Below are 569,394 nucleotides of genomic sequence, written 5' to 3'. Positions count from 1 at the left end.
CTCTCTTACCTCATTACATGTGGGATTGGAGGTATGGGTCTGATTTGCATTTCATGAATGTTTGGGGTTCTTTGTGTCAGGACAATATCTCACAAGGCCTTTCATGCTGAGTGCAGAAGGGAACCTGACTCACAGGTTCCTGCCCCACGGGGCTTCATCGTCCTGCCCCTTTGTCCTTCCCCTCCTCCTTGTCCTCATCCTCGTCCTCGTCCTCGCCCTCGCCCTCGTCCTCCCCCAGGCAGGCGGCCATGAGGCCTGCGGGGGCCGGGGCCGGGCCGGGGACGGTGTCCCTGCAGGGTCAGGCAGCAGGAAGGAGCGCCCCGGGGCATGCTGGGAGCTGTAGTCCTGGGGCACGGGGCTGCCGGGGGCCCTGGTGGTTCCCGGGGCATGCTGGGAGCTGTAGTCCTGGGGCACGGGGCTGCCGGGCGGCCATGTTGGTCTCTGCAGTCTCTGCTCCAGCTGCGGCCCGGCTGAGGTGAGGGCTGGGGCTGCCCGTGAGGCGAGCGAGGCCCTTGGGCGGGCGTGGGGGTGTGGGAGCCGGGCCCGGCTGAGGGAAGGAGAGAAGGGGCAGGGTGAGGGGGGTCGCAGTCCTGGGTTTGTGGGTTTCACACAGACTCCCTCTTCAGAAAACACAGCCTCTGTGTGGGTCAGCGGTCCCTGCAGAGCTTTAGTATTTGTAGCCGTTTTTATAAATACACAGCGGGCTCACACGGTGCTGTGCTTCTTGTAAACTGCATCGCTTTTATCCCGGCTACAGCCTGGAGGGAGCAAGTGCCAGCCGGCAGATTAAGATGGAGATGAATGCAAGCGATACACTTGCGATGGTGATCCTGCCACAAGGCACGCTGCGTCTTTGTTATAAGTTACGACGAAAATTTGTATGCCAGCCCGGGGATAAACCAATCCAGGTTTATTGTAGCAAGCAACAAGCAGGCAAAACAGCGCTGGGTGGCCGGGGAGTCTCCGCTCCACCAACGGCACACACCTGATGTGGTCACGTGTTTGACAGTTAAACAGTTAAGTGTTACATATGTATGGGAGTTGCAGGTACGCCTATACATATGCATGACCTATTCCCGCTTTGCATTAAAATTAATTCCAAGAGGTATTACAATTAGTTCCGAGAGGTATTACGATTAGTTCCAAGGGGACACTCCCTCAAGTTTATCTATCCAAGCCACGGAATCGGCCTTGGCCGGTTTCTGGGACCAGTTCCTTATTTTCTCAGAAAACTGCTCTTGAGGAGCTATAGGATAAGGTAATCAAGACTGGCTCATCCTGCTTACTTAGCTCAATATCTAGTTTCTGCACTTGTTACTGTGGTTATTACAGTTAAAAGCAGCTTAGTTACTAAGTTGTAGAGATCAATATATTTTAACAATCAACAGGTTTGATGAACAAATTGGTTATGCAAAGTTTATTACAATTCCCCCTTTTTGTTTTTCTTATTTTGTTCCTCAAACTGGGCAAGAGCTTCTCGAGCTAGGGAGAGAAGGGGAGTTTCTTTAACAATTTCGTCTTCTTCTAGGTGCTTATAGTGTCTTCTTATCAACATTAGGTGTACAGCTTCTAATCGATTTTTTATCAATCCAGTAATTCTATTCAATATACAAGGTGCAAAGGTTAATATTAACATTATGAGAACTAGGACAAAACTAAAAGCCTAAGTTATGTAGACATGGGTCTCTGGGTACGAGTTGACATAACGATTGATTAAAACTTGGGGCCCCGGTAGCAATTACTTGCTGTAATATCATTTGATCCTCCCACCTATAGAGCGTCCATTTATAAGGTTGGTGGGGGTTCCCTTTACCCTGGGTTATCCCTATCAGCATTAGTAACAGTCTTATCATCCAAATGCTTAATCTTAAGTTCAAGAAAAGTGGTGTACCCTTACCCTTGCGACAGGTATTCCGAGGTTGTTGATAATCATTTTGGTTTTTGTCTTTACCCCTGGTGAGAGATGGGAGACTTCGGGGAAGCTCTGAGGACGTTTTGTTTGGGAGTAATAAGTCAAGAGGCTCCGTGAGCCTTCTCTGGAGGTGGTTCATCAACTTTAATCCGAACAGCAGTACGTCTCTGCCTTCTTCTCTGCCTACTCTGTTGCTTAGAGCAGTGAGGTGTACCATCTTCTCGGCAGCAGTCGTATTCTTCAGGGGAACCTCCTTTATATTTGATTCGCTTTGACTTATATGCGTCCCAGTTTTTATCCTTCACTTTCCAAGCTCCCCACCCCACTCTGACCACTGTTCGTCTGCAAGATATTGGCAGTATTTCAGCCTTCGTTGAACACGGCTCGTTGGCGTAAAGACAACACCTCTCAGGGTTTATGCCTTTAGCAAAAATATCCCACCACTCTTTGGAGTCCTTTGTAATTTTCCCGGTTGATACTCCCACACGTAATGCTTGCTCAGTTAATTCCCGTTTGTAATAATAACATTCGTGGCAAATACCACTAGAGGGGAATACCCATAGGAGCAATGTGGGCACCACTTTTCTCTACAGAGTTTACACCTGTAACATACAAAGGGATAACATATACAGTGAGGATCTTTACAAAAGATAGTCTCACTCATCCGCTTTTCTTCGGAACTTAATTTTCAAGCTGTCAGGGTCTCTGGTCGCCTCCCAGTGAGAATTCTGCATTGGTCTTTTGATTCTGCTTGCACGAGTCCATGCTCTTTTGGCAGTCCGGACTGCAGGATCTGTAGTAAGCAGAACAAGAAACGGTCCCTCCCAACAGGGAGTTAGAGATGATTCTTTCCAAGTTTTGATCAATACCTTATCTCCAGGCATAATTTTGTGTATTGCAATATCTAATGGTGGCCTCTGCACTATCAGTCCCTTCTTTATTAGTTCTTGCCGTCTCTTCATGAGTTTAATGATATACTCCTGTAAGAATTTTTCTTCTATCTTTGGGTGTTCAATCGGCATTTCTAGGTCATAGGGCATCCCCTATAACATTTCAAAAGGAGAGATCCCAGTGTTTGCTCTGGGTTGTGTCCTTACATTTAATAGTGCTAATGGTAAACATTTTATCCGGTTCATTTTAGTTTCAATGATTAATTTAGTCAAATGTTTCTTCTACTATAGCTTGTAGGCAAGTAGGCCATCCCCTACTAACTGGATCTAATAATTTGGAAAAATAACCTACAGGTTTCTTTCTTCCAGCCCATTCTTGGGTTAATGCCCCAAAGGCTGTTCCTCCTTCTGCATTCACAAACAAATAAAACGGTCGTTTAGTATCAGGTAAACTTAATACCGGAGCATTTACAAGGTCAGCTTTGAGGCTTTCTAGACTCTGTTCATCCTTCTGAGTCCGTTTTATTAATCTTACTCCTACTAATTTCTGATACAAAAACTTCACTTTGTTGCTGTAATTTTCAATCCCTTGTCTACAGTACCCTAAAAGTCCTAACAACTGCCTTATCTGTCTCTTGCTTGTTGGTGCCTGGAGGGATAAGATACCATTCACTCGTTCAGGATCTAATTTCTTAGTTCCCTTACTCAGCCAGTGTCCTAAGTATTTTACTTCCTCTTCAGTAAAGTGTAATTTAGACTTTGAAACCTTGAACCCCTTCAGGCTTAAAAAGTTCAATAATCTAATGCTCTCATTTCTAACAGTCTCTTGATCTTCCCCAGCTAACAACAGATCATCTACATACTGCACTAAAGTTACCTCTGAGGTTGATTCAAAAGTTTCTAGTACTTGTTCCAGAGCTTGCCCAAACAAATTTGGTGATTCTGTAAATCCTTGTGGAAGTACAGTCCACCTTAATTGTTGTTTCCGGTGGGTTTCTGGATCTTCCCATTCAAAGGCAAAATAATTTCTACATTCCTCCTTCAAGGGGCAAGCCCAGAAGGCATCTTTCAAGTCTATAACACTGTACCACTTCAATTCCGGGGAGAGTTGGCTCAACAACGTATACGGATTAGCTACGACTGGAAACCTGGTAACAGTTCTTTTGTTTACTTCCCTTAAATCTTGAACTAAGCGATAGGAGCCATCTGACTTCTCTATGGGCAGAATGGGGGTATTGTGTGGTGACATGCAAGGTTCTAATAATCCCTGCTGTAACAACCTTTCGATTACAGGCTGTAATCCATGTCTACCTTCTTGTGCCATGGGATATTGTTTGACTCTAATTGGAATTTCCGTGTTCTTAATAGTGACTTCAAATGGAGCAATGTTTAATCGTCCTACTGACTCTGGAGTGTACCACACTTCGGGGTTAATTTTAGCTTCATCCTCCGTTGTCAAGACACACAATTTTACTGCTATTTCTTTGGTTTTTATTTCCAAATTAATTTCCAATTCAATCATTAAATCTCTTCCCAGTAAATTAGATTCTGCTTCAGGTACCAACAAAAAGGATCCTATTCCAAGTCGAGATGGAGCTTCTATTTTTACTCCCTTTATTAGTGGTACCTGAAACGGTTCCCTTTTTGCTCCTATTACTTGTAATTTCTCCGAGGACAGTGTGCATCTTCGGGGCACTAACTGGACACTAGATCTCTCTGCCCCAGAGTCCACAAGGAACTCTACTTCTTGATGCTGGGGACGTAATTTTAATTTTATCAAGGGCTCTGTTTTCTTAGGGGTCCCCAGCAAATAGATCCCCTGACCCCCCTAATCTTCTTTAAGCATTTAGTGGGGGTCTCATCTTTCTTCTGGTGTTCACTAAATGCTTTATTAATATTCTGTCCTCGAGGAACAGATTCCTTAATGCCTTGAACAATTATAATGCGCAGATCTGCCATATGAGTTCTATGTTCTGCATTTTGGTTATCCCAGTTTGGCCGCTGTAGTGGCCATTTAATATCTGCGCCTGGACCGTGTTGGTGCTGCTGATCCCAAACTCTCATTCCTGCTCTTCGAATCATTTCCCTTTCCTCTGTTGTGAATAGTATACTTAAAATTGCCTGTAACTCTTCCCAGGTATATATATATTAGGACCCCAAAACTGGTCCAACCTTTCGGATACTCCCAAGGGGCCTTCTAAAAGGTTCCCCGTCTCCTTCTTGAATTCCCTTACATCTCCGGAATTCAAAGGTACTGACACAAATCCCATGCCAGGCTGTGGACCCCCTATAGCTATTTCTCTCAAGGGGTATAATCTTTCTTCTAACTGCTTTTCTTTCTGGTCTGACTCCTCGTTATTCCCCTGTTCTCCTCAGGGGAACTCGGAGGGTCTAAGTCTGGGGCTGGGGCTGTCGGGGAAGAGGAGGAAGGGGGGGGTTGGGTCAGGTGCGAGTGTAGGGGGAACATAACGGGGAGGAGGTGTGGGAAGTTCTTCGGGGTTTTTAGTTCTTTTTTTTTTTTTTTTATGGTTCTTTTCACTTAGAGCAAATACATGGATTTGGGTATCTAATTTTATCCATAAATGAGCATAATCACTCTCTTCTAAACTCAAGGGTTCCTTAGAATTTACATATATGTTTAAGGCTTGACATATCCAATCCTCAAACATCCCCAAAACAGGCCGAAATACCTGATCTCCTCTGATTTGTTTACCACCCCACCCCTGTATGCATTAATATATCATTTTCTCTCTGCTTTTGCCCTGTCTGGGCAGCCAGTCATCCCAATGGGCAATCATTACCCTAAAGGACTATCTGGCGGTATCATAGGGAGACTGACCTTAGGATTCCCTATGGAGTCATCCCTCTTCCCAGGCGAACTACACCCTGGGGAACCCACCATGGAGTCAGAAGGCTTGCTTTTCTTCTGCCCCATCTTCCGAAGTGCCTCTCTCTCACACACACACACGTGCCCCTCGTTCGTGGCTCATGCCCTCGTGGGAAATGAGAACCGCACTACAAGAGGGTCCGCACTCACTTCGCTCCTCTCGGGAGCGTCTCGTTTATGCACACTTTGGGAAACCCACCCCGACTGAACGGGAAACGCTTTCAATACTCACTTAACCTGGAGTCTTCGTCCGGATCCTCGTGCACGAAAATTATGGGGTACTGCAGTGTTCTTTTGCCTGCTTGCCAAATTTAGAGTTCGGAGGTAAGGGTCTTGGAAAGGATATCGTCCACTCCGGGGCCATCCAAGGATGGTGCGCCTCCCCAGAGTTTAGATTCCAAACCAAGTTAACCTTATCCGAGTCACGGCACCAAATTGTTATAAGTTATGATGAAAATTTGTACGCCAGCCCGGGGATAATCCAATCAAGGTTTATTGTAGCAAGTAACAAGCAGGCAAAACAGCGCTGGGTGGCCGGGGAGTCTCCGCTCCACCAACGGCACACACCTGATGTGGTAACGTGTTTCACAGTTAAACGGTTAAGTGGTTTTCAGTGCCTGCTTTGGGAAAGAATATCCTCAACTAGTCTAAGGTACAGATCTATTAGAGGAAAAGGAGTATGAGGTAAGGAGCATCATGCTGCATTTATTGCTAAACGTCTGCTTTCATTTCATTCAAACTAGAAAGTAAACAAAGATTGGACCTGCCAAAGAATTTGTTTCCCAGAGTGAGCATTCAAGCACTGGGGAGCAGTTTGCAGGATCAGAACTTCAGCCTGCTCTGGGTGATAAACCCTCAGGAGAGGAAAGAGAACCCCCACTTTTTTAAATGCATCTCTACTTATCTTAATAGTTCTTCTTGTTAGATTGTGTTGGCGGTCAGACTCTAAGCACGTGACTAAACTGTCAAAAAAATCAAGATATTTAAGGATTATTTGCTGTATTAAATGCTCTTACAAGCAGTGCACTCTATTGCCCTGTGGATAGTATAACGTCATGACTGGCAATTTTCCTTTTTTAGTACAAGGACGCATGTGTGAAGGCAAATCGAGGGTACAAGTGGTGCCCCACAGCAAACCAACCTGCCGAAACCCAGGCATCCACTGTTACAAACGGGAAGAAGCTATGGGCCTTTGCTTCAGACTCTGCAAAGGCTTTACCAAGCCCGAGGAAAGTGACAAGAAGTGACGAAATGCCACAGCGTAACTTCAGGATGGCAGGTGAGATTTCCATCCATGTTCCTCACACGTAGCTGCCTTGTTTTGTTTGCGGACGCGGTGTTGGAATCGAACTGCAAGACCAGTTTCCTTTACTGCACCTGGTACTGTAGTGCAAATACCTTTCATGTCCCAAATTGAGTTGCCAAGACTCTAGTTAAACCTCTGCATAACAGCCTCAAATTTCCTAAGTGCATGATTGCTTTCGATAGTCGAGTCCAGATGTGTGACATATCATAAGCCGTACCCTGTTTGGGGTCCAGATTTGATTGATGTTTAGTTCAGGCTTATCTGCTGTTAGAGCTTTTCATAGTCATAAAGGGAAATGCTGATTGTGTGCATTCTTTTTGTCTTTCATAGAGTGTTGTACTATGTTTAGTAATTTGCTGTTGACAGAAATAATTTATGGTTGTCTATGAAGTTGGAAGTGCTAACGTTCCTGTGGATGAATGTACCAGTGGAGCTAACTTCTTGTATTTAAATCAAGAGAAGCGTAATGATAGCTTGGAGGGCTGGATTCTCACCATTTTAAACATTAAAAGGTAAAATAAAATCATATCCATCAAGAAGTGGATTGCCTGAGCTGGTGAAAGGCAGATAATCTCACACTGATATCCACAAATGGCAGAACTGTAGCAATCATGAGCCTGAAGTAGAAACATTAATGTTAAATACTGGCAGCTTAAGAGCCTAACAGTCAAGGTAGAAACTGATTTTTACCCCACCACCCTTTTTTTCCTTTTTATTTTTCTTTTCTGCAGTTTGACATTTCTAATTTTATAAATACTGATGTATTTGAAACTTTGTCATATCCTACCTAGGTTATGACAAGTGTGTGGCAGATAGGACTTTCCTGCTTAGAGAGATCGTGAGCTGGAGAGTGGGAAATGGTTTTATGGAACAAGTATAAAAGGAGCAGAGGTATAAAAAGGCTTGTATGCCTTTTTGCCAGTTTAGTGGTTTGAAAATTCCTGTAATGAAATTTCTTCTGGCTATGGAGGAACTGTGAATTGGGATCAAAAGAAAGTGTTTCCTGCTACACCGTTCTGATATATGGGAGACCAGTTCTAAAAATCTCAAGCCCCTTCATCCCATTCTGGTTTTGCTCTCAGAGGAGTCACTTTTATGCTCCTTCAGGTTTATTGACTTAACGGAGAGAACAAGGAGTAGGTGTTGGTCTGCCTGGCTGCTGTCCCCCACTGCTCCTGCCAGGATATCCAACTGTAGAGCTTCTGAGTACAGAGAGATCTTGAATCAACACCTATCAGAGCAGAGGACAGAGAACTTAAAGAGTTCCTGAGAAACTGATCTAATCCATTGTTTTATCTATGGAGCCATTAATTTCTGAAGAAGGCCCTCTTTTGTGCTACATGTGACTTTGAAAAGATGACAGAGATCGGCAGCTTCAGCAGTTCCCTGGATAATATTCTAGCTAGGATGTTCCCTGTCAACCTCAGCTTCATCAGTTCTTGTGTCTTTACATTTATAGTTTCTTGCCAGATCTGCATAAGGCTGTATGACTTAAATCTTCATATGAAAAGTAGCACTTGTCTTGACATGTGAAAATTGGGACCCCAGCTAGTGCTTATACAAAAAGAGGTGAAATTTGTGCCAAGAAATACTTTTCTAAAGACTCCTCAGTCTGACTTCGATACTGCAACTGAGTCCTGCTGAGTCTTGTATAAGCACATGCATCATAGCAGGCATACAGAAATCATGCTGTATGTTAGAAAAGCAGTGACAGTTTTGGTACTGCTGTTTTCAGTAAGACAACTTCAGTGCATTAGTCTTGGTCACCTAGCTTGTGTATTTACAAGTGAGGGAAACAGTGAATGGCAAGGGCTCGAGCACTGCTGAGAAGTCATCCATGCGTTTTTATTGCTAGCATACTCTGGCATAGTTTTGATCTGCTCCAACCTAGTAATCTCCCAGACAGTTCTCAGGAGTGGCTTGAGTCAACAGCATATGCTAGGATCTGTTCCCAATAGGCACTTTAGATGTTACTGCACTATTTTGAGGACAAAAAAAATTCTGGCAAGTGAGTAAAAACTGCTGTGTTGCCAACCTGCGAACCAGAGATTAGTCCCTGGCCCATTTTATTTACTCTTTTCCTTCTCTAGACCAGTGTCAATCTCAAAAGCATCAGGGATTTATCTGGAAGTGATACAGTCTATCTGTGGGGCTTTTTGAGTGTGGTAGCTGTGTGATACATACAGGACATTACTCTTGTCCGTTTAGTTAGTTGAGACTATCTAGTGGCCTAGTATCTCTCACAGGTTGCTCTTTAGTCCAGATGGTGTTCTTTATCTCAACAGTACATTCACTGACTGGAGATCCTTCCCTGAGAGCATTCTCGTATTAACATTTTCATATAGTAGAAGTTGTTTTGAAATTTAGGTCCATTTAGGTCATATGGAGATCTCGAGAGTGAACATACAATGTTAGAATCCTTACTATCCTTACAGTATCCCTTTGGGTCCTACTGGAGTTCCCAAACTATTGCAGATGAACCTTCCACATCTCCTTGGAGAGTCCATCCATTCCTGCTCCCTGAGATCCGGCTCCTGTTCAAGAGCCTGAAAGATATTACAAGATCTCATGTTTTTTTAAAACTCGAGAGTCTCAAACCATGACTGCAAACAAGCTCAAGGAAATGTGAAAATACCAGGAAATTCAAACAAAAAACATAGAGATATTTAGAAGAGAGTGGGAAGATACACACAAGTATTATGATGCACTAAAAAATGTCATCATAGTAGGAAAATGTTCTCCATCTGATAAGCTGAGTATCATTAATGCTATAAAAAGAAACAATGTACATTGCATATACCAGTACGCAGATCATCAGTATATCTGCAGATACTATATGATTGTAAAGAACCTAAGGATGGACATGTGTAATTGAGGTAATGCAAGGAATAAAGTTTCTCGTCTCCTGCAATGTGTCCTCATGAAGAATGCTACTGGGACGTATAAGCGTAGTTGAACAGGGGATTTGGCAGCAAACGTAACAAATCAGGCAGCACACAAACTGTGGCAGTCAGGCAGCCTGAAATTAGTCTAAAATCTGTAAAGATGTGGAATTTTTGAGAGTTGAAAAGCAAATTTGTGTCCCTGTATGGACACAAAGCAAAAAATGTCATCCTTACTGTGAATTTTATAAGAAATGGCTTGCTGAAGAGCTCACAAAACAATATTGCTGAAGATAGGCAGTATGAGTTTTGTTTCAAAGACTTGGTTTCAGAGCAAAAGCTGGAATGGGAACTTTTTATAATTGCCATTTCTAAATCTTGCAAGGCAAGGAAGTAGTCATTTTCCCCATTAAATTGCACATTGCTAATCAACCCCTAGGGGGAATTCAAAGTTAAAGGAAGTGGTAAACAAGACAACAAAAACCAGAAACAATAATACCAAAGCAAAATGAATAGCTAACTCTGAAGTTAAACAGAAGAAAATTAAGATTAGACAAAATGCAATGGGGTAATCCCTTCCATTAGTGTTAAAGTGTCAGACTTAATTCAGCTTCTGATATCAATGGGTAATAGAAAGTGGGAATGCAAAACCATGCACGTGCTCATAATTTAGAGAGTGTTTCTGAAGTGATGACAAGGGAAATTCACAAAAATTGTGCTTCAAGAGTTAACAGGCTGCTTGAGTTGCTTCTAATCCAAATCTTGTTCTTGTAACTGTGAAGCCCTTTTCTGCTCCTGTCTTCTGCCCTCAATGTCATGCAAAAGAACTTCATCCCTAGTATTATGTTAACATACATTTATGAATTTTAAATGCACTGTGGTTGTTCAAGTGGTCAGTCATCAAGTATGGGAAAATGAAATGATAGAACAGAAACATGCAAACTGCTGTAGCTGTGATGCTTTGTTAAGGTTCCTGAAATAAAAACGTTCCTGAGAACTTGACTTTGAAGTCCTTATCCATAAAGCTATTTTTCAGAAGTACTACCAGAAGTACTACTAGGATGAGCTGATCAAGTCAGACGAGGTCTTTTAAGGCATAATGAACTATATAGTATCTTCCTTGCAGCTGCGTCAGCTTCCATAGGAGTTAACAGGGGGTTATTTAAACAGGATGTAGACACAGGCTGGCAGAAATTTGGATTCCTTATCAGCTCTGTCACGTGCACTACTACTTACAGTCATCAAAAAAAACAAACAACAGTTTAGTAGAAGAAAAACATAGAAGGACAATTGGTTTGATATCAGGATATTGGCTGCAAATCAAAGGAGATGTGCTTAAGTACACAAGACCACTGTAGCTAAGAGGCACTTTTATTGTAAGCATCTCTTTACAGACACACATGACTTTCTGAAAAACTCTTTTAGCTGAAGTCTATCATTTTTTTTTCAGCAAAGAGATGATTTTTTTTTTTTTTCAGATTTATGAAAACTGATTTGATACATGAGTTGTGAGCTTAAAATGAATACCTCATCAGATGAGATCTTTTTCAATTTTTTAAATCCAAACTGTGGGATAAATTACTATTCTGAGAATTTATAATTTTTTTAAAAATTGCTGTTGGCTTGTCAAAAATATGTTTTTCATACAGTGAAATATTTTCATTCAGATGCACCAGCAGCATATAGTAAGAGTTAGGGCGGAGCAAGTAAGGATCTTGGTTTTTTTGTTTGTGAGACTGCATATTAGGAATCTAGAAGAAGAAAACCAACCAGCTGGATAGAGAGGATAACTGGTAACATTTGTTTGCAATAAAGTTAAGTCTAAAATCCATTGGAAAAACCCCTGCAGTGGTTTGTTTTAATCCCTTAGTAGAGAGAAAAAAATGGAAATCATGTAGAAAGGTAGGAAATCCTGCTTGAAAATTTGAAATCCAGCAGATGAATTCCTCCCCAAAGTAATAAATATGTTAAAAGTAAGTTAACTGAACAAGAAATTCTTTGAAGCTTTAAACTGAGCTTCTCCTGTCTCTCTGTTCTTCTTCAAAATTGTACTTGAAATTTTTCAGTTTACAGAGAGATTGTAATCATTGTCTCTGAAGACACAGCCTGAGGCTGGAGCTTTAGGCTAAGATTTTATTTTCTATATATTAGCATTCAGAATGTTGGGGAGAAGAAAAATACCATTTTCAAAGTGTACATTCAACGCCATGTATGCAATTCCTTTACTGTCCACTGGTTTGTATAGTGTTAATTTACTGGCAAGTGATCAATCAAAATCATAGTGCACAAAGAAGGATGGAATCTTTTTTACTCTCTTCTACCGGTGCTGGAATTAAGCACTTCAAAAACTTTGAAAAGCTAGAAAAGCACTTTTACAGCTTTATTCAGTAGGGTGAACAAGTAAGTGTTACAGATATAAGCATATGTCATATCTACTGAGTAAAAACATTTTTTTTGTTTTTCCTGGTCCTGAGAGGAAAGATATTCTAAATATACTGCTCACTAGTGTTGCCTATTCCGTAAAGCTCACATACTTTGTTTTCCACTAATATTTTTAAATGACACAGAAGTTACTGCTCTTCAGTCATATCCCTGCATTCAATTACACAAGAACCTCATTCATTAGGTGGTTGAGAAAAGCTTTGTATTTTAGACTGTGAAATGATGGTAATTAAATGACAAGGATACAGGAGAAAGTTTATGTTTGTATCTCTACTCTCTACCTTCTTTGTAGAGCAAATAATTAAAATTTAGAGCCTAATTACATACAAATGAAAAAATCCGAAGCTTTCTGCACTCCAAATAGGAATGCACTGAAATATCAATAGCTCATTTTATATAGCTGAAGTATTAGCCACTACTTATAGAGCATTAAAATAAAACACTTCGAGCAGTTTGTGCTCTATTTGGCAGTCAAAAGATAGCTTTCTACATTGTTGATTAATAGGCTGGGATTCAACTATACAACTTGAAATATATTTCATTAGCAAAATATACAATGGTTTGTCTGTAACAAGAAAAGAAAATCAACAACAAATGCTGAACGGAAAAGCAAAATAAATATATTCTCTTTAATAAGATGTGGCAGGAAGAGGTAGGTCTACCACAAGTGTATAAAGCCCAAGAAGCTGGTTCTCTGCAACTTACTTGGTTCCAGACCCCTTTGCTTGTGTACTTTTCTCCTTCTCTTATCCTGTTTTATTCGCAAATAGTACTTTTTTTCTGTGAGCACTACTCCATCTGCGTAGGGCAAGTACATTCCATTACGTTGCTATCTCTGCTGAAAGGCTTTCTTCTTTTTTTTAATGTGTTTTGTAACATTCTGTTACCTAAATGGGCACTGACACGTTTTTGATAGTGAAGGGGACATTGCAGTGGAGTACATTTTTCATCAGATGAAGTGTAAACCAAGAAGAATGCCTTTCCAAATGAATTTTTTTACCTCATACAATTTGTAGGTTTTATGCAGAAATTGCTCTGTAAAGCTTTGTGGCCGGTGCTGGATCTGGAGCCAGACCTGAGAATCGTAATAGTCCCCACTGACTCTAAAAGCTGTGAACTTCATTTAATACAAGTCATGGACAGTTTAGCACCTGGTGATATCTTTATCTTTTCTGCCCCACGTTGAATTCAAACTCATAACCTGGAAGTAAAGACCCTGTTGTCAAATGCCTGTACCCTATATTCAGTGACTCAGTGTGAAATTAGATGCTTTACTTAAATTTTTGTATGATGCATGTAAAACATTTATATGGAATGCTACATCTTCCAAATATGCCCTGAGGAGTCTAAGAATAATGAAGTATAAATTGCTTTTAGCTTGAAATACCAATAAGAAGAAAAATACAGATATAATAGAGATTTTAATAGTAACTAGAAACTGTGGTGATTAAAATTGACATGACCTGAATGTCTCTATAGAAATGTATTTAAATTCACAATATTTTGCACTGCTGTGCCAAGGAATTAAAAACAATCTACTAGAGAATGATCCAACTTTTGCAGCTCTTGAATACTAAGGATTATGTTTAAGAAAACTGTGGCAAATGGGATTCTGTATCAAATCTGCACCTGCACATATGCTATGGCATGATGCTTTAAAAGCTTTGGTAAAAGTACAGAAATTTGGCTTCATTCTCAATTGACACTAAGGCATGGTCATGTCTTGGAAGTGAGAAATATTTGGATGAGGTTAATAAATTCGTCCCTACTTAGAAACAGATTAAGATAAAATGGGAACATACTATAATAAGAATGGTGTTGTCACTAGCTTCATTTGATCCGAGGCAGTTAAATTACAGTGTGCCTTTCTTTATGAGGCAATTTTGCCAAGATAAATATTCTTAGTTTAGAATGAATTGTGCAGAAATTTAAATACATTGATCTTCGTTTTGAAATGAAATTACTGCTACTTCTAACAACAGAATCAAGTATCTTGTGCTTTCTTGTTAAAAACAAAGTAGAGTGTATGAGAATAATGTTAAAGCAAATTAATCGTGTCTGGTGGAGTAATTTTCCCTTTGAAGATGCTCTTTGTACACAATAGAAATGTTTCTCAAGACTGTCAGTTCTGTCAAAATTGTCAATGGAATTCGTGCAATCAGTAGTAATAGCCAAAACCCAGAAATTCCATTTTGCAAGAAATAGGGAGGTTTGGACATCTGAGTCCACTTCAGATCTGATAACATTCAAATGTTTTCATGGAAAAACAGCACAGTGTTTGAGAGACAGATTTACATCTTTGTAACATTTGATGTGGTGCCAGAATGAATCTTCCATATTTTTAATGAGTGCCCTAGTAGCAACTGTTGGCTCAGTTGAAGAGAGTCAGGCTCAGTCTCTGTCCTCTTCTACGTCCTTCTAAGTTTTTGGAGGATTAAACTTCTTTTGTTTACCCAACTGTAAAAATATGGTGTATGGTTTTATGTCCTCTAATAGTGCATAAACTCAACCTCCATCATAAAAAAATCATGCAGGTTAATTGTCATGTTATGATGGTCACCAAAATTATTACTATTATTTCCCTGATCCATTGCCTTTTGGACAAACCATTGCCTAATCCAAGATTCAGCATTTTCTCTCTTCTCCTTTGTGGGCTGCAGGAATGCACTTAAACTTCAGGCTCCAGCTTCATATCACTATCCAGATCCTCATTTTTATAATTAAAAAAAAAAAAAAAAAGAAAAAAAGTTTTATCTCTTAGACATTTTCTAATCCAAGGCAAAAAATGACGTATTTATACCTATTTTCATAATATGATTCTGTCATAAGAAAAAATTCTTACTCAAATCTGACCCAAAGAAAAAGTTGTCATTTCCAAATAAAAGTATGCTTTTTCTTTTTTTCTCTTCCTCCTCTTTCCTGAAAATTTGGAGCCCTAAATGTGATAACCATATGAAAATTTCATAGTCCAGTGGATTATGTATTTTTAATACAATTTTCTTACCAGAAGCTTTACCATTCAGTGATTATCACTTTCCATAATGTAACTTTCAGAACTGCGGCACTCTGGCTGTGTTCCAATTTATAAAATTGAAGTGGCCACAGTTCACTAGTTTTTCTATGTAGGAAAGAAAGTTGTTAGATGTAGATGTGATAAATGTTGCTAAGTAATGGATTACACTGTATAAACCAAACAATAGTTGTTTTATGGTAGTTATTAAAACGTTCTATAAGCCTGTGCCCAGAATCAAAGTTGAAATCATGAATATTTTAAATTTTGCTGTTAATTTTAAGAAATCCCTGCTTATTGCTAGAGTACGAGAAGTTTGCTGAAAATATTCTGAAAAGAATAATAATAATATATGATAATATAAACCTACTTTAATCTTAATACCATGAAATAAATTTCTCAAATTATATCTATACTGGAAATGTGTGTTCACTGTAAATGCTACAGAAACATGTTTTTTTCTTCAGTTTTAAATTAGCATTTTCTTCTTCTAAGTAATAATTACAGGGGAGGGTTAATAGCTTTTCTTTTAAAGTATTTATATTATCCATATTTGTTGCTGTATTTCTTCCTTGCATGTTATATTAGTTTCCCAGAAGAAATGTATTTTCTCTATTGTCCCATAATATTTGGAGGGGTTTGGGTAATTGTCATCATCTCGTGCAGATTCCTTTAGCTGTAGCTTGAAATTATTTTAAAGTTGTTCATAGTATTTTTCGCATGTTTTATTGCACTGTAGCCTTAGTATGTGAATAATAACATGTGAGTTAAGGCAAAGGACTGATGCAGCGTAAATAGGAAACCATCCAGAACAGTCCATGAGGAGTTGATTTTGCCAACATGATGCTGCTTGTTGTTTTTATTTAAAACAAAACAAAACAACCGCAAACCCAAACAAACCCCAAAGTATTCATATGTGTTAAATTTTATCACAGTAGCGTGTTGGAGTACGTAGAATCTCTCCAAGTCAGACTTGCTTAAGGCCGTCCTCTGAATCGTAGTTTTAGCAGTATTCTGACGTGCAATACCGCACCTTCTGCTGTTTTGGGTGGTTTAATGCTGTGCAGTAGGAGATTAATTTCAGCTCTGAGGAGTGCTGAATCATAAAAAAATACAGGCGCATATGATCTTTGTCCTGGGTTCAGCTGGGATAGAGTTAATTTTCACAGGAACCTGGATGGGGCACAGCCAGGACAGCTAACCTGAACTAACCAAGGAGCTATTCCATACTATGTGATATCATGCCCAGTATACAAATGGGGAGTGGGCTGGGGTGGGGGCCCCCCAAAAATGGAACCTTGTGGGTTGAGATAAGGACAATTTACTGGGACAACACAAAAAGAAAAGTTACAACAACAACAACAGTAGTGATAAAAAAATATACAAAAGGAGTGACGCACAGTGCAACTGCTCACCACTCAGAACCCGACACTCTGCCACTTCCCCCCCGGAAAGCCCAGGGCACCCCCCCAGCGTATACCCCCCAGTGTATAGTGTTACGTTTTGGATTTAGTATGAGAATAATGTTGATAACACACTTATGTTGTTAGTTGTTGCTAAGTAGTGTTTAGACTGAGTCAAAGATTTTTCTCTTTCTCCTGGCCAGCCAGCAAGAAGGCTGGAGGGGGACAAGAAGTTGGGAGGGGACACAGCTGGGACTGCTGACCCCAACTGGCCGAGGGGGTATTCCCTACCACGTGACGTCATGCCCAGTATATAAACTGGGGGGAATTGGCTGGGGGTGGATCACAGCTCAGGAACTAACTGGGCATCAGTCAGCAAGTGGTGAGCGATGGCATTGTGCATCACTTGTTTTGTATATTCCAATCCTATTATTGTTATTATTATTACTATCATTATTAGTTTCTTCCTGTTATTTCTTTCCTGTTATTGCATTCTGTATTCTCTCTTTGATGTCTTTAGTGTGTAAAAATGATACCCTCTTGTAAATTAAGAATAGTCAAAATATGCCACTGTGTTCCCATTTGAGTCACAAGATAGATGTTTCAGTATCGTGTTTGGTTCAGGCTTACGTGATGCAGTCCTTTGTCTCCTGAGGGTGCTGAGATACAGTCAGCAGAAAAAAACCAACCGCTGTACCTTGACATGACAAAGTCCCCATCAGTGATTCTCCTATATAGCATACTGGTATGGAGTTATTTGGAAAGATGCAGGAATGTTAGTGGAGGTACCAGGGAGAAAATACATTGAATTTCTCTCTTTTCTTACTAATACAAATAAGCTTACATCCCTGGAAAATATGATGTCTTATATTTATTACCATCAAGTAGTGAAATAGTAGCATGATGCCTACCTTTCTAGACTTACATGTAATATCCTTGAGGAATTTGTAAATGCTTTGAGTAAAAAAAAATCTGAAACAGGAATATTGCCTCAGTCATGAGGGGTTTAAATTTGCAAGTTTGTTCTTAATGCAGTAAAAAGATAGACCAGAGAGAACATTTTGTACCCATTTGAGTCATCTGCTTGTCTAGCTTTTTGATTTGTTGTTGACACTCTCCTTTAGTTAGAGATAATTTCCAGGCGATTTAAAAGCCTCTTTTGAATATTCAAATATTTTGAGGATTTAAAGGGTGAAAGCCCTGGAGGGTAGAGGAGGCCGAGAAAGCTTCTTAGTATGAAAGGATCACCTCCTAAGGGCCACTGAGATGATGAAGAGACTGGAGCATCTCTCGTGTGAAGAAAGGCTGAGAGGGCTGGGACTGTTTAGCCCGGAGAAGAGAAGGCTCAGGGTGGAGCTTATCCATGTGTGTAAATACCTGAAAGGAGGGTGTAAAGAAGACAGAGCCAAACTCTTTCTGTTGGTGCCCAGTGATGGGGCAAGATGCACAAACTGAAACACAGGAGGTTCCCTCTGACCATTAGGAAACACTTTTTTTTACAGGGTGCCCAGAGAGGTTGTGGAGTCTCCCTCCCTGGAGATATTCAGAAAACATCTGGACATGGTCCTGGGCAAGCAGCTCTAGGTGGTCCTGCTTGAGCAGGGGGTTTGGACTAGGTGAGCTCCAGAGGTGCCTTCCAACCTCAACTATTCTCTGTGATTCAGTGCTTTAGTTTTACTCATAAAGCCTCTGAACACATCCCTGATGCCTGCCAGGAGGGATTCTGGGACGATGGATGATCCCAAACTCCTCCACTAGGATTCATCACAAAACAAAATCTACCTATTCCAGAATATCATACGGCAGACACAGTCATAAGAATAAAAAATATAATTTTGTTGTGGACATCAACTGCAGGATCCCAGGAGGCCCAGTGGCTCAGCCAGGAAATCCAATCAGTAACAGAATATCAGCACCTACAATGATAGAGTCAGAAAGCACTGACAAAACCATAAAGGCAAGAATAGGCATGATTTTGCTCCCCTTTCTTCAGGAAATACAGTTGTGAAGGAATTGTTTATAGCCCAGAGGAGAGAACTAGCACTGGCATTGACTATGAGATTGCTTTGGCGCCTTACCAACGTGGGTAATAGCCTGTTTAGAGACCTGTAAGTTTACAGAGGTTTACAGAGCCCCTTTGCTACGCAACAGGGCTCGACAGGGAGCCCCTGGATAGCTACGATATAGTTATTTCCAAACTCTGCACAGCATCATCCCTCCTTGTCCCTTCCAAGCAACCCAAGTTTGCAGGCAAAACACGCTCCCTTGGGCAGAGCAACATAGCTGCCTGGTATTGTGTTGCTTCCAGGACTTCAGTCACTCTTTCTGCAAAACACCATGCTGAGCTGTCTGGTTTTACCAGTTTGCACCTAAGACATCCCAGACGGCTTTGCTATCTAGTGGGCTGTGCATGGAAAAAAATGTGAAGGCACCAGACTAGAGCCCTTCTGTATAGTGACCAGATGTATTTGTCTTCTCTTTTTTGAATTTTTTTTCCCTTCTAACTTACCTCAGGTGAAATTTGGCCTTTTAAAAAAGTGCCAATATCTTAGAGTCTAAAGTGACTTGGAACAAATCCTTGCTGTGTATTTGGGATTCAGATAATACAAGGCAGTGTGAGGATTGCCAACTGACACAGACAAAAAAGTGAGACTTCATTTGCGTCTTTATTTAGGTAGCAGGTTAAATAGCTCAGAATTGGGACTTTCATGACCTTGCCAGGGTGTGCGCTTACCCTTGAGCAAACAGAACTTCAATAAATACAAAACAAAAACTGCAAAATTGGGAACGGCATTCTCCTCCTGACATACTTTTTTTCCAGAAGGCAGGTGCATCCTTCCTTTCTGGGGCCATCTTTGTGTATCATAGAAATAGTTCATATACTTAGACCAGTCTTCAGAGTTTTGAAAGATGGACAGAAGGGTCAAACAAACACCTAGGATTCTTGACCTTCCTGGATTTTTTCAGTTGTTGATAACCAAAAGCTCTTTTTCTCTCCTCCTCCTTTTCTCTTCTGGTATGCTTTCACTCTCCTCTCCACAGGCCTGTTTTCTCTTTCTGTTTCTTCGGTTTTCATTTTCCTTGGAAGACCCTGCAAGCCTTTATATTCCACAGTGCAATTAGATAGGTAAAGCCACGATCCACTGGAGTCAGTTCTTACTTTAACCAAAGAAAGCTCATTTTACCTTTCTTCCTCTGAAACACTTTTCAGTTCTTCTGGACATACCAGGAATTCTGCTGTGCTCTCTGGGGTTATTGGAGGCAAAGGTACAGGCACCTGAACCAGAAATGTTGAACTTAACAGGTAGCAAGACGCCTGGAGTAGTAAGGTACTTTTTTCCAAATTGCTAACTTAGCTCTTAAAATAAGATCCCTTTGGTTGGTTTGCATTATCCACATGTTGCACAGTCCCCTGTCCCAAAATAGACTTCATGAAGCTCTGATGAAGTAGGATCTTAGCCAAACTCCTCTGAAGTTGACAACTACACCCATGGCTGCTCAGCTGAGCAAATTCTAACAAACAGGATTGTCTCACAAAGTGCGATGGCAAACCTGCACGGCACTTAGCCTTAATTTTCACAGAGCTGCAGACTGACGACCTTGCTGTCCCTTTCAGAGTATTTTAGACTGTAGCAAGAATGACGTCCTTTCTTCAAAGCTTGCTTTCAAACACAGTTTTCACACGGGTGTATGACACAGTTAATTTGTGAGGGCCATTCAGCTGGGAGCCTGCAATCCCGCTCGGGGCTCACAGGGGCTGCAGCAGCCACCGCACATTCGAGCCCTGGCATCCTGATGTGCAGAAGGAGCTGACGGGCTGCTCCTTGCAGGTTGGGGCACCACAGACTGAGTGGCCTCTGAGGGTAGGATAGAGCTCAGAGAAATGCTGGGAAAGGAGAGCAAGAAAAGGCTTGCCAATTTCTTTCTGCTGGGGTTTCTTCTGCCCTCCCGAGACGTAGTTCTGCTGCTATTCATTTGGCAGCAATACCAACTTCTGAGGTGGGAGCCTTTTCTTTTGAAATCTGCCTTTTTGTATTTGTCTTCTAGTAGGTATTTAGTTTGATTAAGTACATGCCTAATGCAGATTTGAAACAACCTTTCTGGTTTTTCTTATGTATCGTTCTAGAGTGAAAAAAACGCCCACCACCACCCAAGGGATCTAATGCCTGGAAGAGGCACAGCAGCTGCTTGGACCTGTCAGAAACTACTCTCATACATGAGAAACGTCACAGCGTTTGTCGACCTGACATACCTCTCCTGTTTCCGATTCCACTGCCATATCTACACCTGCTTCTTTGGGGAGGACAAGCAGAGACGGTGGTGTGTCCAGGAAGGCTTTTGACTGGTCCTCTGCGTCTGCTTCACCTGCAGGGCCACTTTGGTCTTCCAAAGGCAGCTCTGGAAAGCAAAAGCACGTGCAGCAATGTAACTTCTTGGAAGTGGACAACAGGTAAAGCAAAACCCAGCCAAAGCCTTACACCAGCTGTCTTCTTGGCCCTCTGATGCCCTGTTTTCTGTCACATCTCCTCCATTGAATGGAAACGATTTGCAAAAGGACATCTCTGTCAGCAGGTTTCTGAACTCAGAGCTTCAGCTCATCTTGCAGAGCAAAGTGTTCCTGCCCCGATAGACAGTGTCCAAACAGAGGTGATGGGAGAAGCAGGGCTTAAAAGACAGAACTCAATGCCCAGCCCTGCTAGAAATGATGCTGAGGTAGGAGCAGCATTCGCAAAGCATCTCCCTGATGCAAGTGCACGTAGAAGGGCAGATGCTGAACGTCAGCAGTGATGTTTACTGTATGAATACCATCACTCTGGTCACGTGGGAAGCCTAACAATAGGAAAGCACTGCTGTCAAGTCTTGAGTGCTCGCAGCTCCCTCCATTTGCACAGGTGTCCACCAGGAGCACAGTATGGAACAGGAACACAAGTCCCCACCATGTGACAGCCCTCAGTTCCTCCTCATACCTGTGGCTCCGTCCGTGGGTGCTGGTGACTCCCTGGCTGACGGACAGGAGCGGCCATCCATCTCCTCCCCAAAGATGTCACTGAAGTTTTCAATCATAAACAGCAGCAGCACGTTCACCTGCACACATCAAAGCCTTGGTCTCAACCCAGGTGCCTAAAAACGTATCACACAGCCTTTCCCACTGCTGACCCTTGCCTCTGCGCAGACGGCTGTTGCTGTGGGGCTGCTCTTGCAGGCAGCCACCCCACCAGCATTTGTTGGGGAGAGGAGGAAACCAGGGACCTCTGAGCAGCCAAATTCTGATGGGCCGGCAAGGCTGCAGCCGGCTGCTCGATCCAGCGTACCTTCTCAGTCACCGCCAGCATGGCCTGGAGCGGGAGCAGGTCCTCATTAGGTGGGCTCAGGAGGTTTGGCCCAAGGCAGATGGCCAGGTTGCTGGTGGTCATTCTGCTGGTGGAGGCGTTGTGGCCGATGTGCTGGAGGAGGGCCAGCAGCTGCTTGAGGAGGAGGAGGTTGGCTCCAGGCAACTTCTCGGCCACCCTGAGGGAACAGGAACTCAACGTTAATAGAGCAGATGTTGCCCACAGCCATCCCCGAAGCTTGCCCAAGGCAGGTGGGAGCCAGTGGGTGAGTTGCACAGATTTCCAGGTGCTCTCAGCCAGCGGTCAGTGCTCCTGTGCCTCAGGAAGGAAGCACGGCGTTCCTTCCTAGATCCTGATTTCCCCCAAGCCCAGGCAAGGGAAGGCTCCCTGTCCATGCCCTTTCCCCCGAAATCTAAGCCCACCGCAGCAAAAGCAAGCTGTCAGAAGACACAGCTTTTTAAGGAGACCGTCCCTTTCCAGGCAAGTCCCAGGCCTCTACCAGTCCCTCCTCAACAGGCAGGCTGCTGCCCACACTTACGCTTTCAGCTCTTCAACCTTCTCCTCCTTGCCGCTCTTCTGCATCGCCGCCATCCAGTCCTCGTAGAGGTCTGTCACGAGGAGCTTGGCGGGGATGCTTCGGAGGAAGTCCTGCAATGCCAGGGGCTCCAGGTGAGCCTCTGAACACTCCAGGCCAGGCAGGAGCTCTTCCAGCTGCAGGTCAGAAGCGCTCACCTTCAAGATGACGGCCAGCAGCAGCGCAGGCTGGCTGCCCAGGTCGACGTCGGCGCCGTGGTCCATGGCCTCTCGCAGCTCCCGAAATTCCGTTCCGCTGGCAGCTCTTCGGAATATCCCTTCCGTCGATGGTCCTTCCCGGTGCAGGACAGCCAGCAGCTCCTGCAGGAGGGGCAGGAGGACAGTTGCTTGGCTGAGAAGCTGCCTTCCAACAGCAGTGACCAAAGCGCTGCCCCACATCCTGCTCCTTGCCCCCCAAAGCATGGTCTGGGGGTGAAGAGCCCAATCCCCCATCCCCAGAGCTCCTGGGGACAGCCACGTCCCCTCTGGAGCAGCGGGAGGGAGGGCTGGGGACCCCCTGCCCAGGCTGGCTTACCTGGATGGGCCGGGGCAGGGAGCCGTCCTCCCCGCAGAGGGCTGCCAGGGGCTGTCCAAAAAGCGCCCTGCCACAGCCGGAGCCCGCCTGCCCTGGCGCCTGGGCAGCGGCCGGGGTCCTCCGCAGAGCAAAGGGCCAGGGCAGCCCCATCCTCCTCCTGCTCCTCCTGCTGTTTCCTCCTGCTGCAAAGGAAAACAGAGCAAGATCCCGTCAATGGAGACTGCCAGGCCGCTGCTCCCGGAGCCTGCCCTGCCTGCAGCGCGGTGCTGAGCAGTGAGGACGAGCAGGGAGCCAGCAGCTGGAACCGTGGCTCCAGCTCAGCGGCTCCATCTCGCAGGCTCCTGAGAGCCGGCGTGCCACCGGGACAGCCTGTCCCAGCCCTCGCCCTGCCCTCCTCCAAGCCGTGGGCAGCAGCAGAGGCTCCGTGTCCCCGCAGAACCACGTCCAGCGGCCGCTGCCCAGCGGGTGTCTGTGCTCGTCCAGGTGATGTCCTGCCTTGGGGTGCCGCACCTGCATGGCGACACTCAAGGGACAAGTGAGCACAGCTCAACCATTTGCAGGAGGTTGCCTTCCTTTCCAAAACTCACCTGGTGAGCGGCAAAGTCCGCCTCCCTTGTTCCCAGATGGGGCTGTCGGTGGCCCTTGCTTGGGATGATCCTGCAAAAATGAGATTGCGCTTAGAGAGCATCCCCGCAGCAGAAAGGGCCGCCGGCGAGCTGCCGCCCGGCACCAGCAGCCTGAGCTCAGCAGAGCTGGGACCCTGTGCCCTGTGGGGCTCTCTGCCCTGCATGGCAGGATTCCCCCCAGTGCCACCAGTGAGGATGTGCTGGCATTCCTGGTGGCTCCCCAACCCTCTCCACTCCCCGAGTGGCACCATGAGACCCTCCCCACAACCTCTCCCCACTTGCCGCACATGCCGGCACAGCCAGAGGTGGGCGAAAGGCAGCCGTTCTCACCTCTGCCTGGCCCTCGATCAGCCTCTCCAGGCTCCCGGCGCTGAATGTCCTCCACTGGGCAAGAGAGAAGGAGGGGAGGAAGGTGAGCAGCGATGCCTCTGCCGCTTGCTCGGCTGGAGGACCAGGGCTCGGGGACAGAGCCCAGATTGGGGAGACACTCACGGCGTGGCGGCGGCTCAGCTGCTTCTCCAGGGGTTTGAGGGAGGGGAGATGGGTCACCCGGGCTTGCTTTGCTCCTTCTGGTGTCCTGTGGACCGGGAAGGAACAGGGAGAGAGCTGGCTGAGCCCCGAGCTGCCCCTTCTCTCCTGTCAGGCAGCTCTCCCCGAGAGCTCCTGGCAGCTGCGAGGGCACCTCTCCCCAGCTGGGGAGCTGTGTTCTCCCATCAGGCTGCGCCTGGAGCATCCCCCTTTGGCTTACCCCAGCAGCGTGCCCACCCACAGCTCCTTCAGCGCCTGGGAGCTGCAGAAAGAGAGGAGAACCAGCGTCAGGCCCCGCTGCTTCAAAGCCCGTGGGCAGAGGCGTGTTTCTGTGTAGCCCTGCGCCGTGGGGAAGGACAGAGGGGCAGGACGAAGAAGCCCCGTGGGGCAGGACAGGGACTCTGCCCAAGCCCTGGCTCCCTGTGTCCTGCCAGAGCAGGACTTTTGCCCTTCTCTTCTGGGCACGGTTGGGAACCTCTCCCACCCAGCCACAGGATGTGGCACCACGACTCACCCAAAGGCGACAACGCATGAGCCGGTGGGCCAGATGAGGATGAGGATGTCCTCGTCGCCGCCTTCCTCCTCCTCTTTTTCCTCCCCTGCTGCCTCCTTTCTGCTGCTCAGCACCCACAGCTGGTCCAGGGCCAGGCGGAGCTGTGGGCGCAGGCTGGTGCCGCGTCTGCAGAGAGCAGAGAGGAGAGGCAGGCGGTGAGCTGGGGGTGTCCTCCTCGGGGTCCCCCCGGGCCGAGCCCTGTCCCCCACCTGCCCTTGGGACAGACATCGATGGGCGCATCCAGCACCAAGGGGCCGGGGCCTGGGGCTGGGGCCGGGGTGTCCCGGGGCTGGGGCCAGGGCCAGGGCTGGGGGAAAGGCAGCTGGGCTCTGAGGGTCTTACTGCAACTTGGCGATCACCAGTTCCTCCTGGAGGAGGAGAAGGCGTCTCTCGCTCCTCTTGCGGCCCCGGGTCAGCCGCACGTCCGCGCTCAGCACCGCCTCGGCGTCGGCGAGAGCCTCCCTGCAGAGCAGAGAGCGGCGGGCATGAGAAAGGCCGCTGCCACCGCGGGTCCCGGCCGTGCCCCCGAGGCACAGGGAGAGCTCACCTGGAGCCGCAGCAGCAGTTGGCCTGGCCCATCCTGCCCGGGAGAGGAGGACCCTCGCCGTGGACCGAGGACGCGGGCCAGTCGGCGACAGCGGGGATGGGAGGCGAGGTGCCGGTGCCGGTTCGGTGCCGCTCGGTCAGATCCTGCCTCCTCCCAGCGCTCCTGCGTGCCAGCACAGCTCCGTGCTGCTGTCTCTGGCGGCCGTGGGCTCCAACTGACCAACATTCCGAGCCCAGCGACCAACATTCTAAGCCCAACGACCAACATTCTAAGCCCAACGACCAACATTCTAAGCCCAACGACCAACATTCTAAGCCCAACGGAAAGTGGGAGGGGCACTGGGGGGAGAGTTCTTTCCAATGTGGCCGTCTCTGCCTGGCACTGGGGAGCCCAGGGCTCGACAGAGCAGAGGGGAAGGGCTTGGGACTTCTGCAGTCTTTCTTGCTAGGACCTTCATGCCCCAGAACTGTGCATTTCCCTAAGCCACTGTGTCTTAGTCACAAGTGTGTGGCTATCCCTGGATTCCCCTTGCTTGTCTATGTAGCACCCTTCCCATTCCCGCCCTTCATGCACATCTCCCTGTGCCACTGCGATGAGGATTAGAATTGTGTGGGTTTTCTCTAGCCAAAGCAGTGGTCAAATTGGGGAGGCTCTCTCTTGGCATGGGACAGTGAGAAAGAAGATGACCATGCTGATAGGGTGCAGATACAGTTTCCAACTTGGTAACGGTAACTTGGTGTTTTGTGCTTTCTGCATTGCTCTGTGTGCCTCAACACTTCACACTGCAAGAGAAAGGGAATGTCATGGTCTGGACCCAGACACCAATATGGACCTCCCTCCCCACGAGAGGGAGAGTCTGTGCAGCATCACACTTTTGCTCTGCCCTCATTAAGACGAAAAACACTTTCACCCTAGACGATTCGTCCCTGAGAAAGACAGCTCTCAGACCATGCAACACTAGCTGGGACAAACATCCTCTCCTGGATAGTGGCATTAAGATAGGCTGTGTATTTTGAACCGTCTGAAGGTCATTGAAGAATGGCCTTGTGAGAAGGTAATCTTGGTGAAGCTGTCGACGGGGCTTCTACGGACATGGGCTCACACACTAACAGACATAGCCATGTGCCACTTATTCTCTTGATCAGCTAAAATATATGATCCATTCGTGAATTGATCTCTTCCTGAATAAACCTCAAACTTCTAAAACAATGACCTAACCAGCTTGAAAAGGCCCCAGGACAGAAACTGAAGCCATAGTCTTAATGGTCACTTTCCTGAAGAGAGATACTGACTTTACAACCTCACTCTGGTTATAATCACAGGATTTATCTTTGCTGCTGCTGCTGCTTTCTCCTCTGAGGCTGGGATTTTGTTAGAGCTATTTTAGACCAGGTCCATGTGATGCAATGCTGACTCTGGTCAGGACTATTCCATGCTCCTGTCTAGAGGCTGCTGCTCACTGTTTGGAGGGAGGAAGGGAGCCTAAAACTTCCTATTTTATCACAAAACTGTCTTTTTATTGGTAGCCCAAAATATTATTGTTTTATGATCTTCTCCAAATAGAAAAATCCCTTACATAAGTCATTTCACCTGCAGCTGGTACCACTTTCACAGCCCTCTCGATCCTCTTCTGTGAGTGCATTACAGGTACAAGCACGTGGCCATCCCGTGGGGTAGCATGTGAGCAGACAACAGAGGGCTGAAGTCTTTGAAGTGGTTTGTTGGCAGGCAAAACAAGCAGGAGAGGCTTTCCAAGCGCTCATGGTGCTGCAGTCAGAAAAGCGTGTCAAGAAAATGTGTGGAGATGAGCTGCACGGTGAGCGTGGGGCTGCCTGTTCCCGTCATACCCAGAAAAGTTACTGTAATTTGTGGTTCTCCTATTCTGGGCCAGTGGGATGAAGCTGGGGTATAACCTTGAGAACTTAACTGGTCGGGAACACAGAGGAAGCAGTCAAGCACAGAATCTGAGAGAAGTGTAGTCCTGAGCATGTCCTTTATCAAGGTGCCTTGAAGACATTCTCATAGTACAGCACACAAAAAAAGAATTGGGCAGCATGTGGAAGAAGACTCAGAAGAATGCCAATAATACTGCAATTTACCATAAGAAAAGTTGCAATTTCAGCATTTCTTTCTGTTCTCTGTTCATTCTAGCACTGTTCAAGACAATCTGGAATGTCCAAGAAGTGACTGTGTCTGGTCCCACAGTTAGATGAAATCTCCCAGCTGTAAAAACAGCTGCTGCTGCCTATTTATCACACAAAAACATGATTTCTTGATGGTAAGTCTAGTTCCATGTTGCTCTTTGCTAATGTCAGCAGATGTTGATGTTAATATATACAGCATCAGGAGCAACAGAAGGAATCACTGTGGCAGCTGTATTTTTTCCTCTGCAATGAAGGGCATTCCTGCCTTTTATTTGGACTTTGTCTTCAGAAGTAGAAGCAATGCACTACAGTGTACAGGTTAACATCACTTCAGTAGGCTTTTGTGAGTAAATAACAGTCCCATAAGCTCTAACGACATGAGAAATGTGGGATGTGAACTAAATACGATAAACTACTGAGTACAGGGTTTTTTGGTAAAGTACTTACACATCCATGAAGGAAAAAAACAAAATGAAAACACCATGTTTTGGGATACAACTGACATTTTCCAGCAGGAAAAATTCACTGTGTGCAGCAGAGTTCCTGCTAGGATAGCAACAGTGCACACTGCGGTTACTCTTTGGACAGTTCATGCTAGCTCATCCTACAGAATGGCCATCTTGCCAGGATGATTCTGAGTAAGAAGTTTTACTGCCTGCATGCTCTGTTAAGTTAGCCCATATTTGGGGTTTTCTGTTTGTTTTGGTTTTCTTTCTTGATGTTTGCTTGCTGTTGTGTTGCATTACAAGTTACAGGAGCCTTACATTGAAGGGAAAGAAAAACAATGTTAATGTATGAAGCCCTTTTTGTTACTCTAGTGAGCACTTACTTATGCCACTAATCCCATGAAGTTGCTTGCATAATTATGCAGCCAAGTTAGAAGTTACCCACATGAGTCAATTTACTCATGAAGGTACATCATTGTTAAGGATGATGTTGTTGTTCCAAACAAGGCAATACATTTTGCTTTCTCTCTCAGCACCTGCTCCTCAATAAATAGAAGAGGGCTGATCTGGAGTGAGAATTGCAATACAAACACCCAACTACCTGGAGTTTTGTTCTGCAGAACTCATGTTAAAATCGGGACTCATTCTAATTGGGGTCTGTCAAACAAATAGAAAGATAAGCCTTGCTTTTGTAAGACAAACATGAAAGAGGTTGATTATCAGGCCCGATTTCCCTTATATAGTTCACTGCATCCCAGGTTACATACATCTTTTCACTTAGAAGTCTGGAGGTGAAGTGAATGCTGCGTGTGCTTTTTTGTTTATTTATTTTTTGTTCTGTACAAAACAATCATCTCATGTGGAACCTTGCAGATGGCTTTGCAATAGATTGTAGTGGGTATATACCCCCTTACTCTAGTCTCACTTCTAGATTTCAAGTTAATTGTTCTTTTGTATTCAGAAGGAGAAAGCTTGTTCAAATACCAACTGCAATTGCCGGGAAACTGGCAGGCAGGCCTGTTGCTTTCTTTGGAGGAAAAAAAAGCAGCTAATTCTTGTATTCACAGGCAAAACATTCATAGCTTTTTAGTAGGTGATTTTTAAACTATAAAGACGTTAGAATTAGGTGAACACATCTTTGTTTTAATGTGCCTCACTCAACACTTTGTATTGTTATGTGTGAGGGATACATTTTTCATGGTCAAATTTCAGCTATGTTGCATGTAAATATAGCAGCATTTGTAAAAGCTGAGAAACACAGCATGTTCAAAGTTTCGTACAGATATGTGATGGTAACCTACCTTAATTGTCATTTTAATCAGTAAGTACATCCTCACGTATCATTCCTGAAGCAAGTGAAGTGAGGTGACAGTTAAATAACTCAGGCAATTAGACATGAAACACTGTGAAGTTTTCAGGTGGCTGCTTTTGTTTCATAAACCAAAATATCAGAAATCCATATACCCAGTCAACAAGATTTGATATAGCAGTTATTTATAGTTTATAAAGGGAAAATGGGGTTTATATGGAATATACACTTTAAGTGAATTCAAGGCAAAAAAAGTTTAAAAAAAATTAGCAGAGGAGCTATAGGTATGTTACCGATGGATAAACAGAAAGAACATACATAGGTTTTTCCCCTTCATTTCTGAAGGAAGAAAACAGCTACAGTGAAAAGAAGGATGCACCGAACTAACTTACAACCAAGGGAATGTGGAATAAAGCAGCAGGAAAAAAACGGCTTTGTGAGACAGGGGTAGCAATCATCTTAAACGCCTAAGCATTTGTATGTGTTCCCTACTTTTTGTGGGTAATCGCTCATAGTGTAATAGTGTGTGTTCAAAATTCTATTCATCTTGTACTTGCATTTCACATTTTAAAAACTCATAAGCAAGACGTTTTTTATTGTTCTCCTGCAGTAGAGATGAAATCCAGAGGCTTACAAAAGTCAGGAATCTCAGCAGGAAAGAAGAAAAAGATCATTTGGTTGTAGTCTTTAAAACTAGAGTTATTCACTAAAGCCTTTTTATAAGACAAGCATCTAGAACACTTTTGTTTCACGGGAAAATACTAAAATCGGTAGAAGAATGGAAGTCTTTCAAGAAGGAAAGAAAAAAGGTGGTGTTGATGTTACCCAGCAAAAATTGTGATTTTTATCTTGGATCTTGTGGTGTTTGGTAGGGTGTTTTAGTCCTGGTTTTTGTATTGCTCAAAGTCTGTGAAAAAGCTATCATCTTATCTTGAGATACAGGCTGAAAATATATTGGCTATTGTAAAATCTCTCTTACCTCATTACATGTGGGATTGGGGGTATGGGTCTGATTTGCATTTCATGAATGTTTGGGGTTCTTTGTGTCAGGACAATATCTCACAAGGCCTTTCATGCTGAGTGCAGAAGGGAACCTGACTCACAGGTTCCTGCCCCACGGGGCTTCATCGTCCTGCCCCTTTGTCCTTCCCCTCCTCCTTGTCCTCATCCTCGTCCTCGCCCTCGCCCTCGCCCTCGCCCTCGCCCTCGCCCTCGCCCTCGTCCTCCCCCAGGCAGGCGGCCATGAGGCCTGCGGGGGCCGGGGCCGGGCCGGGGACGGTGTCCCTGCAGGGTCAGGCAGCAGGAAGGAGCGCCCCGGGGCATGCTGGGAGCTGTAGTCCTGGGGCACGGGGCTGCCGGGGGCCCTGGTGGTTCCCGGGGCATGCTGGGAGCTGTAGTCCTGGGGCACGGGGCTGCCGGGCGGCCATGTTGGTCTCTGCAGTCTCTGCTCCAGCTGCGGCCCGGCTGAGGTGAGGGCTGGGGCTGCCCGTGAGGCGAGCGAGGCCCTTGGGCGGGCGTGGGGGTGTGGGAGCCGGGCCCGGCTGAGGGAAGGAGAGAAGGGGCAGGGTGAGGGGGGTCGCAGTCCTGGGTTTGTGGGTTTCACACAGACTCCCTCTTCAGAAAACACAGCCTCTGTGTGGGTCAGCGGTCCCTGCAGAGCTTTAGTATTTGTAGCCGTTTTTATAAATACACAGCGGGCTCACACGGTGCTGTGCTTCTTGTAAACTGCATCGCTTTTATCCCGGCTACAGCCTGGAGGGAGCAAGTGCCAGCCGGCAGATTAAGATGGAGATGAATGCAAGCGATACACTTGCGATGGTGATCCTGCCACAAGGCACGCTGCGTCTTTGTTATAAGTTACGACGAAAATTTGTATGCCAGCCCGGGGATAAACCAATCCAGGTTTATTGTAGCAAGCAACAAGCAGGCAAAACAGCGCTGGGTGGCCGGGGAGTCTCCGCTCCACCAACGGCACACACCTGATGTGGTCACGTGTTTGACAGTTAAACAGTTAAGTGTTACATATGTATGGGAGTTGCAGGTACGCCTATACATATGCATGACCTATTCCCGCTTTGCATTAAAATTAATTCCAAGAGGTATTACAATTAGTTCCGAGAGGTATTACGATTAGTTCCAAGGGGACACTCCCTCAAGTTTATCTATCCAAGCCACGGAATCGGCCTTGGCCGGTTTCTGGGACCAGTTCCTTATTTTCTCAGAAAACTGCTCTTGAGGAGCTATATGATAAGGTAATCAAGACTGGCTCATCCTGCTTACTTAGCTCAATATCTAGTTTCTGCACTTGTTACTGTGGTTATTACAGTTAAAAGCAGCTTAGTTACTAAGTTGTAGAGATCAATATATTTTAACAATCAACAGGTTTGATGAACAAATTGGTTATGCAAAGTTTATTACAATTCCCCCTTTTTGTTTTTCTTATTTTGTTCCTCAAACTGGGCAAGAGCTTCTCGAGCTAGGGAGAGAAGGGGAGTTTCTTTAACAATTTCGTCTTCTTCTAGGTGCTTATAGTGTCTTCTTATCAACATTAGGTGTACAGCTTCTAATCGATTTTTTATCAATCCAGTAATTCTATTCAATATACAAGGTGCAAAGGTTAATATTAACATTATGAGAACTAGGACAAAACTAAAAGCCTAAGTTATGTAGACATGGGTCTCTGGGTACGAGTTGACATAACGATTGATTAAAACTTGGGGCCCCGGTAGCAATTACTTGCTGTAATATCATTTGATCCTCCCACCTATAGAGCGTCCATTTATAAGGTTGGTGGGGGTTCCCTTTACCCTGGGTTATCCCTATCAGCATTAGTAACAGTCTTATCATCCAAATGCTTAATCTTAAGTTCAAGAAAAGTGGTGTACCCTTACCCTTGCGACAGGTATTCCGAGGTTGTTGATAATCATTTTGGTTTTTGTCTTTACCCCTGGTGAGAGATGGGAGACTTCGGGGAAGCTCTGAGGACGTTTTGTTTGGGAGTAATAAGTCAAGAGGCTCCGTGAGCCTTCTCTGGAGGTGGTTCATCAACTTTAATCCGAACAGCAGTACGTCTCTGCCTTCTTCTCTGCCTACTCTGTTGCTTAGAGCAGTGAGGTGTACCATCTTCTCGGCAGCAGTCGTATTCTTCAGGGGAACCTCCTTTATATTTGATTCGCTTTGACTTATATGCGTCCCAGTTTTTATCCTTCACTTTCCAAGCTCCCCACCCCACTCTGACCACTGTTCGTCTGCAAGATATTGGCAGTATTTCAGCCTTCGTTGAACACGGCTCGTTGGCGTAAAGACAACACCTCTCAGGGTTTATGCCTTTAGCAAAAATATCCCACCACTCTTTGGAGTCCTTTGTAATTTTCCCGGTTGATACTCCCACACGTAATGCTTGCTCAGTTAATTCCCGTTTGTAATAATAACATTCGTGGCAAATACCACTAGAGGGGAATACCCATAGGAGCAATGTGGGCACCACTTTTCTCTACAGAGTTTACACCTGTAACATACAAAGGGATAACATATACAGTGAGGATCTTTACAAAAGATAGTCTCACTCATCCGCTTTTCTTCGGAACTTAATTTTCAAGCTGTCAGGGTCTCTGGTCGCCTCCCAGTGAGAATTCTGCATTGGTCTTTTGATTCTGCTTGCACGAGTCCATGCTCTTTTGGCAGTCCGGACTGCAGGATCTGTAGTAAGCAGAACAAGAAACGGTCCCTCCCAACAGGGAGTTAGAGATGATTCTTTCCAAGTTTTGATCAATACCTTATCTCCAGGCATAATTTTGTGTATTGCAATATCTAATGGTGGCCTCTGCACTATCAGTCCCTTCTTTATTAGTTCTTGCCGTCTCTTCATGAGTTTAATGATATACTCCTGTAAGAATTTTTCTTCTATCTTTGGGTGTTCAATCGGCATTTCTAGGTCATAGGGCATCCCCTATAACATTTCAAAAGGAGAGATCCCAGTGTTTGCTCTGGGTTGTGTCCTTACATTTAATAGTGCTAATGGTAAACATTTTATCCGGTTCATTTTAGTTTCAATGATTAATTTAGTCAAATGTTTCTTCTACTATAGCTTGTAGGCAAGTAGGCCATCCCCTACTAACTGGATCTAATAATTTGGAAAAATAACCTACAGGTTTCTTTCTTCCAGCCCATTCTTGGGTTAATGCCCCAAAGGCTGTTCCTCCTTCTGCATTCACAAACAAATAAAACGGTCGTTTAGTATCGGGTAAACTTAATACCGGAGCATTTACAAGGTCAGCTTTGAGGCTTTCTAGACTCTGTTCATCCTTCTGAGTCCGTTTTATTAATCTTACTCCTACTAATTTCTGATACAAAAACTTCACTTTGTTGCTGTAATTTTCAATCCCTTGTCTACAGTACCCTAAAAGTCCTAACAACTGCCTTATCTGTCTCTTGCTTGTTGGTGCCTGGAGGGATAAGATACCATTCACTCGTTCAGGATCTAATTTCTTAGTTCCCTTACTCAGCCAGTGTCCTAAGTATTTTACTTCCTCTTCAGTAAAGTGTAATTTAGACTTTGAAACCTTGAACCCCTTCAGGCTTAAAAAGTTCAATAATCTAATGCTCTCATTTCTAACAGTCTCTTGATCTTCCCCAGCTAACAACAGATCATCTACATACTGCACTAAAGTTACCTCTGAGGTTGATTCAAAAGTTTCTAGTACTTGTTCCAGAGCTTGCCCAAACAAATTTGGTGATTCTGTAAATCCTTGTGGAAGTACAGTCCACCTTAATTGTTGTTTCCGGTGGGTTTCTGGATCTTCCCATTCAAAGGCAAAATAATTTCTACATTCCTCCTTCAAGGGGCAAGCCCAGAAGGCATCTTTCAAGTCTATAACACTGTACCACTTCAATTCCGGGGAGAGTTGGCTCAACAACGTATACGGATTAGCTACGACTGGAAACCTGGTAACAGTTCTTTTGTTTACTTCCCTTAAATCTTGAACTAAGCGATAGGAGCCATCTGACTTCTCTATGGGCAGAATGGGGGTATTGTGTGGTGACATGCAAGGTTCTAATAATCCCTGCTGTAACAACCTTTCGATTACAGGCTGTAATCCATGTCTACCTTCTTGTGCCATGGGATATTGTTTGACTCTAATTGGAATTTCCGTGTTCTTAATAGTGACTTCAAATGGAGCAATGTTTAATCGTCCTACTGACTCTGGAGTGTACCACACTTCGGGGTTAATTTTAGCTTCATCCTCCGTTGTCAAGACACACAATTTTACTGCTATTTCTTTGGTTTTTATTTCCAAATTAATTTCCAATTCAATCATTAAATCTCTTCCCAGTAAATTAGATTCTGCTTCAGGTACCAACAAAAAGGATCCTATTCCAAGTCGAGATGGAGCTTCTATTTTTACTCCCTTTATTAGTGGTACCTGAAACGGTTCCCTTTTTGCTCCTATTACTTGTAATTTCTCCGAGGACAGTGTGCATCTTCGGGGCACTAACTGGACACTAGATCTCTCTGCCCCAGAGTCCACAAGGAACTCTACTTCTTGATGCTGGGGACGTAATTTTAATTTTATCAAGGGCTCTGTTTTCTTAGGGGTCCCCAGCAAATAGATCCCCTGACCCCCCTAATCTTCTTTAAGCATTTAGTGGGGGTCTCATCTTTCTTCTGGTGTTCACTAAATGCTTTATTAATATTCTGTCCTCGAGGAACAGATTCCTTAATGCCTTGAACAATTATAATGCGCAGATCTGCCATATGAGTTCTATGTTCTGCATTTTGGTTATCCCAGTTTGGCCGCTGTAGTGGCCATTTAATATCTGCGCCTGGACCGTGTTGGTGCTGCTGATCCCAAACTCTCATTCCTGCTCTTCGAATCATTTCCCTTTCCTCTGTTGTGAATAGTATACTTAAAATTGCCTGTAACTCTTCCCAGGTATATATATATTAGGACCCCAAAACTGGTCCAACCTTTCGGATACTCCCAAGGGGCCTTCTAAAAGGTTCCCCATCTCCTTCTTGAATTCCCTTACATCTCCGGAATTCAAAGGTACTGACACAAATCCCATGCCAGGCTGTGGACCCCCTATAGCTATTTCTCTCAAGGGGTATAATCTTTCTTCTAACTGCTTTTCTTTCTGGTCTGACTCCTCGTTATTCCCCTGTTCTCCTCAGGGGAACTCGGAGGGTCTAAGTTTGGGGCTGGGGCTGTCGGGGAAGAGGAGGAAGGGGGGGGTTGGGTCAGGTGCGAGTGTAGGGGGAACATAACGGGGAGGAGGTGTGGGAAGTTCTTCGGGGTTTTTAGTTCTTTTTTTTTTTTTTTTTTATGGTTCTTTTCACTTAGAGCAAATACATGGATTTGGGTATCTAATTTTATCCATAAATGAGCATATTCACTCTCTTCTAAACTCAAGGGTTCCTTAGAATTTACATATATGTTTAAGGCTTGACATATCCAATCGTCAAACGTCCCCAAAACAGGCCGAAATACCTGATCTCCTCTGATTTGTTTACCACCCCACCCCTGTATGCATTAATATATCATTTTCTCTCTGCTTTTGCCCTGTCTGGGCAGCCAGTCATCCCAATGGGCAATCATTACCCTAAAGGACTATCTGGCGGTATCATAGGGAGACTGACCTTAGGATTCCCTATGGAGTCATCCCTCTTCCCAGGCGACCTACACCCCGGGGAACCCACCATGGAGTCAGAAGGCTTGCTTTTCTTCTGCCCCATCTTCCGAAGTGCCTCTCTCTCACACACACACACGTGCCCCTCGTTCGTGGCTCATGCCCTCGTGGGAAATGAGAACCGCACTACAAGAGGGTCCGCACTCACTTCGCTCCTCTCGGGAGCGTCTCGTTTATGCACACTTTGGGAAACCCACCCCGACTGAACGGGAAACGCTTTCAATACTCACTTAACCTGGAGTCTTCGTCCGGATCCTCGTGCACGAAAATTATGGGGTACTGCAGTGTTCTTTTGCCTGCTTGCCAAATTTAGAGTTCGGAGGTAAGGGTCTTGGAAAGGATATCGTCCACTCCGGGGCCATCCAAGGATGGGGCGCCTCCCCAGAGTTTAGATTCCAAACGAAGTTAACCTTATCCGAGTCACGGCACCAAATTGTTATAAGTTATGATGAAAATTTGTACGCCAGCCCGGGGATAATCCAATCAAGGTTTATTGTAGCAAGTAACAAGCAGGCAAAACAGCGCTGGGTGGCCGGGGAGTCTCCGCTCCACCAACGGCACACACCTGATGTGGTAACGTGTTTCACAGTTAAACGGTTAAGTGGTTTTCAGTGCCTGCTTTGGGAAAGAATATCCTCAACTAGTCTAAGGTACAGATCTATTAGAGGAAAAGGAGTATGAGGTAAGGAGCATCATGCTGCATTTATTGCTAAACGTCTGCTTTCATTTCATTCAAACTAGAAAGTAAACAAAGATTGGACCTGCCAAAGAATTTGTTTCCCAGAGTGAGCATTCAAGCACTGGGGAGCAGTTTGCAGGATCAGAACTTCAGCCTGCTCTGGGTGATAAACCCTCAGGAGAGGAAAGAGAACCCCCACTTTTTTAAATGCATCTCTACTTATCTTAATAGTTCTTCTTGTTAGATTGTGTTGGCGGTCAGACTCTAAGCACGTGACTAAACTGTCAAAAAAATCAAGATATTTAAGGATTATTTGCTGTATTAAATGCTCTTACAAGCAGTGCACTCTATTGCCCTGTGGATAGTATAACGTCATGACTGGCAATTCTCCTTTTTTAGTACAAGGACGCATGTGTGAAGGCAAATCGAGGGTACAAGTGGTGCCCCACAGCAAACCAACCTGCCAAAACCCAGGCATCCACTGTTACAAACGGGAAGAAGCTATGGGCCTTTGCTTCAGACTCTGCAAAGGCTTTACCAAGCCCGAGGAAAGTGACAAGAAGTGACGAAATGCCACAGCGTAACTTCAGGATGGCAGGTGAGATTTCCATCCATGTTCCTCACACGTAGCTGCCTTGTTTTGTTTGCGGACGCGGTGTTGGAATCGAACTGCAAGACCAGTTTCCTTTACTGCACCTGGTACTGTAGTGCAAATACCTTTCATGTCCCAAATTGAGTTGCCAAGACTCTAGTTAAACCTCTGCATAACAGCCTCAAATTTCCTAAGTGCATGATTGCTTTCGATAGTCGAGTCCAGATGTGTGACATATCATAAGCCGTACCCTGTTTGGGGTCCAGATTTGATTGATGTTTAGTTCAGGCTTATCTGCTGTTAGAGCTTTTCATAGTCATAAAGGGAAATGCTGATTGTGTGCATTCTTTTTGTCTTTCATAGAGTGTTGTACTATGTTTAGTAATTTGCTGTTGACAGAAATAATTTATGGTTGTCTATGAAGTTGGAAGTGCTAATGTTCCTGTGGATGAATGTACCAGTGGAGCTAACTTCTTGTATTTAAATCAAGAGAAGCGTAATGATAGCTTGGAGGGCTGGATTCTCACCATTTTAAACATTAAAAGGTAAAATAAAATCATATCCATCAAGAAGTGGATTGCCTGAGCTGGTGAAAGGCAGATAATCTCACACTGATATCCACAAATGGCAGAACTGTAGCAATCATGAGCCTGAAGTAGAAACATTAATGTTAAATACTGGCAGCTTAAGAGCCTAACAGTCAAGGTAGAAACTGATTTTTACCCCACCACCCTTTTTTTCCTTTTTATTTTTCTTTTCTGCAGTTTGACATTTCTAATTTTATAAATACTGATGTATTTGAAACTTTGTCATATCCTACCTAGGTTATGACAAGTGTGTGGCAGATAGGACTTTCCTGCTTAGAGAGATCGTGAGCTGGAGAGTGGGAAATGGTTTTATGGAACAAGTATAAAAGGAGAAGAAGGAATAAAAAGGCTTGTATGCCTTTTTGCCAGTTTAGTGGTTTGAAAATTCCTGTAATGAAATTTCTTCTGGCTATGAAGGAACTGTGAATTGGGATCAAAAGAAAGTGTTTCCTGCTACATCGTTCTGATATATGGGAGACCAGTTCTAAAAATCTCAGGCCCCTTCATCCCATTCTGGTTTTGCTCTCAGAGGAGTCACTTTTATGCTCCTTCAGGTTTATTGACTTAACGGAGAGAACAAGGAGTAGGTGTTGGTCTGCCTGGCTGCTGTCCCCCACTGCTCCTGCCAGGATATCCAACTGTAGAGCTTCTGAGTACAGAGAGATCTTGAATCAACACCTATCAGAGCAGAGGACAGAGAACTTAAAGAGTTCCTGAGAAACTGATCTAATCCATTGTTTTATCTATGGAGCCATTAATTTCTGAAGAAGGCCCTCTTTTGTGCTACATGTGACTTTGAAAAGATGACAGAGATCGGCAGCTTCAGCAGTTCCCTGGATAATATTCTAGCTAGGATGTTCCCTGTCAACCTCAGCTTCATCAGTTCTTGTGTCTTTACATTTATAGTTTCTTGCCAGATCTGCATAAGGCTGTATGACTTAAATCTTCATATGAAAAGTAGCACTTGTCTTGACATGTGAAAATTGGGACCCCAGCTAGTGCTTATACAAAAAGAGGTGAAATTTGTGCCAAGAAATACTTTTCTAAAGACTCCTCAGTCTGACTTCGATACTGCAACTGAGTCCTGCTGAGTCTTGTATAAGCACATGCATCATAGCAGGCATACAGAAATCATGCTGTATGTTAGAAAAGCAGTGACAGTTTTGGTACTGCTGTTTTCAGTAAGACAACTTCAGTGCATTAGTCTTGGTCACCTAGCTTGTGTATTTACAAGTGAGTGAAACAGTGAATGGCAAGGGCTCGAGCACTGCTGAGAAGTCATCCATGCGTTTTTATTGCTAGCATACTCTGGCATAGTTTTGATCTGCTCCAACCTAGTAATCTCCCAGACAGTTCTCAGGAGTGGCTTGAGTCAACAGCATATGCTAGGATCTGTTCCCAATAGGCACTTTAGATGTTACTGTACTATTTTGAGGACAAAAAAAATTCTGGCAAGTGAGTAGAAACTGCTGTGTTGCCAACCTGCGAACCAGAGATTAGTCCCTAGCCCATTTTATTTACTCTTTTCCTTCTCTAGACCAGTGTCAATCTCAAAAGCATCAGGGATTTATCTGGAAGTGATACAGTCTATCTGTGGGGCTTTTTGAGTGTGGTAGCTGTGTGATACATACAGGACATTACTCTTGTCCGTTTAGTTAGTTGAGACTATCTAGTGGCCTAGTATCTCTCACAGGTTGCTCTTTAGTCCAGATGGTGTTCTTTATCTCAACAGTACATTCACTGACTGGAGATCCTTCCCTGAGAGCATTCTCGTATTAACATTTTCATATAGTAGAAGTTGTTTTGAAATTTAGGTCCATTTAGGTCATATGGAGATCTCGAGAGTGAACATACAATGTTAGAATCCTTACTATCCTTACAGTATCCCTTTGGGTCCTATTGGAGTTCCCAAACTATTGCAGATGAACCTTCCACATCTCCTTGGAGAGTCCATCCATTCCTGCTCCCTGAGATCCGGCTCCTGTTCAAGAGCCTGAAAGATATTACAAGATCTCATGTTTTTTTAAAACTCGAGAGTCTCAAACCATGACTGCAAACAAGCTCAAGGAAATGTGAAAATACCAGGAAATTCAAACAAAAAACATAGAGATATTTAGAAGAGAGTGGAAAGATACACACAAGTATTATGATGCACTAAAAAATGTCATCATAGTAGGAAAATGTTCTCCATCTGATAAGCTGAGTATCATTAATGCTATAAAAAGAAACAATGTACATTGCATATACCAGTACGCAGATCATCAGTATATCTGCAGATACTATATGATTGTAAAGAACCTAAGGATGGACATGTGTAATTGAGGTAATGCAAGGAATAAAGTTTCTCGTCTCCTGCAATGTGTCCTCATGAAGAATGCTACTGGGACGTATAAGCGTAGTTGAACAGGGGATTTGGCAGCAAACGTAACAAATCAGGCAGCACACAAACTGTGGCAGTCAGGCAGCCTGAAATTAGTCTAAAATCTGTAAAGATGTGGAATTTTTGAGAGTTGAAAAGCAAATTTGTGTCCCTGTATGGACACAAAGCAAAAACTGTCGTCCTTACTGTGAATTTTATAAGAAATGGCTTGCTGAAGAGCTCACAAAACAATATTGCTGAAGATAGGCAGTATGAGTTTTGTTTCAAAGACTTGGTTTCAGAGCAAAAGCTGGAATGGGAACTTTTTATAATTGCCATTTCTAAATCTTGCAAGGCAAGGAAGTAGTCATTTTCCCCATTAAATTGCACATTGCTAATCAACCCCTAGGGGGAATTCAAAGTTAAAGGAAGTGGTAAACAAGACAACAAAAACCAGAAACAATAATACCAAAGCAAAATGAATAGCTAACTCTGAAGTTAAACAGAAGAAAATTAAGATTAGACAAAATGCAATGGGGTAATCCCTTCCATTAGTGTTAAAGTGTCAGACTTAATTCAGCTTCTGATATCAATGGGTAATAGAAAGTGGGAATGCAAAACCATGCACGTGCTCATAATTTAGAGAGTGTTTCTGAAGTGATGACAAGGGAAATTCACAAAAATTGTGCTTCAAGAGTTAACAGGCTGCTTGAGTTGCTTCTAATCCAAATCTTGTTCTTGTAACTGTGAAGCCCTTTTCTGCTCCTGTCTTCTGCCCTCAATGTCATGCAAAAGAACTTCATCCCTAGTATTATGTTAACATACATTTATGAATTTTAAATGCACTGTGGTTGTTCAAGTGGTCAGTCATCAAGTATGGGAAAATGAAATGATAGAACAGAAACATGCAAACTGCTGTAGCTGTGATGCTTTGTTAAGGTTCCTGAAATAAAAACGTTCCTGAGAACTTGACTTTGAAGTCCTTATCCATAAAGCTATTTTTCAGAAGTACTACCAGAAGTACTACTAGGATGAGCTGATCAAGTCAGACGAGGTCTTTTAAGGCATAATGAACTATATAGTATCTTCCTTGCAGCTGCGTCAGCTTCCATAGGAGTTAACAGGGGGTTATTTAAACAGGATGTAGACACAGGCTGGCAGAAATTTGGATTCCTTATCAGCTCTGTCACGTGCACTACTACTTACAGTCATCAAAAAAAACAAACAACAGTTTAGTAGAAGAAAAACATAGAAGGACAATTGGTTTGATATCAGGATATTGGCTGCAAATCAAAGGAGATGTGCTTAAGTACACAAGACCACTGTAGCTAAGAGGCACTTTTATTGTAAGCATCTCTTTACAGACACACATGACTTTCTGAAAAACTCTTTTAGCTGAAGTCTATCATTTTTTTTTCAGCAAAGAGATGATTTTTATTTTTTTTTTCAGATTTATGAAAACTGATTTGATACATGAGTTGTGAGCTTAAAATGAATACCTCATCAGATGAGATCTTTTTCAATTTTTTAAATCCAAACTGTGGGATAAATTACTATTCTGAGAATTTATAATTTTTTTAAAAATTGCTGTTGGCTTGTCAAAAATATGTTTTTCATACAGTGAAATAGTTTCATTCAGATGCACCAGCAGCATATAGTAAGAGTTAGGGCGGAGCAAGTAAGGATCTTGGGTTTTTTGTTTGTGAGACTGCATATTAGGAATCTAGAAGAAGAAAACCAACCAGCTGGATAGAGAGGATAACTGGTAACATTTGTTTGCAATAAAGTTAAGTCTAAAATCCATTGGAAAAACCCCCGCAGTGGTTTGTTTTAATCCCTTAGTAGAGAGAAAAAAATGGAAATCATGTAGAAAGGTAGGAAATCCTGCTTGAAAATTTGAAATCCAGCAGATGAATTCCTCCCCAAAGTAATAAATATGTTAAAAGTAAGTTAACTGAACAAGAAATTCTTTGAAGCTTTAAACTGAGCTTCTCCTGTCTCTCTGTTCTTCTTCAAAATTGTATTTGAAATTTTTCAGTTTACAGAGAGATTGTAATCATTGTCTCTGAAGACACAGCCTGAGGCTGGAGCTTTAGGCTAAGATTTTATTTTCTATATATTAGCATTCAGAATGTTGGGGAGAAGAAAAATACCATTTTCAAAGTGTACATTCAACGCCATGTATGCAATTCCTTTACTGTCCACTGGTTTGTATAGTGTTAATTTACTGGCAAGTGATCAATCAAAATCATAGTGCACAAAGAAGGATGGAATCTTTTTTACTCTCTTCTACCGGTGCTGGAATTAAGCACTTCAAAAACTTTGAAAAGCTAGAAAAGCACTTTTACAGCTTTATTCAGTAGGGTGAACAAGTAAGTGTTACAGATATAAGCATATGTCATATCTACTGAGTAAAAACATTTTTTTTGTTTTTCCTGGTCCTGAGAGGAAAGATATTCTAAATATACTGCTCACTAGTGTTGCCTATTCCGTAAAGCTCACATACTTTGTTTTCCACTAATATTTTTAAATGACACAGAAGTTACTGCTCTTCAGTCATATCCCTGCATTCAATTACACAAGAACCTCATTCATTAGGTGGTTGAGAAAAGCTTTGTATTTTAGACTGTGAAATGATGGTAATTAAATGACAAGGATACAGGAGAAAGTTTATGTTTGTATCTCTACTCTCTACCTTCTTTGTAGAGCAAATAATTAAAATTTAGAGCCTAATTACATACAAATGAAAAAATCCGAAGCTTTCTGCACTCCAAATAGGAATGCACTGAAATATCAATAGCTCATTTTATATAGCTGAAGTATTAGCCACTACTTATAGAGCATTAAAATAAAACACTTCAAGCAGTTTGTGCTCTATTTGGCAGTCAAAAGATAGCTTTCTACATTGTTGATTAATAGGCTGGGATTCAACTATACAACTTGAAATATATTTCATTAGCAAAATATACAATGGTTTGTCTGTAACAAGAAAAGAAAATCAACAACAAATGCTGAACGGAAAAGCAAAATAAATATATTCTCTTTAATAAGATGTGGCAGGAAGAGGTAGGTCTACCACAAGTGTATAAAGCCCAAGAAGCTGGTTCTCTGCAACTTACTTGGTTCCAGACCCCTTTGCTTGTGTACTTTTCTCCTTCTCTTATCCTGTTTTATTCGCAAATAGTACTTTTTTTCTGTGAGCACTACTCCATCTGCGTAGGGCAAGTACATTCCATTAAGTTGCTATCTCTGCTGAAAGGCTTTCTTCTTTTTTTTAATGTGTTTTGTAACATTCTGTTACCTAAATGGGCACTGACACGTTTTTGATAGTGAAGGGGACATTGCAGTGGAGTACATTTTTCATCAGATGAAGTGTAAACCAAGAAGAATGCCTTTCCAAATGAATTTTTTTACCTCATACAATTTGTAGGTTTTATGCAGAAATTACTCTGTAAAGCTTTGTGGCCGGTGCTGGATCTGGAGCCAGACCTGAGAATCGTAATAGTCCCCACTGACTCTAAAAGCTGTGAACTTCATTTAATACAAGTCATGGACAGTTTAGCACCTGGTGATATCTTTATCTTTTCTGCCCCACGTTGAATTCAAACTCATAACCTGGAAGTAAAGACCCTGTTGTCAAATGCCTGTACCCTATATTCAGTGACTCAGTGTGAAATTAGATGCTTTACTTAAATTTTTGTATGATGCATGTAAAACATTTATATGGAATGCTACATCTTCCAAATATGCCCTGAGGAGTCTAAGAATAATGAAGTATAAATTGCTTTTAGCTTGAAATACCAATAAGAAGAAAAATACAGATATAATAGAGATTTTAATAGTAACTAGAAACTGTGGTGATTAAAATTGACATGACCTGAATGTCTCTATAGAAATGTATTTAAATTCACAATATTTTGCACTGCTGTGCCAAGGAATTAAAAACAATCTACTAGAGAATGATCCAACTTTTGCAGCTCTTGAATACTAAGGATTATGTTTAAGAAAACTGTGGCAAATGGGATTCTGTATCAAATCTGCACCTGCACATATGCTATGGCATGATGCTTTAAAAGCTTTGGTAAAAGTATGGAAATTTGGCTTCATTCTCAATTGACACTAAGGCATGGTCATGTCTTGGAAGTGAGAAATATTTGGATGAGGTTAATAAATTCGTCCCTACTTAGAAACAGATTAAGATAAAATGGGAACATACTATAATAAGAATGGTGTTGTCACTAGCTTCATTTGATCCGAGGCAGTTAAATTACAGTGTGCCTTTCTTTATGAGGCAATTTTGCCAAGATAAATATTCTTAGTTTAGAATGAATTGTGCAGAAATTTAAATACATTGATCTTTGTTTTGAAATGAAATTACTGCTACTTCTAACAACAGAATCAAGTATCTTGTGCTTTCTTGTTAAAAACAAAGTAGAGTGTATGAGAATAATGTTAAAGCAAATTAATCGTGTCTGGTGGAGTAATTTTCCCTTTGAAGATGCTCTTTGTACACAATAGAAATGTTTCTCAAGACTGTCAGTTCTGTCAAAATTGTCAATGGAATTCGTGCAATCAGTAGTAATAGCCAAAACCCAGAAATTCCATTTTGCAAGAAATAGGGAGGTTTGGACATCTGAGTCCACTTCAGATCTGATAACATTCAAATGTTTTCATGGAAAAACAGCACAGTGTTTGAGAGACAGATTTACATCTTTGTAACATTTGATGTGGTGCCAGAATGAATCTTCCATATTTTTAATGAGTGCCCTAATAGCAACTGTTGGCTCAGTTGAAGAGAGTCAGGCTCAGTCTCTGTCCTCTTCTACGTCCTTCTAAGTTTTTGGAGGATTAAACTTCTTTTGTTTACCCAACTGTAAAAATATGGTGTATGGTTTTATGTCCTCTAATAGTGCATAAACTCAACCTCCATCATAAAAAAATCATGCAGGTTAATTGTCATGTTATGATGGTCACCAAAATTATTACTATTGTTTCCCTGATCCATTGCCTTTTGGACAAACCATTGCCTAATCCAAGATTCAGCATTTTCTCTCTTCTCCTTTGTGGGCTGCAGGAATGCACTTAAACTTCAGGCTCCAGCTTCATATCACTATCCAGATCCTCATTTTTATAATTAAAAAAAAAAAAAAAAGAAAAAAAGTTTTATCTCTTAGACATTTTCTAATCCAAGGCAAAAAATTACGTATTTATACCTATTTTCATAATATGATTCTGTCATAAGAAAAAATTCTTACTCAAATCTGACCCAAAGAAAAAGTTGTCATTTCCAAATAAAAGTATGCTTTTTCTTTTTTTCTCTTCCTCCTCTTTCCTGAAAATTTGGAGCCCTAAATGTGATAACCATATGAAAATTTCATAATCCAGTGGATTATGTATTTTTAATACAATTTTCTTACCAGAAGCTTTACCATTCAGTGATTATCACTTTCCATAATGTAACTTTCAGAACTGCGGCACTCTGGCTGTGTTCCAATTTATAAAATTGAAGTGGCCACAGTTCACTAGTTTTTCTATGTAGGAAAGAAAGTTGTTAGATGAAGATGTGATAAATGTTGCTAAGTAATGGATTACACTGTATAAACCAAACAATAGTTGTTTTATGGTAGTTATTAAAACGTTCTATAAGCCTGTGCCCAGAATCAAAGTTGAAATCATGAATATTTTAAATTTTGCTGTTAATTTTAAGAAATCCCTGCTTATTGCTAGAGTACGAGAAGTTTGCTGAAAATATTCTGAAAAGAATAATAATAATATATGATAATATAAACCTACTTTAATCTTAATACCATGAAATAAATTTCTCAAATTATATCTATACTGGAAATGTGTGTTCACTGTAAATGCTACAGAAACATGTTTTTTTCTTCAGTTTTAAATTAGCATTTTCTTCTTCTAAGTAATAATTACCGGGGAGGGTTAATAGCTTTTCTTTTAAAGTATTTATATTATCCATATTTGTTGCTGTATTTCTTCCTTGCATGTTATGTTAGTTTCCCAGAAGAAATGTATTTTCTCTATTGTCCCATAATATTTGGAGGGGTTTGGGTAATTGTCATCATCTCGTGCAGATTCCTTTAGCTGTAGCTTGAAATTATTTTAAAGTTGTTCATAGTATTTTTCGCATGTTTTATTGCACTGTAGCCTTAGTATGTGAATAATAACATGTGAGTTAAGGCAAAGGACTGATGCAGCGTAAATAGCAAACCATCCAGAACAGTCCATGAGGAGTTGATTTTGCCAACATGATGCTGCTTGTTGTTTTTATTTAAAACAAAACAAAACAACCGCAAACCCAAACAAACCCCAAAGTATTCATATGTGTTAAATTTTTTCACAGTAGCATGTTGGAGTACGTAGAATCTCTCCAAGTCAGACTTGCTTAAGGCCGTCCTCTGAATCGTAGTTTTAGCAGTATTCTGACGTGCAATACCGCACCTTCTGCTGTTTTGGGTGGTTTAATGCTGTGCAGTAGGAGATTAATTTCAGCTCTGAGGAGTGCTGAATCATAAAAAAATACAGGCGCATATGATCTTTGTCCTGGGTTCAGCTGGGATAGAGTTAATTTTCACAGGAACCTGGATGGGGCACAGCCAGGACAGCTAACCTGAACTAACCAAGGAGCTATTCCATACTATGTGATATCATGCCCAGTATACAAATGGGGAGTGGGCTGGGGTGGTGGCCCCCCCAAAATGGAACCTTGTGGGTTGAGATAAGGACAATTTACTGGGACAACACAAAAAGAAAAGTTACAACAACAACAACAGTACTGATAAAAAAATATACAAGAGGAGTGACGCACAGTGCAACTGCTCACCACTCAGAACCCGACACTCTGCCACTTCCCCCCCCGGAAAGCCCAGGGCACCCCCCCAGCGTATACCCCCCGGTGTATAGTGTTACGTTTTGGATTTAGTATGAGAATAATGTTGATAACACACTTATGTTGTTAGTTGTTGCTAAGTAGTGTTTAGACTGAGTCAAAGATTTTTCTCTTTCTCCTGGCCAGCCAGCAAGAAGGCTGGAGGGGGACAAGAAGTTGGGAGGGGACACAGCTGGGACTGCTGACCCCAACTGGCCGAGGGGGTATTCCCTACCACGTGACGTCATGCCCAGTATATAAACTGGGGGGAATTGGCTGGGGGTGGATCACAGCTCAGGAACTAACTGGGCATCAGTCAGCAAGTGGTGAGCGATGGCATTGTGCATCACTTGTTTTGTATATTCCAATCCTATTATTGTTATTATTATTACTATCATTATTAGTTTCTTCCTGTTATTTCTTTCCTGTTATTGCATTCTGTATTCTCTCTTTGATGTCTTTAGTGTGTAAAAATGATACCCTCTTGTAAATTAAGAATAGTCAAAATATGCCACTGTGTTCCCATTTGAGTCACAAGATAGATGTTTCAGTATCGTGTTTGGTTCAGGCTTACGTGATGCAGTCCTTTGTCTCCTGAGGGTGCTGAGATACAGTCAGCAGAAAAAAACCAACCGCTGTACCTTGACATGACAAAGTCCCCATCAGTGATTCTCCTATATAGCATACTGGTATGGAGTTATTTGGAAAGATGCAGGAATGTTAGTGGAGGTACCAGGGAGAAAATACATTGAATTTCTCTCTTTTCTTACTAATACAAATAAGCTTACATCCCTGGAAAATATGATGTCTTATATTTATTACCATCAAGTAGTGAAATAGTAGCATGATGCCTACCTTTCTAGACTTACATGTAATATCCTTGAGGAATTTGTAAATGCTTTGAGTAAAAAAAAATCTGAAACAGGAATATTGCCTCAGTCATGAGGGGTTTAAATTTGCAAGTTTGTTCTTAATGCAGTAAAAAGATAGACCAGAGAGAACATTTTGTACCCATTTGAGTCATCTGCTTGTCTAGCTTTTTGATTTGTTGTTGACACTCTCCTTTAGTTAGAGATAATTTCCAGGCGATTTAAAAGCCTCTTTTGAATATTCAAATATTTTGAGGATTTAAAGGGTGAAAGCCCTGGAGGGTAGAGGAGGCCGAGAAAGCTTCTTAGTATGAAAGGATCACCTCCTAAGGGCCACTGAGATGATGAAGAGACTGGAGCATCTCTCGTGTGAAGAAAGGCTGAGAGGGCTGGGACTGTTTAGCCCGGAGAAGAGAAGGCTCAGGGTGGAGCTTATCCATGTGTGTAAATACCTGAAAGGAGGGTGTAAAGAAGACAGAGCCAAACTCTTTCTGTTGGTGCCCAGTGATGGGGCAAGATGCACAAACTGAAACACAGGAGGTTCCCTCTGACCATTAGGAAACACTTTTTTTTACAGGGTGCCCAGAGAGGTTGTGGAGTCTCCCTCCCTGGAGTTATTCAGAAAACATCTGGACATGGTCCTGGGCAAGCAGCTCTAGGTGGTCCTGCTTGAGCAGGGGGTTTGGACTAGGTGAGCTCCAGAGGTGCCTTCCAACCTCAACTATTCTCTGTGATTCAGTGCTTTAGTTTTACTCATAAAGCCTCTGAACACATCCCTGATGCCTGCCAGGAGGGATTCTGGGACGATGGATGATCCCAAACTCCTCCACTAGGATTCATCACAAAACAAAATCTACCTATTCCAGAATATCATACGGCAGACACAGTCATAAGAATAAAAAATATAATTTTGTTGTGGACATCAACTGCAGGATCCCAGGAGGCCCAGTGGCTCAGCCAGGAAATCCAATCAGTAACAGAATATCAGCACCTACAATGATAGAGTCAGAAAGCACTGACAAAACCATAAAGGCAAGAATAGGCATGATTTTGCTCCCCTTTCTTCAGGAAATACAGTTGTGAAGGAATTGTTTATAGCCCAGAGGAGAGAACTAGCACTGGCATTGACTATGAGATTGCTTTGGCGCCTTACCAACGTGGGTAATAGCCTGTTTAGAGACCTGTAAGTTTACAGAGGTTTACAGAGCCCCTTTGCTACGCAACAGGGCTCGACAGGGAGCCCCTGGATAGCTACGATATAGTTATTTCCAAACTCTGCACAGCATCATCCCTCCTTGTCCCTTCCAAGCAACCCAAGTTTGCAGGCAAAACACGCTCCCTTGGGCAGAGCAACATAGCTGCCTGGTATTGTGTTGCTTCCAGGACTTCAGTCACTCTTTCTGCAAAACACCATGCTGAGCTGTCTGGTTTTACCAGTTTGCACCTAAGACATCCCAGACGGCTTTGCTATCTAGTGGGCTGTGCATGGAAAAAAATGTGAAGGCACCAGACTAGAGCCCTTCTGTATAGTGACCAGATGTATTTGTCTTCTCTTTTTTGAATTTTTTTTCCCTTCTAACTTACCTCAGGTGAAATTTGGCCTTTTAAAAAAGTGCCAATATCTTAGAGTCTAAAGTGACTTGGAACAAATCCTTGCTGTGTATTTGGGATTCAGATAATACAAGGCAGTGTGAGGATTGCCAACTGACACAGACAAAAAAGTGAGACTTCATTTGCGTCTTTATTTAGGTAGCAGGTTAAATAGCTCAGAATTGGGACTTTCATGACCTTGCCAGGGTGTGCGCTTACCCTTGAGCAAACAGAACTTCAATAAATACAAAACAAAAACTGCAAAATTGGGAACGGCATTCTCCTCCTGACATACTTTTTTTCCAGAAGGCAGGTGCATCCTTCCTTTCTGGGGCCATCTTTGTGTATCATAGAAATAGTTCATATACTTAGACCAGTCTTCAGAGTTTTGAAAGATGGACAGAAGGGTCAAACAAACACCTAGGATTCTTGACCTTCCTGGATTTTTTCAGTTGTTGATAACCAAAAGCTCTTTTTCTCTCCTCCTCCTTTTCTCTTCTGGTATGCTTTCACTCTCCTCTCCACAGGCCTGTTTTCTCTTTCTGTTTCTTCGGTTTTCATTTTCCTTGGAAGACCCTGCAAGCCTTTATATTCCACAGTGCAATTAGATAGGTAAAGCCACGATCCACTGGAGTCAGTTCTTACTTTAACCAAAGAAAGCTCATTTTACCTTTCTTCCTCTGAAACACTTTTCAGTTCTTCTGGACATACCAGGAATTCTGCTGTGCTCTCTGGGGTTATTGGAGGCAAAGGTACAGGCACCTGAACCAGAAATGTTGAACTTAACAGGTAGCAAGACGCCTGGAGTAGTAAGGTACTTTTTTCCAAATTGCTAACTTAGCTCTTAAAATAAGATCCCTTTGGTTGGTTTGCATTATCCACATGTTGCACAGTCCCCTGTCCCAAAATAGACTTCATGAAGCTCTGATGAAGTAGGATCTTAGCCAAACTCCTCTGAAGTTGACAACTACACCCATGGCTGCTCAGCTGAGCAAATTCTAACAAACAGGATTGTCTCACAAAGTGCGATGGCAAACCTGCACGGCACTTAGCCTTAATTTTCACAGAGCTGCAGACTGACGACCTTGCTGTCCCTTTCAGAGTATTTTAGACTGTAGCAAGAATGACGTCCTTTCTTCAAAGCTTGCTTTCAAACACAGTTTTCACACGGGTGTATGACACAGTTAATTTGTGAGGGCCATTCAGCTGGGAGCCTGCAATCCCGCTCGGGGCTCACAGGGGCTGCAGCAGCCACCGCACATTCGAGCCCTGGCATCCTGATGTGCAGAAGGAGCTGACGGGCTGCTCCTTGCAGGTTGGGGCACCACAGACTGAGGGGCCTCTGAGGGTAGGATAGAGCTCAGAGAAATGCTGGGAAAGGAGAGCAAGAAAAGGCTTGCCAATTTCTTTCTGCTGGGGTTTCTTCTGCCCTCCCGAGACGTAGTTCTGCTGCTATTCATTTGGCAGCAATACCAACTTCTGAGGTGGGAGCCTTTTCTTTTGAAATCTGCCTTTTTGTATTTGTCTTCTAGTAGGTATTTAGTTTGATTAAGTACATGCCTAATGCAGATTTGAAACAACCTTTCTGGTTTTTCTTATGTATCGTTCTAGAGTGAAAAAAACGCCCACCACCACCCAAGGGATCTAATGCCTGGAAGAGGCACAGCAGCTGCTTGGACCTGTCAGAAACTACTCTCATACATGAGAAACGTCACAGCGTTTGTCGACCTGACATACCTCTCCTGTTTCCGATTCCACTGCCATATCTACACCTGCTTCTTTGGGGAGGACAAGCAGAGACGGTGGTGTGTCCAGGAAGGCTTTTGACTGGTCCTCTGCGTCTGCTTCACCTGCAGGGCCACTTTGGTCTTCCAAAGGCAGCTCTGGAAAGCAAAAGCACGTGCAGCAATGTAACTTCTTGGAAGTGGACAACAGGTAAAGCAAAACCCAGCCAAAGCCTTACACCAGCTGTCTTCTTGGCCCTCTGATGCCCTGTTTTCTGTCACATCTCCTCCATTGAATGGAAACGATTTGCAAAAGGACATCTCTGTCAGCAGGTTTCTGAACTCAGAGCTTCAGCTCATCTTGCAGAGCAAAGTGTTCCTGCCCCGATAGACAGTGTCCAAACAGAGGTGATGGGAGAAGCAGGGCTTAAAAGACAGAACTCAATGCCCAGCCCTGCTAGAAATGATGCTGAGGTAGGAGCAGCATTCGCAAAGCATCTCCCTGATGCAAGTGCACGTAGAAGGGCAGATGCTGAACGTCAGCAGTGATGTTTACTGTATGAATACCATCACTCTGGTCACGTGGGAAGCCTAACAATAGGAAAGCACTGCTGTCAAGTCTTGAGTGCTCGCAGCTCCCTCCATTTGCACAGGTGTCCACCAGGAGCACAGTATGGAACAGGAACACAAGTCCCCACCATGTGACAGCCCTCAGTTCCTCCTCATACCTGTGGCTCCGTCCGTGGGTGCTGGTGACTCCCTGGCTGACGGACAGGAGCGGCCATCCATCTCCTCCCCAAAGATGTCACTGAAGTTTTCAATCATAAACAGCAGCAGCACGTTCACCTGCACACATCAAAGCCTTGGTCTCAACCCAGGTGCCTAAAAACGTATCACACAGCCTTTCCCACTGCTGACCCTTGCCTCTGCGCAGACGGCTGTTGCTGTGGGGCTGCTCTTGCAGGCAGCCACCCCACCAGCATTTGTTGGGGAGAGGAGAAAACCAGGGACCTCTGAGCAGCCAAATTCTGATGGGCCGGCAAGGCTGCAGCCGGCTGCTCGATCCAGCGTACCTTCTCAGTCACCGCCAGCATGGCCTGGAGCGGGAGCAGGTCCTCATTAGGTGGGCTCAGGAGGTTTGGCCCAAGGCAGATGGCCAGGTTGCTGGTGGTCATTCTGCTGGTGGAGGCGTTGTGGCCGATGTGCTGGAGGAGGGCCAGCAGCTGCTTGAGGAGGAGGAGGTTGGCTCCAGGCAACTTCTCGGCCACCCTGAGGGAACAGGAACTCAACGTTAATAGAGCAGATGTTGCCCACAGCCATCCCCGAAGCTTGCCCAAGGCAGGTGGGAGCCAGTGGGTGAGTTGCACAGATTTCCAGGTGCTCTCAGCCAGCGGTCAGTGCTCCTGTGCCTCAGGAAGGAAGCACGGCGTTCCTTCCTAGATCCTGATTTCCCCCAAGCCCAGGCAAGGGAAGGCTCCCTGTCCATGCCCTTTCCCCCGAAATCTAAGCCCACCGCAGCAAAAGCAAGCTGTCAGAAGACACAGCTTTTTAAGGAGACCGTCCCTTTCCAGGCAAGTCCCAGGCCTCTACCAGTCCCTCCTCAACAGGCAGGCTGCTGCCCACACTTACGCTTTCAGCTCTTCAACCTTCTCCTCCTTGCCGCTCTTCTGCATCGCCGCCATCCAGTCCTCGTAGAGGTCTGTCACGAGGAGCTTGGCGGGGATGCTTCGGAGGAAGTCCTGCAATGCCAGGGGCTCCAGGTGAGCCTCTGAACACTCCAGGCCAGGCAGGAGCTCTTCCAGCTGCAGGTCAGAAGCGCTCACCTTCAAGATGACGGCCAGCAGCAGCGCAGGCTGGCTGCCCAGGTCGACGTCGGCGCCGTGGTCCATGGCCTCTCGCAGCTCCCGAAATTCCGTTCCGCTGGCAGCTCTTCGGAATATCCCTTCCGTCGATGGTCCTTCCCGGTGCAGGACAGCCAGCAGCTCCTGCAGGAGGGGCAGGAGGACAGTTGCTTGGCTGAGAAGCTGCCTTCCAACAGCAGTGACCAAAGCGCTGCCCCACATCCTGCTCCTTGCCCCCCAAAGCATGGTCTGGGGGTGAAGAGCCCAATCCCCCATCCCCAGAGCTCCTGGGGACAGCCACGTCCCCTCTGGAGCAGCGGGAGGGAGGGCTGGGGACCCCCTGCCCAGGCTGGCTTACCTGGATGGGCCGGGGCAGGGAGCCGTCCTCCCCGCAGAGGGCTGCCAGGGGCTGTCCAAAAAGCGCCCTGCCACAGCCGGAGCCCGCCTGCCCTGGCGCCTGGGCAGCGGCCGGGGTCCTCCGCAGAGCAAAGGGCCAGGGCAGCCCCATCCTCCTCCTGCTCCTCCTGCTGTTTCCTCCTGCTGCAAAGGAAAACAGAGCAAGATCCCGTCAATGGAGACTGCCAGGCCGCTGCTCCCGGAGCCTGCCCTGCCTGCAGCGCGGTGCTGAGCAGTGAGGACGAGCAGGGAGCCAGCAGCTGGAACCGTGGCTCCAGCTCAGCGGCTCCATCTCGCAGGCTCCTGAGAGCCGGCGTGCCACCGGGACAGCCTGTCCCAGCCCTCGCCCTGCCCTCCTCCAAGCCGTGGGCAGCAGCAGAGGCTCCGTGTCCCCGCAGAACCACGTCCAGCGGCCGCTGCCCAGCGGGTGTCTGTGCTCGTCCAGGTGATGTCCTGCCTTGGGGTGCCGCACCTGCATGGCGACACTCAAGGGACAAGTGAGCACAGCTCAACCATTCGCAGGAGGTTGCCTTCCTTTCCAAAACTCACCTGGTGAGCGGCAAAGTCCGCCTCCCTTGTTCCCAGATGGGGCTGTCGGTGGCCCTTGCTTGGGATGATCCTGCAAAAATGAGATTGCGCTTAGAGAGCATCCCCGCAGCAGAAAGGGCCGCCGGCGAGCTGCCGCCCGGCACCAGCAGCCTGAGCTCAGCAGAGCTGGGACCCTGTGCCCTGTGGGGCTCTCTGCCCTGCATGGCAGGATTCCCCCCAGTGCCACCAGTGAGGATGTGCTGGCATTCCTGGTGGCTCCCCAACCCTCTCCACTCCCCGAGTGGCACCATGAGACCCTCCCCACAACCTCTCCCCACTTGCCGCACATGCCGGCACAGCCAGAGGTGGGCGAAAGGCAGCCGTTCTCACCTCTGCCTGGCCCTCGATCAGCCTCTCCAGGCTCCCGGCGCTGAATGTCCTCCACTGGGCAAGAGAGAAGGAGGGGAGGAAGGTGAGCAGCGATGCCTCTGCCGCTTGCTCGGCTGGAGGACCAGGGCTCGGGGACAGAGCCCAGATTGGGGAGACACTCACGGCGTGGCGGCGGCTCAGCTGCTTCTCCAGGGGTTTGAGGGAGGGGAGATGGGTCACCCGGGCTTGCTTTGCTCCTTCTGGTGTCCTGTGGACCGGGAAGGAACAGGGAGAGAGCTGGCTGAGCCCCGAGCTGCCCCTTCTCTCCTGTCAGGCAGCTCTCCCCGAGAGCTCCTGGCAGCTGCGAGGGCACCTCTCCCCAGCTGGGGAGCTGTGTTCTCCCATCAGGCTGCGCCTGGAGCATCCCCCTTTGGCTTACCCCAGCAGCGTGCCCACCCACAGCTCCTTCAGCGCCTGGGAGCTGCAGAAAGAGAGGAGAACCAGCGTCAGGCCCCGCTGCTTCAAAGCCCGTGGGCAGAGGCGTGTTTCTGTGTAGCCCTGCGCCGTGGGGAAGGACAGAGGGGCAGGACGAAGAAGCCCCGTGGGGCAGGACAGGGACTCTGCCCAAGCCCTGGCTCCCTGTGTCCTGCCAGAGCAGGACTTTTGCCCTTCTCTTCTGGGCACGGTTGGGAACCTCTCCCACCCAGCCACAGGATGTGGCACCACGACTCACCCAAAGGCGACAACGCATGAGCCGGTGGGCCAGATGAGGATGAGGATGTCCTCGTCGCCGCCTTCCTCCTCCTCTTTTTCCTCCCCTGCTGCCTCCTTTCTGCTGCTCAGCACCCACAGCTGGTCCAGGGCCAGGCGGAGCTGTGGGCGCAGGCTGGTGCCGCGTCTGCAGAGAGCAGAGAGGAGAGGCAGGCGGTGAGCTGGGGGTGTCCTCCTCGGGGTCCCCCCGGGCCGAGCCCTGTCCCCCACCTGCCCTTGGGACAGACATCGATGGGCGCATCCAGCACCAAGGGGCCGGGGCCTGGGGCTGGGGCCGGGGTGTCCCGGGGCTGGGGCCAGGGCCAGGGCTGGGGGAAAGGCAGCTGGGCTCTGAGGGTCTTACTGCAACTTGGCGATCACCAGTTCCTCCTGGAGGAGGAGAAGGCGTCTCTCGCTCCTCTTGCGGCCCCGGGTCAGCCGCACGTCCGCGCTCAGCACCGCCTCGGCGTCGGCGAGAGCCTCCCTGCAGAGCAGAGAGCGGCGGGCATGAGAAAGGCCGCTGCCACCGCGGGTCCCGGCCGTGCCCCCGAGGCACAGGGAGAGCTCACCTGGAGCCGCAGCAGCAGTTGGCCTGGCCCATCCTGGCCGGGAGAGGAGGACCCTCGCCGTGGACCGAGGACGCGGGCCAGTCGGCGACAGCGGGGATGGGAGGCGAGGTGCCGGTGCCGGTTCGGTGCCGCTCGGTCAGATCCTGCCTCCTCCCAGCGCTCCTGCGTGCCAGCACAGCTCCGTGCTGCTGTCTCTGGCGGCCGTGGGCTCCAACTGACCAACATTCCGAGCCCAGCGACCAACATTCTAAGCCCAACGACCAACATTCTAAGCCCAACGACCAACATTCTAAGCCCAACGGAAAGTGGGAGGGGCACTGGGGGGAGAGTTCTTTCCAATGTGGCCGTCTCTGCCTGGCACTGGGGAGCCCAGGGCTCGACAGAGCAGAGGGGAAGGGCTTGGGACTTCTGCAGTCTTTCTTGCTAGGACCTTCATGCCCCAGAACTGTGCATTTCCCTAAGCCACTGTGTCTTAGTCACAAGTGTGTGGCTATCCCTGGATTCCCCTTGCTTGTCTATGTAGCACCCTTCCCATTCCCGCCCTTCATGCACATCTCCCTGTGCCACTGCGATGAGGATTAGAATTGTGTGGGTTTTCTCTAGCCAAAGCAGTGGTCAAATTGGGGAGGCTCTCTCTTGGCATGGGACAGTGAGAAAGAAGATGACCATGCTGATAGGGTGCAGATACAGTTTCCAACTTGGTAACGGTAACTTGGTGTTTTGTGCTTTCTGCATTGCTCTGTGTGCCTCAACACTTCACACTGCAAGAGAAAGGGAATGTCATGGTCTGGACCCAGACACCAATATGGACCTCCTTCCCCACGAGAGGGAGAGTCTGTGCAGCATCACACTTTTGCTCTGCCCTCATTAAGACGAAAACCACTTTCACCCTAGACGATTCATCCCTGAGAAAGACAGCTCTCAGACCATGCAACACTAGCTGGGACAAACATCCTCTCCTGGATAGTGGCATTAAGATAGGCTGTGTATTTTGAACCGTCTGAAGGTCATTGAAGAATGGCCTTGTGAGAAGGTAATCTTGGTGAAGCTGTCGACGGGGCTTCTACGGACATGGGCTCACACACTAACAGACATAGCCATGTGCCACTTATTCTCTTGATCAGCTAAAATATATGATCCATTCGTGAATTGATCTCTTCCTGAATAAACCTCAAACTTCTAAAACAATGACCTAACCAGCTTGAAAAGGCCCCAGGACAGAAACTGAAGCCATAGTCTTAATGGTCACTTTCCTGAAGAGAGATACTGACTTTACAACCTCACTCTGGTTATAATCACAGGATTTATCTTTGCTGCTGCTGCTGCTTTCTCCTCTGAGGCTGGGATTTTGTTAGAGCTATTTTAGACCAGGTCCATGTGATGCAATGCTGACTCTGGTCAGGACTATTCCATGCTCCTGTCTAGAGGCTGCTGCTCACTGTTTGGAGGGAGGAAGGGAGCCTAAAACTTCCTATTTTATCACAAAACTGTCTTTTTATTGGTAGCCCAAAATATTATTGTTTTATGATCTTCTCCAAATAGAAAAATCCCTTACATAAGTCATTTCACCTGCAGCTGGTACCACTTTCACAGCCCTCTCGATCCTCTTCTGTGAGTGCATTACAGGTACAAGCACGTGGCCATCCCGTGGGGTAGCATGTGAGCAGACAACAGAGGGCTGAAGTCTTTGAAGTGGTTTGTTGGCAGGCAAAACAAGCAGGAGAGGCTTTCCAAGCGCTCATGGTGCTGCAGTCAGAAAAGCGTGTCAAGAAAATGTGTGGAGATGAGCTGCACGGTGAGCGTGGGGCTGCCTGTTCCCGTCATACCCAGAAAAGTTACTGTAATTTGTGGTTCTCCTATTCTGGGCCAGTGGGATGAAGCTGGGGTATAACCTTGAGAACTTAACTGGTCGGGAACACAGAGGAAGCAGTCAAGCACAGAATCTGAGAGAAGTGTAGTCCTGAGCATGTCCTTTATCAAGGTGCCTTGAAGACATTCTCATAGTACAGCACACAAAAAAAGAATTGGGCAGCACGTGGAAGAAGACTCAGAAGAATGCCAATAATACTGCAACTTACCATAAGAAAAGTTGCAATTTCAGCATTTCTTTCTGTTCTCTGTTCATTCTAGCACTGTTCAAGACAATCTGGAATGTCCAAGAAGTGACTGTGTCTGGTGCCACAGTTAGATGAAATCTCCCAGCTGTAAAAACAGCTGCTGCTGCCTATTTATCACACAAAAACATGATTTCTTGATGGTAAGTCTAGTTCCATGTTGCTCTTTGCCAATGTCAGCAGATGTTGATGTTAATATATACAGCATCAGGAGCAACAGAAGGAATCACTGTGGCAGCTGTATTTTTTCCTCTGCAATGAAGGGCATTCCTGCCTTTTATTTGGACTTTGTCTTCAGAAGTAGAAGCAATGCACTACAGTGTACAGGTTAACATCACTTCAGTAGGCTTTTGTGAGTAAATAACAGTCCCATAAGCTCTAACGACATGAGAAATGTGGGATGTGAACTAAATGCGATAAACTACTGAGTACAGGTTTTTTTTGGTAAAGTACTTACACATCCATGAAGGAAAAAAACAAAATGAAAACACCATGTTTTGGGATACAATTGACATTTTCCAGCAGGAAAAATTCACTGTGTGCAGCAGAGTTCCTGCTAGGATAGCAACAGTGCACACTGCGGTTACTCTTTGGACAGTTCATGCTAGCTCATCCTACAGAATGGCCGTCTTGCCAGGATGATTCTGAGTAAGAAGTTTTACTGCCTGCATGCTCTGTTAAGTTAGCCCATATTTGGGGTTTTCTGTTTGTTTTGGTTTTTTTTCTTGATGTTTGCTTGCTGTTGTGTTGCATTACAAGTTACAGGAGCCTTACATTGAAGGGAAAGAAAAACAATGTTAATGTATGAAGCCCTTTTTGTTACTCTAGTGAGCACTTACTTATGCCACTAATCCCATGAAGTTGCTTGCATAATTATGCAGCCAAGTTAGAAGTTACCCACATGAGTCAATTTACTCATGAAGGTACATCATTGCTAAGGATGATGTTGTTGTTCCAAACAAGGCAAGACAGTTTGCTTTCTCTCTCAGCACCTGCTCCTCAATAAATAGAAGAGGGCTGATCTGGAGTGAGAATTGCAATACAAACACCCAACTACCTGGAGTTTTGTTCTGCAGAACTCATGTTAAAATCGGGACTCATTCTAATTGGGGTCTGTCAAACAAATAGAAAGATAAGCCTTGCTTTTGTAAGACAAACATGAAAGAGGTTGATTATCAGGCCCGATTTCCCTTAGATAGTTCACTGCATCCCAGGTTACATACATCTTTTCACTTAGAAGTCTGGAGGTGAAGTGAATGCTGCGTGTGCTTTTTTGTTTATTTATTTTTTGTTCTGTACAAAACAATCATCTCATGTGGAACCTTGCAGATGGCTTTGCAATAGATTGTAGTGGGTATATACCCCCTTACTCTAGTCTCACTTCTAGATTTCAAGTTAATTGTTCTTTTGTATTCAGAAGGAGAAAGCTTGTTCAAATACCAACTGCAATTGCCGGGAAACTGGCAGGCAGGCCTGTTGCTTTCTTTGGAGGAAAAAAAAGCAGCTAATTCTTGTATTCACAGGCAAAACATTCATAGCTTTTTAGTAGGTGATTTTTAAACTATAAAGACGTTAGAATTAGGTGAACACATCTTTGTTTTAATGTGCCTCACTCAATACTTTGTATTGTTATGTGTGAGGGATACATTTTTCATGGTCAAATTTCAGCTATGTTGCATGTAAATATAGCAGCATTTGTAAAAGCTGAGAAACACAGCATGTTCAAAGTTTCGTACAGATATGTGATGGTAACCTACCTTAATTGTCATTTTAATCAGTAAGTACATCCTCACGTATCATTCCTGAAGCAAGTGAAGTGAGGTGACAGTTAAATAACTCAGGCAATTAGACATGAAACACTGTGAAGTTTTCAGGTGGCTGCTTTTGTTTCATAAACCAAAATATCAGAAATCCATATACCCAGTCAACAAGATTTGATATAGCAGTTATTTATAGTTTATAAAGGGAAAATGGGGTTTATATGGAATATACACTTTAAGTGAATTCAAGGCAAAAAAAGTTTAAAAAAAATTAGCAGAGGAGCTATAGGTATGTTACCGATGGATAAACAGAAAGAACATACATAGGTTTTTTCCCTTCATTTCTGAAGGAAGAAAACAGCTACAGTGAAAAGAAGGATGCACCAAACTAACTTACAACCAAGGGAATGTGGAATAAAGCAGCAGGAAAAAAACGGCTTTGTGAGACAGGGGTAGCAATCATCTTAAACGCCTAAGCATTTGTATGTGTTCCCTACTTTTTGTGGGTAATCACTCATAGTGTAATAGTGTGTGTTCAAAATTCTATTCATCTTGTACTTGCATTTCACATTTTAAAAACTCATAAGCAAGACGTTTTTTATTGTTCTCCTGCAGTAGAGGTGAAATCCAGAGGCTTACAAAAGTCAGGAATCTCAGCAGGAAAGAAGAAAAAGATCATTTGGTTGTAATCTTTAAAACTAGAGTTATTCACTAAAGCCTTTTTATAAGACAAGCATCTAGAACACTTTTGTTTCACGGGAAAATACTAAAATCGGTAGAAGAATGGAAGTCTTTCAAGAAGGAAAGAAAAAAGGTGGTGTTGATGTTACCCAGCAAAAATTGTGATTTTTATCTTGGATCTTGTGGTGTTTGGTAGGGTGTTTTAGTCCTGGTTTTTGTATTGCTCAAAGTCTGTGAAAAAGCTATCATCTTATCTTGAGATACAGGCTGAAAATATATTGGCTATTGTAAAATCTCTCTTACCTCATTACATGTGGGATTGGGGGTATGGGTCTGATTTGCATTTCATGAATGTTTGGGGTTCTTTGTGTCAGGACAATATCTCACAAGGCCTTTCATGCTGAGTGCAGAAGGGAACCTGACTCACAGGTTCCTGCCCCACGGGGCTTCATCGTCCTGCCCCTTTGTCCTTCCCCTCCTCCTGGTCCTCATCCTCGCCCTCGTCCTCGCCCTCGCCCTCGTCCTCCCCCAGGCAGGCGGCCATGAGGCCTGCGGGGGCCGGGGCCGGGCCGGGGACGGTGTCCCTGCAGGGTCAGGCAGCAGGAAGGAGCGCCCCGGGGCATGCTGGGAGCTGTAGTCCTGGGGCACGGGGCTGCCGGGGGCCCTGGTGGTTCCCGGGGCATGCTGGGAGCTGTAGTCCTGGGGCACGGGGCTGCCGGGCGGCCATGTTGGTCTCTGCAGTCTCTGCTCCAGCTGCGGCCCGGCTGAGGTGAGGGCTGGGGCTGCCCGTGAGGCGAGCGAGGCCCTTGGGCGGGCGTGGGGGTGTGGGAGCCGGGCCCGGCTGAGGGAAGGAGAGAAGGGGCAGGGTGAGGGGGGTCGCAGTCCTGGGTTTGTGGGTTTCACACAGACTCCCTCTTCAGAAAACACAGCCTCTGTGTGGGTCAGCGGTCCCTGCAGAGCTTTAGTATTTGTAGCCGTTTTTATAAATACACAGCGGGCTCACACGGTGCTGTGCTTCTTGTAAACTGCATCGCTTTTATCCCGGCTACAGCCTGGAGGGAGCAAGTGCCAGCCGGCAGATTAAGATGGAGATGAATGCAAGCGATACACTTGCGATGGTGATCCTGCCACAAGGCACGCTGCGTCTTTGTTGTAAGTTACGACTGTTATAAACGCGAATAAGGGAAATCCAAAAGCCAATCAGGATAACCAGTCCGTAATTTATTAGTAGGCTATGGCTAAGCAAACAGCGCTGGGCGAACAGGAGGAGTCTCGCTCCAAAGGCCTGTCGCACCAAACAGTTAATGCGTCCGGTATTTATTTCAGTACATCATACATATTCATTACATCTTTTTTACATAGCTATTTCGGATAGTTAGTTGGTTTTTGTTAACAATGACTTATGAGTTATAAATTCTTAACCTTTATCTATTAGGGGTTATAAATTCCAAGATTCCCCTGTCTAGGGAAGCAGGGGAGTCTGTGGTCTGTCTTATGTTATAAACTGCTGGTTTTTCTCATCCTTGAGGCTGTAATAGCCCATTTGTTTCTTCTCCGGTTATCTTATCTCTTGTGTCTGCATGTGTGCATTTCAAAGCTACAATTATCTCACAAGGCATGTTTCTAAGTTTCACACCATCAACTCTAACAAAGCAATCCCTGTTATGTTACAATGGGCCTTACACAACCAACTCTAACAGCACATTATTTAATTAGTTTAAAGAATTATTGCTTAGTCAACATATTAGTACCTTAACCATTACAATCCCCCTCCCTTTTTCTATACCACTAATTTACTTATCAATACCCTATTACCACCCTTCTGGCCGCTTCCAGGATGAAGTTTATATAATGAACAAACTCCAGGTTTTATTACAATTCCCCCCTCTTATTTATTCTATATTTTGTTCATTGAATCTCTTTAACACTTCCGATGCTTTAGCAAAAGTTGATATTTCTTCTCCTTCCTCAGGGTGTTCGCACTTGCTTTTCAGGAACAGTAGGTGGGCTGCCTCTAAGCGTCCTTTCACAATAGAAATCAGTTTGTTGAAAATACAAGGTCCAAAGGTTAGTCCCAATACTAACAATAGTAAAGGTCCTGCGATTGTAGAAATCAAAGTAGTTAGCCAGGGAGAATAATTGAACATTGCTTCATACCAGTTCTGTCGGCTCTCTCTCTCCCGTTGTCGTTTCTCCAGTCCTTCTCTCAATTTTGTCATTGTATCTCTAACCACCCCAGTATGATCCGCATAGACACAGTACTCCTCTCTCAGAGCAGCACATAATCCCCCTTCTTTGAGAAACAGCAAATCCAAACCCCTTCGATTCTGCAGGACTACTTCAGAGAGTGAACGTATTGATGTTTCCAGAGCCGTTATAGACTGCTCTATCCTCATAAGGTCCTCGTCCACAGCTACCCTTAAAGATGTGAAGTCTTGGTTTTGTTTTACTAAAGAGGCTATTCCTGTGCCTGCACCTGCACTTCCTAATACCATAAGGGTGGCTAGGGTTAAGGCCGTGATAGGTTCTCTCTTTACTAGATAATGTTCAAGAGAAACGCTGTTCATTGCCTCTTTTAACTTAGAGGAATAGCTCTCTGAGTGGTATATTATCCTTGGAACAATCATTATCCGTACACAAAATTCCTTGGTACTCTGTAAATATTCGAGGGAGATACAAGACGTAATTCCGGTTTTAGAGCATACCCATTTAGCATTATTTGTGGGTATTAGCCACTGGGCTGGCCTTTGAATTCGTATTTGGCCATTAGGGTTTAGACAGAGATGTTGTTTCTCTATGGGTATTCTCCCAACACATTTCCCTTTTCCCATAATCTGCTGCATGGATATGCCTTGTGTGCCATTCTCCCAGTTACATTGTGGTGGATTTGACCCATTCGTCAACTTAAAACTATTGCCAATCCCTATAGCTTCATAATAGGGCGGTTTTGTGTCAAAACATAACCAACAGTGGTCAGTCAAATTTGGATTTGTTTGATTTAATACTTGGTAGCTAACTTCCATTAACTTCCAAAGAGAGTTAGGCTCAATATCTCTTTGTCCATTCAGGCTGTTGGTATTATCTGCTACATCTTGTGTTTCATTTACCACTAACTCTGTTTTAATCTGTTTTGTTCCCAATTCCCCGGTAAGTATTGTGTTAGGCCCCACGGGAGATAATTCCTCACTTGGAGCCATTTCTTTCTTGATTTGTATTAATGTACCCATTACCTTTCCCGTGGTCCATGACATCATTCCCCATGTTCGCCCCAGAACCCACCCAGGATCCTCCGGGTTCAATACACTGAGGTTGAAATATTTGCAAAGTCCAGTACGTGGTGTATTAAGTCCCCATGTTGCACCTCTGCCATACATATAATAAGATGTGCATTTAGGGGGTCCCCATTCTATTTTAAGATATTTATCGGGGACAGGTGGTGTCCAAGCTGTCGCTAGTGTCTCACAACCCCAGTGTCCACAAAAATAGTATCCAGGATAGTTGCAATGAGGTCGCCCTGGATTTGAACTAGGGCACAGATATACTTGTGTTGGGTAACACGGATCCTTCTGACGTCTGAAAATTCCACAGTAGGTTATATTAAACTGTGGAGCCCCCTGAACAGTTTTAGTTTGGATTGTCTTAGATGATTCCAGCTGTATTAATGTCCATTTAAATGGTCGGTGCCCGTGGGAGTATACTGGATGGGAGTATGTCACTATTACCAATACCATTCCCAAACAGATAGTTGTCAGCAGCCTCTGGGAAGGTGCAAATCTGCAATAGGTTCCAATTCCCCTTCTCTCCTTCCTCCTTTCTTTCACGTCTCCCTTATTCCCCTTACCTTCTGTATGCATGCCTCTGCCTCCTTCGCCTACTCTTTTGCAGAGAGCAGCGAGGTAATGGATCTTCTCGGCAGCAGGCGCGTTAGGGTTCTCTGGGAATACTGGCATGGCAACCTGGGAGGGATTTTTCTTGAGGAAAATGGAGAGAGTTTGTTAACCCCGACGGTCACCTTTCTCTTTTGTTAAAGTGAGTGGATTTAGCCGTCCCTTATGCTTTGATTCTCTATTCTATTTGGGGATGGATCGGTCTTCCCACTTCCAAGTGAATCGCTTTGCACACAGCTTTACAGACCATTCCCAATCCCACTCATATATCTTTCAAATTATAGGCACCAACAATTCCCATCCACAGAGCAACTTACACATTTCTACCTCAGTTTCCCATTCTTGGTTAGTTGAGGATCCTCCCCCACAATTCATGCAATGGAAATGTCTGGCTAATGATACACAATACCACTTCTTATCACAACTTACACATTTACATACCACCCACCCCACATGTCCCGAATCAGGGTGTTTAATACATGGTATTGCTCGAGATTGCCTTCTTGAAGCACCTGGTTCCTTAGTAGTGATTTCGCAGCAATGAGGAAGACATGTATGTGTCCCTGTTATTTTATATATATTCCCGCACCCCTAGTTTGTGTAGGTAAATTACCACTATGCCACGGAGCACAGTTAGTCTTTCGTAGGATTTTTCCAGCGGGTACCTGAAACCAATTATACAAACTGGACTTTTACAGGTCCTTCGGTAGAGTTCATTGAGTCTTCCTGTTCTTTCTTTTTATTGTCATCTTTAGCGATCCAGGCTCTCTTATCAATTCCCACTGGTCCTCTGACAAAGGTCCTTTAACTCTCGAGGCATGGGTCCATCCTCTCTCGGCTGTTCGAATCGCTGTATCTGTAGTGAGTAAAACAAGAAAAGGTCCTTCCCACCGAGGGGTAAGGGACTGCTCTTTCCATGATTTTATTAATACTTTATCACCAGGTGTAATAGAATGGATAGACATATTCAGTGGAGGTCTCTGTACTACCATTCCCTTTTTCCACAGCTCTTTCCTTCTTTTCATTAATTGGGTGATATAGGGTTCAATATTCCCTTCGCTTATTATTGGATTATCTGCAGGGCATTCCATATCGTATGGCATCCCGTATAACATTTCAAAAGGAGATAACCCGATATCTGTCCTTGGCTGGGTCCGTATATTTAAAAGTGCTAAGGGTAAACACTTAAGCCAGGACATTTTAGTTTCAATCATTAATTTAGTTAGCTGCCTTTTAATTTCTCCATTCATCCTTTCTACTCTCCCTGAACTCTGTGGGTGCCAGGGGGTATGGTACTCCCACTTTGTCCCAAAAGGAGCTAGGGCATCCCTCACTATCTTAGATACAAAGTGGGGGCCCTTGTCAGAATCAATAACTTCAGTTCTCCCATATCTGGGTATAATGTGTTCTAGAAGCACTTTTACCACACTGTTAGCTGTTGCCCGTGTTGTTGGAAAAGCCTCTACATAATGGGTTAAATGGTCTACCATTACCAGTAAATGTTTATATCTTCCCACCTTTGGAAGGTCTGTAAAGTCTATTTGTATTCTAGCAAACGGTCGTTGTGCTAATTCCCGTCCGCCCATTACCCTCTTACGAGCTTGCCGCTTGTTAATTTTCTGACAGGTTATACAACCCTGAACAATTCCTTTCGCAACATCGTAGATCCCAATACTCACATATTTGACTGCAAACTGATCTATAAGAGCTTGAGTTCCCCAGTGAGTCTTTGAGTGTATGCTTTTCATAATTTCAAAAGCTAATGCTTTAGGGACTACTCGCCGACCATCGGGCAACACCCAGTCATTTTCCTTTTCCTCAGCTCCCATCTGCTGAAGCTTTTTCTTTTCTGCTTCGGTAAATGAGAGTGTTAACCTCTCACGTTCTTTCTCACCCTCTCTGTCCTTCCTGGTTTCATTCCCTGATTCCCTCAGAGTTAGCAAAGCTGCTGTTCTCGCTTCCCTGTCCGCGATGTTATTTCCCCGGATCTGCGGTGTTAAACCCTTCTGATGGCCCCTGAGATGTACTACTGCTATCTGCTCAGGACCCCGTAATGCTTCCAATGTTTGAATTATTAATTCTCTGTGAATCAAATTCTTTCCCTTTGAATTCAACAATCCTCGCTCTTCCCATATTTTCCCAAAAGTATGCACTACTCCGAAAGCATATTTAGAGTCAGTATATATAGTACCCGTTTTCCCTTTCAACAACTGCAAAGCCCTTAATACAGCATACAGTTCACACGCTTGAGCAGACCACGCAGCACTCAATGGCCCTGACTCCTTAACTGTATAATGCTCTCCTTCCACTATCGCATACCCAGATTTTCTTTTGCCTTCTACTACCCGAGAAGATCCATCTACATACAACCTTTCTCCAGTCTCCAACTCCACCTCCTCCAAATCCGGCCGAATCTTAGTCTGTTCTTCTATATTCTTTAAACAGTCATGTTCTAATCTTTCCCCCGGTACCCCATACAAAAACTGAGCCGGGTTTTGTATTGTTGTGGATTCAATTTCTAATTTAGGGGAATGAATTAATATTCCTTCGTACTTCAGGAGTCTGGCATCTGTAATCCATTTTTCTGCTTTTTGTTGTAAAACTCCCCTGATATCGTGAGGGGTGAAGACTTTAAGCTCCCCTCCAAATGTTATTTTATTAGTTTCTTCCACTAATAATGCCACCGCCACTATTGCTTGCAAACACGTTGGCCACCCCCGCGCCACCGGGTCTAACAGCTTCGATATATATATCCTACGGGCTTTCTCCTTCCTGCCCATTCCTGGGTAAGAACTCCGTACGCTGTTCCCTCATCAACAGCCACAAACAAATAAAAAGGTCTCCGTACATCTGGCAAATTCAAAACCGGAGCATTTACTAGATCAGTTTTGAGTTCTTCTAATCTTGCATCATCCTCCGGGCTCCATTTAAGAAGTCCGTCTTGTGTTAACTTATGATACAAGAATTTTACTTTTGCACTGTAATTTTCAATCCACTGCCGACAATATCCGAACAAACCGAGAAGCTGCCTCACTTGCCTCTTACTTCTAGGGGGTTTTAGCGACAGAATCCCATTAACCCTATCAGGGTCAAGTTTCTTGGTTCCGTTATTTAACCAGTGTCCGAGGTATTTAACTTCATCCTCCACAAATTGCAGCTTAGCCTTAGACACCTTAAACCCCTGAAGACCGAGGAAATTCAATAGACGAATACTTTCCCGCTGAACTGCTTCCCTATCTCTTCCAGCGAGCAAAAGATCGTCTACGTATTGTACAAGGGTCACCCCTTCCTGCAACTGATAACCTTGGAGTATTCGCTCCAAAGCCTGACCAAACAAATTAGGAGATTCAGTAAAACCTTGGGGAAGCACCGTCCACCTAAGTTGTTGTTTTCTGTGAGTATCCGGATCTTCCCATTCAAACGCAAAATAATCCCTACATTCCTCCTTTAGAGGACACGTCCAGAATGCGTCTTTAAAATCTATGACGCTGTACCACTGAGTATCGGGAGGAATTTGACTCAGCAAAGTATGTGGATTTGCTACCACCGGGAACCGACTTACAGTTCTCTTATTAATTTCCCGTAAATCGTGCACCAGCCGATAAGTTCCATCTGGCTTTTTAACTGGAAGTATCGGCGTGTTAAACGGTGACATGCAGGGCTCCAATAACCCCTGCTTCAATAATCTTCCTATTTCAGGTTTTAAACCTTCTCTCCCTTCCCGAGACACTGGGTATTGTTTGATTTTTACTGGCACCTCCGGATTTCGGATTACTACTTCAAAAGGCTCAATGTCTAACTTCCCCACTGTATCGGGGGAATACCACACCTCAGGATTTATTAACCCTTCATCTACTTCCGTAAGCGGACACAACTTCACTCTCAACTCTTTCTCCTCCACTCCCAGGGTTATCCCAAGTTCTATGATCAAATCTCTTCCCAACAAGTTATATTCTGCCTCAGGCACCAACAGCAAATTCCCTATACCGCACTTACAATCTGATTCCACCAATACGTTTTTGATCACCGGAACCTTAAACGGTTCCCCCTTTGCTCCAACCACGCTAACACTTTCTTTAGATATTTTACATCCTTCTGGTAAAGATTGGACGGTCGACCTCTCTGCTCCAGTATCCACCAGAAAAGTCACATTTTGTTGCTGGGGACCCACTTTCAGTGTTATCAAGGGCTCTGATTTACCTGGGGTCCCCAGCAAATAGAGCCCTTGACCCCTCTAATCCTCACTGAACGCCTTTTTATCCTGCTCTCGCTTTTTACAGTCCCGCTTCATATGTCTTTTCTTTCCGCAATAGAAACACTCAATTTCTCCAATATTTTTTCTTCCCTTATTCGGGTTTTTTTTTTTTTTTTTTTTTTTATCACCCTGCTCTCCACTCTGCTGTCCGGCCTTCTGCACAACTCCTCTCTGCCCTTCCCGAACAGCAGCTACCAAAATCCTTGCTTTCCTTCTTTCAACTTCCTCTTCCCTTCTTACAAACGCTTTCTGAGCTTCCCTCAAAAGTTCATCCAGACCTCTATTCTGCCAATCTTCTATTTTCTCGAGCTTTTTCCGAATATCTACCCACGACTTCGCCACAAACTGAGTTTTTAGAAGTGCCTGACCGACCGGAGTGGCAGGATCCACTCCCGAATACAACTGAAAACTTTTCCGCAACCTCTCGAGCCATTCTGTTGGTGTCTCATCCTTTTTCTGCTGCTCATTAAATGTCTTATTAATGTTCTGCCCCCGAGGTACCGACTCCCGAATCCCCTGAATTATTATCATCCTAAGATCCGACATATTGTCTCTATGAACCGGGTCCTGATTGTTCCAGTTAGGTCTAGCCAACGGCCACTTTTGATCAGCCGCGGGACCGGCTTGGTGCTGCTGATCCCAGACTCGCATTCCAGCACCCCTAATCATATTTCTCTCCTCCGCCGTAAAAAGAATACCTAAAATTGATTGCAACTCCTCCCAAGTATAGAGATTGGGTCCTAAAAATTGATCCAATCTCTCTGCAACCCCTATAGGATCGTCCAACAAATTTCCCATCTCCTTTTTAAACTCGCGCACATCTCCCGTATTTAACGGGACCGCGACATAACCAGTCCCAGGTGCTCCCTGTCCACCTGCTCCTGGGATCAACATCTCTCTCAGAGGAAACAAACCACCTCCCCTCGCAGACTTCTGCCGACTAAGTCCCCGAGAAACCACATCATTCTCAGCCTCCTGGGATCTTTCCTCCTCCGTTTCAGAGTCTGACCCGGGACCCCCCACTAACATAGGGGCCCCTTCTCCTTCTGAGGCTCTACCACATTCCCGAAATGTCCCCCCCCTTCTGATTATATGCAGACTTTAACTCCCTGCGAGATCGTGACCGAGTTTTAGGACCTTCACAGGGTTCATCCCGAAGCACAGATTGGGCTTCTAACGGGGCTTCGGGAGGCTGAGGTACATAGGGTGGGGGCCATGAGGGATCCTCCGTCCCTGACTTTTTCTTCTTTTCTTTCAAAGGATACAAATAAGCACCCTCCCCTAGTTGGGGAATCCACAACGCCGCGTATTCACTTTCCTCCGAACTCACAGGGGGTTTCTTTCCATTAACCCAAGCATTTAACTGTTGACACACCCAATCTTCGGAAGAACCGAAAATCGGCCACACTATATATGGATTAGTAAGGGGTTGACCTCCCCACACCTCCATACAATAATGTATCATTTTTGGTTTTGGACTTCTCCTGCCTCCGAGGAGAATCATCCCAAAATGTTAGCATCATCCCCAGCGGACTATCTGGGGGTATATCCGGTGACGGGTCCTTCCCGCCCATGGGTCCAGAAGGCCTACTTTTCCTTTGGCCCATCTTCCGAGGTGCCTTTATTCACAGTTACCGGGTGGGACTCGAACCCACAACCTGGTTTTTTCCTTTCGCTTCCCCTTGTTCGTGACTCGCTCCCTCGCGGGCTACGAGAACTGCACTACTTAAGGGTCCACACTCGCTTGGCCTCTACGAGACCTCTCAAGCACTCGCACCTCAGGATCACCCACCCCAACCAAGCGGCTCACCGCGTACCCGGTGGGACTCGAACCCACAACCACGCAAATACTTACCCTGTCCAGGGTCTCCGCTTGGTCTTCGTGCACGAAACTTTAAGGGGTGCTGCAGGTTTTTTGCTTAGCCACAGAAATTTAGAGTTCGTCGGTACGGGGGTTGGTACGGGTAACCAACACAGGGCTATCCGTAGATAGGGCGCGCCTCCCTTCTCGTGGGGACCTGCACCAAACTCACCCGTATCCGAGTCACGGCACCAAATTGTTATAAACGCGAATAAGGGAAATCCAAAAGCCAATCAGGATAACCAGTCCGTAATTTATTAGTAGGCTATGGCTAAGCAAACAGCGCTGGGCGAACAGGAGGAGTCTCGCTCCAAAGGCCTGTCGCACCAAACAGTTAATGCGTCCGGTATTTATTTCAGTACATCATACATATTCATTACATCTTTTTTACATAGCTATTTCGGATAGTTAGTTGGTTTTTGTTAACAATGACTTATGAGTTATAAATTCTTAACCTTTATCTATTAGGAGTTATAAATTCCAAGATTCCCCTGTCTAGGGAAGCAGGGGAGTCTGTGGTCTGTCTTATGTTATAAACTGCTGGTTTTTCTCATCCTTGAGGCTGTAATAGCCCATTTGTTTCTTCTCCGGTTATCTTATCTCTTGTGTCTGCATGTGTGCATTTCAAAGCTACAATTATCTCACAAGGCATGTTTCTAAGTTTCACACCATCAACTCTAACAAAGCAATCCCTGTTATGTTACAATGGGCCTTACACAACCAACTCTAACAGCACATTATTTAATTAGTTTAAAGAATTATTGCTTAGTCAACATATTAGTACCTTAACCATTACAATCCCCCTCCCTTTTTCTATACCACTAATTTACTTATCAATACCCTATTACCACCCTTCTGGCCGCTTCCAGGATGAAGTTTATATAATGAACAAACTCCAGGTTTTATTACAACGACGAAAATTTGTATGCCAGCCCGGGGATAAACCAATCCAGGTTTATTGTAGCAAGCAACAAGCAGGCAAAACAGCGCTGGGTGGCCGGGGAGTCTCCGCTCCACCAACGGCACACACCTGATGTGGTCACGTGTTTGACAGTTAAACAGTTAAGTGTTACATATGTATGGGAGTTGCAGGTACGCCTATACATATGCATGACCTATTCCCGCTTTGCATTAAAATTAATTCCAAGAGGTATTACAATTAGTTCCGAGAGGTATTACGATTAGTTCCAAGGGGACACTCCCTCAAGTTTATCTATCCAAGCCACGGAATCGGCCTTGGCCGGTTTCTGGGACCAGTTCCTTATTTTCTCAGAAAACTGCTCTTGAGGAGCTATAGGATAAGGTAATCAAGACTGGCTCATCCTGCTTACTTAGCTCAATATCTAGTTTCTGCACTTGTTACTGTGGTTATTACAGTTAAAAGCAGCTTAGTTACTAAGTTGTAGAGATCAATATATTTTAACAATCAACAGGTTTGATGAACAAATTGGTTATGCAAAGTTTATTACAATTCCCCCTTTTTGTTTTTCTTATTTTGTTCCTCAAACTGGGCAAGAGCTTCTCGAGCTAGGGAGAGAAGGGGAGTTTCTTTAACAATTTCGTCTTCTTCTAGGTGCTTATAGTGTCTTCTTATCAACATTAGGTGTACAGCTTCTAATCGATTTTTTATCAATCCAGTAATTCTATTCAATATACAAGGTGCAAAGGTTAATATTAACATTATGAGAACTAGGACAAAACTAAAAGCCTAAGTTATGTAGACATGGGTCTCTGGGTACGAGTTGACATAACGATTGATTAAAACTTGGGGCCCCGGTAGCAATTACTTGCTGTAATATCATTTGATCCTCCCACCTATAGAGCGTCCATTTATAAGGTTGGTGGGGGTTCCCTTTACCCTGGGTTATCCCTATCAGCATTAGTAACAGTCTTATCATCCAAATGCTTAATCTTAAGTTCAAGAAAAGTGGTGTACCCTTACCCTTGCGACAGGTATTCCGAGGTTGTTGATAATCATTTTGGTTTTTGTCTTTACCCCTGGTGAGAGATGGGAGACTTCGGGGAAGCTCTGAGGACGTTTTGTTTGGGAGTAATAAGTCAAGAGGCTCCGTGAGCCTTCTCTGGAGGTGGTTCATCAACTTTAATCCGAACAGCAGTACGTCTCTGCCTTCTTCTCTGCCTACTCTGTTGCTTAGAGCAGTGAGGTGTACCATCTTCTCGGCAGCAGTCGTATTCTTCAGGGGAACCTCCTTTATATTTGATTCGCTTTGACTTATATGCGTCCCAGTTTTTATCCTTCACTTTCCAAGCTCCCCACCCCACTCTGACCACTGTTCGTCTGCAAGATATTGGCAGTATTTCAGCCTTCGTTGAACACGGCTCGTTGGCGTAAAGACAACACCTCTCAGGGTTTATGCCTTTAGCAAAAATATCCCACCACTCTTTGGAGTCCTTTGTAATTTTCCCGGTTGATACTCCCACACGTAATGCTTGCTCAGTTAATTCCCGTTTGTAATAATAACATTCGTGGCAAATACCACTAGAGGGGAATACCCATAGGAGCAATGTGGGCACCACTTTTCTCTACAGAGTTTACACCTGTAACATACAAAGGGATAACATATACAGTGAGGATCTTTACAAAAGATAGTCTCACTCATCCGCTTTTCTTCGGAACTTAATTTTCAAGCTGTCAGGGTCTCTGGTCGCCTCCCAGTGAGAATTCTGCATTGGTCTTTTGATTCTGCTTGCACGAGTCCATGCTCTTTTGGCAGTCCGGACTGCAGGATCTGTAGTAAGCAGAACAAGAAACGGTCCCTCCCAACAGGGAGTTAGAGATGATTCTTTCCAAGTTTTGATCAATACCTTATCTCCAGGCATAATTTTGTGTATTGCAATATCTAATGGTGGCCTCTGCACTATCAGTCCCTTCTTTATTAGTTCTTGCCGTCTCTTCATGAGTTTAATGATATACTCCTGTAAGAATTTTTCTTCTATCTTTGGGTGTTCAATCGGCATTTCTAGGTCATAGGGCATCCCCTATAACATTTCAAAAGGAGAGATCCCAGTGTTTGCTCTGGGTTGTGTCCTTACATTTAATAGTGCTAATGGTAAACATTTTATCCGGTTCATTTTAGTTTCAATGATTAATTTAGTCAAATGTTTCTTCTACTATAGCTTGTAGGCAAGTAGGCCATCCCCTACTAACTGGATCTAATAATTTGGAAAAATAACCTACAGGTTTCTTTCTTCCAGCCCATTCTTGGGTTAATGCCCCAAAGGCTGTTCCTCCTTCTGCATTCACAAACAAATAAAACGGTCGTTTAGTATCAGGTAAACTTAATACCGGAGCATTTACAAGGTCAGCTTTGAGGCTTTCTAGACTCTGTTCATCCTTCTGAGTCCGTTTTATTAATCTTACTCCTACTAATTTCTGATACAAAAACTTCACTTTGTTGCTGTAATTTTCAATCCCTTGTCTACAGTACCCTAAAAGTCCTAACAACTGCCTTATCTGTCTCTTGCTTGTTGGTGCCTGGAGGGATAAGATACCATTCACTCGTTCAGGATCTAATTTCTTAGTTCCCTTACTCAGCCAGTGTCCTAAGTATTTTACTTCCTCTTCAGTAAAGTGTAATTTAGACTTTGAAACCTTGAACCCCTTCAGGCTTAAAAAGTTCAATAATCTAATGCTCTCATTTCTAACAGTCTCTTGATCTTCCCCAGCTAACAACAGATCATCTACATACTGCACTAAAGTTACCTCTGAGGTTGATTCAAAAGTTTCTAGTACTTGTTCCAGAGCTTGCCCAAACAAATTTGGTGATTCTGTAAATCCTTGTGGAAGTACAGTCCACCTTAATTGTTGTTTCCGGTGGGTTTCTGGATCTTCCCATTCAAAGGCAAAATAATTTCTACATTCCTCCTTCAAGGGGCAAGCCCAGAAGGCATCTTTCAAGTCTATAACACTGTACCACTTCAATTCCGGGGAGAGTTGGCTCAACAACGTATACGGATTAGCTACGACTGGAAACCTGGTAACAGTTCTTTTGTTTACTTCCCTTAAATCTTGAACTAAGCGATAGGAGCCATCTGACTTCTCTATGGGCAGAATGGGGGTATTGTGTGGTGACATGCAAGGTTCTAATAATCCCTGCTGTAACAACCTTTCGATTACAGGCTGTAATCCATGTCTACCTTCTTGTGCCATGGGATATTGTTTGACTCTAATTGGAATTTCCGTGTTCTTAATAGTGACTTCAAATGGAGCAATGTTTAATCGTCCTACTGACTCTGGAGTGTACCACACTTCGGGGTTAATTTTAGCTTCATCCTCCGTTGTCAAGACACACAATTTTACTGCTATTTCTTTGGTTTTTATTTCCAAATTAATTTCCAATTCAATCATTAAATCTCTTCCCAGTAAATTAGATTCTGCTTCAGGTACCAACAAAAAGGATCCTATTCCAAGTCGAGATGGAGCTTCTATTTTTACTCCCTTTATTAGTGGTACCTGAAACGGTTCCCTTTTTGCTCCTATTACTTGTAATTTCTCCGAGGACAGTGTGCATCTTCGGGGCACTAACTGGACACTAGATCTCTCTGCCCCAGAGTCCACAAGGAACTCTACTTCTTGATGCTGGGGACGTAATTTTAATTTTATCAAGGGCTCTGTTTTCTTAGGGGTCCCCAGCAAATAGATCCCCTGACCCCCCTAATCTTCTTTAAGCATTTAGTGGGGGTCTCATCTTTCTTCTGGTGTTCACTAAATGCTTTATTAATATTCTGTCCTCGAGGAACAGATTCCTTAATGCCTTGAACAATTATAATGCGCAGATCTGCCATATGAGTTCTATGTTCTGCATTTTGGTTATCCCAGTTTGGCCGCTGTAGTGGCCATTTAATATCTGTGCCTGGACCGTGTTGGTGCTGCTGATCCCAAACTCTCATTCCTGCTCTTCGAATCATTTCCCTTTCCTCTGTTGTGAATAGTATACTTAAAATTGCCTGTAACTCTTCCCAGGTATATATATATTAGGACCCAAAAACTGGTCCAACCTTTCGGATACTCCCAAGGGGCCTTCTAAAAGGTTCCCCATCTCCTTCTTGAATTCCCTTACATCTCCGGAATTCAAAGGTACTGACACAAATCCCATGCCAGGCTGTGGACCCCCTATAGCTATTTCTCTCAAGGGGTATAATCTTTCTTCTAACTGCTTTTCTTTCTGGTCTGACTCCTCGTTATTCCCCTGTTCTCCTCAGGGGAACTCGGAGGGTCTAAGTCTGGGGCTGGGGCTGTCGGGGAAGAGGAGGAAGGGGGGGGTTGGGTCAGGTGCGAGTGTAGGGGGAACATAACGGGGAGGAGGTGTGGGAAGTTCTTCGGGGTTTTTAGTTTTTTGTTTTTTTTTTTTATGGTTCTTTTCACTTAGAGCAAATACATGGATTTGGGTATCTAATTTTATCCATAAATGAGCATATTCACTCTCTTCTAAACTCAAGGGTTCCTTAGAATTTACATATATGTTTAAGGCTTGACATATCCAATCGTCAAACGTCCCCAAAACAGGCCGAAATACCTGATCTCCTCTGATTTGTTTACCACCCCACCCCTGTATGCATTAAGATATCATTTTCTCTCTGCTTTTGCCCTGTCTGGGCAGCCAGTCATCCCAATGGGCAATCATTACCCTAAAGGACTATCTGGCGGTATCATAGGGAGACTGACCTTAGGATTCCCTATGGAGTCATCCTTCTTCCCAGGCGACCTACACCCCGGGGAACCCACCATGGAGTCAGAAGGCTTGCTTTTCTTCTGCCCCATCTTCCGAAGTGCCTCTCTCTCACACACACACACGTGCCCCTCGTTCGTGGCTCATGCCCTCGTGGGAAATGAGAACCGCACTACAAGAGGGTCCGCACTCACTTCGCTCCTCTCGGGAGCGTCTCGTTTATGCACACTTCGGGAAACCCACCCCGACTGAACGGGAAACGCTTTCAATACTCACTTAACCTGGAGTCTTCGTCCGGATCCTCGTGCACGAAAATTATGGGGTACTGCAGTGTTCTTTTGCCTGCTTGCCAAATTTAGAGTTCGGAGGTAAGGGTCTTGGAAAGGATATCGTCCACTCCGGGGCCATCCAAGGATGGGGCGCCTCCCCAGAGTTTAGATTCCAAACCAAGTTAACCTTATCCGAGTCACGGCACCAAATTGTTATAAGTTATGATGAAAATTTGTACGCCAGCCCGGGGATAATCCAATCAAGGTTTATTGTAGCAAGTAACAAGCAGGCAAAACAGCGCTGGGTGGCCGGGGAGTCTCCGCTCCACCAACGGCACACACCTGATGTGGTAACGTGTTTCACAGTTAAACGGTTAAGTGGTTTTCAGTGCCTGCTTTGGGAAAGAATATCCTCAACTAGTCTAAGGTACAGATCTATTAGAGGAAAAGGAGTATGAGGTAAGGAGCATCATGCTGCATTTATTGCTAAACGTCTGCTTTCATTTCATTCAAACTAGAAAGTAAACAAAGATTGGACCTGCCAAAGAATTTGTTTCCCAGAGTGAGCATTCAAGCACTGGGGAGCAGTTTGCAGGATCAGAACTTCAGCCTGCTCTGGGTGATAAACCCTCAGGAGAGGAAAGAGAACCCCCACTTTTTTAAATGCATCTCTACTTATCTTAATAGTTCTTCTTGTTAGATTGTGTTGGCGGTCAGACTCTAAGCACGTGACTAAACTGTCAAAAAAATCAAGATATTTAAGGATTATTTGCTGTATTAAATGCTCTTACAAGCAGTGCACTCTATTGCCCTGTGGATAGTATAACGTCATGACTGGCAATTTTCCTTTTTTAGTACAAGGACGCATGTGTGAAGGCAAATCGAGGGTACAAGTGGTGCCCCACAGCAAACCAACCTGCCGAAACCCAGGCATCCACTGTTACAAACGGGAAGAAGCTATGGGCCTTTGCTTCAGACTCTGCAAAGGCTTTACCAAGCCCGAGGAAAGTGACAAGAAGTGACGAAATGCCACAGCGTAACTTCAGGATGGCAGGTGAGATTTCCATCCATGTTCCTCACACGTAGCTGCCTTGTTTTGTTTGCGGACGCGGTGTTGGAATCGAACTGCAAGACCAGTTTCCTTTACTGCACCTGGTACTGTAGTGCAAATACCTTTCATGTCCCAAATTGAGTTGCCAAGACTCTAGTTAAACCTCTGCATAACAGCCTCAAATTTCCTAAGTGCATGATTGCTTTCGATAGTCGAGTCCAGATGTGTGACATATCATAAGCCGTACCCTGTTTGGGGTCCAGATTTGATTGATGTTTAGTTCAGGCTTATCTGCTGTTAGAGCTTTTCATAGTCATAAAGGGAAATGCTGATTGTGTGCATTCTTTTTGTCTTTCATAGAGTGTTGTACTATGTTTAGTAATTTGCTGTTGACAGAAATAATTTATGGTTGTCTATGAAGTTGGAAGTGCTAACGTTCCTGTGGATGAATGTACCAGTGGAGCTAACTTCTTGTATTTAAATCAAGAGAAGCGTAATGATAGCTTGGAGGGCTGGATTCTCACCATTTTAAACATTAAAAGGTAAAATAAAATCATATCCATCAAGAAGTGGATTGCCTGAGCTGGTGAAAGGCAGATAATCTCACACTGATATCCACAAATGGCAGAACTGTAGCAATCATGAGCCTGAAGTAGAAACATTAATGTTAAATACTGGCAGCTTAAGAGCCTAACAGTCAAGGTAGAAACTGATTTTTACCCCACCACCCTTTTTTTCCTTTTTATTTTTCTTTTCTGCAGTTTGACATTTCTAATTTTATAAATACTGATGTATTTGAAACTTTGTCATATCCTACCTAGGTTATGACAAGTGTGTGGCAGATAGGACTTTCCTGCTTAGAGAGATCATGAGCTGGAGAGTGGGAAATGGTTTTATGGAACAAGTATAAAAGGAGAAGAAGGAATAAAAAGGCTTGTATGCCTTTTTGCCAGTTTAGTGGTTTGAAAATTCCTGTAATGAAATTTCTTCTGGCTATGAAGGAACTGTGAATTGGGATCAAAAGAAAGTGTTTCCTGCTACATCGTTCTGATATATGGGAGACCAGTTCTAAAAATCTCAGGCCCCTTCATCCCATTCTGGTTTTGCTCTCAGAGGAGTCACTTTTATGCTCCTTCAGGTTTATTGACTTAACGGAGAGAACAAGGAGTAGGTGTTGGTCTGCCTGGCTGCTGTCCCCCACTGCTCCTGCCAGGATATCCAACTGTAGAGCTTCTGAGTACAGAGAGATCTTGAATCAACACCTATCAGAGCAGAGGACAGAGAACTTAAAGAGTTCCTGAGAAACTGATCTAATCCATTGTTTTATCTATGGAGCCATTAATTTCTGAAGAAGGCCCTCTTTTGTGCTACATGTGACTTTGAAAAGATGACAGAGATCGGCAGCTTCAGCAGTTCCCTGGATAATATTCTAGCTAGGATGTTCCCTGTCAACCTCAGCTTCATCAGTTCTTGTGTCTTTACATTTATAGTTTCTTGCCAGATCTGCATAAGGCTGTATGACTTAAATCTTCATATGAAAAGTAGCACTTGTCTTGACATGTGAAAATTGGGACCCCAGCTAGTGCTTATACAAAAAGAGGTGAAATTTGTGCCAAGAAATACTTTTCTAAAGACTCCTCAGTCTGACTTCGATACTGCAACTGAGTCCTGCTGAGTCTTGTATAAGCACATGCATCATAGCAGGCATACAGAAATCATGCTGTATGTTAGAAAAGCGGTGACAGTTTTGGTGCTGCTGTTTTCAGTAAGACAACTTCAGTGCATTAGTCTTGGTCACCTAGCTTGTGTATTTACAAGTGAGTGAAACAGTGAATGGCAAGGGCTCGAGCACTGCTGAGAAGTCATCCATGCGTTTTTATTGCTAGCATACTCTGGCATAGTTTTGATCTGCTCCAACCTAGTAATCTCCCAGACAGTTCTCAGGAGTGGCTTGAGTCAACAGCATATGCTAGGATCTGTTCCCAATAGGCACTTTAGATGTTACTGTACTATTTTGAGGACAAAAAAAATTCTGGCAAGTGAGTAGAAACTGCTGTGTTGCCAACCTGCGAACCAGAGATTAGTCCCTAGCCCATTTTATTTACTCTTTTCCTTCTCTAGACCAGTGTCAATCTCAAAAGCATCAGGGATTTATCTGGAAGTGATACAGTCTATCTGTGGGGCTTTTTGAGTGTGGTAGCTGTGTGATACATACAGGACATTACTCTTGTCCGTTTAGTTAGTTGAGACTATCTAGTGGCCTAGTATCTCTCACAGGTTGCTCTTTAGTCCAGATGGTGTTCTTTATCTCAACAGTACATTCACTGACTGGAGATCCTTCCCTGAGAGCATTCTCGTATTAACATTTTCATATAGTAGAAGTTGTTTTGAAATTTAGGTCCATTTAGGTCATATGGAGATCTCGAGAGTGAACATACAATGTTAGAATCCTTACTATCCTTACAGTATCCCTTTGGGTCCTATTGGAGTTCCCAAACTATTGCAGATGAACCTTCCACATCTCCTTGGAGAGTCCATCCATTCCTGCTCCCTGAGATCCGGCTCCTGTTCAAGAGCCTGAAAGATATTACAAGATCTCATGTTTTTTTAAAACTCGAGAGTCTCAAACCATGACTGCAAACAAGCTCAAGGAAATGTGAAAATACCAGGAAATTCAAACAAAAAACATAGAGATATTTAGAAGAGAGTGGAAAGATACACACAAGTATTATGATGCACTAAAAAATGTCATCATAGTAGGAAAATGTTCTCCATCTGATAAGCTGAGTATCATTAATGCTATAAAAAGAAACAATGTACATTGCATATACCAGTACGCAGATCATCAGTATATCTGCAGATACTATATGATTGTAAAGAACCTAAGGATGGACATGTGTAATTGAGGTAATGCAAGGAATAAAGTTTCTCGTCTCCTGCAATGTGTCCTCATGAAGAATGCTACTGGGACGTATAAGCGTAGTTGAACAGGGGATTTGGCAGCAAACGTAACAAATCAGGCAGCACACAAACTGTGGCAGTCAGGCAGCCTGAAATTAGTCTAAAATCTGTAAAGATGTGGAATTTTTGAGAGTTGAAAAGCAAATTTGTGTCCCTGTATGGACACAAAGCAAAAAATGTCATCCTTACTGTGAATTTTATAAGAAATGGCTTGCTGAAGAGCTCACAAAACAATATTGCTGAAGATAGGCAGTATGAGTTTTGTTTCAAAGACTTGGTTTCAGAGCAAAAGCTGGAATGGGAACTTTTTATAATTGCCATTTCTAAATCTTGCAAGGCAAGGAAGTAGTCATTTTCCCCATTAAATTGCACATTGCTAATCAACCCCTAGGGGGAATTCAAAGTTAAAGGAAGTGGTAAACAAGACAACAAAAACCAGAAACAATAATACCAAAGCAAAATGAATAGCTAACTCTGAAGTTAAACAGAAGAAAATTAAGATAAGACAAAATGCAATGGGGTAATCCCTTCCATTAGTGTTAAAGTGTCAGACTTAATTCAGCTTCTGATATCAATGGGTAATAGAAAGTGGGAATGCAAAACCATGCACGTGCTCATAATTTAGAGAGTGTTTCTGAAGTGATGACAAGGGAAATTCACAAAAATTGTGCTTCAAGAGTTAACAGGCTGCTTGAGTTGCTTCTAATCCAAATCTTGTTCTTGTAACTGTGAAGCCCTTTTCTGCTCCTGTCTTCTGCCCTCAATGTCATGCAAAAGAACTTCATCCCTAGTATTATGTTAACATACATTTATGAATTTTAAATGCACTGTGGTTGTTCAAGTGGTCAGTCATCAAGTATGGGAAAATGAAATGATAGAACAGAAACATGCAACTGCTGTAGCTGTGATGCTTCATTAAGGTTCCTGAAATAAAAACGTTCCTGAGAACTTGACTTTGAAGTCCTTATCCATAAAGCTATTTTTCAGAAGTACTACCAGAAGTACTACTAGGATGAGCTGATCAAGTCAGACGAGGTCTTTTAAGGCATAATGAACTATATAGTATCTTCCTTGCAGCTGCGTCAGCTTCCATAGGAGTTAACAGGGGGTTATTTAAACAGGATGTAGACACAGGCTGGCAGAAATTTGGATTCCTTATCAGCTCTGTCACGTGCACTACTACTTACAGTCATCAAAAAAAACAAACAACAGTTTAGTAGAAGAAAAACATAGAAGGACAATTGGTTTGATATCAGGATATTGGCTGCAAATCAAAGGAGATGTGCTTAAGTACACAAGACCACTGTAGCTAAGAGGCACTTTTATTGTAAGCATCTCTTTACAGACACACATGACTTTCTGAAAAACTCTTTTAGCTGAAGTCTATCATTTTTTTTTCAGCAAAGAGATGATTTTTATTTTTTTTTTCAGATTTATGAAAACTGATTTGATACATGAGTTGTGAGCTTAAAATGAATACCTCATCAGATGAGATCTTTTTCAATTTTTTAAATCCAAACTGTGGGATAAATTACTATTCTGAGAATTTATAATTTTTTTAAAAATTGCTGTTGGCTTGTCAAAAATATGTTTTTCATACAGTGAAATAGTTTCATTCAGATGCACCAGCAGCATATAGTAAGAGTTAGGGCGGAGCAAGTAAGGATCTTGGGTTTTTTGTTTGTGAGACTGCATATTAGGAATCTAGAAGAAGAAAACCAACCAGCTGGATAGAGAGGATAACTGGTAACATTTGTTTGCAATAAAGTTAAGTCTAAAATCCATTGGAAAAACCCCCGCAGTGGTTTGTTTTAATCCCTTAGTAGAGAGAAAAAAATGGAAATCATGTAGAAAGGTAGGAAATCCTGCTTGAAAATTTGAAATCCAGCAGATGAATTCCTCCCCAAAGTAATAAATATGTTAAAAGTAAGTTAACTGAACAAGAAATTCTTTGAAGCTTTAAACTGAGCTTCTCCTGTCTCTCTGTTCTTCTTCAAAATTGTATTTGAAATTTTTCAGTTTACAGAGAGATTGTAATCATTGTCTCTGAAGACACAGCCTGAGGCTGGAGCTTTAGGCTAAGATTTTATTTTCTATATATTAGCATTCAGAATGTTGGGGAGAAGAAAAATACCATTTTCAAAGTGTACATTCAACGCCATGTATGCAATTCCTTTACTGTCCACTGGTTTGTATAGTGTTAATTTACTGGCAAGTGATCAATCAAAATCATAGTGCACAAAGAAGGATGGAATCTTTTTTACTCTCTTCTACCGGTGCTGGAATTAAGCACTTCAAAAACTTTGAAAAGCTAGAAAAGCACTTTTACAGCTTTATTCAGTAGGGTGAACAAGTAAGTGTTACAGATATAAGCATATGTCATATCTACTGAGTAAAAACATTTTTTTTGTTTTTCCTGGTCCTGAGAGGAAAGATATTCTAAATATACTGCTCACTAGTGTTGCCTATTCCGTAAAGCTCACATACTTTGTTTTCCACTAATATTTTTAAATGACACAGAAGTTACTGCTCTTCAGTCATATCCCTGCATTCAATTACACAAGAACCTCATTCATTAGGTGGTTGAGAAAAGCTTTGTATTTTAGACTGTGAAATGATGGTAATTAAATGACAAGGATACAGGAGAAAGTTTATGTTTGTATCTCTACTCTCTACCTTCTTTGTAGAGCAAATAATTAAAATTTAGAGCCTAATTACATACAAATGAAAAAAATCCGAAGCTTTCTGCACTCCAAATAGGAATGCACTGAAATATCAATAGCTCATTTTATATAGCTGAAGTATTAGCCACTACTTATAGAGCATTAAAATAAAACACTTCGAGCAGTTTGTGCTCTATTTGGCAGTCAAAAGATAGCTTTCTACATTGTTGATTAATAGGCTGGGATTCAACTATACAACTTGAAATATATTTCATTAGCAAAATATACAATGGTTTGTCTGTAACAAGAAAAGAAAATCAACAACAAATGCTGAACGGAAAAGCAAAATAAATATATTCTCTTTAATAAGATGTGGCAGGAAGAGGTAGGTCTAACACAAGTGTATAAAGCCCAAGAAGCTGGTTCTCTGCAACTTACTTGGTTCCAGACCCCTTTGCTTGTGTACTTTTCTCCTTCTCTTATCCTGTTTTATTCGCAAATAGTACTTTTTTTCTGTGAGCACTACTCCATCTGCGTGCTCTACAAACATTTCTCCTTCTTCTTGATGGTCCTAAGACTCATTTCTTTACTCTTAGTAAACTTAATTGCTTTAATGTTCTGCCTTTCACCTGACTTGATCCCCATCCACTGCTGCTTGTTCTTCTCCAGACTCCTGCCTTCAGGCACAAGGGCCTGGGACACCCCACCCGTATCAGTCCCCTGCCGAAGGAAAAGTCTTCTCTTCTGAGAGAGAAAAGAAGTCCCAGTCTTCCCAGGGACAGAGCTGGGAAGGGCTGTCTGGAGCAAGTCTTTGCTAAAACTGTTTGAGGACCATGAGCAAATTCAAGGGATGGAAAATCCTGCATTTCTGGGCCTGGGGGGTCCCCAGGGTGCTGCTGCGTCCCCAGCACATGTCCCCATGTCACCGGAGCCCTCTGTGAGGTCACAGTGGTTGGGCTCTACATCTTCCTCCTGGGGCTGGCGCTGCCCCAGTTGCTCATGGCTTTTGCCTGGAGGAGCAGCGTGTCGATCCGTGGGATCCTGCTGCCCATGCGGAGGATGAGAGCGCTCAGAGGTGAGGGGCTGGTGGGAGGCTGGGGTCTGATACGTGCTGGAGGCAGTGTCTGTCCCAGCCGGGTGCTGGGGGCTGCGTCCCATCACCTCTCATCCTGCTGCCAGGCACGTCCCAGAGGGTCCTGGATCCATCCTCTCCCTGCCCTCCGTGAGGCAGCTGGGGACCGCTCAGAGGTGACTTGGGCTGGCCGGCTCTTGTCAGGGCTGCCCAGCCCCAGCCCTGCCGGCCTCTCCTTGCGGAGCCCGTGTCCGTCCCCTGGCCAGCTCAGGGCCCCTGTGCTGGACTCACTCCAGCGCATCGCTGCCGTTCTGTCACTGAGGAGCCCAGGATGGGCCCAGTCCCCCAGGGTGGTCTTCCCACTGCCGCGGTGAGGGGAAGACTCCCTCCCCTCATCCCACTGACTTCCCTCTTGCCAGTACAGCCCAGCACAGGCTGGTAGTGCTGGGGCAGTCTGGGAAGATCCTCACCCCTCCCTGGCGCGAAGCCCTGCAGCCAGCAAAGCCATTTCTTTCTTTTCTTGCAGCTCTCTGCTCATGCGTGCGTTCCCAGTCCAGACCTGCGCGTTCTGAGGACAGAGGCGGTGTGACGGGGACTGTCCCTGCGGCCGTCACTACCTTTGTGGCCGTCGGGACTTCTCTGCTAAAGCGACTGCAAGACCATGAGGTGAGGTGGGGGTTGAGGGCTCCCCTCCATGCCCCTGGCTTCCCCGGGTGCCGTGGCAGAGGGGCGTCTCACCTGACAGCACCTCTGCCCTCCTGCAGGCGCTTTGTCCCCAGGCGCCGATCCTGCTGCTCAAGCTGGACCATTGCTCCCCACTCCTTTCCCCGGGAGCTCCCAGTGCTGGGGCTCCTGCCCGTGCGAGGAGCAACACTGGGCCCCAAGGCGCAGGGTGCTCACGGCTTCCCCTCCTCGGGGCATGGTCTCGTTCCCATGCCTTCCCCTTTGCCACGGTCCATTTGGATCTCTCAAATGTTCAGGACAACATACGCTGTGATTTCAACTTTATTTCATGAGCTCAGTAAGAAATACAATGAAAAAACATGACAGGGGCTCAATTCCCTTCTCCCAGACTCGTCTATCACCTGAATTCACTCCTTCACCAGTCAAGTCATAAGGTTTCATAACTTATAATCTGTAACTCTTAATATCGTGCACCTATGAGCAAAAAAAAGAATTTTTTTGCTATGAACCTATGAGCCAACCGAGAGAGCGCTCACCCTTCCTCCTCCATCATGGTGTGGGCGTCCCCTGTGTCGCACCGGGAAGCATGAAAGCCTCAGCAGTTCAGCTGCTGTTGGATCTGCTTCAAAAGCTTTTTGAGTAAGCTGATGTTTTATACCCTCCAGCTTGGAGGCTGGGTCTATACCATTTCCTTACGTTAGTGGATTCTGAGGAAACTGCCAGACAAAAGGTAATGGCTGCCGGAGACAGCCATCCGCAGCTGGTAATGGCTGCATCATGGCCCTTTAGCTCTCTCTGGCCACGCGTCCTGCCTACGCGGTGCTCTCGCTTTGACCTAATGGTGCTGCTCCCAGCATACACCAGGCCTTAGCAGGAGCTGGGTTAGCCAAAATCTAGGCAGGAGTTGAGTGAACAGTCACACCCTTCCTTGTCCGGCACTTTCCCCCTGACCTCCGCCATCCCCCGTTTTCAGGAGTGACCGCCCAGGCTCCCATGTGGCCTTTTGCCCCGGTGGAGTCGATCTCCCTGTCTGACTCTCTGCTCGTGTCAGAGGCACCGTGGAAGATCCTACTGTTCCCCGTGGCTGTCCTGACCGATGCCTGCAACTCGTCCCTCGTGCCCGTGTCACGCAGATGATTTGGGGGGCAGCAGGTCTCTGTCGTGGCTCCCTGGGAACAAGGGCAAAGCAAGTCCCATCACTCCCCTTTGTGGTCCGTCCCCAGGGTGACCGAGTGGAGACGTACCGGGAGCTGGAGAGCGTCTTGTGGGGAGACGACGGCTGTTTGACGAGTGGCGTTGTGAACCGCCTGATAGCAGAGGCGTTGAGTGACATGCGAGCAGCCCAGGTGAGCTTGTTCTCTTTCAAGGCCACCCAAGCAGCCTGCCTCTGCCCCTGGTTTTGGGGGAAATACAGAGTGGCGCAGAGATGTTCCTCGGTTGTTCAGACCCAGCAGAGGTCCTAAGGGAGAGGCTCTGGGGACTCGTCGTGACAGGGAATTTGGAGAGGGGAGTGTTGTGTTAAAGGGTAAAGACTTTGGGCAGAAAATAACGCCCCTTGCGTTCCAGCTTGTCTTTAGATGTCCGAGGGGCTGGGGGCGGCTAGGCTTAGATTCTGGGTGATGCCCAATTCAGCACTGTAAGTCCGGTCGCGTTCAATATGTTGAACTAACACGATTACGGACGCACAAATAGCGCACTGTACTTTCAGTTTAGTGGCGTTCAATGAACTATCACAGCCAGACTTAAGGAGCTTGGTTGCGTTCAATGAACTATCACGGCTAGATTTTAATGAATAGTACAGTTTATTAAAGCAACAGGAGTACAGGTTCTTTTGGATTGCCGATGATAAATACACTGTCTTCAAGGCACGTGCAAATAATAATACAGTCGACTACAAGCGCATTAAATTATGGAAGGAAAAGAGCTCTAAAGAATTCTAAGTTTCCCAGGAAAGCACTCGGTACAGCCGAGTGTTTGAATCTCACCCAAGAGGTGTCCCTCTGGGGGGAAGAGAGGTTCAGCCTGTCGACTGACCCCAGAAGGCAGTGATGTCCTCCCAACTTGTCCACGACGGTATCTTCCCTAATAGTCACCCTTTCTTTGGGCCTTTTTACACTATTTTCCTATTTAGGTGGAGCTCGAGTGACTCAAGTCATGCATGCCTTTACTTTGATTGGTATTAAGTTCTCTCGCTTTGCTTTTAAAAGGACATGCTAGAAAAAAATTCAGAGCGCAGGCTCAGTGAGGGGTGGTTGCACTTTGGAGGCGGGTAGCTTTTGGGATGGAGGTGTGTTTTGGTATTCTAATGAGCAAAGTTCACCCAGAGGACGTGATGTTGCGTGTCAGTACCCCAGGACAGGGCACTTAGGAGATAAATCAGAAGTAGGGCAGTAGATCGACAGAACCCCCATGATTTTACCTCCTTGCTTCCGTGGATTCAATGCAGGGACCTACCCTTCCTATCGTTCCAGTTCCCTATCCCTGCGATAACATCACAGAGACTGGCCGTGGCGTCTCCGCTCCACTCCACCCTCCGTGTTACTTCTCTTAGGGTCAGCACACCAAACTGCCTTGGTGTTGCTAACATCTAAGGTTGCAGGTTACATTGCACAGAGAATTATTAGGGAACCAATTCCTTGCGTGTCCACTGCATTCCACCCTGGAGGTTTTGCCTTCCCTCAAGGGGGTGCGGGGAACATACTGATAAGTCGCTTCTAGCAGTCACTCCACAGGGAGGCAGGGAACTGTGCAGAGAAGCGGACTCGGGGCTGTTTCTAACTGAGCGACAGCTGGGTTCAAGCTCAACACTGTTTGTCCTGCTTTGAGGAAGGGCCGTGGCAACCCACCAGCCCCACGGAGAGGTCCCAGGGGGGTCTTGAGTCTGTGGCAGTTTGATCCTGGCATCTGCATGGAGAGGGAGAGGAGGCAGCAGCACAGGGCTGTTCTGGGGCAAAGCCTCCCTCATCTCGCCAGGGAACTGCTCGCCTATCCCAGGGTACAAGAGGCAGCAGCCGCTCGGCCCCGAGCACAGCTGTCCCGAGGGGTCTTGCAGAGGAGATGGGGTCATTCAGCCTGCCCTAGTGCCTCAGCCTTTTTCTCCGGAGTGTTTAACCTGTGACGCTTTTGCAGGGTGTGACAGGTGACGTGAAGATGGCCGCTAGTGACGTCCTGGTAGCTCTGGCCCGCTCCCACTTCCACTTTGTCATGTCCGAGCTCCAGAGCCACCTGAAGGCCATGAGGAAGGTCCCTGATGAGATTGTGCTCCTCACCTTGGGCAAAATGGCCCGCAGCTATGGTATGGCACCCTGGGCCTTGGGTGGAGATCTGTGATAACAAGGAGAAGGGATCCTCCCCCTCCCTAAACGCCCTGTGTTGAACTGGGGGGCTACGGAGTTGCCGTGCCTCCTTGCTCCGCGCCAGGGCCAGTTGGCAGCTCTGCCTTATCAGCCCGATCCCAGTTCCCAAAGGGTGGGAACCTGTTGGAGACAAACCCGCGGGGTCTTGGCCCCCCACCGTCCTCCCCGTTTCCCCAAAGGGCTTCCCCCCGGGGAAGGCAGCCCGTCCCACACCCTCCGGCACGTCCTGCGTGGCCCAGCAGCCCCAGCCCTGGCAGGGATGGACCCCAGTCTCCCGTGTCTCTCACCGACCCTCTCGGTCCCTCTGTCCCTGCCTCCTCTGCAGCCCTGCGGTGCATCCCCTTTGTGGGAATGACGCTGCTCGCCCTGCGCACCGTGCTGACCCAGGTGGGGAGCGGCGAGGTCCTGCATGCCATCTGCAGTGGTGAGTGTCGGCTCCTTGGCTGGGGTCTTAGGGGCAGGGGCGGCCTTCGATGCCTCCATGTGATCTCAGAGGGAACGTGGTGGGTGTGAGCCCGGGGCAATCCCAAACTGCAGCGAGTGTGTAGGAGGAGCGGGGGAAGGCCAGGAGGTTTCTGTGGGCGGGACGCGGCAGCGCTGCACGGAGAAACTCCTGGGTCCCTTCCCACGGTTTCTGTTCCCCCGCTTCCCTCTGGGATTAAACTCCCTACTCTGAAAGGGCGAGTATGAGGGAAGGGAAGGGAAAAGGGAAGGGAAAAGGGAAGGGAAGGGAAAAGGGAAGGGAAGGGTGTGCAGTTGGAAATGCTGGAGGGGAAGGGGCCGTTGAGGAGGAGAAGGTGCGATGGGTGTGAGGAGGAGAGAAACGGTGGGGTGTTTGAACCCAGGCACCTCAAGAGCACAGATTGCCCTTGGATCCAGATCCAGATCCAGGGAAGCCCTGCTGAGCCTGGGACCGTCCTTAAAGCAGGCTTGGGCGTGAACGCAAGGTACCGTCCCTGCTGCAGACTCTCACATGCTCCCTTTTCCTTTGTCCTGGTGCAGTCCTGGAGCAATGGTCGAAAGGAGTCAGTACATACCTCTGCAGCTGGGAGCAATGCCCCTTCCCTCGCAAGGGGGTAGCACAGTTCTGTGAAGCCATTTACCCGGTCTTCCGCTATGTGGTGGCAAATTGGCTGGACTGCAAGGAGGAAGAGGTGAGAAGTGCTGCTTTCCACGCCCGGGGCTGCAGCAGGGATGTCCATGGCGCTGGGTCCGTCTGTGCCCAGTGGGGTGCGAGCAGAGGGCCGAGGGGAAGGGGGCTTCCCGACGGGAAGCAGCCGAGCCTTGGGGCCTTTCTGCAGGGAGGGCTGGGGTAGCAGGGTGGGGAAGTGCTCTCTCTCCTCTGGAGCGAGCCCTTCTTCTGCAGGGCAGAAGGGAAAGGGAAACCCCTCCCAGTGGGAAGGGCAGACCGGTGTTCAGGGGATGCTGAGCACTAGGCAGACCTTCAGCCCTCCAAGCGGAGCCTCTCCCTTCCCTCTTCAGGACAAGCAGGCTGTCCTCGGGGCAGTGGCTGCCATGCTGGGGGTCCTTCTGCATGAGGAGCAGCACCGAGAGCAGACCTGGGAGCAGCTCCTCTGGCTCCTGCAGCAATACCAGGAGGTCCGAGACAACTCCCGGCTCACCGAGGTGAGATGTTGCGCAGGGCCTGGCGTGGCTGCTGGGGTGGGTCTGCGCGAGTGCTAAGAGGCACTGGGGAGCTGTGGGGTGCCAGGAGGAGCTGGGAAGCCCTTAGAGAAGGAACAGGAAGAGCAGAGGAGGCCTGAGGTTTCCTGGGCTCTTTGGGCAGAAAAGGAGAAACCCGGGGCAGGGCGGGAGGGAGGCAAGAGTCCCTGGGGCTCATCTGCTCAGGAAGGGAGGCACTGCCAGCTCCCTGGGGCTCTGTGTGCAGGAAGAGCTTTGCCCGAATGCCCAGGGCCATGTCCAGTCCCATGCGGCGACTGGCGAGGTCTGATGAGTGGGAAACTGAGTTGTCAAGCCCGGGCTCCGTTCCGAGGAAAGAGACCCTCTTGATGCTGCTCTGCTCGTCAGGCTTTTCCCTGGGAGCTGATGTTAGGGGCTCCCCTTATCCCAGACGTGCTGGGTTTCTCCATTCCCAAGTGCCTTTAGGTGGCTTGAGCCTCCTCTTCCCCCCCGTTCTCTTGTAGAGCCTCAGCTATGTCCTGGAGATCCTGGAGGGAGTTCAGACCCCAATGCCGCAGGGCACGGCTCTTGCCATCAGCACCGCTGTGCGCCGCCAGGTAAGGGGAGCCCTGCGCCCTGCCGCAAGCCTGGGGCCTGCACCCATGATTGCCACGGAAGGGAAGGACCTGCCGGCTGGCAGGGCAGAGCAGGGCGTTCCTCCACTGGGACCTTCCTGCAGGCCTGGAGCATGCCAGGACTTCGATCCAGGTGCCATCTTAAGGCTGCAGGAGGCCTGATCCTGGCTGTTTGGAACGGGCCTGAGCGGCAGCCCGGTTCCCACAGCCATTTCCCTCTCGGCCAAGTCGCAGGAGGACTCTGGAGCGCCAGCACCCTGCGGGCAGCCTTTCAGCGCTGCTCAGCCTCAGCTCCTGGGCAGCCTGGGCTGCCGCAAACCTCTGTGTGTGCCCGGGGCCACCGTGGGGTGGGCTGGGTTTCGGCTGTGGGTCCCATGCCCAGAGTGCCCAGGGAGAGGAGAACGGAGAGCGCCATTACTTTTCGGTCCCTCTCAGCACTGATGCCGCTTTCTCTAAAATGGATCTTGCTCCCACAGCTCCCTGATGTGACCGAGGAGGCTGGCCCGGCCCAGAAGGCAGTGCTGTCCCGCTGCATCATGCTGCAGGGTAAGGAGAGGAGACTGGGCGATGGCCCGCCGTGCCGTGGCAGCTCTCTCCCTGTCCTTGGCTGTTGGGGACAGCTGCCTGCTGATGCAGAATGCGATTTCTTCCCCGCAGCACGAATGCGCCCCGAGGAGACAGGCATGTTTCTGCACTCCCAGCTGAGCGGTGGGAGTGAGGCCGGTCGCGTGGCAGCCCTGGGCCTGCTGGGAGCGCTGGCCCGCGCTGACGGTCAGTGCCACAGACCAGGGACGCAAGGCAGGGGTTGGGGCTGCTGGGCTGACAGCAGGAACGGGCCGAAAGTGGTGCACCTGCACCCAAAGGGAGCTGCGAAGAGCGGGTCCCCCAGCCGAGCTGACGCCCCGCAGCAGGGCTCTCCCCCGGCAGTTAGAAATGCCGGCACACCAGGGACGGCGCTCCACGGGCGTGTAACACAGGCAGGCTGGTGGGCAGGCAGGTGGGCTGCTTTGCACAGGAGCTGCTCGTACCCGTGCTGTTTCTCTTGTTCTCTCTGTTGCCATAGCCTTCGGTCCCTGTAAAATAGCCTCTGGAAGTGGGGTTGCTCCGACTACGCCGCTGCTTCCCGTGAAGCCAGTCAGGCCCCGCTCTTCTGTCCCATTGGAAGCTTCAGGGGATCCCTTCTGCCACTGGGGCTCTGCCTCAATGCACACCTCTCCGTATCTCTTCCAGCACCTGCGGTGAGAGAGAAGCTGCCCCAGCTGGTGGAGGCCATGCGCTCCTTGTGCAGTGACCCCAGTGCCCAGGTGAACTGGTTTGGGAAGAGAGGGTGCCACCAGGGGAGGCAGAGAAACCCTTTCCCTTGGGACAGAGCCAGAGGGCCTGGGGAAGTGCTGGCGCGTTGCCCAGGTGGTGGCTGATGGCTCCTCCCTGGGGAGAGCTGGCAGGGCAGAGCGGGGAGGTCTCTGGGCTCTGCGGGGCAAATGCCCGTCCAGCCTGGTGCTGAAGCCCAGCCCTGACGCCAGGAGCGAAAGCTTCTGCCGTGGCCTTGCCACCTCTCTGCGAGCCACAAAGGCGCAAACTCTTTGGGTTTTGAACAGGAGGGTCATAACCACACTCTCCCCTGGCAGGTGCGGAGGGCAGTTCTGGAGTTCAGCAGGGAGCTGCTCAGCTCCGGATCCCAGAGCTGCTGGCCATGGGATGTGGTGGGGCACATCTTCAGCGAGTTCAGCCGGACCTCGGGCACACTGGTAAGGGCAGAGCAGGACACCCAGGGCTGGTTGTTTTGACCAGTGCCTGGACCGTGCTGAGGGCTCCTGCCGGCGGCCTTGGCCTTGGAGAGCTCCATGCTGCAGAGCCATCGGCGCTGGCACTGCCGTCAGAGCCGCTTCCGAATGGCCGTTCCTCGTGGGTATCTGTGCCGATGTTGGTGGAGATGTCAGTGGATGATGTGGGTTTACACCTCGGCATGCCACCCAGCACTGTGGTGCCGAGCTGTGCCCACGGGCGCCTTCGGCAAAGCCGCCTTGCAAAGGGAGCGTCTTGTAGGGGCAGGACATCTTCCGTCCTTAAATGCTGATGGACGGTGAGCAAAACACAGCCAGTGCAGACAGGTGGGCCTGGCTAGAGGAGCTTTCTGTGGTGTTCTCGTGCTCTGGCCCTCCAAAGCACACCCTGCCCATCCAGTAACAGTCTGGGGGCCCACATCCCTTCTGGCAAGGGGACGGGCCGTTTGGCAGTCCCTGTGGTGAGCGTTTCCCAGCATTCAGCTGGGTGCCCAGGAGGTGAAAACTGGGGATGGCCGAGCCTCCCGCTGACTTGCCGAGGACATTCCCTCTGGCCGCACCTTCCCTCTAGCTGGGAGATCCATGTGCGTCACTCTGAGGCTCGGGGAGGCTCTGCTTTGGGAGCAGGGCAAAGGAAAGGGCTTCTGGGTGCTCCTCCACATCTGTCGGGCTGGGTGTGCTGCCTCCAGGGCTAGCACTGAGCACAGCCTTGCTGAAGGGCACGTTCCTCACCTCTGCTTTGGTGGCACGACAGCAGCATTTGGGCCCCAGGGGACCGAGTCGGCAAGCAGCGGCACTGTCTGCTCCCAGGCTTCCCAGTCCTTCCCAGGGTCTGGGACCCGGTCCTCGAGCTGGGTCCGTCTGGCCATCGGGAGGGGGGCAGGCACAGGAGCAAGAAGAGCACTGGTGAGGGGTGCCTGAGCCTCATCAGTTGGGAGCTGAAGGTAATTGGGGGTTTGCCAACTCTGTCTTACAGGTGGCAGGAGGCCTTTTTGCCTGGGAAAACCCAGAGGATGGAGCAATTCGAGCCCTGTGCCTGGACATCGTGGGCTCACTGGACGTCACTCTGAGAGGGATGACCAAAGTAAGTTGCCCTCTGTCCTGCTGCTGTGGCCGCTTCTTGCCTTCAGGACATTTTTCCGTGTGCTCCCCCATGCCCTGAACCTGTCCCCTCCTGCGCTGAAGCGCACCAGGCTCAGTGAAATGCAGACCGTCCTTTTCGTCTTCGCGCTGAGCGGAAATGCCAGTGTGGCGAATTGCCCGGTTCTTCTCTGCAGCTCCTGTGGCCGAGGCTGCTGCAGTACGTGGTGCCAGCCCAGTACAGCGGCATGCTGATCCCGCTCTCCCGCTGCCTCCGAGCCCTGGTTGAGAGACGGGAGAGAGCGGGGTGCGAGGAGGAGGAGGAGGAGCCGGATGCCATGGACTCCCAGGAGCAAGGTAGGAGCCCCAGCGAGTGCTGCTGCTGGGTTTGGCCAGGGGTCAGGCCAGCCCGCGTCTCCCTGCGCCCCACCAGCCCTGAGCAGGAGCCCAGGAAAAGCAAAGGGCAGAGACAGGCTCTGCTGCTGGGCATGAGGGGCTCTGCCCTGCGTGGCCCCTTGCCTGGCGCAGAGGCCTGGCTCTCCTGCTCGCAGCGCTCTCCTGGTGAGCCGGGGCTCGCTCCTGGCCGTGCTGGAGCTGCCTTCATCTCCTGCTGGGCAGCCCTGGGGAGCCCCCCAGCCAGCGCTATTGCAGCGCAGCTGCTCTCAGCCCTCAGCCCTGTGTGGGGCTATCGGAGGCGTGAGGCTCGTCGGCTCACCCAGCCTTTCCGCCTCCCCACAGCCCGGCTGCCGGCTCCCCAGGCCCTGCTGGCTCGACTGCTGGTGAGTAGCGGGGCCCTGGGGAAAGAGCTTTTCTGGCCAGGGGTGGTGGGAGATCCCGGGGTAGAGATGCTGTTGAGGCCAGCGCCGGGAGCCCCCAAGGAGGAGGCAGCATGCCCGAGCCCATCAGGGATCCCACTCCGTTCTCAGGGCTGGCAGCACCCTGGGTGAAGCCGTCGGCTGCCTGCTGCCAGCCAAGCGGCACCGAGCTCCCTCCCGAGCTCCCTCCTGGGAGAAGCTGTGGCTCTGGCGGCAGGAGCGACCCTTCTCTCCTGCCCTCCTCTAGGTGGTGGCGGCAGCTCCTTACCCGAGCCGCGAACGCGCAGTCGCTGCCTTGCAGCTGCTGCAGGCCCTCCACGGCAGGATCCACAGAGGCTTGGGGGCGGCGTGGGCGACCGAGATCCCCCTCCTGCTGCAGTACCTGGAAGGTAAAGTGCGGGTGGGGAGGGAGAGGCTGGAGGGGAGGGAGGGGGGCAGGAAAACGCAGCTGCCTGGCGCGACGGAGGGCAATTGTCCCCAGTTCCCCAGCACTTGCTCTGCTGCCTTTCCCCTTCCAGGGAGCCGGTGCTGAGGCTGGGGGCAGCTGTCCCCTGGCATCAGTTCGGCCCAGGGGATGGAGGGGGCCGTTGATGTCCCCTCGGAGGGCAGGTGTTGGCATCACCCAAGGATGGTGTCTGGGAGAGGGACGTGACTGGTGCTCCTGGAGGGGGTGCAGCCCTCAGCTTTGGAGGACCAAGTCCCCAGGCCAGGCGAGGTTTGCAGCAGCTGTCCTCGGCAGTAGCCTGGGAGAAGGGCTGGAAATGGGCAAAAGACAATGGGTGGTTCGGGAGAAAATGTGTGTTGGGACTGGGTGGTTGGAGTTGTTGTGGGAGCTGCAGTCGCTCAGTGGGAATCTGCTGCGGCCAGTGCGTCCTTCCCCAGATTGAGTCAATGCCTCTGACGACCGCCCCTGGGATCCCTCCTGTGTCTTTGGCCTCGCAAGGGCTTTCGCGTAGGCCCTCTCTAGCCTGATGGCCTGGGACTTTTGGGAGGTCGGACTGCAGAGGAGAGCGCCAGACTCGTCTTTGGTGTGAGCTTAAATAGCTGCGAGAGCTTTTGCTTCCTCTTGCTTCCTAGGCAGAACTGAGAGCTCCCTGGCCTCTGCAGAGTGGGAGCGCCGTGTGCTTAAGGTATAGCATCCTTGCGGGGGGTGTCACAAATCGAGGGGGGAGAAGAGGCAGCAAAGTTGTGGGAGGAAGCTCGGGGCTGCTTGTGTAGGCACCAGGAGGTGGGGGCACCTCCTGAGCACCCTGCGCCTCCCCCGGCAGTAGGTGCCTGCCCACTCAAGAGGAGCTGCTGCCTGCACACGTGCCACGGCTGATGGCTAATGCCCTCTAACGCTGTGGCACGCGCCTTAGCGCTGCCCCCTCCTCTAAGTCCGGCCTGCCGGGGGGTCTCACATGAGGCGTTAGGAGAAGAGGGAAGCTGGTGAAAAGAGGCTTGGGTGGGGTGAGGGAAGAGACTGCCGTTCCCGGCAGCTCTCCCCCGCAGCATCCCGGGACACGTGAGCGTGGAAAGGGCCCTGGCCAAGGTCTGGGGAACACTCGCTTCCTTTCCCGTTCACACCAGTTTCTGCGAGCGTCGCTGGAGCCCGTGGAGGACAAGGCCTGGACCGTAGGCCTGAGCCAGGAGCTGAGCCAGCGGCTGGGCAGCTCTGCTGCCGGCTCCTGGGAGGAGGTGTGTGTCCTGCCCGGCACTGGGGCTGGAGCTGGCGCTGGTGCTCTGCCCACGCAGGCAGATTTCACTGCTTTCCTTTCCCTCGTCCCCAAAAGGCGTTTCCCCTGGGCTGCCCCAGCGGCTGGCCACAGCCTGGCATCGTGGCCGGCTCTGCCTGCTCCCGGAGGTGGTGGGGTCCATCTGGGGCCAGCCCTCTCCTGACGGGTCGGGCCATGACTGCATCTCGGGCTCGGCTTCTTCTCTTTCAGCTTTTCCTGTACAAGGCTCTTGGGACGGTGCTGGCAGCTTGTCAGGACCTCAGACACGTCCAAGGGCAGGTGCTGAGGTTCCTCCAGGAGACAAACCCTGTGGAGCTGTCTGAGGCCAAGGTGAGGTGATGCTCCTGTCCTGAGCAGCCCCTGGATTTTCCTGGGGGAGAGGGAGGGCTGCTCCTGGCCCAGCTCCAGACCTCCTTCCTTTCCCCGTTGCTGCTGTTTCCGGCTTGCTGCAACGTCATGCCCGGCCACGGTCGCTGGCCACGGCTGAATGCCTGGACTGGAACCGACTCCCCGTTTCTCCGTGGTTGCAGGGAATGATTTCTGTTGTGTCCCACGCTGCCGAGAGCCACTTCCACCTGGTCTTGGGCACGGTGACTATGTTCTCTGCCGCTTTCACCAGAGACTGGTCCCGCCAGGCTTCCACGGGCTGGGAGGTAAAGGAACGAGGGGCTTGCTGGTTGGCTTTCCTTTTTTGGCCTTCTTTCCACTTCTACACCTGCAGCAGCCACCCTGTGGCAGCTGCCTTGAGATTAACCTTCTTGGAAGAGCTACCCGAGACCTGTGTTTCAGAGGGGACATCCTGGCCTTGGGGCCCCTGAGGTGTCTCTGGAGAGGATGGGGTTTGGCACCTGGTGGATCAGAGCCACCCAGCTGGGGCAGCTGCAGCAGTTGCTTGCTTGCTTGCTTGCTCGCAGCCACATTGCCCTGACTTAACTTCAGCAGGAGCTGGTGACAAGGGGGTGGGCACAGTGTGACACTCTGCCCCTTCCTCAAAGCTGAGGGCTGGGAGCAGGAGCCTGGTGAGGTCTCGTTGGCTCTGCTCCCCACCTGGGGGCTGTGGGGAAGCCTTTCTGGGCAGGGCAGGGCCCTGCAGAGAGAGCAGTGCAGCCTGGCCTGGGGAGGTGAGCAGACCGGGCTCATCTGCGCCACTGACCCGCACAGGCTGCACGGCTCTGAGCAGGACCGTGACAGGCTATGTCGGGTACCTGTCCGCAGAAAGGTTCCAGACAGCTCCCCGGCCTCTCGAGTCAGTGGTATAACAGCCAGCAGCGTGTGTGATGCTGGCTGCACCTCCTCCCTCTCCGAGAGAGAGAACTCAAGCTGCGGGGTGGGAACAACTCCCAGCCCCAGCACTCGCAGCTCGGGGAGCTGCTGGGAGGTGCTGGGGGAAACAAAGAGCTGGCGAGGGTGCGGGGCAGGGCCTGCCGCAGGAGCCCGCCGCAGGAGTCCCGGGGCTGATGTCTCAGGGCATCTCTGTCGACACAGGTACAGCGGCGGCAGAAGATGGAGCGAACCCGGACCATTCGTGCTGCTCTCATGCGCACCTACAGCGGCATTGCGCTGCATGCCCCCAAGGAGCAGCTGCTCACCTGTGTGGATAAAGAAATCATGGGCAACATCCTGAGGCTCTCCAGAGATAAAGAGAGGGTAGGAGCACAGGGCGCGTAGGGTGGGGATGCCCGGGTGCCCCAGCTCCGGCCCCTCGGGGCTGGGGTGTACCGAGATGGGCGGTCTCTTCCTAAAGACCTCCCAAGGAGGGGTTTGTCCTCAGTGTCCAGATGCAAGCCCTCTGTGGCTTCTCCCTGCCCGTGCTCCTCTTCCACCTCTCAGCCCTTCAAAGAGTTCAAGGGGTGCTTTGCTCTCTTTGGCCTCAGGACTTGCAGCTCAAGCTCGCCCTGGTGCAGAGCATCACCGAGGTCAGTTGTGCCATCCAGGCTGTGGGCGACTGCGGCAGCTTTGAGCTCTCCTTAAAGCAGGAGGCGATGCGGACCCTGCTGGTGAGTGTCCGTAGCTGGAGCCGTCACACGGGGGAGTTTTGGGCTGTGCTGTCAGCCTGGTTTCCCCAGAGGCATGATGGCCTCTCGGCTTCACGCGAGCTCCTGGAGCTGTGTCCGCAGCTGGTGGGGCCCTTGGGTGCTGGTACTGGGTGGCTGTGGCTGAGGAGCAGGGTCCCTCCTGCAGTGCCTTTGTGCCTTTGGGGTTCTGTGGGGGAGATGGGGCAGCATCTGCCCAAGCCTGGCAGCAGAGCCTGTCCCCGGGGCGGCGGGAGGGCTGTCCCGTGTCCCTGCCCGCTGCCAACTCTGCACTTGTCTCTGGGACTTGCAGGACTGGATAAAGAGGGAGCCCTGGGACTCCCTGGTGTATGGAGTGTTTCAGGCCCTGGAGGAGTTGAGGTGAGGTCTGTTCCCCAGGCTCTGGGCACTCCCAGTGTGCCCCAGCCCAGCTTGAGCATGGGGCCAGGAGCTGCTGGGGCTGTGGAGTGGGAGGGTGTTCCCCATTCCAGGTGTCTCCCAGAAGAAGGGAGCCCCAGGGGTTCCTTAACCTGGGGGGGTGGGGGGGTTGCCTGCTGCCTGGGAGGAGGTAGGAATTGCTGGAGCTGAAGGCAGTGCTCGCTGGCATGGGCTGGGGGGGTTGGATTTGGGGCCCTCGATTAGGAGGGACTCAGTTGTGGTTTAAACCACCCTGGAGAGGGCTAGTAAATCCCCTTTCTGTTTTGTCTCCCTTCTTCCTCTGGCCAGCAAGCTGAGGCCGCCTCTGAGCGGGAAGGAAAATGGCAACCTGCTGGCAGTGTGCTGCCAGAGTATTTTGTCCCATCCTTCCGAGGAGCAGATGAAAAAGGGAAGGAAGAGTGTGAGGGCAGCTGTGAACATGGAGGTACCCACCGGCCAGTGCCTGCCCACCTCTGGGTCAGGATCCCACCTCAGCACGCCCTGGCAGCCCCCATGATGCATAGCCTCAGCTCTCCTTTGCTGCTTTTAGCTTCTGCACAGGAGAGGCATGGAAGATCTGGGCCACCTCATAGAAACCCTTCTGGAGGCTGAGGCGACCTCTGCCTGCTTTTGCAAAGTGTTCCACGTGAGTAGCCACGGGGCAACAGGGAAAGCGTTGCCAGGGCAGAGAATCGAGACCTTAGTGGGTGATAGGAGGTGGATACCTTTCCTCCAGACAAATGGGGCTTTGGCTCCTTGCTCTGGGGCTGTGCATCTGGCCGGGGCTGGGGGTCAGGAGTGCCTGGCCACTGCAGCCTCAGGACAGGCAGCGAAGTGGGCCCTGGTGGAGGGAAAGCCAAGAGCCAGCCCTGAGCTGGGCGAGAGCAGCCCTGGGGGGAAGGCCGGAGCAGGGAGACGCCAGCAGGGAAGCAAGACCTGACACAGGGCAGAGGCGGCTGCATAGCGCGAGGCGGTGAAGGCTGCAGGGCCGGTGCTTGGTGGGGCGGGGGATGCGCCAGGAAGGGGCCAGAGAAGAAGGGAGAGGGAGAGGGATCTCGGGGAGAGAAAGATTCCTGTTGCGAGAGAGATGCCCCCTGCCCCAGGTCCTGAAGGGCTGGCTCACCTCAGCCAAAGAATGGGAGCGGGAGAGAGCCCTGCGGGTTTGCACCCACGTGCTGGGCGCTTGCAAGGAGCGATGTGAGCTCACGGTGAGTAGGGACCCTCCGCGTGCCCTGGTGCCCCATTCCCACCATTCGTGGCCCTGGAAAGGAGCCCTGCCCAGCTGGGTGCTGGCTTTTGGGGCCCCTGGGATTATGGGGCAGCCCTTCTGCCTGGTCGCTGCCCAGGGAGCAGGCTGGGCAGTAGAGGCGAGCGGGCGCTGGGACTGCCTGCAACGTTTTTCCTGCTGCTGTCCCCTGCAGAGAGGATGTCCCTACAAGCAGTTCGGCTCCCTGGTGGGACTGCTGGGGTCTCTGACCAGCGACTGCCTGGACACGTGCCACCAGAGGGCATGGGTCTGCCTTGGCTACCTTCTCCAAATGCAAGGTGAGGAGAGCAGGCGCTTCCCAGCCTTGCTAAGCCCGATCCTCCCTCCCTCCCTTCCTGGCCTGGCACCACCGGGGTCCCGTGGAGGGAAGGGGGAGGCAACGTGCTGGGCTGGTTTTGTGCCCCCACCCTGTTAGCCCTCTGCCCCCCTGCCCATCTCAGGAAGGATCCCTGAGAGAGTGTTGCCGAGTCCCACCTCCCCGGGGCGTGCGTGAGGTTGGGTGGTCAGGGCCATCCCTCACTGCTGTCTGAGAGCAGGACGTCGTCACCAATGCTGGGGACTGTCCCCCTCCACGTCTGTCCCTCTCCACGGTCCAGGCAGGAGAGACAGAGGGTGGTCAGACAACTCGCTCGGATGAGGTCCCCGACGTTTCAGAGGGTGCCTTCCCCCTCGCTCCCTGCCTTCAGCCTGGAGAGACAGGCAGCTACCCAGGCAGTCTCCAAAGTCATCCCTGGCAGGGAAGAAATCTCCTGGGGAGCACAAGAGAGGAAGCCAATTTGCTGCCCAGAGCAAACTGGGCAGGGAGGAGGGATCTGAGCTGCAGGCCCAGAGCGTGCTGCAAAGGGTTGTGTTTGCACCCTTTCCTCTTCAGGCAGCAGGGTCTGCCTGTGCTGAGGAAGTCACAGGGAGGTTTCCTGCCTCCCAGAGACGATGGCGGCCTGTGTGGGAATAGGGGACGCAGCTGCTAGGAGCAGAGGCTGCTGAAACCCTGAAGCCCCAGCAAAAGGTTTAAGGAGGAAGAGGGCTCTTTCCAGCCCGGGGTTTGTCAGCCATTTATCAGGCTCAGGAAATCCCGCTGCCCCAAGTTCAGGAGGGCCCTGGCTTTCCCTGTGGCCTTCCCTGCCACCACGGGGGTTCTCCTTTATTGGTATCTGGGGCCAGAGGTTGGCTTTCTGTAGACGTGACTCCTCTTCTCTCCTGCTGTTTGTTCCAGCCAAGAGCATGAAGGTGCCGCAGGCAGATGAGATCCGGTGCCTTTGTGAGGAGCTGAACAGCCCGGACACCGAGACTTTTGCGGAGACCTGTACCCAAATAACAAAGGTAACTGGCCCCGAAACAGTGGGGTGGGGGCCCAGCTCCTGGGCTCCTGCACGTCTCCCTGCTCCCCTCCAGAGTCTCTGTCTCCAGAGCGGGCTGTCCAGGACAGCTGTTGTTAGCAAGTAGCAGGAGGCTCTGAGGCAAGACCGTCCTTTAAGGCACGCTGGAGCAGACACCGTGATGTGTGCGTTTGCACACACGTGTGTGTGCGTGAGTGCTCTTGTCAGAATACCAATTTGGTATATAAGCAAACAACAAGGGGGTAGACACTTCCAAATCGGTTAGCTGCACCAGATGTAAACAGCACTGTAGGCACAGCAGGAGGGCCAAGAGACTGGCCCCTCCGTGACTGCTGAACTAACAGTCCCGTCAAGTTGCCTTTCCTTTCCGAATCGCTGGGGCAGAGCTGTGATGCGGGCTCTCCTGTTCCTGACTTCTCTCCAGGCTGTTTGCAGGTGCATCCCTGCAGCACAGGCTGTGGACTTTCTGACTGCCATCCTGGACAGCTTGCTGCATGTCATGCCCCCACGTGCAAGAGCAGTGAGAAAGTGGGTGTTCATCTTCCTGGTGGAATGCAGAGAGGAGATAGTCCAGGAGGTAAAGGAGAGCTTTTTTTCCATTAGACTTCGTCTTTTCTCCTGTTGGCTGTTGCACTGCACCCTGTGCAGTTGGCATGGGCTCAAGAAATGCCGCCTGTGTGCCGAGCCAAGGGGCTCCTGATGGTCCGAGTCGTGCATTAGCACCCGCTGCTGGCGCCTGCTCCGGCTGGTGACAAGGCTATGGGCACTTCTTGTCCAAAGGCTGCCATTGGTCCGGGTCCTTCCCATGAGTGAGGCACTGGGAGGCACCAGCCTTGCCATTCCTCCCCTTCCTCTGGGGTCACTGTCAGTCCTCCCTGCCCTGGGACCCACCTCACCCTTCTCTTTCTTCACTGGTCCCCAATTCCATCTACTCTGAGCTTTGCTGGGCACGCTAGGTTTTCCACAGGTTGCATAGTTGTTCATTGCTCTCATTGCTTTCCCCGACTGTGGTGTTACCCAGCCTGTGAGGTGCCCTTCCTTTAGCCACTAGTTGCTGCCCATCTGTAGCCTGGGAGCCTCTGGCCTCGTGCTGTGCCTGCCCTTTCAAGGCTCCTGTTCTCCTCCGCTCACGCTCTGCTGCGCTCCGCTTGGGCTCTAGGGCCACCAGTGGCTCAAGCAGTGCAGACTAACTCAGTCTCAGGAGGGTAGAGGCAAGGAAAAGCGTCCCTGGAGAACGGGGTTCCTCTGGAAGGAGACATGTGCGCTTGCAGAGGCCCTGCAAGGCATCTGCGGGGTCTCAAAGAGCGTGTTTGGTCGTGGTCTTGCATCGCTACGGACACATGGGGAGAGTTAGCCAAGCACTGAGCGTGAAATGGGTCCGTGTCCTCTGTGTGCACACAGGGCACGCAGCCGCTCATGGGGTTGGGCCTGGGCACATGCAGCGACTGAGGCTGTGCATGTGAGCGTGTGCATGCGTGTGCGTGTGTGCATGCAGGTGCACGATTGCCAAGAGCACACTGGGCTCCAGATGTGAGCCAGGGTCAGGCAGGGTGGAAGGCGTGAGGTTTCGAGCTGGATCTGGACTCTGTGTCGAGGCAGCAGGCATCGCTCATGTGCCGAATGACTCTGCCTGGGCCCCACAGGAGGGGGTAAAGGAGCCCTTCTTTCTCCTCTTCTTCCATTCAGGTGCCAAAAATCCTGAACACCCTTTACAGCTACATGCAGCAGAGCACCCACAGGCCCTTCCTGCTCCGTGCAGTGTTTCTCCTCACCCGCTTTCACCAGGAGCCTGTAATCAGCAGTCTCCTCCAGAAGAGTCTGCTCATGGACAGGTACGGGCACTACCCACCTCCCCACTGTAGTCAAACAGGGACCCTGCAGCTTCCTTGCCCTGGGGGGGTCCGGTTGAGAAGCAGGTCTTTTTTTTCTGCCCAAGCAGTCTGGAGTGTTGCAAGACTGCGTGCTTGTGTCTCTGCTGTGAGTGGGGCATTGTAAGCCGCACTGCAGGTGAGGAGGTTTGAGGGCACCGCAGGACCGCAAGGATAGGGGCTCAGGGGTGAACGTCTCTTCCCTTGCAGTGACACGGTGGAGCTGTGGAGGAGCCTGGGGAGAAGCATCCTTGGGATTCAGATCCTGAGGTGCTTAGTGGAGAAATTAAACAGAGCAGGAAACGACCGCCTGGGGACGGACTCCTCCCCTTGTGAGCAGCACAGCTGTCAGACTGCTCTGGAGACTCTGACGGTACGTTCAACGGCAGACACCTTTCTGCAGCTCGGCATCTGCTTGCTAACTCACGCTTGGGCGCAAGGGAGTCAGGTGCCCTTTGCGGGTGCCCGTGGAGATTCGCAGGGCGCTGTGCTGGGCCGGCCTCAAGGAGTGCGGGGAGCCAGGGCAGTTTGGTACTCCTGAGCCACAAGGCTGTCGCAGAAGTGACAAGTGCGGACAGTGACCCCCCACCCTGGGCAGGCGGGGGAACCAGGCTGGTGGGAAAAGGCCTTCCCTGAACAGGTGGTTCTTGGTCATGTTTCTCTGCAGATCACCCGTGCCATCTCCGAGGTGGTGTTTGCCCTGAGGAGCACGGAGGAGCTCAGGCGACTGCTTCCCCACCTCCTTCCCAGCCTGCTCAGGTGGGCCAGTGAAATGCTGGGTGGGGAGAGGCAGCTTTTGCTCATGACCAGCTGGAAACAACTGCATGTGGAGAAGCCGTGCAGGTAAAGAGCCGAAGGGGCAGATGGAGGGGCTGGCTTCAGTTCCCCGTGCCAAGGCATGTGCCTTTGTGGGGCTGAGGGAGGGCTTCGCCTGCCCCACTTCCTAGATGTGGAAAGCGGTCGTCGCGGTTGGTTTTACTTCTGTTCCTTCGTGGAGCAACTCCAGCTCCCAGGCAGGAAGGTCTTACGCAGCTCATACTGCGGATGGCCGTCCTCTTGCCTCCCGCATACCCTTGTGTGCACAATAGCATTGCACTCCCTCAACGGACCCCCGCTGGAGCAGTGACTCTTGCGGGCACTGGTGTCATTCTTGGCCAAAGGCTGGTGGGAAGAGGTATGAGGTGTTGGCCTTGGTTGACACCTAGCGTGGAGTCAGTCTAGAGGCGTGGGTTTTCTTCTGCTTCGGTGGGTCTGGGGCATGAAGAAAATGCCAGTGTCGTTAGCTGCAGTCTGGAAGGCTGTGAAGCATCATTCCAGGGGTATTTAGCTCTGCTGCAGATCAGTCTTCCCCGAACCTGCTGCGATTTGAGAGTTCTTGGGGTTTCTGGCGGTGGTGCTCTTTGGACTTGTTTTGTTTGATTGGGTTTGTTTATTTTGCACTTTGTTTCTTTTGCCAGGATTTTCCTTTCAGCTATAAAGTTGGTGCTGGGCAAATGCATGGCGCAGAAATGGACGCAGCTGCTCGAGATTTGGGGAGTGTGGGCTCGCCTGGAAGTCCCCGTGGCTCACCCTGAGGGGGTGCGTCTCCTGACCAGGTAAGAGCCCCAGGGATGCATCTGGCCAACTCCTGCAGGGCTGTGCCCAGGGAAATGGCCGCTGGGACCCTCCCGGCGTGCCCGGGAAGCCGTCGGGAGCTGAAGAATAGTGTCTGCATCAGCGCAAGTGAATTTTGGAGGCCCGGCCTGTGGCCTTCCTGGGTAACTGTGTCCCTCGCTTGTGACCCCTGCGCAGTGTCCTGCTCAACGCTGGAGTCGTCTCCCCCTGTCTGGTGAAGAACCTCTTGCCGTGGCTGAATTCCTGCTCAGTTCAGCTGCGGATGACAGCTACAGCTTTCTTTGCTGAGGTAAGGCAGGAGATGGGGAAGGAAGGGGTCAGAGGACTTTTACCGAGATACTGCTGCTTGGGATGTCTTTTTTTGTGGGAAGATCCCTGGCGAACGGGTCCCTGGAGCGGGGTGGCCAGGGGAGCACCTGGCCGGGACCAGGTCCCCACGGCGCTGCCTGTGGTGTTGTTCCAGATCTCTCGGGACCGCAGGACGACAGGGACCTCCGAGCGAGGCAGGCACTAGAGCAATCCCTCCGCAATACCTGGCCCCAGCCAGCACCACGGAGTTAATTAAAGCTCATCAAAAGACACCGAAAGGGGAGTGTATCTGTTCTTTCCCTAATAGCACCCTGGCAGCTGGTGAGACAACGTGTGGGTGACACCGAGGCTGGGGGCTGCCAGCTGTGGGGCCCCTCTCAGATCTTCCCGGGCTGGGGACAATGGAGTCATGCCAGGACAGAGCCCAGAGCAGGGGTCTCCCCGTGGGGTCCTGGGGCCTTGGCGTGCCCTCCCACTGCCCATGGGGATCCCCTCGCCACCCCTCCCACCGCGGCACGACCACCTCCAGCACCAGCCCGCGCTGGTGCAGGGAACAGCCCGCGAGAGCCCCGACCGTATCGCCACAGCAGGCTTCGCCCTCCCGGTGTCCCATCACGCTGGGACCCCCCACAGCACTGCCCAGTGACACACTGGGGGGAGTAGGGGGCACTGGGGGGAACCGAGGGGGTCACAGGAGGTTACAGGTGTGTGGGCAGGGGGCGGAAGGGGGGCACTGGGGGACGAGTGGGGAATGGCGGGGGGACCTTAAAGGGTCAGCAGCGGCACAGGGGCCGAGCAGAGGGACGGAGAGTAGCATCTGGCTGGCCCATCGGACCCCTGCCCGTTAACCCAGGCCCCACTGGTGCTGTTCCTCACCCCCAGCGAGCCTCCGCACATCTGCAGGGGGCAGGGGCAGCTCCACACAGGGAGGCCACCAGCAGAGACGTGGTTTTGTCCCTTGGGCTGCTGTGCACGCTGGCCCGGCTGCGAGCCCACGTGAGCCTCAGCCCCCTGTCCCGCGGGTCCCACCACATGCGCGTGACCCAAACGGAACGCTCTGCAAAGTTCGCTCAAAGGAAGCACGTGCTTCCGCCTTGCCCAGTCCTTCCTAAAGGTGTTCCTTGGTAAAGGTGAGGATGTAAGCGGGAACGGAGCCCCTTTCTGGGTTGAACAGCAGGCTGAGGGGGGCTCCTGCTGTGGCGGGGGCACCGGCAAGGGCCAAGCTGGCCAGTCTTCCTTCGTCCCGGTCTTCAGAGGTGGCAACCTCCTGCGTGCTCTGGGCTGGCACAGCCTTGCCCGTGAGCCAGAGGAAGCTTCCCTCTCCCCGAGTCCAGAGTCCTGCCCCATACACGGCACCCTGGGGCAAAGGGCAGAGGAACCAAGAGGTTCCCCTCCTTCGCAGGGTCCCCAGCGTCAGCTGTAGCATCGCGCCTATCCTTTGTAGTGCCCAGAGCCTCCTGTTTCGGGCCGAAATCCTCGGTTTTCGGGTCCAAACCCGCCTTTGATGACCCCCAGCCTTTCCTCAGGGCCCACAGCTCCATGCTGAGGCTCTCAGCCCTAAAGGTGGAGTTCGTTGCCTGGCAACCTCCACCCAGCAGTCCCTGGGGAGTCAGTGGGCCCAGGACAGCCAATCGCATTTGAGGAGGCGGGGGCAAGGCATGTGATCGATAGGTAACCCACCAGTCAAGCTTCGAGGCCTGCAGGAGAGGTGGCAAGAGGGGAAAAAGCCGGGCTCCCTGCCGGGTGTGTGTGGGGGGGGGGGTGTTGGTTGGAGGCGGGGCATGCCCGCTCCACCAATCACAGCTGGCAAGAGCAAAGCAGAGATGACTGATGAGCCGCCTGACCCATCACTGGATGGGAGGAGCGATCTCATGCAGCCAATCGGAGGAAACATCGCCTCAGGGAAGGGCGGGCCCCAAAGCAGGGCACAGTGGCAGCCGAGGGGAGCGATCCTCCGAGGCAGCACCGCCTGAAGGGAGGAGACTGGCAGCCCTCCCCAGCTGTGCTGACCCATGGGAGAAGAAGGTGGGGCCTTCTCCTGGGGCCAGGAGTTTCCTCTAGGCACCTGCAGTGCCGAGGGCTCCGGCAGTCCTGGGAGCTGAGTGTGCCAGGCGCAGGGCAAGCGGCTGAGCTGGGCGTTCTCCAGCGGCAGGCATTTGGACGAGGGGGGCTCGGCGGGAACCCGTCTTGCCCTCCCGCTTCTTCTTGTGCTTCTTGAAGTGGAAGCACTTGTGCAAGGCTCCAGGAGGAGTTCATTTGGTGCCCGCCCTTGCTAATTGCAGGTGGGTGGTCTGCAGCGGGCAGGGAATGGGACAGGACTGCTCGCAGGAATGCCGTGGGAGGGGAGGTCCGTCGCTCAGGGAGACAAGGATGAAGGGTGGGCATTGAGGGTTGTGGTGCTTCTCTTCCCAGGTCACCATTACGCGTGAGGAAGCTCTGCTTCCCTGGCAGTGGCCGAACATCTGCCTGCCCTCGGGAAGCCAAAGGCAGAAATCAAGCAAGCAGTCGGGATGGAGTTGCAGGAATAGTCGCCACCTGTCGACCCCAGCTGTCGCCCCAGTTCATTCTCTGTGTGGAGAGGCAGTTCAGGGTGCCAGGAAAAGGTAATTTAAGGGATCTCCACTGCTTATCGGTTCTGCTGACTCTCATGACTTTACTGGCATTGTGGCATTTGGTGCTAATGCCAAAGCTCTTGGGGAAATCTGTGTCAGGGTATTGGCATCTCTTAGGGTTGTGATCCTGTGGTAGGGGGGAAAGCTAAAAAAATGAGACACAACTGTAAGTAAAGAAGCAACATTGAGGGGGGGGGGGGGAAATACATTTTCCCAAAACACTTTTGAGGTTTAGGGATTTGGTTTGAGAACTCTTGTTTTGGTGACACACTTGCTAATAAGTCCAAAAAGAGATTTATCTTTGCTTTCATTGAGATTTTGACTTGAGTGCAGTTAGTGATCTGCTGAAACCTTAAATCACTCCTGTCATCTGACCAATTCTCTGTTTTGTCTCTACTACTGAGCTGATTTTCTTTTCTCAAATGTGGCATAAAATTTGCATGTACTTCCTGGAAATTGAAAGATTTAACAGTGCTTTGTGGAGTGCTATTCAGTCGATGGGCGCATGGCACACAAGAATTTAGGGGTAAAAGTTCTTTTAGAGGTTCTGAGGGTTATGGTCCTGCTGAAAGATTAGTGAGAAATTCAGCTACACAGTTGTCAGGACTCATAAAACTTGCCAAGACTGCAAATATGTGATGTCTGGGCTTTGGTGTTGACTAAGCACAGTGCAAACACAGGTGGATACAAAAGCTGGAAACAAGAGCTTAGGCATAAAAGAACCAAACCAAACCAAAACCCAAGATGATGGAAGAGAGAAAAATGTCCTGCCAAAAATACTCCTTTAATTATTCACCGACAGAAAAGACAACTTCCAGAAGAGATTGTCTTCCTGGATGCAACTGTGAGAAGAAACCTAATTACTGAACCAAAATAGTACACATATTGTAGGATGATAATAATGCATTAAGTATAAAATAAATAAAAAGGCAGAAGAAGCCATGCTGTATTTCCTTCAGATTGTGGATTGCCTCTCTTCCAAAGATACTAGATGTTTATCTGCCCAGTACTAACAGCACTTAAATATTATTTGCTGTTTGTAAATGAAGTATTTGAATTGGAAGTAAAGGCTTAAGATTATGAAGCTTTTCACTGCCAACAAAATGTCTAGGTGCTGAAGGAGCTGGCTGCTTGCTGGTCCCAGGGTGCAGGTAAAGCTACTTTCTGATTATCAGAGATGAATCAGAATCTCGGACATTGCCTGACTCTTCATCATCTCGGTATCGTGCTGAATATCAGTAGCAGGCAGGGAAGGGGGTTCTTGTGTCCCTGTCTGAGATGCCAAACTGTGATTTCTGCTCTCTGTCCCAGGTACGTGCCTGTGCAGGCAGCTAGATGGGAGCTTTCCCTCTGCAGAGCACGGCTCTCTGCGGTTTGCAGAGAATAATGTTTTCTACAGCCTTGTTTTCAGCTTTAGGCAGGTCTGGCTTCATTTTTCGGGGGAGGCAAGAAGGCTTGCCTTCTGGGAGTGTGTTTCACCACTGTCCCATTTTTGCTGAGGTCCATGAGTGTCCCTAGTTGTGAGTAAAGGAGCCCTGGTGGGACTGTGGGCTGGAGATGTGCTGCTTTTTGCCCCTTCTGCCCCTCCTCTGAAGATCTGATAGCAGAAGTGTCTTTGAGACAGGTTTTTTGATTACTGAGAAGCAGCAGTACCAGGGAGTATGAATGCAATTTTCTCTTGCATGATTTGGCTGAAGGTCAGAAATGTGCTTCACTGAATAGGAACATTGTTGATTAAAATGGCATGACTGTTGATGCCATATTACAGCGGTATCTTGCAGTGTTGGAAGCTCAAATCTATCTTTTCGTGTTAACTTAAAGCTTAAACTCTGAGAAGACTGTAGGAATTTAAAAATCACCCTCTGCAACCTATGCAGACCTTGAGGTATGAGCCAGACTGAGAGGAGTGAAGAAAATGTGTTCATGCTTTTTTATCCAGCTGAAAGAGCTCTGTATAGCTTTAAATGCTGTTGCATCTCATTTTTAGTTGAATATAAGCAGATGGTAATAGATTAGGTGTCAGATATCTTGTGAGGGCAACTACCTGGCAATGACATATTATTAACAGTAGTTTAAATGATTGCACTTGTTTCAGAACAAAAAGTGGAGTTCTGTCTATTTTTAATCTGAGTTTCTGAACTATCTGATTGGAACTTAGTACTGGGGAGGCCTTCAATACAATTTTTTTTATGACGATCACTAGAGTGTGATGGTTGTCGGTTATTTTTAGGTGGTGTGGTCAAATCAGAGGTGTTGAAAGCTTACCCCTCATCTAATTGGGGTGGGTTTTGTTTGTTTTCGGTGCTTATTTCTTTTGGAAAAGCTGAAGATTAAAATCTCTCTGTATATACCCATGCACCCCTTCTCCATGGTGTTTACATAAATGTTTAGGCTGTTTTCCAGGCTGTTTCCTTCGTGCAAGACTGGTTGGAATCACCTTAAAACACTCTTTTACCCAGCACCTGCGAGGGAGGACCACAGTGTTTGGGGACCTCGGTGGTCCCAGTGCCTGAGGATGGTGTGTGCACACACACACACATTTATCTGGGGTGTTCCTGCAGCTCCCTGGGACTGGGCTGTAGCCAGGGCCAGGGTTTGTGAAACCCCTTGTCTGAAGATTTCTTGGGACCACAGCACCCACAAGGGCAGGAGCAGAGGGACAGGGAAGAGAAGCATTTAGCAATATTTAGCAGGGGCTCTCACCAAACCAGGCTGATCCACTCTCCAGCTTCTCCCTTAACTTGGGGGGAATCTGCTACCACAGATGTTTCTGGCGTTTGCCGCATCGGGAGGATTGTCAGTGGGCTGCACTGGGAGCAGGTTATGGGAAATAAGAGCCTGTAATGGTCAGACTACAATGCTGGGAGATTTTTACAGTAATGCCCGTGCTGCAAGAATCCAAAGGTCAGAGAGGAAAATTGCAATACCAACTTCAATTAGTGACTAAGAAAGGGAATGACTTTCATGATGTGTCAGACTGTGCCTCTAAGCCCTATGAGAAGCTGCCACCCTTCTCCGATGACAGGTAGCGTCGTGGCAGTGGCTACTGCTGGGCCAGGAGCAGCAGGCAGATGCTGCGCAATAAAATGAGAGCAGAGAGCAGGCAGGCTTGGTCTGTGAAGGATCTGCTATCCCATAATTCATTCCCTGCCCTTATTCACTGGAGGCTGAATGTGAGGATCTTTGTTCACTGGGGTTTTTTTGTTTTGGTTTTGTGGTTTGTGGGGTTTTTTTTTTTCTCTTTCTTTTGGTTTGGTTTGTGGTTTTTTTTTTAGGGGAGTTTAGGAGAACTGACTATGGGCAGCAGAGAAGATCTGGTGATTCAAAGGATCTTTTTTCAGTTGTTCATGCTAGAAAGTTCTTGGGGTTTTTTGTTTTGTTTTTTTGTTTGCTTCTTCCTGCTGCCACTGAACACCTCTGGGATCCATTACATTTTACGGGGATTGTTGCTTTGGAAGATGGCAGGAGGTCCTGTGGCCCTTTCTGCCAGCCAGCCCTGCAGGAGCAGGGAAGCTCTGCTGGGAGGAGGCCAAGGAAGGGTGTCAACAGCTGCTGTAGAAATCCAGACGAGCAGTTCAGGTACATAGGAGGGATCAGGGGTACAGTCCAAAGGATCCATGCAGGGATGTGCTTGAATGATGACTGTTCCCTCCCACCCCAGTGCTATGAAGGACATTTGTGCCCAGGTCTTGTACCAAGGGACTGTCATACCCTCGTGTACGGGGACCCCTCGTACACGCACCCTGGCACGATTAACTTTGCACAATCTTGGCCCCCTTCCCTGTCTTCAGGGGAACCCGAACTAGTAAAACGTTTTTGGCTTGTTTTTCTTCCTTGCATGGTGAGGATGGACCATGGCAGCATGATGTCCTTACAGTGTCACTTGGTGAGGAGACTTGGACTTGTCCTCTACAGGCTGGACACTAACTGTCCAAATGACTTCCTAGAGCTGGCTGCAACAAAGAAATGCAGTGTCATGCTAAGGAGGAAATGACAGCTGGATAGCTCCCTCCCAGAAGCTATAGCAAAAGAAGAGAATGAGAAAAATGAGGGATAATTGTTCCTGACAATGGTGTCTTTTAAAATCAAAATAGAGATTTTTTTTTTCCTTCAAAATAGAGATTTTTTTTTTCCTTCAAAATAGAGATTTTTTTTCCCTTCAAAATAGAGATTTTTTTTTCCCTTCAAAATAGAGATTTTTTTCCCTTCAAAATAGAGATTTTTTTTTCCCTTCAAAATAGAGATTTTTTTTTCCCTTCAAAATAGAGATTTTTTTTTCCCTTCAAAATACAGATTTTTTTTTTCCTTCAAAATAGAGATTTTTTTTTCCCTTCAAAATAGAGATTTTTTTTTTTCCTTCAAAATAGAGATTTTTTTTTTTCCTTCAAAATAGAGATATTTTTTTTTTCCTTCAAAATTTCTCAGGAAGTTTTTGGTGATGTTGGACTCTCCAGTGCAGAATGATCTGAACACCGCTGCAGTGTCCTGATGACAGGACTTTTCCAAGCACTCAGCTTTAGAAATAGTCTATGGAAAGATGTCCATGTCCTGGGCATGAGATTTAAAAAAAAAACAAAACAACCAACCAAATTAAGAAAATAAAATTTGAGCGGAAAGTCCTCCTTTCTCCCCAGTGCAATAATTCTTCATGGCACTTGGAATCATGCTCAAAAATGTTGAATCTCTTCCCCTTAAGTTTGAAAGACGGAAGAAAGATTTGAAAATAAACATGGAAGAACACCTGGTCTGCAGGAAAGTTTTTGTGGGGAAAAAAGTTATCAAAAGCAGCTTGGTGATGTGATTTTTTTTTATTTTTTTTTTTCCTATTGCCATTTAGGTCAGAGGGACTAATTTGTATGATTTTCTTAAGAATGCTTTCATGTGTAAAATTTAGATCTCATAAATCAAGACTCAAACAGGACAATAGTAAGGATGGAAATGTTTTCTTTACTGGCATACTGGGGACAGACTTTATAGTAGGGAGTGTTGCAATAGGACAAGGGGTAATGGTTTTACACTAAAAAAGGGTAGATTCAGACTAGATATAAGGAAGAAATTTTTTACAGTGAGAGTAGTGAAACACTGGCACAGGTTGCCCAGAGAGGTGGTAGATGCCCCATCCCTGGAAACTTCAAGGTCAGGTTGGACAGGGCTCTGAGCAACCTGACCTAGTTGAAGATGCCTGTGCTCATTGCGGGGGGGGGGGGCGGGTTGGACTAGATGACATTTGAAGGCCCCTTCTAAGCCAAACTATTCTATGATTCTACGCTAACAAGTTTGGAACAATGTCATCCAGTTCTGGGCTCAGCAGAGAGGAGTGAAACATGACTGGAGTCAGGGTGCCACTTGTTTCTATTAAACATTTTGTTAGAATCTTTCTTTTCTTACTGTAGTTTTGTACAGGCATTCATCTGCCTTTTCCAGTGTTTAATATTCACATGCTGGAAGAGTAATTTAAATGGGTAATAGATACAGAGTGTAACCATTAAATCTAGTTCATAACAATGCAAACTATTGGATGGCAACAATTGCAAATATATGCCTGGCTTTGCAGGATGCCAACTCGTTGGCTTGGGACACAGAGCTCACCTTAAGTGACAATAAACATTTTATATTTAGATGTTCATTGCTGAGCCAGATGAACACAAAGAGCTGCAGCGTTTCATTTTTTTTTTCTTTTTGTTTTATGTAGGGGCCTTATGCGGACTGACGGCAGTCCCGGAGAGAGATCCAGCCTCGCTCGAGTGGAATACACCTGCAGCTTTTAATCAGAAACGACAGCTATAAAGCAGCACTATGTGCAATACCTCTGAGACCTGTACCCTTGCTGGTGCTCACACTTGCATGGAGGAGGAGGTGAGCAGGATGCCTAGCAATAAGAGAAGGATAGCATTTGAAATTTCTGGAAGAAAAAGAGTTATTTCTGTCTGTTTTCTTCATTCCTGTCTTTTCTGCTCCTTCTAATAAGCAGTGTGGCTATGTTGTCGGAAGGATAAGCTGAGAAGTGGGTTAAATGAGAAGGTTTTCCTCTGGGGGGAAAAATCTGGAAGTGGCTTGGACCCATATTTTGTAGCTAAATGGATTGTAGCTGTAAAAACGTGCCGTAGCTAGACGATGAGTAAGGCTGTGTCACAAACTGGAAAAGTTGTGGCTGACTGAGGAAATCTGGAGGGGTTTTTGTGCTTGTGGAGTGTCTGTTTTTTAAGAGCTTCTGGAGAGCTGGATAGCTTCAAGAGTAATGTCAAGTCGTTTTGGGGTCCAAAAAAATGCTGAATTGCTGCAGAAGGAGTGTATGGGGTTTGCTGAATCTGAAATAGCTTGTGAGCACCACTGGAGGCACAGTGTTGTGGGGACACCCCCAGAGGTGCAGTGCCCTGGGCAGTGGGGTAAGGGTGTACTTGTGTGGCTGTCACCTTAGCCTGTTTGTAATTCTGTGCTTGTGTGGGAGCTGCCTGTGTCTAGGTGAACAGTACCTCAGTCACACCTTCCTTCTCATACTGTTTTAATGCTACCGTATTTTAATTTGTCTCCCATTATTAATTAATGGATTGACTCCCCTTCAAAGCAGGTTACTGCTTTTTTCCAAGTGCTGAACTGAAAATGGTGACCAAGTCCTGCATACAATGATACTTTCTGCTAGAAAGTCATTGGAATGATTCAGGCACCCACTTTGGTGCTCATCCATTAGGGGAGGACTTCACGTGTGCTGTACTTTGGGAAATGAGTGTGCATTTATTTCTCCATTTAACTGGATTTTTGTGTGAGTGAGATTTGTTAATATTGTTGTATCACTGATTTTGCTGGCTTGCCGTGGAAATCTTCCCCAAAAGAGTTAACAGCTATTTCTAAACAAGATCCTCCAGACCAGATACATCCTGAACAGCTGAGTTGACCTGGGAAGTGGTTGTAGCCTCAGGTGGAGTTGCCATTACAATCACAATAACTGAGCTATCATATAATCAAATTCTCCAGCTCCCTGAATTGCTGATCTCACTTCTAAGCTTTCTGTAAGTGGAACTTCTGAGTCCTTGATGTAAGAAAAGCCTCGGCAGCTTTTAGTTATCTTTTTGGCATTTTCCATCAAAATTTCTGACTAAACTTCACAGCTTCCAGCTGCCTACTTGGCAGTAGGTTTAGGGAGCTGAGCCAGCACTAATGCCAACCCCATGGGGGTCTGCGCTTGCCCTCAGGCTGTGATGGCTGGTGTGATGCTGGTGGTGCATCTGGTGCAGAAAAGGAGCCTTCCCACAGACACAGAAATAAGGCACGAGTCAGCTGGCACGCTCAGCTCATGCTGCTGTAAATAAGCTGAAGTTTTTTGAAGGCTGGCCTCAAAGTGACAGCCTTTCCATTGTCACAGGAACTTGAAAGTCAATAGTAAAGATTGTAAAGTAACAAAAGTCCATGATAAAGATTTCATCTTTGAAGACCGCAAACAGCAACCCGCGTGAGGAGTACCTGCTCTAGCCTGAAGTTATTGAAGAGAAAAGAGAAAATGTGTTAGTTAGCATTCAGAGGGTAACAATTTTCTGATTTATATTGATTGCATGAGCTAAAACCAAGAAGTACTGAATGCTTATCTGGGAAGTACAGCAGAAAATTGAACTTAAAGGGGATTTGGAGAATGTCTGTTGGAAGAAAAAAATTCTCTTTTATCTATGCAATTTCCTGAAAATAAAAGCACCCACACTCCATATTCCTTAATCTTTTATTCCTCTTTTCATTTCTACTAGTTGTGAAAACTAGAAGACAAACTAATTTGTTATCCTTGTTTAGCCAAAATGATTTCCTAGAGGAAAGAAATATTAAGAAATGTCTAATGTGCAAAACCAGCAGGATTTCTTGCAAACTAGGACAGGGTTTATCAGGCATAGCATACACATGGCCATTTCACCCTCCCAGGGTTTAACAGAGGGCTGAGATTTACCTGAACTCAAAGTTGAATCAGGAGAAATGGATTTGCCCCAAACCAGGAAACAAGGTTTGTAGTTGTCTCAATAGATACAGTGTGATATAGCCCAGGGGAGGTGGAAAGCACTGCAATGGTTTCTGCTGATGTTATATGGAAGGAAAAAGAAAAGCAAGCTGAGAGAAAACCTATCAGATAAGGGAAATATCCAGTCATGATCCTACTGTTTGCAGTAGGGTAAACTGCAGCTACTCAGAACAAACATAAGTGTCAGAAACCTATGGAAGAGATGAGATCATCCAAAGGTTAGGTACAAAACCAAAGCAGCTTCAGTGTATTGACATAAGCAGTCCTCATATTGAATGTTAAAACATTTCTCTTCTATCAGCTCAGTGCTAAACAGAAGCTGTAAAATGAAATGATAAAGTGAATCAGATAGAGCAATGTATGTTTGGCTGCTTATTGCTGACAACTGGCCCTGGCAAAAGCTGAAATGGTTTTGTGGGTATCAGCAGGCTGCTGCATTCCTACAGTATTTGCAGTTAATGAGATTATTGGGTTGTTGTGTGATGTATAAAAAAAGCTAATATTCTGTCTACAATGCCAAGATGTCTGGGCAAGTCAGAGACATGGAAAGATAAGAGTGAAGTTATGGGACTCATATATTGGGATGTATATTTCAGATATTTTATCCATTTTCTCTACTGCTTGCAGAGAATAGAGATGATTTATTATGAGGTCCAAAAATGCCATTAGTATGCTACATTTGAAATGCATGCCCTAATCTTATTTACCATTGTCCTGTGTGAGGAATTTTAATTATTCTCTAAGGTTTAAAGGAAAAATACCTCCTGGAAGAAAAAAGGAATAATGCTGCAGTAAACTGGCTTTCTCCAGTGTAAGCTTTCAGCCGTAACAGAAGAGAAAATGTGGAAGTGTGTTAGCAACATTCATTTTTCACTACATTACCTTGTGGAAGCAGTATACAAGAGCTATTAATATTTTATTACAGATATCTGTAACTGTGTTTGCAGTTGACTGATCTGACTGTATGATAAGAATTAAGTTGGCAAACAGGTATTTCTCAAGTACAGTCCTGTCTTTTTGTTTGTTTGTTTTCATGGCCAATTGTTAAGCTGTATCAACCAAGCCACTATGTTGTTATGCAGGGTTTTCCATTTCACACCACGCCTTTTCATGCACACGTTGCATGTGGTGAGGTGCTCAGAACAGAGAGAAACCTGCAGCCCAACACGGATGATGATCTCCTCTGCCTGCACTCCTCTCAGAAGCGATGGCATATACATGTAGTACTCTTACTGAATACATAGTGGCTGGGTTGGTGTGGTGTTTGGGGTTTTTTTGTTGGTTTTTTTTTTTGTTGGGTTGTCATGTGTCCCCCCCCCCCGCCCCCCCCCCTCCGGTTGCTTGGCTTTTTTGCAGTACTACGTTATAGGCCTGATCCAGCTGAAAATTCCCCCCAACAAAAAGTCTGCTTTTTGTCATCATTTTATAGATGAGCTGAAACCAAAAGATACTGAATACTCAGGTCCTGTTCAATACTTGCTCAAGGCTGGCATGCTGCCACAGAGCACAGAAGGGCTGGGAAGCGGAGCTGGCTCTGGGGCAGCCAGGGGGACCATGGGGGCAGAGATGCTCTGTTGTGTGGGGCACCCTTTGGCTCTCTGATCTGACCTTGCAGATGGAGGGTGGGTTTCTGTGTGTGTGTGTGTTGGGTTCCCTTTTTTTTTTTCCAAAATTATACAAACTTAGGATAGATAACTAGATAAAATCATGTGTGTAGCTATGTTCGAGTCAGTGGGAGAAGGAAGAGCTCTTTTGTTGAGTCTAGAGCTGGTATTTGCTAAGAGTAACTATGGTGGTGCAATTATGAAATTCTATTGTTAACTGACTGTACCATATGCACGTTTTTGTTTTTATTATGCTAATAATTTTCACTGTTTTGAGCTATCTTCTACGCAATTTTCTGGTTCAAAAAATTTCCCCAAACAAGCATTTAATAATTTTTTTTCCACTACCTTCTTGAATCTCTATATAGGAAGAACCACGTAATTTTTTATTTATTTTTTTTTTTAGCGTTCAATCTCAAGCCCCTGGGATACAGTTAATTTCTCTGGCTCTGTATCACTGCTTTTCCAAGGATGTGAGTACTAGATGGCTTGTTTGAAAAACAGCAGCTGACAACTGCACTTAGTTTCAGACAGCCTTAAACTTTTGTTCCTCATTTACTTGAGTCTGTCGAAGATGCATTTGATACGGAATACCTAATTCTGGTACAATCCTGTTCTTGTAAGGTTTAGAATGTACTGACACAGAGACTTTGTCACGTACGTAATGAGTTATTCTGATAATAATAGAAGAAAATTACTTGGAAAGAAATGCCACATGTACGTGCTTAGAAATTCTTGTATTAAATTGAGTCTAATTTGTTATAAGTTTCAAATGTCAAAGAAAATAAAATCAGCAAAACCAGATATATGCGTATTTTCCACAGGGCTGAACAAAACCATCATAGAAACTTTGGAACAGAGTTTTGTGTTTGGACACCTTTCTATTGTACTGTCTCTTCTCTGTCAATGTTGGGCCATTCTTCTCTCATAGCTGAAGTTCACTGAGATGAGAAGGTTGAGAGCACTCTGCTCTTGTATAGCCACTTTTTTTCTCAGTATGTGTAATGGTCCCCAGAATGAATCCTAATAGCGTGATAATCTTGCTCTGAGCTCAGAGGTGAATTTTGGTCTTAAGTCGGATTTACCTAGCTTTCTTTGAATACTCAGGATGTGGAGAAAAATGCTGTCCTGGTGTCAGCTGGGATAGAGTTAATTGTCTTCCTAGTAGCTGGTACAGTGCTATGTTTTGAGTTCAGTATGCAAAGAATGTTGATAACACACTGATGTTTTCAGTTGTTGCCAAGGAGTGTTTAGACTAAAGTCAAGGATTTTTCAGCTTCTCATGCCCAGCCAGCAAGAAAGCTGGAGGGACACAAGAAGTTGGGAGGGGACACAGGCAGGGCAGCTGACCCAAACTGGCCAAAGGAATATTCCATAGCATGGGACGTCACATCTAGTATAGGAACTGGGGGGAGTGGGGGTGGGGGATCGCCGCTTGGGGACTAACTGGGCATCGGTCGGCGGGTGGTGAGCAATTGCACTGTGCATCATTTGTATATTCCAATCCTTTTACTACTGTTGTCATTTTATTAGTGTTATCATTATCATTATTAGTTTCTTCTTTTCTGTTCTATTAAACCGTTCTTATCTCAACCCATGAGTTTTACTTCTTTTCCCAATTTTCTCCCCCATCCCACTGGGTGGGGGGGGAGTGAGTGAGCAGCCACGTGGTGCATAGTTGCTGGCTAGGGTTAAACCATGACAAATGCCTATCACAAGGTAAGAAATAACATATTAAGGGACCTTGAACCTGCACTTAGTAGCCGGATAAATTCCTTCTAACTGGTCCAGCTGAGGGGAGAGGGGGTCCCTTGCATGAATGAGGGTGGCAGAAGGTCTCTGATTTGCCTTAAAACCTGCTTCCTTGCCTATAGGCTCACAGAGGAAAGAGGAGTTAAGTTCTGAGAAAAGACAGCAGCAACCCATCATGCCTGGTGGGACCTTGTAAAGCAATTTACAGCCTTTGGCTGTCCGCTTTTTCACCATTAGAGAAATGCTATTTTCTTTTATTTCACCTTTACGTTTTGCAATGCGTGTTCCACTGTTCACTGCAGAAAATTATCAAACGTGTGTACAAGAGAGTCTGTATTAATACCTGGGCGGGAGATGGGGTTTTGTGGGCTTTTGGACCTCTCTAGGAGTAACTTGGAGCATCCAGGGCAGGCAGGGAGATGGGTTTATATTTTCAGTGAGTGCATCTGTTTATGTAGGGAGCAAGTTCCCTGGGTGCAATTTTGGTGCTGGCTGTGGGAGCCAAGGGCCTGTCCTGGGAGCTGGACTTCTCCTAGGGCCAGCCCTGGGCCACTGCCAGCCGTGATTTGGGCATTGGAGAGATGCGGAGCAAGCACCTGAGCTAGGCTGTGGGTGTACAGAGCCTCAGCGGTGTCCCCCATGGTTTGGTGCTGGCGAGGAAGGGTGGCAACTCCCTGTGCTGCTACAATTGGGGTTGCATGTGGAGAAGCCTGGGGGTGTGCTGCCTGCCGTCCCATGGCGGGGGGGTCAGCCTGCTGCTGGCAGCAGGATGGGGCACCCCGGCTCACTTGTTGCATCTTCCATCCAGATGAACACCGTGTGGCCAAGGTGTGTGACTCGGTTTACAGGAGGTTAAAACTGTGGTGTGTGCAGCACGCTGGCATTGTTTCTTTTTTGCACATTGCAGCAGTATATTGTGCAAGTGAGTTACCAAAATATCCTGGAGCCCACCCACAACTTCAGCTGAGAATGGATTGTGTTCATCAGCTTTTCTTTTTTTTTTTTTTTTTTTCTTTCTTCATTCCACTGAGTCTACTCCCCCACAATTTAGTGAAGCAGGGATGTGCCTTCCTCCCCTGGCATAATGCAGCATGGCTCAGGAATATAGAACCAATTTGTCTGCGTGACAATATGAAAACTCAATAGAATTACAAAAATAGAGTTATTATTTTTTTAATCCCCCCACCCCCACCCCGCAACGCGAGTGTGTATTATACTTTTCTCCTCATCTGGATAAATACGCACAACTCACATAAATGACCCTCAACATGAAGTGAGAGTTGTTTCCTTTAGGCATGGAATTATTCATTTTTAACTTGATACTGGTGCATCAAATTGCATGCAATTTAAGGGTTGATAAGGTATTTATGTTTTTCCTTTAGACTGTAAATGAAACAGAGTTTTCAGACACATTAACTTCTTTAAAAAACAATTCTCTGTGAATTTTGCGTTTTTGAAGTATGCCAGAAAATTTCTTCTCAAAACAGACACTATGTAATACTTGCTTCTAGAAATCAAATTACATATTGGGAAGGTATAATAACAATTGCAACACACAAAGGCAGCACTTAATATTTTCCTAGTCTCACCTACCATTGATGATGACAACCTTTGTTTTTCCCCTTGGGAGTACAATTCATGGTGACCTTGTGACACCATTTTTTTTCTGGGCTGTCATAGAGGAAGAAATTGTGTCATCTGACGGAGGTGCTTCAGAACTTCTCCAAATCCAAATACTGTCCAGGCAAAGGTTTTGTTCTGTTATCTCCCTTTCTCCTCAGCCACCCTCAATCCATGTTGTACTTGTGCATGAATTACGTCCAGTTTGCAAAAATATTGACTGCTACAGAATAGCCCTAGTTAGTAAGCAGAACCACTAGGCCAGAGAGAACTGGGATTTTCCCCCCCCTTCTCCGTAGTGTTGATAAGTTATCGATTCCAATTCCAGCTGTATAAGGTGATTTTCTGCAGGTTTTTTTCATGCATCAGTCTGAGCTCAGGTCCCAAGGCCAATAATTTCCTGCTTTGCCATCTGTCAGTGTCAGTAGCCATAAAGATACAGTTTTTGGGGGTAGCTATTCACAGGGGCCATGGTGGCAGATGTGGAGGGCTGTGCTGCGTCCCCCAGGGTGGATCCTGCCCTCTGCTTGAACGGTTACAGCTGCAGAGGCTGTTCCTCCCTGCTGCCTTGCAAATGCCATCTGACCTTGCCTGCAGGATGTCTGCCAATAGTTTGGGTTTGAGTATTTTAAATGGTCCTCTGGTTTGCCCAGTATGTCATTTCCTTTATTGGCGGGCTGCCGCATTCCCCTGTACCGCTCCTAGTATGGTGACTTCTCAGGATTTGACCCAGAGCATGCGTATTTATTCTTCTGTCAGCACCTCCTGTTCGACTCTGTTCGAATTTGACGAAGCAGAGCTTGCTGCTCATTATCAGGACAGCAGAGGGAAAGACTTGCCACAGAAAGCCCTTGTGGTGCAAAGCTAGTGGAGTTGAGCATCCTCTCCTGCCTTCTCTCAGTTTGCCACTCCTTCTGGCATTGCAAAAGGGCAAATCCCCTTTGTGGTCCCACATGTATGTAAGACCTATGACCTGTGCCATAGAGAACCGCACAAAGAAATAACCTGGGTGCTAAGCTGCTTCCCAAGAGTCAGATCCTCTCCAGAGGGGTTTCCACAGCCTTCCACTTGCCTCACTGCTGCGAGCAGTACACTTGTTCCCAGGTAAAAACCCTTTTGCCATTTTGCATTTGTGGAGTCCACCAGATTCAGATTCAGGAGGACTCTACGCATGGCAGTATTGGCATGTGAAGGCAGGACAGACCTCCCTATGGCCTCCTGAAGATGCAACAACAAAATATCCCAAGCAGCAGAGTTGCACTTTTGCATCACCTGTTGGGAAAGCTGTTACCTGTAAAGGTTGTAACTATAATGCACATTAGGGCTGTGAGTTTTTCTATGCTGTACAGATAACATCTGGGAGCTATCACTGCAATGAATATGAAAGTGCAGCATAGTGCTTGGCCTCTCAGCTGAGCTGTTGAATTTGTAGTCCCACAGCAGGCAGCAACAGTAAAAATGGGGGGTTTGTGCCATTGACAGTGGCAGTGATTTCTCATCCCTTGGACTCAATAAAAACCTGACACTTCCTTCACTGACATAGTTAATATTTTCTCAATAGCATGTCAGCGTGCATGTGATCAGAATCTGGCTCCTCTGACTTAGAAACTGGACCGTTTCAGCAGCAAATTTTGCTAGGCAGCCATCCAGTTGACCTAAACCATTTTTAACATGGTAATTTAGAGGCAAAAGGCAGTTCTATATACTTTGCTACATCCTGAATCATCTGTGCTTGTTCTCCCTGTAGTTGCACTATGTCATTTTAGTAGACGTATTATAGCTGAAGCATTTACACTCAGCTCCAAAAGCTCTTTGAATATTCTTCTAAGAAAAGGCTGCTTTATAGGAAAATAGAGCACAAATTATTACCAGTCTGGAGCTGACATGGAGATTTGGCACTCCAGCTGGAGTGCTTTCTTTCAAGAGGTATTTCTATAAATTCTGCCCTGTTCCTGATGAACAGGCAGTCTCTGTTGTCAGTGTCAAACTGTACACTTGTCAGACGTGATAAAGACAAAGGAATATATACAGTGTGCGCTGGCTGATTGCACATTGTCTGGAGCTGTAGAATTTTCCTACACTGTTACTGCTTTCAGGTGATTTATTTGTGCAATTTCTTGGGGAAAGTCATCTGCAGGTTTCAAAATGCATAGTGTTATGATCTTAGGGATTTATTCTCACTGTGTAAATGGGGACTATCAGTGTCATCTGTGAAACTACACTAAGATAGTATGGAAAAATAATCAAGACCACTTTTAGAACAGGGACCTCAGCAGAATGACTGCAGGTTTATATTAACACGCCTGGCATATAATGATGTGACTGGAGAGCAGTTGATAGTCTATCTAAGAAGTAGTACTACTTTTGGATAAAAATTATTGAACATTAGGGGCAATGAACAGAAGGTTTTAGAGGTGTAGTGTGTAGAATTTCCCACATCTCTTGAAAATAAATGTCTTATTTTCATGCTAAGTACTGTCTTTTTCATCTTCTACAGGAAATACTTCAACTCTCATGGAAATAAGTAGGGAAGATAATTGTAGTTTCTTACTCATTTTTGCCCTCAGAGGAAGGAGACCAACTTTTCTTTTAAGACTCTTCTTACTGTAATTGAACCAGGGTAATTACTATGCAAACAATACCTACTTTTCTCATAGCTTCAGGAAATTTGTGATCTCATTATTTGTTTGCTTGTTTGTTTTCCACTGCCTGCAAATCACTACCTAGATAAAGTAAAGATTAGCCTGGTGAACCCTGCCATAGTTTGGACAATACGTTCCATCTGCAGAGTGGTGAGGTCTTGGCTGCAGGAAAGGCTGGGCAGTTTAAGATGCCAGCTTGTTGCTCTCTGATAATTTGTTAGTCCTTGGCTGTGAGGAATAAGCACCTTTCTGGCTGATGTGGTGGAACAGACCATGGCTCAAGCTCTCTTCTGTTGGCTGGAAGAAACCATAAGGTATTTGCTATATTAATGTGTTTTTTCTTTATGCTGAAATTGCGTGCACTGGTGTTGAAATTTTTCCTTAAACAAAACTGATAGTGACTTGTTGTCCAGCTTTTGTATAATGGTGAAACTCTCCAAAATCAATAGACTTTTCTCTGGGCTGTGTGATGGAAAGCATCTCTAGACATAAAACAGCAGTGCTTAGTGTGGACAAAAAAATCCTTCCATTTGCAGGGCATGCGTAGAGGTAAAGACAGTGAAATAAATCACCAGTGTAACATGGACACATTGGAATAAGTTAATTCTTTTCTCTGTCAGTCTGTAGCCTAGAAATACGATGCCGTGATATGAGGAAGCAACTTCTTGTAGTTTTCCAAAACAGTGGTTTGAGTTTTGTGTTTCTCAGAAGTCCAGCTGCAAGCTCTGCCCTTGAGCTGCCAGCAAGGCTATTGTGGGGAGCAGCTCTTGTGGCTCGCTGGACCCTGGCTGTCTTGGTACCGGCTCCTTCAGAGGAACCAACTCCACATTAAACATGCTGCAGCTGTGGCAGATGACCTTCCCTTGCTGCTACCTTTCTTTTAAGGTGGACAGCATTGCTGGAGTGCTTTTTTTCCAGCTGACACAGCATGTTTTATTTACTGTAGGAAGCAGAAATATCTATGTCACTTTTGGTCTGACTACACATTCCCCCCCTCTTTTGTTTTATTGCCTTGTTGGTCATGGAAGTGCAACCTCCTATTGTTTTGTCTTTGTTGCTCTATAAATTACTGAATATTGCCATGTTTCATCAGTTCAGAGCCAGGCAGTTGTTGCGGTTGTAGCAAGTAGATGTTCTGCACTTTTATATCCTTTACGTTCAATGTACAGATCATATTTTCTGCTGATCATAAAAAAAATGACAGGGGCACATGGGATTCTTTGGATGCTGAATATACATGACTGTTTTGATCCAGGTAGTGAATTCAAACAGAAATATTCTATTTATGAAGGAATCAACTGCTAAAGTACTAGCACTGGTGCCCAGTTTGGGGTCATGGTAAAACTGCAGAAGCAGAGCCCCCAGGAGAGCTCTGTCACTTACTGTCAAGTTCCTGAAACTAAATGAAGTCCAAATAACTAGCATTTAGTATTACTTAATATTTCTTTTCATCAGATCTGGCAGTATCTCTTCCAGTCCTACAGGTTTCTGAAATGCTGTAAAGAAATTAACTGAGCCGAAGAAATAGCTTTACTTTATAAAAACTGAAGGTGTGAATATCCTTTAGTTTTGCACTACTATACGCACAAGATCTTTCTGCTCCTTAGTGCCTCCACAGATAATTTCTCAGCTGAGGCCCTCTCATTAACCCCCTAGGAAAGGATGAGGCCTTGAACTCCTACTTGCTGACCAGAGCAACCAGAAGTCTTACAAATAATGGGCAAAATGCGTTGTGTCCTTCGTAAGTACCTGCTAGTGTTGAGCATATGCTGGTGAGTTCAGCTTGGATAGGAGATATCCTTTAGCTATATACCGCTGTGTCTTCTCTGTCACTCTATGTTTTCTGCACCTAACATCCCCCTCTGTTTCCCCAAGGTGAGAAATTATTTTTCTTTACACATTCCCAAGTGTGCTGATCCCCAGCTCAGCTTGTCTGTAGTGAATCGATATTTGTGAGAGACAAAGCAAATGCCATCTTATATTACATGTGTACTAAAGAGAGAGAGAACAAGAAAGAAGCAGTATCTCCATATCTGTATTACTCTCACTCAAACCACAGACTTCTCGACCAGTTCAAGTCCCATCTCAAATGAGGAATGGACAGCTTATAAACTGTCTGCATCAAACTTATTTGCTGTGACTTGGTCCTTCCACAGGGAGCTAGTTTGGTCCTTCCTAACAACAGACAGAGTTGCAGAGAACTCGGCGTTTCCCTTGACTGAGTTGCTAAGTTTCAGTCTACCTGTACCATCAGAAATGTCCATCCTCTTTACTTTAGCAACTCTAAGCTTACTTTTTGAGTGACTAAAAAGCCCACTTTAGCACATTTTATATGCTCTCCAGTCCCTCAGGCTTCTCAGTTAGCAATTCCTTCCATACCCTTTTTCTTAACCAGTATAATTTTGCAGACTCCTCCACAGAAAATATGATCTCACTGTAATCTCCTATATCTTAAAATAAACCATAACCCTTCAGTCCATTTCCCTCTCTCCATCCTCTCTTCTTTTGCCCTAAAGCTTAATGAACTGCTTTCTGGTGTCTTATTATAGATACTTCCCAGTTTATCCTTATTTCTGCACTGAAATGCCTTCAGTAGTGACAGACCTTTGCTGGAGGTCTAACGGCATTTTCTTTTTTTCTGGTGATGTGCTATCTCTGGAAATCTCATATATGGACTCAGATTCAGGGATCTGTGCGCACTCAGCAAATGCAAGCTAAGCTTGTAGCATTTTGGACAACTCTTTGGAAATTCAGTTAACAAAATTCAGTCTCTTGCCCTTTCCTTGCTAAAGGTCACTTTCTCTCTTTTTTTTTTTTTTTTCTTCTCCAGGCACTGAAGACAAGACCACCCAGTGTCTTTGTCACGGCTCAGCCTGCAATGTGAGTGTTGTTTCAGTGTGTCGTCCTCACACCCTACTTCCAGGGCATCTGTGTTTTGCTGTTCTGTTCTGTGCAGCAGCATCTCTGTGTCCGCACAACTAAAATTCTGACTCAGGTTTCATCACCTCATGTTTGGAGTTACTTAGAACACTCACACTACATTTATATTTGTTTAAAATGCTGCACCTGAGATTCACTTCTTGCCTTTGTTAATTTAAGTACTTCATCACTCTTCTTGCCTCTCTCCACTGGCTTGCTTTCCTCCCCGTATACACTGTAGTTCTTCACTTTTTAAGACCCTTCCAGGCCTGCCCCATGAGGCTATGAAGCTGTTAACTCTTGTTTCTGCCCGGAAGATGATGCCAGTCTTTTTCACCCTCCTGCTTCACCTTTCCTTATGTTTCTTGCCAGGAGTGGGCAAAGTTCCTTGTAACCCCAGGAGGACAACTCGGTTGGGTGCCTCCTAGGCTAGCCTTGAAATTCCCTTTAGCAGTGATGCCTGTGTGACAGCAGACGCCCCAGTGCGCTGCCTTGTTCTGGCTTGTGTTTGTGCCCCGGTGCTGCTGTCTTCTAGGAAGTGGTATTTGAGGGGACAGAGCCCGCCTTGCTTTTGTCACCCAAAAAGGAAGCCTTGGTAGCAGTGCACTGCTATAATATGAACAATGCAGCTTACTCGTTATGAAGAGTCTGGGTTATCTATATGCATAAGCTTCTCCTAAACAAATTGTTTAGACTGAAAGTATCTACATTTTAGAAATGTAATTCTATAAATCAAATTGTTTTCACCGATCACACTTCCCTTTTATTGCTGTTTGTTATTTGAGGGCATATGATAGCTTTCTGTAAAATGTCGCCTTAATTGCCTTCTGGATATACCCTATAAATCCTGACAAATACTTTTAAAAGCGAAAACAAAGGCATATTTTTCTTCTGTCAGAGCTTGCTCAACAAACCGCCTGTACCTTTTCCATGGGGCCTTGCAAAATGGTGTTATGTCAAGAAGAATAATGCTATTTAATTTATGAACCATTAATATTTATTGCACATGCAATCACTGGCATTTTGTGTGTGAGAGCTGGGCAGCAGCTAATAAAATTGGGAAGAGGCTATATATTTACCAGGACTACCCAGATAATTCATATAGGATAATTTTTGATTAATTTATTTCTTTGTGTTGACCAATTTCCTGGTAGCGGCCAACGAGTTGTTTGGGGGTTTTTTGTTGTTTTTTTAAACTTATTTGCTAGCTCATAATGAATTGCTCAATAATTACTACAAATAATTCAAGTCCTTTGTTATTAGGGATTTGTAAGTGTGTTGAGGAAACTTGCTTATACCACTATACAATTAACAATCGGATCTCAGTCTTATTTCTGAGCGGAGATCTGCTTATTTCTCACAAAGATCAGGACTGGGGACTCCTTATACTGTATTTTGTATCAGTGCATCTGGAGACCCTGCTGTGTAATGCTGCTGCCCCAAACCACACATCCGATTGCCCCGTGCGAGGAATTGGTTTTGCAAAACCTTGTACCGGTGCTTAGCTTTACAATGAGTCCCCCTGCAAACTGTGTGTGGAATACTGGCCCAAAAGAGGGCTCTGGTGCCACAGTATCATCTTTTGAAAACAGTAGCATTAGTTTGGGGGAAGAAATTAGATACATCTGCAAGTCTTTGTAGAACAGGTTGCCTGAAAATAACTGGTAACAAGGTTTTAAAATTCAGGTTGTGTTGGTTGCTGCTGATAGGTGTCTGCTCTTTTCAGTTCCTGATGGGGAATAATATTATGTTCTTGAATCACGTTCTGGTTGCAATGTAAGTTTTATTTCCCTAAGTAGTATATGTGGCTTACTTTCGAATTAGCTGCTTCTAAGACGGTTCTAGCCAATAGATTACTCTGGGAGGTGCTCACAGAAACATGTGAGTATGGGTGAGAGCCATCCACATAGAACAGGTGGGAATTCTGACCCGTTTTGATTAATGTTTGGGGTGGGGTTTTTTTTGGTGTTATTGTTTTCTAAATATTGTGATACTTGCATCTGTAACAAAGTGGAGTCTGTGACTATCACTGAAGAGATTGGTGGAGGAATATTATGCCTAATGCGCCAATACAAATACAAATTTGACTCCCATGCAGATTGGAAACCTGGAAAGCAGCAATATTGCAGCCAATTAAGAGTCACAGTTAGCAGCGTGCTAGTCAGAACTGAAGTGCTGCACCAATACAGTTCTGGCTGATACTGATGTAAGAACACAGAGATAATGGAAGCTTTTGCTACGTGCCTGTGTTATACAAAGGGATTAATTGTGATTGGATCTAGGGTGTTATTTAGATGAATTATTCCCAGTAAGATATTCACAGAACAAGAGGGACTTCAAGGTTGGTGAAGCACAACAATCCTATTAGCTGTTTTGAGAAGATCTGATTTAACTTTGTCTTCTAAATTCAGTCCTTGGAGTCTAGGAGGGGGGAAACGGCTGCTCAGGCCGTGGCCCAGATGACAAGGTAGCAAGCAGTCCTGTTAGGAAGAGGGTAGGCTGCGCAGAGGACTGCTCCCATACAGTCCTCTGGTGTCTCATTAAACTAAGTTCTTGCACATTGGCAACCAGGTGCAAATGTCTCAATATGTGTGTGGGAAACTAGTAAGTACAAGCAAGGGAGCAGATTTTAACTACTTTTTGGATTCCAAATATGTGGTCTTGCAGAAAACTCTTCTTAAATGCATTTTGAATGTTGCCTGAATAAGGGCAGCCAGAAAGAATCTCTCGAAGTCTTTGGGGGTTTTTTTTCAGCACACTGGGGCTGGAAAAGATTCAGGGAAAACCTGGCATCACTAGCAATAGTAAGCTTCCAGCACCTGTGGCAGACCAGGGTCCCTCACTTGCATTTTGAAGTTGCACTGAAATGACAGCAGTTAAAAACTCTTGCATAGTGTCCCTGTCTATGACAGAAGTCAGAGCTTTTAGATAGAAAACGAAGAGAAATTAGAAATATGTCATCTTTTAACTCCTGGAAGACACATCAGTTCTTTTGTGGAGCTGGTAGAGATTTGTTAGTTGAGTTTGAATAGGGAAAGCAATGCAGTGTAGTTACTGGCAGCTTCCACACTAACATTTTAATGAGCTGATTTTTCTGATGTGGACAAGCAGAAGCAGCAGCAGCATTTTATTTGTTTCCATAGGGTGCATCAGAAGCACAAAGCTGTGCTTTTGAGTTATGAGGAAAGATGAACATTAATAAACAGGCAGGTCAAGAAACCCCACAATACAAAGGATTTTGTTCTTCCTTCAACATTTGTCACCAGATGCTAGCCGTCCAATAAATCTTGCTTTGAGCAATAGTTTTTAAGTCTTGCTTAGATCTGACAGCAGTAAAAGTCCCTTGTGAACTTTGAAAAGGCAATCTCAATCCAGCTGCTGGTGTTTAGGGCTACACAAGATGAAAAGTGCTGTAAATGACAGAATCTATCTTCTAATAGATTTGACAAATGTGGGGGCTGAACCTGTGCACGATGGGAGCTTTTTTATTGACTTGCCAAAAGCAACAGCTCTTGTAACTTGCACGACTGAAATAAACAGTAAAAACATGCAGTGATGCAAGTTGCTGAGTAATCATGTATCCTTCCAGTGAGCAGTAAATACCTTTTTGCTAACTAAATGCTATGTTCAAGAAGAACAAAATATAAAGAAGATGCAATAAACTTCAGAGTAAATCTGCCTCTTGGGTATCCAGTACCAGGCTGCAGTTACTGTGTGACTTTGGGTAGACTGCCTAGCTCAGGCTCCTCAGTTTCTTCATCTGAACCAGGTGGTTTGTAAGATCCTTCAGATCAATGGATGAGGGATTATTACTCATGTTGGGGTATTTTTAGGGACTTGCTAATTATTGCAGTCTTGGTAGGTTGATCTCTCCACTTGCTCACTAAAAAAGTTTGTTGCTTTTTCCACAAAGCCTAAGTAGAAGACAGGTGCTCTTCATCCGGCACTAGTAGTTTTGCTCTAGTGTGTGTGTATTTTTTTACTTTCCCAAAAAGTTAAAACAGTCCTCTTAAATAGTGTTTTAAGAACAGTGCTATCCAGGTAATATAATGTACGCTATAGTCACCAGCAGGTCAGCTTCTTGGAGAAACAGTCCTCACTGGGTTTATCAGCGTGACATCTGTTGAAAACAGGGAAATTCTACCACCAGCTGAATTTTCATCAGGGACACTTGATACCGGAGAGGAATATTGCAGGGCTGTAGCACACACTGTGGCTCCCAGACAGGTTGCATTGCTCCGCAGTGGCTGGGTGAGCATGACCTCAATGGAGACTGGGATCCTGTGCAACTGCTGGGAGTGTGGGGGCACCGGCTGTACTACATGCCACGTACCGCAAGCCCTCAAGCTGACCGTGGGGAGTGAACTTCGGAAGCAGTGGTGTGACAGCAAAGCCTCCAGCTGAGGAACGTAGAAATTCCTCAGGCAAACATTAATCTTTCAAGGGCACATGCTCTACTGGTAGCCAAGCAGAGAACTCCCCCTTTCTCTAGCAAAAGAAATCCACTTCGAATAACTAAAATCTGCGCTTAAACCTTAATAACACAATCCATGATATTTTTTGAAAAAGCCAGTTGTTCCCACGCATGCCTTTCTAGCTAGGATTGGGGCACTGAAAAGATTAAATCTCATCATTCTGCAAATCTCTGTATTAACTGACTGCAAAGGCAACAAACACAAACTGCAAAAGTGTCTCTTTTCAGCAGATACCCATGGCTGCTTCTTGGACAAAATTATCTGAATCACTGATGGGCACGTTTAACTCCAGTCGAAGCCCAAGCTGCCTATCGCATTCGTCCCCAGCGAAGGTCCCAGCAATATACAATCTTAGTAATTAGTCTTTGCCCTTGTCTCAGTGCAATTTTTTTCCCCCCCCTGCTAAAAGCTTGGGTGTAAAATGCTAGCTATACAAGTTTAACTGATGTTCATTTCCCCCACACTTTTTCCTCTTAATTCTCCCTGTCTTTTTAAGAATTCCCCTTTATTCTTTCTCCCTGCTGGTTTAGGATTTTGCAGCAGCAGAGAAAATATTTTGTTGTAGTGATTGTGAAGAGTATTTTCCATACAGGTATCACTGAACTTTAATGGCACTATACAAGTGGCACTTAATTTTTTATATGACCTAGATGTTTTCTGGTCTTTCCACTCAATATTTGATTTGGGAATCTGCAGCAGTGAGCTGGAGGAAATGAACGGTATGGTAAATTCAGCAGAGGAGGAAACTTTGGAGTAAAATACTGTAGCTTGCTCTGCTCTGGGGAGATAAGTCATTGCTCAGTTGCAGTAGGGCACATAGGGATGGTGTAACGATCCCTCAGGCAGAAGCAGGAACCCTTCAGTACACAGACATCCCCACATGTTCAGCTGTGGCAGTGAATTTTGGTCCCAGGACCACTTCTGTTTGACTGGCAGGGCTGTCCCAGCTGGTTGTGAGTTCCTGGTGCCACGCTGAGCCTTGGAACTGGGGCTGAAAGTGGTACGCAAACAGCACACACTGGCTTGGGCTGCAGTCTGTCATGTATGTCTTGTATGTCATGTCTCCTACTCCCAAGAGAGAAGGAAAGAATTGCTGCTGCTGAGCATGGCAAGAGGAGGGTGGGGAGCATGTGCAGATAAGCGTCTGGATTTTGGTCCCACCCGCAGAGGCCATGCCACTCTGTAGCAGTCTTTTGCTGTCTTCTCTTTCTCTGGTTGCAACTCACGTAGCCTGGGGTGTACACATGCAAAGACAATGGTGAGAGAGAGACGGCACGGGATATGTGGTGTTCTTCCCATTGTTCTTATAAGGCACTAAGTAAAAAAGTGAAAAGCATGATTATTTATTAATTCTGCTGTGTAACAGGCATATGTGACCACAGACTTGCAAAAGACATTAAATTTGCAAAGTCAAGCCCTCAGAATACTTGTGCAACCTTGATGCAGCCCTCTGTGTGCGTACAGTTAGGAAATGGCCTTTAACTACAGAACTGCAAACTGGAGGGAAGCATCAGAGTGGGAAGGATGAATAATGGATGTGAGTTGCAAGCTGTTTCTTGGGGCAGATAATAAAAAAAAATTGAGGAATGAGGGTGCAGTCAAAAGAATGAAGCAAGGGCATGTGGAGTGGACAAGTGGTCTGGGTTGTCTATATCTGGAGACTGCAGAGCACAAGAGTTCCACATATGAATGAAATGCTCTCTGGAACTTTGGAAGAGAGTTTTCCTTCAGGAGACCCTCAGTGGGATCCAAATGACCCTGTAGACAGGAGAAGGTTAACTCGGTACCAAAGGTGGGTATTGTATGGAGTGAAACATGCAATGCCAAAAGCTCTGAATTGGTCTAAATTATATGAGATAAAACAAGATAAAAATGAATCTCCTTCTGTGTTTTTGGAAAACTTGAAGGAAACTGCTCGAAAATATACTGATTTAAAATTGGAAACAGAGGCAGAACAGCAACAGCTGGCCTCGATTTTTATGGGACAATCGGCACCTGATATAAGGTGAAAGCTCCAAAAATTGGAGGGGGAGGACTCAAGAAATCTGAATAAAATGTTAGGAACAGCATGGAAAGTTTACAATAATCGGGAAAAGGAGGAGGAACAAAGAAAAGAAAAGAAAGAGAAGATTAGAGAATGTAGGTTAATAGCTGTTTTAACAGGGGGTGCAGTAAGAGGAAGAGGACAAACCCGAGGAAGAGGAGGTTTTAAAAACTTTGGTGACCAGGACCCTAATGCACCTTTAGGAATAAATCAGTGTGCTTATTGCAGAGAGAATGGACATTGGAAAAAGGATTGTCCTCAGCTGCAAACAAATCAGCAAGAGGCTGTGAAAATGATGACTGACTGAATGAAGGGGACCGGAGGGGAGCCCAGCTGAACCTCTGGTTACAATTAAGCTGGGAAATGATAAAGTTGAATTTTTAGTAGATACAGGAGCAGTATATTCTGTTTTGAATACTCATAAAAGGAAATTAGGAGACAAAACAGCAACCATAATTGGAGCGACTGGGAAACAGGAAAATAGACCATTCTTTCAACCCCTTGATTTAAAATTTGGAAATAAGGCAATTACACATGAATTTTTGTATGTGCCAGAATGTCCGCTACCCTTGTTGGGTCGAGATCTGTTATCCAAATTAAATGCACAGATAGTTTTTGAGGGAGGAGAAATTCTTTTAAAGATACCGGAGTCAAAGACAGGAGAAATATTGATGATACAGGAGAAGGTTAAGACTCAAGAGATGCCACAAGAAGTTGATGATGCTGTGATCCCTACAGTTTGGAACACAGACATACCTGGAAAATCTAAAATGGCACAACCTGTAAAGGTGGAACTGAAGGAGAATGTGAGGCCAGTGAGATTAAAGCAATATCCAATTAAACCTGAGGCTAGATTGGGAATCAAGAAATTAATTGATAAATTTTTGAAATATGGAATTTTAGAGGAATGTGAATCTGAATATAACACTCCAATTTTACCGGTGAAAAAGCCATCAGGAGAATACAGATTAGTACAGGATCTGAGAACAATAAATCAGATAGTGAAAGATATACACCCTGTAGTGGCCAATCCATATACACTGTTAACAGCTCTAGGGGAGAATCATCAGTGGTTTACAGTGCTTGATTTGAAGGATGCTTTCTTTTGTATACCCCTGGAAGAAGGAAGTCGGAAATTATTTGCTTTCAAGTGGGAAAATCCAAACACAGGACGAAAAACGCAATTGACATGGACAAGACTGCTGCAAGGGTTCAAGAACAGCCCAACAATTTTTGGGAGCCAATTAGCAGAAGAACTTGAGATGTGGAAACAAGATGGTCCCAAACCTGGACATTTGCTCCTTCAGTACGTAGACGACATACTGATAGCTACGGAAGAGAGACCAGCGTGTATAAAGGTAACAATTGATCTTTTGAACTTTTTGGGGCTAAGTGGATACAAAGTCTCTAGAACTAAGGCCCAAATAGCAAAGCAGACTGTAATATATCTGGGTTTTGAAATCTCCCAAGGACAAAGACAGCTGGGAACAGAGCGGAAAGAAGCAATTTGCAGTATCCCGGAGCCGAGAAATACCCATGAATTGAGAACCTTTTTGGGAATGGCTGGGTGGTGTCGGCTGTGGATAATGAACTATGGTCTGTTGGCTAAGCCATTGTATGAAGCTCTTAAAGGTCCACCATTTGAATGGGGTCCAGATCAGCAAAGGGCTTTCAAGAGTTTAAAACAGGCCGTGATGACAGCACCAGCCTTGGGACTTCCGGATTTGACTAAAGACTTCCAGTTATTTGTACATGAAAAAAAACACATTGCACTGGGAGTACTGACTCAGAAGATGGGAAGTTGGAAGCGACCGGTTGGATATTTTTCCAAACAATTGGACTTTGTAAGCAAAGGCTGGCCTGCTTGTTTGAGAGTGGTAGCAGCCACTGTGATGATAATACAGGAGGCTCGAAAAATGACTTTGGGAAGAATGATGGTGGTATATGTGCCACACATGGTGATATCAGTGTTGGAGCAAAAGGGGGGCCATTGGCTATCCCTGAGCAGAATGATGAAATATCACAAGATGATGTGATTTTAAAAACTACTAATTTGACTAATCCTGCAGTCTTTCTGAGTTCTGTACAGGAAAAAGGACAACTGGAACATGATTGCTTGACTACCATTGAATATGTATATTCCAGTCAAGAGGATCTGAAGGATGTACCTATGGACAACCCAGACTGGGAATTGTACACAGATGGTAGCAGTTTCGTTGAAAGTGGAATTCGCTATGCAAGATACGCGGTAACAGCTGAAAAATCAGTTATAGAAGCCAATACCTTGCCGAGCACAACTTCAGCTCAGAAGGCGGAATTAGTGGCTTTGACAAGGGCTCTAGAATTGAGTAAAGAAAAGAAAGTAAACATCTGGACTGATTCGAAATACGCATTTGGTGTGGTCCATGTCCACGGGATCTTATGGAAAGGGAGAGGATTATTATCCTCTCAGGGGTCCAACATTAAATATAAGGAGGAGATTTTGCATTTATTACAAGCAGTACAGAAACCTACTGCAGTAGCAATCATGCACTGTAAAGCACATCAATCAGGGAACACAAAAGAGATTGTAGGGAACAGATTAGCAGATAAAACAGCTAGGGAAGCAGCCAAAAGGAATACTTTACAATTGGCATTGATTCCCACAAAAACTATTGCATTACCAAAGGAAAAACCTAAATATTCAGAAGAGGATGAGAAATTGGGGAAATTATTAAATGCAAGGAAAAATCTGGAAGGATGGTGGGTGACATCAAAATGACAAGTAGTGGTCCCACCATTTGTAATGAGGGAAATAGTGCAGACAAAACATAAAGAATGTCATTGGGGAGCAGAAGCATTAGTAACCTTTTTGAGAAGGCAAGTAGTATCAGTGAAAATGCTAGAAATAGCTAAAATGACAACTGCTACATGTGAAATATGTTTGAAAAACAACCCAGTAGTAAAGAAAAAGGTCCAAATGGGGATATTGAAATCAGGAATGGAACCAGGGGACTATTGGCAAATAGATTTTTCAGAGTTACCTCGACAAAATGGGTATCGATACGTTCTGGTGGGGGTTGATACTTTTACAGGCTGGCCAGAAGCCTTTCCCTGTCAGACCAACCAAGCCAAGGAGGTCATTAAATGGTTATTACAAGAAATCATCCCGAGATTTGGAGTACCTATTGGAATCTCTTCTGATCGAGGTTCCCATTTTGTTGCAGAAGTGGTCCAGGGTGTTAGTAGAATTTTGGGAATTACATGGGATCTACATACACCTTGGAGACCACAATCTAGTGGAAAGGTGGAAAGAATGAATCAAACATTGAAAAGACAAATTAGTAAAATATGTCAAGAAACCAATTTGAAATGGCCTCAGGCACTCCCATTAGCCCTTTTACGAGTTCGGGTCCAACCAAAGAGTGGGACACTGATTAGTCCTTATGAGTTATTGTATGGAAAACCTTATGAATCTCCTGAACCAAATTTGAGCATACATTTAAAAGGAAAACAAGATGTGTGTGACTATTTACTTTCTTTAGGAAAAACTTTAACTGCGCTGCGGAGTGCGGTTGTTTAGAGCAGACCTCTGTCTTTGGAAAATCCGGTACATGACTTCCAACCAGGTGATTATGTCTATGTGAAGACATGAGCTTCTGAACCTCTACAAGAACGCTGGAAAGGACCCTTTCAAATATTGTTGACTACTTTCACTGCTGTCAAGATTGCTGAATCAGATGCATGGATTCATTATTCAAGAATAAAGAAAGCACCAACAAGGAATTGGAGGTCTAAGGAAGTTGGTCCTTTAAAACTGAAACTTTATAGATAAGTTGCATGCTATGTACTTGGGAAAATAATTGTGTAAAGCTTATAATATTAGGGTTACTATTAGGGATACTGTCAGGGGCATTGATCCTCTTGTGTGGTATAGGCTGTGAATATTTCCTCATAAGTTGCTCTAAGCGTAAGATACAAAGCAGATGTAAGATTATAAAAGTAGAATCATGAATTGACATGGTAAAGGAATAAGTAGTGTGAGGTAAACAAAATGAGGCGATTATTGCTTAAATTATTAATCTTGATATCAGTCGCTCCTGGGATGTTGATTCAGGATAATCTAGTTTTACAATTGATTCAGGGTTTTGAAGAAGAAAATCAATCATAAAGCTATGATTATCCAAGTTATTGACATCAAAATGGACAAACAATCCCAGAGCTTCTTTTAGCTTATAGTGAATAATTGATAAATTACAGTGAAAGTACTGAAGTGATTTTCAAAACTTTCAAAGGGGGGAAATGTTACCAATACTTGATAAAAGTTGAAATTTTACTTAAGTCAGGTTTGGTTAAAAGGGTAAAAATTGTAGAAGATAGGGGTTTGAAGCTCACAATAGCTATAGAAACTAAGGAACATACAAAATGTGCAGTATGCAATCATAAAAGAATAAGTCTTGTCTAAGATCGGTTAACCATAGAAATTTTGACAGATTTGTTAGGTTGTAGTGTTTTGTTTTAAGAAACTAAGAGAGATTGTTATGGACCTTAGTTCCGTTGCTTAGAAACCCCACTTTGATCAAGATTCCAGTTAGTGGAATTAAGTAAGATTAACCAATGAATGTTTTAGTATAAGAATATTGATAAGGTGGTGTGACTGAGGGCCAATCACTAGAAACGTTAAATTCAAGAATTAACATTGAATGTACTTTCATGTAAATCTAATACATGATGGCAAAATCGTACTGCGCAGAATCACATAAGAGAGGTCAACTATCGGACAAGGTGAGGAAGACTATGAAAGACCACCAGAGGGCTTCTGAAGACCACCAGAGACTTCACCACGCCTGCATAAAAGGACATTTACATATGCTAATGATTTATCGGACAGTTGATGATTATGTATGACATTTCCCAGGCATCTAGTGAATATCTATAACAGGTGTGTATTTAACCTGCATGATCAAACCAGACAGGTGCACACACGAGGTGGAGGGATCCCCTGTGTGCCCAGCGCTGCAATAAAGGAGTGCCTGCTTCTTAACTTCTCATTGCCGTTAAGGAGTTTTATTCCGGTTTTCGGCGACGTTACCACCCGGGACCCCCCCCAGCTGTTTCCAGTGTTTTAAAACACACCGCAGAGGTGATTTTTTATGGAGTTCACTTGACTGTCCTGTTCCCATTATCAATACCTTCAGTATACAAAAATCAGAAAGTCAAATATCAGAGCCTAAGTCAAAATACCAAACAGAATCAATCAGAGATCGAATGTCATATCCAGAATCAATAGTCAAATACCAAAGCCTTAATCAAATTACCGAGACCAAACCAAATGAGTATCTTTGCCTTCAACCAGCGAGACGAATACCCTTTACCAGAGGAGTACTTCTACCAGAATACCAGATTTTTAAGGATCCTTTTATATTTCTTCCTTGCTGACTTCTCTTAGTCGGGCTTACAGGTAAGAGTACCAGACCAGAATACCAGAACCAAGTTAATCAAAAGAATGCCTTTAAATAAAATCTTACCAGTGGCCTTGGCTTGTGAGCCCAGGGAACAGGGATCAAGGGTCTCCCCAAGAAATCTCAGTGCCAGCTGGAGGTCCTGCGATCCCAAGTCCATCGAGTCTCAGAAGCCTCGTCCCATCTGGGTCACCAAAATGACACCGAAAAGCTGGTCGAAGAAACTCTCAAAGACTCGTTTTGGCGTTTTAGAAAGCAGGCATTCTTTATTGCAGTGCTGGATGCACGGGGGATAGTTCCACGTAGCGTCCACACCACAGCTTTAGCACAAACAGGTTATACAGAATAAGTAATTGCATATTAATCGAATTAGTGTACATATACTAGAAACGATCGCAACTGATTATCTTAGTACTGCCTACATCCGATCATGCGCAATGAAGGATCCCTTTGAGTCGAAGGGCTGCTTTTGCGACCACCGACCCATTGAAGTTCTTGCTGGCTGTCCTTGAAGTCTTTATTCTTGTCCTTGTTCTTTGATCTTGAAGCTTAATGCAGCTTCAATCACATGTGGTCAGTTTCAGCATTGTTCTCATCTAGTGTACAGGAACATCTCGTCATAAGAGCAAAGGACTGCAAAACTTATGAAGATTTACTAGTTAGTCCCTTGACTACACTCTTGTAATTATCTCCCCAGTTACCCTTTGTCTCTTGTTTCAGCCATAATTTTAATGCATGATCATTTATCAAATCTCACTTAGTCATCTAGCAGCAAAGCAGTTTTCATAGAAGGTACAAAATATTAAAAACATAAAAGTTTGAACGAACCACATGAAATGTATGGACATATGCTATCAAGTTCAGTTATACACATTCGATTTCCAAAGTTCTTCCCCAAAACTATTACCGGGAGTCGCTTATCTCGCACAGTTTCTATCGGGTTGAAGTTCCCCCACTTCGAATTAAAGGTCCAGTGTTCTTTTCTTCTACAGCACATGCCCAAGGGGGGTGTGTGTGTGTAAGTGTTTTGGTCGTGAATTGAGTCGGTGGTCTGATCTGCCCCTGCTGCCTTTACCTTTCCTCCGGTTATCCAAGATTTTTGCTGACTTCGTGCCTATTAGCAGCTTTTCAGCTTCTCGGCGCCTCCTGGGGTAGGATGGTCCCTTCTTCTCAGCCTTTTCGTTCTCCTTCAGGGGCCCAGTCGTTAGCAAGGCATGCCTTGTACAGACAAAGGATCTCTTATTTCACAAGACCTCTTCTTAAGTAAATCCCTCCTTCAGTCCATGGCTTCTCTCTCCAGTCCATCCTCTTTTGTTACTGTGAAATATGTTCATCTGATTCGTGTCACTATAAACAATGCTAGGGCCGCATAATAAAATGTGACCCTCACTGTCTATGTAACCTTTAACCATTTTGTGGATCCTCGTCTAACCGCAGGCCGGGAGGAGACAGATGATACGTGCATAGTTCGTTCTCTTTTTGCCAGCCCAGAGCCGGTTTTGTTGTGAACTATCCTGGAGGAGAACTGAGGCATTTGGATGTGTGTTTGGCCTCAGGGATTGCAGTGCTTGGGATCTCGATGGGCCATTTGTGGTGTGCATTTGTTGAGGGGGAGGTGTCTGTTGTGAACTTGTTTGGGTCCTGGTGACCGCAGCCGGTGCTGTGCAAGGTGAGACCAGTTTCTGGGAGAACTACTGCACCCCCACAACCAGGAGGTGGAGAAGAACACTCCTAGTATGAATATGTAACGAGCGTTGGACTACAAAAGAAGCTGTCTTGTTTTTCGCGGCGCGCGTTGTGGTAGAGCAGAAGGTCCCGGCGCGCCCAGCGCTGTTTGCTTGCCTTTATTCATTGAATAAATTGTTAACTTTGATTGGAATCCTGTTTGGGACTAAATTCATTTATAACAGTTACTCCTTTGGAATCCAGTAAGATGGAGGCCTGCTGCCCCTCTGCTGAGAGAAGCCTCTTGACTGAGGTAAGCACCGCTGCAGCCCTTGGCTGCTCTTCTCGGGATCTGCTCCCTCCCTGTTTCGGGGTTGTTTGTGTGTGTGGCGGGTTTTTTTTTTTTTCTTTTGTGTGGCGGGGGAGGGTCCGCAGGGCCGTCTCCTGGGAGAAGCTGCTCGAAGCTCCCCCGGCTCGGAGCCGGACCCGCCTCTGGCCCAGGCCGAGCCCCTCAGCGACGGCGGTAGCGCCTCGGGGAGAAGAGATTTCAGAAGGGGAAGGCCCCGTGAGGGAGTCGGGGGAGTGGGACGTGAGAGGAACCCCTCTGCGGATGCCGAGGTCAGGGAAGGAGGAGGGGATGCCCCCGCAGCCCGCGGGGAGGCGGCAGGCTGTCCCCCCCAGCCCGTGGAGGGGAGCGGGGGAGCGGATGTCCCCCAAAATGGCCGCGACTCCCGCGCTGGAGCAGTCTGTGACGGAAGGACTGCACCCTGCCTGTGGAAGGGACCCGCGCTGGAGGAGTCTGTGAGGAACTGCAGCCCGCGGGAAGGACCCACGCTGGAGAAGTTGGTGAAGGGCTGTCTCCCGCGGGAGGGACGGACCCCCCGGCGGAGCAGGGGCCGAGCGCGGAGTCCTCCTCCCCCTGAGGAGGAAGGAGCGGCAGAGACAAGGGGTGAGGAACCGACCCCAGCCCCCGTCCCCGTCCCCTGTTCCCCTGCGCCGCCGGGGGGAGGAGGTGGAGAGAGCGGGGAGTGAGTGGAGTTGAGGCGGGAAGGCGGGAGGGCTCCCCGGGGGGAAGCTGTTCTCAGGCTGGGTTTTGCTTCCTCGTAGCCTTGTTGTGATTTGATGGGTAGCAGGTTACGTTGATTTGGTTTCTTCCTCAGGTTGAGCCTGTCTTGTGACCGTGACCGCAAGCGGGGAGTGATCCCTCCCTGTCCTTGAATTTGAGGAGCTGTAAGTCAGGTCTTCTGTTCTTCAGGGGTGGGGAGGAGATCTGACTGAAGGGTGCTAATTGTACTTTGTCAGTGGAGCTAGGCTTACAGATGAGGATGGGTTCTCTGAATGACATGCAAGAGGCGCCTGGTGACTCTTGGAAATGAGTGTAAAAAGGCCATCCATAGAAATATTTTGGCATTTGAATGTCTGCTGGGAAAAGTTGCAATTTCAGCAGAAAAGAAGTATGTTTTTTTGATAGGCGCCCTTCAGTGATATCTCAAATCTGTAATTTAAGCACTAAGAAACGCAACGATTACTATTGTATTGATTTGGTACTTTGTGTTCTGGTTAGTTGTTTGGCTTCAAATACAGGTACGCCAACACATGCTAAGCTCTAAGTTGATGTGGAGAGGATGGTTTTTACTGAGATGTGAAAACTCCCTGTTCTGTAACCAAATCTTTTTATGGGAAGCATTGTGGTCTTGGACTTGGAATGAGCTGAAAGTTAGTGCTTATTTCCACTTGGAGCTTTATTTTGGGTTTTCAGGCTTAATCCCAAACTGGTGGTGATGCAAAGGTAAAAAGATGAGAGAGCATCTTTGTTTTGCAGACTGCTGAGAGGCTGGGCAGTAGGCCTATGAATGTATTTTGCTGACTGTCTGGTTTTGCAGGGTTTAAATGACAGAACTGCTTGTGGAACCCCATTATCGGTGGGCTGACCGGCAAGCTCAAGGCAAGGCCAAAGCCGACCATCATCAGTGACCCGAGACCTCCTGAAGAAAGCTTAGCAGATGAACTAGCAGCAGTGGACAGTCCTGAGGCATTGGTGAAAACATCTTTCAGGTCTGGCGGATATGGGCTTACTTTTGTTTATCCTTGAGAGGATATGTTTTTAAGATTAAGTCTGCAGTGTGGGTTTGGTGGGAGAAATCGGTCCCGAAGGATTCCGCAATGCTGCGTATCTGTACTGAACAACAGTGAAAAAAGAGGTCCATAAGTAATACTGGCTGGACTTGTCCTTTACTTCTCTGACCTCGTTAGCCTTCCTAAAAGATGAAGAACTAGACAGATATAAAGTCTGTAACTAGTCAAAATGGTCAGGAGAGACAGCTCACTCTAGGAAGATGTCTTTGAAGGTTGGCACTGTTTCTTCTGAAAGTGGTTTAGTGGTGAAGAGTTGCGCTTTAGGTCAGATGATGTGCTTTATTGATGCGAGGGAGAGCTAACCCTTTTCCTGTTGATGTGATGTCTTGAGAACTGTCTAGCATTAATTTATTTTGCCAAGGAGAAGGATTCTGGCCAGGGGCTTGCAAGCAAGCGATCGCTGCTGTTGTAAAGTGTGTGATAGATCTATTGCTGGGTTTTCCTACCTCTTATTTAATCGTGTGGACGTACCGTTGTCCGATGTTTCTTGGAGGCATGTTTTCTGAAAATGATTTTCTCAAAGTGAGGTAAACTGGAGAAGCCGAGTGATCTTTGACCAAAATGTGAAAATCGGCGTGCCCAGCAAAAGCGGAGTGAGTGGCAGAATTTATTTTTTCCAAGTGTTTTTTGAGCCTTTTTTTGGTTGTTGTTGAAAACCTATGCTCTACTTTTCTTTTCTAGTACACATACATGTGTGCAAGCATGAAATGGTTTTTGCTTTGGATAAATTTCTCTTGACTCCAGTGATTTTGATTATACCTCAGTCTGTCAAACTTATTTCAGTCTTCGTAGAATTGTGATTTTGAAGGCGCTGAAGTTCAAGTCATTGTATTAGGTGGTAATTTCAGATACCTTGTTTATGCTGCTTGACATTTAAAAACATGTTACCACAAAGTGAGTTTGTCAGTCTATATAAATGAATCCTGTAATTCCATGGAGCGTTTTCATCCTTTAATATTTCCATTGAAATGATTCAGGACAAGTGTTTCAGAACCTTCTATGGTTTTATGGTTTTATGGTGAGCCCTGGTATTGAATGGCTTTTAAACACTTTGTGTCTCTGGTATTTAAAATGTGTAATTTCAAGAGATCTAACTCTTTTTTTCAGCTTTCACTTCTGATACCAGATTCTGGGTATCTGCAGTCCTTAGGTTGCCGTCGTCACGATAATTTCAACCTTTTTATATGCCCAAATAATGTCAGAGCGTTTCAAGTGGCATGATTTGATCATGTGAGTAGGGGTGACTCTTGGAAGAAGTGAGCTTGTACATAGCATGAAGGGTTGGAAAATGTCATTAAGCAAGATAGTTTTGCTCATGCAGTTTAAGTGTCTTTATAAACATTACCGAACCTTTGTATTTCACCAGTAGAGCAATTACTGTACAGTGTGGCATTTTTGGAGGCTTTTATAGATGGGAATCCAAACAAATTGTTGTTCCAAAGTAAATTTTAATTGTCTAGTTTCATAAAGAAAGGAAGCCCCGTGTGCGCTTGAGCTGTGCAGGGGAGTGGAAGAGAAGATGGTACGTTGCAATTACTGTCTAAAGACACGAGAAAATAAAAACACTGTGGTGTTTTGACTGAGTTTGGGATCTTGTTGATATTATGGTGCAAACTGGGGCTTAGGAGGCAGTAGCATCTTTTGTATGATGGGCTGCATGTTTGATTCATCAAGGCCGTCTGTGGGTGGTGATCTTCAAGTGCTTCCGAGACAGAGTTTGCCTGGTGTGTCTGAGGGTAAGTGATTGCCTGGCAAGCGTGGGCTTTCCTTGTTTCTTGTTTACTAGAGGCTAGTGGAAGATCTTGCTACCCTGTTGCCTTTTGGGGAGTGAACTGTACTTTCCAAGTTGTCCCGTTCAGCATGTCTTAATTGGGAATCTGGTGGCTGAATCTCAGGGGGTGCGTGGGGCCACGTTGGGCTTGCATGAACTGGTTTTACAGAGAGAAAAACCAGGCCTTGCTTTCGAACGTGACTGCTACGAACTGTAAAATGCAGCGACTCCCTTGCTAGTTCTGATTCAGTGCTGTTGGAGCAGTGTATGGCGAAACTATCCCTTCCATGCGCAGCTAGAAAGAGAATGCCTCTCCAGTGTCAAAGGAGTGATGCTTGCTTGTGATTGCATATCTGTTTACGTGAATACATACAAGCAGCATGAAATCCCAGCTGCCACCTCTTGTATTAGATCTTGTTTTCTACTGTGCGGTACTTATTGTTCTGTAGCTTGGAAAATTAGGAGGAGATCTATGTTTGATTTTGTTCCGCTTCCAGATATGAGCTTGAAACGCATTTAAACCTTATGGAAGGAGGAATGTGACTATTTCAATCATTTTGGTTGTACTTTTCCTGCGGTAATAATCCATCTTTAAGATGTAAAGCAAAACCCAAATGAAACCAACCCCCTCTCTATACCCGGCATAAGTCTAGTGCACGATCCCTCCCTAATGAAAAAGTGTTCCGATGGGTCTTGATTGTCTTATACAATTATTTTACTATCTCTTTTCTGAAGATACCAAGAACCAGCCCCAGATTGGTCTATGCAAGGCTGATTACCTTTCTAAAGAGAGAATTGAAAGAGTTTGTAGTATCATCTTGTTTGGAATATTGCAGTGAGGGAGCAGTTGTAAGTAATTTTGTGTCTTAACTAGTTCTACTACTCCAGTGCTTAAAATGTAGATTTAAAATCCATTCTCACTGGCATTTAGTCTGTTTGCCTAGTAAAGGCAGGGGAGGCCCCAACTGGAATTACATTTGAAAATACAGCGGACTATGGAGAATGGTGGATTATCCCCTTTTGACAAGGGGAAAAAGTATCATGAGACACATAGAAGTGATTAGCTTCTTGGCCCACACTTTATGCAACAAACCCGATATATCCACTGTCTTTCTTTGCACCAAGATGCAAGTTCACAATTACAGGGGCTGTGATGCCTTTCTTTTTGAATAGCTGTGCGTGGATCAGCATCCATGTACGTACAATGGTTGGCAGTGGCTGTGGACTCATGCCAGTGTGGAATATTAGGTGGTGGGCGTACGGCCTTGTCCGGGCTGCGTGATCTGGTTGTTGGCTGGAGATGTCAGCGGTTGCCGACACTGAAGCCTGTAACTCAGAAACTCTCTTCCCGGATCTGCTTTTTGATCTGCTTGGTCCCTGTAAAGAGTAGTGGTGCTATTGGTCTTGGTAAGAATTAACAGTGGTAATTACTGAGCTCTTTGGGAGACTGTGTAGTAACTTTACAGCCTGCTTTAGCTTCTGTGCGCCGCTGCCTGGCAGCGCTACCCAAGCAGGCATTTTGATAATGCTGGGCTGGCACCCAGCAGAGGGAGCAGAGAAATGAGAGACAGTTTGGGTGCTGTTCTCCCAATACCACCTAGAAGTTTGTGGAAGTGCTTTATATTGGAGGGTAAGAGAGAAACTGCTGCGTTTGTCCCCAGACTGCTGCCTGGAGTGAACCAAGTCACCAGGGTGGCACTGTTCCAGCGGAAAACTTGATGTGTCCAAGATGTCATCATTTCTGCTAGACTTGATTGGTTTTGATGTACGGGAGAGACGGGCTGTTCTTTTGAGTCCGAAGACCCGGGACACTGGATTGGGGTATATGACTGCGGTGGTGCTTATGGGATGTAATGGCTGTGCTGGATCTTGTGGCAGGAGAGATCCCATGGTACAAGGTGACGGTGACATCCAGGGAGGAGTGGAGATGCTCGCCTGAGACAAAATGTTCAGTGCAACCTGCCATCCTGGTCCAGGGCCTGTGTGACAGCTGAAGTTGGTCTGGAATCATGGAGTAGTCTGGCTGGCTCCATCTAGCACATGGGGGCTTGGGGCAGCAGTGATTCCAAAGTGATCAGCCAGGGTAGCAGGCAGCTGAAGAGTCAGCAGGTGAGGCAAAGACCCTCTGTCCTGTAGCAGACAAGCCTTACGGGATACCTATGTAGCTATACTGAACTAGGAAGTGATATATATCATCTGTTACTGAGGCCATATGTCCTGGGAACCAGAAAGGCAGATTGAGTTCCTTCAAGGTCAGAGTGTTTTTAAGCTCAAGGCTTGCATGGGTTCTTAATTGCTGTCACCTTTCAAAATACTTCTAGCTTGAGACTGGTAACACCCCTGCTTACCTTAATAGCTGCTTTTCCTATGTCAGCTGCAAAGTTTCTTTATCTTTCCAAGGAGGGTTTGCTTTGCTTCCCTTATCTGCTTCTGTTCTGCTTTGGGAGTCTTAAATGGCCCTGGCAGCTAATCTTCCTGTATTTCGGGTTCGGTTGTGAGTGATGTAAACTGTTGCTCGTGCCAGCGACTGGCCATTTGATCGACAGGATGGAGAGGATGCTGCAGCGCTCCAAATGCGAAAACTTCAGTCACAGCACTGCGTGCTGGGAGTCAGCCCACGAGGCTCAATCATGTGGGTCAAGGTGGCATCAGTGGGAATAAGGGGTACGAGCCAGCCTTCCCCCTACCTTGCCTGAGTCCTAGCAAGAGCCCATCTCTAGTGAGCTGGTGGAGAGGGACCTACAGGACTCCTTTAGCACCTCTCACGTTTTGACACTCTCTGGGCAGCACCGAAGCTTGGCTGTAGCTCCCTAAGCTAGTATGTGAGGTCTGAAAATCAGAGAGGGAGGTGATGCTATGCGGGAGAGCTGTGACCATGACCGCAGAAGAACAGGAGTTGAGGGCTAGTCGTGGGGTAGAATAAAGCCCGCCTTCCCTGCCAGGTCTCAGTATTTGTTTATTGCCTTTTTCATTTGGATTTTCTTCTTCTTTTTTTAAAGAACACACAAAAATGAGAGATGACTCTCACTTGCCCTAACTTGTTAAAAAAAAAAAAAAAAGAAGACATTTTCTCATTGTTTTTTGTACCCATCTACTGCAGATTCAGGTCTCGCTAAACATTAAAATGTAAGCAGTCTCTCTGAAAACCACCCTTCTCAACATCTTTTTCAATCCAGACTTGTTATAAGGCACTTTACTTGCATTAAACTTAAATTCATCAGCGTTGTATTCAAACCTGTTGCTTCTTCCTGTTATTTATTGGTAGTCATTATGACGAATAAGAAGGGAAGAGTGTTCTGTTCATTAAGGAAATGGCTCCCATATCATTTGTCTCTCTTGTCTCTTCTTTTAATTGTGCTTCCCTTCTAGGTGCATGTCATGCTTTGTGAGAGCTGTGCACTATTTTCTTGGTGGATTGAGATTTATGAGTCAGAGGGCAAATGATCAGAGGAGAAAGATTTATCCCAGTTACTGTTCAAAGGCTGCATTCTCTCTCTCTTTGCGTATACGCACAGGGGTCCAGGAGGAAGGTGTTTTTTCAGGCAGTTGAAAGAGAAATGGACTTCTCTGTCTTTTGGGTTGGGGTTTTTTTTTGGTGTCCCAGTCTTCTTGTTCTTCATAGGATAGATGTATTATTGATGACAAGCAAAGCCAGAGATTCTGTCCCTGTAAATATCAGACACATGAAGAGACCCAAGTTGAGAAATTCAGATGGACTGTGGGTGTCCTAACAGAGCTGTGCCTCGGAAAGGCAGGGAAGAAATCCCCTTCCAAAATGGGAATGAGAGTTTGAGCTGAAGCTCCATGGCTAAACAAAGTCCTGGTAGTAAAGAAGTCCTGCTTTGAGGACTGCCCAGTGCCTGTCCTTGACCACCCTTCTCTGCCTGACGTACGTCACGTGAATCTGGTACCATAATAAACTCTGAGCATTTGTTTTGCAGCTGTGCAAGGCTTCCAGGTCTGTCTTTGTAAGCATGCAGATCACCCCCAGTCCTTGACATGGACTACGGTACCCCCACCACACACAGAGGACAAACATATTTTTAAATCCGGATGGTGGTATACCTCTCCAACCACGTGAGTCTCAAATGTCTGTGCGGCACTCCTGTGGGTATACAAGGCTGTTCCCGGGTCTGTGCTTAGTTGCTTGGCTTACCGAAGTTGCTAGCCCAGTCTTCCTTGCAGGTTTTCAGAAGAAACTGTATATGGGCAGGGAGTTGTATATAGGAAAAGACACTAACTTAAGGATAGCCTTTATTCTGATAAGGAAGTGTTTAATAATGCACTATTTAGTTGTCTCCACCATGAGCGACTAAAAGCCTCTACCTACTAATATCAAACTGGGATGCCTTGCAATTCCTGTTGACATAATTTTTAGCCTGGTTTCCTAAGGAAAACTGGCTATCCTTTTCCAAAGGAAATTGCTGTATATCTCTCAGTCAGCCTTGCCGTTAAGTTCTTAAGCATAGCTGAACTTGATCAGTAGCTTAACAGAATGGTAGACATCTCAAAGGTGTTGTTGTGGTTTAACCCCAGCCAGCAACTAAGCACCACGCAGCCGCTCACTCGCTCCCCTCCCCCGCCAGTGGGATGGGGGAGAAAATCAGGAACAAGAAGTAGAACTCATGGGTTGAGATAAGAACGGTTTAATGGAACAGAAAAGAAGAAACTAATAATGATAACACTAATAAGATGACAACAGCAATAACAAAAGGATTGGAATGTACAAATGATGCGCAGTGCAATTGGTCACCACCCGCCCAATCAACACCCAGCTAGTCCCCGAGCAGCGATTCCCCCCCACCCCACTCCCCAGTTCCTATAGTAGATGGGACGTCGCATGGTATGGAATACCCTGTTGGCCAGTTTGGGTCAGGTGCCCTGGCTGTGTCCTGTGCCAACTTCTTGTGCCCCTCCAGCTTTCTCGCTGGCTGGGCAGGAGAAGCTGAAAAATCCTTGACTATAGTCTAAACACTACTTAGCAACAACTGCAAACATCAGTGTGATCAAGGTTCTTTGCATACTGAACTCAAAACATAGCTACTAGGAAGACAGTTAACTCTATCCCAGCTGAAACCAGGACAGGTATTTAGTTCCTCTCTGCTTTGTGAAAACTGCTGGTAGGATAAGAAAGGGTCCCAGTGAAGGAATGGATAGGAGAGAGAGAAGCTGACTTCCCAGAGTTGCTGTCTGGCTGAGCAGTGCTAACATCCTCTCTATGTAATCAGCACATCTGTAGCTGTGAAGGAGGCGCCATATGTGACCACACAAGCAGGCAGGGCGCTATTTGGAGGAAAAGCCCAAGGAGAGCAGAGCAGCAGGAGACACAGCAGATCAGAGAATGTGTTGCTGTGGGGAAGGTAGGAAAGATGTAAAGCACAAGTGCCTAAGAAACCAGTCACAGCTTGTGCTGCAGCTTTGAGTACTCGAAGTGCTGCTAATGAAAGGTACTCTTGTCACTACTGTTATGCTATAAATTGTGTCTAATCACCCTGGTGGAGGGGACCACATATCTTATTCGGGTTAATTCTATGCCATGACCCCCTGGCCTCTTGGCATGTGGTGACGCCCAGCGTGGTCTTTCTGTGCACATGCAGAGGTCGAGGGTTTCCTGATGTGAACTGGCTGTCCTGGCGTGTCACCTAATGGGCAGGAGCAGCTGGGTTTTCAGGCAGAATAGCCCTGGAAAGGGGCTGGTGGCCACCTGGCCTATTCCTCCAGCCTGCAGCTTGCCCTTGAAGGGCACTTGGGAGGAGGGGAATGCGGGCTCTGGAAGAGATTTATTGTCCTGGCAGTCTGTGCATGTCCTGTGGTCCATAAGTTGCTCACGCTGTTATTGAATTAAGGCTGTCATGGTGTATAATTGATTCCCAATGAGAAAGTGGGATAGTGGCTTTCTTAGTCTTGCCAGTCAGAGAGAGTGTGATGAGCTGAGCTAAGTGTCTTTGAATTGCTGAAGCCTTGAGTTCTTTAATTTGCATAAGCAAGAAGCATTAAGGCGGCACTCCAAAGGAAATTCCTATACAGTTTCATCTGCTTTTAAATGGCTGGCTGATGGCAATGAAGTTACGTGGTACGTTGTACTGTGATGCTTTCCTAAAGGATGTGGTAAAACATTCTCCAGATCCAATCCAATCAAGGACAGATTTGGTTTGGTTTTGAGACCACAAAACCTGCAAGTAAGAGTTCAGGAATATTTTGAAGGGAATAACAACAATAGCAATCGTGCAATGACCCAAAATAATCTTAAGGCTGATGGATAAGAGCTTAATCTTTGTTAAGGTCCTGCGTTTCTTCTTAGTGTGAAGAGCTTTGAAGGAGGAGGAAAAAGGGATACTTAGCTCCAGTTAATTGAGTGTGACAATCAGATCTGGAGAGAAAACTGTGTTCCGTCTTGGGAAAACACTAGCCATTTATGCATCGAAAGATCAATTTGAGATTTGTTTTTTTGATGAAACCCAAGAGAGAATCTATGCTAAACATTCACCTGGGACACATTGGAAATCCCCATACCTGTTGCAGGTGTCATGCATCCAATGGATTGAGTTGTTGATTCCCCCAGGAATGCTCTGACTACCAGCTATGGGTTGCTTGGAGTCCCCTGTTTGCACCCCCTGCTCTGTGTATCTCTCTTTTGACCCTGTGCTTTCTGATGAAGGTTTTGTCTGGTTTGCCTCCCCATGCAGAATGATTTTTGGTAACTGCTGTATTTTGCTGGAGATTCCTTTGCCAGAAATTCTAAAGCCCAGCCTAGCAGTGCCTTTGCAGAGAGATAGCAAGGTGTAGGTAAGCTGCCGTGAACTGTCAACACTCCTTACCCCCCTAACTTGCTAATGGCTGTTCTTTTATCTGGTTTTTGCCTGTTAGGCTGCCAACTGGCAACTTCTGGAAACTCTCTTATGTAATAGAAAGGTCTCATTTGGAAATTATCACACTATCCATCTGAGTACTCAGCACATGCTGATGTCAGAGCCGCTGTGCCTGTAGTTTGCAGATTGGGACAATTATTTGTAGTTGTAATAATTTTTGGATCTGAATCTACTGAAGTGTTCTCAGCAAGACTGCTAAAGCTATCATGTGTTAGCTGGTTTCCACGTGAACTTTATAAATGGATCTAAACTTTATAAATTGACTCCGGTTGTTTTGAAACCAGGCCTGTAGTTTAACTTTGCTGTCAGTGCAGCACCAGTACTCTGGCAAAGAGCAATCTTGTATCTTCTTTTGGTGGAAAGGCCTTTATTCTGAGGTGTGGCAATTGACCCAGGAATGTGGGCTTTGGGTCCCCATTTGTGCCCAGGGCTTCCTTCTGTTATGTCTGTAGCTTTGATCTGTCTCTTCTTTCATGTGAGCTCTTGCAGTTCCTTGTCAGAGCAAATTTTCTCTCAGCTCAGCTGAGAAAGGGCTAGACCTGAAGTTGTGTTTCTTTTAAATGAGAGCTACTGACGAGCATTTCTTGTAAAAAGGAAAACTCTCAGAAGCTTCTTTTGCTTCCTCTTAAATGATGTGCGCAAGCAGCATTTAGATCAGCGTGAGCATCTGTAGTTGGAGTTTCTAAGAAGAAGGTAACATTTCTCTTTCCAGTACTTGGAACCTCAAGACTGATTTTTGTCATGTAATTGTCACCAATAGTATCTGCTCCTGAATCAAAAAGATGCTTGTTATCCTTCCGGCTGCTTGTAGCAGTTACAATTAAGCCTGCCCTAATTCCAGACAGTATTACTTATGATAAAGTAATACTCAGATTCATTCTGAAGATGTTGAGAAAGTTGGATTCCTCTTCTGGCACTGTAGCTCCTTGTGAGAGTTTCTTCGCTTCCTAAATAGTTTTAAAGTTGCTTCTAATGTGATTACCTGCAATGCCTGCAGTACTTGAGTAAAAGAATGAGAGAGTGTAGTAGTGTAAATGGGGTGGGCCAAAATTGGTGTAAATTGGCATAAAACTCAGTTGACTTCTGTGGAGTTCTACTGATTTACTGCAGGTGAATGTGTGGCTTGGTATTTCAAAGCGGTGCTCGTGCACTGAAACGTGCCTCTTTGTTGATTAATGTTAGAAATCTGCTAAACTTGGCAGAGTGTTTTTGCTGAATCATGAGCGATGCTGTTGAATGATGTGTTAGTCAAAGTGGCCTGGGCTAGATACAGCAAATTCCCGTCTGTGGAGTGCCCACTGGCTTTCACAAAAACTCTGTGAAGCTTGCAGACTTGGAATCAGTATGGCCTTTAACTGTTGACCTTTTTTCTCCACTGCTTTAATGCTGATTCTAATGTAGCCAAGGCACTTTCTGAGCACCTGAAGATGGTGTTGGCAAGCCATGAGCTGACACGTAGGTTTTCTTTGTGTTGCTTGGGCTTTGCGTGTTTGCTCATTGCATTAGTTCTCAGAAAAAAAAAATGTGCTTAGTGCTTTTCTGCTTTCTAATTCATTATGTCATATAAATAATTGTGTTATCCTGATACATCAGCTCTTCTGCTAGCAAAACTGTCTTAATTTCTTACAGAAGCTGCTGTTTGGTATCAACAGAATACAGGCTCCTTAGTTTTGTGCTGCAGCAGAATATCAGCCGTATTGCTCTCTTTTTTCCAAACTCATTTTTTTCTGAATTGAGGTTAAACTCAGATTTGTCATCTTCTATATGTCATTCTTTTTGAAGCAGCGGTACAATAATGAGTGAAAATTTTATAATAGCAGAAACTGATTCAATCTATTTTACACAGATCGGTTTCCGCCCCGGTCGCCTGTGCCCCAGCATGGCTGTGTTATGGCCTACACAACTGTGGTTTGTGCTGTTTAACATGAATGACCTGGATGATGGGGCACAGCGCACCCTCAGCAAGTTTGTAGATGAACACCCCCCCGCCCCCAAAAGAGGGGCTGTGGTTGGTAGACCTGGTGGGTGTGTTGCCATCCAGAGGGACCTCCACAGGCTGGAGAACTGGGCTGACAGGAACCTCATGCAGTTCAGCAAGGGGAGGCACAAAGTCCTGCTCCACGGCAGGGAAAAACCCCATGCCCCAGTATGTGCTGGGGGCTGACTGACTGGAAAGCAGCTTTGCTGAGGAGAAGCTTGGGGTCCTGGTGGACAACAACTTAGACCGTGAGCCGGCAATGTGACCTTGCAGCAAAGGCGGCGGCCAACAGCATCCTGGGTGGCATTAGGAAGAGCGTCACCAGCAGGTCCATCTTCCGCTCTGCTCAGCACTGGTGAGGCCACATGTGGAGCGCTGGGTCCAGTTCTGGATTCCGCAGTGCAAGAGAGACAGGGGCATACTGGAAAGAGTCCAGCAAAGGATCATGAAGAAGATGACGAGACTGGAGCATCTGACATAGAAGGGGAGGCCAGGAGAGCTGGGACTGCTCAGCCTGGAGGTGAGAAGGCTTGGGGGAAGCTTATCAATGTAAATACCTGACGGAAGGGAGCACACAAGATGGGGCCAGGCTCTTTGCCGTAGTGCCCAGTGACAGGACAAGAGGCGGAGGGCAAAAATGGAAATTCAGGAAATACCATTCAAACATAAGAAGCAGCTCTTTTTTTTTTTTTCTGAAATGGTTTTTGGGTTGGATTTTTTTTGGCTTTGGGTTTTTTTTTACTGGGAGGGGTAGCCAGACACTGGCAGAGGTTGTCCAGAGAAGTTGTGGAATCTCCATCCTTGGAGATATTCAGAACATGATGGGACAGAGTCCTGGGCAACCTGCTGTAGCTGACGCTGCTTTGAGCAAGGGGGTTGGAGTAGATGATCTCCAGAGGCCCCCTCCAGCCTCAGCATTTCTCTGTGATTCTGTAGTGGGAACAGCGAAGCTGAATTATCACCCTGTGAGTAAAATCCTAGCGTCTGATCCGCATTGCGGATCTGTTGTCTGCATTGCAGATTTTTGTTGCATTGTCTGCACACATCTGCTGGGTGGAACTCCCTCTAACATCAGTATGAAGTAGAGGTCTGCAGTGCAGATTGACAGCTGGGATTTTTCTCTGGAGCGTTTCCCCATCTGTGTTTGAGGCAAACCAGGATAACATATTTTAACTTTTTTTTCCTCTGTAAACGGAGTGTTTTGTGAGTTGAGTGTTCCATAGAGAGGTTTCTTAAAAGGCAAGCTTCGTCTCCCAGTCCTGGAAAAAAAGTGGCACTGAGTTCACAGCTCAGATGATAGCAAAGAAGAAACTCATGTGATGAGATACTAATACAGGTCCGCAAGTGTAATTTAAATTTGTCTGAAGGAGTTTCCTCTAAGGAGGGAGGAGAAGTGCAAATGACAGAGACAACTTCCATAGAGAAGCAGTGAAAACGTTTTTATCAGTTCATTGTGAGTTGGGTAATGGTCTTAGTGAGATTATCTGTAGCCTTAGAAAGCATTAGTTCATTTCCAGGGTCAGCCAAATGCTTTGATCTGTTTTGAATCGAAGCCTGGTCGCAGAGGTTGCTGCTTGTTGCTTCTGCAGAAGCATTTCTGGGGGTCCTGCTGAGCTTTCTCTAGGTCTTAAAAAATACTGCTTAAATGTTGATCTTTGCAGAGATACTGGACTAAGGTGGCATCTCTTTTTAACCAGTACTCTCTCCTAATGTTGATGTCAACAGAGAACTTGGCCTAAAATACTACCTGGGCAATCTTCTAGTGTATTTCCTCCAGCCCTGAGATAAGACAAAGTGATAGGAAAGCAAATAAGCCCGTTCTCTCATTAATCTTTCAGTTGCTGACTTTGTGTGTCTATTGATGTACAAAATGTGATTATACTTTTCCTTTGTCTTGTCAAAGGTGAAGTCATCTTAGTGACACTCCTCCTGTCCACAGACACTTTCTTGGGAACTACCTGTTCAATACTTTCAGTAGCTGGCTTCTAAACTTCTCTATTTTTGTTTGGTTTTGTTGGCCCAGGCATGGCCTCAGATGTGAGAGCAGATTCTCTGCCAGTTTTATCCCTGCAGTTTTATCAGAGTACCTGCCTTTAGCAGGGCTGTACCAGTATATGCCTAAGGCAACTAAGATGTCACAAGCTGAATGGCATTAGCTAATGGAGTGCAATTCAGATGGAGAGCAAGGTAATCAATCAACCAGTTCTCTGTTCTCTTCTGAGTGCCTGCATACTTCTGTGGGAATTTCAAGGACTCTGGTGATAGAAACAAAGCACCAAAAGCTAACTTGACTCAAAATTTCAGATGGGTAGCATGAACAGCGACCATCTGTGGTTTTGGGTTTTTTTTGAACAGGAGATATTTTCTGGAGAGGAGGTGAAAGAAACAGGTTTGCTATGTGACCACATTGAGATAAACACTGGCTTTGTTGAACTCCGAGACAAAATGCTGGCTTTTGAGGGCCAAGTATGCGCAATTTGTAGAGTAAGTCCCCATGGCTGTAGCTCTGGCTAGACAACTGCACCTGTGTTCATGCTGCTTGACATCCCCAGTACAGAAAGGCTGAGTGCTGCGAGGGATCCTTGCTATTCCACAGCACCTGACTACGGTCTGCCTAGTCTTGGAGAGCATTTGTGCCATACTTGACTTCTCTGTAACCATGCGGACCCCAGGGCCACCTCACTGTTCCCTTTGTAAGTGGCTCTGCCCCGTGTCCTCCTTGGCTGTTCTCTGGTGACCACGGAGGGATTGTTTTTCAGTGGGATGTTACTAGCAGGACAGGAAAGGCAGGAGGGGTTCAGCTGTTTTGTGAGGGACAGCCAGAGCTGCAGGTAAGAGAGCTGAGGTGACCTGCGGTGACCTCCTCGTGGCCATGGATAACCAGCTGGTTCACATGCAGGGGGGGTCTAGCTCCTGTGCCAGTTTTATGTTGTGTGTGGGATTTTGTGTGATTTTGTTTTTGTTGTTGTTTTTGGGTTTGTTTTTTTTTTTGCGATTCTTACTGAACCAAGGCCTGTCACCCCAGGCTGTTTCTGGCAGAGTGACACCAGCATCCCTTGGCAGGACTGGATTTGCAGGACTGGGCTGTGGGTAAATGAGCTGGCAGAAAGCCTGGAGTAGTGCCAGGTCTGGGATGAGCTGCCCAGTCCAGGAGGAGAGAGAGGGTGGTGGTCATCATCCTCTGCCTGCACTAAACTCGCATTACCTTGTGACCTTCCTCGCTTGGCACCAGCCTGTTCAGTGTCAGCACTGGAGCGTGCAGGTGTGTGAAACTACAGCCATCTGGCTTGTCCTCGACTTAGTGATGAAACTAACAGTTGCTTTCTGACAGAAGGCCATCCTTGGCTGGGCTGGGCATGTCCACGGGTTCCCTGTTGCGTAGCATCTACTGGAGGATAGTGTCCATTTGTGTGGCACTTAGCATTTTCCTGGGATGACTGCCATAAGCATTCCATTTATGCTAGTGTCGCTGATCAAGTCTACGATTTCTGCGTGTTTTAGGGCTTTTGTCTGTCCCGAACTTGTAAGCAGTCAAGACCCAGGTGTTAGTTTAGTCTTGTGAAGCCCAGTGGCAGTTACCTGATCAGCAACCTCCTTGCTTGGTGCCCGTGTTGAGATGACACCATGACTGGTCACGGTGAGGCATCGTTGCATCTAGTTTTCTGGGTCACACTGGCTATAGCATCGTGCTGACCTGGCCATGTAACTACAGTGGTTTGGGCTATGCCTCTTCTCCAGGTGTGCATTGACTAGTGATGCTTCAGGTGGCTTGCGTCCAGAAGATGCATCCAAACTACATATGAGTGCCGACTGGAAAGTGCGTCAAAAGCCCACTATTTTCAAAGCGTTGCTGCTTGTCGAACAAAGGCTGGTGCCTTGCTGCAGCCTAGGCAGTGTGGACATATGGCCAACTTAGCCTGCAAAGCGGCTTTGAGAAGATCGTCTCAATAGAACCAATGGAGAGTTGAGAGAGGATTGCTGAGTTCATTTTATACCCATTTCCTGAAATTTCTTCTTCTCAGCTTTATTCTTCTTGGTCATATATTCTTAAAATGAAACTCTTCTTTACGAAAAAGAAAGAAAAAAAATTCTGGCTCTATAGTTTCCAGGCAGCCTGGATTATAAAATGAAATAACCCAACTGTATATTTAGAAGCATGCAAGTAAATGTCTCGTAGCTGAAGTTAATATAAAGGTACAGCTAATTGGAAGTAGTATGTTAACACTGAGAATAACAGTGTATTTATTTCCCATTTCACAAGGTGGAAAACAGACTTCAGTTAAATGAAACTGCAATGAAAATCATAATTATTTTGTTGTATTTCTGAGGAAGAAAGTAAGCCTTGGAAATTTCTCAGGTGATTTTGGAACTTTCTTCTATTGTGGGTGTTCTTTCAACTTTAAAACATTTTCATCAGAATTTTTTGATGCCTGTAAAAATAGTAATAACATAGGAGACTAGCAATATTAGATAAACAATTGCCAATTAAATCAATCTCACTGTTAAAACACAATAGGAAAATGTACACTGCAAAGCAGCATGAAAAAAATGCATAGAAAAATGGTAATGCATGATTTTCAGAATCACGTGCTTTGTGGTTTTTACATGCCTGTTTAGTGGTTTGTCATAGTCCTTACCAAACAGTCATGTAAGGAACCAGCTTTGCCAAGGACCTTCCTTGCAACACTCTCCTTGGGATACCTAGTTTGTGACAGCAAAAATGGGAATGCCATGGAAAGGAAAATGAGGAATGAGAGTAGATGGATGGTTTTCTGTGTGTGTGCATGTGTAGGTAGGGAGAGCCCTGGCCCATTTCATGAATGTCAGGCCAGGATCCTGCTGAGAGATGCTGGTGGTCCTGCAGGATAACTCAGCCCCGGATTGTCTTCCTTCTTCAAGTGCTCTGTCTGTGAGAAGCCTGAAAAAGGTGGCCTATGTTGGAAAAGCAGGGCGTGTGGTACCAAGTACCTGCTTTTTTTTTACCCTGATAGGAGAGGAGGATTTGTGGCCTGTCACAGACTGCAAGTTTCCTCTCTAGTGTCAGCAAGTGGGAATTTTGCTCCTTCCAGGGCAATATGGTAGGTTGAGACCTATGAACACAGTGCAACAACTCGGCCAGGTGGGAAGCCTGAAACCATAGTGAGGGACAAAACTTAGCTGCTAGAAGAAGCATTAGAAACTGGCAGTGAAGTTTGTCATGAACAGGTCCAGTGAGGAACCCGCTATGTTGTGCTCATCTCTGAGGAGATGCAAAACCCACAGCTGAATACTAAGCAAAAAGGGGGAAAAAAGGAGGAGGAAGAAAAAACCAAGCAGCATCGTTTGGAGGAAAGCACGTATTTTTCACTCTCATGTAGAATCCAGGAAGTTGGTTTCAAAAGTTTTGTTGTTGTCATTACCTCTTTGATAGGAGTAGTTCATGCTGCTACAGGAGAATCACAATTAAAACTGATGACGGTGTGAGGGTAGCCTCCATGACAGGAGGCAGCGCATTCCCCTCTCTCTGTGTTGGCTTGCAGAGCCTCGCTCCTCACTGAGGGGGGTGGGCTGCCACGCTGCTCTGAACTTGGAGGCGGGTGATTTTGATGCTGAAGGTCATGCCCAGCTCCTCTTTCATGTGCCACAGGTCTGTGACTAGCTGATGAGTGTAGCTGCCCATTATGTATATGCAACGGGAGAGAAGAGGGCTGTTTTGCTGTGGCTCTACAAAAGCTGTGGACAAGAAGACCCAATGACAGAGGAGCGATAGCTCTGATAAGCCAGACCTCTACGCAGTGTCTAATGTTAGTGTTTATCTGGCCAGTGGGTAACTGGAAGTGTTGTCAAATGGCAGATAAAACCCTAAAAACATGCACTGTGACCATCCTTTTACCGTTCGTTGCAAGTAACCATGGGGCTAGGGATGCAAGAAGTCCGTTTTTGTTTCCCCGTTGTTCAGTTCAAGAGTGAAATCGGGAGTAACTTTAAGTGAGAGTCAAATGGACTCCAAGCCTGTAGATGAAACGAAATACAGGGATGGAGACTCTGACCTTGCCTATCCACAAAATAGCAGTGATTTAGAGATCAGTTTATGAACTTATGACTTGCATCTATTTAATTTCATTCAGTAACTGATGCGTGCAGCATTCCCTTTCTAGCACACCTGGGTGGAGGAAGATGTTATCATGCCAGTTCAGGCACTCATGCAGCAGCAAGTAGAATAGCTGTTGTTTTCTTCCTTCACTTCTTCTAGATGAACATCTGAAGTAAGGCAGAGGGGCATCTTTCCACACTGTCATTCTGTGAATTTCTCTTTCTTCAGCCTGTTTCCATTGTACTTTAATTTTGTGCAGAAGTGATGGCTTGCCCATGACACCTGGCTGATGGTTGTTCTCTCATTTGGCCCTTGTCATGGCAGAAGCAGGCGTACTGTGATTGCTTTACTCACCACGTTAGGCTATCAACCAGCATTTGTTGATCACTTGTGCGCTTGCAGATTTGAAGTTGTCATTCTTTCCATTTGCCACAGTTCTCTTTTCTTTTTTGTTTTTCTTTTTTTTTGTTAAAGCTTCTGGCACAGGACACAGCCCTCACTATACTTCAAGTAATCCTCTCTGCACCCTTCCCAAAATTCATGGCTATTATTCAAGAAAGCAAAGAAGGGTTCAATGAACAACACTGAGACAGAAAGAATGAAGTCCTGTCAGTTTATATTAAATGGATGGCATTTTTTAAAATTCCTAATTAAATACCGCAACCTTTTCTCATTTCAATTGTTGGCAATAGTTTTGCTGTAGCCCAGTGTCAATTTACTGTTCTCAGGCAAGAGAGGAGCCCTGTTGGTGGGAGAATTGTGCGGGTGGTGTAACACATAGAGCTTCTAGCTCACCTTCCTGTTATTCAGATGCCAGAGTCTGTGATCAGTTGTATACAGCAAGTTGCCTATATTTGCGTTTCCCATTTTGGTGGCACTTGCAAGATACCTACTGCTATGTGTTAGTCTTGTATTTTGCCACTAGTAAGAGATTGCTGCTGAGCTGATTCACCCTTGTGGAGAATGAAGTCATATATGTAAAAAGTAAATTATTTGGCATGTGCTTGACTTACTACCCTGACTTTTTATGATGTTGTGAGTCAAATTGAGAGTGTTTGTCCTCACCCAACTTTTGAGAAGCTGGCTTACAAAAGATGTCGTTAATAGGTGCGAACACAGTTTGATGCAGGCAGTACACAACTCCCAGCATCACAGGGCCTAGCTCCAATGCTGTGAAGGCCCGTTCCTCTGCAGGTTTGCACTGTGGAGGGGATTGAGAGACACGTCCTGCCGGTTCCTTCTTTTAGTCCCTTGAGCAGAATGGCATTGCGATAGGCTGGAAGAGAGAGGTGCTGGTTTGAGGGCACCTTGTCAAAAACCCCAGTCCTAAAGGTTAGTGAGGATTGACTGAAAAGATCTGATCTCTCATCCTTTGTATCCTCAGATGCACAAAATACAAATGGGCAGAAAATTGAAAAGGAACAGTCCTTGTGGAAGACTGGATGTTTTTTAAGAACAATAAACTGGGAATTCATCTGCCTGCTAAGTATTTTCTCTGTGCAATGGGAATGATGTTTTGTTGTTGTTTAAACTCTTACAAGGAACGTAGCTCTGTTGCTTTTTGGCTGGGGTGGGACTAACTCTCTGTTTGTTTCACAGCGGTCTGGATCTCGACACCGCTGAAAGTGCTGTCAAGGAGTTAGAGGTAGGAGATGAAGCAGGTCCACGGGAGCTTAGCTGAATGTTAGGCTGAGCAAATCTTTTGTTTGTTGTGGGACGGAGGACGTTTTGTCAAATGCAGCATTTCAAGTGCGAGTAATGGGGAACTTCTCTAGAGAGTACGAGGGTGAAAAAAATGACGTAAATGAAAAGTGTCATCAACAGGCAGCATGAGCGCGAGTAATGCTTTTATCAGAAATACTTCAAAGAAGCTACTGCCTGTTGAAATTGGACAAATGAAAACTCCTATTTGTGGAGCTCGTTGCACTCCGTGCCTTGCTGGTTCCTGTTCAGATTCGTTCTGCAGTAGCACTTTCCCGTGGTTTCGCTCTCAGCCCCAGACCTGACCACTGCTTTGAACTTCTCAGGCTTGACTAGCTGTCAGACCCTCCTAGTTTTTCAGGAGCTGTGGCAGTACTGGTGAGCTAGCTTGATAGCAGCTAATCTAATGCTCAATTGCATGTGCTTTCCTCATAGCTGTGGGAGCCAGGGGACGTTCTTTTAATGACGCCATTACTTTGTGGCCAAGCTTGGTGACAGCTGATGAGTTCTGTTGTTGTCATCTTCTTCCTGAGACAGAAGAAAGCCCCTGCCATTCCCGAGGAAATGAGACCAATATACTGCCTGCTTAAAAATGCTCCTGTTAGTTAAGTTTAAACAAATCTTCAGAGTACAGTAGTAGCATTGTAAATAGTATTGAAGAAAGTGTGCTGATCTTAACTGATACAGAAAATTATTGGTTCTTTTTTTTTTTTCTTTTTCACTTTTGAAAATACTGAAAGGTATTCCTGGAAAAAGTTTCCCCTTTATAAAGCAGGAGTTTGTTGGAGCTGAATTACAGTTCCTTTGTAACTGAATTGGGTCAATATTCCGAAAAAGGGGAATATGTTTATTTTTGAAACAGGTCAATAGTGCATGTGTTGTGCTGGCAAGGAGGAGGCTTCTTAAATGTAGAACTTCTTAAATTTAAAAGCACACCTCCACTCTCCATAGTAATGCTTCCATGTTAATTCAGGGTTAAGATATTCATTCACTTCAGTTTCTGTGAATCTGTTAGGGCAGCATGCTCTGAGGTGATGGGAGGGAGCAGGGGGAAGAAGGGGAAGAGGAAAAGCAAAATATCTGGAACCTGCTCTTCCATGACTCCTGCAAACTGCAATGTTATTTTTTTCCCAAGCCTGAAAACTGTACTTGACAGTGGAATTGTGGCTATCTTGTTAATATTCTTCCTTCCTTTCTTATTTTGGCCTCTCCAGGAAGCAATTCGAGTAATCCTCGGAAATCTTGATGATTTACATCCATTTTCTACAGACCACTTCACTATCTTTCTGTGTACCCTTTCTTTCCTACTTGTAAAAGAAAAGATCCAATGACTTGTATCTGTTGGGCATTGCTTAATTTGACATTCCTGCCTAGTAGTGCGCAGATCTTTAGCTGGAGTACGAGTCCTTTGAGCTTTGCAGTTTTACACTAGCTGAAGATCCTCCTCAGTTGTTGCCTTCACCAGAGAACTGATGTACGTAAAAAGAATGTTTTGCAGTGTTTTCAGATGGCCACCCCTGCGTTCCAAATCTGATTTAGCCAGAGAAAACAAACGTGTATATGTAAAGTCCCAGGAAGCCCACGTAATGCGATTGCAAGGAAAGCTAGTGCGTTGTTTCAAAAGGTTAATAAAACGTAAAGCGCTCCTTACAGGCGCAGCAGTGTTGGCCCACTAGTAGAGAAGACCGCAGTAGTTTTCTTGTAAGGTACATTAGGATTAAACATTGTAGTTGCTGTAGTGTAAAGGGTTAAGAAGAAGTTACTCTCCTGAGGCTGTTGTTGCAGAGAAAAGTAAGTTAGTTGAAGGAGAAGCCTTTTCAGTCCTAAGGTGTGTCAGTTTGTGAATCGGATCAGGCCCTTTGGCATCATCACCTCCCGTGATTCCGAGTGCCCAGGAGTAATGAACACCCACGTGTTTCCGCCTCCAAGGCATTCCCTTCCAGTCTCGGCAGACTGCGTTATTGCCACCCCTGGTCCTAGCAGGCAAGAACGAGGTCATCCTCTTTCCCTGTCAGAAGCTGGTATGTATGAGAGCAACTTATTCCTCTTACTGCCAGGAAGAGAAAGTAGCCCAGAGCATTGTCAGAGAGGAGGCACCCAAACAAACGAAGCCTCGTTGTTGGTTTGCTTCGCTAAAGCGCAGCCAGTTTTGCCTGCGTGCTTGAGGAGGGTTTGATTCCCGAGCTTGTATTTCTAGAACTGGGAAGTCCATCCACCTGCTCAGCCAGCACCGGGCCCTGCGGAGAACTGCAAGCTCAGAGGCCTGGCGTGATGAGTTGTCCTGCAATCTGTGTGTCGGGCTCCTCGCTGTAGCATACCTCTTAGTTAATCACCAGCTGTGGGAGTCCTTGAAGCCAAACTCAAACGAACAATTTCATCCCTTAAAGGAACTGATTGCGTCAGCGTTTCATCTAGGCAAATCTTGGGCTCCATCTCTGGTCCTCAGGATGTTAGTTTCTGCTAGCAAATGGAGTAAAAGTATTCATGTTACCTGTTTCTTCCTGAGATCAGAGGCACGTAAGGAGACTGCTGCCTGGCGTCACCCATTCTTGCACGCATGAGCTCCTAGGTGTGCGAACTGCACCCCCAGGAAGGAACGTCTGTAACTGTGGCGTTTGTCATGTCAATTATCTTTTGTCCTCCCATTTTGAACTGTGAAGTGAATGTAATGACGCTACTCCTGTGAATCCTAGTCCTTTTCAGTTTTTAAAAAAATTACTTTTTAGTTAGGAAAGCTGATGAGGTTTTATTCACAGGGTTGGGAGCGCCTGGCATGTTGTTTCTTGCGGGAAGATGTCAGGACTGAAGCCAGATACAGTTAAGGAAACACAATGCTATTAATGCAAGCAACTGATGGGAGAGTGTCACCTGGGTGAGTGTTTCTTGTAATGTGTTACTAGCGCTTTTTCACCAAGTTCATACGGACAGATTGTAGGTGCTCCCTTCTGCATATACGTTCAGTGTGGTATGACTTTTGAAGCTTTACAAGAGGACTCCTGCTCCTTTGAAATGTTAGTGCTATGTTCTTAAGTCTTATTGTTGTTCTCAGATGTCAGTAAATGGGAGAAAGTATCGAAGATGAGATTCAAACATGAGAATGTCCACCTCGTGCCTTATCCCTACATTTGCACGATGTATCTAGAACTCGGCTCTATTTCAGCACGGCGTATCTTGTGGTAATTCACTATGGTTATGTTTGGATAATGTCTGGAAACATCTATGATCTATGTCTTGCTTTTCCCTTTCCCTTCCTCCACTGTGTCTTTGAATGAGAGGGAGCAAAACTGCGTGCGGTATGGCTGTACCATGGATTTGAAATAGAGCATAGCAATGTGTTCTCTTTTGTCCTGTATTGCTTTTTTTGAAAATGTCTGGAATTTCTCTTTGCCTTTTCACCCACTGCTGACTCTTCAGCTAGTATTTTTATGAAGCAATGCCCAGTGGCTCCCAGCCTTCATTCTTGAATGTCGGTAACTAGGCTGGAGCCAGCACATATATATATGGAACATGTGTTTTTCTTCCTTATGCTTGACTACATTTGTTGACGTTGAATTTCACGCTCTTTGTTTCTGTTTTCCTAAAGAAAGAATGCATTTGTTTTTCTAAATAATGATAGTAATAATGGTAATAATGTCTTTTGTATAATTAGCAAATGTTGTCACCTCCCTAGTGTCTCATTTTCCAGGTTTTCTATGAATTCCCTGAAGAGCCTCAGGCCCCAGCTGAGACCTCTGTGGGACTCTGCATTGAACCTCCTCTGTTGTGAAAACTGAGGTTTTTTTCTTACTGTTTCCTGTTCTGATGATTGGTCCCTGGGAAAGGCTGCTGCTGGTCTGTCTTGTGAGCACTTAGTAGATATTCTGGTCTCCCTTATCAAATGGACAAGTAGTCCAAAGCAATTGTCCCCATCCCACTGGCTTGTGTTATTCACAGCCAGGAATTCTGAAAGAGCTGTATTTGCAGTTCTTCGGTTTCAAGATATCATATGCAAGTCCAGCATTGTTTCTAAGTCATTTATCTTGTTCTCAGGACGTGTGGTGCAATGCAAAAAAGTACTATAAAGTTGGTTAAAGAAAGTCCAGTCACCAAATATTCACCAGATTTTACAATACCTCTGTTACAGGTAAAGAAGTAAACAAGGGCAGTGATGAGCTTTTAAGTTGCGTGTGTGGTTCTCTTTTGTGTGTTGGTTTTTTTTAAAAAAAAAGTGATATTCCAAGTAGTCTGGAGAAGCAGAAGATATATCTAGGCAATGCTGTAGTTGTCCTGTTTCTGGGTGTCAGTCAGTCAGTGTAAGGTGGGAGTGAATTCTCACCTAGAACCATCCAAGTTGAGGGAAACCTTCCTGTCAATTCCAGCGGACTTTGAATGAAGTCCTGCCTGAGGACGTGAGAGCCGTGCTGGCTTCAGTTAAATGTGTTTTCGCCAAGTCTGAGCTGAGCTGTCAAATGGTTTCTTCGCTGTGAGAGTCTGTATGAGGTCAATAGTGCTGAATAATGAAGTAGTTTCCTAAGTGCTGCATGTGTCGAAAACAACCAAGTTAAGCTTCTTTGGAAAGTAGTTGTTTAGTGAGATCTCAGGGTGGGTTTGTTTTCAATACAGGTAAGTGTCTGAAGATGGAGTGAATTAGTGAAGGTGTCCTGTCCAAATTCCCCCCGAGGAAATCCCGCTCTCTCTGCTAGCATTACGTTCCTGCTAATGATGTTCCTAGGCCCTCCTCTAAAAATGGAGCCAATAGGATGTCCTGGGAAGCAGTAGTTCTTCTTTAAAACTGTTGAGCATAATTCTCTGGATGGCCTCTCAGTGCTTACCTTCTGTTTGAATAAGGCAGCTAATCTTTTATTCCTGAGTCATTTTTTGGTTTTGGTTGTATAAGCCTGGACAATGTTGCGAAACACAGATGTATATTAAGTCTGACTTTTGTTCTAAAATAGAAAAGTCAAAATCAAATTTTATCAATACCAAGTTTGCAATGTTTTGAAGGTCAAGAGAAGAAAAGAAGTGTCAGATAGTGCTGCAGTGGAAGAAATGGTGAAGAGGAGAAGAGTGGAAGTCGGAGCGGAGGCCTCATGCCCACAGTCGGGTGTGGGCAGGTCAGTTGACTACAAAATAGTCTTCTGGGGCACATATCGATGTTTTTGATGTCTCTTGCACCTTCCTCGTATTTCATTCCTGTGTAACCCTTTGGCCCATTTGTCGTCTTCCTTCTCTTCCCTAGGTGACAGAATCTAAGCAGCATTGCCCACGTTTGGGGAAAAGTTGTCCTGTGCTTTCAGGTTCCCATGCCGTTAACTAAAGCTCTTCCCCTCTCACTCCTTTGTGTTAACGTTACCTGCAGAATCACAGCGGGATGAGAACTGGGTGGCTCAACAAAGCGGTGCACTGGCTTGCACACCTGAGGCAGGGATGACAAGGGAGGAACTGGGAAGAGTTTTCTAGCTGCCTCCCAGCCTGCTCCTCTGAGTCGGCTGATGACTGCTGCCTTTCGGCTTGAGGCAGAGATCTCTGTCTGTGGCTTTCACAGAACCGTTGAGGTTTTCGGGACCTTTGATATCATCGAGTCCAAGCCCTCCTGCTCAAGCAGGGTCACCCAGAGCAGGTTGCCCAGGACGTGTCCCCTCAGGTTTTGAGTGGACTCCAAGGGTGGAGACACCACAACTTCTGTGGGCAACCGGTTGCAGTGCTCGACCACAGTTGCAGTCAGAAAGTTTTTCTTGTGTTCAGCTTTAATTTCATGTTTTGCAGTTTGTGCCCTTTGCCTCTTGTCCTGCCAGAAGGCGCTGCTGAGAAGAGCCCGGTTCCCTCTTCTTCATTCCCTCCCATCAGATGTACATGGATAAGAGCTCCCTGAGCCTTCTCCAGGCTGAAGGGTCCCAGCTCTCCCAGCCTCTCCGCATATGAAAAGTGCTCCAGTCCCTTCGTCACCTTTGTGGCCCTTTGCTGGGCTCGCCCCAGTGAGTCCCAGTCTTGTCCTGGGGAGCCCAGTCTGGACAGAGCACACAGACTGGCCCCAGCAGCCCTGAGCAGAGGGGAAATGATCCCCCCAGGCCTTGCTTTCTCATTCAGTGCTGTCTGTAGGTACATGCATAAATTTGCATGTCTGAGCAGCCTCTCAGGCTGTTGTTGCTGGAAGGGTCTTTCATTCCGTCTAGCTGGCGCTCTAGGCTTTCACCTGTCTCCTGCCTTGCTGCTCTTTCTTCTTGAGCTCTTGGGGTATTTCTCACGGAATGTTAAGTGGTTAAAACGTAACACAAGACATGGTTATTCAAATGCATTTGTCTCTTGTTTCTCTGTGCAGCCTGATGAATATCATGGCACTAAATGACTCATTGTTATTCCTTGTATTGCAGATAACTAATTCTTGTTCCTCAGATGCAGCTGTCCTAGGCGGGTAGTATGTTTCACCGGAACTGTTGACCCAGGTGGAAAAAACAGTCTTCTCGGTTCTAGCTAGCAGCCAGGATAAACTACTGTGTAGCAGGGTTTTTTTCTGAATCTACCCATTGATCCAATAAGATATTCTTTTTCCCTACCGTATTTGTGCCTCCTGTTATCCTCAGGATGCTAGAGCTTCAGCTCTACTGTTAGAAAGAAAAAGAGAGAAAACATGATGCTGCTAGTGGGCTTTGCTTCTCAGGAGGGTGAACGAGCCTGTGAAGGGTTTTCCTTCTGCACACTTTTGAGCCTGACACCTCTCATGCAGGAAGTTTCTCTGTTCTGGAGAGTTTTTGCTCCAAGCAGAGCTGGCTTCTCCCCAGGCACTAAGTTTTCCAAGCGGGAAGGCTCTAGGGGTGCATGGCTTTAAGTAGCTGCCTGGATCCGCATCATAGCTTGTGATTTCACAATGGTCCCTATTGTGTCTCTGGAGTTGGTGCACACTGGGTGCCACTTAGCTCCTCCTGTGAGGGCTACTCCATCAGTCCCTGGGGAATCGGGCCCCCTGACTGACCTGGAGGTTCAGTTGTCCCCAAAACCCAGTGACTGACGTGAGGATGAACCCAAACGGGGGTTACAAAATGACACTTCTGGAAGAGTTACAGGTAGCACGGCCGGGGCTCAAAAGTGCAGTTTTGTGGGTTGGGGTTGTTTTTTTTCCAGTTTGGAAATCACTTTTTTAGACAGGAACCTCAAGAACAAAGCAGGAGGTGGGTTTTTTTGGTCTGAAACTCTCATCCCTCTCCTGCTGTATTAAAGACGTCCAGACTCTCGTGGTATACAGTAGAGGTGATGTTATGGGCTGTTTTATTTGCGTATGGGAAGGAAAACCTCCTACAAGTCCATGGTTTTAGGGCTGTGCCTGAAGGAGGAGGAGGCGGCACGTAGAGGCGTGATGGCTCGTGGACTCGCGTGGACGCAGGGGTGGGTGATGGCTGGGAGGACGTAAGGGAGCTCTCCACCCCCAGCCCCAACTTTTCCCTTCTTGTCGTTGCTAAACAGAGACATGACGAGGAGGCAGTGATTGACCGGGGAAGAAGGAGCAACACTGTCAGTGTTCGCTATGAGGAGGAGGAGTTGGAAGGTGAGTCTCTGCTGAGATCCTGGTAGAGGAGCCACCAGCCCAGCGCGTTTTCCCATTGCACAAAGTCTCTCCTGTGTGCCTTGTCGGGTGTCACATCATGTGCAGCAAAACGTGCCGCGCTTCTCAATGAAGCAGCACAGTTATTGTCACGTTTTTTACTATTACGGCTTTTTAAACGGAGGGAAAAAGCCCCCCGGGAGGCCACGGTGTGAGTTGTAGCCACAGGGCTCGATAATTCACGGCTTTTTTTCTCGCAGAGGCTGCTCCTGGCTTGGAGAGGTCAGGAGAATCATTTCAGGGCTGCAGACGCGGGGCTGTGATTTTCTTTTTTTGTTCTGGAGTTCATTACGATGGGACTGATTTGATCGTCTCTTGTCGCCTCGTGCCATACAGAGATTTTGAAAATAATTAGCTTGTGTTGCTGCTTAATGAGCAAGTCTGAGTGTTGTCCAGCCGAAGCTGGAATTTGAGAAGAGGTCCAATACTTTGGGGGCACTTTTAGATGACCCAGAGCCAACACTTGTTGTTGCTGTGTTGTTGCAAAGCTCGAGTAAAATAGGCTTGGAAAAAAGGAGGTCCAGTGAAAATAACATTCAGGGAAGCTGGCGTTGCTCCTGGGATATATAACCGTGGCTTAGCAAGGCACCGGCCACCTCAACCATTGCCGCAATGCCGAGAGTGCTGCAAAAACCGCTGCTTTTTCGCAGGCCACCGGACCCTGTACGTGGGCGCGCGGATGCCACTGGTTAGGCAGAGCCACCGGCATCACCGACGCCACAGCCAGAAGCATCGGGAAGGGGAACGGGAGAAGGACTCTGCCCCGATGGAGCAGGGCTACCACTGTAAGTCCCACCGCGGCATTCGCTAAACTCCTGGGGGCAACGTGGGCGCTGGGGCCTTCTGCAAGCAGGTCCCCGTGGCTAGTTTGAGTGAGTTGCTGTTCTTCCGAGGGAAAGTGGCCGTATTGAGCAACACCCTCTTTTTCCCAAGTTTTCTTTTTTTTTGTTGTTTTTTTTTGTTTGTGTTTTTTTTAATGCAGTTAAATGCATAATGGGTTTAGGCTCGTCTTCCTTAGAGGGATCCTGGCTTTAAAAATGGCAATGTGGGGAAGGAAAGCAGCCCATCCTCATGCAGAGGTGGACTAGATGCTTCTCCTTCTCCACGGCTCTGTGCAAGCCCAGACAGATGCAGAGGAGAGGGGCCAGCCCAGTGTTTATGGCTGCACTGGTGCTGATGGCCACTTTGCACGTGAGCGTGACGAGCTGTGTTCAGGCGCGGTAACGGGATGGGTCTTTGCCTTCTGCCCCCAGGCTCCCCGTCCCAGCGGGTGCAGTTCATTCTCAGGAGCAAGGAGGATGAGCACCACTTGTTCTCCGAGCTGGATGAGATCTGTGTAAAAGAGGGCCGAGATGGCGAGTGGAAGGAAACGGCAAGGTAAATCCCTGCTGCTTGGCTGCGGTGGGAGAGGAGTCCCTGCACCGGCAGCGCCCGTGGGCTCTGCTTTCTCCTCTCCAGGATGCGAAGCTTTTGCAGCTGCAGGTGGCGGCACGAGGAGCCTTCTCCTCTTGCCACCCCGTGGCTCTGTCAAAGGGGTTGCAGAGCTGGGGCTGTTTTCTTGCAATGGGGCTGATCGCACCCGATGTCCGCAGGTGGCTGAAGTTTGAGGAGGACGTGGAAGATGGCGGCGAGCGCTGGAGCAAGCCCTACGTTGGCACGCTGTCCTTGCACAGCCTCTCCGAGCTGAGGAGCTGCATCAGCAACGGGTCGGTGCTGCTGGACATTTGTGCCAACAGCATCGAAGAGATTGCAGGTACCATGGGCGCTGCATCCCTCCGGGAACGGCCGAGCTCAGCTCGCCACGGTGCTCTTCACTCCCAAATCAAACCCTGCCCCAATGGCACGTCCTTTTCCAGAAGTGCCACTGTGTTTTTCTCATGAGCTGTTTTTGGATGTAGACTGGGCATGCAACAGTCGCACCGTTTTTTTATTCCAATGCGGGGTCCTTTTGAAAGCAGTTTGTGGGGTTGGAGAAGCCACTAGAGAATATTCTGCAGCCAAAAAGGAGCGTGTGTCAGGGCTTAGCAGGCTGCTCTTAGAAATACAGAGTCTGCGTAAGAGCTGAACCTCCTTAAAGGAACTATTTCTTACAAGCTGTTTCCTCGCATTCTTTTTTTTGCTTTTGCCTTAAGATCCAGCATGTAAGAGTTTTAAGGCAGAGTTTATCTGGCGATGACCAAGCAGTGTATTTCTGTGGGGAAGATACTTGAAGTTAATTGCAAAAGCCGCTTTGGAGAAGTTATCTTTGACTGGCGGCAGGTCTCCATTCAGCCCTTTCAAGGGCTGGAGAAGTCGGAGCCGTTCTTAGCACGTTTCTCCCTGGGCTCGGCAAATTGCACTCCATCAGCACGGGAAGCTCTGGGAACGTCTGTGCTATAGATCGCTTATAATTTGGGTGAACGTGTAGAGTCAGAAAGGCCAGGTCGGGCAAGAAAATTGCGTCATTTAGAATGGGAAATATTTATCTTAGCGGAATGATGAATAAGCACTTGGATGCCATGTTTCTTAGCAGAAGAAAATTCTCGTTTTGGCTGCAAAGGCTGAACATTATTAAAAGGCCTTGCTATGCAAGGCTGAGCCGGCATTAGGGTGCAGCCTGTGTGGCACAGCCTTCCCTGGGGGCTTTGGGGGTCGGGACTTGTTGGGGTTTCTGCTCTGATGGCTTTGTTTCCCTTTGCCATCCTCAGATACGATCCTGGCCCAGCAAGAACAGTCCACGGAGTTTGACGAGCACGTGCGGGCGCAAGTTCGAGAAGTCCTTTTGAGGAAGCACCACCATCAGAACGAGAAGACAACCAACCTTCTGCCCGCTGTCTGCTCGTTTGCTGATGTGAGCAAGAGGCAGTCAGACCTGCACCTCCTCTACAAGCCAGGTGAGGCTTTCTGCAGGGCTGTGGCCCCATTAGACTTGTCCGGGCAAAGGAGAAGCGTCCCAGTTGCTCCTCGTCCATCTTTCTGAGTGTCTTTCTTTTTCCTACCAGCCCAAACAATCACCTCTTGTCCTTCTCCCACCGCTGCAGAAGCTAAAGATGGGGTGAACCCTGAGAGCAGAGCAACGGATTTAAGCAAGGTGAGACACTCGTAGCTTTCTCACGCCTTTAGGGCCAGATTTGCTCTTGCAAACTTGGCTGGAGAGTGTGCTGCAGAGCGCTGTGGGCTTTGCTTTTGGGGTAATTGCCTGAAAATCGCTTGTCGTGCCCAGGCGGAGCTGCACTTCATGAAGAAAATTCCCACCGGGGCTGAAGCATCCAACGTGCTCGTAGGAGAGCTGGATTTCCTTCACCAGCCCATCATGGCATTTGTCCGCCTGAGCCCGGCTGTCCTCCTCTCGGGCATGACGGAAGTTCCCATCCCAACAAGGTGCGAATGAGAAGCGCAAATTTTTTCCGTAAAAAAGACACCCAACCAAAGATCGAGTTGCAGGCATCAGTTTGGTGTCCCAAGGGAACAAGGCGAGTGGGAGGGGGAGCAAGCACGTTTCCCCCACCCACATCTCCTCGCCTTCGTTTCTCCATTCCCTGCTGTAGCTTTTAAACCCATCGGCCAATTGTAATGAAAGTTGGCCCCCAAATGAAATTTGCCGTCGGTTTTGAAGAATTTCAAATTCATCGTGGCGTCGCTGAGCCTACGTGTCCCGTCTTGAGCCACGCTCCGGGCTGGGAGCCGCCAGGGCTTTCCTTGGGTGCTCTTGGAGCAAGGACACCTTCTTCTCTCTCTCATTTTGTTTTTCTTGCCCAGGTTCCTGTTTGTTTTGCTTGGACCAGAAGGAAAAGCCCATCAGTACCATGAGATCGGCAGGTCCATGGCCACTATCATGACAGATGAGGTGCAACAAGATGAGATAGCTCCGGGTCATTTTTGCCTTTCTTCAGCTCTCCCTGTCTCTGAAGTAGTGAGGAAGAGGATTTGCTGTCCCAGCTGCCCGCAGCTCTCCAAATAGCCCAGCCCTCTTTCTCACCCCGAAGCGAACACGCAGATTTGCATCACCCCACATCCTGGAGGCTGAAATCCCACCCGGGGTGCATCCTGCACCTCATCCTTCTTGCCGGGGTCCCCAGCACGCTGTCCCCAGTGGTGGCATTGCCAGGGCCAGTCAAACTTCTCTTGCTCTTTAAGCAGAAGGGTATGGTGTGCCATGGGGGACGGGGGCCTCGTGGGGGAGATGATTACAAATGCCCTGATGCACAGATTTTTCCTTTTGGGGGAATATTTCCTGCCCTTTCCAGCAGGAAATTTTGGGGAAAAAGCCTTGCGTTTAGCCAAGAGCTTATTGCACTGGTTAGGACCTCCGAGCTGGGTTGTCCTCTCACCAGGTTGTCTTCCATTGGCAGGTTTTCCGTGACGTTGCCTATAAAGCCAAGAACGGGTCTGACCTCGTGGCTGGCATCGACGAGTTTCTGGATCAGGTCACGGTCTTGCCGCCAGGAGAGTGGGATCCATCGATCCGAATCGAGCCCCCGAAAAACGTCCCTTCGCAGGTGGGAGGCGCGAGGGGGATGGGCGGGATGGCTGGGGATGCTGTTCAGGGGCCCAAATTCACAAGGTCCCACTCTGACACAGTCACAGAGCCAGACCAGAAGCAAAACAAGCCAGCGGTTACAAGTCCATAGCTTTATCTTACTTCCATTTTAACAGGAAAAAAGGAAGATGCCAGGAGCTCTTGACGACAGTGCTTCTGACAGCACGCTGGAGAAACACAGTGGCCCTGAACTGCAGCGGACGGGAAGGTGGGAGCTTTAATAGTTTGGGTTTTTTTTCTGTTTGCTTCTCAAATCTGAGCATGCACCCTCCCTTCTAGCAGGTCTTTGGGGTTAGCTGGTTCAACGAAGGGGCTCCGCATTGCCAGCTTGGTCCCCTGGGCTGGGCAGGGGGGAGATCTGGGCAGCTGGGCTCAGCCCCAGCCATCACCATTGCACGCAGGTTTCCTTGATTTGGGAGGAAGGAGAGTGCTTCTTTTTAGCCACGAAAGTGACTCCGTGCTTCTGATTGCCCTTCTGCAGCAAAGCAAAGTCACCGTGTTCCTCCAAGAGAACAGACTCTCTTCTTTTTCCTTCCTGCAGGCTCTTTGGAGGTTTGACCCTGGACGTGAAGCAGAAAGCCCCGTGGTTCTGGAGCGACTTCCGGGATGGTCTGAGCCTGCAGTGCCTGGCGTCCTTCCTCTTCCTCTACTGTGCCTGCATGTCCCCTGTCATCACCTTTGGGGGACTGCTGGGGGAGGCGACCAATGGCCAGATAGTGAGCACCTCTCTCTGTTGGGGGGCATGGGGGAGGATAAAAGTCAGGCCAAAGTCCTCGCTGCAGTGAATCGGCTTTGGTTTTTGTTTCTCCCTAACGATTTATTTACTCACGGCTGCCTCTCTTCCCTGGACAGAGTGCCATGGAGTCGCTGCTGGGCGCGTCCATGGCCGGCGTGGTGTATTGCCTCTTTGCCGGCCAACCTCTCACCATCCTCGGCAGCACCGGACCCGTCCTCGTGTTTGAGAAGATCCTCTACAAATTCTGCAAGTAAGGCTGGCTGCCGCAGCTGGGTGCTGCGAGAGCCTTCAGAAGGGGGCAGTGATGGAGAAAAGATGCTTTGCTTTGCTTTTCTGTTTCTTAGGGGTAGTTGCTAGATTTTAGTGACAGTCCTTTTGTTGCTATGGCTTTGATGGGAGATAAACCACCCTTATTGCCATAAGGTTTATCATTAAGCCCCAGCTTGCTGGCAGCAGGTGACTGGGTGCAAACCCAGCTGGTTTCAGTGTCAGGGCATCAGGGTGATGTGGGAGAACACCACCTGGCCCAAGAGGGACCTGACCTCAAGCAGCCTCCAAGGTGTTAACACAAGATCCTTGTTCAACAGTGGTAACTAAATAATTGGCCTCTCCTCCTGTGGGTCTACACCCTGCACCACAGCCCCGAGGCTCTCTGTAGTAGTACATGGAAACTGCATTTCCCATCCGCAGCCTTGACACGCTCCAGAATTGCTCCCTGTTTTCCCCGAAGGCAGGCATGTCTCAGGGCCTCTTGCTGGCCTTTGCAGCCTTTGTTTCATTTTGCTTTCCCAGGGAGTACACGCTCTCCTATCTGTCTCTGCGGGCGTGCATTGGGCTGTGGACCGCCTTCTTGTGCATAGTGCTGGTGGCCACCGATGCCAGCTGTTTGGTGTGCTACGTCACCCGCTTCACGGAAGAAGCCTTTGCCTCCCTCATCTGCATCATCTTCATCTACGAGGCTCTGGAGAAGCTGAGTCACCTGCGAGACACCTACCCTGTGCACATGCACAGCAAGCTGGACTTCCTCACCAGCTACTAGTGGGTTTTTTTCCCCCTGAGAAAGCTTCTGCCCCTTGGCAGGATCTGCGGGCTGCACCTCCATCGCCTTTCCCTTACCCCTGTCTTGGCTTCTCTCCTCCCAGCTGTAAGTGTGAGGCACCGACCCATCCCAGCAACGAAACGCTGCGTTTCTGGGCGAGCAACGGGATCAACGTGTCTGGCATCGCCTGGGAAAACCTCACGGTGACCGTAAGTGCCCCGAGCCACTGCTTCCTCGCGCCGCGGCCACGGGGTCCAGGGGCATTTGCATGGTGCAAAAGTCAGAGCCCTTCAGGGAATGATGGGCTTCAAACTGTGCTAGTGCTGCTCGGAAAAGTCCTTGCTTAAATCTAGCGTGTGGTTTGTTAAAACCGCTTGGTCCTCGGGAGGAGAGTCCACCTTGTCCCAGTCTACCTGGTCCCCAGCGTTGTGGGTAGGTAGCAAGTGTCCCCCTCAAGCCTGTTGCCGGACAGTATTTCTGACTGGGAGGAAGGTTAAGTAGTGGGTGGTTTGATTATTGTAGAAGTTGTAGGTAGGACTTAAGTTCATGCTTGAAAGGTAGTAATTGGCCTCCTTAATGGGTTCCTAGTAACTCTGGGCCTTGCTTTCTCGTTCAGTGCTGTCTGTAGGTACATGCATAAATTTGCATGTCTGAGCAGCCTCTCAGGCTGTTGTTGCTGGAAGCAGAGCCCGGGCCTAGGGCGGCAGGCTCTTATGGTGGCCTTCATCCCCTCTTGGCCAGGTTCTGCGAGCCCTCCCCTGGGAAGGGACGATTTGTCTCTTCTCCTCCTTTCCTACCATGGTTGTCTTTAGCCCTCCTTCCCTCTTCCCTCTCTCTCTCTCCCCAAGAGTTTCCAGTGTTTCCTTCCCCTCTGGTGTCTTCTTTAGCCACGATTGCTCGAATGGCAGGCAGAGGATGTGCCGAGGGTGCGTGGTATGGTGTCCCCTCACATCTCGTTTCTCCGCTCTATAGTTCGATGTGTCACTTGTTCAGCTGCTGCTGCTCATTACATATAAATCTCCATTGGCAGGAGCAGTTAGAGGGTCGTGGATCTTGGACCAAGATCCTCAAAACCCCCTAGCTACGCGAGGTTTCCCTGCCGCACGTGCACTGCCTTTGTGTCCTGACGCTCTGTTTCTCCAGGAATGTCGGCATTTGCGTGGGGAGTTTCAAGGACCTGCCTGTGGACGCGACGGCCCCTACACGCCTGATGTGTTCCTCTGGTGCTGCATCCTCTTCTTCGCCACCTTTGCCCTGTCAAGCTTCTTGAAGAAGTTTAAAACCAGCCGCTACTTTCCAACCAGAGTAAGTAGAAGATGGTGGCCAGCGTCCATCTCCACACTCGTTTCCCAAAATGGCTTTCCTGGAGCACTAAGCAGTATTAGCCCCGCCATGGTCAAGCTGGGAAACGTTGGCCTTGCAGGCCAAGCTCTCCAAGAGCTTGGATGTCCCGCACTCATTTCCGTGAGTGCAAAATCATCGTAGCATTTCCCACCTGCCTCGCGATCTGCCCCAGATTGAAGATTTTTGGGGTTTGATTTTTTTTAATTTTTTTTTTTTTCCCCCTCCTCAGGTAGTAGGAAGTCAGGTTTCCCAAAGTTTTGGGGGTTGGGGTTGTGGTTTTTTTTCCCTACCTTCTGCGCATTATGTGCTCGAGCGGAAAGTAGATTCGAATGAGGAGGTTCCTTTTGAGGACTAAAGGATGCCTCAGTGCCTTGTTGCCGTTGTAGCTGTGAGTGTAGCTGTAGTGGCAGACATCTCTTTTCTTATTTTTAATATTATTATTTTTAGGTTTTGACTTAAACCAACCCTTGTCCGCCTAATTAAGCTTTTTTTATTATCTGACGCCAGATCTCACGGGGACAAACACAGCAACAGTATCTAAGCAAGGGATCAGGCTGCATGTGCTCAGAGGGGTGGTGGGATTTGGTTAACCAGCCTGAATGTTGTGGATGTCCGCAACTCTTGCATCTCACGTTACGGCCCTGTTTGCCATGCCCCTTTCACCTCTGGTTTCTCGCCCCAGGTACGGTCCACGGTGAGCGACTTTGCTGTTTTCCTCACCATCGCCATCATGGTGCTCCTTGACTTTGTGGTTGGGATCCCATCGCCAAAGCTCCAGGTCCCCCACACGTTCAAGGTAATGGGGTGTTTTGGCACGTGGGGGTGCCACAAGGTGATGCCGGGGCAGGGCAGGGCTGAGTCTGGAGGAGATGCTGGTGGTGTGACCATCTCCTCTTCCACCTCCAAGTGCCTTGCTTCCTCCTGGCAACGAGAAGATGGCCCCAAAACTAGATACCTGCAGGAGAAGTACCTAGAGGTGCTTGCAAAGAGGAGACTGGCACTGCTGAAGCCCACGGGAGAGGGGGACATGAAGCCAGGGCTGGGAGGTGCTCTGACACAGGGAGGGAGGGGAAAAGGAAAGCCAGTGGAGTGCCTGGGCTGGGAGACGATGCTGATGTGTGGGCTTTGTTGCAGCCTACCAGAGACGACCGCGGGTGGTTCATCAACCCCATAGGACCCAACCCTTGGTGGACGGTGTTGGCTGCGCTCGTCCCAGCTCTGCTCTGCACCATCTTGATATTCATGGACCAGCAGATCAGTGCCGTTATTGTGAACAGGAAGGAGCACAAGCTGAAGGTAAGGGCCTGCGAGAGATGACCCCGGCCCCAGCCCCTTCTGGGCTGCAGGTCTGGGGAGAAGCTCTTATTGCCGATGCTTTCTGAAGGCATTGGTTTGGGACAAGGTCAGGCTGCGTGGCAGGATGCTCTCCTGGATTAACGATGATGCAGGGAGCAAGTGACAGGGCAGTTCAGATGAGCAACCTTTTGGAGGAGCAAATTAATCTTGGAGCAATATGGAAGCGCGTTTTTGTTTTGAAACGGCAGCGGCAGCAGGTGCGGGGAATGCATTGTTTTGATGCGCTGCCAGGGATAACTCAGAGTCACACCTTCCTCGCAAGTGGTAGAATTTTCTGTGTGAGTGAAAAAAACGGTTTGGTGGTTTTGGGTTGTGGGTGGGGTTTTTTTGGAGAAGTATGTATCGCACAAGCTCCCCATATCCCTTGTGTCTGAACTCCTGCCAGATTTTCATGCCAGGTGCTTGTGCAAAGCCTGCGTACACCCTTACTTGCTTCCATTTCTTGTTTTAAATTCTGAAGAAGTTGACCTGTGCTCGAGCAGGGTTTGAGTCTGACTTGCGACGTTATCCTTGCTCTTGTGCTATGGGATGCTCTGTTTCTTGTTTTCCTGCCTGCAGAAAGGATGCGGGTACCACCTGGACCTTTTCGTGGTGGCCGTGATGCTGGGGGTGTGCTCGGTGATGGGGCTGCCCTGGTTTGTGGCTGCGACCGTCCTGTCCATCACCCACGTGAATAGCCTCAAAGTAGAGTCTGACTGCTCAGCTCCAGGAGAACAACCCAAGTTTCTGGGGATACGAGAGCAGAGAGTCACTGGCTTGCTGATCTTTGGGCTCATGGGCTGCTCCGTCTTCTTCACTTCCGTGTTAAAGGTGAGAGGAAAATGCAAACCACCCGACAACCGCGAGCTTGTTGGAGGTTACAGAAAAACAGTCCCCTCTCTGCAGGCCTGAGTAGTTAGTTGTGGAGCGGAGGAGGAGGGGGTGATCCCAACCCTTGGGGCTTGACCCACGGTGGGAACCAGCCTCGGTTAGGCTTTGCAGCCCTTCGGGCCCCCGTTTGGTGTGCTCGAGGCAAGCGAGCAATGCAACTGCTTGAATTTTCAGGTGTCTTTCAGGCCCGCCCATGTTTATGGGTTACAGCTGAGCATATTCAGACCAGCACGTCTGCTCTCTTTCAAACAGGCAGCCCTTTACTGGCTGCAATTTGCTCCCCAAATGCCCTGGAGCAGCTGTTCCCAGGAGCTAAACACACTGAGGTCATCCCCGTGGGCTTCCTTGCACATTCCTCCCACAAAGTAATCTCGTCTCTAGGCTAAAAGGAGGCCTGTGGCCTTTGCCTGTTGCCCCAAGATTAGGCAGAAGTGTTTTTCTACCGCCACAGAATGCGGCATAGGGTAGCACGGGTGAAATCGCCTATTTTCCTCCAACCTTTCTGGAAAATAGGAGTATTCTGAGGAGAGGTAACTCCAAAGTTCAGCCTAAAGCAGAGCCTTAGCTCACTCGTGCGCACAAAATCTTTAATGGTTAAAACCTGACCCATCTGTAAGCCTGAATGGAAGCTGGAAGGCTTCAAGCAATTTTAGGCAGTGCCTGTGGAAGAGGGTGGTAATACTGAAAATGCAATATGGAAAAAGAAACGATTGCATTCTTTTTTTTTTTTCTCTTTTCCCCCCCAGTTTATACCAATGCCTGTGCTCTATGGCGTCTTTCTCTACATGGGTGTGTCGTCGCTCAGAGGAATTCAGGTACGGACTCTTTTACAGCGTGCAGCATGTCGTCTCCCTGGTATTTTGTCTCCGTAGCAGCAGGGAAAAAAGCAGTGGCATGGGAAAAACTTCTTGCAGAGCAAGCAATGAAACTCTTTTGTGTAAGAAAAAGATTGGTGGAGGCACAGGAGGTATATAGGGCTGGGAGGACCAGGCAAGTTCAGCGCTCTCTGTTTCAGGGTTTAGGGCAGGTCAGTGTTTGGTTACGTGAAAGCGGGGGAATTCAGTGCAAAGGGAAGGCAGTTTCTGCCACTGGTGGAAATCCTCGCTGGGGGATTCAGTGGGCCGAGAAATGCTAATAATGGAATGGCACGGAATAGTTGCCGTTTGGTGGGCAGCTCTCAGGGGCAAGCCGGTTGATAGATGGAGCGAAGGGAAAATGGGTGCTGCTCCCAGGAGGAACGCGGTGGGATCCAGGATTTCTGACGGCAAGCGAGATGCTGCAAACCGCCTCCACGTCTCGAGAGGGCCAGAACTTGCCGCAGTCCCAAGGCGGCAACCTTTCCCTTTTATTTTGCAGTTCTTTGATCGCTTGAAGCTGTTTTGGATGCCAGCGAAACACCAGCCGGATTTCATCTACCTGCGGCACGTGCCCTTGCAAAAGGTGCATTTGTTCACGGTGATCCAGCTGACCTGCCTCGTCCTGCTCTGGACCATCAAGGTGTCCCGTGCCGCCATCATCTTTCCCATGATGGTAAGAGCTGCCGCCGCTCAGCAGCGGGGTGTTTGCAGCGTTGGAGTGAGAGGTGGCATCGTCTCTGAGCTCACCGCATCTTCCCTCTTATTCGTGAAGGTTTTGGCTCTCGTCTTTGTCCGGAAAGCGATGGATTTCTGCTTCTCAAAGCGCGAGCTCAGCTTTCTGGATGACCTTGTGCCAGAAAGGAAGAAGAAGTTGGACGATGCCAGAAATGAAGCCAGAGAAGAAGAAGAGGTAAGGCTTGCTGGGTCCTCGGGGCTGGACATCTCCGTCGGGCTGTGAGGTTGCCTGTTTCTCTTACAGCTTGTCTGGAAACGTTGGGGGAAGATCAGCACTCAATCGAAATAGATCCCAATAGCCTGGATCCCACGTTGTAACCTTTGTTTCCTCAAGTAGCAGTGAGCTGAACGCTTGAATACAGGTGTAATTTTTAAAACGAGTCGTTTTTCACAAAGGTCATTATCATTACGATGATTATTATTAGAAGGTGCTGCTGCTGCTGCTGGCAAGATTTGCTCATAATCGTGTTTTGAACACCCAGTCCCCCTGCCCCAAAACCTTTGGAGTGAACGGTTTCTACCCTGCTGCACTAATACCTATAGCTGCCAAGGGGCAGAAGGGGAGGGCAGACTGCTAAGTTTGTGCTGGGCATTCAGCTTATCTCCACTTTGACCAAAGACAGAGAACGTGATTTGTCCCTTTTTTACCTCAGGAGTCCAGGAGGGCGATGGAAGCTGCTGCTGCTGCAAGTTCAGTTCAGCTGAACGTGGGGAAGACCAGTGACATGGATATCCCAAAGCAAGGCAGTGACAGGTAAAGCCCCACCAAGCGCCAGGACCCCCGGCAAGATTAGCTTGAAGGGGTTTGGCAGAGTTTTCTCCACTTGCCTCTTTGTGGGGCATCCCACAGAAACCAGCAGGCAGCTTGGTGGGAAAATCAAATTCGGGGGCAGGGCTGCAGGAGGTGATCGCAGGGCTCTGACCCCAAGCAGAGTGGCTGCAGCACTCGCGTTTGACCCCCAAACCTTGCATCATCAGCGCCTTTACGGTAGCTGGAGTTCCTCATACTTACACATGAGGAGTTGCAGGCGTGATCTGTACCAGCAGTGGCTTAGGAACCCGGACCAGGGCTAAACCCCAGCAAGAGCCTTTGCACAGAGCTGTTGCTCTGCAGCTCCCCAGCTTGCCTCCCAAAACTCCTCATCCAGCAAAACCTCCCATGCTTATGCGCAGCTTTGATTCTCGGGGCTCCGCTGTTCCTCTTGCTGATGCTAATGCCCTTGGTGGCATCAGTTCCCATAATCACAGATTGCTGTGTAAAATATTTATTGCAGGACTGATCCTTCTGAGATTATTATCCTGGATGAAATGTCACAAACGACCGTATGGAAGGCTCTCACTTTGAAGACAGAAACCCTTTGAATCCAGGGAGGAAAAAGGTAAAGGATTGCACACGAACGTGTCCGTGCTCCTCTGCAAGCGACGGTGCACGCCTACGCTTTTCCCACGCTTTGGCCGGCAAGGCTGAGCAAACAGCCTGTCCCTGGGAACAGGCAGTGAGGACCGTGGCATGCAAACCAGCTCCTCTCTGCTGGGGTGGTCCCCCAAACAGGGCTGAATCAGCAGCAGCTGGCAGGTCTTCCACTGATGATGCTCTCCCTCTTTTTCTCTTCCCTTTGCCTTTCCCCACTCCTGCTTTTCACGTTTAGGAATCTTGACTTGGAAGGAGAGGAGCGAGAGCGTGACTCGGGGATGTGCCAACGCAGACAGAGGGAGAAAGCGCTTTGTTTCAGTTGGAGGATTCCCATTAAAGCCATGCAGATGTTTTCAGTTATCCTTGGTGTGCTTCAGGCATTCAGTGTCTCTAGACCAGCAAGCTGAGGTGAACGTCACAGTCAATGGGAGTTTGGTGGTGTTAAGTCTGTGTGCGTACGTGTGCGTGTGGGGGTGTGGGTTTGTAGTGGTAGAGGGACTGCTACTGCTTTATCATTCAGTGCTCTTCTTTTAATACCTAATTCCTCCGCTTTTTTTTTTTCCTCTTTTTTCCAAATGTAAACTGGGAATGTCCAAAATAATTTTCTGTTATATTTGATGCATTCTCCACTTTCTTCTTCATCACGACCGGGTTTTTGGTCTGGTTTGGGGTCCTGGCTTTAATTCACTCTTCTGTCTCTTACTGGTACGAGAGGGATGCCCTCTGTGGCAGGGCAGCATAGAGAGCGTCCGAGCAGTTGGCCTAAGGTGAAAGAGAAGCATTTGCTCCCTGCGCTTCAGTTTTACCTCTCTTGCTTGGTTTGGTTTTGGTTTTGGTTTTTTTGCTTTGGCTCTGCCATCAGCCTGGGAGCTGCAAAATGCAGAACTGCCACCTTCTTGTCCCCTGGCTGTACACTGCATCTAAGGGAGCACTTCAGGTATTTGATTTTGAGTACACCGTATGGTCACAGGAGCGGCCAGATGAGACCTGGGGGGGGCTCTGTGTCCCTGGGCTGCCCCCTCTGTTGTTCCTCCACTTTCCTTCTGTATTGGGTCTGGCTGAGTTGGAGTTCTTTTACCCCATAGCAGCCCTCGTAGTGCTGTGCTCTGTACTGGTAGCTAGAAAGCTGTTGATAACACAGCAGTGTTTTGGCCATGGCTGAGCAGTGCTGGCACAGCATCAAGGCTGTCTCTCTAACATTCCCCCCCTCCCCAGTAGGCTGGGGGTGGGCAAGATCTTGGGAGGCAACGTAGCCAGGAAGAAGGCATACAGGCAGCAAGAAGAGGCATCTCGGTAGCAAGTAAATCTTAGGTCCCTTCAGATGCTGGGGACCCTGCGTTCATGCAGCATTGGGCAGACCCCAGATGGATTTTCCCTTGGCACACTGTACAGATCCTGCCTGTGGAGAAGTTCCTCCTTTTGGTCATTCACGGTGTTATACAACTTTTCTTAGAAGAAAACAACTCTATGCGTAAAGGATGTTCACGCGCGGACTTCTTGCTGCACTTTAGATAACGGCAGGGCCGCGCAGGTGGCGTAATCGCTGGTACCAAGCAGGAGCTGCCTGGAGGCTCCTCTGTCACAGTCAACCAGCTCCGTTTATCCTGCGGCCAAGGGCCATGTGTAGGGACACAGCCTGAAGGCCACGCCGTACGTACGGTGCAGCACAGACCTGCACCCGCTCCGGTGAACTGTTAGGTGGATCCCCAACTCCTGGAGGTACAGTGATCTCCCAGTCAGGATCTCTGCAGCAGGCTGTTAAACTGCACGGTAACTTGGGAACCAGAGAAGATCCAGATCTGGAGGGGATGGTTAACCACAGGGCCTCACGTTGAACCTCCTCTAAGCTCGTCCTGTGCTTCCAGGGTTCTCGAGCCTCTCGGGGGGCATCTCCCAGACTGGCCGGTGACTCCCAGCTCCCTCGTTCCTGCCTTCCCCTCCCTGCCTGCCTGCCCCACTGTGGCCCCTGCAGCAGCACTCAGCTGAGCACCCTCCGTTGCTCCTGGGGAAAGAGCGTCCTCCTTGCTCTCCGTGGCATTCCCCCAGCACACGGTGCTGTAGCGAGGACAAGGCAGTCAGATACAGACACAGCCTGTTGAACAGAGCGTCCTGCACGCAGTGCTTCCGATAGAGCAGCTCAGGAGCAAGGAGGTGAGCTGGGTGTGCTGCCTCTCACAAAGAGCATTTGACATCGGCGACCTTCCCCGCTGGACCCTCTGCAGCCTCTCTTTTTCCCGATGTTGTAGGTGTTAGGTTGTGTGGTTAAAGGTTCATCTCCACAAACACAGAGGAGGACAAAGGAGCAATGGCAGGCAGGGGAACCCCAGGGACCTAGGCAGAGGCAAGGGAGCACCCTGCTGTGGCTTTTCCCAGGGCTGTCGCAGGAGAGGGATCGCCCAGCTTGTCTGGGTATGAGGCTCACCAGACAAGTATTGACTCTCCCTTGCTCACCTCACAGACTGACGGGGGGAATGCGCTTCTGTGGCCATGCCCTGCCTCTGAAGCCCGGCCGTAGACAAAAAACTGGCTCAAACTGTGAAGGTTACCAGGCAAGACGTGACTGGGTGCACGTGTGTGGCAAGGTCTGTGCATGTGAATGTCTGAAACTGGATTCTGAGCTGTCAAGCAGAAGCCTGCTTCTCGCTACACGCAGCCAGCGTGGGCTGGTTGTAAATTTGGGTAACACCTGGAATAAGCAAAAGTGGCATGTCCCGAATCCTACAGTTAATAACGAGCTAGGAGAGAGAAGCCTTAATTCGGAGGCTGATCAGGCATTGTACTGCTCCCATAGACAACTTAGATTGGGAACACTGGGGGCGTGGGGTTCCAGAAAGAAGAGGTGGTGGCAAAAAGAAGGGTTCCCAGAAAGAAGAAGGGATCTTGAAGAGAAGGAGGGGACCCAGGAAGGAAAAGGTGAAGATCCTGGCTGGAGGAAGTATCCTGGAAGTGGCGGAAGATCTTGGAGACCAGAGAGCTGCGTGGAGACAAGTGCCAGGGGATGCCCAGGGACCTTGACCAGCACCCTGCGAAACTGGTAACGGCGAGCAGCTGCACAGCAGGAACCAAGGTGATGTTCTGCCTGACCTTCCTGGACCTGCAGTAGCCTCCCTGCTGGGATAGGGGAGTTGGCTCAAGCAACTGCAGGATTCAATAGGAATGCATTTCACCAAGGTAAAGAGGACACAGCAGTGGCTTGGAAATGCTGGTTGGTTTAATGGTAAAACTGGAATTATTCTGTGAACTGTGCATTCCTTTTAATATGGACTTAATTTAAAACGGCTGCTTTGAAGTTGTTCTGGCTTCACCTTAATCGACACCTGCAATCTTCCTCATCTTATCTTCTCCAACAGCGACACCACACCCTGCCCCTCCCCACCCCCTGCAAAAAAAAACCAAAACCAACCCAGGAAAAGAAAGACTTCAAGGGCAAGCTAGGCAGCAAAGTTGTGCGAGATTGGTCAAACTGCTCAAAGTTTGCAGGGAGATTGGAGCTTGCAATTCAGATGTACGTCGCTCAGCGTGGGGAGGGTAGTACGCACCTTTCACTGGAGTCAGAGGGAAAAACAGGGAGAAGGGAGCTGCAGCGTAAAGAGTAAAGGACACAACATTCTTAGGAAAACTCTCCTTTTTCTTTCCTTTTCCTTGCTCCTTCGCTTCCAGATCTCCGTGGTCGCAGTTTGTGCTGCCTCACCTCCAGCACAGCGTGCAGAATGAAAAGACTGTCACAGAATTCGTCTTCCTGGGGTTCTGCAGCACCCCAGCCCTGCAGCGCTGCCTCTTTGGCCTTTTCTCTGCCCTCTGCTCTGCCACTCGGATGGGAAACACACTTGTCTTTCTGCGTATCTGCCTGGACTACTGCCTCCACAGCCCCAGGTACTTCTTCCTCTGCCACCTCTCCATCGCGGACATCTGCTACGCCTCCAGCAATGTCCCCGTATGCTAAGGAGCCTCCTTGGACAAGGCAGAACCCTCTCCGTTGCTGGGTGTGGGGCACAGATCCATCTTTATTTAATCTTTGCACTTACAGCGTGCGTGCTGCTGGCCGTGATGTCTCATGTTCGCTACGTGGCAATCTGCCGTCCCCTCTGCTGTGCCCTCATCATGATCTGGAGGCTGCGCCTCACCCTTGCCACAGTTTTGTGGGCTTTGGCGTTCGTATTTGGTACACTGCAAGCCTCTCTGGCTTTACACCTGCCTTTCTGTGGCCCCTGCGAGGCTGTCCACTTCTCCTGTGAAATTCTTGCTGTCTTAAAGCTGGCCTGCACTGCCGCTCCTGCCAATAAAGTCCTGATCTTTGCTGTTTGTGTGTGCTTCTTCCTCTTCCCTTTAGCCTTAATCCTGATTTCCTCCCTGGACATCCCGGCCACCGATCTGCGCATCCGCTCTGTGCCAGGATGGCACGAAACCTTGTCCACATGTGGCTCTCACCCGACCGTGGTGGGTGTCTTTTATGGAAACGCCATCTTCCTGTACGCGGGGCCCGGGAGCGGTAAGTCCTCTGGGAGGGAGACAGTTCTTTCCCTTTTCTACACTCTCGTCAGCCCCAGTTTGAAGCCCGTCATTTACAGTCGGAGGAACAAGCAGGTGAAGGAAGCCTTGCTGAAGCTTCAGAGAAGGAAGAGGGTCTTTCATTCCGTCTAGCTGGCGCTCTAGGCTTTCACCTGTCTCCTGTCTTTCTGCTCTTTCTTCTTGAGCTCTTGGGGTATTTCTCACGGAATGTTAAGTGGTTAAAACGTAACACAAGACATGGTTATTCAAATGCATTTGTCTCTTGTTTCTCTGTGCAGCCTGATGAATATCATGGCACTAAATGACTCATTGTTATTCCTTGTATTGCAGATAACTAATTCTTGTTCCTCAGATGCAGCTGTCCTAGGCGGGTAGTATGTTTCACCGGAACTGTTGACCCAGGTGGAAAAAACAGTCTTCTCGGTTCTAGCTAGCAGCCAGGATAAACTACTGTGTAGCAGGTTTTTTTTCTGAATCTACCCATTGATCCAATAAGATATTCTTTTTCCCTACCGTATTTGTGCCTCCTGTTATCCTCAGGATGCTAGAGCTTCAGCTCTACTGTTAGAAAGAAAAAGAGAGAAAACATGATGCTGCTAGTGGGCTTTGCTTCTCAGGAGGGTGAACGAGCCTGTGAAGGGTTTTCCTTCTGCACACTTTTGAGCCTGACACCTCTCATGCAGGAAGTTTCTCTGTTCTGGAGAGTTTTTGCTCAAAGCAGAGCTGGCTTCTCCCCAGGCACTAAGTTTTCCAAGCGGGAAGGCTCTAGGGGTGCATGGCTTTAAGTAGCTGCCTGGATCCGCATCATAGCTTGTGATTTCACAATGGTCCCTATTGTGTCTCTGGAGTTGGTGCACACTGGGTGCCACTTAGCTCCTCCCATGAGGGCTACTCCATCAGTCCCTGGGGAATCGGGCCCCCTGACTGACCTGGAGGTTCAGTTGTCCCCGAAACCCAGTGACTGACGTGAGGATGAACCCAAACGGGGGTTACAAAATGACACTTCTGGAAGAGTTACAGGTAGCACGGCCGGGGCTCAAAAGTGCAGTTTTGTGGGTTGGGGTTGTTTTTTTTCCAGTTTGGAAATCACTTTTTTAGACAGGAACCTCAAGAACAAAGCAGGAGGTGGGTTTTTTTGGTCTGAAACACTCATCCCTCTCCTGCTGTATTAAAGACGTCCAGACTCTCGTGGTATACAGTAGAGGTGATGTTATGGGCTGTTTTATTTGCGTATGGGAAGGAAAACCTCCTACAAGTCCGTGGTTTTAGGGCTGTGCCTGAAGGAGGAGGAGGCGGCACGTAGAGGCGTGATGGCTCGTGGACTCGCGTGGACGCAGGGGTGGGTGATGGCTGGGAGGACGTAAGGGAGCTCTCCACCCCCAGCCCCAACTTTTCCCTTCTTGTCGTTGCTAAACAGAGACATGACGAGGAGGCAGTGATTGACCGGGGAAGAAGGAGCAACACTGTCAGTGTTCGCTATGAGGAGGAGGAGTTGGAAGGTGAGTCTCTGCTGAGATCCTGGTAGAGGAGCCACCAGCCCAGCGCGTTTTCCCATTGCACAAAGTCTCTCCTGTGTGCCTTGTCGGGTGTCACATCATGTGCAGCAAAACGTGCCGCGCTTCTCAATGAAGCAGCACAGTTATTGTCACGTTTTTTACTATTACGGCTTTTTAAACGGAGGGAAAAAGCCCCCCGGGAGGCCACGGTGTGAGTTGTAGCCACAGGGCTCGATAATTCACGGCTTTTTTTCTCGCAGAGGCTGCTCCTGGCTTGGAGAGGTCAGGAGAATCATTTCAGGGCTGCAGACGCGGGGCTGTGATTTTCTTTTTTTGTTCTGGAGTTCATTACGATGGGACTGATTTGATCGTCTCTTGTCGCCTCGTGCCATACAGAGATTTTGAAAATAATTAGCTTGTGTTGCTGCTTAATGAGCAAGTCTGAGTGTTGTCCAGCCGAAGCTGGAATTTGAGAAGAGGTCCAATACTTTGGGGGCACTTTTAGATGACCCAGAGCCAACACTTGTTGTTGCTGTGTTGTTGCAAAGCTCGAGTAAAATAGGCTTGGAAAAAAGGAGGTCCAGTGAAAATAACATTCAGGGAAGCTGGCGTTGCTCCTGGGATATATAACCGTGGCTTAGCAAGGCACCGGCCACCTCAACCATTGCCGCAATGCCGAGAGTGCTGCAAAAACCGCTGCTTTTTCGCAGGCCACCGGACCCTGTACGTGGGCGCGCGGATGCCACTGGTTAGGCAGAGCCACCGGCATCACCGACGCCACAGCCAGAAGCATCGGGAAGGGGAACGGGAGAAGGACTCTGCCCCGATGGAGCAGGGCTACCACTGTAAGTCCCACCGCGGCATTCGCTAAACTCCTGGGGGCAACGTGGGCGCTGGGGCCTTCTGCAAGCAGGTCCCCGTGGCTAGTTTGAGTGAGTTGCTGTTCTTCCGAGGGAAAGTGGCCGTATTGAGCAACACCCTCTTTTTCCCAAGTTTTCTTTTTTTTTGTTGTTTTTTTTTGTTTGTGTTTTTTTTAATGCAGTTAAATGCATAATGGGTTTAGGCTCGTCTTCCTTAGAGGGATCCTGGCTTTAAAAATGGCAATGTGGGGAAGGAAAGCAGCCCATCCTCATGCAGAGGTGGACTAGATGCTTCTCCTTCTCCACGGCTCTGTGCAAGCCCAGACAGATGCAGAGGAGAGGGGCCAGCCCAGTGTTTATGGCTGCACTGGTGCTGATGGCCACTTTGCACGTGAGCGTGACGAGCTGTGTTCAGGCGCGGTAACGGGATGGGTCTTTGCCTTCTGCCCCCAGGCTCCCCGTCCCAGCGGGTGCAGTTCATTCTCAGGAGCAAGGAGGATGAGCAGCACCTCCCTCACCACTTGTTCTCCGAGCTGGATGAGATCTGTGTAAAAGAGGGCCGAGATGGCGAGTGGAAGGAAACGGCAAGGTAAATCCCTGCTGCTTGGCTGCGGTGGGAGAGGAGTCCCTGCACCGGCAGCGCCCGTGGGCTCTGCTTTCTCCTCTCCAGGATGCGAAGCTTTTGCAGCTGCAGGTGGCGGCACGAGGAGCCTTCTCCTCTTGCCACCCCGTGGCTCTGTCAAAGGGGTTGCAGAGCTGGGGCTGTTTTCTTGCAATGGGGCTGATCGCACCCGATGTCCGCAGGTGGCTGAAGTTTGAGGAGGACGTGGAAGATGGCGGCGAGCGCTGGAGCAAGCCCTACGTTGGCACGCTGTCCTTGCACAGCCTCTCCGAGCTGAGGAGCTGCATCAGCAACGGGTCGGTGCTGCTGGACATTTGTGCCAACAGCATCGAAGAGATTGCAGGTACCATGGGCGCTGCATCCCTCCGGGAACGGCCGAGCTCAGCTCGCCACGGTGCTCTTCACTCCCAAATCAAACCCTGCCCCAATGGCACGTCCTTTTCCAGAAGTGCCACTGTGTTTTTCTCATGAGCTGTTTTTGGATGTAGACTGGGCATGCAACAGTCGCACCGTTTTTTTATTCCAATGCGGGGTCCTTTTGAAAGCAGTTTGTGGGGTTGGAGAAGCCACTAGAGAATATTCTGCAGCCAAAAAGGAGCGTGTGTCAGGGCTTAGCAGGCTGCTCTTAGAAATACAGAGTCTGCGTAAGAGCTGAACCTCCTTAAAGGAACTATTTCTTACAAGCTGTTTCCTCGCATTCTTTTTTTTGCTTTTGCCTTAAGATCCAGCATGTAAGAGTTTTAAGGCAGAGTTTATCTGGCGATGACCAAGCAGTGTATTTCTGTGGGGAAGATACTTGAAGTTAATTGCAAAAGCCGCTTTGGAGAAGTTATCTTTGACTGGCGGCAGGTCTCCATTCAGCCCTTTCAAGGGCTGGAGAAGTCGGAGCCGTTCTTAGCACGTTTCTCCCTGGGCTCGGCAAATTGCACTCCATCAGCACGGGAAGCTCTGGGAACGTCTGTGCTATAGATCGCTTATAATTTGGGTGAACGTGTAGAGTCAGAAAGGCCAGGTCGGGCAAGAAAATTGCGTCATTTAGAATGGGAAATATTTATCTTAGCGGAATGATGAATAAGCACTTGGATGCCATGTTTCTTAGCAGAAGAAAATTCTCGTTTTGGCTGCAAAGGCTGAACATTATTAAAAGGCCTTGCTATGCAAGGCTGAGCCGGCATTAGGGTGCAGCCTGTGTGGCACAGCCTTCCCTGGGGGCTTTGGGGGTCGGGACTTGTTGGGGTTTCTGCTCTGATGGCTTTGTTTCCCTTTGCCATCCTCAGATACGATCCTGGCCCAGCAAGAACAGTCCACGGAGTTTGACGAGCACGTGCGGGCGCAAGTTCGAGAAGTCCTTTTGAGGAAGCACCACCATCAGAACGAGAAGACAACCAACCTTCTGCCCGCTGTCTGCTCGTTTGCTGATGTGAGCAAGAGGCAGTCAGACCTGCACCTCCTCTACAAGCCAGGTGAGGCTTTCTGCAGGGCTGTGGCCCCATTAGACTTGTCCGGGCAAAGGAGAAGCGTCCCAGTTGCTCCTCGTCCATCTTTCTGAGTGTCTTTCTTTTTCCTACCAGCCCAAACAATCACCTCTTGTCCTTCTCCCACCGCTGCAGAAGCTAAAGATGGGGTGAACCCTGAGAGCGGAGCAACGGATTTAAGCAAGGTGAGACACTCGTAGCTTTCTCACGCCTTTAGGGCCAGATTTGCTCTTGCAAACTTGGCTGGAGAGTGTGCTGCAGAGCGCTGTGGGCTTTGCTTTTGGGGTAATTGCCTGAAAATCGCTTGTCGTGCCCAGGCGGAGCTGCACTTCATGAAGAAAATTCCCACCGGGGCTGAAGCATCCAACGTGCTCGTAGGAGAGCTGGATTTCCTTCACCAGCCCATCGTGGCATTTGTCCGCCTGAGCCCGGCTGTCCTCCTCTCGGGCATGACGGAAGTTCCCATCCCAACAAGGTGCGAATGAGAAGCGCAAATTTTTTCCGTAAAAAAGACACCCAACCAAAGATCGAGTTGCAGGCATCAGTTTGGTGTCCCAAGGGAACAAGGCGAGTGGGAGGGGGAGCAAGCACGTTTCCCCCACCCGCATCTCCTCGCCTTCATTTCTCCATTCCCTGCTGTAGCTTTTAAACCCATCGGCCAATTGTAATGAAAGTTGGCCCCCAAATGAAATTTGCCGTCGGTTTTGAAGAATTTCAAATTCATCGCGGCGTCGCTGAGCCTACGTGTCCCGTCTTGAGCCACGCTCCGGGCTGGGAGCTGCCAGGGCTTTCCTTGGGTGCTCTTGGAGCAAGGACACCTTCTTCTCTCTCTCATTTTGTTTTTCTTGCCCAGGTTCCTGTTTGTTTTGCTTGGACCAGAAGGAAAAGCCCATCAGTACCATGAGATCGGCAGGTCCATGGCCACTATCATGACAGATGAGGTGCGACAAGATGAGATAGCTCCGGGTCATTTTTGCCTTTCTTCAGCTCTCCCTGTCTCTGAAGTAGTGAGGAAGAGGATTTGCTGTCCCAGCTGCCCGCAGCTCTCCAAATAGCCCAGCCCTCTTTCTCACCCCGAAGCGAACACGCAGATTTGCATCACCCCACATCCTGGAGGCTGAAATCCCACCCGGGGTGCATCCTGCACCTCATCCTTCTTGCCGGGGTCCCCAGCACGCTGTCCCCAGTGGTGGCATTGCCAGGGCCAGTCAAACTTCTCTTGCTCTTTAAGCAGAAGGGTATGGTGTGCCATGGGGGATGGGGGCCTCGTGGGGGAGATGATTACAAATGCCCTGACGCACAGATTTTTCCTTTTGGGGGAGTATTTCCTGCCCTTTCCAGCAGGAAATTTTGGGGAAAAAGCCTTGCGTTTAGCCAAGAGCTTATTGCACTGGTTAGGACCTCCGAGCTGGGTTGTCCTCTCACCAGGTTGTCTTCCATTGGCAGGTTTTCCGTGACGTTGCCTATAAAGCCAAGAACGGGTCTGACCTCGTGGCTGGCATCGACGAGTTTCTGGATCAGGTCACGGTCTTGCCGCCAGGAGAGTGGGATCCATCGATCCGAATCGAGCCCCCGAAAAACGTCCCTTCGCAGGTGGGAGGCGCGAGGGGGACGGGCGGGACGGCTGGGGATGCTGTTCAGGGGCCCAAATTCACAAGGTCCCACTCTGACACAGTCACAGAGCCAGACCAGAAGCAAAACAAGCCAGCGGTTACAAGTCCATAGCTTTATCTTACTTCCATTTTAACAGGAAAAAAGGAAGATGCCAGGAGCTCTTGACGACAGCGCTTCTGACAGCACGCTGGAGAAACACAGTGGCCCTGAACTGCAGCGGACGGGAAGGTGGGAGCTTTAATAGTTTGGGTTTTTTTTCTGTTTGCTTCTCAAATCTGAGCATGCACCCTCCCTTCTAGCAGGTCTTTGGGGTTAGCTGGTTCAACGAAGGGGCTCCGCATTGCCAGCTTGGTCCCCTGGGCTGGGCAGGGGGGAGATCTGGGCAGCTGGGCTCAGCCCCAGCCATCACCATTGCACGCAGGTTTCCTTGATTTGGGAGGAAGGAGAGTGCTTCTTTTTAGCCACGAAAGTGACTCCGTGCTTCTGATTGCCCTTCTGCAGCAAAGCAAAGTCACCGTGTTCCTCCAAGAGAACAGACTCTCTTCTTTTTCCTTCCTGCAGGCTCTTTGGAGGTTTGACCCTGGACGTGAAGCGGAAAGCCCCGTGGTTCTGGAGCGACTTCCGGGATGGTCTGAGCCTACAGTGCCTGGCGTCCTTCCTCTTCCTCTACTGTGCCTGCATGTCCCCTGTCATCACCTTTGGGGGACTGCTGGGGGAGGCGACCAATGGCCAGATAGTGAGCACCTCTCTCTGTTGGGGGGCATGGGGGAGGATAAAAGTCAGGCCAAAGTCCTCGCTGCAGTGAATCGGCTTTGGTTTTTGTTTCTCCCTAACGATTTATTTACTCACGGCTGCCTCTCTTCCCCGGACAGAGTGCCATGGAGTCGCTGCTGGGCGCGTCCATGGCCGGCGTGGTGTATTGCCTCTTTGCCGGCCAACCTCTCACCATCCTCGGCAGCACCGGACCCGTCCTCGTGTTTGAGAAGATCCTCTACAAATTCTGCAAGTAAGGCTGGCTGCCGCAGCTGGGTGCTGCGAGAGCCTTCAGAAGGGGGCAGTGATGGAGAAAAGATGCTTTGCTTTGCTTTTCTGTTTCTTAGGGGTAGTTGCTAGATTTTAGTGACAGTCCTTTTGTTGCTATGGCTTTGATGGGAGATAAACCACCCTTATTGCCATAAGGTTTATCATTAAGCCCCAGCTTGCTGGCAGCAGGTGACTGGGTGCAAACCCAGCTGGTTTCAGTGTCAGGGCATCAGGGTGATGTGGGAGAACACCACCTGGCCCAAGAGGGACCTGACCTCAAGCAGCCTCCAAGGTGTTAACACAAGATCCTTGTTCAACAGTGGTAACTAAATAATTGGCCTCTCCTCCTGTGGGTCTACACCCTGCACCACAGCCCCGAGGCTCTCTGTAGTAGTACATGGAAACTGCATTTCCCATCCGCAGCCTTGACACGCTCCAGAATTGCTCCCTGTTTTCCCCGAAGGCAGGCATGTCTCAGGGCCTCTTGCTGGCCTTTGCAGCCTTTGTTTCATTTTGCTTTCCCAGGGAGTACACGCTCTCCTATCTGTCTCTGCGGGCGTGCATTGGGCTGTGGACCGCCTTCTTGTGCATAGTGCTGGTGGCCACCGATGCCAGCTGTTTGGTGTGCTACGTCACCCGCTTCACGGAAGAAGCCTTTGCCTCCCTCATCTGCATCATCTTCATCTACGAGGCTCTGGAGAAGCTGAGTCACCTGCGAGACACCTACCCTGTGCACATGCACAGCAAGCTGGACTTCCTCACCAGCTACTAGTGGGTTTTTTTCCCCCTGAGAAAGCTGCTGCCCCTTGGCAGGATCTGCGGGCTGCACCTCCATCGCCTTTCCCTTACCCCTGTCTTGGCTTCTCTCCTCCCAGCTGTAAGTGTGAGGCACCGACCCATCCCAGCAACGAAACGCTGCGTTTCTGGGCGAGCAACGGGATCAACGTGTCTGGCATCGCCTGGGAAAACCTCACGGTGACCGTAAGTGCCCCGAGCCACTGCTTCCTCGCGCCGCGGCCACGGGGTCCAGGGGCATTTGCATGGTGCAAAAGTCAGAGCCCTTCAGGGAATGATGGGCTTCAAACTGTGCTAGTGCTGCTCGGAAAAGTCCTTGCTTAAATCTAGCGTGTGGTTTGTTAAAACCGCTTGGTCCTCGGGAGGAGAGTCCACCTTGTCCCAGTCTACCTGGTCCCCAACGTTGTGGGTAGGTAGCAAGTGTCCCCCTCAAGCCTGTTGCCGGACAGTATTTCTGACTGGGAGGAAGTTTAAGTAGTGGGTGGTTTGATTATTGTAGAAGTTGTAGGTAGGACTTAAGTTCATGCTTGAAAGGTAGTAATTGGCCTCCTTAATGGGTTCCTAGTAACTCTGGGCCTTGCTTTCTCGTTCAGTGCTGTCTGTAGGTACATGCATAAATTTGCATGTCTGAGCAGCCTCTCAGGCTGTTGTTGCTGGAAGCAGAGCCCGGGCCTAGGGCGGCAGGCTCTTATGGTGGCCTTCATCCCCTCTTGGCCAGGTTCTGCGAGCCCTCCCCTGGGAAGGGACGATTTGTCTCTTCTCCTCCTTTCCTACCATGGTTGTCTTTAGCCCTCCTTCCCTCTTCCCTCTCTCTCTCTCCCCAAGAGTTTCCAGTGTTTCCTTCCCCTCTGGTGTCTTCTTTAGCCACGATTGCTCGAATGGCAGGCAGAGGATGTGCCGAGGGTGCGTGGTATGGTGTCCCCTCACATCTCGTTTCTCCGCTCTATAGTTCGATGTGTCACTTGTTCAGCTGCTGCTGCTCATTACATATAAATCTCCATTGGCAGGAGCAGTTAGAGGGTCGTGGATCTTGGACCAAGATCCTCAAAACCCCCTAGCTACGCGAGGTTTCCCTGCCGCACGTGCACTGCCTTTGTGTCCTGACGCTCTGTTTCTCCAGGAATGTCGGCATTTGCGTGGGGAGTTTCAAGGACCTGCCTGTGGACGCGACGGCCCCTACACGCCTGATGTGTTCCTCTGGTGCTGCATCCTCTTCTTCGCCACCTTTGCCCTGTCAAGCTTCTTGAAGAAGTTTAAAACCAGCCGCTACTTTCCAACCAGAGTAAGTAGAAGATGGTGGCCAGCGTCCATCTCCACACTCGTTTCCCAAAATGGCTTTCCTGGAGCACTAAGCAGTATTAGCCCCGCCATGGTCAAGCTGGGAAACGTTGGCCTTGCAGGCCAAGCTCTCCAAGAGCTTGGATGTCCCGCACTCATTTCCGTGAGTGCAAAATCATCGTAGCATTTCCCACCTGCCTCGCGATCTGCCCCAGATTGAAGATTTTTGGGGTTTGATTTTTTTTAATATTTTTTTTTTTCCCCCTCCTCAGGTAGTAGGAAGTCAGGTTTCCCAAAGTTTTGGGGGTTGGGGTTGTGGTTTTTTTTCCCTACCTTCTGCGCATTATGTGCTCGAGCGGAAAGTAGATTCGAATGAGGAGGTTCCTTTTGAGGACTAAAGGATGCCTCAGTGCCTTGTTGCCGTTGTAGCTGTGAGTGTAGCTGTAGTGGCAGACATCTCTTTTCTTATTTTTAATATTATTATTTTTAGGTTTTGACTTAAACCAACCCTTGTCCGCCTAATTAAGCTTTTTTTATTATCTGACACCAGATCTCACGGGGACAAACACAGCAACAGTATCTAAGCAAGGGATCAGGCTGCATGTGCCCAGAGGGGTGGTGGGATTTGGTTAACCAGCCTGAATGTTGTGGATGTCCGCAACTCTTGCATCTCACGTTACGGCCCTGTTTGCCATGCCCCTTTCACCTCTGGTTTCTCGCCCCAGGTACGGTCCACGGTGAGCGACTTTGCTGTTTTCCTCACCATCGCCATCATGGTGCTCCTTGACTTTGTGGTTGGGATCCCATCGCCAAAGCTCCAGGTCCCCCACACGTTCAAGGTAATGGGGTGTTTTGGCACGTGGGGGTGCCACAAGGTGATGCCGGGGCAGGGCAGGGCTGAGTCTGGAGGAGATGCTGGTGGTGTGACCATCTCCTCTTCCACCTCCAAGTGCCTTGCTTCCTCCTGGCAACGAGAAGATGGCCCCAAAACTAGATACCTACAGGAGAAGTACCTAGAGGTGCTTGCAAAGAGGAGACTGGCACTGCTGAAGCCCACGGGAGAGGGGGACATGAAGCCAGGGCTGGGAGGTGCTCTGACACAGGGAGGGAGGGGAAAAGGAAAGCCAGTGGAGTGCCTGGGCTGGGAGACGATGCTGATGTGTGGGCTTTGTTGCAGCCTACCAGAGACGACCGCGGGTGGTTCATCAACCCCATAGGACCCAACCCTTGGTGGACGGTGTTGGCTGCGCTCGTCCCAGCTCTGCTCTGCACCATCTTGATATTCATGGACCAGCAGATCAGTGCCGTTATTGTGAACAGGAAGGAGCACAAGCTGAAGGTAAGGGCCTGCGAGAGATGACCCCGGCCCCAGCCCCTTCTGGGCTGCAGGTCTGGGGAGAAGCTCTTATTGCCGATGCTTTCTGAAGGCATTGGTTTGGGACAAGGTCAGGCTGCGTGGCAGGATGCTCTCCTGGATTAACGATGATGCAGGGAGCAAGTGACAGGGCAGTTCAGATGAGCAACCTTTTGGAGGAGCAAATTAATCTTGGAGCAATATGGAAGCGCGTTTTTGTTTTGAAACGGCAGCGGCAGCAGGTGCGGGGAATGCATTGTTTTGATGCGCTGCCAGGGATAACTCAGAGTCACACCTTCCTCGCAAGTGGTAGAATTTTCTTTGTGAGTGAAAAAAACGGTTTGGTGGTTTTGGGTTGTGGGTGGGGTTTTTTTGGAGAAGTATGTATCGCACAAGCTCCCCATATCCCTTGTGTCTGAACTCCTGCCAGATTTTCATGCCAGGTGCTTGTGCAAAGCCTGCGTACACCCTTACTTGTTTCCATTTCTTGTTTTAAATTCTGAAGAAGTTGACCTGTGCTCGAGCAGGGTTTGAGTCTGACTTGCGACATTATCCTTGCTCTTGTGCTATGGGATGCTCTGTTTCTTGTTTTCCTGCCTGCAGAAAGGATGTGGGTACCACCTGGACCTTTTCGTGGTGGCCGTGATGCTGGGGGTGTGCTCTGTGATGGGGCTGCCCTGGTTTGTGGCTGCGACCGTCCTGTCCATCACCCACGTGAATAGCCTCAAAGTAGAGTCTGACTGCTCAGCTCCAGGAGAACAACCCAAGTTTCTGGGGATACGAGAGCAGAGAGTCACTGGCTTGCTGATCTTTGGGCTCATGGGCTGCTCCGTCTTCTTCACTTCCGTGTTAAAGGTGAGAGGAAAATGCAAACCACCCGACAACCGCGAGCTTGTTGGAGGTTACAGAAAAACAGTCCCCTCTCTGCAGGCCTGAGTAGTTAGTTGTGGAGCGGAGGAGGAGGGGGTGATCCCAACCCTTGGGGCTTGACCCACGGTGGGAACCAGCCTCGGTTAGGCTTTGCAGCCCTTCGGGCCCCCGTTTGGTGTGCTCGAGGCAAGCGAGCAACGCAACTGCTTGAATTTTCAGGTGTCTTTCAGGCCCGCCCATGTTTATGGGTTACAGCTGAGCATATTCAGACCAGCACGTCTGCTCTCTTTCAAACAGGCAGCCCTTTACGGGCTGCAATTTGCTCCCCAAATGCCCTGGAGCAGCTGTTCCCAGGAGCTAAACACACTGAGGTCATCCCCGTGGGCTTCCTTGCACGTTCCTCCCACAAAGTAATCTCGTCTCTAGGCTAAAAGGAGGCCTGTGGCCTTTGCCTGTTGCCCCAAGATTAGGCAGAAGTGTTTTTCTACCGCCACAGAATGCGGCATAGGGTAGCACGGGTGAAATCGCCTATTTTCCTCCAACCTTTCTGGAAAATAGGAGTATTCTGAGGAGAGGTAACTCCAAAGTTCAGCCTAAAGCAGAGCCTTAGCTCACTCGTGCGCACAAAATCTTTAATGGTTAAAACCTGACCCATCTGTAAGCCTGAATGGAAGCTGGAAGGCTTCAAGCAATTTTAGGCAGTGCCTGTGGAAGAGGGTGGTAATACTGAAAATGCAATATGGAGAAAGAAACGATTGCATTCTTTTTTTTTTTTCTCTTTTCCCCCCCAGTTTATACCAATGCCTGTGCTCTATGGCGTCTTTCTCTACATGGGTGTGTCGTCGCTCAGAGGAATTCAGGTACGGACTCTTTTACAGCGTGCAGCATGTCGTCTCCCTGGTATTTTGTCTCCGTAGCAGCAGGGAAAAAAGCAGTGGCATGGGAAAAACTTCTTGCAGAGCAAGCAATGAAACTCTTTTGTGTAAGAAAAAGATTGGTGGAGGCACAGGAGGTATATAGGGCTGGGAGGACCAGGCAAGTTCAGCGCTCTCTGTTTCAGGGTTTAGGGCAGGTCAGTGTTTGGTTACGTGAAAGCGGGGGAATTCAGTGCAAAGGGAAGGCAGTTTCTGCCACTGGTGGAAATCCTCGCTGGGGGATTCAGTGGGCCGAGAAATGCTAATAATGGAACGGCACAGAATAGTTGCCGTTTGGTGGGCAGCTCTCAGGGGCAAGCCGGTTGATAGATGGAGCGAAGGGAAAATGGGTGCTGCTCCCAGGAGGAACGCGGTGGGATCCAGGATTTCTGACGGCAAGCGAGATGCTGCAAACCGCCTCCACGTCTCGAGAGGGCCAGAAACTTGCCGCAGTCCCAAGGCGGCAACCTTTCCCTTTTATTTTGCAGTTCTTTGATCGCTTGAAGCTGTTTTGGATGCCAGCGAAACACCAGCCGGATTTCATCTACCTGCGGCACGTGCCCTTGCAAAAGGTGCATTTGTTCACGGTGATCCAGCTGACCTGCCTCGTCCTGCTCTGGACCATCAAGGTGTCCCGTGCCGCCATCATCTTTCCCATGATGGTAAGAGCTGCCGCCGCTCAGCAGCGGGGTGTTTGCAGCGTTGGAGTGAGAGGTGGCATCGTCTCTGAGCTCACCGCATCTTCCCTCTTATTCGTGAAGGTTTTGGCTCTCGTCTTTGTCCGGAAAGCGATGGATTTCTGCTTCTCAAAGCGCGAGCTCAGCTTTCTGGATGACCTTATGCCAGAAAGGAAGAAGAAGTTGGACGATGCCAGAAATGAAGCCAGAGAAGAAGAAGAGGTAAGGCTTGCTGGGTCCTCGGGGCTGGACATCTCCGTCGGGCTGTGAGGTTGCCTGTTTCTCTTACAGCTTGTCTGGAAACGTTGGGGGAAGATCAGCACTCAATCGAAATAGATCCCAATAGCCTGGATCCCACGTTGTAACCTTTGTTTCCTCAAGTAGCAGTGAGCTGAACGCTTGAATACAGGTGTAATTTTTAAAACGAGTCGTTTTTCACAAAGGTCATTATCATTACGATGATTATTATTAGAAGGTGCTGCTGCTGCTGCTGGCAAGATTTGCTCATAATCGTGTTTTGAACACCCAATCCCCCTGCCCCAAAACCTTTGGAGTGAACGGTTTCTACCCTGCTGCACTAATACCTATAGCTGCCAAGGGGCAGAAGGGGAGGGCAGACTGCTAAGTTTGTGCTGGGCATTCAGCTTATCTCCACTTTGACCAAAGACAGAGAACGTGATTTGTCCCTTTTTTACCTCAGGAGTCCAGGAGGGCGATGGAAGCTGCTGCTGCTGCTGCAAGTTCAGTTCAGCTGAACGTGGGGAAGACCAGTGACATGGATATCCCAAAGCAAGGCAGTGACAGGTAAAGCCCCACCAAGCGCCAGGACCCCCGGCAAGATTAGCTTGAAGGGGTTTGGCAGAGTTTTCTCCACTTGCCTCTTTGTGGGGCATCCCACAGAAACCAGCAGGCAGCTTGGTGGGAAAATCAAATTCGGGGGCAGGGCTGCAGGAGGTGATCGCAGGGCTCTGACCCCAAGCAGAGTGGCTGCAGCACTCGCATTTGACCCCCAAACCTTGCATCATCAGCGCCTTTACGGTAGCTGGAGTTCCTCATACTTACACATGAGGAGTTGCAGGCGTGATCTGTACCAGCAGTGGCTTAGGAACCCGGACCAGGGCTAAACCCCAGCAAGAGCCTTTGCACAGAGCTGTTGCTCTGCAGCTCCCCAGCTTGCCTCCCAAAACTCCTCATCCAGCAAAACCTCCCATGCTTATGCGCAGCTTTGATTCTCAGGGCTCCGCTGTTCCTCTTGCTGATGCTAATGCCCTTGGTGGCATCAGTTCCCATAATCACGGATTGCTGTGTAAAATATTTATTGCAGGACTGATCCTTCTGAGATTATTATCCTGGATGAAATGTCACAAACGACCGTATGGAAGGCTCTCACTTTGAAGACAGAAACCCTTTGAATCCAGGGAGGAAAAAGGTAAAGGATTGCACACGAACGTGTCCGTGCTCCTCTGCAAGCGACGGTGCACGCCTACGCTTTTCCCACGCTTTGGCCGGCAAGGCTGAGCAAACAGCCTGTCCCTGGGAACAGGCAGTGAGGACCGTGGCATGCAAACCAGCTCCTCTCTGCTGGGGTGGTCCCCCAAACAGGGCTGAATCAGCAGCAGCTGGCAGGTCTTCCACTGATGATGCTCTCCCTCTTTTTCTCTTCCCTTTGCCTTTCCCCACTCCCGCTTTTCACGTTTAGGAATCTTGACTTGGAAGGAGAGGAGCGAGAGCGTGACTCGGGGATGTGCCAACGCAGACAGAGGGAGAAAGCGCTTTGTTTCAGTTGGAGGATTCCCATTAAAGCCATGCAGATGTTTTCAGTTATCCTTGGTGTGCTTCAGGCATTCAGTGTCTCTAGACCAGCAAGCTGAGGTGAACGTCACAGTCAATGGGAGTTTGGTGGTGTTAAGTCTGTGTGCGTACGTGTGCGTGTGGGGGTGTGGGTTTGTAGTGGTAGAGGGACTGCTACTGCTTTATCATTCAGTGCTCTTCTTTTAATACCTAATTCCTCCGCTTTTTTTTTTTTCCTCTTTTTTCCAAATGTAAACTGGGAATGTCCAAAATAATTTTCTGTTATATTTGATGCATTCTCCACTTTCTTCTTCATCACGACCGGGTTTTTGGTCTGGTTTGGGGTCCTGGCTTTAATTCACTCTTCTGTCTCTTACTGGTACGAGAGGGATGCCCTCTGTGGCAGGGCAGCATAGAGAGCGTCCGAGCAGTTGGCCTAAGGTGAAAGAGAAGCATTTGCTCCCTGCGCTTCAGTTTTACCTCTCTTGCTTGGTTTGGTTTTGGTTTTGGTTTTTTTGCTTTGGCTCTGCCATCAGCCTGGGAGCTGCAAAATGCAGAACTGCCACCTTCTTGTCCCCTGGCTGTACACTGCATCTAAGGGAGCACTTCAGGTATTTGATTTTGAGTACACCGTATGGTCACAGGAGCGGCCAGATGAGACCTGGGGGGGGCTCTGTGTCCCTGGGCTGCCCCCTCTGTTGTTCCTCCACTTTCCTTCTGTATTGGGTCTGGCTGAGTTGGAGTTCTTTTACCCCATAGCAGCCCTCGTAGTGCTGTGCTCTGTACTGGTAGCTAGAAAGCTGTTGATAACACAGCAGTGTTTTGGCCATGGCTGAGCAGTGCTGGCACAGCATCAAGGCTGTCTCTCTAACATTCCCCCCCTCCCCAGTAGGCTGGGGGTGGGCAAGATCTTGGGAGGCAACGTAGCCAGGAAGAAGGCATACAGGCAGCAAGAAGAGGCATCTCGGTAGCAAGTAAATCTTAGGTCCCTTCAGATGCTGGGGACCCTGCGTTCATGCAGCATTGGGCAGACCCCAGATGGATTTTCCCTTGGCACACTGTACAGATCCTGCCTGTGGAGAAGTTCCTCCTTTTGGTCATTCACGGTGTTATACAACTTTTCTTAGAAGAAAACAACTCTATGCGTAAAGGATGTTCACGCGCGGACTTCTTGCTGCACTTTAGATAACGGCAGGGCCGCGCAGGTGGCGTAATCGCTGGTACCAAGCAGGAGCTGCCTGGAGGCTCCTCTGTCACAGTCAACCAGCTCCGTTTATCCTGCGGCCAAGGGCCATGTGTAGGGACACAGCCTGAAGGCCACGCCGTACGTACGGTGCAGCACAGACCTGCACCCGCTCCGGTGAACTGTTAGGTGGATCCCCAACTCCTGGAGGTACAGTGATCTCCCAGTCAGGATCTCTGCAGCAGGCTGTTAAACTGCACGGTAACTTGGGAACCAGAGAAGATCCAGATCTGGAGGGGATGGTTAACCACAGGGCCTCACGTTGAACCTCCTCTAAGCTCGTCCTGTGCTTCCAGGGTTCTCGAGCCTCTCGGGGGGCATCTCCCAGACTGGCCGGTGACTCCCAGCTCCCTCGTTCCTGCCTTCCCCTCCCTGCCTGCCTGCCCCACTGTGGCCCCTGCAGCAGCACTCAGCTGAGCACCCTCCGTTGCTCCTGGGGAAAGAGCGTCCTCCTTGCTCTCCGTGGCATTCCCCCAGCACACGGTGCTGTAGCGAGGACAAGGCAGTCAGATACAGACACAGCCTGTTGAACAGAGCGTCCTGCACGCAGTGCTTCCGATAGAGCAGCTCAGGAGCGAGGAGGTGAGCTGGGTGTGCTGCCTCTCACAAAGAGCATTTGACATCGGCGACCTTCCCCGCTGGACCCTCTGCAGCCTCTCTTTTTCCCGATGTTGTAGGTGTTAGGTTGTGTGGTTAAAGGTTCATCTCCACAAACACAGAGGAGGACAAAGGAGCAATGGCAGGCAGGGGAACCCCAGGGACCTAGGCAGAGGCAAGGGAGCACCCTGCTGTGGCTTTTCCCAGGGCTGTCGCAGGAGAGGGATCGCCCAGCTTGTCTGGGTATGAGGCTCACCAGACAAGTATTGACTCTCCCTTGCTCACCTCACAGACTGACGGGGGGAATGCGCTTCTGTGGCCATGCCCTGCCTCTGAAGCCCGGCCGTAGACAAAAAACTGGCTCAAACTGTGAAGGTTACCAGGCAAGACGTGACTGGGTGCACGTGTGTGGCAAGGTCTGTGCATGTGAATGTCTGAAACTGGATTCTGAGCTGTCAAGCAGAAGCCTGCTTCTCGCTACACGCAGCCAGCGTGGGCTGGTTGTAAATTTGGGTAACACCTGGAATAAGCAAAAGTGGCATGTCCCGAATCCTACAGTTAATAACGAGCTAGGAGAGAGAAGCCTTAATTCGGAGGCTGATCAGGCATTGTACTGCTCCCATAGACAACTTAGATTGGGAACACTGGGGGCGTGGGGTTCCAGAAAGAAGAGGTGGTGGCAAAAAGAAGGGTTCCCAGAAAGAAGAAGGGATCTTGAAGAGAAGGAGGGGACCCAGGAAGGAAAAGGTGAAGATCCTGGCTGGAGGAAGTATCCTGGAAGTGGCGGAAGATCTTGGAGACCAGAGAGCTGCGTGGAGACAAGTGCCAGGGGATGCCCAGGGACCTTGACCAGCACCCTGCGAAACTGGTAACGGCGAGCAGCTGCACAGCAGGAACCAAGGTGATGTTCTGCCTGACCTTCCTGGACCTGCAGTAGCCTCCCTGCTGGGATAGGGGAGTTGGCTCAAGCAACTGCAGGATTCAATAGGAATGCATTTCACCAAGGTAAAGAGGACACAGCAGTGGCTTGGAAATGCTGGTTGGTTTAATGGTAAAACTGGAATTATTCTGTGAACTGTGCATTCCTTTTAATATGGACTTAATTTAAAACGGCTGCTTTGAAGTTGTTCTGGCTTCACCTTAATCGACACCTGCAATCTTCCTCATCTTATCTTCTCCAACAGCGACACCACACCCTGCCCCTCCCCACCCCCTGCAAAAAAAAACCAAAACCAACCCAGGAAAAGAAAGACTTCAAGGGCAAGCTAGGCAGCAAAGTTGTGCGAGATTGGTCAAACTGCTCAAAGTTTGCAGGGAGATTGGAGCTTGCAATTCAGATGTACGTCACTCAGCGTGGGGAGGGTAGTACGCACCTTTCACTGGAGTCAGAGGGAAAAACAGGGAGAAGGGAGCTGCAGCGTAAAGAGTAAAGGACACAACATTCTTAGGAAAACTCTCCTTTTTCTTTCCTTTTCCTTGCTCCTTCGCTTCCAGATCTCCGTGGTCGCAGTTTGTGCTGCCTCACCTCCAGCACAGCGTGCAGAATGAAAAGACTGTCACAGAATTCGTCTTCCTGGGGTTCTGCAGCACCCCAGCCCTGCAGCGCTGCCTCTTTGGCCTTTTCTCTGCCCTCTGCTCTGCCACTCGGATGGGAAACACACTTGTCTTTCTGCGTATCTGCCTGGACTACTGCCTCCACAGCCCCAGGTACTTCTTCCTCTGCCACCTCTCCATCGCGGACATCTGCTACGCCTCCAGCAATGTCCCCGTATGCTAAGGAGCCTCCTTGGACAAGGCAGAACCCTCTCCGTTGCTGGGTGTGGGGCACAGATCCATCTTTATTTAATCTTTGCACTTACAGCGTGCGTGCTGCTGGCCGTGATGTCTCATGTTCGCTACGTGGCAATCTGCCGTCCCCTCTGCTGTGCCCTCATCATGATCTGGAGGCTGCGCCTCACCCTTGCCACAGTTTTGTGGGCTTTGGCGTTCGTATTTGGTACACTGCAAGCCTCTCTGGCTTTACACCTGCCTTTCTGTGGCCCCTGCGAGGCTGTCCACTTCTCCTGTGAAATTCTTGCTGTCTTAAAGCTGGCCTGCACTGCCGCTCCTGCCAATAAAGTCCTGATCTTTGCTGTTTGTGTGTGCTTCTTCCTCTTCCCTTTAGCCTTAATCCTGATTTCCTCCCTGGACATCCCGGCCACCGATCTGCGCATCCGCTCTGTGCCAGGATGGCACGAAACCTTGTCCACATGTGGCTCTCACCCGACCGTGGTGGGTGTCTTTTATGGAAACGCCATCTTCATGTACGCGGGGCCCGGGAGCGGTAAGTCCTCTGGGAGGGAGACAGTTCTTTCCCTTTTCTACACTCTCGTCAGCCCCAGTTTGAAGCCCGTCATTTACAGTCGGAGGAACAAGCAGGTGAAGGAAGCCTTGCTGAAGCTTCAGAGAAGGAAGAGGGTCTTTCATTCCGTCTAGCTGGCGCTCTAGGCTTTCACCTGTCTCCTGTCTTTCTGCTCTTTCTTCTTGAGCTCTTGGGGAATTTCTCAGGGAATGTTAAGTGGTTAAAAGTGTCCTGGTTTCAGCTGGGATAGAGTTCACTGTCTTCCTAGTAGCTGGTACAGTGCTATGTTTTGAGTTCAGTTTGCAAAGAACCTTGATAACACTGATGTTTGCAGTTGTTGCTAAGTAGCGTTTAGACTAAAGTCAAGGATTTTTCAGCTTCTCCTGCCCAGCCAGGGCACAAGAAGTAGGCACAGGACACAGCCAGGGCAGCTGACCCAAACTGGCCAACAGGGTATTCCATGCCATGCGACGTCCCATCTACTATAGGAACTGGGGAGTGGGGGGCGGGAAATCGCTGCTCGGGGACTAGCTGGGTGTCGATGGGCAGGTGGTGAGCAATTGCACTGCGCATCATTTGTACATTCCAATCCTTTTATTATTGCTGTTGTCATTTTAGTAGTGTTATCATTATCATTATTAGTTTCTTCTTTTCTGTTCTATTAAACTGTTCTTATCTCAACCCAGGAGTTTTACTTCTTTTTCCCGATTTTCTCCCCCATCCCACTGGATGGGGGGGAGTGAGTGAGCAGCTGCGTGGTGCTTAGTTGCTGGCTGGGGTTAAACCATGACAGTTACAAATCAATGTGTAGGAAGGAAATTATGCTCCTGCTGCATAACTTTCCTGATGATCTTACACAGAGCCCAAAGAGGACAAAATGTCCCCAAATGCTTGCTATTCCCCCTGAGACTTTTCCTTCTTCCCTTATTTATCTATCAGAAAATATCTCTTTTCCAACAGTGTTGCACCATTGTGCGCTTACCGCCTGACTGCAGGAGAGGAGCTGATGTAGTCCCCGATCAACGGGTCGGTGCACGCTGGAGTCCACTCAGTTCTCCTCTCCCCATTGGGTGCGGCAAGACTGTTAGCGAAAAAGCCGGTCAAAGAAACTCTAAGACTCAATTTTGGAGTTTTAGAAAGCAGGCATTCTTTATTGCAGCGCTGGGTGCATGGGGGATCGCTCCACCTAGCTTGCACACCATTACCTACAGCAAGCAAAATTTATGTTGTTCCAGTCATATACAAATTCCTATTATCATTTACATAGTGCCCGCCCTTTGGTCATGCGCAGGACGGGTCATCTCTTTTTCCTAGTTAGCTGGCCTTGGCAAGTTTTAATTACAAAAATATCATCAAGGCCCAAGACTTCTTCTCTGTTGACGCATATCAGGCCCAAGGCCTCCTGTCTGTTGGCGACTTTAGCACATACCATTGACAAAGCTCAAGGTTTTCTTATCTAGTTAGTACATACCAAAATTTCAAAGTTATTCAAGCAAGAAAACGTTCGTCACTGCAGCAATACAGTGAAGTTTTCCAGCGATACGGTGAAGTTTTCCTTCTCATGCCTTTATTCAAGGCATGAGACCTACAAATCCAAAGCCTCAATACCCAATCTTAATTTTCATGTACACTTTATTATAACAGCTACAGCACTGAATCATTACACAGGCTAAGATGCACACACAGATTACAATTATTGCAATAATGAATAGATTTTTCAACCAAATCCAGTTAGGTAGCCATGAGGTAAGTTTGTGCCGTAACTCCTCAAATCCCCAGGACATATTGTCCTTCATAACCTGATGTAAGATCTTTGTTTGTTTCCAAATCTCTGCTAGATGAGTAGAAATTCTGCCACTTTGATCTATGTATGTACAGCAGGTCGTATTAACAATTGTACAAACACCTCCCTGTGAAGCCAGGAGTTAAGTCAAGAGCCATTCGATTCTGCATTACTACATGAGACAAACTAGATATTTCAATTTGTAATGCCTGTATGGCACTGGCGGTTCTGTTTTCAACGTCCTCTATAACAGCTGATGTATTTACTATTGCCTTTTCCAATTCACTAACTCCAATTCAAGGGATAAACCATCTGGCAAAACTATGGAATCCTGAGGAATGATCTATAATGGGATTATGAACCCTCCTGGTTTGTTTGAGAAAAGTTTTTACCCATCCGCTCCGTTCATGCAATCTGTCAATTATTGTTACACTGGGGACTACGGCTCCTAGTGGGCATGCTCCTTGCCAATTGGGAGGCAGTACTTTTCGAGCACGTGTTCCGCATAACCAATACCAACCGCTTCCTTCTGGGACTTGGAGGCCAAAGTGATTTGATGTGTCCGTACGACTTAGTGCGGGCCTCCAATATGATCTGGTCCTGGTACATCCTGGGAAACATCCTACAAAACTTTTGTCATTTCGTCTAGCAGTGTAATCATCACACCCATCTTCTCCAGACTTAAGGGTGTAGGAGCTTAGAGAGTCATTACCTGGCCCATATAAGCATACAGTGGAATTCAGGTTATCTTTTGTGATGGTAACTTGTAACCTTCCTTCTTGTCTTTTCCCAGAGAGGCTTGGCCACCATGCATTGTCTGGATGTCCTTTACCATATTGTGGACTGTTAAATAATGATACATTTATTGGCAGTGGCACCCCTATCAAGGGTAGGACTTAGCTTTGTCCGGAGGCTGGCATTTGGGTAGAAATCCAACAATCACTTTTGTGGAGTATTCGAGCTATATTCTGTGTTAAGATTAAATGGAGGTTCCGATCCCAAGATGGTATCTGGCACACTTGACTCATTGCTACCGTAATTGTTACAAACAAATCATAAAAATCAGTCGTAACTTTATCAATTTCAGTTTAAGGGGAGACTCTTGTTCAACTGTCCATGAGGTTGGAGCCCTTTTAATCTTGGAATAATGAATCCACGGGCCTTTCCCTTGGACCTTGACAGCTGTATGAGTAGTCAGGAGCACCTGGAATGGCCCCTTCCACTTCTCAGTTAGCGGCTCCAAATTCCACGACTTGATGTAGACCAAGTTTCCAGGTTGAAATGGATGGGCTGGTGTATCCAGTTCCAAGGGCCTGCTTGTCGTCACGTACTTGTGCAATTCCTGTACAGTCTTTCCCAAGGACATTAAGTAATTATTCAAGTCCATTTCTCCTTTAATGTGAATTGTTCCTGGTATATGTGGGGCCTGGTAAGGCCTTCCAGAAAGTAAGTTGCAAGGGCTCAAGCTGTTTTTACCACGAGGTTGTATTCTAATTCTTAACAGCGCTCAAGGTAGCGCTTGTATCCAAGTCATTGATGCTTCCTGACATATTTTCCCGATCTGCAATGTAAGTGTATGGTTCATTCTTTCTACTTTTCCACTTCATTGTGGCCTATAAGGGGTATGGAGATCTCGTGTTATGGCTAAGTTTTTACTCAACTGTTTTATAACTTCAGCAACAAAATGTATCCCTTTAGGAATGTCCTCAGGCAGAGGACCACATGAACCTTGGGATAATTTCTTTCAACAAGATTTTAGTTACTTCTCTAGCTTAATTGGTGTGACAGGGAAAAGCTTCTGGCCATCCAGTAAAAGTATCAACTAGAAGAAGAATGTATCTATATCCCCCTTTTCTAGGCAGTTCTGTAAAATCCATTTGCCAATAGTCTCCTGGGGAATTTCCTCCTTTTGTAACCCCCAATATTAATTTATTACTGGTATTTGGGTTATTTTTACAACAAATTTCACATTTTTCCATGATAGATCGGATAATTTCTGTCATCGCTCGGCTTATAACTATCTTTTGAAGATGTTTTACTAAATTTTCAGTTCCCCAATGTTCTTTATTTAGCAATGTTCTTGTTTAGCAATTTCTCTCATTAATGAGGGTGGGATTATTATTTGCCCTGTGGGCGTGACAGCCCACCCATCTGTTTGTTCTTGTGCCTGTAAGGCCTTTATTAAGTTAGCATCTTTACTATCATATGTAGGTGGTGTTTCTGGTAAAGTTATTTCTTTTTCTGGTAATAATGCCATGATGCCTGTTTCTGCAGCCTCTTTGGCAGCTTCGTGTGCCAATTGGTTACCTATTTCTGGTGGTTTTTTTCCTGTTTGGTGGGCTTTGCAATGCATTATTGCTACTGCCGTCGGCTTTTGAATGCTCTGTAATAGTTCTTGTATTTGTGCAGCACGCTTGATTTCAGTTCCTTGTGCTGATAGTAGTCCTCTCTCTTTCCAGATGGCTCCATGGGCATGTACAACTCCAAAAGCATACTTAGACTCTGTCCAGATATTAACCTTTCTCCCTTCACTCAGTTCAATGCTTGAGTTAAGGCTATTAGTTCTGCCTTTCGGGCTGATGTTTTGGGAGATAAGGCTCGTGCCTCTACTATGCCATCTAAGGTCATCACAGCGTATCCTGACAGTCTCTTCCCATCGTGAACAAAACCACCGCCGTCAGTATATAACTCCCAGTCTGGATTTTCTAACAGAACCTCTTTAAGATCCGGACGGCTAGCATATATTTCCTCTACAGTTTGTAAGCAATTGTGTTCTGGTGAACTCTCCGCTCAATCAGTGGAGAGGAACACTGCAGGATTTGTAACTGAAGTGGTCTTGAGATCGATGTCATCTTGTTCTAGTAGTACCACTTGGTATTTCAGCGTACGGCTGAGGGACAACCAATGCCCCCCTTTTTGTTCCGAAACTGTGACTACCGTATGTGGTACACACACAGTAATTTCCCGAGATCCCGCTGCAATTAAGATGTCATCTACATATTGTAATACAGTTCCCCGTCCATTGTCTTTTCTCCAAATCTCTAATTCATTCACCAGCTGATTTCCAAAAATAGTTGGGCTATTCTTGAAGCCTTGTGGTAGAACTGTCCAAGTATATTGTGTCTTTCACCCTGGTTCAGGATTTTCCCACTCAAAAGCAAAAAGCTTTGTTCACTGGTGGCGGTAGTTAGTAACGTACACAGGTTTGCAGCAACTGGATGTATATCTTGTACTCTCTGATTTATTGCTCTAAGATCCTGGACTAAACGGTAATCTTTTCCGTTAGCTTTCTTTACTGGTGAGATAGGTGTATTATATTTTGACTCACATTCTGTTAGCAACTTATATTTTCAGAATTTTTGAACTATTGGTACCAAGCCAGTTCTCGCTTCTAATTTTAAAGGGTATTGTTTAATTCTTCTTAGGTGACGATCCTAGATTTAGATCAATTCTTACTGGTTATGCTCTCTTAGACCTTCTTGGAACTTCTCCTGCCCAAACGATGGGGATCGCTGCATCTTCTATTTCTCAAGGTATCTTGTCCCTTTTGGGGTTTGTATCCTGTAACAACAAGGCTATGGCTTCGACATATTTAGATTCTGGGATTAAAATTTCAACTTCCCCATCCTTGAATCTGATTTCAGCTTCTACCTTTTCAAGTAAATCTCTACCCAGTAAAGTTTTCAGAGAATTTGGCAAATATAAAACCGGTGAGTAACCCATTGTTTTCCAAGTTTAAATTTCAGGGATTTGAAAAATGGCCAGGTCTCACGAGTCCCTGTCGCACCAATGACATTTATGCTTTTGTTACTTAAATTTCCTTCTAGTGTATTTAAGACTGAATACGTAGCCCCAGTGTTGACTAAAAATTGTGTTTCCTCATCTCCCAGCTTTGCTTTAACCAGAGGTTCTGCTGGGAGAGGTTGCTCTGGTCCCCATCAGTCCTCTCCCCCTGCTTACTCCAAAGGCTTCTCTCAGCACAGCCACAAATACACTTGATTCCTCTTTCCTTTAACATCCCTCTTCCTTAACCCTTTCCTCTTCTTGACCACTGTAGCCAAACACACTACCTCATCCATTAACTTCCCTGGTCATTCAGGGACATGTTTAGAAAAATATTTTTATTGGTGCACATATCCCAGATTTCCACAAGAGTAACATTTTCTTCTAGTGTTCCTTCACATTCTCCTTCTCTTTTTCTAGGTCTTAGTTCAGACCCTGCACCTGATCATCTTTCTTCCTAATCCTTATCTCACTTGTAAACTCTTTGCAAAAGCGACTGCCAATAAATCAGCCTCTTGTTGCTTTGCTCCTCTTCTTTTTTCTCTCTTTCTTTTTCTTTTTTTTTTTGGTTTTTTTTTTTGTTTTTTTTGTTTGTTTTGTTTCTGCTATCAGGGGCCATTTGACCCACAAGGACACTAATTGCAAGTGCATCATTAAAATTTTGTTAGCAGAGCTTGTCTGAGTCCCCCAAAATCACTGGGACACTCATCAGGTCTCTGCCTGCATTCTTGCACTTTTAGTTCAGTTTACCAATTTACCCCTAGTTCTCCACATGCCCTAATGGCTTCTATTAAATTTCAGAGCCCTGTCTGACAAACAGCTCAGTCTCCTACACCATTATAGTCCCAGTTTTGATTTTTTTTTTTCCCCCCTAAACTGTTGTGCTAGTTCTGCTCAGGGAAATTTAACATTCACCCTTCTCCTTTTCTTACAGGGACATCAGATCCTAGGTAGCAGCCGCAGCCTCCTCCAAGGAAGATATCCTTGAGATTTTTTTTTCTTTTTCGGAGGAAGCTCTCCCCTCCAGGATCCACCTGTGACTCCTCCCAGCAACCACGAGAGGCTTTTAACCTCCCTTTTAGGCACCTGAGATCCCGGGTAGCAGCCCCAGACTTCCCCAAGGCACCCACCCAAGATGATTTTTCTCCTTTGGAGGAAGCTCTTTCCTCCAGGGTCCACCTGAGGCTCCCCGGAGGCATCTCCCAGAGTCTTTTGGCCTTTTCTTACAGGGACCTCAGATCCCAGGTAGCAGCCCTGGATTCTCCAAGGCAGGTACACAAGATGATTTTTCTCTTTTGCAGGAAACTGTCTCCTCTGGGATCAACCCAAGACTCCTCCCAGTTATCTCTCAGAGTCTTCCGACCTCTGCTTTCAGTACCGGAGATTGCAGCTACCTGCCTCAGACTCCTCCAAGTAAGTTACTCAAAATATTTTTTTCTCCTTTAGATAAATCTCTCAACTCTGCCAGCCACCTGAGACTTCTCCCAGGTATCTCCCAGAGTCTTTTGACCTCTGCTTTCAGGACCAGAGATCCCAGGTAGCAGCCCCAGACTCCTCCAAGTAAGTTACTCCAGGTATTTTTTTTCTCCTTTAGATACAGCTCAACTCCGGCAGCTGCCTGAGCCTCCTCCCAGTCATCTCCCAGAGGCTTTTGTCCTCTGCTTTACCTACCTAAGATCTCTGGTATCAGCCCCAGAATCCTCCAAGTAAGCTACCCTTGAGGTTTTTTTCTTTTTTGGAGGAAGCTCTCCCCTCCGGGATCCACCTGTGACTCCCAGGCATCTCCCAGTCTTTTGACCTCTGCTTTCAGTACCGGAGATCACAGATCAGATTCAACAAGGGTGTAAAGAGGGTCCCGCCGGAGGACATTTTGGAATCAGTCCTCCCAAGAGCAGCGGATCTGCAGTCAGGGACTCCCCCTTGGGTCGGGACGCCGCCCGAGGTAACTCCTCAAGGTAGAGAGCCCTCAACTTTTAGGTGAGTGATACGCGCATTTTGAGTCATCATTTTAAATTCTTTAGTCGGCTGTGTAGTATTAATTCCCCTTACATCACTGAGCCTGTGGTTTACAAAATGTTACTGGAGTTCTAACTAACTTTTTACGAAAGAATAAAGCTGAGCTTTAACACCTGTTGGATTTGACTGTGTGTGCCTCCATAACATCCCTTCGAGTGTAGGTTAAAGCTCTGCCAATGAGCCCCGTTAGCTCGTGAGCCAAGACCCCCTTCCCCCTTTGAGAAAGGCGAATCCCATCTGACACCAGCAGGCCTGGGGCCGTGCCGGCCACCCCATTATTGAAAAACCCAAAACTCTGGCAGTGACACCAGCCGCGACCCACGTATTAACAGACCGGGTCCGTCTCTTTCTTCCAGTGTTGCTGCCCGCAGCTGGAAGGAGAGAGGGAAAAATAAGCCGTGTTCCAGATTCCCCTCCCAACCATCCCAAGGCCCCGAAGTCTCTTTCGATCGCCCTTGGACCACGCATTGCAGCTTCGTCGCCACCCAGGCGGAAGAGCAGTAGTGGGCAATAGCCCGTGGGCTGTCCCAGGCTGGGAAGTTTCCCAGTGCTGCCCTGAACCTGGGCCCCAGGGAGGCAGCAGACTTCCCTAAGAGGAGGCTCTGTCCAGCATCTCGGCCCCTCTGTTCCCCTCAGAAGGGAGTCACCCACACCCCTAAGCTGTCTTGGCTTCCTCGGGGAGGCGGTCGTGATACGGGGGTAGGCCTTTCTGACCGTGGCAACACCTCTGGCGCAGCTGGCCCGAGCTCCACATCCTCCCTGGACTGGCCTTCCACCTCCGGAGCCTCACAGCTCTTGTTGAGAGGCACCTGGGAAGGTGAGGAGGGGGTTTGCCTGCTGCCCCCAGCCTGGCCTCCTTTTTCTTTTTCCTTTTTCTTTTTTCCTTTCCTTTCCTTTTCCCTTTTTTCCCTTTCCTTTTCCCTTTTTTCCCTTTCCTTTTCCCTTTTTTCCCTTTCCTTTTCCCTTTCCTTTTTCCTTTCCCTTTCCTTTTCCCTTTTTTCCCTTTCCTTTTATCCTTTCCTTTTCCCTTTCCCTTTCCCTTTCCTTTTCCTTTTTCCCTTCCCTTTCCCTTTTTTCCTTTTCCCTTTCCCTTTCCCCTTCCCTTTCCTTTCCCCCGGCGGCGGGAGGATCCAGGGTCCCCCGGCTCTCGGGTGCTTTCTGGCGCCCGTTTCTGCCTCGGGGAGGGCAGAGCACGGTTCCAGCAGCCAGAGGCTCTCAGAGTCCCGGGTGCGCCTTCCCCTTCCTGCTGCCTCCCGGAGCTCTGCCGGCGGGCTGGGCTGAGCTGAGCTGAGCTGGGCTGAGCTGGGCTGAGCTGGGCTGAGCTGAGCTGAGCTGAGCTGGGCTGAGCTGAGCTGAGCTGGGCTGAGCTGGGCTGAGCTGAGCTGAGCTGAGCTGAGCTGGGCTGAGCTGAGCTGAGCTGAGCTGAGCTGAGCTGAGCTGGGCTGAGCTGGGCTGAGCTGAGCTGAGCTGAGCTGAGCTGAGCTGAGCTGAGCTGGGCTGAGCTGAGCAGGTCGTCCCCTCGGTCCCACCTCTCAGGGCTGGTCCCGCTCCTGCCAGCCCTTCCCAGGGCCAGGCTCTGGCACGCCCTGAGGCTGCGTGGGAGCTCTCTCTGGGTCGCCACATCCCTGCTGGCGAGCGCAGAGGACGTGGCTTTCTGCTACCGTCGCCTGGCTCCTTCCCCCGGCCGAACTCCCCTCTGGAGCGGGCAGGGGCACGCCGCCCTTCCCCGCCAACTGCCGCCCCCGGCTCTCTTTGCCCGCTCTGGCCGCGGCGCTCCCCAGGCCGCTTCGGAAAGGGGTGGGGGTGGCGCTGTTACAAATAATCTGGTAAGTTAAAATTTTATATAAAGTGGGTTCGATCAAAAGGTGAAGACTGTAGAATACAGGGGTTTGAAGCTCGCAATGTAGTCGTCGAAACTTAGGAACGTACAAAATGTGCTGTATACAGTCATAAGAAATAAGTAGTGTCTAAGATTGGTTAACCATAGAAACTTCGACCGATTGGTTAGTTTGTAGTGTTTTGTCCTAAGAAACTAAGAGAGATCGTTGTGGACCTTAGTTCTGTTGCTTAGAAGCCCCACTTTGATCAAGGTTCCAGTTAGTGGCATTAAGTAAGATTAACCAATGAATGTTTTAGTATAAGAATATTGATAAGGTGGTGTGACTGAGGGCCAATCACTAGAAACGTTAAAGTCAAGAATTAACATTGAATGTCCTTTTTATGTCAATCTAACACATGATGGCGAAAATCGTACTGCGCAGAATCCCATAAGAGAGGTCAACTCTCGGACAAAGTGAAGACGACTACGGAAGACCACCAGAGGGCTCCTGAAGACCACCAGAGACTTCACCACGCCTGCGTAAAGGGACATTTACATATGCTCATGATTTGTCGGACAGTTGATGATTATGTATGACATTTCCCAGGCATCTAGCGAATCTGTATAACAGGTGTGTATTTAACCTGCATGGTCAAACCAGACAGGTGCACACACGAGGTGCAGTGATCCCCTGTGTGCCCAGCGCTGCAATAAAGGAGTGCCTGCTTCTTAACTTCTCATTGCCGTCAAGGAGTTTTATTCCGGATTTCGGCAACAGCGCGGCCCCCGGGCCGAGACCTGCCGCTCCGCTCCGCTCCGCTCCGCTCCGCTGCGGGCCGGGCCGGCTCCGGGGCAGCTCGCCTCGGCGACCGACTGCCAGCCGCAGTGACAGCCGGGCAGCGGCCCCAGGCTGCTCCAAGGAAGCTCCCGGAGACGAGGGCTCTCCTCTGGAGGAAGCTCTCTCCGCCGGGAGCCACCCGCCGCTCCGTCCGTCCGTCCGTCCGTCCGTCCGTCCTCGGGTCCCCTTGTCCCGGCAGGCTGCGCTGGTGCCCGGGAAGGGCAGCGGGAGAGCCCCAGGGCTGGGCCGGGGCCGGGGCCGGGGCCGGGGCCGGGGCCGGGGCCGGGGCCGGGGCCGGCTCTGTCCTGGCGGCGACCCCCCTGTGGCGGGGGCACGGGAGGACCCCCTTTGGTCCGCCCCGGGACTGACTGACAGCGCTGCCCTCACAGCGGGGGGGGACTGACTGACAGCGGCGTCACGCTGCACAAAGCCCTGGGGAGCTGCCCCGGCGGGGGGGGGGGCGAGGCGGCAGACAAAGGGGGGTCCCTCGCCTCCCCTGCGACACACGGCCGTGGGGGCTTCCTCCCCTGCACCGCTCCGCTCTGCCACGGATTGCCTGGGGAGGGGGGGGTTGGGGGGGGTCCGGGAGGGACACGGACACTGTGCATCTAGCGAGGTGGCTCTCTCTCTCTCTAGTGCAACTGTAATTGCCAACAAGCCGTAACAGCAACCATCAATCGGAGGAGCACCGGGTGTCTGTGTAGTATTTTCATACAAACTTATCCTCCCCAAGAAAGTAAATCGCTAATAAAGCAAAGCCAGCAGCAGGACAAGCAGCACCGGGGCAGAGGAGATCCCCCTTTTGGGCAGGGAGCGGGTAAGTAGCACAAAAATGTCCTGCGGGAGGAGGAAAAACGGAGAAGCCTTTCCCAGTTCCGACTTCCCTCACCCACGAGCTCTCCGGCCTGATCACGCTGACTTCAGCAGCTAGGAGCATCAAGGTCCACAGTCACCAGTGCCAGCAATACGGGACCGGTGCCACCAGCCCAGGTACCGCTGGAAGTGCTGTCAGATACAGAAAACCCTGTGGTAGGTGAGAAAGTCCTGGTTTAAATTTAGTCAGTTAGCCAAGACCAGTCCGATCGGTTCTAGTCTTCCTGTTTAACGGTACCTCACCTGGAGCACCAGTGCCGATCCCTTCTGCTCTTCCTCATGGATGGCGCGTCCCTCTTGGCAGGAAAACGGACCGCTGACCCGATACAGAGCGACTGAGCGGTCAAAGCGAGGAGGGGACACCTCCTCAAAAGACCACCGAAGGCCAGCCGAGACCCCCGCGCGTGCGGAGAGGGCGTCTGATGCGTCAGGGTTACACAATGCTAGGCACATGCACCAGATAGTTTGAATATGTATTAGGTAGGAGTAGTTTAATAAATTAGATGCAATTGTTACCGTATAAAAGGGACACAACTGATGAATCCGCCCTGCTTGATTTGTGCAAAGTCCACGGAGCACCCTGCGCAGAATAAAACAGTATCTCTTCCGCCTGTGTGAGATTGCTCTCTTGCACACCGTGTACCAAATCCGCTTTTAGGACAACAGAAGCAAGCGTGTGGCTTTTTCCAGGGTTTATGGGATGCCAAGGGGAAGAGAGGGAAGAGCTTGCTTGTTTCTGCTTGTTCTTCTTTAAGTACCTTTCCCTTTCCTTTTAGAAGGCGGCCACTGCTTTAAAGAACAAGGTGCTTTCTCAAAGTTAAAAGAATGCCTATCCCAGTTAAAATAAAAACCATCTTTGTTTAGATTTCATTAACCCATGTTCTTTATCGTCTAAAATGATTTTCCAAAATGGATGCGCATCTTGCCCGTAATTCTGTAATGGCATTTTCCGGACTGAGACATCAAAATGTCTTTGTGTGTAGGTTGTAGCCTCAGCCAGCCCAGCTCTTGCAGGGTAAAGGCCCTTTCTTAGGCAGCTGCATCTAAGATCAGGGAAGTGGGACATCCTCCTGCTCCTGACAGAACCAGTGCTAAAGAAGATCAACTCATGGATATCTTCCCTTATTTATGGCTTGTTCTCCATCTGGTCAACTCTCTAGCCATTCCCTGGTCCTCACCGCTGTCCATCTCATTGTACAGCCCCCCAGCAGAAGGGACCGAAACCTGGTGCACTCCGCCTGTACCACGGTTTGTGGGACAGGACTGAGGAGAACGCCGTAAATGGAACCAGTTTCTCAACCCCATTTCTTCTTGGAGGGAAAGCATTCTTTCACTGCTGGTGGGAGTCCGGGAATGAATACAGAGGCATATAGGGTGGATAATCCGTGCATCATGGTGGGAACAAGCCAAACAGACCCCGTGTTGCGTTATCATCTGACTCTTTTAGAACATCGCCTCATTCTGCCAGACACGTTACCCCGTCAGACGGCCACACGTCGCTACTGCTAAAGTAACCACCAGTAACACAGTGTTATGTGTTAGACCAGCATTGTGCGTGTAGGTGCTGACGGTGCCTCAGCTCGGGAGAGGGCTGAAGAATGACGGTTTATTGCAAATGCGCTAGCGTGATGGCAAAAAGCTGCCTCAGCATGCCCTAGGCGCGTCTGAAATCTTAACTCCCAGCCTCATCCCACTACCTATCAAAGGCATAAATAATTACACAACTTGTAGCAGAGTGGTAAAAGCTAATCCAAAACATTTTCACCAATTTTGACCTTTTTAATGCTGTGAAGTGCCGCGATTGAGAGACGGAGACCCGGCTTGATGCAAGTCAGGATCTACTTTATTGATTAAAACAGTCATTTTTATATCTTTAGACAAACAATGAGCAGTATGTGCCTTAAGTTGATTGGTACAACAGCTAATCACCTAATACATATTACAAAAGCTGAGCTCATGATTGGTTAGCAATTAAGCAACACAATTCATTATTACTTCTCCTTTCTCCCGGCCCCCTCCGCGTATCCCTTGGCCACTGCATCCTGCTATTGTGCGACTGACAAGGGCTCGCTGGCCTTGCTCCTTATCAGTACAGAGCCTTTCACGCTGAGTTGTTCATATCTTGTGCAACTCTCGGCTTGCAAGGTCTAGCACATCCTTCCTTATCAGTTGAAACTCACTAGGAGTCCTTTTAAGAGAGATTAAGTCACCCCCGTCAGTGAAGCATAGGGCAGCAGTCCATCCAAGACGAGAAACCTCTACTTCTTCTTCTTGGAGGGAAGGAGTGCTTTCTGCCAGGGTAAGACTGATTAAAGTAACACACATTGCCAAGCCGATGCTTGTTTTATTAGAGTCTCATACAATGATTTTCAAATGTAAAATTCCCCATTTATGACACTCAAGGATCAACATCGTAAAGCTTGTCGCTCTTTTTTCCAAAACCTCTAGGTTGTGAAGAAAAAGACATTCTAACCCAACATCTTCAGTATGTTAATTTGAAAACGTAAACAAAGTAGAATTTCATTTTAAAGCATTTAATAGCGGAGACAAGCCATGTGTAAAGCTGAATTACAAAAGAAACAATACAACCCGACATTCATGCTACAAGTTTACCTTTCCACAACCAGTAGTACTTCCAGGTCAGTTCTTTCCAACAAAGAGATGCTGTAGTGGCGAGAAGATTATGCTGGGGAAACAACAACAACAAAACCCCACCACGCTGTACCTAAAATACTTCTCTGAGAATTGTAAAAACAAGGTAATTTCTGTCCACCAGAAAGACACATCCCCAGCACAAAATAATACAGAGGAAGACCAAAAAAGTAGAGGAAACATAGAGAACAACCTGTGCCATAACGGTCTAGTCTCAATAGTTAAGGGGACTGGCATACATTATGATTAACAAGGAGTTTTATTCCTTCCAAAACCAACCCACCTATCAAACAGTTACTGCCAACGTTCAACACGGGCTGTGCAGTGAACAGACCACTCTTGTTTCGACAGCTTTAGAGCACTCCTTTAGTCAGCAATGCCCAGCAACTGCTGGCGGGGCTACTTTCATTTCAGTTTAAAATGGTGTCTTTGGGAGTCAGTTACAAAGGCCACAGTTGCTAAGCGGGCAAATAAAGGCCATACTTGCCTTAAGGGGACTGAAGGTCCCTCCCAGGAAGGCCCCTCGAGAAGGGGCAGTGTGTAAAAGTCCTTTAGAAACCGGGCTGGAGACGGCACTCCGCAGCTGATAAAAGCCACATCCTATGAGGGCTGTGACTGAGGTCAGTAACACCCCCCCATCTCCCCAACCCCAACCCCCCATGAGGAGTTTTTTCCCCAAAGACAGCCCAGAAGAGGAACGTTTCCTGGGAATGCTGCACCTTACCACAAGACAAAAGGACACCCCTGAATGCTCCTTTGCCTTGGCAGACTTTTTTGTTTAACCACAGAAAAGAGGGACCCATTCTTCAAGAGAACGTAGAATCACCTGAACTGCCAGAATCAGGCACAGCCTCGGACAGAGCCAGGACTGCATCTGCTCGTAGCTGCAGTATTCGTACCTTCTCCAGAACCTGGACAGACCCCTTCCTTCTGACTCCACGTTTCCTTTGTTTACCGTTTGGTCCAGTTGCTGCAGTAGCTGCACCGCACCCTCAGCCTGACCGGTTCCTGTTCTTTGTTCAAGGTTCGATCCCACAGGCGCCCCTGTCAGAAACAGCAGCAAGAACAAAAACACAAGCTCGCTCTCTCCACACTCCCTGCACACCCAACGGCAGACCCTGAAACCGAGAGGTCGGTCCAGACTCTGACTGACATCACGCCTGGGAGCTTTCAAAGCAATCACAGTGCAGACTGGTTGGAGGTAGGCTCCCATCTCACAGCCCGGCTCTGAAAGAGCTACGTAGCCTGGCTCTGTGGGTGGGAATTGCTTACAGCCAAAATCATTGCTGACCTACTGCTCTTTGGTGGTTCTAATTCCTAGTCTCACGTGCTGGAAAATACCAAACACCACTTTTAAAGGAAAACTATTACCAATGTCATCCTTGCGGCTTTTGACTTCATATGACCAATTCGAATGAAACAAGCCAGGAATTCCTTACTTACACAAACTCACCCGGTTACAGCCCACAGTAAGGGATGCTGGACTAAACTCACGCTCATCTTCTTTGGAGGAATTCTGAAAGGAAAAGGAACCCAAGAACTTTCACACCATGTAAAATTCTATTCTACAGGAGATCTTTGTTTCTTTGCTTGCTTGCTTGAAGAACTAAAAGGCAGGGTCTGCTCTCTTGTTCTGTGACTGTATTTTCTTTCCTGCTACTATGAGGACCTTCTTCACCAATATCTTTCTGCCCCTCCCTCCTCAGGACGTTCCCAGGCCTAACATAAAGCTGGAATTCATTGACTAGACTTTAATATAGCAGATAGTGAAAGCGGGACACCAGCTACGGCACAGACAGACATTTTAAAAAACATCGACAGAGGTGCTGTGGGAAATAACAGCCGCTGGACAATACAGGCCCCTAGACATCAGCCCTGCTAAGACACACTCATAGGAAGCAGAGTAACAGGGCAGGGACAAAAGTGAAAAGTGCCAGAAGCAAGAGGTGAGCCAGGAATACCCATTCGCAAGGCTATCAGCAATACAAAGGACCACAAACAACAAAACCACCCCGTAAGCTTCTTTAGGAGAAAGTGAAACAACTCTGTCACAGAGATAAGATAAGCAAAGAATAGATCCCTCCCTGATGGTGCTTCTCTTGCACTAAGCTCAGGTTCACCTGAAATTCCAGACTTTAGATGGCCAGAGATCTTTGCAGTTTAGTCTCAGAGCATTAACTAAGGTAGGAAAATTATCTGCAGTGACAGGCTGAGCGTCTCCCAGTTCTTTCTTCCTTGGACTTCTACTGGTGCTCTTGGTAAGCAGAAAGATGCACAGGCTCAACTCCAGTCACCCTGACCAGACAGCCTCCTGTCAAAATCACAGGCCTGGAAGGCATTTGGATGAGAGCTGAAAATGCAATCTGTTTAAAAGCCATGCAACTGCAGCACTCCCACGCTCCTCCTTCTGAATCGACTGCCGATGCTGTAAAGTCAGTCCTACGCGTACTAAGCAGACAGATTTCCTTCATGTTTTAACGAGAGCCTTCCCTTTTCGAGATGCACTCTAAAACACCAGCTGGATTTGGATCCAAAGTCATACACTGCTCATAAACTGAACAAGAGCCCTGGAGGAATGACCAGAAGAATCCTGAGAAAGCACAGGCGCTACTGAGATGGTTTTTCCTAAACCTGATCTTTCTTCTCATCCTGAATACCAAAAGAAAACAAATGGAAAGCAAACCAAACGGAAGGCGTGTCACAGAAGCACCTGGCCCTGATCTCCTAAGAAAGCACACGAGGGAGAGGTCATCTGCTCAGGATTCCATGCGGTGCTCCTGACATCTGGTCTGGTATTCATAAAGACACCAGTTTGTGTCTGGAGCTCCCTCTCAGTGTAACAGTGCCCTGACTACTGCAAATTGCAGGTACGAGTCATGGTGGCACAAGCATCTCTTCTGGAGAAGGTTCTTCTCACCTGAACTGGTATTTGCCGACTTGATGATTCACTCATCATAGTTCCAGATTACCTGGAAAGAGCTCAGGACATGTCCTCCCACATCAGTTAACATAACAGGAGGTTACGGTGATGTCTGCCACCTACCACATCATTTCTCAGGGTCCAACATGCTAACCCGGAGCTCCAGCTTCCAAGGACCCTAATGTTTGGGAAATTCAGCCACTGTACAAGGAGCGGAGGCATTCTGGGGACAGCAATTATGGCAAAGCGGGGAATAAAAAAAAGCATCTTTCAGAGGATGACCCTTATCCCACCAACAGAGTGTTTGGAGCACCTGAGGAAAGAAGCCAGAAAGGGCACGCGTAGAGAGACCTGTCGCTAATCCTGCAAAGGTAAGCTGAAGGGAAAAAAAGGGATACAGGTTTTGGAGACAAATCAGCCTACTTGTTTTAGAGAAGTTCTGTACTGAAGGCTCCTGAGGAGTTACCAGACAGTCTCCTTCCTATCTTGAAAATCCAACAAACCTGTCAAAAACCCCTCTTCTGAAAGAAAGTTTTGGGCTTACAACAAGGTGAGGGCTCTTTCAATACAGGAGTTTACCTGGGCAGGCTGAAGGTAACCATGCAGCTAGCAGCACCTGAAATTGCAGGCCACTGTACATGCAGGGGATCCCTGCTGAGCAATTATGCCCCAAAGATTGGCCCTTTGAAACTAGTCCTACAGCAGCAAGCAGGCAGCATGCCCTGGCCAGCAGGCACCAAGCCCACAGACGATATTTGCGTAAAGGCTCAGCCAGTTGTGGAGAGGTCCAAAAGGTTTCTGAAATGGGGGCAGCACGTCATCATGCAGAAACACGCAGAAACCTGGGCATCTGATGCAACTCTTCCCCTCCCAAGGAACAGTGGGAGAAGAAGCTGTTCCTTTTATACCACCAGGCAACTTCCTTTGTGGACAACCCCAAGAGGAATGAGTTTGCCTCCTTTGAGAAGACTCTCTCCAAAGAGCTGGAGAGGTAAGGTGGCCAGGAAGGCAATAGCGTGGCAGGGGTTTGAATTAAATGCAGAATGGCTATCAGGATCCAGAAAATGGATGAAATGCACTGGGAGGATGGGCAACAGCCAAGAGGAGGAGAACAGGGGGGTGAGGGAAGACCCTCTTACCTAAAGGGTGTGCCTAACAGCAGCTCTGTCAGAGCAGCCTTTTAGCTTGTGGGCTACAAGAGGAAGAATCTTGCCCTCCTGACAAGCTCTCTGGAGAACAGTGGGTTTAGAAAGCAACTGCCAATCCCTCTGGGACAATCCTGTCGTAAATCTGCCTTCTGAGGACGTAGCGAGAAAAAAACATGACACTGTTTCAAGAAGAGGGAGATGCCTGCAAGGCCATCTGCACAGAGAAAGGACACTGCTGAGGAGTGGCAAGTACTCGCACCGAAGCCAGCGTCAAGGTGTCAGCACCCACTGTTGGCCCTTCATGGAGTTCTGCACAAAGGAGCATGTGAGGTAAAAGAGGACTGGAGTCTCTTGAGGACAAGGCAGGGCAACCTTCAGGTTCAGCTGCGAGAGGCTAAGTTCACCCCTAGAGCTTGTAGCTTCACAGTCAGAAAAGCCTGTGTTGGTTCCCGGTAAAACTCATCCCGTGGCTAAGTTTGATGAGCAGGAATCACAAATGTCTCCATGCAGGTGATGCAGGTGAAAAGGGAAAAAAAGTTACCTGAAGGCATTTTTATGCTTGCCACTTTAAGAACCTAGGACTAAACAGATGCTGTTGTCTCTGAATATTCTGTAGCTTATCGTTTCAAATCCATGCTTTGCTTTACTCGTATGGCAAACGCGCTCGGCTCCAGTTCTGAAAATAAGTCAAACGGGTAAGAACTGAGTTTACCAAAAGTCACAAAAAGGAAGCAATCTTGTAAATGGCTGCTCAAGTATTTCATTAGAAAGCAGGGTTTTAGTACCTCCCTCTAAGCCAACAAGACAGGTACCCTTAATCTGTATTTGTACTCACGTTTCAAAGTCTCATCTAAAAAATGACAATAGGCACTCACTCCAGTATTAGGCTTTCTGCTTTTCTAGGAAGCCCAACAAGCAGTTAAAGAGAAAAACAGCGTGACGTGACAGGGAAAGGGGCATGAGCAGCAAGGTGAGAAAGCTTGCAAATCCTACAAGATTACTGACACAGGGAGAAGGGCAGGTAGCAAAGAACCATAGAAAGGTCTTACAAGACTCGGTCGTGGAGCAATAAAATGGCAGAGAGGTACAAAGTGGCGCACGTGGGGAAAAACAGTCCTGGCTTCACACACAAAGGCTCTAGAGCTTCTCAGCTGAACGCTTGAAGCAAAATTTCAAACTACCGTCAGTAAAACCAGCCTCTTTTCCCACTGAAGCACGAAATCCACGCGCGGCAGTGAAACAGGAGCGCTTTTTACAGCTCCCATTACTCGATGCTCAGCCCGTGCAAGCGCAGTAGCCCCTCGGAAGTGACCGCTTTCACGGTCAGTGAAAGAAGGCAGGAAAAGAGCAGCCCCCCCCGTCCGAATTTAGGGTCTCCTAGGAACTCACTGCTACCGGCAGGCACCAAACCGCAGGCTGTAGCTTCAACACGCTCACCTGCCGATTTTAAGTCCGTACACACGCCTGCCTGCATGAAGAAACCTGGTTTCAGGCGACCGACAGGTACCTGCTTTCGAGGACGTCCTCCTTTCTCCCGGCCTAGGGAAGGAAGCAGGAGAGCCAACGGGACGCGACTGCTCTGGAAACGCCGCTGCCGACCTCCCTGAAGCTTGACAGGCCTCTTGCCCCGGGGGCTGCCAAGAACGCCCGGGCAGGACTGCGTCGCAGCCCGCCACCGACGCCAGGCTGTGAGGGAGGGACGGACACCCCCGCCGGCTGCGGGTCCCCGCGGGGACAGCCGGCAGAAACCCCTTTCTCTCCACAGCCGCACGTCTCCGCGGTGCCCGCCGGCCTCCGCCGGACAGCCACCAGCGGCAGGCAGTCCCCTGCTGCCCCCGCAGCCCCGGGGGCGGCAGGGAGGGGCCGGGGCTGGCCGGGCCTGCGGGGGGAAGGCCGGGTCCCGGCGCCCCGGCCTGCCGCGAGGGGAGATGCCGCCACCGCCGCCGCCGCCTCAGCCCCGCTGCCGGCCTGCGAGGCCCCCGGGCAGCCCCGGCGCTGGCGACCGCCGGGCAGCCCACCGCTCCACGGACGGGGAGGAGCCCCCGCCACGGCCACCGGCCCCGCCGCGCCCGCCGCCCGCCCTTGCCTCAGGCGGGGCCGGGCCGGGGCTGCGGCCGGAGCGGAGCCGAGGGCAGCCGAGCCCAAACGAGATGAGCCGAACCGAGCCGAGCGGAGCCGAGGGGAGGCGAGCGCCGCCGCAACGACATGAGCCGAACCGAGCCGAGGGGAGCCGAGGGGAGGCGAGCGCCGCCGAAACGACATGAGCCGAACCGAGCCGAGGGGAGCCGAGCCCAGCCGAGATGAGCCGAACCGAGCCGAGCGGAGCCGAGGGGAGGCGAGCGCCGCCGCAACGACATGAGCCGAACCGAGCCGAGGGGAGCCGAGCGCCGCCGCAACGACATGAGCCGAACCGAGCCGAGGGGAGCCGAGCCCAGCCGAGATGAGCCGAGCCCAGGCCAGCCGAGGGGAGCCGAGCCGAGCCCAGCCGAAGGGAGCCGAGCCCAGCCGAGATGAGCCGAGCCGAGCCCAGCCCAGCCGAAGGGAGCCGAGCCCAGCCGAGATGAGCCGAGCCCAGCCCAGCCGAGATGAGCCGAGCCCAGCCCAGCCGAAGGGAGCCGAGCCCAGCCCAGCCGAAGGGAGCCGAGCCCAGCCCAGCCGAGGGGAGCCGAGCCCAGCCCAGCCGAGGGGAGCCGAGCCCAGCCGAGATGAGCCGAGCCGAGCCCAGCCGAAGGGAGCCGAGCCCAGCCCAGCCGAGGGGAGCCGAGCCCAGCCCAGCCGAGGGGAGCCGAGCCCAGCCCAGCCGAGGGGAGCCGAGCCCAGCCCAGCCGAGGGGAGCCGAGCCCAGCCCAGCCGAGATGAGCCGAGCCCAGCCCAGCCGAAGGGAGCCGAGCCCAGCCCAGCCGAAGGGAGCCGAGCCCAGCCCAGCCGAAGGGAGCCGAGCCCAGCCCAGCCGAAGGGAGCCGAGCCCAGCCCAGCCGAAGGGAGCCGAGCCCAGCCGAGGGGGGCCGAGCCCAGCCCAGCCGAGGGGGGCCGAGCCCAGCCCAGCCGAGGGGGGCCGAGCCCAGCCCAGCCGAAGGGAGCCGAGCCCAGCCCAGCCGAGATGAGCCGAGCCCAGCCCAGCCGAGGGGAGCCGAGCCCAGCGCAGCCGAAGGGAGCCGAGCCCAGCCCAGCCGAGGGGAGCCGAGCCCAGCCCAGCCGCGATGAGCCGAGCCCAGCCCAGCCGCGATGAGCCGAGCCCAGCCCAGCCGCGATGAGCCGAGCCCAGCCCAGCCGAAGGGAGCCGAGCCCAGCCCAGCCGAAGGGAGCCGAGCCCAGCCCAGCCGAAGGGAGCCGAGCCCAGCCCAGCCGAAGGGAGCCGAGCCCAGCCGAGCCGAGCCCAGCCCAGCCGAGATGAGCCGAGCCCAGCCCAGCCGAAGGGAGCCGAGCCCAGCCCAGCCGAGGGGAGCCGAGCCCAGCCCAGCCGAGGGGAGCCGAGCCCAGCCCAGCCGAGATGAGCCGAGCCCAGCCCAGCCGAGATGAGCCGAGCCCAGCCCAGCCGAGGGGGGCCGAGCCCAGCCCAGCCGAGGGGGGCCGAGCCCAGCCCAGCCGAGGGGGGCCGAGCCCAGCCCAGCCGAAGGGAGCCGAGCCCAGCCCAGCCGAGATGAGCCGAGCCCAGCCCAGCCGAGGGGAGCCGAGCCGAGCCCAGCCGAGATGAGCCGAGCCCAGCGCAGCCGAAGGGAGCCGAGCCCAGCGCAGCCGAAGGGAGCCGAGCCCAGCCCAGCCGAGGGGAGCCGAGCCCAGCCCAGCCGCGATGAGCCGAGCCCAGCCCAGCCGCGATGAGCCGAGCCCAGCCCAGCCGAAGGGAGCCGAGCCCAGCCCAGCCGAAGGGAGCCGAGCCCAGCCGAGATGAGCCGAGCCCAGCCGAGATGAGCCGAGCCCAGCCCAGCCGAAGGGAGCCGAGCCCAGCCCAGCCGAAGGGAGCCGAGCCCAGCCCAGCCGAGGGGAGCCGAGCCCAGCCGAGATGAGCCGAGCCCAGCCCAGCCGAGATGAGCCGAGCCCAGCCCAGCCGAGGGGAGCCGAGCCCAGCCCAGCCGAAGGGAGCCGAGCCCAGCCCAGCCGAGGGGAGCCGAGCCCAGCCCAGCCGAGGGGAGCCGAGCCCAGCCCAGCCGAGGGGAGCCGAGCCCAGCCCAGCCGAGGGGAGCCGAGCCCAGCCCAGCCGAAGGGAGCCGAGCCGAGCCCAGCCGAGATGAGCCGAGCCCAGCCCAGCCGAGGGGAGCCGAGCCCAGCGCAGCCGAAGGGAGCCGAGCCCAGCCCAGCCGAAGGGAGCCGAGCCCAGCCCAGCCGAGGGGAGCCGAGCCCAGCCCAGCCGAGGGGAGCCGAGCCCAGCCCAGCCGAAGGGAGCCGAGCCCAGCCCAGCCGAAGGGAGCCGAGCCCAGCCGAGATGAGCCGAGCCCAGCCCAGCCGAGATGAGCCGAGCCCAGCCCAGCCGAGGGGAGCCGAGCCCAGCCCAGCCGAAGGGAGCCGAGCCCAGCCCAGCCGAGGGGAGCCGAGCCCAGCCCAGCCGAGGGGAGCCGAGCCCAGCCCAGCCGAGATGAGCCGAGCCCAGCCCAGCCGAGGGGAGCCGAGCCCAGCCCAGCCGAGGGGAGCCGAGCCCAGCCCAGCCGAGGGGAGCCGAGCCCAGCCCAGCCGAGGGGAGCCGAGCCCAGCCCAGCCGAGATGAGCCGAGCCCAGCCCAGCCGAAGGGAGCCGAGCCCAGCCCAGCCGAGGGGAGCCGAGCCCAGCCCAGCCGAAGGGAGCCGAGCCCAGCCCAGCCGAGGGGAGCCGAGCCCAGCCGAGATGAGCCGAGCCCGGCCCGGGCGCCCCCTCCCTCTGCTCCAGCTCCCCACGCTGCTCTGCACTGGCTGCTGCTGCTGCTGCTGCGCTGCAGAGGCAGCTGCATTTTGGGGCTTGGAGCGCTTTGGGTTCCCGCGTGAGCCCCAAGCATCAGAGGAGTTGGCCTGTACCTCGTGGCAGGTCTTGCAGCTGCTTTCAGGGGGGTCTGGGCTCTGCCCAGGCCTCTCGAGTCAACGTTGACTCTGGTGCCTAATGACGGTATGCTGGCAGTGGCCCTGGTAGCTCAGCCCTTTCTCTCCCCAGTTGCGATGATGTCAGCAGGTTTGCCTTTTCTTGGTCCAGGCACCCTTCACGCAAAGATTCCCAGAGATTTTTTCATCCCTCCCCTACACACACAGTGGGATTCCTGGAGGGCCACAGAAATGCAACAGCAGCAGCGTTAGGCTCTTCTGGGGTTTGGGGGAGGAAACACCCTCATAGATAGCTGTCTGGAGCCTTTCTGGCAGCCACCTTTTACCTCTCAAACAGACACAACCGAAAAGCTCCGATGGTCAGTGACCTAGCCGAGCGATGATCAAAAATGCCCCTTTTTACCCCACAAAAGCCTAACAGCGACGTTTGTAGGAAAAACTCCCGCGACACGGGAGTTCAGCCGAGACACGGGCCCGTCGGGAGGAAGAGAGACTTCCTTTGTATTGCCGGAGTCGGCCAGCCACTTCATCCACCGTTTGTCCCTCGCCTTTTTTCCAGGACATCACTGCCAATGAGTTGGCATACAACGCTGGTACGTGTTGTAGAAACTTCCGCCCCAGGGGTTGTGTGCATTGGACTTCATCTGGATCTGTGGGTGACTGCTCGTTATCCGGATCATTATAAATCACCTCCAGCACGGCTAATTCCCTCAGGTACTGGATACCTCTCTGCATGGTGGTCCACTTGCCTGGCTGACACGTAACATCTTCCTTGAAGGGGTATTTTTCCTTCACGCCTGACGGAAGTCCCCTCCAGAGGCTGAGGGCTCGTGTCTTTTTCCCAAACGCCTTGTCAGTGGCCCCTTCCCTAGACAGGGATCTCACCTGCTTGCCTTCCCTACCCTCTAATTCCAAGCTACCGGCCCGTTACCCCAGCAGCGGAGCAGCCGGGTAAAAATGTGCTCACCCGGATGGCGGCCGAAATCCGAGGGGCCGGCTCCTGCCCACCATCACCTGCGGCTGGAGGAGCCGCACCGTGCCCGCAGGCAGCGCTGCCCGCCCTGCCCGCCCATGCCGCTGCGCCCGACCGCCTCCACTCAGCTCGGCTCGGCTCGGTACGGCTCGGCGAAGCTCGGCTCCGCTCGGCAAAGCTCAGCTCGGCTCGGCTCGGTACGGCTCGGCAAAGCTCGGCTCCACTCGGCAAAGCTCCGCTGGGCTTCGGCTCGGTACGGCTCGGCAAAGCTCGGCTCCGCTCGGCAAAGCTCAGCTCGGCTCGGCTCGGTACGGCTCGGCAAAGCTCCGCTGGGCTTCGGCTCGGTACGGCTCAGCAAAGCTCGGCTCCGCTCAGCAAAGCTCCGTTCGGCTTCGGCACTTTTTTAGGTAGCTCAGGTAGCTCAGGTTTTTGAGGTAGCTCGGTCCTGGGCTCCCAGACCTCGCCTGGGCTATGCTGTAGTTGGGCCTGTCTCCAGCCCTGTCTCTGGCCCCGTCTTCTGGGTGGACCTTGGACCCATGTTGTAGCCCTGCCTCCTGCTGCTCCGACTGGGTGGGCCCTGGACCTGGTTCATCCCCTGGCTGTGTCTGGGGCTGTCGATGGACCCCACTACCAGCACCCGGCCCTGCTGAGACCCTGTGGGACTGTGCCCTGATGGGTGAGGGCACAGCCCCGGTTCCCCTCACTGGCTTCCTCTCTGTTCTTTGTGAAGTTCAAACCCCTCATCTTGTTTTTCCTCACCACACGTCCCTATTCTCGGTTTTTCCTGCACCCTACCTTTCTTCTGTATTCTCCCCAGGATATACTTGCAGCTGCTTTGGTTTTTTTTTCAGGTTTGAATTATCTTTTTATGGCACCTTATCCTCCCATTTTTCCCCATTCGTGTCCAGTTGTCTTTTAAACCCCTTCTCAAAGCCCCGCTTATTTAATTTATCCTTTGCCAGGCCCAGCTGCTTTTCATTCTGAGGGTTGTTCTCCATGAGGCCTTTTGAGTTTAGGCTATAAAATCCAAAGACAAGAAAGCATCTTGCCACACTTGGTCATCTCTTACATAGTCCGCCCTAACCATGGCCTGAAAATTTCCAGCTTTTCATTAATTTTTTATGTTCCTGGAAAAAACCCCACTGCTACCTTCTGGAATTTCTTCACCTGCAATTAGTTTTCTGTGAGTGTGTCACTGTACCTAAAAACAGAGAGGCTGGCATTGATCTGATCTGTCTTACTGTTAAGAAATACTTGTTCCCAGTATGAAAAGAAGTATCTCTGCTCCTGATTTCTGACTCAAGACATTTCGTAGCCCACATGCTGCTCACCAAAGACGCATCAATCATCACACATCAGGCAGGAGTGACCTCCGCAGGTGGTTACGAATTCCCACACTGAGATATCGCTACGTGGTGTGAAGCGTATGGCTTGACCTGAAGATCTCTGCCACTCACAAAGCACGCCGGTCCTCCACGCATTTAGACCTACTGCTCTCATAAAATGCAGCATCTTGTGCCCTATCAGCATCATGTTGAAACTAGGCACGGTTATAGAAATGATAACTTTATACTGTTTTGTTAAAGTTAAGATTAAATAAAAGGCTAAAGGACTTAGATACAATAGTTTAAAAGGATAAATGCCAACCTCATGTTTAGTAGCTGTCTTAAGAAGGGACAGGCAACTTCCCCCTTAGCCCAGATATTACTCCGCCATTAAGAGAAGGACCAATGTCACTTATTATCCCTTGTCGAAGCAGTCTCCTGGAGGAGCAACCCGAATGTTTTGCTATGCTAGGATTAGGCTTGCCTGAGTAAGCACAACTCCACGTACTCCATGTGCCACTCAGAAAGGAGCTGTGATGAAGGACAGAGCCTACACACCACATGAACACATTCACATACATAAACGTACCCTGGGCTTTAGATTAAATCGAAACAGAGGGTTGAAGGATTCTTCTAGGGACTTCACTCTTCTTCCTGCCTAGCTCATTCATTTATATTGCAAGTTTAAGCTTGATTTCTTATACTCAGTTGAAAAGGGACTTTCTCAGAAAAAATGCCAACTAGGCAATATGTTATCAATTGTGCCTTATTCTCTACAGGAAATACAAAAGCTGAGTTCCTCTCGCACGTCCAGCACTTCCTAAAACGATCCACTCTACAGCTTAATTGATGCCTTACTAGACATAATGCCTTATAACTCAGCTACCTTAATGAAAATAACTATATATACATATGTCCTTGTACATCTTAAAACTCAGCATGTTTCCTGTGTCACAGATACAATTATGCATACAGTACACCACATAAGCCTAATTGGAAATGGAGTGAAGATTGAGGTAAAATGACTGGATCCCATGGAAAAATTGAGGAAACCGATACTTCTCAAAGCCTTTGTATGCATTTGTGGCTTGAAACACCTCAGCTTTCTCTTAGGTGGCAAGGGATGCTGTCTCAACTTTATCAGGTGTTCTACATGGTATGGAGGAAGTACAAGAACAGATACTCCAAATACGGATGAATTCAGCATTTTTTAAATTTTATTTAATCAGTAATCAGGTAAACTTAATCTGACACCAAAAACCACATCTTGTCACACTTACTTTTGAAATACAGCATACCCAAACGAGGGAGGAAATTGTTTTAGTGTGATTTATAACAGTAACGAAGAGTTATTTTCTTTTTGGTAATGACATTGTGCAACACATTTTCTGTTTGGGGAGTAAGCTTCTGAAGTATTTTAATCTGCCTCATCTACCGCTACAGATTTCAGCAAAACTGCAAAATCCTCACAAGAATTAGCACTGTATATAAATCCAGTAATAATCCACAATCATCTCTCCATTTTGGTTGTATTTCTGCTGTAGATACTAGGCTTCTTCAAACTTCCACCAACCAGTGGAAATTTGCCAAATATATAACCCAGTGGGCCATTTAAAGGGATTTTGCTGTGAATTATGACTGCTACATTTGTGGGCAGCTTTCAGTACCAGAGACTGGAAAGGGAGAGGCAGAGTGTGAAGAGCAGGGGGCGCAGCTTTCACCCTGAGACCTTCCACATATTTGTTCATGATCTACAGAAAATGGATGAGCTGGACAGCATAAGCTCTCTGTGCACAGATGGAACGGCACTACTTAAAACCAGTCCTTGCTTTGGCAACTGGGGGAGACGTCAGTCCTGGCTCTTAAGCTGGCAGAGGCTGCCTGAAGCCTTGTTTAAGCTGGTGTCTGTACAATCAAGCTATTGTGGTTTACCTAGGTAGTGCGTGGCAGCTGAGCTGCAGCAACAGACTGTGCACGCTCTTTGCCCATGAGATGAAATGCATTAGCTTTAACTTCTTGCATCCAGACTACTTGCCAGATGGATTCCTAACAAACAGCAGAACTGAACTGCTGAATTACTTTACATATGCTTGGAAAGCCTGGGGAAAAAATAAACACGAAAGAAGTAACTAATGGGAACAGAGAGATGCATTTCTGAGTGCAACAGACTCCATCTTTATTTCAAAATATCTCTGTACATTACAATTCTATTTAAAAAAAAAGAAGTCAAAAGTCAAAGCAGTTTCCCATGCTAAGTGAAATATCAGGTCTCATTTTTTAGATAATCAAAAAGAGAGGCTGTGTTTTCACTCAGCAGATCTCATGGCCTGTTCCTATCTGAGCATACTGCTCAATAGCAACATAGAATGTGTTAAATTAAAGCTCTTATTGTGCTCATCACCATGAAGCAGGATTTTTTGAAGAACCACTGTTAGAAGCAAACTGATCTTCCTTGCAAAGTCAGGTTGTCCCTTCTTCAGGTGGAGTTTGCTCTCAGGCAACCTGGCCATCCTGGGAACAACACCAGGTCAGCCTCCTACCTGCTGGTCCCCTCTTCTCTGACAAGAAGAAGCCATCCTGTGTATAACTAAGAACCCGATGATTTCCTTCCCATGGGTTGCACATTAAAATATCAAAGAACTCTGATTGTGGTCTTAGCCCATAGCTGAAACATTAGGAAGTTCGTTTCTGGAAATTCAAACACATTCCTTAGCTTGCATAACGTCTATATACAAACAAAAGGACGCTCAAGGCAGGCAAAGCTAAGAATGTGAGCAAGAAGTGGACCGTCTGTGGGCTGGTGTGTGGCCGCCTCTGTGGCTGCTAACACTCAATTCCAGCTGGACCTGTCAGCTCCTTCCTTGGAAGCATGCTGTCAGTGCAAATTGACAGGAATCCCTGGGATTCAAGCCTCAGAATGTATTCCCTTATGCAGCGCTAATTGTTCACAACAGGACAGATATCGCAGAAGATGTTTGACTAATTGCATATCAAATTGCACCCAAGCCAAAAACCCGTCGCAGAGGAGGCAGTATGGAATTTCAGATAGGGTGAAATGGGATCATGTGTATGCATGAACTCAGCCACATGGGTTCTGCTTAAATTCTCACCGTAAATATTCAGCAGAATTTGCAAGGCCATAAGGCAGTGCTCTGCGTGAATGTGAATTGCATCCATAGCACGTATGGGACTGTGTCTTGTATAATTCATGAGAATAGCCACACGGGGTCATACCAAAGGTTCGTTCAGCTCAGCGTCCTGTCTCTGCATCTGAACAGTGAAAGATGTGTAGGAAAAAAGCATAAGAAATGCAACAAGCATAGCATGCTCCTTCCCCTGCTGTACCCTCTATACTGACAGTCACTGGTTCAGGGATTTCTGGAGGCTGTTCCTGCTTCCTAGAGCTTAATGGCCCATGAGAGACCTTCCTTCCCTGATTCTGTCTAATTGCTTCTTCAACCCATTCATACTTGTGCTATCCAAAACATCCTGTGGCAAGGAGGTGCACAATTTAATTATGTATTGTGTGCAGATGTTCTTCTTTTCATTTATTGTGATCCATAATTTCATGTGTTGCCTGCTAATTCCCGTGTATAAGAAAGAGCAAACAATCTTTCCTTACTCATTTTTGCAGTTTTCACTTCCTCCCGTAGATTGCTGCGTATTATTTGGAGAAAATGAAAACTCAAACTGACTCATCTCAGCTATTAAGGTGATAAGAGATCACATCTATTTGTTAACTTCCAGCTGTGTCTTTATAGTGGGTCTGTTCTGAAGTCCAGGTGCAAGAAATGGTCTCTCTGTAGTATTCAGGCTGTGAATACAAATGACAGCATGAACCTGCCTCCAGCTTTATTATCCATTGGGCTACTGGGATTTAGAAACTCTTTGCATCTTGTCTGGTTACTATGGCCATTCTCAAAGTCTGTTATTTCTATGCTTTGTGCCAGATATGTAAGTATAAGGCTATGCTTTGGGTTGCCCTCAAAGGTATACAGCATTTCAATGACAATCTCTCCATGTTCAGACACAGAGGTTTCAACAGACCCCCAGATGCAAAGACCAAAAAGAACCCCAAAACCATGGAAGAAAATCAACCCTGTCCCCCCCTTTCTCCTTGTCTTCACATGTAATATTGTGCAAAATGCTGCTATGAAGGTCTCCCTCTGCAACTGCTCCACCCATCACTGGATTCGCCATCTTATTCAAAGTCTCACATATATCTAGTCTCATTTTATCCCATGTACCCGTCTCCTAATAGTGTACCAGGTGCATCCTTCTGCTTGCTTGTCATGGGCAACAGTCATTTTTTCTTTCTCAAGGGAAAGCTGTATTCATACATCAATTCTCCACCTTCATGCCAGAGACTCTCTCCCTTAATTCTTGTTTTCAAAGCCCCTCATACAAAATGCACAACGGGTATGGAATGCCAGAGAATCACAGCACCTGTGTTTTGTATTCAGCCAGCACTAGCTTGAGTGGATGTGCAAAAGCACAAGCCTAGACTTTGGAGGTCCCCAGCCCTCAGCACCCTCTTAGCTCTGTTTCTGCTACATACTTTTTCCCCCTTGCCATGTCTGACTATCACTGTTAAGTTCTTAAAGGCAGGAAAGGAGTGAAATTTACAGTGCTTTGTCTCCTATTGCCAGTGTCTGCGACAATTAACATGAAAATGCACCCTGTCAGTGGTTCACTTCAAGTGTGGAGCATTGCTGTTCCTCTCAAGGGGAAAGAACCTAGTGCAGTTCCCAAGAGCTTGGGTTTTTTAAGCCCCTTTTTAAAATTACATTTCCATAGACAACAGAATATTTAGTTGAGTTATTCTGTGCAAACTGAATCAAATCTTCCTGTCGTTGCTCTCTGTGATCAATAAGAGGTGCATCATTTGAGAGGAGTATTTACAGTGCCCAGTGTGGAAGTTTGGTTTATACCATCGGCGTGAGCGAGGGGGTTCTGAAGAAACTACCAGACAATCGGTATGCAAGGATGACAGCCACAGGGGACAACAAGCTGCAGGTGACCATGGTTGCATAAGGAGCTTCAGCCCTTCTTGGCCAACCTGCTGTACCTACATGTTGCCCTCTACCGGAGATAATGGCACGGCTCCAAGCATACGGCAGGCCTTAGCACAAGATGAGCATTAGCCAAAATCTGAGCAGGAGCTGGGTAACCAGTTGCAGCTCCACGGGTCCCTTCCAACCTCCACCCTCCTGTGCAACTCTGTGCCTTGCTTTCACTCCTAAAGCACCTGAACTCAGCCCTCGTGCCCGCCGGCAAGGATGCTGGGACAAGGCACGATCCCAAACTCCTCCCCGAGGGGTCATCCCCAAACAGCAGCTCCCCGCTCCAGAGCAGCCGATGGCAGACATACTCAGAAGAGAGAAAATATCATTTTATTGAGAACATCAACTGCAGTGGGGGGTGGGCCCAGGACTCACAGGGGTTCAGCCAGTAACAGGAAAACGGCACCTACAAGGACAGAGTCAGAGAGCGCTGCTGAATGCACAGCGGCAGGAAGAGGCAGGGTTTGGTTGCCCTCTCTCTGGGGAACACCGTTGACGAGGAATTGCTCATAGCCCAGAAGAGAGCGAGCTACGGCTGGCATTGCCGAGGGGAGGGCTCTGGCGCCTTATCCCCACGGGGAATGCCCTTAGAGAGCTGTGCGCGCGCAGAGATGCACAGGGCCCCTGTGCCACGCAGCAGGGCTCGATGGGGAGCCCCTGGGGAGCGGCCACGGGGTTCTTGCCAGACCCTGCGCAGCAGCAGAGCCTGGTACACACCTGGGCTTCTCGACCTGCCGGACCTTCCTGCATCTTTTCCGTTTGCGATCCCCCAATACGTTTTCTCTCTTCCTCTTCTTTTTTTCTGCACAGCTTTCATCTCCCCAGGCCTGTTTCCTCCTTCGGTTCCTTCTCTTTTCCTTGTCCCGAGGAGAGCCTGCAAACCTTTCCATCCCACAGTGTGCTTAGATAGGTAAGGCCACGATCCAGCGGAGACAGTTCTGATTTTAACCCAAAGTGACTCGTTTTACCTTCTTTCCTCTGAAAGGCTGCCCAGTTGTTGCGGGCGTAGCAGGGGCTCTGCCGTGCTCTCGAGGGTGGCTGGAGGCAAAGCTGGAGGTGCCTAAACCAGAATTGTTGGAGTTCAGGGGTGGCAAGGGACGGCCTGGAGTAGTAAGGGACTGCTTGCCAAATTACCACCTTAGCTCTCTGGGGAAGATGCTGCTTTGCATCATCCATCCACATTTTGCACAGTCCACCTGCCCCAAAACAGACTTGATGAAACTGTGATGAAGTAGGATCCGAGCAAAAGCCCTCTCAAGTTGACAGCTACTCCCCGCTGTCTTTTTGTAGGTATTTGGTTGGATTAAGCACATGCTTAATGCATTTGAGAAAGGACCTTTCCAGTTTTCCATACAACGTATGATTCCGTGGGGGAGGAGGAGGAACCCCAAACACACAAGCCATCGGCTGGCCGGAGGAGGCCCAGCAGCTACTTGGCCTCCTCAGAAACTACCCTCCTACCCGAGAGACACTGTCACGGTGCTTGTGGAGCAGAGCTGACATACCTCTGTCGTTTTGGACTCCGCCACCATGTCTCCCCCAGCTCCTTTGAGGACACCCAGAGAGGGGGATGCATGCAGAATGGCTTCTGCCTGGTGGCCCTGGTCTCCTCTGCCTGCAGGGCCACTTTGCTCTTCCAAAGGCAGGTCTAGAAAGCAAAACCATGTGCAGCAGTGACGCCTTGGAAGTAGCACACCTAAAGCAAAACCCACCCCAAGCCCTACACAGGTTTTCTTCTTGACGTTGAGGTTTCTGGTATCCCGAGCCCCAGCCTGGGACAGCCCTCAGTTCCTCCTCATACCTGTGGCTCCGTCCGTGGGGGCTGGCGACTCCCCAGCTGATGGACAGGAGCGGCCAGCCACCTCCTCCCCAACAATGTCGCCGCAATTTTCAATCATAAACAGCGCCAGCGTGTTCACCTGCACACATCAAACCCTTGCTCTCAACCCAGCTGCCTGAAGTTGTCCCAAGCAGCCTTTCCCACTCCCGACCCTTGCCTCTGCACAGATGGCTGTGGCTGCGGGGCTGCCTTTGCGGGCAGCCACCCCACCGGCATTTGCTCAAGGGAGGAGGCAGCCAGGGACCTCTGAGCAGCCAAGCTCGGATGGGCCGGCAAGGCTGCAGACGGCTTGCCAACACAGCGCACCTTCTCGGTCACCTCCAGCATGGCCTGGAGCGGGAGCAGGTCCTCGTCGGGTGGGCTCAGCAGGTTTGGCCCAAGGCAGATGGCCAGGTTGCTGCAGCTCATCCTGCTGGTGGCTGCGTTGCGGCCGATGTGCTGGAGGAGGGACAGCAGCCGCTTGAGGAGGAAGAGGTTGGCTGCAGGCAACTTCTCGGCCACCCTGAGGGAACAGGGACACTAGGTTGACAAAGCAGATTTTGCCCAGGCCTGTTGTCCAAGGCAGGGGGGAGCCAGCGGCTGAGTTGCCCAGCTTTCCAGGTGCTCTCAGCCAGCGGCCAGGGCTCCTGCTCAACAGGCAGGCTGCTGCCCGCACTTACGCTTTCAGCTCGGAGACCTTCTCCTCCTTGCTGGTCCTCTCCATGGCTGCCATCCAGTCCTCGTAGAGGTGGGTCACCAGCAGCTTGTCGGGGATGCTTCGGAGGAAGTCCTGCAATGCCAAGGGCTCTGGGTGAGCCTTTGAAGTTTCCAGGCCGGCCAGGAGCTCCTCCAGCCGCAGGTCAGAAGCGCTCACCTTCAAGACGGCGGCCAGCAGGAGTGCAGGCTGGTTGCCCAGGTCGACATCGGCGTCGCGGTCCAGGGCCTCCCGCAGCTCCCGAAGTTCCGTCCCGCTGGCAGCTTTGCGGAATATCCCCTCCGTCGACGGTCCTTCCCGGCGCAGGACAGCCAGCAGCTCCTGCAGGAGAGGCAGGAGGACAGTTGCTTGGCCGAGGAGCTGCCTTCCGACAGCGGTGGCCAGAGCACTGCCCCAGAGCGGGCTCCTTGCTGGGGGTGAAGAGCCCAAGCCGCCATCCCCGCAGCTCCTGGGGACGCCCGTGTCCCCTGTGGAGCAGCCGGAGGGAGGGCTCCTACCGCCTCTAGGGAGCATCTGGAGGGCTGGGGACCCCCCCGGCCAGGCTGGCTTACCTGGATGGGCCGGGGCAGGGAGCCGTCCTCCCCGCAGAGGGCTGCCAGGGGCTGGCCAAAGAGCGCCCTGCTGCAGCCAGAGCCCACCTGCCCTGGCGCCTGGGCAGCGGCCGGGGTCCTCCGATGAGCAAAGGGCCAGGGCAGCCCCCTCCTCTTCCTCCTCCTGCTGCTGCTCCCTCCTGCTGCAAAGGAAAGCCGAGCAAGAGCCCGTCAACGGAGACCGCCGGGCCAGCGCTCCCGGGGCCTGCCCTGCCCGCAGCGTGGTGCTGAGCGGTGCAGCAGGACGGGCAGGGAGCCAGCAGCTGGACCTCCGAGCTCCGGCTCAGCAGCTCCAGTTGGGAGGCTCCTGAGAGCCGGCACGCCACCAGGAGAGGAGAGCCTGGCCCAGCCCTCGCCCTGTCCTCCTCCAAGCTGTGGGCAGCAGCAGAGGCTCCGTGTCCCCGCAGAACCACGTCCAGCGGCCGCTGCCCAGCGGGTGTCCGTCCTTCCTTCCTCCTGGAGGTGACATCCTGCCTCGGGCTGCCCAACCTGCATGGCGACACTCGAGGGACAAGTGAGCACAGCTCCAGCGCTTGCAGGAGCTTACCGTTCTTCCCAAAACTCACCCGGTGCGTGGCAAAGTCCCCCTCCGCTGCTCGGCGGGACCGTCGGAGGCCCTTGCTTGGGACCAGCCTGCAAGAACCAGGCTGCGCTCAGAGAGCAGCCCCGCGGCGCAAAGGGCCGCCGGCGAGCTGCCAGCCGGCACCGGCAGCCTGAGCGTGGCAGAGCCGGGACCCTCTGCCCTCCCGGGCTCTCTGCCCCGCGGGGCAGGTTTCCCCCCAGCACCGCCGGCCAGGATGTGCCGGCATTCCCGGCGGCTCCCCAACCCTCTCCGCTCCCCGAGCGGCACCACCCTTCCCTCCATCCCTCACCCCACTGGCCGCACGTGCCGGCACAGCCAGAGGCGGGCGAAAGGCAGCCCTTCTCACCTCGGCCTGGCCCTCCATCAGCCTCTCCAGGCTCCCGGCGCTTAATGTCCTCCACTGGGCAAGAGAGAAGGAGCGGAGGAAGGTGAGCAGCGATGCCTCTGCCGCTCGCTTGGCTGGAGGACCAGGGCTCGGGGGCAGAGCCCAGACCGGGCAGGCACTCACGGTGTGGCGGCGGCCCAGCCCCTTCTCCAGGAGCCTGATGGACGGGACAGGCGTCACCCGGGCTCTCTTGGCTCCTTCTGGTATCCTGTGCACCGGGAAGGGACAGGGAGAGAGCTGGCTGAGCCCCAAGCTGCCTCTTCTCCCTCCTGCGGCAGCTCTGCCCGAGCGAGAGCTGCCGGCAGCCACGGGGGCACCTCTCCCCAGCTGAGGAGCTGCGTTCCCCCGTCCGGCTGCACCTGCAGCATCCCCGCGGCTTACCCCAGGAGCGTGCCCACCCACAGCTCCTTCAGCGCCCGGGAGCTGCAGAAAGAGAGGAGAACCAGCGTCAGGCCCTGCAGGCCCTGCTGCTCCCAGCCCGTGGGCAGAGGCGGGTGCCTGCGCAGCCCTGCCCCGTGGGGAAGGACACCGGAGAGGGACGAAGCCCCGTGGGGAAGGAAGGACGCTGGAGCGGGATGAAGCCCCATGGGGAAGGAAGGAAGGACGCCGGAGCGGGACGAAGCCCCGTGGGGCAGGACAGAGGCGCTGCCCGAGCCCTGGCTCCTCATGTCCTGCCAGAGCAGCTGCTTTCGCCCTCCCCTTCTGGGGACCCAAAGGGGATGCGGGACCTGCCCATGCCCCCATCCCTCCCTGCCGGCGTGCTGCTCGCTCCTTGCCCAGGCTCTGCACGCAGGGCAGAGGCTGTTCTCACGATGGTGCGGGTGTGCTTGGGAACGTCTCCCGCCCGGCCGTGGCACTCACCCGAAAGTGGCGACGCAGGAGCCGCTGGGCCAGATGAGGAGGATGGAGGTCCTGTCCTCATCGCCGCCTTCCTCCTCTTCCTCGTCCCCCGCCGCCTCCTTTCCGCCGCTCAGCACCCACAGCTGGTCCAGGGCCAGGCGGAGCTGTGGGCGCAGGCTGGTGCCGCGTCTGCAGAGAGCAGAGAGGAGAGGCAGGCGGTGAGCTGGGGGTGTCCTCCTCGGGGTCCCCCCGGGCCGAGCCCTGTCCCCCACCTGCCCTTGGGACAGACATCGATGGGCGCATCCAGCACCAAGGGGCCGGGGCCTGGGGCTGGGGCCGGGGTGTCCCGGGGCTGGGGCCAGGGCCAGGGCTGGGGGAAAGGCAGCTGGGCTCTGAGGGTCTTACTGCAACTTGGCGATCACCAGTTCCTCCTGGAGAAGGAGAAGGCGTCTCTCGCTCCTCTTGCGGCCCCGGGTCAGCCGCACGTCCGCGCTCAGCACCGCCTCGGCGTCGGCGAGAGCCTCCCTGCAGAGCAGAGAGCGGCGGGCATGAGAAAGGCCGCTGCCACCGCGGGTCCCGGCCGTGCCCCCGAGGCACAGGGAGAGCTCACCTGGAGCCGCAGCAGCAGTTGGCCTGGCCCATCCTGCCCGGGAGAGGAGGACCCTTGCCGTGGACCGAGGACGCGGGCCAGTCGGCGACAGCGGGGATGGGAGGCGAGGTGCCGGTGCCGGCGAGGTGCTGCTTGGCCAGATCCTGCCTCCTCCCAGCGCTCCTCTGTGCCAGCACAGCTCCGTGCTGCTGTCTCTGGTGGCTGTGGGCTCCAACTGACCAACATTCCGAGCCCAACGACCAACATTCTGAGCCCAACGACCAACATTCTAAGCCCAACAACCAACATTCTGAGCCCAACGGAAAGTGGGAGGGGCACCCACCCAGTGGGTGAGAGTTCTCTCCAGTATGGCCGTCTCTGCCTGGCACTGGGGAGCCCCGGGCGGGCTGGACGGACCCAGCAGAGGGGAAGGACCGTCTCCCTCCACCTCTTGCCAACGCTTTGCCTCCTGCAGCCCAGGAGGCAGGGAGCCGCCTTTGCCCCAGGGGCACTTTTCTGGCTCGAAATCGCTCCACTTGGCGTCCACCATCACCCCAGGTGTCTGCACAGCTGCTTTCCAGCTGGGTGTCCCCCAGCATTTACTGGCGCAAGGGCTTCTTCGTCCCCAGGTCTCCAGGACTTTGCTCTTCCCCTTGGGGAACTACAGGAGGTTCCCGTCAGCCCCTTTCTCCAGCCGGTCAAGATCCCCCGGCTTGACAGCAGGACCCTCCGGCGCAGGAGCCTCTCCTCCCAGTTCTGTGCCACCTGCAAGCTGCCGGAGGGTCCGCTCTGCCCCATCTCCCAGACCAGGGAATGTGAACAGGTCCCGCGTGGTGCAGCGCAGTGGGGGCAAACATGCACTTTGATAGGCCATCACTTGTCACAGGAGGTTCAGAAATTTAGGGGAAAAATCCATATTGGTTTGGGTATTATTTACACAGTGCTTCCCCTTTGTATTCCTGCAAGCTATTACAAGGTGTTCAAAATGTCTCCTTTTTCATTTGAATGTCACAGCTCTTCACAGTGCTGATGTTGCATGTAACATTGGATCGGGTTGTACTCTCGCACAGAGCATTAGGTAGTATGTAGCCTAGATTATTAGGGAGAAGATCGCAGATTACCGCATTAGTCGTGCAAACACCAATGACAGGAGGTTGCATCTAGCTCTTGAGCCAAAGGGTCAAAATCCAAGGTGTCTATTGATCTCAGTGGGCTATTGATCAGCAGATTGAACTCACCATGTTCAGAAAAGAAAAGGTACGCGAGAAAGGCCTATTCTGCCTTGACTGCTACAATGCGTGTTTTTGCAGGTATGAAGATAAATTACCTTCCATCTATCCATGCCCCTCCCGCCACCCCTTTCCAAAAAAGAAAGGACTAGAGAAAAAAGATTCAACTTGTAGAGCAATGGGGCTTGTAACAGCCAAGTAAATTTCCCTAGATCATTCCCATTCGATGAGCCACTTTGCCTGACATTTTGCCTCTACTTGGTACCAACAGAAGACTCGGTACCTGTGCCATGCTACAGGAGACGTAGAATTTCGTGCTGATCCAGAGCTTTCCACCTACAGCCAAAACCAGGGCGAAGCTTTCCTACACCTCAACCACTCCCTGGTGCCTCTTCCCCAGGGAAAGTCTTTCCTCTGTCACTCTGTGCTCATAGCTGGTCACAGGCAATGCAAGCCCCAAGCCTCAGCCACCATCCCAGGCCACCAACCCCCTTTAGCCATCAGCAAGATCTCAAACTCCTTTGCGGCTGCAGGAGAAGGGTTGTTAATAGAAATGGATGCACACGGCACAGTCTATTCCAGAATAGCCACAGCGGTTAAAAGCTTTCCGTGTCCTGGATTGGTGGTTTTCAGGACCAGCTCCTGGGTGCCGTTGCACGAGGCTAGCGATAGCTCTATTTCATGCAGGTAATTCAGGCTTAATCCTTTGTCCCCACAGGCCCAGCAGCACAGAAAGTCACCGTGGGCTGTGTTTGAGCAGCCTGCTCCACTGGACTTGTGGCAAACATCCGCATCCCTGCTCTTCTGTTGTCCACATAGGGTCCTGGTCAATATCACAAGCTGTTTTCCCTGGAAATGACCATCGTGGCTAAAGACAGACTCCTCCTTGTGGACTCTAGCCAAGCTGTGGCAACGTCTCTGGCACCCATGCTGTGCCAGCTTTCAACCCCCAAGAGACTGGAACTGAGGCGGGTCCAACAGGAAGAAAATCTGCAATTTTCACTGAAAGAGGGGAGCGACCACCGGCACTGAAGAGCCATTCATATGCTGCCGAAAGCCACAGGGAAATGCAATGTGTGGTGAGCTTAGGCAGGAATACTCCTGTCCAAGAAGCAGCACACTTGGTTATTAAGGCTTTATCACACTTGGGTGATAAGGCTTTATCCTTGGCTTTCCCGCCGTGCTGACCGCTGTGGCTGCTGCCTGTTCTTTCCTGCCATGCTGGCTGCACCCGCCTGTGGGGCTGTCCTTGGGAAGGGCACCAGAGCCGAGAAAGCCCCTGGGAGAGGGGCAGGGAGAAGCTCTTCTCCAGAGATTTGCCAGAAGCTCTCCAGAGCATCCCTTTTCCAGCCCATGAGATGCTCTGTGTGACAAGGGAAGGTGCCCGTCGGTCCAATGGATGAGGCCCTGCAGGGCTCCCATCAGGGTCCTTTGACCTACCCATCTTCCAGCCGCCACTCCAGGGGCTGGGGGTCTCACGAAGGGCAGGGCCCTGTCCCCCACCTGCCGTTGGGACAGACATTGGTGCATGCAGCCATTAAAACCTGCCGAGGCCAGCTAACTAGGAAAAAGAGATGAGCCACACTGCGCAGGCCCAAAGGGCGGACACTATGTCAAGGATAACATAAATAAGTATACGATTAGAACAATATAAGCTTGCCTTGCTGTAGGTAACGGTATGCACGATAGGCAGAACAATCCCCTGTGCATCCAGCGCTGCAATAAAGAATGCCTGCTTTCTAAAACTCCAAAATTGAGCCTCAGAGAGTTTCTTCGACCAGCTTTTTCGGTTACACACCCCTACCTCTGACTGGCAGGACAGAAGAGAAGATCACTGGGGCACCTGTCCCTTTCACTCGTGCCACTCAAGTCCTGCTTGACCTTGCCCGGGTTTTGCTTTACCGTGTCCTGGTGCCCGCGTGGAAAAGGAGCAGGGGAAAGCGGTCTGTGCTTCGAACCAGCGTGCCAGCCTCCCCGTGACATCCCGGAGCACTCCTGGGCGGTCAGCACCACAGGGGTCTCCTATTTCTTCTGGCAAAGTCTCAGCTCCTCCTCTCTTGCTTGCTCCTCCTCCCCCATCCAGATGCTCCTTTTCTAGGTGGTGGAAAGCATATTCTGCTTTCCTTGACTTCCACACGGCCCCTTGGTTTCCAGCAGGCTTCCCACCAGTGCCTCTGCAAGCCTGTTCTTAAGTGCAACCGAAAGAAGAATTTTCTCTTTATTATTCCCACACCTCAGAGGCAATTCTGCTTTCACTGAACTGAATGGAAATTTGTGAGTAAAGATGATGTTTAGATTTGTCTGCAGTGCCACAGTAGAGTTCACAGGGCCCTGCCCACCTTCAATAAATGTCAGCTTTGCGTTGCGGTTTTAACTGGAGTGACAGCTACTGAATTGGAGAAGACCCATGGGAGAAAACAAACTGATGACAGAAGTTTTGAATGATGGGCTTGGGAACCACAGATGTGCGTGTTTATGGAGTACCTCTCTTTCAATCTCCTGAGAGGATTTTTTCCTCTCATCACTTGAGTAGGATGGAAATCTTTTCGGTCTGATGGATTTGGTATTTTTAACTTCCACTTTTTACCGTGTTGCGAAAAAAATGCACGCAGCCTTACCGTTTACATCCCACAGTGTTACCCGCTGGGCAGAAACGTCTGAGGCTTTCACATCTATTCCATACCTCTGCTAACACTCTGCCAGTCTTGATCTGGTCAAATGAGAGCAGCCACTGCGAATAACGTTCTCGACTTCCCCATCTCCTCACTCTGGTTTTCCTCTGTTTCTCAGGCATATGCTTTCTCGAGACTGCATATGAGGGTGAGAGATTACTAAAGTCCTTCCTTATTCCTAAAGGCATCTGAAAACTCTGTTAGGAGTCACTTGCTGTAAGATTATCTCCTGAAGTCATCGCAGAAATATCTAAGATTTTGTAGAAATTCTTTTGAGGCTCAGGAAGGTATGATTCTTTTCTTATGCTCAGTTTCACAAAAGTCTCTGTAGCCTTGGTCTCATCTTCTTTAATGCTACGTTTGAGGATTAGTGGTTCTCCCAAACAGGGTGCCCTGCTGTTGAATTAGCCAGGCACAGCATAGAACCCTTGGTCTGGCCACGGTGAATCCTTTTTTGGATAGGCTCAGATGAGCACGGTGAGTTTATGCTGTTTCAAGGATTTGCTGCAACATCTGTGCCTACTTTGACCCAATACTGCAAGCTGTTTAAAGCCATACACTTCCCCCCCGCCCCCCTCCAATGAACCAGTCTGAGACTCTGTAGAGCACAGGATTATTGCACTATAATATAAGGTATTAATATAGCAGCAAAGCAGTCTTCTTTGCTGGAATACCTACCTAGCCTTCCTACCACGATAATATTGTTTCATAATGTGTGTACTGGAATGAAAATGCTCATAAATGCAACGTGAATATTTGCTGACTGCAGGTATTTTTACAGTGCTGATCCCTCTAATATGGAGGCAGATGTAACGATACTCACCCGTGTACTTCTACGAGCCTGTGCAATGTTTTTAGTGTCTTTTCCTATACACAACTCCCTGCCCATATACAGTTTCTTCTGAAAACCTGCAAGGAAGACTGGGCTAGCAACTTCGGTAAGCCAAGCAACTAAGCACAGACCCGGGAACAGCCTTGTATACCCACAGGAGTGCTGCACGGACATTTGAGACTCACGTGGTTGGAGAGGTATACCACCATCTGGATTTAAAAATACGTTTGTCCTCTGTGTGTGGTGGGGGTACCGTAGTCCACGTCAAGGACTGGGGGTGATCTGCATGCTTACAAAGACAGACCTGGAAGCCTTGCACAGCTGCAAAACAAATGCTCAGAGTTTATTATGGTACCAGATTCACGTGACGTACGTCAGGCAGAGAACGGTGGTCAAGGACAGGCATTGGGCAGTCCTCAAAGCAGGACTTCTTTACTACCAGGACTTTGTTTAGCCATGGAGCTTCAGCTCAAACTCTCATTCCCATTTTGGAAGGGGATTTCTTCCCTGCCTTTCCGAGGCACAGCTCTGTTAGGACACCCACAGTCCATCTGAATTTCTCAACTTGGGTCTTTTCATGTGTCTGATATTTACAGGGACAGAATCTCCGGCTTTGCTTGTCATCAATAATACATCTATCCTATGAAGAACAAGACGACTGGGACACCAAAAACAAACCCCAACCCAAAAGACAGAGAAGTCCATTTCTCTTTCAACTGCCTGAAAAAACACTTTCCTCCTGGACCCCTATGGATGTACACAAAGAGAGAGAGAATGCAGCCTTTGAACAGTAACTGGCATAAATCTTTCTCCTCTGATCGTTCTCCCTCTGACTCATAAATCTCAATCCACCAAGAAAATAGTGCACAGCTCTCACAAACCATGACATGCACCTAGAAGGGAGGCACAATTAAAAGAAGAGACAAGAGAGACAAATGATATGGGAGCCATTTCCTTAAGGAACAGAACACTTTTCCCTTCTTATTCGTCATAATGACTACCAGTAAATAACAGACAGAAGCAAAAGGTTTGAATACAACACCGATGAATTTAACTTTAATGCAAGTAAAGTGCCTTATAACAAGTCTGGATTGAAAAAGATGTTGAGAAGGGTGGTTTTCAGAGAGACTGCTTACATTTTAATGTTTAGCGAGACAGTAATCTGCAGTGGATGGGTACAAAAAACAATGAGAAAATGTCTCCGTACCCGCGGTGGCGGGTACCATCTCCTCCTGGGTGTCACGCACCCAGGGCAAGCGCGGCCCCCTCCGAGGGGGATCCAGAGCTGCTGCTTCTCCGACCGGGCGACTAAAAGCCCTGACAGCACTCCTGGAGCCAGGGCTGGGGGAAAGCACGCCACCGAGTGACACCGCCTGACCTTCCTTCGCGCCCTCGAGGTCCTTTCTCCTATTTCTGCGTCACTCCAGCCAATGCAGCCAACAGAAGCACGGCCAATACTCACAAATGCGTTTGCCATCTGCCAAAAGGAGGCCTCGGCTTGGTCCCCTCTCGGCTAGGCCGAATCAACTTGTTCTTTTTCCCCCACCAGGAAAACACTGTTGAAAGCCAAGAGCATTTGTACCCACAGCCCCTGAGAGCCACCTGGAGGCCCCGGGGGCACCCCAGCCTCCCTTAACCCTTTCCCTCCCCAGGAGGAGCTGGGGAGGCTCTTGGGGGGGAGGGGGGGGGGGGCGCGGAACACAGGGAGCCCCCGCATTCCTTCCCGGGAGACGCCAAAGAGTCCTTAGTAGCCAACAGCCAGAAGGGACCATGGCGCAGCCACCACGGCAGCTCCCACCGCGTGGGCCCTGGGGCCCCCCGGTGCCCCAGCGTTTTCAGACTTTTGTACTCCCCGAAACCTTCTACCCTCGAGGTAGGGACCGGCCCTGAGCCCAGGGACGCTCTTGGGGGCAAGAGCGCAGCTCACCGCCGGCCATGGCTCCTCTCTCTCTCTCGTAGGCTCAGCCAACCTGTACCATCTGCCCAGGCAGGAGCAGCCCTTCCCTGCAGCCTGGGCACCCCTGCCAGCGGTGGCACCCCAGGCCCCCCAGGCACCACCAGCAGGTATGGCACCCCAGTCTGCTCTGGCACCTTCGCCATCCCCGTCACACCCGTCCCCCCCGCCGTTTTCGCACGGGCGTTCAGCAAGCCCGCGGGAGCACCCTTGCCCTCGCCTGGGTGACGCGTGCCCACTCAGGCCAATCTGCAGAGAACTTCCCAAATATCTCTGGGAATTTCTCTCCCGTTTCACCTCCTAGAAGGGAGTCTCCTCCCCAAAGTGCAACCCCGTCCCACCGGCACAGCAGCTCCCCACGCGCCTGGCGCAGAGCTGGGGGATGTCGGCCGTGGGGGATGGCTCGGTGGGTGCCCCCGGAGAGTTCCCCCAGCCCAGCACGGCTCCCTCTCGCCCACACAGGCCTGCAGATGGCTCCGTGTGGCTGCCTCTTCGACCCCCGGGCGTTCCACATCCAGTGGACAGTCACCGACCTGCCTCCACCGGCCGGTGCCATGCTCGGCCAAGGCACCGCTTCCCTGCCAGGGGCCAGCCACAGTACCTTGCCCCCTACCAACATCAGGCAAGAGCGGTGGCCCCGGCCCCTACGGCGCTGCCGATGCCCATGCCCACCTACCGGCACATCCAGGGGCAGTTGCTGATGATGGACACCTCCAGCATGGCCACCCCTGCAGGGGCACCCCCGGGCAGTGACGTCCCCCTGGGCAGCGACGTCCCCCCCAGACCCTCCGCTGCCCCCCCCAACCAAGACCTTGGGGACACTGCAGGAGATCTCGAAGTGTCTGAGGAGATGCTTCTGCAGGAGGCCCTCAGACTCTTCGGGTGCTCCACGGACGCAGTGGGGGCCAGCCAGGGTGGTCCCAGCAGCAGCCCCGTGCCTGGGCACCCCAGGGGCACCAGCGGAGAGGGGACAGGGGTGGCCCCAGCCTGCCCAGTGCTGCCGACATGCAGCCCCGGCAACCAGCACATCGAGAAGATCGACGCCTCCGGCACGGCCACCCCTGCAGGGGCACTCCCGGGCAGCGACATCCCCCCGGGCAGCGACGTCCCCCCCAGACCCTCCGCTGCCCCTCACAGCCAAGCCCTGGGGGACACTGCAGGCGACCTCACCTTGTCCGAGGAGGTGCCTCTTGAAGAGGCCCTCAGACTCTTTGGGTGCTCCACGGACGCGGTGGGGGCCAGCCAGGGTGGTCCATGCAGCAGCCCCGTGCCTGGGCACCCTGGGGGCACCAGCGGAGAGGGGACAGGGGTGGCCCCAGCCTGCCCAGTGATGCTGACATCCATCCCGGGCTACCGGTACATCAATGGGCAGCTGGAAGAGATCGACACCACCGGCACGGCCACCCCTGCGGGGGCACCCCTGGGCAGCGACGTCCCCCCGGGCAGCGACGTCCCCCCCAGCCCCTGAGCTGCCCCTCACGCCCAAGCCCTGGGGGACATCGCAGACCACCTTGCGGTGCCTGACGGGGAGCTTCTTGAAGAGGCCCTCGGGCTCCTTGGGTGCTCCCTGGACACGGTGGGGGCCAGCCGGGATGGTCCCAGCAGCAGCCCCGTGCCTGGGGACACCGAGGGCACCGGCGCAGCCACCCCCGACTGGGACTTCAGCCCCTGGTCGCTGCCGGACGAGCTGCTCACCCTCGACTCCCGCATCCCCGAGCTCAGCGACACCGCGCTGAGCCTCGACATATTCCACAGCGTCGGGATGGAGCCCCGGGAGCCACGGGGGGATGCGGGGATGGACCTGCCACCATCCCCGTCTGCCGCGGCAGAGCAGCCGAGGAAGATGCAGGCGCAGAGCTCCTTGCCAATGCCACCCAGCAAGCGCAGGGCTCTGGCAGACGACATGGGGGTGTGAGGGGGGATCAGACGGGGGCGAGATGGAGATGGGGGGAGTGGGAGGGGGGAGGGGGGGATCAGACAGGGGTGAGATGGAGATGGGGGGACTGGGGGGTGGGAGGGGAGGGGGGTGGATTGGTTGGGGGGGGTTGAGGGGGTGGGTGGGAGGCGGGTGGGGGGTAGGGAGGGTTTAGAGCAGCTTTGTTGGGACCTTTTCTGTTGTCTTTTCCATTAAAAGCTCTTTCTGCAGAACCACTCCGTGCCTATGTGGGATGGGGAGGGAGCGCAGGGGGCACCGGGAAACAGCCCCCAAGAGGTGCAAAAGCCCCGCCGAGCCCCAGATCCGAGCCGGCGAGCCCCGAGGGGAACCCAGCCACCCCCAGGCCCGAGTCACCACCAGCGGGGCAGCAATGGTGGGAGGGGGAACAGGAACAGGAACGACTCCCCTGTCCCCTGCCCCAGGGGAAGCAGCCCTTCGGTGGGGAAGCCAGGACAGACAGGTCCCTGCAGGACTCACGGACACGGCCCCAAGCAGAAAGCAGCATGCAGCCCCTGGGACAAGGACAGACCTTGGGGGCCGGGGGGGACATGGGCACACACGACAACAAGGGCTGCAAGGCCTTCGTCTTGAACCCCACCAGTGTCCCCTCCAGCGGGGACAGGGCTCGCTGCAAAGCCCTTCAAAGCCTCAAGACAATCACACCCTTCCTCGGGTCCCACTGACCTCAGCCCCGCAGCCCAGCTTTGCCTCACCGACACAGCAAATTAACCCCAAATCACCCCAAGAATGGCGAGGGAGGGAGCTGCGGGCCAGGCAGGGACCCTCCTCCCCTTGTCTGCCTGCACCCATTTACACCCATTTACCAGCAAAACTCTCCCTGCAGGATGCAATTTGGTGGGAGCAAGATTTGTGGGTATGTCTGCACCCAAAACGCAGCAGTACGTGGCACCCTTTAACTGGTGTTCTTCCCAAGCCCATTCACCTTTGCAGAAAAAGGGATTGTCATCCTGCACATGGCACAAAGCAGGACACACGCAGCCCATGGTGGCTGAGAGGGTTATAAGGGAATAAAGGCACTGAGCTGGTAAATTCAGCCACCAGCACTTGAAATCAGACAGTGAGTCCCAACTCAAGAAGCGCTCGCTCTCCTCCCTGCCATCACGCCTCACCATCGAGCTATTCAAGCCGTGCCATTGTACCAGCTGTCTCAAGGGTGGCCCACAGCATCTGCCCAGCTTCGGCAGGCACCAAGGCCAACCCTTACGCTTCCCCTGCCTGACCCTCCGACTCGGCTCCAGCCCTTCTGGGGCAGCCCGTGCAATTTGCCATGAGCTGCTGTTAACACTCACGGGCCCACTGACAGTACTGGATTTACTCCAGTTTATGTCAGGAACAGTGAGCTCACCCAGGACATTCGGATTCTTCCCATCCTCCCACCAACCTTATTCATAAACAGCGGTTGGTTTGGTTTTTTTTAAACATTACCGTGAAATGCAGCAAGAGGTCAGCAGACTGCACCATCACACAGACGGTCCAGGAGATGAGACGCGGTGAGCCGGGAGGACAGAGTCAGCCCCTTCCACCGTTCAGCCCCTGGAAACACTTTGAGACAACCAGAGGGTCGGGCTGCTCCAATACAGCTCTCTCACTCCTGGCTCTGGAGCCTTCATCTCACATTCCCCACATCCCTTCAGCCTTTCTAATCACAGGCTTTAGAGTCCCTACATACGTCCGTGAGCAAATATTGATTTGCCTGCACTGCCTACAGATCATAATCTAACTCCATGCACCTTAAAGAAGCTCAGCGCACACTCCACGTTCTTACAGCTGCTTTGATTGCAATTCAGTCTCTAGTACATTACCCTTATTTATAATGCCAGGGCTTCAGCGTGGTGCCTCAGGCACTCTAAAATTATTACAGGGCCCTTTTGACTTGCAATTCCCTTCCATTCAATTCCATTTTTAGTTGTCAGCAGGGACTCCCATTGACCAGCGGTGGAAGAAAACTGTGCGCAGGCAGACAGACGGCGCTACTGCATGTTAAGCCAATCCTATAGAAATTACTTGCACGCGGCTCAACGCGACGGGTCATCTCAGTTTCAATGAGAAACGCCGGGTCTGGAAGAGCAGGTGGCAGAGTGCTCCTGGGTGCAGCTTCCTTGGAGAGATGAGACATCCAGGCTTGGAGCAGCACCGGGGGTGCTCAGCTGCAGCCCCTCGACAGTGCCATCCGTCCGGCTGATGCAGCCATCATTTAAAAAAAAACGGCGAAGGAAAGCAACTTTAACAATCAGAGTTCCGGTGAAATCAAACTTCAATTATTTACCAGATCTCACTTTTGCAGTCACCTAGCAGCAAACCAGTTTCCACGGCTGGTACAAAATATTCAAACCATCAAAATATTTAGACATACCATACAGAATGTATGGAAATATGCTATCAATTCCCCCCTTTCTGTTTGAGGCTACTAATTCTTTTAGTAGTCTCACTTGAACATAGCTTGTGTCACAGTTGCGCACAGCGTTCTTTATCTCCTTCCTTCCGTTCATTTATGCTAACATTAACAGGCTGTATTTAAGAGAAATGCTACTAACTTCTTTGACAAATCTTTAAGTTGACAGCTTACTTAGCTGTATTTAGGAATACATGAACTAATCTACAACCATGCTGTTTTAGAAGAAGGTACCTTTCATATTCCTGGGTAAAAAAAACATTATATACAAAGACATTCTATGTAAATTTTATTTAATGGATATATCCTTTCAGCATTTTTTTTTCAATATAATGACACCATTTCTTCAGCTAGAGAAAACAGTGAATTGCAGAACTACAAGAAATGGATTCCTGAGGATGACAGGGAGGTAAGTATTTTGTTGGCGAGTTATCGATGGGTTTATTTGCTTTTTTCTTATTTAATCTAGTGATGACTTTCCCCTTTGCCTGTTCTCAGCCAGGATTCACTCTAACAGCTGGTGACCAGGCAATCACATTCATTCAGTAAATTATCAAACACCAGAGGCCTTCGTTTGCATAGCCATGTTAATCTGGTGTTCACAGTACATCCTTCGGTTCACTTTTAATAAATAAATCCCACAAAGAAAATAGCAGAGGGGAAGGAAGGTTGCTGTGCTGCTTTCCAAAGCAAGCAGTAGCTCAGGCAGCCTCAGAAGGGATGGTTCTGCCCACTCTACTGAACAGAACAGCATCCTCCTCTGTGAGCACTACTGCTGCTTTCACGAATAGGCCCTCTGAAATAAGGTGCTCAGTCTAAGGGTGAAGAATCAAGCCCCAAATCAGTTAACTGCTGGGCCAGTTCCTGGCTTTGCATTTCCCATGACAGTCAAAAGGAAAATGCATTCCTGCACTCTAGAGACAACGTTTTTGATTTTCAGGCAAACATTTTTCTCCTGTACCACCAGACCCTGCAGCCTGATGCATAGTTAGATGTTGAGGATTTCTTGGCTGGGCAAAGGCATGTGAGCAATCCAGCCGCTATGTGGGAACGAAGCATAAGTTTACAAAATACTGTGTCCTTGTGCGCTGGGAAAAAAGAAGATAAGAAGAGCCTGTCCTGACAAGCAACACCTGGATGCTGAAGAATGAGATAAGTAACTGCATCCACTGTGACCTTGGCAAGGTTTCATAGACAACTTTGAGAAAGTTCCCATGAGAAAATTGCGGAACCTACATAGCTGCAAACCACAAGTAGGTGTGTTTTAGTAACGAATAAACATTAGCAATGTACCAATCATATTAGGACTAGTAGGCATAATTATCGTAAGCTGTATAAATATGACCTATCTGTGCAAATAAAGTGAATCACTTCTATCACTCATATTGAGTCGTCTTCAGTGCATTCCTCTGCCGCTCGCAGTTAGACTTTTTCTAACCTTGACACATCACTGCTATTGCAAAAGCTCCAACAAATTCCTTTTGCTTTCTGTTCAAGGAAAGTTTCACCAATCTCCAGGAGAAAACAGCAGCCCCAGTTTAAATCCAGCCTGTGCCTTCTCTGCGCAGATAGTATGAAAGAAAAAACAAGAGGTGAAGTGTAAGCCAAAGTACCGCTGCTTTCCTAACCGACTAAAAGCACGAAGACCTCATCCTTGAAACAACACAGTAAATGACCCTGTGACAACAAGCACAATCCCACAGAGGTCACCAGATGCAGAAACACATCCTTCTTTCTCCAACACCTTTTCCCTTGGCCCCCCCTCCAAACAGCGCTCGTGCGGGCTCCAGATGTCTCCTACCTCGGAAGCACCTTCTGCCACAGCAGCAATGTTCTTCTGCAGAGTTCGACACCTCTGTCACCCCAACCTTAATCACAGGATGAATAAAGGGCCTGACAAAGTCTACAAGGGGTCCATCTTTCTCAGCCTTGTCCTCTTTTTTTAAGCTGCGGGGCTCTTGTCTGAATGACATTTTTCTAAGTACAGCTGGTAGATGAGTGTTGGAAATCGGTGCCAGGAGCTGAGGCTGGAAGAGAAGACAGCATTTTTGAGCTGGAAGGCGCGGGAGCCTGGGAGGGGGCAGAAGAGGGGCTCTGCAGTGAGGGGCTGCCAAACAGGGCGAGGCGCAAAGACGCCTGCGATGACGACTCACTGGGCAAGTCTGTATTAGCGACTATAGTCTCCGAAATCACTCCCCTTCCACCTTCTGGAAGGAGCGGGGCGGGAAGATTCTCCCTGTGGGAAGCAGTCTGGGACAGGACGTGGGGGACACGTGGGGTTTGCGGAAGGGCTCTGAGCGAGCAGCAGAGGCTGCCGAGGCAGTGGTGCATCAGGAGCTCGGGGCAACAGGGGCAAGGCCTTTCCCTCCATGCTGTGCCCCCACACTTACATCTGGACACCTGTGGCCAGGGCTACACTTGGGGCTGGAGTACACAGGCAGGAGCCCTGCTGCCAGCTCACCCCCTGCTTACACACCTACCCCACGCACAGCACTGCTGCCTCCTTCTCCTGACCAAGGAAGCAACAGCCATAAGCTACCTCTCCAGCACGTGCAAGCAGGCCAGTACACTTTCAAATGCGTTTCCTCTAAAAACATCCCAGACAAAACAGATGCCAAGAGCGACAGTGTCATTCTCTGCCTCCAGAGAAGCAGGGTACTGCTGAGACTGTCCACTGCACACAGAGAGAGCGCTTTCCACCAGCCGTACCAACACACCCTCACCAGGTATTGCCTGTTGATTAATTACTTGCACTAGCTGATCTTCCCCACGTCGACTTTCGGAATGTTGGGCCATTATGGGACTTGGATACCTCCCAGTACGAGGCAACAGCATCTTTTTAAAGAAATAAAAATAGCACTGCTAAATGGGTACAACTACCTCTCATATTACTAGAGTTACCACAGAATGCATCGTTGGTAGAATTCCACTCCGTCTGGGTGACTCACTCTCTCGATGATTTTTTGAGCCCTTACATCTTACCAGTTTACTGAAAAGGCAGGGGTTTTTTGGACAAAAGCCCAAATAAAATACTTCGCAGTCCATGTAATTCTCGGCCTTCCTATGTTCCTATAGGTCTGCTTCTCTAAAGCGGATAAATAAATCATGCATTTGGTTTTCAAGTAATGCTATCAAATGCCAGACAGACATCATCTAATCCAAGAACCCATTAACTGACCCAAGCTTTGCTCCCCACGAGACCAAAGTTTTAACACACTCAAGATTTAAATGCATTTTATCAAAACTGGAACATACATACCTATGTATATATCTCATCCCTTCTGCTCTGAACAGCACCAGGGAAAAACGGAAAAAAATTAATTCCAATAATTTACTCCAGAGCTGTCTTGTGGCTCAACAGGCTGATTCACAGGTCAAAGAAACTCGCAACAAAATAGCAGCAGAGCTACTTTCACTCTCCGTTTCCCAAGAAAGAGTATTGCAGTTATGTTTGCCAATATTCACCGTTTACACCCATTAACCAAACTTCCCTATTATTTATAACTTCTTGGGGTATGATTTCATCGCTTTTACACATATGCCCCTCTGCCTCGCACTACAACCATGGATCCTACTTGAGGTTGCTCACCGAGTACAGTACGATTTCACCTTAGTACACTTAGAAATATCTTTGTGAATGATATTTCACAGCATGCTCTTGCATGTCCCCTTCAGTTAGTAAACCATCATGGATACGCACTACGTATCTGTATTCCTAAAGTTGTCCTGTTTCTGTAAAACTGATCTTAAGTCAAGCTGTTATGCAGCTGTTCCATAATTAAATTGCATACCATAAAAGCTGACGTAGAAAGCATTACCACGTTGCAGAAGGTAAATATTCATAGATTAAGCTTGTTCTCTTTAGCTTGAAGAACTAGGCAAATTAGAGATCAGAACTTCTAAAATTAATCAAAACCTTGGCAGATGTATTAACAAAAATAAAGCTCAGTGTTTTAAAGAAAATAAAAAGAGTCTGCTTTAGTTCAAGCTCTGCTAAAATTACCTGATGGATAGGTGCCTAACGTGCATCCTGTGCCAGACACTCTGTAGGCACAGAGACCTTTCTTATACACTTTCTTAATTACCTGCATTGCTTATCAATACTCACTCGGTCATATAGGCATAGTCATTTAAAGCAACTTATCTTAGTAGGGCTATTTTCATCACAGCTTGCTTTGAATACCGTCTCATTTTGGCAACACCAACTGGTCAATCCTTAGGTATACATCGGATTCCCACAGGTACCCACACATACAGAATCTGGCACTTGTGAGACAATGCCTGTGCAAAGGCTAACGAGGTGGGTAAAACAGTCTCATTTGGTGCATCCAGGATGGGTGCTGCATCCTCTATCCACAGCGTGGACAAACACAGGACTAAGATGCACGCGATACAGTGAATTTACTGGGTGAGAAGGGAGAAAGCGGAAGAGGATTTGCCTTCTGAAACTGGACAGTACTCTTCTCAAGAGCAAGAGCTGCCGCTTTTATTAACTGTTTTCAGAAATCTGCAGCTAAGAGGACTCCTTCGAGCTGAGTACTTAACAGTCCTTCTCCACTTGTACACACTTGACAAATACAAGTGTATTGCCCCTTAGGGTGTGTTTTGGCTTGATGGGGGTTTTGTTTGTTTCTCCAGAAGAAATTACCAGGAAGTAGTAAATGTCAGCAGCTCTTCAAGTATGCTTGTGTGTTTCTGCATGGTTTGTAGCCCTGCCTCCAAAGGAAAAACACAGGCACACAGTTTAGCATTGAAAATACTTCACACTGTACTGATGGCTTTTTTTCTTCTGAATCTCAGTTTGTAATTGTTGGAAGCAAGTCTTCTAGTCATAAACTTAGGTGAGCTATTGGAAAAACCTGCTGTATATTATCTTTATACTGCTATCCACCAGCATGGAACTTACTGTCCTGTAACTACACACCTCAGATTATAAAATACATATGCATGTGTTCATTTCAAATGATCAGTTATTTATGTCATAGCTGAAGAAACATACCTCAACGTGAGAAAACAAGTATACACCTACTCACTCAACTGCAAGTTGTAAGCTTCACTGCAACACACCTTAGAGTTTTAGTTTCTTTCCAGAGGTGAAGATGACAACAGAAAGGCTAGAGTCCAATGCTGTTTTCACCTACCCCGAATGTTATTTCAAGTTATTGCTCTGTGATTAATACAAAGATTACACAGTGATATGGCTTGAAAGGCTGACCATCTTTCACGCACTCTGCAGAGTGGGAGGTTTTGTACATGAATCACAGAGAAATGGGAATCAGCACAGGTAGATCAGTGATTTGTCTGTCACACGTACAACAAAGTGTTAAGAGGTTAACTTGCAATTTGTTTCATTTTTATCCTTACATCTCCACCACTGGTAAGCCAGTTGGGTGAGATCCTTCATTTCTGTAATTCCAACTGGTTTACACTGTACTCAAAATTTCCATCTCTAAACATGGGCCCACTCAAAACAAACAACTGATTTCAGGTTTTAAAAACACTTTTTTAGTTTTAAAACATCTCTAAGTTTTACAGCAGTCCAGTTCTATGTGCAACTCCAAAACATCCCTCGCCTGTAAATCCACCAGTCTGATGCTCATTTACATCATAGGTCTTTCACCGAGCGCAATGTTCCTGAGGTGGGTACAATGCGATATGTGCCAGTGTAGACTCTTTTCCATTACCAGGGAAGGTAAAAAGATGCTTCAATATCACTGAAAATTCAGGCTGGATGGAAAAACACACAAGTAGAAAATGCTGATTTCAAAAATGCCAAGGCACATCCTTTCATTGCCCACATGGAAAAAACCCATAGACCAGGTATGGCTATGGAGATCTCTTCCTCCACCCCACTATTGCCTAAAAGGACAACGGGCAGATTTTTCACACTGCTTGGGACCCACAAAGATCTATAATTTGCTATTATATTTCTGCATGCAGCCTCTGCATCATGCGGGAGCAAAGAAATGCTCCTGCTGCCTTGCAGCCCTGCCACTCCACAACTCTCAGGACACCTCAGAGCTCTGCACATCCACATCGGTTCTCCTTGGGTGGACATTCCCAGAGGAATTATGCTGCTGTGAGCACGCAAAGCCGCGTAATCCAAGCCACTTGAAGGAGACACAAAACAATTGTACATTTTCTCCTTAATAAACAGTCCCTCTGGACACAGAAGTCACAGACTCTCTCTGCTCGGCAGCACGTGGGATAACTGCGCATCAGTCACATCCTACATTTTCTCCGTGTTGTTCCTTTCTTTTGCAGCACTTGCAGATATCCACTGGGGAATATGGTAATCCCAAAACACTGCTGCCTCCACGCTACACGGTTTCACCAGTCAACATTAGCTGTGTTCATGCATGATAAAGTACTGGCTTATTTGTACAGGAAGGAAAGACAAATTAGGAAGTTTGTATACTAACATTTTACCTGCCCTGGCTTTGATACACCACACCCTGTCCTGTTCTAGAACCACGGTACCAAAAAAAATCCATGCAAAAATGACACGTACTCTCTGCTTCTAGTCTGCTTGCTTTTCCCCACCATCAAATCCCTTCTCAGGGATATGAGAAGACAAGCAGTGTAGAGAGCACCTGGAAGGTTACCTTGCTGCTTTTCCAGCAAATTATATGGCTGGCTGCCTCTGCAAAACATTTGGGGAGCTGCATCAACATGCAAGCAACCTCAAAAGGGGGAGGGAATTTTTGACTGCTCTAATTGTCACTCTGTCCTCAAATTGAGACCTCCAGCACAGCAAAGACCTCTGACACCAAACAAAATCAGCAATGAACAACCACCAAGATGGTTTCCCACACAAACCGCAGTCCTGCCCTTGGCAAACTGCAGGTAATTTGCTTAGAGAAGAGATTTTCTTAAGCTGTCAACTGGGCAACAAAATTGCCATCAAGGAAAAAACAAATGCAACAGTATCTCCATGCAGATGTGAAAAAGAGAGCACCAGGTTGTCTCTAGGAGAAGAACCAAGAGAGACGCTATAGACTAGGTTCATTCAGTAAAATCAGATAACAGCATCTGACTTCTCCTTTATCAGTCTGATACGCACCTACTTACTCCTAACTTACAGTGGACAGAGTAAATATGGTTTAAGAATTACTTGTTCTCAAATTTCACTTATATTCTTAAAAGTACAGGACTTCGGGCATAAATCTGCCACACAGGACATGCCTGTTTCCCCTCTGCATTCAATCTAAAAGCAGCCTTTCTTGAAACGATCATAAATTACACACTGACATTTGGCAGCTTTTGTTAAAAACAGAAACCTACCACAGCCTCATCACAGCTCTCTATTGCCATCTCCCCATTTCTGTAGCTAAACATACCCAGTGTGGCAAAGCAGCTGCATCATTTACTGTTCATTAAGAGGTAGAAATGATGCAGTAGGTGCATGTCAAGTTTTGTCCATTACTTCACAATTACTTGTTCTGAATATTTAACCCACATTTTGGGAGGTGGAATGAGAACCATTTATCTAAATCAGAATGATTCACCTGAGGAATATTTTCCCCTCCTGCACCTCTTTCATACCCCCCCCCTCGCAAACCTCATAAACTATTACATTCTCCTGCATCACCTTATTAGTACTCATCTATTAATAGCAGACTCCACAGACTCCTCACTCCTCAATTAATATTGCTCAGCCAAACATCCCATGCTTGAAAGGGCTCAGGATGACTACGGAAACCTCTCTGTTGCAGGAACTAACAACCTTGAAAGATACCTTAACAAGGACAAGAAGATCTCCTCAAGTTTATTAAAAAAAAAAATAAATTATGCTAACTCGTCCAAATGCTTGCATGAATTTGGACCAGTTTCTGTCAACCTTCCCCTTGTTCTTGTGTGCCTAGGAGTCACTCTTAGATTTTAACCCAGCCACCTTTGCACACAGGATTTGTTCAGAATTGTAAGTTTCCATTAAAATGCAGAAAAACCTTGAAAGCTAAAGTTATTTCCATCTTCCATACAGACCGGTACGCTTGTAGAAAAAGCTCCACTGTCCAGAAGGCTGTTGACCACAGCCTTCGTTTGCAGCTTGAACTACAGCCAATCCAGATCACTGAAGGTGAGGACAAACACCCTCAATTTGACTCACAACATCATAAAAAGTCAGGGTGGTAAGTCAAGCACATGCCAAATAATTTACTTTTTACATATATGACTTCATTCTCCACAAGGGTGAACCAGCTCAGCAGCAATCTCTTACTAGTGGCAAAATACAAGACTAACACATAGCAGTAGGTATCTTGCAAGTGCCACCAAAATGGGAAACGCAAATATAGGCAACTTGTTGTATACAACTGATCACAGACTCTGGCATCTGAATAACAGGAAGGTGAGCTGGAAGCTCTATGTGTTACACCACCCGCACAATTCTCCCACCAACAGGGCTCCTCTCCTGCCTGAGAACAGTAAATTGACACTGGGCTACAGCAAAACTATTGCCAACAACTGAAATGAGAGAAGGTTGTGGTATTTAATTAGGAATTTTTAAAAATGCCATCCATTTAATATAAACTGACAGGACTTCATTCTTTCTGTCTCAGTGTTGTTCATTGAACCCTTCTTTGCTTTCTTGAATAATAGCCATGAATTTTGGGAAGGGTGCAGAGAGGATTACTTGAAGTATAGTGAGGGCTGTGTCCTGTGCCAGAAGCTTTAACAAAAAAAAAGAAAAACAAAAAAGAAAAGAGAACTGTGGCAAATGGAAAGAATGACAACTTCAAATCTGCAAGCGCACAAGTGATCAACAAATGCTGGTTGATAGCCTAACGTGGTGAGTAAAGCAATCACAGTACGCCTGCTTCTGCCATGACAAGGGCCAAATGAGAGAACAACCATCAGCCAGGTGTCATGGGCAAGCCATCACTTCTGCACAAAATTAAAGTACAATGCAAACAGGCTGAAGAAAGAGAAATACACAGAATGACAGTGTGGAAAGATGCCCCTCTGCCTTACTTCAGATGTTCATCTAGAGGAAGTGAAGGAAGAAAACAACAGCTATTCTACTTGCTGCTGCATGAGTGCCTGAACTGGCATGATAACATCTTCCTCCACCCAGGTGTGCTAGAAAGGGAATGCTGCACGCATCAGTTACTGAATGAAATTAAATAGATGCAAGTCATAAGTTCATAAACTGATCTCTAAATCACTGCTATTTTGTGGATAGGCAAGGTCAGAGTCTCCATCCCTGTATTTCGTTTCATCTACAGGCTTGGAGTCCATTTGACTCTCACTTACAAGTTACTCCCGATTTCACTCCTCAACTGAACAACGGGGAAACAAAAACGGACTTCTTGCATCCCTAGCCCCATGGTTACTTGCAACAAATGGTAAAAGGATGGTCACAGTGCATGTTTTTAGGGTTTTATCTGCCATTTGACAACACTTCCAGTTACCCACTGGCCAGACAAACACTAACATTAGACACTGCGTAGAGGTCTGGCTTATCAGAGCTATCGCTCCTCTGTCATTGGGTCTTCTTGTCCACAGCTTTTGTAGAGCCACAGCAAAACAGCCCTCTTCTCTCCCGTTGCATATACATAATGGGCAGCTACACTCATCAGCTAGTCACAGACCTGTGGCACATGAAAGAGGAGCTGGGCATGACCTTCAGCATCAAAATCACCCGCCTCCAAGTTCAGAGCAGCGTGGCAGCCCACCCCCCTCAGTGAGGAGCGAGGCTCTGCAAGCCAACACAGAGAGAGGGGAATGCGCTGCCTCCTATCATGGAGGCTACCCTCACACCGTCATCAGTTTTAATTGTGATTCTCCTGTAGCAGCATGAACTACTCCTATCAAAGAGGTAATGACAACAACAAAACTTTTGAAACCAGCTTCCTGGATTCTACATGAGAGTGAAAAATACGTGCTTTCCTCCAAACGATGCTGCTTGGTTTTTTCTTCCTCCTCCTTTTTCCCCCCTTTTTGCTTAGTATTCAGCTGTGGGTTTTGCATCTCCTCAGAGATGAGCACAACATAGCGGGTTCCTCACTGGACCTGTTCATGACAAACTTCACTGCCAGTTTCTAATGCTTCTTCTAGCAGCTAAGTTTTGTCCCTCACTATGGTTTCAGGCCTCCCACCTGGCCGAGTTGTTGCACTGTGTTCATCGGTCTCAACCTACCATATTGCCCTGGAAGGAGCAAAATTCCCACTTGCTGACACTAGAGAGGAAACTTGCAGTCTGTGACAGGCCACAAATCCTCCTCTCCTATCAGGGTAAAAAAAAAGCAGGTACTTGGTACCACACGCCCTGCTTTTCCAACATAGGCCACCTTTTTCAGGCTTCTCACAGACAGAGCACTTGAAGAAGGAAGACAATCCGGGGCTGAGTTATCCTGCAGGACCACCAGCATCTCTCAGCAGGATCCTGGCCTGACATTCATGAAATGGGCCAGGGCTCTCCCTACCTACACATGCACACACACAGAAAACCATCCATCTACTCTCATTCCTCATTCTCCTTTCCATGGCATTCCCATTTCTGCTGTCACAAACTAGGTATCCCAACGAGAGTGTTGCAAGGAAGGTCCTTGGCAAAGCTGGTTCCTTACACGACTGTTTGGTAAGGACTATGACAAACCACTAAACAGGCATGTAAAAACCACAAAGCACATGATTCTGAAAATCATGCATTACCATTTTTCTATGCATTTTTTTCATGCTGCTTTGCAGTGTACATTTTCCTATTGTGTTTTAACAGCGAGATTGATTTAATTGGCAATTGTTTATCTAATATTGCTAGTCTCCTACGTTATTACTATTTTTACAGGCATCAAAAAATTCTGATGAAAATGTTTTAAAGTTGAAAGAACACCCACAATAGAAGAAAGTTCCAAAATCACCTGAGAAATTTCCAAGGTTTACTTTCTTCCTCAGAAATACAACAAAATAATCATGATTTTCATTGCAGTTTCATTTAACTGAAGTCTGTTTTCCACCTTGTGAAATGGGAAATAAATACACTGTTATTCTCAGTGTTAACATACTACTTCCAATTAGCTGTACCTTTATATTAACTTTAGCTACGAGACATTTACTTGCATGCTTCTAAATATACAGTTGGGTTATTTCATTTTATAATCCAGGCTGCCTGGAAACTATAGAGCCAGAATTTTTTTTTCTTTTTTTTTCCCGTAAAGAAGAGTTTCATTTTAAGAATATATGACCAAGAAGAATAAAGCTGAGAAGAAGAAATTTCAGGAAATGGGTATAAAATGAACTCAGCGATCCTCTCTCAACTCTCCATTGGTTCTATTGAGACGATCTTCTCAAAGCCACTTTGCAGGCTAAGTTGGCCATATGTCCACACTGCCTAGACTGCAGCAAGGCACCAGCCTTTGTTCAACAAGCAGTAACGCTTTGAAAATAGTGGGCTTTTGATGCACTTTCCAGTCGGCACTCATATGTAGTTTGGATGCATCTTCTGGACACAAGCCACCTGAAGCATCACTAGTCAACGCACACCTGGAGAAGAGGCATAGCCCAAACCACTGTAGTTACATGGCCAGGTCAGCACAATGCTATAGCCAGTGTGACCCAGAAAACTAGATGCAACGATGCCTCACTGTGACCAGTCATGATGTCATCTCAACACGGGCACCAAGCAAGGAGGTTGCTGATCAGGTAACTGCCACTGGGCTTCACAAGACTAAACTAACACCTGGGTCTTGACTGCTTACAAGTTCGGGACAGACAAAAGCCCTAAAACACGCAGAAATCGTAGACTTGATCAGCGACACTAGCATAAATGGAATGCTTATGGCAGTCATCCCAGGAAAATGCTAAGTGCCACACAAATGGACACTATCCTCCAGTAGATGCTACGCAACAGGGAACCCGTGGACATGCCCAGCCCAGCCAAGGATGGCCTTCTGTCAGAAAGCAACTGTTAGTTTCATCACTAAGTCGAGGACAAGCCAGATGGCTGTAGTTTCACACACCTGCACGCTCCAGTGCTGACACTGAACAGGCTGGTGCCAAGCGAGGAAGGCCACAAGGTAATGCGAGTTTAGTGCAGGCAGAGGATGATGACCACCACCCTCTCTCTCCTCCTGGACTGGGCAGCTCATCCCAGACCTGGCACTACTCCAGGCTTTCTGCCAGCTCATTTACCCACAGCCCAGTCCTGCAAATCCAGTCCTGCCAAGGGATGCTGCTGTCACTCTGCCAGAAACAGCCTGGGGTGACAGGCCTTGGTTCAGTAAGAATCGCAAAAAAAAACCAAACCCAAAACCAACAACAAAAACAAAATCACACAAAATCCCACACACAACATAAAACTGGCACAGGAGCTAGACCCCCCCTGCATGTGAACCAGCTGGTTATCCATGGCCACAAGGAGGTCACCGCAGGTCACCTCAGCTCTCTTACCTGCAGCTCTGGCTGTCCCTCACAAAACAGCTGAACCCCTCCTGCCTTTCCTGTCCTGCTAGTAACATCCCACTGAAAAACAATCCCTCCGTGGTCACCAGAGAACAGCCAAGGAGGACACGGGGCAGAGCCACTTACAAAGGGAACAGTGAGGTGGCCCTGGGGTCCGCATGGTTACAGAGAAGTCAAGTATGGCACAAATGCTCTCCAAGACTAGGCAGACCGTAGTCAGGTGCTGTGGAATAGCAAGGATCCCTCGCAGCACTCAGCCTTTCTGTACCGGGGATGTCAAACAGCATGAACACGGGTGCAGTTGTCTAGCCAGAGCTACAGCCATGAGGACTTACTCTACAAATTGCGCATACCTGGCCCTCAAAAGCCAGCATTTTGTCTCAGAGTTCAACAAAGCCAGCGTTTATCTCAATGGGGTCACATAGCAAACCTGTTTCTTTCACCTCCTCTCCAGAAAATATCTCCTGTTCAAAAAAAACCCAAAACCACAGATGGTCGCTGTTCATGCTACCCATCTGAAATTTTGAGTCAAGTTAGCTTTTGGTGCTTTGTTGCTATCACCAGAGTCCTTGAAATTCCCACAGAAGTATGAAGGCACTCAGAAGAGAACAGAGAACTGGTTGATTGATTACCTTGCTCTCCATCTGAATTGCACTCCATTAGCTAATGCCATTCAGCTTGTGACATCTTAGTTGCCTTAGGCATATACTGGTACAGCCCTGCTAAAGGCAGGTACTCTGATAAAACTGCAGGGATAAAACTGGCAGAGAATCTGCTCTCACATCTGAGGCCATGCCTGGGCCAACAAAACCAAACAAAAATAGAGAAGTTTAGAAGCCAGCTACTGAAAGTATTGAACAGGTAGTTCCCAAGAAAGTGTCTGTGGACAGGAGGAGTGTCACTAAGATGACTTCACCTTTGACAAGACAAAGGAAAAGTATAATCACATTTTGCACATCAATAGACACACAAATTCAGCAACTGAAAGATTAATGAGAGAACGGGCTTATTTGCTTTCCTATCACTTTGTCTTATCTCAGGGCTGGAGGAAATACACTAGAAAATTGCCCAGGTAGTATTTTAGGCCAAGTTCTCTGTTGACATCAACATTAGTAGAGAGTACTGGTTAAAAAGAGATGCCACCTTAGTCCAGTATCTCTGCAAAGATCAACATTTAAGCAGTATTTTTTAAGACCTAGAGAAAGCTCAGCAGGACCCCCAGAAATGCTTCTGCAGAAGCAACAAGCAGCAACCTCTGCGACCAGGCTTCGATTCAAAACAGATCAAAGCATTTGGCTGACCCTGGAAATGAACTAATGCTTTCTAAGGCTACAGATAATCTCACTAAGACCATTACCCAACTCACAATGAACTGATAAAAACGTTTTCACTGCTTCTCTATGGAAGTTGTCTCTGTCATTTGCACTTCCCCTCCCTCCTTAGAGGAAACTCCTTCAGACAAATTTAGATTACACTTGCGGACCTGTATTAGTATCTCGTCACATGAGTTTCTTCTTTCCTATCATCTGAGCTGTGAACTCAGCGCCGCTTTTTTTCCAGGACTGGGAGATGAAGCTTGCCTTTTAAGAAACCTCTCTATGGAACACTCAACTCACAAAACACTCCGTTTACAGAGGAAAAAAAAGTTAAAATATGTTATCCTGGTTTGTCTCAAACACAGATGGGGAAACGCTCCAGAGAAAAATCCCAGCTGTCAATCTGCACCGCAGACCTCTACTTCATACTGATGTTACAGGGAGTTCCACCCAGCAGACGTGTGCAGACAATGCAACAAAAATCTGCAATGCAGACAACAGATCCGCAATGCGGATCAGACGCTAGGATTTTACTCACAGGGTGATAATTCAGCTTCGCTGTTCCCACTACAGAATCACAGAGAAATGCTGAGGCTGGAGGGGGCCTCTGGAGATCATCTACTCCAACCCCCTTGCTCAAAGCAGCGTCAGCTACAGCAGGTTGCCCAGGACTCTGTCCCATCATGTTCTGAATATCTCCAAGGATGGAGATTCCACAACTTCTCTGGACAACCTCTGCCAGTGTCTGGCTACCCCTCCCAGTAAAAAAAAACCCAAAGCCAAAAAAAATCCAACCCAAAAACCATTTCAGAAAAAAAAAAAAAAGAGCTGCTTCTTATGTTTGAATGGTATTTCCTGAATTTCCATTTTTGCCCTCCGCCTCTTGTCCTGTCACTGGGCACTACGGCAAAGAGCCTGGCCCCATCTTGTGTGCTCCCTTCCGTCAGGTATTTACATTGATAAGCTTCCCCCAAGCCTTCTCACCTCCAGGCTGAGCAGTCCCAGCCCTCCTGGCCTCCCCTTCTCTGTCAGATGCTCCAGTCTCGTCATCTTCTTCATGATCCTTTGCTGGACTCTTTCCAGTATGCCCCTGTCTCTCTTGCACTGCGGAATCCAGAACTGGACCCAGCGCTCCACATGTGGCCTCACCAGTGCTGAGCAGAGCGGAAGATGGACCTGCTGGTGACGCTCTTCCTAAGGCCACCCAGGATGCTGTTGGCCGCCGCCCTTGCTGCAAGGTCACGTTGCCGGCTCACGGTCTAAGTTGTTGTCCACCAGGACCCCAAGCTTCTTCTCAGCAAAGCTGCTTTCCAGTCAGTCAGCCCCCAGCACATACTGGGGCATGGGGTTTTTCCCTGCCGCGGAGCAGGACTTTGTGCCTCCCCTTGCTGAACTGCATGAGGTTCCTGTCAGCCCAGTTCTCCAGCCTGTGGAGGTCCCTCTGGATGGCAACACACCCACCAGGTCTACCAACCACAGCCCCTCTTTTGGGGGCGGGGGGGTGTTCATCTACAAACTTGCTGAGGGTGCGCTGTGCCCCATCATCCAGGTCATTCATGTTAAACAGCACAAACCACAGTTGTGTAGGCCATAACACAGCCATGCTGGGGCACGGGCGACCGGGGCGGAAACCGATCTGTGTAAAATAGATTGAATCAGTTTCTGCTATTATAAAATTTTCACTCATTATTGTACCGCTGCTTCAAAAAGAATGACATATAGAAGATGACAAATCTGAGTTTAACCTCAATTCAGAAAAAAGTGAAATGAGTTTGGAAAAAAGAGAGCAACACGGCTGATATTCTGCTGCAGCACAAAACTAAGGAGCCTGTATTCTGTTGATACCAAACAGCAGCTTCTGTAAGAAATTAAGACAGTTTTGCTAGCAGAAGAGCTGATGTATCAGGATAACACAATTATTTATATGACATAATGAATTAGAAAGCAGAAAAGCACTAAGCACTTTTTTTTTTCTGAGAACTAATGCAATGAGCAAACACGCAAAGCCCAAGCAACACAAAGAAAACCTACGTGTCAGCTCATGGCTTGCCAACACCATCTTCAGGTGCTCAGAAAGTGCCTTGGCTACATTAGAATCAGCATTAAAGCAGTGGAGAAAAAAGGTCAACAGTTAAAGGCCATACTGATTCCAAGTCTGCAAGCTTCACAGAGTTTTTGTGAAAGCCAGTGGGCACTCCACAGACGGGAATTTGCTGTATCTAGCCCAGGCCACTTTGACTAACACATCATTCAACAGCATCGCTCATGATTCAGCAAAAACACTCTGCCAAGTTTAGCAGATTTCTAACATTAATCAACACAGAGGCACGTTTCAGTGCACGAGCACCGCTTTGAAATACCAAGCCACACGCTCACCTGCAGTAAATCAGTAGAACTCCACAGAAGTCAACTGAGTTTTATGCCAATTTACACCAGTTTTGGCCCACCCCATTTACACTACTACACTCTCTCATTCTTTTACTCAAGTACTGCAGGCATTGCAGGTAATCACATTAGAAGCAACTTTAAAACTATTTAGGAAGCAAAGAAACTCTCACAAGGAGGTACAGTGCCAGAAGAGGAATCCAACTTTCTCAACATCTTCAGAATGAATCTGAGTATTACTTTATCATGAGTAATACTGTTTGGAAGTAGGGCAGGCTTAATTGTAACTGCTACAAGCAGCCGGAAGGATAACAAGCATCTTTTTGATTCAGGAGCAGATACTACTGGTGACAATTACATGACAAAAATCAGTCTTGAGGTTCCAAGTACTGGAAAGAGAAATGTTACCTTCTTCTTAGAAACTCCAACTACAGATGCTCACGCTGATCTAAATGCTGCTTGCGCTCATCATTTAAGAGGAAGCAAAAGAAGCTTCTGAGAGTTTTCCTTTTTACAAGAAATGCTCGTCAGTAGCTCTCATTTACAAGAAACACAACTTCAGGTCTAGCCCTTTCTCAGCTGAGCTGAGAGAAAATTTGCTCTGACAAGGAACTGCAAGAGCTCACATGAAAGCAGAGACAGATCAAAGCTACAGACATAACAGAAGGAAGCCCTGGGCACAAATGGGGACCCAAAGCCCACATTCCTGGGTCAATTGCCACACCTCAGAATAAAGGCCTTTCCACCAAAAGAAGATACAAGATTGCTCTTTGCCAGAGTACTGGTGCTGCACTGACAGCAAAGTTAAACTACAGGCCTGGTTTCAAAACAACCAGAGTCAATTTATAAAGTTTAGATCCATTTATAAAGTTCACGTGGAAACCAGCTAACACATGATAGCTTTAGCAGTCTTGCTGAGAACACTTCAGTAGATTCAGATCCAAAAATTATTACAACTACAAATAATTGTCCCAATCTGCAAACTACAGGCACAGCGGCTCTGACATCAGCATGTGCTGAGTACTCAGATGGATAGTGTGATAATTTCCAAATGAGACCTTTCTATTACATAAAAGAGTTTCCAGAAGTTGCCAGTTGGCAGCCTAACAGGCAAAAACCAGATAAAAGAACAGCCATTAGCAAGTTAGGGGGGTAAGGAGTGTTGACAGTTCACGGCAGCTTACCTACACCTTGCTGTCTATCTGCAAAGGCACTGCTAGGCTGGGCTTTAGAATTTCTGGCAAAGGAATCTCCAGCAAAATACAGCAGTTACCAAAAATCATTCTGCATGGGGAGGCAAACCAGACAAAACCTTCATCAGAAAGCACAGGGTCAAAAGAGAGATACACAGAGCAGGGGGTGCAAACAGGGGACTCCAAGCAACCCATAGCTGGTAGTCAGAGCATTCCTGGGGGAATCAACAATTCAATCCATTGGATGCATGACACCTGCAACAGGTATGGGGATTTCCAATGTGTCCCAGGTAAATGTTTAGCATAGATTCTCTCTTGGGTTTCGTCAAAAAAACAAATCTCAAATTGATCTTTCGATGCATAAATGGCTAGTGTTTTCCCAAGACGGAACACAGTTTTCTCTCCAGATCTGATTGTCATACTCAATTAACTGGAGCTAAGTATCCCTTTTTCCTCCTCCTTCAAAGCTCTTCACACTAAGAAGAAACGCAGGACCTTAGCAAAGATTAAGCTCTTATCCATCAGCCTTAAGATTATTTTGGGACATTGCATGACTGCTATTGTTGTTATTCCCTTCAAAATATTCCTGAACTCGTACTTGCAGGTTTTGTGGTCTCAAAACCAAACCAAATCTGTCCTTGATGGGATTGGATCTGGAGAATGTTTTACCACATCCTTTAGGAAAGCATCACAGTACAACCTACCACGTAACTTCATTGCCATCAGCCAGCCATTTAAAAGCAGATGAAACTGTATAGGAATTTCCTTTGGAGTGCCGCCTTTAATTTGCATAAGCAAGAAGCATTAAGAACTCAAAGCTTCAGCAATTCATCAAACACTTAGCTCAGCTCATCACACTCTCTCTGACTGCCAAGACTAAGAAAGCCTCTATCCCATTTTCTCATTGGGAATCAATTATACACCATGACAGCCTTAATTCAATAACAGCATGAGCAACTTATGGACCACAGGACATGCACAGACTGCCAGGACAATAAATCTCTTCCAGAGCCCGCATTCCCCTCCCCCCAAGTGCCCTTCAAGGGCAAGCCGCAGGCTGGAGGAATAGGCCAGGTGGCCACCAGCCCCTTTCCAGGGCTATTCTGCCTGAAAACCCAGCTGCTCCTGCCCATTAGGTGACACGCCAGGACAGTCAGTTCACATCAGGAAACCCTCGACCTCTGCATGTGCACAGAAAGACCACGCTGGGCGTCACCACATGCCAAGAGGCCAGGGGGTCATCGCATAGAATTAACCCGAATAAGATATGTGGTCCCCTCCACCAGGGTGATTAGACACGATTTATAGCATAACAGTAGTGACAACAGTACCTTTCATTAGCAGCACTTCGAGTACTCAAAGCTGCAGCACAAGCTGTGACTGGTTTCTTAGGCATTTGTGCTTTACATCTTTCCTACCTTCCCCACAGCAACACATTCTCTGATCTGCTGTGTCTCCTGCTGCTCTGCTCTCCTTGGGCTTTTCCTCCAAATAGCGCCCTGCCTGCTTGTGTGGTCACATATGGCGCCTCCTTCACAGCTACAGATGTGCTGATTACATAGAGAGGATGTTAGCACTGCTCAGCCAGACAGCAACTCTGGGAAGTCAGCTTCTCTCTCTCCTATCCATTCCTTCACTGGGACCCTTTCTTATCCTACCAGCAGTTTTCACAAAGCAGAGAGGAACTAAATGCCTGTCCTGGTTTCAGCTGGGATAGAGTTCACTGTCTTCCTAGTAGCTGGTACAGTGCTATGTTTTGAGTTCAGTATGCAAAGAACCTTGATCACACTGATGTTTGCAGTTGTTGCTAAGTAGCGTTTAGACTATAGTCAAGGATTTTTCCGCTTCTCCTGCCCAGCCAGCAAGAAAGCTGGAGGGGCACAAGAAGTTGGCACAGGACACAGCCAGGGCACCTGACCCAAACTGGCCAACAGGGTATTCCATACCATGCGACGTCCCATCTACTATAGGAACTGGGGAGTGGCGGGGGGGTAAATCGCTGCTCGGGGACTAGCTGGGTGTCGATTGGGCGGGTGGTGAGCAATTGCACTGCGCATCATTTGTACATTCCAATCCTTTTATTATTGCTGTTGTCATCTTATTAGTGTTATCATTATTAGTTTCTTCTTTTCTGTTCCATTAAACCGTTCTTATCTCAACCCACGAGTTTTACTTCTTGTTCCCGATTTTCTCCCCCATCCCACTGCGGGGGGGTGTGTGTGAAGTGAGTGAGCGGCTGTGTGGTGCTTAGTTGCTGGCTGGGGTTAAACCACAACAATACCTTTGAGATGTCTACCATTCTGTTAAGCTACTGATCAAGTTCAGCTATGCTTAAGAACTTAACAGGAAGGCTGACTGAGAGATATACAGCAATTTCCTTTGGAAAAGGATAGGCGGTTTTCCTTAGGAAACCAGGCTAAAAATTATGTCAACAGGAATTGCAAGGCATCCCAGTTTGATATTAGTAGGTAGAGGCTTTTAGTCGCTCATGGTGGAGACAACTAAACAGTGCATTATTAAACACTTCCTTATCAGAATAAAGGCTATCATTAAGTTAGTGCCTTTTCCTATATACAACTCCCTGCCCACATACAGTTTCTTCTGAAAACCTGCAAGGAAGACTGGGCTAGCAACTTCAGTAAGCCAAGCAACTAAGCACAGACCCGGGAACAGCCTTGTATACCCACAGGAGTGCCGCACGGACATTTGAGACTCACGTGGTTGGAGAGGTATACCACCATCCGCATTTAAAAATACGTTTGTCCTCTGTGTGTGGTGGGGGTACCGTAGTCCATGTCAAGGACTGGGGGTGATCTGCATGCTTACAAAGACAGACCTGGAAGCCTTGCACAGCTGCAAAACAAATGCTCAGAGTTTATTATGGTACCAGATTCACGTGACGTACGTCGGGCAGAGAAGGGTGGTCAAGGACAGGCATTGGGCAGTCCTCAAAGCAGGACTTCTTTACCACCAGGACTTTGTTTAGCCATGGAGCTTCAGCTCAAACTCTCATTCCCATTTTGGAAGGGGATTTCTTCCCTGCCTTTCCGAGGCACAGCTCTGTTAGGACACCCACAGTCCATCTGAATTTCTCAACTTGGGTCTCTTCATGTGTCTGATATTTACAGGGACAGAATCTCTGGCTTTGCTTGTCATCAATAATACATCTATCCTATGAAGAACAAGACGACTGGGACACCAAAAACAAACCCCAACCCGAAAGACAGAGAAGTCCATTTCTCTTTCAACTGCCTGAAAAAACACCCTCCTCCTGGACCCCTGTGCGTATACGCAAAGAGAGAGAGAATGCAGCCTTTGAACAGTAACTGGGATAAATCTTTCTCCTCTGATCATTTGCCCTCTGACTCATAAATCTCAATCCACCAAGAAAATAGTGCACAGCTCTCACAAAGCATGACATGCACCTAGAAGGGAGCCACAATTAAAAGAAGAGACAAGAGAGACAAATGATATGGCAGCCATTTCCTTAATGAACAGAACACTCTTCCCTTCTTATTCGTCATAATGACTACCAGTAAATAACAGGAAGAAGCAACAGGTTTGAATACAACGCCGATGAATTTAAGTTTAATGCAAGTAAAGTGCCTTACAACAAGTCTAGATTGAAAAAGATGTTGAGAAGGGTGGTTTTCAGAGAGACTGCTTACATTTTAATGTTTAGCAAGACCTGAATCTGCAGTAGATGGGTACAAAAAACAATGAGAAAATGTCTTTTTCTTTTTTTTAACAAGTTAGGGCAAGTGAGAGTCATCTCTCATTTTTGTGTGTTCTTTAAAAAAAGAAGAAGAAAATCCAAATGAAAAAGGCAATAAACAAATACTGAGACCTGGCAGGGAAGGCGGGCTTTATTCTACCCCACGACTAGCCCTCGACTCCTGTTCTTCTGCGGTCATGGTCACAGCTCTCCTGCATAGCATCACCTCCCCTCTCTGATTTTCAGACCTCACATACTAGCTTAGGGAGCTACAGCCAAGCTTCAGTGCTGCCCAGAGAGTGTCAAAACATGAGAGGTGCTAAAGGAGTCCTGTAGGTCCCTCTCCACCAGCTCACTAGAGATGGGCTCTTGCTAGGACTCAGGCAAGGTAGGGGGAAGGCTGGCTCGTACCCCTTATTCCCACTGATGCCACCTTGACCCACATGATTGAGCCTCGTGGGCTGACTCCCAGCACGCGGTGCTGTGACTGAAGTTTTCGCATTTGGAGCGCTGCAGCATCCTCTCTATCCTGTCGATCAAATGGCCAGTCGCTGGCACGAGCAACAGTTTACATCACTCACAACCGAACCCGAAATACAGGAAGATTAGCTGCCAGGGCCATTTAAGACTCCCAAAGCAGAACAGAAGCAGATAAGGGAAGCAAAGCAAACCCTCCTTGGAAAGATAAAGAAACTTTGCAGCTGACACAGGAAAAGCAGCTATTAAGGTAAGCAGGGGTGTTACCAGTCTCAAGCTAGAAGTATTTTGAAAGGTGACAGCAATTAAGAACCCATGCAAGCCTTGAGCTTAAAAACACTCTGACCTTGAAGGAACTCAATCTGCCTTTCTGGTTCCCAGGACATGTGGCCTCAGTAACAGATGATATATATCACTTCCTAGTTCAGTATAGCTACATAGGTATCCCATAAGGCTTGTCTGCTACAGGACAGAGGGTCTTTGCCTCACCTGCTGACTCTTCAGCTGCCTGCTACCCTGGCTGATCACTTTGGAATCACTGCTGCCCCAAGCCCCCACGTGCTAGATGGAGCCAGCTGCACTACTCCATGATTCCAGACCAACTTCAGCTGTCACACAGGCCCTGGACCAGGATGGCAGGTTGCACTGAACATTTTGTCTCAGGCGAGCATCTCCACTCCTCCCTGGATGTCACCATCACCTTGTACCATGGGATCTCTCCTGCCACAAGGTCCAGCACAGCCATTACATCCCATAAGCACCACCACAGTCATATACCCCAACCCAGCGTCCCGGGTCTTCGGACTCAAAAGAACAGCCCGTCTCTCCCGTACATCAAAACCAATCAAGTCTAGCAGAAATGATGACATCTTGGACACATCGAGTTTTCCGCTGGAACAGTGCCACCCTGGTGACTTGGTTCACTCCAGGCAGCAGTCTGGGGACAAACGCAGCAGTTTCTCTCCTACCCTCCAATATAAAGCACTTCCACAAACTTCTAGGTGGTATTGGGAGAACAGCACCCAAACTGTCTCTCGTTTCTCTGCTCCCTCTGCTGGGTGCCAGCCCAGCATTATCAAAATGCCTGCTTGGGTAGCGCTGCCAGGCAGCAGCACACAGAAGCTAAAGCAGGCTGTAAAGTTACTACACAGTCTCCCAAAGAGCTCAGTAATTACCACTGTTAATTCTTACCAAGACCAATAGCACCACTACTCTTTACAGGGACCAAGCAGATCAAAAAGCAGATCCGGGAAGAGAGTTTCCGAGTTACAGGCTTCAGTGTCGGCAACCGCTGACATCTCCAGCCAACAGCCAGATCACGCAGCCCGGACAAGGCCGTACGCCCACCACCTAATATTCCACACTGGCATCAGTCCACAGCCACTGCCAACCATTGTACGTACATGGATGCTGATCCACGCACAGCTATTCAAAAAGAAAGGCATCACAGCCCCTGTAATTGTGAACTTGCATCTTGGTGCAAAGAAAGACAGTGGATATATCGGGTTTGTTGCATAAAGTGTGGGCCAAGAAGCTAATCACTTCTATGTGTCTCATGATACTTTTTTCCCTTGTCAAAAGGGGATAATCCACCATTCTCCATAGTCCACTGTATTTTCAAATGTAATTCCAGTTGGGGCCTCCCCTGCCTTTACTAGGCAAACAGACTAAATGCCAGTGAGAATGGATTTTAAATCTACATTTTAAGCACTGGAGAAGTAGAACTAGTCAAGACACAAAATTACTTACAACTGCTCCCTCACTGCAATATTCCAAACAAGATGATACTACAAACTCTTTCAATTCTCTCTTTAGAAAGGTAATCAGCCTTGCATAGACCAGTCTGGGGCTGGTTCTTGGTATCTTCAGAAAAGAGATAGTAAAATAATTGTATAAGACAATCAAGACCCTTCGGAACACTTCTTCATTAGGGAGGGATCGTGCACTAGACTTATGCCGGGTATAGAGAGGGGGTCGGTTTCATTTGGGTTTTGCTTTACATCTTAAAGATGGATTATTACCGCAGGAAAAGTACAACCAAAATGATTGAAATAGTCACATTCCTCCTTCCATAAGGTTTAAATGTGTTTCAAGCTCATATCTGGAAGCGGAACAAAATCAAACATAGATCTCCTCCTAATTTTCCAAGCTACAGAACAATAAGTACCGCACAGTAGAAAACAAGATCTAATACAAGAGGTGGCAGCTGGGATTTCATGCTGCTTGTATGTATTCACGTAAACAGATATGCAATCACAAGCAAGCGTCACTCCTTTGACACTGGAGAGGCATTCTCTTTCTAGCTGCGCATGGAAGGGATAGTTTCACCATACAGGGCTCCAACAGCACTGAATCAGAACTAGCAAGGGAGTCGCTGCATTTTACAGTTCGTAGCAGTCACGTTCGAAAGCAAGGCCTGGTTTTTCTCTCTGTAAAACCAGTTCATGCAAGCCCAACGTGGCCCCACGCACCCCCTGAGATTCAGCCACCAGATTCCCAATTAAGACATGCTGAACTGGACAACTTGGAAAGCACAGTTCAGTCCCCAAAAGGCAACAGGGTAACAAGATCTTCCACTAGCCTCTAGTAAACAAGAAACAAGGAAAGCCCATGCTTGCCAGGCAATCACTTACCCTCAGACACACCAGGCAAACTCTGTCACGGAAGCACTTGAAGATCACCACCCACAGACGACCTTGATGAATCAAACATGCAGCCCATCATACAAAAGATGCTACTGCCTCCTAAGCCCCAGTTTGCACCATAATATCAACAAGATCCCAAACTCAGTCAAAACACCACAGTGTTTTTATTTTCTCGTGTCTTTAGACAGTAATTGCAACGTACCATCTTCTCTTCCACTCCCCTGCACAGCTCAAGCGCACATGGGGCTTCCTTTCTTTATGAAACTAGACAATTAAAATTTACTTTGGAACAACAATTTGTTTGGATTCCCATCTATAAAAGCCTCCAAAAATGCCACACTGTACAGTAATTGCTCTACTGGTGAAATACAAAGGTTCGGTAATGTTTATAAAGACACTTAAACTGCATGAGCAAAACTATCTTGCTTAATGACATTTTCCAACCCTTCATGCTATGTACAAGCTCACTTCTTCCAAGAGTCACCCCTACTCACATGATCAAATCATGCCACTTGAAACGCTCCGACATTATTTGGGCATATAAAAAGGTTGAAATTATCGTGACGACGGCAGCCTAAGGACTGCAGATACCCAGAATCTGGTATCAGAAGTGAAAGCTGAAAAAGAGTTAGATCTCTTGAAATTACACATTTTAAATACCAGAGACACAAAGTGTTTAAAAGCCATTCAATACCAGGGCTCACCATAAAACCATAAAAGGTTCTGAAACACTTGTCCTGAATCATTTCAATGGAAATATTAAAGGATGAAAACGCTCCATGGAATTACGGGATTCATTTATATAGACTGACAAACTCACTTTGTGGCAACGTGTTTTTAAATGTCAAGCAGTATAAACAAGGTATCTGAAATTACCACCTAATACAATGACTTGAACTTCAGCGCCTTCAAAATCACAATTCTACGAAGACTGAAATAAGTTTGACAGACCGAGGTATAATCAAAATCACTGGAGTCAAGAGAAATTTATCCAAAGCAAAAACCATTTCATGCTTGCACACATGTATGTTTACTAGAAAAGAAAAGTAGAGCATAGGTTTTCAACAACGACCAAAAAAAGGCTCGAAAAACACTTGGAAAAAATAAATTCTGCCACTCACTCCGCTTTTGCTGGGCACGCCGATTTTCACATTTTGGTCAAAGATCCCTCGGCTTCTCCAGTTTACCTCACTTTGAGAAAATCATTTTCAGAAAACATGCCTCCAAGAAACATCGGACAACGGTACGTCCACATGATTAAATAAGAGGTAGGAAAACCCAGCAATAGATCTATCACACACTTTACAACAGCAGCGATCGCTTGCTCGCAAGCCCCTGGCCAGAATCCTTCTCCTTGGCAAAATAAATTAATGCTAGGCAGTTCTCAAGACATCACATCAACAGGAAAAGGGTTAGCTCTCCCTCGCATCAATAAAGCACATCATCTGACCTAAAGCGCAACTCTTCATCACTAAACCACTTTCAGAAGAAACAGTGCCAACCTTCAAAGACATCTTCCTAGAGTGAGCTGTCTTTCCTCACCATTTTGACTAGTTACAGACTTTGTATCTGTCTAGTTCTTCATCTTTTAGGAAGGCTAATGAGGTCGGAGAAGTAAAGGACAAGTCCAGCCAGTATTACTTATGGACCTCTTTTTTCACTGTTGTTCAGTACAGATACGCAGCACTGCGGAATCCTTCGGGACCCATTTCTCCCACCAAACCCACACTGCAGGCTTCATCTTAAAAACATATCCTCTCAAGGATAAACAAAAGTAAGCTCATATCCGCCAGACCTGAAAGATGTTTTCACCAATGCCTCAGGACTGTCCACTGCTGCTAGTTCATCCGCTAAGCTTTCTTCAGGAGGTCTCGGGCCACTGATGATGGTCGGCTTTGGCCTTGCCTTGAGCTTGCCGGTCAGCCCACCGATAATGGGGTTCCACAAGCAGTTCTGTCATTTAGACCCTGCAAAACCACACAGTCAGCAAAATACATTCATAGGCCTACTGCCCAGCCTCTCAGCAGTCTGCAAAACAAAGATGCTCTCTCATCTTTTTACCTTTGCATCATCACCAGTTTGGGATTAAGCCTGAAAACCCAAAATAAAGCTCCAAGTGGAAATAAGCACTAACTTTCAGCTCATTCCAAGTCCAAGACCACAATGCTTCCCATAAAAAGATTTGGTTACAGAACAGGGAGTTTTCACATCTCAGTAAAAACCATCCTCTCCACATCAACTTAGAGCTTAGCATGTGTTGGCGTACCTGTATTTGAAGCCAAACAACTAACCAGAACACAAAGTACCAAATCAATACAATAGTAATCATTGCGTTTCTTAGTGCTTAAATTACAGATTTGAGATATCACTGAAGGGCGCCTATCAAAAAAACATACTTCTTTTCTGCTGAAATTGCAACTTTTCCCAGCAGACATTCAAATGCCAAAATATTTCTATGGATGGCCTTTTTACACTTACTTCCAAGAGTCACCAGGCGCCTCTTGCATGTCATTCAGAGAACCCATCCTCATCTGTAAGCCTAGCTCCACTGACAAAGTACAATTAGCACCCTTCAGTCAGATCTCCTCCCCACCCCTGAAGAACAGAAGACCTGACTTACAGCTCCTCAAATTCAAGGACAGGGAGGGATCACTCCCCGCTTGCGGTCACGGTCACAAGACAGGCTCAACCTGAGGAAGAAACCAAATCAACGTAACCTGCTACCCATCAAATCACAACAAGGCTACGAGGAAGCAAAACCCAGCCTGAGAACAGCTTCCCCCCGGGGAGCCCTCCCGCCTTCCCGCCTCAACTCCACTCACTCCCCGCTCTCTCCACCTCCTCCCCCCGGCGGCGCAGGGGAACAGGGGACGGGGACGGGGGCTGGGGTCGGTTCCTCACCCCTTGTCTCTGCCGCTCCTTCCTCCTCAGGGGGAGGAGGACTCCGCGCTCGGCCCCTGCTCCGCCGGGGGGTCCGTCCCTCCCGCGGGAGACAGCCCTTCACCAACTTCTCCAGCGTGGGTCCTTCCCGCGGGCTGCAGTTCCTCACAGACTCCTCCAGCGCGGGTCCCTTCCACAGGCAGGGTGCAGTCCTTCCGTCACAGACTGCTCCAGCGCGGGAGTCGCGGCCATTTTGGGGGACATCCGCTCCCCCGCTCCCCTCCACGGGCTGGGGGGGACAGCCTGCCGCCTCCCCGCGGGCTGCGGGGGCATCCCCTCCTCCTTCCCTGACCTCGGCATCCGCAGAGGGGTTCCTCTCACGTCCCACTCCCCCGACTCCCTCACGGGGCCTTCCCCTTCTGAAATCTCTTCTCCCCGAGGCGCTACCGCCGTCGCTGAGGGGCTCGGCCTGGGCCAGAGGCGGGTCCGGCTCCGAGCCGGGGGAGCTTCGAGCAGCTTCTCCCAGGAGACGGCCCTGCGGACCCTCCCCCGCCACACACACACACACACAAAAAAAAAAACCACCACACACACAAACAACCCCGAAACAGGGAGGGAGCAGATCCCGAGAAGAGCAGCCAAGGGCTGCAGCGGTGCTTACCTCAGTCAAGAGGCTTCTCTCAGCAGAGGGGCAGCAGGCCTCCATCTTACTGGATTCCAAAGGAGTAACTGTTATAAATGAATTTAGTCCCAAACAGGATTCCAATCAAAGTTAACAATTTATTCAATGAATAAAGGCAAGCAAACAGCGCTGGGCGCGCCGGGACCTTCTGCTCTACCACAACGCGCGCCGCGAAAAACAAGACAGCTTCTTTTGTAGTCCAACGCTCGTTACATATTCATACTAGGAGTGTTCTTCTCCACCTCCTGGTTGTGGGGGTGCAGTAGTTCTCCCAGAAACTGGTCTCACCTTGCACAGCACCGGCTGCGGTCACCAGGACCCAAACAAGTTCACAACAGACACCTCCCCCTCAACAAATGCACACCACAAATGGCCCATCGAGATCCCAAGCACTGCAATCCCTGAGGCCAAACACACATCCAAATGCCTCAGTTCTCCTCCAGGATAGTTAACAACAAAACCGGCTCTGGGCTGGCAAAAAGAGAACGAACTATGCACGTATCATCTGTCTCCTCCCGGCCTGCGGTTAGACGAGGATCCACAAAATGGTTAAAGGTTACATAGACAGTGAGGGTCACATTTTATTATGTGGCCCTAGCATTGTTTATAGTGACACGAATCAGATGAACATATTTCACAGTAACAAAAGAGGATGGACTGGAGAGAGAAGCCATGGACTGAAGGAGGCATTTACTTAAGAAGAGGTCTTGTGAAATAAGAGATCCTTTGTCTGTACAAGGCATGCCTTGCTAACGACTGGGCCCCTGAAGGAGAACGAAAAGGCTGAGAAGAAGGGACCATCCTACCCCAGGAGGCGCCGAGAAGCTGAAAAGCTGCTAATAGGCACGAAGTCAGCAAAAATCTTGGATAACCGGAGGAAAGGTAAAGGCAGCAGGGGCAGATCAGACCACCGACTCAATTCACGACCAAAACACTTACACACACACACCCCCCTTGGGCATGTGCTGTAGAAGAAAAGAACACTGGACCTTTAATTCGAAGTGGGGGAACTTCAACCCGATAGAAACTGTGCGAGATAAGCGACTCCCGGTAATAGTTTTGGGGAAGAACTTTGGAAATCGAATGTGTATAACTGAACTTGATAGCATATGTCCATACATTTCATGTGGTTCGTTCAAACTTTTATGTTTTTAATATTTTGTACCTTCTATGAAAACTGGTTTGCTGCTAGATGACTAAGTGAGATTTGATAAATGATCATGCATTAAAATCATGGCTGAAACAAGAGACAAAGGGTAACTGGGGAGATAATTACAAGAGTGTAGTCAAGGGACTAACTAGTAAATCTTCATAAGTTTTGCAGTTCTTTGCTCTTATGACTAGATGTTCCTGTACACTATGAGAACAATGCTGAAACTGACCACATGTGATTGAAGCTGCATTAAGCTTCAAGATCAAAGAACAAGGACAAGAATAAAGACTTCAAGGACAGCCAGCAAGAACTTCAATGGGTCGGTGGTCGCAAAAGCAGCCCTTCGACTCAAAGGGATCCTTCATTGCGCATGATCGGATGTAGGCAGTACTAAGATAATCAGTTGCGATCGTTTCTATGTATATGTACACTAATTCGATTAATATGCAATTACTTATTCTGTATAACCTGTTTGTGCTAAAGCTGTGGTGTGGACGCTACGTGGAACTATCCCCCGTGCATCCAGCACTGCAATAAAGAATGCCTGCTTTCTAAAACGCCAAAACGAGTCTTTGAGAGTTTCTTCGACCAGCTTTTCGGTGTCATTTTGGTGACCCAGATGGGACGAGGCTTCTGAGACTCGATGGACTTGGGATCGCAGGACCTCCAGCTGGCACTGAGATTTCTTGGGGAGACCCTTGATCCCTGTTCCCTGGGCTCACAAGCCAAGGCCACTGGTAAGATTTTATTTAAAGGCATTCTTTTGATTAACTTGGTTCTGGTATTCTGGTCTGGTACTCTTACCTGTAAGCCCGACTAAGAGAAGTCAGCAAGGAAGAAATATAAAAGGATCCTTAAAAATCTGGTATTCTGGTAGAAGTACTCCTCTGGTAAAGGGTATTCGTCTCGCTGGTTGAAGGCAAAGATACTCATTTGGTTTGGTCTCGGTAATTTGATTAAGGCTTTGGTATTTGACTATTGATTCTGGATATGACATTCGATCTCTGATTGATTCTGTTTGGTATTTTGACTTAGGCTCTGATATTTGACTTTCTGATTTTTGTATACTGAAGGTATTGATAATGGGAACAGGACAGTCAAGTGAACTCCATAAAAAATCACCTCTGCGGTGTGTTTTAAAACACTGGAAACAGCTGGGGGGCGTCCCGGGTGGTAATGTCGCCGAAAACCGGAATAAAACTCCTTAACGGCAATGAGAAGTTAAGAAGCAGGCACTCCTTTATTGCAGCGCTGGGCACACAGGGGATCCCTCCACCTCGTGTGTGCACCTGTCTGGTTTGATCATGCAGGTTAAATACACACCTGTTATAGATATTCACTAGATGCCTGGGAAATGTCATACATAATCATCAACTGTCCGATAAATCATTAGCATATGTAAATGTCCTTTTATGCAGGCGTGGTGAAGTCTCTGGTGGTCTTCAGAAGCCCTCTGGTGGTCTTCCATAGTCTTCCTCACCTTGTCCGATAGTTGACCTCTCTTATGGGATTCTGCGCAGTACGATTTTGCCATCATGTATTAGATTTACATGAAAGTACATTCAATGTTAATTCTTGAATTTAACGTTTCTAGTGATTGGCCCTCAGTCACACCACCTTATCAATATTCTTATACTAAAACATTCATTGGTTAATCTTACTTAATGCCACTAACTGGAATCTTGATCAAAGTGGGGTTTCTAAGCAACGGAACTAAGGTCCATAACAATCTCTCTTAGTTTCTTAAAACAAAACACTACAACCTAACAAATCTGTCAAAATTTCTATGGTTAACCGATCTTAGACAAGACTTATTCTTTTATGATTGCATATGCACATTTTGTATGTTCCTTAGTTTCTATAGCTATTGTGAGCTTCAAACCCCTATCTTCTACAATTTTTACCCTTTTAACCAAACCTGACTTAAGTAAAATTTCAACTTTTATCAAGTATTGGTAACATTTCCCCCCTTTGAAAGTTTTGAAAATCACTTCAGTACTTTCACTGTAATTTATCAATTATTCACTATAAGCTAAAAGAAGCTCTGGGATTGTTTGTCCATTTTGATGTCAATAACTTGGATAATCATAGCTTTATGATTGATTTTCTTCTTCAAAACCCTGAATCAATTGTAAAACTAGATTATCCTGAATCAACATCCCAGGAGCGACTGATATCAAGATTAATAATTTAAGCAATAATCGCCTCATTTTGTTTACCTCACACTACTTATTCCTTTACCATGTCAATTCATGATTCTACTTTTATAATCTTACATCTGCTTTGTATCTTAGGCTTACAGCAACTTATGAGGAAATATTCACAGCCTATACCACACAAGAGGATCAATGCCCCTGACAGTATCCCTAATAGTAACCCTAATATTATAAGCTTTACACAATTATTTTCCCAAGTACATAGCAACTTATCTATAAAGTTTCAGTTTTAAAGGACCAACTTCCTTAGACCTCCAATTCCCTGTTGGTGCTTTCTTTATTCTTGAATAATGAATCCATGCATCTGATTCAGCAATCTTGACAGCAGTGAAAGTAGTCAACAATATTTGAAAGGGTCCTTTCCAGCGTTCTTGTAGAGGTTCAGAAGCTCATGTCTTCACATAGACATAATCACCTGGTTGGAAGTCATGTACTGGATTTTCCAAAGACAGAGGTCTGCTCTAAACAACCGCACTCCGCAGCGCAGTTAAAAGTTTTTCCTAAAGAAAGTAAATAGTCACACACATCTTGTTTTCCTTTTAAATGTATGCTCAAATTTGGTTCAGGAGATTCATAAGGTTTTCCATACAATAACTCATAAGGACTAATCAGTGTCCCACTCTTTGGTTGGACCCGAACTCGTAAAAGGGCTAATGGGAGTGCCTGAGGCCATTTCAAATTGGTTTCTTGACATATTTTACTAATTTGTCTTTTCAATGTTTGATTCATTCTTTCCACCTTTCCACTAGATTGTGGTCTCCAAGGTGTATGTAGATCCCATATAATTCCCAAAATTCTACTAACACCCTGGACCACTTCTGCAACAAAATGGGAACCTCGATCAGAAGAGATTCCAATAGGTACTCCAAATCTCAGGATGATTTCTTGTAATAACCATTTAATGACCTCCTTTGCTTGGTTGGTCTGACAGGGAAAGGCTTCTGGCCATCCTGTAAAAGTATCAACCCCCACCAGAACATATCGATACCCATTTTGTCGAGGTAACTCTGAAAAATCTATTTGCCAATAGTCCCCTGGTTCCATTCCTGATTTCAATATCCCCATTTGGACCTTTTTCTTTACTACTGGGTTGTTTTTCAAACATATTTCACATGTAGCAGTTGTCATTTTAGCTATTTCTAGCATTTTCACTGATACTACTTGCCTTCTCAAAAAGGTTACTAATGCTTCTGCTCCCCAATGACATTCTTTATGTTTTGTCTGCACTATTTCCCTCATTACAAATGGTGGGACCACTACTTGTCATTTTGATGTCACCCACCATCCTTCCAGATTTTTCCTTGCATTTAATAATTTCCCCAATTTCTCATCCTCTTCTGAATATTTAGGTTTTTCCTTTGGTAATGCAATAGTTTTTGTGGGAATCAATGCCAATTGTAAAGTATTCCTTTTGGCTGCTTCCCTAGCTGTTTTATCTGCTAATCTGTTCCCTACAATCTCTTTTGTGTTCCCTGATTGATGTGCTTTACAGTGCATGATTGCTACTGCACTAGGTTTCTGTACTGCTTGTAATAAATGCAAAATCTCCTCCTTATATTTAATGTTGGACCCCTGAGAGGATAATAATCCTCTCCCTTTCCATAAGATCCTGTGGACATGGACCACACCAAATGCGTATTTCGAATCAGTCCAGATGTTTACTTTCTTTTCTTTACTCAATTCTAGAGCCCTTGTCAAAGCCACTAATTCCGCCTTCTGAGCTGAAGTTGTGCTCGGCAAGGTATTGGCTTCTATAACTGATTTTTCAGCTGTTACCACATATCTTGCATAGCGAATTCCACTTTCAACGAAACTGCTACCATCTGTGTACAATTCCCAGTCTGGGTTGTCCATAGGTACATCCTTCAGATCCTCTTGACTGGAATATACATATTCAATGGTAGTCAAGCAATCATGTTCCAGTTGTCCTTTTTCCTGTACAGAACTCAGAAAGACTGCAGGATTAGTCAAATTAGTAGTTTTTAAAATCACATCATCTTGTGATATTTCATCATTCTGCTCAGGGATAGCCAATGGCCCCCCTTTTGCTCCAACACTGATATCACCATGTGTGGCACATATACCACCATCATTCTTCCCAAAGTCATTTTTCGAGCCTCCTGTATTATCATCACAGTGGCTGCTACCACTCTCAAACAAGCAGGCCAGCCTTTGCTTACAAAGTCCAATTGTTTGGAAAAATATCCAACCGGTCGCTTCCAACTTCCCATCTTCTGAGTCAGCACTCCCAGTGCAATGTGTTGTTTTTCATGTACAAATAACTGGAAGTCCTTAGTCAAATCCGGAAGTCCCAAGGCTGGTGCTGTCATCAGGGCCTGTTTTAAACTCTTGAAAGCCCTTTGCTGATCTGGACCCCATTCAAATGGTGGACCTTTAAGAGCTTCATACAATGGCTTAGCCAACAGACCATAGTTCATTATCCACAGCCGACACCACCCAGCCATTCCCAAAAAGGTTCTCAATTCATGGGTATTTCTCGGCTCCGGGATACTGCAAATTGCTTCTTTCCGCTCTGTTCCCAGCTGTCTTTGTCCTTGGGAGATTTCAAAACCCAGATATATTACAGTCTGCTTTGCTATTTGGGCCTTAGTTCTAGAGACTTTGTATCCACTTAGCCCCAAAAAGTTCAAAAGATCAATTGTTACCTTTATACACGCTGGTCTCTCTTCCGTAGCTATCAGTATGTCGTCTACGTACTGAAGGAGCAAATGTCCAGGTTTGGGACCATCTTGTTTCCACATCTCAAGTTCTTCTGCTAATTGGCTCCCAAAAATTGTTGGGCTGTTCTTGAACCCTTGCAGCAGTCTTGTCCATGTCAATTGCGTTTTTCGTCCTGTGTTTGGATTTTCCCACTTGAAAGCAAATAATTTCCGACTTCCTTCTTCCAGGGGTATACAAAAGAAAGCATCCTTCAAATCAAGCACTGTAAACCACTGATGATTCTCCCCTAGAGCTGTTAACAGTGTATATGGATTGGCCACTACAGGGTGTATATCTTTCACTATCTGATTTATTGTTCTCAGATCCTGTACTAATCTGTATTCTCCTGATGGCTTTTTCACCAGTAAAATTGGAGTGTTATATTCAGATTCACATTCCTCTAAAATTCCATATTTCAAAAATTTATCAATTAATTTCTTGATTCCCAATCTAGCCTCAGGTTTAATTGGATATTGCTTTAATCTCACTGGCCTCACATTCTCCTTCAGTTCCACCTTTACAGGTTGTGCCATTTTAGATTTTCCAGGTATGTCTGTGTTCCAAACTGTAGGGATCACAGCATCATCAACTTCTTGTGGCATCTCTTGAGTCTTAACCTTCTCCTGTATCATCAATATTTCTCCTGTCTTTGACTCCGGTATCTTTAAAAGAATTTCTCCTCCCTCAAAAACTATCTGTGCATTTAATTTGGATAACAGATCTCGACCCAACAAGGGTAGCGGACATTCTGGCACATACAAAAATTCATGTGCAATTGCCTTATTTCCAAATTTTAAATCAAGGGGTTGAAAGAATGGTCTATTTTCCTGTTTCCCAGTCGCTCCAATTATGGTTGCTGTTTTGTCTCCTAATTTCCCTTTATGAGTATTCAAAACAGAATATACTGCTCCTGTATCTACTAAAAATTCAACTTTATCATTTCCCAGCTTAATTGTAACCAGAGGTTCAGCTGGGCTCCCCTCCGGTCCCCTTCATTCATTCAAAGGCATCATTTTCACAGCCTCTTGCTGATTTGTTTGCAGCTGAGGACAGTCCTTTTTCCAATGTCCATTCTCTCTGCAATAAGCACACTGATTTATTCCTAAAGGTGCATTAGGGTCCTGGTCACCAAAGTTTTTAAAACCTCCTCTTCCTCGGGTTTGTCCTCTTCCTCTTACTGCACCCCCTGTTAAAACAGCTATTAACCTACATTCTCTAATCTTCTCTTTCTTTTCTTTTCTTTGTTCCTCCTCCTTTTCCCGATTATTGTAAACTTTCCATGCTGTTCCTAACATTTTATTCAGATTTCTTGAGTCCTCCCCCTCCAATTTTTGGAGCTTTCGCCTTATATCAGGTGCCGATTGTCCCATAAAAATCGAGGCCAGCTGTTGCTGTTCTGCCTCTGTTTCCAATTTTAAATCAGTATATTTTCGAGCAGTTTCCTTCAAGTTTTCCAAAAACACAGAAGGAGATTCATTTTTATCTTGTTTTATCTCATATAATTTAGACCAATTCAGAGCTTTTGGCATTGCATGTTTCACTCCATACAATACCCACCTTTGGTACCGAGTTAACCTTCTCCTGTCTACAGGGTCATTTGGATCCCACTGCGGGTCTCCTGAAGGAAAACTCTCTTCCAAAGTTCCAGAGAGCATTTCATTCATATGTGGAACTCTTGTGCCCTGCAGTCTCCAGATATAGACAACCCAGACCACTTGTCCACTCCACATGCCCTTGCTTCATTCTTTTGACTGCACCCTCATTCCTCAATTTTTTTTTATTATCTGCCCCAAGAAACAGCTTGCAACTCACGTCCATTATTCATCCTTCCCACTCTGATGCTTCCCTCCAGTTTGCAGTTCTGTAGTTAAAGGCCATTTCCTAACTGTACGCACACAGAGGGCTGCATCAAGGTTGCACAAGTATTCTGAGGGCTTGACTTTGCAAATTTAATGTCTTTTGCAAGTCTGTGGTCACATATGCCTGTTACACAGCAGAATTAATAAATAATCATGCTTTTCACTTTTTTACTTAGTGCCTTATAAGAACAATGGGAAGAACACCACATATCCCGTGCCGTCTCTCTCTCACCATTGTCTTTGCATGTGTACACCCCAGGCTACGTGAGTTGCAACCAAAGAAAGAGAAGACAGCGAAAGACTGCTACAGAGTGGCGTGGCCTCTGCGGGTGGGACCAAAATCCAGACGCTTATCTGCACATGCTCCCCACCCTCCTCTTGCCATGCTCAGCAGCAGCAATTCTTTCCTTCTCTCTTGGGAGTAGGAGACATGACATACAAGACATACATGACAGACTGCAGCCCAAGCCAGTGTGTGCTGTTTGCGTACCACTTTCAGCCCCAGTTCCAAGGCTCAGCGTGGCACCAGGAACTCACAACCAGCTGGGACAGCCCTGCCAGTCAAACAGAAGTGGTCCTGGGACCAAAATTCACTGCCACAGCTGAACATGTGGGGATGTCTGTGTACTGAAGGGTTCCTGCTTCTGCCTGAGGGATCGTTACACCATCCCTATGTGCCCTACTGCAACTGAGCAATGACTTATCTCTCCAGAGCAGAGCAAGCTACAGTATTTTACTCCAAAGTTTCCTCCTCTGCTGAATTTACCATACCGTTCATTTCCTCCAGCTCACTGCTGCAGATTCCCAAATCAAATATTGAGTGGAAAGACCAGAAAACATCTAGGTCATATAAAAAATTAAGTGCCACTTGTATAGTGCCATTAAAGTTCAGTGATACCTGTATGGAAAATACTCTTCACAATCACTACAACAAAATATTTTCTCTGCTGCTGCAAAATCCTAAACCAGCAGGGAGAAAGAATAAAGGGGAATTCTTAAAAAGACAGGGAGAATTAAGAGGAAAAAGTGTGGGGGAAATGAACATCAGTTAAACTTGTATAGCTAGCATTTTACACCCAAGCTTTTAGCAGGGGGGGGGAAAAAAATTGCACTGAGACAAGGGCAAAGACTAATTACTAAGATTGTATATTGCTGGGACCTTCGCTGGGGACGAATGCGATAGGCAGCTTGGGCTTCGACTGGAGTTAAACGTGCCCATCAGTGATTCAGATAATTTTGTCCAAGAAGCAGCCATGGGTATCTGCTGAAAAGAGACACTTTTGCAGTTTGTGTTTGTTGCCTTTGCAGTCAGTTAATACAGAGATTTGCAGAATGATGAGATTTAATCTTTTCAGTGCCCCAATCCTAGCTAGAAAGGCATGCGTGGGAACAACTGGCTTTTTCAAAAAATATCATGGATTGTGTTATTAAGGTTTAAGCGCAGATTTTAGTTATTCGAAGTGGATTTCTTTTGCTAGAGAAAGGGGGAGTTCTCTGCTTGGCTACCAGTAGAGCATGTGCCCTTGAAAGATTAATGTTTGCCTGAGGAATTTCTACGTTCCTCAGCTGGAGGCTTTGCTGTCACACCACTGCTTCCGAAGTTCACTCCCCACGGTCAGCTTGAGGGCTTGCGGTACGTGGCATGTAGTACAGCCGGTGCCCCCACACTCCCAGCAGTTGCACAGGATCCCAGTCTCCATTGAGGTCATGCTCACCCAGCCACTGCGGAGCAATGCAACCTGTCTGGGAGCCACAGTGTGTGCTACAGCCCTGCAATATTCCTCTCTGGTATCAAGTGTCCCTGATGAAAATTCAGCTGGTGGTAGAATTTCCCTGTTTTCAACAGATGTCACGCTGATAAACCCAGTGAGGACTGTTTCTCCAAGAAGCTGACCTGCTGGTGACTATAGCGTACATTATATCACCTGGATAGCACTGTTCTTAAAACACTATTTAAGAGGACTGTTTTAACTTTTTGGGAAAGTAAAAAAATACACACACACTAGAGCAAAACTACTAGTGCCGGATGAAGAGCACCTGTCTTCTACTTAGGCTTTGTGGAAAAAGCAACAAACTTTTTTAGTGAGCAAGTGGAGAGATCAACCTACCAAGACTGCAATAATTAGCAAGTCCCTAAAAATACCCCAACATGAGTAATAATCCCTCATCCATTGATCTGAAGGATCTTACAAACCACCTGGTTCAGATGAAGAAACTGAGGAGCCTGAGCTAGGCAGTCTACCCAAAGTCACACAGTAACTGCAGCCTGGTACTGGATACCCAAGAGGCAGATTTACTCTGAAGTTTATTGCATCTTCTTTATATTTTGTTCTTCTTGAACATAGCATTTAGTTAGCAAAAAGGTATTTACTGCTCACTGGAAGGATACATGATTACTCAGCAACTTGCATCACTGCATGTTTTTACTGTTTATTTCAGTCGTGCAAGTTACAAGAGCTGTTGCTTTTGGCAAGTCAATAAAAAAGCTCCCATCGTGCACAGGTTCAGCCCCCACATTTGTCAAATCTATTAGAAGATAGATTCTGTCATTTACAGCACTTTTCATCTTGTGTAGCCCTAAACACCAGCAGCTGGATTGAGATTGCCTTTTCAAAGTTCACAAGGGACTTTTACTGCTGTCAGATCTAAGCAAGACTTAAAAACTATTGCTCAAAGCAAGATTTATTGGACGGCTAGCATCTGGTGACAAATGTTGAAGGAAGAACAAAATCCTTTGTATTGTGGGGTTTCTTGACCTGCCTGTTTATTAATGTTCATCTTTCCTCATAACTCAAAAGCACAGCTTTCTGCTTCTGATGCACCCTATGGAAACAAATAAAATGCTGCTGCTGCTTCTGCTTGTCCACATCAGAAAAATCAGCTCATTAAAATGTTAGTGTGGAAGTTGCCAGTAACTACACTGCATTGCTTTCCCTATTCAAACTCAACTAACAAATCTCTACCAGCTCCACAAAAGAACTGATGTGTCTTCCAGGAGTTAAAAGATGACATATTTCTAATTTCTCTTCGTTTTCTATCTAAAAGCTCTGACTTCTGTCACAGACAGGGACACTATGCAAGAGTTTTTAACTACTGTCATTTCAGTGCAACTTCAAAATGCAAGTGAGGGACCCTGGTCTGCCACAGGTGCTGGAAGCTTACTATTGCTAGTGATGCCAGGTTTTCCCTGAATCTTTTCCAGCCCCAGTGTGCTGAAAAAAAACCCCCAAAGACTTCGAGAGATTCTTTCTGGCTGCCCTTATTCAGGCAACATTCAAAATGCATTTAAGAAGAGTTTTCTGCAAGACCACATATTTGGAATCCAAAAAGTAGTTAAAATCTGCTCCCTTGCTTGTACTTACTAGTTTCCCACACACATATTGAGACATTTGCACCTGGTTGCCAATGTGCAAGAACTTAGTTTAATGAGACACCAGAGGACTGTATGGGAGCAGTCCTCTGCGCAGCCTACCCTCTTCCTAACAGGACTGCTTGCTACCTTGTCATCTGGGCCACGGCCTGAGCAGCCATTTCCCCCCTCCTAGACTCCAAGGACTGAATTTAGAAGACAAAGTTAAATCAGATCTTCTCAAAACAGCTAATAGGATTGTTGTGCTTCACCAACCTTGAAGTCCCTCTTGTTCTGTGAATATCTTACTGGGAATAATTCATCTAAATAACACCCTAGATCCAATCACAATTAATCCCTTTGTATAACACAGGCACGTAGCAAAAGCTTCCATTATCTCTGTGTTCTTACATCAGTATCAGCCAGAACTGTATTGGTGCAGCACTTCAGTTCTGACTAGCACGCTGCTAACTGTGACTCTTAATTGGCTGCAATATTGCTGCTTTCCAGGTTTCCAATCTGCATGGGAGTCAAATTTGTATTTGTATTGGCGCATTAGGCATAATATTCCTCCACCAATCTCTTCAGTGATAGTCACAGACTCCACTTTGTTACAGATGCAAGTATCACAATATTTAGAAAACAATAACACCAAAAAAAACCCCACCCCAAACATTAATCAAAACGGGTCAGAATTCCCACCTGTTCTATGTGGATGGCTCTCACCCATACTCACATGTTTCTGTGAGCACCTCCCAGAGTAATCTATTGGCTAGAACCGTCTTAGAAGCAGCTAATTCGAAAGTAAGCCACATATACTACTTAGGGAAATAAAACTTACATTGCAACCAGAACGTGATTCAAGAACATAATATTATTCCCCATCAGGAACTGAAAAGAGCAGACACCTATCAGCAGCAACCAACACAACCTGAATTTTAAAACCTTGTTACCAGTTATTTTCAGGCAACCTGTTCTACAAAGACTTGCAGATGTATCTAATTTCTTCCCCCAAACTAATGCTACTGTTTTCAAAAGATGATACTGTGGCACCAGAGCCCTCTTTTGGGCCAGTATTCCACACACAGTTTGCAGGGGGACTCATTGTAAAGCTAAGCACCGGTACAAGGTTTTGCAAAACCAATTCCTCGCACGGGGCAATCGGATGTGTGGTTTGGGGCAGCAGCATTACACAGCAGGGTCTCCAGATGCACTGATACAAAATACAGTATAAGGAGTCCCCAGTCCTGATCTTTGTGAGAAATAAGCAGATCTCCGCTCAGAAATAAGACTGAGATCCGATTGTGAATTGTATAGTGGTATAAGCAAGTTTCCTCAACACACTTACAAATCCCTAATAACAAAGGACTTGAATTATTTGTAGTAATTATTGAGCAATTCATTATGAGCTAGCAAATAAGTTTAAAAAAACCCCAAAAAAACCCCAAACAACTCGTTGGCTGCTACCAGGAAATTGGTCAACACAAAGAAATAAATTAATCAAAAATTATCCTATATGAATTATCTGGGTAGTCCTGGTAAATATATAGCCTCTTCCCAATTTTATTAGCTGCTGCCCAGCTCTCACACACAAAATGCCAGTGATTGCATGTGCAATAAATATTAATGGTTCATAAATTAAATAGCATTATTCTTCTTGACATAACACCATTTTGCAAGGCCCCATGGAAAAGGTACAGGCGGTTTGTTGAGCAAGCTCTGATAGAAGAAAAATATGCCTTTGTTTTCGCTTTTAAAAGTATTTGTCAGGATTTATAGGGTATATCCAGAAGGCAATTAAGGCGACATTTTACAGAAAGCTATCATATGCCCTCAAATAACAAACAGCAATAAAAGGGAAGTGTGATCGGTGAAAACAATTTGATTTATAGAATTACATTTCTAAAATGTAGATACTTTCAGTCTAAACAATTTGTTTAGGAGAAGCTTATGCATATAGATAACCCAGACTCTTCATAACGAGTAAGCTGCATTGTTCATATTATAGCAGTGCACTGCTACCAAGGCTTCCTTTTTGGGTGACAAAAGCAAGGCGGGCTCTGTCCCCTCAAATACCACTGCCTAGAAGACAGCAGCACCGGGGCACAAACACAAGCCAGAACAAGGCAGCGCACTGGGGCGTCTGCTGTCACACAGGCATCACTGCTAAAGGGAATTTCAAGGCTAGCCTAGGAGGCACCCAACCGAGTTGTCCTCCTGGGGTTACAAGGAACTTTGCCCACTCCTGGCAAGAAACATAAGGAAAGGTGAAGCAGGAGGGTGAAAAAGACTGGCATCATCTTCCGGGCAGAAACAAGAGTTAACAGCTTCATAGCCTCATGGGGCAGGCCTGGAAGGGTCTTAAAAAGTGAAGAACTACAGTGTATACGGGGAGGAAAGCAAGCCAGTGGAGAGAGGCAAGAAGAGTGATGAAGTACTTAAATTAACAAAGGCAAGAAGTGAATCTCAGGTGCAGCATTTTAAACAAATATAAATGTAGTGTGAGTGTTCTAAGTAACTCCAAACATGAGGTGATGAAACCTGAGTCAGAATTTTAGTTGTGCGGACACAGAGATGCTGCTGCACAGAACAGAACAGCAAAACACAGATGCCCTGGAAGTAGGGTGTGAGGACGACACACTGAAACAACACTCACATTGCAGGCTGAGCCGTGACAAAGACACTGGGTGGTCTTGTCTTCAGTGCCTGGAGAAGAAAAAAAAAAAAAAGAGAGAAAGTGACCTTTAGCAAGGAAAGGGCAAGAGACTGAATTTTGTTAACTGAATTTCCAAAGAGTTGTCCAAAATGCTACAAGCTTAGCTTGCATTTGCTGAGTGCGCACAGATCCCTGAATCTGAGTCCATATATGAGATTTCCAGAGATAGCACATCACCAGAAAAAAAGAAAATGCCGTTAGACCTCCAGCAAAGGTCTGTCACTACTGAAGGCATTTCAGTGCAGAAATAAGGATAAACTGGGAAGTATCTATAATAAGACACCAGAAAGTAGTTCATTAAGCTCTAGGGCAAAAGAAGAGAGGATGGAGAGAGGGAAATGGACTGAAGGGTTATGGTTTATTTTAAGGTATAGGAGATTACAGTGAGATCATATTTTCTGTGGAGGAGTCTGCAAAATTATACTGGTTAAGAAAAAGGGTATGGAAGGAATTGCTAACTGAGAAGCCTGAGGGACTGGAGAGCATATAAAATGTGCTAAAGTGGGCTTTTTAGTCACTCAAAAAGTAAGCTTAGAGTTGCTAAAGTAAAGAGGATGGACATTTCTGATGATACAGGTAGACTGAAACTTAGCAACTCAGTCAAGGGAAACGCCGAGTTCTCTGCAACTCTGTCTGTTGTTAGGAAGGACCAAACTAGCTCCCTGTGGAAGGACCAAGTCACAGCAAATAAGTTTGATGCAGACAGTTTATAAGCTGTCCATTCCTCATTTGAGATGGGACTTGAACTGGTCGAGAAGTCTGTGGTTTGAGTGAGAGTAATACAGATATGGAGATACTGCTTCTTTCTTGTTCTCTCTCTCTTTAGTACACATGTAATATAAGATGGCATTTGCTTTGTCTCTCACAAATATCGATTCACTACAGACAAGCTGAGCTGGGGATCAGCACACTTGGGAATGTGTAAAGAAAAATAATTTCTCACCTTGGGGAAACAGAGGGGGATGTTAGGTGCAGAAAACATAGAGTGACAGAGAAGACACAGCGGTATATAGCTAAAGGATATCTCCTATCCAAGCTGAACTCACCAGCATATGCTCAACACTAGCAGGTACTTACGAAGGACACAACGCATTTTGCCCATTATTTGTAAGACTTCTGGTTGCTCTGGTCAGCAAGTAGGAGTTCAAGGCCTCATCCTTTCCTAGGGGGTTAATGAGAGGGCCTCAGCTGAGAAATTATCTGTGGAGGCACTAAGGAGCAGAAAGATCTTGTGCGTATAGTAGTGCAAAACTAAAGGATATTCACACCTTCAGTTTTTATAAAGTAAAGCTATTTCTTCGGCTCAGTTAATTTCTTTACAGCATTTCAGAAACCTGTAGGACTGGAAGAGATACTGCCAGATCTGATGAAAAGAAATATTAAGTAATACTAAATGCTAGTTATTTGGACTTCATTTAGTTTCAGGAACTTGACAGTAAGTGACAGAGCTCTCCTGGGGGCTCTGCTTCTGCAGTTTTACCATGACCCCAAACTGGGCACCAGTGCTAGTACTTTAGCAGTTGATTCCTTCATAAATAGAATATTTCTGTTTGAATTCACTACCTGGATCAAAACAGTCATGTATATTCAGCATCCAAAGAATCCCATGTGCCCCTGTCATTTTTTTTTATGATCAGCAGAAAATATGATCTGTACATTGAAAGTAAAGGATATAAAAGTGCAGAACATCTGCTTGCTACAACCGCAACAACTGCCTGGCTCTGAACTGATGAAACATGGCAATATTCAGTAATTTATAGAGCAACAAAGACAAAACAATAGGAGGTTGCACTTCCATGACCAACAAGGCAATAAAACAAAAGAGGGGGGGGAATGTGTAGTCAGACCAAAAGTGACATAGATATTTCTGCTTCCTACAGTAAATAAAACATGCTGTGTCAGCTGGAAAAAAAGCACTCCAGCAATGCTGTCCACCTTAAAAGAAAGGTAGCAGCAAGGGAAGGTCATCTGCCACAGCTGCAGCATGTTTAATGTGGAGTTGGTTCCTCTGAAGGAGCCGGTACCAAGACAGCCAGGGTCCAGCGAGCCACAGGAGCTGCTCCCCACAATAGCCTTGCTGGCAGCTCAAGGGCAGAGCTTGCAGCTGGACTTCTGAGAAACACAAAACTCAAACCACTGTTTTGGAAAACTACAAGAAGTTGCTTCCTCATATCACGGCATCGTATTTCTAGGCTACAGACTGACAGAGAAAAGAATTAACTTATTCCAATGTGTCCATGTTACACTGGTGATTTATTTCACTGTCTTTACCTCTACGCATGCCCTGCAAATGGAAGGATTTTTTTGTCCACACTAAGCACTGCTGTTTTATGTCTAGAAATGCTTTCCATCACACAGCCCAGAGAAAAGTCTATTGATTTTGGAGAGTTTCACCATTATACAAAAGCTGGACAACAAGTCACTATCAGTTTTGTTTAAGGAAAAATTTCAACACCAGTGCACGCAATTTCAGCATAAAGAAAAAACACATTAATATAGCAAATACCTTATGGTTTCTTCCAGCCAACAGAAGAGAGCTTGAGCCATGGTCTGTTCCACCACATCAGCCAGAAAGGTGCTTATTCCTCACAGCCAAGGACTAACAAATTATCAGAGAGCAACAAGCTGGCATCTTAAACTGCCCAGCCTTTCCTGCAGCCAAGACCTCACCACTCTGCAGATGGAACGTATTGTCCAAACTATGGCAGGGCTCACCAGGCTAATCTTTACTTTATCTAGGTAGTGATTTGCAGGCAGTGGAAAACAAACAAGCAAACAAATAATGAGATCACAAATTTCCTGAAGCTATGAGAAAAGTAGGTATTGTTTGCATAGTAATTACCCTGGTTCAATTACAGTAAGAAGAGTCTTAAAAGAAAAGTTGGTCTCCTTCCTCTGAGGGCAAAAATGAGTAAGAAACTACAATTATCTTCCCTACTTATTTCCATCAGAGTTGAAGTATTTCCTGTAGAAGATGAAAAAGACAGTACTTAGCATGAAAATAAGACATTTATTTTCAAGAGATGTGGGAAATTCTACACACTACACCTCTAAAACCTTCTGTTCATTGCCCCTAATGTTCAATAATTTTTATCCAAAAGTAGTACTACTTCTTAGATAGACTATCAACTGCTCTCCAGTCACATCATTATATGCCAGGCGTGTTAATATAAACCTGCAGTCATTCTGCTGAGGTCCCTGTTCTAAAAGTGGTCTTGATTATTTTTCCATACTATCTTAGTGTAGTTTCACAGATGACACTGATAGTCCCCATTTACACAGTGAGAATAAATCCCTAAGATCATAACACTATGCATTTTGAAACCTGCAGATGACTTTCCCCAAGAAATTGCACAAATAAATCACCTGAAAGCAGTAACAGTGTAGGAAAATTCTACAGCTCCAGACAATGTGCAATCAGCCAGCGCACACTGTATATATTCCTTTGTCTTTATCACGTCTGACAAGTGTACAGTTTGACACTGACAACAGAGACTGCCTGTTCATCAGGAACAGGGCAGAATTTATAGAAATACCTCTTGAAAGAAAGCACTCCAGCTGGAGTGCCAAATCTCCATGTCAGCTCCAGACTGGTAATAATTTGTGCTCTATTTTCCTATAAAGCAGCCTTTTCTTAGAAGAATATTCAAAGAGCTTTTGGAGCTGAGTGTAAATGCTTCAGCTATAATATGTCTACTAAAATGACGTAGTGCAACTACAGGGAGAACAAGCACAGATGATTCAGGATGTAGCAAAGTATATAGAACTGCCTTTTGCCTCTAAATTACCATGTTAAAAATGGTTTAGGTCAACTGGATGGCTGCCTAGCAAAATTTGCTGCTGAAACGGTCCAGTTTCTAAGTCAGAGGAGCCAGATTCTGATCACATGCACGCTGACATGCTATTGAGAAAATATTAACTATGTCAGTGAAGGAAGTGTCAGGTTTTTATTGAGTCCAAGGGATGAGAAATCACTGCCACTGTCAATGGCACAAACCCCCCATTTTTACTGTTGCTGCCTGCTGTGGGACTACAAATTCAACAGCTCAGCTGAGAGGCCAAGCACTATGCTGCACTTTCATATTCATTGCAGTGATAGCTCCCAGACGTTATCTGTACAGCATAGAAAAACTCACAGCCCTAATGTGCATTATAGTTACAACCTTTACAGGTAACAGCTTTCCCAACAGGTGATGCAAAAGTGCAACTCTGCTGCTTGGGATATTTTGTTGTTGCATCTTCAGGAGGCCATAGGGAGGTCTGTCCTGCCTTCACATGCCAATACTGCCATGCGTAGAGTCCTCCTGAATCTGAATCTGGTGGACTCCACAAATGCAAAATGGCAAAAGGGTTTTTACCTGGGAACAAGTGTACTGCTCGCAGCAGTGAGGCAAGTGGAAGGCTGTGGAACCCGCTCTGGAGAGGATCTGACTCTTGGGAAGCAGCTTAGCACCCAGGTTATTTCTTTGTGAGGTTCTCTATGGCACAGGTCATAGGTCTTACATACATGTGGGACCACAAAGGGGATTTGCCCTTTTGCAATGCCAGAAGGAGTGGCAAACTGAGAGAAGGCAGGAGAGGATGCTCAACTCCACTAGCTTTGCACCACAAGGGCTTTCTGTGGCAAGTCTTTCCCTCTGCTGTCCTGATAATGAGCAGCAAGCTCTGCTTCGTCAAATTCGAACAGAGTCGAACAGGAGGTGCTGACAGAAGAATAAATACGCATGCTCTGGGTCAAATCCTGAGAAGTCACCATACTAGGAGCGGTACAGGGGAATGCGGCAGCCCGCCAATAAAGGAAATGACATACTGGGCAAACCAGAGGACCATTTAAAATACTCAAACCCAAACTATTGGCAGACATCCTGCAGGCAAGGTCAGATGGCATTTGCAAGGCAGCAGGGAGGAACAGCCTCTGCAGCTGTAACCGTTCAAGCAGAGGGCAGGATCCACCCTGGGGGACGCAGCACAGCCCTCCACATCTGCCACCATGGCCCCTGTGAATAGCTACCCCCAAAAACTGTATCTTTATGGCTACTGACACTGACAGATGGCAAAGCAGGAAATTATTGGCCTTGGGACCTGAGCTCAGACTGATGCATGAAAAAAACCTGCAGAAAATCACCTTATACAGCTGGAATTGGAATCGATAACTTATCAACACTACGGAGAAGGGGGGGGAAAATCCCAGTTCTCTCTGGCCTAGTGGTTCTGCTTACTAACTAGGGCTATTCTGTAGCAGTCAATATTTTTGCAAACTGGACGTAATTCATGCACAAGTACAACATGGATTGAGGGTGGCTGAGGAGAAAGGGAGATAACAGAACAAAACCTTTGCCTGGACAGTATTTGGATTTGGAGAAGTTCTGAAGCACCTCCGTCAGATGACACAATTTCTTCCTCTATGACAGCCCAGAAAAAAAATGGTGTCACAAGGTCACCATGAATTGTACTCCCAAGGGGAAAAACAAAGGTTGTCATCATCAATGGTAGGTGAGACTAGGAAAATATTAAGTGCTGCCTTTGTGTGTTGCAATTGTTATCATACCTTCCCAATATGTAATTTGATTTCTAGAAGCAAGTATTACATAGTGTCTGTTTTGAGAAGAAATTTTCTGGCATACTTCAAAAACGCAAAATTCACAGAGAATTGTTTTTTAAAGAAGTTAATGTGTCTGAAAACTCTGTTTCATTTACAGTCTAAAGGAAAAACATAAATACCTTATCAACCCTTAAATTGCATGCAATTTGATGCACCAGTATCAAGTTAAAAATGAATAATTCCATGCCTAAAGGAAACAACTCTCACTTCATGTTGAGGGTCATTTATGTGAGTTGTGCGTATTTATCCAGATGAGGAGAAAAGTATAATACACACTCGCATTGCGGGGTGGGGGTGGGGGGATTAAAAAAATAATAACTCTATTTTTGTAATTCTATTGAGTTTTCATATTGTCACGCAGACAAATTGGTTCTATATTCCTGAGCCATGCTGCATTATGCCAGGGGAGGAAGGCACATCCCTGCTTCACTAAATTGTGGGGGAGTAGACTCAGTGGAATGAAGAAAGAAAGAAAAAAAAAAAAAAAAAGCTGATGAACACAATCCATTCTCAGCTGAAGTTGTGGGTGGGCTCCAGGATATTTTGGTAACTCACTTGCACAATATACTGCTGCAATGTGCAAAAAAGAAACAATGCCAGCGTGCTGCACACACCACAGTTTTAACCTCCTGTAAACCGAGTCACACACCTTGGCCACACGGTGTTCATCTGGATGGAAGATGCAACAAGTGAGCCGGGGTGCCCCATCCTGCTGCCAGCAGCAGGCTGACCCCCCCGCCATGGGACGGCAGGCAGCACACCCCCAGGCTTCTCCACATGCAACCCCAATTGTAGCAGCACAGGGAGTTGCCACCCTTCCTCGCCAGCACCAAACCATGGGGGACACCGCTGAGGCTCTGTACACCCACAGCCTAGCTCAGGTGCTTGCTCCGCATCTCTCCAATGCCCAAATCACGGCTGGCAGTGGCCCAGGGCTGGCCCTAGGAGAAGTCCAGCTCCCAGGACAGGCCCTTGGCTCCCACAGCCAGCACCAAAATTGCACCCAGGGAACTTGCTCCCTACACAAACAGATGCACTCACTGAAAATATAAACCCATCTCCCTGCCTGCCCTGGATGCTCCAAGTTACTCCTAGAGAGGTCCAAAAGCCCACAAAACCCCATCTCCCGCCCAGGTATTAATACAGACTCTCTTGTACACACGTTTGATAATTTTCTGCAGTGAACAGTGGAACACGCATTGCAAAACGTAAAGGTGAAATAAAAGAAAATAGCATTTCTCTAATGGTGAAAAAGCGGACAGCCAAAGGCTGTAAATTGCTTTACAAGGTCCCACCAGGCATGATGGGTTGCTGCTGTCTTTTCTCAGAACTTAACTCCTCTTTCCTCTGTGAGCCTATAGGCAAGGAAGCAGGTTTTAAGGCAAATCAGAGACCTTCTGCCACCCTCATTCATGCAAGGGACCCCCTCTCCCCTCAGCTGGACCAGTTAGAAGGAATTTATCCGGCTACTAAGTGCAGGTTCAAGGTCCCTTAATATGTTATTTCTTACCTTGTGATAGGCATTTGTCATGGTTTAACCCTAGCCAGCAACTAGGCACCACGTGGCTGCTCACTCACTCCCCCCCCACCCAGTGGGATGGGGGAGAAAATTGGGAAAAGAAGTAAAACTCATGGGTTGAGATAAGAACAGTTTAATAGAACAGAAAAGAAACTAATAATGATAACACTAATAAAATGACAACAGTAGTAAAAGGATTGGAATATACAAATGATGCACAGTGCAATTGCTCACCACCTGCCGACCGATGCCCAGTTAGTCCCCAAGCGGCGATCCCCCCACCCCCACTCCCCCCAGTTCCTATACTAGATGTGACGTCCCATGCTATGGAATATTCCTTTGGCCAGTTTGGGTCAGCTGCCCTGCCTGTGTCCCCTCCCAACTTCTTGTGTCCCTCCAGCTTTCTTGCTGGCTGGGCATGAGAAGCTGAAAAATCCTTGACTTTAGTCTAAACACTCCTTGGCAACAACTGAAAACATCAGTGTGTTATCAACATTCTTTGCATACTGAACTCAAAACATAGCACTGTACCAGCTACTAGGAAGACAATTAACTCTATCCCAGCTGACACCAGGACAGCATTTTTCTCCACATCCTGAGTATTCAAAGAAAGCTAGGTAAATCCGACTTAAGACCAAAATTCACCTCTGAGCTCAGAGCAAGATTATCACACTATTAGGATTCATTCTGGGGACCATTACACATACTGAGAAAAAAAGTGGCTATACAAGAGCAGAGTGCTCTCAACCTTCTCATCTCAGTGAACTTCAGCTATGAGAGAAGAATGGCCCAACATTGACAGAGAAGAGACAGTACAATAGAAAGGTGTCCAAACACAAAACTCTGTTCCAAAGTTTCTATGATGGTTTTGTTCAGCCCTGTGGAAAATACGCATATATCTGGTTTTGCTGATTTTATTTTCTTTGACATTTGAAACTTATAACAAATTGGACTCAATTTAATACAAGAATTTCTAAGCACGTACATGTGGCATTTCTTTCCAAGTAATTTTCTTCTATAATTATCAGAATAACTCATTACGTACGTGACAAAGTCTCTGTGTCAGTACATTCTAAACCTTACAAGAACAGGATTGTACCAGAATTAGGTATTCCGTATCAAATGCATCTTCGACAGACTCAAGTAAATGAGGAACAAAAGTTTAAGGCTGTCTGAAACTAAGTGCAGTTGTCAGCTGCTGTTTTTCAAACAAGCCATCTAGTACTCACATCCTTGGAAAAGCAGTGATACAGAGCCAGAGAAATTAACTGTATCCCAGGGGCTTGAGATTGAACGCTAAAAAAAAAAAAAAAATAAAAAATTACGTGGTTCTTCCTATATAGAGATTCAAGAAGGTAGTGGAAAAAAAATTATTAAATGCTTGTTTGGGGAAATTTTTTGAACCAGAAAATTGCGTAGAAGATAGCTCAAAACAGTGAAAATTATTAGCATAATAAAAACAAAAACGTGCATATGGTACAGTCAGTTAACAATAGAATTTCATAATTGCACCACCATAGTTACTCTTAGCAAATACCAGCTCTAGACTCAACAAAAGAGCTCTTCCTTCTCCCACTGACTCGAACATAGCTACACACATGAATTTATCTAGTTATCTATCCTAAGTTTGTATAATTTTGGAAAAAAAAAAAAGGGAACCCAACACACACACACACAGAAACCCACCCTCCATCTGCAAGGTCAGATCAGAGAGCCAAAGGGTGCCCCACACAACAGAGCATCTCTGCCCCCATGCTCCCCCTGGCTGCCCCAGAGCCAGCTCCGCTTCCCAGCCCTGCTGTGCTCTGTGGCAGTATGCCAGCCTTGAGCAAGTATTGAACAGGACCTGAGTATTCAGTATCTTTTGGTTTCAGCTCATCTATAAAATGATGACAAAAAGCAGACTTTTTGTTGGGGGGAATTTTCAGCTGGATCAGGCCTATAACGTAGTACTGCAAAAAAGCCAAGCAACCGGAGGGGGGGGGGCGGGGGGGACGGGACATGACAACCCAACAAAAAAAAAAAAAACAACAAAAAAACCCCAAACACCACACCAACCCAGCCACTATGTATTCAGTAAGAGTACTACATCTATATGCCATCGCTTCTGAGAGGAGTGCAGGCAGAGGAGATCATGATCCGTGTTGGGCTGCAGGTTTCTCTCTGTTCTGAGCACCTCACCACATGCAACGTGTGCATGAAAAGGCGTGGTGTGAAATGGAAAACCCTGCATAACAACATAGTGGCTTGGTTGATACAGCTTAACAATTGGCCATGAAAACAAACAAACAAAAAGACAGGACTGTACTTGAGAAATACCTGTTTGCCAACTTAATTCTTATCATACAGTCAGATCAGTCAACTGCAAACACAGTTACAGATATCTGTAATAAAATATTAATAGCTCTTGTATACTGCTTCCACAAGGTAATGTAGTGAAAAATGAATGTTGCTAACACACTTCCACATTTTCTCTTCTGTTACGGCTGAAAGCTTACACTGGAGAAAGCCAGTTTACTGCAGCATTATTCCTTTTTTCTTCCAGGAGGTATTTTTCCTTTAAACCTTAGAGAATAATTAAAATTCCTCACACAGGACAATGGTAAATAAGATTAGGGCATGCATTTCAAATGTAGCATACTAATGGCATTTTTGGACCTCATAATAAATCATCTCTATTCTCTGCAAGCAGTAGAGAAAATGGATAAAATATCTGAAATATACATCCCAATATATGAGTCCCATAACTTCACTCTTATCTTTCCATGTCTCTGACTTGCCCAGACATCTTGGCATTGTAGACAGAATATTAGCTTTTTTTATACATCACACAACAACCCAATAATCTCATTAACTGCAAATACTGTAGGAATGCAGCAGCCTGCTGATACCCACAAAACCATTTCAGCTTTTGCCAGGGCCAGTTGTCAGCAATAAGCAGCCAAACATACATTGCTCTATCTGATTCACTTTATCATTTCATTTTACAGCTTCTGTTTAGCACTGAGCTGATAGAAGAGAAATGTTTTAACATTCAATATGAGGACTGCTTATGTCAATACACTGAAGCTGCTTTGGTTTTGTACCTAACCTTTGGATGATCTCATCTCTTCCATAGGTTTCTGACACTTATGTTTGTTCTGAGTAGCTGCAGTTTACCCTACTGCAAACAGTAGGATCATGACTGGATATTTCCCTTATCTGATAGGTTTTCTCTCAGCTTGCTTTTCTTTTTCCTTCCATATAACATCAGCAGAAACCATTGCAGTGCTTTCCACCTCCCCTGGGCTATATCACACTGTATCTATTGAGACAACTACAAACCTTGTTTCCTGGTTTGGGGCAAATCCATTTCTCCTGATTCAACTTTGAGTTCAGGTAAATCTCAGCCCTCTGTTAAACCCTGGGAGGGTGAAATGGCCATGTGTATGCTATGCCTGATAAACCCTGTCCTAGTTTGCAAGAAATCCTGCTGGTTTTGCACATTAGACATTTCTTAATATTTCTTTCCTCTAGGAAATCATTTTGGCTAAACAAGGATAACAAATTAGTTTGTCTTCTAGTTTTCACAACTAGTAGAAATGAAAAGAGGAATAAAAGATTAAGGAATAAGGAGTGTGGGTGCTTTTATTTTCAGGAAATTGCATAGATAAAAGAGAATTTTTTTCTTCCAACAGACATTCTCCAAATCCCCTTTAAGTTCAATTTTCTGCTGTACTTCCCAGATAAGCATTCAGTACTTCTTGGTTTTAGCTCATGCAATCAATATAAATCAGAAAATTGTTACCCTCTGAATGCTAACTAACACATTTTCTCTTTTCTCTTCAATAACTTCAGGCTAGAGCAGGTACTCCTCACGCGGGTTGCTGTTTGCGGTCTTCAAAGATGAAATCTTTATCATGGACTTTTGTTACTTTACAATCTTTACTATTGACTTTCAAGTTCCTGTGACAATGGAAAGGCTGTCACTTTGAGGCCAGCCTTCAAAAAACTTCAGCTTATTTACAGCAGCATGAGCTGAGCGTGCCAGCTGACTCGTGCCTTATTTCTGTGTCTGTGGGAAGGCTCCTTTTCTGCACCAGATGCACCACCAGCATCACACCAGCCATCACAGCCTGAGGGCAAGCGCAGACCCCCATGGGGTTGGCATTAGTGCTGGCTCAGCTCCCTAAACCTACTGCCAAGTAGGCAGCTGGAAGCTGTGAAGTTTAGTCAGAAATTTTGATGGAAAATGCCAAAAAGATAACTAAAAGCTGCCGAGGCTTTTCTTACATCAAGGACTCAGAAGTTCCACTTACAGAAAGCTTAGAAGTGAGATCAGCAATTCAGGGAGCTGGAGAATTTGATTATATGATAGCTCAGTTATTGTGATTGTAATGGCAACTCCACCTGAGGCTACAACCACTTCCCAGGTCAACTCAGCTGTTCAGGATGTATCTGGTCTGGAGGATCTTGTTTAGAAATAGCTGTTAACTCTTTTGGGGAAGATTTCCACGGCAAGCCAGCAAAATCAGTGATACAACAATATTAACAAATCTCACTCACACAAAAATCCAGTTAAATGGAGAAATAAATGCACACTCATTTCCCAAAGTACAGCACACGTGAAGTCCTCCCCTAATGGATGAGCACCAAAGTGGGTGCCTGAATCATTCCAATGACTTTCTAGCAGAAAGTATCATTGTATGCAGGACTTGGTCACCATTTTCAGTTCAGCACTTGGAAAAAAGCAGTAACCTGCTTTGAAGGGGAGTCAATCCATTAATTAATAATGGGAGACAAATTAAAATACGGTAGCATTAAAACAGTATGAGAAGGAAGGTGTGACTGAGGTACTGTTCACCTAGACACAGGCAGCTCCCACACAAGCACAGAATTACAAACAGGCTAAGGTGACAGCCACACAAGTACACCCTTACCCCACTGCCCAGGGCACTGCACCTCTGGGGGTGTCCCCACAACACTGTGCCTCCAGTGGTGCTCACAAGCTATTTCAGATTCAGCAAACCCCATACACTCCTCCTGCAGCAATTCAGCATTTTTTTGGACCCCAAAACGACTTGACATTACTCTTGAAGCTATCCAGCTCTCCAGAAGCTCTTAAAAAACAGACACTCCACAAGCACAAAAACCCCTCCAGATTTCCTCAGTCAGCCACAACTTTTCCAGTTTGTGACACAGCCTTACTCATCGTCTAGCTACGGCACGTTTTTACAGCTACAATCCATTTAGCTACAAAATATGGGTCCAAGCCACTTCCAGATTTTTCCCCCCAGAGGAAAACCTTCTCATTTAACCCACTTCTCAGCTTATCCTTCCGACAACATAGCCACACTGCTTATCAGAAGGAGCAGAAAAGACAGGAATGAAGAAAACAGACAGAAATAACTCTTTTTCTTCCAGAAATTTCAAATGCTATCATTCTCTTATTGCTAGGCATCCTGCTCACCTCCTCCTCCATGCAAGTGTGAGCACCAGCAAGGGTACAGGTCTCAGAGGTATTGCACATAGTGCTGCTTTATAGCTGTCGTTTCTGATTAAAAGCTGCAGGTGTACTCCACTCGAGCGAGGCTGGATCTCTCTCCGGGACTGCCGTCAGTCCGCATAAGGCCCCTACATAAAACAAAAAGAAAAAAAAAAATGAAACGCTGCAGCTCTTTGTGTTCATCTGGCTCAGCAATGAACATCTAAATATAAAATGTTTATTGTCACTTAAGGTGAGCTCTGTGTCCCAAGCCAACGAGTTGGCATCCTGCAAAGCCAGGCATATATTTGCAATTGTTGCCATCCAATAGTTTGCATTGTTATGAACTAGATTTAATGGTTACACTCTGTATCTATTACCCATTTAAATTACTCTTCCAGCATGTGAATATTAAACACTGGAAAAGGCAGATGAATGCCTGTACAAAACTACAGTAAGAAAAGAAAGATTCTAACAAAATGTTTAATAGAAACAAGTGGCACCCTGACTCCAGTGATGTTTCACTCCTCTCTGCTGAGCCCAGAACTGGATGACATTGTTCCAAACTTGTTAGCGTAGAATCATAGAATAGTTTGGCTTAGAAGGGGCCTTCAAATGTCATCTAGTCCAACCCGCCCCCCCCCGCAATGAGCACAGGCATCTTCAACTAGGTCAGGTTGCTCAGAGCCCTGTCCAACCTGACCTTGAAGTTTCCAGGGATGGGGCATCTACCACCTCTCTGGGCAACCTGTGCCAGTGTTTCACTACTCTCACTGTAAAAAATGTCTTCCTTATATCTAGTCTGAATCTACCCTTTTTTAGTGTAAAACCATTACCCCTTGTCCTATTGCAACACTCTCTACTATAAAGTCTGTCCCCAGTATGCCAGTAAAGAAAACATTTCCATCCTTACTATTGTCCTGTTTGAGTCTTGATTTATGAGATCTAAATTTTACACATGAAAGCATTCTTAAGAAAATCATACAAATTAGTCCCTCTGACCTAAATGGCAATAGGAAAATAAATAAATAAATAAATAAAAAATCACATCACCAAGCTGCTTTTGATAACTTTTTTCCCCACAAAAACTTTCCTGCAGACCAGGTGTTCTTCCATGTTTATTTTCAAATCTTTCTTCCGTCTTTCAAACTTAAGGGGAAGAGATTCAACATTTTTGAGCATGATTCCAAGTGCCACGAAGAATTATTGCACTGGGGAGAAAGGAGGACTTTCCACTCAAATTTTATTTTCTTAATTTGGTTTTTTGTTGTTTTTTTTTTAAATCTCATGCCCAGGACATGGACATCTTTCCATAGACTATTTCTAAAGCTGAGTGCTTGGAAAAGTCCTGTCATCAGGACACTGCAGCGGTGTTCAGATCATTCTGCACTGGAGAGTCCAACATCACCAAAAACTTCCTGAGAAATTTTGAAGGAAAAAAAAAAAAATCTCTATTTTGAAGGAAAAAAAAAAATTCTCTATTTTGAAGGAAAAAAAAATATCTCTATTTCGAAGGAAAAAAAAATCTCTATTTTGAAGGAAAAAAAAAATCTCTATTTTGAAAGAAAAAAAAAATCTATTTTGAAGGGAAAAAAAAATCTCTATTTTGAAGGGAAAAAAAAATCTCTATTTTGGAGGGAAAAAAAAATCTCTATTTTGGAGGGAAAAAAAAATCTCTATTTTGAAGGGAAAAAAAAAATCTCTATTTTGAAGGGAAAAAAAATCTCTATTTTGAAGGAAAAAAAAAAATCTCTATTTTGATTTTAAAAGACACCATTGTCAGGAACAATTATCCCTCATTTTTCTCATTCTCTTCTTTTGCTATAGCTTCTGGGAGGGAGCTATCCAGCTGTCATTTCCTCCTTAGCATGACACTGCATTTCTTTGTTGCAGCCAGCTCTAGGAAGTCATTTGGACAGTTAGTGTCCAGCCTGTAGAGGACAAGTCCAAGTCTCCCCACCAAGTGACACTGTAAGGACATCATGCTGCCATGGTCCATCCTCACCATGCAAGGAAGAAAAACAAGCCAAAAACGTTTTACTAGTTCGGGTTCCCCTGAAGACAGGGAAGGGGGCCAAGATTGTGCAAAGTTAATCGTGCCAGGGTGCGTGTACGAGGGGTCCCCGTACACGAGGGTATGACAGTCCCTTGGTACAAGACCTGGGCACAAATGTCCTTCATAGCACTGGGGTGGGAGGGAACAGTCATCATTCAAGCACATCCCTGCGTGGCTCCTTTGGACTGTACCCCTGATCCCTCCTATGTACCTGAACTGCTCGTCTGGATTTCTACAGCAGCTGTTGACACCCTTCCTTGGCCTCCTCCCAGCAGAGCTTCCCTGCTCCTGCAGGGCTGGCTGGCAGAAAGGCCCACAGGACCTCCTGCCATCTTCCAAAGCAACAATCCCCGTAAAATGTAATGGATCCCAGAGGTGTTCAGTGGCAGCAGGAAGAAGCAAACAAAAAAACAAAACAAAAAAACCCAAGAACTTTCTAGCATGAACAACTGAAAAAAGATCCTTTGAATCACCAGATCTTCTCTGCTGCCCATAGTCAGTTCTCCTAAACTCCCCTAAAAAAAAAAAACACAAACCACAAACCAAACCAAAAGAAAGAGAAAAAAAAAAACCCACAAACCACAAAACCAAAACAAAAAAACCCCAGTGAACAAAGATCCTCACATTCAGCCTCCAGTGAATAAGGGCAGGGAATGAATTATGGGATAGCAGATCCTTCACAGACCAAGCCTGCCTGCTCTCTGCTCTCATTTTATTGCGCAGCATCTGCCTGCTGCTCCTGGCCCAGCAGTAGCCACTGCCACGACGCTACCTGTCATCGGAGAAGGGTGGCAGCTTCTCATAGGGCTTAGAGGCACAGTCTGACACATCATGAAAGTCATTCCCTTTCTTAGTCACTAATTGAAGTTGGTATTGCAATTTTCCTCTCTGACCTTTGGATTCTTGCAGCACGGGCATTACTGTAAAAATCTCCCAGCATTGTAGTCTGACCATTACAGGCTCTTATTTCCCATAACCTGCTCCCAGTGCAGCCCACTGACAATCCTCCCGATGCGGCAAACGCCAGAAACATCTGTGGTAGCAGATTCCCCCCAAGTTAAGGGAGAAGCTGGAGAGTGGATCAGCCTGGTTTGGTGAGAGCCCCTGCTAAATATTGCTAAATGCTTCTCTTCCCTGTCCCTCTGCTCCTGCCCTTGTGGGTGCTGTGGTCCCAAGAAATCTTCAGACAAGGGGTTTCACAAACCCTGGCCCTGGCTACAGCCCAGTCCCAGGGAGCTGCAGGAACACCCCAGATAAATGTGTGTGTGTGTGCACACACCATCCTCAGGCACTGGGACCACCGAGGTCCCCAAACACTGTGGTCCTCCCTCGCAGGTGCTGGGTAAAAGGGTGTTTTAAGGTGATTCCAACCAGTCTTGCACGAAGGAAACAGCCTGGAAAACAGCCTAAACATTTATGTAAACACCATGGAGAAGGGGTGCATGGGTATATACAGAGAGATTTTAATCTTCAGCTTTTCCAAAAGAAATAAGCACCGAAAACAAACAAAACCCACCCCAATTAGATGAGGGGTAAGCTTTCAACACCTCTGATTTGACCACACCACCTAAAAATAACCGACAACCATCACACTCTAGTGATCGTCATAAAAAAAATTGTATTGAAGGCCTCCCCAGTACTAAGTTCCAATCAGATAGTTCAGAAACTCAGATTAAAAATAGACAGAACTCCACTTTTTGTTCTGAAACAAGTGCAATCATTTAAACTACTGTTAATAATATGTCATTGCCAGGTAGTTGCCCTCACAAGATATCTGACACCTAATCTATTACCATCTGCTTATATTCAACTAAAAATGAGATGCAACAGCATTTAAAGCTATACAGAGCTCTTTCAGCTGGATAAAAAAGCATGAACACATTTTCTTCACTCCTCTCAGTCTGGCTCATACCTCAAGGTCTGCATAGGTTGCAGAGGGTGATTTTTAAATTCCTACAGTCTTCTCAGAGTTTAAGCTTTAAGTTAACACGAAAAGATAGATTTGAGCTTCCAACACTGCAAGATACCGCTGTAATATGGCATCAACAGTCATGCCATTTTAATCAACAATGTTCCTATTCAGTGAAGCACATTTCTGATCTTCAGCCAAATCATGCAAGAGAAAATTGCATTCATACTCCCTGGTACTGCTGCTTCTCAGTAATCCATTACTGCATTGAAGCAGGTCAAAAAACCTGTCTCAAAGACACTTCTGCTATCAGATCTTCAGAGGAGGGGCAGAAGGGGCAAAAAGCAGCACATCTCCAGCCCACAGTCCCACCAGGGCTCCTTTACTCACAACTAGGGACACTCATGGACCTCAGCAAAAATGGGACAGTGGTGAAACACACTCCCAGAAGGCAAGCCTTCTTGCCTCCCCCGAAAAATGAAGCCAGACCTGCCTAAAGCTGAAAACAAGGCTGTAGAAAACATTATTCTCTGCAAACCGCAGAGAGCCGTGCTCTGCAGAGGGAAAGCTCCCATCTAGCTGCCTGCACAGGCACGTACCTGGGACAGAGAGCAGAAATCACAATTTGGCATCTCAGACAGGGACACAAGAACCCCCTTCCCTGCCTGCTACTGATATTCAGCACGATACCGAGATGATGAAGAGTCAGGCAATGTCCAAGATTCTGATTCATCTCTGATAATCAGAAAGTAGCTTTACCTGCACCCTGGGACCAGCAAGCAGCCAGCTCCTTCAGCACCTAGACATTTTGTTGGCAGTGAAAAGCTTCATAATCTTAAGCCTTTACTTCCAATTCAAATACTTCATTTACAAACAGCAAATAATATTTAAGTGCTGTTAGTACTGGGCAGATAAACATCTAGTATCTTTGGAAGAGAGGCAATCCACAATCTGAAGGAAATACAGCATGGCTTCTTCTGCCTTTTTATTTATTTTATACTTAATGCATTATTATCATCCTACAATATGTGTACTATTTTAGTTCAGTAATTAGGTTTCTTCTCACAGTTGCATCCAGGAAGACAATCTCTTCTGGAAGTTGTCTTTTCTGTTGGTGAATAATTAAAGGAGTATTTTTGGCAGGACATTTTTCTCTCTTCCATCATCTTGGGTTTTGGTTTGGTTTGGTTCTTTTATGCCTAAGCTCTTGTTTCCAGCTTTTGTATCCACCTGTGTTTGCACTGTGCTTAGTCAACACCAAAGCCCAGACATCACATATTTGCAGTCTTGGCAAGTTTTATGAGTCCTGACAACTGTGTAGCTGAATTTCTCACTAATCTTTCAGCAGGACCATAACCCTCAGAACCTCTAAAAGAACTTTTACCCCTAAATTCTTGTGTGCCATGCGCCCATCGACTGAATAGCACTCCACAAAGCACTGTTAAATCTTTCAATTTCCAGGAAGTACATACAAATTTTATGCCACATTTGAGATAAGAAAATCAGCTCAGTAGTAGAGACAAAACAGAGAATTGGTCAGATGACAGGAGTGATTTAAGGTTACAGCAGATCACTAACTGCACTCAAGTCAAAATCTCAATGAAAGCAAAGATAAATCTCTTTTTGGACTTATTAGCAAGTGTGTCACCAAAACAAGAGTTCTCAAACCAAATCCCTAAACCTCAAAAGTGTTTTGGGAAAATGTATTTCCCCCCCCCCCCCCTCAAAGTTGCTTCTTTACTTACAGTTGTGTCTCATTTTTTTAGCTTTCCCCCCTACCACAGGATCACAACCCTAAGAGATGCCAATACCCTGACACAGATTTCCCCAAGAGCTTTGGCATTAGCACCAAATGCCACAATGCCAGTAAAGTCATGAGAGTCAGCAGAACCGATAAGCAGTGGAGATCCCTTAAATTACCTTTTCCTGGCACCCTGAACTGCCTTTCCACACAGAGAATGAACTGGGGCGACAGCTGGGGTCGACACGTGGCGACTATTCCTGCAACTCCATCCCGACTGCTTGCTTGATTTCTGCCTTTGGCTTCCCGAGGGCAGGCAGATGTTCGGCCACTGCCAGGGAAGCAGAGCTTCCTCACGCGTAATGGTGACCTGGGAAGAGAAGCACCACAACCCTCAATGCCCACCCTTCATCCTTGTCTCCCTGAGCGACGGACCTCCCCTCCCACGGCATTCCTGCGAGCAGTCCTGTCCCATTCCCTGCCCGCTGCAGACCACCCACCTGCAATTAGCAAGGGCGGGCACCAAATGAACTCCTCCTGGAGCCTTGCACAAGTGCTTCCACTTCAAGAAGCACAAGAAGAAGCGGGAGGGCAAGACGGGTTCCCGCCGAGCCCCCCTCGTCCAAATGCCTGCCGCTGGAGAACGCCCAGCTCAGCCGCTTGCCCTGCGCCTGGCACACTCAGCTCCCAGGACTGCCGGAGCCCTCGGCACTGCAGGTGCCTAGAGGAAACTCCTGGCCCCAGGAGAAGGCCCCACCTTCTTCTCCCATGGGTCAGCACAGCTGGGGAGGGCTGCCAGTCTCCTCCCTTCAGGCGGTGCTGCCTCGGAGGATCGCTCCCCTCGGCTGCCACTGTGCCCTGCTTTGGGGCCCGCCCTTCCCTGAGGCGATGTTTCCTCCGATTGGCTGCATGAGATCGCTCCTCCCATCCAGTGATGGGTCAGGCGGCTCATCAGTCATCTCTGCTTTGCTCTTGCCAGCTGTGATTGGTGGAGCGGGCATGCCCCGCCTCCAACCAACACCCCCCCCCCCCACACACACCCGGCAGGGAGCCCGGCTTTTTCCCCTCTTGCCACCTCTCCTGCAGGCCTCGAAGCTTGACTGGTGGGTTACCTATCGATCACATGCCTTGCCCCCGCCTCCTCAAATGCGATTGGCTGTCCTGGGCCCACTGACTCCCCAGGGACTGCTGGGTGGAGGTTGCCAGGCAACGAACTCCACCTTTAGGGCTGAGAGCCTCAGCATGGAGCTGTGGGCCCTGAGGAAAGGCTGGGGGTCATCAAAGGCGGGTTTGGACCCGAAAACCGAGGATTTCGGCCCGAAACAGGAGGCTCTGGGCACTACAAAGGATAGGCGCGATGCTACAGCTGACGCTGGGGACCCTGCGAAGGATGATTCAAAGAAATTAACTCAAGAGTTGGATAAACAATTGAGTCGGTATTCTTTATTGGCAGCGCTGGTTGCACGGGGGATCGCTCCACCTATCGTGCACACCGTTAAGTCTAATCATACAACTTAAATACAGAGGTTACATGCATATTCATTAGATTTCCGAGAAACATATTACATATTCATTACTTTTCCGAAAAGTCATTAACATATTTATCTCTCTTTTGCGCAGGCGTATTGGGGTCTCTGGTGGTCCTCAGAGATCCTCTGGTGGTCTTTCGTAGTTTTCCTCACCTGTCCGCTGTTTGACCCCTTTGAGTGATTCTGCGTAGTAGGGTTTTAACTAGTTGTTATCGCTCATGTCCTTGTTCATTTTCTTTATTTACATTTTTGCCTGTTTCCCAAGACTCCTAATCAAGGCTAGAGTTAATGGCTTGCAACCTTTATCTATGGTCATCTTCTTTGTACCTAGTCAAGGCTATATTCTTGTCAAGCAACTATGCGGCTAATTGTTAAGGAAATTTACGAGTAAGCAGATTTACAAGCACACGTTTGTTCTCTATATCATTCCCCTCTTTTCTTTATACTTTTGCAAATTCTTTTGCAATCATATAATTCTATTATTTTCGAGAGACCGGACGAAATATTTCCCGGTTTCCACTTGATGTTTAACTTTATTCCGTTTCTAATTCTCATAATTTTCCGTTGTATTCTGGCAACACCACAGAAAACACTTGAGCATAATACAGACTATTATTCTCAATACTATTAGAATTATTATCTCTACGAAGATTTGTTTTAGCCACTTAAAATTTGGTAGCCAAGATGTTAATTTATTCCACAATTCTTGAAATCCCCACGAGAGGTTATCCTTTGTCACCTCATGTAATACTTTGGTTTGTTTCTAAATTTTTTCTAAATCGGTGGAGATTCTTCCACTTTGATCTACATACATGTAACAACTTGTATTTATAACTGTGCATATTCCACCTTGAGATGTTAGTAGTAGGTCCAGTGCTATTCTATTTTGTAGAACAATTTGAGATAAACTAGATATTTTTAATTGTTGGGCTTTTATTGCATCGATCGTTCTATTTTCAAGATTTTCTATTACTGCTGAAATGTTAACTATAGCTTTTTCTAACTTATTTACTCTTAACCAGGGAAGGAACCATCGGACAAAAGTATGGAAGGCAGTAGGTCTTCTTACTAAAGGGTTTTCAACATCTCGTTTGACTTTTCGGAAATGTGTTCGCACCTATCTCTTTGGAGGAGAATTGTGTATAGTCATATTCGGAACCACTGCCCTCAGTGTACATGTTCCTTTCCAGTTTTTTGGCAAGACTTTCTAGGCAGTATCATTACATAGCCAGTACCATCCTTTGCCTTCTGGTACGGGCCATGCGGTAGTATTTACAGAAATTGAAGTCCCAATATTTATGGTTTTGTTACAAACTGTGTGATTCCTTACGTATGTCTCATTAACACAATCGACTTTTCTAAATTTTATAGGTGGATTACATCTCTGTACACATGTACAATAGGGCTCCCGGGCCTCAGGACTAATTATTTCTAACTTCTGGATTTTATTAATATCGGTATACCATGAGGTATCTTTCCAAAGAGTGGTTCAGGAGTAATTGCTTGGTATCAGAATACCAATTAGCGAGATCGCTTTTCCACTATGTTCTGGCATGTGAGTACATATCCAACAGTCAGTTCTGTTTAAGATTTGGGAAATATTTTGTGTCAAGGAAAAATGTGAGTTCAAGTTTCATCGAGCTTCATTCGAACCGAGTAATAACGCCGTTACCATCATGATTTGAAGAATCGCAAACCCGTGGGTCCTGTAGGGATGACCGTCCATGGCCTCTCAGGTGCCCTTTTCACTCTCGAATAGTGGATTTAGGCCGGTTGTTCTTTGATTTTAACGGCGGTGAAGGTCGTCAGCAGCACTTGGTAGGGGCCATCCTATTTCTCCTCTAGGGGTTGTCCTGAAAAGATCTTTACATATACATGATTACCTGGTTTAAAGGGATGAATTGGCTGATCTAATTCTCTAGCCCTAGTTCTTAAAATCTGTTTATTTATATTTTCTAATTGTTTCTGGAGGGATATCATATAGTCATACAAGTATCCTGTACCCAGTTGGGTTAAATCCTCTCCTGTAAACCGAAACTGATATGGTCTTCCATACAATTTTTCAAAAGGGCTTAGATTTTTCTTGGTTTTTGGTTTTACTCTTATTCTGAGTAATGCCAGGGGAAGAGATTGGGGCCAGGTTAGATTGGCCTCTTGACCAATCTTTGCTATTTGCTGTTTAATTAAGTGATTCATTTTTTCAATTTGTCTACTTGCCTGTGGTCTATACGGGGTATGTAACTGCCAATCTATCTGTAAAGTTTTACTTACTTGTTGTATTATTTTAGCACAAAAATGAGAACCTCGATCGGAAGATATTGTTGCTGGAATTCCGAAGCGAGGAATGATTTCATTTAACAATACTTTAGTCACTTCTCTGGCTTTGTTTGTTCGGCAGGGGTAAGCTTTCGGCCAGCCCGAAAAAGTGTCAGTCATGACTAGCAAGTATCGGTACTCCCTTTTTTTTGGGAGTTCCGAAAAATCAATTTGCCATTGTTGTCCCGGATAATTTCCTTTGCCAATTGCTCCCAATTTTACTTTATTTGCTACATTAGGGTTATTACGTAAACAAATTTTACACTGTTGAGATATTTGTTTCACCATCGTATACAAATTACGCCCTATTAGTCTTTGATTTAGGCTCTTATATAAAGTATCTGCTCCTCAATGCGTTTTATTATGTTCAGTTAAAACTGTTGTCCATACTAGATTGGATGGTATTACTATACGATTATCTGCTAAACGGACCCACCCATCTGATTCTACTTTACCATTCAGATCTTCAATTAATTTTAAGTCTTCTTTTGAATAATTTGGTTTTTGATTTATACTTATAGTTTGGATTTTACCGTCTGGTATTAAGGATAACGCTTCTTTTTTTACTTCCTCAGCCACTCGCCTGGCTTCATAATCTGCTAATCGATTTCCAATTTCTGGATCTGTGTTTCCTTTTTGGTGCCCTCGACAATGCATGATAGCTACCTTTTCTGGCTGCTTCACAGCTTCTAAGAGCTTTAAAATTTCTTCTGCATGTTTTATTTGCTTTTCTTGAGCGGTTAGCAGTCCTCGTTCTTTCCAAATGGCACCGTGAGCGTGAACTACTTCAAATGCATATTTAGAATCTGTCCAAATGTTTATTTTTTTTCTTTTTGCCAATTCCAGCGCTCGGGTAAGGGCAATTATTTCCGCCTTTTGGGCTGAGGTCCCAGAAGGTAAAGGTTCAGATTCGATTACCTGTTGGGTGGTTGTGATTGCGTATCCCGCTTTACGTTGTCCCTGCTTGATAAAACTATTCCCGTCGGTATACCAGGAGTCTTCGGCATCTTCCAGGGGTTCTTCTTTAAGGTCTGGTCGACTGGAATATATTGTTTCTACTGTTTCTATATAGTCATGTGTCACTGGTTCATTCAGAGTTCTACTAAGAAAAGAGGCTGGATTGACAATGTTAGTAACTACAATTTCTATATCATCTTGTTCCACTAACACTGCCTGGTACTTTAAGAATCTCTGGGGCGAGAGCCAATGGTTTCCTTTCTGTTCTAAAACCGTTGAAACTGTATGAGAGACTAACACTGTCATTTTCTGTCCCATGGTAAACTTTCGGGCCTCTTGAATATTGATAACAACTGCTGCGACGGTTCAAAGGCAACCAGGCCATCCCTTGCTTACTTCGTCCAATTGTTTGGAAAAATAAGCAACTGCCCGTTTATAGGGACCAAGTCTTTGTGTTAATACTCCCATAGCTATCCCTTGTCTCTTATGAGAGAACAGCCAGAATGGTTTTGAAACATCTGGCAGCCCCAGAGCAGGAGCTCTCATCAGTTCTCGTTTGAGTTGTTTAAACGCGTTTCGTGTTTCTCCAGTCCAAATTACTTTTGACTGGTCTTTTTTTATCAACTCATATAATGGCTTTACCAGTAGTCCATAATTATATATCCAAAGGCGGCACCAACCTGTCATTCCCAAAAAGGTCCGCAGCTCTTTTACCGTTTGGGGCTCCGGGGTTCGGCAAATGGCTTCTTTTCGCTCAGTCCCGAGTTTTCGTTGTCCTCCCGAGATTTCAAGTCCCAAGTAGGTCACACGCTGCCGGACCAGTTGAGCTTTCTGTTGAGAGACTCGATATCCACTTAAACCCAAGAAATTAAGAAGATTTACAGTCCATTGAATACAACTTTCTCTAGTTTCAGTAGCTACTAAGAGATCATCTACATACTGTAACAAAATTCCTTCGTTGTCTGGAGGCATCCAAGTCTCAAGCTTTTTCGCTAGCTGATTTTCAAAAATGGTGGGGCTATTTTTAAAACCTTGTGGTAACACTGTCCATGTTAACTGAGTTTTTCTCCCGGACTCGGGATTTTCCCATTCAAAAGCGAACAAATTCTGGCTTTCTGTGGCTAAGGCCAGGTAAAAGAAGGCATCCTTTAAATCCAGTACGGTAAACCAAACTTGGCTGTCTTTTAATTTTGTTAGCAATGTATATGGATTCGCGACTACTGGATGTATATCTTCTGTAATCTTATTTATGGCTCTCAAATCTTGGACTAACCTATAACTCTTCCCATCTGCCTTTTTGACTGGTAGTATAGGGGTATTGTATTCTGATTCGCATTCAATTAATATTCCATACTGCAAGAACCTGTCAATTATTTCCTTTATCCCTTTTCTATCATCTAATTTCAGAGGATATTGTTTAATTTTGACAGGTTCTGTTCCGGGTTTTAGTTTAACTACTATGGGGGCTGCATTTTTAGCTTTTCCCGGAACCTCGGAAGCCCAGACTCCAGGATATACTTGATCAACAATTTCTGGAGGTACTTCAAATTTTGATTCAGTTTGTATTAATGTTAAACTTAAAATTTTAATTAGTTGGTCTTCCTTGACTTTCAATTCCATTTTTCTTTTTTCAAAAACAATCTCTGCTTCTAATTGTTCTAACAGATCACGACCTAACAAGGATTTAGGGGACTCTGGTAAATACAGAAATTTATGTATTCCTATTTGCTTACCCAATTTATATTTAAGCGGTTTTAGGAAATAAGCCTTTTTCTGCTGGCCGGTAGCTCCCACTACTGTCACAAACTCTTCATCCTCTGGTATTAACCTTTGATTTAACACTGAGTAAGACGCTCCCGTATCTACAAGAAAATCTACCTCTTGTTCTACTTTCCCTAGCTTAACTTTAACCAGTGGATCCGCTAGGGTGGATTTCCCCGGTCCTCCTCATTGACCAGAGGTAACATTAGCTACAACGGCTTGTGCTCCACTCAGCTTGGGACATTGTCCTTTCCAGTGACCTATTTCCTTACAATAAGCACATTGGTCTGATCTTAGGGGCTGGCGTGAGCCTCCCCTCCTCTCAGTTCCCTGACCCCTCCCACGAAGGGAGTTGTTCTGTCTTCCCAACGCAGCTATTGTAGCTGCGGCAATAGCTGTTCCCATTTTTCGTTTTTCCTCCCCTTCTCTATTCCGATACGTCCTCCAGGCCTTCTCTATCAACTTTTCTAAATCCTTTATCTCTGGCTCCTTTAATTTCTGGAGTTTCCTCCTTATATCCTCCGAAGATTGTCCCAAAAACAGAGAAACTAACTGTTGTTTCCCCACCTCAGAAACAGGATCTAAAGTAGTATACTTTCGCATTGTCACTCTCAGTCGGTCAAGAAACTCCGTGGGAGTTTCAGTCTGACCTTGTTTCACAGTATATAGACTCGACCAGTTAACCGCTTTTGGTACTGCATTTTCGATGCCAATTTTTATCCATTCTTGATATCTTTTCAACAATCGGTAATCATGGTTATCGTTAGGGTCCCAGTTAGGGTCTGTTCTTGGCACATGGGTATCTACTGTTCCGGGTAAAACTCCAGCGGTAATTTGGATTTGTACTTGAGTTCGTGCATTCTTTATTATTAATTGTTTTTCGGTTTCAGTTAAGGCATCCAACATTAAATCAATGTCCTTCCAATCTGGGTCTTGATTTTTAACAATCAGCTCGAATCTTTTGGCAACTCTTTCAGGATCATCTCGATATTCTTTTACTGTTTCTCTCCACGAATCCAAATCATTCATTGTAAATGGTATTTTAATTCTAGTAGGGCCAGTAACCCCCACCGCTTGTCTCAGAGGAGCCTGAATAATAGGGCCTACCTTACTTCGAGTACGGGCCGTTATAGGTGTGAAACTTAAACCTTTTGTTTTTACATTATCCTCAGGTTCCTCCGCACCTGCGTCCTCAATAGAATTTCCCTCTGAGGATGGTGGAGGTAATACAGGTAAAGAGAGATCAAGGTCCTCCTCCATCCTCTCTTCATTTTTCTCTAATTTTATACATCTTTGTCCTATGTTACATGCTGAGCAGCATCTCTTCATTTTTCCCGTACTCTTTCTTTGCTCCTTTTCTATTGCTAGCACAAGAGGGTCTCGTGGAGCTAAATTGATGTCACACTTTTTCTGCCACTCTGGATGATTTCTCAGAGTGAAAAACATATCTGCATATATTACTTCATCCCACTTTCCTTCCCGTCTCAGAAACAGCATCAATTGCAGCAAAGTATTGTAGTTTAATGTCCCATTGAAGGGCCATTTTTCATCATCATCTAATTTATATAAAGGCCACCATTGATTGCAATATTTTATCAAAGTTTTTCTATCCACATTTCCACCTGGAGGCCCCCCTATTTCCTTCCAATGTGCCAAGATACAGCCTAAGGGGCTCTTTTTCAATATTCTACCACTCTGTTTACCTCCCATATTACTTGCTCTGATTTTTATTTTCCCAACCGCAAATTATTTTCACTATATACGTGACTCTCTCCCTCTTGTCCCAGGAAGTCCAAACCCGACACTTAGGGCATTCAATATCCTCTCCACAATCTATTTGCAACTTCCGTTTACACCACACACACTCTAGGATATATACAGGTCTGCACTCGTTTCCCGGATGCAGAGGACACCATTCATATACCCATATTTATATAATACACCAAACAGGGAACTTCTTCCAACAACAACAACACAGGACAAGTAAGACAATCAAACTCAAACTTATAACTACAATAATAATGTATGAGTTCACGTCCCAAATCATCAGTAAGTCAGTCACACCTCATTCGTCTCCAGAGCCGTATCTCCTTATGGAGTTACGAAACTGCGGATCGGAATTTCACACACACTCTCTGCAGCTGCTTCTCACTCACTCATTCATTCAATTCACCGTTTCAACACTGTGTTAATTCAGAACTCACAAACAGTATCCGTAATCCGATTCCAATGGTCGTTTACCGCGTTCAGCTAGCCAAAAGGTCCGAAACAAATTCAAATCAAAAATCAAAGTACATGTATGGGCACCAAACCAAAAGCACGTAAAGTGCACAACAGCATACAAGTATACTGAAACAAAAGTGTCCAAACACGTATCAAACCAAAATCAAATGTATATCAAGAGCATCAACTACCTGGCATACGCCATCCTGCATAAGTAAATCTTATGACTTATGGACAGCCCAAATGACCGGTCCCCAACCAGAAATTTAAAGAATACCTTTATTCCTTCAGATGGTGATCTTGTCTGCTCCCGCAGTGATCCGAGTGAGGCGAGGAGTCCCTCCGGGAAAATCCCGGGGGTACCCTAGGGAGTCCTGTTCTCAGCGGGTCCTGCAGCCGAGCAGAGAATGTCCCATCTGGGTCGCCAGATTGATTCAAAGAAATTAACTCAAGAGTTGGATAAACAATTGAGTCGGTATTCTTTATTGGCAGCGCTGGTTGCACGGGGGATCGCTCCACCTATCGTGCACACCGTTAAGTCTAATCATACAACTTAAATACAGAGGTTACATGCATATTCATTAGATTTCCGAGAAACATATTACATATTCATTACTTTTCCGAAAAGTCATTAACATATTTATCTCTCTTTTGCGCAGGCGTATTGGGGTCTCTGGTGGTCCTCAGAGATCCTCTGGTGGTCTTTCGTAGTCTTCCTCACCTGTCCGCTGTTTGACCCCTTTGAGTGATTCTGCGTAGTAGGGTTTTAACTAGTTGTTATCGCTCATGTCCTTGTTCATTTTCCTTATCTACATTTTTGCCTGTTTCCCAAGACTCCTAATCAAGGCTAGAGTTAATGGCTTGCAACCCTTATCTATGGTCATCTTCTTTGTACCTAGTCAAGGCTATATTCTTGTCAAGCAACTATGCGGCTAATTGTTAAGGAAATTTACGAGTAAGCAGATTTACAAGCACACGTTTGTTCTCTATATCAGGAGGGGAACCTCTTGGTTCCTCTGCCCTTTGCCCCAGGGTGCCGTGTATGGGGCAGGACTCTGGACTCGGGGAGAGGGAAACTTCCCCTGGGTCACGGGCAAGGCTGTGCCAGCCCAGAGCACGCAGGAGGTTGCCACCTCTGAAGACCGGGACGAAGGAAGACTGGCCAGCTTGGCCCTTGCCGGTGCCCCCGCCACAGCAGGAGCCCCCCTCAGCCTGCTGTTCAACCCAGAAAGGGGCTCCGTTCCCGCTTACATCCTCACCTTTACCAAGGAACACCTTTAGGAAGGACTGGGCAAGGCGGAAGCACGTGCTTCCTTTGAGCGAACTTTGCAGAGCGTTCCGTTTGGGTCACGCGCGTGTGGTGGGACCCGCGGGACAGGGGGCTGAGGCTCACGTGGGCTCGCAGCCGGGCCAGCGTGCACAGCAGCCCAAGGGACAAAACCACGTCTCTGCTGGTGGCCTCCCTGTGTGGAGCTGCCCCTGCCCCCTGCAGATGTGCGGAGGCTCGCTGGGGGTGAGGAACAGCACCAGTGGGGCCTGGGTTAACGGGCAGGGGTCCGATGGGCCAGCCAGATGCTACTCTCCGTCCCTCTGCTCGGCCCCTGTGCCGCTGCTGACCCTTTAAGGTCCCCCCGCCATTCCCCACTCGTCCCCCAGTGCCCCCCTTCCGCCCCCTGCCCACACACCTGTAACCTCCTGTGACCCCCTCGGTTCCCCCCAGTGCCCCCTACTCCCCCCAGTGTGTCACTGGGCAGTGCTGTGGGGGGTCCCAGCGTGATGGGACACCGGGAGGGCGAAGCCTGCTGTGGCGATACGGTCGGGGCTCTCACCCTTCCGATTCTCCCCCGCCATCCCCCTGGGGGGCAGGGAGCGAGCGGCTGTGTGGTGCTCAGCCACCGGCCAGGCTTAAACCACCGCAACCTGTGAGCAAAAGAGTTACCTACCCACGGACGGACGGACGGGGAGAGTGCTCATCCTTCCTCCTCCCTCAGGGTGCAGGCATCCCCTGTATCACACCGGGGCGCACAAAAGCCTCAGCAGTCCGGCTGCTGTTGGAGCCCCTTCCAAAGCTTTTTGGGGCGAGCTGATGCATTCCTACCGCCCAGCACGGCGGTTGGGTTTATACCGTTGCCATGAGCGAGGGGATTCTGCAGAAACTGCCCGGCACTCGCTGTGCAAGGGTGATGGCCGCAGGGAGCAGCAAGCTGCAGGTGACGGTGGCTGCATACGGACCTTCAGCCCTTCCTGGCCACCGTGTCTGCCTACATCTTGCCCTCGCTCGGAGCTCATGGGGCTGCTCCTCCGAGGTAGCCCAAATGCACCAGGACGTGGTCCTGGGCAACCTGCTCTAAGGGAGCCTGCTTGAGCAGAGGGCTTGGACGACCTCCACAGCTCCCTTCCAACCTCCACCCTCCTGTGCAACTCTGTGCCTTGCTTTCACTCCTAAAGCACCTGAACCCAGCCCTCATGCGCGCCGGCAAGGATGCTGGGACAAGGCACAATCCCAAACTCCTCCCCGAGGGGTCATCCTCAAACAGCAGCTGCCCGCTCCAGAACAGCCGATGGCGGACACAGTCAGAAGAGAGAAAAACCGTTTTATTGAGAACATTAACTGCGGTGGGGGTCGGGCCCAGGACTCACAGGGGTTCAGCCAGTAACAGGAAAACGGCACCTACAAGGACAGAGTCAGAGAGCGCTGCTGAATGCACAGCGCCAGGAAGAGGCAGGGTTTGGTTGCCCTCTCTCTGGGGAACACCGTTGACGAGGAATTGCTCATAGCCCAGAAGAGAGCGAGCTACGGCTGGCATTGCCGAGGGGAGGGCTCTGGCGCCTTATCCCCACGGGGAATGCCCTTAGAGAGCTGTGCGCGCGCAGAGATGCACAGGGCCCCTGTGCCACGCAGCAGGGCTCGATGGGGAGCCCCTGGGGAGCGGCCACGGGGTTCTTGCCAGACCCTGCGCAGCAGCAGAGCCTGGTACACACCTGGGCTTCTCGACCTGCCGGACCTTCCTGCATCTTTTCCGTCTGCGATCCCCCAATCTGTTTTCTCTCTTCCTCTTCTTTTTTTCTGCACAGCTTTCATCTCCCCAGGCCTGTTTCCTCCTTCGGTTCCTTCTCTTTTCCTTGTCCCGAGGAGAGCCTGCAAACCTTTCCATCCCACAGTGTGCTTAGATAGGTAAGGCCACGATCCAGCGGAGACAGTTCTGATTTTAACCCAAAGTGACTCGTTTTACCTTCTTTCCTCTGAAAGGCTGCCCAGTTGTTGCGGGCGTAGCAGGGGCTCTGCCGTGCTCTCGAGGGTGGCTGGAGGCAAAGCTGGAGGTGCCTAAACCAGAATTGTTGGGAGTTCAGGGGTGGCAAGGGACGGCCTGGAGTAGTAAGGGACTGCTTGCCAAATTACCACCTTAGCTCTCTGGGGAAGATGCTGCTTTGCATCATCCATCCACATTTTGCACAGTCCACCTGCCCCAAAACAGACTTGATGAAACTGTGATGAAGTAGGATCCGAGCAAAAGCCCTCTCAAGTTGACAGCTACTCCCCGCTGTCTTTTTGTAGGTATTTGGTTGGATTAAGCACATGCTTAATGCATTTGAGAAAGGACCTTTCCAGTTTTCCATACAACGTATGATTCCGTGGGGGAGGAGGAGGAACCCCAAACACACAAGCCATCGGCTGGCCGGAGGAGGCCCAGCAGCTACTTGGCCTCCTCAGAAACTACCCTCCTACCCGAGAGACACTGTCACGGTGCTTGTGGAGCAGAGCTGACATACCTCTGTCGTTTTGGACTCCGCCACCATGTCTCCCCCAGCTCCTTTGAGGACACCCAGAGAGGGGGATGCATGCAGAATGGCTTCTGCCTGGTGGCCCTGGTCTCCTCTGCCTGCAGGGCCACTTTGCTCTTCCAAACGCAGGTCTAGAAAGCAAAACCATGTGCAGCAGTGACGCCTTGGAAGTAGCACACCTAAAGCAAAACCCACCCCAAGCCCTACACAGGTTTTCTTCTTGACGTTGAGGTTTCTGGTATCCCGAGCCCCAGCCTGGGACAGCCCTCAGTTCCTCCTCATACCTGTGGCTCTGTCCGTGGGGGCTGGCGACTCCCCAGCTGATGGACAGGAGCGGCCAGCCACCTCCTCCCCAACAATGTCGCCGCAATTTTCAATCATAAACAGCGCCAGCGTGTTCACCTGCACACATCAAACCCTTGCTCTCAACCCAGCTGCCTGAAGTTGTCCCAAGCAGCCTTTCCCACTCCCGACCCTTGCCTCTGCACAGATGGCTGTGGCTGCGGGGCTGCCTTTGCAGGCAGCCACCCCACCGGCATTTGCTCAAGGGAGGAGGCAGCCAGGGACCTCTGAGCAGCCAAGCTCGGATAGGCCGGCAAGGCTGCAGCCGGCTTGCCAACACAGCGCACCTTCTCGGTCACCTCCAGCATGGCCTGGAGCGGGAGCAGGTCCTCGTCGGGTGGGCTCAGCAGGTTTGGCCCAAGGCAGATGGCCAGGTTGCTGCAGCTCATCCTGCTGGTGGCTGCGTTGCGGCCGATGTGCTGGAGGAGGGACAGCAGCCGCTTGAGGAGGAAGAGGTTGGCTGCAGGCAACTTCTCGGCCACCCTGAGGGAACAGGGACACTAGGTTGACAAAGCAGATTTTGCCCAGGCCTGTTGTCCAAGGCAGGGGGGAGCCAGCGGCTGAGTTGCCCAGCTTTCCAGGTGCTCTCAGCCAGCGGCCAGGGCTCCTGCTCAACAGGCAGGCTGCTGCCCGCACTTACGCTTTCAGCTCGGAGACCTTCTCCTCCTTGCTGGTCCTCTCCATGGCTGCCATCCAGTCCTCGTAGAGGTGGGTCACCAGCAGCTTGTCGGGGATGCTTCGGAGGAAGTCCTGCAATGCCAAGGGCTCTGGGTGAGCCTTTGAAGTTTCCAGGCCGGCCAGGAGCTCCTCCAGCCGCAGGTCAGAAGCGCTCACCTTCAAGACGGCGGCCAGCAGGAGTGCAGGCTGGTTGCCCAGGTCGACATCGGCGTCGCGGTCCAGGGCCTCCCGCAGCTCCCGAAGTTCCGTCCCGCTGGCAGCTTTGCGGAATATCCCCTCCGTCGACGGTCCTTCCCGGCGCAGGACAGCCAGCAGCTCCTGCAGGAGAGGCAGGAGGACAGTTGCTTGGCCGAGGAGCTGCCTTCCGACAGCGGTGGCCAGAGCACTGCCCCAGAGCGAGCTCCTTGCTGGGGGTGAAGAGCCCAAGCCACCATCCCCGCAGCTCCTGGGGACGCCCTGTGGAGCAGCCGGAGGGAGGGCTCCCACCGCCTCTAGGGAGCATCTGGAGGGCTGGGGACCCCCCTGGCCAGGCTGGCTTACCTGGATGGGCCGGGGCAGGGAGCCGTCCTCCCCGCAGAGGGCTGCCAGGGGCTGGCCAAAGAGCGCCCTGCTGCAGCCAGAGCACACCTGCCCTGGCACCTGGGCAGCGGCCGGGGTCCTCCGACGAGCAAAGGGCCAGGGCAGCCCCATCCTCCTCCTCCTCCTGCTGCTGCTCCCTCCTGCTGCAAAGGAAAGCCGAGCAAGAGCCCGTCAACGGAGACCGCCGGGCCAGCGCTCCCGGGGCCTGCCCTGCCCGCAGCGTGGTGCTGAGCGGTGCAGCAGGACGGGCAGGGAGCCAGCAGCTGGACCTCTGAGCTCCGGCTCAGCAGCTCCAGTTGGGAGGCTCCTGAGAGCCGGCGTGCCACCAGGAGAGGAGAGCCTGGCCCAGCCCTCGCCCTGTCCTCCTCCAAGCTGTGGGCAGCAGCAGAGGCTCCGTGTCCCCGCAGAACCACGTCCAGCGGCCGCTGCCCAGCGGGTGTCCGTCCTTCCTTCCTCCTGGAGGTGACATCCTGCCTCGGGCTGCCCAACCTGCATGGCGACACTCGAGGGACAAGTGAGCACAGCTCCAGCGCTTGCAGGAGCTTACCGTTCTTCCCGAAACTCACCCGGTGCGTGGCAAAGTCCCCCTCCGCTGCTCGGCGGGACCGTCGGAGGCCCTTGCTTGGGACCAGCCTGCAAGAACCAGGCTGCGCTCAGAGAGCAGCCCCGCGGCGCAAAGGGCCGCCGGCGAGCTGCCAGCCGGCACCGGCAGCCTGAGCGTGGCAGAGCCAGGACCCTCTGCCCTCCCGGGCTTTCTGCCCCGCGGGGCAGGTTTCCCCCCAGCACCGCCGGCCAGGATGTGCCGGCATTCCCGGCGGCTCCCCAACCCTCTCCGCTCCCCGAGCGGCACCACCCTTCCCTCCATCCCTCACCCCACTGGCCGCACGTGCCGGCACAGCCAGAGGCGGGCGAAAGGCAGCCCTTCTCACCTCGGCCTGGCCCTCCATCAGACTCTCCAGGCTCAAGGCGCTGAATGTCCTCCACTGGGCAAGAGAGAAGGAGCGGAGGCAGGTGAGCAGCGATGCCTCTGCCGCTCGCTCGGCGGGAGGACCAGGGCTCGGGGGCAGAGCCCAGACCGGGCAGGCACTCACGGCGTGGCGGCGGCCCAGCTCCTTCTCCAGGAGCCTGATGGATGGGACAGGCGTCACCCGGGCTCTCTTGGCTCCTTCTGGTGTCCTGTGGACCGGGAAGGGACAGGGAGAGAGCTGGCTGAGCCCCAAGCTGCCTCTTCTCCCTCCTGCGGCAGCTCTGCCCGAGCGAGAGCGGCCGGCAGCCACGGGGGCATCTCTCCCCAGCTGAGGAGCTGCGTTCCCCCGTCCGGCTGCACCTGCAGCATCCCCGCGGCTTACCCCAGGAGCGTGCCCACCCACAGCTCCTTCAGCGCCCGGGAGCTGCAGAAAGAGAGGAGAACCAGCGTCAGGCCCCGCTGCCCCCCAGCCCGTGGGCAGAGGCGGGCGCCTGCGCAGCCCTGCCCCGTGGGGAAGGACGCCAGAGCGGGACGAAGCCCCGTGGGGCAGGACAGAGGCGCTGCCCGAGCCCTGGCTCCCCGTGTCCTGCCAGAGCAGCTGCTTTCGCCCTCCCCTTCTGGGGACCCAAAGGGGATGCGGGACCTGCCCATGCCCCCATCCCTCCCTGCCGGCATGCTGCTCGCTCCTTGCCCAGGCTCTGCACGCAGGGCAGAGGCCGTTCTCATGATGGTGCGGGTGTGCTTGGGAACGTCTCCCGCCTGGCCGTGGCACTCACCCGAAAGTGGCGATGCAGGAGCCGCTGGGCCAGACGAGGAGGATGGAGGTCCTGTCCTCATCACCGCCTTTCTCCTCTTCCTCGTCCCCCGCCGCCTCCTTTCCGCCGCTCAGCACCCACAGCTGGTCCAGGGCCAGGCGGAGCTGTGGGCGCAGGCTGGTGCCGCGTCTGCAGAGAGCAGAGAGGAGAGGCAGGCGGTGAGCTGGGGGTGTCCTCCTCGGGGTCCCCCCGGGCCGAGCCCTGTCCCCCACCTGCCCTTGGGACAGACATCGATGGGCGCATCCAGCACCAAGGGGCCGGGGCCTGGGGCTGGGGCCGGGGTGTCCCGGGGCTGGGGCCAGGGCCAGGGCTGGGGGAAAGGCAGCTGGGCTCTGAGGGTCTTACTGCAACTTGGCGATCACCAGTTCCTCCTGGAGGAGGAGAAGGCGTCTCTCGCTCCTCTTGCGGCCCCGGGTCAGCCGCACATCCGCGCTCAGCACCGCCTCGGCGTCGGCGAGAGCCTCCCTGCAGAGCAGAGAGCGGCGGGCATGAGAAAGGCCGCTGCCACCGCGGGTCCCGGCCGTGCCCCCGAGGCACAGGGAGAGCTCACCTGGAGCCGCAGCAGCAGTTGGCCTGGCCCATCCTGCCCGGGAGAGGAGGACCCTCGCCGTGGACCGAGGACGCGGGCCAGTCGGCGACAGCGGGGATGGGAGGCGAGGTGCTGGTGCCGGTTCGGTGCCGCTCGGTCAGATCCTGCCTCCTCCCAGCGCTCCTGCGTGCCAGCACAGCTCCGTGCTGCTGTCTCTGGCAGCCGTGGGCTCCAACTGACCAACATTCCGAGCCCAGCGACCAACATTCTAAGCCCAACGACCAACATTCTAAGCCCAACGACCAACATTCTGAGCCCAACGACCAACATTCTAAGCCCAACGGAAAGTGGGAGGGGCACTGGGGGGAGAGTTCTTTCCAATGTGGCCGTCTCTGCCTGGCACTGGGGAGCCCAGGGCTCGACAGAGCAGAGGGGAAGGGCTTGGGACTTCTGCAGTCTTTCTTGCTAGGACCTTCATGCCCCAGAACTGTGCATTTCCCTAAGCCACTGTGTCTTAGTCACAAGTGTGTGGCTATCCCTGGATTCCCCTTGCTTGTCTATGTAGCACCCTTCCCATTCCCGCCCTTCATGCACATCTCCCTGTGCCACTGCGATGAGGATTAGAATTGTGTGGGTTTTCTCTAGCCAAAGCAGTGGTCAAACTGGGGAGGCTCTCTCTTGGCATGGGACAGTGAGAAAGAAGATGACCATGCTGATAGGGTGCAGATACAGTTTCCAACTTGGTAACGGTAACTTGGTGTTTTGTGCTTTCTGCATTGCTCTGTGTGCCTCAACACTTCACACTGCAAGAGAAAGGGAATGTCATGGTCTGGACCCAGACACCAATATGGACCTCCCTCCCCACGAGAGGGAGAGTCTGTGCAGCATCACACTTTTGCTCTGCCCTCATTAAGACGAAAAACACTTTCACCCTAGACGATTCGTCCCTGAGAAAGACAGCTCTCAGACCATGCAACACTAGCTGGGACAAACATCCTCTCCTGGATAGTGGCATTAAGATAGGCTGTGTATTTTGAACCGTCTGAAGGTCATTGAAGAATGGCCTTGTGAGAAGGTAATCTTGGTGAAGCTGTCGACGGGGCTTCTACGGACATGGGCTCACACACTAACAGACATAGCCATGTGCCACTTATTCTCTTGATCAGCTAAAATATATGATCCATTCGTGAATTGATCTCTTCCTGAATAAACCTCAAACTTCTAAAACAATGACCTAACCAGCTTGAAAAGGCCCCAGGACAGAAACTGAAGCCATAGTCTTAATGGTCACTTTCCTGAAGAGAGATACTGACTTTACAACCTCACTCTGGTTATAATCACAGGATTTATCTTTGCTGCTGCTGCTGCTTTCTCCTCTGAGGCTGGGATTTTGTTAGAGCTATTTTAGACCAGGTCCATGTGATGCAATGCTGACTCTGGTCAGGACTATTCCATGCTCCTGTCTAGAGGCTGCTGCTCACTGTTTGGAGGGAGGAAGGGAGCCTAAAACTTCCTATTTTATCACAAAACTGTCTTTTTATTGGTAGCCCAAAATATTATTGTTTTATGATCTTCTCCAAATAGAAAAATCCCTTACATAAGTCATTTCACCTGCAGCTGGTACCACTTTCACAGCCCTCTCGATCCTCTTCTGTGAGTGCATTACAGGTACAAGCACGTGGCCATCCCGTGGGGTAGCATGTGAGCAGACAACAGAGGGCTGAAGTCTTTGAAGTGGTTTGTTGGCAGGCAAAACAAGCAGGAGAGGCTTTCCAAGCGCTCATGGTGCTGCAGTCAGAAAAGCGTGTCAAGAAAATGTGTGGAGATGAGCTGCACGGTGAGCGTGGGGCTGCCTGTTCCCGTCATACCCAGAAAAGTTACTGTAATTTGTGGTTCTCCTATTCTGGGCCAGTGGGATGAAGCTGGGGTATAACCTTGAGAACTTAACTGGTCGGGAACACAGAGGAAGCAGTCAAGCACAGAATCTGAGAGAAGTGTAGTCCTGAGCATGTCCTTTATCAAGGTGCCTTGAAGACATTCTCATAGTACAGCACACAAAAAAAGAATTGGGCAGCACGTGGAAGAAGACTCAGAAGAATGCCAATAATACTGCAATTTACCATAAGAAAAGTTGCAATTTCAGCATTTCTTTCTGTTCTCTGTTCATTCTAGCACTGTTCAAGACAATCTGGAATGTCCAAGAAGTGACTGTGTCTGGTCCCACAGTTAGATGAAATCTCCCAGCTGTAAAAACAGCTGCTGCTGCCTATTTATCACACAAAAACATGATTTCTTGATGGTAAGTCTAGTTCCATGTTGCTCTTTGCTAATGTCAGCAGATGTTGATGTTAATATATACAGCATCAGGAGCAACAGAAGGAATCACTGTGGCAGCTGTATTTTTTCCTCTGCAATGAAGGGCATTCCTGCCTTTTATTTGGACTTTGTCTTCAGAAGTAGAAGCAATGCACTACAGTGTACAGGTTAACATCACTTCAGTAGGCTTTTGTGAGTAAATAACAGTCCCATAAGCTCTAACGACATGAGAAATGTGGGATGTGAACTAAATACGATAAACTACTGAGTACAGGTTTTTTTGGTAAAGTACTTACACATCCATGAAGGAAAAAACCAAAATGAAAACACCATGTTTTGGGATACAACTGACATTTTCCAGCAGGAAAAATTCACTGTGTGCAGCAGAGTTCCTGCTAGGATAGCAACAGTGCACACTGCGGTTATTCTTTGGACAGTTCATGCTAGCTCATCCTACAGAATGGCCGTCTTGCCAGGATGATTCTGAGTAAGAAGTTTTACTGCCTGCATGCTCTGTTAAGTTAGCCCATATTTGGGGTTTTCTGTTTGTTTTGGTTTTTTTTCTTGATGTTTGCTTGCTGTTGTGTTGCATGACAAGTTACAGGAGCCTTACATTGAAGGGAAAGAAAAACAATGTTAATGTATGAAGCCCTTTTTGTTACTCTAGTGAGCACTTACTTATGCCACTAATCCCATGAAGTTGCTTGCATAATTATGCAGCCAAGTTAGAAGTTACCCACATGAGTCAATTTACTCATGAAGGTACATCATTGTTAAGGATGATGTTGTTGTTCCAAACAAGGCAATACATTTTGCTTTCTCTCTCAGCACCTGCTCCTCAATAAATAGAAGAGGGCTGATCTGGAGTGAGAATTGCAATACAAACACCCAACTACCTGGAGTTTTGTTCTGCAGAACTCATGTTAAAATCGGGACTCATTCTAATTGGGGTCTGTCAAACAAATAGAAAGATAAGCCTTGCTTTTGTAAGACAAACATGAAAGAGGTTGATTATCAGGCCCGATTTCCCTTAGATAGTTCACTGCATCCCAGGTTACATACATCTTTTCATTTAGAAGTCTGGAGGTGAAGTGAATGCTGCGTGTGCTTTTTTGTTTATTTATTTTTTGTTCTGTACAAAACAATCATCTCATGTGGAACCTTGCAGATGGCTTTGCAATAGATTGTAGTGGGTATATACCCCCTTACTCTAGTCTCACTTCTAGATTTCAAGTTAATTGTTCTTTTGTATTCAGAAGGAGAAAGCTTGTTCAAATACCAACTGCAATTGCCGGGAAACTGGCAGGCAGGCCTGTTGCTTTCTTTGGAGGAAAAAAAAGCAGCTAATTCTTGTATTCACAGGCAAAACATTCATAGCTTTTTAGTAGGTGATTTTTAAACTATAAAGACGTTAGAATTAGGTGAACACATCTTTGTTTTAATGTGCCTCACTCAACACTTTGTATTGTTATGTGTGAGGGATACATTTTTCATGGTCAAATTTCAGCTATGTTGCATGTAAATATAGCAGCATTTGTAAAAGCTGAGAAACACAGCATGTTCAAAGTTTCGTACAGATATGTGATGGTAACCTACCTTAATTGTCATTTTAATCAGTAAGTACATCCTCACGTATCATTCCTGAAGCAAGTGAAGTGAGGTGACAGTTAAATAACTCAGGCAATTAGACATGAAACACTGTGAAGTTTTCAGGTGGCTGCTTTTGTTTCATAAACCAAAATATCAGAAATCCATATACCCAGTCAACAAGATTTGATATAGCAGTTATTTATAGTTTATAAAGGGAAAATGGGGTTTATATGGAATATACACTTTAAGTGAATTCAAGGCAAAAAAAGTTTAAAAAAAATTAGCAGAGGAGCTATAGGTATGTTACCGATGGATAAACAGAAAGAACATACATAGGTTTTTTCCCTTCATTTCTGAAGGAAGAAAACAGCTACAGTGAAAAGAAGGATGCACCGAACTAACTTACAACCAAGGGAATGTGGAATAAAGCAGCAGGAAAAAAACGGCTTTGTGAGACAGGGGTAGCAATCATCTTAAACGCCTAAGCATTTGTATGTGTTCCCTACTTTTTGTGGGTAATCGCTCATAGTGTAATAGTGTGTGTTCAAAATTCTATTCATCTTGTACTTGCATTTCACATTTTAAAAATTCGTAAGCAAGAAGTTTTTTATTGTTCTCCTGCAGTAGAGGTGAAATCCAGAGGCTTACAAAAGTCAGGAATCTCAGCAGGAAAGAAGAAAAAGATCATTTGGTTGTAATCTTTAAAACTAGAGTTATTCACTAAAGCCTTTTTATAAGACAAGCATCTAGAACACTTTTGTTTCACGGGAAAATACTAAAATCGGTAGAGGAATGGAAGTCTTTCAAGAAGGAAAGAAAAAAGGTGGTGTTGATGTTACCCAGCAAAAATTGTGATTTTTATCTTGGATCTTGTGGTGTTTGGTAGGGTGTTTTAGTCCTGTTTTTTGTATTGCTCAAAGTCTGTGAAAAAGCTATCATCTTATCTTGAGATACAGGCTGAAAATATATTGGCTATTGTAAAATCTCTCTTACCTCATTACATGTGGGATTGGAGGTATGGGTCTGATTTGCATTTCATGAATGTTTGGGGTTCTTTGTGTCAGGACAATATCTCACAAGGCCCTTCACGCTGAGTGCAGAAGGGAACCTGACTCACAGGTTCCTGCCCCACGGGGCTTCATCGTCCTGCCCCTTTGTCCTTGTCCTCCTCCTTGTCCTCATCCTCGTCCTCGTCCTCGCCCTCGCCCTCGCCCTCGTCCTCGCCCTCGCCCTCGTCCTCCCCCAGGCAGGCGGCCATGAGGCCTGCGGGGGCCGGGGCCGGGCCGGGGACGGTGTCCCTGCAGGGTCAGGCAGCAGGAAGGAGCGCCCCGGGGCATGCTGGGAGCTGTAGTCCTGGGGCACGGGGCTGCCGGGGGCCCTGGTGGTTCCCGGGGCATGCTGGGAGCTGTAGTCCTGGGGCACGGGGCTGCCGGGCGGCCATGTTGGTCTCTGCAGTCTCTGCTCCAGCTGCGGCCCGGCTGAGGTGAGGGCTGGGGCTGCCCGTGAGGCGAGCGAGGCCCTTGGGCGGGCGTGGGGGTGTGGGAGCCGGGCCCGGCTGAGGGAAGGAGAGAAGGGGCAGGGTGAGGGGGGTCGCAGTCCTGGGTTTGTGGGTTTCACACAGACTCCCTCTTCAGAAAACACAGCCTCTGTGTGGGTCAGCGGTCCCTGCAGAGCTTTAGTATTTGTAGCCGTTTTTATAAATACACAGCGGGCTCACACGGTGCTGTGCTTCTTGTAAACTGCATCGCTTTTATCCCGGCTACAGCCTGGAGGGAGCAAGTGCCAGCCGGCAGATTAAGATGGAGATGAATGCAAGCGATACACTTGCGATGGTGATCCTGCCACAAGGCACGCTGCGTCTTTGTTATAAGTTACGACGAAAATTTGTATGCCAGCCCGGGGATAAACCAATCCAGGTTTATTGTAGCAAGCAACAAGCAGGCAAAACAGCGCTGGGTGGCCGGGGAGTCTCCGCTCCACCAACGGCACACACCTGATGTGGTAACGTGTTTGACAGTTAAACAGTTAAGTGTTACATATGTATGGGAGTTGCAGGTACGCCTATACATATGCATGACCTATTCCCGCTTTGCATTAAAATTAATTCCAAGAGGTATTACAATTAGTTCCGAGAGGTATTACGATTAGTTCCAAGGGGACACTCCCTCAAGTTTATCTATCCAAGCCACGGAATCGGCCTTGGCCGGTTTCTGGGACCAGTTCCTTATTTTCTCAGAAAACTGCTCTTGAGGAGCTATATGATAAGGTAATCAAGACTGGCTCATCCTGCTTACTTAGCTCAATATCTAGTTTCTGCACTTGTTACTGTGGTTATTACAGTTAAAAGCAGCTTAGTTACTAAGTTGTAGAGATCAATATATTTTAACAATCAACAGGTTTGATGAACAAATTGGTTATGCAAAGTTTATTACAATTCCCCCTTTTTGTTTTTCTTATTTTGTTCCTCAAACTGGGCAAGAGCTTCTCGAGCTAGGGAGAGAAGGGGAGTTTCTTTAACAATTTCGTCTTCTTCTAGGTGCTTATAGTGTCTTCTTATCAACATTAGGTGTACAGCTTCTAATCGATTTTTTATCAATCCAGTAATTCTATTCAATATACAAGGTGCAAAGGTTAATATTAACATTATGAGAACTAGGACAAAACTAAAAGCCTAAGTTATGTAGACATGGGTCTCTGGGTACGAGTTGACATAACGATTGATTAAAACTTGGGGCCCCGGTAGCAATTACTTGCTGTAATATCATTTGATCCTCCCACCTCACCTATAGAGCGTCCATTTATAAGGTTGGTGGGGGTTCCCTTTACCTTGGGTTATCCCTATCAGCATTAGTAACAGTCTTATCATCCAAATGCTTAATCTTAAGTTCAAGAAAAGTGGTGTACCCTTACCCTTGCGACAGGTATTCCGAGTTTGTTGATAATCATTTTGGTTTTTGTCTTTACCCCTGGTGAGAGATGGGAGACTTCGGGGAAGCTCTGAGGACGTTTTGTTTGGGAGTAATAAGTCAAGAGGCTCCGTGAGCCTTCTCTGGAGGTGGTTCATCAACTTTAATCCGAACAGCAGTACGTCTCTGCCTTCTTCTCTGCCTACTCTGTTGCTTAGAGCAGTGAGGTGTACCATCTTCTCGGCAGCAGTCGTATTCTTCAGGGGAACCTCCTTTATATTTGATTCGCTTTGACTTATATGCGTCCCAGTTTTTATCCTTCACTTTCCAAGCTCCCCACCCCACTCTGACCACTGTTCGTCTGCAAGATATTGGCAGTATTTCAGCCTTCGTTGAACACGGCTCGTTGGCGTAAAGACAACACCTCTCAGGGTTTATGCCTTTAGCAAAAATATCCCACCACTCTTTGGAGTCCTTTGTAATTTTCCCGGTTGATACTCCCACACGTAATGCTTGCTCAGTTAATTCCCGTTTGTAATAATAACATTCGTGGCAAATACCACTAGAGGGGAATACCCATAGGAGCAATGTGTGCACCACTTTTCTCTACAGAGTTTACACCTGTAACATACAAAGGGATAACATATACAGTGAGGATCTTTACAAAAGATAGTCTCACTCATCCGCTTTTCTTCGGAACTTAATTTTCAAGCTGTCAGGGTCTCTGGTCGCCTCCCAGTGAGAATTCTGCATTGGTCTTTTGATTCTGCTTGCATGAGTCCATGCTCTTTTGGCAGTCCGGACTGCAGGATCTGTAGTAAGCAGAACAAGAAACGGTCCCTCCCAACAGGGAGTTAGAGATGATTCTTTCCAAGTTTTGATCAATACCTTATCTCCAGGCATAATTTTGTGTATTGCAATATCTAATGGTGGCCTCTGCACTATCAGTCCCTTCTTTATTAGTTCTTGCCGTCTCTTCATGAGTTTAATGATATACTCCTGTAAGAATTTTTCTTCTATCTTTGGGTGTTCAATCGGCATTTCTAGGTCATAGGGCATCCCCTATAACATTTCAAAAGGAGAGATCCCAGTGTTTGCTCTGGGTTGTGTCCTTACATTTAATAGTGCTAATGGTAAACATTTTATCCGGTTCATTTTAGTTTCAATGATTAATTTAGTCAAATGTTTCTTCTACTATAGCTTGTAGGCAAGTAGGCCATCCCCTACTAACTGGATCTAATAATTTGGAAAAATAACCTACAGGTTTCTTTCTTCCAGCCCATTCTTGGGTTAATACCCCAAAGGCTGTTCCTCCTTCTGCATTCACAAACAAATAAAACGGTCGTTTAGTATCGGGTAAACTTAATACCGGAGCATTTACAAGGTCAGCTTTGAGGCTTTCTAGACTCTGTTCATCCTTCTGAGTCCGTTTTATTAATCTTACTCCTACTAATTTCTGATACAAAAACTTCACTTTGTTGCTGTAATTTTCAATCCCTTGTCTACAGTACCCTAAAAGTCCTAACAACTGCCTTATCTGTCTCTTGCTTGTTGGTGCCTGGAGGGATAAGATACCATTCACTCGTTCAGGATCTAATTTCTTAGTTCCCTTACTCAGCCAGTGTCCTAAGTATTTTACTTCCTCTTCAGTAAAGTGTAATTTAGACTTTGAAACCTTGAACCCCTTCAGGCTTAAAAAGTTCAATAATCTAATGCTCTCATTTCTAACAGTCTCTTGATCTTCCCCAGCTAACAACAGATCATCTACATACTGCACTAAAGTTACCTCTGAGGTTGATTCAAAAGTTTCTAGTACTTGTTCCAGAGCTTGCCCAAACAAATTTGGTGATTCTGTAAATCCTTGTGGAAGTACAGTCCACCTTAATTGTTGTTTCCGGTGGGTTTCTGGATCTTCCCATTCAAAGGCAAAATAATTTCTACATTCCTCCTTCAAGGGGCAAGCCCAGAAGGCATCTTTCAAGTCTATAACACTGTACCACTTCAATTCCAGGGAGAGTTGGCTCAACAACGTATACAGATTAGCTACGACTGGAAACCTGGTAACAGTTCTTTTGTTTACTTCCCTTAAATCTTGAACTAAGCGATAGGAGCCATCTGACTTCTCTATGGGCAGAATGGGGGTATTGTGTGGTGACATGCAAGGTTCTAATAATCCCTGCTGTAACAACCTTTCGATTACAGGCTGTAATCCATGTCTACCTTCTTGTGCCATGGGATATTGTTTGACTCTAATTGGAATTTCCGTGTTCTTAATAGTGACTTCAAATGGAGCAATGTTTAATCGTCCTACTGACTCTGGAGTGTACCACACTTCGGGGTTAATTTTAGCTTCATCCTCCGTTGTCAAGACACACAATTTTACTGCTATTTCTTTGGTTTTTATTTCCAAATTAATTTCCAATTCAATCATTAAATCTCTTCCCAGTAAATTAGATTCTGCTTCAGGTACCAACAAAAAGGATCCTATTCCAAGTCGAGATGGAGCTTCTATTTTTACTCCCTTTATTAGTGGTACCTGAAACGGTTCCCTTTTTGCTCCTATTACTTGTAATTTCTCCGAGGACAGTGTGCATCTTCGGGGCACTAACTGGACACTAGATCTCTCTGCCCCAGAGTCCACAAGGAACTCTACTTCTTGATGCTGGGGATGTAATTTTAATTTTATCAAGGGCTCTGTTTTCTTAGGGGTCCCCAGCAAATAGATCCCCTGACCCCCCTAATCTTCTTTAAGCATTTAGTGGGGGTCTCATCTTTCTTCTGGTGTTCACTAAATGCTTTATTAATATTCTGTCCTCGAGGAACAGATTCCTTAATGCCTTGAACAATTATAATGCGCAGATCTGCCATATGAGTTCTATGTTCTGCATTTTGGTTATCCCAGTTTGGCCGCTGTAGTGGCCATTTAATATCTGCGCCTGGACCGTGTTGGTGCTGCTGATCCCAAACTCTCATTCCTGCTCTTCGAATCATTTCCCTTTCCTCTGTTGTGAATAGTATACTTAAAATTGCCTGTAACTCTTCCCAGGTATATATATATTAGGACCCAAAAACTGGTCCAACCTTTCGGATACTCCCAAGGGGCCTTCTAAAAGGTTCCCCATCTCCTTCTTGAATTCCCTTACATCTCCGGAATTCAAAGGTACTGACACAAATCCCATGCCAGGCTGTGGACCCCCTATAGCTATTTCTCTCAAGGGGTATAATCTTTCTTCTAACTGCTTTTCTTTCTGGTCTGACTCCTCGTTATTCCCCTGTTCTCCTCAGGGGAACTCGGAGGGTCTAAGTCTGGGGCTGGGGCTGTCGGGGAAGAGGAGGAAGGGGGGGGTTGGGTCAGGTGCGAGTGTAGGGGGAACATAAGGGGGAGGAGGTGTGGGAAGTTCTTCGGGGTTTTTAGTTCTTTTTTTTTTTTTTTTTTTTATGGTTCTTTTCACTTAGAGCAAATACATGGATTTGGGTATCTAATTTTATCCATAAATGAGCATATTCACTCTCTTCTAAACTCAAGGGTTCCTTAGAATTTACATATATGTTTAAGGCTTGACATATCCAATCGTCAAATGTCCCCAAAACAGGCCGAAATACCTGATCTCCTCTAATTTGTTTACCACCCCACCCCTGTATGCATTAATATATCATTTTCTCTCTGCTTTTGCCCTGTCTGGGCAGCCAGTCATCCCAATGGGCAATCATTACCCTAAAGGACTATCTGGCGGTATCATAGGGAGACTGACCTTAGGATTCCCTGTGGAGTCATCCCTCTTCCCAGGCGACCTACACCCCGGGGAACCCACCATGGAGTCAGAAGGCTTGCTTTTCTTCTGCCCCATCTTCCGAAGTGCCTCTCTCTCACACACACACACGTGCCCCTCGTTCGTGGCTCATGCCCTCGTGGGAAATGAGAACCGCACTACAAGAGGGTCCGCACTCACTTCGCTCCTCTCGGGAGCGTCTCGTTTATGCACACTTTGGGAAACCCACCCCGACTGAACGGGAAATGCTTTCAATACTCACTTAACCTGGAGTCTTCGTCCGGATCCTCGTGCACGAAAATTATGGGGTACTGCAGTGTTCTTTTGCCTGCTTGCCAAATTTAGAGTTCGGAGGTAAGGGTCTTGGAAAGGATATCGTCCACTCCGGGGCCATCCAAGGATGGGGCGCCTCCCCAGAGTTTAGATTCCAAACGAAGTTAACCTTATCCGAGTCACGGCACCAAATTGTTATAAGTTATGATGAAAATTTGTACGCCAGCCCGGGGATAATCCAATCAAGGTTTATTGTAGCAAGTAACAAGCAGGCAAAACAGCGCTGGGTGGCCGGGGAGTCTCCGCTCCACCAACGGCACACACCTGATGTGGTAACGTGTTTCACAGTTAAACGGTTAAGTGGTTTTCAGTGCCTGCTTTGGGAAAGAATATCCTCAACTAGTCTAAGGTACAGATCTATTAGAGGAAAAGGAGTATGAGGTAAGGAGCATCATGCTGCATTTATTGCTAAACGTCTGCTTTCATTTCATTCAAACTAGAAAGTAAACAAAGATTGGACCTGCCAAAGAATTTGTTTCCCAGAGTGAGCATTCAAGCACTGGGGAGCAGTTTGCAGGATCAGAACTTCAGCCTGCTCTGGGTGATAAACCCTCAGGAGAGGAAAGAGAACCCCCACTTTTTTAAATGCATCTCTACTTATCTTAATAGTTCTTCTTGTTAGATTGTGTTGGCGGTCAGACTCTAAGCACGTGACTAAACTGTCAAAAAAATCAAGATATTTAAGGATTATTTGCTGGATTAAATGCTCTTACAAGCAGTGCACTCTATTGCCCTGTGGATAGTATAACGTCATGACTGGCAATTTTCCTTTTTTAGTACAAGGACGCATGTGTGAAGGCAAATCGAGGGTACAAGTGGTGCCCCACAGCAAACCAACCTGCCGAAACCCAGGCATCCACTGTTACAAACGGGAAGAAGCTATGGGCCTTTGCTTCAGACTCTGCAAAGGCTTTACCAAGCCCGAGGAAAGTGACAAGAAGTGACGAAATGCCACAGCGTAACTTCAGGATGGCAGGTGAGATTTCCATCCATGTTCCTCACACGTAGCTGCCTTGTTTTGTTTGCGGACGCGGTGTTGGAATCGAACTGCAAGACCAGTTTCCTTTACTGCACCTGGTACTGTAGTGCAAATACCTTTCATGTCCCAAATTGAGTTGCCAAGACTCTAGTTAAACCTCTGCATAACAGCCTCAAATTTCCTAAGTGCATGATTGCTTTCGATAGTCGAGTCCAGATGTGTGACATATCATAAGCCGTACCCTGTTTGGGGTCCAGATTTGATTGATGTTTAGTTCAGGCTTATCTGCTGTTAGAGCTTTTCATAGTCATAAAGGGAAATGCTGATTGTGTGCATTCTTTTTGTCTTTCATAGAGTGTTGTACTATGTTTAGTAATTTGCTGTTGACAGAAATAATTTATGGTTGTCTATGAAGTTGGAAGTGCTAACGTTCCTGTGGATGAATGTACCAGTGGAGCTAACTTCTTGTATTTAAATCAAGAGAAGCGTAATGATAGCTTGGAGGGCTGGATTCTCACCATTTTAAACATTAAAAGGTAAAATAAAATCATATCCATCAAGAAGTGGATTGCCTGAGCTGGTGAAAGGCAGATAATCTCACACTGATATCCACAAATGGCAGAACTGTAGCAATCATGAGCCTGAAGTAGAAACATTAATGTTAAATACTGGCAGCTTAAGAGCCTAACAGTCAAGGTAGAAACTGATTTTTACCCCACCACCCTTTTTTTCCTTTTTATTTTTCTTTTCTGCAGTTTGACATTTCTAATTTTATAAATACTGATGTATTTGAAACTTTGTCATATCCTACCTAGGTTATGACAAGTGTGTGGCAGATAGGACTTTCCTGCTTAGAGAGATCGTGAGCTGGAGAGTGGGAAATGGTTTTATGGAACAAGTATAAAAGGAGAAGAAGGAATAAAAAGGCTTGTATGCCTTTTTGCCAGTTTAGTGGTTTGAAAATTCCTGTAATGAAATTTCTTCTGGCTATGGAGGAACTGTGAATTGGGATCAAAAGAAAGTGTTTCCTGCTACATCGTTCTGATATATGGGAGACCAGTTCTAAAAATCTCAGGCCCCTTCATCCCATTCTGGTTTTGCTCTCAGAGGAGTCACTTTTATGCTCCTTCAGGTTTATTGACTTAACGGAGAGAACAAGGAGTAGGTGTTGGTCTGCCTGGCTGCTGTCCCCCACTGCTCCTGCCAGGATATCCAACTGTAGAGCTTCTGAGTACAGAGAGATCTTGAATCAACACCTATCAGAGCAGAGGACAGAGAACTTAAAGAGTTCCTGAGAAACTGATCTAATCCATTGTTTTATCTATGGAGCCATTAATTTCTGAAGAAGGCCCTCTTTTGTGCTACATGTGACTTTGAAAAGATGACAGAGATCGGCAGCTTCAGCAGTTCCCTGGATAATATTCTAGCTAGGATGTTCCCTGTCAACCTCAGCTTCATCAGTTCTTGTGTCTTTACATTTATAGTTTCTTGCCAGATCTGCATAAGGCTGTATGACTTAAATCTTCATATGAAAAGTAGCACTTGTCTTGACATGTGAAAATTGGGACCCCAGCTAGTGCTTATACAAAAAGAGGTGAAATTTGTGCCAAGAAATACTTTTCTAAAGACTCCTCAGTCTGACTTCGATACTGCAACTGAGTCCTGCTGAGTCTTGTATAAGCACATGCATCATAGCAGGCATACAGAAATCATGCTGTATGTTAGAAAAGCAGTGACAGTTTTGGTGCTGCTGTTTTCAGTAAGACAACTTCAGTGCATTAGTCTTGGTCACCTAGCTTGTGTATTTACAAGTGAGGGAAACAGTGAATGGCAAGGGCTCGAGCACTGCTGAGAAGTCATCCATGCGTTTTTATTGCTAGCATACTCTGGCATAGTTTTGATCTGCTCCAACCTAGTAATCTCCCAGACAGTTCTCAGGAGTGGCTTGAGTCAACAGCATATGCTAGGATCTGTTCCCAATAGGCACTTTAGATGTTACTGTACTATTTTGAGGACAAAAAAAATTCTGGCAAGTGAGTAGAAACTGCTGTGTTGCCAACCTGCGAACCAGAGATTAGTCCCTAGCCCATTTTATTTACTCTTTTCCTTCTCTAGACCAGTGTCAATCTCAAAAGCATCAGGGATTTATCTGGAAGTGATACAGTCTATCTGTGGGGCTTTTTGAGTGTGGTAGCTGTGTGATACATACAGGACATTACTCTTGTCCGTTTAGTTAGTTGAGACTATCTAGTGGCCTAGTATCTCTCACAGGTTGCTCTTTAGTCCAGATGGTGTTCTTTATCTCAACAGTACATTCACTGACTGGAGATCCTTCCCTGAGAGCATTCTCGTATTAACATTTTCATATAGTAGAAGTTGTTTTGAAATTTAGGTCCATTTAGGTCATATGGAGATCTCGAGAGTGAACATACAATGTTAGAATCCTTACTATCCTTACAGTATCCCTTTGGGTCCTATTGGAGTTCCCAAACTATTGCAGATGAACCTTCCACATCTCCTTGGAGAGTCCATCCATTCCTGCTCCCTGAGATCCGGCTCCTGTTCAAGAGCCTGAAAGATATTACAAGATCTCATGTTTTTTTAAAACTCGAGAGTCTCAAACCATGACTGCAAACAAGCTCAAGGAAATGTGAAAATACCAGGAAATTCAAACAAAAAACATAGAGATATTTAGAAGAGAGTGGAAAGATACACACAAGTATTATGATGCACTAAAAAATGTCATCATAGTAGGAAAATGTTCTCCATCTGATAAGCTGAGTATCATTAATGCTATAAAAAGAAACAATGTACATTGCATATACCAGTACGCAGATCATCAGTATATCTGCAGATACTATATGATTGTAAAGAACCTAAGGATGGACATGTGTAATTGAGGTAATGCAAGGAATAAAGTTTCTCGTCTCCTGCAATGTGTCCTCATGAAGAATGCTACTGGGACGTATAAGCGTAGTTGAACAGGGGATTTGGCAGCAAACGTAACAAATCAGGCAGCACACAAACTGTGGCAGTCAGGCAGCCTGAAATTAGTCTAAAATCTGTAAAGATGTGGAATTTTTGAGAGTTGAAAAGCAAATTTGTGTCCCTGTATGGACACAAAGCAAAAAATGTCGTCCTTACTGTGAATTTTATAAGAAATGGCTTGCTGAAGAGCTCACAAAACAATATTGCTGAAGATAGGCAGTATGAGTTTTGTTTCAAAGACTTGGTTTCAGAGCAAAAGCTGGAATGGGAACTTTTTATAATTGCCATTTCTAAATCTTGCAAGGCAAGGAAGTAGTCATTTTCCCCATTAAATTGCACATTGCTAATCAACCCCTAGGGGGAATTCAAAGTTAAAGGAAGTGGTAAACAAGACAACAAAAACCAGAAACAATAATACCAAAGCAAAATGAATAGCTAACTCTGAAGTTAAACAGAAGAAAATTAAGATTAGACAAAATGCAATGGGGTAATCCCTTCCATTAGTGTTAAAGTGTCAGACTTAATTCAGCTTCTGATATCAATGGGTAATAGAAAGTGGGAATGCAAAACCATGCACGTGCTCATAATTTAGAGAGTGTTTCTGAAGTGATGACAAGGGAAATTCACAAAAATTGTGCTTCAAGAGTTAACAGGCTGCTTGAGTTGCTTCTAATCCAAATCTTGTTCTTCTTGTAACTGTGAAGCCCTTTTCTGCTCCTGTCTTCTGCCCTCAATGTCATGCAAAAGAACTTCATCCCTAGTATTATGTTAACATACATTTATGAATTTTAAATGCACTGTGGTTGTTCAAGTGGTCAGTCATCAAGTATGGGAAAATGAAATGATAGAACAGAAACATGCAACTGCTGTAGCTGTGATGCTTCATTAAGGTTCCTGAAATAAAAACGTTCCTGAGAACTTGACTTTGAAGTCCTTATCCATAAAGCTATTTTTCAGAAGTACTACCAGAAGTACTACTAGGATGAGCTGATCAAGTCAGACGAGGTCTTTTAAGGCATAATGAACTATATAGTATCTTCCTTGCAGCTGCGTCAGCTTCCATAGGAGTTAACAGGGGGTTATTTAAACAGGATGTAGACACAGGCTGGCAGAAATTTGGATTCCTTATCAGCTCTGTCACGTGCACTACTACTTACAGTCATCAAAAAAAACAAACAACAGTTTAGTAGAAGAAAAACATAGAAGGACAATTGGTTTGATATCAGGATATTGGCTGCAAATCAAAGGAGATGTGCTTAAGTACACAAGACCACTGTAGCTAAGAGGCACTTTTATTGTAAGCATCTCTTTACAGACACACATGACTTTCTGAAAAACTCTTTTAGCTGAAGTCTATCATTTTTTTTTCAGCAAAGAGATGATTTTTATTTTTTTTTTCAGATTTATGAAAACTGATTTGATACATGAGTTGTGAGCTTAAAATGAATACCTCATCAGATGAGATCTTTTTCAATTTTTTAAATCCAAACTGTGGGATAAATTACTATTCTGAGAATTTATAATTTTTTTAAAAATTGCTGTTGGCTTGTCAAAAATATGTTTTTCATACAGTGAAATAGTTTCATTCAGATGCACCAGCAGCATATAGTAAGAGTTAGGGCGGAGCAAGTAAGGATCTTGGTTTTTTTGTTTGTGAGACTGCATATTAGGAATCTAGAAGAAGAAAACCAACCAGCTGGATAGAGAGGATAACTGGTAACATTTGTTTGCAATAAAGTTAAGTCTAAAATCCATTGGAAAAACCCCCGCAGTGGTTTGTTTTAATCCCTTAGTAGAGAGAAAAAAATGGAAATCATGTAGAAAGGTAGGAAGTCCTGCTTGAAAATTTGAAATCCAGCAGATGAATTCCTCCCCAAAGTAATAAATATGTTAAAAGTAAGTTAACTGAACAAGAAATTCTTTGAAGCTTTAAACTGAGCTTCTCCTGTCTCTCTGTTCTTCTTCAAAATTGTATTTGAAATTTTTCAGTTTACAGAGAGATTGTAATCATTGTCTCTGAAGACACAGCCTGAGGCTGGAGCTTTAGGCTAAGATTTTATTTTCTATATATTAGCATTCAGAATGTTGGGGAGAAGAAAAATACCATTTTCAAAGTGTACATTCAACGCCATGTATGCAATTCCTTTACTGTCCACTGGTTTGTATAGTGTTAATTTACTGGCAAGTGATCAATCAAAATCATAGTGCACAAAGAAGGATGGAATCTTTTTTACTCTCTTCTACCGGTGCTGGAATTAAGCACTTCAAAAACTTTGAAAACCTAGAAAAGCACTTTTACAGCTTTATTCAGTAGGGTGAACAAGTAAGTGTTACAGATATAAGCATATGTCATATCTACTGAGTAAAAACATTTTTTTTGTTTTTCCTGGTCCTGAGAGGAAAGATATTCTAAATATACTGCTCACTAGTGTTGCCTATTCCGTAAAGCTCACATACTTTGTTTTCCACTAATATTTTTAAATGACACAGAAGTTACTGCTCTTCAGTCATATCCCTGCATTCAATTACACAAGAACCTCATTCATTAGGTGGTTGAGAAAAGCTTTGTATTTTAGACTGTGAAATGATGGTAATTAAATGACAAGGATACAGGAGAAAGTTTATGTTTGTATCTCTACTCTCTACCTTCTTTGTAGAGCAAATAATTAAAATTTAGAGCCTAATTACATACAAATGAAAAAATCCGAAGCTTTCTGCACTCCAAATAGGAATGCACTGAAATATCAATAGCTCATTTTATATAGCTGAAGTATTAGCCACTACTTATAGAGCATTAAAATAAAACACTTCAAGCAGTTTGTGCTCTATTTGGCAGTCAAAAGATAGCTTTCTACATTGTTGATTAATAGGCTGGGATTCAACTATACAACTTGAAATATATTTCATTAGCAAAATATACAATGGTTTGTCTGTAACAAGAAAAGAAAATCAACAACAAATGCTGAACGGAAAAGCAAAATAAATATATTCTCTTTAATAAGATGTGGCAGGAAGAGGTAGGTCTAACACAAGTGTATAAAGCCCAAGAAGCTGGTTCTCTGCAACTTACTTGGTTCCAGACCCCTTTGCTTGTGTACTTTTCTCCTTCTCTTATCCTGTTTTATTCGCAAATAGTACTTTTTTTCTGTGAGCACTACTCCATCTGCGTAGGGCAAGTACATTCCATTACGTTGCTATCTCTGCTGAAAGGCTTTGTTCTTTTTTTTAATGTGTTTTGTAACATTCTGTTACCTAAATGGGCACTGACACGTTTTTGATAGTGAAGGGGACATTGCAGTGGAGTACATTTTTCATCAGATGAAGTGTAAACCAAGAAGAATGCCTTTCCAAATGAATTTTTTTACCTCATACAATTTGTAGGTTTTATGCAGAAATTACTCTGTAAAGCTTTGTGGCCAGTGCTGGATCTGGAGCCAGACCTGAGAATCGTAATAGTCCCCACTGACTCTAAAAGCTGTGAACTTCATTTAATACAAGTCATGGACAGTTTAGCACCTGGTGATATCTTTATCTTTTCTGCCCCACGTTGAATTCAAACTCATAACCTGGAAGTAAAGACCCTGTTGTCAAATGCCTGTACCCTATATTCAGTGACTCAGTGTGAAATTAGATGCTTTACTTAAATTTTTGTATGATGCATGTAAAACATTTATATGGAATGCTACATCTTCCAAATATGCCCTGAGGAGTCTAAGAATAATGAAGTATAAATTGCTTTTAGCTTGAAATACCAATAAGAAGAAAAATACAGATATAATAGAGATTTTAATAGTAACTAGAAACTGTGGTGATTAAAATTGACATGACCTGAATGTCTCTATAGAAATGTATTTAAATTCACAATATTTTGCACTGCTGTGCCAAGGAATTAAAAACAATCTACTAGAGAATGATCCAACTTTTGCAGCTCTTGAATACTAAGGATTATGTTTAAGAAAACTGTGGCAAATGGGATTCTGTATCAAATCTGCACCTGCACATATGCTATGGCATGATGCTTTAAAAGCTTTGGTAAAAGTACGGAAATTTGGCTTCATTCTCAATTGACACTAAGGCATGGTCATGTCTTGGAAGTGAGAAATATTTGGATGAGGTTAATAAATTCGTCCCTACTTAGAAACAGATTAAGATAAAATGGGAACATACTGTAATAAGAATGGTGTTGTCACTAGCTTCATTTGATCCGAGGCAGTTAAATTACAGTGTGCCTTTCTTTATGAGGCAATTTTGCCAAGATAAATATTCTTAGTTTAGAATGAATTGTGCAGAAATTTAAATACATTGATCTTTGTTTTGAAATTAAATTACTGCTACTTCTAACAACAGAATCAAGTATCTTGTGCTTTCTTGTTAAAAACAAAGTAGAGTGTATGAGAATAATGTTAAAGCAAATTAATCGTGTCTGGTGGAGTAATTTTCCCTTTGAAGATGCTCTTTGTACACAATAGAAATGTTTCTCAAGACTGTCAGTTCTGTCAAAATTGTCAATGGAATTCGTGCAATCAGTAGTAATAGCCAAAACCCAGAAATTCCATTTTGCAAGAAATAGGGAGGTTTGGACATCTGAGTCCACTTCAGATCTGATAACATTCAAATGTTTTCATGGAAAAACAGCACAGTGTTTGAGAGACAGATTTACATCTTTGTAACATTTGATGTGGTGCCAGAATGAATCTTCCATATTTTTAATGAGTGCCCTAATAGCAACTGTTGGCTCAGTTGAAGAGAGTCAGGCTCAGTCTCTGTCCTCTTCTACGTCCTTCTAAGTTTTTGGAGGATTAAACTTCTTTTGTTTACCCAACTGTAAAAATATGGTGTATGGTTTTATGTCCTCTAATAGTGCATAAACTCAACCTCCATCATAAAAAAATCATGCAGGTTAATTGTCATGTTATGATGGTCACCAAAATTATTACTATTATTTCCCTGATCCATTGCCTTTTGGACAAACCATTGCCTAATCCAAGATTCAGCATTTTCTCTCTTCTCCTTTGTGGGCTGCAGGAATGCACTTAAACTTCAGGCTCCAGCTTCATATCACTATCCAGATCCTCATTTTTATAATTAAAAAAAAAAAAAAAGAAAAAAAGTTTTATCTCTTAGACATTTTCTAATCCAAGGCAAAAAAATGACGTATTTATACCTATTTTCATAATATGATTCTGTCATAAGAAAAAATTCTTACTCAAATCTGACCCAAAGAAAAAGTTGTCATTTCCAAATAAAAGTATGCTTTTTCTTTTTTTCTCTTCCTCCTCTTTCCTGAAAATTTGGAGCCCTAAATGTGATAACCATATGAAAATTTCATAGTCCAGTGGATTATGTATTTTTAATACAATTTTCTTACCAGAAGCTTTACCATTCAGTGATTATCACTTTCCATAATGTAACTTTCAGAACTGCGGCACTCTGGCTGTGTTCCAATTTATAAAATTGAAGTGGCCACAGTTCACTAGTTTTTCTATGTAGGAAAGAAAGTTGTTAGATGTAGATGTGATAAATGTTGCTAAGTAATGGATTACACTGTATAAACCAAACAATAGTTGTTTTATGGTAGTTATTAAAACGTTCTATAAGCCTGTGCCCAGAATCAAAGTTGAAATCATGAATATTTTAAATTTTGCTGTTAATTTTAAGAAATCCCTGCTTATTGCTAGAGTACGAGAAGTTTGCTGAAAATATTCTGAAAAGAATAATAATAATATATGATAATATAAACCTACTTTAATCTTAATACCATGAAATAAATTTCTCAAATTATATCTATACTGGAAATGTGTGTTCACTGTAAATGCTACAGAAACATGTTTTTTTCTTCAGTTTTAAATTAGCATTTTCTTCTTCTAAGTAATAATTACAGGGGAGGGTTAATAGCTTTTCTTTTAAAGTATTTATATTATCCATATTTGTTGCTGTATTTCTTCCTTGCATGTTATGTTAGTTTCCCAGAAGAAATGTATTTTCTCTATTGTCCCATAATATTTGGAGGGGTTTGGGTAATTGTCATCATCTCGTGCAGATTCCTTTAGCTGTAGCTTGAAATTATTTTAAAGTTGTTCATAGTATTTTTCGCATGTTTTATTGCACTGTAGCCTTAGTATGTGAATAATAACATGTGAGTTAAGGCAAAGGACTGATGCAGCGTAAATAGCAAACCATCCAGAACAGTCCATGAGGAGTTGATTTTGCCAACATGATGCTGCTTGTTGTTTTTATTTAAAACAAAACAAAACAACCGCAAACCCAAACAAACCCCAAAGTATTCATATGTGTTAAATTTTTTCACAGTAGCATGTTGGAGTACGTAGAATCTCTCCAAGTCAGACTTGCTTAAGGCCGTCCTCTGAATCGTAGTTTTAGCAGTATTCTGACGTGCAATACCGCACCTTCTGCTGTTTTGGGTGGTTTAATGCTGTGCAGTAGGAGATTAATTTCAGCTCTGAGGAGTGCTGAATCATAAAAAAATACAGGCGCATATGATCTTTGTCCTGGGTTCAGCTGGGATAGAGTTAATTTTCACAGGAACCTGGATGGGGCACAGCCAGGACAGCTAACCTGAACTAACCAAGGAGCTATTCCATACTATGTGATATCATGCCCAGTATACAAATGGGGAGTGGGCTGGGGTGGTGGCCCCCCCAAAATGGAACCTTGTGGGTTGAGATAAGGACAATTTACTGGGACAACACAAAAAGAAAAGTTACAACAACAACAACAGTAGTGATAAAAAAATATACAAAAGGAGTGATGCACAGTGCAACTGCTCACCACTCAGAACCCGACACTCTGCCACTTCCCCCCCGGAAAGCCCAGGGCACCCCCCCAGCGTATACCCCCCGGTGTATAGTGTTACGTTTTGGATTTAGTATGAGAATAATGTTGATAACACACTTATGTTGTTAGTTGTTGCTAAGTAGTGTTTAGACTGAGTCAAAGATTTTTCTCTTTCTCCTGGCCAGCCAGCAAGAAGGCTGGAGGGGGACAAGAAGTTGGGAGGGGACACAGCTGGGACTGCTGACCCCAACTGGCCGAGGGGGTATTCCCTACCACGTGACGTCATGCCCAGTATATAAACTGGGGGGAATTGGCTGGGGGTGGATCACAGCTCAGGAACTAACTGGGCATCAGTCAGCAAGTGGTGAGCGATGGCATTGTGCATCACTTGTTTTGTATATTCCAATCCTATTATTGTTATTATTATTACTATCATTATTAGTTTCTTCCTGTTATTTCTTTCCTGTTATTGCATTCTGTATTCTCTCTTTGATGTCTTTAGTGTGTAAAAATGATACCCTCTTGTAAATTAAGAATAGTCAAAATATGCCACTGTGTTCCCATTTGAGTCACAAGATAGATGTTTCAGTATCGTGTTTGGTTCAGGCTTACGTGATGCAGTCCTTTGTCTCCTGAGGGTGCTGAGATACAGTCAGCAGAAAAAAACCAACCCCTGTACCTTGACATGACAAAGTCCCCATCAGTGATTCTCCTATATAGCATACTGGTATGGAGTTATTTGGAAAGATGCAGGAATGTTAGTGGAGGTACCAGGGAGAAAATACATTGAATTTCTCCCTTTTCTTACTAATACAAATAAGCTTACATCCCTGGAAAATATGATGTCTTATATTTATTACCATCAAGTAGTGAAATAGTAGCATGATGCCTACCTTTCTAGACTTACATGTAATATCCTTGAGGAATTTGTAAATGCTTTGAGTAAAAAAAAATCTGAAACAGGAATATTGCCTCAGTCATGAGGGGTTTAAATTTGCAAGTTTGTTCTTAATGCAGTAAAAAGATAGACCAGAGAGAACATTTTGTACCCATTTGAGTCATCTGCTTGTCTAGCTTTTTGATTTGTTGTTGACACTCTCCTTTAGTTAGAGATAATTTCCAGGCGATTTAAAAGCCTCTTTTGAATATTCAAATATTTTGAGGATTTAAAGGGTGAAAGCCCTGGAGGGTAGAGGAGGCCGAGAAAGCTTCTTAGTATGAAAGGATCACCTCCTAAGGGCCACTGAGATGATGAAGAGACTGGAGCATCTCTCGTGTGAAGAAAGGCTGAGAGGGCTGGGACTGTTTAGCCCGGAGAAGAGAAGGCTCAGGGTGGAGCTTATCCATGTGTGTAAATACCTGAAAGGAGGGTGTAAAGAAGACAGAGCCAAACTCTTTCTGTTGGTGCCCAGTGATGGGGCAAGATGCACAAACTGAAACACAGGAGGTTCCCTCTGACCATTAGGAAACACTTTTTTTTACAGGGTGCCCAGAGAGGTTGTGGACTCTCCCTCCCTGGAGTTATTCAGAAAACATCTGGACATGGTCCTGGGCAAGCAGCTCTAGGTGGTCCTGCTTGAGCAGGGGGTTTGGACTAGGTGAGCTCCAGAGGTGCCTTCCAACCTCAACTATTCTCTGTGATTCAGTGCTTTAGTTTTACTCATAAAGCCTCTGAACACATCCCTGATGCCTGCCAGGAAGGATTCTGGGACGATGGATGATCCCAAACTCCTCCACTAGGATTCATCACAAAACAAAATCTACCTATTCCAGAATATCATACGGCAGACACAGTCATAAGAATAAAAAATATAATTTTGTTGTGGACATCAACTGCAGGATCCCAGGAGGCCCAGTGGCTCAGCCAGGAAATCCAATCAGTAACAGAATATCAGCACCTACAATGATAGAGTCAGAAAGCACTGACAAAACCATAAAGGCAAGAATAGGCATGATTTTGCTCCCCTTTCTTCAGGAAATACAGTTGTGAAGGAATTGTTTATAGCCCAGAGGAGAGAACTAGCACTGGCATTGACTATGAGATTGCTTTGGCGCCTTACCAACGTGGGTAATAGCCTGTTTAGAGACCTGTAAGTTTACAGAGGTTTACAGAGCCCCTTTGCTACGCAACAGGGCTCGACAGGGAGCCCCTGGATAGCTACGATATAGTTATTTCCAAACTCTGCACAGCATCATCCCTCCTTGTCCCTTCCAAGCAACCCAAGTTTGCAGGCAAAACACGCTCCCTTGGGCAGAGCAACATAGCTGCCTGGTATTGTGTTGCTTCCAGGACTTCAGTCACTCTTTCTGCAAAACACCATGCTGAGCTGTCTGGTTTTACCAGTTTGCACCTAAGACATCCCAGACGGCTTTGCTATCTAGTGGGCTGTGCATGGAAAAAAATGTGAAGGCACCAGACTAGAGCCCTTCTGTATAGTGACCAGATGTATTTGTCTTCTCTTTTTTGAATTTTTTTTCCCTTCTAACTTACCTCAGGTGAAATTTGGCCTTTTAAAAAAGTGCCAATATCTTAGAGTCTAAAGTGACTTGGAACAAATCCTTGCTGTGTATTTGGGATTCAGATAATACAAGGCAGTGTGAGGATTGCCAACTGACACAGACAAAAAAGTGAGACTTCATTTGCGTCTTTATTTAGGTAGCAGGTTAAATAGCTCAGAATTGGGACTTTCATGACCTTGCCAGGGTGTGCGCTTACCCTTGAGCAAACAGAACTTCAATAAATACAAAACAAAAACTGCAAAATTGGGAACGGCATTCTCCTCCTGACATACTTTTTTTCCAGAAGGCAGGTGCATGCTTCCTTTCTGGGGCCATCTTTGTGTATCATAGAAATAGTTCATATACTTAGACCAGTCTTCAGAGTTTTGAAAGATGGACAGAAGGGTCAAACAAACACCTAGGATTCTTGACCTTCCTGGATTTTTTCAGTTGTTGATAACCAAAAGCTCTTTTTCTCTCCTCCTCCTTTTCTCTTCTGGTATGCTTTCACTCTCCTCTCCACAGGCCTGTTTTCTCTTTCTGTTTCTTCGGTTTTCATTTTCCTTGGAAGACCCTGCAAGCCTTTATATTCCACAGTGCGATTAGATAGGTAAAGCCACGATCCACTGGAGTCAGTTCTTACTTTAACCAAAGAAAGCTCATTTTACCTTTCTTCCTCTGAAACACTTTTCAGTTCTTCTGGACATACCAGGAATTCTGCTGTGCTCTCTGGGGTTATTGGAGGCAAAGGTACAGGCACCTGAACCAGAAATGTTGAACTTAACAGGTAGCAAGACGCCTGGAGTAGTAAGGTACTTTTTTCCAAATTGCTAACTTAGCTCTTAAAATAAGATCCCTTTGGTTGGTTTGCATTATCCACATGTTGCACAGTCCCCTGTCCCAAAATAGACTTCATGAAGCTCTGATGAAGTAGGATCCTAGCCAAACTCCTCTGAAGTTGACAACTACACCCATGGCTGCTCAGCTGAGCAAATTCTAACAAACAGGATTGTCTCACAAAGCGCGATGGCAAACCTGCACGGCACTTAGCCTTAATTTTCACAGAGCTGCAGACTTACGACCTTGCTGTCCCTTTCAGAGTATTTTAGACTGTAGCAAGAATGACGTCCTTTCTTCAAAGCTTGCTTTCAAACACAGTTTTCACACGGGTGTATGACACAGTTAATTTGTGAGGGCCATTCAGCTGGGAGCCTGCAATCCCGCTCGGGGCTCACAGGGGCTGCAGCAGCCACCGCACATTCGAGCCCTGGCATCCTGATGTGCAGAAGGAGCTGACGGGCTGCTCCTTGCAGGTTGGGGCACCACAGACTGAGGGGCCTCTGAGGGTAGGATAGAGCTCAGAGAAATGCTGGGAAAGGAGAGCAAGAAAAGGCTTGCCAATTTCTTTCTGCTGGGGTTTCTTCTGCCCTCCCGAGACGTAGTTCTGCTGCTATTCATTTGGCAGCAATACCAACTTCTGAGGTGGGAGCCTTTTCTTTTGAAATCTGCCTTTTTGTATTTGTCTTCTAGTAGGTGTTTAGTTTGGTTAAGTACATGCCTAATGCAGATTTGAAACAACCTTTCTGGTTTTTCTTATGTATCGTTCTAGAGTGAAAAAAACGCCCACCACCCCCCAAGGGATCTAATGCCTGGAAGAGGCACAGCAGCTACTTGGACCTGTCAGAAACTACTCTCATACATGAGAAACGTCACAGCGTTTGTCGACCTGACATACCTCTCCTGTTTCCAATTCCACTGCCATATCTACACCTGCTTCTTTGGGGAGGACAAGCAGAGACGGTGGTGTGTCCAGGAAGGCTTTTGACTGGTCCTCTGCGTCTGCTTCATCTGCAGGGCCACTTTGGTCTTCCAAAGGCAGCTCTGGAAAGCAAAAGCACGTGCAGCAATGTAACTTCTTGGAAGTGGACAACAGGTAAAGCAAAACCCAGCCAAAGCCTTACACCAGCTGTCTTCTTGGCCCTCTGATGCCCTGTTTTCTGTCACATCTCCTCCATTGAATGGAAACGATTTGCAAAAGGACATCTCTGTCAGCAGGTTTCTGAACTCAGAGCTTCAGCTCATCTTGCAGAGCAAAGTGTTCCTGCCCCGATAGACAGTGTCCAAACAGAGGTGATGGGAGAAGCAGGGCTTAAAAGACAGAACTCAATGCCCAGCCCTGCTAGAAATGATGCTGAGGTAGGAGCAGCATTCGCAAAGCATCTCCCTGATGCAAGTGCACGTAGAAGGGCAGATGCTGAACGTCAGCAGTGATGTTTACTGTATGAATACCATCACTCTGGTCACGTGGGAAGCCTAACAATAGGAAAGCACTGCTGTCAAGTCTTGAGTGCTCGCAGCTCCCTCCATTTGCACAGGTGTCCACCAGGAGCACAGTATGGAACAGGAACACAAGTCCCCACCATGTGACAGCCCTCAGTTCCTCCTCATACCTGTGGCTCCGTCCGTGGGTGCTGGTGACTCCCTGGCTGACGGACAGGAGCGGCCATCCATCTCCTCCACAAAGATGTCACTGAAGTTTTCAATCATAAACAGCAGCAGCACGTTCACCTGCACACATCAAAGCCTTGGTCTCAACCCAGGTGCCTAAAAACGTATCACACAGCCTTTCCCACTGCTGACCCTTGCCTCTGCGCAGACGGCTGTTGCTGTGGGGCTGCTCTTGCAGGCAGCCACCCCACCAGCATTTGTTGGGGAGAGGAGGAAACCAGGGACCTCTGAGCAGCCAAATTCTGATGGGCCGGCAAGGCTGCAGCCGGCTGCTCGATCCAGCGTACCTTCTCAGTCACCGCCAGCATGGCCTGGAGCGGGAGCAGGTCCTCATTAGGTGGGCTCAGGAGGTTTGGCCCAAGGCAGATGGCCAGGTTGCTGGTGGTCATTCTGCTGGTGGAGGCGTTGTGGCCGATGTGCTGGAGGAGGGCCAGCAGCTGCTTGAGGAGGAGGAGGTTGGCTCCAGGCAACTTCTCGGCCACCCTGAGGGAACAGGAACTCAACGTTAATAGAGCAGATGTTGCCCACAGCCATCCCCGAAGCTTGCCCAAGGCAGGTGGGAGCCAGTGGGTGAGTTGCACAGATTTCCAGGTGCTCTCAGCCAGCGGTCGGTGCTCCTGTGCCTCAGGAAGGAAGCACGGCGTTCCTTCCTAGATCCTGATTTCCCCCAAGCCCAGGCAAGGGAAGGCTCCCTGTCCATGCCCTTTCCCCCGAAATCTAAGCCCACCGCAGCAAAAGCAAGCTGTCAGAAGACACAGCTTTTTAAGGAGACCGTCCCTTTCCAGGCAAGTCCCAGGCCTCTACCAGTCCCTCCTCAACAGGCAGGCTGCTGCCCACACTTACGCTTTCAGCTCTTCAACCTTCTCCTCCTTGCCGCTCTTCTGCATCGCCGCCATCCAGTCCTCGTAGAGGTCTGTCACGAGGAGCTTGGCGGGGATGCTTCGGAGGAAGTCCTGCAATGCCAGGGGCTCCAGGTGAGCCTCTGAACACTCCAGGCCAGGCAGGAGCTCTTCCAGCTGCAGGTCAGAAGCGCTCACCTTCAAGATGACGGCCAGCAGCAGCGCAGGCTGGCTGCCCAGGTCGACGTCGGCGCCGTGGTCCATGGCCTCTCGCAGCTCCCGAAATTCCGTTCCGCTGGCAGCTCTTCGGAATATCCCTTCCGTCGATGGTCCTTCCCGGTGCAGGACAGCCAGCAGCTCCTGCAGGAGGGGCAGGAGGACAGTTGCTTGGCTGAGAAGCTGCCTTCCAACAGCAGTGACCAAAGCGCTGCCCCACATCCTGCTCCTTGCCCCCCAAAGCATGGTCTGGGGGTGAAGAGCCCAATCCCCCATCCCCGGAGCTCCTGGGGACAGCCACGTCCCCTCTGGAGAAGCGGGAGGGAGGGCTGGGGACCCCCTGCCCAGGCTGGCTTACCTGGATGGGCCGGGGCAGGGAGCCGTCCTCCCCGCAGAGGGCTGCCAGGGGCTGTCCAAAAAGCGCCCTGCCACAGCCGGAGCCCGCCTGCCCTGGCGCCTGGGCAGCGGCCGGGGTCCTCCGCAGAGCAAAGGGCCAGGGCAGCCCCATCCTCCTCCTGCTCCTCCTGCTGTTTCCTCCTGCTGCAAAGGAAAACAGAGCAAGATCCCGTCAATGGAGACTGCCAGGCCGCTGCTCCCGGAGCCTGCCCTGCCTGCAGCGCGGTGCTGAGCAGTGAGGACGAGCAGGGAGCCAGCAGCTGGAACCGCGGCTCCAGCTCAGCGGCTCCATCTCGCAGGCTCCTGAGAGCCGGCGTGCCACCGGGACAGCCTGTCCCAGCCCTCGCCCTGCCCTCCTCCAAGCCGTGGGCAGCAGCAGAGGCTCCGTGTCCCCGCAGAACCACGTCCAGCGGCCGCTGCCCAGCGGGTGTCTGTGCTCGTCCAGGTGATGTCCTGCCTTGGGGTGCCGCACCTGCATGGCGACACTCAAGGGACAAGTGAGCACAGCTCAACCATTCGCAGGAGGTTGCCTTCCTTTCCAAAACTCACCTGGTGAGCGGCAAAGTCCGCCTCCCTTGTTCCCAGATGGGACTGTCGGTGGCCCTTGCTTGGGATGATCCTGCAAAAATGAGATTGCGCTTAGAGAGCATCCCCGCAGCAGAAAGGGCCGCCGGCGAGCTGCCGCCCGGCACCAGCAGCCTGAGCGCAGCAGAGCTGGGACCCTGTGCCCTGTGGGGCTCTCTGCCCTGCATGGCAGGATTCCCCCCAGTGCCACCAGTGAGGATGTGCTGGCATTCCTGGTGGCTCCCCAACCCTCTCCACTCCCCGAGTGGCACCATGAGACCCTCCCCACAACCTCTCCCCACTTGCCGCACATGCCGGCACAGCCAGAGGTGGGCGAAAGGCAGCCGTTCTCACCTCTGCCTGGCCCTCGATCAGCCTCTCCAGGCTCCCGGCGCTGAATGTCCTCCACTGGGCAAGAGAGAAGGAGCGGAGGAAGGTGAGCAGCGATGCCTCTGCCGCTTGCTCGGCTGGAGGACCAGGGCTCGGGGACAGAGCCCAGATTGGGGAGACACTCACGGCGTGGCGGCGGCTCAGCTGCTTCTCCAGGGGTTTGAGGGAGGGGAGATGGGTCACCCGGGCTTGCTTTGCTCCTTCTGGTGTCCTGTGGACCGGGAAGGGACAGGGAGAGAGCTGGCTGAGCCCCGAGCTGCCCCTTCTCTCCTGTCAGGCAGCTCTCCCCGAGAGCTCCTGGCAGCTGCGAGGGCACCTCTCCCCAGCTGGGGAGCTGTGTTCTCCCATCAGGCTGCGCCTGGAGCATCCCCCTTTGGCTTACCCCAGCAGCGTGCCCACCCACAGCTCCTTCAGCGCCTGGGAGCTGCAGAAAGAGAGGAGAACCAGCGTCAGGCCCCGCTGCTTCAAAGCCCGTGGGCAGAGGCGTGTTTCTGTGTAGCCCTGCGCCGTGGGGAAGGACAGAGGGGCAGGACGAAGAAGCCCCGTGGGGCAGGACAGGGACTCTGCCCAAGCCCTGGCTCCCTGTGTCCTGCCAGAGCAGGACTTTTGCCCTTCTCTTCTGGGCACGGTTGGGAACCTCTCCCACCCAGCCACGGGATGTGGCACCACGACTCACCCAAAGGCGACAACGCATGAGCCGGTGGGCCAGACGAGGATGAGGATGTCCTCGTCGCCGCCTTCCTCCTCCTCTTTTTCCTCCCCTGCTGCCTCCTTTCTGCTGCTCAGCACCCACAGCTGGTCCAGGGCCAGGCGGAGCTGTGGGCGCAGGCTGGTGCCGCGTCTGCAGAGAGCAGAGAGGAGAGGCAGGCGGTGAGCTGGGGGTGTCCTCCTCGGGGTCCCCCCGGGCCGAGCCCTGTCCCCCACCTGCCCTTGGGACAGACATCGATGGGCGCATCCAGCACCAAGGGGCCGGGGCCTGGGGCTGGGGCCGGGGTGTCCCGGGGCTGGGGCCAGGGCCAGGGCTGGGGGAAAGGCAGCTGGGCTCTGAGGGTCTTACTGCAACTTGGCGATCACCAGTTCCTCCTGGAGGAGGAGAAGGCGTCTCTCGCTCCTCTTGCGGCCCCGGGTCAGCCGCACGTCCGCGCTCAGCACCGCCTCGGCGTCGGCGAGAGCCTCCCTGCAGAGCAGAGAGCGGCGGGCATGAGAAAGGCCGCTGCCACCGCGGGTCCCGGCCGTGCCCCCGAGGCACAGGGAGAGCTCACCTGGAGCCGCAGCAGCAGTTGGCCTGGCCCATCCTGCCCGGGAGAGGAGGACCCTCGCCGTGGACCGAGGACGCGGGCCAGTCGGCGACAGCGGGGATGGGAGGCGAGGTGCCGGTGCCGGCGAGGTGCCGCTCGGTCAGATCCTGCCTCCTCCCAGCGCTCCTGCGTGCCAGCACAGCTCCGTGCTGCTGTCTCTGGCGGCCGTGGGCTCCAACTGACCAACATTCCGAGCCCAGCGACCAACATTCTAAGCCCAACGACCAACATTCTAAGCCCAACGACCAACATTCTGAGCCCAACGACCAACATTCTAAGCCCAACGGAAAGTGGGAGGGGCACTGGGGGGAGAGTTCTTTCCAATGTGGCCGTCTCTGCCTGGCACTGGGGAGCCCAGGGCTCGACAGAGCAGAGGGGAAGGGCTTGGGACTTCTGCAGTCTTTCTTGCTAGGACCTTCATGCCCCAGAACTGTGCATTTCCCTAAGCCACTGTGTCTTAGTCACAAGTGTGTGGCTATCCCTGGATTCCCCTTGCTTGTCTATGTAGCACCCTTCCCATTCCCGCCCTTCATGCACATCTCCCTGTGCCACTGCGATGAGGATTAGAATTGTGTGGGTTTTCTCTAGCCAAAGCAGTGGTCAAACTGGGGAGGCTCTCTCTTGGCATGGGACAGTGAGAAAGAAGATGACCATGCTGATAGGGTGCAGATACAGTTTCCAACTTGGTAACGGTAACTTGGTGTTTTGTGCTTTCTGCATTGCTCTGTGTGCCTCAACACTTCACACTGCAAGAGAAAGGGAATGTCATGGTCTGGACCCAGACACCAATATGGACCTCCCTCCCCACGAGAGGGAGAGTCTGTGCAGCATCACACTTTTGCTCTGCCCTCATTAAGACGAAAAACACTTTCACCCTAGACGATTCGTCCCTGAGAAAGACAGCTCTCAGACCATGCAACACTAGCTGGGACAAACATCCTCTCCTGGATAGTGGCATTAAGATAGGCTGTGTATTTTGAACCGTCTGAAGGTCATTGAAGAATGGCCTTGTGAGAAGGTAATCTTGGTGAAGCTGTCGACGGGGCTTCTACGGACATGGGCTCACACACTAACAGACATAGCCATGTGCCATTTATTCTCTTGATCAGCTAAAATATATGATCCATTCGTGAATTGATCTCTTCCTGAATAAACCTCAAACTTCTAAAACAATGACCTAACCAGCTTGAAAAGGCCCCAGGACAGAAACTGAAGCCATAGTCTTAATGGTCACTTTCCTGAAGAGAGATACTGACTTTACAACCTCACTCTGGTTATAATCACAGGATTTATCTTTGCTGCTGCTGCTGCTTTCTCCTCTGAGGCTGGGATTTTGTTAGAGCTATTTTAGACCAGGTCCATGTGATGCAATGCTGACTCTGGTCAGGACTATTCCATGCTCCTGTCTAGAGGCTGCTGCTCACTGTTTGGAGGGAGGAAGGGAGCCTAAAACTTCCTATTTTATCACAAAACTGTCTTTTTATTGGTAGCCCAAAATATTATTGTTTTATGATCTTCTCCAAATAGAAAAATCCCTTACGTAAGTCATTTCACCTGCATCTGGTACCACTTTCACAGCCCTCTCGATCCTCTTCTGTGAGTGCATTACAGGTACAAGCACGTGGCCATCCCGTGGGGTAGCATGTGAGCAGACAACAGAGGGCTGAAGTCTTTGAAGTGGTTTGTTGGCAGGCAAAACAAGCAGGAGAGGCTTTCCAAGCGCTCATGGTGCTGCAGTCAGAAAAGCGTGTCAAGAAAATGTGTGGAGATGAGCTGCACGGTGAGCGTGGGGCTGCCTGTTCCCGTCATACCCAGAAAAGTTACTGTAATTTGTGGTTCTCCTATTCTGGGCCAGTGGGATGAAGCTGGGGTATAACCTTGAGAACTTAACTGGTCGGGAACACAGAGGAAGCAGTCAAGCACAGAATCTGAGAGAAGTGTAGTCCTGAGCATGTCCTTTATCAAGGTGCCTTGAAGACATTCTCATAGTACAGCACACAAAAAAAGAATTGGGCAGCACGTGGAAGAAGACTCAGAAGAATGCCAATAATACTGCAATTTACCATAAGAAAAGTTGCAATTTCAGCATTTCTTTCTGTTCTCTGTTCATTCTAGCACTGTTCAAGACAATCTGGAATGTCCAAGAAGTGACTGTGTCTGGTCCCACAGTTAGATGAAATCTCCCAGCTGTAAAAACAGCTGCTGCTGCCTATTTATCACACAAAAACATGATTTCTTGATGGTAAGTCTAGTTCCATGTTGCTCTTTGCCAATGTCAGCAGATGTTGATGTTAATATATACAGCATCAGGAGCAACAGAAGGAATCACTGTGGCAGCTGTATTTTTTCCTCTGCAATGAAGGGCATTCCTGCCTTTTATTTGGACTTTGTCTTCAGAAGTAGAAGCAATGCACTACAGTGTACAGGTTAACATCACTTCAGTAGGCTTTTGTGAGTAAATAACAGTCCCATAAGCTCTAACGACATGAGAAATGTGGGATGTGAACTAAATATGATAAACCACTGAGTACAGGTTTTTTTGGTAAAGTACTTACACATCCATGAAGGAAAAAACCAAAATGAAAACACCATGTTTTGGGATACAACTGACATTTTCCAGCAGGAAAAATTCACTGTGTGCAGCAGAGTTCCTGCTAGGATAGCAACAGTGCACACTGCGGTTACTCTTTGGACAGTTCATGCTAGCTCATCCTACAGAATGGCCGTCTTGCCAGGATGATTCTGAGTAAGAAGTTTTACTGCCTGCATGCTCTGTTAAGTTAGCCCATATTTGGGGTTTTCTGTTTGTTTTGGTTTTTTTTCTCGATGTTTGCTTGCTGTTGTGTTGCATTACAAGTTACAGGAGCCTTACATTGAAGGGAAAGAAAAACAATGTTAATGTATGAAGCCCTTTTTGTTACTCTAGTGAGCACTTACTTATGCCACTAATCCCATGAAGTTGCTTGCATAATTATGCAGCCAAGTTAGAAGTTACCCACATGAGTCAATTTACTCATGAAGGTACATCATTGTTAAGGATGATGTTGTTGTTCCAAACAAGGCAATACATTTTGCTTTCTCTCTCAGCACCTGCTCCTCAATAAATAGAAGAGGGCTGATCTGGAGTGAGAATTGCAATACAAACACCCAACTACCTGGAGTTTTGTTGTGCAGAACTCATGTTAAAATCGGGACTCATTCTAATTGGGGTCTGTCAAACAAATAGAAAGATAAGCCTTGCTTTTGTAAGACAAACATGAAAGAGGTTGATTATCAGGCCCGATTTCCCTTAGATAGTTCACTGCATCCCAGGTTACATACATCTTTTCACTTAGAAGTCTGGAGGTGAAGTGAATGCTGCGTGTGCTTTTTTGTTTATTTATTTTTTGTTCTGTACAAAACAATCATCTCATGTGGAACCTTGCAGATGGCTTTGCAATAGATTGTAGTGGGTATATACCCCCTTACTCTAGTCTCACTTCTAGATTTCAAGTTAATTGTTCTTTTGTATTCAGAAGGAGAAAGCTTGTTCAAATACCAACTGCAATTGCTGGGAAACTGGCAGGCAGGCCTGTTGCTTTCTTTGGAGGAAAAAAAAGCAGCTAATTCTTGTATTCACAGGCAAAACATTCATAGCTTTTTTAGTAGGTGATTTTTAAACTATAAAGACGTTAGAATTAGGTGAACACATCTTTGTTTTAATGTGCCTCACTCAACACTTTGTATTGTTATGTGTGAGGGATACATTTTTCATGGTCAAATTTCAGCTATGTTGCATGTAAATATAGCAGCATTTGTAAAAGCTGAGAAACACAGCATGTTCAAAGTTTCGTACAGATATGTGATGGTAACCTACCTTAATTGTCATTTTAATCAGTAAGTACATCCTCACGTATCATTCCTGAAGCAAGTGAAGTGAGGTGACAGTTAAATAACTCAGGCAATTAGACATGAAACACTGTGAAGTTTTCAGGTGGCTGCTTTTGTTTCATAAACCAAAATATCAGAAATCCATATACCCAGTCAACAAGATTTGATATAGCAGTTATTTATAGTTTATAAAGGGAAAATGGGGTTTATATGGAATATACACTTTAAGTGAATTCAAGGCAAAAAAAGTTTAAAAAAAATTAGCAGAGGAGCTATAGGTATGTTACCGATGGATAAACAGAAAGAACATACATAGGTTTTTTCCCTTCATTTCTGAAGGAAGAAAACAGCTACAGTGAAAAGAAGGATGCACCGAACTAACTTACAACCAAGGGAATGTGGAATAAAGCAGCAGGAAAAAAACGGCTTTGTGAGACAGGGGTAGCAATCATCTTAAACGCCTAAGCATTTGTATGTGTTCCCTACTTTTTGTGGGTAATCGCTCATAGTGTAATAGTGTGTGTTCAAAATTCTATTCATCTTGTACTTGCATTTCACATTTTAAAAATTCGTAAGCAAGAAGTTTTTTATTGTTCTCCTGCAGTAGAGGTGAAATCCAGAGGCTTACAAAAGTCAGGAATCTCAGCAGGAAAGAAGAAAAAGATCATTTGGTTGTAATCTTTAAAACTAGAGTTATTCACTAAAGCCTTTTTATAAGACAAGCATCTAGAACACTTTTGTTTCACGGGAAAATACTAAAATCGGTAGAGGAATGGAAGTCTTTCAAGAAGGAAAGAAAAAAGGTGGTGCTGATGTTACCCAGCAAAAATTGTGATTTCTATCTTGGATCTTGTGGTGTTTGGTAGGGTGTTTTAGTCCTGGTTTTTGTATTGCTCAAAGTCTGTGAAAAAGCTATCATCTTATCTTGAGATACAGGCTGAAAATATATTGGCTATTGTAAAATCTCTCTTACCTCATTACATGTGGGATTGGAGGTATGGGTCTGATTTGCATTTCATGAATGTTTGGGGTTCTTTGTGTCAGGACAATATCTCACAAGGCCTTTCATGCTGAGTGCAGAAGGGAACCTGACTCACAGGTTCCTGCCCCACGGGGCTTCATCGTCCTGCCCCTTTGTCCTTCCCCTCCTCCTTGTCCTCATCCTCGCCCTCGCCCTCGCCCTCGTCCTCCCCCAGGCAGGCGGCCATGAGGCCTGCGGGGGCCGGGGCCGGGCCGGGGACGGTGTCCCTGCAGGGTCAGGCAGCAGGAAGGAGCGCCCCGGGGCATGCTGGGAGCTGTAGTCCTGGGGCACGGGGCTGCCGGGGGCCCTGGTGGTTCCCGGGGCATGCTGGGAGCTGTAGTCCTGGGGCACGGGGCTGCCGGGCGGCCATGTTGGTCTCTGCAGTCTCTGCTCCAGCTGCGGCCCGGCTGAGGTGAGGGCTGGGGCTGCCCGTGAGGCGAGCGAGGCCCTTGGGCGGGCGTGGGGGTGTGGGAGCCGGGCCCGGCTGAGGGAAGGAGAGAAGGGGCAGGGTGAGGGGGGTCGCAGTCCTGGGTTTGTGGGTTTCACACAGACTCCCTCTTCAGAAAACACAGCCTCTGTGTGGGTCAGCGGTCCCTGCAGAGCTTTAGTATTTGTAGCCGTTTTTATAAATACACAGCGGGCTCACACGGTGCTGTGCTTCTTGTAAACTGCATCGCTTTTATCCCGGCTACAGCCTGGAGGGAGCAAGTGCCAGCCGGCAGATTAAGATGGAGATGAATGCAAGCGATACACTTGCGATGGTGATCCTGCCACAAGGCACGCTGCGTCTTTGTTATAAGTTACGACGAAAATTTGTATGCCAGCCCGGGGATAAACCAATCCAGGTTTATTGTAGCAAGCAACAAGCAGGCAAAACAGCGCTGGGTGGCCGGGGAGTCTCCGCTCCACCAACGGCACACACCTGATGTGGTAACGTGTTTGACAGTTAAACAGTTAAGTGTTACATATGTATGGGAGTTGCAGGTACGCCTATACATATGCATGACCTATTCCCGCTTTGCATTAAAATTAATTCCAAGAGGTATTACAATTAGTTCCGAGAGGTATTACGATTAGTTCCAAGGGGACACTCCCTCAAGTTTATCTATCCAAGCCACGGAATCGGCCTTGGCCGGTTTCTGGGACCAGTTCCTTATTTTCTCAGAAAACTGCTCTTGAGGAGCTATATGATAAGGTAATCAAGACTGGCTCATCCTGCTTACTTAGCTCAATATCTAGTTTCTGCACTTGTTACTGTGGTTATTACAGTTAAAAGCAGCTTAGTTACTAAGTTGTAGAGATCAATATATTTTAACAATCAACAGGTTTGATGAACAAATTGGTTATGCAAAGTTTATTACAATTCCCCCTTTTTGTTTTTCTTATTTTGTTCCTCAAACTGGGCAAGAGCTTCTCGAGCTAGGGAGAGAAGGGGAGTTTCTTTAACAATTTCGTCTTCTTCTAGGTGCTTATAGTGTCTTCTTATCAACATTAGGTGTACAGCTTCTAATCGATTTTTTATCAATCCAGTAATTCTATTCAATATACAAGGTGCAAAGGTTAATATTAACATTATGAGAACTAGGACAAAACTAAAAGCCTAAGTTATGTAGACATGGGTCTCTGGGTACGAGTTGACATAACGATTGATTAAAACTTGGGGCCCCGGTAGCAATTACTTGCTGTAATATCATTTGATCCTCCCACCTATAGAGCGTCCATTTATAAGGTTGGTGGGGGTTCCCTTTACCCTGGGTTATCCCTATCAGCATTAGTAACAGTCTTATCATCCAAATGCTTAATCTTAAGTTCAAGAAAAGTGGTGTACCCTTACCCTTGCGACAGGTATTCCGAGGTTGTTGATAATCATTTTGGTTTTTGTCTTTACCCCTGGTGAGAGATGGGAGACTTCGGGGAAGCTCTGAGGACGTTTTGTTTGGGAGTAATAAGTCAAGAGGCTCCGTGAGCCTTCTCTGGAGGTGGTTCATCAACTTTAATCCGAACAGCAGTACGTCTCTGCCTTCTTCTCTGCCTACTCTGTTGCTTAGAGCAGTGAGGTGTACCATCTTCTCGGCAGCAGTCGTATTCTTCAGGGGAACCTCCTTTATATTTGATTCGCTTTGACTTATATGCGTCCCAGTTTTTATCCTTCACTTTCCAAGCTCCCCACCCCACTCTGACCACTGTTCGTCTGCAAGATATTGGCAGTATTTCAGCCTTCGTTGAACACGGCTCGTTGGCGTAAAGACAACACCTCTCAGGGTTTATGCCTTTAGCAAAAATATCCCACCACTCTTTGGAGTCCTTTGTAATTTTCCCGGTTGATACTCCCACACGTAATGCTTGCTCAGTTAATTCCCGTTTGTAATAATAACATTCGTGGCAAATACCACTAGAGGGGAATACCCATAGGAGCCATGTGTCCACCACTTTTCTCTACAGAGTTTACACCTGTAACATACAAAGGGATAACATATACAGTGAGGATCTTTACAAAAGATAGTCTCACTCATCCGCTTTTCTTTGGAACTTAATTTTCAAGCTGTCAGGGTCTCTGGTCGCCTCCCAGTGAGAATTCTGCATTGGTCTTTTGATTCTGCTTGCACGAGTCCATGCTCTTTTGGCAGTCCGGACTGCAGGATCTGTAGTAAGCAGAACAAGAAACGGTCCCTCCCAACAGGGAGTTAGAGATGATTCTTTCCAAGTTTTGATCAATACCTTATCTCCAGGCATAATTTTGTGTATTGCAATATCTAATGGTGGCCTCTGCACTATCAGTCCCTTCTTTATTAGTTCTTGCCGTCTCTTCATGAGTTTAATGATATACTCCTGTAAGAATTTTTCTTCTATCTTTGGGTGTTCAATCGGCATTTCTAGGTCATAGGGCATCCCCTATAACATTTCAAAAGGAGAGATCCCAGTGTTTGCTCTGGGTTGCGTCCTTACATTTAATAGTGCTAATGGTAAACATTTTATCCGGTTCATTTTAGTTTCAATGATTAATTTAGTCAAATGTTTCTTCTACTATAGCTTGTAGGCAAGTAGGCCATCCCCTACTAACTGGATCTAATAATTTGGAAAAATAACCTACAGGTTTCTTTCTTCCAGCCCATTCTTGGGTTAATGCCCCAAAGGCTGTTCCTCCTTCTGCATTCACAAACAAATAAAACGGTCGTTTAGTATTGGGTAAACTTAATACCGGAGCATTTACAAGGTCAGCTTTGAGGCTTTCTAGACTCTGTTCATCCTTCTGAGTCCGTTTTATTAATCTTACTCCTACTAATTTCTGATACAAAAACTTCACTTTGTTGCTGTAATTTTCAATCCCTTGTCTACAGTACCCTAAAAGTCCTAACAACTGCCTTATCTGTCTCTTGCTTGTTGGTGCCTGGAGGGATAAGATACCATTCACTCGTTCAGGATCTAATTTCTTAGTTCCCTTACTCAGCCAGTGTCCTAAGTATTTTACTTCCTCTTCAGTAAAGTGTAATTTAGACTTTGAAACCTTGAACCCCTTCAGGCTTAAAAAGTTCAATAATCTAATGCTCTCATTTCTAACAGTCTCTTGATCTTCCCCAGCTAACAACAGATCATCTACATACTGCACTAAAGTTACCTCTGAGGTTGATTCAAAAGTTTCTAGTACTTGTTCCAGAGCTTGCCCAAACAAATTTGGTGATTCTGTAAATCCTTGTGGAAGTACAGTCCACCTTAATTGTTGTTTCCGGTGGGTTTCTGGATCTTCCCATTCAAAGGCAAAATAATTTCTACATTCCTCCTTCAAGGGGCAAGCCCAGAAGGCATCTTTCAAGTCTATAACACTGTACCACTTCAATTCCGGGGAAAGTTGGCTCAACAACGTATACGGATTAGCTACGACTGGAAACCTGGTAACAGTTCTTTTGTTTACTTCCCTTAAATCTTGAACTAAGCGATAGGAGCCATCTGACTTCTCTATGGGCAGAATGGGGGTATTGTGTGGTGACATGCAAGGTTCTAATAATCCCTGCTGTAACAACCTTTCGATTACAGGCTGTAATCCATGTCTACCTTCTTGTGCCATGGGATATTGTTTGACTCTAATTGGAATTTCCGTGTTCTTAATAGTGACTTCAAATGGAGCAATGTTTAATCGTCCTACTGACTCTGGAGTGTACCACACTTCGGGGTTAATTTTAGCTTCATCCTCCGTTGTCAAGACACACAATTTTACTGCTATTTCTTTGGTTTTTATTTCCAAATTAATTTCCAATTCAATCATTAAATCTCTTCCCAGTAAATTAGATTCTGCTTCAGGTACCAACAAAAAGGATCCTATTCCAAGTCGAGATGGAGCTTCTATTTTTACTCCCTTTATTAGTGGTACCTGAAACGGTTCCCTTTTTGCTCCTATTACTTGTAATTTCTCCGAGGACAGTGTGCATCTTCGGGGCACTAACTGGACACTAGATCTCTCTGCCCCAGAGTCCACAAGGAACTCTACTTCTTGATGCTGGGGACGTAATTTTAATTTTATCAAGGGCTCTGTTTTCTTAGGGGTCCCCAGCAAATAGATCCCCTGACCCCCCTAATCTTCTTTAAGCATTTAGTGGGGGTCTCATCTTTCTTCTGGTGTTCACTAAATGCTTTATTAATATTCTGTCCTCGAGGAACAGATTCCTTAATGCCTTGAACAATTATAATGCGCAGATCTGCCATATGAGTTCTATGTTCTGCATTTTGGTTATCCCAGTTTGGCCGCTGTAGTGGCCATTTAATATCTGCGCCTGGACCGTGTTGGTGCTGCTGATCCCAAACTCTCATTCCTGCTCTTCGAATCATTTCCCTTTCCTCTGTTGTGAATAGTATACTTAAAATTGCCTGTAACTCTTCCCAGGTATATATATATTAGGACCCAAAAACTGGTCCAACCTTTCGGATACTCCCAAGGGGCCTTCTAAAAGGTTCCCCATCTCCTTCTTGAATTCCCTTACATCTCCGGAATTCAAAGGTACTGACACAAATCCCATGCCAGGCTGTGGACCCCCTATAGCTATTTCTCTCAAGGGGTATAATCTTTCTTCTAACTGCTTTTCTTTCTGGTCTGACTCCTCGTTATTCCCCTGTTCTCCTCAGGGGAACTCAGAGGGTCTAAGTCTGGGGCTGGGGCTGTCAGGGAAGAGGAGGAAGGGGGGGGTTGGGTCAGGTGCGAGTGTAGGGGGAACATAACGGGGAGGAGGTGTGGGAAGTTCTTCGGGGTTTTTAGTTTTTTGTTTTTTTTTTTTTATGGTTCTTTTCACTTAGAGCAAATACATGGATTTGGGTATCTAATTTTATCCATAAATGAGCATATTCACTCTCTTCTAAACTCAAGGGTTCCTTAGAATTTACATATATGTTTAAGGCTTGACATATCCAATCGTCAAACGTCCCCAAAACAGGCCGAAATACCTGATCTCCTCTAATTTGTTTACCACCCCACCCCTGTATGCATTAAGATATCATTCTCTCTCTGCTTTTGCCCTGTCTGGGCAGCCAGTCATCCCAATGGGCAATCATTACCCTAAAGGACTATCTGGCGGTATCATAGGGAGACTGACCTTAGGATTCCCTATGGAGTCATCCCTCTTCCCAGGCGACCTACACCCCGGGGAACCCACCATGGAGTCAGAAGGCTTGCTTTTCTTCTGCCCCATCTTCCGAAGTGCCTCTCTCTCACACACACACACGTGCCCCTCGTTCGTGGCTCATGCCCTCGTGGGAAATGAGAACCGCACTACAAGAGGGTCCGCACTCACTTCGCTCCTCTCGGGAGCGTCTCGTTTATGCACACTTTGGGAAACCCACCCCGACTGAACGGGAAACGCTTTCAATACTCACTTAACCTGGAGTCTTCGTCCGGATCCTCGTGCACGAAAATTATGGGGTACTGCAGTGTTCTTTTGCCTGCTTGCCAAATTTAGAGTTCGGAGGTAAGGGTCTTGGAAAGGATATCGTCCACTCCGGGGCCATCCAAGGATGGTGCGCCTCCCCAGAGTTTAGATTCCAAACCAAGTTAACCTTATCCGAGTCACGGCACCAAATTGTTATAAGTTACGATGAAAATTTGTACGCCAGCCCGGGGATAATCCAATCAAGGTTTATTGTAGCAAGTAACAAGCAGGCAAAACAGCGCTGGGTGGCCGGGGAGTCTCCGCTCCACCAACGGCACACACCTGATGTGGTAACGTGTTTCACAGTTAAACGGTTAAGTGGTTTTCAGTGCCTGCTTTGGGAAAGAATATCCTCAACTAGTCTAAGGTACAGATCTATTAGAGGAAAAGGAGTATGAGGTAAGGAGCATCATGCTGCATTTATTGCTAAACGTCTGCTTTCATTTCATTCAAACTAGAAAGTAAACAAAGATTGGACCTGCCAAAGAATTTGTTTCCCAGAGTGAGCATTCAAGCACTGGGGAGCAGTTTGCAGGATCAGAACTTCAGCCTGCTCTGGGTGATAAACCCTCAGGAGAGGAAAGAGAACCCCCACTTTTTTAAATGCATCTCTACTTATCTTAATAGTTCTTCTTGTTAGATTGTGTTGGCGGTCAGACTCTAAGCACGTGACTAAACTGTCAAAAAAATCAAGATATTTAAGGATTATTTGCTGTATTAAATGCTCTTACAAGCAGTGCACTCTATTGCCCTGTGGATAGTATAACGTCATGACTGGCAATTTTCCTTTTTTAGTACAAGGACGCATGTGTGAAGGCAAATCGAGGGTACAAGTGGTGCCCCACAGCAAACCAACCTGCCAAAACCCAGGCATCCACTGTTACAAACAGGAAGAAGCTATGGGCCTTTGCTTCAGACTCTGCAAAGGCTTTACCAAGCCTGAGGAAAGTGACAAGAAGTGACGAAATGCCACAGCGTAACTTCAGGATGGCAGGTGAGATTTCCATCCATGTTCCTCACACGTAGCTGCCTTGTTTTGTTTGCGGACGCGGTGTTGGAATCGAACTGCAAGACCAGTTTCCTTTACTGCACCTGGTACTGTAGTGCAAATACCTTTCATGTCCCAAACTGAGTTGCCAAGACTCTAGTTAAACCTCTGCATAACAGCCTCAAATTTCCTAAGTGCATGATTGCTTTCGATAGTCGAGTCCAGATGTGTGACATATCATAAGCCGTACCCTGTTTGGGGTCCAGATTTGATTGATGTTTAGTTCAGGCTTATCTGCTGTTAGAGCTTTTCATAGTCATAAAGGGAAATGCTGATTGTGTGCATTCTTTTTGTCTTTCATAGAGTGTTGTACTATGTTTAGTAATTTGCTGTTGACAGAAATAATTTATGGTTGTCTATGAAGTTGGAAGTGCTAACGTTCCTGTGGATGAATGTACCAGTGGAGCTAACTTCTTGTATTTAAATCAAGAGAAGCGTAATGATAGCTTGGAGGGCTGGATTCTCACCATTTTAAACATTAAAAGGTAAAATAAAATCATATCCATCAAGAAGTGGATTGCCTGAGCTGGTGAAAGGCAGATAATCTCACACTGATATCCACAAATGGCAGAACTGTAGCAATCATGAGCCTGAAGTAGAAACATTAATGTTAAATACTGGCAGCTTAAGAGCCTAACAGTCAAGGTAGAAACTGATTTTTACCCCACCACCCTTTTTTTCCTTTTTATTTTTCTTTTCTGCAGTTTGACATTTCTAATTTTATAAATACTGATGTATTTGAAACTTTGTCATATCCTACCTAGGTTATGACAAGTGTGTGGCAGATAGGACTTTCCTGCTTAGAGAGATCGTGAGCTGGAGAGTGGGAAATGGTTTTATGGAACAAGTATAAAAGGAGAAGAAGGAATAAAAAGGCTTGTATGCCTTTTTGCCAGTTTAGTGGTTTGAAAATTCCTGTAATGAAATTTCTTCTGGCTATGAAGGAACTGTGAATTGGGATCAAAAGAAAGTGTTTCCTGCTACATCGTTCTGATATATGGGAGACCAGTTCTAAAAATCTCAGGCCCCTTCATCCCATTCTGGTTTTGCTCTCAGAGGAGTCACTTTTATGCTCCTTCAGGTTTATTGACTTAACGGAGAGAACAAGGAGTAGGTGTTGGTCTGCCTGGCTGCTGTCCCCCACTGCTCCTGCCAGGATATCCAACTGTAGAGCTTCTGAGTACAGAGAGATCTTGAATCAACACCTATCAGAGCAGAGGACAGAGAACTTAAAGAGTTCCTGAGAAACTGATCTAATCCATTGTTTTATCTATGGAGCCATTAATTTCTGAAGAAGGCCCTCTTTTGTGCTACATGTGACTTTGAAAAGATGACAGAGATCGGCAGCTTCAGCAGTTCCCTGGATAATATTCTAGCTAGGATGTTCCCTGTCAACCTCAGCTTCATCAGTTCTTGTGTCTTTACATTTATAGTTTCTTGCCAGATCTGCATAAGGCTGTATGACTTAAATCTTCATATGAAAAGTAGCACTTGTCTTGACATGTGAAAATTGGGACCCCAGCTAGTGCTTATACAAAAAGAGGTGAAATTTGTGCCAAGAAATACTTTTCTAAAGACTCCTCAGTCTGACTTCGATACTGCAACTGAGTCCTGCTGAGTCTTGTATAAGCACATGCATCATAGCAGGCATACAGAAATCATGCTGTATGTTAGAAAAGCAGTGACAGTTTTGGTGCTGCTGTTTTCAGTAAGACAACTTCAGTGCATTAGTCTTGGTCACCTAGCTTGTGTATTTACAAGTGAGGGAAACAGTGAATGGCAAGGGCTCGAGCACTGCTGAGAAGTCATCCATGCGTTTTTATTGCTAGCATACTCTGGCATAGTTTTGATCTGCTCCAACCTAGTAATCTCCCAGACAGTTCTCAGGAGTGGCTTGAGTCAACAGCATATGCTAGGATCTGTTCCCAATAGGCACTTTAGATGTTACTGCACTATTTTGAGGACAAAAAAAATTCTGGCAAGTGAGTAAAAACTGCTGTGTTGCCAACCTGCGAACCAGAGATTAGTCCCTGGCCCATTTTATTTACTCTTTTCCTTCTCTAGACCAGTGTCAATCTCAAAAGCATCAGGGATTTATCTGGAAGTGATACAGTCTATCTGTGGGGCTTTTTGAGTGTGGTAGCTGTGTGATACATACAGGACATTACTCTTGTCCGTTTAGTTAGTTGAGACTATCTAGTGGCCTAGTATCTCTCACAGGTTGCTCTTTAGTCCAGATGGTGTTCTTTATCTCAACAGTACATTCACTGACTGGAGATCCTTCCCTGAGAGCATTCTCGTATTAACATTTTCATATAGTAGAAGTTGTTTTGAAATTTAGGTCCATTTAGGTCATATGGAGATCTCGAGAGTGAACATACAATGTTAGAATCCTTACTATCCTTACAGTATCCCTTTGGGTCCTATTGGAGTTCCCAAACTATTGCAGATGAACCTTCCACATCTCCTTGGAGAGTCCATCCATTCCTGCTCCCTGAGATCCGGCTCCTGTTCAAGAGCCTGAAAGATATTACAAGATCTCATGTTTTTTTAAAACTCGAGAGTCTCAAACCATGACTGCAAACAAGCTCAAGGAAATGTGAAAATACCAGGAAATTCAAACAAAAAACATAGAGATATTTAGAAGAGAGTGGAAAGATACACACAAGTATTATGATGCACTAAAAAATGTCATCATAGTAGGAAAATGTTCTCCATCTGATAAGCTGAGTATCATTAATGCTATAAAAAGAAACAATGTACATTGCATATACCAGTACGCAGATCATCAGTATATCTGCAGATACTATATGATTGTAAAGAACCTAAGGATGGACATGTGTAATTGAGGTAATGCAAGGAATAAAGTTTCTCGTCTCCTGCAATGTGTCCTCATGAAGAATGCTACTGGGACGTATAAGCGTAGTTGAACAGGGGATTTGGCAGCAAACGTAACAAATCAGGCAGCACACAAACTGTGGCAGTCAGGCAGCCTGAAATTAGTCTAAAATCTGTAAAGATGTGGAATTTTTGAGAGTTGAAAAGCAAATTTGTGTCCCTGTATGGACACAAAGCAAAAACTGTCGTCCTTACTGTGAATTTTATAAGAAATGGCTTGCTGAAGAGCTCACAAAACAATATTGCTGAAGATAGGCAGTATGAGTTTTGTTTCAAAGACTTGGTTTCAGAGCAAAAGCTGGAATGGGAACTTTTTATAATTGCCATTTCTAAATCTTGCAAGGCAAGGAAGTAGTCATTTTCCCCATTAAATTGCACATTGCTAATCAACCCCTAGGGGGAATTCAAAGTTAAAGGAAGTGGTAAACAAGACAACAAAAACCAGAAACAATAATACCAAAGCAAAATGAATAGCTAACTCTGAAGTTAAACAGAAGAAAATTAAGATAAGACAAAATGCAATGGGGTAATCCCTTCCATTAGTGTTAAAGTGTCAGACTTAATTCAGCTTCTGATATCAATGGGTAATAGAAAGTGGGAATGCAAAACCATGCACGTGCTCATAATTTAGAGAGTGTTTCTGAAGTGATGACAAGGGAAATTCACAAAAATTGTGCTTCAAGAGTTAACAGGTTGCTTGAGTTGCTTCTAATCCAAATCTTGTTCTTCTTGTAACTGTGAAGCCCTTTTCTGCTCCTGTCTTCTGCCCTCAATGTCATGCAAAAGAACTTCATCCCTAGTATTATGTTAACATACATTTATGAATTTTAAATGCACTGTGGTTGTTCAAGTGGTCAGTCATCAAGTATGGGAAAATGAAATGATAGAACAGAAACATGCAAACTGCTGTAGCTGTGATGCTTTGTTAAGGTTCCTGAAATAAAAACGTTCCTGAGAACTTGACTTTGAAGTCCTTATCCATAAAGCTATTTTTCAGAAGTACTACCAGAAGTACTACTAGGATGAGCTGATCAAGTCAGACGAGGTCTTTTAAGGCATAATGAACTATATAGTATCTTCCTTGCAGCTGCGTCAGCTTCCATAGGAGTTAACAGGGGGTTATTTAAACAGGATGTAGACACAGGCTGGCAGAAATTTGGATTCCTTATCAGCTCTGTCACGTGCACTACTACTTACAGTCATCAAAAAAAACAAACAACAGTTTAGTAGAAGAAAAACATAGAAGGACAGTTGGTTTGATATCAGGATATTGGCTGCAAATCAAAGTAGATGTGCTTAAGTACACAAGACCACTGTAGCTAAGAGGCACTTTTATTGTAAGCATCTCTTTACAGACACACATGACTTTCTGAAAAACTCTTTTAGCTGAAGTCTATCATTTTTTTTTCAGCAAAGAGATGATTTTTTTTTTTTTCAGATTTATGAAAACTGATTTGATACATGAGTTGTGAGCTTAAAATGAATACCTCATCAGATGAGATCTTTTTCAATTTTTTAAATCCAAACTGTGGGATAAATTACTATTCTGAGAATTTATAATTTTTTTAAAAATTGCTGTTGGCTTGTCAAAAATATGTTTTTCATACAGTGAAATATTTTCATTCAGATGCACCAGCAGCATATAGTAAGAGTTAGGGCGGAGCAAGTAAGGATCTTGGTTTTTTTGTTTGTGAGACTGCATATTAGGAATCTAGAAGAAGAAAACCAACCAGCTGGATAGAGAGGATAACTGGTAACATTTGTTTGCAATAAAGTTAAGTCTAAAATCCATTGGAAAAACCCCCGCAGTGGTTTGTTTTAATCCCTTAGTAGAGAGAAAAAAATGGAAATCATGTAGAAAGGTAGGAAATCCTGCTTGAAAATTTGAAATCCAGCAGATGAATTCCTCCCCAAAGTAATAAATATGTTAAAAGTAAGTTAACTGAACAAGAAATTCTTTGAAGCTTTAAACTGAGCTTCTCCTGTCTCTCTGTTCTTCTTCAAAATTGTATTTGAAATTTTTCAGTTTACAGAGAGATTGTAATCATTGTCTCTGAAGACACAGCCTGAGGCTGGAGCTTTAGGCTAAGATTTTATTTTCTATATATTAGCATTCAGAATGTTGGGGAGAAGAAAAATACCATTTTCAAAGTGTACATTCAACGCCATGTATGCAATTCCTTTACTGTCCACTGGTTTGTATAGTGTTAATTTACTGGCAAGTGATCAATCAAAATCATAGTGCACAAAGAAGGATGGAATCTTTTTTACTCTCTTCTACCGGTGCTGGAATTAAGCACTTCAAAAACTTTGAAAACCTAGAAAAGCACTTTTACAGCTTTATTCAGTAGGGTGAACAAGTAAGTGTTACAGATATAAGCATATGTCATATCTACTGAGTAAAAACATTTTTTTTGTTTTTCCTGGTCCTGAGAGGAAAGATATTCTAAATATACTGCTCACTAGTGTTGCCTATTCCGTAAAGCTCACATACTTTGTTTTCCACTAATATTTTTAAATGACACAGAAGTTACTGCTCTTCAGTCATATCCCTGCATTCAATTACACAAGAACCTCATTCATTAGGTGGTTGAGAAAAGCTTTGTATTTTAGACTGTGAAATGATGGTAATTAAATGACAAGGATACAGGAGAAAGTTTATGTTTGTATCTCTACTCTCTACCTTCTTTGTAGAGCAAATAATTAAAATTTAGAGCCTAATTACATACAAATGAAAAAATCCGAAGCTTTCTGCACTCCAAATAGGAATGCACTGAAATATCAATAGCTCATTTTATATAGCTGAAGTATTAGCCACTACTTATAGAGCATTAAAATAAAACACTTCAAGCAGTTTGTGCTCTATTTGGCAGTCAAAAGATAGCTTTCTACATTGTTGATTAATAGGCTGGGATTCAACTATACAACTTGAAATATATTTCATTAGCAAAATATACAATGGTTTGTCTGTAACAAGAAAAGAAAATCAACAACAAATGCTGAACGGAAAAGCAAAATAAATATATTCTCTTTAATAAGATGTGGCAGGAAGAGGTAGGTCTAACACAAGTGTATAAAGCCCAAGAAGCTGGTTCTCTGCAACTTACTTGGTTCCAGACCCCTTTGCTTGTGTACTTTTCTCCTTCTCTTATCCTGTTTTATTCGCAAATAGTACTTTTTTTCTGTGAGCACTACTCCATCTGCGTGCTCTACAAACATTTCTCCTTCTTCTTGATGGTCCTAAGACTCATTTCTTTACTCTTAGTAAACTTAATTGCTTTAATGTTCTGCCTTTCACCTGACTTGATCCCCATCCACTGCTGCTTGTTCTTCTCCAGACTCCTGCCTTCAGGCACAAGGGCCTGGGACACCCCACCCGTATCAGTCCCCTGCCGAAGGAAAAGTCTTCTCTTCTGAGAGAGAAAAGAAGTCCCAGTCTTCCCAGGGACAGAGCTGGGAAGGGCTGTCTGGAGCAAGTCTTTGCTAAAACTGTTTGAGGACCATGAGCAAATTCAAGGGATGGAAAATCCTGCATTTCTGGGCCTGGGGGGTCCCCAGGGTGCTGCTGCGTCCCCAGCACATGTCCCCATGTCACCGGAGCCCTCTGTGAGGTCACAGTGGTTGGGCTCTACATCTTCCTCCTGGGGCTGGCGCTGCCCCAGTTGCTCATGGCTTTTGCCTGGAGGAGCAGCGTGTCGATCCGTGGGATCCTGCTGCCCATGCGGAGGATGAGAGCGCTCAGAGGTGAGGGGCTGGTGGGAGGCTGGGGTCTGATACGTGCTGGAGGCAGTGTCTGTCCCAGCCGGGTGCTGGGGGCTGCGTCCCATCACCTCTCATCCTGCTGCCAGGCACGTCCCAGAGGGTCCTGGATCCATCCTCTCCCTGCCCTCCGTGAGGCAGCTGGGGACCGCTCAGAGGTGACTTGGGCTGGCCGGCTCTTGTCAGGGCTGCCCAGCCCCAGCCCTGCCGGCCTCTCCTTGCGGAGCCCGTGTCCGTCCCCTGGCCAGCTCAGGGCCCCTGTGCTGGACTCACTCCAGCGCATCGCTGCCGTTCTGTCACTGAGGAGCCCAGGATGGGCCCAGTCCCCCAGGGTGGTCTTCCCACTGCCGCGGTGAGGGGAAGACTCCCTCCCCTCATCCCACTGACTTCCCTCTTGCCAGTACAGCCCAGCACAGGCTGGTAGTGCTGGGGCAGTCTGGGAAGATCCTCACCCCTCCCTGGCGCGAAGCCCTGCAGCCAGCAAAGCCATTTCTTTCTTTTCTTGCAGCTCTCTGCTCATGCGTGCGTTCCCAGTCCAGACCTGCGCGTTCTGAGGACAGAGGCGGTGTGACGGGGACTGTCCCTGCGGCCGTCACTACCTTTGTGGCCGTCGGGACTTCTCTGCTAAAGCGACTGCAAGACCATGAGGTGAGGTGGGGGTTGAGGGCTCCCCTCCATGCCCCTGGCTTCCCCGGGTGCCGTGGCAGAGGGGCGTCTCACCTGACAGCACCTCTGCCCTCCTGCAGGCGCTTTGTCCCCAGGCGCCGATCCTGCTGCTCAAGCTGGACCATTGCTCCCCACTCCTTTCCCCGGGAGCTCCCAGTGCTGGGGCTCCTGCCCGTGCGAGGAGCAACACTGGGCCCCAAGGCGCAGGGTGCTCACGGCTTCCCCTCCTCGGGGCATGGTCTCGTTCCCATGCCTTCCCCTTTGCCACGGTCCATTTGGATCTCTCAAATGTACAGGACAACATACGCTGTGATTTCAACTTTATTTCATGAGCTCAGTAAGAAATACAATGAAAAAACATGACAGGGGCTCAATTCCCTTCTCCCAGACTCGTCTATCACGTGAATTCACTCCTTCACCAGTCAAGTCATAAGGTTTCATAACTTATAATCTGTAACTCTTAATATCGTGCACCTATGAGCAAAAAAAAGAATTTTTTTGCTATGAACCTATGAGCCAACCGAGAGAGCGCTCACCCTTCCTCCTCCATCACGGTGTGGGCGTCCCCTGTGTCGCACCGGGAAGCATGAAAGCCTCAGCAGTTCAGCTGCTGTTGGATCTGCTTCAAAAGCTTTTTGAGTAAGCTGATGTTTTATACCCTCCAGCTTGGAGGCTGGGTCTATACCATTTCCTTACGTTAGTGGATTCTGAGGAAACTGCCAGACAAAAGGTAATGGCTGCCGGAGACAGCCATCCGCAGCTGGTAATGGCTGCATCATGGCCCTTTAGCTCTCTCTGGCCACGCGTCCTGCCTACGCGGTGCTCTCGCTTTGACCTAATGGTGCTGCTCCCAGCATACACCAGGCCTTAGCAGGAGCTGGGTTAGCCAAAATCTAGGCAGGAGTTGAGTGAACAGTCACACCCTTCCTTGTCCGGCACTTTCCCCCTGACCTCCGCCATCCCCCGTTTTCAGGAGTGACCGCCCAGGCTCCCATGTGGCCTTTTGCCCCGGTGGAGTCGATCTCCCTGTCTGACTCTCTGCTCGTGTCAGAGGCACCGCGGAAGATCCTGCTGTTCCCCGTGGCTGTCCTGACCGATGCCTGCAACTCGTCCCTCGTGCCAGTGTCACGCAGATGATTTGGGGGGCAGCAGGTCTCTGTCGTGGCTCCCTGGGAACAAGGGCAAAGCAAGTCCCATCACTCCCCTTTGTGGTCCGTCCCCAGGGTGACCGAGTGGAGACGTACCGGGAGCTGGAGAGCATCTTGTGGGGAGACGACGGCTGTTTGACGAGTGGCGTTGTGAACCGCCTGATAGCAGAGGCGTTGAGTGACATGCGAGCAGCCCAGGTGAGCTTGTTCTCTTTCAAGGCCACCCAAGCAGCCTGCCTCTGCCCCTGGTTTTGGGGGAAATACAGAGTGGCGCAGAGATGTTCCTCGGTTGTTCAGACCCAGCAGAGGTCCTAAGGGAGAGGCTCTGGGGACTCGTCGTGACAGGGAATTTGGAGAGGGGAGTGTTGTGTTAAAGGGTAAAGACTTTGGGCAGAAAATAACCCCCCTTGCGTTCCAGCTTGTCTTTAGATGTCCGAGGGGCTGGGGGCGGCTAGGCTTAGATTCTGGGTGATGCCCAATTCAGCACTGTAAGTCCGGTCGCGTTCAATATGTTGAACTAACACGATTACGGACGCACAAATAGCGCACTGTACTTTCAGTTTAGTGGCGTTCAATGAACTATCACAGCCAGACTTAAGGAGCTTGGTTGCGTTCAATGAACTATCACGGCTAGATTTTAATGAATAGTACAGTTTATTAAAGCAACAGGAGTACAGGTTCTTTTGGATTGCCGATGATAAATACACTGTCTGCAAGGCACGTGCAAATAATAATACAGTCGACTACAAGCGCATTAAATTATGGAAGGAAAAGAGCTCTAAAGAATTCTAAGTTTCCCGGGAAAGCACTCGGTACAGCCGAGTGTTCGAATCTCACCCAAGAGGTGTCCCTCTGGGGGGAAGAGAGGTTCAGCCTGTCGACTGACCCCAGAAGGCAGTGATGTCCTCCCAACTTGTCCACGACGGTATCTTCCCTAATAGTCACCCTTTCTTTGGGCCTTTTTACACTATTTTCCTATTTAGGTGGAGCTCGAGTGACTCAAGTCATGCATGCCTTTACTTTGATTGGTATTAAGTTCTCTCGCTTTGCTTTTAAAAGGACATGCTAGAAAAAAATTCAGAGCGCAGGCTCAGTGAGGGGTGGTTGCACTTTGGAGGCGGGTAGCTTTTGGGATGGAGGTGTGTTTTGGTATTCTAATGAGCAAAGTTCACCCAGAGGACGTGATGTTGCGTGTCAGTACCCCAGGACAGGGCACTTAGGAGATAAATCAGAAGTAGGGCAGTAGATCGACAGAACCCCCATGATTTTACCTCCTTGCTTCCGTGGATTCAATGCAGGGACCTACCCTTCCTATCGTTCCAGTTCCCTATCCCTGCGATAACATCACAGAGACTGGCCGTGGCGTCTCCGCTCCACTCCACCCTCCGTGTTACTTCTCTTAGGGTCAGCACACCAAACTGCCTTGGTGTTGCTAACATCTAAGGTTGCAGGTTACATTGCACAGAGAATTATTAGGGAACCAATTCCTTGCGTGTCCACTGCATTCCACCCTGGAGGTTTTGCCTTCCCTCAAGGGGGTGCGGGGAACATACTGATAAGTCGCTTCTAGCAGTCACTCCACAGGGAGGCAGGGAACTGTGCAGAGAAGCGGACTCGGGGCTGTTTCTAACTGAGCGACAGCTGGGTTCAAGCTCAACACTGTTTGTCCTGCTTTGAGGAAGGGCCGTGGCAACCCACCAGCCCCACGGAGAGGTCCCAGGGGGGTCTTGAGTCTGTGGCAGTTTGATCCTGGCATCTGCATGGAGAGGGAGAGGGGGCAGCAGCACAGGGCTGTTCTGGGGCAAAGCCTCCCTCATCTCGCCAGGGAACTGCTCGCCTATCCCAGGGTACAAGAGGCAGCAGCCGCTCGGCCCCGAGCACAGCTGTCCCGAGGGGTCTTGCAGAGGAGATGGGGTCATTCAGCCTGCCCTAGTGCCTCAGCCTTTTTCTCCGGAGTGTTTAACCTGTGACGCTTTTGCAGGGTGTGACAGGTGATGTGAAGATGGCCGCTAGTGACGTCCTGGTAGCTCTGGCCCGCTCCCACTTCCACTTTGTCATGTCCGAGCTCCAGAGCCACCTGAAGGCCATGAGGAAGGTCCCTGATGAGATTGTGCTCCTCACCTTGGGCAAAATGGCCCGCAGCTATGGTATGGCACCCTGGGCCTTGGGTAGAGATCTGTGATAACAAGGAGAAGGGATCCTCCCCCTCCCTAAACGCCCTGTGTTGAACTGGGGGGCTACGGAGTTGCCGTGCCTCCTTGCTCCGCGCCAGGGCCAGTTGGCAGCTCTGCCTTATCAGCCCGATCCCAGTTCCCAAAGGGTGGGAACCTGTTGGAGACAAACCCGCGGGGTCTTGGCCCCCCACCGTCCTCCCCGTTTCCCCAAAGGGCTTCCCCCCGGGGAAGGCAGCCCGTCCCACACCCTCCGGCACGTCCTGCGTGGCCCAGCAGCCCCAGCCCTGGCAGGGATGGACCCCAGTCTCCCGTGTCTCTCACCGACCCTCTCGGTCCCTCTGTCCCTGCCTCCTCTGCAGCCCTGCGGTGCATCCCCTTTGTGGGAATGACGCTGCTCGCCCTGCGCACCGTGCTGACCCAGGTGGGGAGCGGCGAGGTCCTGCATGCCATCTGCAGTGGTGAGTGTCGGCTCCTTGGCTGGGGTCTTAGGGGCAGGGGCGGCCTTCGATGCCTCCATGTGATCTCAGAGGGAACGTGGTGGGTGTGAGCCCGGGGCAATCCCAAACTGCAGCGAGTGTGTAGGAGGAGCGGGGGAAGGCCAGGAGGTTTCTGTGGGCGGGACGCGGCAGCGCTGCACGGAGAAACTCCTGGGTCCCTTCCCACGGTTTCTGTTCCCCCGCTTCCCTCTGGGATTAAACTCCCTACTCTGAAAGGGCGAGTATGAGGGAAGGGAAGGGAAAAGGGAAGGGAAAAGGGAAGGGAAGGGAAAAGGGAAGGGAAGGGTGTGCAGTTGGAAATGCTGGAGGGGAAGGGGCCGTTGAGGAGGAGAAGGTGCGATGGGTGTGAGGAGGAGAGAAACGGTGGGGTGTTTGAACCCAGGCACCTCAAGAGCACAGATTGCCCTTGGATCCAGATCCAGATCCAGGGAAGCCCTGCTGAGCCTGGGACCGTCCTTAAAGCAGGCTTGGGCGTGAACGCAAGGTACCGTCCCTGCTGCAGACTCTCACATGCTCCCTTTTCCTTTGTCCTGGTGCAGTCCTGGAGCAATGGTCGAAAGGAGTCAGTACATACCTCTGCAGCTGGGAGCAATGCCCCTTCCCTCGCAAGGGGGTAGCACAGTTCTGTGAAGCCATTTACCCGGTCTTCTGCTATGTGGTGGCAAATTGGCTGGACTGCAAGGAGGAAGAGGTGAGAAGTGCTGCTTTCCACGCCCGGGGCTGCAGCAGGGATGTCCATGGCGCTGGGTCCGTCTGTGCCCAGTGGGGTGCGAGCAGAGGGCCGAGGGGAAGGGGGCTTCCCGACGGGAAGCAGCCGAGCCTTGGGGCCTTTCTGCAGGGAGGGCTGGGGTAGCAGGGTGGGGAAGTGCTCTCTCTCCTCTGGAGCGAGCCCTTCTTCTGCAGGGCAGAAGGGAAAGGGAAACCCCTCCCAGTGGGAAGGGCAGACCGGTGTTCAGGGGATGCTGAGCACTAGGCAGACCTTCAGCCCTCCAAGCGGAGCCTCTCCCTTCCCTCTTCAGGACAAGCAGGCTGTCCTCGGGGCAGTGGCTGCCATGCTGGGGGTCCTTCTGCATGAGGAGCAGCACCGAGAGCAGACCTGGGAGCAGCTCCTCTGGCTCCTGCAGCAATACCAGGAGGTCCGAGACAACTCCCGGCTCACCGAGGTGAGATGTTGCGCAGGGCCTGGCGTGGCTGCTGGGGTGGGTCTGCGCGAGTGCTAAGAGGCACTGGGGAGCTGTGGGGTGCCAGGAGGAGCTGGGAAGCCCTTAGAGAAGGAACAGGAAGAGCAGAGGAGGCCTGAGGTTTCCTGGGCTCTTTGGGCAGAAAAGGAGAAACCCGGGGCAGGGCGGGAGGGAGGCAAGAGTCCCTGGGGCTCATCTGCTCAGGAAGGGAGGCACTGCCAGCTCCCTGGGGCTCTGTGTGCAGGAAGAGCTTTGCCCGAATGCCCAGGGCCATGTCCAGTCCCATGCGGCGACTGGCGAGGTCTGATGAGTGGGAAACTGAGTTGTCAAGCCCGGGCTCCGTTCCGAGGAAAGAGACCCTCTTGATGCTGCTCTGCTCGTCAGGCTTTTCCCTGGGAGCTGATGTTAGGGGCTCCCCTTATCCCAGACGTGCTGGGTTTCTCCATTCCCAAGTGCCTTTAGGTGGCTTGAGCCTCCTCTTCCCCCCCGTTCTCTTGTAGAGCCTCAGCTATGTCCTGGAGATCCTGGAGGGAGTTCAGACCCCAATGCCGCAGGGCACGGCTCTTGCCATCAGCACCGCTGTGCGCCGCCAGGTAAGGGGAGCCCTGCGCCCTGCCGCAAGCCTGGGGCCTGCACCCATGATTGCCACGGAAGGGAAGGACCTGCCGGCTGGCAGGGCAGAGCAGGGCGTTCCTCCACTGGGACCTTCCTGCAGGCCTGGAGCATGCCAGGACTTCGATCCAGGTGCCATCTTAAGGCTGCAGGAGGCCTGATCCTGGCTGTTTGGAACGGGCCTGAGCGGCAGCCCGGTTCCCACAGCCATTTCCCTCTCGGCCAAGTCGCAGGAGGACTCTGGAGCGCCAGCACCCTGAGGGCAGCCTTTCAGCGCTGCTCAGCCTCAGCTCCTGGGCAGCCTGGGCTGCCGCAAACCTCTGTGTGTGCCCGGGGCCACCGTGGGGTGGGCTGGGTTTCGGCTGTGGGTCCCATGCCCAGAGTGCCCAGGGAGAGGAGAACGGAGAGCGCCATTACTTTTCGGTCCCTCTCAGCACTGATGCCGCTTTCTCTAAAATGGATCTTGCTCCCACAGCTCCCTGATGTGACCGAGGAGGCTGGCCCGGCCCAGAAGGCAGTGCTGTCCCGCTGCATCATGCTGCAGGGTAAGGAGAGGAGACTGGGCGATGGCCCGCCGTGCCGTGGCAGCTCTCTCCCTGTCCTTGGCTGTTGGGGACAGCTGCCTGCTGATGCAGAATGCGATTTCTTCCCCGCAGCACGAATGCGCCCCGAGGAGACAGGCATGTTTCTGCACTCCCAGCTGAGCGGTGGGAGTGAGGCCGGTCGCGTGGCAGCCCTGGGCCTGCTGGGAGCGCTGGCCCGCGCTGACGGTCAGTGCCACAGACCAGGGACGCAAGGCAGGGGTTGGGGCTGCTGGGCTGACAGCAGGAACGGGCCGAAAGTGGTGCACCTGCACCCAAAGGGAGCTGCGAAGAGCGGGTCCCCCAGCCGAGCTGACGCCCCGCAGCAGGGCTCTCCCCCGGCAGTTAGAAATGCCGGCACACCAGGGACGGCGCTCCACGGGCGTGTAACACAGGCAGGCTGGTGGGCGGGCAGGTGGGCTGCTTTGCACAGGAGCTGCTCGTACCCGTGCTGTTTCTCTTGTTCTCTCTGTTGCCATAGCCTTCGGTCCCTGTAAAATAGCCTCTGGAAGTGGGGTTGCTCCGACTACGCCGCTGCTTCCCGTGAAGCCAGTCAGGCCCCGCTCTTCTGTCCCATTGGAAGCTTCAGGGGATCCCTTCTGCCACTGGGGCTCTGCCTCAATGCACACCTCTCCGTATCTCTTCCAGCACCTGCGGTGAGAGAGAAGCTGCCCCAGCTGGTGGAGGCCATGCGCTCCTTGTGCAGTGACCCCAGTGCCCAGGTGAACTGGTTTGGGAAGAGAGGGTGCCACCAGGGGAGGCAGAGAAACCCTTTCCCTTGGGACAGAGCCAGAGGGCCTGGGGAAGTGCTGGCGCGTTGCCCAGGTGGTGGCTGATGGCTCCTCCCTGGGGAGAGCTGGCAGGGCAGAGCGGGGAGGTCTCTGGGCTCTGCGGGGCAAATGCCCGTCCAGCCTGGTGCTGAAGCCCAGCCCTGACGCCAGGAGCGAAAGCTTCTGCCGTGGCCTTGCCACCTCTCTGCGAGCCACAAAGGCGCAAACTCTTTGGGTTTTGAACAGGAGGGTCATAACCACACTCTCCCCTGGCAGGTGCGGAGGGCAGTTCTGGAGTTCAGCAGGGAGCTGCTCAGCTCCGGATCCCAGAGCTGCTGGCCATGGGATGTGGTGGGGCACATCTTCAGCGAGTTCAGCCGGACCTCGGGCACACTGGTAAGGGCAGAGCAGGACACCCAGGGCTGGTTGTTTTGACCAGTGCCTGGACCGTGCTGAGGGCTCCTGCCGGCGGCCTTGGCCTTGGAGAGCTCCATGCTGCAGAGCCATCGGCGCTGGCACTGCCGTCAGAGCCGCTTCCGAATGGCCGTTCCTCGTGGGTGTCTGTGCCGATGTTGGTGGAGATGTCAGTGGATGATGTGGGTTTACACCTCGGCATGCCACCCAGCACTGTGGTGCCGAGCTGTGCCCACGGGCGCCTTCGGCAAAGCCGCCTTGCAAAGGGAGCGTCTTGTAGGGGCAGGACATCTTCCGTCCTTAAATGCTGATGGACGGTGAGCAAAACACAGCCAGTGCGGACAGGTGGGCCTGGCTAGAGGAGCTTTCTGTGGTGTTCTCGTGCTCTGGCCCTCCAAAGCACACCCTGCCCACCCAGTAACAGTCTGGGGGCCCACATCCCTTCTGGCAAGGGGACGGGCCGTTTGGCAGTCCCTGTGGTGAGCGTTTCCCAGCATTCAGCTGGGTGCCCAGGAGGTGAAAGCTGGGGATGGCCGAGCCTCCCGCTGACTCGCCGAGGACATTCCCTCTGGCCGCACCTTCCCTCTAGCTGGGAGATCCATGTGCGTCACTCTGAGGCTCGGGGAGGCTCTGCTTTGGGAGCAGGGCAAAGGAAAGGGCTTCTGGGTGCTCCTCCACATCTGTCGGGCTGGGTGTGCTGCCTCCAGGGCTGGCACTGAGCACAGCCTTGCTGAAGGGCACGTTCCTCACCTCTGCTTTGGTGGCACGACAGCAGCATTTGGGCCCCAGGGGACCGAGTTGGCAAGCAGCGGCACTGTCTGCTCCCAGGCTTCCCAGTCCTTCCCAGGGTCTGGGACCCGGTCCTCGAGCTGGGTCCGTCTGGCCATCGGGAGGGGGGCAGGCACAGGAGCAAGAAGAGCACTGGTGAGGGGTGCCTGAGCCTCATCAGTTGGGAGCTGAAGGTAATTGGGGGTTTGCCAACTCTGTCTTACAGGTGGCAGGAGGCCTTTTTGCCTGGGAAAACCCAGAGGATGGAGCAATTCGAGCCCTGTGCCTGGGCATCGTGGGCTCACTGGACGTCACTCTGAGAGGGATGACCAAAGTAAGTTGCCCTCTGTCCTGCTGCTGTGGCCGCTTCTTGCCTTCAGGACATTTTTCCGTGTGCTCCCCCATGCCCTGAACCTGTCCCCTCCTGCGCTGAAGCGCACCAGGCTCAGTGAAATGCAGACCGTCCTTTTCGTCTTCGCGCTGAGCGGAAATGCCAGTGTGGCGAATTGCCCGGTTCTTCTCTGCAGCTCCTGTGGCCGAGGCTGCTGCAGTACGTGGTGCCAGCCCAGTACAGCGGCATGCTGATCCCGCTCTCCCGCTGCCTCCGAGCCCTGGTTGAGAGACGGGAGAGAGCGGGGTGCGAGGAGGAGGAGGAGGAGCCGGATGCCATGGACTCCCAGGAGCAAGGTAGGAGCCCCAGCGAGTGCTGCTGCTGGGTTTGGCCAGGGGTCAGGCCAGCCCGCGTCTCCCTGCGCCCCACCAGCCCTGAGCAGGAGCCCAGGAAAAGCAAAGGGCAGAGACAGGCTCTGCTGCTGGGCACGAGGGGCTCTGCCCTGCGTGGCCCCTTGCCCGGCGCAGAGGCCTGGCTCTCCTGCTCGCAGCGCTCTCCTGGTGAGCCGGGGCTCGCTCCTGGCCGTGCTGGAGCTGCCTTCATCTCCTGCTGGGCAGCCCTGGGGAGCCCCCCAGCCAGCGCTATTGCAGCGCAGCTGCTCTCAGCCCTCAGCCCTGTGTGGGGCTATCGGAGGCGTGAGGCTCGTCGGCTCACCCAGCCTTTCTGCCTCCCCACAGCCCGGCTGCCGGCTCCCCAGGCCCTGCTGGCTCGACTGCTGGTGAGTAGCGGGGCCCTGGGGAAAGAGCTTTTCTGGCCAGGGGTGGTGGGAGATCCCGGGGTAGAGATGCTGTTGAGGCCAGCGCCGGGAGCCCCCAAGGAGGAGGCAGCATGCCCGAGCCCATCAGGGATCCCACTCCGTTCTCAGGGCTGGCAGCACCCTGGGTGAAGCCGTCGGCTGCCTGCTGCCAGCCAAGCGGCACCGAGCTCCCTCCCGAGCTCCCTCCTGGGAGAAGCTGTGGCTCTGGCGGCAGGAGCGACCCTTCTCTCCTGCCCTCCTCTAGGTGGTGGCGGCAGCTCCTTACCCGAGCCGCGAACGCGCAGTCGCTGCCTTGCAGCTGCTGCAGGCCCTCCACGGCAGGATCCACAGAGGCTTGGGGGCGGCGTGGGCGACCGAGATCCCCCTCCTGCTGCAGTACCTGGAAGGTAAAGTGCGGGTGGGGAGGGAGAGGCTGGAGGGGAGGGAGGGGGGCAGGAAAACGCAGCTGCCTGGCGCGACGGAGGGCAATTGTCCCCAGTTCCCCAGCACTTGCTCTGCTGCCTTTCCCCTTCCAGGGAGCCGGTGCTGAGGCTGGGGGCAGCTGTCCCCTGGCATCAGTTCGGCCCAGGGGATGGAGGGGGCCGTTGATGTCCCCTCGGAGGGCAGGTGTTGGCATCACCCAAGGATGGTGTCTGGGAGAGGGACGTGACTGGTGCTCCTGGAGGGGGTGCAGCCCTCGGCTTTGGAGGACCAAGTCCCCAGGCCAGGCGAGGTTTGCAGCAGCTGTCCTCGGCAGTAGCCTGGGAGAAGGGCTGGAAATGGGCAAAAGGCAATGGGTGGCTCGGGAGAAAATGTGTGTTGGGACTGGGTGGTTGGAGTTGTTGTGGGAGCTGCAGTCGCTCAGTGGGAATCTGCTGCGGCCAGTGCGTCCTTCCCCAGATTGAGTCAATGCCTCTGACGACCGCCCCTGGGATCCCTCCTGTGTCTTTGGCCTCGCAAGGGCTTTCGCGTAGGCCCTCTCTAGCCTGATGGCCTGGGACTTTTGGGAGGTCGGACTGCAGAGGAGAGCGCCAGACTCGTCTTTGGTGTGAGCTTAAATAGCTGCGAGAGCTTTTGCTTCCTCTTGCTTCCTAGGCAGAACTGAGAGCTCCCTGGCCTCTGCAGAGTGGGAGCGCCGTGTGCTTAAGGTATAGCATCCTTGCGGGGGGTGTCACAAATCGAGGGGGGAGAAGAGGCAGCAAAGTTGTGGGAGGAAGCTCGGGGCTGCTTGTGTAGGCACCAGGAGGTGGGGGCACCTCCTGAGCACCCTGCGCCTCCCCCGGCAGTAGGTGCCTGCCCACTCAAGAGGAGCTGCTGCCTGCACACGTGCCACGGCTGATGGCTAATGCCCTCTAACGCTGTGGCACGCGCCTTAGCGCTGCCTCCTCCTCTAAGTCCGGCCTGCCGGGGGGTCTCACATGAGGCGTTAGGAGAAGAGGGAAGCTGGTGAAAAGAGGCTTGGGTGGGGTGAGGGAGGAGACTGCCGTTCCCGGCAGCTCTCCCCCGCAGCATCCCGGGACACGTGAGCGTGGAAAGGGCCCTGGCCAAGGTCTGGGGAACACTCGCTTCCTTTCCCGTTCACACCAGTTTCTGCGAGCGTCGCTGGAGCCCGTGGAGGACAAGGCCTGGACCGTAGGCCTGAGCCAGGAGCTGAGCCAGCGGCTGGGCAGCTCTGCTGCCGGCTCCTGGGAGGAGGTGTGTGTCCTGCCCGGCACTGGGGCTGGAGCTGGCGCTGGTGCTCTGCCCACGCAGGCAGATTTCACTGCTTTCCTTTCCCTCGTCCCCAAAAGGCGTTTCCCCTGGGCTGCCCCAGCGGCTGGCCACAGCCTGGCATCGTGGCCGGCTCTGCCTGCTCCCGGAGGTGGTGGGGTCCATCTGGGGCCAGCCCTCTCCTGACGGGTCGGGCCATGACTGCATCTCGGGCTCGGCTTCTTCTCTTTCAGCTTTTCCTGTACAAGGCTCTTGGGACGGTGCTGGCAGCTTGTCAGGACCTCAGACACGTCCAAGGGCAGGTGCTGAGGTTCCTCCAGGAGACAAACCCTGTGGAGCTGTCTGAGGCCAAGGTGAGGTGATGCTCCTGTCCTGAGCAGCCCCTGGATTTTCCTGGGGGAGAGGGAGGGCTGCTCCTGGCCCAGCTCCAGACCTCCTTCCTTTCCCCGTTGCTGCTGTTTCCGGCTTGCTGCAACGTCCTGCCCGGCCACGGTCGCTGGCCACGGCTGAATGCCTGGACTGGAACCGACTCCCCGTTTCTCCGTGGTTGCAGGGAATGATTTCTGTTGTGTCCCACGCTGCCGAGAGCCACTTCCACCTGGTCTTGGGCACGGTGACTATGTTCTCTGCCGCTTTCACCAGAGACTGGTCCCGCCAGGCTTCCACGGGCTGGGAGGTAAAGGAACGAGGGGCTTGCTGGTTGGCTTTCCTTTTTTGGCCTTCTTTCCACTTCTACACCTGCAGCAGCCACCCTGTGGCAGCTGCCTTGAGATTAACCTTCTTGGAAGAGCTACCCGAGACCTGTGTTTCAGAGGGGACATCCTGGCCTTGGGGCCCCTGAGGGGTCTCTGGAGAGGATGGGGTTTGGCACCTGGTGGATCAGAGCCACCCAGCTGGGGCAGCTGCAGCAGTTGCTTGCTTGCTTGCTTGCTCGCAGCCACATTGCCCTGACTTAACTTCAGCAGGAGCTGGTGACAAGGGGGTGGGCACAGTGTGACACTCTGCCCCTTCCTCAAAGCTGAGGGCTGGGAGCAGGAGCCTGGTGAGGTCTCGTTGGCTCTGCTCCCCACCTGGGGGCTGTGGGGAAGCCTTTCTGGGCAGGGCAGGGCCCTGCAGAGAGAGCAGTGCAGCCTGGCCTGGGGAGGTGAGCAGACCGGGCTCATCTGCGCCACTGACCCGCACAGGCTGCACGGCTCTGAGCAGGACCGTGACAGGCTATGTCGGGTACCTGTCCGCAGAAAGGTTCCAGACAGCTCCCCGGCCTCTCGAGTCAGTGGTATAACAGCCAGCAGCGTGTGTGATGCTGGCTGCACCTCCTCCCTCTCCGAGAGAGAGAACTCAAGCTGCGGGGTGGGAACAACTCCCAGCCCCAGCACTCGCAGCTCGGGGAGCTGCTGGGAGGTGCTGGGGGAAACAAAGAGCTGGCGAGGGTGCGGGGCAGGGCCTGCCGCAGGAGCCCGCCGCAGGAGTCCCGGGGCTGATGTCTCAGGGCATCTCTGTCGACACAGGTACAGCGGCGGCAGAAGATGGAGCGAACCCGGACCATTCGTGCTGCTCTCATGCGCACCTACAGCGGCATTGCGCTGCATGCCCCCAAGGAGCAGCTGCTCACCTGTGTGGATAAAGAAATCATGGGCAACATCCTGAGGCTCTCCAGAGATAAAGAGAGGGTAGGAGCACAGGGCGCGTAGGGTGGGGATGCCCGGGTGCCCCAGCTCCGGCCCCTCGGGGCTGGGGTGTACCGAGATGGGCGGTCTCTTCCTAAAGACCTCCCAAGGAGGGGTTTGTCCTCAGTGTCCAGATGCAAGCCCTCTGTGGCTTCTCCCTGCCCGTGCTCCTCTTCCACCTCTCAGCCCTTCAAAGAGTTCAAGGGGTGCTTTGCTCTCTTTGGCCTCAGGACTTGCAGCTCAAGCTCGCCCTGGTGCAGAGCATCACCGAGGTCAGTTGTGCCATCCAGGCTGTGGGCGACTGCGGCAGCTTTGAGCTCTCCTTAAAGCAGGAGGCGATGCGGACCCTGCTGGTGAGTGTCCGTAGCTGGAGCCGTCACACGGGGGAGTTTTGGGCTGTGCCGTCAGCCTGGTTTCCCCAGAGGCATGATGGCCTCTCGGCTTCACGCGAGCTCCTGGAGCTGTGTCCGCAGCTGGTGGGGCCCTTGGGTGCTGGTACTGGGTGGCTGTGGCTGAGGAGCAGGGTCCCTCCTGCAGTGCCTTTGTGCCTTTGGGGTTCCGTGGGGGAGATGGGGCAGCGTCTGCCCAAGCCTGGCAGCAGAGCCTGTCCCCGGGGCGGCGGGAGGGCTGTCCCGTGTCCCTGCCCGCTGCCAACTCTGCACTTGTCTCTGGGACTTGCAGGACTGGATAAAGAGGGAGCCCTGGGACTCCCTGGTGTACGGAGTGTTTCAGGCCCTGGAGGAGTTGAGGTGAGGTCTGTTCCCCAGGCTCTGGGCACTCCCAGTGTGCCCCAGCCCAGCTTGAGCATGGGGCCAGGAGCTGCTGGGGCTGTGGAGTGGGAGGGTGTTCCCCATTCCAGGTGTCTCCCAGAAGAAGGGAGCCCCAGGGGTTCCTTAACCTGGGGGGGGTGGGGGGGTTGCCTGCTGCCTGGGAGGAGGTAGGAATTGCTGGAGCTGAAGGCAGTGCTCGCTGGCATGGGCTGGGGGGGTTGGATTCGGGGCCCTCGATTAGGAGGGACTCAGTTGTGGTTTAAACCACCCTGGAGAGGGCTAGTAAATCCCCTTTCTGTTTTGTCTCCCTTCTTCCTCTGGCCAGCAAGCTGAGGCCGCCTCTGAGCAGGAAGGAAAATGGCAACCTGCTGGCAGTGTGCTGCCAGAGTGTTTTGTCCCATCCTTCCGAGGAGCAGATGAAAAAGGGAAGGAAGAGTGTGAGGGCAGCTGTGAACATGGAGGTACCCACCGGCCAGTGCCTGCCCACCTCTGGGTCAGGATCCCACCTCAGCACGCCCTGGCAGCCCCCATGATGCATAGCCTCAGCTCTCCTTTGCTGCTTTTAGCTTCTGCACAGGAGAGGCATGGAAGATCTGGGCCACCTCATAGAAACCCTTCTGGAGGCTGAGGCGACCTCTGCCTGCTTTTGCAAAGTGTTCCATGTGAGTAGCCACGGGGCAACAGGGAAAGCGTTGCCAGGGCAGAGAATCGAGACCTTAGTGGGTGATAGGAGGTGGATACCTTTCCTCCAGACAAATGGGGCTTTGGCTCCTTGCTCTGGGGCTGTGCATCTGGCCGGGGCTGGGGGTCAGGAGTGCCTGGCCACTGCAGCCTCAGGACAGGCAGCGAAGTGGGCCCTGGTGGAGGGAAAGCCAAGAGCCAGCCCTGAGCTGGGCGAGAGCAGCCCTGGGGGGAAGGCCGGAGCAGGGAGACGCCAGCAGGGAAGCAAGACCTGACACAGGGCAGAGGCGGCTGCATAGCGCGAGGCGGTGAAGGCTGCAGGGCCGGTGCTTGGTGGGGCGGGGGATGCGCCAGGAAGGGGCCAGAGAAGAAGGGAGAGGGAGAGGGATCTCGGGGAGAGAAAGATTCCTGTTGCGAGAGAGATGCCCCCTGCCCCAGGTCCTGAAGGGCTGGCTCACCTCAGCCAAAGAATGGGAGCGGGAGAGAGCCCTGCGGGTTTGCACCCACGTGCTGGGCGCTTGCAAGGAGCGATGTGAGCTCACGGTGAGTAGGGACCCTCCGCGTGCCCTGGTGCCCCATTCCCACCATTCGTGGCCCTGGAAAGGAGCCCTGCCCAGCTGGGTGCTGGCTTTCGGGGCCCCTGGGATTATGGGGCAGCCCTTCTGCCTGGTCGCTGCCCAGGGAGCAGGCTGGGCAGTAGAGGCGAGCGGGCGCTGGGACTGCCTGCAACCTTTTTCCTGCTGCTGTCCCCTGCAGAGAGGATGTCCCTACAAGCAGTTCGGCTCCCTGGTGGGACTGCTGGGGTCTCTGACCAGCGACTGCCTGGACACGTGCCACCAGAGGGCATGGGTCTGCCTTGGCTACCTTCTCCAAATGCAAGGTGAGGAGAGCAGGCGCTTCCCAGCCTTGCTCAGCCCGATCCTCCCTCCCTCCCTTCCTGGCCTGGCGCCACCGGGGTCCCGTGGAGGGAAGGGGGAGGCAACGTGCTGGGCTGGTTTTGTGCCCCCACCCTGTTAGCCCTCTGCCCCCCTGCCCATCTCAGGAAGGATCCCTGAGAGAGTGTTGCCGAGTCCCACCTCCCCGGGGCGTGCGTGAGGTTGGGTGGTCAGGGCCATCCCTCACTGCTGTCTGAGAGCAGGACGTCGTCACCAATGCTGGGGACTGTCCCCCTCCACGTCTGTCCCTCTCCACGGTCCAGGCAGGAGAGACAGAGGGTGGTCAGACAACTCGCTCGGATGAGGTCCCCGACGTTTCAGAGGGTGCCTTCCCCCTCGCTCCCTGCCTTCAGCCTGGAGAGACAGGCAGCTACCCAGGCAGTCTCCAAAGTCATCCCTGGCAGGGAAGAAATCTCCTGGGGAGCACAAGAGAGGAAGCCAATTTGCTGCCCAGAGCAAACTGGGCAGGGAGGAGGGATCTGAGCTGCAGGCCCAGAGCGTGCTGCAAAGGGTTGTGTTTGCACCCTTTCCTCTTCAGGCAGCAGGGTCTGCCTGTGCTGAGGAAGTCACAGGGAGGTTTCCTGCCTCCCAGAGACGATGGCGGCCTGTGTGGGAATAGGGGACGCAGCTGCTAGGAGCAGAGGCTGCTGAAACCCTGAAGCCCCAGCAAAAGGTTTAAGGAGGAAGAGGGCTCTTTCCAGCCCGGGGTTTGTCAGCCATTTATCAGGCTCAGGAAATCCCGCTGCCCCAAGTTCAGGAGGGCCCTGGCTTTCCCTGTGGCCTTCCCTGCCACCACGGGGGTTCTCCTTTATTGGTATCTGGGGCCAGAGGTTGGCTTTCTGTAGACGTGACTCCTCTTCTCTCCTGCTGTTTGTTCCAGCCAAGAGCATGAAGGTGCCGCAGGCAGATGAGATCCGGTGCCTTTGTGAGGAGCTGAACAGCCCGGACACCGAGACTTTTGCGGAGACCTGTACCCAAATAACAAAGGTAACTGGCCCCGAAACAGTGGGGTGGGGGCCCAGCTCCTGGGCTCCTGCACGTCTCCCTGCTCCCCTCCAGAGTCTCTGTCTCCAGAGCGGGCTGTCCAGGACAGCTGTTGTTAGCAAGTAGCAGGAGGCTCTGAGGCAAGACCGTCCTTTAAGGCACGCTGGAGCAGACACCGTGATGTGTGCGTTTGCACACATGTGTGCGTGCGTGAGTGCTCTTGTCAGAATACCAATTTGGTATATAAGCAAACAACAAGGGGGTAGACACTTCCAAATCGGTTAGCTGCACCAGATGTAAACAGCACTGTAGGCACAGCAGGAGGGCCAAGAGACTGGCCCCTCCGTGACTGCTGAACTAACAGTCCCGTCAAGTTGCCTTTCCTTTCCGAATCGCTGGGGCAGAGCTGTGATGCGGGCTCTCCTGTTCCTGACTTCTCTCCAGGCTGTTTGCAGGTGCATCCCTGCAGCACAGGCTGTGGACTTTCTGACTGCCATCCTGGACAGCTTGCTGCATGTCATGCCCCCACGTGCAAGAGCAGTGAGAAAGTGGGTGTTCATCTTCCTGGTGGAATGCAGAGAGGAGATAGTCCAGGAGGTAAAGGAGAGCTTTTTTTCCATTAGACTTCGTCTTTTCTCCTGTTGGCTGTTGCACTGCACCCTGTGCAGTTGGCATGGGCTCAAGAAATGCCGCCTGTGTGCCGAGCCAAGGGGCTCCTGATGGTCCGAGTCGTGCATTAGCACCCGCTGCTGGCGCCTGCTCCGGCTGGTGACAAGGCTATGGGCACTTCTTGTCCAAAGGCTGCCATTGGTCCGGGTCCTTCCCATGAGTGAGGCACTGGGAGGCACCAGCCTTGCCGTTCCTCCCCTTCCTCTGGGGTCACTGTCAGTCCTCCCTGCCCTGGGACCCACCTCACCCTTCTCTTTCTTCACTGGTCCCCAATTCCATCTACTCTGAGCTTTGCTGGGCACGCTAGGTTTTCCACAGGTTGCATAGTTGTTCATTGCTCTCACTGCTTTCCCCGACTGTGGTGTTACCCAGCCTGTGAGGTGCCCTTCCTTTAGCCACTAGTTGCTGCCCATCTGTAGCCTGGGAGCCTCTGGCCTCGTGCTGTGCCTGCCCTTTCAAGGCTCCTGTTCTCCTCCGCTCACGCTCTGCTGCGCTCCGCTTGGGCTCTAGGGCCACCAGTGGCTCAAGCAGTGCAGACTAACTCAGTCTCAGGAGGGTAGAGGCAAGGAAAAGCGTCCCTGGAGAACGGGGTTCCTCTGGAAGGAGACACGTGCGCTTGCAGAGGCCCTGCAAGGCATCTGCGGGGTCTCAAAGAGCGTGTTTGGTCGTGGTCTTGCATCGCTACGGACACATGGGGAGAGTTAGCCAAGCGCTGAGCGTGAAATGGGTCCGTGTCCTCTGTGTGCACACAGGGCACGCAGCCGCTCATGGGGTTGGGCCTGGGCACATGCAGCGACCGAGGCTGTGCATGTGAGCGTGTGCATGCGTGTGCGTGTGTGCATGCAGGTGCACGATTGCCAAGAGCACACTGGGCTCCAGATGTGAGCCAGGGTCAGGCAGGGTGGAAGGCGTGAGGTTTCGAGCTGGATCTGGACTCTGTGTCGAGGCAGCAGGCATCGCTCATGTGCCGAATGACTCTGCCTGGGCCCCACAGGAGGGGGTAAAGGAGCCCTTCTTTCTCCTCTTCTTCCATTCAGGTGCCAAAAATCCTGAACACCCTTTACAGCTACATGCAGCAGAGCACCCACAGGCCCTTCCTGCTCCGTGCAGTGTTTCTCCTCACCCGCTTTCACCAGGAGCCTGTAATCAGCAGTCTCCTCCAGAAGAGTCTGCTCATGGACAGGTACGGGCACTACCCACCTCCCCACTGTAGTCAAACAGGGACCCTGCAGCTTCCTTGCCCTGGGGGGGTCCGGTTGAGAAGCAGGTCTTTTTTTTCTGCCCAAGCAGTCTGGAGTGTTGCAAGACTGCGTGCTTGTGTCTCTGCTGTGAGTGGGGCATTGTAAGCCCCACTGCAGGTGAGGAGGTTTGAGGGCACCGCAGGACCGCAAGGATACGGGCTCAGGGGTGAACGTCTCTTCCCTTGCAGTGACACGGTGGAGCTGTGGAGGAGCCTGGGGAGAAGCATCCTTGGGATTCAGATCCTGAGGTGCTTAGTGGAGAAATTAAACAGAGCAGGAAACGACCGCCTGGGGACGGACTCCTCCCCTTGTGAGCAGCACAGCTGTCAGACTGCTCTGGAGACTCTGACGGTACGTTCAACGGCAGACACCTTTCTGCAGCTCGGCATCTGCTTGCTAACTCACGCTTGGGCGCAAGGGAGTCAGGTGCCCTTTGCGGGTGCCCGTGGAGATTCGCAGGGCGCTGTGCTGGGCCGGCCTCAAGGAGTGCGGGGAGCCAGGGCAGTTTGGTACTCCTGAGCCACAAGGCTGTCGCAGAAGTGACAAGTGCGGACAGTGACCCCCCACCCTGGGCAGGCGGGGGAACCAGGCTGGTGGGAAAAGGCCTTCCCTGAACAGGTGGTTCTTGGTCATGTTTCTCTGCAGATCACCCGTGCCATCTCCGAGGTGGTGTTTGCCCTGAGGAGCACGGAGGAGCTCAGGCGACTGCTTCCCCACCTCCTTCCCAGCCTGCTCAGGTGGGCCAGTGAAATGCTGGGTGGGGAGAGGCAGCTTTTGCTCATGACCAGCTGGAAACAACTGCATGTGGAGAAGCCGTGCAGGTAAAGAGCCGAAGGGGCAGATGGAGGGGCTGGCTTCAGTTCCCCGTGCCAAGGCATGTGCCTTTGTGGGGCTGAGGGAGGGCTTCGCCTGCCCCACTTCCTAGATGTGGAAAGCGGTCGTCGCGGTTGGTTTTACTTCTGTTCCTTCGTGGAGCAACTCCAGCTCCCAGGCAGGAAGGTCTTACGCAGCTCATACTGCGGATGGCCGTCCTCTTGCCTCCCGCATACCCTTGTGTGCACAATAGCATTGCACTCCCTCAACGGACCCCCGCTGGAGCAGTGACTCTTGCGGGCACTGGTGTCATTCTTGGCCAAAGGCTGGTGGGAAGAGGTATGAGGTGTTGGCCTTGGTTGACACCTAGCGTGGAGTCAGTCTAGAGGCGTGGGTTTTCTTCTGCTTCGGTGGGTCTGGGGCATGAAGAAAATGCCAGTGTCGTTAGCTGCAGTCTGGAAGGCTGTGAAGCATCATTCCAGGGGTATTTAGCTCTGCTGCAGATCAGTCTTCCCCGAACCTGCTGCGATTTGAGAGTTCTTGGGGTTTCTGGCGGTGGTGCTCTTTGGACTTGTTTTGTTTGATTGGGTTTGTTTATTTTGCACTTTGTTTCTTTTGCCAGGATTTTCCTTTCAGCTATAAAGTTGGTGCTGGGCAAATGCATGGCGCAGAAATGGACGCAGCTGCTCGAGATTTGGGGAGTGTGGGCTCGCCTGGAAGTCCCCGTGGCTCACCCTGAGGGGGTGCGTCTCCTGACCAGGTAAGAGCCCCAGGGATGCATCTGGCCAACTCCTGCAGGGCTGTGCCCAGGGAAATGGCCGCTGGGACCCTCCCGGCGTGCCCGGGAAGCCGTCGGGAGCTGAAGAGTAGTGTCTGCATCAGCGCAAGTGAATTTTGGAGGCCCGGCCTGTGGCCTTCCTGGGTAACTGTGTCCCTCGCTTGTGACCCCTGCGCAGTGTCCTGCTCAACGCTGGAGTCGTCTCCCCCTGTCTGGTGAAGAACCTCTTGCCGTGGCTGAATTCCTGCTCAGTTCAGCTGCGGATGACAGCTACAGCTTTCTTTGCTGAGGTAAGGCAGGAGATGGGGAAGGAAGGGGTCAGAGGACTTTTACCGAGATACTGCTGCTTGGGATGTCTTTTTTTGTGGGAAGATCCCTGGCGAACGGGTCCCTGGAGCGGGGTGGCCAGGGGAGCACCTGGCCGGGACCAGGTCCCCACGGCGCTGCCTGTGGTGTTGTTCCAGATCTCTCGGGACCGCAGGACGACAGGGACCTCCGAGCGAGGCAGGCACTAGAGCAATCCCTCCGCAATACCTGGCCCCAGCCAGCACCACGGAGTTAATTAAAGCTCATCAAAAGACACCGAAAGGGGAGTGTATCTGTTCTTTCCCTAATAGCACCCTGGCAGCTGGTGAGACAACGTGTGGGTGACACCGAGGCTGGGGGCTGCCAGCTGTGGGGCCCCTCTCAGATCTTCCCGGGCTGGGGACAATGGAGTCATGCCAGGACAGAGCCCAGAGCAGGGGTCTCCCCGTGGGGTCCTGGGGCCTTGGCGTGCCCTCCCACTGCCCATGGGGATCCCCTCGCCACCCCTCCCACCGCGGCACGACCACCTCCAGCACCAGCCCGCGCTGGTGCAGGGAACAGCCTGCGAGAGCCCCGACCGTATCGCCACAGCAGGCTTCGCCCTCCCCGTGTCCCATCACGCTGGGACCCCCCACAGCACTGCCCAGTGACACACTGGGGGGAGTAGGGGGCACTGGGGGGAACCGAGGGGGTCACAGGAGGTTACAGGTGTGTGGGCAGGGGGCGGAAGGGGGGCACTGGGGGACGAGTGGGGAATGGCGGGGGGACCTTAAAGGGTCAGCAGCGGCACAGGGGCCGAGCAGAGGGACGGAGAGTAGCATCTGGCTGGCCCATCGGACCCCTGCCCGTTAACCCAGGCCCCACTGGTGCTGTTCCTCACCCCCAGCGAGCCTCCGCACATCTGCAGGGGGCAGGGGCAGCTCCACACAGGGAGGCCACCAGCAGAGACGTGGTTTTGTCCCTTGGGCTGCTGTGCACGCTGGCCCGGCTGCGAGCCCACGTGAGCCTCAGCCCCCTGTCCCGCGGGTCCCACCACATGCGCGTGACCCAAACGGAACGCTCTGCAAAGTTCGCTCAAAGGAAGCACGTGCTTCCGCCTTGCCCAGTCCTTCCTAAAGGTGTTCCTTGGTAAAGGTGAGGATGTAAGCGGGAACGGAGCCCCTTTCTGGGTTGAACAGCAGGCTGAGGGGGGCTCCTGCTGTGGCGGGGGCACCGGCAAGGGCCAAGCTGGCCAGTCTTCCTTCGTCCCGGTCTTCAGAGGTGGCAACCTCCTGCGTGCTCTGGGCTGGCACAGCCTTGCCCGTGAGCCAGAGGAAGCTTCCCTCTCCCCGAGTCCAGAGTCCTGCCCCATACACGGCACCCTGGGGCAAAGGGCAGAGGAACCAAGAGGTTCCCCTCCTTCGCAGGGTCCCCAGCGTCAGCTGTAGCATCGCGCCTATCCTTTGTAGTGCCCAGAGCCTCCTGTTTCGGGCCGAAATCCTCGGTTTTCGGGTCCAAACCCGCCTTTGATGACCCCCAGCCTTTCCTCAGGGCCCACAGCTCCATGCTGAGGCTCTCAGCCCTAAAGGTGGAGTTCGTTGCCTGGCAACCTCCACCCAGCAGTCCCTGGGGAGTCAGTGGGCCCAGGACAGCCAATCGCATTTGAGGAGGCGGGGGCAAGGCATGTGATCGATAGGTAACCCACCAGTCAAGCTTCGAGGCCTGCAGGAGAGGTGGCAAGAGGGGAAAAAGCCGGGCTCCCTGCCGGGTGTGTGTGTGTGGGGGGGTGTTGGTTGGAGGCGGGGCATGCCCGCTCCACCAATCACAGCTGGCAAGAGCAAAGCAGAGATGACTGATGAGCCGCCTGACCCATCACTGGATGGGAGGAGCGATCTCATGCAGCCAATCGGAGGAAACATCGCCTCAGGGAAGGGCGGGCCCCAAAGCAGGGCACAGTGGCAGCCGAGGGGAGCGATCCTCCGAGGCAGCACCGCCTGAAGGGAGGAGACTGGCAGCCCTCCCCAGCTGTGCTGACCCATGGGAGAAGAAGGTGGGGCCTTCTCCTGGGGCCAGGAGTTTCCTCTAGGCACCTGCAGTGCCGAGGGCTCCGGCAGTCCTGGGAGCTGAGTGTGCCAGGCGCAGGGCAAGCGGCTGAGCTGGGCGTTCTCCAGCGGCAGGCATTTGGACGAGGGGGGCTCGGCGGGAACCCGTCTTGCCCTCCCGCTTCTTCTTGTGCTTCTTGAAGTGGAAGCACTTGTGCAAGGCTCCAGGAGGAGTTCATTTGGTGCCCGCCCTTGCTAATTGCAGGTGGGTGGTCTGCAGCGGGCAGGGAATGGGACAGGACTGCTCGCAGGAATGCCGTGGGAGGGGAGGTCCGTCGCTCAGGGAGACAAGGATGAAGGGTGGGCATTGAGGGTTGTGGTGCTTCTCTTCCCAGGTCACCATTACGCGTGAGGAAGCTCTGCTTCCCTGGCAGTGGCCGAACATCTGCCTGCCCTCGGGAAGCCAAAGGCAGAAATCAAGCAAGCAGTCGGGATGGAGTTGCAGGAATAGTCGCCACCTGTCGACCCCAGCTGTCGCCCCAGTTCATTCTCTGTGTGGAGAGGCAGTTCAGGGTGCCAGGAAAAGGTAATTTAAGGGATCTCCACTGCTTATCGGTTCTGCTGACTCTCATGACTTTACTGGCATTGTGGCATTTGGTGCTAATGCCAAAGCTCTTGGGGAAATCTGTGTCAGGGTATTGGCATCTCTTAGGGTTGTGATCCTGTGGTAGGGGGGAAAGCTAAAAAAATGAGACACAACTGTAAGTAAAGAAGCAACATTGAGGGGGGGGGGGGGAAATACATTTTCCCAAAACACTTTTGAGGTTTAGGGATTTGGTTTGAGAACTCTTGTTTTGGTGACAGACTTGCTAATAAGTCCAAAAAGAGATTTATCTTTGCTTTCATTGAGATTTTGACTTGAGTGCAGTTAGTGATCTGCTGTAACCTTAAATCACTCCTGTCATCTGACCAATTCTCTGTTTTGTCTCTACTACTGAGCTGATTTTCTTTTCTCAAATGTGGCATAAAATTTGCATGTACTTCCTGGAAATTGAAAGATTTAACAGTGCTTTGTGGAGTGCTATTCAGTCGATGGGCGCATGGCACACAAGAATTTAGGGGTAAAAGTTCTTTTAGAGGTTCTGAGGGTTATGGTCCTGCTGAAAGATTAGTGAGAAATTCAGCTACACAGTTGTCAGGACTCATAAAACTTGCCAAGACTGCAAATATGTGATGTCTGGGCTTTGGTGTTGACTAAGCACAGTGCAAACACAGGTGGATACAAAAGCTGGAAACAAGAGCTTAGGCATAAAAGAACCAAACCAAACCAAAACCCAAGATGATGGAAGAGAGAAAAATGTCCTGCCAAAAATACTCCTTTAATTATTCACCGACAGAAAAGACAACTTCCAGAAGAGATTGTCTTCCTGGATGCAACTGTGAGAAGAAACCTAATTACTGAACCAAAATAGTACACATCTTGTAGGATGATAATAATGCATTAAGTATAAAATAAATAAAAAGGCAGAAGAAGCCATGCTGTATTTCCTTCAGATTGTGGATTGCCTCTCTTCCAAAGATACTAGATGTTTATCTGCCCAGTACTAACAGCACTTAAATATTATTTGCTGTTTGTAAATGAAGTATTTGAATTGGAAGTAAAGGCTTAAGATTATGAAGCTTTTCACTGCCAACAAAATGTCTAGGTGCTGAAGGAGCTGGCTGCTTGCTGGTCCCAGGGTGCAGGTAAAGCTACTTTCTGATTATCAGAGATGAATCAGAATCTTGGACATTGCCTGACTCTTCATCATCTCGGTATCGTGCTGAATATCAGTAGCAGGCAGGGAAGGGGGTTCTTGTGTCCCTGTCTGAGATGCCAAATTGTGATTTCTGCTCTCTGTCCCAGGTACGTGCCTGTGCAGGCAGCTAGATGGGAGCTTTCCCTCTGCAGAGCACGGCTCTCTGCGGTTTGCAGAGAATAATGTTTTCTACAGCCTTGTTTTCAGCTTTAGGCAGGTCTGGCTTCATTTTTCGGGGGAGGCAAGAAGGCTTGCCTTCTGGGAGTGTGTTTCACCACTGTCCCATTTTTGCTGAGGTCCATGAGTGTCCCTAGTTGTGAGTAAAGGAGCCCTGGTGGGACTGTGGGCTGGAGATGTGCTGCTTTTTGCCCCTTCTGCCCCTCCTCTGAAGATCTGATAGCAGAAGTGTCTTTGAGACAGGTTTTTTGACCTGCTTCAATGCAGTAATGGATTACTGAGAAGCAGCAGTACCAGGGAGTATGAATGCAATTTTCTCTTGCATGATTTGGCTGAAGATCAGAAATGTGCTTCACTGAATAGGAACATTGTTGATTAAAATGGCATGACTGTTGATGCCATATTACAGCGGTATCTTGCAGTGTTGGAAGCTCAAATCTATCTTTTCGTGTTAACTTAAAGCTTAAACTCTGAGAAGACTGTAGGAATTTAAAAATCACCCTCTGCAACCTATGCAGACCTTGAGGTATGAGCCAGACTGAGAGGAGTGAAGAAAATGTGTTCATGCTTTTTTATCCAGCTGAAAGAGCTCTGTATAGCTTTAAATGCTGTTGCATCTCATTTTTAGTTGAATATAAGCTGATGGTAGTAGATTAGGTGTCAGATATCTTGTGAGGGCAACTACCTGGCAATGACATATTATTAACAGTAGTTTAAATGATTGCACTTGTTTCAGAACAAAAAGTGGAGTTCTGTCTATTTTTAATCTGAGTTTCTGAACTATCTGATTGGAACTTAGTACTGGGGAGGCCTTCAATACAATTTTTTTTATGACGATCACTAGAGTGTGATGGTTGTCGGTTATTTTTAGGTGGTGTGGTCAAATCAGAGGTGTTGAAAGCTTACCCCTCATCTAATTGGGGTGGGTTTTGTTTGTTTTCGGTGCTTATTTCTTTTGGAAAAGCTGAAGATTAAAATCTCTCTGTATATGCCCATGCACCCCTTCTCCATGGTGTTTACATAAATGTTTAGGCTGTTTTCCAGGCTGTTTCCTTCGTGCAAGACTGGTTGGAATCACCTTAAAACACCCTTTTACCCAGCACCTGCGAGGGAGGACCACAGTGTTTGGGGACCTCGGTGGTCCCAGTGCCTGAGGATGGTGTGTGCACACACACACACATTTATCTGGGGTGTTCCTGCAGCTCCCTGGGACTGGGCTGTAGCCAGGGCCAGGGTTTGTGAAACCCCTTGTCTGAAGATTTCTTGGGACCACAGCACCCACAAGGGCAGGAGCAGAGGGACAGGGAAGAGAAGCATTTAGCAATATTTAGCAGGGGCTCTCACCAAACCAGGCTGATCCACTCTCCAGCTTCTCCCTTAACTTGGGGGGAATCTGCTACCACAGATGTTTCTGGCGTTTGCCGCATCGGGAGGATTGTCAGTGGGCTGCACTGGGAGCAGGTTATGGGAAATAAGAGCCTGTAATGGTCAGACTACAATGCTGGGAGATTTTTACAGTAATGCCCGTGCTGCAAGAATCCAAAGGTCAGAGAGGAAAATTGCAATACCAACTTCAATTAGTGACTAAGAAAGGGAATGACTTTCATGATGTGTCAGACTGTGCCTCTAAGCCCTATGAGAAGCTGCCACCCTTCTCCGATGACAGGTAGCGTCGTGGCAGTGGCTACTGCTGGGCCAGGAGCAGCAGGCAGATGCTGCGCAATAAAATGAGAGCAGAGAGCAGGCAGGCTTGGTCTGTGAAGGATCTGCTATCCCATAATTCATTCCCTGCCCTTATTCACCGGAGGCTGAATGTGAGGATCTTTGTTCACTGGGGTTTTTTTGTTTTGTTTTTGTGGTTTGTGTTTTTTTTTTTTTTTTCTCTTTCTTTTGATTTGGTTTGTGGTTTGTGGTTTTTTTTTTAGGGGAGTTTAGGAGAACTGACTATGGGCAGCAGAGAAGATCTGGTGATTCAAAGGATCTTTTTTCAGTTGTTCATGCTAGAAAGTTCTTGGGTTTTTTTGTTTTGTTTTTTTTGTTTGCTTCTTCCTGCTGCCACTGAACACCTCTGGGATCCATTACATTTTACGGGGATTGTTGCTTTGGAAGATGGCAGGAGGTCCTGTGGGCCTTTCTGCCAGCCAGCCCTGCAGGAGCAGGGAAGCTCTGCTGGGAGGAGGCCAAGGAAGGATGTCAACAGCTGCTGTAGAAATCCAGACGAGCAGTTCAGGTACATAGGAGGGATCAGGGGTACAGTCCAAAGGATCCACGCAGGGATGTGCTTGAATGATGACTGTTCCCTCCCACCCCAGTGCTATGAAGGACATTTGTGCCCAGGTCTTGTACCAAGGGACTGTCATACCCTCGTGTACGGGGACCCCTCGTACACGCACCCTGGCACGATTAACTTTGCACAATCTTGGCCCCCTTCCCTGTCTTCAGGGGAACCCGAACTAGTAAAACGTTTTTGGCTTGTTTTTCTTCCTTGCATGGTGAGGATGGACCATGGCAGCATGATGTCCTTACAGTGTCACTTGGTGGGGAGACTTGGACTTGTCCTCTACAGGCTGGACACTAACTGTCCAAATGACTTCCTAGAGCTGGCTGCAACAAAGAAATGCAGTGTCATGCTAAGGAGGAAATGACAGCTGGATAGCTCCCTCCCAGAAGCTATAGCAAAAGAAGAGAATGAGAAAAATGAGGGATAATTGTTCCTGACAATGGTGTCTTTTAAAATCAAAATAGAGATTTTTTTTTTCCTTCAAAATAGAGATTTTTTTTCCCTTCAAAATAGAGATTTTTTTTCCCTTCAAAATAGAGATTTTTTTTTCCTTCAAAATAGAGATATTTTTTTTTCCTTCAAAATAGAGATTTTTTTTTTCCTTCAAAATAGAGATATTTTTTTTTCCTTCAAAATAGAGATATTTTTTTTTTCCTTCAAAATAGAGATATTTTTTTTTTCCTTCAAAATAGAGATTTTTTTTTTTTCCTTCAAAATAGAGATTTTTTTTTTTTCCTTCAAAATTTCTCAGGAAGTTTTTGGTGATGTTGGACTCTCCAGTGCAGAATGATCTGAACACCGCTGCAGTGTCCTGATGACAGGACTTTTCCAAGCACTCAGCTTTAGAAATAGTCTATGGAAAGATGTCCATGTCCTGGGCATGAGATTTAAAAAAAAAACAAAACAACCAACCAAATTAAGAAAATAAAATTTGAGTGGAAAGTCCTCCTTTCTCCCCAGTGCAATAATTCTTCATGGCACTTGGAATCATGCTCAAAAATGTTGAATCTCTTCCCCTTAAGTTTGAAAGATGGAAGAAAGATTTGAAAATAAACATGGAAGAACACCTGGTCTGCAGGAAAGTTTTTGTGGGGAAAAAAGTTATCAAAAGCAGCTTGGTGATGTGATTTTTATTTATTTATTTATTTATTTTCCTATTGCCATTTAGGTCAGAGGGACTAATTTGTATGATTTTCTTAAGGATGCTTTCATGTGTAAAATTTAGATCTCATAAATCAAGACTCAAACAGGACAATAGTAAGGATGGAAATGTTTTCTTTACTGGCATACTGGGGACAGACTTTATAGTAGAGAGTGTTGCAATAGGACAAGGGGTAATGGTTTTACACTAAAAAAGGGTAGATTCAGACTAGATATAAGGAAGAAATTTTTTACAGTGAGAGTAGTGAAACACTGGCACAGGTTGCCCAGAGAGGTGGTAGATGCCCCATCCCTGGAAACTTCAAGGTCAGGTTGGACAGGGCTCTGAGCAACCTGACCTAGATGAAGATGCCTGTGCTCATTGCGGGGGGGGGCGGGTTGGACTAGATGACATTTGAAGGCCCCTTCTAAGCCAAACTATTCTATGATTCTACGCTAACAAGTTTGGAACAATGTCATCCAGTTCTGGGCTCAGCAGAGAGGAGTGAAACATCACTGGAGTCAGGGTGCCACTTGTTTCTATTAAACATTTTGTTAGAATCTTTCTTTTCTTACTGTAGTTTTGTACAGGCATTCATCTGCCTGTTCCAGTGTTTAATATTCACATGCTGGAAGAGTAATTTAAATGGGTAATAGATACAGAGTGTAACCATTAAATCTAGTTCATAACAATGCAAACTGTTGGATGGCAACAATTGCAAATATATGCCTGGCTTTGCAGGATGCCAACTCGTTGGCTTGGGACACAGAGCTCACCTTAAGTGACAATAAACATTTTATATTTAGATGTTCATTGCTGAGCCAGATGAACACAAAGAGCTGCAGCGTTTCATTTTTTTTTTTCTTTTTGTTTTATGTAGGGGCCTTATGCGGACTGACGGCAGTCCCGGAGAGAGATCCAGCCTCGCTCGAGTGGAGTACACCTGCAGCTTTTAATCAGAAACGACAGCTATAAAGCAGCACTATGTGCAATACCTCTGAGACCTGTACCCTTGCTGGTGCTCACACTTGCATGGAGGAGGAGGTGAGCAGGATGCCTAGCAATAAGAGAATGATAGCATTTGAAATTTCTGGAAGAAAAAGAGTTATTTCTGTCTGTTTTCTTCATTCCTGTCTTTTCTGCTCCTTCTGATAAGCAGTGTGGCTATGTTGTCGGAAGGATAAGCTGAGAAGTGGGTTAAATGAGAAGGTTTTCCTCTGGGGGGAAAAATCTGGAAGTGGCTTGGAGCCGTATTTTGTAGCTAAATGGATTGTAGCTGTAAAAACGTGCTGTAGCTAGACGATGAGTAAGGCTGTGTCACAAACTGGAAAAGTTGTGGCTGACTGAGGAAATCTGGAGGGGTTTTTGTGCTTGTGGAGTGTCTGTTTTTTAAGAGCTTCTGGAGAGCTGGATAGCTTCAAGAGTAATGTCAAGTCGTTTTGGGGTCCAAAAAAATGCTGAATTGCTGCAGGAGGAGTGTATGGGGTTTGCTGAATCTGAAATAGCTTGTGAGCACCACTGGAGGCACAGTGTTGTGGGGACACCCCCAGAGGTGCAGTGCCCTGGGCAGTGGGGTAAGGGTGTACTTGTGTGGCTGTCACCTTAGCCTGTTTGTAATTCTGTGCTTGTGTGGGAGCTGCCTGTGTCTAGGTGAACAGTACCTCAGTCACACCTTCCTTCTCATACTGTTTTAATGCTACCGTATTTTAATTTGTCTCCCATTATTAATTAATGGATTGACTCCCCTTCAAAGCAGGTTACTGCTTTTTTCCAAGTGCTGAACTGAAAATGGTGACCAAGTCCTGCATACAATGATACTTTCTGCTAGAAAGTCATTGGAATGATTCAGGCACCCACTTTGGTGCTCATCCATTAGGGGAGGACTTCACGTGTGCTGTACTTTGGGAAATGAGTGTGCATTTATTTCTCCATTTAACTGGATTTTTGTGTGAGTGAGATTTGTTAATATTGTTGTATCACTGATTTTGCTGGCTTGCCGTGGAAATCTTCCCCAAAAGAGTTAACAGCTATTTCTAAACAAGATCCTCCAGACCAGATACATCCTGAACGGCTGAGTTGACCTGGGAAGTGGTTGTAGCCTCAGGTGGAGTTGCCATTACAATCACAATAACTGAGCTATCATATTATCAAATTCTCCAGCTCCCTGAATTGCTGATCTCACTTCTAAGCTTTCTGTAAGTGGAACTTCTGAGTCCTTGATGTAAGAAAAGCCTCGGCAGCTTTTAGTTATCTTTTTGGCATTTTCCATCAAAATTTCTGACTAAACTTCACAGCTTCCAGCTGCCTACTTGGCAGTAGGTTTAGGGAGCTGAGCCAGCACTAATGCCAACCCCATGGGGGTCTGCGCTTGCCCTCAGGCTGTGATGGCTGGTGTGATGCTGGTGGTGCATCTGGTGCAGAAAAGGAGCCTTCCCACAGACACAGAAATAAGGCACGAGTCAGCTGGCACGCTCAGCTCATGCTGCTGTAAATAAGCTGAAGTTTTTTGAAGGCTGGCCTCAAAGTGACAGCCTTTCCATTGTCACAGGAACTTGAAAGTCAATAGTAAAGATTGTAAAGTAACAAAAGTCCATGATAAAGATTTCATCTTTGAAGACCGCAAACAGCAACCCGCGTGAGGAGTACCTGCTCTAACCTGAAGTTATTGAAGAGAAAAGAGAAAATGTGTTAGTTAGCATTCAGAGGGTAACAATTTTCTGATTTATATTGATTGCATGAGCTAAAACCAAGAAGTACTGAATGCTTATCTGGGAAGTACAGCAGAAAATTGAACTTAAAGGGGATTTGGAGAATGTCTGTTGGAAGAAAAAAATTCTCTTTTATCTATGCAATTTCCTGAAAATAAAAGCACCCACACTCCATATTCCTTAATCTTTTATTCCTCTTTTCATTTCTACTAGTTGTGAAAACTAGAAGACAAACTAATTTGTTATCCTTGTTTAGCCAAAATGATTTCCTAGAGGAAAGAAATATTAAGAAATGTCTAATGTGCAAAACCAGCAGGATTTCTTGCAAACTAGGACAGGGTTTATCAGGCATAGCATACACATGGCCATTTCACCCTCCCAGGGTTTAACAGAGGGCTGAGATTTACCTGAACTCAAAGTTGAATCAGGAGAAATGGATTTGCCCCAAACCAGGAAACAAGGTTTGTAGTTGTCTCAATAGATACAGTGTGATATAGCCCAGGGGAGGTGGAAAACACTGCAATGGTTTCTGCTGATGTTATATGGAAGGAAAAAGAAAAGCAAGCTGAGAGAAAACCTATCAGATAAGGGAAATATCCAGTCATGATCCTACTGTTTGCAGTAGGGTAAACTGCAGCTACTCAGAACAAACATAAATGTCAGAAACCTATGGAAGAGATGAGATCATCCAAAGGTTAGGTACAAAACCAAAGCAGCTTCAGTGTATTGACATAAGCAGTCCTCATATTGAATGTTAAAACATTTCTCTTCTATCAGCTCAGTGCTAAACAGAAGCTGTAGAATGAAATGATAAAGTGAATCAGATAGAGCAATGTATGTTTGGCTGCTTATTGCTGACAACTGGCCCTGGCAAAAGCTGAAATGGTTTTGTGGGTATCAGCAGGCTGCTGCATTCCTACAGTATTTGCAGTTAATGAGATTATTGGGTTGTTGTGTGATGTATAAAAAAAGCTAATATTCTGTCTACAATGCCAAGATGTCTGGGCAAGTCAGAGACATGGAAAGATAAGAGTGAAGTTATGGGACTCATATATTGGGATGTATATTTCAGATATTTTATCCATTTTCTCTACTGCTTGCAGAGAATAGAGATGATTTATTATGAGGTCCAAAAATGCCATTAGTATGCTACATTTGAAATGCATGCCCTAATCTTATTTACCATTGTCCTGTGTGAGGAATTTTAATTATTCTCTAAGGTTTAAAGGAAAAATACCTCCTGGAAGAAAAAAGGAATAATGCTGCAGTAAACTGGCTTTCTCCAGTGTAAGCTTTCAGCCGTAACAGAAGAGAAAATGTGGAAGTGTGTTAGCAACATTCATTTTTCACTACATTACCTTGTGGAAGCAGTATACAAGAGCTATTAATATTTTATTACAGATATCTGTAACTGTGTTTGCAGTTGACTGATCTGACTGTATGATAAGAATTAAGTTGGCAAACAGGTATTTCTCAAGTACAGTCCTGTCTTTTTGTTTGTTTGTTTTCATGGCCAATTGTTAAGCTGTATCAACCAAGCCACTATGTTGTTATGCAGGGTTTTCCATTTCACACCACGCCTTTTCATGCACACGTTGCATGTGGTGAGGTGCTCAGAACAGAGAGAAACCTGCAGCCCAACACGGATGATGATCTCCTCTGCCTGCACTCCTCTCAGAAGCGATGGCATATAGATGTAGTACTCTTACTGAATACATAGTGGCTGGGTTGGTGTGGTGTTTGGGGTTTTTTTGTTGGTTTTTTTTTTTGTTGGGTTGTCATGTGTCCCCCCCCGCGCCCCCCCTCCGGTTGCTTGGCTTTTTTGCAGTACTACGTTATAGGCCTGATCCAGCTGAAAATTCCCCCCAACAAAAAGTCTGCTTTTTGTCATCATTTTATAGATGAGCTGAAACCAAAAGATACTGAATACTCAGGTCCTGTTCAATACTTGCTCAAGGCTGGCATGCTGCCACAGAGCACAGCAGGGCTGGGAAGCGGAGCTGGCTCTGGGGCAGCCAGGGGGAGCATGGGGGCAGAGATGCTCTGTTGTGTGGGGCACCCTTTGGCTCTCTGATCTGACCTTGCAGATGGAGGGTGGGTTTCTGTGTGTGTGTGTGTGTGTTGGGTTCCCTTTTTTTTTTTCCAAAATTATACAAACTTAGGATAGATAACTAGATAAATTCATGTGTGTAGCTATGTTCGAGTCAGTGGGAGAAGGAAGAGCTCTTTTGTTGAGTCTAGAGCTGGTATTTGCTAAGAGTAACTATGGTGGTGCAATTATGAAATTTTATTGTTAACTGACTGTACCATATGCACGTTTTTGTTTTCACTGTTTTGAGCTATCTTCTACGCAATTTTCTGGTTCAAAAAATTTCCCCAAACAAGCATTTAATAATTTTTTTTCCACTACCTTCTTGAATCTCTATATAGGAAGAACCACGTAATTTTTTATTTTTTTTTTTTTTTTTTTTTTAGCGTTCAATCTCAAGCCCCTGGGATACAGTTAATTTCTCTGGCTCTGTATCACTGCTTTTCCAAGGATGTGAGTACTAGATGGCTTGTTTGAAAAACAGCAGCTGACAACTGCACTTAGTTTCAGACAGCCTTAAACTTTTGTTCCTCATTTACTTGAGTCTGTCGAAGATGCATTTGATACGGAATACCTAATTCTGGTACAATCCTGTTCTTGTAAGGTTTAGAATGTACTGACACAGAGACTTTGTCACGTACGTAATGAGTTATTCTGATAATAATAGAAGAAAATTACTTGGAAAGAAATGCCACATGTACGTGCTTAGAAATTCTTGTATTAAATTGAGTCTAATTTGTTATAAGTTTCAAATGTCAAAGAAAATAAAATCAGCAAAACCAGATATATGCGTATTTTCCACAGGGCTGAACAAAACCATCATAGAAACTTTGGAACAGAGTTTTGTGTTTGGACACCTTTCTATTGTACTGTCTCTTCTCTGTCAATGTTGGGCCATTCTTCTCTCATAGCTGAAGTTCACTGAGATGAGAAGGTTGAGAGCACTCTGCTCTTGTATAGCCACTTTTTTTCTCAGTATGTGTAATGGTCCCCAGAATGAATCCTAATAGCGTGATAATCTTGCTCTGAGCTCAGAGGTGAATTTTGGTCTTAAGTCGGATTTACCTAGCTTTCTTTGAATACTCAGGATGTGGAGAAAAATGCTGTCCTGGTTTCAGCTGGGATAGAGTTAATTGTCTTCCTAGTAGCTGGTACAGTGCTATGTTTTGAGTTCAGTATGCAAAGAATGTTGATAACACACTGATGTTTTCAGTTGTTGCCAAGGAGTGTTTAGACTAAAGTCAAGGATTTTTCAGCTTCTCATGCCCAGCCAGCAAGAAAGCTGGAGGGACACAAGAAGTTGGGAGGGGACACAGGCAGGGCAGCTGACCCAAACTGGCCAAAGGAATATTCCATAGCATGGGACGTCACATCTAGTATAGGAACTGGGGGGAGTGGGGGTGGGGGGATCGCCGCTTGGGGACTAACTGGGCATCGGTCGGCAGGTGGTGAGCAATTGCACTGTGCATCATTTGTATATTCCAATCCTTTTACTACTGTTGTCATTTTATTAGTGTTATCATTATTAGTTTCTTCTTTTCTGTTCTATTAAACCGTTCTTATCTCAACCCATGAGTTTTACTTCTTTTCCCAATTTTCTCCCCCATCCCACTGGGTGGGGGGGGAGTGAGTGAGCAGCCACGTGGTGCCTAGTTGCTGGCTAGGGTTAAACCATGACAAATGCCTATCACAAGGTAAGAAATAACATATTAAGGGACCTTGAACCTGCACTTAGTAGCCGGATAAATTCCTTCTAACTGGTCCAGCTGAGGGGAGAGGGGGTCCCTTGCATGAATGAGGGTGGCAGAAGGTCTCTGATTTGCCTTAAAACCTGCTTCCTTGCCTATAGGCTCACAGAGGAAAGAGGAGTTAAGTTCTGAGAAAAGACAGCAGCAACCCATCATGCCTGGTGGGACCTTGTAAAGCAATTTACAGCCTTTGGCTGTCCGCTTTTTCACCATTAGAGAAATGCTATTTTCTTTTATTTCACCTTTACGTTTTGCAATGCGTGTTCCACTGTTCACTGCAGAAAATTATCAAACGTGTGTACAAGAGAGTCTGTATTAATACCTGGGCGGGAGATGGGGTTTTGTGGGCTTTTGGACCTCTCTAGGAGTAACTTGGAGCATCCAGGGCAGGCAGGGAGATGGGTTTATATTTCCAGTGAGTGCATCTGTTTGTGTAGGGAGCAAGTTCCCTGGGTGCAATTTTGGTGCTGGCTGTGGGAGCCAAGGGCCTGTCCTGGGAGCTGGACTTCTCCTAGGGCCAGCCCTGGGCCACTGCCAGCCGTGATTTGGGCATTGGAGAGATGCGGAGCAAGCACCTGAGCTAGGCTGTGGGTGTACAGAGCCTCAGCGGTGTCCCCCATGGTTTGGTGCTGGCGAGGAAGGGTGGCAACTCCCTGTGCTGCTACAATTGGGGTTGCATGTGGAGAAGCCTGGGGGTGTGCTGCCTGCCGTCCCATGGCGGGGGGGTCAGCCTGCTGCTGGCAGCAGGATGGGGCACCCCGGCTCACTTGTTGCATCTTCCATCCAGATGAACACCGTGTGGCCAAGGTGTGTGACTCGGTTTACAGGAGGTTAAAACTGTGGTGTGTGCAGCACGCTGGCATTGTTTCTTTTTTGCACATTGCAGCAGTATATTGTGCAAGTGAGTTACCAAAATATCCTGGAGCCCACCCACAACTTCAGCTGAGAATGGATTGTGTTCATCAGCTTTTTTTTTTTTTTTTTCTTTCTTTCTTCATTCCACTGAGTCTACTCCCCCACAATTTAGTGAAGCAGGGATGTGCCTTCCTCCCCTGGCATAATGCAGCATGGCTCAGGAATATAGAACCAATTTGTCTGCGTGACAATATGAAAACTCAATAGAATTACAAAAATAGAGTTATTATTTTTTTAATCCCCCACCCCCACCCCGCAACGCGAGTGTGTATTATACTTTTCTCCTCATCTGGATAAATACGCACAACTCACATAAATGACCCTCAACATGAAGTGAGAGTTGTTTCCTTTAGGCATGGAATTATTCATTTTTAACTTGATACTGGTGCATCAAATTGCATGCAATTTAAGGGTTGATAAGGTATTTATGTTTTTCCTTTAGACTGTAAATGAAACAGAGTTTTCAGACACATTAACTTCTTTAAAAAACAATTCTCTGTGAATTTTGCGTTTTTGAAGTATGCCAGAAAATTTCTTCTCAAAACAGACACTATGTAATACTTGCTTCTAGAAATCAAATTACATATTGGGAAGGTATAATAACAATTGCAACACACAAAGGCAGCACTTAATATTTTCCTAGTCTCACCTACCATTGATGATGACAACCTTTGTTTTTCCCCTTGGGAGTACAATTCATGGTGACCTTGTGACACCATTTTTTTTCTGGGCTGTCATAGAGGAAGAAATTGTGTCATCTGACGGAGGTGCTTCAGAACTTCTCCAAATCCAAATACTGTCCAGGCAAAGGTTTTGTTCTGTTATCTCCCTTTCTCCTCAGCCACCCTCAATCCATGTTGTACTTGTGCATGAATTACGTCCAGTTTGCAAAAATATTGACTGCTACAGAATAGCCCTAGTTAGTAAGCAGAACCACTAGGCCAGAGAGAACTGGGATTTTCCCCCCCTTCTCCGTAGTGTTGATAAGTTATCGATTCCAATTCCAGCTGTATAAGGTGATTTTCTGCAGGTTTTTTTCATGCATCAGTCTGAGCTCAGGTCCCAAGGCCAATAATTTCCTGCTTTGCCATCTGTCAGTGTCAGTAGCCATAAAGATACAGTTTTTGGGGGTAGCTATTCACAGGGGCCATGGTGGCAGATGTGGAGGGCTGTGCTGCGTCCCCCAGGGTGGTTCCTGCCCTCTGCTTGAACGGTTACAGCTGCAGAGGCTGTTCCTCCCTGCTGCCTTGCAAATGCCATCTGACCTTGCCTGCAGGATGTCTGCCAATAGTTTGGGTTTGAGTATTTTAAATGGTCCTCTGGTTTGCCCAGTATGTCATTTCCTTTATTGGCGGGCTGCCGCATTCCCCTGTACTGCTCCTAGTATGGTGACTTCTCAGGATTTGACCCAGAGCATGCGTATTTATTCTTCTGTCAGCACCTCCTGTTCGACTCTGTTCGAATTTGACGAAGCAGAGCTTGCTGCTCATTATCAGGACAGCAGAGGGAAAGACTTGCCACAGAAAGCCCTTGTGGTGCAAAGCTAGTGGAGTTGAGCATCCTCTCCTGCCTTCTCTCAGTTTGCCACTCCTTCTGGCATTGCAAAAGGGCAAATCCCCTTTGTGGTCCCACATGTATGTAAGACCTATGACCTGTGCCATAGAGAACCGCACAAAGAAATAACCTGGGTGCTAAGCTGCTTCCCAAGAGTCAGATCCTCTCCAGAGGGGTTTCCACAGCCTTCCACTTGCCTCACTGCTGCGAGCAGTACACTTGTTCCCAGGTAAAAACCCTTTTGCCATTTTGCATTTGTGGAGTCCACCAGATTCAGATTCAGGAGGACTCTACGCATGGCAGTATTGGCATGTGAAGGCAGGACAGACCTCCCTATGGCCTCCTGAAGATGCAACAACAAAATATCCCAAGCAGCAGAGTTGCACTTTTGCATCACCTGTTGGGAAAGCTGTTACCTGTAAAGGTTGTAACTATAATGCACATTAGGGCTGTGAGTTTTTCTATGCTGTACAGATAACGTCTGGGAGCTATCACTGCAATGAATATGAAAGTGCAGCATAGTGCTTGGCCTCTCAGCTGAGCTGTTGAATTTGTAGTCCCACAGCAGGCAGCAACAGTAAAAATGGGGGGTTTGTGCCATTGACAGTGGCAGTGATTTCTCATCCCTTGGACTCAATAAAAACCTGACACTTCCTTCACTGACATAGTTAATATTTTCTCAATAGCATGTCAGCGTGCATGTGATCAGAATCTGGCTCCTCTGACTTAGAAACTGGACCGTTTCAGCAGCAAATTTTGCTAGGCAGCCATCCAGTTGACCTAAACCATTTTTAACATGGTAATTTAGAGGCAAAAGGCAGTTCTATATACTTTGCTACATCCTGAATCATCTGTGCTTGTTCTCCCTGTAGGTGCACTATGTCATTTTAGTAGATGTATTATAGCTGAAGCATTTACACTCAGCTCCAAAAGCTCTTTGAATATTCTTCTAAGAAAAGGCTGCTTTATAGGAAAATAGAGCACAAATTATTACCAGTCTGGAGCTGACATGGAGATTTGGCACTCCAGCTGGAGTGCTTTCTTTCAAGAGGTATTTCTATAAATTCTGCCCTGTTCCTGATGAACAGGCAGTCTCTGTTGTCAGTGTCAAACTGTACACTTGTCAGACGTGATAAAGACAAAGGAATATATACAGTGTGCGCTGGCTGATTGCACATTGTCTGGAGCTGTAGAATTTTCCTACACTGTTACTGCTTTCAGGTGATTTATTTGTGCAATTTCTTGGGGAAAGTCATCTGCAGGTTTCAAAATGCATAGTGTTATGATCTTAGGGATTTATTCTCACTGTGTAAATGGGGACTATCAGTGTCATCTGTGAAACTACACTAGATAGTATGGAAAAATAATCAAGACCACTTTTAGAACAGGGACCTCAGCAGAATGACTGCAGGTTTATATTAACACGCCTGGCATATAATGATGTGACTGGAGAGCAGTTGATAGTCTATCTAAGAAGTAGTACTACTTTTGGATAAAAATTATTGAACATTAGGGGCAATGAACAGAAGGTTTTAGAGGTGTAGTGTGTAGAATTTCCCACATCTCTTGAAAATAAATGTCTTATTTTCATGCTAAGTACTGTCTTTTTCATCTTCTACAGGAAATACTTCAACTCTCATGGAAATAAGTAGGGAAGATAATTGTAGTTTCTTACTCATTTTTGCCCTCAGAGGAAGGAGACCAACTTTTCTTTTAAGACTCTTCTTACTGTAATTGAGCCAGGGTAATTACTATGCAAACAATACCTACTTTTCTCATAGCTTCAGGAAATTTGTGATCTCATTATTTGTTTGCTTGTTTGTTTTCCACTGCCTGCAAATCACTACCTAGATAAAGTAAAGATTAGCCTGGTGAACCCTGCCATAGTTTGGACAATACGTTCCATCTGCAGAGTGGTGAGGTCTTGGCTGCAGGAAAGGCTGGGCAGTTTAAGATGCCAGCTTGTTGCTCTCTGATAATTTGTTAGTCCTTGGCTGTGAGGAATAAGCACCTTTCTGGCTGATGTGGTGGAACAGACCATGGCTCAAGCTCTCTTCTGTTGGCTGGAAGAAACCATAAGGTATTTGCTATATTAATGTGTTTTTTCTTTATGCTGAAATTGCGTGCACTGGTGTTGAAATTTTTCCTTAAACAAAACTGATAGTGACTTGTTGTCCAGCTTTTGTATAATGGTGAAACTCTCCAAAATCAATAGACTTTTCTCTGGGCTGTGTGATGGAAAGCATTTCTAGACATAAAACAGCAGTGCTTAGTGTGGACAAAAAAATCCTTCCATTTGCAGGGCATGCGTAGAGGTAAAGACAGTGAAATAAATCACCAGTGTAACATGGACACATTGGAATAAGTTAATTCTTTTCTCTGTCAGTCTGTAGCCTAGAAATACGATGCCGTGATATGAGGAAGCAACTTCTTGTAGTTTTCCAAAACAGTGGTTTGAGTTTTGTGTTTCTCAGAAGTCCAGCTGCAAGCTCTGCCCTTGAGCTGCCAGCAAGGCTATTGTGGGGAGCAGCTCCTGTGGCTCGCTGGACCCTGGCTGTCTTGGTACCGGCTCCTTCAGAGGAACCAACTCCACATTAAACATGCTGCAGCTGTGGCAGATGACCTTCCCTTGCTGCTACCTTTCTTTTAAGGTGGACAGCATTGCTGGAGTGCTTTTTTTCCAGCTGACACAGCATGTTTTATTTACTGTAGGAAGCAGAAATATCTATGTCACTTTTGGTCTGACTACACATTCCCCCCCTCTTTTGTTTTATTGCCTTGTTGGTCATGGAAGTGCAACCTCCTATTGTTTTGTCTTTGTTGCTCTATAAATTACTGAATATTGCCATGTTTCATCAGTTCAGAGCCAGGCAGTTGTTGCGGTTGTAGCAAGCAGATGTTCTGCACTTTTATATCCTTTACTTTCAATGTACAGATCATATTTTCTGCTGATCATAAAAAAAAATGACAGGGGCACATGGGATTCTTTGGATGCTGAATATACATGACTGTTTTGATCCAGGTAGTGAATTCAAACAGAAATATTCTATTTATGAAGGAATCAACTGCTAAAGTACTAGCACTGGTGCCCAGTTTGGGGTCATGGTAAAACTGCAGAAGCAGAGCCCCCAGGAGAGCTCTGTCACTTACTGTCAAGTTCCTGAAACTAAATGAAGTCCAAATAACTAGCATTTAGTATTACTTAATATTTCTTTTCATCAGATCTGGCAGTATCTCTTCCAGTCCTACAGGTTTCTGAAATGCTGTAAAGAAATTAACTGAGCCGAAGAAATAGCTTTACTTTATAAAAACTGAAGGTGTGAATATCCTTTAGTTTTGCACTACTATATGCACAAGATCTTTCTGCTCCTTAGTGCCTCCACAGATAATTTCTCAGCTGAGGCCCTCTCATTAACCCCCTAGGAAAGGATGAGGCCTTGAACTCCTACTTGCTGACCAGAGCAACCAGAAGTCTTACAAATAATGGGCAAAATGCGTTGTGTCCTTCGTAAGTACCTGCTAGTGTTGAGCATATGCTGGTGAGTTCAGCTTGGATAGGAGATATCCTTTAGCTATATACCGCTGTGTCTTCTCTGTCACTCTATGTTTTCTGCACCTAACATCCCCCTCTGTTTCCCCAAGGTGAGAAATTATTTTTCTTTACACATTCCCAAGTGTGCTGATCCCCAGCTCAGCTTGTCTGTAGTGAATCGATATTTGTGAGAGACAAAGCAAATGCCATCTTATATTACATGTGTACTAAAGAGAGAGAGAACAAGAAAGAAGCAGTATCTCCATATCTGTATTACTCTCACTCAAACCACAGACTTCTCGACCAGTTCAAGTCCCATCTCAAATGAGGAATGGACAGCTTATAAACTGTCTGCATCAAACTTATTTGCTGTGACTTGGTCCTTCCACAGGGAGCTAGTTTGGTCCTTCCTAACAACAGACAGAGTTGCAGAGAACTCGGCGTTTTCCTTGACTGAGTTGCTAAGTTTCAGTCTACCTGTATCATCAGAAATGTCCATCCTCTTTACTTTAGCAACTCTAAGCTTACTTTTTGTGTGACTAAAAAGCCCACTTTAGCACATTTTATATGCTCTCCAGTCCCTCAGGCTTCTCAGTTAGCAATTCCTTCCATACCCTTTTTCTTAACCAGTATAATTTTGCAGACTCCTCCACAGAAAATATGATCTCACTGTAATCTCCTATACCTTAAAATAAACCATAACCCGTCAGTCCATTTCCCTCTCTCCATCCTCTCTTCTTTTGCCCTAAAGCTTAATGAACTGCTTTCTGGTGTCTTATTATAGATACTTCCCAGTTTATCCTTATTTCTGCACTGAAATGCCTTCAGTAGTGACAGACCTTTGCTGGAGGTCTAACGGCATTTTCTTTTTTTCTGGTGATGTGCTATCTCTGGAAATCTCATATATGGACTCAGATTCAGGGATCTGTGCGCACTCAGCAAATGCAAGCTAAGCTTGTAGCATTTTGGACAACTCTTTGGAAATTCAGTTAACAAAATTCAGTCTCTTGCCCTTTCCTTGCTAAAGGTCACTTTCTCTCTTTTTTTTTTTTTTCTTCTCCAGGCACTGAAGACAAGACCACCCAGTGTCTTTGTCACGGCTCAGCCTGCAATGTGAGTGTTGTTTCAGTGTGTCGTCCTCACACCCTACTTCCAGGGCATCTGTGTTTTGCTGTTCTGTTCTGTGCAGCAGCATCTCTGTGTCCGCACAACTAAAATTCTGACTCAGGTTTCATCACCTCATGTTTGGAGTTACTTAGAACACTCACACTACATTTATATTTGTTTAAAATGCTGCACCTGAGATTCACTTCTTGCCTTTGTTAATTTAAGTACTTCATCACTCTTCTTGCCTCTCTCCACTGGCTTGCTTTCCTCCCCGTATACACTGTAGTTCTTCACTTTTTAAGACCCTTCCAGGCCTGCCCCATGAGGCTATGAAGCTGTTAACTCTTGTTTCTGCCCGGAAGATGATGCCAGTCTTTTTCACCCTCCTGCTTCACCTTTCCTTATGTTTCTTGCCAGGAGTGGGCAAAGTTCCTTGTAACCCCAGGAGGACAACTCGGTTGGGTGCCTCCTAGGCTAGCCTTGAAATTCCCTTTAGCAGTGATGCCTGTGTGACAGCAGACGCCCCAGTGCGCTGCCTTGTTCTGGCTTGTGTTTGTGCCCCGGTGCTGCTGTCTTCTAGGAAGTGGTATTTGAGGGGACAGAGCCCGCCTTGCTTTTGTCACCCAAAAAGGAAGCCTTGGTAGCAGTGCACTGCTATAATATGAACAATGCAGCTTACTCGTTATGAAGAGTCTGGGTTATCTATATGCATAAGCTTCTCCTAAACAAATTGTTTAGACTGAAAGTATCTACATTTTAGAAATGTAATTCTATAAATCAAATTGTTTTCACCGATCACACTTCCCTTTTATTGCTGTTTGTTATTTGAGGGCATATGATAGCTTTCTGTAAAATGTCGCCTTAATTGCCTTCTGGATATACCCTATAAATCCTGACAAATACTTTTAAAAGCGAAAACAAAGGCATATTTTTCTTCTATCAGAGCTTGCTCAACAAACCGCCTGTACCTTTTCCATGGGGCCTTGCAAAATGGTGTTATGTCAAGAAGAATAATGCTATTTAATTTATGAACCATTAATATTTCTTGCACATGCAATCACTGGCATTTTGTGTGTGAGAGCTGGGCAGCAGCTAATAAAATTGGGAAGAGGCTATATATTTACCAGGACTACCCAGATAATTCATATAGGATAATTTTTGATTAATTTATTTCTTTGTGTTGACCAATTTCCTGGTAGCGGCCAACGAGTTGTTTGGGGTTTTTTTGGGTTTTTTTTAAACTTATTTGCTAGCTCATAATGAATTGCTCAATAATTACTACAAATAATTCAAGTCCTTTGTTATTAGGGATTTGTAAGTGTGTTGAGGAAACTTGCTTATACCACTATACAATTCACAATCGGATCTCAGTCTTATTTCTGAGCGGAGATCTGCTTATTTCTCACAAAGATCAGGACTGGGGACTCCTTATACTGTATTTTGTATCAGTGCATCTGGAGACCCTGCTGTGTAATGGTGCTGCCCCAAACCACACATCCGATTGCCCCGTGCGAGGAATTGGTTTTGCAAAACCTTGTACCGGTGCTTAGCTTTACAATGAGTCCCCCTGCAAACTGTGTGTGGAATACTGGCCCAAAAGAGGGCTCTGGTGCCACAGTATCATCTTTTGAAAACAGTAGCATTAGTTTGGGGGAAGAAATTAGATACATCTGCAAGTCTTTGTAGAACAGGTTGCCTGAAAATAACTGGTAACAAGGTTTTAAAATTCAGGTTGTGTTGGTTGCTGCTGATAGGTGTCTGCTCTTTTCAGTTCCTGATGGGGAATAATATTATGTTCTTGAATCACGTTCTGGTTGCAATGTAAGTTTTATTTCCCTAAGTAGTATATGTGGCTTACTTTAGAATTAGCTGCTTCTAAGACGGTTCTAGCCAATAGATTACTCTGGGAGGTGCTCACAGAAACATGTGAGTATGGGTGAGAGCCATCCACATAGAACAGGTGGGAATTCTGACCCGTTTTGATTAATGTTTGGGGTGGGGGTTTTTTTGGTGTTATTGTTTTCTAAATATTGTGATACTTGCATCTGTAACAAAGTGGAGTCTGTGACTATCACTGAAGAGATTGGTGGAGGAATATTATGCCTAATGCGCCAATACAAATACAAATTTGACTCCCATGCAGATTGGAAACCTGGAAAGCAGCAATATTGCAGCCAATTAAGAGTCACAGTTAGCAGCGTGCTAGTCAGAACTGAAGTGCTGCACCAATACAGTTCTGGCTGATACTGATGTAAGAACACAGAGATAATGGAAGCTTTTGCTACGTGCCTGTGTTATACAAAGGGATTAATTGTGATTGGATCTAGGGTGTTATTTAGATGAATTATTCCCAGTAAGATATTCACAGAACAAGAGGGACTTCAAGGTTGGTGAAGCACAACAATCCTATTAGCTGTTTTGAGAAGATCTGATTTAACTTTGTCTTCTAAATTCAGTCCTTGGAGTCTAGGAGGGGGGAAATGGCTGCTCAGGCCGTGGCCCAGATGACAAGGTAGCAAGCAGTCCTGTTAGGAAGAGGGTAGGCTGCGCAGAGGACTGCTCCCATACAGTCCTCTGGTGTCTCATTAAACTAAGTTCTTGCACATTGGCAACCAGGTGCAAATGTCTCAATATGTGTGTGGGAAACTAGTAAGTACAAGCAAGGGAGCAGATTTTAACTACTTTTTGGATTCCAAATATGTGGTCTTGCAGAAAACTCTTCTTAAATGCATTTTGAATGTTGCCTGAATAAGGGCAGCCAGAAAGAATCTCTCGAAGTCTTTGGGGGTTTTTTTTCAGCACACTGGGGCTGGAAAAGATTCAGGGAAAACCTGGCATCACTAGCAATAGTAAGCTTCCAGCACCTGTGGCAGACCAGGGTCCCTCACTTGCATTTTGAAGTTGCACTGAAATGACAGTAGTTAAAAACTCTTGCATAGTGTCCCTGTCTGTGACAGAAGTCAGAGCTTTTAGATAGAAAACAAAGAGAAATTAGAAATATGTCATCTTTTAACTCCTGGAAGACACATCAGTTCTTTTGTGGAGCTGGTAGAGATTTGTTAGTTGAGTTTGAATAGGGAAAGCAATGCAGTGTAGTTACTGGCAACTTCCACACTAACATTTTAATGAGCTGATTTTTCTGATGTGGACAAGCAGAAGCAGCAGCAGCATTTTATTTGTTTCCATAGGGTGCATCAGAAGCAGAAAGCTGTGCTTTTGAGTTATGAGGAAAGATGAACATTAATAAACAGGCAGGTCAAGAAACCCCACAATACAAAGGATTTTGTTCTTCCTTCAACATTTGTCACCAGATGCTAGCCGTCCAATAAATCTTGCTTTGAGCAATAGTTTTTAAGTCTTGCTTAGATCTGACAGCAGTAAAAGTCCCTTGTGAACTTTGAAAAGGCAATCTCAATCCAGCTGCTGGTGTTTAGGGCTACACAAGATGAAAAGTGCTGTAAATGACAGAATCTATCTTCTAATAGATTTGACAAATGTGGGGGCTGAACCTGTGCACGATGGGAGCTTTTTTATTGACTTGCCAAAAGCAACAGCTCTTGTAACTTGCACGACTGAAATAAACAGTAAAAACATGCAGTGATGCAAGTTGCTGAGTAATCATGTATCCTTCCAGTGAGCAGTAAATACCTTTTTGCTAACTAAATGCTATGTTCAAGAAGAACAAAATATAAAGAAGATGCAATAAACTTCAGAGTAAATCTGCCTCTTGGGTATCCAGTACCAGGCTGCAGTTACTGTGTGACTTTGGGTAGACTGCCTAGCTCAGGCTCCTCAGTTTCTTCATCTGAACCAGGTGGTTTGTAAGATCCTTCAGATCAATGGATGAGGGATTATTACTCATGTTGGGGTATTTTTAGGGACTTGCTAATTATTGCAGTCTTGGTAGGTTGATCTCTCCACTTGCTCACTAAAAAAGTTTGTTGCTTTTTCCACAAAGCCTAAGTAGAAGACAGGTGCTCTTCATCCGGCACTAGTAGTTTTGCTCTAGTGTGTGTGTATTTTTTTACTTTCCCAGAAAGTTAAAACAGTCCTCTTAAATAGTGTTTTAAGAACAGTGCTATCCAGGTAATATAATGTACGCTATAGTCACCAGCAGGTCAGCTTCTTGGAGAAACAGTCCTCACTGGGTTTATCAGCGTGACATCTGTTGAAAACAGGGAAATTCTACCACCAGCTGAATTTTCATCAGGGACACTTGATACCAGAGAGGAATATTGCAGGGCTGTAGCACACACTGTGGCTCCCAGACAGGTTGCATTGCTCCGCAGTGGCTGGGTGAGCATGACCTCAATGGAGACTGGGATCCTGTGCAACTGCTGGGAGTGTGGGGGCACCGGCTGTACTACATGCCACGTACCGCAAGCCCTCAAGCTGACCGTGGGGAGTGAACTTCGGAAGCAGTGGTGTGACAGCAAAGCCTCCAGCTGAGGAACGTAGAAATTCCTCAGGCAAACATTAATCTTTCAAGGGCACATGCTCTACTGGTAGCCAAGCAGAGAACTCCCCCTTTCTCTAGCAAAAGAAATCCACTTCGAATAACTAAAATCTGCGCTTAAACCTTAATAACACAATCCATGATATTTTTTGAAAAAGCCAGTTGTTCCCACGCATGCCTTTCTAGCTAGGATTGGGGCACTGAAAAGATTAAATCTCATCATTCTGCAAATCTCTGTATTAACTGACTGCAAAGGCAACAAACACAAACTGCAAAAGTGTCTCTTTTCAGCAGATACCCATGGCTGCTTCTTGGACAAAATTATCTGAATCACTGATGGGCACGTTTAACTCCAGTCGAAGCCCAAGCTGCCTATCGCATTCATCCCCAGCGAAGGTCCCAGCAATATACAATCTTAGTAATTAGTCTTTGCCCTTGTCTCAGTGCAATTTTCCCCCCCCCCCGCTAAAAGCTTGGGTGTAAAATGCTAGCTATACAAGTTTAACTGATGTTCATTTCCCCCACACTTTTTCCTCTTAATTCTCCCTGTCTTTTTAAGAATTCCCCTTTATTCTTTCTCCCTGCTGGTTTAGGATTTTGCAGCAGCAGAGAAAATATTTTGTTGTAGTGATTGTGAAGAGTATTTTCCATACAGGTATCACTGAACTTTAATGGCACTATACAAGTGGCACTTAATTTTTTATATGACCTAGATGTTTTCTGGTCTTTCCACTCAATATTTGATTTGGGAATCTGCAGCAGTGAGCTGGAGGAAATGAACGGTATGGTAAATTCAGCAGAGGAGGAAACTTTGGAGTAAAATACTGTAGCTTGCTCTGCTCTGGAGAGATAAGTCATTGCTCAGTTGCAGTAGGGCACATAGGGATGGTGTAACGATCCCTCAGGCAGAAGCAGGAACCCTTCAGTACACAGACATCCCCACATGTTCAGCTGTGGCAGTGAATTTTGGTCCCAGGACCACTTCTGTTTGACTGGCAGGGCTGTCCCAGCTGGTTGTGAGTTCCTGGTGCCACGCTGAGCCTTGGAACTGGGGCTGAAAGTGGTACGCAAACAGCACACACTGGCTTGGGCTGCAGTCTGTCATGTATGTCTTGTATGTCATGTCTCCTACTCCCAAGAGAGAAGGAAAGAATTGCTGCTGCTGAGCATGGCAAGAGGAGTGTGGGGAGCATGTGCAGATAAGCGTCTGGATTTTGGTCCCACCCGCAGAGGCCACGCCACTCTGTAGCAGTCTTTCGCTGTCTTCTCTTTCTTTGGTTGCAACTCACGTAGCCTGGGGTGTACACATGCAAAGACAATGGTGAGAGAGAGACGGCACGGGATCTGTGGTGTTCTTCCCATTGTTCTTATAAGGCACTAAGTAAAAAAGTGAAAAGCATGATTATTTATTAATTCTGCTGTGTAACAGGCATATGTGACCACAGACTTGCAAAAGACATTAAATTTGCAAAGTCAAGCCCTCAGAATACTTGTGCAACCTTGATGCAGCCCTCTGTGTGCGTACAGTTAGGAAATGGCCTTTAACTACAGAACTGCAAACTGGAGGGAAGCATCAGAGTGGGAAGGATGAATAATGGACGTGAGTTGCAAGCTGTTTCTTGGGGCAGATAATAAAAAAAAATTGAGGAATGAGGGTGCAGTCAAAAGAATGAAGCAAGGGCATGTGGAGTGGACAAGTGGTCTGGGTTGTCTATATCTGGAGACTGCAGGGCACAAGAGTTCCACATATGAATGAAATGCTCTCTGGAACTTTGGAAGAGAGTTTTCCTTCAGGAGACCCGCAGTGGGATCCAAATGACCCTGTAGACAGGAGAAGGTTAACTCGGTACCAAAGGTGGGTATTGTATGGAGTGAAACATGCAATGCCAAAAGCTCTGAATTGGTCTAAATTATATGAGATAAAACAAGATAAAAATGAATCTCCTTCTGTGTTTTTGGAAAACTTGAAGGAAACTGCTCGAAAATATACTGATTTAAAATTGGAAACAGAGGCAGAACAGCAACAGCTGGCCTCGATTTTTATGGGACAATCGGCACCTGATATAAGGCGAAAGCTCCAAAAATTGGAGGGGGAGGACTCAAGAAATCTGAATAAAATGTTAGGAACAGCATGGAAAGTTTACAATAATCGGGAAAAGGAGGAGGAACAAAGAAAAGAAAAGAAAGAGAAGATTAGAGAATGTAGGTTAATAGCTGTTTTAACAGGGGGTGCAGTAAGAGGAAGAGGACAAACCCGAGGAAGAGGAGGTTTTAAAAACTTTGGTGACCAGGACCCTAATGCACCTTTAGGAATAAATCAGTGTGCTTATTGCAGAGAGAATGGACATTGGAAAAAGGACTGTCCTCAGCTGCAAACAAATCAGCAAGAGGCTGTGAAAATGATGCCTTTGAATGAATGAAGGGGACCGGAGGGGAGCCCAGCTGAACCTCTGGTTACAATTAAGCTGGGAAATGATAAAGTTGAATTTTTAGTAGATACAGGAGCAGTATATTCTGTTTTGAATACTCATAAAGGGAAATTAGGAGACAAAACAGCAACCATAATTGGAGCGACTGGGAAACAGGAAAATAGACCATTCTTTCAACCCCTTGATTTAAAATTTGGAAATAAGGCAATTGCACATGAATTTTTGTATGTGCCAGAATGTCCGCTACCCTTGTTGGGTCGAGATCTGTTATCCAAATTAAATGCACAGATAGTTTTTGAGGGAGGAGAAATTCTTTTAAAGATACCGGAGTCAAAGACAGGAGAAATATTGATGATACAGGAGAAGGTTAAGACTCAAGAGATGCCACAAGAAGTTGATGATGCTGTGATCCCTACAGTTTGGAACACAGACATACCTGGAAAATCTAAAATGGCACAACCTGTAAAGGTGGAACTGAAGGAGACTGTGAGGCCAGTGAGATTAAAGCAATATCCAATTAAACCTGAGGCTAGATTGGGAATCAAGAAATTAATTGATAAATTTTTGAAATATGGAATTTTAGAGGAATGTGAATCTGAATATAACACTCCAATTTTACCGGTGAAAAAGCCATCAGGAGAATACAGATTAGTACAGGATCTGAGAACAATAAATCAGATAGTGAAAGATATACACCCTGTAGTGGCCAATCCATATACACTGTTAACAGCTCTAGGGGAGAATCATCAGTGGTTTACAGTGCTTGATTTGAAGGATGCTTTCTTTTGTATACCCCTGGAAGAAGGAAGTCGGAAATTATTTGCTTTCAAGTGGGAAAATCCAAACACAGGACGAAAAACGCAATTGACATGGACAAGACTGCTGCAAGGGTTCAAGAACAGCCCAACAATTTTTGGGAGCCAATTAGCAGAAGAACTTGAGATGTGGAAACAAGATGGTCCCAAACCTGGACATTTGCTCCTTCAGTACGTAGACGACATACTGATAGCTACGGAAGAGAGACCAGCGTGTATAAAGGTAACAATTGATCTTTTGAACTTTTTGGGGCTAAGTGGATACAAAGTCTCTAGAACTAAGGCCCAAATAGCAAAGCAGACTGTAATATATCTGGGTTTTGAAATCTCCCAAGGACAAAGACAGCTGGGAACAGAGCGGAAAGAAGCAATTTGCAGTATCCCGGAGCCGAGAAATACCCATGAATTGAGAACCTTTTTGGGAATGGCTGGGTGGTGTCGGCTGTGGATAATGAACTATGGTCTGTTGGCTAAGCCATTGTATGAAGCTCTTAAAGGTCCACCATTTGAATGGGGTCCAGATCAGCAAAGGGCTTTCAAGAGTTTAAAACAGGCCGTGATGACAGCACCAGCCTTGGGACTTCCGGATTTGACTAAGGACTTCCAGTTATTTGTACATGAAAAACAACACATTGCACTGGGAGTGCTGACTCAGAAGATGGGAAGTTGGAAGCGACCGGTTGGATATTTTTCCAAACAATTGGACTTTGTAAGCAAAGGCTGGCCTGCTTGTTTGAGAGTGGTAGCAGCCACTGTGATGATAATACAGGAGGCTCGAAAAATGACTTTGGGAAGAATGATGGTGGTATATGTGCCACACATGGTGATATCAGTGTTGGAGCAAAAGGGGGGCCATTGGCTGTCCCTGAGCAGAATGATGAAATATCACAAGATGATGTGATTTTAAAAACTACTAATTTGACTAATCCTGCAGTCTTTCTGAGTTCTGTACAGGAAAAAGGACAACTGGAACATGATTGCTTGACTACCATTGAATATGTATATTCCAGTCAAGAGGATCTGAAGGATGTACCTATGGACAACCCAGACTGGGAATTGTACACAGATGGTAGCAGTTTCGTTGAAAGTGGAATTCGCTATGCAAGATATGTGGTAACAGCTGAAAAATCAGTTATAGAAGCCAATACCTTGCCGAGCACAACTTCAGCTCAGAAGGCGGAATTAGTGGCTTTGACAAGGGCTCTAGAATTGAGTAAAGAAAAGAAAGTAAACATCTGGACTGATTCGAAATACGCATTTGGTGTGGTCCATGTCCACGGGATCTTATGGAAAGGGAGAGGATTATTATCCTCTCAGGGGTCCAACATTAAATATAAGGAGGAGATTTTGCATTTATTACAAGCAGTACAGAAACCTAGTGCAGTAGCAATCATGCACTGTAAAGCACATCAATCAGGGAACACAAAAGAGATTGTAGGGAACAGATTAGCAGATAAAACAGCTAGGGAAGCAGCCAAAAGGAATACTTTACAATTGGCATTGATTCCCACAAAAACTATTGCATTACCAAAGGAAAAACCTAAATATTCAGAAGAGGATGAGAAATTGGGGAAATTATTAAATGCAAGGAAAAATCTGGAAGGATGGTGGGTGACATCAAAATGACAAGTAGTGGTCCCACCATTTGTAATGAGGGAAATAGTGCAGACAAAACATAAAGAATGTCATTGGGGAGCAGAAGCATTAGTAACCTTTTTGAGAAGGCAAGTAGTATCAGTGAAAATGCTAGAAATAGCTAAAATGACAACTGCTACATGTGAAATATGTTTGAAAAACAACCCAGTAGTAAAGAAAAAGGTCCAAATGGGGATATTGAAATCAGGAATGGAACCAGGGGACTATTGGCAAATAGATTTTTCAGAGTTACCTCGACAAAATGGGTATCGATACATTCTGGTGGGGGTTGATACTTTTACAGGATGGCCAGAAGCCTTTCCCTGTCAGACCAACCAAGCCAAGGAGGTCATTAAATGGTTATTACAAGAAATCATCCCGAGATTTGGAGTACCTATTGGAATCTCTTCTGATCGAGGTTCCCATTTTGTTGCAGAAGTGGTCCAGGGTGTTAGTAGAATTTTGGGAATTACATGGGATCTACATACACCTTGGAGACCACAATCTAGTGGAAAGGTGGAAAGAATGAATCAAACATTGAAAAGACAAATTAGTAAAATATGTCAAGAAACCAATTTGAAATGGCCTCAGGCACTCCCATTAGCCCTTTTACGAGTTCGGGTCCAACCAAAGAGTGGGACACTGATTAGTCCTTATGAGTTATTGTATGGAAAACCTTATGAATCTCCTGAACCAAATTTGAGCATACATTTAAAAGGAAAACAAGATGTGTGTGACTATTTACTTTCTTTAGGAAAAACTTTAACTGCGCTGCGGAGTGCGGTTGTTTAGAGCAGACCTCTGTCTTTGGAAAATCCGGTACATGACTTCCAACCAGGTGATTATGTCTATGTGAAGACAGGAGCTTCTGAACCTCTACAAGAACGCTGGAAAGGACCCTTTCAAATATTGTTGACTACTTTCACTGCTGTCAAGATTGCTGAATCAGATGCATGGATTCATTATTCAAGAATAAAGAAAGCACCAACAGGGAATTGGAGGTCTAAGGAAGTTGGTCCTTTAAAACTGAAACTTTATAGATAAGTTGCTATGTACTTGGGAAAATAATTGTGTAAAGCTTATAATATTAGGGTTACTATTAGGGATACTGTCAGGGGCATTGATCCTCTTGTGTGGTATAGGCTGTGAATATTTCCTCATAAGTTGCTGTAAGCGTAAGATACAAAGCAGATGTAAGATTATAAAAGTAGAATCATGAATTGACATGGTAAAGGAATAAGTAGTGTGAGGTAAACAAAATGAGGCGATTATTGCTTAAATTATTAATCTTGGTATCAGTCGCTCCTGGGATGTTGATTCAGGATAATCTAGTTTTACAATTGATTCAGGGTTTTGAAGAAGAAAATCAATCATAAAGCTATGATTATCCAAGTTATTGACATCAAAATGGACAAACAATCCCAGAGCTTCTTTTAGCTTATAGTGAATAATTGATAAATTACAGTGAAAGTACTGAAGTGATTTTCAAAACTTTCAAAGGGGGGAAATGTTACCAATACTTGATAAAAGTTGAAATTTTTCTTAAGTCAGGTTTGGTTAAAAGGGTAAAAATTGTAGAAAATAGGGGTTTGAAGCTCACAATAGCTATAGAAACTAAGGAACATACAAAATGTGCAGTATGCAATCATAAAAGAATAAGTCTTGTCTAAGATCGGTTAACCATAGAAATTTTGACAGATTTGTTAGGTTGTAGTGTTTTGTTTTAAGAAACTAAGAGAGATTGTTATGGACCTTAGTTCCGTTGCTTAGAAACCCCACTTTGATCAAGATTCCAGTTAGTGGCATTAAGTAAGATTAACCAATGAATGTTTTAGTATAAGAATATTGATAAGGTGGTGTGACTGAGGGCCAATCACTAGAAACGTTAAATTCAAGAATTAACATTGAATGTACTTTCATGTAAATCTAATACATGATGGCAAAATCGTACTGCGCAGAATCCCATAAGAGAGGTCAACTATCGGACAAGGTGAGGAAGACTATGGAAGACCACCAGAGGGCTTCTGAAGACCACCAGAGACTTCACCACGCCTGCATAAAAGGACATTTACATATGCTAATGATTTATCGGACAGTTGATGATTATGTATGACATTTCCCAGGCATCTAGTGAATATCTATAACAGGTGTGTATTTAACCTGCATGATCAAACCAGACAGGTGCACACACGAGGTGGAGGGATCCCCTGTGTGCCCAGCGCTGCAATAAAGGAGTGCCTGCTTCTTAACTTCTCATTGCCGTTAAGGAGTTTTATTCCGGTTTTCGGCGACATTACCACCCGGGACGCCCCCCAGCTGTTTCCAGTGTTTTAAAACACACCGCAGAGGTGATTTTTTATGGAGTTCACTTGACTCTCCTGTTCCCATTATCAATACCTTCAGTATACAAAAATCAGAAAGTCAAATATCAGAGCCTAAGTCAAAATACCAAACAGAATCAATCAGAGATCTAATGTCATATCCAGAATCAATAGTCAAATACCAAAGCCTTAATCAAATTACCGAGACCAAACCAAATGAGTATCTTTGCCTTCAACCAGCGAGACGAATACCCTTTACCAGAGGAGTACTTCTACCAGAATACCAGATTTTTAAGGATCCTTTTATATTTCTTCCTTGCTGACTTCTCTTAGTCGGGCTTACAGGTAAGAGTACCAGACCAGAATACCAGAACCAAGTTAATCAAAAGAATGCCTTTAAATAAAATCTTACCAGTGGCCTTGGCTTGTGAGCCCAGGGAACGGGGATCAAGGGTCTCCCCAAGAAATCTCAGTGCCAGCTGGAGGTCCTGCGATCCCAAGTCCATCGAGTCTCAGAAGCCTCGTCCCATCTGGGTCACCAAAGTGACACCGAAAAGCTGGTCGAAGAAACTCTCTAAGACTCGTTTTGGCGTTTTAGAAAGCAGGCATTCTTTATTGCAGTGCTGGATGCACGGGGGATAGTTCCACGTAGCGTCCACACCACAGCTATAGCACAAACAGGTTATACAGAATAAGTAATTGCATATTAATCGAATTAGTGTACATATACATAGAAACGATCCCAACTGATTATCTTAGTACTGCCTACATCCGATCATGCGCAATGAAGGATCCCTTTGAGTCGAAGGGCTGCTTTTGCGACCACCGACCCATTGAAGTTCTTGCTGGCTGTCCTTGAAGTCTTTATTCTTGTCCTTGTTCTTTGATCTTGAAGCTTAACGCAGCTTCAATCACATGTGGTCAGTTTCAGCATTGTTCTCATCTAGTGTACAGGAACATCTCGTCATAAGAGCAAAGGACTGCAAAACTTATGAAGATTTACTAGTTAGTCCCTTGACTACACTCTTGTAATTATCTCCCCAGTTACCCTTTGTCTCTTGTTTCAGCCATAATTTTAATGCATGATCATTTATCAAATCTCACTTAGTCATCTAGCAGCAAACCAGTTTTCATAGAAGGTACAAAATATTAAAAACATAAAAGTTTGAACGAACCACATGAAATGTATGGACATATGCTATCAAGTTCAGTTATACACATTCGATTTCCAAAGTTCTTCCCCAAAACTATTACCGGGAGTCGCTTATCTCGCACAGTTTCTATCGGGTTGAAGTTCCCCCGCTTCGAATTAAAGGTCCAGTGTTCTTTTCTTCTACAGCACATGCCCAAGGGGAGTGTGTGTGTGTAAGTGTTTTGGTCGTGAATTGAGTCGGTGGTCTGATCTGCCCCTGCTGCCTTTACCTTTCCTCCGGTTATCCAAGATTTTTGCTGACTTCGTGCCTATTAGCAGCTTTTCAGCTTCTCGGCGCCTCCTGGGGTAGGATGTTCCCTTCTTCTCAGCCTTTTCGTTCTCCTTCAGGGGCCCAGTCGTTAGCAAGGCATGCCTCGTACAGACAAAGGATCTCTTATTTCACAAGACCTCTTCTTAAGTAAATGCCTCCTTCAGTCCATGGCTTCTCTCTCCAGTCCATCCTCTTTTGTTACTGTGAAATATGTTCATCTGATTCGTGTCACTATAAACAATGCTAGGGCCGCATAATAAAATGTGACCCTCACTGTCTATGTAACCTTTAACCATTTTGTGGATCCTCGTCTAACCGCAGGCCGGGAGGAGACAGATGATACGTGCATAGTTCGTTCTCTTTTTGCCAGCCCAGAGCCGGTTTTGTTGTGAACTATCCTGGAGGAGAACTGAGGCATTTGGATGTGTGTTTGGCCTCAGGGATTGCAGTGCTTGGGATCTCGATGGGCCATTTGTGGTGTGCATTTGTTGAGGGGGAGGTGTCTGTTGTGAACTTGTTTGGGTCCTGGTGACCGCAGCCGGTGCTGTGCAAGGTGAGACCAGTTTCTGGGAGAACTACTGCACCCCCACAACCAGGAGGTGGAGAAGAACACTCCTAGTATGAATATGTAACGAGCGTTGGACTACAAAAGAAGCTGTCTTGTTTTTCGTGGCGCGCGTTGTGGTAGAGCAGAAGCTCCCGGCGCGCCCAGCGCTGTTTGCTTGCCTTTATTCGTTGAATAAATTGTTAACTTTGATTGGAATCCTGTTTGGGACTAAATTCATTTATAACAGTTACTCCTTTGGAATCCAGTAAGATGGAGGCCTGCTGCCCCTCTGCTGAGAGAAGCCTCTTGACTGAGGTAAGCACCGCTGCAGCCCTTGGCTGCTCTTCTCGGGATCTGCTCCCTCCCTGTTTCGGGGTTGTTTGTGTGTGTGGCGGGTTTTTTTTTTTTTTTTTTCCTTTGTGTGGCGGGGGAGGGTCCGCAGGGCCGTCTCCTGGGAGAAGCTGCTCGAAGCTCCCCCGGCTCGGAGCCGGACCCGCCTCTGGCCCAGGCCGAGCCCCTCAGCGACGGCGGTAGCGCCTCGGGGAGAAGAGATTTCAGAAGGGGAAGGCCCCGTGAGGGAGTCGGGGGAGTGGGACGTGAGAGGAACCCCTCTGCGGATGCCGAGGTCAGGGAAGGAGGAGGGGATGCCCCCGCAGCCCGCGGGGAGGCGGCAGGCTGTCCCCCCCAGCCCGTGGAGGGGAGCGGGGGAGCGGATGTCCCCCAAAATGGCCGCGACTCCCGCGCTGGAGCAGTCTGTGACGGAAGGACTGCACCCTGCCTGTGGAAGGGACCCGCGCTGGAGGAGTCTGTGAGGAACTGCAGCCCGCGGGAAGGACCCACGCTGGAGAAGTTGGTGAAGGGCTGTCTCCCGCGGGAGGGACGGACCCCCCGGCGGAGCAGGGGCCGAGCGCGGAGTCCTCCTCCCCCTGAGGAGGAAGGAGCGGCAGAGACAAGGGGTGAGGAACCGACCCCAGCCCCCGTCCCCGTCCCCTGTTCCCCTGCGCCGCCGGGGGGAGGAGGTGGAGAGAGCGGGGAGTGAGTGGAGTTGAGGCGGGAAGGCGGGAGGGCTCCCCGGGGGGAAGCTGTTCTCAGGCTGGGTTTTGCTTCCTCGTAGCCTTGTTGTGATTTGATGGGTAGCAGGTTACGTTGATTTGGTTTCTTCCTCAGGTTGAGCCTGTCTTGTGACCGTGACCGCAAGCGGGGAGTGATCCCTCCCTGTCCTTGAATTTGAGGAGCTGTAAGTCAGGTCTTCTGTTCTTCAGGGGTGGGGAGGAGATCTGACTGAAGGGTGCTAATTGTACTTTGTCAGTGGAGCTCGGCTTACAGATGAGGATGGGTTCTCTGAATGACATGCAAGAGGCGCCTGGTGACTCTTGGAAGTAAGTGTAAAAAGGCCATCCATAGAAATATTTTGGCATTTGAATGTCTGCTGGGAAAAGTTGCAATTTCAGCAGAAAAGAAGTATGTTTTTTTGATAGGCGCCCTTCAGTGATATCTCAAATCTGTAATTTAAGCACTAAGAAACGCAATGATTACTATTGTATTGATTTGGTACTTTGTGTTCTGGTTAGTTCTTTGGCTTCAAATACAGGTACGCCAACACATGCTAAGCTCTAAGTTGATGTGGAGAGGATGGTTTTTACTGAGATGTGAAAACTCCCTGTTCTGTAACCAAATCTTTTTATGGGAAGCATTGTGGTCTTGGACTTGGAATGAGCTGAAAGTTAGTGCTTATTTCCACTTGGAGCTTTATTTTGGGTTTTCAGGCTTAATCCCAAACTGGTGGTGATGCAAAGGTAAAAAGATGAGAGAGCGTCTTTGTTTTGCAGACTGCTGAGAGGCTGGGCAGTAGGCCTATGAATGTATTTTGCTGACTGTGTGGTTTTGCAGGGTCTAAATGACAGAACTGCTTGTGGAACCCCATTATCGGTGGGCTGACCGGCAACCTCAAGGCAAGGCCAAAGCCGACCATCATCAGTGGCCTGAGACCTCCTGAAGAAAGCTTAGCGGATGAACTAGCAGCAGTGGACAGTCCTGAGGCATTGGTGAAAACATCTTTCAGGTCTGGCGGATATGAGCTTACTTTTGTTTATCCTTGAGAGGATATGTTTTTAAGATGAAGCCTGCAGTGTGGGTTTGGTGGGAGAAATGGGTCCCGAAGGATTCCGCAGTGCTGCGTATCTGTACTGAACAACAGTGAAAAAAGAGGTCCATAAGTAATACTGGCTGGACTTGTCCTTTACTTCTCTGACCTCATTAGCCTTCCTAAAAGATGAAGAACTAGACAGATACAAAGTCTGTAACTAGTCAAAATGGTGAGGAAAGACAGCTCACTCTAGGAAGATGTCTTTGAAGGTTGGCACTGTTTCTTCTGAAAGTGGTTTAGTGATGAAGACTTGCGCTTTAGGTCAGATGATGTGCTTTATTGATGCGAGGGAGAGCTAACCCTTTTCCTGTTGATGTGATGTCTTGAGAACTGTCTAGCATTAATTTATTTTGCCAAGGAGAAGGATTCTGGCCAGGGGCTTGCAAGCAAGCGATCGCTGCTGTTGTAAAGTGTGTGATAGATCTATTGCTGGGTTTTCCTACCTCTTATTTAATCGTGTGGACGTACCGTTGTCTGATGTTTCTTGGAGGCATGTTTTCTGAAAATGATTTTCTCAAAGTGAGGTAAACTGGAGAAGCCGAGGGATCTTTGACCAAAATGTGAAAATCGGCGTGCCCAGCAAAAGCGGAGTGAGTGGCAGAATTTATTTTTTCCAAGTGTTTTTCGAGCCTTTTTTTGGTCGTTGTTGAAAACCTACGCTCTACTTTTCTTTTCTAGTACACATACATGTGTGCAAGCATGAAATGGTTTTTGCTTTGGATAAATTTCTCTTGACTCCAGTGATTTTGATTATACCTCAGTCTGTCAAACTTATTTCAGTCTTCGTAGAATTGTGATTTTGAAGGCGCTGAAGTTCAAGTCATTGTATTAGGTGGTAATTTCAGATACCTTGTTTATACTGCTTGACATTTAAAAACACGTTGCCACAAAGTGAGTTTGTCAGTCTATATAAATGAATCCCGTAATTCCATGGAGCGTTTTCATCCTTTAATATTTCCATTGAAATGATTCAGGACAAGTGTTTCAGAACCTTTTATGGTTTTATGGTGAGCCCTGGTATTGAATGGCTTTTAAACACTTTGTGTCTCTGGTATTTAAAATGTGTAATTTCAAGAGATCTAACTCTTTTTCAGCTTTCACTTCTGATACCAGATTCTGGGTATCTGCAGTCCTTAGGCTGCCGTCGTCACGATAATTTCAACCTTTTTATATGCCCAAATAATGTCGGAGCGTTTCAAGTGGCATGATTTGATCATGTGAGTAGGGGTGACTCTTGGAAGAAGTGAGCTTGTACATAGCATGAAGGGTTGGAAAATGTCATTAAGCAAGATAGTTTTGCTCATGCAGTTTAAGTGTCTTTATAAACATTACCGAACCTTTGTATTTCACCAGTAGAGCAATTACTGTACAGTGTGGCATTTTTGGAGGCTTTTATAGATGGGAATCCAAACAAATTGTTGTTCCAAAGTAAATTTTAATTGTCTAGTTTCATAAAGAAAGGAAGCCCCGTGTGCGCTTGAGCTGTGCAGGGGAGTGGAAGAGAAGAGGGTACGTTGCAATTACTGTCTAAAGACACGAGAAAATAAAAACACTGTGGTGTTTTGACTGAGTTTGGGATCTTGTTGATATTATGGTGCAAACTGGGGCTTAGGAGGCAGTAGCATCTTTTGTATGATGGGCTGCATGTTTGATTCATCAAGGTCGTCTGTGGGTGGTGATCTTCAAGTGCTTCCGTGACAGAGTTTGCCTGGTGTGTCTGAGGGTAAGTGATTGCCTGGCAAGCATGGGCTTTCCTTGTTTCTTGTTTACTAGAGGCTAGTGGAAGATCTTGTTACCCTGTTGCCTTTTGGGGACTGAACTGTGCTTTCCAAGTTGTCCAGTTCAGCATGTCTTAATTGGGAATCTGGTGGCTGAATCTCAGGGGGTGCGTGGGGCCACGTTGGGCTTGCATGAACTGATTTTACAGAGAGAAAAACCAGGCCTTGCTTTCGAACGTGACTGCTACGAACTGTAAAATGCAGCGACTCCCTTGCTAGTTCTGATTCAGTGCTGTTGGAGCCGTGTATGATGAAACTATCCCTTCCATGCGCAGCTAGAAAGAGAATGCCTCTCCAGTGTCAAAGGAGTGACGCTTGCTTGTGATTGCATATCTGTTTACGTGAATACATACAAGCAGCATGAAATCCCAGCTGCCACCTCTTGTATTAGATCTTGTTTTCTACTGTGCGGTACTTATTGTTCTGTAGCTTGGAAAATTAGGAGGAGATCTATGTTTGATTTTGTTCCGCTTCCAGATATGAGCTTGAAACGCATTTAAACCTTATGGAAGGAGGAATGTGACTATTTCAATCATTTTGGTTGTACTTTTCCTGCGGTAATAATCCATCTTTAAGATGTAAAGCAAAACCCAAATGAAACCGACCCCCTCTCTATACCCGGCATAAGTCTAGTGCACGATCCCTCCCTAATGAAGAAGTGTTCCGAAGGGTCTTGATTGTCTTATACAATTATTTTACTATCTCTTTTCTGAAGATACCAAGAACCAGCCCCAGGTTGGTCTATGCAAGGCTGATTACCTTTCTAAAGAGAGAATTGAAAGAGTTTGTAGTATCATCTTGTTTGGAATATTGCAGTGAGGGAGCAGTTGTAAGTAATTTTGTGTCTTGACTAGTTCTACTTCTCCAGTGCTTAAAATGTAGATTTAAAATCCATTCTCACTGGCATTTAGTCTGTTTGCCTAGTAAAGGCAGGGGAGGCCCCAACTGGAATTACATTTGAAAATACAGTGGACTATGGAGAATGGTGGATTATCCCCTTTTGACAAGGGAAAAAAGTATCATGAGACACATAGAAGTGATTAGCTTCTTGGCCCACACTTTATGCAACAAACCCGATATATCCACTGTCTTTCTTTGCACCAAGATGCAAGTTCACAATTACAGGGGCTGTGATGCCTTTCTTTTTGAATAGCTGTGCGTGGATCAGCATCCATGTACGTACAATGGTTGGCAGTGGCTGTGGACTGATGCCAGTGTGGAATATTAGGTGGTGGGCGTACGGCCTTGTCCGGGCTGCGTGATCTGGCTGTTGGCTGGAGATGTCAGCGGTTGCCGACACTGAAGCCTGTAACTCGGAAACTCTCTTCCCGGATCTGCTTTTTGATCTGCTTGGTCCCTGTAAAGAGTAGTGGTGGTATTGTTCTTGGTAAGAATTAACAGTGGTAATTACTGAGCTCTTTGGGAGACTGTGTAGTAACTTTACAGCCTGCTTTAGCTTCTGTGTGCTGCTGCCTGGCAGCGCTACCCAAGCAGGCATTTTGATAATGCTGGGCTGGCACCCAGCAGAGGGAGCAGAGAAACGAGAGACAGTTTGGGTGCTGTTCTCCCAATACCACCTAGAAGTTTGTGGAAGTGCTTTATATTGGAGGGTAGGAGAGAAACTGCTGCGTTTGTCCCCAGACTGCTGCCTGGAGTGAACCAAGTCACCAGGGTGGCACTGTTCCAGCGGAAAACTCGATGTGTCCAAGATGTCATCATTTCTGCTAGACTTGATTGGTTTTGATGTACGGGAGAGACGGGCTGTTCTTTTGAGTCCGAAGACCCGGGACGCTGGGTTGGGGTATATGACTGTGGTGGTGCTTATGGGATGTAATGGCTGTGCTGGACCTTGTGGCAGGAGAGATCCCATGGTACAAGGTGACGGTGACATCCAGGGAGGAGTGGAGATGCTCGCCTGAGACAAAATGTTCAGTGCAACCTGCCATCCTGGTCCAGGGCCTGTGTGACAGCTGAAGTTGGTCTGGAATCGTGGAGTAGTGCAGCTGGCTCCATCTAGCACGTGGGGGCTTGGGGCAGCAGTGATTCCAAAGTGATCAGCCAGGGTAGCAGGCAGCTGAAGAGTCAGCAGGTGAGGCAAAGACCCTCTGTCCTGTAGCAGACAAGCCTTACGGGATACCTATGTAGCTATACTGAACTAGGAAGGGATATATATCATCTGTTACTGAGGCCATATGTCCTGGGAACCAGAAAGGCAGATTGAGTTCCTTCAAGGTCAGAGTGTTTTTAAGCTCAAGGCTTGCATGGGTTCTTAATTGCTGTCACCTTTCAAAATACTTCTAGCTTGAGACTGGTAACACCCCTGCTTACCTTAATAGCTGCTTTTCCTGTGTCAGCTGCAAAGTTTCTTTATCTTTCCAAGGAGGGTTTGCTTTGCTTCCCTTATCTGCTTCTGTTCTGCTTTGGGAGTCTTAAATGGGCCTGGCAGCTAATCTTCCTGTATTTCGGGTTCGGTTGTGAGTGATGTAAACTGTTGCTCGTGCCAGCGACTGGCCATTTGATCGACAGGATAGAGAGGATGCTGCAGCGCTCCAAACGCGAAAACTTCAGTCACAGCACCGCGTGCTGGGAGTCAGCCCACGAGGCTCAATCATGTGGGTCAAGGTGGCATCAGTGGGAATAAGGGGTACGAGCCAGCCTTCCCCCTACCTTGCCTGAGTCCTAGCAAGAGCCCATCTCTAGTGAGCTGGTGGAGAGGGACCTACAGGACTCCTTTAGCACCTCTCACATTTTGACACTCTCTGGGCAGCACCGAAGCTTGGCTGTAGCTCCCTAAGCTAGTATGTGAGGTCTGAAAATCAGAGAGGGAGGTGATGCTATGCGGGAGAGCTGTGACCATGACCGCAGAAGAACAGGAGTCGAGGGCTAGTCGTGGGGTAGAATAAAGCCCGCCTTCCCTGCCAGGTCTCAGTATTTGTTTATTGCCTTTTTCATTTGGATTTTCTTCTTCTTTTTTTAAAGAACACACAAAAATGAGAGATGACTCTCACTTGCCCTAACTTGTTAAAAAAAAAAAAAAAAGACGACATTTTCTCATTGTTTTTTGTACCCATCTACTGCAGATTCAGGTCTCGCTAAACATTAAAATGTAAGCAGTCTCTCTGAAAACCACCCTTCTCAACATCTTTTTCAATCCAGACTTGTTATAAGGCACTTTACTTGCATTAAACTTAAATTCATCAGCGTTGTATTCAAACCTGTTGCTTCTTCCTGTTATTTATTGGTAGTCATTATGACAAATAAGAAGGGAAGAGTGTTCTGTTCATTAAGGAAATGGCTGCCATATCATTTGTCTCTCTTGTCTCTTCTTTTAATTGTGCTTCCCTTCTAGGTGCATGTCATGCTTTGTGAGAGCTGTGCACTATTTTCTTGGTGGATTGAGATTTATGAGTCAGAGGGCAAATGATCAGAGGAGAAAGATTTATCCCAGTTACTGTTCAAAGGCTGCATTCTCTCTCTCTTTGCGTATACGCACAGGGGTCCAGGAGGAAGGTGTTTTTTCAGGCAGTTGAAAGAGAAATGGACTTCTCTGTCTTTTGGGTTGGGGTTTTTTTTTGGTGTCCCAGTCTTCTTGTTCTTCATAGGATAGATGTATTATTGATGACAAGCAAGGCCAGAGATTCTGTCCCTGTAAATATCAGACACATGAAGAGACCCAAGTTGAGAAATTCAGATGGACTGTGGGTGTCCTAACAGAGCTGTGCCTCGGAAAGGCAGGGAAGAAATCCCCTTCCAAAATGGGAATGAGAGTTTGAGCTGAAGCTCCATGGCTAAACAAAGTCCTGGTAGTAAAGAAGTCCTGCTTTGAGGACTGCCCAGTGCCTGTCCTTGACCACCCTTCTCTGCCTGACGTACGTCACGTGAATCTGGTACCATAATAAACTCTGAGCATTTGTTTTGCAGCTGTGCAAGGCTTCCAGGTCTGTCTTTGTAAGCATGCAGATCACCCCCAGTCCTTGACATGGACTACGGTACCCCCACCACACACAGAGGACAAACATATTTTTAAATCCAGATGGTGGTATACCTCTCCAACCACGTGAGTCTCAAATGTCTGTGCGGCACTCCTGTGGGTATACAAGGCTGTTCCCGGGTCTGTGCTTAGTTGCTTGGCTTACCGAAGTTGCTAGCCCAGTCTTCCTTGCAGGTTTTCAGAAGAAACTGTATATGGGCAGGGAGTTGTATATAGGAAAAGACACTAACTTAAGGATAGCCTTTATTCTGATAAGGAAGTGTTTAATAATGCACTATTTAGTTGTCTCCACCATGGGCGACTAAAAGCCTCTACATACTAATATCAAACTGGGATGCCTTGCAATTCCTGTTGACATAATTTTTAGCCTGGTTTCCTAAGGAAAACTGGCTATCCTTTTCCAAAGGAAATTGCTGTATATCTCTCAGTCAGCCTTCCCGTTAAGTTCTTAAGCATAGCTGAACTTGATCAGTAGCTTAACAGAATGGTAGACATCTCAAAGGTGTTGTTGTGGTTTAACCCCAGCCAGCAACTAAGCACCACGCAGCCGCTCACTCGCTCCCCTCCCCCGCCAGTGGGATGGGGGAGAAAATCAGGAACAAGAAGTAGAACTCATGGGTTGAGATAAGAACGGTTTAATGGAACAGAAAAGAAGAAACTAATAATGATAACACTAATAAGATGACAACAGCAATAACAAAAGGATTGGAATGTACAAATGATGCGCAGTGCAATTGGTCACCACCCGCCCAATCAACACCCAGCTAGTCCCCGAGCAGCGATTCCCCCCCACCCCACTCCCCAGTTCCTATAGTAGATGGGACGTCGCATGGTATGGAATACCCTGTTGGCCAGTTTGGGTCAGGTGCCCTGGCTGTGTCCTGTGCCAACTTCTTGTGCCCCTCCAGCTTTCTCGCTGGCTGGGCAGGAGAAGCTGAAAAATCCTTGACTATAGTCTAAACACTACTTAGCAACAACTGCAAACATCAGTGTGATCAAGGTTCTTTGCATACTGAACTCAAAACATAGCTACTAGGAAGACAGTGAACTCTATCCCAGCTGAAACCAGGACAGGTATTTAGTTCCTCTCTGCTTTGTGAAAACTGCTGGTAGGATAAGAAAGGGTCCCAGTGAAGGAATGGATAGGAGAGAGAGAAGCTGACTTCCCAGAGTTGCTGTCTGGCTGAGCAGTGCTAACATCCTCTCTATGTAATCAGCACATCTGTAGCTGTGAAGGAGGCGCCATATGTGACCACACAAGCAGGCAGGGCGCTATTTGGAGGAAAAGCCCAAGGAGAGCAGAGCAGCAGGAGACACAGCAGATCAGAGAATGTGTTGCTGTGGGGAAGGTAGGAAAGATGTAAAGCACAAGTGCCTAAGAAACCAGTCACAGCTTGTGCTGCAGCTTTGAGTACTCGAAGTGCTGCTAATGAAAGGTACTCTTGTCACTACTGTTATGCTATAAATTGTGTCTAATCACCCTGGTGGAGGGGACCACATATCTTATTCGGGTTAATTCTATGCCATGACCCCCTGGCCTCTTGGCATGTGGTGATGCCCAGCGTGGTCTTTCTGTGCACATGCAGAGGTCGAGGGTTTCCTGATGTGAACTGACTGTCCTGGCGTGTCACCTAATGGGCAGGAGCAGCTGGGTTTTCAGGCAGAATAGCCCTGGAAAGGGGCTGGTGGCCACCTGGCCTATTCCTCCAGCCTGCAGCTTGCCCTTGAAGGGCACTTGGGGGGAGGGGAATGCGGGCTCTGGAAGAGATTTATTGTCCTGGCAGTCTGTGCATGTCCTGTGGTCCATAAGTTGCTCACGCTGTTATTGAATTAAGGCTGTCATGGTGTATAATTGATTCCCAATGAGAAAGTGGGATAGTGGCTTTCTTAGTCTTGGCAGTCAGAGAGAGTGTGATGAGCTGAGCTAAGTGTCTTTGAATTGCTGAAGCCTTGAGTTCTTTAATTTGCATAAGCAAGAAGCATTAAGGCGGCACTCCAAAGGAAATTCCTATACAGTTTCATCTGCTTTTAAATGGCTGGCTGATGGCAATGAAGTTACGTGGTACGTTGTACTGTGATGCTTTCCTAAAGGATGTGGTAAAACATTCTCCAGATCCAATCCAATCAAGGACAGATTTGGTTTGGTTTTGAGACCACAAAACCTGCAAGTAAGAGTTCAGGAATATTTTGAAGGGAATAACAACAATAGCAATCGTGCAATGACCCAAAATAATCTTAAGGCTGATGGATAAGAGCTTAATCTTTGTTAAGGTCCTGCGTTTCTTCTTAGTGTGAAGAGCTTTGAAGGAGGAGGAAAAAGGGATACTTAGCTCCAGTTAATTGAGTGTGACAATCAGATCTGGAGAGAAAACTGTGTTCCGTCTTGGGAAAACACTAGCCATTTATGCATCGAAAGATCAATTTGAGATTTGTTTTTTTGATGAAACCCAAGAGAGAATCTATGCTAAACATTTACCTGGGACACATCGGAAATCCCCATACCTGTTGCAGGTGTCATGCATCCAATGGATTGAGTTGTTGATTCCCCCAGGAATGCTCTGACTACCAGCTATGGGTTGCTTGGAGTCCCCTGTTTGCACCCCCTGCTCTGTGTATCTCTCTTTTGACCCTGTGCTTTCTGATGAAGGTTTTGTCTGGTTTGCCTCCCCATGCAGAATGATTTTTGGTAACTGCTGTATTTTGCTGGAGATTCCTTTGCCAGAAATTCTAAAGCCCAGCCTAGCAGTGCCTTTGCAGAGAGATAGCAAGGTGTAGGTAAGCTGCCGTGAACTGTCAACACCCCTTACCCCCCTAACTTGCTAATGGCTGTTCTTTTATCTGGTTTTTGCCTGTTAGGCTGCCAACTGGCAACTTCTGGAAACTCTCTTATGTAATAGAAAGGTCTCATTTGGAAATTATCACACTATCCATCTGAGTACTCAGCACATGCTGATGTCAGAGCCGCTGTGCCTGTAGTTTGCAGATTGGGACAATTATTTGTAGTTGTAATAATTTTTGGATCTGAATCTACTGAAGTGTTCTCAGCAAGACTGCTAAAGCTATCATGTGTTAGCTGGTTTCCACGTGAACTTTATAAATGGATCTAAACTTTATAAATTGACTCTGGTTGTTTTGAAACCAGGCCTGTAGTTTAACTTTGCTGTCAGTGCAGCACCAGTACTCTGGCAAAGAGCAATCTTGTATCTTCTTTTGGTGGAAAGGCCTTTATTCTGAGGTGTGGCAATTGACCCAGGAATGTGGGCTTTGGGTCCCCATTTGTGCCCAGGGCTTCCTTCTGTTATGTCTGTAGCTTTGATCTGTCTCTGCTTTCATGTGAGCTCTTGCAGTTCCTTGTCAGAGCAAATTTTCTCTCAGCTCAGCTGAGAAAGGGCTAGACCTGAAGTTGTGTTTCTTTTAAATGAGAGCTACTGACGAGCATTTCTTGTAAAAAGGAAAACTCTCAGAAGCTTCTTTTGCTTCCTCTTAAATGATGTGCGCAAGCAGCATTTAGATCAGCGTGAGCATCTGTAGTTGGAGTTTCTAAGAAGAAGGTAACATTTCTCTTTCCAGTACTTGGAACCTCAAGACTGATTTTTGTCATGTACTTGTCACCAATAGTATCTGCTCCTGAATCAAAAAGATGCTTGTTATCCTTCCAGCTGCTTGTAGCAGTTACAATTAAGCCTGCCCTAATTCCAGACAGTATTACTCATGATAAAGTAATACTCAGATTCATTCTGAAGATGTTGAGAAAGTTGGATTCCTCTTCTGGCACTGTAGCTCCTTGTGAGAGTTTCTTCGCTTCCTAAATAGTTTTAAAGTTGCTTCTAATGTGATTACCTGCAATGCCTGCAGTACTTGAGTAAAAGAATGAGAGAGTGTAGTAGTGTAAATGGGGTGGGCCAAAACTGGTGTAAATTGGCATAAAACTCAGTTGACTTCTGTGGAGTTCTACTGATTTACTGCAGGTGAATGTGTGGCTTGGTATTTCAAAGCGGTGCTCGTGCACTGAAACGTGCCTCTTTGTTGATTAATGTTAGAAATCTGCTAAACTTGGCAGAGTGTTTTTGCTGAATCATGAGCGATGCTGTTGAATGATGTGTTAGTCAAAGTGGCCTGGGCTAGATACAGCAAATTCCCGTCTGTGGAGTGCCCACTGGCTTTCACAAAAACTCTGTGAAGCTTGCAGACTTAGAATCAGTATGGCCTTTAACTGTTGACCTTTTTTCTCCACTGCTTTAATGCTGATTCTAATGTAGCCAAGGCACTTTCTGAGCACCTGAAGATGGTGTTGGCAAGCCATGAGCTGACACGTAGGTTTTCTTTGTGTTGCTTGGGCTTTGCGTGTTTGCTTATTGCATTAGTTCTCAGAAAAAAAAAATGTGCTTAGTGCTTTTCTGCTTTCTAATTCATTATGTCATATAAATAATTGTGTTATCCTGATACATCAGCTCTTCTGCTAGCAAAACTGTCTTAATTTCTTACAAAAACTGCTGGTTGGTATCAACAGAATACAGGCTCCTTAGTTTTGTGCTGCAGCAGAATATCAGCCGTATTGCTCTCTTTTTTCCAAACTCATTTTTTTCTGAATTGAGGTTAAACTCAGATTTGTCATCTTCTATATGTCATTCTTTTTGAAGCAGCGGTACAATAATGAGTGAAAATTTTATAATAGCAGAAACTGATTCAATCTATTTTACACAGATCGGTTTCCGCCCCGGTCGCCCGTGCCCCAGCATGGCTGTGTTATGGCCTACACAACTGTGGTTTGTGCTGTTTAACATGAATGACCTGGATGATGGGGCACAGCGCACCCTCAGCAAGTTTGTAGATGAACACCCCCCCGCCCCCAAAAGAGGGGCTGTGGTTGGTAGACCTGGTGGGTGTGTTGCCATCCAGAGGGACCTCCACAGGCTGGAGAACTGGGCTGACAGGAACCTCATGCAGTTCAGCAAGGGGAGGCACAAAGTCCTGCTCCGCGGCAGGGAAAAACCCCATGCCCCAGTATGTGCTGGGGGCTGACTGACTGGAAAGCAGCTTTGCTGAGAAGAAGCTTGGGGTCCTGGTGGACAACTTAGACCGTGAGCCGGCAATGTGACCTTGCAGCAAAGGCGGCGGCCAACAGCATCCTGGGTGGCATTAGGAAGAGCGTCACCAGCAGGTCCATCTTCCGCTCTGCTCAGCACTGGTGAGGCCACATGTGGAGCGCTGGGTCCAGTTCTGGATTCCGCAGTGCAAGAGAGACAGGGGCATACTGGAAAGAGTCCAGCAAAGGATCATGAAGAAGATGACGAGACTGGAGCATCTGACATAGAAGAGGAGGCCAGGAGGGCTGGGACTGCTCAGCCTGGAGGTGAGAAGGCTTGGGGGAAGCTTATCAATGTAAATACCTGACGGAAGGGAGCACACAAGATGGGGCCAGGCTCTTTGCCGTAGTGCCCAGTGACAGGACAAGAGGCGGAGGGCAAAAATGGAAATTCAGGAAATACCATTCAAACATAAGAAGCAGCTCTTTTTTTTTTTTCTGAAATGGTTTTTGGGTTGGATTTTTTTTGGCTTTGGGTTTTTTTTTACTGGGAGGGGTAGCCAGACACTGGCAGAGGTTGTCCAGAGAAGTTGTGGAATCTCCATCCTTGGAGATATTCAGAACATGATGGGACAGAGTCCTGGGCAACCTGCTGTTGCTGACGCTGCTTTGAGCAAGGGGGTTGGAGTAGATGATCTCCAGAGGCCCCCTCCAGCCTCAGCATTTCTCTGTGATTCTGTAGTGGGAACAGCGAAGCTGAATTATCACCCTGTGAGTAAAATCCTAGCGTCTGATCCGCATTGCGGATCTGTTGCCTGCATTGCAGATTTTTGTTGCATTGTCTGCACACGTCTGCTGGGTGGAACTCCCTGTAACATCAGTATGAAGTAGAGGTCTGCGGTGCAGATTGACAGCTGGGATTTTTCTCTGGAGCGTTTCCCCATCTGTGTTTGAGACAAACCAGGATAACATATTTTAACTTTTTTTTCCTCTGTAAACGGAGTGTTTTGTGAGTTGAGTGTTCCATAGAGAGGTTTCTTAAAAGGCAAGCTTCATCTCCCAGTCCTGGAAAAAAAGCGGCGCTGAGTTCACAGCTCAGATGATAGGAAAGAAGAAACTCATGTGACGAGATACTAATACAGGTCCGCAAGTGTAATCTAAATTTGTCTGAAGGAGTTTCCTCTAAGGAGGGAGGGGAAGTGCAAATGACAGAGACAACTTCCATAGAGAAGCAGTGAAAACGTTTTTATCAGTTCATTGTGAGTTGGGTAATGGTCTTAGTGAGATTATCTGTAGCCTTAGAAAGCATTAGTTCATTTCCAGGGTCAGCCAAATGCTTTGATCTGTTTTGAATCGAAGCCTGGTCGCAGAGGTTGCTGCTTGTTGCTTCTGCAGAAGCATTTCTGGGGGTCCTGCTGAGCTTTCTCTAGGTCTTAAAAAATACTGCTTAAATGTTGATCTTTGCAGAGATACTGGACTAAGGTGGCATCTCTTTTTAACCAGTACTCTCTCCTAATGTTGATGTCAACAGAGAACTTGGCCTAAAATACTACCTGGGCAATTTTCTAGTGTATTTCCTCCAGCCCTGAGATAAGACAAAGTGATAGGAAAGCAAATAAGCCCGTTCTCTCATTAATCTTTCAGTTGCTGAATTTGTGTGTCTATTGATGTGCAAAATGTGATTATACTTTTCCTTTGTCTTGTCAAAGGTGAAGTCATCTTAGTGACACTCCTCCTGTCCACAGACACTTTCTTGGGAACTACCTGTTCAATACTTTCAGTAGCTGGCTTCTAAACTTCTCTATTTTTGTTTGGTTTTGTTGGCCCAGGCATGGCCTCAGATGTGAGAGCAGATTCTCTGCCAGTTTTATCCCTGCAGTTTTATCAGAGTACCTGCCTTTAGCAGGGCTGTACCAGTATATGCCTAAGGCAACTAAGATGTCACAAGCTGAATGGCATTAGCTAATGGAGTGCAATTCAGATGGAGAGCAAGGTAATCAATCAACAAGTTCTCTGTTCTCTTCTGAGTGCCTGCATACTTCTGTGGGAATTTCAAGGACTCTGGTGATAGAAACAAAGCACCAAAAGCTAACTTGACTCAAAATTTCAGATGGGTAGCATGAACAGCGACCATCTGTGGTTTTGGGTTTTTTTTGAACAGGAGATATTTTCTGGAGAGGAGGTGAAAGAAACAGGTTTGCTATGTGACCACATTGAGATAAACACTGGCTTTGTTGAACTCCGAGACAAAATGCTGGCTTTTGAGGGCCAAGTATGCGCAATTTGTAGAGTAAGTCCCCATGGCTGTAGCTCTGGCTAGACAACTGCACCCGTGTTCATGCTGTTTGACATCCCCGGTACAGAAAGGCTGAGTGCTGCGAGGGATCCTTGCTATTCCACAGCACCTGACTACGGTCTGCCTAGTCTTGGAGAGCATTTGTGCCATACTTGACTTCTCTGTAACCATGCGGACCCCAGGGCCACCTCACTGTTCCCTTTGTAAGTGGCTCTGCCCCGTGTCCTCCTTGGCTGTTCTCTGGTGACCACGGAGGGATTGTTTTTCAGTGGGATGTTACTAGCAGGACAGGAAAGGCAGGAGGGGTTCAGCTGTTTTGTGAGGGACAGCCAGAGCTGCAGGTAAGAGAGCTGAGGTGACCTGCGGTGACCTCCTCGTGGCCATGGATAACCAGCTGGTTCACATGCAGGGGGGGTCTAGCTCCTGTGCCAGTTTTATGTTGTGTGTGGGATTTTGTGTGATTTTGTTTTTGTTGTTGTTTTTGGGTTTGTTTTTTTTTTTTTTGCGATTCTTACTGAACCAAGGCCTGTCACCTCAGGCTGTTTCTGGCAGAGTGACAGCAGCATCCCTTGGCAGGACTGGATTTGCAGGACTGGGCTGTGGGTAAATGAGCTGGCAGAAAGTCTGGAGTAGTGCCAGGTCTGGGATGAGCTGCCCAGTCCAGGAGGAGAGAGAGGGTGGTGGTCATCATCCTCTGCCTGCACTAAACTCACATTACCTTGTGGCCTTCCTCGCTTGGCACCAGCCTGTTCAGTGTCAGCACTGGAGCGTGCAGGTGTGTGAAACTACAGCCATCTGGCTTGTCCTCGACTTAGTGATGAAACTAACAGTTGCTTTCTGACAGAAGGCCATCCTTGGCTGGGCTGGGCATGTGCACGGGTTCCCTGTTGCGTAGCATCTACTGGAGGATAGTGTCCATTTGTGTGGCACTTAGCATTTTCCTGGGATGACTGCCATAAGCATTCCATTTATGCTAGTGTCGCTGATCAAGTCTACGATTTCTGCGTGTTTTAGGGCTTTTGTCTGTCCCGAACTTGTAAGCAGTCAAGACCCAGGTGTTAGTTTAGTCTTGTGAAGCCCAGTGGCAGTTACCTGATCAGCAACCTCCTTGCTTGGTGCCCGTGTTGAGATGACATCATGACTGGTCACAGTGAGGCATCGTTGCATCTAGTTTTCTGGGTCACGCTGGCTATAGCATCGTGCTGACCTGGCCATGTAACTACAGTGGTTTGGGCTATGCCTCTTCTCCAGGTGTGCGTTGACTAGTGATGCTTCAGGTGGCTTGCGTCCAGAAGATGCATCCAAACTACATATGAGTGCCGACTGGAAAGTGCATCAAAAGCCCACTATTTTCAAAGCGTTGCTGCTTGTCGAACAAAGGCTGGTGCCTTGCTGCAGCCTAGGCAGTGTGGACATATGGCCAACTTAGCCTGCAAAGCGGCTTTGAGAAGATCGTCTCAATAGAACCAATGGAGAGTTGAGAGAGGATCGCTGAGTTCATTTTATACCCATTTCCTGAAATTTCTTCTTCTCAGCTTTATTCTTCTTGGTCATATATTCTTAAAATGAAACTCTTCTTTACGGGAAAAAAAAAGAAAAAAAAATTCTGGCTCTGTAGTTTCCAGGCAGCCTGGATTATAAAATGAAATAACCCAACTGTATATTTAGAAGCATGCAAGTAAATGTCTCGTAGCTAAAGTTAATATAAAGGTACAGCTAATTGGAAGTAGTATGTTAACACTGAGAATAACAGTGTATTTATTTCCCATTTCACAAGGTGGAAAACAGACTTCAGTTAAATGAAACTGCAATGAAAATCATAATTATTTTGTTGTATTTCTGAGGAAGAAAGTAAACCTTGGAAATTTCTCAGGTGATTTTGGAACTTTCTTCTATTGTGGGTGTTCTTTCAACTTTAAAACATTTTCATCAGAATTTTTTGATGCCTGTAAAAATAGTAATAACATAGGAGACTAGCAATATTAGATAAACAATTGCCAATTAAATCAATCTCGCTGTTAAAACACAATAGGAAAATGTACACTGCAAAGCAGCATGAAAAAAATGCATAGAAAAATGGTAATGCATGATTTTCAGAATCATGTGCTTTGTGGTTTTTACGTGCCTGTTTAGTGGTTTGTCATAGTCCTTACCAAACAGTCGTGTAAGGAACCAGCTTTGCCAAGGACCTTCCTTGCAACACTCTCGTTGGGATACCTAGTTTGTGACAGCAGAAATGGGAATGCCATGGAAAGGAGAATGAGGCATGAGAGTAGATGGATGGTTTTCTGTGTGTGTGCATGTGTAGGTAGGGAGAGCCCTGGCCCATTTCATGAATGTCAGGCCAGGATCCTGCTGAGAGATGCTGGTGGTCCTGCAGGATAACTCAGCCCCGGATTGTCTTCCTTCTTCAAGTGCTCTGTCTGTGAGAAGCCTGAAAAAGGTGGCCTATGTTGGAAAAGCAGGGCGTGTGGTACCAAGTACCTGCTTTTTTTTTACCCTGATAGGAGAGGAGGATTTGTGGCCTGTCACAGACTGCAAGTTTCCTCTCTAGTGTCAGCAAGTGGGAATTTTGCTCCTTCCAGGGCAATATGGTAGGTTGAGACCGATGAACACAGTGCAACAACTCGGCCAGGTGGGAAGCCTGAAACCATAGTGAGGGACAAAACTTAGCTGCTAGAAGAAGCATTAGAAACTGGCAGTGAAGTTTGTCATGAACAGGTCCAGTGAGGAACCCGCTATGTTGTGCTCATCTCTGAGGAGATGCAAAACCCACAGCTGAATACTAAGCAAAAAGGGGGGAAAAAGGAGGAGGAAGAAAAAACCAAGCAGCATCGTTTGGAGGAAAGCACGTATTTTTCACTCTCATGTAGAATCCAGGAAGCTGGTTTCAAAAGTTTTGTTGTTGTCATTACCTCTTTGATAGGAGTAGTTCATGCTGCTACAGGAGAATCACAATTAAAACTGATGACGGTGTGAGGGTAGCGTCCATGATAGGAGGCAGCACATTCCCCTCTCTCTGTGTTGGCTTGCAGAGCCTCGCTCCTCACTGAGGGCGGCGGGCTGCCACACTGCTCTGAGCATGGAGGCGGGTGATTTTGATGCTGAAGGTCATGCCCAGCTCCTCTTTCATGTGCCACAGGTCTGTGACTAGCTGATGAGTGTAGCTGCCCATTATGTATATGCAACGGGAGAGAAGAGGGCTGTTTTGCTGTGGCTCTACAAAAGCTGTGGACAAGAAGACCCAATGACAGAGGAGCGATAGCTCTGATAAGCCAGACCTCTACGCAGTGTCTAATGTTAGTGTTTATCTGACCAGTGGGTAACTGGAAGTGTTGTCAAATGGCAGATAAAACCCTAAAAACATGCACTGTGACCATCCTTTTACCATTCGTTGCAAGTATCCATGGGGCTAGGGATGCAAGAAGTCCGTTTTTGTTTCCCCGTTGTTCAGTTCAAGAGTGAAATCAGGAGTAACTTTAAGTGAGAGTCAAATGGACTCCAAGCCTGTAGATGAAACGAAATACAGGGATGGAGACTCTGACCTTGCCTATCCACAAAATAGCAGTGATTTAGAGATCAGTTTATGAACTTATGACTTGCATCTATTTAATTTCATTCAGTAACTGATGTGTGCAGCATTCCCTTTCTAGCACACCTGGGTGGAGGAAGATGTTATCATGCCAGTTCAGGCACTCATGCAGCAGCAAGTAGAATAGCTGTTGTTTTCTTCCTTCACTTCTTCTAGATGAACATCTGAAGTAAGGCAGAGGGGCATCTTTCCACACTGTCATTCTGTGAATTTCTCTTTCTTCAGCCTGTTTGCATTGTACTTTAATTTTGTGCAGAAGTGATGGCTTGCCCATGACACCTGGCTGATGGTTGTTCTCTCATTTGGCCCTTGTCATGGCAGAAGCAGGCGTACTGTGATTGCTTTACTCACCACGTTAGGCTATCAACCAGCATTTGTTGATCACTTGTGCGCTTGCAGATTTGAAGTTGTCATTCTTTCCATTTGCCACAGTTCTCTTTTCTTTTTTTTTTTCTTTTTTTTTTCTTTTTTTTTTGTTAAAGCTTCTGGCACAGGACACAGCCCTCACTATACTTCAAGTAATCCTCTCTGCACCCTTCCCAAAATTCATGGCTATTATTCAAGAAAGCAAAGAAGGGTTCAATGAACAACACTGAGACAGAAAGAATGAAGTCCTGTCAGTTTATATTAAATGGATGGCATTTTTTAAAATTCCTAATTAAATACCGCAACCTTTTCTCATTTCAATTGTTGGCAATAGTTTTGCTGTAGCCCAGTGTCAATTTACTGTTCTCAGGCAAGAGAGGAGCCCTGTTGGTGGGAGAATTGTGCGGGTGGTGTAACACATAGAGCTTCTAGCTCACCTTCCTGTTATTCAGATGCCAGAGTCTGTGATCAGTTGTATACAGCAAGTTGCCTATATTTGCGTTTCACATTTTGGTGGCACTTGCAAGATACCTACTGCTATGTATTAGTCTTGTATTTTGCCACTAGTAAGAGATTGCTGCTGAGCTGATTCACCCTTGTGGAGAATGAAGTCATATATGTAAAAAGTAAATTATTTGGCATGTGCTTGACTTACTACCCTGACTTTTTATGATGTTGTGAGTCAAATTGAGAGTGTTTGTCCTCACCTTCAGTGATCTGGGTTGGCTGTAGTTCAAGCTGCAAACGAAGGCTGTGGTCAACAGCCTTCTGGACAGTGGAGCTTTTTCTACAAGCGTACTGGTCCGTATGGAAGATGGAAATAACTTTAGCTTTCAAGGTTTTTCTGCATTTTAATGGAAACTTACAATTCTGAACAAATCCTGTGTGCAAAGGTGGCTGGGTTAAAATCTAAGAGTGACTCCTAGGCACACAAGAGCAAGGGGAAGTTTGACAGAAACTGGTCCAAATTCATGCAAGCATTTGGACGAGTTAGCATAATTTATTTTTTTTTTTAATAAACTTGAGGAGATCTTCTTGTCCTCGTTAAGGTATCTTTCAAGGTTGTTAGTTCCTGCAACAGAGAGGTTTCCGTAGTCATCCTGAGCCCTTTCAAGCATGGGATGTTTGGCTAAGCAATATTAATTGAGGAGTGAGGAGTCTGTGGAGTCTGCTATTAATAGATGAGTACTAATAAGGTGATGCAGGAGAATGTAATAGTTTATGAGGTTTGCGAGGGGGGGGGGGTATGAAAGAGGTGCAGGAGGGGAAAATATTCCTCAGGTGAATCATTCTGATTTAGATAAATGGTTCTCATTCCACCTCCCAAAATGTGGGTTAAATATTCAGAACAAGTAATTGTGAAGTAATGGACAAAACTTGACATGCACCTACTGCATCATTTCTACCTCTTAATGAACAGTAAATGATGCAGCTGCTTTGCCACACTGGGTATGTTTAGCTACAGAAATGGGGAGATGGCAATAGAGAGCTGTGATGAGACTGTGGTAGGTTTCTGTTTTTAACAAAAGCTGCCAAATGTCAGTGTGTAATTTATGATCGTTTCAAGAAAGGCTGCTTTTAGATTGAATGCAGAGGGGAAACAGGCATGTCCTGTGTGGCAGATTTATGCCCGAAGTCCTGTACTTTTAAGAATATAAGTGAAATTTGAGAACAAGTAATTCTTAAACCATATTTACTCTGTCCACTGTAAGTTAGGAGTAAGTAGGTGCGTATCAGACTGATAAAGGAGAAGTCAGATGCTGTTATCTGATTTTACTGAATGAACCTAGTCTATAGCGTCTCTCTTGGTTCTTCTCCTAGAGACAACCTGGTGCTCTCTTTTTCACATCTGCATGGAGATACTGTTGCATTTGTTTTTTCCTTGATGGCAATTTTGTTGCCCAGTTGACAGCTAAAGAAAATCTCTTCTCTAAGCAAATTACCTGCAGTTTGCCAAGGGCAGGACTGCGGTTTGTGTGGGAAACCATCTTGGTGGTTGTTCATTGCTGATTTTGTTTGGTGTCAGAGGTCTTTGCTGTGCTGGAGGTCTCAATTTGAGGACAGAGTGACAATTAGAGCAGTCAAAAATTCCCTCCCCCTTTTGAGGTTGCTTGCATGTTGATGCAGCTCCCCAAATGTTTTCCAGAGGCAGCCAGCCATATAATTTGCTGGAAAAGCAGCAAGGTAACCTTCCAGGTGCTCTCTACACTGCTTGTCTTCTCATATCCCTGAGAAGGGATTTGATGGTGGGGAAAAGCAAGCAGACTAGAAGCAGAGAGTACGTGTCATTTTTGCATGGATTTTTTTTGGTACCGTGGTTCTAGAACAGGACAGGGTGTGGTGTATCAAAGCCAGGGCAGGTAAAATGTTAGTACACAAACTTCCTAATTTGTCTTTCCTTCCTGTACAAATAAGCCAGTACTTTATCATGCATGAACACAGCTAATGTTGACTGGTGAAACCGTGTAGCGTGGAGGCAGCAGTGTTTTGGGATTACCATATTCCCCAGTGGATATCTGCAAGTGCTGCAAAAGAAAGAAACAACACGGAGAAAATGTAGGATGTGACTGATGCGCAGTTATCCCACGTGCTGCCGAGCAGAGAGAGTCTGTGACTTCTGTGTCCAGAGGGACTGTTTATAAAGGAGAAAATGTACAATTGTTTTGTGTCTCCTTCAAGTGGCTTGGATTACGCGGCTTTGCGTGCTCACAGCAGCATAATTCCTCTGGGAATGTCCACCCAAGGAGAACCGATGTGGATGTGCAGAGCTCTGAGGTGTCCTGGGAGTTGTGGAGTGGCAGGGCTGCAAGGCAGCAGGAGCATTTCTTTGCTCCCGCATGATGCAGAGGCTGCATGCAGAAATATAATAGCAAATTATAGATCTTTGTGGGTCCCAAGCAGTGTGAAAAATCTGCCCGTTGTCCTTTTAGGCAATAGTGGGGTGGAGGAAGAGATCTCCATAGCCATACCTGGTCTATGGGTTTTTTCCATGTGGGCAGTGAAAGGATGTGCCTTGGCATTTTTGAAATCAGCATTTTCTACTTGTGTGTTTTTCCATCCAGCCTGAATTTTCAGTGATATTAAAGCATCTTTTTACCTTCCCTGGTAATGGAAAAGAGTCTACACTGGCACATATCGCATTGTACCCACCTCAGGAACATTGCGCTCGGTGAAAGACCTATGATGTAAATGAGCATCAGACTGGTGGATTTACAGGCGAGGGATGTTTTGGAGTTGCACATAGAACTGGACTGCTGTAAAACTTAGAGATGTTTTAAAACTAAAAAAGTGTTTTTAAAACCTGAAATCAGTTGTTTGTTTTGAGTGGGCCCATGTTTAGAGATGGAAATTTTGAGTACAGTGTAAACCAGTTGGAATTACAGAAATGAAGGATCTCACCCAACTGGCTTACCAGTGGTGGAGATGTAAGGATAAAAATGAAACAAATTGCAAGTTAACCTCTTAACACTTTGTTGTACGTGTGACAGACAAATCACTGATCTACCTGTGCTGATTCCCATTTCTCTGTCATTCATGTACAAAACCTCCCACTCTGCAGAGTGCGTGAAAGATGGTCAGCCTTTCAAGCCATATCACTGTGTAATCTTTGTATTAATCACAGAGCAATAACTTGAAATAACATTCAGGGTAGGTGAAAACAGCATTGGAGTCTAGCCTTTCTGTTGTCATCTTCACCTCTGGAAAGAAACTAAAAGTCTAAGGTGTGTTGCAGTGAAGCTTACAACTTGCAGTTGAGTGAGTAGGTGTATACTTGTTTTCTCACGTTGAGGTATGTTTCTTCAGCTATGACATAAATAACTGATCATTTGAAATGAACACATGCATATGTATTTTATAATGTGAGGTGTGTAGTTACAGGACAGTAAGTTCCATGCTGGTGGATAGCAGTATAAAGATAATATACAGCAGGTTTTTCCAATAGCTCACCTAAGTTTATGACTAGAAGACTAGCTTCCAACAATTACAAACTGAGATTCAGAAGAAAAAAAGCCATCAGTACAGTGTGAAGTATTTTCAATGCTAAACTGTGTGCCTGTGTTTTTCCTTTGGAGGCAGGGCTACAAACCATGCAGAAACACACAAGCATACTTGAAGAGCTGCTGACATTTACTACTTCCTGGTAATTTCTTCTGGAGAAACAAACAAAACCCCCATCAAGCCAAAACACACCCTAAGGGGCAATACACTTGTATTTGTCAAGTATGTACAAGTGGAGAAGGACTGTTAAGTACTCAGCTCGAAGGAGTCCTCTTAGCTGCAGATTTCTGAAAACAGTTAATAGAAGCGGCAGCTCTTGCTCTTGAGAAGAGTACTGTCCAGTTTCAGAAGGCAAATCCTCTTCCGCTTTCTCCCTTCTCACCCAGTAAATTCACTGTATCGCGTGCATCTTAGTCCTGTGTTTGTCCACGCTGTGGATAGAGGATGCAGCACCCATCCTGGATGCACCAAATGAGACTGTTTTACCCACCTCGTTAGCCTTTGCACAGGCATTGTCTCACAAGTGCCAGATTCTGTATGTGTGGGTACCTGTGGGAATCCGATGTATACCTATGGATTGACCAGTTGATGTTGCCAAAATGAGACGGTATTCAAAGCAAGCTGTGATGAAAATAGCCCTACTAAGATAAGTTGGTTTAAATGACTATGCCTATATGAACGAGTGAGTATTGATAAGCAATGCAGGTAATTAAGAAAGTGTATAAGAAAGGTCTCTGTGCCTACAGAGTGTCTGGCACAGGATGCACGTTAGGCACCTATCCATCAGGTAATTTTAGCAGAGCTTGAACTAAAGCAGACTCTTTTTATTTTCTTTAAAACACTGAGCTTTATTTTTGTTAATACATCTGCCAAGGTTTTGATTAATTTTAGAAGTTCTGATCTCTAATTTGCCTAGTTCTTCAAGCTAAAGAGAACAAGCTTAATCTATGAATATTTACCTTCTGCAACGTGGTAATGCTTTCTACATCAGCTTTTATGGTATGCAATTTAATTATGGAACAGCTGCATAACAGCTTGACTTAAGATCAGTTTTACAGAAACAGGACAACTTTAGGAATACAGATACGTAGTGCGTATCCATGATGGTTTACTAACTGAAGGGGACATGCAAGAGCATGCTGTGAAATATCATTCACAAAGATATTTCTAAGTGTACTAAGGTGAAATCGTACTGTACTCGGTGAGCAACCTCAAGTTAGATCCATGGTTGTAGTGCGAGGCAGAGGGGCATATGTGTAAAAGCGATGAAATCATACCCCAAGAAGTTATGAATAGGGAAGTTTGGTTAATGGGTGTAAACGGTGAATATTGGCAAACATAACTGCAATACTCTTTCTTGGGAAACGGAGAGTGAAAGTAGCTCTGCTGCTATTTTGTTGCGAGTTTCTTTGACCTGTGAATCAGCCTGTTGAGCCACAAGACAGCTCTGGAGTAAATAATTGGAATTAAGTTTTTTCCGTTTTTCCCTGGTGCTGTTCAGAGCAGAAGGGATGAGATATATACATAGGTATGTATGTTCCAGTTTTGATAAAATGCATTTAAATCTTGAGTGTGTTAAAACTTTGGTCTCGTGGGGAGCAAAGCTTGGGTCAGTTAATGGGTTCTTGGGTTAGATGATGTCTGTCTGGCATTTGATAGCATTACTTGAAAACCAAACACATGATTTATTTATCCGCTTTAGAGAAGGAGACCTATAGGAACATAGGAAGGCCGAGAATTACATGGACTGCGAAGTATTTTATTTGGGCTTTTGTCCAAAAAAAACCCTGCCTTTTCAGTAAACTGATAAGATGTAAGGGCTCAAAAAATCATCGAGAGAGTGAGTCACCCAGACGGAGTGGAATTCTACCAACGATGCGTTCTGTGGTAACTCTAGTAATATGAGAGGTAGTTGTACCCATTTAGCAGTGCTATTTTTATTTCTTTAAAAAGATGCTGTTGCCTCGTACTGGGAGGAATCCAAGTCCCATAATGGCCCAACATTCCGAAAGTCGACGTGGGGAAGATCAGCTAGTGCAAGTAATTAATCAACAGGCAATACCTGGTGAGGGTGTGTTGGTACGGCTGGTGGAAAGCGCTCTCTCTGTGTGCAGTGGACAGTCTCAGCAGTACCCCGCTTCTTTGGAGGCAGAGAATGACACTGTCGCTCTTGGCATCTGTTTTGTCTGGGATGTTTTTAGAGGAAACGCGTTTGAAAGTGTACTGGCCTGCTTGCACGTGCTGGAGAGGTAGCTTATGGCTGTTGCTTCCTTGGTCAGGAGAAGGAGGCAGCAGTGCTGTGCGTGGGGTAGGTGTGTAAGCAGGGGGTGAGCTGGCAGCAGGGCTCCTGCCTGCGTACTCCAGCCCCAAGTGTAGCCCTGGCCACAGGTGTCCAGATGTAAGTGTGGGGGCACAGCACGGAGGGAAAGGCCTTGCCCCTGTTGCCCCGAGCTCCTGATGCACCACTGCCTCGGCAGCCTCTGCTGCTCGCTCAGAGCCCTTCCGCAAACCCCACGTGTCCCCCACGTCCTGTCCCAGACTGCTTCCCACAGGGAGAATCTTCTCGCCCCGCTCCTTCCAGAAGGTGGAAGGGGAGTGATTTCGGAGACTATAGTCGCTAATACAGACTTGCCCAGCGAGTCGTCATCGCAGGCGTCTTTGCGCCTCGCCCTGTTTGGCAGCCCCTCACTGCAGAGCCCCTCGCCCTGCTGCAGAGCCCCTCTTCTGCCCCCTCCCAGGCTCCCGCGCCTTCCAGCTCAAAAAGCCTGTCTTCTCTTCCAGCCCCAGCTCCTGGCACCGATTTCCAACACTCATCTACCAGCTGTACTTAGAAAAATGTCATTCAGACAAGAGCCCCGCAGCTTAAAAAAAGAGGACAAGGCTGAGAAAGGTGGACCCCTTGTAGACTTTGTCAGGCCCTTTATTCATCCTGTGATTAAGGTTGGGGTGACGGAGGTGTCGAACTCTGCAGAAGAACATTGCTGCTGTGGCAGAAGGTGCTTCCGAGGTAGGAGACAGCTGGAGCCCGCACGAGCGGTGTTTGGAGGGGGGGGCCAAGGGAAAAGGTGCTGGAGAAAGAAGGATGTGTTTCTGCATCTGGTGACCTCTGTGGGATTGTGCTTGTTGTCACAGGGTCATTTACTGTGTTGTTTCAAGGATGAGGTCTTCGTGCTTTTAGTCGGTTAGGAAAGCAGCGGTACTTTGGCTTACATTTCACCTCTTGTTTTTTCTTTCATACTGTCTACGCAGAGAAAGCGCAGGCTGGATTTAAACTGGGGCTGCTGTTTTCTCCTGGAGATTGGTGAAACTTTCCTTGAACAGAGAGCAAAAGGAATTTGTTGGAGCTTTTGCAATAGCAGTGATGTGTCAAGGTTAGAAAAAGTCTAACCATGCATCAGGCTGCAGGGTCTGGTGGTACAGGAGAAAAAAGTTTGCCTGAAAATCAAAAACGTTGTCTCTAGAGTGCAGGAATGCATTTTCCTTTTGACTGTCATGGGAAATGCAAAGCCAGGAACTGGCCCAGCAGTTAACTGATTTGGGGCTTGATTCTTCACCCTTAGACTGAGCACCTTATTTCAGAGGGCCTATTCGTGAAAGCAGCAGTAGTGCTCACAGAGGAGGATGCTGTTCTGTTCAGTAGAGTGGGCAGAACCATCCCTTCTGAGGCTGCCTGAGCTACTGCTTGCTTTGGAAAGCAGCACAGCAACCTTCCTTCCCCTCTGCTATTTTCTTTGTGGGATTTATTTATTAAAAGTGAACCGAAGGATGTGCTGTGAACACCAGATTAACATGGCTATGCAAACGAAGGCCTCTGGTGTTTGATAATTTACTGAATGAATGTGATTGCCTGGTCACCAGCTGTTAGAGTGAATCCTGGCAGAGAACAGGCAAAGGGGAAAGTCATCACTAGATTAAATAAGAAAAAAGCAAATAAACCCATCGATAACTCGCCAACAAAATACTTACCTCCCTGTCATCCTCAGGAATCCATTTCTTGTAGTTCTGCAATTCACTGTTTTCTCTAGCTGAAGAAATGGTGTCATTATATTGAAAAAAAAAATGCTGAAAGGATATATCCATTAAATAAAATTTACATAGAATGTCTTTGTATATAATGTTTTTTTTACCCAGGAATATGAAAGGTACCTTCTTCTAAAACAGCATGGTTGTAGATTAGTTCATGTATTCCTAAATACAGCTAAGTAAGCTGTCAACTTAAAGATTTGTCAAAGAAGTTAGTAGCATTTCTCTTAAATACAGCCTGTTAATGTTAGCATAAATGAACGGAAGGAGATAAAGAACGCTGTGCGCAACTGTGACACAAGCTATGTTCAAGTGAGACTACTAAAAGAATTAGTAGCCTCAAACAGAAAGGGGGGAATTGGTAGCATATTTCCATACATTCTGTATGGTATGTCTAAATATTTTGATGGTTTGAATATTTTGTACCAGCCGTGGAAACTGGTTTGCTGCTAGGTGACTGCAAAAGTGAGATCTGGTAAATAATTGAAGTTTGATTTCACCGGAACTCTGATTGTTAAAGTCGCTTTCCTTCGCCGGTTTTTTTTAAATGATGGCTGCATCAGCCGGACGGATGGCACTGTCGAGGGGCTGCAGCTGAGCACCCCCGGTGCTGCTCCAAGCCTGGATGTCTCATCTCTCCAAGGAAGCTGCACCCAGGAGCACTCTGCCACCTGCTCTTCCAGACCCGGCGTTTCTCATTGAAACTGAGATGACCCGTCGCGTTGAGCCGCGTGCAAGTAATTTCTATAGGATTGGCTTAACATGCAGTAGCGCCGTCTGTCTGCCTGCGCACGGTTGGCTTCCACCGCTGGTCAATGGGAGTCCCTGCTGACAACTAAAAATGGAATTGAATGGAAGGGAATTGCAAGTCAAAAGGGCCCTGTAATAATTTTAGAGTGCCTGAGGCACCACGCTGAAGCCCTGGCATTATAAATAAGGGTAATGTACTAGAGACTGAATTGCAATCAAAGCAGCTGTAAGAACGTGGAGTGTGCGCTGAGCTTCTTTAAGGTGCGTGGAGTTAGATTATGATCTGTAGGCAGTGCAGGCAAATCAATATTTGCTCACGGACGTATGTAGGGACCCTAAAGCCTGTGATTAGAAAGGCTGAAGGGATGTGGGGAATGTGAGATGAAGGCTCCAGAGCCAGGAGTGAGAGAGCTGTATTGGAGCAGCCCGACCCTCTGGTTGTCTCAAAGTGTTTCCAGGGGCTGAACGGTGGAAGGGGCTGACTCTGTCCTCCCGGCTCACCGCGTCTCATCTCCTGGACCGTCTGTGTGATGGTGCAGTCTGCTGACCTCTTGCTGCATTTCACGGTAATGTTTAAAAAAAACCAAACCAACCGCTGTTTATGAATAAGGTTGGTGGGAGGATGGGAAGAATCCGAATGTCCTGGGTGAGCTCACTGTTCCTGACATAAACTGGAGTAAATCCAGTACTGTCAGTGGGCCCGTGAGTGTTAACAGCAGCTCATGGCAAATTGCACGGGCTGCCCCAGAAGGGCTGGAGCCGAGTCGGAGGGTCAGGCAGGGGAAGCGTAAGGGTTGGCCTTGGTGCCTGCCGAAGCTGGGCAGATGCTGTGGGCCACCCTTGAGACAGCTGGTACAATGGCACGGCTTGAATAGCTCGATGGTGAGGCGTGATGGCAGGGAGGAGAGCGAGCGCTTCTTGAGTTGGGACTCACTGTCTGATTTCAAGTGCTGGTGGCTGAATTTACCAGCTCAGTGCATTTATTCCCTTATAACCCTCTCAGCCACCATGGGAGGATGCCCACGTGGAGGATGCCTGGGTGTCTGGGTGTGCTCTGGCTGTCTGCGGTGAGGTGTACGGGGAGGTCCAGGCTCTGCTCAGGCTGCCTGTGTCCCAGCAAAGCGCTGGTGGTGCAGAGCTGGGCCCTGCTCTCTGCCTTCGACGTGCTGCAGCAGTTCTCCACCCAGGGAGGGTGGCTGGGGAAGCGGTGAGCAGTCCTCAAACCCCAAGCCCAAGGCTGGCTTCACCTCTTCTGCCCGTGGTTCCCCCAGGCTGCTTTGAGAGAGGAGAGCTCGTCCTCCAGCGGTGAGGCTCCTTTACGTTTGGGTTTGGGGCTTTCTCTTTGCTGTTGTTTTTCATCACGACTAGATGAATGAGCAGCGCAGTCTATTAAAGCAACGGTACAGGTGCTTTTGGATTGCCCGTGATAAATAGACTGTCTGCAAAGCACGTGCAGGTGGCAATACAGTCGCTTACAAGCGCATGAAATGATGAAAGAAAAGAGCTCTAAAGAATTCTAAGTTTCCCGGGGAAGCACTCGGTACAGCCGAGTGTTCGAATCTCACGCAATAGGCATCCCTATGGCGGGGGGGGAGAGAGGCTCAGCTCATCGACTGATCCCAGAAGTCAGCGATGTCCTCCCGACTTGTCTGTGATGGTGTCTTCCCTGACATTTCTCCTCTCTTAAGCCCTTTTATGTTTTCTGAGTTTTTCGGTGGGGCTTGAGTGACTCTAGTCATACATCCCTTTCCTTTGATTGGTATAAAGTTCTCTCGGTTTGCTTTTAAAGGTATACGCTAGAGAAAATTCAGAGCGCGTGCTCAGTGGGGGGGTAGTCGCACCTTGGAGGTGGGTAGCTTTGGGGGTGGAGGTGTGTTTTGGTATTATAATGAGCAGAGTTCACCCAAAAGACCTGCTGTTGCGTGTGAGTACCCCAGAAGTGGGCACGTGTGATAGAAACCAGAAGTGTAGGGCGTTAGCTCGACAGAACCGCCGTTATTTTACCTCCTTGCTTCAGTGGATTCAATGCAGGGACCAAGCGCTCTCATTCCGATCGTTCCGGTTGCCTACCCCTGCGCTCACAGAGCCTGGCCACGGGGTCTCGGCTCCGCTCCACCCTCCGTGTTACTTTTCAGAGTCAGCGTACCAAGCTTCCCCGGTGTTGCTGACGTCCAAAGTTGCAGGTCACGTTGCTTAGGGAGCCACCACGGAACCGATCCTTTACGTGTGCACTGCGTTCCTCCCCGGAGGTTCACCTTCCCTTGAGGGGGCGGCGGGGGGCGTGCGTCGTACCGACAAGTCACCTCCAGCAATCATTGCACGGGCTGTCGCTGTGCCCAGGAGGCCCGGGGGTCTCTCCCTGCCCTTGGCGGCCATGCCCTGGGCCCAGCTGCTGGGTGTCCCTGGCGCCTCCTCTGCCACTCGGCTCGCAAGGAGACGCCTGGTGCTGTTCCTCTTCTCTCGGGCCATGGCAGGAACCAAGCGTGCAGCGCAGAGACCGCCCTTATTAGCCGTCCCCTCTCTGCACCAGAGCTACAGCCTATGTGGCCCCGCAGCCAGGAGGAGCAGGGACTTGATGTGGCTGGACACAACCCCTTTTCGTGGGGCGTAAGGGGGGTGATTTCGGCAGCCGCAGCCTGGAGGCAAGCCAAAGCGTAACCAGAGCCATAGGTTGGGATGGTGGGCGCCAACAGCCCGCCACGGAAGTAAGTCAGGCTTTGAGAAACAAGTGCGCGGAGGTGACCCCGGTGTGGTGGAAGGAAAGGTTGGTGGTATTCAGACGTGGACCATTTGGATCCGTGACCAAAGGCCAGCCAGGCAAAGGACAGACAGCTCTTCCAAACTGTCAAAATAGCCCATTGCTGCTATTGCCGTCACATCCCCTTGTCCCACTGAAACCCAGCTGCGCAGCCTTTCTATTAAACACACCCGTTGGCCGTGTTTATAGGGGATACCAAAGGCGCTTCAGCCATGGGTGAAACTTCCACAGCTCACCTGTGACTTGAACCTTTCCGAGAGTTCTTTGCCTACCTCGGTTTGTGGGAAGATGTTCAGATCTTATCTGAAACCCTGGCACGTCTCCTTTTCCTTTAGGATTTAGTGTTTTGAGTACTGAGAGATTAAGAGAGGTACTCTCCTTGCCATTTTGTGCGCTGGTGCCAAAATGGATCTGTACCTTCAGACTCTGTAAATGAGGGCATCTAGGCCACAGACGTTCCTTTGGTTGTGGTGCTGCCAGAGGTGAAAGACAGGGGTTTGGTTCCCTCTGCAGGAACTCTGGAGAGATGCAGGGAGCATGCACGGTTTCCTCACCGTTCCTTACCAAGGCACCAAGGGACATTTGCTACCACACTGTCAGGGGAGGTTTGGACTTGACGTGAGGAGACATTTCTTTCCCAAGAGGGTGGTCACACCCTGAAACAGGCTTCCTGGAGAGGTGGTGGATGCCCCATGCCTGTCAGTGTTGAAGAGGCATTTGGACAATGCCCTTAATACCATGCTTGGAACTTTTGGTCAGCCATGAAGCGGTCAGGCAGGAGGACTAGTAGGGACTTGTAGGTCCCTTCCAGCTGAACTATGTTACTCTCATTCAGAATGTGAAAAGAGAAAAAGAAACAGGTTTTTCCCACTGTGTTGGAATTTGACAGAAAGTAAATTAAAGATGCCTTGTCCAAAGTTGCACAGCAGTTTAGCAATTGCATTTCAAAACCGTGTTTTGGTAGTTGAAGAAATTACACTGCCAATAGAGCTGTTTAGGAAGAAAAAGGAGTAGTTTTGCGGAGGATGTGTGAAGGCCTCTAGAAAAACATCTTTAAAGAGTCTGTGGGTGTTTCCCATGGAAAGCACTGATCTTGTTTGAAAGCTAAGGCTCTTTCAGCTTGGGCATCTTTTAGTTTTAGAGCAAAAACTTAGTATTTCTCAGAGGACACAGGAACTTGTACTGCCAATAGAGCTGTTTAGGAAGAAAAAGGAGTAGTTTTGCGGAGGATGTGTGAAGGCCTCTAGAAAAACATCTTTAAAGAGTCTGTGGGTGTTTCCCATGGAAAGCACTGATCTTGTTTGAAAGCTAAGGCTCTTTCAGCTTGGGCATCTTTTAGTTTTAGAGCAAAAACTTAGTATTTCTCAGAGGACACAGGAACTTGTACAAATTGAGTTGAATCCTCAGCTTCCTATTTAAAAATGTCTGTAAGGGAAATGTACCATCAGGCCACAAGTGTGCAATGGCATTAGTCCCAAAGTTGATCCCAATGGCATTAGTCCCTAAATTAATCCCAGATGCATACCAGTTCACAAGGAAGCCATCTACTTGGTTGTCTGATTTATGAAATCTCCCCTGGCATGTAAGGCTCACATTGAATCCCATCCTACCATCACCTTTAACACACTTGTTTTACCCATGATTTATGCTTCATAAAATGAGCTTCCATAAGTGTTAGCAACTCCAAGTCAGCACCAATTCTTTTGATAAAAATAACCTGCTACGATTGTCTGAGCAATCATAGTTAAATTATACCACCACTTCCATACAGTTCTGTAACAATATTCCTCTAGTGGTTCTGATACAACAGAGCTTCTTTATCTAATAGTTAATGGCAACACCCTTCGATAAGTAAGGAACACATAGATCAATATACTTTTCCAGGGGAAAATATTTTAAAGACTGTCCATTAGTAGAAATCAAAAGGCAAAACCCCTCAAAGTCTGGAGGAAGATGCAAAAGTGCTTCTTTGCAAGAGGGTTTTCGTCCACTCTTACTGAAGTCAACTGAAGGGAAGATCTGAATAAAGCCACGGTGCCTTCTCCCACCCGACTCTGACCATTCACCGAGATCCAGTGCTTAGCGCTGTTCCCAAACAGTTTCCACTGAGACTGGATGAACTGTCAGATGCTACCATGATTTATAAGCTTAAGCTCCCAGTCTCTCCTGCCCTTTCCACATCCACTTCTTCCCTTTCTGATAAGGCATGAATCATCATCAGAAATCACTCTCCAGCCCATTAACAAACTAAACATTGCACAGGCTCGTAGAAGTACACGGGTGACTTTTGTTACATCTGCCTCCATATTAGAGGGATCAGCACTGTAAAAATACCTGCAGTCAGCAAATATTCACGTTGCATTTATGAGCATTTTCATTCCAGTACACCCATTATGAAACAATATTATCGTGGTAGGAAGGCTAGGTAGGTATTCCAGCAAGGAAGACTGCTTTGCTGCTATATTAATACCTTATATTATAGTGCAATAATCCTGTGCTCTACAGAGTCTCAGACTGGTTCATTGGAGCGGGGCGAGGGGGAAGTGTATGGCTTTAAACAGCTTGCAGTATTGGGTCAAAAAAGGCACAGATGTTGCAGCAAATCCTTGAAACAACATAAACTCACTGTGCTCATCTGAGCCTATCCAAAAAAGTATTCACCGTGGCCAGACCAAGGGTTCTGTGCTGTGCCTGGCTAATTCAACAGCAGGGCACCCTGTTTGGGAGAACCACTAATCCTCAAACGTAGCATTAAAGAAGATGAGACCAAGGCTACAGAGACTTTTGTGAAACTGAGCATAAGAAAAGAATCATACCTTCCTGAGCCTCAAAAGAATTTCTGCGAAATCTTAGATATTTCTGCGATGACTTCAGGAGATAATCTTACAGCAAGTGACTCCTAACAGAGTTTTCAGATGCCTTTAGGAATAAGGAAGGACTTTAGTAATCTCTCACCCTCATATGCAGTCTCGAGAAAGCATATGCCTGAGAAACAGAGGAAAACCAGAGTGAGGAGATGGGGAAGTCGAGAACGTTATTCGCAGTAGCTGCTCTCATTTGACCGGATCAAGACTGGCAGAGTGTTAGCAGAGGTATGGAACAGATGTGAAAGCCTCAGACGTTTCTGCCCAGCGGGTAACACTGTGGGATGTAAACGGTAAGGCTGCGTGCATTTTTTTCGCAACACAGTAAAAAGTGAAGTTAAAAATACCAAATCCACCAGACCGAAAAGATTTCCATCCTACTCAAGTGATGAGAGGAAAAAATCCTCTCAGGAGATTGAAAGAGAGGTACTCCATAAACACGCGCATCTGTGGTTCCCAAGCCCATCGTTCAAAACTTCTGTCATCAGTTTATTTTCTCCCATGGGTCTTCTCCAATTCAGTAGCTGTCACTCCAGTGAAAACCGCAACGCAAAGCTGACATTTATTGAAGGTGGGCAGGGCCCTGTGAAGTCTACTGTGGCACTGCAGACAAATCTAAACATCATCTTTACTCACAAATTTCCATTCAGATCAGTGAAAGCAGAATTGCCTCTGAGGTGTGGGAATAATAAAGAGAAAATTCTCCTTTCGGTTGCACTTAAGAACAGGCTTGCAGAGGCACTGGTGGGAAGCCTGCTGGAAACCAAGGGGCCGTGTGGAAGTCAAGGAAAGCAGAATATGCTTTCCACCACCTAGAAAAGGAGCATCTGGATGGGGGAGGAGGAGCAAGCAAGAGAGGAGGAGCTGAGACTTTGCCAGAAGAAATAGGAGACCCCTGTGGTGCTGACCGCCCAGGAGTTCTCCGGGATGTCACGGGGAGGCTGGCACGCTGGTTCGAAGCACAGACCGCTTTCCCCTGCTCCTTTTCCACGCGGGCACCAGGACACGGTAAAGCAAAACCCGGGCAAGGTCAAGCAGGACTTGAGTGGCACGAGTGAAAGGGACAGGTGCCCCAGTGATCTTCTCTTCTGTCCTGCCAGTCAGAGGTAGGGGTGTGTAACCGAAAAAGCTGGTTGAAGAAACTCTCTGAGGCTCAATTTTGGAGTTTTAGAAAGCAGGCATTCTTTATTGCAGCGCTGGATGCACAGGGGATTGTTCTGCCTATCGTGCATACCGTTACCTACAGCAAGGCAAGCTTATATTGTTCTAATCGTATACTTATTTATGTTATCCTTGACATAGTGTCCGCCCTTTGGGCATGCGCAGTGTGGCTCATCTCTTTTTCCTAGTTAGCTGGCCTCGGCAGGTTTTAATGGCTGGATGCACCAATGTCTGTCCCAACGGCAGGTGGGGGACAGGGCCCTGCCCTTTGTGAGACCCCCAGCCCCTGGAGTGGCGGCTGGAAGATGGGTAGGTCAAAGGACCCTGATGGGAGCCCTGCAGGGCCTCATCCGTTGGACCGACGGGCACCTTCCCTTGTCACACAGAGCATCTCATGGGCTGGAAAAGGGATGCTCTGGAGAGCTTCTGGCAAATCTCTGGAGAAGAGCTTCTCCCTGCCCCTCTCCCAGGGGCTTTCTCGGCTCTGGTGCCCTTCCCAAGGACAGCCCCACAGGCGGGTGCAGCCAGCATGGCAGGAAAGAACAGGCAGCAGCCACAGCGGTCAGCACGGCGGGAAAGCCAAGGATAAAGCCTTATCACCCAAGTGTGATAAAGCCTTAATAACCAAGTGTGCTGCTTCTTGGACAGGAGTATTCCTGCCTAAGCTCACCACACATTGCATTTCCCTGTGGCTTTCAGCAGGATATGAATGGCTCTTCAGTGCCGGTGGTCGCTCCCCTCTTTCAGTGAAAATTGCAGATTTTCTTCCTGTTGGACCCGCCTCAGTTCCAGTCTCTTGGGGGTTGAAAGCTGGCACAGCATGGGTGCCAGAGACGTTGCCACAGCTTGGCTAGAGTCCACAAGGAGGAGTCTGTCTTTAGCCACGATGGTCATTTCCAGGGAAAACAGCTTGTGGTATTGACCAGGACCCTATGTGGACAACAGAAGAGCAGGGATGCGGATGTTTGCCACAAGTCCAGTGGAGCAGGCTGCTCAAACACAGCCCACGGTGACTTTCTGTGCTGCTGGGCCTGTGGGGACAAAGGATTAAGCCTGAATTACCTGCATGAAATAGAGCTATCGCTAGCCTCGTGCAACGGCACCCAGGAGCTGGTCCTGAAAACCACCAATCCAGGACACGGAAAGCTTTTAACCGCTGTGGCTATTCTGGAATAGACTGTGCCGTGTGCATCCATTTCTATTAACAACCCTTCTCCTGCAGCCGAAAAGGAGTTTGAGATCTTGCTGATGGCTAAAGGGGGTTGGTGGCCTGGGATGGTGGCTGAGGCTTGGGGCTTGCATTGCCTGTGACCAGCTATGAGCACAGAGTGACAGAGGAAAGACTTTCCCTGGGGAAGAGGCACCAGGGAGCGGTTGAGGTGTAGGAAAGCTTCGCCCTGGTTTTGGCTGTAGGTGGAAAGCTCTGGATCAGCACGAAATTCTACGTCTCCTGTAGCATGGCACAGGTACCGAGTCTTCTGTTGGTACCAAGTAGAGGCAAAATGTCAGGCAAAGTGGCTCATTGAATGGGAATGATCTAGGGAAATTTACTTGGCTGTTACAAGCCCCATTGCTCTACAAGTTGAATCTTTTTTCTCTAGTCCTTTCTTTTTTGGAAAGGGGTGGCGGGAGGGGCATGGATAGATGGAAGGTAATTTATCTTCATACCTGCAAAAACACGCATTGTAGCAGTCAAGGCAGAATAGGCCTTTCTCGCGTACCTTTTCTTTTCTGAACATGGTGAGTTCAATCTGCTGATCAATAGCCCACTGAGATCAATAGACACCTTGGATTTTGACCCTTTGGCTCAAGAGCTAGATGCAACCTCCTGTCATTGGTGTTTGCACGACTAATGCGGTAATCTGCGATCTTCTCCCTAATAATCTAGGCTACATACTACCTAATGCTCTGTGCGAGAGTACAACCCGATCCAATGTTACATGCAACATCAGCACTGTGAAGAGCTGTGACATTCAAATGAAAAAGGAGACATTTTGAACACCTTGTAATAGCTTGCAGGAATACAAAGGGGAAGCACTGTGTAAATAATACCCAAACCAATATGGATTTTTCCCCTAAATTTCTGAACCTCCTGTGACAAGTGATGGCCTATCAAAGTGCATGTTTGCCCCCACTGCGCTGCACCACGCGGGACCTGTTCACATTCCCTGGTCTGGGAGATGGGGCAGAGCGGACCCTCCGGCAGCTTGCAGGTGGCACAGAACTGGGAGGAGAGGCTCCTGCGCCGGAGGGTCCTGCTGTCAAGCCGGGGGATCTTGACCGGCTGGAGAAAGGGGCTGACGGGAACCTCCTGTAGTTCCCCAAGGGGAAGAGCAAAGTCCTGGAGACCTGGGGATGAAGAAGCCCTTGCGCCAGTAAATGCTGGGGGACACCCAGCTGGAAAGCAGCCGTGCAGACACCTGGGGTGATGGTGGACGCCAAGTGGAGCGATTTCGAGCCAGAAAAGTGCCCCTGGGGCAAAGGCGGCTCCCTGCCTCCTGGGCTGCAGGAGGCAAAGCGTTGGCAAGAGGTGGAGGGAGACGGTCCTTCCCCTCTGCTGGGTCCGTCCAGCCCGCCCGGGGCTCCCCAGTGCCAGGCAGAGACGGCCATACTGGAGAGAACTCTCACCCACTGGGTGGGTGCCCCTCCCACTTTCCGTTGGGCTCAGAATGTTGGTCGTTGGGCTCAGAATGTTGGTCGTTGGGCTTAGAATGTTGGTCGTTGGGCTCAGAATGTTGGTCGTTGGGCTCGGAATGTTGGTCAGTTGGAGCCCAGAACCACCAGAGACAGCAGCACGGAGCTGTGCTGGCACAGAGGAGCGCTGGGAGGAGGCAGGATCTGGCCAAGCAGCACCTCGCCGGCACCGGCACCTCGCCTCCCATCCCCGCTGTCGCCGACTGGCCCGCGTCCTCGGTCCACGGCGAGGGTCCTCCTCTCCCGGGCAGGATGGGCCAGGCCAACTGCTGCTGCGGCTCCAGGTGAGCTCTCCCTGTGCCTCGGGGGCACGGCCGGGACCCGCGGTGGCAGCGGCCTTTCTCATGCCCGCCGCTCTCTGCTCTGCAGGGAGGCTCTCACCGATGCCGAGCCGGTGCTGAGCGCGGACGTGCGGCTGACCCGGGGCCGCAAGAGGAGCGAGAGACGCCTTCTCCTCCTCCAGGAGGAACTGGTGATCGCCAAGTTGCAGTAAGACCCTCAGAGCCCAGCTGCCTTTCCCCCAGCCCTGGCCCTGGCCCCGGGGCAGGGACACCCCGGCACCAGCCCCAGGCCCCGGCACCTTGGTGGGTGCTGGAGGCGCCCATCGCTGTCCGTCCGTCCGTCCCAAGGGCAGGTGGGGGACTGGGCTCTGCCCGGGGGGACCCCGAGGAGGACACCCCCAGCTCACCGCCTGCCTCTCCTCTCTGCTCTCTGCAGACGCGGCACCAGCCTGCGCCCACAGCTCCGCCTGGCCCTGGACCAGCTGTGGGTGCTGAGCGGCGGAAAGGAGGCGGCAGGGGACGAGGAAGAGGAGGAAGGCGGCGATGAGGACAGGACCTCCATCCTCCTCGTCTGGCCCAGCGGCTCCTGCGTCACCACTTTCGGGTGAGTGCCACGGCCGGGCGGGAGACGTTCCCAAGCACACCCGCACCATCGTGAGAACGGCCTCTGCCCTGCGTGCAGAGCCTGGGCAAGGAGCGAGCAGCACGCCGGCAGGGAGGGATGGGGGCATGGGCAGGTCCCGCATCCCCTTTGGGTCCCCAGAAGGGGAGGGCGAAAGCAGCTGCTCTGGCAGGACATGAGGAGCCAGGGCTCGGGCAGCGCCTCTGTCCTGCCCCACGGGGCTTCGTCCCGCTCCGGCGTCCTTCCTTCCTTCCCCACGGGGCTTCATCCCGCTCCAGCGTCCTTCCTTCCCCACGGGGCTTCGTCCCTCTCCGGTGTCCTTCCCCACGGGGCAGGGCTGCGCAGGCACCCGCCTCTGCCCACGGGCTGGGAGCAGCAGGGCCTGCAGGGCCTGACGCTGGTTCTCCTCTCTTTCTGCAGCTCCCGGGCGCTGAAGGAGCTGTGGGTGGGCACGCTCCTGGGGTAAGCCGCGGGGATGCTGCAAGTGCAGCCGGACGGGGGAACGCAGCTCCTCAGCTGGGGAGAGGTGCCCCCGTGGCTGCCGGCAGCTCTCGCTCGGGCAGAGCTGCCGCAGGAGGGAGAAGAGGCAGCTTGGGGCTCAGCCAGCTCTCTCCCTGTCCCTTCCCGGTGCACAGGATACCAGAAGGAGCCAAGAGAGCCCGGGTGACGCCTGTCCCGTCCATCAGGCTCCTGGAGAAGGAGCTGGGCCGCCGCCACACCGTGAGTGCCTGCCCGGTCTGGGCTCTGCCCCCGAGCCCTGGTCCTCCAGCCGAGCGAGCGGCAGAGGCATCGCTGCTCACCTGCCTCCGCTCCTTCTCTCTTGCCCAGTGGAGGACATTAAGCGCCGGGAGCCTGGAGAGGCTGATGGAGGGCCAGGCCGAGGTGAGAAGGGCTGCCTTTCGCCCGCCTCTGGCTGTGCCGGCACGTGCGGCCAGTGGGGTGAGGGATGGAGGGAAGGGTGGTGCCGCTCGGGGAGCGGAGAGGGTTGGGGAGCCGCCGGGAATGCCGGCACATCCTGGACGGCGGTGCTGGGGGGAAACCTGCCCTGCGGGGCAGAGAGCCCGGGAGGGCAGAGGGTCCCAGCTCTGCCACGCTCAGGCTGCCGGTGCCGGCTGGCAGCTCGCCGGCGGCCCTTTGCGCCGCGGGGCTGCTCTCTGAGCGCAGCCTGGTTCTTGCAGGCTGGTCCCAAGCAAGGGCCTCCGACGGTCCCGCCGAGCAGCGGAGGGGGACTTTGCCACGCACCGGGTGAGTTTCGGGAAGAACGGTAAGCTCCTGCAAGCGCTGGAGCTGTGCTCACTTGTCCCTCGAGTGTCGCCATGCAGGTTGGGCAGCCCGAGGCAGGATGTCACCTCCAGGAGGAAGGAAGGACGGACACCCGCTGGGCAGCGGCCGCTGGACGTGGTTCTGCGGGGACACGGAGCCTCTGCTGCTGCCCACAGCTTGGAGGAGGACAGGGCGAGGGCTGGGCCAGGCTCTCCTCTCCTGGTGGCGTGCCGGCTCTCAGGAGCCTCCCAACTGGAGCTGCTGAGCCGGAGCTCGGAGGTCCAGCTGCTGGCTCCCTGCCCGTCCTGCTGCACCGCTCAGCACCACGCTGCGGGCAGGGCAGGCCCCGGGAGCGCTGGCCCGGCGGTCTCCGTTGACGGGCTCTTGCTCGGCTTTCCTTTGCAGCAGGAGGGAGCAGCAGCAGGAGGAGGAAGAGGAGGGGGCTGCCCTGGCCCTTTGCTCATCGGAGGACCCCGGCCGCTGCCCAGGCGCCAGGGCAGGTGGGCTCTGGCTGCAGCAGGGCGCTCTTTGGCCAGCCCCTGGCAGCCCTCTGCGGGGAGGACGGCTCCCTGCCCCGGCCCATCCAGGTAAGCCAGCCTGGCCGGGGGGGTCCCCAGCCCTCCAGATGCTCCCTAGAGGCGGTAGGAGCCCTCCCTCCGGCTGCTCCACAGGGGACACGGGCGTCCCCAGGAGCTGCGGGGATGGCGGCTTGGGCTCTTCACCCCCAGCAAGGAGCCCGCTCTGGGGCAGTGCTCTGGCCACCGCTGTCGGAAGGCAGCTCCTCGGCCAAGCAACTGTCCTCCTGCCTCTCCTGCAGGAGCTGCTGGCTGTCCTGCGCCGGGAAGGACCGTCGACGGAGGGGATATTCCGCAAAGCTGCCAGCGGGACGGAACTTCGGGAGCTGCGGGAGGCCCTGGACCGCGACGCCGATGTCGACCTGGGCAACCAGCCTGCACTCCTGCTGGCCGCCGTCTTGAAGGTGAGCGCTTCTGACCTGCGGCTGGAGGAGCTCCTGGCCGGCCTGGAAACTTCAAAGGCTCACCCAGAGCCCTTGGCATTGCAGGACTTCCTCCGAAGCATCCCCGACAAGCTGCTGGTGACCCACCTCTACGAGGACTGGATGGCAGCCATGGAGAGGACCAGCAAGGAGGAGAAGGTCTCCGAGCTGAAAGCGTAAGTGCGGGCAGCAGCCTGCCTGTTGAGCAGGAGCCCTGGCCGCTGGCTGAGAGCACCTGGAAAGCTGGGCAACTCAGCCGCTGGCTCCCCCCTGCCTTGGACAACAGGCCTGGGCAAAATCTGCTTTGTCAACCTAGTGTCCCTGTTCCCTCAGGGTGGCCGAGAAGTTGCCTGCAGCCAACCTCTTCCTCCTCAAGCGGCTGCTGTCCCTCCTCCAGCACATCGGCCGCAACGCAGCCACCAGCAGGATGAGCTGCAGCAACCTGGCCATCTGCCTTGGGCCAAACCTGCTGAGCCCACCCGACGAGGACCTGCTCCCGCTCCAGGCCATGCTGGAGGTGACCGAGAAGGTGCGCTGTGTTGGCAAGCCGGCTGCAGCCTTGCCGGCCTATCCGAGCTTGGCTGCTCAGAGGTCCCTGGCTGCCTCCTCCCTTGAGCAAATGCCGGTGGGGTGGCTGCCTGCAAAGGCAGCCCCGCAGCCACAGCCATCTGTGCAGAGGCAAGGGTCGGGAGTGGGAAAGGCTGCTTGGGACAACTTCAGGCAGCTGGGTTGAGAGCAAGGGTTTGATGTGTGCAGGTGAACACGCTGGCGCTGTTTATGATTGAAAATTGCGGCGACATTGTTGGGGAGGAGGTGGCTGGCCGCTCCTGTCCATCAGCTGGGGAGTCGCCAGCCCCCACGGACGGAGCCACAGGTATGAGGAGGAACTCAGGGCTGTCCCAGGCTGGGGCTCGGGATACCAGAAACCTCAACGTCAAGAAGAAAACCTGTGTAGGGCTTGGGGTGGGTTTTGCTTTAGGTGTGCTACTTCCAAGGCGTCACTGCTGCACATGGTTTTGCTTTCTAGACCTGCGTTTGGAAGAGCAAAGTGGCCCTGCAGGCAGAGGAGACCAGGGCCACCAGGCAGAAGCCATTCTGCATGCATCCCCCTCTCTGGGTGTCCTCAAAGGAGCTGGGGGAGACATGGTGGCGGAGTCCAAAACGACAGAGGTATGTCAGCTTTGCTCCACAAGCACCGTGACAGTGTCTCTCGGGTAGGAGGGTAGTTTCTGAGGAGGCCAAGTAGCTGCTGGGCCTCCTCCGGCCAGCCGATGGCTTGTGTGTTTGGGGTTCCTCCTCCTCCCCCACGGAATCATACGTTGTATGGAAAACTGGAAAGGTCCTTTCTCAAATGCATTAAGCATGTGCTTAATCCAACCAAATACCTACAAAAAGACAGCGGGGAGTAGCTGTCAACTTGAGAGGGCTTTTGCTCGGATCCTACTTCATCACAGTTTCATCAAGTCTGTTTTGGGGCAGGTGGACTGTGCAAAATGTGGATGGATGATGCAAAGCAGCATCTTCCCCAGAGAGCTAAGGTGGTAATTTGGCAAGCAGTCCCTTACTACTCCAGGCCGTCCCTTGCCACCCCTGAACTCCAACAATTCTGGTTTAGGCACCTCCAGCTTTGCCTCCAGCCACCCTCGAGAGCACGGCAGAGCCCCTGCTACGCCCGCAACAACTGGGCAGCCTTTCAGAGGAAAGAAGGTAAAACGAGTCACTTTGGGTTAAAATCAGAACTGTCTCCGCTGGATCGTGGCCTTACCTATCTAAGCACACTGTGGGATGGAAAGGTTTGCAGGCTCTCCTCGGGACAAGGAAAAGAGAAGGAACCGAAGGAGGAAACAGGCCTGGGGAGATGAAAGCTGTGCAGAAAAAAAGAAGAGGAAGAGAGAAAACGTATTGGGGGATCGCAAACGGAAAAGATGCAGGAAGGTCCGGCAGGTCGAGAAGCCCAGGTGTGTACCAGGCTCTGCTGCTGCGCAGGGTCTGGCAAGAACCCCGTGGCCGCTCCCCAGGGGCTCCCCATCGAGCCCTGCTGCGTGGCACAGGGGCCCTGTGCATCTCTGCGTGCGCACAGCTCTCTAAGGGCATTCCCCGTGGGGATAAGGCGCCAGAGCCCTCCCCTCGGCAATGCCAGCCGTAGCTCGCTCTCTTCTGGGCTATGAGCAATTCCTCGTCAACGGTGTTCCCCAGAGAGAGGGCAACCAAACCCTGCCTCTTCCTGCCGCTGTGCATTCAGCAGCGCTCTCTGACTCTGTCCTTGTAGGTGCCGTTTTCCTGTTACTGGCTGAACCCCTGTGAGTCCTGGGCCCACCCCCCACTGCAGTTGATGTTCTCAATAAAATGATATTTTCTCTCTTCTGAGTATGTCTGCCATCGGCTGCTCTGGAGCAGGGAGCTGCTGTTTGGGGATGACCCCTCGGGGAGGAGTTTGGGATCGTGCCTTGTCCCAGCATCCTTGCCGGCGGGCACGAGGGCTGAGTTCAGGTGCTTCAGGAGTGAAAGCAAGGCACAGAGTTGCACAGGAGGGTGGAGGTTGGAAGGGACCCGTGGAGCTGCAACTGGTTACCCAGCTCCTGCTCAGATTTTGGCTAATGCTCATCTTGTGCTAAGGCCTGCCGTATGCTTGGAGCCGTGCCATTATCTCAGGTAGAGGGCAACATGTAGGTACAGCAGGTTGGCCAAGAAGGGCTGAAGCTCCTTATGCAACCATGGTCACCTGCAGCTTGTTGTCCCCTGTGGCTGTCATCCTTGCATACCGATTGTCTGGTAGTTTCTTCAGAACCCCCTCGCTCACGCCGATGGTATAAACCAAACTTCCACACTGGGCACTGTAAATACTCCTCTCAAATGATGCACCTCTTATTGATCACAGAGAGCAACGACAGGAAGATTTGATTCAGTTTGCACAGAATAACTCAACTAAATATTCTGTTGTCTATGGAAATGTAATTTTAAAAAGGGGCTTAAAAAACCCAAGCTCTTGGGAACTGCACTAGGTTCTTTCCCCTTGAGAGGAACAGCAATGCTCCACACTTGAAGTGAACCACTGACAGGGTGCATTTTCATGTTAATTGTCGCAGACACTGGCAATAGGAGACAAAGCACTGTAAATTTCACTCCTTTCCTGCCTTTAAGAACTTAACAGTGATAGTCAGACATGGCAAGGGGGAAAAAGTATGTAGCAGAAACAGAGCTAAGAGGGTGCTGAGGGCTGGGGACCTCCAAAGTCTAGGCTTGTGCTTTTGCACATCCACTCAAGCTAGTGCTGGCTGAATACAAAACACAGGTGCTGTGATTCTCTGGCATTCCATACCCGTTGTGCATTTTGTATGAGGGGCTTTGAAAACAAGAATTAAGGGAGAGAGTCTCTGGCATGAAGGTGGAGAATTGATGTATGAATACAGCTTTCCCTTGAGAAAGAAAAAATGACTGTTGCCCATGACAAGCAAGCAGAAGGATGCACCTGGAACACTATTAGGAGACGGGTACATGGGATAAAATGAGACTAGATATATGTGAGACTTTGAATAAGATGGCGAATCCAGTGATGGGTGGAGCAGTTGCAGAGGGAGACCTTCATAGCAGCATTTTTCACAATATTACATGTGAAGACAAGGAGAAAGGGGGGGACAGGGTTGATTTTCTTCCATGGTTTTGGGGTTCTTTTTGGTCTTTGCATCTGGGGGTCTGTTGAAACCTCTGTGTCTGAACATGGAGAGATTGTCATTGAAATGCTGTATACCTTTGAGGGCAACCCAAAGCATAGCCTTATACTTACATATCTGGCACAAAGCATAGAAATAACAGACTTTGAGAATGGCCATAGTAACCAGACAAGATGCAAAGAGTTTCTAAATCCCAGTAGCCCAATGGATAATAAAGCTGGAGGCAGGTTCATGCTGTCATTTGTATTCACAGCCTGAATACTACAGAGAGACCATTTCTTGCACCTGGACTTCAGAACAGACCCACTATAAAGACACAGCTGGAAGTTAACAAATAGATGTGATCTCTTATCACCTTAATAGCTGAGATGAGTCAGTTTGAGTTTTCATTTTCTCCAAATAATACGCAGCAATCTACGGGAGGAAGTGAAAACTGCAAAAATGAGTAAGGAAAGATTGTTTGCTCTTTCTTATACACGGGAATTAGCAGGCAACACATGAAATTATGGATCACAATAAATGAAAAGAAGAACATCTGCGCACAATACATAATTAAATTGTGCACCTCCTTGCCACAGGATGTTTTGGATAGCACAAGTATGAATGGGTTGAAGAAGCAATTAGACAGAATCAGGGAAGGAAGGTCTCTCATGGGCCATTAAGCTCTAGGAAGCAGGAACAGCCTCCAGAAATCCCTGAACCAGTGACTGTCAGTATAGAGGGTACAGCAGGGGAAGGAGCATGCTATGCTTATTGCATTTCTTATGCTTTTTTCCTACACATCTTTCACTGTTCAGATGCAGAGACAGGACGCTGAGCTGAATGAACCTTTGGTATGATCCCGTGTGGCTATTCTCATGAATTATACAAGACACAGTCCCATACGTGCTATGGATGCAATTCACATTCACGCAGAGCACTGCCTTATGGCCTTGCAAATTCTGCTGAATATTTACGGTGAGAATTTAAGCAGAACCCATGTGGCTGAGTTCATGCATACACGTGATCCCATTTCACCCTATCTGAAATTCCATACTGCCTCCTCTGCGACGGGTTTTTGGCTTGGGTGCAATTTGATATGCAATTAGTCAAACATCTTCTCCTGCGATATCTGTCCTGTTGTGAACAATTAGCGCTGCATAAGGGAATACATTCTGAGGCTTGAATCCCAGGGATTCCTGTCAATTTGCACTGACAGCATGCTTCCAAGGAAGGAGCTGACAGGTCCAGCTGGAATTGAGTGTTAGCAGCCACAGAGGCGGCCACACACCAGCCCACAGACGGTCCACTTCTTGCTCACATTCTTAGCTTTGCCTGCCTTGAGCGTCCTTTTGTTTGTATATAGACGTTATGCAAGCTAAGGAATGTGTTTGAATTTCCAGAAACGAACTTCCTAATGTTTCAGCTATGGGCTAAGACCACAATCAGAGTTCTTTGATATTTTAATGTGCAACCCATGGGAAGGAAATCATCGGGTTCTTAGTTATACACAGGATGGCTTCTTCTTGTCAGAGAAGAGGGGACCAGCAGGTAGGAGGCTGACCTGGTGTTGTTCCCAGGATGGCCAGGTTGCCTGAGAGCAAACTCCACCTGAAGAAGGGACAACCTGACTTTGCAAGGAAGATCAGTTTGCTTCTAACAGTGGTTCTTCAAAAAATCCTGCTTCACGGTGATGAGCACAATAAGAGCTTTAATTTAACACATTCTATGTTGCTATTGAGCAGTATGCTCAGATAGGAACAGGCCATGAGATCTGCTGAGTGAAAACACAGCCTCTCTTTTTGATTATCTAAAAAATGAGACCTGATATTTCACTTAGCATGGGAAACTGCTTTGACTTTTGACTTCTTTTTTTTTAAATAGAATTGTAATGTACAGAGATATTTTGAAATAAAGATGGAGTCTGTTGCACTCAGAAATGCATCTCTCTGTTCCCATTAGTTACTTCTTTCGTGTTTATTTTTTTCCCAGGCTTTCCAAGCATATGTAAAGTAATTCAGCAGTTCAGTTCTGCTGTTTGTTAGGAATCCATCTGGCAAGTAGTCTGGATGCAAGAAGTTAAAGCTAATGCATTTCATCTCATGGGCAAAGAGCGTGCACAGTCTGTTGCTGCAGCTCAGCTGCCACGCACTACCTAGGTAAACCACAATAGCTTGATTGTACAGACACCAGCTTAAACAAGGCTTCAGGCAGCCTCTGCCAGCTTAAGAGCCAGGACTGACGTCTCCCCCAGTTGCCAAAGCAAGGACTGGTTTTAAGTAGTGCCGTTCCATCTGTGCACAGAGAGCTTATGCTGTCCAGCTCATCCATTTTCTGTAGATCATGAACAAATATGTGGAAGGTCTCAGGGTGAAAGCTGCGCCCCCTGCTCTTCACACTCTGCCTCTCCCTTTCCAGTCTCTGGTACTGAAAGCTGCCCACAAATGTAGCAGTCATAATTCACAGCAAAATCCCTTTAAATGGCCCACTGGGTTATATATTTGGCAAATTTCCACTGGTTGGTGGAAGTTTGAAGAAGCCTAGTATCTACAGCAGAAATACAACCAAAATGGAGAGATGATTGTGGATTATTACTGGATTTATATACAGTGCTAATTCTTGTGAGGATTTTGCAGTTTTGCTGAAATCTGTAGCGGTAGATGAGGCAGATTAAAATACTTCAGAAGCTTACTCCCCAAACAGAAAATGTGTTGCACAATGTCATTACCAAAAAGAAAATAACTCTTCGTTACTGTTATAAATCACACTAAAACAATTTCCTCCCTCGTTTGGGTATGCTGTATTTCAAAAGTAAGTGTGACAAGATGTGGTTTTTGGTGTCAGATTAAGTTTACCTGATTACTGATTAAATAAAATTTAAAAAATGCTGAATTCATCTGTATTTGGAGTATCTGTTCTTGTACTTCCTCCATACCACGTAGAACACCTGATAAAGTTGAGACAGCATCCCTTGCCACCTAAGAGAAAGCTGAGGTGTTTCAAGCCACAAATGCATACAAAGGCTTTGAGAAGTATCGGTTTCCTCAATTTTTCCATGGGATCCAGTCATTTTACCTCAATCTTCACTCCATTTCCAATTAGGCTTATGTGGTGTACTGTATGCATAATTGTATCTGTGACACAGGAAACATGCTGAGTTTTAAGATGTACAAGGACATATGTATATATAGTTATTTTCATTAAGGTAGCTGAGTTATAAGGCATTATGTCTAGTAAGGCATCAATTAAGCTGTAGAGTGGATCGTTTTAGGAAGTGCTGGACGTGCGAGAGGAACTCAGCTTTTGTATTTCCTGTAGAGAATAAGGCACAATTGATAACATATTGCCTAGTTGGCATTTTTTCTGAGAAAGTCCCTTTTCAACTGAGTATAAGAAATCAAGCTTAAACTTGCAATATAAATGAATGAGCTAGGCAGGAAGAAGAGTGAAGTCCCTAGAAGAATCCTTCAACCCTCTGTTTCGATTTAATCTAAAGCCCAGGGTACGTTTATGTATGTGAATGTGTTCATGTGGTGTGTAGGCTCTGTCCTTCATCACAGCTCCTTTCTGAGTGGCACATGGAGTACGTGGAGTTGTGCTTACTCAGGCAAGCCTAATCCTAGCATAGCAAAACATTCGGGTTGCTCCTCCAGGAGACTGCTTCGACAAGGGATAATAAGTGACATTGGTCCTTCTCTTAATGGCGGAGTAATATCTGGGCTAAGGGGGAAGTTGCCTGTCCCTTCTTAAGACAGCTACTAAACATGAGGTTGGCATTTATCCTTTTAAACTATTGTATCCAAGTCCTTTAGCCTTTTATTTAATCTTAACTTTAACAAAACAGTATAAAGTTATCATTTCTATAACCGTGCCTAGTTTCAACATGATGCTGATAGGGCACAAGATGCTGCATTTTATGAGAGCAGTAGGTCTAAATGCGTGGAGGACCGGCGTGCTTTGTGAGTGGCAGAGATCTTCAGGTCAAGCCATACGCTTCACACCACGTAGCGGTATCTCAGTGTGGGAATTCGTAACTACCTGCGGAGGTCACTCCTGCCTGATGTGTGATGATTGATGCGTCTTTGGTGAGCAGCATGTGGGCTACGAAATGTCTTGAGTCAGAAATCAGGAGCAGAGATACTTCTTTTCATACTGGGAACAAGTATTTCTTAACAGTAAGACAGATCAGATCAATGCCAGCCTCTCTGTTTTTAGGTACAGTGACACACTCACAGAAAACTAATTGCAGGTGAAGAAATTCCAGAAGGTAGCAGTGGGGTTTTTTCCAGGAACATAAAAAATTAATGAAAAGCTGGAAATTTTCAGGCCATGGTTAGGGCGGACTATGTAAGAGATGACCAAGTGTGGCAAGATGCTTTCTTGTCTTTGGATTTTATAGCCTAAACTCAAAAGGCCTCATGGAGAACAACCCTCAGAATGAAAAGCAGCTGGGCCTGGCAAAGGATAAATTAAATAAGCGGGGCTTTGAGAAGGGGTTTAAAAGACAACTGGACACGAATGGGGAAAAATGGGAGGATAAGGTGCCATAAAAAGATAATTCAAACCTGAAAAAAAAACCAAAGCAGCTGCAAGTATATCCTGGGGAGAATACAGAAGAAAGGTAGGGTGCAGGAAAAACCGAGAATAGGGACGTGTGGTGAGGAAAAACAAGATGAGGGGTTTGAACTTCACAAAGAACAGAGAGGAAGCCAGTGAGGGGAACCGGGGCTGTGCCCTCACCCATCAGGGCACAGTCCCACAGGGTCTCAGCAGGGCCGGGTGCTGGTAGTGGGGTCCATCGACAGCCCCAGACACAGCCAGGGGATGAACCAGGTCCAGGGCCCACCCAGTCGGAGCAGCAGGAGGCAGGGCTACAACATGGGTCCAAGGTCCACCCAGAAGACGGGGCCAGAGACAGGGCTGGAGACAGGCCCAACTACAGCATAGCCCAGGCGAGGTCTGGGAGCCCAGGACCGAGCTACCTCAAAAACCTGAGCTACCTGAGCTACCTAAAAAAGTGCCGAAGCCGAACGGAGCTTTGCTGAGCGGAGCCGAGCTTTGCTGAGCCGTACCGAGCCGAAGCCCAGCGGAGCTTTGCCGAGCCGTACCGAGCCGAGCCGAGCTGAGCTTTGCCGAGCGGAGCCGAGCTTCGCCGAGCCGTACCGAGCCGAAGCCCAGCGGAGCTTTGCCGAGTGGAGCCGAGCTTTGCCGAGCCGTACCGAGCCGAGCCGAGCTGAGCTTTGCCGAGTGGAGCCGAGCTTCGCCGAGCCGTACCGAGCCGAAGCCCAGCGGAGCTTTGCCGAGCCGTACCGAGCCGAGCCGAGCTGAGCTTTGCCGAGCGGAGCCGAGCTTTGCCGAGCCGTACCGAGCCGAGCCGAGCTGAGCTTTGCCGAGTGGAGCCGAGCTTTGCCGAGTGGAGCCGAGCTTTGCCGAGCCGTACCGAGCCGAAGCCCAGCGGAGCTTTGCCGAGCCGTACCAAGCCGAGCCAAGCTGAGCTTTGCCGAGTGGAGCCGAGCTTTGCCGAGCCGTACCGAGCCGAGCCGAGCTGAGCTTTGCCGAGCGGAGCCGAGCTTTGCCGAGCCGTACCGAGCCGAAGCCCAGCGGAGCTTTGCCGAGTGGAGCCGAGCTTTGCCGAGCCGTACCGAGCGGAGCCGAGCTGAGCTTTGCCGAGCGGAGCCGAGCTTCGCCGAGCCGAGCCGAGCCGAGTGGAGGCGGTCGGGCGCAGCGGCATGGGCGGGCAGGGCGGGCAGCGCTGCCTGCGGGCACGGTGCGGCTCCTCCAGCCGCAGGTGATGGTGGGCAGGAGCCGGCCCCTCGGCACCGCGCGCCGGGCGCTGCAGGTCCTCGTCCGGGGGGAGCGCGGGCGCGGAGACCTCCTGCCCATGGCAGGGGCGGGCGGGCATATGGAGAGGGACACTGCCAGGGGCCGGGGAGCGGCCCAGGGGGCCCCGCGTCTCTGGCAGCGATTGCCCCGGTGGCAAGGACACCGACGCGAAGGGACCGAGCCGGTGGCAAGGACACCGACGTGAAGGGACCGAGTCAGTTCCATGGACACCGACGCAAAGGGACCGAGCCGGTTCTCGTGGCTCCGGCGCTCTGCAGAGGCGCCGAGGGCCAGCCAGGACTCCGGCCGCGCCAGCCCTCGGCTGCATCCACGGCAGACTTTGCCTCGGGCTCGGCGCTGCTGGCCAGCCTGTCCCCGCCGCCCCTGGGCTAGCCCCGCTCTCGGGGCGGCACGTCCCACGCGCGAAGCGGTGCCTGGGCTTGCCCTGGGAGCGGCACGATACAATTATGCATGCAGTACACCAGCGTTCTCCGGCTGCTGCGGCTCCCGTCTGCGCGATGGACGGAGGCGGCGGTTTCCCTGGCGGCTCTCCGCTGGTCTCGGCCCATGGGCCGTGACCCCTCGGGCTCCGTTTGGGAGAAGGGGTGGGTGCCGCAGAGGGGAGGACGGCGGGGCTGGGTGGGCTCTGGGCAGCACCGCCCGGGGCTGTCCCTGGCGGGGGTCTTCCCGGCCGGGCCCCCGGGATGGCTGAGGAGGCCGGTGCCCGCTTTTCCAGGGAGGAGCTGGCCGGGAGCGTGAGGAAGGGCAGCTGCCCGGCTTTGCGCTCCCCAGGGGCCCTCGGGGTTCCCAAGGGGCCGGGCCGGGCTTTCCCCCCTGCCCCCCCGGTTTTGTCCAGCTTTGCGCTCTGGCTTCACGCGGCGCTCCGGCGTCGATCGGATAAGCCTTGTTTCCCGCCGCGCAAGGGTGACGCTGGCTTCCCTCTTACGGATGAACAGGAATCTTTCCTGGAGCTGAGAGCAGAAACTCCGTGGGCTTTGGCACTCGGATTTTCCTAGCTTGCTGCCGCCAGCGTCCGAGGGGACTCCAGATTTCGTGGAGCACCGTCGGGACGTTAGTCTCGGGGAGAGGCTTCGTTCCTGTTTCTGGACAAAGATGGTGGCGGCGGGGGAGTGAGCGAGCAGCCTTGTGGTGCTTGGTCGCCGGCTGGGCTGAAACCACAACAGTCCTTTTTGGTGCCCAACGTGGGGCACGAAGGGTTGAGATAACGACAGATCTGGCCGGAGCGTGTTAAAACGAATTTGTTGTACGCATTTCTTAGATTAGTTGAATAGTCGCTGGTCCCAGTGTTGGCTCATTTGTTCCCGTGGCGGTGTTGTGCAAGTTCTTACATGCACTCTGTTTATCACCTCTGGGCGCGGGCTCAGGACTATCATTTTGCTGTCCTGGGTGACGTCGACTCGCAAAATGATTACGTCACGGGTCCTGAGGTTAAGCTGGGAGTTGCGTGCGGCGTCGACGTCACTCCCGTGCCTCGGGCGCCCTCTCTCGGAATTTGTTGGTAATCGCACCCAATCTGTGGGGAAGTTGGGGGGGGTACTTTCTCCCCGCTCGTTCACCTCCCCTTCCTCCTTCAGGCTAATTACAGCAGCTTTTGAGAAGTTTGAAGATCCCTGGGGTGTTCAAGCCAGCATGCTCGTCTTGCTATGTCTCCCGAATGTGTTTCAGGTCTTGTTTAGGGCTCCAAAAAAGTTTTTTAAGAATACCACGCAGAGATCTGCCCCAAGGCTGAATAGTCATGGGTGGCGTGGCATGTGGGAGAAAACGGGCAGGTATCTAGAGGACTTCTCACCTCCAATGGTTTGGAACTTCACTCCCAAACAGCTACAGGACCCTGGTGAAGCGATAGAACGTTGGAAAGGAAAATGCGGTGCCTGTTCCAAAGCGGCACAACTTACCGCACTGTGCTGGGCCCTGGCCAGTATCTACCAACCACTGCTCGATATTATGCAGCACCCTCAGGAGGAAGGGAGGGAAAACAGACCGACAGGCACTGCAGCTATTCCAGCCCTCGTGACAAGCACTGCAGCTACCCCAACCAACCCCGGCGACAGGCGCTGCAGCTGAACCAGAGAACCGACCTCTGCCGGTGTCAGTCGCCCCTATGCAGAAAAAGAAATACACGGAGAAATCGGTTCAACTTAGCGAGGGATGGAGGTGAACCAGGGCCATCACGAGAACAGGAGAAAGAGGCAGAACCCGAGATAATCACCCGATCCCTACCCCTGAGTGAGCTGCAAGATACGCGAAAGGATTTCGGCCGCCATCCGGGTGAGCACATTTTTACCCGGCTGCTCCGCTGCTGGGGTAACGGGCCGGTAGCTTGGAATTAGAGGGTAGGGAAGGCAAGCAGGTGAGATCCCTGTCTAGGGAAGGGGCCACTGACAAGGCGTTTGGGAAAAAGACACGAGCCCTCAGCCTCTGGAGGGGACTTCCGTCAGGCGTGAAGGAAAAATACCCCTTCAAGGAAGACGTTACGTGTCAGCCAGGCAAGTGGACCACCATGCAGAGAGGTATCCAGTACCTGAGGGAATTAGCCGTGCTGGAGGTGATTTATAATGATCCGGATAACGAGCAGTCACCCACAGATCCAGATGAAGTCCAATGCACACAACCCCTGGGGCGGAAGTTTCTACAACACGTACCAGCGTTGTATGCCAACTCATTGGCAGTGATGTCCTGGAAAAAAGGCGAGGGACAAACGGTGGATGAAGTGGCTGGCCGACTCCGGCAATACAAAGGAAGTCTCTCTTCCTCCCGACGGGCCCGTGTCTCGGCTGAACTCCCGTGTCGCGGGAGTTTTTCCTACAAACGTCGCTGTTAGGCTTTTGTGGGGTAAAAAGGGGCATTTTTGATCATCGCTCGGCTAGGTCACTGACCATCGGAGCTTTTCGGTTGTGTCTGTTTGAGAGGTAAAAGGTGGCTGCCAGAAAGGCTCCAGACAGCTATCTATGAGGGTGTTTCCTCCCCCAAACCCCAGAAGAGCCTAACGCTGCTGCTGTTGCATTTCTGTGGCCCTCCAGGAATCCCAATGTGTGTGTAGGGGAGGGATGAAAAAATCTCTGGGAATCTTTGCGTGAAGGGTGCCTGGACCAAGAAAAGGCAAACCTGCTGACATCATCGCAACTGGGGAGAGAAAAGGGCTGAGCTACCAGGGCCACTGCCAGCATACCGTCATTAGGCACCAGAGTCAACGTTGACTCGAGAGGCCTGGGCAGAGCCCAGACCCCCCTGAAAGCAGCTGCAAGACCTGCCACGAGGTACAGGCCAACTCCTCTGATGCTTGGGGCTCACGCGGGAACCCAAAGCGCTCCAAGCCCCAAAATGCAGCTGCCTCTGCAGCGCAGCAGCAGCAGCCAGTGCAGAGCAGCGTGGGGAGCTGGAGCAGAGGGAGGGGGCGCCCGGGCCGGGCTCGGCTCATCTCGGCTGGGCTCGGCTCCCTTCGGCTGGGGTGGGCTCGGCTCCCTTCGGCTGGGGTGGGCTCGGCTCCCTTCGGCTGGGCTCGGCTCCCTTCGGCTGGGGTGGGCTCGGCTCCCCTCGGCTGGGCTGGGCTCGGCTCCCTTCGGCTGGGCTGGGCTCGGCTCCCCTCGGCTGGGCTGGGCTCGGCTCCCCTCGGCTGGGCTGGGCTCGGCTCCCCTCGGCTGGGCTGGGCTCGGCTCCCCTCGGCTGGGCTCGGCTCGGCTCCCCTCGGCTGGGCTCGGCTCGGCTCCCCTCGGCTGGGCTCGGCTCCCTTCGGCTGGGCTGGGCTCGGCTCCCTTCGGCTGGGCTCGGCTCGGCTCATCTCGGCTGGGCTCGGCTCCCTTCGGCTGGGCTGGGCTCGGCTCCCCTCGGCTGGGCTGGGCTCGGCTCATCTCGGCTGGGCTGGGCTCGGCTCCCTTCGGCTGGGCTGGGCTCGGCTCATCTCGGCTGGGCTCGGCTCCCTTCGGCTGGGCTGGGCTCGGCTCCCCTCGGCTGGGCTGGGCTCCCTTCGGCTGGGCTGGGCTCGGCTCCCTTCGGCTGGGCTGGGCTCGGCTCCCTTCGGCTGGGCTGGGCTCGGCTCATCTCGGCTGGGCTCGGCTCCCTTCGGCTGGGCTGGGCTCGGCTCCCCTCGGCTGGGCTCGGCTACCTTCGGCAGGGCTGGGCTCGGCTCCCCTCGGCTGGGCTCGGCTCCCTTCGGCTGGGCTGGGCTCGGCTCCCCTCGGCTGGGCTGGGCTCGGCTCCCTTCGGCTGGGCTGGGCTCGGCTCCCTTCGGCTGGGCTGGGCTCGGCTCCCTTCGGCTGGGCTGGGCTCGGCTCCCTTCGGCTGGGCTCGGCTCGGCTCCCTTCGGCTGGGCTCGGCTCGGCTCATCTCGGCTGGGCTCGGCTCCCTTCGGCTGGGCTGGGCTCGGCTCCCCTCGGCTGGGCTGGGCTCGGCTCCCCTCGGCTGGGCTGGGCTCGGCTCCCCTCGGCTGGGCTGGGCTCGGCTCCCCTCGGCTGGGCTCGGCTCGGCTCATCTCGGCTGGGCTCGGCTCCCTTCGGCTGGGCTGGGCTCGGCTCCCCTCGGCTGGGCTCGGCTCCCTTCGGCTGGGCTGGGCTGGGCTCCCCTCGGCTGGGCTGGGCTGGGCTCCCCTCGGCTGGGCTGGGCTCGGCTCCCTTCGGCTGGGCTGGGCTCGGCTCCCTTCGGCTGGGCTGGGCTCGGCTCATCTCGGCTGGGCTGGGCTCGGCTCATCTCGGCTGGGCTCGGCTCCCTTCGGCTGGGCTGGGCTCGGCTCCCTTCGGCTGGGCTGGGCTCGGCTCCCCTCGGCTGGGCTGGGCTCGGCTCCCTTCGGCTGGGCTCGGCTCGGCTCCCTTCGGCTGGGCTGGGCTCGGCTCCCTTCGGCTGGGCTGGGCTCGGCTCCCTTCGGCTGGGCTCGGCTCGGCTCATCTCGGCTGGGCTCGGCTCCCTTCGGCTGGGCTGGGCTCGGCTCCCCTCGGCTGGGCTTGGGCTCGGCTCCCCTCGGCTGGGCTGGGCTCGGCTCCCCTCGGCTGGGCTGGGCTCGGCTCCCCTCGGCTGGGCTGGGCTCGGCTCCCCTCGGCTGGGCTGGGCTCGGCTCATCTCGGCTGGGCTCGGCTCCCCTCGGCTGGGCTGGGCTCGGCTCCCCTCGGCTGGGCTGGGCTCGGCTCCCCTCGGCTGGGCTGGGCTCGGCTCCCCTCGGCTGGGCTGGGCTCGGCTCCCCTCGGCTGGGCTGGGCTCGGCTCCCCTCGGCTGGGCTGGGCTCGGCTCCCCTCGGCTGGGCTGGGCTCGGCTCCCTTCGGCTGGGCTGGGCTCGGCTCATCTCGGCTGGGCTCGGCTCCCTTCGGCTGGGGTGGGCTCGGCTCCCTTCGGCTGGGCTGGGCTCGGCTCCCTTCGGCTGGGCTGGGCTCGGCTCATCTCGGCTGGGCTCGGCTCCCTTCGGCTAGGGTGGGCTCGGCTCCCTTCGGCTGGGCTCGGCTCGGCTCATCTCGGCTGGGCTCGGCTCCCTTCGGCTGGGCTGGGCTCGGCTCCCCTCGGCTGGGCTGGGCTCGGCTCCCTTCGGTTGGGCTCGGCTCCCTTCGGCTGGGCTGGGCTCGGCTCCCCTCGGCTGGGCTGGGCTCGGCTCCCCTCGGCTGGGCTGGGCTCGGCTCCCCTCGGCTGGGCTGGGCTCGGCTCCCTTCGGCTGGGCTGGGCTCGGCTCCCTTCGGCTGGGCTGGGCTCGGCTCCCTTCGGCTGGGCTGGGCTCGGCTCCCTTCGGCTGGGCTGGGCTCGGCTCCCTTCGGCTGGGCTGGGCTCGGCTCATCTCGGCTGGGCTCGGCTCCCTTCGGCTGGGCTCGGCTCGGCTCATCTCGGCTGGGCTCGGCTCCCTTCGGCTGGGCTGGGCTCGGCTCCCTTCGGCTGGGCTCGGCTCCCTTCGGCTGGGCTGGGCTCGGCTCATCTCGGCTGGGCTGGGCTCGGCTCGGCTCCCTTCGGCTGGGCTGGGCTCGGCTCATCTCGGCTGTGCTCGGCTCCCTTCGGCTGGGGTGGGCTCGGCTCCCTTCGGCTGGGCTCGGCTCGGCTCATCTCGGCTGGGCTGGGCTCCCTTCGGCTGGGCTGGGCTGGGCTCCCTTCGGCTGGGCTCGGCTCGGCTCATCTCGGCTGGGCTCGGCTCCCCTCGGCTGGGCTGGGCTCGGCTCCCCTCGGCTGGGCTGGGCTCGGCTCCCCTCGGCTGGGCTGGGCTCGGCTCCCCTCGGCTGGGCTGGGCTCGGCTCCCCTCGGCTGGGCTGGGCTCGGCTCCCCTCGGCTGGGCTGGGCTCGGCTCCCTTCGGTTGGGCTGGGCTCGGCTCCCTTCGGCTGGGCTGGGCTCGGCTCCCTTCGGCTGGGCTGGGCTCGGCTCCCTTCGGCTGGGCTGGGCTCGGCTCATCTCGGCTGGGCTCGGCTCCCTTCGGCTGGGCTCGGCTCGGCTCCCTTCGGCTGGGGTGGGCTCGGCTCATCTCGGCTGGGCTCGGCTCCCTTCGGCGAGGGTGGGCTCGGCTCCCTTCGGCTGGGCTCGGCTCGGCTCATCTCGGCTGGGCTCGGCTCCCTTCGGCTGGGCTGGGCTCGGCTCCCCTCGGCTGGGCTGGGCTCGGCTCCCCTCGGCTGGGGTGGGCTCGGCTCATCTCGGCTGGGCTGGGCTCGGCTCCCTTCGGCTGGGCTGGGCTCCCTTCGGCTGGGCTGGGCTCGGCTCCCCTCGGCTGGGCTGGGCTCGGCTCCCCTCGGCTGGGCTGGGCTCGGCTCCCCTCGGCTGCGCTGGGCTCCCTTCGGCTGGGCTGGGCTCGGCTCCCCTCGGCTGGGCTGGGCTCGGCTCCCTTCGGCTGGGCTGGGCTCGGCTCATCTCGGCTGGGCTGGGCTCCCTTCGGCTGGGCTGGGCTGGGCTCCCCTCGGCTGGGCTGGGCTGGGCTCCCCTCGGCTGGGCTGGGCTCGGCTCCCTTCGGCTGGGCTCGGCTCGGCTCATCTCGGCTGGGCTCGGCTCCCCTCGGCTGGGGTGGGCTCGGCTCATCTCGGCTGGGCTGGGCTCGGCTCCCCTCGGCTGGGCTGGGCTCGGCTCCCCTCGGCTGGGCTGGGCTCGGCTCCCTTCGGTTGGGCTGGGCTCGGCTCCCTTCGGCTGGGCTGGGCTCGGCTCCCCTCGGCTGGGCTGGGCTCGGCTCCCTTCGGCTGGGCTGGGCTCGGCTCCCTTCGGCTGGGCTCGGCTCGGCTCATCTCGGCTGGGCTCGGCTCCCTTCGGCTGGGGTGGGCTCGGCTCCCTTCGGCTGGGCTCGGCTCGGCTCCCTTCGGCTGGGGTGGGCTCGGCTCATCTCGGCTGGGCTCGGCTCCCTTCGGCGAGGGTGGGCTCGGCTCCCTTCGGCTGGGCTCGGCTCGGCTCATCTCGGCTGGGCTCGGCTCCCTTCGGCTGGGCTGGGCTCGGCTCCCCTCGGCTGGGCTGGGCTCGGCTCCCTTCGGCTGGGGTGGGCTCGGCTCCCTTCGGCTGGGCTGGGCTCGGCTCCCTTCGGCTGGGGTGGGCTCGGCTCATCTCGGCTGGGCTGGGCTCGGCTCCCTTCGGCTGGGCTGGGCTCGGCTCCCTTCGGCTGGGCTGGGCTCGGCTCCCTTCGGCTGGGCTGGGCTCGGCTCCCTTCGGCTGGGCTGGGCTCGGCTCCCTTCGGCTGGGCTGGGCTCGGCTCCCTTCGGCTGGGCTCGGCTCGGCTCCCTTCGGCTGGGGTGGGCTCGGCTCCCTTCGGCTGGGCTCGGCTCGGCTCATCTCGGCTGGGCTCGGCTCCCTTCGGCTGGGCTGGGCTCGGCTCCCCTCGGCTGGGCTGGGCTCGGCTCATCTCGGCTGGGCTGGGCTCGGCTCGGCTCCCTTCGGCTGGGCTGGGCTCGGCTCATCTGGGCTGGGCTCGGCTCCCCTCGGCTGGGCTGGGCTCGGCTCATCTCGGCTGGGCTCGGCTCCCTTCGGCTGGGCTGGGCTGGGCTCCCTTCGGCTGGGCTGGGCTCGACTCCCTTCGGGTGGGCTGGGCTCGGCTCCCTTCGGCTGGGCTGGGCTCGGCTCCCTTCGGCTGGGCTGGGCTCGGCTCATCTAGGCTGGGCTCGGCTCCCTTCGGCCGGGCTGGGCTCGGCTCCCCTCGGCTGGGCTCGGCTCCCTTCGGCTTGGCTGGGCTCGGCTCCCTTCGGCTGGGCTGGGCTCGGCTCATCTCGGCTGGGCTGGGCTCCCTTCGGCTGGGCTGGGCTGGGCTCCCCTCGGCTGGGCTGGGCTGGGCTCCCCTCGGCTGGGCTGGGCTCGGCTCCCTTCGGCTGGGCTCGGCTCGGCTCATCTCGGCTGGGCTCGGCTCCCCTCGGCTGGGGTGGGCTCGGCTCATCTCGGCTGGGCTGGGCTCGGCTCCCCTCGGCTGGGCTGGGCTCGGCTCCCCTCGGCTGGGCTGGGCTCGGCTCCCTTCGGTTGGGCTGGGCTCGGCTCCCTTCGGCTGGGCTGGGCTCGGCTCCCCTCGGCTGGGCTGGGCTCGGCTCCCTTCGGCTGGGCTGGGCTCGGCTCCCTTCGGCTGGGCTCGGCTCGGCTCATCTCGGCTGGGCTCGGCTCCCTTCGGCTGGGGTGGGCTCGGCTCCCTTCGGCTGGGCTCGGCTCGGCTCCCTTCGGCTGGGGTGGGCTCGGCTCATCTCGGCTGGGCTCGGCTCCCTTCGGCGAGGGTGGGCTCGGCTCCCTTCGGCTGGGCTCGGCTCGGCTCATCTCGGCTGGGCTCGGCTCCCTTCGGCTGGGCTGGGCTCGGCTCCCCTCGGCTGGGCTGGGCTCGGCTCCCTTCGGCTGGGGTGGGCTCGGCTCCCTTCGGCTGGGCTGGGCTCGGCTCCCTTCGGCTGGGGTGGGCTCGGCTCATCTCGGCTGGGCTGGGCTCGGCTCCCTTCGGCTGGGCTGGGCTCGGCTCCCTTCGGCTGGGCTGGGCTCGGCTCCCTTCGGCTGGGCTGGGCTCGGCTCCCTTCGGCTGGGCTGGGCTCGGCTCCCTTCGGCTGGGCTGGGCTCGGCTCCCTTCGGCTGGGCTCGGCTCGGCTCCCTTCGGCTGGGGTGGGCTCGGCTCCCTTCGGCTGGGCTCGGCTCGGCTCATCTCGGCTGGGCTCGGCTCCCTTCGGCTGGGCTGGGCTCGGCTCCCCTCGGCTGGGCTGGGCTCGGCTCATCTCGGCTGGGCTGGGCTCGGCTCGGCTCCCTTCGGCTGGGCTGGGCTCGGCTCATCTGGGCTGGGCTCGGCTCCCCTCGGCTGGGCTGGGCTCGGCTCATCTCGGCTGGGCTCGGCTCCCTTCGGCTGGGCTGGGCTGGGCTCCCTTCGGCTGGGCTGGGCTCGACTCCCTTCGGGTGGGCTGGGCTCGGCTCCCTTCGGCTGGGCTGGGCTCGGCTCCCTTCGGCTGGGCTGGGCTCGGCTCATCTAGGCTGGGCTCGGCTCCCTTCGGCCGGGCTGGGCTCGGCTCCCCTCGGCTGGGCTCGGCTCCCTTCGGCTTGGCTGGGCTCGGCTCCCTTCGGCTGGGCTGGGCTCGGCTCCCTTCGGCTGGGCTGGGCTCGGCTCCCCTCGGCTGGGCTGGGCTCGGCTCCCCTCGGCTGGGCTGGGCTCGGCTCCCCTCGGCTGGGCTGGGCTCGGCTCCCCTCGGCTGGGCTCGGCTCCCTTCGGCTGGGCTGGGCTCGGCTCCCCTCGGCTGGGCTGGGCTCGGCTCCCCTCGGCTGGGCTGGGCTCGGCTCCCCTCGGCTGGGCTCGGCTCCCTTCGGCTGGGCTGGGCTCGGCTCCCCTCGGCTGGGTGGGCTCGGCTCCCTTCGGCTGGGCTCGGCTCCCTTCGGCTGGGCTGGGCTCGGCTCATCTCGGCTGGGCTCGGCTTCCCTCGGCTCGGTTCGGCTCATGTCGTTGCGGCGGCGCTCGCCTCCCCTCGGCTCCGCTCGGCTCGGTTCGGCTCATCTCGTTTGGGCTCGGCTGCCCTCGGCTCCGCTCCGGCCGCAGCCCCGGCCCGGCCCCGCCTGAGGCAAGGGCGGGCGGCGGGCGCGGCGGGGCCGGTGGCCGTGGCGGGGGCTCCTCCCCGTCCGTGGAGCGGTGGGCTGCCCGGCGGTCGCCAGCGCCGGGGCTGCCCGGGGGCCTCGCAGGCCGGCAGCGGGGCTGAGGCGGCGGCGGCGGCGGCGGCGGCGGTGGCGGCATCTCCCCTCGCGGCAGGCCGGGGCGCCGGGACCCGGCCTTCCCCCCGCAGGCCCGGCCAGCCCCGGCCCCTCCCTGCCGCCCCCGGGGCTGCGGGGGCAGCAGGGGACTGCCTGCCGCTGGTGGCTGTCCGGCGGAGGCCGGCGGGCACCGCGGAGACGTGCGGCTGTGGAGAGAAAGGGGTTTCTGCCGGCTGTCCCCGCGGGGACCCGCAGCCGGCGGGGGTGTCCGTCCCTCCCTCACAGCCTGGCGTCGGTGGCGGGCTGCGACGCAGTCCTGCCCGGGCGTTCTTGGCAGCCCCCGGGGCAAGAGGCCTGTCAAGCTTCAGGGAGGTCGGCAGCGGCGTTTCCAGAGCAGTCGCGTCCCGTTGGCTCTCCTGCTTCCTTCCCTAGGCCGGGAGAAAGGAGGACGTCCTCGAAAGCAGGTACCTGTCGGTCGCCTGAAACCAGGTTTCTTCATGCAGGCAGGCGTGTGTACGGACTTAAAATCGGCAGGTGAGCGTGTTGAAGCTACAGCCTGCGGTTTGGTGCCTGCCGGTAGCAGTGAGTTCCTAGGAGACCCTAAATTCGGACGGGGGGGGCTGCTCTTTTCCTGCCTTCTTTCACTGACCGTGAAAGCGGTCACTTCCGAGGGGCTACTGCGCTTGCACGGGCTGAGCATCGAGTAATGGGAGCTGTAAAAAGCGCTCCTGTTTCACTGCCGCGCGTGGATTTCGTGCTTCAGTGGGAAAAGAGGCTGGTTTTACTGACGGTAGTTTGAAATTTTGCTTCAAGCGTTCAGCTGAGAAGCTCTAGAGCCTTTGTGTGTGAAGCCAGGACTGTTTTTCCCCACGTGCACCACTTTGTACCTCTCTGCCATTTTATTGCTCCACGACCGAGTCTTGTAAGACCTTTCTATGGTTCTTTGCTACCTGCCCTTCTCCCTGTGTCAGTAATCTTGTAGGATTTGCAAGCTTTCTCACCTTGCTGCTCATGCCCCTTTCCCTGTCACGTCACGCTGTTTTTCTCTTTAACTGCTTGTTGGGCTTCCTAGAAAAGCAGAAAGCCTAATACTGGAGTGAGTGCCTATTGTCATTTTTTAGATGAGACTTTGAAACATGAGTACAAATACAGATTAAGGGTACCTGTCTTGTTGGCTTAGAGGGAGGTACTAAAACCCTGCTTTCTAATGAAATACTTGAGCAGCCATTTACAAGATTGCTTCCTTTTTGTGACTTTTGGTAAACTCAGTTCTTACCCGTTTGACTTATTTTCAGAACTGGAGCCGAGCGCGTTTGCCATACGAGTAAAGCAAAGCATGGATTTGAAACGATAAGCTACAGAATATTCAGAGACAACAGCATCTGTTTAGTCCTAGGTTCTTAAAGTGGCAAGCATAAAAATGCCTTCAGGTAACTTTTTTTCCCTTTTCACCTGCATCACCTGCATGGAGACATTTGTGATTCCTGCTCATCAAACTTAGCCACGGGATGAGTTTTACCGGGAACCAACACAGGCTTTTCTGACTGTGAAGCTACAAGCTCTAGGGGTGAACTTAGCCTCTCGCAGCTGAACCTGAAGGTTGCCCTGCCTTGTCCTCAAGAGACTCCAGTCCTCTTTTACCTCACATGCTCCTTTGTGCAGAACTCCATGAAGGGCCAACAGTGGGTGCTGACACCTTGACACTGGCTTCAGTGCGAGTACTTGCCACTCCTCAGCAGTGTCCTTTCTCTGTGCAGATGGCCTTGCAGGCATCTCCCTCTTCTTGAAACAGTGTCATGTTTTTTTCTCGCTATGTCCTCAGAAGGCAGATTTACGACAGGATTGTCCCAGAGGGATTGGCAGTTGCTTTCTAAACCCACTGTTCTCCAGAGACCTTGTCAGGAGGGCAAGATTCTTTCTCTTGTAGCCCACAAGCTAAAAGGCTGCTCTGACAGAGCTGCTGTTAGGCACACCCTTTAGGTAAGAGGGTCTTCCCTCACCCCCCTGTTCTCCTCCTCTTGGCTGTTGCCCATCCTCCCAGTGCATTTCATCCATTTTCTGGATCCTGATAGCCATTCTGCATTTAATTCAAACCCCTGCCACACTATTGCCTTCCTGGCCACCTTACCTCTCCAGCTCTTTGGAGAGAGTCTTCTCAAAGGAGGCAAACTCATTCCTCTTGGGGTTGTCCACAAAGGAAGTTGCCTGGTGGTATAAAAGGAACAGCTTCTTCTCCCACTGTTCCTTGGGAGGGGAAGAGTTGCATCAGATGCCCAGGTTTCTGCGTGTTTCTGCATGATGACGTGCTGCCCCCATTTCAGAAACCTTTTGGACCTCTCCACAACTGGCTGAGCCTTTACGCAAATATCGTCTGTGGGCTTGGTGCCTGCTGGCCAGGGCATGCTGCTTGCTTGCTGCTGTAGGACTAGATTCAAAGGGCCAATCTTTGGGGCATAATTGCTCTGCAGGGATCCCCTGCATGTACAGTGGCCTGCAATTTCAGGTGCTGCTAGCTGCATGGTTACCTTCAGCCTGCCCAGGTAAACTCCTGTATTGAAAGAGCCCTCACCTTGTTGTAAGCCCAAAACTTTCTTTCAGAAGAGGGGTTTTTGACAGGTTTGTTGGATTTTCAAGATAGGAAGGAGACTGTCTGGTAACTCCTCAGGAGCCTTCAGTACAGAACTTCTCTAAAACAAGTAGGCTGATTTGTCTCCAAAACCTGTATCCCTTTTTTTCCCTTCAGCTTACCTTTGCAGGATTAGCGACAGGTCTCTCTACGCGTGCCCTTTCTGGCTTCTTTCCTCAGGTGCTCCAAACACTCTGTTGGTGGGATAAGGGTCATCCTCTGAAAGATGCTTTTTTTTATTCCCCGCTTTGCCATAACTGCTGTCCCCAGAATGCCTCCGCTCCTTGTACAGTGGCTGAATTTCCCAAACATTAGGGTCCTTGGAAGCTGGAGCTCCGGGTTAGAATGTTGGACCCTGAGAAATGATGTGGTAGGTGGCAGACATCACCGTAACCTCCTATTGTGTTAACTGATGTGGGAGGACATGTCCTGAGCTCTTTCCAGGTAATCTGGAACTATGATGAGTGAATCATCAAGTCGGCAAATACCAGTTCAGGTGAGAAGAACCTTCTCCAGAAGAGATGCTTGTGCCACCATGACTCGTACCTGCAATTTGCAGTAGTCAGGGCACTGTTACACTGAGAGGGAGCTCCAGACACAAACTGGTGTCTTTATGAATACCAGACCAGATGTCAGGAGCACCGCATGGAATCCTGAGCAGATGACCTCTCCCTCGTGTGCTTTCTTAGGAGATCAGGGCCAGGTGCTTCTGTGACACGCCTTCCGTTTGGTTTGCTTTCCATTTGTTTTCTTTTGGTATTCAGGATGAGAAGAAAGATCAGGTTTAGGAAAAACCATCTCAGTAGCGCCTGTGCTTTCTCAGGATTCTTCTGGTCATTCCTCCAGGGCTCTTGTTCAGTTTATGAGCAGTGTATGACTTTGGATCCAAATCCAGCTGGTGTTTTAGAGTGCATCTCGAAAAGGGAAGGCTCTCGTTAAAACATGAAGGAAATCTGTCTGCTTAGTACGCGTAGGACTGACTTTACAGCATCGGCAGTCGATTCAGAAGGAGGAGCGTGGGAGTGCTGCAGTTGCATGGCTTTTAAACAGATTGCATTTTCAGCTCTCATCCAAATGCCTTCCAGGCCTGTGATTTTGACAGGAGGCTGTCTGGTCAGGGTGACTGGAGTTGAGCCTGTGCATCTTTCTGCTTACCAAGAGCACCAGTAGAAGTCCAAGGAAGAAAGAACTGGGAGACGCTCAGCCTGTCACTGCAGATAATTTTCCTACCTTAGTTAATGCTCTGAGACTAAACTGCAAAGATCTCTGGCCATCTAAAGTCTGGAATTTCAGGTGAACCTGAGCTTAGTGCAAGAGAAGCACCATCAGGGAGGGATCTATTCTTTGCTTATCTTATCTCTGTGACAGAGTTGTTTCACTTTCTCCTAAAGAAGCTTACGGGGTGGTTTTGTTGTTTGTGGTCCTTTGTATTGCTGATAGCCTTGTGAATGGGTATTCCTGGCTCACCTCTTGCTTCTGGCACTTTTCACTTTTGTCCCTGCCCTGTTACTCTGCTTCCTATGAGTGTGTCTTAGCAGGGCTGATGTCTAGGGGCCTGTATTGTCCAGCGGCTGTTATTTCCCACAGCACCTCTGTCGATGTTTTTTAAAATGTCTGTCTGTGCCGTAGCTGGTGTCCCGCTTTCACTATCTGCTATATTAAAGTCTAGTCAATGAATTCCAGCTTTATGTTAGGCCTGGGAACGTCCTGAGGAGGGAGGGGCAGAAAGATATTGGTGAAGAAGGTCCTCATAGTAGCAGGAAAGAAAATAAAGTCACAGAACAAGAGAGCAGACCCTGCCTTTTAGTTCTTCAAGCAAGCAAGCAAAGAAACAAAGATCTCCTGTAGAACAGAATTTTACATGGTGTGAAAGTTCTTGGGTTCCTTTTCCTTTCAGAATTCCTCCAAAGAAGATGAGCGTGAGTTTAGTCCAGCATCCCTTACTGTGGGCTGTAACCGGGTGAGTTTGTGTAAGTAAGGAATTCCTGGCTTGTTTCATTCGAATTGGTCATATGAAGTCAAAAGCCGCAAGGATGACATTGGTAATAGTTTTCCTTTAAAAGTGGTGTTTGGTATTTTCCAGCACGTGAGACTAGGAATTAGAACCACCAAAGAGCAGTAGGTCAGCAATGATTTTGGCTGTAAGCAATTCCCACCCACAGAGCCAGGCTACGTAGCTCTTTCAGAGCCGGGCTGTGAGATGGGAGCCTACCTCCAACCAGTCTGCACTGTGATTGCTTTGAAAGCTCCCAGGCGTGATGTCAGTCAGAGTCTGGACCGACCTCTCGGTTTCAGGGTCTGCCGTTGGGTGTGCAGGGAGTGTGGAGAGAGCGAGCTTGTGTTTTTGTTCTTGCTGCTGTTTCTGACAGGGGCGCCTGTGGGATCGAACCTTGAACAAAGAACAGGAACCGGTCAGGCTGAGGGTGCGGTGCAGCTACTGCAGCAACTGGACCAAACGGTAAACAAAGGAAACGTGGAGTCAGAAGGAAGAGGTCTGTCCAGGTTCTGGAGAAGGTACAAATACTGCAGCTACGAGCAGATGCAGTCCTGGCTCTGTCCGAGCCTGTGCCTGATTCTGGCAGTTCAGGTGATTCTACGTTCTCTTGAAGAATGGGTCCCTCTTTTCTGTGGTTAAACAAAAAAGTCTGCCAAGGCAAAGGAGCATTCAGGGGTGTCCTTTTGTCTTGTGGTAAGGTGCAGCATTCCCAGGAAACGTTCCTCTTCTGGGCTGTCTTTGGGGAAAAAACTCCTCATGGGGGGCTGGGGTTGGGGAGATGGGGGGGTGTTACTGACCTCAGTCACAGCCCTCATAGGATGTGGCTTTTATCAGCTGCGGAGTGCCGTCTCCAGCCCGGTTTCTAAAGGACTTTTACACACTGCCCCTTCTCGAGGGGCCTTCCTGGGAGGGACCTTCAGTCCCCTTAAGGCAAGTATGGCCTTTATTTGCCCGCTTAGCAACTGTGGCCTTTGTAACTGACTCCCAAAGACACCATTTTAAACTGAAATGAAAGTAGCCCCGCCAGCAGTTGCTGGGCATTGCTGACTAAAGGAGTGCTCTAAAGCTGTCGAAACAAGAGTGGTCTGTTCACTGCACAGCCCGTGTTGAACGTTGGCAGTAACTGTTTGATAGGTGGGTTGGTTTTGGAAGGAATAAAACTCCTTGTTAATCATAATGTATGCCAGTCCCCTTAACTATTGAGACTAGACCGTTATGGCACAGGTTGTTCTCTATGTTTCCTCTACATTTTTGGTCTTCCTCTGTATTATTTTGTGCTGGGGATGTGTCTTTCTGGTGGACAGAAATTACCTTGTTGTTACAATTGTCAGAGAAGTATTTTAGGTACAGCATGGTGGGGTTTTGTTGTTGTTGTTTCCCCAGCATAATCTTCTCGCCACTACAGCATCTCTTTGTTGGAAAGAACTGACCTGGAAGTACTACTGGTTGTGGAAAGGTAAACTTGTAGCATGAATGTCGGGTTGTATTGTTTCTTTTGTAATTCAGCTTTACACATGGCTTGTCTCCGCTATTAAATGCTTTAAAATGAAATTCTACTTTGTTTACGTTTTCAAATTAACATACTGAAGATGTTGGGTTAGAATGTCTTTTTCTTCACAACCTAGAGGTTTTGGAAAAAAGAGCGACAAGCTTTACGATGTTGATCCTTGAGTGTCATAAATGGGGAATTTTACATTTGAAAATCATTGTATGAGACTCTAATAAAACAAGCATCGGCTTGGCACTGTGTGTTACTTTAATCAGTCTTACCCTGGCAGAAAGCACTCCTTCCCTCCAAGAAGAAGAAGTAGAGGTTTCTCGTCTTGGATGGACTGCTGCCCTATGCTTCACAGCATTAAAAAGGTCAAAATTGGTGAAAATGTTTTGGATTAGCTTTTACCACTCTGCTACAAGTTGTGTAATTATTTATGCCTTTGATAGGTAGTGGGATGAGGCTGGGAGTTAAGATTTCAGACGCGCCTAGGGCATGCTGAGGCAGCTTTTTGCCATCACGCTAGCGCATTTGCAATAAACCGTCATTCTTCAGCCCTCTCCCGAGCTGAGGCACCGTCAGCACCTACACGCACAATGCTGGTCTAACACATAACACTGTGTTACTGGTGGTTACTTTAGCAGTAGCGACGTGTGGCCGTCTGATGGGGTAACGTGTCTGGCAGAATGAGGTGATGTTCTAAAAGAGTCAGATGATAACGCAACACGGGGTCTGTTTGGCTTGTTCCCACCATGATGCACGGATTATCCACCCTATATGCCTCTGTATTCATTCCCGGACTCCCATCAGCAGTGAAAGAATGCTTTCCCTCCAAGAAGAGATGGGGTTGAGAAACTGGTTCCATTTACGGCGTTCTCCTCAGTCCTGTCCTGCAAACCGTGGTACAGGCGGAGTGCACCAGGTTTCGGTCCCTTCTGCTGGGGGGCTGTACAATGAGATGGACAGCGGTGAGGACCAGGGAATGGCTAGAGAGTTGACCAGATGGAGAACAAGCCATAAATAAGGGAAGATATCCATGAGTTGATCTTCTTTAGCACTGGTTCTGTCAGGAGCAGGAGGATGTCCCACTTCCCTGATCTTAGATGCAGCTGCATAAGAAAGGGCCTTTACCCTGCAAGAGCTGGGCTGGCTGAGGCTACAACCTACACACAAAGACATTTTGATGTCTCAGTCCGGAAAATGCCATTACAGAATTACGGGCAAGATGCGCATCCCTTTTGGAAAATCATTTTAGACGATAAAGAACATGGGTTAATGAAATCTAAACAAAGATGGTTTTTATTTTAACTGGGATAGGCATTCTTTTAACTTTGAGAAAGCACCTTGTTCTTTAAAGCAGTGGCCGCCTTCTAAAAGGAAAGGGAAAGGTACTTAGAGAAGAACAAGCAGAAACAAGCAAGCTCTTCCCTCTCTTCCCCTTGGCATCCCATAAACCCTGGAAAAAGCCACACGCTTGCTTCTGTTGTCCTAAAAGCGGATTTGGTACACGGTGTGCAAGAGAGCAATCTCACACAGGCGGAAGAGATACTGTTTTATTCTGCGCAGGGTGCTCCGTGGACTTTGCACAAATCAAGCAGGGCGGATTCATCAGTTGTGTCCCTTTTATACGGTAACAATTGCATCTAATTTATTAAACTACTCCTACCTAATACATATTCAAACTATCTGGTGCATGTGCCTAGCATTGTGTAACCCTGACGCATCAGACGCCCTCTCCACACGCGCGGGGGTCTCGGCTGGCCTTCGGTGGTCTTTTGAGGAGGTGTCCCCTCCTCGCTTTGACCGCTCAGTCGCTCTGTATCGGGTCAGCGGTCCGTTTTCCTGCCAAGAGGGACGCGCCATCCATGAGGAAGAGCAGAAGGGATCGGCACTGGTGCTCCAGGTGAGGCACCGTTAAACAGGAAGACTAGAACCGATCGGACTGGTCTTGGCTGACTGACTGAATTTAAACCAGGACTTTCTCACCTACCACAGGGTTTTCTGTATTTGACATCACTTCCAGCGGTACCTGGGCTGGTGGCACCGGTCCCGTATTGCTGGCACTGGTGACTGTGGACCTTGATGCTCCTAGCTGCTGAAGTCAGCGTGATCAGGCCGGAGAGCTCGTGGGTGAGGGAAGTCGGAAGTGGGAAAGGCTTCTCCGTTTTTCCTCCTCCCGCAGGACATTTTTGTGCTACTTACCCGCTCCCTGCCCAAAAGGGGGATCTCCTCTGCGCCGGTGCTGCTTGTCCTGCTGCTGGCTTTGCTTTATTAGCGATTTACTTTCTTGGGGAGGATAAGTTTGTATGAAAATACTACACAGACACCCGGTGCTCCTCCGATTGATGGTTGCTGTTACGGCTTGTTGGCAATTACAGTTGCACTAGAGAGAGAGAGAGCCACCTCGCTAGATGCACAGTGTCCGTGTCCCTCCCGGACCCCCCCCAACCCCCCCCTCCCCAGGCAATCCGTGGCAGAGCGGAGCGGTGCAGGGGAGGAAGCCCCCATGGCCGTGTGTCGCAGGGGAGGCGAGGGACCCCCCTTTGTCTGCCGCCTCGCCCCCCCCCCCCGCCGGGGCAGCTCCCCAGGGCTTTGTGCAGCGTGACGCCGCTGTCAGTCAGTCCCCCCCCGCTGTGAGGGCAGCGCTGTCAGTCAGTCCCGGGGCGGACCAAAGGGGGTCCTCCCGTGCCCCCGCCACAGGGGGGTCGCCGCCAGGACAGAGCCGGCCCCGGCCCCGGCCCCGGCCCCGGCCCCGGCCCCGGCCCCGGCCCAGCCCTGGGGCTCTCCCGCTGCCCTTCCCGGGCACCAGCGCAGCCTGCCGGGACAAGGGGACCCGAGGACGGACGGACGGACGGACGGACGGAGCGGCGGGTGGCTCCCGGCGGAGAGAGCTTCCTCCAGAGGAGAGCCCTCGTCTCCGGGAGCTTCCTTGGAGCAGCCTGGGGCCGCTGCCCGGCTGTCACTGCGGCTGGCAGTCGGTCGCCGAGGCGAGCTGCCCCGGAGCCGGCCCGGCCCGCAGCGGAGCGGAGCGGAGCGGAGCGGAGCGGCAGGTCTCGGCCCGGGGGCCGCGCTGTTGCCGAAATCCGGAATAAAACTCCTTGACGGCAATGAGAAGTTAAGAAGCAGGCACTCCTTTATTGCAGCGCTGGGCACACAGGGGATCCCTCCACCTCGTGTGTGCACCTGTCTGGTTTGACCATGCAGGTGAAATACACACCTGTTATACAGATTCGCTAGATGCCTGGGAAATGTCATACATAATCATCAACTGTCCGACAAATCATGAGCATATGTAAATGTCCCTTTACGCAGGCGTGGTGAAGTCTCTGGTGGTCTTCAGGAGCCCTCTGGTGGTCTTCCGTAGTCGTCTTCACTTTGTCCGAGAGTTGACCTCTCTTATGGGATTCTGCGCAGTACGATTTTCGCCATCATGTATTAGATTGACATAAAAAGGACACTCAATGTTAATTCTTGACTTTAACGTTTCTAGTGATTGGCCCTCAGTCACACCACCTTATCAATATTCTTATACTAAAACATTCATTGGTTAATCTTACTTAATGCCACTAACTGGAACCTTGATCAAAGTGGGGCTTCTAAGCAACAGAACTAAGGTCCACAACGATCTCTCTTAGTTTCTTAGGACAAAACACTACAAACTAACCAATCGGTCGAAGTTTCTATGGTTAACCAATCTTAGACACTACTTATTTCTTATGACTGTATACAGCACATTTTGTACGTTCCTAAGTTTCGACGACTACATTGCGAGCTTCAAACCCCTGTATTCTACAGTCTTCACCTTTTGATCGAACCCACTTTATATAAAATTTTAACTTACCAGATTATTTGTAACAGCGCCACCCCCACCCCTTTCCGAAGCGGCCTGGGGAGCGCCGCGGCCAGAGCGGGCAAAGAGAGCCGGGGGCGGCAGTTGGCGGGGAAGGGCGGCGTGCCCCTGCCCGCTCCAGAGGGGAGTTCGGCCGGGGGAAGGAGCCAGGCGACGGTAGCAGAAAGCCACGTCCTCTGCGCTCGCCAGCAGGGATGTGGCGACCCAGAGAGAGCTCCCACGCAGCCTCAGGGCGTGCCAGAGCCTGGCCCTGGGAAGGGCTGGCAGGAGCCGGACCAGCCCTGAGAGGTGGGACCGAGGGGACGACCTGCTCAGCTCAGCTCAGCTCAGCCCAGCTCAGCCCAGCTCAGCTCAGCTCAGCCCAGCTCAGCCCAGCTCAGCTCAGCTCAGCCCAGCCCGCCGGCAGAGCTCCGGGAGGCAGCAGGAAGGGGAAGGCGCACCCGGGACTCTGAGAGCCTCTGGCTGCTGGAACCGTGCTCTGCCCTCCCCGAGGCAGAAACGGGCGCCAGAAAGCACCCGAGAGCCGGGGGACCCTGGATCCTCCCGCCGCCGGGGGAAAGGAAAGGGAAGGGGAAAGGGAAAGGGAAAAGGAAAAAAGGGAAAGGGAAAGGAAAAAGGAAAAGGAAAGGGAAAGGGAAAGGGAAAAGGAAAGGAAAAAGGAAAGGGAAAGGGAAAGGGAAAAGGGAAAAGGAAAGGGAAAAAAGGGAAAAGGAAAGGGAAAGGAAAAAGGAAAGGGAAAAGGAAAGGGAAAAAAGGGAAAAGGAAAGGGAAAAAAGGGAAAAGGAAAGGGAAAAAAGGGAAAAGGAAAGGAAAGGAAAAAAGAAAAAGGAAAAAGAAAAAGGAGGCCAGGCTGGGGGCAGCAGGCAAACCCCCTCCTCACCTTCCCAGGTGCCTCTCAACAAGAGCTGTGAGGCTCCGGAGGTGGAAGGCCAGTTCAGGGAGGATGTGGAGCTCGGGCCAGCTGCGCCAGAGGTGTTGCCACGGTCAGAAAGGCCTACCCCCGTATCACGACCGCCTCCCCGAGGAAGCCAAGATGGCTTAGGGGTGTGGGTGACTCCCTTCTGAGGGGAACAGAGGGGCCGAGATGCCGGACAGAGCCTCCTCTTAGGGAAGCCTGCTGCCTCCCTGGGGCCCGGGTTCAGGGCAGCACTGGGAAACTTCCCAGTCTGGGACAGCCCACGGGCTATCGCCCACTACTGCTCTTCCGCCTGGGTGGCGACGAAGCTGCAATGCGTGGTCCAAGGGCGATCGAAAGAGACTTCGGGGCCTTGGGATGGTTGGGAGGGGAATCTGGAACACGGCTTATTTTTCCCTCTCTCCTTCCAGCTGCGGGCAGCAACACTGGAAGAAAGAGACGGACCCGGTCTGTTAATACGTGGGTCGCGGCTGGTGTCACTGCCAGAGTTTTGGGTTTTTCAATAATGGGGTGGCCGGCACGGCCCCAGGCCTGCTGGTGTCAGATGGGATTCGCCTTTCTCAAAGGGGGAAGGGGGTCTTGGCTCACGAGCTAACGGGGCTCATTGGCAGAGCTTTAACCTACACTCGAAGGGATGTTATGGAGGCACACACAGTCAAATCCAACAGGTGTTAAAGCTCAGCTTTATTCTTTCGTAAAAAGTTAGTTAGAACTCCAGTAACATTTTGTAAACCACAGGCTCAGTGATGTAAGGGGAATTAATACTACACAGCCGACTTAAGAATTTAAAATGATGACTCAAAATGCGCGTATCACTCACCTAAAAGTTGAGGGCTCTCTACCTTGAGGAGTTACCTCGGGCGGCGTCCCGACCCAAGGGGGAGTCCCTGACTGCAGATCCGCTGCTCTTGGGAGGACTGATTCCAAAATGTCCTCCGGCGGGACCCTCTTTACACCCTTGTTGAATCTGATCTGTGATCTCCGGTACTGAAAGCAGAGGTCAAAAGACTGGGAGATGCCTGGGAGTCACAGGTGGATCCCGGAGGGGAGAGCTTCCTCCAAAAAAGAAAAAAACCTCAAGGGTAGCTTACTTGGAGGAGTCTGGGGCTGCTACCTGGGATCTCTGGTCCTGAAAGCAGAGGTCAAAAGACTCTGGGAGATACCTGGGAGAAGTCTCAGGTGGCTGGCAGAGTTGAGAGATTTATCTAAAGGAGAAAAAAATATTTCGAGTAACTTACTTGGAGGAGTCTGAGGCAGGTAGCTGCAATCTCCAGTACTGAAAGCAGAGGTCGGAAGACTCTGAGAGATAACTGGGAGGAGTCTTGGGTTGATCCCAGAGGAGACAGTTTCCTGCAAAAGAGAAAAATCATCTTGTGTACCTGCCTTGGAGAATCCAGGGCTGCTACCTGGGATCTGAGGTCCCTATAAGAAAAGGCCAAAAGACTCTGGGAGATGCCTCCGGGGAGCCTCAGGTGGACCCTGGAGGAAAGAGCTTCCTCCAAAGGAGAAAAATCATCTTGGGTGGGTGCCTTGGGGAAGTCTGGGGCTGCTACCCGGGATCTCAGGTGCCTAAAAGGGAGGTTAAAAGCCTCTCGTGGTTGCTGGGAGGAGTCACAGGTGGATCCTGGAGGGGAGAGCTTCCTCCGAAAAAGAAAAAAAAATCTCAAGGATATCTTCCTTGGAGGAGGCTGCGGCTGCTACCTAGGATCTGATGTCCCTGTAAGAAAAGGAGAAGGGTGAATGTTAAATTTCCCTGAGCAGAACTAGCACAACAGTTTAGGGGGAAAAAAAAAAAAATCAAAACTGGGACTATAATGGTGTAGGAGACTGAGCTGTTTGTCAGACAGGGCTCTGAAATTTAATAGAAGCCATTAGGGCATGTGGAGAACTAGGGGTAAATTGGTAAACTGAACTAAAAGTACAAGAATGCAGGCAGAGACCTGATGAGTGTCCCAGTGATTTTGGGGGACTCAGACAAGCTCTGCTAACAAAATTTTAATGATGCACTTGCAATTAGTGTCCTTGTGGGTCAAATGGCCCCTGATAGCAGAAACAAAACAAACAAAAAAACAAAAAAAAAAACCCAAAAAAAAAAGAAAAAGAAAGAGAGAAAAAAGAAGAGGAGCAAAGCAACAAGAGGCTGATTTATTGGCAGTCGCTTTTGCAAAGAGTTTACAAGTGAGATAAGGATTAGGAAGAAAGATGATCAGGTGCAGGGTCTGAACTAAGACCTAGAAAAAGAGAAGGAGAATGTGAAGGAACACTAGAAGAAAATGTTACTCTTGTGGAAATCTGGGATATGTGCACCAATAAAAATATTTTTCTAAACATGTCCCTGAATGACCAGGGAAGTTAATGGATGAGGTAGTGTGTTTGGCTACAGTGGTCAAGAAGAGGAAAGGGTTAAGGAAGAGGGATGTTAAAGGAAAGAGGAATCAAGTGTATTTGTGGCTGTGCTGAGAGAAGCCTTTGAAGTAAGCAGGGGGAGAGGACTGATGGGGACCAGAGCAACCTCTCCCAGCAGAACCTCTGGTTAAAGCAAAGCTGGGAGATGAGGAAACACAATTTTTAGTCAACACTGGGGCTACGTATTCAGTCTTAAATACACTAGAAGGAAATTTAAGTAACAAAAGCATAAATGTCATTGGTGCGACAGGGACTCGTGAGACCTGGCCATTTTTCAAATCCCTGAAATTTAAACTTGGAAAACAATGGGTTACTCACCAGTTTTTATATTTGCCAAATTCTCTGAAAACTTTACTGGGTAGAGATTTACTTGAAAAGGTAGAAGCTGAAATCAGATTCAAGGATGGGGAAGTTGAAATTTTAATCCCAGAATCTAAATATGTCGAAGCCATAGCCTTGTTGTTACAGGATACAAACCCCAAAAGGGACAAGATACCTTGAGAAATAGAAGATGCAGCGATCCCCATCGTTTGGGCAGGAGAAGTTCCAAGAAGGTCTAAGAGAGCATAACCAGTAAGAATTGATCTAAATCTAGGATCGTCACCTAAGAAGAATTAAACAATACCCTTTAAAATTAGAAGCGAGAACTGGCTTGGTACCAATAGTTCAAAAATTCTGAAAATATAAGTTGCTAACAGAATGTGAGTCAAAATATAATACACCTATCTCACCAGTAAAGAAAGCTAACGGAAAAGATTACCGTTTAGTCCAGGATCTTAGAGCAATAAATCAGAGAGTACAAGATATACATCCAGTTGCTGCAAACCTGTGTATGTTACTAACTACCGCCACCAGTGAACAAAGCTTTTTGCTTTTGAGTGGGAAAATCCTGAACCAGGGTGAAAGACACAATATACTTGGACAGTTCTACCACAAGGCTTCAAGAATAGCCCAACTATTTTTGGAAATCAGCTGGTGAATGAATTAGAGATTTGGAGAAAAGACAATGGACGGGGAACTGTATTACAATATGTAGATGACATCTTAATTGCAGCGGGATCTCGGGAAATTACTGTGTGTGTACCACATACGGTAGTCACAGTTTCGGAACAAAAAGGGGGGCATTGGTTGTCCCTCAGCCGTACGCTGAAATACCAAGTGGTACTACTAGAACAAGATGACATCGATCTGAAGACCACTTCAGTTACAAATCCTGCAGTGTTCCTCTCCACTGATTGAGCGGAGAGTTCACCAGAACACAATTGCTTACAAACTGTAGAGGAAATATATGCTAGCCGTCCGGATCTTAAAGAGGTTCTGTTAGAAAATCCAGACTGGGAGTTATATACTGACGGCGGTGGTTTTGTTCATGATGGGAAGAGACTGTCAGGATACGCTGTGATGACCTTAGATGGCATAGTAGAGGCACGAGCCTTATCTCCCAAAACATCAGCCCGAAAGGCAGAACTAATAGCCTTAACTCAAGCATTGAACTGAGTGAAGGGAGAAAGGTTAATATCTGGACAGAGTCTAAGTATGCTTTTGGAGTTGTACATGCCCATGGAGCCATCTGGAAAGAGAGAGGACTACTATCAGCACAAGGAACTGAAATCAAGCGTGCTGCACAAATACAAGAACTATTACAGAGCATTCAAAAGCCGACGGCAGTAGCAATAATGCATTGCAAAGCCCACCAAACAGGAAAAAAACCACCAGAAATAGGTAACCAATTGGCACACGAAGCTGCCAAAGAGGCTGCAGAAACAGGCATCATGGCATTATTACCAGAAAAAGAAATAACTTTACCAGAAACACCACCTACATATGATAGTAAAGATGCTAGCTTAATAAAGGCCTTACAGGCACAAGAACAAACAGATGGGTGGGCTGTCACGCCCACAGGGCAAATAATAATCCCACCCTCATTAATGAGAGAAATTGCTAAACCAGAACATTGCTAAATAAAGAACATTGGGGAACTGAAAATTTAGTAAAACATCTTCAAAAGATAGTTATAAGCCGAGCGATGACAGAAATTATCCGATCTATCATGGAAAAATGTGAAATTTGTTGTAAAAATAACCCAAATACCAGTAATAAATTAATATTGGGGGTTACAAAAGGAGGAAATTCCCCAGGAGACTATTGGCAAATGGATTTTACAGAACTGCCTAGAAAAGGGGGATATAGATACATTCTTCTTCTAGTTGATACTTTTACTGGATGGCCAGAAGCTTTTCCCTGTCACACAAATTAAGCTAGAGAAGTAACTAAAATCTTGTTGAAAGAAATTATCCCAAGGTTCATGTGGTCCTCTGCCTGAGGACATTCCTAAAGGGATACATTTTGTTGCTGAAGTTATAAAACAGTTGAGTAAAAACTTAGCCATAACATGAGATCTCCATACCCCTTATAGGCCACAATGAAGTGGAAAAGTAGAAAGAATGAACCATACACTTACATTGCAGATCGGGAAAATATGTCAGGAAGCATCAATGACTTGGATACAAGCGCTACCTTGAGCGCTGTTAAGAATTGGAATACAACCTCGTGGTAAAACCAGCTTGAGCCCTTGCAACTTACTTTATGGAAGGCCTTACCAGGCCCCACATATACCAGGAACAATTCACATTAAAGGGGAAATGGACTTTAATTACTTAATGTCCTTGGGAAAGACTGTACAGGAATTGCACAAGTACGTGACGACAAGCAGGCCCTTGGAACTGGATACACTAGCCCATCCATTTCAACCTGGAAACTTGGTCTACATCAAGTCGTGGAATTTGGAGCCGCTAACTGAGAAGTGGAAGGGGCCATTCCAGGTGCTCCTGACTACTCATACAGCTGTCAAGGTCCAAGGGAAAGGCCCGTGGATTCATTATTCCAAGATTAAAAGGGCTCCAACCTCATGGACAGTTGAACAAGAGTCTCCCTTTAAACTGAAATTGATAAAGTTACGACTGATTTTTATGATTTGTTTGTAACAATTACGGTAGCAATGAGTCAAGTGTGCCAGATACCATCTTGGGATCGGAACCTCCATTTAATCTTAACACAGAATATAGCTCGAATATTCCGCAAAAGTGATTGTTGGATTTCTACCCAAATGCCAGCCTCTGGACAAAGCTAAGTCCTACCCTTGATAGGGGTGCCACTGCCAATAAATGTATCATTATTTAACAATCCACAATATGGTAAAGGACATCCAGACAATGCATGGTGGCCAGGTCTCTCTGGGAAAAGACAAGAAGGAAGGTTACAAGTTACCATCACAAAAGATAACCTATAAAAGATAAGCCCTTCCCTGCAGCCCAGGCACCCCAGGCCCCACCAGCAGGTATGGCACCCCAGTCTGCTCTGGCACCTTCGCCATCCCCATCACACCCGTTCCCCCGGCACTTTTCGCATGGGGGTTCAGCAAGCCCCGGTGAGCATCCCCCCAGGGCCGAGTCACCACCAGCGGGGCAGGCAACGGTGGGCGGGACGCGGACTACTCCCCTCTCCCCTTCCCCAGGGGGAGCAGCCCTTTGGTGGGGAAGCCAGGACAGACAGGTCCCTGCAGGACTCACGGGCATGGCCCCAGGCAGAAAGCAGCACAGAGCCCCTGCGACAACGACAGACCTTGGGGGCCGGGGGGGACGCGGGCACACACGACAGCAAGGGCTGCAAGGCCTTCGTCTTGAACACCACCAGCGTCCCCTCCAGCGGGGACGGGGCTCGCTGCAAAGCCCTTCAAAGCCTCAAGACCGTCACGGCCTTCCTCGGGTCCCACTGACCTCAGCCCCGGAGAGCCCAGCTTTGCCTCACTGACACAGCAAAATAACCCCAAATCACCCCAAGAATGGCGAGGGAGGGAGCTGCAGGCCAGGCAGGGACCCTCCTCCCCTTCTCTGGCTGCACCTTGGGCAGCCACAAGACCGGGAAGTGGCAGGGGGAGCGGAAATCAGAAGGAAAAAAACCCCAACCAACCCCCCAAAAAACCCCAAATCACTGCACCGGCCAGAAAGTGCCTGGAAACTTCATCCCTCTTTATTGCCCATTTCCCAAGCGAGCTCCACGACCTGGGAGCAACGCAGCCAATGGCATCTTTGAGAACCAGACTCACAACCTGCTGCAGCTGACCCTGCTTGAGCAGCCGAGGTGGGCTGGATGATCTCTAGAGGTCCCTTTCAGCATCCATTCTGTGCTGCTGTGACTCTGTCTCCGTCGTGGTTTAACCCCAGCCAGCAACTAAGCACCACGCAGCCGCTCACTCACTCCCCCGCCTCCAGTGGGATGGGGGAGAAAATCGGGAAAAAGAAGTAAAACTCCTGGGTTGAGATAAGAACGGTTTAATAGAACAGAAAAGGAGAAACTAATAATGATAATGATAACACTACTAAAATGACAACAGCAATAATAAAAGGATTGGAATGTACAAATGATGCGCAGGGCAATTGCTCACCACCCGCCCATCGACACCCAGCTAGTCCCCGAGCAGCGATTTCCCGCCCCCCACTCCCCAGTTCCTATAGTAGATGGGACGTCGCATGGTATGGAATACCCTGTTGGCCAGTTTGGGTCAGCTGCCCTGGCTGTGTCCTGTGCCAACTTCTTGTGCCCTGGCTGGGCAGGAGAAGCTGAAAAATCCTTGACTTTAGTCTAAACGCTACTTAGCAACAACTGCAAACATCAGTGTTATCAAGGTTCTTTGCAAACTGAACTCAAAACATAGCACTGTACCAGCTACTAGGAAGACAGTGAACTCTATCCCAGCTGAAACCAGGACACTTTTAACCACTTAACATTCCCTGAGAAATTCCCCAAGAGCTCAAGAAGAAAGAGCAGAAAGACAGGAGACAGGTGAAAGCCTAGAGCGCCAGCTAGACGGAATGAAAGACCCTCTTCCTTCTCTGAAGCTTCAGCAAGGCTTCCTTCACCTGCTTGTTCCTCCGACTGTAAATGACGGGCTTCAAACTGGGGCTGACGAGAGTGTAGAAAAGGGAAAGAACTGTCTCCCTCCCAGAGGACTTACCGCTCCCGGGCCCCGCGTACATGAAGATGGCGTTTCCATAAAAGACACCCACCACGGTCGGGTGAGAGCCACATGTGGACAAGGTTTCGTGCCATCCTGGCACAGAGCGGATGCGCAGATCGGTGGCCGGGATGTCCAGGGAGGAAATCAGGATTAAGGCTAAAGGGAAGAGGAAGAAGCACACACAAACAGCAAAGATCAGGACTTTATTGGCAGGAGCGGCAGTGCAGGCCAGCTTTAAGACAGCAAGAATTTCACAGGAGAAGTGGACAGCCTCGCAGGGGCCACAGAAAGGCAGGTGTAAAGCCAGAGAGGCTTGCAGTGTACCAAATACGAACGCCAAAGCCCACAAAACTGTGGCAAGGGTGAGGCGCAGCCTCCAGATCATGATGAGGGCACAGCAGAGGGGACGGCAGATTGCCACGTAGCGAACATGAGACATCACGGCCAGCAGCACGCACGCTGTAAGTGCAAAGATTAAATAAAGATGGATCTGTGCCCCACACCCAGCAACGGAGAGGGTTCTGCCTTGTCCAAGGAGGCTCCTTAGCATACGGGGACATTGCTGGAGGCGTAGCAGATGTCCGCGATGGAGAGGTGGCAGAGGAAGAAGTACCTGGGGCTGTGGAGGCAGTAGTCCAGGCAGATACGCAGAAAGACAAGTGTGTTTCCCATCCGAGTGGCAGAGCAGAGGGCAGAGAAAAGGCCAAAGAGGCAGCGCTGCAGGGCTGGGGTGCTGCAGAACCCCAGGAAGACGAATTCTGTGACAGTCTTTTCATTCTGCACGCTGTGCTGGAGGTGAGGCAGCACAAACTGCGACCACGGAGATCTGGAAGCGAAGGAGCAAGGAAAAGGAAAGAAAAAGGAGAGTTTTCCTAAGAATGTTGTGTCCTTTACTCTTTACGCTGCAGCTCCCTTCTCCCTGTTTTTCCCTCTGACTCCAGTGAAAGGTGCGTACTACCCTCCCCACGCTGAGCGACGTACATCTGAATTGCAAGCTCCAATCTCCCTGCAAACTTTGAGCAGTTTGACCAATCTCGCACAACTTTGCTGCCTAGCTTGCCCTTGAAGTCTTTCTTTTCCTGGGTTGGTTTTGGTTTTTTTTTGCAGGGGGTGGGGAGGGGCAGGGTGTGGTGTCGCTGTTGGAGAAGATAAGATGATGAAGATTGCAGGTGTCGATTAAGGTGAAGCCAGAACAACTTCAAAGCAGCCGTTTTAAATTAAGTCCATATTAAAAGGAATGCACAGTTCACAGAATAATTCCAGTTTTACCATTAAACCAACCAGCATTTCCAAGCCACTGCTGTGTCCTCTTTACCTTGGTGAAATGCATTCCTATTGAATCCTGCAGTTGCTTGAGCCAACTCCCCTATCCCAGCAGGGAGGCTACTGCAGGTCCAGGAAGGTCAGGCAGAACACCACCTTGGTTCCTGCTGTGCAGCTGCTCGCCGTTACCAGTTTCGCAGGGTGCTGGTCAAGGTCCCTGGGCATCCCCTGGCACTTGTCTCCACGCAGCTCTCTGGTCTCCAAGATCTTCCGCCACTTCCAGGATACTTCCTCCAGCCAGGATCTTCACCTTTTCCTTCCTGGGTCCCCTCCTTCTCTTCAAGATCCCTTCTTCTTTCTGGGAACCCTTCTTTTTGCCACCACCTCTTCTTTCTGGAACCCCACGCCCCCAGTGTTCCCAATCTAAGTTGTCTATGGGAGCAGTACAATGCCTGATCAGCCTCCGAATTAAGGCTTCTCTCTCCTAGCTCGTTATTAACTGTAGGATTCGGGACATGCCACTTTTGCTTATTCCAGGTGTTACCCAAATTTACAACCAGCCCACGCTGGCTGCGTGTAGCGAGAAGCAGGCTTCTGCTTGACAGCTCAGAATCCAGTTTCAGACATTCACATGCACAGACCTTGCCACACACGTGCACCCAGTCACGTCTCGCCTGGTAACCTTCACAGTTTGAGCCAGTTTTTTGTCTACGGCCGGGCTTCAGAGGCAGGGCATGGCCACAGAAGCGCATTCCCCCCGTCAGTCTGTGAGGTGAGCAAGGGAGAGTCAATACTTGTCTGGTGAGCCTCATACCCAGACAAGCTGGGCGATCCCTCTCCTGCGACAGCCCTGGGAAAAGCCACAGCAGGGTGCTCCCTTGCCTCTGCCTAGGTCCCTGGGGTTCCCCTGCCTGCCATTGCTCCTTTGTCCTCCTCTGTGTTTGTGGAGATGAACCTTTAACCACACAACCTAACACCTACAACATCGGGAAAAAGAGAGGCTGCAGAGGGTCCAGCGGGGAAGGTCGCCGATGTCAAATGCTCTTTGTGAGAGGCAGCACACCCAGCTCACCTCCTTGCTCCTGAGCTGCTCTATCGGAAGCACTGCGTGCAGGACGCTCTGTTCAACAGGCTGTGTCTGTATCTGACTGCCTTGTCCTCGCTACAGCACCGTGTGCTGGGGGAATGCCACGGAGAGCAAGGAGGACGCTCTTTCCCCAGGAGCAACGGAGGGTGCTCAGCTGAGTGCTGCTGCAGGGGCCACAGTGGGGCAGGCAGGCAGGGAGGGGAAGGCAGGAACGAGGGAGCTGGGAGTCACCGGCCAGTCTGGGAGATGCCCCCCGAGAGGCTCGAGAACCCTGGAAGCACAGGACGAGCTTAGAGGAGGTTCAACGTGAGGCCCTGTGGTTAACCATCCCCTCCAGATCTGGATCTTCTCTGGTTCCCAAGTTACCGTGCAGTTTAACAGCCTGCTGCAGAGATCCTGACTGGGAGATCACTGTACCTCCAGGAGTTGGGGATCCACCTAACAGTTCACCGGAGCGGGTGCAGGTCTGTGCTGCACCGTACGTACGGCGTGGCCTTCAGGCTGTGTCCCTACACATGGCCCTTGGCCGCAGGATAAACGGAGCTGGTTGACTGTGACAGAGGAGCCTCCAGGCAGCTCCTGCTTGGTACCAGCGATTACGCCACCTGCGCGGCCCTGCCGTTATCTAAAGTGCAGCAAGAAGTCCGCGCGTGAACATCCTTTACGCATAGAGTTGTTTTCTTCTAAGAAAAGTTGTATAACACCGTGAATGACCAAAAGGAGGAACTTCTCCACAGGCAGGATCTGTACAGTGTGCCAAGGGAAAATCCATCTGGGGTCTGCCCAATGCTGCATGAACGCAGGGTCCCCAGCATCTGAAGGGACCTAAGATTTACTTGCTACCGAGATGCCTCTTCTTGCTGCCTGTATGCCTTCTTCCTGGCTACGTTGCCTCCCAAGATCTTGCCCACCCCCAGCCTACTGGGGAGGGGGGGAATGTTAGAGAGACAGCCTTGATGCTGTGCCAGCACTGCTCAGCCATGGCCAAAACACTGCTGTGTTATCAACAGCTTTCTAGCTACCAGTACAGAGCACAGCACTACGAGGGCTGCTATGGGGTAAAAGAACTCCAACTCAGCCAGACCCAATACAGAAGGAAAGTGGAGGAACAACAGAGGGGGCAGCCCAGGGACACAGAGCCCCCCCCAGGTCTCATCTGGCCGCTCCTGTGACCATACGGTGTACTCAAAATCAAATACCTGAAGTGCTCCCTTAGATGCAGTGTACAGCCAGGGGACAAGAAGGTGGCAGTTCTGCATTTTGCAGCTCCCAGGCTGATGGCAGAGCCAAAGCAAAAAAACCAAAACCAAAACCAAACCAAGCAAGAGAGGTAAAACTGAAGCGCAGGGAGCAAATGCTTCTCTTTCACCTTAGGCCAACTGCTCGGACGCTCTCTATGCTGCCCTGCCACAGAGGGCATCCCTCTCGTACCAGTAAGAGACAGAAGAGTGAATTAAAGCCAGGACCCCAAACCAGACCAAAAACCCGGTCGTGATGAAGAAGAAAGTGGAGAATGCATCAGATATAACAGAAAATTATTTTGGACATTCCCAGTTTACATTTGGAAAAAAGAGGAAAAAAAAAAAAGCGGAGGAATTAGGTATTAAAAGAAGAGCACTGAATGATAAAGCAGTAGCAGTCCCTCTACCACTACAAACCCACACCCCCACACGCACACGTACGCACACAGACTTAACACCACCAAACTCCCATTGACTGTGACGTTCACCTCAGCTTGCTGGTCTAGAGATACTGAATGCCTGAAGCACACCAAGGATAACTGAAAACATCTGCATGGCTTTAATGGGAATCCTCCAACTGAAACAAAGCGCTTTCTCCCTCTGTCTGCGTTGGCACATCCCCGAGTCACGCTCTCGCTCCTCTCCTTCCAAGTCAAGATTCCTAAACATGAAAAGCGGGAGTGGGGAAAGGCAAAGGGAAGAGAAAAAGAGGGAGAGCATCATCAGTGGAAGACCTGCCAGCTGCTGCTGATTCAGCCCTGTTTGGGGGACCACCCCAGCAGAGAGGAGCTGGTTTGCATGCCACGGTCCTCACTGCCTGTTCCCAGGGACAGGCTGTTTGCTCAGCCTTGCCGGCCAAAGCGTGGGAAAAGCGTAGGCGTGCACCGTCGCTTGCAGAGGAGCACGGACACGTTCGTGTGCAATCCTTTACCTTTTTCCTCCCTGGATTCAAAGGGTTTCTGTCTTCAAAGTGAGAGCCTTCCATACAGTCGTTTGTGACATTTCATCCAGGATAATAATCTCAGAAGGATCAGTCCTGCAATAAATATTTTACACAGCAATCCGTGATTATGGGAACTGATGCCACCAAGGGCATTAGCATCAGCAAGAGGAACAGCGGAGCCCTGAGAATCAAAGCTGCGCATAAGCATGGGAGGTTTTGCTGGATGAGGAGTTTTGGGAGGCAAGCTGGGGAGCTGCAGAGCAACAGCTCTGTGCAAAGGCTCTTGCTGGGGTTTAGCCCTGGTCCGGGTTCCTAAGCCACTGCTGGTACAGATCACGCCTGCAACTCCTCATGTGTAAGTATGAGGAACTCCAGCTACCGTAAAGGCGCTGATGATGCAAGGTTTGGGGGTCAAACGCGAGTGCTGCAGCCACTCTGCTTGGGGTCAGAGCCCTGCGATCACCTCCTGCAGCCCTGCCCCCGAATTTGATTTTCCCACCAAGCTGCCTGCTGGTTTCTGTGGGATGCCCCACAAAGAGGCAAGTGGAGAAAACTCTGCCAAACCCCTTCAAGCTAATCTTGCCGGGGGTCCTGGCGCTTGGTGGGGCTTTACCTGTCACTGCCTTGCTTTGGGATATCCATGTCACTGGTCTTCCCCACGTTCAGCTGAACTGAACTTGCAGCAGCAGCAGCTTCCATCGCCCTCCTGGACTCCTGAGGTAAAAAAGGGACAAATCACGTTCTCTGTCTTTGGTCAAAGTGGAGATAAGCTGAATGCCCAGCACAAACTTAGCAGTCTGCCCTCCCCTTCTGCCCCTTGGCAGCTATAGGTATTAGTGCAGCAGGGTAGAAACCGTTCACTCCAAAGGTTTTGGGGCAGGGGGATTGGGTGTTCAAAACACGATTATGAGCAAATCTTGCCAGCAGCAGCAGCAGCACCTTCTAATAATAATCATCGTAATGATAATGACCTTGGTGAAAAACGACTCGTTTTAAAAATTACACCTGTATTCAAGCGTTCAGCTCACTGCTACTTGAGGAAACAAAGGTTACAACGTGGGATCCAGGCTATTGGGATCTATTTCGATTGAGTGCTGATCTTCCCCCAACGTTTCCAGACAAGCTGTAAGAGAAACAGGCAACCTCACAGCCCGACGGAGATGTCCAGCCCCGAGGACCCAGCAAGCCTTACCTCTTCTTCTTCTCTGGCTTCATTTCTGGCATCGTCCAACTTCTTCTTCCTTTCTGGCATAAGGTCATCCAGAAAGCTGAGCTCGCGCTTTGAGAAGCAGAAATCCATCGCTTTCCGGACAAAGACGAGAGCCAAAACCTTCACGAATAAGAGGGAAGATGCGGTGAGCTCAGAGACGATGCCACCTCTCACTCCAACGCTGCAAACACCCCGCTGCTGAGCGGCGGCAGCTCTTACCATCATGGGAAAGATGATGGCGGCACGGGACACCTTGATGGTCCAGAGCAGGACGAGGCAGGTCAGCTGGATCACCGTGAACAAATGCACCTTTTGCAAGGGCACGTGCCGCAGGTAGATGAAATCCGGCTGGTGTTTCGCTGGCATCCAAAACAGCTTCAAGCGATCAAAGAACTGCAAAATAAAAGGGAAAGGTTGCCACCTTGGGACTGCGGCAAGTTTCTGGCCCTCTCGAGACGTGGAGGCGGTTTGCAGCATCTCGCTTGCCGTCAGAAATCCTGGATCCCACCGCGTTCCTCCTGGGAGCAGCACCCATTTTCCCTTCGCTCCATCTATCAACCGGCTTGCCCCTGAGAGCTGCCCACCAAACGGCAACTATTCCGTGCCATTCCATTATTAGCATTTCTCGGCCCACTGAATCCCCCAGCGAGGATTTCCACCAGTGGCAGAAACTGCCTTCCCTTTGCACTGAATTCCCCCGCTTTCACGTAACCAAACACTGACCTGCCCTAAACCCTGAAACAGAGAGCGCTGAACTTGCCTGGTCCTCCCAGCCCTATATACCTCCTGTGCCTCCACCAATCTTTTTCTTACACAAAAGAGTTTCATTGCTTGCTCTGCAAGAAGTTTTTCCCATGCCACTGCTTTTTTCCCTGCTGCTACGGAGACAAAATACCAGGGAAACGACATGCTGCACGCTGTAAAAGAGTCCGTACCTGAATTCCTCTGAGCGACGACACACCCATGTAGAGAAAGACGCCATAAAGCACAGGCATTGGTATAAACTGGGGGGGAAAAGAGAAAAAAAAAAAAGAATGCAATCGTTTCTTTCTCCATATTGCATTTTCAGTATTACCACCCTCTTCCACAGGCACTGCCTAAAATTGCTTGAAGCCTTCCAGCTTCCATTCAGGCTTACAGATGGGTCAGGTTTTAACCATTAAAGATTTTGTGCGCACGAGTGAGCTAAGGCTCTGCTTTAGGCTGAACTTTGGAGTTACCTCTCCTCAGAATACTCCTATTTTCCAGAAAGGTTGGAGGAAAATAGGCGATTTCACCCGTGCTACCCTATGCCGCATTCTGTGGCGGTAGAAAAACACTTCTGCCTAATCTTGGGGCAACAGGCAAAGGCCACAGGCCTCCTTTTAGCCTAGAGACGAGATTACTTTGTGGGAGGAACGTGCAAGGAAGCCCACGGGGATGACCTCAGTGTGTTTAGCTCCTGGGAACAGCTGCTCCAGGGCATTTGGGGAGCAAATTGCAGCCCGTAAAGGGCTGCCTGTTTGAAAGAGAGCAGACGTGCTGGTCTGAATATGCTCAGCTGTAACCCATAAACATGGGCGGGCCTGAAAGACACCCAAAAATTCAAGCAGTTGCGTTGCTCGCTTGCCTCGAGCACACCAAACGGGGGCCCGAAGGGCTGCAAAGCCTAACCGAGGCTGGTTCCCACCGTGGGTCAAGCCCCAAGGGTTGGGATCACCCCCTCCTCCTCCGCTCCACAACTAACTACTCAGGCCTACAGAGAGGGGACTGTTTTTCTGTAACCTCCAACAAGCTCGCGGTTGTCGGGTGGTTTGCATTTTCCTCTCACCTTTAACACGGAAGTGAAGAAGACGGAGCAGCCCATGAGCCCAAAGATCAGCAAGCCAGTGACTCTCTGCTCTCGTATCCCCAGAAACTTGGGTTGTTCTCCTGGAGCTGAGCAGTCAGACTCTACTTTGAGGCTATTCACGTGGGTGATGGACAGGACGGTCGCAGCCACAAACCAGGGCAGCCCCATCACCGAGCACACCCCCAGCATCACGGCCACCACGAAAAGGTCCAGGTGGTACCCGCATCCTTTCTGCAGGCAGGAAAACAAGAAACAGAGCATCCCATAGCACAAGAGCAAGGATAACGTCGCAAGTCAGACTCAAACCCTGCTCGAGCACAGGTCAACTTCTTCAGAATTTAAAACAAGAAATGGAAACAAGTAAGGGTGTACGCAGGCTTTGCACAAGCACCTGGCATGAAAATCTGGCAGGAGTTCAGACACAAGGGATATGGGGAGCTTGTGCGATACATACTTCTCCAAAAAAACCCCACCCACAACCCAAAACCACCAAACCGTTTTTTTCACTCACAAAGAAAATTCTACCACTTGCGAGGAAGGTGTGACTCTGAGTTATCCCTGGCAGCGCATCAAAACAATGCATTCCCCGCACCTGCTGCCGCTGCCGTTTCAAAACAAAAACGCGCTTCCATATTGCTCCAAGATTAATTTGCTCCTCCAAAAGGTTGCTCATCTGAACTGCCCTGTCACTTGCTCCCTGCATCATCGTTAATCCAGGAGAGCATCCTGCCACGCAGCCTGACCTTGTCCCAAACCAATGCCTTCAGAAAGCATCGGCAATAAGAGCTTCTCCCCAGACCTGCAGCCCAGAAGGGGCTGGGGCCGGGGTCATCTCTCGCAGGCCCTTACCTTCAGCTTGTGCTCCTTCCTGTTCACAATAACGGCACTGATCTGCTGGTCCATGAATATCAAGATGGTGCAGAGCAGAGCTGGGACGAGCGCAGCCAACACCGTCCACCAAGGGTTGGGTCCTATGGGGTTGATGAACCACCCGCGGTCGTCTCTGGTAGGCTGCAACAAAGCCCACACATCAGCATCGTCTCCCAGCCCAGGCACTCCACTGGCTTTCCTTTTCCCCTCCCTCCCTGTGTCAGAGCACCTCCCAGCCCTGGCTTCATGTCCCCCTCTCCCGTGGGCTTCAGCAGTGCCAGTCTCCTCTTTGCAAGCACCTCTAGGTACTTCTCCTGTAGGTATCTAGTTTTGGGGCCATCTTCTCGTTGCCAGGAGGAAGCAAGGCACTTGGAGGTGGAAGAGGAGATGGTCACACCACCAGCATCTCCTCCAGACTCAGCCCTGCCCTGCCCCGGCATCACCTTGTGGCACCCCCACGTGCCAAAACACCCCATTACCTTGAACGTGTGGGGGACCTGGAGCTTTGGCGATGGGATCCCAACCACAAAGTCAAGGAGCACCATGATGGCGATGGTGAGGAAAACAGCAAAGTCGCTCACCGTGGACCGTACCTGGGGCGAGAAACCAGAGGTGAAAGGGGCATGGCAAACAGGGCCGTAACGTGAGATGCAAGAGTTGCGGACATCCACAACATTCAGGCTGGTTAACCAAATCCCACCACCCCTCTGAGCACATGCAGCCTGATCCCTTGCTTAGATACTGTTGCTGTGTTTGTCCCCGTGAGATCTGGTGTCAGATAATAAAAAAAGCTTAATTAGGCGGACAAGGGTTGGTTTAAGTCAAAACCTAAAAATAATAATAATAATATTAAAAATAAGAAAAGAGATGTCTGCCACTACAGCTACACTCACAGCTACAACGGCAACAAGGCACTGAGGCATCCTTTAGTCCTCAAAAGGAACCTCCTCATTCGAATCTACTTTCCGCTCGAGCACATAATGCGCAGAAGGTAGGGAAAAAAACCCACAACCCCAACCCCCAAAACTTTGGGAAACCTGACTTCCTACTACCTGAGGAGGGGGAAAAAAAAAAAAATTAAAAAAAATCAAACCCCAAAAATCTTCAATCTGGGGCAGATCGCGAGGCAGGTGGGAAATGCTACGATGATTTTGCACTCACGGAAATGAGTGCGGGACATCCAAGCTCTTGGAGAGCTTGGCCTGCAAGGCCAACGTTTCCCAGCTTGACCATGGCGGGGCTAATACTGCTTAGTGCTCCAGGAAAGCCATTTTGGGAAACGAGTGTGGAGATGGACGCTGGCCACCATCTTCTACTTACTCTGGTTGGAAAGTAGCGGCTGGTTTTAAACTTCTTCAAGAAGCTTGACAGGGCAAAGGTGGCGAAGAAGAGGATGCAGCACCAGAGGAACACATCAGGCGTGTAGGGGCCGTCGCGTCCACAGGCAGGTCCTTGAAACTCCCCACGCAAATGCCGACATTCCTGGAGAAACAGAGCGTCAGGACACAAAGGCAGTGCACGTGCGGCAGGGAAACCTCGCGTAGCTAGGGGGTTTTGAGGATCTTGGTCCAAGATCCACGACCCTCTAACTGCTCCTGCCAATGGAGATTTATATGTAATGAGCAGCAGCAGCTGAACAAGTGACACATCGAACTATAGAGCGGAGAAACGAGATGTGAGGGGACACCATACCACGCACCCTCGGCACATCCTCTGCCTGCCATTCGAGCAATCGTGGCTAAAGAAGACACCAGAGGGGAAGGAAACACTGGAAACTCTTGGGGAGAGAGAGAGAGGGAAGAGGGAAGGAGGGCTAAAGACAACCATGGTAGGAAAGGAGGAGAAGAGACAAATCGTCCCTTCCCAGGGGAGGGCTCGCAGAACCTGGCCAAGAGGGGATGAAGGCCACCATAAGAGCCTGCCGCCCTAGGCCCGGGCTCTGCTTCCAGCAACAACAGCCTGAGAGGCTGCTCAGACATGCAAATTTATGCATGTACCTACAGACAGCACTGAACGAGAAAGCAAGGCCCAGAGTTACTAGGAACCCATTAAGGAGGCCAATTACTACCTTTCAAGCATGAACTTAAGTCCTACCTACAACTTCTACAATAATCAAACCACCCACTACTTAACCTTCCTCCCAGTCAGAAATACTGTCCGGCAACAGGCTTGAGGGGGACACTTGCTACCTACCCACAACGCTGGGGACCAGGTAGACTGGGACAAGGTGGACTCTCCTCCCGAGGACCAAGCGGTTTTAACAAACCACACGCTAGATTTAAGCAAGGACTTTTCCGAGCAGCACTAGCACAGTTTGAAGCCCATCATTCCCTGAAGGGCTCTGACTTTTGCACCATGCAAATGCCCCTGGACCCCGTGGCCGCGGCGCGAGGAAGCAGTGGCTCGGGGCACTTACGGTCACCGTGAGGTTTTCCCAGGCGATGCCAGACACGTTGATCCCGTTGCTCGCCCAGAAACGCAGCGTTTCGTTGCTGGGATGGGTCGGTGCCTCACACTTACAGCTGGGAGGAGAGAAGCCAAGACAGGGGTAAGGGAAAGGCGATGGAGGTGCAGCCCGCAGATCCTGCCAAGGGGCAGAAGCTTTCTCAGGGGGAAAAAAACCCACTAGTAGCTGGTGAGGAAGTCCAGCTTGCTGTGCACGTGCACAGGGTAGGTGTCTCGCAGGTGACTCAGCTTCTCCAGAGCCTCGTAGATGAAGATGATGCAGATGAGGGAGGCAAAGGCTTCTTCCGTGAAGCGGGTGACGTAGCACACCAAACAGCTGGCATCGGTGGCCACCAGCACTATGCACAAGAAGGCGGTCCACAGCCCAATGCACGCCCGCAGAGACAGATAGGAGAGCGTGTACTCCCTGGGAAAGCAAAATGAAACAAAGGCTGCAAAGGCCAGCAAGAGGCCCTGAGACATGCCTGCCTTCGGGGAAAACAGGGAGCAATTCTGGAGCGTGTCAAGGCTGCGGATGGGAAATGCAGTTTCCATGTACTACTACAGAGAGCCTCGGGGCTGTGGTGCAGGGTGTAGACCCACAGGAGGAGAGGCCAATTATTTAGTTACCACTGTTGAACAAGGATCTTGTGTTAACACCTTGGAGGCTGCTTGAGGTCAGGTCCCTCTTGGGCCAGGTGGTGTTCTCCCACATCACCCTGATGCCCTGACACTGAAACCAGCTGGGTTTGCACCCAGTCACCTGCTGCCAGCAAGCTGGGGCTTAATGATAAACCTTATGGCAATAAGGGTGGTTTATCTCCCATCAAAGCCATAGCAACAAAAGGACTGTCACTAAAATCTAGCAACTACCCCTAAGAAACAGAAAAGCAAAGCAAAGCATCTTTTCTCCATCACTGCCCCCTTCTGAAGGCTCTCGCAGCACCCAGCTGCGGCAGCCAGCCTTACTTGCAGAATTTGTAGAGGATCTTCTCAAACACGAGGACGGGTCCGGTGCTGCCGAGGATGGTGAGAGGTTGGCCGGCAAAGAGGCAATACACCACGCCGGCCATGGACGCGCCCAGCAGCGACTCCATGGCACTCTGTCCGGGGAAGAGAGGCAGCCGTGAGTAAATAAATCGTTAGGGAGAAACAAAAACCAAAGCCGATTCACTGCAGCGAGGACTTTGGCCTGACTTTTATCCTCCCCCATGCCCCCCAACAGAGAGAGGTGCTCACTATCTGGCCATTGGTCGCCTCCCCCAGCAGTCCCCCAAAGGTGATGACAGGGGACATGCAGGCACAGTAGAGGAAGAGGAAGGACGCCAGGCACTGCAGGCTCAGACCATCCCGGAAGTCGCTCCAGAACCACGGGGCTTTCCGCTTCACGTCCAGGGTCAAACCTCCAAAGAGCCTGCAGGAAGGAAAAAGAAGAGAGTCTGTTCTCTTGGAGGAACACGGTGACTTTGCTTTGCTGCAGAAGGGCAATCAGAAGCACGGAGTCACTTTCGTGGCTAAAAAGAAGCACTCTCCTTCCTCCCAAATCAAGGAAACCTGCGTGCAATGGTGATGGCTGGGGCTGAGCCCAGCTGCCCAGATCTCCCCCCTGCCCAGCCCAGGGGACCAAGCTGGCAATGCGGAGCCCCTTCGTTGAACCAGCTAACCCCAAAGACCTGCTAGAAGGGAGGGTGCATGCTCAGATTTGAGAAGCAAACAGAAAAAAAACCCAAACTATTAAAGCTCCCACCTTCCCGTCCGCTGCAGTTCAGGGCCACTGTGTTTCTCCAGCGTGCTGTGAGAAGCACTGTCGTCAAGAGCTCCTGGCATCTTCCTTTTTTCCTGTTAAAATGGAAGTAAGATAAAGCTATGGACTTGTAACCGCTGGCTTGTTTTGCTTCTGGTCTGGCTCTGTGACTGTGTCAGAGTGGGACCTTGTGAATTTGGGCCCCTGAACAGCATCCCCAGCCGTCCCGCCCATCCCCCTCGCGCCTCCCACCTGCGAAGGGACGTTTTTCGGGGGCTCGATTCGGATCGATGGATCCCACTCTCCTGGCGGCAAGACCGTGACCTGATCCAGAAACTCGTCGATGCCAGCCACGAGGTCAGCCCCGTTCTTGGCTTTATAGGCAACGTCACGGAAAACCTGCCAAGAGAAGACAACCTGGTGAGAGGACAACCCAGCTCGGAGGTCCTAACCAGTGCAATAAGCTCTTGGCTAAACGCAAGGCTTTTTCCCCAAAATTTCCTGCTGGAAAGGGCAGGAAATACTCCCCCAAAAGGAAAAATCTGTGCGTCAGGGCATTTGTAATCATCTCCCCCACGAGGCCCCCGTCCCCCATGGCACACCATACCCTTCTGCTTAAAGAGCAAGAGAAGTTTGACTGGCCCTGGCAATGCCACCACTGGGGACAGCGTGCTGGGGACCCCGGCAAGAAGGATGAGGTGCAGGATGCACCCCGGGTGGGATTTCAGCCTCCAGGATGTGGGGTGATGCAAATCTGCGTGTTCGCTTCGGGGTGAGAAAGAGGGCTGGGCTATTTGGAGAGCTGCGGGCAGCTGGGACAGCAAATCCTCTTCCTCACTACTTCAGAGACAGGGAGAGCTGAAGAAAGGCAAAAATGACCCGGAGCTATCTCATCTTGTCGCACCTCATCTGTCATGATAGTGGCCATGGACCTGCCGATCTCATGGTACTGATGGGCTTTTCCTTCTGGTCCAAGCAAAACAAACAGGAACCTGGGCAAGAAAAACAAAATGAGAGAGAGAAGAAGGTGTCCTTGCTCCAAGAGCACCCAAGGAAAGCCCTGGCAGCTCCCAGCCCGGAGCGTGGCTCAAGACGGGACACGTAGGCTCAGTGACGCCACGATGAATTTGAAATTCTTCAAAACCGACGGCAAATTTCATTTGGGGGCCAACTTTCATTACAATTGGCCGATGGGTTTAAAAGCTACAGCAGGGAATGGAGAAATGAAGGCGAGGAGATGCGGGTGGGGGAAACGTGCTTGCTCCCCCTCCCACTCGCCTTGTTCCCTTGGGACACCAAACTGATGCCTGCAACTCGATCTTTGGTTGGGTGTCTTTTTTACGGAAAAAATTTGCGCTTCTCATTCGCACCTTGTTGGGATGGGAACTTCCGTCATGCCCGAGAGGAGGACAGCCGGGCTCAGGCGGACAAATGCCACGATGGGCTGGTGAAGGAAATCCAGCTCTCCTACAAGCACGTTGGATGCTTCAGCCCCGGTGGGAATTTTCTTCATGAAGTGCAGCTCCGCCTGGGCACGACAAGCGATTTTCAGGCAATTACCCCAAAAGCAAAGCCCACAGCGCTCTGCAGCACACTCTCCAGCCAAGTTTGCAAGAGCAAATCTGGCCCTAAAGGCGTGAGAAAGCTACGAGTGTCTCACCTTGCTTAAATCCGTTGCTCTGCTCTCAGGGTTCACCCCATCTTTAGCTTCTGCAGCGGTGGGAGAAGGACAAGAGGTGATTGTTTGGGCTGGTAGGAAAAAGAAAGACACTCAGAAAGATGGACGAGGAGCAACTGGGACGCTTCTCCTTTGCCCGGACAAGTCTAATGGGGCCACAGCCCTGCAGAAAGCCTCACCTGGCTTGTAGAGGAGGTGCAGGTCTGACTGCCTCTTGCTCACATCAGCAAACGAGCAGACAGCGGGCAGAAGGTTGGTTGTCTTCTCGTTCTGATGGTGGTGCTTCCTCAAAAGGACTTCTCGAACTTGCGCCCGCACGTGCTCATCAAACTCCGTGGACTGTTCTTGCTGGGCCAGGATCGTATCTGAGGATGGCAAAGGGAAACAAAGCCATCAGAGCAGAAACCCCAACAAGTCCCGACCCCCAAAGCCCCCAGGGAAGGCTGTGCCACACAGGCTGCACCCTAATGCCGGCTCAGCCTTGCATAGCAAGGCCTTTTAATAATGTTCAGCCTTTGCAGCCAAAACGAGAATTTTCTTCTGCTAAGAAACATGGCATCCAAGTGCTTATTCATCATTCCGCTAAGATAAATATTTCCCATTCTAAATGACGCAATTTTCTTGCCCGACCTGGCCTTTCTGACTCTACACGTTCACCCAAATTATAAGCGATCTATAGCACAGACGTTCCCAGAGCTTCCCGTGCTGATGGAGTGCAATTTGCCGAGCCCAGGGAGAAACGTGCTAAGAACGGCTCCGACTTCTCCAGCCCTTGAAAGGGCTGAATGGAGACCTGCCGCCAGTCAAAGATAACTTCTCCAAAGCGGCTTTTGCAATTAACTTCAAGTATCTTCCCCACAGAAATACACTGCTTGGTCATCGCCAGATAAACTCTGCCTTAAAACTCTTACATGCTGGATCTTAAGGCAAAAGCAAAAAAAAGAATGCGAGGAAACAGCTTGTAAGAAATAGTTCCTTTAAGGAGGTTCAGCTCTTACGCAGACTCTGTATTTCTAAGAGCAGCCTGCTAAGCCCTGACACACGCTCCTTTTTGGCTGCAGAATATTCTCTAGTGGCTTCTCCAACCCCACAAACTGCTTTCAAAAGGACCCCGCATTGGAATAAAAAAACGGTGCGACTGTTGCATGCCCAGTCTACATCCAAAAACAGCTCATGAGAAAAACACAGTGGCACTTCTGGAAAAGGACGTGCCATTGGGGCAGGGTTTGATTTGGGAGTGAAGAGCACCGTGGCGAGCTGAGCTCGGCCGTTCCCGGAGGGATGCAGCGCCCATGGTACCTGCAATCTCTTCGATGCTGTTGGCACAAATGTCCAGCAGCACCGACCCGTTGCTGATGCAGCTCCTCAGCTCGGAGAGGCTGTGCAAGGACAGCGTGCCAACGTAGGGCTTGCTCCAGCGCTCGCCGCCATCTTCCACGTCCTCCTCAAACTTCAGCCACCTGCGGACATCGGGTGCGATCAGCCCCATTGCAAGAAAACAGCCCCAGCTCTGCAACCCCTTTGACAGAGCCACGGGGTGGCAAGAGGAGAAGGCTCCTCGTGCCGCCACCTGCAGCTGCAAAAGCTTCGCATCCTGGAGAGGAGAAAGCAGAGCCCACGGGCGCTGCCGGTGCAGGGACTCCTCTCCCACCGCAGCCAAGCAGCAGGGATTTACCTTGCCGTTTCCTTCCACTCGCCATCTCGGCCCTCTTTTACACAGATCTCATCCAGCTCGGAGAACAAGTGGTGAGGGAGGTGCTGCTCGTCCTCCTTGCTCCTGAGAATGAACTGCACCCGCTGGGACGGGGAGCCTGGGGGCAGAAGGCAAAGACCCATCCCGTTACCGCGCCTGAACACAGCTCGTCACGCTCACGTGCAAAGTGGCCATCAGCACCAGTGCAGCCATAAACACTGGGCTGGCCCCTCTCCTCTGCATCTGTCTGGGCTTGCACAGAGCCGTGGAGAAGGAGAAGCATCTAGTCCACCTCTGCATGAGGATGGGCTGCTTTCCTTCCCCACATTGCCATTTTTAAAGCCAGGATCCCTCTAAGGAAGACGAGCCTAAACCCATTATGCATTTAACTGCATTAAAAAAAACACAAACAAAAAAAAACAACAAAAAAAAAGAAAACTTGGGAAAAAGAGGGTGTTGCTCAATACGGCCACTTTCCCTCGGAAGAACAGCAACTCACTCAAACTAGCCACGGGGACCTGCTTGCAGAAGGCCCCAGCGCCCACGTTGCCCCCAGGAGTTTAGCGAATGCCGCGGTGGGACTTACAGTGGTAGCCCTGCTCCATCGGGGCAGAGTCCTTCTCCCGTTCCCCTTCCCGATGCTTCTGGCTGTGGCGTCGGTGATGCCGGTGGCTCTGCCTAACCAGTGGCATCCGCGCGCCCACGTACAGGGTCCGGTGGCCTGCGAAAAAGCAGCGGTTTTTGCAGCACTCTCGGCATTGCGGCAATGGTTGAGGTGGCCGGTGCCTTGCTAAGCCACGGTTATATATCCCAGGAGCAACGCCAGCTTCCCTGAATGTTATTTTCACTGGACCTCCTTTTTTCCAAGCCTATTTTACTCGAGCTTTGCAACAACACAGCAACAACAAGTGTTGGCTCTGGGTCATCTAAAAGTGCCCCCAAAGTATTGGACCTCTTCTCAAATTCCAGCTTCAGCTGGACAACACTCAGACTTGCTCATTAAGCAGCAACACAAGCTAATTATTTTCAAAATCTCTGTATGGCACGAGGCGACAAGAGACGATCAAATCAGTCCCATCGTAATGAACTCCGGAACAAAAAAAGAAAATCACAGCCCCGCGTCTGCAGCCCTGAAATGATTCTCCTGACCTCTCCAAGCCAGGAGCAGCCTCTGCGAGAAAAAAAGCCGTGAATTATCGAGCCCTGTGGCTACAACTCACACCGTGGCCTCCCGGGGGGCTTTTTCCCTCCGTTTAAAAAGCCGTAATAGTAAAAAACGTGACAATAACTGTGCTGCTTCATTGAGAAGCGCGGCACGTTTTGCTGCACGTGATGTGACACCCAACAAGGCACACAGGAGAGACTTTGTGCAATGGGAAAACGCGCTGGGCTGGTGGCTCCTCTACCAGGATCTCAGCAGAGACTCACCTTCCAACTCCTCCTCCTCATAGCGAACACTGACAGTGTTGCTCCTTCTTCCCCGGTCAATCACTGCCTCCTCGTCATGTCTCTGTTTAGCAACGACAAGAAGGGAAAAGTTGGGGCTGGGGGTGGAGAGCTCCCTTACGTCCTCCCAGCCATCACCCACCCCTGCGTCCACGCGAGTCCACGAGCCATCACGCCTCTACGTGCCGCCTCCTCCTCCTTCAGGCACAGCCCTAAAACCACGGACTTGTAGGAGGTTTTCCTTCCCATACGCAAATAAAACAGCCCATAACATCACCTCTACTGTATACCACGAGAGTCTGGACGTCTTTAATACAGCAGGAGAGGGATGAGTGTTTCAGACCAAAAAAACCCACCTCCTGCTTTGTTCTTGAGGTTCCTGTCTAAAAAAGTGATTTCCAAACTGGAAAAAAAACAACCCCAACCCACAAAACTGCACTTTTGAGCCCCGGCCGTGCTACCTGTAACTCTTCCAGAAGTGTCATTTTGTAACCCCCGTTTGGGTTCATCCTCACGTCAGTCACTGGGTTTCGGGGACAACTGAACCTCCAGGTCAGTCAGGGGGCCCGATTCCCCAGGGACTGATGGAGTAGCCCTCACGGGAGGAGCTAAGTGGCACCCAGTGTGCACCAACTCCAGAGACACAATAGGGACCATTGTGAAATCACAAGCTATGATGCGGATCCAGGCAGCTACTTAAAGCCATGCACCCCTAGAGCCTTCCCGCTTGGAAAACTTAGTGCCTGGGGAGAAGCCAGCTCTGCTTTGAGCAAAAACTCTCCAGAACAGAGAAACTTCCTGCATGAGAGGTGTCAGGCTCAAAAGTGTGCAGAAGGAAAACCCTTCACAGGCTCGTTCACCCTCCTGAGAAGCAAAGCCCACTAGCAGCATCATGTTTTCTCTCTTTTTCTTTCTAACAGTAGAGCTGAAGCTCTAGCATCCTGAGGATAACAGGAGGCACAAATACGGTAGGGAAAAAGAATATCTTATTGGATCAATGGGTAGATTCAGAAAAAAACCCTGCTACACAGTAGTTTATCCTGGCTGCTAGCTAGAACCGAGAAGACTGTTTTTTCCACCTGGGTCAACAGTTCCGGTGAAACATACTACCCGCCTAGGACAGCTGCATCTGAGGAACAAGAATTAGTTATCTGCAATACAAGGAATAACAATGAGTCATTTAGTGCCATGATATTCATCAGGCTGCACAGAGAAACAAGAGACAAATGCATTTGAATAACCATGTCTTGTGTTACGTTTTAACCACTTAACATTCCGTGAGAAATACCCCAAGAGCTCAAGAAGAAAGAGCAGCAAGGCAGGAGACAGGTGAAAGCCTAGAGCGCCAGCTAGACGGAATGAAAGACCCTTCCAGCAACAACAGCCTGAGAGGCTGCTCAGACATGCAAATTTATGCATGTACCTACAGACAGCACTGAATGAGAAAGCAAGGCCTGGGGGGATCATTTCCCCTCTGCTCAGGGCTGCTGGGGCCAGTCTGTGTGCTCTGTCCAGACTGGGCTCCCCAGGACAAGACTGGGACTCACTGGGGCGAGCCCAGCAAAGGGCCACAAAGGTGACGAAGGGACTGGAGCACTTTTCATATGCGGAGAGGCTGGGAGAGCTGGGACCCTTCAGCCTGGAGAAGGCTCAGGGAGCTCTTATCCATGTACATCTGATGGGAGGGAATGAAGAAGAGGGAACCGGGCTCTTCTCAGCAGCGCCTTCTGGCAGGACAAGAGGCAAAGGGCACAAACTGCAAAACATGAAATTAAAGCTGAACACAAGAAAAACTTTCTGACTGCAACTGTGGTCAAGCACTGCAACCGGTTGCCCACAGAAGTTGTGGTGTCTCCACCCTTGGAGTCCACTCAAAACCTGAGGGGACACGTCCTGGGCAACCTGCTCTGGGTGACCCTGCTTGAGCAGGAGGGCTTGGACTCGATGATATCAAAGGTCCCGAAAACCTCAACGGTTCTGTGAAAGCCACAGACAGAGATCTCTGCCTCAAGCCGAGAGGCAGCAGTCATCAGCCGACTCAGAGGAGCAGGCTGGGAGGCAGCTAGAAAACTCTTCCCAGTTCCTCCCTTGTCATCCCTGCCTCAGCTGTGCAAGCCAGTGCACCGCTTTGTTGAGCCGCCCAGTTCTCATCCCGCTGTGATTCTGCAGGTAATGTTAACACAAAGGAGTGAGAGGGGAAGAGCTTTAGTTAACGGCATGGGAACCTGAAAGCACAGGACAACTTTTCCCCAAACGTGGGCAATGCTGCTTAGATTCTGTCACCTAGGGAAGAGAAGGAAGACGACAAATGGGCCAAAGGGTTACACAGGAATGAAATACGAGGAAGGTGCAAGAGACATCAAAAACATCGATATGTGCCCCAGAAGACTATTTTGTAGTCAACTGACCTGCCCACACCCGACTGTGGGCATGAGGCCTCCGCTCCGACTTCCACTCTTCTCCTCTTCACCATTTCTTCCACTGCAGCACTATCTGACACTTCTTTTCTTCTCTTGACCTTCAAAACATTGCAAACTTGGTATTGATAAAATTTGATTTTGACTTTTCTATTTTAGAACAAAAGTCAGACTTAATATACATCTGTGTTTCGCAACATTGTCCAGGCTTATACAACAAAAACCAAAAAATGACTCAGGAATAAAAGATTAGCTGCCTTATTCAAACAGAAGGTAAGCACTGAGAGGCCATCCAGAGAATTATGCTCAACAGTTTTAAAGAAGAACTACTGCTTCCCAGGACATCCTATTGGCTCCATTTTTAGAGGAGGGCCTAGGAACATCATTAGCAGGAACGTAATGCTAGCAGAGAGAGCGGGATTTCCTCGGGGGGAATTTGGACAGGACACCTTCACTAATTCACTCCATCTTCAGACACTTACCTGTATTGAAAACAAACCCACCCTGAGATCTCACTAAACAACTACTTTCCAAAGAAGCTTAACTTGGTTGTTTTCGACACATGCAGCACTTAGGAAACTACTTCATTATTCAGCACTATTGACCTCATACAGACTCTCACAGCGAAGAAACCATTTGACAGCTCAGCTCAGACTTGGCGAAAACACATTTAACTGAAGCCAGCACGGCTCTCATGTCCTCAGGCAGGACTTCATTCAAAGTCCGCTGGAATTGACAGGAAGGTTTCCCTCAACTTGGATGGTTCTAGGTGAGAATTCACTCCCACCTTACACTGCCTGACTGACACCCAGAAACAGGACAACTACAGCATTGCCTAGATATATCTTCTGCTTCTCCAGACTACTTGGAATATCACTTTTTTTAAAAAAAAAAACAACACACAAAAGAGAACCACACACGCAACTTAAAAGCTCATCACTGCCCTTGTTTACTTCTTTACCTGTAACAGAGGTATTGTAAAATCTGGTGAATATTTGGTGACTGGACTTTCTTTAACCAACTTTATAGTACATTTTTGCATTGCACCACACGTCCTGAGAACAAGATAAATGACTTAGAAACAATGCTGGACTTGCATATGATATCTTGAAACCGAAGAACTGCAAATACAGCTCTTTCAGAATTCCTGGCTGTGAATAACACAAGCCAGTGGGATGGGGACAATTGCTTTGGACTACTTGTCCATTTGATAAGGGAGACCAGAATATCTACTAAGTGCTCACAAGACAGACCAGCTGCAGCCTTTCCCAGGGACCAATCATCAGAACAGGAAACATAAGAAAAAAACCTCAGTTTTCACAACAGAGGAGGTTCAATGCAGAGTCCCACAGAGGTCTCAGCTGGGGCCTGAGGCTCTTCAGGGAATTCATAGAAAACCTGGAAAATGAGACACTAGGGAGGTGACAACATTTGCTAATTATACAAAAGACATTATTACCATTATTACTATCATTATTTAGAAAAACAAATGCATTCTTTCTTTAGGAAAACAGAAACAAAGAGCGTGAAATTCAACGTCAACAAATGTAGTCAAGCATAAGGAAGAAAAACACATGTTCCATATATATATGTGCTGGCTCCAGCCTAGTTACCGACATTCAAGAATGAAGGCTGGGAGCCACTGGGCATTGCTTCATAAAAATACTAGCTGAAGAGTCAGCAGTGGGTGAAAAGGCAAAGAGAAATTCCAGACATTTTCAAAAAAAGCAATACAGGACAAAAGAGAACACATTGCTATGCTCTATTTCAAATCCATGGTACAGCCATACCGCACGCAGTTTTGCTCCCTCTCATTCAAAGACACAGTGGAGGAAGGGAAAGGGAAAAGCAAGACATAGATCATAGATGTTTCCAGACATTATCCAAACATAACCATAGTGAATTACCACAAGATACGCCGTGCTGAAATAGAGCCGAGTTCTAGATACATCGTGCAAATGTAGGGATAAGGCACGAGGTGGACATTCTCATGTTTGAATCTCATCTTCGATACTCTCTCCCATTTACTGACATCTGAGAACAACAATAAGACTTAAGAACATAGCACTAACATTTCAAAGGAGCAGGAGTCCTCTTGTAAAGCTTCAAAAGTCATACCACACTGAACGTATATGCAGAAGGGAGCACCTACAATCTGTCCGTATGAACTTGGTGAAAAAGCGCTAGTAACACATTACAAGAAACACTCACCCAGGTGACACTCTCCCATCAGTTGCTTGCATTAATAGTATTGTGTTTCCTTAACTGTATCTGGCTTCAGTCCTGACATCTTCCCGCAAGAAACAACATGCCAGGCGCTCCCAACCCTGTGAATAAAACCTCATCAGCTTTCCTAACTAAAAAGTAATTTTTTAAAAAACTGAAAAGGACTAGGATTCACAGGAGTAGCGTCATTACATTCACTTCACAGTTCAAAATGGGAGGACAAAAGATAATTGACATGACAAACGCCACAGTTACAGACGTTCCTTCCTGGGGGTGCAGTTCGCACACCTAGGAGCTCATGCGTGCAAGAATGGGTGACGCCAGGCAGCAGTCTCCTTACGTGCCTCTGATCTCAGGAAGAAACAGGTAACATGAATACTTTTACTCCATTTGCTAGCAGAAACTAACATCCTGAGGACCAGAGATGGAGCCCAAGATTTGCCTAGATGAAACGCTGACGCAATCAGTTCCTTTAAGGGATGAAATTGTTCGTTTGAGTTTGGCTTCAAGGACTCCCACAGCTGGTGATTAACTAAGAGGTATGCTACAGCGAGGAGCCCGACACACAGATTGCAGGACAACTCATCACGCCAGGCCTCTGAGCTTGCAGTTCTCCGCAGGGCCCGGTGCTGGCTGAGCAGGTGGATGGACTTCCCAGTTCTAGAAATACAAGCTCGGGAATCAAACCCTCCTCAAGCACGCAGGCAAAACTGGCTGCGCTTTAGCGAAGCAAACCAACAACGAGGCTTCGTTTGTTTGGGTGCCTCCTCTCTGACAATGCTCTGGGCTACTTTCTCTTCCTGGCAGTAAGAGGAATAAGTTGCTCTCATACATACCAGCTTCTGACAGGGAAAGAGGATGATCTCGTTCTTGCCTGCTAGGACCAGGGGTGGCAATAACGCAGTCTGCCGAGACTGGAAGGGAATGCCTTGGAGGCGGAAACATGTGGGTGTTCATTACTCCTGGGCACTCGGAATCACGGGAGGTGATGATGCCAAAGGGCCTGATCCGATTCACAAACTGACACACCTTAGGACTGAAAAGGCTTCTCCTTCAACTAACTTACTTTTCTCTGCAACAACAGCCTCAGGAGAGTAACTTCTTCTTAACCCTTTACACTACAGCAACTACAATGTTTAATCCTAATGTACCTTACAAGAAAACTACTGCGGTCTTCTCTACTAGTGGGCCAACACTGCTGCGCCTGTAAGGAGCGCTTTATGTTTTATTAACCTTTTGAAACAACGCACTAGCTTTCCTTGCAATCGCATTACGTGGGCTTCCTGGGACTTTACATATACACGTTTGTTTTCTCTGGCTAAATCAGATTTGGAACGCAGGGGTGGCCATCTGAAAACACTGCAAAACATTCTTTTTACGTACATCAGTTCTCTGGTGAAGGCAACAACTGAGGAGGATCTTCAGCTAGTGTAAAACTGCAAAGCTCAAAGGACTCGTACTCCAGCTAAAGATCTGCGCACTACTAGGCAGGAATGTCAAATTAAGCAATGCCCAACAGATACAAGTCATTGGATCTTTTCTTTTACAAGTAGGAAAGAAAGGGTACACAGAAAGATAGTGAAGTGGTCTGTAGAAAATGGATGTAAATCATCAAGATTTCCGAGGATTACTCGAATTGCTTCCTGGAGAGGCCAAAATAAGAAAGGAAGGAAGAATATTAACAAGATAGCCACAATTCCACTGTCAAGTACAGTTTTCAGGCTTGGGAAAAAAATAACATTGCAGTTTGCAGGAGTCATGGAAGAGCAGGTTCCAGATATTTTGCTTTTCCTCTTCCCCTTCTTCCCCCTGCTCCCTCCCATCACCTCAGAGCATGCTGCCCTAACAGATTCACAGAAACTGAAGTGAATGAATATCTTAACCCTGAATTAACATGGAAGCATTACTATGGAGAGTGGAGGTGTGCTTTTAAATTTAAGAAGTTCTACATTTAAGAAGCCTCCTCCTTGCCAGCACAACACATGCAGTATTGACCTGTTTCAAAAATAAACATATTCCCCTTTTTCGGAATATTGACCCAATTCAGTTACAAAGGAACTGTAATTCAGCTCCAACAAACTCCTGCTTTATAAAGGGGAAACTTTTTCTAGGAATACCTTTCAGTATTTTCAAAAGTGAAAAAGAAAAAAAAAAAAGAACCAATAATTTTCTGTATCAGTTAAGATCAGCACACTTTCTTCAATACTATTTACAATGCTACTACTGTACTCTGAAGATTTGTTTAAACTTAACTAACAGGAGCATTTTTAAGCAGGCAGTATATTGGTCTCATTTCCTCGGGAATGGCAGGGGCTTTCTTCTGTCTCAGGAAGAAGATGACAACAACAGAACTCATCAGCTGTCACCAAGCTTGGCCACAAAGTAATGGCGTCATTAAAAGAACGTCCCCTGGCTCCCACAGCTATGAGGAAAGCACATGCAATTGAGCATTAGATTAGCTGCTATCAAGCTAGCTCACCAGTACTGCCACAGCTCCTGAAAAACTAGGAGGGTCTGACAGCTAGTCAAGCCTGAGAAGTTCAAAGCAGTGGTCAGGTCTGGGGCTGAGAGCGAAACCACGGGAAAGTGCTACTGCAGAACGAATCTGAACAGGAACCAGCAAGGCACGGAGTGCAACGAGCTCCACAAATAGGAGTTTTCATTTGTCCAATTTCAACAGGCAGTAGCTTCTTTGAAGTATTTCTGATAAAAGCATTACTCGCGCTCATGCTGCCTGTTGATGACACTTTTCATTTACGTCATTTTTTTCACCCTCGTACTCTCTAGAGAAGTTCCCCATTACTCGCACTTGAAATGCTGCATTTGACAAAACGTCCTCCGTCCCATAACAAACAAAAGATTTGCTCAGCCTAACATTCAGCTAAGCTCCCGTGGACCTGCTTCATCTCCTACCTCTAACTCCTTGACAGCACTTTCAGTGGTGTCGAGATCCAGACCGCTGTGAAACAAACAGAGAGTTAGTCCCACCCCAGCCAAAAAGCAACAGAGCTACGTTCCTTGTAAGAGTTTAAACAACAACAAAACATCATTCCCATTGCACAGAGAAAATACTTAGCAGGCAGATGAATTCCCAGTTTATTGTTCTTAAAAAACATCCAGTCTTCCACAAGGACTGTTCCTTTTCAATTTTCTGCCCATTTGTATTTTGTGCATCTGAGGATACAAAGGATGAGAGATCAGATCTTTTCAGTCAATCCTCACTAACCTTTAGGACTGGGGTTTTTGACAAGGTGCCCTCAAACCAGCACCTCTCTCTTCCAGCCTATCGCAATGCCATTCTGCTCAAGGGACTAAAAGAAGGAACCGGCAGGACGTGTCTCTCAATCCCCTCCACAGTGCAAACCTGCAGAGGAACGGGCCTTCACAGCATTGGAGCTAGGCCCTGTGATGCTGGGAGTTGTGTACTGCCTGCATCAAACTGTGTTCGCACCTATTAACGACATCTTTTGTAAGCCAGCTTCTCAAAAGTTGGGTGAGGACAAACACTCTCAATTTGACTCACAACATCATAAAAAGTCAGGGTAGTAAGTCAAGCACATGCCAAATAATTTACTTTTTACATATATGACTTCATTCTCCACAAGGGTGAATCAGCTCAGCAGCAATCTCTTACTAGTGGCAAAATACAAGACTAATACATAGCAGTAGGTATCTTGCAAGTGCCACCAAAATGTGAAACGCAAATATAGGCAACTTGCTGTATACAACTGATCACAGACTCTGGCATCTGAATAACAGGAAGGTGAGCTAGAAGCTCTATGTGTTACACCACCCGCACAATTCTCCCACCAACAGGGCTCCTCTCTTGCCTGAGAACAGTAAATTGACACTGGGCTACAGCAAAACTATTGCCAACAATTGAAATGAGAAAAGGTTGCGGTATTTAATTAGGAATTTTAAAAAATGCCATCCATTTAATATAAACTGACAGGACTTCATTCTTTCTGTCTCAGTGTTGTTCATTGAACCCTTCTTTGCTTTCTTGAATAATAGCCATGAATTTTGGGAAGGGTGCAGAGAGGATTACTTGAAGTATAGTGAGGGCTGTGTCCTGTGCCAGAAGCTTTAACAAAAAAAAAAGAAAAAAAAAAGAAAAAAAAAAAGAAAAGAGAACTGTGGCAAATGGAAAGAATGACAACTTCAAATCTGCAAGCGCACAAGTGATCAACAAATGCTGGTTGATAGCCTAACGTGGTGAGTAAAGCAATCACAGTACGCCTGCTTCTGCCATGACAAGGGCCAAATGAGAGAACAACCATCAGCCAGGTGTCATGGGCAAGCCATCACTTCTGCACAAAATTAAAGTACAATGGAAACAGGCTGAAGAAAGAGAAATTCACAGAATGACAGTGTGGAAAGATGCCCCTCTGCCTTACTTCAGATGTTCATCTAGAAGAAGTGAAGGAAGAAAACAACAGCTATTCTACTTGCTGCTGCATGAGTGCCTGAACTGGCATGATAACATCTTCCTCCACCCAGGTGTGCTAGAAAGGGAATGCTGCACGCATCAGTTACTGAATGAAATTAAATAGATGCAAGTCATAAGTTCATAAACTGATCTCTAAATCACTGCTATTTTGTGGATAGGCAAGGTCAGAGTCTCCATCCCTGTATTTCGTTTCATCTACAGGCTTGGAGTCCATTTGACTCTCACTTAAAGTTACTCCCGATTTCACTCTTGAACTGAACAACGGGGAAACAAAAACGGACTTCTTGCATCCCTAGCCCCATGGTTACTTGCAACGAACGGTAAAAGAATGGTCACAGTGCACGTTTTTAGGGTTTTATCTGCCATTTGACAACACTTCCAGTTACCCACTGGCCAGATAAACACTAACATTAGACACTGCGTAGAGGTCTGGCTTATCAGAGCTATCGCTCCTCTGTCATTGGGTCTTCTTGTCCACAGCTTTTGTAGAGCCACAGCAAAACAGCCCTCTTCTCTCCCGTTGCATATACATAATGGGCAGCTACACTCATCAGCTAGTCACAGACCTGTGGCACATGAAAGAGGAGCTGGGCATGACCTTCAGCATCAAAATCACCCGCCTCCATGCTCAGAGCAGTGTGGCAGCCCGCCGCCCTCAGTGAGGAGCGAGGCTCTGCAAGCCAACACAGAGAGAGGGGAATGTGCTGCCTCCTATCATGGACGCTACCCTCACACCGTCATCAGTTTTAATTGTGATTCTCCTGTAGCAGCATGAACTACTCCTATCAAAGAGGTAATGACAACAACAAAACTTTTGAAACCAACTTCCTGGATTCTACATGAGAGTGAAAAATACGTGCTTTCCTCCAAATGATGCTGCTTGGTTTTTTCTTCCTCCTCCTTTTTTCCCCCTTTTTGCTTAGTATTCAGCTGTGGGTTTTGCATCTCCTCAGAGATGAGCACAACATAGCGGGTTCCTCACTGGACCTGTTCATGACAAACTTCACTGCCAGTTTCTAATGCTTCTTCTAGCAGCTAAATTTTGTCCCTCACTATGGTTTCAGGCTTCCCACCTGGCCGAGTTGTTGCACTGTGTTCATCGGTCTCAACCTACCATATTGCCCTGGAAGGAGCAAAATTCCCACTTGCTGACACTAGAGAGGAAACTTGCAGTCTGTGACAGGCCACAAATCCTCCTCTCCTATCAGGGTAAAAAAAAAGCAGGTACTTGGTACCACACGCCCTGCTTTTCCAACATAGGCCACCTTTTTCAGGCTTCTCACAGACAGAGCACTTGAAGAAGGAAGACAATCCGGGGCTGAGTTATCCTGCAGGACCACCAGCATCTCTCAGCAGGATCCTGGCCTGACATTCATGAAATGGGCCAGGGCTCTCCCTACCTACACATGCACACACACAGAAAACCATCCATCTACTCTCATTCCTCATTTTCCTTTCCATGGCATTCCCATTTTTGCTGTCACAAACTAGGTATCCCAAGGAGAGTGTTGCAAGGAAGGTCCTTGGCAAAGCTGGTTCCTTACACGACTGTTTGGTAAGGACTATGACAAACCACTAAACAGGCATGTAAAAACCACAAAGCACGTGATTCTGAAAATCATGCATTACCATTTTTCTATGCATTTTTTTCATGCTGCTTTGCAGTGTACATTTTCCTATTGTGTTTTAACAGTGAGATTGATTTAATTGGCAATTGTTTATCTAATATTGCTAGTCTCCTATGTTATTACTATTTTTACAGGCATCAAAAAATTCTGATGAAAATGTTTTAAAGTTGAAAGAACACCCACAATAGAAGAAAGTTCCAAAATCACCTGAGAAATTTCCAAGGTTTACTTTCTTCCTCAGAAATACAACAAAATAATTATGATTTTCATTGCAGTTTCATTTAACTGAAGTCTGTTTTCCACCTTGTGAAATGGGAAATAAATACACTGTTATTCTCAGTGTTAACATACTACTTCCAATTAGCTGTACCTTTATATTAACTTCAGCTACGAGACATTTACTTGCATGCTTCTAAATATACAGTTGGGTTATTTCATTTTATAATCCAGGCTGCCTGGAAACTATAGAGCCAGAATTTTTTTTCTTTCTTTTTCGTAAAGAAGAGTTTCATTTTAAGAATATATGACCAAGAAGAATAAAGCTGAGAAGAAGAAATTTCAGGAAATGGGTATAAAATGAACTCAGCAATCCTCTCTCAACTCTCCATTGGTTCTATTGAGACGATCTTCTCAAAGCCGCTTTGCAGGCTAAGTTGGCCATATGTCCACACTGCCTAGGCTGCAGCAAGGCACCAGCCTTTGTTCAACAAGCAGTAACGCTTTGAAAATAGTGGGCTTTTGACGCACTTTCCAGTCGGCACTCATATGTAGTTTGGATGCATCTTCTGGACGCAAGCCACCTGAAGCATCACTAGTCAATGCACACCTGGAGAAGAGGCATAGCCCAAACCACTGTAGTTACATGGCCAGGTCAGCACGATGCTATAGCCAGTGTGACCCAGAAAACTAGATGCAACGATGCCTCACCGTGACCAGTCATGGTGTCATCTCAACACGGGCACCAAGCAAGGAGGTTGCTGATCAGGTAACTGCCACTGGGCTTCACAAGACTAAACTAACACCTGGGTCTTGACTGCTTACAAGTTTGGGACAGACAAAAGCCCTAAAACACGCAGAAATCGTAGACTTGATCAGCGACACTAGCATAAATGGAATGCTTATGGCAGTCATCCCAGGAAAATGCTAAGTGCCACACAAATGGACACTATCCTCCAGTAGATGCTACGCAACAGGGAACCCGTGGACATGCCCAGCCCAGCCAAGGATGGCCTTCTGTCAGAAAGCAACTAAGTCGAGGACAAGCCAGATGGCTGTAGTTTCACACACCTGCACGCTCCAGTGCTGACACTGAACAGGCTGGTGCCAAGCGAGGAAGGCCACAAGGTAATGCGAGTTTAGTGCAGGCAGAGGATGATGACCACCACCCTCTCTCTCCTCCTGGACTGGGCAGCTCATCCCAGACCTGGCACTACTCCAGGCTTTCTGCCAGCTCATTTACCCACAGCTCAGTCCTGCAAATCCAGTCCTGCCAAGGGATGCTGGTGTCACTCTGCCAGAAACAGCCTGGGGTGACAGGCCTTGGTTCAGTAAGAATCGCAAAAAAAAACCAAACCTAAAAACAACAACAAAAACAAAATCACACAAAATCCCACACACAACATAAAACTGGCACAGGAGCTAGACCCCCCCTGCATGTGAACCAGCTGGTTATCCATGGCCACGAGGAGGTCACCACAGGTCACCTCAGCTCTCTTACCTGCAGCTCTGGCTGTCCCTCACAAAACAGCTGAACCCCTCCTGCCTTTCCTGTCCTGCTAGTAACATCCCACTGAAAAACAATCCCTCCGTGGTCACCAGAGAACAGCCAAGGAGGACACGGGGCAGAGCCACTTACAAAGGGAACAGTGAGGTGGCCCTGGGGTCCGCATGGTTACAGAGAAGTCAAGTATGGCACAAATGCTATCCAAGACTAGGCAGACCGTAGTCAGGTGCTGTGGAATAGCAAGGATCCCTCGCAGCACTCAGCCTTTCTGTACTGGGGATGTCAAACAGCATGAACACGGGTGCAGTTGTCTAGCCAGAGCTACAGCCATGGGGACTTACTCTACAAATTGCGCATACTTGGCCCTCAAAAGCCAGCATTTTGTCTCGGAGTTCAACAAAGCCAGTGTTTATCTCAATGTGGTCACATAGCAAACCTGTTTCTTTCACCTCCTCTCCAGAAAATATCTCCTGTTCAAAAAAAACCAAAACCACAGATGGTCGCTGTTCATGCTACCCATCTGAAATTTTGAGTCAAGTTAGCTTTTGGTGCTTTGTTGCTATCACCAGAGTCCTTGAAATTCCCACAGAAGTATGCAGGCACTCAGAAGAGAACAGAGAACTGGTTGATTGATTACCTTGCTCTCCATCTGAATTGCACTCCATTAGCTAATGCCATTCAGCTTGTGACATCTTAGTTGCCTTAGGCATATACTGGTACAGCCCTGCTAAAGGCAGGTACTCTGATAAAACTGCAGGGATAAAACTGGCAGAGAATCTGCTCTCACATCTGAGGCCATGCCTGGGCCAACAAAACCAAACAAAAATAGAGAAGTTTAGAAGCCAGCTACTGAAAGTATTGAACAGGTAGTTCCCAAGAAAGTGTCTGTGGACAGGAGGAGTGTCACTAAGATGACTTCACCTTTGACAAGACAAAGGAAAAGTATAATCACATTTTGTACATCAATAGACACACAAAGTCAGCAACTGAAAGATTAATGAGAGAACGGGCTTATTTGCTTTCCTATCACTTTGTCTTATCTCAGGGCTGGAGGAAATACACTAGAAGATTGCCCAGGTAGTATTTTAGGCCAAGTTCTCTGTTGACATCAACATTAGGAGAGAGTACTGGTTAAAAAGAGATGCCACCTTAGTCTAGTATCTCTGCAAAGATCAACATTTAAGCAGTATTTTTTAAGACCTAGAGAAAGCTCAGCAGGACCCCCAGAAATGCTTCTGCAGAAGCAACAAGCAGCAACCTCTGCGACCAGGCTTCGATTCAAAACAGATCAAAGCATTTGGCTGACCCTGGAAATGAACTAATGCTTTCTAAGGCTACAGATAATCTCACTAAGACCATTACCCAACTCACAATGAACTGATAAAAACGTTTTCACTGCTTCTCTATGGAAGTTGTCTCTGTCATTTGCACTTCTCCTCCCTCCTTAGAGGAAACTCCTTCAGACAAATTTAAATTACACTTGCGGACCTGTATTAGTATCTCATCACATGAGTTTCTTCTTTGCTATCATCTGAGCTGTGAACTCAGTGCCACTTTTTTTCCAGGACTGGGAGACGAAGCTTGCCTTTTAAGAAACTTCTCTATGGAACACTCAACTCACAAAACACTCCGTTTACAGAGGAAAAAAAAGTTAAAATATGTTATCCTGGTTTGCCTCAAACACAGATGGGGAAACGCTCCAGAGAAAAATCCCAGCTGTCAATCTGCACTGCAGACCTCTACTTCATACTGATGTTAGAGGGAATTCCACCCAGCAGATGTGTGCAGACAATGCAACAAAAATCTGCAATGCAGACAACAGATCCACAATGCAGATCAGACGCTAGGATTTTACTCACAGCGTGATAATTCAGCTTCGCTGTTCCCACTACAGAATCACAGAGAAATGCTGAGGCTGGAGGGGGCCTCTGGAGATCATCTACTCCAACCCCCTTGCTCAAAGCAGCGTCAGCTACAGCAGGTTGCCCAGGACTCTGTCCCATCATGTTCTGAATATCTCCAAGGATGGAGATTCCACAACTTCTCTGGACAACCTCTGCCAGTGTCTGGCTACCCCTCCCAGTAAAAAAAAACCCAAAGCCAAAAAAAATCCAACCCAAAAACCATTTCAGAAAAAAAAAAAAAGAGCTGCTTCTTATGTTTGAATGGTATTTCCTGAATTTCCATTTTTGCCCTCCGCCTCTTGTCCTGTCACTGGGCACTACGGCAAAGAGCCTGGCCCCATCTTGTGTGCTCCCTTCCATCAGGTATTTACATTGATAAGCTTCCCCCAAGCCTTCTCACCTCCAGGCTGAGCAGTCCCAGCCCTCCTGGCCTCCCCTTCTCTGTCAGATGCTCCAGTCTCGTCATCTTCTTCATGACCCTTTGCTGGACTCTTTCCAGTATGCCCCTGTCTCTCTTGCACTGCGGAATCCAGAACTGGACCCAGCGCTCCACATGTGGCCTCACCAGTGCTGAGCAGAGCGGAAGATGGACCTGCTGGTGACGCTCTTCCTAATGCCACCCAGGATGCTGTTGGCCACCGCCTTTGCTGCAAGGTCACGTTGCCGGCTCATGGTCTAAGTTGTTGTCCACCAGGACCCCAAGCTTCTTCTCAGCAAAGCTGCTTTCCAGTCAGTCAGCCCCCAGCACATACTGGGGCATGGGGTTTTTCCCTGCCGCGGAGCAGGACTTTGTGCCTCCCCTTGCTGAACTGCATGAGGTTCCTGTCAGCCCAGTTCTCCAGCCTGTGGAGGTCCCTCTGGATGGCAACACACCCACCAGGTCTACCAACCACAGCCCCTCTTTTGGGGGCGGGGGGGTGTTCATCTACAAACTTGCTGAGGGTGCGCTGTGCCCCATCATCCAGGTCATTCATGTTAAACAGCACAAACCACAGTTGTGTAGGCCATAACACAGCCATGCTGGGGCACGGGCGACCGGGGCGGAAACCGATCTGTGTAAAATAGATTGAATCAGTTTCTGCTATTATAAAATTTTCACTCATTATTGTACCGCTGCTTCAAAAAGAATGACATATAGAAGATGACAAATCTGAGTTTAACCTCAATTCAGAAAAAAATGAGTTTGGAAAAAAGAGAGCAATACGGCTGATATTCTGCTGCAGCACAAAACTAAGGAGCCTGTATTCTGTTGATACCAAACAGCAGCTTCTGTAAGAAATTAAGACAGTTTTGCTAGCAGAAGAGCTGATGTATCAGGATAACACAATTATTTATATGACATAATGAATTAGAAAGCAGAAAAGCACTAAGCACATTTTTTTTTTCTGAGAACTAATGCAATGAGCAAACACGCAAAGCCCAAGCAACACAAAGAAAACCTACGTGTCAGCTCATGGCTTGCCAACACCATCTTCAGGTGCTCAGAAAGTGCCTTGGCTACATTAGAATCAGCATTAAAGCAGTGGAGAAAAAAGGTCAACAGTTAAAGGCCATACTGATTCCAAGTCTGCAAGCTTCACAGAGTTTTTGTGAAAGCCAGTGGGCACTCCACAGACGGGAATTTGCTGTATCTAGCCCAGGCCACTTTGACTAACACATCATTCAACAGCATCGCTCATGATTCAGCAAAAACACTCTGCCAAGTTTAGCAGATTTCTAACATTAATCAACACAGAGGCACGTTTCAGTGCACGAGCACCGCTTTGAAATACCAAGCCACACGCTCACCTGCAGTAAATCAGTAGAACTCCACAGAAGTCAACTGAGTTTTATGCCAATTTACACCAGTTTTGGCCCACCCCATTTACACTACTACACTCTCTCATTCTTTTACTCAAGTACTGCAGGCATTGCAGGTAATCACATTAGAAGCAACTTTAAAACTATTTAGGAAGCGAAGAAACTCTCACAAGGAGCTACAGTGCCAGAAGAGGAATCCAACTTTCTCAACATCTTCAGAATGAATCTGAGTATTACTTTATCATAAGTAATACTGTCTGGAATTAGGGCAGGCTTAATTGTAACTGCTACAAGCAGCCGGAAGGATAACAAGCATCTTTTTGATTCAGGAGCAGATACTATTGGTGACAATTACATGACAAAAATCAGTCTTGAGGTTCCAAGTACTGGAAAGAGAAATGTTACCTTCTTCTTAGAAACTCCAACTACAGATGCTCACGCTGATCTAAATGCTGCTTGCGCACATCATTTAAGAGGAAGCAAAAGAAGCTTCTGAGAGTTTTCCTTTTTACAAGAAATGCTCTTCAGTAGCTCTCATTTAAAAGAAACACAACTTCAGGTCTAGCCCTTTCTCAGCTGAGCTGAGAGAAAATTTGCTCTGACAAGGAACTGCAAGAGCTCACATGAAAGAAGAGACAGATCAAAGCTACAGACATAACAGAAGGAAGCCCTGGGCACAAATGGGGACCCAAAGCCCACATTCCTGGGTCAATTGCCACACCTCAGAATAAAGGCCTTTCCACCAAAAGAAGATACAAGATTGCTCTTTGCCAGAGTACTGGTGCTGCACTGACAGCAAAGTTAAACTACAGGCCTGGTTTCAAAACAACCGGAGTCAATTTATAAAGTTTAGATCCATTTATAAAGTTCACGTGGAAACCAGCTAACACACGATAGCTTTAGCAGTCTTGCTGAGAACACTTCAGTAGATTCAGATCCAAAAATTATTACAACTACAAATAATTGTCCCAATCTGCAAACTACAGGCACAGCGGCTCTGACATCAGCATGTGCTGAGTACTCAGATGGATAGTGTGATAATTTCCAAATGAGACCTTTCTATTACATAAGAGAGTTTCCAGAAGTTGCCAGTTGGCAGCCTAACAGGCAAAAACCAGATAAAAGAACAGCCATTAGCAAGTTAGGGGGGTAAGGAGTGTTGACAGTTCACGGCAGCTTACCTACACCTTGCTATCTCTCTGCAAAGGCACTGCTAGGCTGGGCTTTAGAATTTCTGGCAAAGGAATCTCCAGCAAAATACAGCAGTTACCAAAAATCATTCTGCATGGGGAGGCAAACCAGACAAAACCTTCATCAGAAAGCACAGGGTCAAAAGAGAGATACACAGAGCAGGGGGTGCAAACAGGGGACTCCAAGCAACCCATAGCTGGTAGTCAGAGCATTCCTGGGGGAATCAACAACTCAATCCATTGGATGCATGACACCTGCAACAGGTATGGGGATTTCCAATGTGTCCCAGGTGAATGTTTAGCATAGATTCTCTCCTGGGTTTCATCAAAAAAACAAATCTCAAATTGATCTTTCGATGCCTAAATGGCTAGTGTTTTCCCAAGACGGAACACAGTTTTCTCTCCAGATCTGATTGTCACACTCAATTAACTGGAGCTAAGTATCCCTTTTTCCTCCTCCTTCAAAGCTCTTCACACTAAGAAGAAACGCAGGACCTTAACAAAGATTAAGCTCTTATCCATCAGCCTTAAGATTATTTTGGGTCATTGCACGATTGCTATTGTTGTTATTCCCTTCAAAATATTCCTGAACTCTTACTTGCAGGTTTTGTGGTCTCAAAACCAAACCAAATCTGTCCTTGATTGGATTGGATCTGGAGAATGTTTTACCACATCCTTTAGGAAAGCATCACAGTACAACGTACCACGTAACTTCATTGCCATCAGCCAGCCATTTAAAAGCAGATGAAACTGTATAGGAATTTCCTTTGGAGTGCCGCCTTAATGCTTCTTGCTTATGCAAATTAAAGAACTCAAGGCTTCAGCAATTCAAAGACACTTAGCTCAGCTCATCACACTCTCTCTGACTGCCAAGACTAAGAAAGCCACTATCCCACTTTCTCATTGGGAATCAATTATACACCATGACAGCCTTAATTCAATAACAGCGTGAGCAACTTATGGACCACAGGACGTGCACAGACTGCCAGGACAATAAATCTCTTCCAGAGCCCGCATTCCCCTCCTCCCAAGTGCCCTTCAAGGGCAAGCTGCAGGCTGGAGGAATAGGCCAGGTGGCCACCAGCCCCTTTCCAGGGCTATTCTGCCTGAAAACCCAGCTGCTCCTGCCCATTAGGTGACACGCCAGGACAGTCAGTTCACATCAGGAAACCCTCGACCTCTGCATGTGCACAGAAAGACCACGCTGGGCGTCACCACATGCCAAGAGGCCAGGGGGTCATGGCATAGAATTAACCCGAATAAGATATGTGGTCCCCTCCACCAGGGTGATTAGACACGATTTATAGCATAACAGTAGTGACAAGAGTACCTTTCATTAGCAGCACTTCGAGTACTCAAAGCTGCAGCACAAGCTGTGACTGGTTTCTTAGGCACTTGTGCTTTACATCTTTCCTACCTTCCCCACAGCAACACATTCTCTGATCTGCTGTGTCTCCTGCTGCTCTGCTCTCCTTGGGCTTTTCCTCCAAATAGCGCCCTGCCTGCTTGTGTGGTCACATATGGCACCTCCTTCACAGCTACAGATGTGCTGATTACATAGAGAGGATGTTAGCACTGCTCAGCCAGACAGCAACTCTGGGAAGTCAGCTTCTCTCTCTCCTATCCATTCCTTCACTGGGACCCTTTCTTATCCTACCAGCAGTTTTCACAAAGCAGAGAGGAACTAAATACCTGTCCTGGTTTCAGCTGGGATAGAGTTAACTGTCTTCCTAGTAGCTATGTTTTGAGTTCAGTATGCAAAGAACCTTGATCACACTGATGTTTGCAGTTGTTGCTAAGTAGTGTTTAGACTATAGTCAAGGATTTTTCAGCTTCTCCTGCCCAGCCAGCGAGAAAGCTGGAGGGGCACAAGAAGTTGGCACAGGACACAGCCAGGGCACCTGACCCAAACTGGCCAACAGGGTATTCCATACCATGCGACGTCCCATCTACTATAGGAACTGGGGAGTGGGGTGGGGGGGAATCGCTGTTCGGGGACTAGCTGGGTGTCGATGGGCGGGTGGTGACCAATTGCACTGCGCATCATTTGTACATTCCAATCCTTTTATTATTGCTGTTGTCATCTTATTAGTGTTATCATTATTAGTTTCTTCTTTTCTGTTCCATTAAACCGTTCTTATCTCAACCCATGAGTTCTACTTCTTGTTCCTGATTTTCTCCCCCATCCCACTGGCGGGGGAGGGGAGCGAGTGAGCGGCTGCGTGGTGCTTAGTTGCTGGCTGGGGTTAAACCACAACAACACCTTTGAGATGTCTACCATTCTGTTAAGCTACTGATCAAGTTCAGCTATGCTTAAGAACTTAACGGCAAGGCTGACTGAGAGATATACAGCAATTTCCTTTGGAAAAGGATAGCCAGTTTTCCTTAGGAAACCAGGCTAAAAATTATGTCAACAGGAATTGCAAGGCATCCCAGTTTGATATTAGTAGGTAGAGGCTTTTAGTCGCTCATGGTGGAGACAACTAAATAGTGCATTATTAAACACTTCCTTATCAGAATAAAGGCTATCCTTAAGTTAGTGTCTTTTCCTATATACAACTCCCTGCCCATATACAGTTTCTTCTGAAAACCTGCAAGGAAGACTGGGCTAGCAACTTCGGTAAGCCAAGCAACTAAGCACAGACCCGGGAACAGCCTTGTATACCCACAGGAGTGCCGCACAGACATTTGAGACTCACGTGGTTGGAGAGGTATACCACCATCCGGATTTAAAAATACGTTTGTCCTCTGTGTGTGGTGGGGGTACCGTAGTCCACGTCAAGGACTGGGGGTGATCTGCATGCTTACAAAGACAGACCTGGAAGCCTTGCACAGCTGCAAAACAAATGCTCAGAGTTTATTATGGTACCAGATTCACGTGACGTACGTCAGGCAGAGAAGGGTGGTCAAGGACAGGCACTGGGCAGTCCTCAAAGCAGGACTTCTTTACTACCAGGACTTTGTTTAGCCATGGAGCTTCAGCTCAAACTCTCATTCCCATTTTGGAAGGGGATTTCTTCCCTGCCTTTCCGAGGCACAGCTCTGTTAGGACACCCACAGTCCATCTGAATTTCTCAACTTGGGTCTCTTCATGTGTCTGATATTTACAGGGACAGAATCTCTGGCTTTGCTTGTCATCAATAATACATCTATCCTATGAAGAACAAGAAGACTGGGACACCAAAAAAAAACCCCAACCCAAAAGACAGAGAAGTCCATTTCTCTTTCAACTGCCTGAAAAAACACCTTCCTCCTGGACCCCTGTGGGTATACGCAAAGAGAGAGAGAATGCAGCCTTTGAACAGTAACTGGCATAAATCTTTCTCCTCTGATCATTTGCCCTCTGACTCATAAATCTCAATCCACCAAGAAAATAGTGCACAGCTCTCACAAAGCATGACATGCACCTAGAAGGGAAGCACAATTAAAAGAAGAGACAAGAGAGACAAATGATATGGGAGCCATTTCCTTAATGAACAGAACACTCTTCCCTTCTTATTTGTCATAATGACTACCAATAAATAACAGGAAGAAGCAACAGGTTTGAATACAACACCGATGAATTTAAGTTTAATGCAAGTAAAGTGCCTTACAACAAGTCTAGATTGAAAAAGATGTTGAGAAGGGTGGTTTTCAGAGAGACTGCTTACATTTTAATGTTTAGCGAGACCTGAATCTGCAGTAGATGGGTACAAAAAACAATGAGAAAATGTCGTCTTTTTTTTTTTTTTTAACAAGTTAGGGCAAGTGAGAGTCATCTCTCATTTTTGTGTGTTCTTTAAAAAAAGAAGAAGAAAATCCAAATGAAAAAGGCAATAAACAAATACTGAGACCTGGCAGGGAAGGCGGGCTTTATTCTACCCCACGACTAGCCCTCAACTCCTGTTCTTCTGCGGTCATGGTCACAGCTCTCCCGCATAGCATCACCTCCCTCTCTGATTTTCAGACCTCACATACTAGCTTAGGGAGCTACAGCCAAGCTTCGGTGCTGCCCAGAGAGTGTCAAAACGTGAGAGGTGCTAAAGGAGTCCTGTAGGTCCCTCTCCACCAGCTCACTAGAGATGGGCTCTTGCTAGGACTCAGGCAAGGTAGGGGGAAGGCTGGCTCGTACCCCTTATTCCCACTGATGCCACCTTGACCCACATGATTGAGCCTCGTGGGCTGACTCCCAGCACGCGGTGCTGTGACTGAAGTTTTCGCATTTGGAGCGCTGCAGCATCCTCTCCATCCTGTCGATCAAATGGCCAGTCGCTGGCACGAGCAACAGTTCACATCACTCACAACCGAACCCGAAATACAGGAAGATTAGCTGCCAGGGCCATTTAAGACTCCCAAAGCAGAACAGAAGCAGATAAGGGAAGCAAAGCAAACCCTCCTTGGAAAGATAAAGAAACTTTGCAGCTGACACAGGAAAAGCAGCTATTAAGGTAAGCAGGGGTGTTACCAGTCTCAAGCTAGAAGTATTTTGAAAGGTGACAGCAATTAAGAACCCATGCAAGCCTTGAGCTTAAAAACACTCTGACCTTGAAGGAACTCAATCTGCCTTTCTGGTTCCCAGGACATATGGCCTCAGTAACAGATGATATATATCCCTTCCTAGTTCAGTATAGCTACATAGGTATCCCGTAAGGCTTGTCTGCTACAGGACAGAGGGTCTTTGCCTCACCTGCTGACTCTTCAGCTGCCTGCTACCCTGGCTGATCACTTTGGAATCACTGCTGCCCCAAGCCCCCATGTGCTAGATGGAGCCAGCCAGACTACTCCATGATTCCAGACCAACTTCAGCTGTCACACAGGCCCTGGACCAGGATGGCAGGTTGCACTGAACATTTTGTCTCAGGCGAGCATCTCCACTCCTCCCTGGATGTCACCATCACCTTGTACCATGGGATCTCTCCTGCCACAAGGTCCAGCACAGCCATTACATCCCATAAGCACCACCGCAGTCATATACCCCAATCCAGCGTCCCGGGTCTTCGGACTCAAAAGAACAGCCCGTCTCTCCCGTACATCAAAACCAATCAAGTCTAGCAGAAATGATGACATCTTGGACACATCAAGTTTTCCGCTGGAACAGTGCCACCCTGGTGACTTGGTTCACTCCAGGCAGCAGTCTGGGGACAAACGCAGCAGTTTCTCTCTTACCCTCCAATATAAAGCACTTCCACAAACTTCTAGGTGGTATTGGGAGAACAGCACCCAAACTGTCTCTCATTTCTCTGCTCCCTCTGCTGGGTGCCAGCCCAGCATTATCAAAATGCCTGCTTGGGTAGCGCTGGCAGGCAGCGGCACACAGAAGCTAAAGCAGGCTGTAAAGTTACTACACAGTCTCCCAAAGAGCTCAGTAATTACCACTGTTAATTCTTACCAAGACCAATAGCACCACTACTCTTTACAGGGACCAAGCAGATCAAAAAGCAGATCCGGGAAGAGAGTTTCTGAGTTACAGGCTTCAGTGTCGGCAACCGCTGACATCTCCAGCCAACAACCAGATCACGCAGCCCGGACAAGGCCGTACGCCCACCACCTAATATTCCACACTGGCATCAGTCCACAGCCACTGCCAACCATTGTACGTACATGGATGCTGATCCACGCACAGCTATTCAAAAAGAAAGGCATCACAGCCCCTGTAATTGTGAACTTGCATCTTGGTGCAAAGAAAGACAGTGGATATATCGGGTTTGTTGCATAAAGTGTGGGCCAAGAAGCTAATCACTTCTATGTGTCTCATGATACTTTTTCCCCTTGTCAAAAGGGGATAATCCACCATTCTCCATAGTCCGCTGTATTTTCAAATGTAATTCCAGTTGGGGCCTCCCCTGCCTTTACTAGACAAATAGACTAAATGCCAGTGAGAATGGATTTTAAATCTACATTTTAAGCACTGGAGTAGTAGAACTAGTTAAGACACAAAATTACTTACAACTGCTCCCTCACTGCAATATTCCAAACAAGATGATACTACAAACTCTTTCAATTCTCTCTTTAGAAAGGTAATCAGCCTTGCATAGACCAATCTGGGGCTGGTTCTTGGTATCTTCAGAAAAGAGATAGTAAAATAATTGTATAAGACAATCAAGACCCATCGGAACACTTTTTCATTAGGGAGGGATCATGCACTAGACTTATGCCGGGTATAGAGAGGGGGTCGGTTTCATTTGGGTTTTGCTTTACATCTTAAAGATGGATTATTACCGCAGGAAAAGTACAACCAAAATGATTGAAATAGTCACATTCCTCCTTCCATAAGGTTTAAATGCGTTTCAAGCTCATATCTGGAAGCGGAACAAAATCAAACATAGATCTCCTCCTAATTTTCCAAGCTACAGAACAATAAGTACCGCACAGTAGAAAACAAGATCTAATACAAGAGGTGGCAGCTGGGATTTCATGCTGCTTGTATGTATTCACGTAAACAGATATGCAATCACAAGCAAGCATCACTCCTTTGACACTGGAGAGGCATTCTCTTTCTAGCTGCGCATGGAAGGGATAGTTTCGCCATACACTGCTCCAACAGCACTGAATCAGAACTAGCAAGGGAGTCGCTGCATTTTACAGTTCGTAGCAGTCACGTTCGAAAGCAAGGCCTGGTTTTTCTCTCTGTAAAACCAGTTCGTGCAAGCCCAACGTGGCCCCACGCACCCCCTGAGATTCAGCCACCAGATTCCCAATTAAGACATGCTGAACCGGACAACTTGGAAAGTACAGTTCAGTCCCCAAAAGGCAACAGGGTAGCAAGATCTTCCACTAGCCTCTAGTAAACAAGAAACAAGGAAAGCCCATGCTTGCCAGGCAATCACTTACCCTCAGACACACCAGGCAAACTCTGTCTCGGAAGCACTTGAAGATCACCACCCACAGACGGCCTTGATGAATCAAACATGCAGCCCATCATACAAAAGATGCTACTGCCTCCTAAGCCCCAGTTTGCACCATAATATCAACAAGATCCCAAACTCAGTCAAAACACCACAGTGTTTTTATTTTCTCGTGTCTTTAGACAGTAATTGCAACGTACCATCTTCTCTTCCACTCCCCTGCACAGCTCAAGCGCACACGGGGCTTCCTTTCTTTATGAAACTAGACAATTAAAATTTACTTTGGAACAACAATTTGTTTGGATTCCCATCTATAAAAGCCTCCAAAAATGCCACACTGTACAGTAATTGCTCTACTGGTGAAATACAAAGGTTCGGTAATGTTTATAAAGACACTTAAACTGCATGAGCAAAACTATCTTGCTTAATGACATTTTCCAACCCTTCATGCTATGTACAAGCTCACTTCTTCCAAGAGTCACCCCTACTCACATGATCAAATCATGCCACTTGAAACGCTCTGACATTATTTGGGCATATAAAAAGGTTGAAATTATCGTGACGATGGCAACCTAAGGACTGCAGATACCCAGAATCTGGTATCAGAAGTGAAAGCTGAAAAAGAGTTAGATCTCTTGAAATTACACATTTTAAATACCAGAGACACAAAGTGTTTAAAAGCCATTCAATACCACGGCTCACCATAAAACCATAAAAGGTTCTGAAACACTTGTCCTGAATCATTTCAATGGAAATATTAAAGGATGAAAACGCCCCATGGAATTACGGGATTCATTTATATAGACTGACAAACTCACTTTGTGGTAACATGTTTTTAAAAATCAAGCAGTATAAACAAGGTATCTGAAATTACCACCTAATACAATGACTTGAACTTCAGCGCCTTCAAAATCACAATTCTACGAAGACTGAAATAAGTTTGACAGACCGAGGTATAATCAAAATCACTGGAGTCAAGAGAAATTTATCCAAAGCAAAAACCATTTCATGCTTGCACACATGTATGTGTACTAGAAAAGAAAAGTAGAGCATAGGTTTTCAACAACGACCAAAAAAAGGCTCAAAAAACACTTGGAAAAAACAAATTCTGCCACTCACTCCGCTTTTGCTGGGCACGCCGATTTTCACATTTTGGTCAAAGATCACTCGGCTTCTCCAGTTTACCTCACTTTGAGAAAATCATTTTCAGAAAACATGCCTCCAAGAAACATCGGACAACGGTACGTCCACATGATTAAATAAGAGGTAGGAAAACCCAGCAATAGATCTATCACACACTTTACAACAGCAGCGATCGCTTGCTCGCAAGCCCCTGGCCAGAATCCTTCTCCTTGGCAAAATAAATTAATGCTAGGCAGTTCTCAAGACATCACATCAACAGGAAAAGGGTTAGCTCTCCCTCGCATCAATAAAGCACATCATCTGACCTAAAGCGCAAGTCTTCATCACTAAACCACTTTCAGAAGAAACAGTGCCAACCTTCAAAGACATCTTCCTAGGGTGAGCTGTCTTTCCTCACCATTTTGACTAGTTACAGACTTTGTATCTGTCTAGTTCTTCATCTTTTAGGAAGGCTAACGAGGTCAGAGAAGTAAAGGACAAGTCCAGCCAGTATTACTTATGGACCTCTTTTTTCACTGTTGTTCAGTACAGATACGCAGCACTGCGGAATCCTTCGGGACCCATTTCTCCCACCAAACCCACACTGCAGACTTCATCTTAAAAACATATCCTCTCAAGGATAAACAAAAGTAAGCTCATATCCGCCAGACCTGAAAGATGTTTTCACCAATGCCTCAGGACTGTCCACTGCTGCTAGTTCATCCGCTAAGCTTTCTTCAGGAGGTCTCGGGCCACTGATGATGGTCGGCTTTGGCCTTGCCTTGAGGTTGCCGGTCAGCCCACCGATAATGGGGTTCCACAAGCAGTTCTGTCATTTAGACCCTGCAAAACCAGACAGTCAGCAAAATACATTCATAGGCCTACTGCCCAGCCTCTCAGCAGTCTGCAAAACAAAGATGCTCTCTCATCTTTTTACCTTTGCATCATCACCAGTTTGGGATTAAGCCTGAAAACCCAAAATAAAGCTCCAAGTGGAAATAAGCACTAACTTTCAGCTCATTCCAAGTCCAAGACCACAATGCTTCCCATAAAAAGATTTGGTTACAGAACAGGGAGTTTTCACATCTCAGTAAAAACCATCCTCTCCACATCAACTTAGAGCTTAGCATGTGTTGGCGTACCTGTATTTGAAGCCAAAGAACTAACCAGAACACAAAGTACCAAATCAATACAATAGTAATCGTTGCGTTTCTTAGTGCTTAAATTACAGATTTGAGATATCACTGAAGGGCGCCTATCAAAAAAACATACTTCTTTTCTGCTGAAATTGCAGCTTTTCCCAGCAGACATTCAAATGCCAAAATATTTCTATGGATGGCCTTTTTACACTTACTTCCAAGAGTCACCAGGCGCCTCTTGCATGTCATTCAGAGAACCCATCCTCATCTGTAAGCCGAGCTCCACTGACAAAGTACAATTAGCACCCTTCAGTCAGATCTCCTCCCCACCCCTGAAGAACAGAAGACCTGACTTACAGCTCCTCAAATTCAAGGACAGGGAGGGATCACTCCCCGCTTGCGGTCACGGTCACAAGACAGGCTCAACCTGAGGAAGAAACCAAATCAACGTAACCTGCTACCCATCAAATCACAACAAGGCTACGAGGAAGCAAAACCCAGCCTGAGAACAGCTTCCCCCCGGGGAGCCCTCCCGCCTTCCCGCCTCAACTCCACTCACTCCCCGCTCTCTCCACCTCCTCCCCCCGGCGGCGCAGGGGAACAGGGGACGGGGACGGGGGCTGGGGTCGGTTCCTCACCCCTTGTCTCTGCCGCTCCTTCCTCCTCAGGGGGAGGAGGACTCCGCGCTCGGCCCCTGCTCCGCCGGGGGGTCCGTCCCTCCCGCGGGAGACAGCCCTTCACCAACTTCTCCAGCGTGGGTCCTTCCCGCGGGCTGCAGTTCCTCACAGACTCCTCCAGCGCGGGTCCCTTCCACAGGCAGGGTGCAGTCCTTCCGTCACAGACTGCTCCAGCGCGGGAGTCGCGGCCATTTTGGGGGACATCCGCTCCCCCGCTCCCCTCCACGGGCTGGGGGGGACAGCCTGCCGCCTCCCCGCGGGCTGCGGGGGCATCCCCTCCTCCTTCCCTGACCTCGGCATCCGCAGAGGGGTTCCTCTCACGTCCCACACCCCCGACTCCCTCACGGGGCCTTCCCCTTCTGAAATCTCTTCTCCCCGAGGCGCTACCGCCGTCGCTGAGGGGCTCGGCCTGGGCCAGAGGCGGGTCCGGCTCCGAGCCGGGGGAGCTTCGAGCAGCTTCTCCCAGGAGACGGCCCTGCGGACCCTCCCCCGCCACACAAAAGAAAAAAAAAAAAACCCGCCACACACACAAACAACCCCGAAACAGGGAGGGAGCAGATCCCGAGAAGAGCAGCCAAGGGCTGCAGCGGTGCTTACCTCAGTCAAGAGGCTTCTCTCAGCAGAGGGGCAGCAGGCCTCCATCTTACTGGATTCCAAAGGAGTAACTGTTATAAATGAATTTAGTCCCAAACAGGATTCCAATCAAAGTTAACAATTTATTCAATGAATAAAGGCAAGCAAACAGCGCTGGGCGCGCCGGGAGCTTCTGCTCTACCACAACGCGCGCCGCGAAAAACAAGACAGCTTCTTTTGTAGTCCAACGCTCGTTACATATTCATACTAGGAGTGTTCTTCTCCACCTCCTGGTTGTGGGGGTGCAGTAGTTCTCCCAGAAACTGGTCTCACCTTGCACAGCACCGGCTGCGGTCACCAGGACCCAAACAAGTTCACAACAGACACCTCCCCCTCAACAAATGCACACCACAAATGGCCCATCGAGATCCCAAGCACTGCAATCCCTGAGGCCAAACACACATCCAAATGCCTCAGTTCTCCTCCAGGATAGTTCACAACAAAACCGGCTCTGGGCTGGCAAAAAGAGAACGAACTATGCACGTATCATCTGTCTCCTCCCGGCCTGCGGTTAGACGAGGATCCACAAAATGGTTAAAGGTTACATAGACAGTGAGGGTCACATTTTATTATGCGGCCCTAGCATTGTTTATAGTGACACGAATCAGATGAACATATTTCACAGTAACAAAAGAGGATGGACTGGAGAGAGAAGCCATGGACTGAAGGAGGCATTTACTTAAGAAGAGGTCTTGTGAAATAAGAGATCCTTTGTCTGTACAAGGCATGCCTTGCTAACGACTGGGCCCCTGAAGGAGAACGAAAAGGCTGAGAAGAAGGGAACATCCTACCCCAGGAGGCGCCGAGAAGCTGAAAAGCTGCTAATAGGCACGAAGTCAGCAAAAATCTTGGATAACCGGAGGAAAGGTAAAGGCAGCAGGGGCAGATCAGACCACCGACTCAATTCACGACCAAAACACTTACACACACACACCCCCCCTTGGGCATGTGCTGTAGAAGAAAAGAACACTGGACCTTTAATTCGAAGTGGGGGAACTTCAACCCGATAGAAACTGTGCGAGATAAGCGACTCCCGGTAATAGTTTTGGGGAAGAACTTTGGAAATCGAATGTGTATAACTGAACTTGATAGCATATGTCCATACATTTCATGTGGTTCGTTCAAACTTTTATGTTTTTAATATTTTGTACCTTCTATGAAAACTGGTTTGCTGCTAGATGACTAAGTGAGATTTGATAAATGATCATGCATTAAAATCATGGCTGAAACAAGAGACAAAGGGTAACTGGGGAGATAATTACAAGAGTGTAGTCAAGGGACTAACTAGTAAATCTTCATAAGTTTTGCAGTTCTTTGCTCTTATGACTAGATGTTCCTGTACACTATGAGAACAATGCTGAAACTGACCACATGTGATTGAAGCTGCATTAAGCTTCAAGATCAAAGACCAAGGACAAGAATAAAGACTTCAAGGACAGCCAGCAAGAACTTCAATGGGTCGGTGGTCGCAAAAGCAGCCCTTCGACTCAAAGGGATCCTTCATTGCGCATGATCGGATGTAGGCAGTACTAAGATAATCAGTTGCGATCGTTTCTATGTATATGTACACTAATTCGATTAATATGCAATTACTTATTCTGTATAACCTGTTTGTGCTAAAGCTGTGGTGTGGACGCTACGTGGAACTATCCCCCGTGCATCCAGCACTGCAATAAAGAATGCCTGCTTTCTAAAACGCCAAAACGAGTCTTTGAGAGTTTCTTCGACCAGCTTTTCGGTGTCATTTTGGTGACCCAGATGGGACGAGGCTTCTGAGACTCGATGGACTTGGGATCGCAGGACCTCCAGCTGGCACTGAGATTTCTTGGGGAGACCCTTGATCCCTGTTCCCTGGGCTCACAAGCCAAGGCCACTGGTAAGATTTTATTTAAAGGCATTCTTTTGATTAACTTGGTTCTGGTATTCTGGTCTGGTACTCTTACCTGTAAGCCCGACTAAGAGAAGTCAGCAAGGAAGAAATATAAAAGGATCCTTAAAAATCTGGTATTCTGGTAGAAGTACTCCTCTGGTAAAGGGTATTCGTCTCGCTGGTTGAAGGCAAAGATACTCATTTGGTTTGGTCTCGGTAATTTGATTAAGGCTTTGGTATTTGACTATTGATTCTGGATATGACATTAGATCTCTGATTGATTCTGTTTGGTATTTTGACTTAGGCTCTGATATTTGACTTTCTGATTTTTGTATACTGAAGGTATTGATAATGGGAACAGGACAGTCAAGTGAACTCCATAAAAAATCACCTCTGCGGTGTGTTTTAAAACACTGGAAACAGCTGGGGGGCGTCCCGGGTGGTAATGTCGCCGAAAACCGGAATAAAACTCCTTAACGGCAATGAGAAGTTAAGAAGCAGGCACTCCTTTATTGCAGTGCTGGGCACACAGGGGATCCCTCCACCTCGTGTGTGCACCTGTCTGGTTTGATCATGCAGGTTAAATACACACCTGTTATAGATATTCACTAGATGCCTGGGAAATGTCATACATAATCATCAACTGTCCGATAAATCATTAGCATATGTAAATGTCCTTTTATGCAGGCGTGGTGAAGTCTCTGGTGGTCTTCAGAAGCCCTCTGGTGGTCTTCCATAGTCTTCCTCACCTTGTCCGATAGTTGACCTCTCTTATGGGATTCTGCGCAGTACGATTTTGCCATCATGTATTAGATTTACATGAAAGTACATTCAATGTTAATTCTTGAATTTAAGGTTTCTAGTGATTGGCCCTCAGTCACACCACCTTATCAATATTCTTATACTAAAACATTCATTGGTTAATCTTACTTAATGCCACTAACTGGAATCTTGATCAAAGTGGGGTTTCTAAGCAACGGAACTAAGGTCCATAACAATCTCTCTTAGTTTCTTAAAACAAAACACTACAACCTAACAAATCTGTCAAAATTTCTATGGTTAACCGATCTTAGACAAGACTTATTCTTTTATGATTGCATATGCACATTTTGTATGTTCCTTAGTTTCTATAGCTATTGTGAGCTTCAAACCCCTATTTTCTACAATTTTTACCCTTTTAACCAAACCTGACTTAAGTAAAATTTCAACTTTTATCAAGTATTGGTAACATTTCCCCCCTTTGAAAGTTTTGAAAATCACTTCAGTACTTTCACTGTAATTTATCAATTATTCACTATAAGCTAAAAGAAGCTCTGGGATTGTTTGTCCATTTTGATGTCAATAACTTGGATAATCATAGCTTTATGATTGATTTTCTTCTTCAAAACCCTGAATCAATTGTAAAACTAGATTATCCTGAATCAACATCCCAGGAGCGACTGATATCAAGATTAATAATTTAAGCAATAATCGCCTCATTTTGTTTACCTCACACTACTTATTCCTTTACCATGTCAATTCATGATTCTACTTTTATAATCTTACATCTGCTTTGTATCTTACGCTTACAGCAACTTATGAGGAAATATTCACAGCCTATACCACACAAGAGGATCAATGCCCCTGACAGTATCCCTAATAGTAACCCTAATATTATAAGCTTTACACAATTATTTTCCCAAGTACATAGCAACTTATCTATAAAGTTTCAGTTTTAAAGGACCAACTTCCTTAGACCTCCAATTCCCTGTTGGTGCTTTCTTTATTCTTGAATAATGAATCCATGCATCTGATTCAGCAATCTTGACAGCAGTGAAAGTAGTCAACAATATTTGAAAGGGTCCTTTCCAGCGTTCTTGTAGAGGTTCAGAAGCTCATGTCTTCACATAGACATAATCACCTGGTTGGAAGTCATGTACCGGATTTTCCAAAGACAGAGGTCTGCTCTAAACAACCGCACTCCGCAGCGCAGTTAAAAGTTTTTCCTAAAGAAAGTAAATAGTCACACACATCTTGTTTTCCTTTTAAATGTATGCTCAAATTTGGTTCAGGAGATTCATAAGGTTTTCCATACAATAACTCATAAGGACTAATCAGTGTCCCACTCTTTGGTTGGACCCGAACTCGTAAAAGGGCTAATGGGAGTGCCTGAGGCCATTTCAAATTGGTTTCTTGACATATTTTACTAATTTGTCTTTTCAATGTTTGATTCATTCTTTCCACCTTTCCACTAGATTGTGGTCTCCAAGGTGTATGTAGATCCCATATAATTCCCAAAATTCTACTAACACCCTGGACCACTTCTGCAACAAAATGGGAACCTCGATCAGAAGAGATTCCAATAGGTACTCCAAATCTCAGGATGATTTCTTGTAATAACCATTTAATGACCTCCTTTGCTTGGTTGGTCTGACAGGGAAAGGCTTCTGGCCATCCTGTAAAAGTATCAACCCCCACCAGAACGTATCGATACCCATTTTGTCGAGGTAACTCTGAAAAATCTATTTGCCAATAGTCCCCTGGTTCCATTCCTGATTTCAATATCCCCATTTGGACCTTTTTCTTTACTACTGGGTTGTTTTTCAAACATATTTCACATGTAGCAGTTGTCATTTTAGCTATTTCTAGCATTTTCACTGATACTACTTGCCTTCTCAAAAAGGTTACTAATGCTTCTGCTCCCCAATGACATTCTTTATGTTTTGTCTGCACTATTTCCCTCATTACAAATGGTGGGACCACTACTTGTCATTTTGATGTCACCCACCATCCTTCCAGATTTTTCCTTGCATTTAATAATTTCCCCAATTTCTCATCCTCTTCTGAATATTTAGGTTTTTCCTTTGGTAATGCAATAGTTTTTGTGGGAATCAATGCCAATTGTAAAGTATTCCTTTTGGCTGCTTCCCTAGCTGTTTTATCTGCTAATCTGTTCCCTACAATCTCTTTTGTGTTCCCTGATTGATGTGCTTTACAGTGCATGATTGCTACTGCACTAGGTTTCTGTACTGCTTGTAATAAATGCAAAATCTCCTCCTTATATTTAATGTTGGACCCCTGAGAGGATAATAATCCTCTCCCTTTCCATAAGATCCCGTGGACATGGACCACACCAAATGCGTATTTCGAATCAGTCCAGATGTTTACTTTCTTTTCTTTACTCAATTCTAGAGCCCTTGTCAAAGCCACTAATTCCGCCTTCTGAGCTGAAGTTGTGCTCGGCAAGGTATTGGCTTCTATAACTGATTTTTCAGCTGTTACCGCATATCTTGCATAGCGAATTCCACTTTCAACGAAACTGCTACCATCTGTGTACAATTCCCAGTCTGGGTTGTCCATAGGTACATCCTTCAGATCCTCTTGACTGGAATATACATATTCAATGGTAGTCAAGCAATCATGTTCCAGTTGTCCTTTTTCCTGTACAGAACTCAGAAAGACTGCAGGATTAGTCAAATTAGTAGTTTTTAAAATCACATCATCTTGTGATATTTCATCATTCTGCTCAGGGATAGCCAATGGCCCCCCTTTTGCTCCAACACTGATATCACCATGTGTGGCACATATACCACCATCATTCTTCCCAAAGTCATTTTTCGAGCCTCCTGTATTATCATCACAGTGGCTGCTACCACTCTCAAACAAGCAGGCCAGCCTTTGCTTACAAAGTCCAATTGTTTGGAAAAATATCCAACCGGTCGCTTCCAACTTCCCATCTTCTGAGTCAGCACTCCCAGTGCAATGTGTTGTTTTTCATGTACAATTAACTGGAAGTCTTTAGTCAAATCCGGAAGTCCCAAGGCTGGTGCTGTCATCAGGGCCTGTTTTAAACTCTTGAAAGCCCTTTGCTGATCTGGACCCCATTCAAATGGTGGACCTTTAAGAGCTTCATACAATGGCTTAGCCAACAGACCATAGTTCATTATCCACAGCCGACACCACCCAGCCATTCCCAAAAAGGTTCTCAATTCATGGGTATTTCTCGGCTCCGGGATACTGCAAATTGCTTCTTTCCGCTCTGTTCCCAGCTGTCTTTGTCCTTGGGAGATTTCAAAACCCAGATATATTACAGTCTGCTTTGCTATTTGGGCCTTAGTTCTAGAGACTTTGTATCCACTTAGCCCCAAAAAGTTCAAAAGATCAATTGTTACTTTTATACACACTGGTCTCTCTTCCGTAGCTATCAGTATGTCGTCTACGTACTGAAGGAGCAAATGTCCAGGTTTGGGACCATCTTGTTTCCACATCTCAAGTTCTTTTGCTAATTGGCTCCCAAAAATTGTTGGGCTGTTCTTGAACCCTTGCAGCAGTCTTGTCCATGTCAATTGCGTTTTTCGTCCTGTGTTTGGATTTTCCCACTTGAAAGCAAATAATTTCCGACTTCCTTCTTCCAGGGGTATACAAAAGAAAGCATCCTTCAAATCAAGCACTGTAAACCACTGATGATTCTCCCCTAGAGCTGTTAACAGTGTATATGGATTGGCCACTACAGGGTGTATATCTTTCACTATCTGATTTATTGTTCTCAGATCCTGTACTAATCTGTATTCTCCTGATGGCTTTTTCACCGGTAAAATTGGAGTGTTATATTCAGATTCACATTCCTCTAAAATTCCATATTTCAAAAATTTATCAATTAATTTCTTGATTCCCAATCTAGCCTCAGGTTTAATTGGATATTGCTTTAATCTCACTGGCCTCACAGTCTCCTTCAGTTCCACCTTTACAGGTTGTGCCATTTTAGATTTTCCAGGTATGTCTGTGTTCCAAACTGTAGGGATCACAGCATCATCAACTTCTTGTGGCATCTCTTGAGTCTTAACCTTCTCCTGTATCATCAATATTTCTCCTGTCTTTGACTCCGGTATCTTTAAAAGAATTTCTCCTCCCTCAAAAACTATCTGTGCATTTAATTTGGATAACAGATCTCGACCCAACAAGGGTAGCGGACATTCTGGCACATACAAAAATTCATGTGTAATTGCCTTATTTCCAAATTTTAAATCAAGGGGTTGAAAGAATGGTCTATTTTCCTGTTTCCCAGTCGCTCCAATTATGGTTGCTGTTTTGTCTCCTAATTTCCTTTTATGAGTATTCAAAACAGAATATACTGCTCCTGTATCTACTAAAAATTCAACTTTATCATTTCCCAGCTTAATTGTAACCAGAGGTTCAGCTGGGCTCCCCTCCGGTCCCCTTCATTCAGTCAGTCATCATTTTCACAGCCTCTTGCTGATTTGTTTGCAGCTGAGGACAATCCTTTTTCCAATGTCCATTCTCTCTGCAATAAGCACACTGATTTATTCCTAAAGGTGCATTAGGGTCCTGGTCACCAAAGTTTTTAAAACCTCCTCTTCCTCGGGTTTGTCCTCTTCCTCTTACTGCACCCCCTGTTAAAACAGCTATTAACCTACATTCTCTAATCTTCTCTTTCTTTTCTTTTCTTTGTTCCTCCTCCTTTTCCCGATTATTGTAAACTTTCCATGCTGTTCCTAACATTTTATTCAGATTTCTTGAGTCCTCCCCCTCCAATTTTTGGAGCTTTCGCCTTATATCAGGTGCCGATTGTCCCATAAAAATCGAGGCCAGCTGTTGCTGTTCTGCCTCTGTTTCCAATTTTAAATCAGTATATTTTCGAGCAGTTTCCTTCAATTTTTCCAAAAACACAGAAGGAGATTCATTTTTATCTTGTTTTATCTCATATAATTTAGACCAATTCAGAGCTTTTGGCATTGCATGTTTCACTCCATACAATACCCACCTTTGGTACCGAGTTAACCTTCTCCTGTCTACAGGGTCATTTGGATCCCACTGCGGGTCTCCTGAAGGAAAACTCTCTTCCAAAGTTCCAGAGAGCATTTCATTCATATGTGGAACTCTTGTGCCCTGCAGTCTCCAGATATAGACAACCCAGACCACTTGTCCACTCCACATGCCCTTGCTTCATTCTTTTGACTGCACCCTCATTCCTCAAGTTTTTTTTATTATCTGCCCCAAGAAACAGCTTGCAACTCACGTCCATTATTCATCCTTCCCACTCTGATGCTTCCCTCCAGTTTGCAGTTCTGTAGTTAGAGGCCATTTCCTAACTGTACGCACACAGAGGGCTGCATCAAGGTTGCACAAGTATTATGAGGGCTTGACTTTGCAAATTTAATGTCTTTTGCAAGTCTGTGGTCACATATGCCTGTTACACAGCAGAATTAATAAATAATCATGCTTTTCACTTTTTTACTTAGTGCCTTATAAGAACAATGGGAAGAACACCACATATCCCGTGCCGTCTCTCTCTCACCATTGTCTTTGCATGTGTACACCCCAGGCTACGTGAGTTGCAACCAGAGAAAGAGAAGACAGCGAAAGACTGCTACAGAGTGGCATGGCCTCTGCGGGTGGGACCAAAATCCAGACACTTATCTGCACATGCTCCCCACACTCCTCTTGCCATGCTCAGCAGCAGCAATTCTTTCCTTCTCTCTTGGGAGTAGGAGACATGACATACAAGACATACATGACAGACTGCAGCCCAAGCCAGTGTGTGCTGTTTGCGTACCACTTTCAGCCCCAGTTCCAAGGCTCAGCGTGGCACCAGGAACTCACAACCAGCTGGGACAGCCCTGCCAGTCAAACAGAAGTGGTCCTGGGACCAAAATTCACTGCCACAGCTGAACATGTGGGGATGTCTGTGTACTGAAGGGTTCCTGCTTCTGCCTGAGGGATCGTTACACCATCCCTATGTGCCCTACTGCAACTGAGCAATGACTTATCTCCCCAGAGCAGAGCAAGCTACAGTATTTTACTCCAAAGTTTCCTCCTCTGCTGAATTTACCATACCGTTCATTTCCTCCAGCTCACTGCTGCAGATTCCCAAATCAAATATTGAGTGGAAAGACCAGAAAACATCTAGGTCATATAAAAAATTAAGTGCCACTTGTATAGTGCCATTAAAGTTCAGTGATACCTGTATGGAAAATACTCTTCACAATCACTACAACAAAATATTTTCTCTGCTGCTGCAAAATCCTAAACCAGCAGGGAGAAAGAATAAAGGGGAATTCTTAAAAAGACAGGGAGAATTAAGAGGAAAAAGTGTGGGGGAAATGAACATGAGTTAAACTTGTATAGCTAGCATTTTACACCCAAGCTTTTAGCAGGGGGGGGGGAAAAATTGCACTGAGACAAGGGCAAAGACTAATTACTAAGATTGTATATTGCTGGAACCTTCGCTGGGGACGAATGCGATAGGCAGCTTGGGCTTCGACTGGAGTTAAACGTGCCCATCAGTGATTCAGATAATTTTGTCCAAGAAGCAGCCATGGGTATCTGCTGAAAAGAGACACTTTTGCAGTTTGTGTTTGTTGCCTTTGCAGTCAGTTAATACAGAGATTTGCAGAATGATGAGATTTAATCTTTTCAGTGCCCCAATCCTAGCTAGAAAGGCATGCGTGGGAACAACTGGCTTTTTCAAAAAATATCATGGATTGTGTTATTAAGGTTTAAGCGCAGATTTTAGTTATTCGAAGTGGATTTCTTTTGCTAGAGAAAGGGGGAGTTCTCTGCTTGGCTACCAGTAGAGCATGTGCCCTTGAAAGATTAATGTTTGCCTGAGGAATTTCTATGTTCCTCAGCTGGAGGCTTTGCTGTCACACCACTGCTTCCGAAGTTCACTCCCCACGGTCAGCTTGAGGGCTTGCGGTACGTGGCATGTAGTACAGCCGGTGCCCCCACACTCCCAGCAGTTGCACAGGATCCCAGTCTCCATTGAGGTCATGCTCACCCAGCCACTGCGGAGCAATGCAACCTGTCTGGGAGCCAGAGTGTGTGCTACAGCCCTGCAATATTCCTCTCTGGTATCAAGTGTCCCTGATGAAAATTCAGCTGGTGGTAGAATTTCCCTGTTTTCAACAGATGTCACGCTGATAAACCCAGTGAGGACTGTTTCTCCAAGAAGCTGACCTGCTGGTGACTATAGCGTACATTATATTACCTGGATAGCACTGTTCTTAAAACACTATTTAAGAGGACTGTTTTAACTTTTTGGGAAAGTAAAAAAATACACACACACTAGAGCAAAACTACTAGTGCCGGATGAAGAGCACCTGTCTTCTACTTAGGCTTTGTGGAAAAAGCAACAAACTTTTTTAGTGAGCAAGTGGAGAGATCAACCTACCAAGACTGCAATAATTAGCAAGTCCCTAAAAATACCCCAACATGAGTAATAATCCCTCATCCATTGATCTGAAGGATCTTACAAACCACCTGGTTCAGATGAAGAAACTGAGGAGCCTGAGCTAGGCAGTCTACCCAAAGTCACACAGTAACTGCAGCCTGGTACTGGATACCCAAGAGGCAGATTTACTCTGAAGTTTATTGCATCTTCTTTATATTTTGTTCTTCTTGAACATAGCATTTAGTTAGCAAAAAGGTATTTACTGCTCACTGGAAGGATACATGATTACTCAGCAACTTGCATCACTGCATGTTTTTACTGTTTATTTCAGTCGTGCAAGTTACAAGAGCTGTTGCTTTTGGCAAGTCAATAAAAAAGCTCCCATCGTGCACAGGTTCAGCCCCCACATTTGTCAAATCTATTAGAAGATAGATTCTGTCATTTACAGCACTTTTCATCTTGTGTAGCCCTAAACACCAGCAGCTGGATTGAGATTGCCTTTTCAAAGTTCACAAGGGACTTTTACTGCTGTCAGATCTAAGCAAGACTTAAAAACTATTGCTCAAAGCAAGATTTATTGGACGGCTAGCATCTGGTGACAAATGTTGAAGGAAGAACAAAATCCTTTGTATTGTGGGGTTTCTTGACCTGCCTGTTTATTAATGTTCATCTTTCCTCATAACTCAAAAGCACAGCTTTGTGCTTCTGATGCACCCTATGGAAACAAATAAAATGCTGCTGCTGCTTCTGCTTGTCCACATCAGAAAAATCAGCTCATTAAAATGTTAGTGTGGAAGTTGCCAGTAACTACACTGCATTGCTTTCCCTATTCAAACTCAACTAACAAATCTCTACCAGCTCCACAAAAGAACTGATGTGTCTTCCAGGAGTTAAAAGATGACATATTTCTAATTTCTCTTTGTTTTCTATCTAAAAGCTCTGACTTCTGTCACAGACAGGGACACTATGCAAGAGTTTTTAACTACTGTCATTTCAGTGCAACTTCAAAATGCAAGTGAGGGACCCTGGTCTGCCACAGGTGCTGGAAGCTTACTATTGCTAGTGATGCCAGGTTTTCCCTGAATCTTTTCCAGCCCCAGTGTGCTGAAAAAAAACCCCCAAAGACTTCGAGAGATTCTTTCTGGCTGCCCTTATTCAGGCAACATTCAAAATGCATTTAAGAAGAGTTTTCTGCAAGACCACATATTTGGAATCCAAAAAGTAGTTAAAATCTGCTCCCTTGCTTGTACTTACTAGTTTCCCACACACATATTGAGACATTTGCACCTGGTTGCCAATGTGCAAGAACTTAGTTTAATGAGACACCAGAGGACTGTATGGGAGCAGTCCTCTGCGCAGCCTACCCTCTTCCTAACAGGACTGCTTGCTACCTTGTCGTCTGGGCCACGGCCTGAGCAGCCATTTCCCCCCTCCTAGACTCCAAGGACTGAATTTAGAAGACAAAGTTAAATCAGATCTTCTCAAAACAGCTAATAGGATTGTTGTGCTTCACCAACCTTGAAGTCCCTCTTGTTCTGTGAATATCTTACTGGGAATAATTCATCTAAATAACACCCTAGATCCAATCACAATTAATCCCTTTGTATAACACAGGCACGTAGCAAAAGCTTCCATTATCTCTGTGTTCTTACATCAGTATCAGCCAGAACTGTATTGGTGCAGCACTTCAGTTCTGACTAGCACGCTGCTAACTGTGACTCTTAATTGGCTGCAATATTGCTGCTTTCCAGGTTTCCAATCTGCATGGGAGTCAAATTTGTATTTGTATCGGCGCATTAGGCATAATATTCCTCCACCAATCTCTTCAGTGATAGTCACAGACTCCACTTTGTTACAGATGCAAGTATCACAATATTTAGAAAACAATAACACCAAAAAAAACCCCACCCCAAACATTAATCAAAACGGGTCAGAATTCCCACCTGTTCTATGTGGATGGCTCTCACCCATACTCACATGTTTCTGTGAGCACCTCCCAGAGTAATCTATTGGCTAGAACCGTCTTAGAAGCAGCTAATTCGAAAGTAAGCCACATATACTACTTAGGGAAATAAAACTTACATTGCAACCAGAACGTGATTCAAGAACATAATATTATTCCCCATCAGGAACTGAAAAGAGCAGACACCTATCAGCAGCAACCAACACAACCTGAATTTTAAAACCTTGTTACCAGTTATTTTCAGGCAACCTGTTCTACAAAGACTTGCAGATGTATCTAATTTCTTCCCCCAAACTAATGCTACTGTTTTCAAAAGATGATACTGTGGCACCAGAGCCCTCTTTTGGGCCAGTATTCCACACACAGTTTGCAGGGGGACTCATTGTAAAGCTAAGCACCGGTACAAGGTTTTGCAAAACCAATTCCTCGCACGGGGCAATCGGATGTGTGGTTTGGGGCAGCACCATTACACAGCAGGGTCTCCAGATGCACTGATACAAAATACAGTATAAGGAGTCCCCAGTCCTGATCTTTGTGAGAAATAAGCAGATCTCCGCTCAGAAATAAGACTGAGATCCGATTGTTAATTGTATAGTGGTATAAGCAAGTTTCCTCGACACACTTACAAATCCCTAATAACAAAGGACTTGAATTATTTGTAGTAATTATTGAGCAATTCATTATGAGCTAGCAAATAAGTTTAAAAAAAAAACAAAAAAACCCCAAACAACTCGTTGGCCGCTACCAGGAAATTGGTCAACACAAAGAAATAAATTAATCAAAAATTATCCTATATGAATTATCTGGGTAGTCCTGGTAAATATATAGCCTCTTCCCAATTTTATTAGCTGCTGCCCAGCTCTCACACACAAAATGCCAGTGATTGCATGTGCAATAAATATTAATGGTTCATAAATTAAATAGCATTATTCTTCTTGACATAACACCATTTTGCAAGGCCCCATGGAAAAGGTACAGGCGGTTTGTTGAGCAAGCTCTGATAGAAGAAAAATATGCCTTTGTTTTCGCTTTTAAAAGTATTTGTCAGGATTTATAGGGTATATCCAGAAGGCAATTAAGGCGACATTTTACAGAAAGCTATCATATGCCCTCAAATAACAAACAGCAATAAAAGGGAAGTGTGATCGGTGAAAACAATTTGATTTATAGAATTACATTTCTAAAATGTAGATACTTTCAGTCTAAACAATTTGTTTAGGAGAAGCTTATGCATATAGATAACCCAGACTCTTCATAACGAGTAAGCTGCATTGTTCATATTATAGCAGTGCACTGCTACCAAGGCTTCCTTTTTGGGTGACAAAAGCAAGGCGGGCTCTGTCCCCTCAAATACCACTTCCTAGAAGACAGCAGCACCGGGGCACAAACACAAGCCAGAACAAGGCAGCGCACTGGGGCATCTGCTGTCACACAGGCATCACTGCTAAAGGGAATTTCAAGGCTAGCCTAGGAGGCACCCAACCGAGTTGTCCTCCTGGGGTTACAAGGAACTTTGCCCACTCCTGGCAAGAAACATAAGGAAAGGTGAAGCAGGAGGGTGAAAAAGACTGGCATCATCTTCCGGGCAGAAACAAGAGTTAACAGCTTCATAGCCTCATGGGGCAGGCCTGGAAGGGTCTTAAAAAGTGAAGAACTACAGTGTATACGGGGAGGAAAGCAAGCCAGTGGAGAGAGGCAAGAAGAGTGATGAAGTACTTAAATTAACAAAGGCAAGAAGTGAATCTCAGGTGCAGCATTTTAAACAAATATAAATGTAGTGTGAGTGTTCTAAGTAACTCCAAACACGAGGTGATGAAACCTGAGTCAGAATTTTAGTTGTGCGGACACAGAGATGCTGCTGCACAGAACAGAACAGCAAAACACAGATGCCCTGGAAGTAGGGTGTGAGGACGACACACTGAAACAACACTCACATTGCAGGCTGAGCCGTGACAAAGACACTGGGTGGTCTTGTCTTCAGTGCCTGGAGAAGAAAAAAAAAAAAAAAGAGAGAAAGTGACCTTTAGCAAGGAAAGGGCAAGAGACTGAATTTTGTTAACTGAATTTCCAAAGAGTTGTCCAAAATGCTACAAGCTTAGCTTGCATTTGCTGAGTGCGCACAGATCCCTGAATCTGAGTCCATATATGAGATTTCCAGAGATAGCACATCACCAGAAAAAAAGAAAATGCCGTTAGACCTCCAGCAAAGGTCTGTCACTACTGAAGGCATTTCAGTGCAGAAATAAGGATAAACTGGGAAGTATCTATAATAAGACACCAGAAAGCAGTTCATTAAGCTTTAGGGCAAAAGAAGAGAGGATGGAGAGAGGGAAATGGACTGAAGGGTTATGGTTTATTTTAAGGTATAGGAGATTACAGTGAGATCATATTTTCTGTGGAGGAGTCTGCAAAATTATACTGGTTAAGAAAAAGGGTATGGAAGGAATTGCTAACTGAGAAGCCTGAGGGACTGGAGAGCATATAAAATGTGCTAAAGTGGGCTTTTTAGTCACTCAAAAAGTAAGCTTAGAGTTGCTAAAGTAAAGAGGATGGACATTTCTGATGATACAGGTAGACTGAAACTTAGCAACTCAGTCAAGGGAAACGCCGAGTTCTCTGCAACTCTGTCTGTTGTTAGGAAGGACCAAACTAGCTCCCTGTGGAAG

The 569,394-nt window shown here is 48.1% G+C and overlaps 10 protein-coding genes across 10 annotated transcripts; 7 read left to right on the top strand and 3 right to left on the bottom strand.

Moving 5' to 3' along the window:
- Window positions 1-77,226: 77,226 nt before the first annotated feature.
- Window positions 77,227-107,143, top strand: LOC142044565 (maestro heat-like repeat-containing protein family member 2B). The gene is made up of 35 exons (XM_075057154.1): window positions 77,227-77,317; window positions 84,537-84,676; window positions 85,918-86,040; window positions 87,824-87,989; window positions 88,376-88,474; window positions 89,053-89,204; window positions 89,533-89,676; window positions 90,195-90,287; window positions 90,782-90,851; window positions 90,963-91,076; window positions 91,536-91,609; window positions 91,934-92,053; window positions 93,066-93,173; window positions 93,367-93,526; window positions 93,908-93,948; window positions 94,232-94,373; window positions 95,062-95,114; window positions 95,554-95,661; window positions 95,910-96,029; window positions 96,230-96,352; window positions 97,185-97,346; window positions 97,574-97,696; window positions 98,025-98,092; window positions 98,438-98,573; window positions 98,679-98,774; window positions 99,232-99,336; window positions 99,550-99,673; window positions 100,609-100,715; window positions 101,157-101,309; window positions 102,419-102,564; window positions 102,811-102,973; window positions 103,268-103,443; window positions 104,058-104,195; window positions 104,392-104,503; window positions 106,936-107,143. The coding sequence occupies exons 1-35, from the start codon at window positions 77,290-77,292 to the stop codon at window positions 107,128-107,130; spliced, it is 4,182 nt and encodes a 1,393-aa protein (XP_074913255.1). The 5' UTR covers window positions 77,227-77,289; the 3' UTR covers window positions 107,131-107,143.
- A 50,794-nt stretch (window positions 107,144-157,937) lies between these two features.
- Window positions 157,938-498,035, top strand: LOC142044564 (membrane-anchored junction protein-like). Its single transcript, XM_075057153.1, is given in 12 exon segments — window positions 157,938-158,014; window positions 159,720-159,765; window positions 161,036-161,111; window positions 162,871-162,974; window positions 162,976-162,997; window positions 163,945-163,985; window positions 164,805-164,914; window positions 492,534-492,585; window positions 495,759-495,834; window positions 496,234-496,378; window positions 496,559-496,742; window positions 496,745-498,035. Coding segments are annotated over 12 exon segments (978 nt in total). The 3' UTR covers window positions 496,790-498,035.
- On the top strand, window positions 166,814-179,076 carry LOC142044523 (electroneutral sodium bicarbonate exchanger 1-like). Its single transcript, XM_075057093.1, has 21 exons — window positions 166,814-166,861; window positions 167,145-167,340; window positions 168,048-168,194; window positions 168,651-168,774; window positions 168,990-169,150; window positions 170,085-170,350; window positions 170,600-170,757; window positions 171,136-171,223; window positions 171,729-171,875; window positions 172,033-172,124; window positions 172,458-172,632; window positions 172,769-172,902; window positions 173,445-173,690; window positions 173,795-173,900; window positions 174,835-174,996; window positions 175,718-175,831; window positions 176,170-176,331; window positions 176,950-177,201; window positions 178,008-178,076; window positions 178,618-178,791; window positions 178,891-179,076. The coding sequence occupies exons 1-21, from the start codon at window positions 166,814-166,816 to the stop codon at window positions 179,074-179,076; spliced, it is 3,207 nt and encodes a 1,068-aa protein (XP_074913194.1).
- LOC142044418 (electroneutral sodium bicarbonate exchanger 1-like) lies at window positions 185,709-198,369 on the top strand. Its single transcript, XM_075056838.1, has 20 exons — window positions 185,709-187,129; window positions 187,586-187,721; window positions 187,937-188,097; window positions 189,032-189,217; window positions 189,326-189,414; window positions 189,547-189,704; window positions 190,083-190,170; window positions 190,676-190,822; window positions 190,980-191,071; window positions 191,405-191,579; window positions 191,716-191,849; window positions 192,392-192,637; window positions 192,742-192,847; window positions 193,782-193,943; window positions 194,665-194,778; window positions 195,117-195,278; window positions 195,897-196,148; window positions 196,955-197,023; window positions 197,566-197,739; window positions 197,839-198,369. Exons 1-20 carry the CDS (start codon window positions 187,012-187,014, stop codon window positions 198,022-198,024), a joined length of 2,955 nt encoding a protein of 984 aa, XP_074912939.1. The 5' UTR covers window positions 185,709-187,011; the 3' UTR covers window positions 198,025-198,369.
- Window positions 204,705-238,936, bottom strand: LOC142044522 (uncharacterized). The gene is given in 18 exon segments (XM_075057092.1): window positions 204,705-204,807; window positions 205,335-205,651; window positions 205,653-206,189; window positions 214,353-214,521; window positions 218,446-218,534; window positions 218,944-219,006; window positions 221,812-221,867; window positions 222,996-223,097; window positions 234,298-234,328; window positions 234,699-234,804; window positions 234,891-234,982; window positions 235,428-235,570; window positions 235,724-235,841; window positions 236,069-236,264; window positions 236,422-236,531; window positions 236,616-236,820; window positions 237,613-237,679; window positions 238,876-238,936. Coding segments are annotated over 18 exon segments (2,565 nt in total).
- On the bottom strand, window positions 323,407-326,451 carry LOC142044520 (rho GTPase-activating protein gacW-like). Its single transcript, XM_075057091.1, has 4 exons — window positions 326,391-326,451; window positions 325,577-325,630; window positions 324,031-324,559; window positions 323,407-323,873 (listed from the first exon to the last, which is right to left on the bottom strand). Exons 1-4 carry the CDS (start codon window positions 326,449-326,451, stop codon window positions 323,474-323,476), a joined length of 1,044 nt encoding a protein of 347 aa, XP_074913192.1. The 3' UTR covers window positions 323,407-323,473.
- LOC142044519 (maestro heat-like repeat-containing protein family member 2B) lies at window positions 381,329-389,921 on the top strand. The gene is made up of 16 exons (XM_075057090.1): window positions 381,329-381,501; window positions 382,020-382,112; window positions 382,607-382,676; window positions 382,788-382,901; window positions 383,361-383,434; window positions 383,759-383,878; window positions 384,891-384,998; window positions 385,192-385,878; window positions 386,057-386,198; window positions 386,887-386,939; window positions 387,379-387,486; window positions 387,735-387,854; window positions 388,055-388,177; window positions 389,010-389,171; window positions 389,399-389,644; window positions 389,850-389,921. Exons 1-16 carry the CDS (start codon window positions 381,391-381,393, stop codon window positions 389,919-389,921), a joined length of 2,403 nt encoding a protein of 800 aa, XP_074913191.1. The 5' UTR covers window positions 381,329-381,390.
- On the top strand, window positions 390,794-396,025 carry LOC142044512 (maestro heat-like repeat-containing protein family member 2B). The gene is made up of 8 exons (XM_075057077.1): window positions 390,794-391,162; window positions 391,376-391,499; window positions 392,435-392,541; window positions 392,983-393,135; window positions 394,245-394,390; window positions 394,637-394,799; window positions 395,094-395,269; window positions 395,884-396,025. The coding sequence occupies exons 1-8, from the start codon at window positions 390,965-390,967 to the stop codon at window positions 396,023-396,025; spliced, it is 1,209 nt and encodes a 402-aa protein (XP_074913178.1). The 5' UTR covers window positions 390,794-390,964.
- LOC142044511 (T-cell activation Rho GTPase-activating protein-like) lies at window positions 461,727-472,534 on the top strand. The gene is made up of 6 exons (XM_075057076.1): window positions 461,727-461,755; window positions 470,066-470,150; window positions 470,609-470,694; window positions 471,468-471,672; window positions 471,757-471,866; window positions 472,024-472,534. Exons 1-6 carry the CDS (start codon window positions 461,727-461,729, stop codon window positions 472,421-472,423), a joined length of 915 nt encoding a protein of 304 aa, XP_074913177.1. The 3' UTR covers window positions 472,424-472,534.
- Window positions 498,036-514,080: 16,045 nt separating the features above from the next.
- On the bottom strand, window positions 514,081-542,012 carry LOC142044563 (electroneutral sodium bicarbonate exchanger 1-like). Its single transcript, XM_075057152.1, has 25 exons — window positions 541,906-542,012; window positions 534,549-534,594; window positions 526,975-527,170; window positions 526,133-526,267; window positions 525,529-525,664; window positions 525,153-525,313; window positions 524,033-524,218; window positions 523,836-523,924; window positions 523,546-523,703; window positions 523,080-523,167; window positions 522,428-522,574; window positions 522,179-522,270; window positions 521,671-521,845; window positions 521,401-521,534; window positions 520,613-520,858; window positions 520,403-520,508; window positions 519,307-519,468; window positions 518,466-518,579; window positions 517,966-518,127; window positions 517,096-517,347; window positions 516,221-516,289; window positions 515,505-515,678; window positions 515,268-515,405; window positions 514,689-514,786; window positions 514,081-514,168 (listed from the first exon to the last, which is right to left on the bottom strand). Exons 1-25 carry the CDS (start codon window positions 542,010-542,012, stop codon window positions 514,081-514,083), a joined length of 3,459 nt encoding a protein of 1,152 aa, XP_074913253.1.
- Between the last annotated feature and the right edge of the window lie 27,382 nt (window positions 542,013-569,394).

This window comes from Buteo buteo, chromosome 24, assembly GCF_964188355.1.
Source record: "Buteo buteo chromosome 24, bButBut1.hap1.1, whole genome shotgun sequence".
NCBI lineage: Eukaryota > Metazoa > Chordata > Aves > Accipitriformes > Accipitridae > Buteo > Buteo buteo.
This window is presented reverse-complemented; position numbering and strand designations above follow the sequence as displayed.

Excerpts from the sequence above, each read along its gene's own strand:
- LOC142044565 (XM_075057154.1), top strand. The coding sequence starts at position 77,290 with ATGCCACAGCGTAACTTCAGGATGGCAG. Across the intron at positions 92,054-93,065 it reads GCCGGACCTCGGGCACACTG|GTGGCAGGAGGCCTTTTTGC; the intron begins GTAAGGGCAGAG and ends TCTGTCTTACAG. Across the intron at positions 93,527-93,907 it reads CATGGACTCCCAGGAGCAAG|CCCGGCTGCCGGCTCCCCAG; the intron begins GTAGGAGCCCCA and ends GCCTCCCCACAG.
- LOC142044523 (XM_075057093.1), top strand. The coding sequence starts at position 166,814 with ATGAACCCAAACGGGGGTTACAAAATGACACTTCTGGAAGAGTTACAG. Across the intron at positions 172,125-172,457 it reads GAACTGCAGCGGACGGGAAG|GCTCTTTGGAGGTTTGACCC; the intron begins GTGGGAGCTTTA and ends TCCTTCCTGCAG. Across the intron at positions 177,202-178,007 it reads TCTTCACTTCCGTGTTAAAG|TTTATACCAATGCCTGTGCT; the intron begins GTGAGAGGAAAA and ends TTTCCCCCCCAG.
- LOC142044418 (XM_075056838.1), top strand. The coding sequence starts at position 187,012 with ATGCCACTGGTTAGGCAGAGCCACCGGCATCACCGACGCCACAGCCAG. Across the intron at positions 191,850-192,391 it reads ATCCTCTACAAATTCTGCAA|GGAGTACACGCTCTCCTATC; the intron begins GTAAGGCTGGCT and ends TTGCTTTCCCAG. Across the intron at positions 194,779-195,116 it reads AGGTCCCCCACACGTTCAAG|CCTACCAGAGACGACCGCGG; the intron begins GTAATGGGGTGT and ends GCTTTGTTGCAG.
- LOC142044520 (XM_075057091.1), bottom strand. The coding sequence starts at position 326,451 with ATGAGGACAGGACCTCCATCCTCCTCGTCTGGCCCAGCGGCTCCTGCA. Across the intron at positions 325,631-326,390 it reads TCCTGCATCGCCACTTTCGG|TGGAGGACATTCAGCGCCTT; the intron begins GTGAGTGCCACG and ends TCTCTTGCCCAG. Across the intron at positions 324,560-325,576 it reads TGATGGAGGGCCAGGCCGAG|AGGCGGTGGGAGCCCTCCCT; the intron begins GTGAGAAGGGCT and ends GATGCTCCCTAG.
- LOC142044519 (XM_075057090.1), top strand. The coding sequence starts at position 381,391 with ATGCTGGGGGTCCTTCTGCATGAGGAGCAGCACCGAGAGCAGACCTGG. Across the intron at positions 381,502-382,019 it reads ACAACTCCCGGCTCACCGAG|AGCCTCAGCTATGTCCTGGA; the intron begins GTGAGATGTTGC and ends GTTCTCTTGTAG. Across the intron at positions 387,855-388,054 it reads TGGAGCTGTCTGAGGCCAAG|GGAATGATTTCTGTTGTGTC; the intron begins GTGAGGTGATGC and ends CCGTGGTTGCAG.
- LOC142044512 (XM_075057077.1), top strand. The coding sequence starts at position 390,965 with ATGCGCCAGGAAGGGGCCAGAGAAGAAGGGAGAGGGAGAGGGATCTCG. Across the intron at positions 391,163-391,375 it reads AGGAGCGATGTGAGCTCACG|AGAGGATGTCCCTACAAGCA; the intron begins GTGAGTAGGGAC and ends TGTCCCCTGCAG. Across the intron at positions 391,500-392,434 it reads CTACCTTCTCCAAATGCAAG|CCAAGAGCATGAAGGTGCCG; the intron begins GTGAGGAGAGCA and ends TGTTTGTTCCAG.
- LOC142044511 (XM_075057076.1), top strand. The coding sequence starts at position 461,727 with ATGGTGGGCGCCAACAGCCCGCCACGGAA. Across the intron at positions 461,756-470,065 it reads GCCAACAGCCCGCCACGGAA|GATACCAGAAGGAGCCAAGA; the intron begins GTAAGTCAGGCT and ends CCCGGTGCACAG. Across the intron at positions 471,673-471,756 it reads TGCTGGCCGCCGTCTTGAAG|GACTTCCTCCGAAGCATCCC; the intron begins GTGAGCGCTTCT and ends TTGGCATTGCAG.
- LOC142044563 (XM_075057152.1), bottom strand. The coding sequence starts at position 542,012 with ATGAGCCGGCAACGTGACCTTGCAGCAAAGGCGGTGGCCAACAGCATC. Across the intron at positions 515,406-515,504 it reads CCATCATCTTTCCCATGATG|GTTTTGGCTCTCGTCTTTGT; the intron begins GTAAGAGCTGCC and ends TTATTCGTGAAG. Across the intron at positions 514,787-515,267 it reads AAGCCAGAGAAGAAGAAGAG|TCCAGGAGGGCGATGGAAGC; the intron begins GTAAGGCTTGCT and ends TTACCTCAGGAG.